Here is a 407,166-nt window from a genome sequence, read left to right on the forward strand (position 1 = left end):
AGTATAGTGAATTTCTAGAATAACAGCAAAAGAAATTTTCCAGTTTCGACGCGTCTCTTTTTTATCCGCCTCAAATACCAAATGCTTTCAGCCGTGATGAAACAGCACAACTATTTATTTATTTATTTAGAGCCCGTAAATGTCGTGCAATTTTCTCCGTCAGTTACCATCAGTTAGTCTATAGTCACAGAGAACAGACATCCAAGTCCAGTTCCAAAGCTGTGTAAGGAATTTAACGGCCATTTGAAATCGGCAACACAAGTGGCAATAGCGTGGCGCTGCAATCGGTTAATTTCCTATACTAATTTAATTCACCACTTGAAATGTTTCAATTCACCACTGACTGTGGCAATACCATGGTATGGTGTTTGGTGGCGTTAGTGTTGTCATCGTGTATTCGTTTGCAACCTTACTCAAGTAAAGATTCAAATCCTTACACAAATTTCCGAATGAAATTTGTTCTAGCCTGGATGTCTGTTCTCTGTGCTATAGTTTAGGAGTCTACCGTTCTTCGACGCCATCTACATTGTTTCCAAAACCCACCAACAGAGGGGAAACAAGATGTTCTGGGTAGCCTGCAAGGAGCTGTGATATGGGCCATCAAGATTATAACTCGTTGCCTGCCAACTACACGGAGAGATCGGAAAATGCTAAAATGCATACATTATTTACTAAAATCATATTCGATCTGCCCACCCTTTGGAATGCATATTTTTATGTTTATTCATCCAATGCAAAAGAGAAATATATGCATTGAAATGCATACGTCGATTATATTTGTTGTGGAATGCATATTTTTTTTTTAATTTTTTGTTTTTTTTTGTTGACTATCTCAATAACAAAGAAAAATATGGCTAGTTTGGACGTATTCAAAAGAGATATGATTTATTACCATTTTCATTAGTCAAAATACAATTGAATCAAATAAATATAATAAACTTAACACTAAATTCTAGTCTAATAGCTATATGGCACGCTGATAAGCAGGACCCTCGGCTGGATTTATCGTATCGGCTGGAAGTTCCTCCTAAGGTTGCTTCACCGTTGCACCGTTTCAACGTTGATGTTCTCTGGATAACTAGGAAGCAGCGACGGAAGCAGGAACTAGTTGGATGCGCTATTCGATGAGAAATAAATATAATGCGGAGACATTTATGTTAATGTTTGTTGGAAAAATATGTTCTTCGCGAGGTTCTTCGTACTTACCGAAACTGTAATAATCGTAGCTAGTGATTCTCCATGGCTAACGGTTGGACCTTGAAGGTTCCTGGTTATTGGAAATCCCGGAAACACGAAGATGCACGAGAACAAGCAAAAATTGTGGCAGTTTCACTTCGGCTTTTCACTACTGGCAATGGCGGTTATCAAATAAAATATTTTTTAAAGTCCCATGAGTAACATCAGGGCCTTGATATTAATGGTAACTAGTAAATGCCGGAAAAGCACGAAACTGCATAATATAAAATAATGTAATGCATACTTTTCATACACGAAAAAAAAAATCCATATTGAATATATAGGAAAATGTTATACATTTTTGCCATTTCGTTTTTCTAATGAAGCTCATTTGAGTGCGTTATTTGAAACATAACATGTGATGAATAAAAAGTATAAGTTTGAACTTATGAATGCCATTCGCACTTTGTAATAAATTGTATTAGAATTTCCTAATTGTATGTATGCATCAAACCCAATAAAATCTATTACCGTATATTTTGTTAAAAATTCTTTTTTTTCTAATTTTTACTAAAAAAATGAAGTTTTGTTTACGATTCGTATATACCTAATTTATTTATTATTTCATTAAAATCAACATAGCTACAGCATATACCGGCATATACTGAAGATAAAACCTCGCTCAAAACAGACACAAAATCATGAATGCCAGCCGGAAACAGGGTTCGCCGCCTTTTTCCAGTCGGTACGCCGAGAAGCAGCAGAGCTAACCAGCATTTACCCTCCGGCAGGAAACAAGCGGGTGTCTGTGCCTCAGTTATCCGGAGTGTCGAAGGCGAGGTCGGAAGGCAGCGGAGCAGGGAGTCTCGTTCCGACAATGGGGGATGCAAACTCCTGTGAGCCGGATCATGAAGTAGCAGTGCTTACCCGGGTGGTAGTGCTCTTAGTTCGCCGGAGTATCGAGGAGCTAGGATCTACACTCCGGGCGGGTAAATCCGCCCTTTGCCAGTTGGAGCGCCGATGAGTAGCGAAGCCAGTCGGAATCCCCGCTCCGGCTGCGACCAAGCGAGTGGCTCCGCCGTTTGCCTGCCATCTGGTATTGGTAGGGAATCTCTTAAGATTCTCTGGCCTTGATTCTGTCTGTGAAGTTAGTCACGGCAATGTAACCTGCTGAAAATAAATTATGAATAAGCTATCAGTTCAAAAAAGGTAGTAGAACACCTACCGTGATCTCCGAGCGCTGTTCCGCAGGTTTCTAGAACTTCTTTTTACATTGCTGGCGGCGAAATGCAACGTGCCACGATGACCTACGTTGAAAAAAAAATTGCGCCGTTTTTGGTTTTGTCTTTCAAAACAAAACCTTAGAGAATTTATTAGTTGAATCTTATACTTCTCTAGCCATAACACAAAACTTATACATGGTATAAGGAAATGTTATGGCTATTATTAAGTTATTGTATGAACACAATTTGTTGACTTTATAAAATCAATAACGTCGTTTCTAATAAAAAACATTAATCAATCTTCATGAATAAAATCATTAAATTAATTTTCGTGTACACAGCCAAGTTTAAAAAGTCGAAATGAAAAATTCTTTTTAAAGTCTAGTACGCACCTGGTAAGAAAAGCACTCCAGAAAAAATCCCTCTTATTACCAAAGGAATTTTGACAACTGATTAGTATGGGAAGAAATGTCACTTTTCCTTGAGGAATAATTGAACGGAATATTTGTCCGCAAGGAAAAGTGACAGCTCCATTTGATTTGCCCGGCAGGCGTTACGAGCGTTACACAATTTTCCTTTCTTTCCAGCTGCGGACCACTCAAGAAATTTTAACAGCGAAATCATTTCTTGACCGTTCCTTGGCCTATCTTTTTCCACAGTACTTATCAGGTGCGTACTACCCTTAAATAATATGCAAACAAGTTTAACCATTTTTCTCCGTGTACTAACCCGTACAAGCTACCCGAATAAAAAATACAGTAGAAAAACCGAATGTAGTATTGTAACAGTACTATTTAGAACCATATTGTTACAATAAACACCACTGTAAAAATAAAAAATACAAAAACAATAAGATGTAATGTAGACACCATACAGTGAATTGTAAATATGATTTTTACAATATACTATACGGGTTGTTAAGTATCGTAACAATATAAAAAAATATTTTTCTCCATATATTTTTTACAAAACCATACATTTTATTGTTAATGAATTGTTCGAAATACTGATACGTGGGCTTTAATATACCGTACATTGTATGGTACACGTATGGTTTCAAACAATAAAATGTACCGTAAATATATTGTTTTTAATTGTAATTTCACTACTGATTTTAAATCTATATATATAAAAATGCAGTGGCATACGTGGGACCGCGCATAACTTGCGAACGAAAGGTCCGATTTTGGTCGTCTTAGTTTTGTTCTGTTAGTTTTCCCCCAAGGAAGGTTTATGAGGCATAAAACATGTAAAAAATGATAGTTTTTGAAAATCGATCTTTCATACCGGGGACCGGGGATTTGGTGTTGGCTAGATAATGTTTGCCGGGTACAGCTAGTTTAATCATGGTTTTGGAATGGTTCTCTTTTGTTATGTTGTATTGTTTTACATTAGATAAACCATATCCAGCTTTTTACGCTTGACTAGGGGTGATTCTTTCTTGACAGATCTTGCCGACAGCCCATGCAGCAACACAGTAGTCGAGAATTTCAGTTCATTGCTCCTGAATTGTCAAAAATTTTCACCATTAACTTTTTCGGCTGGCATTTACTAAATAACATTTGTTACGATTGGGGACTACGAAGGTGATGATTTTGTTTGCGGTTTTCTGAGAGAAAATGAAGGAGGGAAGATTTTTTGCTTTTTTTTCACTCATACTCCCATAAAAAACCCCGTAGGAAGAAAGAGTATTTCCCGGCTCATCAACCTTCGTAGTCGCGAATTCTTAATTTATTTCTTTTTAGATTTTATGATCGTTGCCTGCCACCTTCAACTGTAGACACCGAGGAATTGTAACTTTGTTACACCTGCTCATTCCCAAGGACTTGTAGCCCACTCAGAGTCGGCTTGTCGGCACCGAGGCTTCGCAAGAAGAGGGAAAACAATGAATTAAGATTGACGCATTACGGCACTCGTCCCTACGGTCCTAACTAATGTCCTACCACAAAACTGTGATTCGTGTATGGTGTCATTGTGGGACCCTCATGATGCTGCCTGGTGCCGTGCTGTCGTCTGTTCGTTCCAACCTTCGTTTTGCCCACGTAGAGTGGCTTCACCTCCCGGAGTTGCACTTTACGGACGCGGTCATTTCGTTCTTGTGGTTTTGGTGTGGATTCGCTTCACTGTTCGGGGTTACACGTGTGGTTCTCGACTATTTGGCCTGGTACGAAACGTTAATCGGGATCACTACTAATCCGGAACACCCATTTGATCAGGTTCCCGTCTGAAGTTACGGATACACTCCTCTTCGTCATCGGGTTGTGAGTCGTGTAGTTGCCTGTAGGTTCGCTTCAGGAATTCCCACCAAGAGTTGCTTCAGAATTTCCACCGATGATACCTGGAAGTCATACCGGAGGTTTCCGGTGGCAATTCCTGTAGCAATCGCCGGTTAGACTTCCTTATGCAATCATCGGTGGAAATTCCAGGAGGAGTCCCCGGAATGAATTACTGGATGAATCACCAGTGAAAAATCCTGAAGGAATCTCCGGTGGTAACTCTGGAAGTAATCTGAAATCCTCTTTGTACTAGTTTACCTTTTTTTTCTAGAAACCACCAGAAGTTTCCCCCGGGGAATTCTGAAATAGGTCTTTCCGAGAAATTTGTGTTTATTTTTCCCACTACCCTTAAATCAAGAAATCCTACAACAATTCAGCATCTGGAGGGATCTCACTATGTAACTCCTAGAGCTCTCGAAGGAATCTCCATGAAGAGAAGTTACAACTCGCTGCAGTTTTTTTTGGCGACTTCCCCACCAATTAATCCGAGAACCCTACTGGAAATTGTCACTGCAAATCCCTTCCGAAAATCTGCAAACATTTCCTTCAATCCTGCAACCATTTTTTACGAACACTGCATTGTATTTATTTTGCTGGTAACAATGGCAACATCAGGTGAAAATGTTTGACAAATCTGGAGCAGTGAACTGAAATTTTCGGCAACTGTGATGCTGCAAGGGCTGTTGGCAAGATCCGTCAAAATTGAATCACCCCTCACTACAGCGTAAAAAGCTGGATAATGTTATATTATCTCGTCATGTTCCTTCGATAATGGCAGTTCTAGCCAAACTAACCTAAACTCGTCTAAGTCTGAGTAGCCTCTGATTGCATTAACAGTTGAAGCTTAGGCTCCCATGCCCCACCAGTCAGATAACCGGGTTTTGCAAACTAAGCATTATGTGTGGCAACACTTTGAGCGGCATGATGGAACTATGCCTAGCGCGCTAAGTGTTATTAGACCACATAATTCAATGTCAAACTGAAAATGACAACCAATCTGTAATTCCGAGGGGCGAGCTAGTGAGTTTTTGGTTTCTTAAACTTTACTGATGATCGAAAAGAATTTCTATATCATATTTCTTTAAAAAAAAAAGAATATGTACAATTACTTCGAAACAAATGCAAAACATCGGTAATCTTTATTTTGTCGATCATTGAAAGGGTGTTGTGCTTGCTTTTGGTCCGGGTGGTTTCATAAACATCTATATTTTCACTTCACCGACTAAAAATGGGTGAAAATAATTATTTCTCGAATTGGTCATATATGTATCTTGCAAAACGTATCAGTTTTGCTCTAAATGTGAAACAAATTGAAAAATTTTCCTTTTTGCTTCCAACCTAAACATGATTAAAAAAAAAACAATGCGCACGCCCCTTGTGCTGCAGTCACTTCACCCAACTAGCGAATCGAATTCGTTGGTTGGGTGGAGGTTGTGGCTCAACGAGCGGGTTCCGACTGTATTGAGGCTCCAGTTTGACTGAACTATGAAATATGTACATAACAACTCATGAGAAAACTGTAAAGTTCGATTCAACTATAAGTTAGGTTAAAAAGCGAAGACGAACTTATATCAGAAGTCGTTTCAGTGTCCAGTCCAGTCCTTATGTTAAAAATGTCAAAGATAAATCGTATTTAATTCGGTTGTTGTACAAGGCAATTGGCTTTTTAAGCGATGTTGAGATAATTCCATATTCTGAATCTGCACGCCAAACTGAGCCGAAATCCAAATTTTCATGAATTTTGGAGCCCGGGGACCTATTTAAAAATCAATTTGAAGTTTGTATGGGAGCGATTTGTCGAATCACCCCTCGTCGGGTTTTGTATTGGGCGGAGCTGTCAAGCAATTGCCCAGCTGTCAAAAGGTGATTTGAATAAATCTTTTTGAAATTGATTTTAGGTATCAAAACAAAGTTTAAAAAATCTGAAAAAATCATAGAGGCTTAGAAAAAGGTGCTCTTTTGTTTAAAAATATAAAATCATTGATTTTTTCTAAATTTAAAAACCCAATTTCACATGAGAGAAGAGAATAGTGTTGAACTCATCCACTGATTTACGGTTATCTGGCCTGCGTCTTTCCGGGTTGACCTACATTAGTATTCCTCTCATCGCACTCTACATACCTAGCCCACCATATCTCCTGGATATGCAGTCCTTAGGACACCTGGTTTACCACTTTATTTAAACATTTTATTGACTTTAAAAAGATGTTTCAACTTATTCACTTTTTCTCTTTCAATTCCTTTGCAACAAAAAGGTCACGAACATCAACAAAACAAAGCACGGAAAAAATCATAAACTGAATAAATAACTAGGGGTAAGACAGATACAGCGAGAGTAACTATTTAGTAACGCCACCACTGCGACGTCGATCATGAGTCGATGAAGTCGACGAACGAGAGTGAAAGCGTAAGTAACGAACGGAAACAGATTTCCCCCTTCAGTTAGAACCTAGGTTATTTGTAAGCAGTTTTCGTTTTGAAAATCCTTAGAATTTATATTTCTAGCTAACATTTATATCCAGCATTTACGAGCACTAACGGCGGCCAGAATGATATGCATATTGAATGATAAGAATCAAACACTCTAATGTCTGTCTGGTAAGTATTGCTTGGCAGCTGTTGATAAGATCTATCTTCAATCTTTTCAAATAACTGCCAAATATCACAAGTCAGACCTCAGGTCGTATGATCCTGATACCATAAACCATTCACAATTCATGTGGGCATTAGTATCTGTAAATGCTGGAAAGAAATGTTACCGAGAAATATAAATTCTTTGGTTTTTCAAAGGCGAAATCTGTTTATATAACAACAAATAGTATTGCATGTTTATTTAAACATCGGTTCAATTGACTAATTATATTTGTATTGTTATCAATGGTAGTTTACTATTTACTAGATTCCTTTAATTTATTGGAAAACATTAGAAAAATCATTGTTCATCTCTTTCTTGTCGTAACATCCTCACTTGGCTAAACCTGCTTTTCAGCTAGTTTTCTATAAGTACTTCCTCAGTTATTCATTGAGAGCTTCCTCTGCCAATACGGCTTGACGTCTGTCAGTCGTTGAAATTTTAGCGAATAACATTCGATAACCGAAACACCTACTGTATTCAAATTTAAAACGAAAACTATAAAAAAATATGTCAAGTGATTTTGTATTTGGTTATACAAACATGATCCAAGCAACAATAATAGATTGAGTTTAAATAAGGGCGAAAGTAACATGAGAGAGTTCTCTTCATCGACTCTCTCTTCTTCAAATTAAAGTGAAAAGATGCAAGTAAATTGCTCACAACAGGTTGCACTTTTTGGTCATAGATCGCTAGGTTGCGATGCAATCTAGCGTCTAAGTGTAAAACAGTTCGATTGAATTTTCATCTTGTCACTTTAATTTGCAGAAGAGAGAGTCGATGAAGAGAACTCTCTCATGTTACTTTCGCCCTTATTTAAACTCAATCTAGATATTTATTGTTATTTATTTGTTACGAATTGTTTTTAAGTGTAACTGAGAAATAAACTCTTTTTATTAAAAAGTCCATGAGAACTTTGCAGGCACTTTTGCAACTATATAAAAACTAGCTGTCCCCGGCAAACGTTGTCTTGCCTACTGCGTTTTTTGAAGTTTCAAGTCTTTAGCCAAGCGCCCAAGTCCCCGTTCAAAATGTATGGAAACCCGATTTTCAAAAACTCGCAATTTTCCCATGTTTTTGGCCTCATAAACCTTCCTTGGGTGAAAACTAACAGAACAAAACTTAGATGACCCTAATCGGACCATCCGTTCGCAAGTTATGCGCGGTCCCACGTATGCCACTGCATTTTTATAATAACTTAAATTAATTTTTACTGATAGTAACTTTAAATTATTATAGAACTATTGAAAAACAATCGAATCAATTAGTCACTAATAAAGCTAATGTTCACTTATTGTACGAACTATATGGGCTTAATTTCTATTGTAAAAACGGCTGCTTAATTTCTATTGTAAAAACGGGCTGCAAAACGGTGAGTCGATAAGGAGAGCATCCAATATAGCTCTGGTCCTGACAAGTTCCTACCTCATGCTTCCACGGGTCAAGCGATGACAAAGACCGCCAGCTAAGAGTTGTGTGCTTAGCTGGTAGTGCAGCCTGGGCACTGTCGTCCTTCTGACTTCAGCTAGTTTGAGGAGGTACGATCCGAGCGTCTGTTCACCAAGAAGGTGCGGCTCAAACAGCGTCTGTTCTGGCATCCAGCGGCTGAGTAAGAAACGCTGCACCACGCCCAGCTAGATCCAAGGTGGTAGCCCCATCAGCGTGGTCGTCCCAGTGTTGGTTGGGACGTTAAACAGAACTGGCACGATGGCCCTCCGGCGAGACAGGAGTGTTGGCGTAGGCCCAATAAGCCACCCGTAAAAATCCCCATTGCGAATAACATAGGAGAAAATACGACTCGATACAATCGGCAAAGACCCACGCGACGAAATAAGGACTACGATTGGAAACTTGGAACATGGAATTGCAAGTCACTAGGTTTTGCAGGATGTGACAGGATAATCTACGATGAACTACATCCCCGCAACTTCAACATCGTGGCGTTGCAGGAACTTTTTTGGACTGAACAGAAAGTGTGGAAAAGCGGGCATCGAGCGGCTACCTTCTACCAAAGCTGTGGCACCACCAATGAACTGGGAACTGGATTTATAGTGTTGGGCAAGATGCGACAACGTGTGATCGGATGGCAGCCGATCAACGCAAGGATGTGCATGTTGAGAGTTAAGGGCCGTTTCTTCAACTACAGCATCATCAACGTCCACTGCCCACACGAAGGGAGACCCGATGACGAGAAAGAAGCGTTCTACGCGCAGTTAGAGCAAACATACGATGGTTGCTCGCCGCGTGACGTGAAAATCGTTGTCGGCGACATGAACGCGCAGGTAGGAAGGGAGGAAATGTACAGACCGGTAGTCGGGCGAAACAGCCTGCACGCCGTATCGAATGATAACGGCCAGCGATGCGTAAACTTTGCAGCCTCCCGTGGTATGGTAGTCCGAAGCACCTTCTTCCCCCGCAAAGATATCCACAAAGCCACCTGGAGATCACCCGACCATCAAACAGAAAACCAAATCGACCACGTTCTATTCGACGGTAAATTCTTCTCAGATATAACCAACGTCCGCACATACCGCAGTGCGAATATAGATTCGGATCACTACTTAGTCGCTGTATGCATGCGCTCAAAACCTTCGACAGTTATCACCACGCGTCGAAGTCGAACGCCGCGGCTCAACATCGAGCAACTTCGTAACGTAGAAGTGGCTCAAGACTACGCGCAGCAGTTAACAGTGGCCCTACCAACGGAAGAGCAGCTTGGCGCAGCTACACTTGAAGATGGCTGGAGGGATATTCGATCCGCCATAGGTAGTACCTCGGCTACAGCACTAGGCTTCGCGACTCCGAATCACAGAAACGACTGGTACGACGGCGAATGTGAACAGTTGAAAAACGAGAAGAATGCAGCATGTGCGAGAATGCTGCAACACCGTACGAGAGCGAATGAGGCACGTTACAGGCAGGCGCGGAACAGGCAGAACTCAGTCTTCCGGATGAAGAAGCGCCAGCAGGAAGAACGAGATCGCGAAGCGATGGAAGAGCTGTACCGCGCTAAGGACACACGAAAGTTCTATGAGAAGCTGAACCGCTCGCGCAGAGGCTTTGTGCCACAAGCCGACATGTGCCGAGATAATCACGGGAATATTCTCACGAGCGAGCGTGAGGTGGTCGAGAGGTGGCGGCAGCATTACGATGAGCACCTCAATGGCGACGTTGCAAGTACCGAAGGTGGCGTGGTAACAGATCTAGGAGTATGTGCACAGGACGAAAGACTTCCGGCCCCTGACCTTCAAGAGATTGAGGAGGAGGTTGGCCGGTTGAAAAACAACAAAGCCGCTGGAGCAGATCAACTACCAAGCGAGCTTCTAAAATACGGTGGAGAAGCACTGGTGAGAGCACTACACTGGGTCATTACCAAGATTTGGGAGGATGAAGTATTACCGGAGGAATGGATGGAAGGTATCGTGTGTCCCATCTACAAAAAGGGCGACAAGTTGGATTGCGGGAACTACCGCGCGATCACACTACTGAGCGCTGCCTACAAGATACTCTCTCAAATTTTATGCCGCCGTCTATCACCGATTGCAAGAGAGTTCGTGGGGCAATATCAGGCTGGATTTATGGGTGAACGCGCTACAACGGACCAGATGTTCGCCATCCGCCAGGTGTTGCAGAAATGCCGCAAATACAACGTCACTTGTTCATCGATTTCAAATCGGCGTATGATACAATCGATCGAGAACAGCTATGGCAGATTATGCACGAATACGGATTCCCGGATAAACTGATACGGTTGATCAAGGCGACGATGGATCGAGTGATGTGCGTAGTTCGAGTATCAGGGACACTCTCGAGTCCCTTCGAAACTCGCAGAGGGTTACGGCAAGGTGATGGTCTTTCGTGCTTGCTGTTCAACATTGCTTTGGAGGGTGTAATAAGAAGAGCGGGGATAAACACGAGTGGGACGATTTTCACGAAGTCCGTTCAGCTGCTTGGTTTCGCCGATGATATTGATATTATAGCTCGTAAATTTGAGACGATGGCGGAAACGTACATCCGACTAAAGAGTGAAGCCAGGCGAATCGGATTAGTCATCAATGTGTCGAAAACAAAGTACATGATGGCAAAGGGCTCCAGGGAGGAATCACCGCGCCCGCCACCCCGAATTCATATCGACGGTGATGAAATCGAGGCGGTTGAAGAATTCGTGTACTTGGGCTCACTGGTGACCGCCGACAACGACACCAGCAAAGAAATTCAGAGGCGCATTGTGGCAGGAAATCGTGCTTACTTTGGACTCCGCAGAACTCTACGATCGAACAAAGTTCGCCGTAACACGAAGTTAACCATCTACAAAACGCTGATTAGACCGGTCGTCCTCTATGGGCACGAAACATGGACCCTACGTGCAGAGGACCAACGCGCCCTTGGAGTTTTCGAACGGAAGGTGTTGCGTACCATCTACGGCGGAGTGCAGATGGAAGACGGGACTTGGAGAAGGCGAATGAACCACGAGCTGCATCAGCTGCTGAGAGAACCAACCATCGTCCATACCGCGAAAATCGGAAGGCTACGGTGGGCGGGTCACGTCATCAGGATGTCGGATAGCAACCCGACTAAAATGGTTCTCGAGAGTCATCCGACCGGTACAAGAAGACGTGGAGCGCAGCGAGCTAGGTGGGTCGACCAAGTGGAGGACGATCTGCGGACCCTACGCAGAGTGCGGAACTGGAGACAAACAGCCATGGACCGAGTGGAATGGAGGCGGCTACTATGTACAGCAGAGGCCACCCCGGCCTGACCGGTAAGGTAAGTTCTATTGTAAAAAGTAACAATATATCTACTATGTGTTTTTATTGTGAACAATAAAACCAGTCATATGTTAATAATATTTACCATGTAAAGCGCAGTTTCGAGTTCGAAAGGAATCGCTCAAGAAACTTCTTGAGTGATTCCTGGCAGAAACTTTCTTCGGCGACTGCCATTTGAACTGTCATTTCTTCGCTACTGCGTACTGCGATCGAAGAAAACCCGGTTTCTTGTTGAGGAACGATGATTACCTCCTGGCAACCCTGCGGTGCATTCGAGCACCCCCCGTGAGTACCACTACAAGAAAAGCATTAGTGTACCCCCAGGTACGTTTGACATTTGTCCCTCATTCCAAAAGCACATTTCCCGCGTACGGTTGTAATATCATTTTCTCTCCCGAATTATAACGTTTACCAGTTAGCTCGCGTGTTTTATTTCCCGTCCAAATCCGAACTGCCGCTTCGCTGATTCTGCTGTGCTACTCCGCCTGGTCGTATCGTCGTCATTTCTTGAGCGATTCAGGCAAGGAATTTCCCATGCATCAAGATAGGGGAACGTTCATAAATTACGTCCAGCATTTGGGGTAGGGGGGGGGGTCTACGAAAGTGTGACCAACAATCAATATGCAACTGGAATTTCGCCCGTGGCACCAGTTTCATCAAATTTCGATGACCCCAATCCCCCAGTACATCATTTTCGAATGGACACAAGGAGGTGGCGCTTCTCGCTGTCCATCGTGTTTACGTTATTGGAAAGTTCTTCATTTTGAAGTAAGTAGAATAAAATATCAGGTCATTAATAAAATATCTTTTTTTTAGATTTTGTAGCAGATTCAGAAATTTCGCTAGATGGGATGTGGTTCGTGCTCCTAACCCTTGTCATAACCCTACTGCGTAGAGACAATTGGGTTTTTAAATTTTGAAAAATGTATTGATTATTTGTTTTTATAAAAAAGAGCACCTTTTTCTGAGTCACTAAGATTTTTTTCAGATTTTTAAAACTTTGTTCTGGCACCTAAAATTAATTTCAAAGATATTTTTTGAAATCACCTTTTGACAGTTGGGCAACTGTTTGACAGCTCCGCCCAGTACAAACTGCAACGAGGGGTGATTCGACAAATCGCTCCCATACAAACTTTAAATTGATTTTTAAATAAGTTCCCGGACTCCAAAATTCATGAAAATTTGGATTTCGGCTCAGTTTGAAATGCAGATTCAGAATCTCGAATTATCTCAACACCGTTAAAGAAGCCAATTCGCTTCAGCTAATCCTTCCAACCATCACCCAGAACCTAACGAAGGTTGTGTCATAGATTAGGTTTTGCGCCCTCAGCACAAAATGTAACTGCCCTCGTGGAATCATTAACTTTCGATCCAGTTTATCAATATTGGACAAATAAAACATTTTCATTCCAAGATGGTCACGTAACAATACGGGGATTTCTTTGACGAAAGTGTCAATTGGGGGACGTTGTTTGAATTTACTTTGTGTGATTCAGTCTGCGGATAGATACTGAAAGCTAATTGTCCAACAGGCTCTGTCTGAGATTCTCCTCTACATTCCTGCTGGGTTTTCCATAAGAATATATCCAGTATTTTGTAAGAAATTCATTTCATCGGAATCGTCCGGACTCTGGGAGAAAATGTAGTAGAATTTCCTGTTAAATGATTGAGGGAGTTCTGAGGGTATCTCCACAAAAAAAAAATAGCTGGGAGGGTAAGAACTTTTAGCATTACAACAGGCCGTTAACGATCAGAGGCCTGGTGCCTGGGTGAGCCCCGAATTTCTTTTAATAAAATATGTAATGTTATGTATTCAGGAGAGTTCCGGATCCTAATCTGATATCAGAAACAAGAATCATACGAAATTGGGAGGTAGAGGTCTCATTATATCACGCCGGGAACAGACGGAGTCCCGACCAGGCCGAGGACTAGGCATGGCGTAAATGTAGATTAATTGCGAGCCGCTTCATAACACCGTTGGCACCAAAACAATGTTGGGAGTATAGGGTACTGCACTGTTTTGATTTTGTATGGGACTTTGACGTTTCGTGGCCTTGTTGTTTACACAATTTCTGTAAGAATGAAAGAGAAGGAGAGATTTTCATGCAGTACCCTATGGCCAAGACTTGGTTTGTTCCAGGACTGGAGTAAAGAATAGTTATTTATGGGAACTTAAGGATACCAGTACAGATATGAAGGAATTGAACATCGAAACCAGAATCGTTTACCATCTTAACGTTTCCGATTTTTTTTTTCGAACTTGAAAATAAACAAACAAGGCAAAGTCGTAACCATGATTACGAGATTCCTATCCAGCTTTTTACGCTTTGATGAGGGGTGATGCATTTTTGACGGATCTTGCCGACAGCCCTTGCAGCATCACAGCAGCCACAATTTTCATTTCACTGCTCCACAAATGTCAAAAATTTTCACCTGATGTTACCATTGTTACCATCACAACAAATATAATCAGGTTTTGGCAGTGTGATAGTCACACCATAAATGCTTGTTGTGTGCATTTTGTTTCCACCCTTAACAACTGGGTCCATAGTTGAGTGGTCAGCATGCTAGCCTGGCATTCACGAGGTTCTTGGTTCGAAACTGCTTGGTCGCTGCTTTTTTATTGTACATTTTTATACTGTTGCCGAATAACATTTCTGAATATTGACGCACCCGGTGGAAATAAATAACGTTACTCACAGTCCCCACTAATCCCAAAAAATTGTGGGGCTATGCACTCAGTATCCAGAGCCAGAATAGGTAGGGAACCTTTCACATATTGTGTCTCAACCAAGGTCTCAACCGTGGATATTGCCGCCACAGCTTCGTCTGTCGGGCCATCCGGTGACAACGGCAGGAAAACCACGGCCAGCCTACAACAACCAACAAGGATCCCCGTTTGGCGAGTCAACACGGCGAAAGGCTCCCGGTAACCCACGAGGGGCACCACCACAGCCCGCTCGTTAAGGTCGTCTGTCAAGTCTCTCTGAACCATACAGCACCAGGAATTCGGCAGGGGCTTGACCAGTGGACGAGTTCCGGCGCACAATTTCTTTGAAGAATGAACTTTCTTGTGCAGATGAGCAATAGAATAGAATAATGTATGCGACCGATTCTGTTCACATCAGTAACGAATGTGCGGGAAGGAAAAGATTTATGATTACCAACAAATATGGTAACAATGGTAACATCAGGTGAAAATGTTTGACATTCCTGGAGCAGTGAACTGAAAATTTTGGCTGCAGCAGCTGTGATGCTGCAAGGGCTGTCGGCAAGATCCGTCAAAAATGAATCACCCCTCACCAAAGCGTAAAAAGCTGGATGGGTGCTATTACACTCTTTGCCCAGACGCCAAATATTTGACCACTTTTGACAGATAAATTTTGGCAGGTTGTTTGGTTCTGTTTGTCCCTATTCGTTTTTCGAGAGTGACAAATATTTGTGTTTGCCAGGTACACCTTGGTCAAAATTTAACTGTCAAAAGTGGTCAAATATTTGGCATTGGTCAAAGAGTGTCATACTAGCTTATGCTGTAGTTTGCTTTGATGGAGGGGCGAAAAAGTATATCAAAACGCGACGCTTCAAGCGAAATCAAGCACAGGCGAATATTGTGGGGGAGCGAGTGGCGTCATAAAATTGTATTGAATTGTTCCTGACATTTATATCTTGACCTTCAGTCTATGGTGTGACAGTACGTGTATAAGGTATAGGAAAATAGCGTGACAGAGGGGGAAGTGTGGGTCTAGAAACCCCGAAAAATGATGGACGTAATAAATGAATCGTCCCTAGGCTGAGAAATTCCTTCTGAACTGCAAACAGTGCTTAATGAATGGTAATTTTTTATCCGGGTGGTCCCTAGATCCGACTATGAAATATTTAATCCGGATACCCCTAAAGAACCCAATAATTATTCCAGGCCCCTGACACGGCCTATATCAATGCATTAGAATCATGGTAGACAGGATGTCCTGGGCGCTAATAAATAGCGCCCACTGTCAAATGCGAAAACATCAACAATTTTTTGTTTAACGTTTATTTTGATTTGTTGATCAGTTTTTGGAATCAATTTTTCCACCGCTTATGATCACAAATCACTTCAAACTCGCTTTAATATTAATGTACGGTAAGAGAAGCATGCGAAAAGTTGAATAAAGCAACCCAACAAACACGCATTGTAAATGTGATTTCGTGTGTGGCTCACAACATCAAACAAAAGCTGCGTTTGTTGATTACACGCTCGTTTCATTTTGCACGAATATGAGTATAAGGTAGTTAGATGTTGGCTACGATAAATTTCATTGCTGCCAGGGGCCTGAATTATTCAGTGTCTACCTCTCAATGAAAATCATCCCAGCAAGCCCACCGTGTCTGCAGACAACCCTTCAGAAACACATCTTAAATCATGCAACGTTTTCGAATTCGAACACACGAGTTTCGATCTGTCATTTTTCCATCGCGAGCCTTCAAAAAAACTTTTTTTTTTCTCTCGCTTCTCGCTCGGCACAGAAAGTAGTGATAGTGGAAGTGCTGGTGGATGGGTTTTACGGCGGATCAATTACAAGGCCATTCGACCGGAGAATCATTCTTGCAACCGAAAAACAACTGTGACCACAATCGTCTAGGGGTTGATCAGCACTTTGCCTGAACCGCAGCGGACAGTGTTCTGTTACATAACCGTTCGCGTATTCTCCCGGCCAACCGGCCAATGTTTGTTTTGGCAACGGGAATCTGCATGTAAGCTTGTTGAAGATCCGTCGTCGTCGTCGTCCGTCGCATGACAAAGTACAAGGCCGCGCAGCAGCACGGATGAAGAAAAAATCAATGTTTTAGAAGCATTTTCGGTAAGTTGACAGTGTGCGAGGTGAAGGCACTTGATTTGATGATAGCTGCTGAATGGTTCAATCGGTGCGGTGTCCAAGCAACACATGTTCTAGACGGTCCGCAGCACCGCGCCGCTATCAGTCAGAGCGAGTGCTCGTTTCGTAATCACTTCTAGTATTGTTGTTTTCTCGCACCCATCTGTCACACAGTTTTCGGTCCGATGTTAATCTGTATCTTTGCGCTTTTCAGATAAAACATTTTCGTGCGAAAAAAAAACGAAACGAGCTGAGATAAGCTAGTGTGCAAGTGATAAAAGGAACAGAAGATGGCCAGCACTGGAAGCACGGGATCGACCTTTCCCAAGTGGCAGCTGGCGGTTCTGATCGGAGCACCGGTGGCCCTCGGAATTGGCTATCTGTACTGGAAGAAATCGACCGAAGCGGAAGAGGGTTCGGGCGATAAGCTGACCAAGAAGAAACTGGGTGAGATTAAGGATAAAACCATATCGCTGGATGGGGATGAACGGTCACGGTCCCAGCAGGATGCACCGGCCAAAAAGAAGGCACCCACACCGCTGGAAGAAGCGCAAAAGCACAAGAACGAAGGGAATACGCATTTTCGGTGAGTTTGAGTTATTTTTTTTTTTTCAATCGCAGGGCTGGTAGCGAGTTACTTGTTAATGGAGCAGTATTTACTACCATTAAGTATCAGTAGGAGGCACGTTCTCTTCTACATATTTGGGAAATTTAAGTCATCGTTATGAACACGAGCCTATTCTGTTTATACAGATTTGTAAGATACTTCACCTGGTGACCCTTAGAGATAGCTCAGTGACGACATGATTCCAAACCATTCCATATTGTATGTGTTCAGTGGCAGCCCAGGTGTCAATTTGAAGCTTTACTCAACACTTCAATACCGGAATAGCTGGGCCAATGAATTCATGTGATGCTCTAGTGCGAGGTAGCTCATCAGCCAATTCATTTCCAGGGATGGAAGAATGGCCAGGTACTCATACAAGGTGAACAGCGTTTGCTGAAGTCAGTTCCTCCAAGTGAATAAGACTGATGCAGCCTTAGCTCACGAGAATAAACACAAGCACCTGCTCGACCTTCGAGAAAGGAGCCATCAGTGTAACATACAATGCCATCTGAAATACTTATCTTCAGATAACCAGATGTCCACTCTTCCCGGGAAGGGCATTTCATGGAAAATATCCTATATGGATAATTACTGATATGTCCGGTAACTTCCGGAATGAAAATGCTTTTCTTGTAGTTCTTAAGTAGTAGTTGCTTTATTGGAAGCCAAACTTAGAATGAATCAACCAGTGCAGATTCCTCTGCTTATATAGTGGAGCAAAGGCTGCTATGATGATAAATTCGTATTTAGGGTATTATTCAGTTGACGTGTAAATCCATTGATTGCTGTGATCCAACATTTTCCCCCTTAAGGTTTCGTCATCCAATAGGGCTTGAACCGGGCTGGTAGTTGAATCATGCGTCGTCCTCTTTCTAGTATTGGAATCGCAGGTTTGGCTGGTTGTGGTTCATCAATTGCATTCGGAGCCGGAATCGGTTCATCCTCGGTTTCATCGGTTCCAGCAGCTTCTCCATCCGACATATCATCCGTCAAGATAGAATCTTCCAGATTATTGAGAGGTGGGTCATCAAGCGGTTGAATTGCAGGTTGAACTTGAGGAGCGACATCCGCTGGAGCTTCTGTCGGGACCGTTAATCCAAATCCATCGAAGAATATGGAAAGTGCAGATGATTGGTTCTTTGGACTCTTGTCTGGAACACGACTCTTGAGTTGATTGGTGTGGGACCGTATTAAACGTTGTTGATCGTTCAGGAACACATTGTAGTTAACGTTCCCGATTTTCTCAATTACGGTTGCTGGTTCCCATCTCCAGGAATTCGTTGAATGAACCTTGGCATACACGGAATCGCCATGCTGGAAATTCCTCTGGACTGCACCGTGCTTCTTATTGAAGGCGTCGTTTTGCTTTATCCTGTCCCTGGATGCGGTTCCACGTTCACTCGGTCTGAGCATGGATTGTATGGTACGAATAGGTCTTCCGAACATGATTTCCGCCGGAGATCTACCTTCCAGGTCATTGGTAGGCGTTGAGCGATATACTTGCAAGAAAGTGCACAGTGCTTCTTCTAGTGTTTCTCCCCCTGAGCGAATCTTGCGGAGGCTTATTTCCGAAACTTTTTTGAGTTTGAATGGCTGCAATGGTCTTCACTTTCTCCGGATCAGGGCGGATGCCCTGACTGTCCACTACGTGTCCCAAGTAACCGAGTTGTGTTTGGAAGAATCGGCACTTCTCAGGTTTAACGTGGAAACCGTACTCCTTGAGGCGCTTGAAGAGCAGATTGAGTGATTCTGCGTGTGACTTCATGTCCTTGCTGAATACGATAGCGTCGTCAATGAATGTTCGTACACCAGGAATATCCGCAATCATTCCGTCCACCAGGCGTTGGAATGCCTCCTCTTCTCTTCTCGACGTAACGTCCTCACTGGGACAAAGCCTGCTTCTCAGCTTAGTGTTCTATGAGCACTTCCACAGTTATTAACTGAGAGCTTCCTCTGCCAATGACCATTTTGCATGTGTATATCGTGTGGCAGGCACGAAGATACTCTATGCCCAAGGAAGTCAAGGAAATTTCCTTTACGAAAAGATCCTGTACCGACCGGGAATCGAACCCGCCACCCTCAGCATGGTCATGCTGAATACCCGTGCGTTTACCGCCTCGGCTATATGGGCCCTGGAATGCCCCCGGTGCTGATTTTACCCCTGCACTCTGAAAAGTTTTCACGTCCGATTTACATGAAAACATAGATAGTTTTCGTCCATCCACTTTTACATGTAAGCTTTACCGGAATGACACGTAACCCAAAGAAAAACCAAATCCGAGAGTTCACGTGAAAAGTCAGGTAAATGTGACACGATTTTCCGGTAATATTGACGTGATATTGTCAGTCACTTCCACATGGAAATTAAGTCAATTTTACCTGAAATGTTATTCCATTTTAAATGTCTTTCATGTCATTTTTCGTGACTTTTTAGCCAAAATAATTCAGTACAGATCCGGAAAAAGGTTTTGGTTTGATTCGATTTATTTTAATCAATATTGAACAAATTACATGATGCAAGCTTCCGGAACATAAGCTGTCACGGCGGAGGTCACAACTGAATTTGTCGATAAGGGCTCCGATGCATGGCTGACCTGCACCAGATCGTAATCACAGTGGGAGACGCTTCCTCTTCTGAAGAATCCGGTTGGTCATCATCTGGCGCTTCGGACGGATGCACTTCTTGTTGATCACTATTGTATTTTTTGGGTCGAGAATCGCGACCTGGAACGTTGAATTGTTAGCTGCACTTTGATTGGTAAAAATGGACAAATTTGCCAATGATTGAATAGTAGATTTCTAAAAAAAAAACAAAATTGAGTCAGCTATCATATGAAGGATAGGATAAGTTAAACTTACGTTCTGATTTTTTCCAGGAACTCAATCAGCACAAACAACTGAGCGTTTCTTGGCACCAAGCTCTCGTCTTCGAATAGCTCCAAAATTTACATGAGTTGATCTTCAATCACCGTAATAAGACTGAAAATTCCAATGCCGCGTTTATTTGAAATATTTGAAAACAGAAAGATGATGAGTTAATATTATGTTAAAATAAGTATTTTGTTTAATTGTAGACATTACCTTCTAAAAAATGCAGCAACTATACGGAAACTTCAGATCAATTAGCAGATCGTCGACTAATTTGTTTGTGGGCGCCATATTGGTTTATTTCTGCATACATGAAATTCCCGTAAACCTCGTTTCCAGGCTCGTTTCGCGGAAATGTCAAACTCGCAAACACACCAACACAAATGCACCGAAGCTATCCACGTGTAAATATGATCAATGTTACTAAACATTCGAGTAAACATGAAGTGAAAAGCAGGTAAAAGTTACATGAATCACGTAACTTCTGTGATTTTGTGAATCTAAGTCAGTTACATGAAATTTAACGTGGATCGGACGTGAAGAATTTTTAGAGTGTGGAGCGAGGCGATTGAACCGGAACAGTCCACGATGGGTATTGATGGTGAGGAGCTTCTTGGAGTCGTCATCTACTTCAAGCTGCAGGTACGCGTCGGAAAGATCAATTATGCTGAAGACGGTACTGCCGTTGAGCTGCGCGAATATTTCCTCCGGCGTCGGAAGCGGGTAGTGATTGGCCTCGAGTGCTTCGTTGAGTCCCGTTGAGTAGTCCGCGCAGATGCGAACTCGGCCGTTTGGTTTGCGTACTGCCACAATAGGAGCAGCCCACTCGGAAAAGTCGACGGGTTCAATGATGCCCAACGTTTGTAATCTTGTGAGTTCGGCATCGACCAATGGAACGGTGTTGAAAGGAACTGGTCGCTTGGGGCAGAAAACAGGCTTTGCATCCGGCTTCAGGAAAAGCTTCACCTTCATTTTCTTGCAATGCCCCAGAGAATCGTCGAAAACGTCCTTGTGCTTCACTTGGAATTCACGGATTTGCTGATCGATCGTCTTCGTCCTGACTTGATTGCAGACCGAATCGATGGGAACCGACCACAGCTGGAACAGCTCGATCCAGTCGATGCCCAGCAGGTTGAGGTTTGCAGCCGTTGTGACGAAACATCTTCCTTCAGCAGTCTTACCGTTGATACTGACTTCGCACTGGAATTCTCCTAGCAATTGGAGCGGTTTTCCGGACGCATTCATCGCTTCAATCGTTGGTTTCTTGATCGCTGGTTTTCCGAGGTAGTTCCATGTTTGCTGTGAGATCACTGTGATGTCGCTTGCTGTATCCAGTTGTAGCTTGGTTGCCACGCCGTTGATGAATGTGGGCACGTACTTCCGTTTGCTGGAGTGTTGAGCGATGTGATTCACTATGTAAACGCCACGGGTTTTCGCTTGACGGAATTTCTTGGACTTGTTCATTGGTTGTTTCTCCTTGGCTGGAACTGACTTCGGCTTGGACAGGCAGCCACAGTAGCCTTCCTTGTGGCCAACACGATTGCACTGTTTGCACTGATGATCCGAGAAAGGACAATTCCGAACATAGTGCATTTGGCCGCATTGCCAGCAAGGTGTACGAGGAACTTTACCTTCCGGCTTCGAAGACTGCTGTTGACGTGAATTTCCCTTCTTCTCCTGGACGGCGTGCACTGATGATTTCGAACTTGATTGATGCTCGATGATGGATGTGTCCGCCTTCAAATTGATGAGCCGTTGATAGTCGTCAATGAGGTTCTGGAGAGTAACGGGATTTTCTGGTGTCTCGCCTTCGATCCGGGAAAGTAGCCTGGTTCAGATGTCGGTGTAACTATGACCTTTCAGACCACAGACAAACACCAAACACTTGAATTGGTCAATTTTTATGTTTTTGAAATCGAAATCCTCACATGCACGATTCACCTTGCCTCCGTAGCTGATAATGTCTTCGGCTTCTGACTTGACAAGCTGCAGGCAGTGGAAACGCTTGTTGAATGTTGAGGTTTGAGCTCCAAAAATTTTCTTGAGGATTTCGACGGTGTCCGCAAAATTGACATGCTTGGGAAGCTTCGGCAGAATGTAGTTGACGTATCGGGTGTGCGAGGGTGTATCCAACTTCCTTAGCAGCAATCGTACCTTGGCGGCATCTTCCAGATTCTTGGCATCCGAATCAAAGAGGTCCACGTACCGGCTGTACCACTTGTCAAAAGTAATTCCATTTTCCGGATCGAAAGAAAACTCACTGATGTTCGTAGCCAAGGCTTCTAGGGTTTGCTCCGGGTTACTGGGTGTTGGTTGCGCCAGCTTCTGTAGGAGTTCCGCCATCTGGAGTATTGCTTGCTGAAGGTCTGCCATTGCTTCGGGTTCTTGAAATCTCGTCGTCAAATTGATATGTCCGGTAACTTCCGGAATGAAAATGCTTTTCTTGTAGTTCTTAAGTAGTAGTTGCTTTATTGGAAGCCAAACTTAGAATGAATCAACCAGTGCAGATTCCTCTGCTTATATAGTGGAGCAAAGGCTGCTATGATGATAAATTCGTATTTAGGGTATTATTCAGTTGACGTGTAAATCCATTGATTGCTGTGATCCAACAATTACAAGCATTTGTAAGATCACTTGGAGCAAGGACAACTTTGTCCCAAGTCACCAAAAGTGGAAACAACGAGGTGTCTGTTGAACTGCGGTTCACAGGAGTTTCCTGTAGTAAACCGAGTACCCATAGACGATAAGTGCAAGAAAGTGCTTCTTGTTTAAGATGAATGTGTAGTGGAGCAACGTCAAAGAGAACTTCGAGCGCTGCCGTGGGAGTTGAAGAGAAAGCTCCAGACATCGCTATTAAGCACATCCTTTGCAGATGGTCTAACTTTGATTGGATCGTTCTCATTTCGCCCTTTTGCCACCACACAAGACATCCATAGGCCAATATTGGCCGAACAACAGTTGTGTAGATCCATTTGATATACTTGGGTTTAGGACCCCAAGTTGTATCAAAGGTTCGCCGGCATTGCCCGAAGGCCATGCAAGCTTTCTTGATTCTGAACTCAATGTGAGGTGTCCAGGAAAGCTTGGAATCAAGAATGACTCCAACGTACTTTACCTGTTCAGTCACATCGATTTCAGAATCAAAGCGACGCAAAGATCGAACGCCATTACGGTTTCGCCTTTCCGTAAAAAGAACAATAGATGTTTTACTCGGATTTACCGAAAGGCCATATTGGCGACACCAACCCTCAACTACCTGACGGGCGCTTTGCATCAGGTCGAAAAGGGTGGTGATACACATAACAACTAACAATGCTAGGTAGTCGTCGGCAAAACCATTAGTAGGAAAACCGCTATTATTGAGTTGTCTCAATAGCGTATCTGCTACGAGATTCCACAAAAGCGGTGACAAGACTCCCCCTTGGGGGCATCCACAAACACTCAATTTCCTAATCCCTGCTAGACGCAATGTCGAGAAGAGATATCGGTTTTTGAGCATTTGGTGAATCCAATTGGAAATCATTGGAGATATACCATGACTCCGTGCGGCTTCCAATATGGCATCGAAAGGCACGTTGTCAAAGGCACCCTCGATATCTAAGAAAACACCCAAACAAGATTGCTTTTGAGCGAATGCTTTCTCGATATCGTAAACAACCTTGTGTAAAAGAGTCACAGTGGACTTACCAGATTGGTAGGCATGTTGGTTCACATGAAGAGGCACGTTGGCCAGATGAACATCACGGATGTGATGATCCACAATGCGTTCTAAGCATTTCAGAAGAAAAGAGGTCAAACTGATAGGTCTGAAACTCTTTGCTTCTTCAGACGACGCACGACCCACTTTCGGAATAAACTTCACAGTAATATCCCGCCAGGATTTGGGAATATACCCTGTAGCAAAACTGCAAACAAGTATTATTTTCAAAACATGTTTGAAATGATCAAATCCCTTCTGAAGCAAAACAGGATAAATCCCATCTGCCCCAGGAGATTTGAAAGGAGCAAAGCTATTAAGTGCCCACTCAATCGATTCTATAGTTACGATACTCCGAGCCGAAGCCAGGGAATCGTAACTACAAGAAAAGACATCAGGATCATCCGAAGATGTAATATCCACACATCCAGGGAAGTGTGTGCTGAATAAGCATTTCATAACTTCCTCATCAGAGGAAGTCAGATCGCCATTTGGCAAACGAAGTTCGTTCACTCGGAAATGCTTAGATTTCGCAAGGATTTTGTTTAACCGACTGACTTCACTCAAGCTGGAAACATTTGTACAAAGGTTTTTCCAGCCGGATCGTTCAGCAGACCGGAGAGCTTTCCTGTAGGCCTTGCGAGCCGACCTGAAAGCCTCCGAACCAGCCGAACGTCGTCTGTTCCAACTCTTTCTACATTGTTTCCTAAGTTTCGCCAGATCAGTGTTCCACCAAGGGGTTCCTCTTGTGATCTTCACAGACCGTAGAGGGCATGCTTCTTCAAAAGCTTCCATGATGAAGGTCGTTGTAGTATCAACGGCATCATCTAAATCACTTGGAGTGTCAATGGAAGAGTATCCATGAAATTTGGCTGCAATCAAATCAGTAATAAGATCTCAGTTGGTTGACCGCGGGTTCCTGAAACGCAAATTTTGCGAAATAACATTCACATGTTCAAAAAAGATGTAGCGATGATCAGATAAAGATTCTTCATCTGACACATGCCAATTGGTCAGCTCGTGACTAATTCTACTAGAGCAAAGCGTTATGTCTAACACTTCCTCTCTAGCAGATACCATGAAGGTTGGGCGGTTGCCTTTGTTAAGTAGGGTAGCGAACCACTTGGGTAGCGGTCCGTATTTTGGCCTTACTTACCTTACCGATCAGGCTAAGGCCGGGGTGGCCTCTGCTGTACATAGTAGCCGCCTCCATTCCACTCGGTCCATGGCTGTTTGTCTCCAGTTCCGCACTCTGCGTAGAGTCCGCAGATCGTCCTCCACTTGGTCGACCCACCTAGCTCGCTGCGCTCCACGTCTTCTTGTACCGTTCGGATGACTCTCGAGAACCATTTTAGTCGGGTTGCTATCCGACATCCTGATGACGTGACCCGCCCACCGTAGCCTCCCGATTTTCGCGGTATGGACGATGGTTGGTTCTGTCAGCAGCTGATGCAGCTCGTGATTCATTCGCCTTCTCAAGTCCCGTCTTCCATCAGCACTCCGCCGTAGAAGATACGCAACACCTTCCGTTCGAAAACTCCAAGGGCGCGTTGGTCCTCTGCACGTAGGGTCCATGTTTCGTGCCCCTACAGGACGACCGGTCTAATCAGCGTTTTGTAGATGATTAACTTTGTGTTATGGCGAACTTTATTCGATCGTAGACTTCTGCGGAGTCCAAAGTAAGAACGATTTCCTGCCACAATGCGCCTCTGAATTTCTCTGCTGGTGTCGTTGTCGTCGGTCACCAGTGAGCCCAAGTACACGAATTCTTCAACCGCCTCGATTTCATCACCGTCGATATGAATTCGGGGTGGTGGGCGCGGTGATTCCTCCCTGGAGCCCTTTGCCATCATGTACTTTGTGTTCGACACATTAATGACTAATCCGATTCGCCTGGCTTCACTCTTTAGTCGGATGTACGTTTCCGCCATCGTCTCAAATTTACGAGCAATAACATCAATATCAGCGAAACCAAGCAGCTGAACGGACTTCGTGAAAATCGTCCCACTCGTGTTTATCCCCGCTCTCCTTATTACACCCTCTAAAGCAATGTTGAACAGCAAGCACGAAAGACCATCACCTTGCCGTAACCCTCTGCGAGATTCGAAGGGACTCGAGAGTGTCCCTGATACTCGAACTACGCACATCACTCGATCCATCGTCGCCTTGATCAATCGTATCAGTTTATCCGGGAATCCGTATTCGTGCATAATCTGCCATAGCTGTTCTCGATCAATTGTATCATACGCCGATTTGAAATCGATGAACAAGTGATGTGTGGGCACGTTGTATCCATGGCAATTCTGCAACACCTGGCGGATGGCGAACATCTGGTCCGTTGTAGCGCGTTCACCCATAAATCCAGCCTGATATTGCCCCACGAACTCTCATGCAATGGGTGATAGACGGCGGCATGAAATTTGAGAGAGTATCTTGTAGGCAGCCCTCAGTAGTGTGATCACGCGGTATTTTGGGCACTCTTCACTTTAACAGTTAAAGTTTAACTCAGTCAATTCCCAATTGACTTGAAATTTTGTACACGGCTAGATACTACACGTATCTCATCGCGTTCTAAAAATTGAGTCAATTGGTTCAGAATTGGCTGAGTTATAGCAGTAAAGTGCCTGTTCGGACACAGAGCAGTCACTAAATTTTGAAGCAGCGCGGTTTTAGGTAATCAGCTCAAACTAAAAATAGATTTTATTATTATTTTAGAAATTTACTATATCGTGTTTATATTACATATTTAGTTTTCAAACCCTGAGTTCAGCAAGAGCAATAGGCAACGTACGACCAACGGAAACGGTCTAAAGTGGGTATATAATATAAGAAATTTAATAACTTAAGTTTTTGATTTTGATAATATCAATCTTACATGAGTGTAACGATTTTAATTCAACAATTTAACGGCGGTATCCGCAGATACTTGTGGGTGATTGCGTAACTAAGAGAGATAACCTACGTTGGCAAACTGTATACAAAATAGGGGGTTTTTAGTAAATATTTAGGGAATTCACAAATAAAGTGTTACCAATACGGTTAATAGCTAATTCGTCACACAAGCACTCTTGTAAATCAAATATTAATCAATAAATTCAGCAATAATCTTCAGCAGCTAGCATATAGCACATATCGAGACCACGTTTATCACCATTTGATGACTATCACGAAATCCCTTCTGCGAAAAAATAGATTCTATCCGTCAATGTCAGTCGTCGCAACGAAGCTCAACCAGTAGGTGCGCCGTCGGTTGATAGTGGTCGTAACAGTGCCCAAAATAGGACCCCTGCCGAGATGGTTCCATTTCTCTATTCCAATATGTAGGAAAGATGGAATAAGTAGATGAAAGATCAAAGTAGGGAAAAATGGACAGGTTAAAGATTGATCCCAGGATCTTTTGCATACGATTCCGGTAGCCACTAGCCCACCAAAACTTTCAGGCCTTCTCTATTTCCTAAATAATATTAATAAGCCTTATACATTTATTTCCAGGGATGGTAAATACGATCAAGCCATAAAGGAATACGACTTGGCCATTGAGAAGTGTCCAGTAACAGAGACCAACGATCTGTCTACCTTCTACCAGAATCGAGCAGCCGCCTATGAACATCTCCAAAGATGGACGGCCGTAATCGATGATTGTAGCAAAGCTCTCCAGTGCAATCCCAAATACCTGAAAGCTCTCAAACGAAGAGCTAAGGCTTACGAGCAGCAAAAGGAACTGGCGGCGTCTCTGGAAGATACAACGGCTGCCTGTATTCTCGAAGGGTTCCAAAACAAGCACACGCTAATTTTGGCCGATCGTGTCCTGAAGGAACTGGGAAAACAACACGCCCAGGAAGCTCTTAAGGAGAAACAAAACGTTCAACCGTCGAAATTCTTCGTTAAAAATTACTTTGCTTCGTTCTCGGACGATCCCATTAAGAAGCTGGTAATTGCCAGCACTGAACCAAAGGGTTTCGTCAAAGCAAAGCTTCTGTTGGATCAGGGACAATACGAGGGAATCGTTGCCGCATGCACCGAAGAAATCGAATCCAGCGAAGCCGAATCGGAATACAAAGTCGAGGCTCTGCTCTTGAGGGCCACGTTTTATATGCTAACTGCAAACTATCCGGAAGGAACCGCTGACTTGGAAGCGGTCATCGCATCGGAATTAGCCGACAAGAAAATTCGCTCAAATGCCCTGATAAAGCGAGCATCTCTTGCCATGCAAACGCAGCCCAACACACCGGAGGAATGCTTCCGATACTTCAGCATGGCCGAGGATCTGGATCCGAAGAACAGCGACATCTACCACCACCGTGGACAGGTTTACATTCTGATAGAACGTCTCGAAGATGCCATCGCTGATTTTGAAAAGGCATGTTCCCTCAATCCCAGCTCTGGAATCATTGAGATCCACCGGTGCTACGCCAGCTATAGGTTAGCTCTTACCAACAAAAATGAATACGCCCTCCGTAAGGTGATGGACGGTTTCCGAAACGCCATCGAACGGTTCCCAGATTGCGTCGAATGCTACAGCCTGATGGCCCAGGTCCTATCCGACCAGCAAGAGTTCTCGGAGGCCGACAACTTCTACAACAAAGCCATCAAAATCGAACCGGAAAATGCCCAGATTTTCGTTCACAAGGCTCTTCTGCAGCTCCAGTGGAAGGCGGACATTGTGGCCGCTGTGGAACTGATCGAAAAGGCCATCCAGGTGGACGACAAGTGCGAGTTTGCGTACGAAACCCTCGGAACCATCCAGGTCCAGCGGGGAGAGCTGCAGGAAGCGATCAAGCTCTTCGACAGTGCCATCAAGCTGGCCAAGACGGAGATGGAGCTGATCCATTTGTACTCGCTCAAGGATGCGGCCATCGCGCAGGTTAACGTGACGAAAAATATGGGACTGGACATTAGGAACTTTGTCGGCATGGGGCAGCCGTCGTTCTAAAGTAAGTATGGGATTCTTTGTTTTTAATTATCAAAATGTAATGTATACAATCACTTTTACAGAACATCACACCCCGCTAACGCAATGCTTTTATCTACCTTTACCAACCAAGTTGACTAAGCAGCTTGATTCCGCATAGCGCCGAAATTGTAAGTTTATTTTGTTCATCTTCTGGAAGATTGTTTGCCAGGAGAGTGCGTAATAGATTGTAACAATACATTGTGCTAAATTTCCTTATTTGTAGCTAGTATCTATCTTATATTTTGCTAGAAAATAAATACTTGTTTCGAAGCAGCGACCTAAACAAATCCAACAATGGCAAGTACAGTAAATGCAGATTATTTGAAATTGTGGTAATTTTAATCTTTAAGCCGTACATACAAACGATTGTATGATAGATGCAATTGAATACAATAAGAAGTTATGTTTAACATTGTTTTTTTTTTAATTGAATTTACATTTATGATGACCAAATTCCATTTATGATTTAACTTTGACTATAGAGGAAAACTGAGCATGAGCATCAGTGGCCGTACACTTCGTAGTTGCTACTCCGTGATTGACCAGAGCTAGCGGAATTGCACAGAGAACCAACAGAAGAGGCTAGGGATTAGCACAAACTTCCCAATGTACACATTCCGAGAGCTCCAACTTTATTGGGTCAATAACGGCGCCGGCCACGTCCTTACGGTTAACCGGGGAAGGGAAGGAATGTTAGTTTGACAACCGTTGCTACTAGAGGTTGTATTTACTACTGTGTCCTCCAGTCGTCACGGGTAGGATTTTTTTTAGTAGGGAGGGATAGATAGTTACATAGATCAGGATTCATTTTGGTAAGCGATGTGATCCAAGCAATTGCGTCACCTCACAATAAAGAGGAATGGTGAGACCCTGAAGATTCAGAATAGAAATTTGGAGGATGTGTTATGTAACGAGAGATCTTGCGTCACCTCGCAATTATGAGAACTGGTGAACCATTGTACAATGTTACTTGCTTTTATTACCACGAAATCGAGATATTGAACCAAAACATTGTGCTGACGTTATCATGATGGACCGTACAAACTAAAGGAAAAATATTGAAACAAAATTGAGGAACAAAATACTGCGACCTGCTCGAGGCCTAGCAGAGTCTGAACCAGGTTCGGGAGCAAACAAAAACACGTCTTTACTACTACAAGATTGAACGCAAAGAGAATGTTTTATTTGAATTCAACTTACTACAGATAGAAAAAAGCAGCCCTGGTAGCTGCGATTGATTCTTACGTTAACGAACTCAATTCAAACCTGTGTTGCCATTAGCAACCATATCGACACACTCGCCACCGTCATCACGTTGATGTTGCACTAGGGTGCGCCACCTTCAACACGGCCAACACCTCAAAGTGATGGACTGTACAATAATATAGATAAATTTTATGAAAAATGCAAGAGGGTCTTGTACCATTTGGGCAGGTGTGCCTATTTTGGGCACTTGCAGCTATAACTAAGTCAACTTTAAGCCGATTGATTTGAATATTTGTACAGAGTTAGATACTGTACGTGCCTAACTCTATACAAAAATTCAAGTTAATCGGTTTGAAATTGACTTAGTTATAGCGGCAAGTGCCCAAAATAGGTACACCTGTCCAAATGGTACAACACCCTTTATAGATGAGACAACAGAGTTAATACATGATAATTATAATGCAATCCTCACCGCTCAAATACTAATTCGATCAAACAGAATCCAAGTCGACACTCACAGTGACGAACCGAACAAATAAGTTGAAAGATTGTTATATACCGTCAAGGCTCCATTCACCGTGTGCCTTCGAATATTTTTTCATTATTTCCATATTATGATTGAATGATATGACAATTTCCCTTCAATTTCACCAATACAATACGGTATACCTACATGAGAGAGACAACATGTATTATAAAAATCATCAACAGGAAAAGTGTAGGTCAATTCTTGAAAATATAGTTGGTCGATCCTTGACCATTGGTGAAAAATGACGGTGGCCTCGATGAGTGGCCTTGATGAATGGCCGATGAAATCGTCTCGATCGGCTGATTGATACGGACACACTGCTACACTTGCAGTTTCGCGGAATAATCTCGAACCTTTCGAAATATTGTATCCTTGGGAAACCTCAGGCCGATTGCTCTAATGGTTTGAGAGCGTAAGGTTACTGAAGTGGCTCAAATAAAATATTATCGAAGAGGTTAAGTGAAACTTCTGAGATGAAAATTCAAAACCTAAAGAGCTGATTACTTGCATTAGAAGTCCTGGCTTTCTTAGAGGATTGAAATCCACCTTGGTAGAGGAGTCACTTTCCGAGGATGAGTTCTTTTACAGTGAAACGCACTATTTCGACTGACAAAAGATCAAGCATTTCGTTGAATCAAGTAGTGCTTATAAACCTTTATAAACTAATTCTAAACCCAAAGGAATGACACATCGACGCATTATCGTGCTTCCTTTCTCAATCACGTGACCAGCATACGACTACGTGGTGCAGTAGGGTCCTAACCTTATCAGTTGTTACTTCGCGTATGTATTCTCTTTTCGTCTGTTTATACAGGGCGACAGTCTCTCGGCTTGATTTATTGACTAAACTTGTTAATCTATTGGTGCATGGAAAGAGACCCCAGCCAACAAATTGATTCACATAACTCTGCTACAAATGTGCTAAGTGAACTCTTATCCATTCAAAACACATTGTATAAGATGCACCAAATATGCTCTATTCGCACAAATTTGGAGGCCATATATGTACATTTTCAGAAAACCACTTTGAGATATACAATTTCAGACGAATTATTTTGACATGTAATATAACTTCTTATTATAACTTTGCATGGCCATATATACGATTTTATTTTAACATGTTCAAATATAAAATAAAAAGTTAACAAGCCTAGATTTTCCGACCTGCAGCTCATTAATCAGATACCCTACCACTGTGTCAATCACTGACTGTTGTAGAACGTAAAATTTAAGCAAATATAAACAATTAGAAGGCTGGTATAAATGGCCACAAGCACCAGTGATGAAATTTTGCACTCAATCACTGCCAACAAATTGGTTGATATTACTCTGTCTCAACTGAGTTTTATGAATTCGTTCAAAACATTGTTTTAATTACTCTATCCGTACACATTTTCGAGACCATCTACGTACATATTGACAATATCATTTTCATATATACAATTCTTGACGAATTGATTCGGCGTTTAATATAATTTCATATATAACTTAGTTTGACACTTTATGATTTCTTATTCACAAACAATATAATAACAACAAGACCTGTCAGTCACTTAGTTAAAAGTGTGAATGTTATCAGCAATGTCGGTGAAAATACAGGAAAAATGTGAAATAGATTACGTAAATTGGTAAAATTCTTTAATAATGTATCAGACTGTACAGCAGAAGCTGAATGGTTTATGCTCAGGGAACGAGAGAAATATATATATCTAGAACAGCGCAGCTGCTGATTCGCGATACAGCTACGCTGGCACTTCCACAGAGGTGCCCTTGGAGCTGCCAGTAGGATCTTCAGGTAGGTGAATGTAATAAAACTCTCCTGCATCTGTACCTATTTCAGTAAGGCGATGCGCCTAGAGAAATATTTACAAAAAACGTCTTAATGTTCATCATCAACCGGATCTCCAAATAGGTCCCCTCACCGTATAATTTTATTTTTACAAATATGACCTTATATGCAATCTTGCATTTAAGATTACAATGGAGTCGCAACAAGTTCATTTGAAGTTGTTGAAGAATGTCAACTTGTAGTTGTATAATTGTTAACGCAAAGTTGGAATTATTAATGCTGCCAAATGAAATCGGATGAAATTGTGGGCTTCGGATACGATTTAACCTAATCTGTTATGGCACATTATATAATTCTAACTAAATATGTTCATTAATATAACTTTACACTAACATCCTTATATGACTTCTGGTTTGCTGGGACAGATAAGTACGTCTGTTTAATGTGTCGAAATCTAAGATTTATTTAGAAATGCTCTCTTCTTGCAATGGTTGCGAACAATAGTATAAATCCAAACATGAATGTTTAACAATAGCATAGAACGAGCTCACCCATTAAGATCCATCTTTACATCCACCGGAGAACATACAACTACACCAGTCATCATGATGACCATTCAATGCCATGGAAATATCTACACGACCGATCCTCACCAACGGAACTGAATTCTTCCACGTTGCAGCGCGCACACACACGCCGATCGACCGACGACGACGATGCTACTTTTTGCGGCAGTACACTACCGGGCAGCTTTCTTCGCTGCTGACGATCGAACTGAGAAAATGCAACTCCCACTCTTGATCCCACACTAATGCCTGGTTTACATTGTTCAACTGAAACGAACATTTCACTTGCTAACTTCTCAAAGATGTTCAATCCAATGGAATGATGTGTTTAGACTGAGCAAATGACTTGAGTGTTCACTTGAACGGTCTTGAATGCATCTTGTGGTACCTTGTGGTATGCACATAATAAATTATTGTATTACTGTATTACGTTTAGCGTGTATGTTTAAAATTGAGTATCTGTCATATGTTGAGATGTTGTTATTGTTGTCTGGAGTGTGAATCATTGTATGTAATATTGAAGTATCGGTAATAAAGTGTATACAAATAATGAATACAGTTGTTGAATAATCATTACAGAGAAAGATTCTCACATTGGCGACGAGAACGGTGAACAGTGCATGTGAAATTAGTTTAATTTCGGTTCGGGAAGTGCTGTCTTTGGAAAAAGAAAGAGACGAGTGGTGTGTGTGTGGTGCATGCAGAGTGGTGATGACCTCCAGGTGATGACTTGTAATTGAATTTCAACATTGGAATCAAAAAGGTAAATATTGTGTACTAACTGTTCAATATGAATCAAACAATCTATTTGTATCTTCGACTAATGACAATGATCAACCTGTGAGAGATTTTGATGGTGATCGGTATTGTTTAGTTTAAATCGATGACAATCACTATTGTCAGATAAAGAAATAAAGAACTGTGAAGAAAATCTAAGTTTTGTTGATTGTGATATCGATACTCGTTGAATGAGGTTGTTCTCCTAAATCTAGACTTAAATGCTGAATGATGAATGAAGTATTGATTTGTTAACCGGATGGCCGAGGAAGGCGTAGAGGTGAAACAATATTTTGAAATCAAATTTTGCCGTTGCTGTTAAAAGCCAGTGAAGGCGATGAAAGCCAATGAAGGCGATAAAAGCTAATGAAGGCGACATTCTTGAAATAGCCGTAAAAGGCGGAAAGGATTACAGATAGAAAGCCGTTGAAAGCGGAAAGCAGAAAAAATGTTATAGGCAGAAGAGCCGACTAAGGCGAAAAACTCGATGGCAGAAAGATCCGTCGGAGAATGAAAAGCTGTTGAAGGCGGAAAAAGCCGTTGAAGGTGGAAATGCCGTTGAAGGCGGTAAGACCTGAAAGGCAGATATAGTCGATTCTTTGTAGAGCCGTAAAAGGCGAATTGTGTTATTAAGAATTAAAGTACTAAAAACGCAACAGTGTCGTAAATTTCGTAAGAAACAGATTACCAGCCAACGCAGATTTAAGGGTTGTTTGCAGATCAGAATGAATTTCTCGGCCAATCTTGATGCATGGGAAATTCCTTGGCTGAATCGCTTAAGAAACCGTTTTTTCTTCGATCGCAGTACGCAGTTGCGAAGAAATGACAGTTCAAATGGCAGTCACCGTAGAATGTTTCTGCCAGGAATCGTTCTAGAAGTTTCTTGAGCGATTCCTCTTGAACTCCAATCTGGGCTTTATAGTTAATTGAACCATTAAAAATGAAATTTCACACCAATTAAGTGGCAGCTGAGAAGGCGAAAGACAAAACTAAACTTTAGGCTGAGCGTGACTAGAAAAACAGGAAAGAATAGTATTTGAATATGTTCCAAATGCGAATATAACTGAGCAGATACTGAGATTGTTGTGGACCCACCTCAGGTGATATATATTGAAGTTATCATTGCTCAGTAAAGTATAATAAGTCTACGAGACGTAAAAAGGGTTGGCTCTGGCAACCAAATTAACATGAAGACATGATTTAACCAATGCTTTGTCCTCTTTTACAAGACTAAAAATGTAACTTCAAGAAAATTAACATCAATGTGTGAAAATTAACATCAAACTGTCTTGGTAGTTCGCAAGATAGGACGTCAAAATGACAGTTAAAGCATTCGTTGAAGCTAGACGACATATTCAGAGCAGTTGCTAACCACTAACCTGTTAAGTACCATGCTAGTCAAATGGCTAGTTGAATTGGATATTTAAAAAAAACGGACAATAAAAAATGAAACTTTTCGGCTTAACTAGAAGTCTCAGGAATTCGAGTAAAAAGCGCTTTATAACCTATTGAATGCCACTTAATGTTTATGCGATTCAAGTGAGTTCTTGAGTAATCACTTCTGAAGTCTTTGAATATAAAATGTATCGGGTGTGGTCAGGAGGGGCATTTTGACTTATGATTGCCTAACACTGGATAAAGTGCCCTTGATAGTGCCATTTTTGCTAATGAGTGGGCCATCTTGCCAAGAACTGTGGAACAAGTTAGAGAACAAGGTACAGCAGTACGCTCAACAACAAATTCTGCACAATAATTTACTTACAGGAAGAGACAAATTTTGATCAGTTAAAGAAGTATTGAAACGATTATTGAGGAGAATAACGTACAGTATATCAAAAGCACAAGATATTGGAATAATAAAAGATAATCATTTCTGTAACTGCAGGAATAGATATATCTAATGAAAGCTGGATTATGCGGTTTGTTTTTCAGTCGAGCTTATTTATGCAAACAGGTACCATTTACTAACATGCTACCTTGTTTGAATTTTTAGATTTCATACACTGCAAAAACTGCAAATATTGTATGCATGTGTCGCACACATAGATTTTTGCAATTTGTCATAGATAACCCTTTTCATGTGTAGATGCACATAGTTCATATAAGGTCCATCGATTTTATGTGTGATCCAGCGTGGAAAACGAGTATGTGTGTACAAGTAAAATTTATATCCATGGATTTTTACCAATAAAAATGTGTGTACATGTATGAGTGATATTTGTGTTAATAAGTTCATTGAAAATTTGAATAAAAACGTGCTTTAAATTGTTTCAGTACATAGAAATGAATCGTAGAGGCAAGCGTAAGCGCCATCATGACACAGACAATCATGGTCAGTGTGCACTAAATACGTCAGACTTGTAAGCGTTAAAAAAATGAGGATGTATTTCATCGAAAAGATGTGAAATAAGTGATATGATAGACAGCCCGGATAAAAAATGACCATTCATTACATGGTAAATATTATTAACATATGACTGGTTTTATTGTTCACAATAAAACACATAGTAGATATATTGTTACTTTTTACAATAGAAATCAAGCCCATATAGTTTGTACAATAAGTGAACATTAGCTTTATTAGTGACTAATTGATTCGATTGTTTTTCAATAGTTGTATAATAATTTGAAGTTACTATCAGTAAAAATTAATTTAAGTTGTTTTATATAGTTGCAAAAGTGCCTGCAAAGTTCTCATGGACTTTTTATTAAAAAAGAGTTTATTTCTCAATTACACTTAAAAACAATTCGTAACAAATAAATAACAATAAACATTATTGTTGCTTGGATCATGTTTGTATAATCAAATACAAAATCACTTGACATATTTTTTATAGTTGTCGTTTTAAATTTGAGTACAGTAGATGTTTCGGTTATCGAATGTTATTCGCTAAAACTTCAACGACTGACAGACATCAAGCCGTGATGGCAGAGGAAGCTTTCAATGAATAACTGAGGAAGTACTTATAGAAAACTAGCTGAAAAGCAGGTTTTAGCCAAGCGAGGACGTTACGACAAGAAAAAGATGAACAATGATTTTTCTAATGTTTTCCAATAAATTAAAGGAATCTAGCAAATAGTAAACTACCATTGATAACAATACAAATACAATTTGTTTAATGGGGTCAATTGAACCGATGTTAAAATAAACATGCAATAATATTTGTTGTAATGTAAACAGATTTCGCCTTTGAAAAACCAAAGAATTCATATTTCTCGGTAACATTTTTCTTCAGCATTTACGGATACTAATGGTCACATGAATTGTGAACGATTTATGGTATGGGTCATACGACCTGAGGTCTGACTTGTGATATTTGGCAGTTATTTGAAAAGATTGATGATAGATCTTATCAACAGCTGCCAAGCAACACATACCAGACAGACATCAGAGTGTTTGACTCTTATCATAAAATGTGCATATCATTCTGGCGGCCGTTAGTGCTCGTAAATGCTGGATATAAATGTTAGCGGGAAATATAAATTCTATGGATTTTCAAAAGCGAAAACTGCTTACAAATAACAACAAATATTATTGTATTTTTATTGTAACAACGATTCATCTGACGCCATTCAGTGATTTGTATTTGTATTGTAAGATCAATGAAAAAACATTAAGATATATTGTTTTTATTTGAAAATTTCCCTAAAAATGTCTCATAAAAACACAATACATTCTATTGTTTTTCGCGAAAAAGTGTGTGAAAATTTTCTCAAAATTGTATGGTTAAGATACATAACGACCACTATTTTTTATTGTAAAAGTGCCATTTACCATTCGCCGAATGGTATAGAACAATAGGGGTGATGGTGAGTGTGCTGTGTAAATTACAATACGTTTAATGGTGAATATTTTTCGAAAAAATGGTGTTGTAACAATAAAATTTATCGTATTTTTATGATATTTTTTATCAGGGAGATGATTGGGCTTTGCAAAAATGCAGAACATTCTAGTCCGATCCAACGAACTGAGAATATTATCAATATGATGAGCATATGTAGAAAATCAGAGTTACTTAAAGATAAAAGGCTCTAAATTTTGACGCTACATTGAATGCGAATAATTTGAAAAAGGTTCGCTGAAATAGCTTCATTAGGTATCTAGAGTGAGAACATAACATGTTGAGGGGCTTTTGCAATATTTTGGAGGTACACCATTAAAATAAGTCCTACAGTTCAGAGCCCAAAAGAGCGACATCAAAGGAACAAATTTTTGGTTCTGTAATGTTAAAATAGGTTTGATTGAGCACGAATCACCAGTTAATGCGGGAAAATATGCATCGTAGAATGTAAACCTATTGAGCGACCAAACCGTAAAAATAAACTCATTCAGTTTGAAAGGTAAATGGTAAATCATGAGAATTCCGAAATTATCGGAAATATGATTCCTAAAAACGTGGACACCTATAGGTATAGGTATAGGTGAACCGTCGGAAAGTGCTTCAATAAGATGATCGATTTATTTTGTTACCTGGAGAAAATTGCTTTGTATATAATAATTGGCTACTGGCGGTGCGAAAATTGATGTTTAACCTACTTATAAACATAGCAACTCGATTTAGATTAGTGCTATTTTCAGCTCTTAAGTAGCTTAATGATGCGCAATACCAGCAACCGGTTTAAATTTACGTGTCACAACTGCAACTTTGCATGTGCTTAAATGCGTGACTTCGATTTGGTACTGCGACGATGATGTATGTATTAAGAATTTGAGATAATTATAGGATTACAACAGCTAGTGCGGGTGCGAGTTTTGTGAACAATATGTATTAAATATAATTCAAAAACTGGATGTTTTCAAGTTTTCAAATTACTATTTAGCTAAAACAGGCTAAAACTAGTATTACAAATATTGCTTTGGACAAGTGACGTTTTTCGAAATCGTGATTTGATTTAAAAAAGTATCAATCCCTTCGATATTTAGAAAACAAAATCTATAAAGCCAAACTTCTGAATATATTCTGAATAAGAAACGAGTTTCAGCGAAGATCGATAAAAAAACATGAAATGAAATAGTGTTTGTATGACACTTGGACACTTTGGATCGAAAACGAGTTAATGGATATTGATAATTTTTCCACTGTAACATTCGTGCAGTGTTCCGACATATTAGTTAAAAAAATGTCTGAATAATAATCTGAATATCCATACCTTTTGTATGAGATTCTTCTATGAAGGGACATGTCAAAAAAATATCAGTGGGCAGTATACAATGTTTGCATGCTAGCTGTCATTGAAAACATTGGAGAAGAGGAAAGCAATTCAATTAATTCATCAGCAAAGGTAATATTTAGCTTGACACTCAGTATTAAAAATATTTTGGGATTTGGGAAAATACTTGGGTCAAAATAATATTTCTTTTTAGGTACAACCATAAATAAGGGAGAAGTAATTTACCAAAATGCCGAGCAGAGATGGATGACCAAATGGATGACTGTACTACTAATTCTGATTTGAGACTGAAGCGAGACGTTCATAAACTGAGGAGACTATAAGCGAAAACAACGTGGAGTGACCTTGCTGCGAATCTGGAGAAAAAACAAGATGTGGTACCTTGTGGTATGCACATAATAAATTATTGTATTACTGTATTACGTTTAGCGTGTATGTTTAAAATTGAGTATCTGTCATATGTTGAGATGTTGTTATTGTTGTCTGGAGTGTGAATCATTGTATGTAATATTGAAGTATCGGTAATAAAGTGTATACAAATAATGAATACAGTTGTTGAATAATCATTACAGAGAAAGATTCTCACACATCTCAGTTGAAGCAAGTGTTTACATTGTTCAACTCGTGCGGAGCGTAAGCAAACTGAATTGAATTCATCTCACTGACGGATGACTTGAATTCAGCTCACATGAATCGCGGGTTTAAACGGGGCAAGTGAGACGATTTCGTTTGACTTGAATGAAAAAGTTCAAGTCAAGTGAGTTGCTCATGTGAGATGAATGGTGGTGTTTACACGTTCAATTCGCATTCAATTGGGCATTTTCCATTGACTTGAATCAAGTCACTTGCACTGTCTAAACCAGGCATAACACTGAAAAAAAAAAGAAACTCGGGTATCACCAATTCGGATTCCCGCAGAAAAATCACTCTTAATCCCACACTAGAGGGCTGTTTGCAGATCTGAAGGAATTTCTCGGCCTATCTTGATGCATGGGAAATTCCTTGCATGAATCGCCCAAGAAATCTTTTTTCTTCGATCGCAGTACGCAGTTGCGAAGAAATGACAATTCAAATGGCAGTCACTGTAGAAAGTTTCTGCCAGGAACCCCGGTCAAGCAATTTCTTGAGCGATTCCTTTAAACACGAAACTGGGCTTAACACTGAAGACGACGACGCGCGGCGGACGAACGACAAGTACCTACACTCAGCGAAGTAAACTACCGAAATTCATCAAAATACCTTATGAAATTTAGCCATAACTGTAAAGTATGGATGCCATAAGAATACCTAATGAAAATTGAACATGCTTATTATGACCTAATAACGATAAACTTATAAAAAGAGCAGAAAAATCACAAATGATGCAGACTGGAATAGATCCATGAATGTCGAGACAAGTGTCGAGATCACTGAGCTCGTACCCAATCCACGCGGCTATCGACGCTTGAGAATTTCGTGTTGCTAAATGTGTATAAAAGCCAAACTGTGAGTCGATTCTGCCTCATAGACCGACCTTATGAAAATCGTTCTAGCCGTTATCAATTGTTTAAAGGTCATTTCATAAGTTAGACCTTATGATAATCTTAGGTTTATTTTCCAGAGTGTACTTGATTTAACTAATGATTTAACTTTGAGTATAAAGGAAAACTGTACTTACCCTACGTCTCCACTAGACAGAAATGTCTTGCCATTTTGCTGCCAGAAAGAGAAAACGTAACAGAAATGATCAACACCGCTGCTTTCCATGCAAACAGCGAGAGAACATTTCTGTCATGACACATCTGTCCAGCAAAATGGCAAGACATTTCTGTCTAGTGGAGACGTCGGGTTAGACAGGCTTGGTGCCACTTGCGTGCGCAGCTTTTTCATTTTTCTCGCTCGTTCTCTTTGTTAAACGCAAGAAAGAGCGAGATAAAAGAGGGGACAAAGTGCCCCCTCTTCCATCTGTTTCTTTCTCGTGTTTGTTTACGAGAGTGAATGAGAAAAAAAGAAAAAGCTGCGCACGCTAGGGCTTGGTGGCCTGATCTGATAGCTATCGGTTCTGATTTGTGTGCGGAAAGTCCTGAGTTCAATCTCAGGCCCATCCCTTTACTCTTTTTTTGTAGCAGTTCATGACCGAGAATCAACCACAACTGGGTGTTGGACCTGGAGCAGCTGATAGAGTAAGAGTTCGAATGTGGTCCTAGTAGGCTAAATTACACTAAAAGAACACGACCATATCAAGACCAACAATTGAAAAGGCCGCATCAACATTTTGTAAACAAACATGTTTCTGTCGACTTGAGGCCTTTTGAACTCCACCCACACACCTCACCACCACTAATAGAAAGCGCAAACATCAAGCTTTCTGTTAATGGTGGTGAGATGCGTGGGTAGATCCCAGAAGGCCCTAAGTCGGCAGAAACGTGTTTGTTAACGCAATGTTGTTGCGGCCTTTTCAATTGTTGGTCTTTGTTACTTCCTGGAGTTTGGGGTGGCCGTAACACATCGTCGTGTATTTAAACTCCCAGGAGTAAACAAGAACACATTAAAACGTAGACTTTATTCACACTAAAATACTACATTACAAAGATTACAAAGACGCGACACGTTTGCAGAACGGCGGTTACAAAACTTCTAATTCTAATTGACTGCTTTGTGCATCAACCGAAAGGCAGACTCTTTGCCTTCGGTGAGCGAGCAGTATAGGGAGAGACTGCTGATCAGCTCAGTGGTTCCCAACAGTCTTGATATGTAAGCAGCAACGTTTGCGCCACCTGGTGAGCCAATTCTGAGAAGTTATTTGTTCACCATGCAACTTCTCTGAAGACGTTATGCGTAATTCTCAAGATATATATATTTCAAGAGTATTAAATATTACTGTCATAAGCGAGTTCGAAAGGAATCGCTCAAGAAACTTCTTGAGTGATTCCTGGCAGAAACTCCTTTCGGTGACTGCCATTTGAACTGTCATTTCTTCGCTACTGCGTACTGCGATGGAAGAAAAACCGGTTTCTTGAGCGATTCAGGCAAGGAATTTCCCATGCATCAAGATAGGCTGAAAAATTCCTTCTGAACTGCAAACAGTGCTATATAAATAGAACGCTGGGAGCATATGTGTTAATCACAGCAATCTATGATATCAGAAACCTGTCCGACTGTCACTCTAAACGCTCCTTGATCGAAAAACCAAAAACGAAATGTCCGACCGAAAGGAAGCTCCATCCCTGCTTCAACTGGGCTACGATCCGAACCACACGGAACACTGGGACGAGATCGAGTTCGACGAAAAGATCAACCACCTTGGCCTCATAGATCAGCGGTTGAAAAACTTCCGTAAACCGGATATCCAGGTCCGGATAGGCGACACCATTTTCGAGTGCCACGCGTTGCTTCTCCGTTGCTACTCGGAGATGTTCGACGAGCTGGACAACGAACGGGTGGTTCAGCTGCCGGAGGAAAAGGTTTCACTGCAAGCGTTCCAGATAATCTACGACTGGATGCTCTCGTCGAAGGCGGACATCCAGCGGGAGCACTTTGTGGAGGTGTTTGTCGCGGCGGAGTATCTACGAATCAAGCATCTTACCGATCAGTGCTGGATCAGCATGGACAGCACCGAAGCGTTGATGGAAGACCGGGCATTTCTGTTGTACATAGAAGCGGCACGGCATCAGCAAGCAATTCTCAAGAATATGCTACTGAAAAGGATTTGCGCATTCTTTCTGCCTCTGGTTGCTACCAGTGAATTCACCCAAATGCCATTGGATGACCTGAGCATGCTGCTAAAGTCCAGCTATATCGGGGTATTCTCCGAAACGGACGTATTCTATGCGGCATGTGTTTGGCTTCGGGAAGACTGGGACAACCGACAGGACTCCGTAAGTGACGTAATGCACCTGGTACGGTTTGCTCTGATTCGACCGAGCTTGCTGGCTCAGTTGAACAGCTTCGATGCGGATGAACGAATTCACGACATTCTACGGAACGAAACGACCAAGTATTTGGTGGCGCAAGCTTTGAACTATGCATTTTCCAGGTAGGTTCACGTGAATCTTGCAGTTATAATCCTAAAATGATTTTTGCATCTACAGTAATTCATTTTCGGAACTGCCGGAGCACCATCGTCGAACGAAGCGGCTGGAAATGCAAAAACCGGTCGACCGAACTTGGCTGAAAGATCCGTACTGTTCGGAAGAAGACGGAGAGCTTGGAGCACTACCGTTCACAGAGGATGACTACGGGTACGAAGCTTTTCTGGAACGGCTTGCCTATTTGAACAGGGTTCGTGACTATTGGAAACGTTGGGAAAAGGTTGAAATCAGTGCGGAAACGCTTCTTGCGTCGAGTTGGAGTCATTCTGGAAGCCCCAGCTATGAACCGGACGAGATGTCTAAATAAACTAATGTTGCTGGATAAGCCATAGTTATGAAGGGAAAATTTTAAGTATGTTGGATAAACTTGCTTGGAATAACAACTTCTTTGGATTCACTGGTATAAGGTCTGATTTTAATTTCGGCACGTAAAGCACTTCTGACAGCACATAGTACAGCGAGACTTAACTGCTGCTTCACGGTGTTGTCCAAGCTGTAGAGCAAATCCACATTCGCGCACATGTGGGTTGATGCGAGAAGTTCAATTTCCTTCTAGACATAAAGAAATATTCTTCGAGTATTGCTTAATGAGCCTAAGAACGACCCATCGGTTGATCTTCTGATTATTTTTTTGTCCATGATCTGCTGTTCCGCCAACGCCTTACACTCCTTATCTTTATGACCGAACTTCAGACAGTACTTACATACCAGTTTCCTATTGCCCGCGCTAACCAGCAAAGACTCGTTGGGCACCTTTTCGCCGCGTTTTGCTATTACATAAACAAGTTTGGACTTGACTAATTGTAACGTTAGTCGACAGGACTTGCTTCGATAGTACAAGCAGTGCTCCTTTGACGTGCTCCTTTGAAATGGCGCTCAATGGACCTTTCCCTCCTGAGTGATTCCGGACCGAATCCATTCTAACTCCCACACGTGTTGATCGAACTCATCGAAGATGTTTCGTAGCAACTCTCGTTGGTGGTATTTGAACGAGAATAACCTTTTCCGCATGTTTACCATCGCCGCCGTGCCCGCTTTCTCGTAGCTTTTCACCAGCACGTTCATTGCTTCCTTAGCATACGAACGCCCAATCAGCTTGTTCAACACTCTTGTGTAGAGTAAACTAGCAGTGATTAAACGTTCCGGGATCGAAAACCCAATCTCGTTCGATTGATGGCACGTTGAAATCATCCTGTTCGCGTAAGCCTCTATGGTTCCACAGGATTCCAGATCCGTCCGAATCAGCTTGTAAAGCAATTGATTGATTGATTTGTCTTTATTAGAGAGACTTTCAGCCCTTGGCTGGTTCGTCTCTTTTGTAAAGCAATCCAACTTCTCGCGTCAGGCCAGTTTCCTCGAACGCCGCGTTGAGCTTCATCCAAGCCTCCCGAGTTGTCTTCGCGTCCCGTAGGTAAGGGCTTGTTCACAAATGTCATAACGCTGGAGGGGGTGGGTGGGTATCCTTCATGGTGTTACAGCCCGAACAAATAAAATTTTTCCCCATATAAATAGTGTTACGAAGGGGTGGGTGGGTGTCAGGAAAGGCCAATTTTGGCGTTATGAAATTTGTGAATGAACCCTAATAATTGGCCGGTTCCAGGAACAGGATAATCTTCCCTTTTGCCTTCTTGTCCTTCGTAGCGTCCACCGCCTGGAACGTTCCGTCTTCCTTCCTCTTGGGCTCGATGCACAGTGGCGGGCCTCCATACAAAAGTCGGACAAAACCTCAAATGTTAACCGAAAATGCTAAAATTCACAGGTTATGATAATTTTAGTTCCCTAAATCTATTTCTGATATGGAATTTGTCATATATTTTAATTTTACTATATTAGGGTGGTTCAAAATTTTGAAAGCTGCTGATTATGGAAAGCATGTAAAAATAATCGATAATAAGCTATCACGATGTGCTTTCTGAACGTAAATTTTGATGAACCTTTTAATTTGGGGGTTCGTAAATCATGTATTGGTATTGAAATAAACTATATTTGTGTATTTGTTGCTATTAGGGTGGTCCAAAATCTTCAAAACTACATAAATCATTAGAAAAAATCGTTTTTTTTTTTTCAATGGATCAATTCAGATACACACCAATGTTGGCTGACAAGACATGGTCTATTCTCACACACTTAATTTAGAATGCCGAATCTCGGTTTAAGTATACCGAGATTTGCACAGCCGAGCATTCAGTTTAATGCTTTCATGATATCTCAGTTAACAAATACTGAGAATCAGTATAGCACGCCTCGTTGCTAGGTAACCTATCAGTTTGTTAGCTGAATCTCGGTTAAAATTCAGAAACCGAGATTCGCACAGCCGAGCTCGGGAAATAAAACTGAGTGTGCAGGTACTGTGGGGTCATCCATTAAGTACGTCACGGTCCTAGGGGGGAGGGGGGGGTTCGTGAAAATGTGACAAGCAATGTATTAAGTATAGGAAACACCCGTACGAAGGGGGGAGGGGGTAGAAAATTCCCAATTTTAGCGTGACGTACTTAATGGATGCTCCCTGTCCATAGACCACGTGACATTTTACGGTGGGTACACGGAGGTGTAATAATTTAATCGTTATGGGGTCAGATAGTCTAATATAGTGAAATGCGTAAAATTTAAATTGCTTTTTATCAATCTCGTTTCAACAACTTCATATATGCTCATCCGAGTTTGGGTTGTAAGGTACATCGATATCTGCTAGGGTATCGCGCTACTTGGGCGGTGGCTTCTATATTCGTCTGTTTTCCACAATAACTCAGTCAATTTTGAACCAATTGACTTGAAATGTTGTACACGGGTAGATACTATACCTATCTCACTGCATTCCAAAAAGTGTGTCAATTGGTTCAAATTTGACTGAGTTATAGTGGAAAACAGACGAAAATAGAAGCCACCGCCCAAGTGGCGCGATTCCCTATCACTTGTCGCAGCAACCGAAACAACCCTATCTATAAAGAATTTTCAATTCATTTTCGCAATATTAAAGGGAGTTTATGATAAACTATCATCAGAGATCGGGAATCGTATTGATGAACAGTAGAGTTCCAGCGAATATTTTCAAAATTTTTATCACTCTGTGTGTCGTTCAGTAGAAATGTGTTTAACGAAACCGCATGAATAACATACAATAAAACTTCAAGTTTAAAAAAGCAATATAAGGGGTTACACTAAAGAGTGTAAAATGTTCCTTTCATAAAATTGCGATTAAAATATTCAAAGATTGCCTTGGTGATCGCGACGTTAACGCAGAAAAATATCTAACGTAGCGTTTTACGCTGTTTAGTGAATTCCTCTTATATTTTATAGATCATAGTTGCTTTGAACTGTAGCGACATGCGTGTATAAAATAAACGCGTAGATGTCGACGAATTTGTGTCACTATATATTGAAACTTCGATAGAAGTTCGTGAAGAGATTGCTTCCAAGGCTGTTGAGCAATTCTAACGATTAAGATGAATCGAAGAAACGACCAGTTGCGGAAAATCAATGAGCAATGGTTTGTAGTTATTTTTACACATTTTTCACGGTTGTTTTTCTCTTTCTTTTATTTTGAAGGTTAAGGTGAAACGGGACGCCGTGTTATTTTTCCTATCTTGCCTCTCTTTCTAACAATTTGCCTCGCGATTTTGAAGATGGTAATCTCGAGTTCTATCGCACTGAAGATGTTGAAAACCAATCAGCATATGCACTGCAAGTGAGCATACACAATGATAGGTTTTTGTTGCAAAATATGAAGTAGAATCTGAGATTACCATCTTAGTAGCCACAGAGCAATGGCGGATATTTCCTCGACCGTCCCGTCCGCCCTTAAAAGAGCTAGTTGTATCTGGTGAAGCAACATGTAGGTAGTGTTTATGTAAATAAAGGCTTATTTATATGTAGTCATCACTCCTTTCCTATCCAGCTTACTGTTTTTAACTGGAGCACCCACCTTCTTGTGTTTTTCTGCAAAAAAATAAAATAATATTTAAAAAAATTAATAAACAATATTAAAGCTGTGGTCATCACATTATCAGACAAACCTCCCCCCTCCCCCTATGACCATCAGACTTGGTGAAAGTCTCTTACAAGAATGAAAATTACACTAAATTGTTAGTATTCTGAAGTCAATTTGAACTATTTTAAGATAAAATTTAAACATCAAACAATATCACTTCCTCCACAACCGTGCACCTCCATTGTGACATGACAGAAAAAAAATGTTTTCGCGCTTAGCGCAAAAATGCGCAAACAGTGACCTATATAGCCAAAAACTAGACTAAATTGCACGTCAGATCCGGGATACGGCGTCGTTTTCTGATGTTTCCTAAACAAGTACTAGATCTTTTTAATAGGAAGTTTTTCTCCAAAATTTCATAAAAGTTAATATGTTTGCAAATTATAAAAATATAATAATTTTGTGATTGAATTCCAAACAATTCCTGAAATGTTATGGTTATTCTTACCCAAAAGCACAAAAAATATTGTCACATTATTCAAGTCTTCCTAACTTTTACAACGAACTCATGAAGGAAGCTCATAAAATAAAGACAATAAATACAAATATTGAAGCACATAAAACTTCAACTTTGAAAAAATCTACAAGGCTCAATTTTTGACCAAATGACTTAAAAATTTGGGGTTTTCTTAGTTGAAGTATCTATAATGGAAGAAAAATATTTGAAAAATAAAATATTGAAGTCGATTTTTGAGGTTTTGTCCGGCTTCCGGCCACTGTGCGATGGCTTCCCGAAGGCCCTCCACTTCGAGATAGGTTTGGACGGCAAATTTCCAAGTTGTCCAATTTTCTCTGCCAACCAGCAGATTCCGGGATTCGAAATCATTTGACTCATTTGTCCATAATTCAAGTCTAACTTTACCAAACACCGTATGTAACATACGTAAACAAAAAAGAGATTTTCACATGAGGCGCTGAATTTCGTTAAGGACTACTTATATTACTCACCTTTGGGGATGATTTGTGAAAAAAATACTTGGATTTTTCAAGTTTCTGAAATGCTCAATGTATGAGTTGCTATGGTAACAGCGAACTTTCCCTTCGATTTTCTCCGTTCGTGGATTTTATTAGATACGGTGTTTGGTAAGGACTGTATCGTTAATTATGAGTGCACCTTTGAGGCTCTGTATTAAAAAGACTATGCCTTATTTTGTTAACTGCTTTGTGTCTATGTGTTGCTAACGTTGTAAACAAACGATAACCTTCATTAAAAGTTAAAGTTTTTCCTCAAGTGGAACAATGCGAGGGTTTACGGAGGAGAAGCGAAAATCGATTGTGACCAGGCACTGCAAGGAAAAATGATCATCGCTAAGAAAATTAGCAAAAATTGAATGTGTTAGGTTTTTTTTTTGTCCAAAATGCTATCAAACGATTCGGTATGCATAACACACTAAAAGACTTACCCGGACGCGGCAAAAAACAGGTGCGTCCAAGTCGAATTTGGACAACAAAACTTGCAAAATCGTTGAAGGAAAATAGGAGGTATCCATTAGAGATTACGCAAAAAAGTGTGAAACGACTGTTGGTATGGTTCAACGCGCGAAGGAGCGTAATTCCCCGAAGACCTACCCAAAACAGAAATGTCCAAAACGCAGTCAAATTCTGGCGGATTATGTGAAAACTCAGGCTTGGAAGCTGTACGACGATGTTTTGAGCAAAAATTGCATGTGCATATTCATGGATGATGAAACGTATGTCAAATTGGACTACAAGGTACTTCCAGGGGCACAGATTTTCACTGTTAAGCATGGCACGGATGTTACGAATTAGGAGAAATCGATTTTTTTGCGAAAAAAATGGGAAAATGTGTTGGTTAGGCAAACAATTTGTCAATGTGGTATGAAATCGTCACCTTTCTTCATCGTCCCAGGTATGAACGTCGAAATATACCGGAAGGAATGTCTCCAGAAACATATTCTGCCACTCATCTGAAAGCACAAAGGTCCTACATTACTTTGACCGGATTTGGCATCCTGCCACTATGCGCGTGACACCTTTGACAGGTATGAAGTAAACAATGTTCAATTTGTGGAAAAGGCAATGAATCCTCTAAATTGCCCGTAAATAAGGCCCATTGAGAAATAGTTAACTTTGATGAAAGGGAAACTACGGAAAAAGGATAGAGGAGCAGAGGACGTCACAAAATTCAAGAAAAACTGGGTCAACGTATGCAAAACCATCATCGGAACGGATGTCCAAAACTTTATGAAGCACGCCAAGAAGAAAGTGCGAGGTGGCAAGATCCACGAAAAATTAAATATACAATCATGTTATGGGCTTTTCTGATGGTCAATGAACAATGTAATTAAATTTAATTTACAAAATACATAAAACATTTTGAAATACAGCAATTTTAAGGTGTACTCATAATCAACGATACAGTCCTTAATTTCTGAATTTATAAATATAGCATTCATCACAACGATTTTTAAACACTTTTGGTTTGACATTCGCGTATACGCGTATTTTCCAATGCTAAGTAGATGGAAATAGTAGTTTACGCAACAAGGTGCAGAATGACGATTTTTACAGCACGAGCCGTACATTTATCCAACGAGGCTTGCCGAGTTGGATAATTACGACGAGTGCTGGAAAAATCGAGTTCTGCACCGAGTTGCGTACAACGTTTTTTGCAATTTCATAAATTACCCTTAAAGATAGTTTTCAACAAAACTTTTTCATCAAACTGCACACCGATGTTCATAGCCAATGTTTAAGAAAATCTGATCATAATAGGTTATACTGTGCAGTTGTCACAATTTTTCAAAACTGCGTCCAGAAAGCATCAACAAGTTGACCAAAACTGAAAACAGTGCTGTAATGGTTCATTACGCAAAGCAAATCAGTGCTGTAATGAATCATTACAGCACTGTCAATTAGGTGTGGGAAAGTAGGCCTTTTCCTGTCAGATTTGTGTGAGGTAAAACAGCCTATTACGATGAGAAATTGCAAAAAACATTAAAATGCATTTTATACATTAAATGCAAATGAAATGCACATTGAAAGAGTGATCTGTCCCTTGTCCTTCTGTCTAATGGCGTTCAACTGTGCTCGTTTTCCTCGTTGTTTAGTTAACCACTGATATACTGCTTCACCTTCACAACCAGTTAACCACTGGATCAATCTTTCTTTACACTCAGGCAAATAAAACTAAGATTATCATAAGGTCTAACTTATGAAATGGCCTTTAAACAATTCATAACGACTAGATTGAATTTCATGGTTTTGTAACACTAGCTCGAATGCCACAAGCCCGAATGTAACTCTAGCCCGAATATCACTAGCCCGATTGGTAGCATAAGGTATTTTGGGGAAAACTGATTAACAATTTCCTTCTTTAAGTTATCGGCTATTCTTCCAAGGTTTATTGACGCAAATCGTATTATCACTATCATTAGCGTCATAATCAATTTACTAATCCGGCAGAGGTTTTTCCTTCTTTGGAACATACGCTGTTCTTCCGTATTCTATTATTACCAAGATACTGATAGATGAATTTCGATTCGGGCTTGTGGTATTCGGGCTAGTGACATTCGAGCTTGTGTTATAGAATCAAATTTCATAAGGTCGGTTTATGACGCAGAATCAACTCACTGTTTGGCTTTTATACACATTTAGACGATATTCTCAAGCGTCGATAGCCGCGTGGGTTGGGCACGAGCTCAGTGATCTCGACGTTCATGGGTCGATTCCAGTCTGCATCATTTTGTGATTTTTCTGCTCTTTTCATAAGTTTATCTTATGTAATTAGGTCATAATAAGCATGTTCAATTTTCATTAGGTATTTTTATGGCATTCATACTTTGCAGTTATGGCTAAATTTTATAAGGCATTTTGATGAATTTCGGTAGTTTACTTCGCTGAGTGTAGTTTAACCAACTTTTTTTTATACCAACTTTTTCTAACCACTGGGCCCATAACCTTGTAAGAAGCAGGGTTGTTACAACAGCGCGGATTTCGCGAATTTCGCGATTTTCGCGGATTTACCCATGGAATTTGGCCCTCGCGCGGATTTGGCGCGGAATTGATTTTTATAGTGTGTATAGCGATATAATTGAAAGATTATCGACACTTGATAATTAAATTATGAAATGTGTCAGTTTAAATTGCCAGGTTTGGATATAGTAGTAGGTAGTCGATATATTTCAAAAATTTGTTAAACTAGCTGTCTCCGGCAAACTGCGTTTTTTAACGTTTCAAGTCCAAGTCACAAAGCCGATGAATCGGACGTTTCGTTCACGAGTTATACGTGGTCCTACGTATGCCATTGCATTTATATATACATTGTCTTACAACACAATACGACTACCTGTCATTTTTTTTTATACAATGTGGTCAAGTTTGACGATATGGTACTCGGTTTTTAGTGAGGGGATTTGGCTGAAATTTTGGCAACCGACATGAATTTACGGGAAATTTGAAATGTATTGAATTGATTGAGTTCTGCTCACTACTTCCAAAGTTACAGATATACGAAACGACAAAACAATAGGACCACTTTCAGGTTGCCTTTACCAAAGGATATATCAGAGTATCTGATGTTCGATGATTGATATACTAGTATGTACTATAATTAAGGATGCTATTTAAACTTGGGGACATTTTTATTGAATTGACCACAAATAACCATCATAAAAGTCTGGTGTTATTATTTTGTCGTATCGTATATCTGTAACTTTGGACGTAGTGAACAGAACTCAATCAATTCAATACAATTCAAATTTCCCGTAAATTCATGTCGGGTGCCAATATTTCAGTCAAATCAGCTCACTAAAAACCGAGTACCATATCGTCAAACTTGGATATTTTGTATGAAATAGGACCGGTGGTCTTATTGTTTAGTTCGAACAAAAAAAAAACACAAAGCAAGCGGAACTTTCTGTTTTCTCGTTTTTCTTTGGGCGGATTTTGGAGCGGACGAATGTGCTTGAGAAGGCTCTGTGTGCTAGTGAAGAATTTAGAGCAAGTTTTCATTTTGTTTTTTTTACGACTTTCATCAGTTCTTCAAACTATTTCTCTGAAGAAGTTGTGTAACAGTTCCTCCAATATTTCCATTACGGGTATGTTATGTATCTAAATTCAACTGTCAAAGAACACAAGTTTCTCAAAAAAAAAATCAAATTTGTTCCCACGAATTCTATTCATCAGAAGCCGAAAGACTAGTTCCAAAAAAAAATCTGCCCGAATTACCGGTACAATTTTAAAAGTCACCTGCAAGGGTATCGCGCCACTTGGGCGGTGGCTTCTATATTCGTGTGTTTTCCACTATAACTCAGTCAATTTTGAATCAGTTGGCTTGAAAAGTTGTACACGGGTAGATACTATACTTTTTTTTAGTTTTTATACTATACTATACCTATCTCACCGCATTCCAAAAATTGTGTCAATAGACCATTCCCGTCTGACCTAACCCCAATTTTTTTGTATTTTTCTTCGAAAGGCAATTGTTTTTGATGATGATTGCCGCCTTCGGATTTTTTTTATATGCTCTCCTGATTTTCTTACAAATTTTCAAAAAGCGAGAAATTCACCACATTTTCAAATAAAAACCAGCATGCGAAGTAGTTTTTGGTAACCCTAAAGATGGTGATCTTTTTTTTCACCTCTCAGAAAATGAAGAACATCTGGGAACCCTACTCAGTTATGTTTATTTACATTAGGAAACGTCAAACAGTAGATTTCGAATCGATTCCGGAATCAGGATTTGCGATTTGCAAATCAGCAGAACAGAAAGGCCAGCACTAACGAGTCAAAGCGACAAGGATTCGCCACTTTGGTTCGAGACACTTTAGCCAGCACTGAACCACGAGGGTCCCAACTACTCGGCGGCGAGTATGTTCAATCTGAAGACGGCACCATAGACTACCTTACACGGCGTGGTTTTAGGGTTTTAGATGGAGTTAACAGGTTTGTACTTGTTCAAATTTGACTGAGTTATAGCGGAAAACAGACGGAAATAGAAGCCACCGCCCAAGTGGCGCGATTCCCTATATATTTTTAAAAGAGATTTCTAGATAATTACCTAGTTTATTTCGGGAAAAATCAGTTGAGGGGATTCCTAGAGAAAACTTTTGAAAAAGACATATAAATCATTGCAAGAATTGTTACTGAAAACTTTAGCGAAAATTTCTGGGGAATCTCTGCAGGCATTCCTGGATATATTACTGCAGGAATTGTTAGAGAAACTCCAGCAAGTAAACTTTTCAAATTTTCGACATTGTCCTTCTAGGATTTTCCCAGTGATTACTCATTGTAAAGGATGTTTTCCAGGTGTTCTCCTGAGAAAATTCCTCACTGGAGATTCATTCAAGATTTGCTAAGGCATTACTCAAAAAAATCGAAGTGATCTTATAAGAAATCTTTATGAGGATACTCTTAAATTCAAATTCTCTAACTGGTTTTAAAAATTCTTCTTAAAATTTTGTATTCGGGTACTGTCTCCAAAAATATTCAGAAATACTTAAAGAAAGTCTCCACGTTCTGTTTATTTCAAAGTTTTTACAGAAATATATTTATTTATTTCAGTTCCCTTTTAAATTTCTCCAGTTTTTTTTAAATATTTATCCCACGAATCCAGTACCTAGTTCTGGGCATGTTTCTCCTGAGATTTTGTCTAACGAATTTTTATGAAAAATTGGTGAAAATATATTTGAGGGATGTTTTTAGCAAAAAAATCGGGAGTTTTGCAGAAATGTCTTCAATTTCAAGCAGAAAGCTTACAATAATCGAGATGAGTTGCGTTGATTTAAAAATCGAAAGTTCGTTCTTCATCAAGCACTCAACTAGTTCATTCAACACAAATTTATCTTCACACTCTCGCGGATTTGGGGCGAATTAGATTCCAGAATCGCGCGGATTTGGCGCGGATTCAAATTTGTCTCGCGCGGATGCGGCGCGAATTTTTTTCCACCCTTCTCGTAACACCCCTGAAGAAGTTAACCACTTCGAGTTTAGGTAGGGTAGAAGCTTCAGTTTTGGCCAATCCGGAATTTTGGCCATAGTGCGGTATTCAGCCTGTTGCGATCTAAATCGGCATACATTTATTTTCTACTAGTAGATCCTAATATAATATGATGAATACAGCTGTGAAACCTATACATTTTGATTAAAAACTGGAAGAAAAAATGATTTCCCTCACAAAATCAGCTCCCGTAGTCATTGCATACCAGCCAGCTTATTCTTTTTTCTTGCTTACTCTCCTAAACAAACATGAGAAAGAGCGGGATGGAACCAGGGGCGAATGGCCACTCTCTCCATCCCTTTCTTTCTCGTGGTTGTTTATAAGAGTGAGCAAGAAAAAAGAATAAGCTGGCTACGCCGTTGTATAGGGCACTGCAAGAAATTCTCTCCTTTTCTTTCACTCTCACAGAAATTATGTAAACAACAAGGCCAAGAAACGTCAAAATCCCATACAAAATCAAAACAGTGCAGTGCCCTATAGGGTACAAGTTGTTATTGTTTGTTTATTACCAGGGATTTTAACCTTTTATGGGTCATTCATCCCGTATAGGGTACCAGTGTATCCAGTTCTATACATAAGCTTTAATCCACAAGTCGTCTGATATAATGATGAATGGCAAATTGATATGATTTACACTTTCCTCATCTCAGCATCTCGATGTAATGTTAGTTTCAGCACATAGTTGTCCCATGTTAACATGGGACAACTATGCAGCACACGGCAATGTGGAATACGCCCAACAAACTTTTTTGCTGTACAAGAGTAGAACAAATCACTCTTAAAGAAAACTTTAGCCTAAGAAACTGTTATTCAGCTAAATAGTTCTATTTCTTGGGCGTTCACCTGAGTCTATAATCTGTTAGCGCTATAGCCTTGCTATGACGTGGTCGACGTGATCATCGCAATTCAAGGAGAGTTTCTTTCGACAAAATTCAGCACGTAATATTTGAAAAAATAAATTTTATTCTTATACTCAACACATCTTCGCGATGAAAGTTTCACCTTGTTAAGTTCCAAAATGGGTGTTTATTTTCTTTAATTTTAATATTTTTTTTTACTTTTCCATTGTTTTACTGTGTTAGAATATGTGTATAAGTTGAACGGATAATAATGGGGGTTTGGGTAATATCTGATTTCCTTTTTTTGTTTAATTTTGCTAAATTGTTTGGCGTGTTAGTAAACTTAGAGACATAGGCTTAACATGCATGTTTTCTCTCTTTGCTCTAGGACTGTACAACAAGAAGGTAATCGTGTTAAACACATTCTGGAAAACGTAACATGCGCTTATACTCAGTTCAGTACGGTTCAATAGTAACGATTGTTCTTTTGCTTGATTTGATTTCATCTGGGATAATGCCTGGGAATCTCAACAAAGTTTGTTCCATTCGAAGCTGCTCTTCTCGGAGGTTTCATAAATAGTTTAATAAATAAAGAACAAAATAAATAACATGGTATCTCGACATAATCGTGCATAAATAAAACAAATATAAATTGTTAAAAAAAAAGAAACAATAATTATCAAATACAAATCAACAGCGCGAAATAAATTCTGGGTTACGAAGAGGGTTACGGAGATGACTCTTCAACAAAACTGAATGAAATCTTTTAAATACGTCCGATTGGCATCGGTTTGGGAGATTTGCGTGGTGCAGTTGTTTTGCTTTGCTTTTTGTTTTTGTAGACTAGACGGGTTGTTGTTAATACACAGCAGCGCATTGCTTAGGGTTGGGGTGTATACATTCCGAGTGATGATATGGAACTCCACAGATTGACTCAAAATGAGAGTATTTGGTGAGTGTTTTCCTTTGTTAGATGAAGTGAGTTAATCCTAAGAGAGATTGATTTTCTTTTAGTAATATATGTAAGTTAAATATGATCTCACTGTGGTCGAATTTCTTTTTCCATTTCAAGAAAAAGATTACACTTCCAGTGCTCCGTACGTTTCGAGTTGGGTTAATCTCAGTTTTCTGGAAGGGGTTTACCTAATGATTGGTACCAGCTCAAAGGTTACCGTTTCGGCTCGCTAAATAATAGCAATTGATATTTTTTTTTTCTACATGAAAAGAAGTTCCTCCTTTAGCATGGGTCGATTATACGAACGTTAGCTTTTAGTTTGAATGCTAAAATGTCCCAATCTTGGGTTCTATTACAGTCGTAATGACCTGAATAAGGTTTCAAAACTGTCTTAAAACCTCGATAAAACCAAGAATGTTAGTTAGGATCTTTAGCTTGCTTGTGTCCCTTCCTCATAAACTACATACTAACAACTAATGGCTACTGTTACAAAAAATAGTCGTATCAAAAGTTAGACGTAACTATAGTTTTAGCAGTAGTACATAAATAGAATAATTATTGTGTATATGTAATTCTGTTATCAGCACATCAGAGATCAACAAGCCGCTCCCGTTCATTTCCGCCCATCCTGTTGTTGTTGCTGCGAGGATGTTCCATCAGTTGCCGGATCTGCTGACGCGCTCGTCGTTGTCGTCGAGGCATCTCCATTGCTGGCAGTATCTCCTCCTTGCTGTTGTTCCGCGGTCACATCCGCGGACTCGGTCGTTTGGTTGCTGCTAGCGGTGGAACCTTCCGATTGGTACTTGATTTCCAAAAAGCTATCACCATTGAAGCGGTTCTTTTCGTCACTGATATCCTGTTCAAATTGATGGAATAGTTTGTATTTCTTAAAAGGGTGGGCTTACAGGGGAAGCTGAGGTTTCGAAGCGTTTGTAATCAACAGTACTTACATGTGAGCGTGAGGTTATGGATCAGACTATGCGGTTTAATGTATAACATTCACAGGTGCAATGTTAGAATGAAACCTTATGCTATATGAAACAAAATTTGTACATAGTGTTAATAGCCTGCTATACAAAATAAAATAATTCATGCCCAATTAGAAAACCGATTATTAAAATTATAAAATAAGAAACGAAACAATGTTTTTTTTTATATAGTTTCATATAATTTGTAGTATATAGTAGATGTATTCATTGAAAAATAGGGTACGGAGATCTTTGATGTCCGATTTACATTGGTGATCAAGTCCAATAAACCTAGATCACCCCAAGGCCTCCAATACGTTATGGAATTTAAGCAATATGCTCTGTAAGCATCTGAATGTAACCAATGCAATCAATTCATGAGACAATTTTGCAGAATACTCTTAGAGCCGCAAGACATAAGCGGGCAGCTGTTTTCGGTTTGTTTGGATATTCTAGGATATCCAAACTATCCTGGAGTTACGACTTACATCAACAGGTCAACAGGATCCACCGCAGCTCCAATTCAATAGAACTTTGCGGCTTTTGACCCTTATGTTCCGAGTTGATTTGTAATTGACCGAGAAGTATTTTCTAGGGACTTTCAAGGTCTACATAATTTACCGCAATCTCCATGCCATCTACGTCGATGATTATCGATCATTGCTACCATGCTACTCCGAAATGTTACGAGAAAATTTTTTGAGGTTGTACGACATTGTAAGGTATGCAAAGTGTCCGAGACTCTCAAGGTTTACAGAATCTACCGCATTAACCATGCCATCTACGTTGGTGATTATCGGTCATTGTTATCCATGCTAGTCCGAAATGTTACGAGAGTATCTTTCAGAAGTTTTCCGACATTGTAAGGTACGCAAAATGTTCTATAGTTCATTACTTTCAAAGACAACAGAATCTACCGCAATCACTATGCAATATACGTTAGCGGTTATCGGTCATTGTTATCGATGGTCCTCCGGAATGTTACATGAAAATCTTTCTGAGGTGAGGTCTACAGAATCCACCGCAATCACCATGCAATCTACGTTTGCAGATATGGTCCTCCAATATCCATGATCCTCCACAACTTTACAAGAAGCCCTTTTTTTCGGTTGTCGAATATAATAAAGTTTGCTACAATGCATGTCATATAATGAAGTTCAAGACATTCAAGTTCTATGAAATTGTTTTATGTTTCACTATTCATATTTAGGATGCAAATATGCATCAAATTTAGAGGTTTCATCATGAAACTAGAGAAAATTATATTTATGACCGCTCTCAACAAATTTTCGATAGCAGGGCTCGGAGAGCCATGTCACATATACCAATCAACTCAGTTCGACGAATTGAGATGATGTCTGTGTACAAAAAAAGGTCACTCACTTTTAAGGCACTTCCCATTGACCGATTTTTTGGATTATAGCTCGAATCGAACTAGAATTTTACCGCATTGTTTGCTATTAAAAATGGTTAGGATCGGTTAAGGCGTTCCGGAGTTATGGCCATTTCAGTGAGCCGGACCAGCACCGGTCCGGAACTGGCCGTATATGAAACTGAACCAAGCCCCATCATGCGATACATCAAACTGCGGCGATTTATGTAACCTATAGCAGGGTTGAAGAATTTTGTGCGGATTTCACCACTGGAGACCAGAAATTCCATGACGTCGGCCCAAAATTCAAGATGGCGGCTCCGAATTCAAAAACAGTAGGCCGTGGAATTTTGACGTCTAAGAAACAGTTGTTTATTTAGTCAAAATGAACAACTTTCTCGAAGACATAAACTCTCTAACGTGTAACAGTAAAAAGTTACACGCTGGCACTACTTATATTTATGGTGTTACTAAAAAGCTATTATCTCAAAAACACCAAAAAATACCTCTCCTAATTTTTGACAGTATGTTCACCTAGTATTGCCTCGTATTTGCTGAAAATTTGAAGTTGCGATTTTTTGCGCTTTGTGAGATATTAAGGCTTGAAATTCACACTATTTTTTCGAATTTATATTTTTATTTTAAATTTTTAATGATAATATTGAATATATTTCCAAAGAATGTGTTTGGTTTGACATATTTACATTAGGAAAAAACTCACATGATTTCTAGTAAAAATGTCAAAATAAGCTTAAAAAACTGTTTTTTCATTGAATGTATTTTATTTTTGAAATAACTCGAAAACAGTAGGCTGTGGAATTTTGACGTCTGAAAAAGAGTTGTTTATTTTGCCAAAATGAACAACTTTGCCGAAGACGCCAAGACTCTAGGACGTAAAACAAAGATGTTAGATGGTGGCGCCACCTATGCGGACGAGTTGCGAACTACTACGTTCTTATCAATAAATGCCCCAGCTGATATCAAGCAACTTTGTCGAAGACACCATGTGTCGGAAATGCTTCGTTTTGGAGTAATTAATTTTGTTCCGCTAGATTGCGATTCTGGCCCTTAGTGCAATTATGACACAAATACAGAACAACCAAAAATGAACTAACACTAGGGTAAAAACAGAATTAGATCTGACTATAAAGCCCAGAATCTTGCAAAAAACGTCTAAAATCCAAAATGTCTAAAATCCAAAATGTCGGCTCCAACTTCAAGATGGCGGCTGTTTAATGGTGTTTTAGGCATACCATGCAATATGGGTATGTTTGGTATAGGGGCCCGAAGTACAAAAATGGCGACCGGAATATCCAAGATGGCGGCTCAAAATTCAATGTGGCGTCTGTTTAATGGAGATTAAGGCCCTAAAACCATGCAATATGGGTATATTTTGTACAGGGAAGATGTCCGGAGTCCAAAAATGACGACCAGAAATTAGAAGACGGCTTTCTAAAATCCGAGATGGCGGCTGTTTAATGAAGTTTTAGGCCTTAAAATAATGCAATATGGGTATATTTGATATGGGGAAGATGTCCGGAGTTCAAAAATAACGACCACAATTTCCAAGATGGCGGTATGAAATTCAAAATGTCGGCTCCAAATTCAAGATGGCGTCTGTTTCATGGAGTTTTACGCCCTAAAACCATGCAATATGGGTAGGGTATAATTGGTATAGAGTAGATGTCTGGATTCCAAAAATGGCGACAAGAATAACCAAGATGGCGGTGTAAAAGCCAACATGGCGACTCCATATTCAAGATGGCGGCTGTTTATTGCAGTTTTAGGCCCTAAAAACATGCAATATGGACATATTGGGTATGGGGAAGATGTCCGGAGTCCAAAAATGGCGACCAGAATATTCAAGATGGCGACTCCAAATTCAAGATGACGTCTGTTTAATGGAGTATTAGGCTCTAAAACCATGAAATATAGGTATATTTGGCATGGGGAAAATGCCTGGACTCCAAAAATGGGTGGTAAAAATGGTTTCTCCAAATTCAAAATATCGGATTTTTCTTAAAAGTTTGAGGCTCAAACATCAAAACTTAGATAAACGATACGATTTCTGGTGCCATGAAATGGATTTCTGTTATATGTATGGAAGTGCGATATACATCAACATGTCACTTAAGTTTTATTCAAATGGGGTTTTTGAAGGATTTTTATAATATCAACTGTAGCAACAGATCACACCTAGCGAGAACTCACCGCTCTGTAAAAACTGTAAGACGTTGCTAAAGGGAGACATAAGAGTTCGACCAAAGAGTTCTAAGTTAGCAGGTGCCATAAAGGAATTGGATTTGAGTTGAGTACCAATGAGCAATTTTGCAAGATTGGGTAGAAGTTGTTATGTGTACAGACCGGTAAAAGCCTCTGTTCAGGATCTCATATCCATTTGCAGGGCTGTTACAAAATTTCCAAAATGTCATCCGCGAAATTCGCGACTTCGGAAATAAAATCCGCGACTCGAGAAACAAATCCGCGACACGAACATAAAATTTTAATATTCAAATTTCATATTGGACCAGATTTTGTACTGAATAATGACATGTTCCTAAGAATAGTTTCATAGATCCTATGAAGTTTTCAACAATATTTCATTAGGGCCACATTTTCCGTCAACCTTTGTTTGTGTTATTACCTAAAACGTATTGAGTTTCCCGAAGGTTCAGGAACAGCTATCTCTGGACCCGATACAAGATTTTAAAAGTATTTTGTGATAAACCATTTTTCTGTGAAACATCTCAGTAACATGTTTGTTGCGTTTTAAAACCTCTATAATAATAATAAAAAAATGTTTGTTGCTTAGATACCTTAGTATCTATTGAACTCAAGACCTTAAGCTTTATAAAGCCAACCACGTCCTTGAGGAATAAGACTCATATGAATGCAAGCCCTAAGAAGGGTTTGACAAGAGCCTTGAACCTACGATAGGTGAGTGCACTACAATAACAGAGGATATGTTCTGATGTTTCTGTCTCCTCGTCACAGAAGCGACAATTAGGATTACTTCGATCTTTTGTAGATAGTATCTGCAGGGGCAGTGTCCAGTTATTAGATCTGTGTAGATGTTGAGTCCAAATAGTTTGGATTTTCTAGGGGTTTATCATGAAGAGTAGCTTGGATTGGCTTTTAGGGGAACGTACATTCCGGTTTCGAGTGACCATAACTTCGCTCAGTTGCATTTTACAGAGCAGCAGAAATCGAAGCAGATCCCGCTGAATGGCTCAGGGCCAAGGAACAACCATCCTTTGCTCCAGAAACAGGAAGCACAATGATTTGGTTTCATTAGTCCAAGTTATAAGAAAAATAATATGTACAATCGACGAGTTTCATTTTCAGACTAATTTCATTTTGTGAGGCAGATTCAAGTAAACTGCAAGGCGGCCATCTTTGTATTCAAGTGATCTTATTCTTAAGAAATACTTCGTAGTTTGAATAAGGGCAACTTTTTTTAAACCTGGTTAAACAGATATAAATAACGACGATGCTGGACAAGAAGAACTATTTCCTACAAAAAGGGATTGTGAGCCGAGCTATTTTAGTCACAGGAGAAAATATAATTTTAAAGTTCTGATAACCTTTGAAGCAGACCATCAGAGTTTTCCTATTTTATCAACTACTAGGTACGCTTAGGGCCCATATAGCCGAGGCGGTAAACGCACGGGTATTCAGCATGACCATGCTGAGGGTGATGGGTTCAATTCCCGGTCGGTCCAGGATCTTTTCGTAAAGGAAATTTCTTTGACTTCCTTGGGCATAGAGTATATTCGTGCCTGCCACACGATATACACATGCAAAATGGTCACTGGCAGAGGAAGCTCTCAGTTAAAAACTGTGGAAGTGCTCATTGAACACTAAGCTGAGAAGCAGGCTTTGTCCCAGTGAGGACGTTACGCCAAGGAGAGGAGAGGAGAGGAGGTACGCTTATCGAAGTGAAAAAAAAATGAAAAGTGAGTTTTAGAAATAATTTTTTGATTAGATTCTTCCAACATTCAAAAAATAAAAGTTTTGGAAACAAATATCTAATGCTGAATCTTGGAATGAATAGTAATTTATGTAACAAGTTGTAAAAAGTTGTTTTTTTTTCAGCACGATTAATACGAAGAGTGCTGGAAAAATCGAGTTTTGCAACGAGTTACATACAACTTTTTATGAAAAAAAACGAAGCAAGCATTTGCACCGGGCGGACGCATTTTTCTGCGTTGGGTGCTGTCATATTTTATCTCAATATTTTTTTTTTATGAAATCCTTGTGAAGCAGGAATTTCTGAAGTTCCTACATTGAATTACGAACAGGAAAATACGACGAGAAAGGTGAAGTAACTAGAGGCCTGAAAATTGTCTTGCGGATTATGGATTCGGTAACCTGTTTGGAGATCAAGAGGTCAGAAGTGTCACAGGAGAAAACCAACTGGCGGGATCTATGGAAGTTTCCTGAGTTTAACAATGCGGTCCTTTCCTTCAAGACTTATCACGGAGTTTACGGAGTTCTTCCACTTCTGTTACGTGTGTGATAACTGCCAGTACTTAGCCGGGAGGCGTTAAATGGAGCGAGGGATAGAAAAGCTAGGGACAGCTGGACCTTTGGTATGTATCCACTCAAACGTGTTTCGAGCAATCGAATGCATCGTTCTAGAATCCGTCCGGTGATTGTATCAATTTGTTTACCAAGACAAATCCCCTCACACATCTTTCCTTCCAATATCCAAACTCCTAGTGATTTCTCGTAGTAACGCAGAGAATTCCTCGCTTATTGGCCTAAGCAAGAATCACGTCATCACTTCCTTCCCTTTCCTTAATTGACCTGCATTCGGACGCGGCCGGCGCTGGTATTGCTTATGGAAAAGTATTGGGATACCAGGAGAAGGCTAATCCCAAGCTTAATCTGTTGGTTCTTTGTGTAAATGTAGATATCCTTGCAATAACAGAGGAGCAACCGCGGGCGGTCAATCATGCTCAGTTACATACAACTTTTTATGCGACTATTTTTCATTATGCAAGTCATTTCAGTTGCATAATGAACCAGTGCGGAAAAGTTGGCCATTATGATACCGAAATGATTTATATAAAATAGAAATTATGATACTGAATTGCATGAAATAGTTTATGTTTGTGTATTATATAACCCTCATATAAAGTTGTATAGAAAGACACGGAAATAAGGAATTTATGCGAATAGTTTGAAAACTAAATATGAGAAAAGCTTCTACTATTATTCAATTTAAAAAATTAAACTATGAATATTCTATAAACTGACATGAACTGAAATGAGGCATTTATAATTAAATCTGCTCGTCCCTGTTTTCAAAATTGGAATTAGTTCTGATCACCCATAGTGGAACAGAGAACCGAATTGAAAGATCTCAATCCTGGATATAAGCCTATAGGTATAGGACAAAAACTGAAATCAAAGTTGCGATATCTCAGCAGAGAATTTTAACCAATTTGGGAAATACCATCAGAATCTAGAGAAATTGTAGAGACACCATTAAGGACAAGGTATTTGGAGTACATTGCTCAAAATTTCTAGAGCACCGTTTTTTAGAACCGTTGAACGGATTTGGATTTAAATGCATCACGCTGTTGACAACCACTGAACAATTAGCGTGATGCATTTTCATCCAAATCCGTTCAACGGTTCTAAAAAACGGTGCTCTACAAATTTTGAGCTATGTACTCCAAATACCTTGTCCTTAATCTTTTCATATGGCTTTTCTTACGAAGATATAAGATCGATTCAACAAAATTGCATGACCTTTGCTTCACAAACATTCTGCTGTCGTTCAATTTAAAAAACTTTTGAATTGTTAGAGAAATTTGCATAAATTTGCGACTTTCTTAAAGCATAAACTACTATGAAGCTGCAAAAGCAGACGTTTGACAGAAGCTTCGATGGAATAAGTTTAAGAGAAATTAAAAATTGTTGTAAAGGAAATTACAACTGCCATACAGATAGGCATCCGCAAAACGCGCTACTTAAATCAGACAAATCCGCGAAAACCGCGACCAAATTTCAAGGATTCGCGAAATCCGCGTCGTGGCACATAAATCCGCGACAAATCCGCGATAATCGCGATTTTCGCGAAAACCGCGAAATCCGCGACTGTTGTAACAGCCCTGCATTTGTGTAAAGATGCCTTCCAAGCCTAACATCTAATGATCCGCCATTGTCCACTACTGCAAAACAATTCCCTCATGATACAGAGCTTAACCGCAAAGGAGGAACCTTCTCGGCACGGTCGTTCCGGTCTCGTCCTGAACCGTGCTGATTTTGTCAAAGAAAGAAGACACCTGATGCCCAACAACCTCACCAGCAACGCTAATTCCCTTCAGCAGAGTACCGGCCTGAACTGTCATTCTACATTGCATCGATGATCCCGAGCTGTCCCGGTTTCCGACCCCACCGTAGTGCAGGAGCAGCCGTGTGGGCCAAAGCAACGAAGCGGTAGTCTGCGGCAGCGGAAGTGAATATCATCAAACAATAGTCTCGCCACACGCAACACTTGCAATTTCCAACCCACACGCCACACTAGAGTTCCAATAAATGTTTACAAATGTGTATCTTCTGAATGTTTTCATACGTTGTTCTTGAAGCCCCTATGATTACCGAGTAGTATGCCGACCATGAGACCCAGCTCGAGGGATCTCATGCTACTGGGCTTGTCCCGGGAGTAATTTGGAAGCCATTGTGGCTATGGAGCAGCCCTGTAAGTGTCTGTAGTTACAGATCCTCATAGGCGACTTCAATGCGAAGGTTGGTTCCGACAACTCGGACTAAGACCACGTCATGGAACGTCATCGTCTCGGAGAAATGAACGAGAACGGAGATCTTGTTTGCAGAGTTTTGTGGCAACAATGACATGTGGTATGGTTCCCGTGATGGTGTCACAGAAATTCAAATCTACCACATCTGCATCAGCCGAAAATAGAACCTTTTTGATGAGCGCAACAATGAGTCTTCTAATCGACGAACATCAACTGTAACAGATCCGACGGCACATTGTTAGGATCCATCAACAAGAGGAGAAATTTGGCGCCAGTTCGAGGAGCTAGAGAACCGCGCTGCAAATATCCCGGAAGGTGGAATCGTAGAAGATCATTGTAGCGCCATCAAGAACGCCTCCATCGCTACCGGCGAGAATAATTTGAGTGAGTTACGCATCCAGAGAAAGCAGTGGATCACAGATGACACTTGGAGGATAGAGCGCGCGAAAACACGAGGAGCCAAAGCCGTAGCCCGTCCGCGCTAATCAGCTCTCTACAAGGAAATGAAACGTTCCTGTTGGCGTAAAAGAGCGTGGCCAGACTCCTTAGCCGACGAAGGCGAGAAAACCGCAAACACAGGCGACATCCGCCTACGACGTCTCACATCACCTTAGTGGGACCAGGATGAATGCTACGATGCCCGTGAAAGACACGTCTGGACAGTTACAGACCGATTCGGCTGACCAGTTGAAACGCTGGTTCGAGCATTTTGGAAACCTTTTTCAAGTGTCGGCCACGCCATCAACACCTCAGCATGAACCGCCAATGGTTCGACGCATTACCCGTGTCTACACCGATGCTTTATCAGTGCAAGAGATAGAAACAGCCATTCGTACCTAGCATGAAATTGAACAGGGCCCTAGAGGTCGATCGCATATCAGCTGAGATGCTCAAAGTTGACCCCATAGTATCCGCACAACTACTGGCATAAATTAATCTGCAACTTATGGGAAACCGCGACATTTCATGCCGAAAGGTACCCGAAAAGGTTGATCTGACTGTATGCGATAATTAGCGCAACATCATGTTACTGTGTATGGTTCTCAAAGTCCTTTGCAAAGTGATCCCTCACCGGATACATGGTTAAAACCCTCTCAGAGCCAAAATGTGTGAAACAAAGTCGCACCTGGTGGACCTGGTCAACTGGATAGGTCAAGACGATGGCGGGTAATCGCCCAGGATGAATATCTTTTAATTCGGCCCTCTGTACCACCATGGGTGCTCAGAACTGAAAGTAGGAAACACACAGCTTTCGAAAGCATATTTTTTTCTAGTGTTGCCAGTATTATCGGTTAGATATTCCAGTTGCCAGTTTTCAGGATTTTCCTTTCGCCAGACTGTAAATATAGTGATTGTAATATGCCATGCCTGTGCGGTCACATGTTGTCTGCTGAGAAGTTGAACGAGTACTGATAAAGATCCTTGAGCTTGATTGACCGCCCGTAGATGCTACTCCAGTCCAGTATCGCCAGACCAACTACACTCACACAAGGAACCAATGAGATTATCTGCTGGGGGTTAGCAGACATCTTCAGTGTGTGAGCGTTGGTGATCTTCTGTTTTTAGGCGACAATAACGCCAGCAACGTCAGGTTGCAGGTCAATGTGGGGAAGGGGAAGGAACTGATGATTGCAATCGTTTGTATCCACATCAGACCGAATATACCTCTGCGTCTGCACAAACTCATGCGGATGTCGGAGTGTTGGAGGGATATGGTTGGCAGAGGGCTCACCTTGGTGCGTGGATGCCAGGCGTAACGTGATAGATTAGTGCGATTATTACTATGAAGCTAAAGCGGCACAGTTCGTTTGATTGCATAAATTGTAGGCGTTATCTGCCCGGGTAGAGCGGAATGGTAAATGAACGGCAAATTTTACCATTAAAATAGAATGTTTGAATGGCAAAATTTGTTATTAGTTTGTTTGAAATAAGAGTTAAAATAACAAAAATAATAACTCAATTTCTATGGCATAAAAACTTAAGAATAACTTATTTTGCCATTGTAATAACAAAATAATAACAAAAAACGCCTCAAAACGAGAATAACTAAATTAGTTGTTGTTGAGATATTGATAACACAGAAATGGAAAAATCAGCCCTTAATACGCAGATCAAAATAATGGTAGGTTTAGTTATTCGTCTTTAATGTCAAAATAATAGTAAATTTTGATATTATCTCAAAATGTCTGGAGAATGGTAAAATGAGATATTTTATTTCGATAAAATAAAAATACAAAAAGCAAGATTATAAAACATTGTTTTTATGTTATAAAAACCTTAGCTTAAAGACAATTCAATTCACTTGCAGAAAATCGATAAAATCAACGAAATGTTAAAAAGTAAAAAAAATCTCATTCAGTGAAGTGCTATATTGACGTTGGAATCCTGCCATAACACTCCACCTGGCTTCAGCTACTTAGAAATCTTACGCAATGTCGGATTATTTGCGATAACATTCGCAATATGCTTATTGATCATTTTTTACTTCTCCAGAGCAATCCCTACGGGATCCTGGAGGATTTGGCGTCTCTCGAAAAGGCGATCTGCAAAATTAAAAATTAGGAATGAAATATGTGTTACAAACAGATTAACAACAGAGTTACCTTTCATGTACGCCACCTTTTCCGGGTCAAGCTTAGTCGGTTGCACAACCAACTCCCTGCTTCCTTCGAGTTTGTTTCGGCCTTTTGGGTTGTTTGATGGCCTTCCGGAAGGTGTCGCGTTGCCCACTCCTTGTGGGAACAATCGGAACAGCAACTCCTTTGTGAACAAATAGTCACTGTCCTCGGAATTCTGCGACACACTCAGAAGCCATTCTCTGTTAGGATATCCTTTGACCTCCGTGAATGAAACATTGTCGTGTTTCTGAACCAGGGACTCCTGAAGCATCATATTAAGGGCCCGCAGTTTCGCATTTTCCTTCTGCAGCGCCTCGGAGTCCGCTGCCATCTTATCGATCGAATCCTGCTGTTCCTTTATGATGGTTTCCAAGGCCAGACGCGATTCGTTTTCTTGAAAGCCGGCGAACAACTCTTCCGTACTTGTGCAGGAAGAATCATCACTGTCAGAAGTTGGTTTCGGGCATTGCGGTGTATTCTGTCGGAGTCCGCCATCAGCTGGTACGCTTACCATTTTTGAAGGACCACCAAAATCATGTCCGTTTGGTGGAGAATCTGCTGGATGATATCGTGGTAGCGGTACTTTCGATGATGGCCCCGCTGAACTGTTTACTTGCTCATCTGCAACAACCGGAACACTTTGGTCAACAATGTCGGGTATGGGCTCCGCTAGAACGCCAGATGTGGAGGCCGATCCCTCGCCGGGTTTCGCCTGCTTAATATTCCGATTGCAGCGTGACCTTTTCTTTTCAGGTTCGGATTCACTTTTCTGCTGTTCCGCTAGCACCTGCAAACAAAAGGAGGTTAGGTTAGGAGGTTATCGATGGCCAATTTCACTAAAAATCTTACCACTTTTTCGATTTGCTGCATATTTGCAGCATTTGCTCGCTTCGCTGCAGACTTTTGGTGTTGTGTTTTACGAGGACGACCCATTTTTCACGCACTTTTAACTGCAACAAACGAAAACTTTCACCAAATTTCGCGACGCTTTGTTCTGCACTGGATGCAAAGCCACCTCTCATCAAATCACGCACACATAACCTCTAATCGACCTTTCGCGCGTTCACTAATTTGACGTTTGAGCGGTGCCGTGTTTACAGAAAATGAACTTGTTTACATACCAACCTAAATAACACGACACTGCTCAAACGTCAAATCAGTGAATCAGTGATACATCGACCAACATCTGATAGAGACTTATCAACAATCATATGCTTGACTCTATATATAATAATAATTCAACTTCGAGGTTTTTTTTATCTTTTTAGCAGCAGGGGTGCAAATAAATTAGTTAAGATCTAATTTTTGAGGCATTGGTTGATGAGGTTCGGAATTAAAAGCCGAAAAAATGGGATTAGAGTTAGACGCGGTTACGGTATATAGGGTCTGGGACCATTTGGGCAGGGGCACCTATTTTGGGCACTTGCTGCTATAACTCAGTCAATTTTTAACCGATTGACTTGATTTTTGAGACACGATCATTACGCACAGTAGTGCACACTATCTAGCCATGTTCAAAAATTCAAGTGAATCTGTTTGAAATTTACTGTGTTATAGCAGCAAATGCCCAAAATAGGTGCTCCTGCCCAAAAGGTCCCAGACCCTATATGTAAATTGAGAACTTGTTTAACTTTTATAAAATAACTATAAGTATTAAATAAATTTTTGTTTACCTATGCCATGGGCCCTTTTCATGTTTAACTGTAATTATCTGCTAATCAAAATAGTTGTGCTTGGGGAGTTCTGCATAGCATAAAATTATATTAAAAGTAGTAATATTACAATGAGTGCGCGACGAAGGCGTCAATTTTATTTGGCAGATGAATACTATGGTCGGAAATATGTTAAAAAGGTATGTACTTTAATTATTCCAATTAAAAAAAAAACATATTCCAAAATGCATAACCTCAAATAATGTTTACAGCCAAAGCGAAAAATAATTGAGAGCTCTAGCAGGTCCTGTGAACCATCCAGTAGCTATCAAGAAAGGGATGCCGATTCGGGGAACGAGCTAGATGGTAATAATTATTAAATTTTAATTTGAAAACCCGGCTAATAAAATCATTTAGCATCAGCTGGAAAAGCAAACCAAACTGTTTTTACCAAGGAGGGCAATCATTCATACGAGACCGACAGTACTGCTGAAGGTACTGATCAAGAAGCATTTGATTCTATATCGGAAGGATCAGAAGATGAGCAGTCCAGATCGGAAATGTTTGAAGAATGTTTACCCAAGGTAAGAAATAATTGCTTCTTTGTAATACATATTTAAATATTTTGACTGCTAAATCATTTATTATTTCTCTCACCAGCTATTTCCATCGCTCAATGAAAAACTTTTTACGACAAGGGCTGACTTAACAGTAGATGACATTTTGTTCATGGTTCTGAACCAATATGTTCGACATAATTTAACGCAGACTGCTGTGGAAGACATGTTAAAAATGCTTAATACTATGTGCGGAACGAAGGTTCTTCCTGAATGTTTCTCCGCATTCATTTCGCATTTTCAATGTGACCCGTACAACTCATCCCGTATAATTTACTGTAGTGCATGCCAATATGATTATGGACCATCTACACAAGAAACGAATATCGCATGCCCAGTATGCGAGTCGAAGGAAAAAGATTTTTTCATTTCGATCCCCGTGGAGCCTCAAATACGAGACCTCGTAATTCAATACGATTCTGAAATTGAAAGATATAACCGGTATGTTCAGGAGCACAAGATTGCAGACGTTATGTGCGGAAGATATGCTCAACAAATTATTAAGGAACAGTCACGGCAATGTCTTACACTGAGTGCCAACACAGATGGAGCAGCCACATATCGATGCACGACCCAGAAACCGTTGTATCCTGTGTTTGTTACATTGAATAATCTTCCCCCGAATTTGAGATTTTCAAAGTATAACCTGATTCTTGGCGGTATATGGCTTTCGCAAGGAGAACCAAACACCAATTTGTTATTCAAATATCTATGTTTGGAATTACGACGATTGCAAAAGGATGGAATTACTATCGGTCTTAAGACATATACCGTTTTATTGCTTCAAGTAAATTTGGATTCGGTGGCGCGTTGTAAGGTGCAAAATATGAAACAATACAATGGCTCACACGGTTGCACATATTGTCTCCATCCCGGAGAAACGAAGGCCACAAATTATTCCAGGTGTTATCCATATTTGCAAAATGTTTCTAAGAGGGACGATACTGAAACAAGGCAGTTAATGGACAAAACAACAACTACTGGGGTTGAGGAGCTTGGAGTGATGGGGAAAACAGTATTCACTTTTCTGCTGTACATGGACGTTATTGCATGCTTTCCTCCAGATTATATGCACTCGGTCTTGCTCGGTGCAATGAAGCAACTTTGGACTTTATGGACTGAAAGCGAGCACCACAAGGAATCATTTTATATTGGAACTCACTTAAAGGACATTGAGTCAAGAATACTGAGTATTCGACCACCATCTGCATTTCCCAGGTACCCACGACAACTTAGAGAATACAAAAAATACAAAGCAAATGAATGGGAGCCAATACTCATTCATTACTTGTATCCGGCGCTTGTTGGCATCATGCCCCAAAAATATATGAATCATGTAATGCTGCTATCGTCTTCAATTCATCAGCTCTTGGATCCTAAGTTAAACGAAGTGACCATTTCTTCTTGTGAAAAGAAACTCAATTTGTTCCTGCGACAGTTTGAAAATTTATATGGCAAACACAACATGTCGTATAATATTCATTTACTGAGTCATTTGATTGACGCAGTGCGGAATTTTGGAGCTCTGTATAATTTTTCGCTATTCCCGTACGAAGCAGGTATATATTGGTATTACATGTTCATCAGATAATCACTAATAATTTTTTTTTATTCTAGGAAACGGTATGCTTCAAGGTTTTCGTTCTGGTACCAAGAAACCATTGTTACAAATCGAACGAAAATTTTATATGAACAAGCTTTGTCAATCAGCCAATCATAATGTCAACACTCGTGTTGAAAACTGGGCTCGTGCCATATGGTTAAAACACCCGATTGTAGCTCGATTCGATCCGAAGATGTTATATATTTTGAAGGAGAGCCTGCAGTTCGATACAGATGTAATTGTAAGGTCTTTCAGCGCCCATAGTAAAACTCATATTGAAGGCTTAAATTTATGTAATAGAACAGCATGCAAGACGTATCAGTATGACGATTCTTGGATTTACATGAACGGTAACTTTTTTAATATTCAGGAAATTCTATGTGATCAGGATAATTGTACGTACATTGTTGGTCAGCAGATGAAATGCAAGCCAATATTTGATAACATTTTTTCTTACGTGCCGACTGATAATTTCAAAGTTATGAGAATTAACAATTCGATTCAACAATGCGTCAGCATGAACATACAAACCGTCGATGGAATAATGCATTTCATATCGAAATGTAAAATCCGCACTCAGGTTGATTGAACAATGTAGGTTTGAAACTGTTTGTAATGTAGTAATATTAAAAAGTAATAAAGCATAAGTTTTGTATGTAGCAAAATATTTTTTCCTTGTATGACTTCAAATGAGTTGTTTTTTATGTAAGAAATTCCTCAAGAAAATCTAAATGATTCAGTTATATGTTACTAGCTGTACCCGGCAAACTTTGTCTTGCCTACTGCGTTTTTTGACGTTTTAAGTTTCTAGCCAAGACCAAATCCCCGGTCAAAATGTATGAAAGATCGATTTTCAAAAACTCTCATTTTTTCTATGTTTTATGCCTCATAAACCTTTCTTAGGTGTAAACTAACAGAGCAAAACTAAGACGACCAAAATCGGACCTTCCGTTTGCAAGTTATGCGCGGTCCCACGTATGCCACTGCATTTATATATATATATATATATATATATATATATATATATATATATATATATATATATATATATATATATATATATATATATATATATATATATATATATATATATATATATATATATATATATATATATATATATATATATATATATATAGATAGATATAGATACTACAATTTTATGGATATAATGTCAAGAGTGCAATTCTAATACAAGAAATTATAAGTACAGAGATATTTGTTATGATGGCAAAATTTGATATTACGCTGTTATTTTTCATTTTTTTTCGTAATATGTTGAATGTCAAAATAATAACACATTTCAGTATGATGGTAAATTATGTTATTGTATTGATATTGTTGATGATTTTGGGTCAATTGCATAAAATTACAACTTTTACAATGATAGTAATTTTTGTTATTATTATGTTATTCGAGACTTTTCAAGAACAACTCGCCAATTACAAGTTTTACAATGATTGCATGTTTTGTTATTTATGTGTCATCCTGAGCTATTCATAAGGAACTAAAGAATTGCAAATTTAGATATGATGACAAAATTTGTTATTCTTTAGTTATTGGTTTGTTATTCACCTCTACCCGGGTGGTAGATTTATACTGTGCAGTGAAAGTTGGAAGGAAGGGAAACGGCTTTTCAACCGTTTCTGGTTCTAGCGATGGCTATGAACGTATGAATATACTTGAGTTGTATATATAGAGATGAGAGTATAGAGAAAGTGGATAGAAAGATACAAAGTAGAAGGAAAGGGACGGGCCAGGAATTGAACCCAGGACCTTCTGCATATGGATCAAAAGCGGTAGCCACTAGACCACCAAGCCCGTCAGCTGAACAAGTGCTGACTAAGATTTTAATGTTCAATAAAAATCCAAAAAGCACTACGTAGTCACTGTTCCACAGACTGTTTTATCCTACAACGGATTGGTTTTCGAATACGATGAATTTGAGAACTGAATATTGCTAATGGCAATGTGGCCCAATCCGATCCAAATACTTAGAGAAATGATAAGTAAAACTCTTACTGTATGCAAAGCTTGACCAAATTTACAGAATGTATATACAACGAGAATAATTATAATAATGGTATCACAAACAATGATCTTAATAATGTTAGTCTTTATTCAGTTTGGTTAAACTTAACAGTATATATAGGAATGAATTATCTATGTAACATATTTCAAATGGAAGGCCTCGTTTCTTCGTACATGGTTTATAATCTTCTCAAAGGATATCAGCAAAATTAACAAATCGTAACAAAGTAAGCTTTTTCTTCTTAAAGAGATTTATGATTAATAATCTCAGCGTTAAACTTTTGATAAACGTATTCACAGCTTTGGAATAAATTAAAATTTCAGTTTAAAATCATTCAAAACCAACAATAAGCGTAATGATAATTTTCGTTTCAAACGAATTCACAGCAAATTCCAAAAATCGACAACAACAAAAAAGAGAGAGAAATCCAATCAAATCGTTTTAAGGTCAACGTCACAACGGTTCAATCGCCGGTCGATTTATAGCGCATCAATCGGTACGGGGCACCTGTTTCGGTAGTTTTACCCGAAGGCGGATACCGGTAGAAAGACTGCTGATAGTTACTATGCGAGGGGATGCGTCCCGTACCGCCCGACGAGGAACCGCTGTAGATATCGAAACTGCTCGTACTGAGCGAAGCATGCCGAGTGAGGCAACCTTTCGACGAGAAAAACGCCGCTCTCCGCGCCTGCTGCGTGCTGTTGTTGGCGTTATTGTTGTTGCTATCGCTAGTAAACGAATTTTGGTGGTGATGGTGGTTGTTGTTATGGTTGCTATGATTGTTAGTATTGTCATGACCACAGCCAGTGATGGTAGTAGTAGTGCTAGTAGAGTTATGGTTACAATTTTTACAGTCCGGGGATCCCAGGCAGTCGCCACCCGAAGAGGACATGCGATGAGTGTCGTTTACCTTGTTTCGTACTAGATAGGGTAGTTTGTCGCAGATCTTCAGCCAGTCACGTGGCAGAGCCCATGAGTGGGGAGATTTGGAGTAGTAGATCAAACGTTCGTATTCGTGAACGATTCTCACTGAAAGGCGAAAGAGTTTTGGTCAGTCATTAGGCAATGTGTTGCAGAATGAAAATAATAACAGGTCATTTAGCATAAGAATTGGCTGAAAAAACATGAAAAGAATATGAAAAAATGATGAGGTTGCCACAAACTTATGCTAAATGACCCAATTGTGTTCACGAGTGTTGAATATAACCTGGAGTAGAATCGTCCTTCGAAGTTGGCGTGGCGCCAGCGCCATCTTTAATACCTTCCGGTGCGCTGTCTTTTCGCGAGAAATGGCTTCTCCTCGAACGGCTCAGCCCGTTGTTCACCGGCGTGGACGTTACCAACGTCGAGCTGGAAGAGCTGGAACTGTCGCCCGATTTCAAGCTTCCGCCGCCGCCGCCCAAAGTGGGAGGATCGACGATAAACACATCGTCATCGACTTCTATGCAGCTTCCGCCACCCATTGATCCCATTCCGCCGCTGCCGGCCATAACATCCAAGCCGACGCCACTGTCCACGAAGGGTGATCCGGTGATCAGCTGGTGCTGACCCGGCATCGGCGTCACCGGCGATGCTAACGAGCTGGGCAAATCGAAACTGGCTCCCATCTCGACAGATGCGAGGAACTCGTTACTACTGAAATAGTCATCCAGCACCAGTTTGGCAACCTGTAAAAAATTGACGTGGTAACCTTCCGGACTCAAAATAGCTTCGATATATACTGCTATTGTAATGTAAGGAGATATTTGTAACCTGCTTGTACCTGCTTAGTCCTGCTTGAGACTCGAAGTTTGAGAGAAAAAGAAATCACTCAAAGGGGCTTTTCCCTCTTTCTAAATTTTGGTTAAAAATAAAAACTAACTAACTAAGACTCGAGGTAAAGAAACTGAAATCCTCTGTGGAGCCACCATGTAAACTAAAGACAGCGTCCAGTTGTTCATCTACCCAGTAGCCATCACTTTCGTAGAGCAGAGTGATACGTCTGTTTATTTGTGATTTTCAAATGAGGGGTTTAATGAATGACATCTACCTTGTAGTAGGCGTTGATATATCAAAGTAACAATTGTCATAATAAAGTACTACTTGCTTCGAACTGGACGTGTTTCCCTCAAGGTTTCCCTACATTTTCAGAAGTGGGATTGGAACCATTCGCCTGTAATGTAATCAAAATTTGAAGTCTTTCGAGGAAATAACTGTGGAATCTGGAATACATCCCTCAAGAGTCAAGAGTCGACTTCAAGTTGTCGTTCGAACGCTTAGGCCATGGGAAGCCAACAGTTTGTACACATTGAGGTTATAAGGAGGAGAAAGTATTCAGAAACAAGAATGTCACGTAAGCTGGTTGCAGCATTACTCTCGAACTACGTATACGAGAGGAGTCATGGGTTGAAGATTCAACTGAAGCAGATCCCGAGCAGAATCGAGTATGAGGAAGATTGCGTTGGGGGAGCGATTGTTCACATCGAGGACGATATGTTGTGAGTCAAGATGGCCGAGCTGTAGTAGGCGTTGATATATCAAAGTAACAATTGTCATAATAAAGTACTACTTGCTTCGAACTGGACGTGTTTCCCTCAAGGTTTCCCTACAACCTCCACATGTCGCATTTAATTACAGAATTGCGTCATCCTCTGTGGAGCCACCATCTTTTGGTTTACAGCGTCTAATTCTGGACGAACATTTGAAAAGGGCCTATCTGCTTTTTGTAAACAAACATGTTTCTGTCTCTGAAGGGCCCATCTGCATCCACCCACGCACATCAACACCCTTAACAGATAGCTTGAAGAACACTCTTTCTGATAAGGGTGTTGATGTGCGTGGGTGGATGCAGTTGGGCCCTACAGAGACAAAAACATGTTTGTTTACGCAAAGCAGATAGGCCCTTTTCAAATGTTCGTCCAGAATTGTACTTCTACGCAGTCACCATCAAGTTCGTTGAAGAATGCAGATACCTGTTTCCAGTAGCTTCAGGATGTCTACTCAAGACAAAATGAATTTCCTAGAGTTTTCCAGGGGAAATTTTGAAAGTTTTAATTCGAAAGTTACCCCAAATTTTATAAAATTCATGTATATTTTGAAACTACCGTCTTACCCCGCTGGTTCGACACGTTTTAATAGGACACTTTTTAATTTGTACCCCGCTTATTCGACACATGTCGAATTAAAAAGTGATCAAATGTCACAGCGATGTACACTGAAAATGCAAAACAGTTCGATATTGCGCTTATACTCCCACCCGCAGCAGCTTCTCTTGCAGAAGCTAATTCCGGAAGTTATGAGTTGTTGCTATTCGACACCCAAACCGCCTGGAGACCAACCGGAATGAACTGAGGATGGTAACAATCGTAGACAGAACGAGCTTTTCATTCGCACCGCCACAATATCTGTTGAAATTGAGGAGCCCAGAATCAAAGGGGTGTAAGTGACCATGAGCTGAGCATATCATAAAATTCATCATATTTCAAGCTTTCAGGAACTTTTTTAAGATTGTTTCTACGATATTTGGAAAAATTACAATAAATCAGAGAAAATTGGGTTGATTTTCAAACTCCATATGGGATGAAAAATTGGTCAAAAACTTTAAACCTTATTTACTCGAAAGTGTGTTTTTGTCACTTACACCCCTTTGCTTCTAACTCCCTTAATTATGTTCCATAACAAATCCGGAAATCAAAACAAAAACAAAAATAGAGTTGCCAAATTTCAATGAGCATGGTTGTGTAGGGTGATCAGTTTGTCGAATTAAAAGTTTACCCCGGTTATTCGACAACAGTCGGTAATATCTTCAAAACAGTCGGTAATATCTTCAAAAATTAAGATTTTAGAGATTTATTACCCAAGGTGTTCCTCAAAATCCAAATAAGTACTTCCAAGATTGTTTCTGGTTGTCAAAAATAAATGACATCCAAACACACTAAAAAAATCAAAAAAGTTCAGTTGTTCGATCAGTAATTCTACAAGCCACATGGCCGTACAATTGCTTGCAGTTTTGAGCTGAACTTCGGTGTCTGTGATCCATGCTGGTGGTTCTTCTTTAAATTCGTTCCAGGATTACTCCTTATATTTTGTACTACAATTCCTTTTCTAAATGCCTTCGTAATTTCTCACAGAATTCTTCCCACGATTTCTTCCGTGAGTTAAACAGTATTTTTTCTGGAAATTTTCTAGAGTGTTTTCTCTGGCTTTCTCTAGTTTTAATAAGTTTCCATCCAGAAGGTTTTACAAACTTCCCATAAATAGTTCTTTCAGAGTTGTTCTTTATTCTTTCGGGATTTCTGAGAGTTGTTCCCGGGATTTTTCTAGAGGGTTTCCCAGTATACTTCCAGAGTTTCTCGCTAGATTCGCTCCGGAGAACCTTCCAAAACTAATCCATAATTCCTTCAGCAGTTTTTTGGGATAGCTTTCAGTTTATCCTAGAATTTTTACGAGATTTTTATAGAAGTTCAGATTTCTTCCAGAGGGTTGTCCAATACTTCTCTTGGATTTCTTCATGGGACTTCGCTCGTAGTTCCTCCCGGGATTTCTCCTAGAGCTTTTCAGAGTTCCTTAATATTCCTTCCCAGGATTACTACTAGAACAATTTTTCAAGATGCCACAGTTTTTCACAGGATTTGTTCCAAAGTTCCTCACGAGATTTCTCGAATGATTTTTCACTTGCGGAAAATATCGGAAGAAATATATTTTCCGGGAATTTCTTACAAGGAATTACATAAGTTCATAAGGAATCTCAGGTGACATTACAAGAGAAACTCATGGAACAGTCCGATCAACGATCAAAACGATCAAATCTGACTATACATGTCAATGGTTGCTTCTCCGTGATTGATCTGAGCTGGTACCAATTGCACTGAGATCCAAATGAATAAAGGCTGGGACACTCCACTTATTCTCAAAGTGCAATTTAAGCAGCTCATACATATTTGAACAATAACGGCGCCGGTCACGTCCTTATAGTCAGTTGGGAAGGGAAAGGAATGTTAGAGTGTGCTGGTAAAGGAATCCCAGGTAACCACTAAGCATTTGAATAAGCCGTATAATTGTTTAACAGATCGTTTTTAGCATTTGAACTGCTTGCAGCCCTACATAAGCAGTTCGAATGCATAGCTGCCTTGAATTAGCATTAGCTGTGCTACTCAAAAGCTTTCGGCTTTTAATTAGCATTTGGACTGCCTGAGATGTTTTTGCTCCGAAGCATTGAAAATGCTTTTTAAATGCTCTACCAATGCTACGAGCAAAGAGTATGGGAGATATGTTATGCATTTGACAGCTCATGCCATCTCTTTTACATGCTTTACAGACCTTTGTTGACAAATTTGGATATCTGAGTTGCTTATTCGTTTTTCTCTCCCTTATCAGAAATCACCGGAGAAACATTGCTATAGCTGATTTGGATTGGGCCATTCAAAAATTGCCGTTCCTTATTAAATCGGAAGTGCACCGAATAAGTGGATCATTGGGCGGATCTTAAGTTATAAATCGAAAGAGGGAATAGTAATATGGCATAGAACGAATATGGAAGGAAAATGCTTATACAAAAAGAATGTTTGGAATTTAAGCCGCATTCTAATTATTCTTTATATTGCGGATAAAATCAGCGCACATCATCGCAACAGCTGTAGCATATTCTGCAGCGTGGAGCAGCAACACAACTTTAATTTGTTATCTGGGGATCACAAGTTCAAATCCCAATTACTACTAAAACAAGCAAAAAAGTGTACGACAAGCCAGAGTGTGTATAGTCGAGGAAGCGGGAATGCTGAGGGAGCAAGAGGAAACAGGTGTAAATATATTTTTGTTTTATTTTGCTCAACGCTCAACGACGAGGTGTTACCGTGGGCGTTACGCTTCTTTGACATCTTGAAACGACGTTCCTGAAAGGGTTGCACTAAGACAGCCCGTTATTTTGCCAAAACCTGCTGTGGAGCAGCACTTAAGCATTTTCTCATTTTTTCGGTTTTGGATTTTTTATTAAATAACGAAGCAATATTTTCAAAATCGGTTTTCGTGCACATGTAGAGCATGGATCAAGGTATCTTCTGATTTTTTTTTTGAGGTGGAAAATGTTTTCCATTTTTGCAGAAACCATTTTTTTGTGAAATTTTGTTCAAAAATGGTTTTTGCAAAAACGAAAAACATTTTCCAATACAAAAAAAAATCAGAAGATACCTTGATCCATACTCCTCTACATGTGCACGAAAACCGATTTTGAAAATTTTGCTTCGTTATTTAATAAAAAATCAAAAACCAAAAAGTGAGGAAATGCTTCCAGTTTCGCCTTAAGGCGTATATACGGCTAATTTGCATTAAAAGCGTTGCCGTAAGGACTACTATAATGCTGAAGGAATGCTATTTTAAATGCTTGCTGGTAACTTGGGCGGTTAGAACTCTTTGAGAAATATCGACAATAGCTCCAGCAAAAATCCCTGAAGAGTCTTGGAGCTGGAGGGCATTTAAAAGAATCTCCGGGTGATGAATTCTAAAAGGTACCAAGAAAATGGCGTGAAAAAATCAGAAGGAGTATTATGGGAAATCCTGGGAGGCATTCCAGCAGGTATTTCTAATTCCGGATACAAACCCTGACCCCTGACGAAATTTCTAGATAAATCCTTGTAGTGAATTTCTAGATGGACACACTAAGGCCAGTAGTACACAGGGTCAAATATTTGACAAGGAAAGATCTCAAGAAACAACATCAGTTTGATATGACAAATCTGACATGATTCATATAAGCCTGTATACTGAGCACAGACTTACGACCTTATTATTTGACAAGGATGTTACAGATAAAAAAAACTATCAATGTCAGTTATGAAACGAACGAATAGAAACGAGGATTATTGTAACAGAAGTGCGTCATCCTCTGTAGAGCCACCATCGTTTGGTTTACATTACAGCTTCCAAATGTGCCTCTACGAAGTCACCATCAGATTCCAAAAGGAATGCAGGCCTCTGAAACCATCTCTGAAACACCTGGCCATGGTAGCGAAAAAACTTACCCTCACTAAGTCGAAGCAATCTCCGGTGATCTTGATGCTGTGCTTTCCCACGTTGACGGTGTACTTGAACTCCCCGAGCGAGGCATCGTTCGTCGAGAAACTGTGCAGCAACATTCCCGCCTGTTGGCCATTGTTTTGCGATCCGTTCCGGGTAAGCTTCGGGTGGCTGTACTGAGGCTGGGCTTGCTGGTGCTGCTGCTGCTGCTGTTGGTACAGCGCGGCACTGCTCAGATTTAAGCTCAGTCCCGCTGCCGACGATTGTTGCTGATTTGGCACATAAGCGGTGACACCTCCTCCATTGCCCATCATGGAAGCACGTTGGGCGGCGGTGGACAGCACGGCTGCATCCGAAAGCGACCGCCGGGGGTGGATGATTTCGTCGGAGGCGGACGAGGCCAGCGAACTGCACGAGCCGTCCTGAGAGGTTTCCAAGCGCACCGGAGAGGCATTCCGGCGGATAGTGTCTTCGATAAGTTGCTTCGCGTAGCTAGAGAAGAGTGAAAATTGTTTGGATGAAATTGATAGACAAGAACATATTTAAAACATTAAAAGAAAAGATAAGAACCAATGTTGAATTGAACAGAAATCATAGAAATTATTTGAAAATAAGCAATTAAAAAAAATCTAACACTGAAGGCAAATAAGAAACTCTTATAAACTTTATTGAAAATCGTTGAAAGAATAAGGCAATAAAATAGCTGTGAAATCTACGTAGCTCTAATATCATGATCAGCCTACAATTTTCTTTTACTACTATATTCTTATTTCTTTTACAGTGTGTTTGTTTTCAATTTAAAAATCATTGTGTATCCTTTTTTACTTCTTCTATTTCTTAACTGTTGTTTCAATATCATTCATTTTCATCGACTGTTCTCGTTTTAAACACTGATTCTATCTTTTCTTAAATTACTTATCAATAACTCTATCAGTTTATAGAACCTACTTGATTTTTTCCTCGTTGGGACCGGTGATTTGAACCAAACGCTCCTTGGCACCCGGATTCACTGCAATTCGTCGAAACAAACAAGAGCATTACCAATAGACTACGTTTGACAAACACGTTTTGCTTTGCAGCCAACGTTAGCACAAGGCACACAGAAATGTGAACAAAGCCAATCCTTTTTAAATGATTTCAATGAAGTGAGCGGTGATGGTTCGACACGACTGGCCGGCGTTATCGAGCTTGTGATGAAGCGTGCACATGTGAAGTGAGGCCATTTGTAGTCTGCTAGTAGCATTTTTTTAAATCACGTGTAGCTAATTCGATCAATGGGACACACTAAGTAGTTCAGTACGTGTAATTTTAAATGCTGAGTCTGGTAATGACTAGACAACTTAGCTAAGGACAGAAGTGGTTTTCAATGAGGGATGAATGAACTATTATTTTTAACGGCAACAGATCATATTGGTATATGATTTGCCAAACAAAAAGTAAATATAATTTATGTACAGGTATACCTCGATTTAATGGACCCGCGATTATATAGACCCTCGATTTTTTGTACTTCGATTTCATGTACAGTTTACCTCGATTTTATGTACATTTTTAGTGGTAGAAGTTTTAATATCCAATCAGTTTAGAACTTGCAGTTTGTATTATGATGACTTATAATGCAGGGGTTTCCAGCCTTTTGATACGCGGAGCACTCCATATCAATAAATTGTTTTGCGGAGCACCCATAATATCGCCAAAGCATATTGCCCGTTGTGAAGATTTATAGATTTCGACGCAAATAAATGATTAGGCTCATTTTCAGCGTAGGTGCGTTAAAAATGTTTGTTTACAATGCAAAACTATCACCAAATCTGGACGAACATTTGAAAAGGGCCTATCTGCTTTTTGTAAACAAACATGTTTCTGTCTCTGCAGGGCCCATCTGCATCCACCCACGCACATCAACACCCTTAAGAGATAGCTTGAAGAACACTCTTTCTGATAAGGGTGTTGATGTGCGTGGGTGGATGCAGATGGGCCCTACAGAGACAAAAACATGTTTGTTTACGCAAAGCAGATAGGCCCTTTTCAAATGTTTGTCCAGAAATGTGTACCTAACAACACAGCGTAAAATATCCCAGGTAACCAGTAAGCAGTTAAAATGGCATTTATTCGGCACTATATGCGCCTTTACAGCAGGTCATTAAATGCTAATCTGCTGTATATGCGCCATAAGTGCTAATTAAATGCAGGTTTTGGCCCGATATACGGCTGATTAAATGCTTATCCCTCCTATCCCCCAGATTGTCAAAAATAAAAACAAATATTTTCCCCTGCCCAGTTTACGGCTTCCCTTCTCTTCTATTTTTTCTCACTCTCCCATGGAACTTTTGCGGCTCGGGGCAAGGCTGAAACTGCCGTTGTTGTTGATTTTTTTTTTTGTTAATTTCGGCCAAATTGGGATTCGATCCCTCGATCCTTGGGTTGACGATGCTGCTGAACCGCGCTACAGGGTAAGCTATAGATGATAAGATAATGTGCGTTGGAATTTTGATCTATTTAAGGCTAACACCCGCAGTTTCTTCGTTATGTTATTGGCTCGGCAGGTGCTGATAATGAAATCGCCCATAGGAAACCAGCAATGGAATTTATTTGCCGTAGTATGGTTTTCCCATTGATAATAAGCAGGTCGAATGCAGATATGAAACAGAAATACAGCTTATTGAAATGCTTATCGGTTACCTGGGTATTCACCAGGACGCGGTCTGGTTTTACATCTGTGGGCCCACGCAAGAAAAATCCACGCAATTTATTTTCGCGCATGAGTCTAAACAGGTGGAATCTCCGCAATACTTTATGACATACTTAGTTTTATACATTTACCTTAATCTCATACTTCTTTTTCTGACTTTATTTTTACATTAAGAAAATGCAGTAGTATACGTGGGACCGCGCATAACTTGCGAACGGTTTTTCCGATTTGGGTCGTCTTTATTTTGTTTTGTCAGTTTTCACCCAAGGAAGGTTTATGAGGCAAGATTTTTTGAAAACCAATTTTTCATGGCTTTTGTCGACGTGGACTTGAGTTTGAAAATTAAAAAAAAAACAACGCAATAGCACCTAGCGCCCCTTCTTTGTTACATTCCTATGGATGAATTCCTGAAGGAATTACCAAACAGTTTTTTTTTTCTGAAAGAATTCATGGAACAATTTTTGGTGAAATCCCTGCTGAAATTTTTGAAGTAATTCTTGGAAGAAGTTTTTAAAGATATTTTCGAAAGTATCGCTGAAGAAATTTTAAAAGGAATAAAATAAATCAGAAGAAATTTCTGAATGAGCTCTTGAAAGAATTTTTGAAAGGAAACAACAATAATATTTTAAGAATCCATAGATGGATTTTCTGAACAAATTCCAGAATGAAATACTTAACAAAACCTCTTGAGATATTTTTAAAAATAAATCCTGGATATATCCCCTAACAAAGATTCTTCACAATTTTTTAGTGAATTTCTGGAGGAATCCATAGATAAATTCCTAGAGATACGCTTGGAGGAAATTCTGGATGAATTTCTGATAAAATACATAGGGGAATACTCGGCAAAATTTCTAATGAAGTCTCTGTGTAAAATTCTGCAGGAATCTGAATCTAAAAGAATCTGTAGATTTCTGAAGGAATCCTTGGATGATTTTCTAAAAGTTTCTCAAAAATTTCTTGGAGCAATTTCTAGAAGAGAAGTGTCTTGAAGGAATATCTAAAGAAATGTGAAGAATTATTGTGATTTTTTTTTAAATCTCTTGAAGAATTTCAAAAGCAATCCTTGGAGAACATTTTTAGAAAGCCTCTGAGAAAAGTTTGAAGGAGTTCTAAATTCTGATTCTCAATGTATCCTCATTTTCTAAAAAAAATCCATGAAGTATTTTTCAGGAAGTCCATGAAAAGTTTTCGAGATGAATGCTTTGAAAAATTTCTGGCGGAACCTCAATGAATAAAAAAAATCTGAAGAAATTTTTAGATGAATTTCTAGAACAATCTATGCAATAGGAAGCAATCAGTGAAGTACTAGATTGAAAGTAGTGAGCTGGATTTTTGTATGGTGAGATGATCAGTTCTCCATTTCTGCAATGAAATGGTGCAAACAGCGTGGGTTATATGGTTTCTTGCCTAATTTAATGCTGTTTGAGCAAAAGTTTGGAAAACTGTGTTGTTGAAGTTGCAAGAAATAAATATTACAACAACAAAGTTATTCAAACTTTTGCTCAAATAGCATCAAATTAGTCAAGAAATCATATAACCCACGCTGTTTGTACCGTTTCATTACAGAAATGGAGAACTGATCATCTCACCATACAAAAATCCAGCTCACTACTTTCAATCTAGTACTTCACTGATTGCTTCCTATTTTGAAAGGAATTCTTGAAGTATTTTCTAAAGGATTCCATCCAACAGTTTTAGAAGCTACCCGTGCAAGACTTTCTTGAATAGTTCTTGGAGACATTTCTGAAGGACATTTTAAAGTCTCAAGGAATTCCCAGAAGATTTTGTGAAAGAATTTCTGACTGAATTTCTTTAGGATTTCCAGAGGAGTTTCCAAAGGAGTCTCTGAAAGAATTTCTTTAAGAATCTCTTAGAAATTTTTTCAGGAACTCGTGAAAGGCATTTTAAATGAATCCTAGGATGAATTTCAGCATGGGTCCGTGTAAGAACTATTGAAAAATCTGTGGAAGTTTTTTCAAAGTAATCCGTGGAGAAATTTGTAAAAAAATCTCTGGAGAAAAATCTGGAGATATTTATGAAGAAATTATTAGTCAAATTTATAATAAAAGCTGTGGGAGATTTTCTGAAAGTATCCCTCGAAAAAAATGTGAAGGAACCCTAGGGTAGTTTCTATAGGAATTCTTACATTGAAGCAATTTCTAATGCAAACCCCGGATGAATTTTTGGAATAAATCCTTCGATTGTTTGAAAGAATTCATGTAGAGAATCCATAAAGAAATCCCTGTAGGATTTTTTGCAGATACTCACACATAACTGTCTTACATAACTCTTTGTAAAACTTCTGCAGGAATCCCTTAGTGAAATTTCTGGAGAAATGGGAAGTTGCAGTGGGAATTTCTGGTGAAATCCTCGGAAGAATTTCCAAAATAACCCAAGTACAAATATTTGAAGGAACTTTTGAAACATTTCTGGAAAGCTTTGGAATACTTTCTGAAGGCATCGCTGGAAGTTTTTTTTAATCTCTGGAGAAATTTCTGAATAAATGTTGAAACATAATTCTGAAGGAATTTCTAAAGAAATCCCTGTAGGCATATCTGCTCAAATTCATGAATATTTTTTTAGAAACAAAAATAGAATTTCAGAAGTAAATCATGCAAGATACTTTGGAAGATTTTTTTGTGGGATTTGTAGAATAGTAGGAATTTCTGAAGAAGTCCCTGAACAAAATTTCTAAACAAAAATTCGAGGAAGATTTTTTGAATGAATCCGTTAGGGAATTTTTAGCCGAATACTCGGACAAATTTCCTAAAGAATTGTTTAAAAAGATTTTTAGAAGAATTTCTAAAGAAATTTATGGCAGATTTTCTAAAGGAATCTTTAAAAGATTCTCCGGATGCCTAGAAAAATTTGTGAATAAATACACAGAGGAACTTCTGAAGAAATCCCTGGGCGAGTTTCTCAAACAATTTCTGAAATGATTTGTGAAAAATCATGGACGAATTGGTGAAGCAATTCATGTGAGATTTCGTAAAATAATTCTTTGTGACACTTCTGGAGGAACACATGGAAGATTTCTGAAAAAAATGTAACATGATGATTTGATTTGGGAAGTTTTCTTCGGAGACCGTCGTAATAAAGTTGAAAATTCTTGGTTCATTTACTTTCATTTAACACCGCAGAATTCAGTAACAAATTTTGAAAACGACGTATAATCAATGGTGTAGCATTAATTATACGTCGTATTTCAAAATTTGATACTGAATTGCAACAAAAGGCGGCCGAGCAGATAGCGGTACAAACTTACGCTACTCTTTCAGAAAGATCGTTCACAAACACATCACAACCAGTAACCACGCTCTAACTCTAGCAAGTGCTTGTCACGAATCTCTAAAATTCCGAAGGAACCCCTTGTGGTTCCGTGGACGAATTTCTGAAGCTATTTGCAAAGGAATTCCAAGGTAAATAAGTCCTCGGAGACATTTTAAAGGCATCCCTGAATGAATTTATGAACTTTTTGGGACGTTTGTACAAAAAAACGTTATTGTATGTGTCCCACTGCTCAAAATATTGTCTTTTGAATCAACCATACATGTTTTTGGAGACAAAAGATTTCGATCGTAACAAGCTAGTGAGATAGTGGTTGATTCGTTATTTACCGAGAATCACTAATATAACTAAAAAATCACTAAAAAAATCCGAACATTTTATCGAAAACTTAAGTTTTCATGCAGTTATCATATGTTTTGGAACATTTTCGTATAGAATTTAAATAAAAATAAAATACAAAAATTTGCTTCGATTTCATGTAAAATTCGATTTTATAGACATTTTGAAATTGGAAATGTTCACTAAATCAAGGTATACCTGTATATTGTCAGTGGAATTTGGGGTATTACTAGTCGATTGCCAATGGCCAGTTGGCATAACACTAAGAATACCAAATTTGGAAATACACAGATTACAGATGTTCATCCTAGAACAAAATTTAAATCAAAACGTGTGTAGAAACTGTAAAAACCATATACTCCGGTCACTGCCTCCATCTATACAAGGAATTGCTGCAGTGATTGCTATCTGCCAGGGACTACTTGTGTTTGTCATTTGCACTCAATCGCAATGAATGCGATCTTTTCGCCATCTCTAACTGGTTGCCAGTTAAGTTTCCTCATTTAAATGACCGTTAAAAGAGTTTACACACATTTCATTTGTTAGCATAAACGTCTGTTATTTGGGGAAATAGGAAAGGAGTATGATTGTTGCTATGCTAAATGGAATTATTCCAAAGGGCCTGTGTCATTTGACATAATGTTATTCGGATTTGGCATGAGGTCACTTGGCATAAAGACATTCGACATAATGGATACTTGGTATAATAACGAAAGGTGCATTTAGATTATGCGAAATATCCATTATGCTAAACGATCGTTCTGCCAAAAGACGTTATGACAAATGTTCCGCTCCCATATCAAACGTCCATTATGCCTTATTGAGCATTATACCAAATGGAATCTTGACATCAAAATACAGCAAATGATTTATGAAAATAGTTGTTACTTCTTAGGAATACCATAATGCAAACGATTTACAATTTTCCCAAAAATCACTCTCAGGAAAACATTTTCTCAGAGTGCAACGTTTCGGAAGATTCCCCGATTTTTATAGGTTGAAAAAGATTTGGAATACAAATGATCACAAAACTGCTTATTCCGGTACAGTGAATTCGGGAAAATGGTTTTCGTGGTAATGTTATAGAACCGCGGGTTGTTTGATGAAAAATACTTTAAATTAATGCCATTTGAAGGCGAACGAACACGTGATGATTGGTGCGATTGAAATTCACGTTTAGTGCATTTCTTAATGTGAATAAATTACAAAGTGCAGAAGGGTGCTGTTAGTGATTCACACGAAAATGTTACTATTCTCTCACACCCACGAATCGGGTGGATTATCTTTACCTCTTTGGAACGATATCACTGTCTCGCTCAGTTCCTCAATCATGTGAACTCTACGTCCCTTGATTCCCATAACTTACCCCACACAGGCGTAACGAAGATAGGAAAATAAAAGTCTCATTAATTTGCAACTTAACTCTACGAACCTAAAAAGGAACAATTTTCTCGAAAAACAGAAAATGAACTTCATTACCTTTTCCTGAGTCGGCGTTGCGGATGACGATTTCGTCCTTGGAGTACGTCTTGCCGGGGATCTTGGTCGGCTTGGGGAACTTGCCCGAGGTCCGGATCAGCTCACCGGGCGACAACGAGGGAATAACCTGCTGCCCGAGGGACAGTCCAGGCGGGGAGGTGCTCAACAGTGATGGATCACCAATGGCATCCGGCTGGAACAATAGATGATTTGTTAATTACTCATTCTAGTGGAGAATAATAAGGTTTGCTAATTTGAGCGGACATTAAATTTTGATTTCAAAGAAGCTTGTACTTTAAAATTTCCTCGATAAAACTACGAAAAGACACAAACTACACTAATTAACTGAACGAGCTCATCGAACGCTCTTTAGTACCCGTCAATAATGATGTCAGATGTGAGAAACAGTTTCGCAGTTGATGCATATCTTATATTTCCGAACAAATTAGCAAACCGAAAACCTTGTGATGACAGCAAATATTCCTAGAAACCCATTCCTTACCTCGACATTGGTTGCCTTGTGCTTGTAGTATGTGTTGGTGCCGTCCGACACCTGCCACGATTTGGCGCGCAGTTCGATCAGCTCCAGCAAGTTTAGCCGCGTCATGATGTTCAGTCGTTCGTCTTGTGATGCGTTTCGGAAGATGACAAATGCGCGGTCCAGCGTATCCTTGGAGATGTTCTCCAGCTGAGGTCCGTGCAGCCGAAGGTTGGCGAGCAGCGCGTTCATACCGTCGGCATTGTTGCAGCCGTTGGCCAAACTGGCAGCAACGTTCTCTGTCAGGGTGATCAGTTCTTCGACTGGAAGAAATGGGAATTAGAATGATGTCTAAAGCAAAGTAATGGAGCTTCAATTACAGTATTTTACAAAATATCTATGGTAAATTAGGGTAATGTCAATAATTAAGATTTTTGAAAGAATTTTCTCATACAATTTCTTGGTAAATTAGTAGTATTTTTTTTGTACAATACATACTTCTACAACTCATGTTGGATATAAAGCAAAACGACACAGCTTATCTGCAGTTGACTTCCACTTAACGTGATATTCGAATCACTATCTTTACATTTTACGCTTTACAGGATTCCCCCATTAAAAGTGCATTTGTCTTCCAGAATACTGAAACAGCATGCGGGAATCGAAAACATGTCGTAATCGGGTGGTTTTCTGACTTTCTGTTGTTTTGTGTCATAAAATTAAGTAACGAACTTATGCATTTAAAAACGAGACTCGGTAGTTGGTGGTTGTACCTGGATCTCCAGCAACGTATAGCCAAATCTGATACTGGACGTTGCTGAACTCCAATTCGTAGTTTGCACGTCGACTAGGCGAACTCCCCGATCTTTCCATGGATAAACTTGAACTATTCTTCGTCGTGTCCAGTTGTTTTGCTCTTTATCGCCAGCTATTATCTACAAATCGCCAACTTGAGTGGAACGAAAACCTGCTGCTCCATCCGTCGGTCGCCCCGCTAGAGTTCAGAAGTCAGGAGGAAGAAATGGTAGGGCGCTAAGGATTCATGCTCTTCATTTTCTGGGGTAAACAGATTAGTGGCCGTGAGTTAATAAGCAATTCGACTCGGTCAGGATAGTCGAGGTGTCTAGAGCCTCCGGCCTGTAAGAAGCATTAGGCGAATTGAACTCCAATTGAATACTTTGATTGATTACCGTGAATTTTATTTATTCGTTATTATTTATTATTGTGTTTTTTTTTTAACTTTTAACGATAGTTAAAAGTAATTAACAATAACAGACAGAGGACCGGCCAAAAGAAGAGAGCAGTTATGTTAGATGAATTTGTACAGGTTACAATCATGAGCATCAGTGTTTTGAGGATAACGGGATCGTCCCGTAGAACTTCTCTAATGTTGTCAGCGATATCGTGGAGCCGATGTTGGCCTTCGTAGATGGAACGCAGGAAAAACATGCTCTACAGTGGATGATACCTATGTTGTGGTGAAAAACCTCTGACCCACAATGTTTCTCCTCATGGTCCTGTCACGGTCGCTATGTGTTAATTGTTACAATACAAGGACTTGTTTCAAATGTGAACCGAACTCTGGAACTGGTGTCTTACGAATGAATCAACCAAAATTCAACTTTTGGTTAAGACTCATAGATATGTCGTCGTGTCACCGCAGTGTACGGGCATCCACGTGAACACTGTACCAGCTGGAGCGTGCATAAGTATACCCTGGATCCAGGGGTTTGTTGTTGTATCAGATTGATGCGCCGATGTGGCACTCACAGAATCAGTCAAAACCAAGATTAGGCAGTCAGATGGAAGTGGTACCGGCCAGATGAAGGCTGCTGCTGCTTCGGTAGAGGTACCTTATGCTGATCGACAGGATGCATTTAGCCAGACTCCAAGATACATCTAGCGCGACACATCTAGCCCAAGATGGGAGAGCGATCCATAGGATAACCGGTGAGCAAAGTTTGGATGAGACACGCAAAAGTTCAGCGATCGTAACAGCCGACGAAGAAGTTGATTCGATAGTCAATTTTTGGTGGTACAGAACGCCAACCCTTGTTTCCGAACCAGTTTACCTTTGCAACCGGAGGGAGATTCATGTTGACAGTAGTTAGAGCTCTGTTTTCCTCGACGAGAAGAAAGATCATGTCGTCACTTGTGTTCTTGCTGAAGATGACCGCACTCTTGATGCAAAGAGCTACGAGGATAAATATCTGGAATGGTAGAAGACCAGTCTCTACGCAGGCAGAGTCGGCCGGAGTTGAGAACAGCAGCCCGGAGATCAGGCGATGCACTGTAGACTGGGCTGAGGACTTGAATCCACTTGTTGATGGAAGCGAGGAAGCGAAGCGAGAAGAGCTGTACCGCGCTAGGGACACACGAAAGATTTACGAGAAGCTGAACCACTCGCGCAGAGGCTTCGTGCCACAAGCCGACATGTGCCGAGATAATCACGGGAATATTCTCACGATCGAGCGTGAGGTAGTCGAGAGGTAGCAGCGCGGCAGGATTACGATGAGCACCTCAATGACGACGTTGCAAGTACCGAAGGTGGTGTGGTAACAGATCTAGGAGTGCACAGGACGAAAGACTTCCGGCCCCTGACATCCAAGAGATTGATGAGAAGGTTGACTGGTTGAAAAACAACAGAGCCGCTGGAGCAGATCAACTACCAAGCGAGCTTCTAAAATACTCTCAAATTTTATGCCGCCGTCTATCACCGATTGCAATGCCGCGAATACAACGTGCCCACACATCACTTGTTCATCGATTTCAAATCGGCGTATGATACAATCGATTGAGAACAGCTATGCACGAATACGGATTCCCGGATAAATTCGATATAAGTCGGATAAGTTCGAGTATCAGGGACACTCTCGAGTCCCTTCGAATCTCGCAGAGGGTTACGGCAAGGTGATGGTTTTTCGTGCTTGCTGTTCAACATTGCGTTAGAAGGTGTAATAAGCAGAGCGGGGATAAACACGAGTGGAACGACTTTCACGAAGTCCGTTCAGTTGCTTGGTTTCGCTGATGATATTGATTTATTGCTCGCAAATTTGAGACGATGGCGGAAACGTACATCCGACTAAGGGGCTGTCCATTAATTACGTAAGGCAATTTTTGCGATTTTTCGATACCCCCACCCCCCCTTGTAAGATTTTTTGTATGAAAACCCAAATATTTTTGTATGGCGCGTAAGATTTTTCAAACCCCCCCTCCCCCCATAAACCCTTACGTAATTAATGGACGGCCCCTAAAGAGTGAAGCCAGGCGAATCGGATTAGTCATTAATATGTCGAAGACATGTTCTACTTATGACACACATGTGATACAAGAATCACTGTACAATTGCGCTTGAAATGAGTGCCATTTTTTTTCCCCTGTCGGGGTACACAACCACTGCGACCATTAATTGATCTATTGTGGTAAGACCCAGTTGCTTTATGCAGTACATTAGTACACTCACAAGTATTAAGAACTAGCGATTGTTTTTTAGGCCTGCATTGTACCCCAGTCTGGAATAGCTTCCAAAATGAAAGCCACTACCTTCTTGGGATTTATATTCCACCAGATATCTCGGGGATGCAAGATGCATCCACCGAAATAACGTTCTCTCTTCTTAAAGAGAAAACTACACTCACTAAGTAGATGCTCCGAGGTTTCAGAGTTGAAACCACAGAACCGACATTCTTCTGATTGAATCTTCTTGAGCTTCAATAGAAAGTGTCGAGATGGGCAATGCCCGGTCATTTTCGATCCATCCGTATAGAATACAATAGATCCTGGCCGAACCGTTGGTCCTCCTGATTCCCATACGCTCCGATCATCAATCGAAACTTTGTATGGTATATCTAAGATGGATTTTGGTTCCATCCAGTCTTCATTTTGTATTACTAGTGGATTTACAGTTACATTGGTTAAGATTTCCAAATGTCCTGTTAGATCGCCTTCTAAGATGTTCTTATATTTTTTTAACTTCAAGGCACTTTTCTTCGCCTCTAGTTGCACAAATTGGTGCAAGGGTAGCAGATGCATTAAGGCATCTAGTGTTCAACCAGGAGTACTTCGAATAGCTCCAGTTATTGACAATGTTGCTAAACGTTGAAGTTTGGCCAGCACTCGTTGGGCTGTTTTGGTTTTGGTTTTAGGCCACCAGACTAGAGAGGCATAAGAGACTTTGGGTCTAACAACTGCTAGGTAGATCCAATGAACTATCCTGGGTTTTAGCCCCCACTTTCTCCCGATCACCCTCCGACAGGCCCAAAGAGCAGCTGTTGCCTTGTTTATTACATGCTCTAGATGTTCACTCCAGTTCAGTTTTTTTATCTAGTATGACTCCTAAATATTTCACCCTGGAGGAGAATGTCAACTGTACCCCATCCAAGGACGGTGCCTTTATATCGACATTTCTTTTTCTTGTAAAAATTACAAGAGTAGTTTTTGAGGGATTTACGTTTAGTCCCTCTCCTTTACACCAGGCAAAGTTTAACGCTATTTGCATTCTGTTTGATAGCGTTTCAACATGCTTCCCTCTTACTACTATCACGATATAATCTGCATAGCCAATGACTTCGAATCCCATTGCCACCAGACTATTAAGCAAGTCATCAACAATTAAAGACCACAGCAATGGTGACAGTACACCTCCTTGGGGACAGCCCTTAGACGTACTTACTTTAATGGTTGATTCGCCCAGTCTGGAGACAATACATCGATTTCTCAGCGCTGCAGTGATCCAGTCAACGATTGAGCCATGAAAGCCCCGTTTATTCATAGCTGATCTGATTGAAGCATGTGAAGCGTTATCAAACGCACCTTCAATATCAAGAAATGCACAGTACGCTCCTTCTTTGTATTTGATGCTTTTCTCTTTTTTTTGTGTCAACGTGTGAAGGGCTGTTACCGTCGACTGGCCTTTGCAATAGGCAAACTGTAATTTATTTAGCTTGTGAGCATTTTAAAAACGAGCCTTTGATATGCTCGTCCAGTATCTTCTCCATTATTTTGAGTATTATTGAGGTTAGGCTTATTGGCCTGTGCTGTATGCTTTAGGTTGTGTTTTGTCCCGTTTGCCGTTTTTCGGTATGATTATCACTCTTAGGGGCTGTCCATAAACCACGTGGTCATTTTTTGGGACTTCTCAACCCCCCCCCCCCCCGCGTGGTCATTAGTCCATACAATTTTTTTTTCCTTCCATACAAAATTATCATTGGCCGAAACCCCCCCCCCCCCCCCCCCCTCATGACCACGTGATTTATGGACAGCCCCTTACCTTATTCCACCAACTGGGAATATTATAGCACAGTGTCATGCTACTAATAAACATCTCAACTAAAGCAGGGATGATTATGTCCCTACCGTGCTGTACTGCTGAGTGCCATACTGAAAATTCTCTCAGTTCAAGTCAGTCGTGCCTACTTTGGACTCCGCAGAACTCTACGATCGAATAAAGTTCGCCGTAACACGAAGTTAACCATCTACAAAACGTTGATTAGACCGGTCGTCCTCTACGGGCACGAAACATGGACCCTACGTGCAGAGGACCAACGCGCCCTTGGAGTTTTCGAACGGAAGGTGTTGCGTACCATCTACGGCGGAGTGCAGATGGAAGACGGGACTTGGAGAAGGCGAATGAACCACGAGCTGCATCAGCTGCTGAGAGAACCAACCATCGTTCATACCGCGAAAATCGGGAGGCTATGGTGGGCGGGTCACGTCATCAGGATGTCGGAGAGCAACCCGACTAAAATGGTTCTCGAGAGTCATTCGACCGGTACAAGAAGACGTGGAGCGCAGCGAGCTAGGTGGGTCGACCAAGTGGAGGACGATCTGCGGACCCTACGCAGAGTGCGGAACTGGAGACAAACAGCCATGGACCGAGTGGAATGGAGGCGGCTACTATGTATGTACAGCAGAGGCCACCCCGGCCTTAGCCTGATCGGTAAGGTAAGTACATGAACCTTGTATAATAATAATACATATTCATTATTTCAGGTAAAATCAGGTAATTGGTCAACTATATAATTAAATATATTTAAATTACATGGTACTTGGGATATTGGGAGAGGTAGCTAAATGAACTGGTTTATGGACAAATATTTGTGGGGTAGCTAGACTTTGTCACGAGATTACAACCATGGTGTTGTCTTCCGAAGGTCTCCAGTAAATTTAGCTTACCCTGCTACAACAAACCATCAGGTAGATCATTCCTTTCCGGTATGACTCTGCAGCCATAGGTAATCTTTGCGCTGATGGTGGGTACACAACCATCATCAATATGTTACTGGCACATGAACGATTACCAAAGATAATTCAATTATTTTCCTTTCAATATCAATAGAGATTTCTATGAATTCGTGTAGTCTTCCAATGTTCATTGAATTGAAAATTCCCAATGACTAATTTTAGAACTAGGGGAACTGTGAACACTGTGAAAACAAGAGCACTCTCTCTCTCATCTTGGCGTAACGTCCTAATTGGGACAAAGCCTGCTTTTCAGCTTAGTGTGAGCACTACCACAGTTATTAACTGAGAGCTTCCTCTGCCAATGACCATTTTGCATGCGTATATCGTGTGGCAGGCACGAAGATACTCTATGCCCAAGGAAGTCAAGGAAATTTCCTTTACGAAAAAATCCTGGACCGACCGGGAATCGAACCCGTCACCCTCAGCATGGTCATGCTGGATACCCGTGCGTTTACCGCCTCGGCTATATGGGCCCTGAAAACGAGAGCAATTCTGAGAAATTCGTGGATACCCAATAATCTGGTAAAATTTGCTCTATTTTATCCAATAGATATAAGCAACACTTTGTTCGAAATTGGTGCCAGATAACACTTTGATACAAACGGGAGAAAATCTGAGGAATCGCAATGAATTCAGAACAACAGTATGAGCTAAGATTTTCTCTCGTTAGATCTGTCTTGCTCCTAGGATTAGAACAGAAGTTTTTCCAGATGCCCTGGTTAAGTAATGCTGGTTTGCGCGTAAAAAATGGATGAGCTCGAAAACTACTTTGGAAGTTACTAAGATTGTTCTGGTGTGTAGCAAAAAGTGCGCGTATAATTGAGAATCAATCAATGTCGGTCTCCATGAAATCATTCGATTGACGTTATAAATGTTCACTTTTGTACAGGTTTTCAGGCAATACGGATCATTGAAGCACCATGAAAAGGGATGTTTTGGATATACTTACTGGATTGCACCTCATACACGGGCACGTGCACATGGGTCTGCTTCAACGTCGACTTGAGCGGACGCGGTGGCTCAAGATTCTTCACTGCTCTGCCCATTTGTGCCATGGATGCTATGTAATCGGAATCGCCAAGTTGCCTCCTGAAATTTTAGGCAACTATCTCACGAAGTCGTTGCTGCTGCTGCTGCTTCCAGTAGTTCTGGTGTATCGATTTTCACTCTGACTACGACGAAAGAAGACTAACTAATGCTTTCCCCGAGGAGTTCTGATTGATTCGTGGCTTGGTGTCGTTGTGCCTCCTTCTTTTCCTCGAGTCGCGTGCTTCGCGGTTGGTCTGCGCTACGGAGACTTGAGACCAGCCAGCCAGCAACACACTCACACGCAACCTCTCACGTGGAGGCCAGCAGTCGAAAAGTGATCGAAGACGTGTGTTTTATGATGAAAATGTGATGTATAATGGCAACAAAACAAAACGAAAATAAACGGATTTGCCGATGTTTGCGCACCTCCCCCTGTGGGAAGAAAACGACGGAAACGAACGATAAGAATAGGAACTTGTAGGTACGCAGGCCTAGTAAATAACGTGTCTCCTCGGAACGTGCTCTGCAGAATTTATCGAATAAACAACGGGAAGCCTCTCAAGGGACAATACAGAAAGGTGCGCGATATCACTGCGCGCTTACGTCACAGCAGCAGCGGTAGTGGTCTTGCGGCGGCTCGCGATCACAGGGCTGGTAGCGAATTCTATCTCACGACACTTTTATACACTCAACTTGTACTTTTCTCACTGGTGAAATGGAAGTTTTTGCGATTTTATTTCTCACGGGATTCTAATTAGGGCATCTACTCCTTAATGAAAATATAATTCCTTGATTTTTGCAGTTTTTGACCAGGTTCATGACAATACATAATACCAACTCAATGTTCTATTTTAAATCCACTATTTGGTAAACAACATCCTGCGGGAGAACCCTACAGATTCCTTTATGAATTTTATTGGGATTTTTCAAGATATCCTTAGACGCTTGTGGGATTTCTACAGGAATTTAGTCAAATATCAAGAGATTTCTCCAGGAACTTCTGAAGGATTTCCAGAAGAAACCGGAGGAAACTAACAGGAAACTTTGGAATAAATCTACAAGGAACTCATGAAAGATTTCTACCGTCAAAGCACCATTCACCGTGGATTTAAGGGGATTCAGGACAAATAACATTGTTGGTGCCGCTTTTAATTGCCTTCATTATAGGTTAAAATTAAAGCAATATCCACAGAAGTAGAAAATTTTTCACAAAATTTGATGATTTAGTACATGTTCGGATATTAATCGAGTAATTCAAACTATGTTTTGTAGTAGCCGTTGAGGACGTACTCAAACTGTAATTATTTGAAATATAGTTAATTTTATGGATACATAAATGAATTCAGACTTACAATAAATAGTTTTTTTACCTCGACTTCTCATACAACAACATCGATATCTGCAAGCTCAACAGGACGACTTCTTCCTAAACCGCAATTTCGAGAATATTTCAGTAAATTAATCGTTCGCTGGACTCGTTCTGTAGCCCCGGTACTAGTTACCTTATGCACTGAACTTCTACTTCACTAACTGTACACTACTTTTAACAAACTAATCACAAATCTCTTTCTTTTCGTGTCGACCAATTTAATTGCTTTTGTTTTTGTTTTGATTTTACCGCTTTTCGTCTACCCCGTCGTCGTTGTTATGTGGTACAGAAAATCAACGACACCCTACCGCAATTGACCGGTTGCGCATACTCTACGCTTCGGTGGTGATGCTCACGTCTCACTGTCTCGCTATGGAATGCACGAATGGAAGAGCCCGACGTCGCCAACAGTACAATTAGTAAAGGGTAGTAGGGTCGCCTAATTCCGTGGTAGGTCACCATTCACCGTGGTAGTAGGGACCCATTCACCGTGTATGAGAAATTTTATTCTACTTTGTTTAAAAATGATCAAAACAACCCAGCCAAGGAAATTTTCTTCGTTTAAATTCATTTCAAGTAATAACTTGCAAGATTTTATTAGAAAAACGAATGTTCAAATTTTCGATTTTTTCTAGATATATGGGACACGGTGAATGGAGACCATTGCTCTTTAGGGTACCCATTTACCGTGCCTTTTTGTTTCAATTAAAAAGTACGAGAGATCGTACTTTCTTGTTAAACTTACTTCGGTAATGCAAAATACATACTTGATATGTGAATTTAATTGCTTCTTGGTGGAATAAAAACGATACTACATTTAGTTTATCGCTTAAATCACCTTAGCGCAGTTTCCGTTTTTTCACTATGAATGCAGTGAACGAGCAGAAACCCGCGTCATGTAAACACACTTTAGTGTCAAAATGATACTTTTGAATGTTTCTAATGAGCGTTTTGGCATGGTAACAATACATTAGTGTTGTATTGGTGAAATCGAAGGGAAATTGTCATATCATTCAATCATAATATGGAAAGAATGAAAAAAAAATTCGAAGGCACACGGTGAATGGAGCCCCCACGGTGAATGGCGCCTTGACGGTAGAAAGAATTCATGTGAGAAAATTCAGAAGAAACTTCTGAAGAATTACCACCAAATTTGTGGCACAAATAAGTCCTAGAGAATTTTCAGAATGAGTTTCTGAAGGATTCTATCATCTATTGTAGCAAGGCATCTTCCTATAGTAGAACGTGGTAGAACTGTGCGCTGACTTTATTTTGCTCGGTGGCGGCGTGAGGGCCACAACGAACGAACTTCTGGAGTAACTCCTGGAGGATTTTGAGAAGGAACTCGGGGACTAATTCCTGAATGAACTTCGTTACGAATCTCCTGAGAAACTTCTCGAGGAATTCTTGAATTCTTCTGGAGGTATTTTTAGATCCTCCTCTCAGAATCTCCGAAGGAAATATTGGAGAGATCCCTGGAGAAACTCTTGGAGAGATCTCTTAAAAAACTTTTAGAGGAATCCCTGTGTAAATCAGGGAATCTCTGAATTAACATCTGCATAAATCTCTGAAACTTCTGGAGCAATGGGGCACGTTCGGTGTAAGCATCAAATTAGGCAAGGAATCACAATACCCACGCTTTTTGCACCATTTCATTGCAGAAACGGAGAATTGACTTTCTCACCATACTAAAATTCAGCTCATTACAACAAAGCTAGTACTTCACCGATCTGTCATATTTTTAAAAATATCTGTAGGAACTTCTGAAGAAATAAACAAGGAACCCCTATAGAGAACTTCTGAAGGAATCTCTGGAGGCATCCCTGAATTCTCCTACAACTACTAGGGAGAACTTTTGGAGAAATCCCTGAAAAAAATATTACACCGCAGGAATTCTCGAAGGAACTCCTGGATTAATCTCAGTAGAAACTTTTGTAGGAATACCTGAAGGAAAAGAAAATCGGGTTAAGTACGGTTCCTTTGAATTCCACTAAGAATTCTTAGTGGAATTCAAAGGAACCGTACTTAACCCGATTTTCTTTTATTTACAGATATTCCCCTAACAAGCCCAGGTTAATCATCATCAATACCTGAAGGAACTGTTAGAGAAATCTCATGAACAACTCCTGAAAAAATCTCTGTAAAATCTCCATGAGGCTCTCCTCAAGAGGAATCCTTGAGGAAATATCAGGAGAATGCTTGAAGAAATTCCAGGACTGATCCCAGAATCAAAACCAGAAGAAATTTCTGAAAGAATTCCTGACAGGGTGGCCACTCAATTTTAGTTTTGGAATTCCCGTCTTTTTCCCGGTATGATTTTTTAACTTTTCCCGGTTTTATAAAATGGACATTTTTGGAGTATGGTACACCCAACTCTCGTTTTACGTAAAAATTGGAACAATGTAAAAAAACACTCAAAATTATGCATTTAACTAGTACATAAATACTAATACTTTTCCTCAATAAACTATATTTATGAACGATTACAGTTCAAACTGTTTTAGCACTGTCTTGCAACAACGTTCTAAATGATGAAAAAATTTTTAAAGCTTTCCTTCTACGTGAATTTTAACTTGTTTTTCACACTGTAATGGAAAAGTACTCTACAGTCAGGTTTTTTTACGCGGGGGATACTGCCCCTCTTCGCATGTCAGTCCCATGTCGTTTCTAATGCAAATCATATGTTTGTCTCTCACGAGGTCATTTACAGTGGCGATTCCCTAACCTCAAATCTACCTGTTCAACAAATGTAAATTTTTGAATTTTCTCAACAAATTGGCATGTAATTTGTAGAGAATGACGAGAATGACCGTTTCCAACCATTTTCAATTGGATTCAGAACCTGAACTCTCCGCAATTACAAGTTTTAGGGTCGTTGAACAGGTAAAAAGTGAGGTTACGAGACGCCACTGGTCATTTAAAACAAATTTGATATCTTTCACGCCTCATTTCACAGTTCAATATGCCATGAAAAAGGTATGCATGAAATGAAAACAATTTTTTTGAAAATAATTGGAGTTATAGTGCAAAAGGTAGGCGCTTTGAAAAACAACATGAGACTGACATGCGAAGAGAGGCAGGATACATACCGCGTAAAAAAAACCGCGTAAAAATAAACCGCGTTAATTAAAAAATCCACATAAAAAACATCGTAAATGAAAACCGCGTAAAAAAACCTGACTGTACCCTCTCCGTTTTTTTAAGAATGATCAGCAACCAATGATTTTCTGGCACTGTTAGGTCACGCCACAAAAGCTCAGCTTAGTGGACGCGGCTTAATTTCCTCTAATTTGCCCCTAATGCGGGGAAAGAAAACGAAAGTTTAGCTGAAACCAAGTGTAATGCTGAACAAATATGTTTTACTAAATTGCATAAATTTATTCTTATAACAAATTTTACATCAATCATTTTACATAAGATGTCGTGGAGTAATTCGAGTAATATGCAATCAAGCGAATCGATTTTAGGATCTTACAGTATGACAGTGTGAGTAAAGTACTGTAGCTCCTAATACTAATATTTTTTGTCTGTTGCAAGTGTATCAAGTTTTTAGGAATACGGTCCTGTTGAAGATTATGTAGGTGAATATTTTCATGGCATCGTAAAGTGAACGTTGGACAGAAAAACCTGGCTGGTACTTACGCTGCTTCTGAATACTTAAATTTTACTTGAATAGTTTTCTGGAAATTTAAGTCTTTAAACGAGCCGAAATAAATTTGTCCAATTTTAAATATCGATTCTAATCTGAAAACAATTTTGGACTAAAGACGTAGTCACGTGCTTGCTTCCAGAAATATATGGAGTATTAATCTGATATTTCTTATGATTTTGAACAGTCAAAAAAAGCGTACCCGAAAAAAAACCTGAACAACATTTTCTAATGGTTCCACTATTTAAACAAGTAGTTAGTAGTTAACCCCAAAACTAATGGGGTTACAATAATATTCTGAAAACTATAACATCTAATTCCGTTTGTCTCAAGTTCGTCGAAAATATTAAATATTCTGATCGAAAGACACCATTCTTTCTCTTCAAATTCACTTTCAATATTCAACCCTCTGGTTACTCTAGAGCATCATCGATGTTCGACGAACTCGAAACAAACGGAATTAAATTAATATGATGCAATAGTTTTTACAATACAATTGTAATCTCATTAGGTAAACTAAACTACCAACACACGTTTCAATAGTAGAACTATTGATAAACAATCAAACAACTAATGATATACAACTGTAAAACTTTTTCGTTGATTTCAATTTGGAATGAGTTTTGTTCGAGCAATTTTTTTCGGAAACGCTTTCTTGACATAGAAATAATCGTTCAAAATCGTGGGAAGGAAAGGGTTAGGTTAATCCTTTATGAAATTGTTTATGATTGAAATGATGCTGTAGTTCTAAATTTATTCACAAATTCGATAATAAATAATCAAAATTTTGATGAAAGCAAGGCTGTACAGGATCTAAATCGATAATTTGAATTTAGCTTGTTCTACAGATTATCGATAAGTTGTATAAAATTCAAATATGTTCACTAAATTTCTCTCAACAATAATTTTCCCGGTAAGCATCTCAAATTCCCGGCTTTTCCCCGCTTTTTTCCCGGTCGTTCTGAATTCCCGTCTTTTTCCCGGTTTTCCCGTTTTTCCCGGTTCGGTGGCCACCCTGTCTTGAACTCCTGCAGAAATTACTGAAGCATCTCCTGATATAATCTCTGATGGAATTTCAGAAGGAATCCCTGAAGGAGTTCCAAGACGGATCGAAGAAACTCCAGGAAGGATCCCAGATGGGACTCCTTTAGAAACTCTTTGTGCAACTCCGGCAGAGTTCCCCGAAGGAACTGCAGGAGAAATCCCTGATTGGAAATCTACAGGAATTTTTGAATGGCCGTATAGACACAGTTGTAAAGGCGTGGGCATTCAACATGACCATGCTGAGGGCGACGGATTTCCCGGTCGGTCCAGGAACTTTTCGTTATGAAAATAACCTTGACTTCGTGCCTGTCACACGAAAAACACATGCAAAACTAACAAAAGTTGAGACGTAACGCCAATAAGACACATAATCTTGAAAGAATTTTTAGACTAATTCCTGAAGGTGAATATATAACGAAGCCACCCCTCGAATTTTCAAGAGCACAAATCTGAAGAACCAAATGATGGATTGTGATGAAAAGTTGATCGATTGGTCACCACCAGCGGGTGACCAATCGATCAACTTCTCAGCGTGGTGAGACATTGGGTTCTTCAGATTTGTGCTCTTGAAAATTCTAGGGGTGGCTTCGTTATATATTCACCTGAAGGAACTCCTATAAAAATTCCTGAAAAAAAAAACAGCAGGAATCTCTGAAGGAAATCCTAGACTAATCTCTCCTATGGGAATCCCTGAAGCATCTTTTGGATGAATCACTGATGGATCTCCTGGAGGCATCCCTGAATCCTCCTGATTGAATCTCTGAAGGAACTTCTGGAGATATATCTGAAGGAACTCCTGAAATCTCTAATTGGAATTTTAGGGGAATCTTTAAATGCATATTAGAAGAAATCTTCGAAGGAATTCTGTAGGGATCTACGAAGAATCTCCTGAAATAATCCCTGAAGATAACTCGTTCTGCTTCGGCGTGAGACAAAAGTGTCGGCGGCAGCGGCGTGGCGCGACATCGCACATGTCTAGCTTATAGCACTGGAATAATCTGAAAAGCGTTTTGATCAGAAGTACCCTTGCAAAAATACCAAAATGAACTGTAAAAATCCTAGACAAAACTACATACCAATGAAATCCTACGAAAACTTTAGAAGAATCCCAGGGGGAACCCCAGAAGGAACTTCTGGAGGAATGTCAGGATAATTTATAGAGAGATTTCAGGCTATAACCTAGGAAGAACTCCTGTAGAAAATTATGAAGAAAACTTTGGAGACTCCCAGAGGAATTTTAAAACGGACAACTTAGTGAATCTCAAGAGCTACTCGTGGACGAATTTAAAGAGAATCTTTTCGTGAGCGGACCTGGTGTGATGGTTGAAGCACGTGATTATTACGACGAGAACCTGAGATCGAATTCCACTCCCGACAAACTCACAAAATGTGAGTTCTTCGTTCGGAAGGGAAGTAAAGCTTGGGTCCCGAGATCGACTAGCCTAGGGCTAAAAATCTCGTTATTACAGATAAAAAAGGGATCTGTTGGTTAACTTAGAATGAGTTAACCTTAATGAATTCCGATTCCTCAGTAGGGGTCTACATATAAGGCTATGGATCACCAATCCGATTCCCGTTCCGGTCGGGAAGTTTTCTCGACTTCCCTGAACATAGTGTAGCATTGTACTTGCCTCACAATATTTTTTTTTCTGTAGGGTAACTTATCATTGTGACGAATTTTCTGATCTTCTTTGATACACCCCCGTTTTAATAAGTATAACCACATATCAAGGCGATAGATCACTATGAGCGGAGACCCTCAGCGCATGATCGTCGGATGTTTCCCTGCAGGGAAAAATGTGTCGTATGAAACGAATTACCTTACAAGGCTGTAAGTACCATATTTCAGAGGGCTGTAAGAATCCCTTATCAAAATATCTTACTCTTGTAGTAAAGAGTGTAACACAGTTACACAAAAAATGTGCAGAGGTTCAGATTCCTCATCACAAAATCGACAAGTATCATCTTCAACTTTTATTTCAACATTAATTTAATGTGATAATTGGTAAGACAGTGTCCTCTTATTAGTCCTGTATGTGTGCACAGTTCTTTTTGGACAGATAAAAAAGCTTGATTGTAATTGATACATTTGGAGTAATGATTTTTTTAGATTGTCATGCACCTTGGGTTTTACTCCAATTTGCATTAACCATAACCCTTTCCTAGTTCCTCAGTTCCACAAAAAGGTTTTGATAATCCTCTTATTGCTATTTCGTCTGCATTTTCATTCCCATCTATACCTTTGAGTCCAGACCCCCAATAAATATTTATGATATTGTTAGCAGATAGTTGCTAGTTGTAGCAAGAGAATACATAGCCATGCCAACTTCGAATTACAGCTGTAAGATTTTAAAGCAGTTTAAGCTGCTTGATTGTCAGAGAAAATGCAAATATTATGCTTGTATTTCCTCTTCAAACAAATTGTAGCTCATTCTTATATTGCTTGTATTTCAGCCTGGAAGACGGTTGGCCATCTACCCTTTGAGACTGATAAACTAACACCAGGACCTATTACTCCAGTTCCAACTTCATCGTTCTGTTTCGATCCGTCGGTATGAAAAACGATTGAACCTGGAAGAATTTGCAGTCCTCCTTCATTCCAAATGGCACGGTTCGGCTCTTCTACATTATATACACGATTTAAATTAAACTACGTTTCTACCCAGTCATTATTGACTGTAACTAATAAATTGATTTAAATTCCTTTTAAAATACTAAAATTTTCTTTATTGTCATTATCATAAAAAAACGTTGGTTCGTTTAAGCCGTATTGCGGCTTTTTCTGTTTCTAGTTGTACATGTTAATGTAATTTGTAATTTGTTTATTTATTCTTAACGGCAGGGTTGCCAGTGAATTACAGATTTTGAGTTCTTTGGTTTCTCCCGGTTTTCCCGGAATGTTCATTTTTTCCCGGTATTTTTTTCCCTAAATCGGTTCAGAAGCTATTCGTAATGGAAACTTTAGCGACTTAGAATATCTACACTCTTTTCACATGATATAATCAAGCAAAAATATGATCAATGCCAAAGAAACAAAATTAAAATTGTGGAAGTGTTTCTACAGTTACATAAAGGTACAGTGTTTTCAGAACTTATTCTTTATAAATTCTTGGGATTAACCTAATGAGAATTATACGCGTTTTGATGCCTACATTATCATTAGAATTCCTAGAAGATTCCGATAATGAATTGCTGAAGAATCCCCAGAAGGAACTCTTGGACAAACAGCAGTAGGAAATCCTGAAGAAATTTCATAGGCTATTCTGGAGGGTATCCACCGGAAGCTCTAGAAGAAATCCAAGAACAAAGCATAGACCAGCATTAACTCCGGCAGAAGAAATTCTCGCCGGAATTCTAGAAAGAACTCCTGGAGTAATTTCTGAGAAAATTTTAGAAAAAAAAAAAGATTTCCCGTAGAAACTTTTGTAGGAACTCCAGGAGAAATTAAAACTAACCAATGAACTGTTTCAATTTTCAATGAAACTCCTGGAGGAATTTCAAGGCGATCTTTTGGGTAAAACTCTGAAATAATCTCTTAAGAATTCCAATTCCTAGTGGCATTTTTTTTTTGCAATTCCAATGAAACATATTAAAGGCTTCTATAAAAACTGTACGTGTACGTTTGTGCAACTGTAAAGCACTTCCTCATTTCTTCTCCTTTTTAGTTTGAACATCAAAACATCATTTCCACTAGGATTGATACAGTATGCCTGATACTTGTGTTAAAATTTTAAAGATTTTTTCTTATTCAACAAGCTGGACACTACAGATTATTCTCATGGAGTATAAAATAATAATAATTAGTAACAAGGACCTGGGATCGAATCTCACTCACGGGAAACTCACAAAATTTGAAATCTTTTTTCTGAAGGGAAGTAAAACGTGGATCTCGAGATGAACTAACCTCAAATTTATGCCACAAAAGTTCAGCTAATTGGACGCAGTGGCTTAATTTCCTTAACAGTGGAGGAAAAAAAACCTCAAATTGATTTTTACTTAAATTTGACAGTCCGACACTTAAACTTGGCAGTTCTCCTAAGGAATTAATTATCGAACTGTCTAGTTTAAGTGAAAATTAATTTCACTTCTCCAATTGGAACATACCCTAAGAATAGAAAATTGCATTCTACTCAATGTTGTTCTTCTAAACGCGAAAAACGCATCAAAACTCTTACAACTAATGACAATATTGAATTTTAAAATTACTTCTAAAACACTTTAATGTAGGTCATTTCCTTTGCAAGATGCGTGTTCTACCACTTTTAGTGAAATAGATCAAAACTAATGCCCAAACATTTTAGGATTGTCCAGGCAACAGACACTCTGCTAATTGATATGGACTGTGGCCAATTATTATTTTGTACTTTGTGTAACATTAAAAAGGTTCAACCACAAACATACAATAACACTCAAATGTGGTTCAGCATTATGTATATATATTATCAATGATAAGTGAGCCTAAACAGCCCTGTCAGTCAACGATGCTGGCCAATACCTCAAATCGATATGTAGCAAACCAACGTCGGTTCACTGCTGGAAAATTGCGATGCAAGAGCACTTTTGGCGCACGAATGGCTACCGGAGGAGAAAGCGGAAGTCCACAAAGAAAAAAAAAATGAAAAAAACCTCACCTAATCAGCAGTTGTAGTGGGTAGGTAGTAGTGAAAGAGAAAAGAGTTATCTCAATTATTTTCACTGAATAATGCATCTTTGCTGTTATAATGTACAAACATGCCTGCGAGGGAAAACCAGCTGTACGAAAGGAAAATGAAAAAAGATCAGACCACGATCAGATGGTTTGCAAGTATATGAAGGAGACAGTACTTAGATAATCGTTGGAGTACATAATCGAATGTAACTGAATATTTTCTGAATGTTTTGAAAACAGTGTCTTATAAAATTTAAAACTATTCCAAATTAAAATATCTTTTTGTATTACGATCATCCTGAGCCAATAAATATGTACCGATGGATCGCCTTGAGATTTAAAACGCTCTTCCTTTCATCCGCCAGAAATTATTGCACACTGGTGTCTATTGTTCATATGTTGCACGCATTCCGTTTACCAGTCCATACCACGGCCGCGATGATGACACATTCGAATTCTTCCGTCGCGGTGCACTACCATCTGATAAAACCCCGCACCCGCCTATCACTTCCCGTGACCCTCGACGATCAAACACAGCAGCGGCGGACGGACACTGTTATTTATTGATGTTTTCTTTGTTGCGCTTGGCCAAAGCAAGCGCCGAGTTCCGATCAATCTCCTGCAGAATCCCTCTCCGAACACATCAATAAAACGCAACAAACCGCCCACTCTCCTTCGAAGCAATCACCACCCACCACCCCCCACACAAGCAACATTTTTTTTATCACACAACATCTGCGACGATCGCCGCACACCACCACCAGAGCACAGGGCGCAACGCTACCAACCAGCTGTCAAACGCGCCTGCTGATGACGGTGCGCGAGTTTCTTTTTCTTTTCACCACCGCGCCACTACCGCCACCGATGTCTTCCGATCCGACGACGACCGCACATCCGCGCACACACACGTCGTCGGGTGGAGAAAATTTTCATTCTTCATCACAGCGCACCATTTCCGAGCGCTCCCGTAATTGCTGGAATCCAACAACCAAAAACCGCACAAAACACTCCGATTGCGTGCCGTATCCGCCGCAATAACCGATCGCGAAAAACTCGAAAACTTTACGCGCAGCGAACGGCCACGATCGCGAAATTAGGCACCAAATACGCATTTTTCCACTTGCATGGCTCACCTTTTTTTTCTGCTTGCTACAGATCCAACTTTCCTGAACGCGAACAAGCTGTCGAATGAATGTCCGTCGCAGTCCTCGTCCTGCATGTGCATGCAGTGTCTGATGTTGCAGAGCGCTGTGCGCAGTGTTGTTGTGTGACATGACAGAGCACACTGGACAAAAACGTCCGGCGTAAATCGAATGCAATGTCATTCAATGGCTGTCTGCAATAGACCGGTCCAATTTTTGAGGGATGGTGAAGGGCTTTCAGGTGTACTCGAATAAAACAAGTAGATTTCAAGGTAGATTAACACTTCTCATCTAAAATCTAAAAAAAAAACTGCATTTCGGTCTAGCAGACCCAGTCTGTTACGCCTAACCCATCCAAGATCGTCGTAAGCCTCTCTCCGTATTAACCATAATCAAAAAGGAGATCCATGCCAGGTTCTACAGCTCGCGGGGTTGACACCACGGCTGAAACTCGTTTTCCTACTCGTGACAAACGATTTCTCCACACATTCATTAGAAACCTTGTAGGGAACTTAGTCGATGCGCTGCACAGCAGATCTGGTCTTCTATCCAGCGCACTAAAATGTTCGACATCCCAGTCAGCCAGTGAGAGATTTTCGATATCGATCGATATCGATTTGTATGGAATCGATGGCGATCGCTATCGTCAGATAAAGCACTATAAAGGAAATCCGAATCTGGTTGATAGGGATACGACCAACGTACAGCTTAGGAAAAACATCGATTTTTACGTTTTCCAAAATTCCGCAACAACATTCCGGAAATCTGCTGATCAGATACCCAAGAGGTGGGTCCTCGGATTATGTGGGGATCGACCCAGTAAAACCTCATTGGATGACTTCGAAAAGGAGATCGTACATGAGTACTCACTATTGGTTTAAGCGTTCCACTCGCCTTAACCCTTTGAAGCCGGATTTTTTCCAAGCGTTATTATAGAGTTTTTCCTACGTATTTCTGTGGTTTTGGTGCTCAACAGTATAGAAAGGGTAGAATATGATGCAGAATATTTTTTCTGAATATCCTAGGTCATCCAAACGGTTCTTGAGTACGGATTCTATAGTCTACGCGTGTAACAGTAACTTCTTTCATTATTCAAAGCTACAATTTGCAATCTATCACATCCAGTAAGTCTTCTGGAAGTTCAAAAGACAGTATCAGATCAGTCGTGATATCCTAGGTTATCCAAATTGTTCTTGAGTTTAAATCCTAAAGTCTACGAGTGTAACGGTAACTTTTTTCAATATACAAAGCTACGATTTAAAATGTATCATGTCCAGTAAGTATTTTGAATGTTCAAAGACAGTATTAGCACAGACAAACAGACGTAACACTTGCGAAATTCCATCGACCACGCTTTTAACGATCATTTTAAATTTTCATAGTTGTGGCCTTCATAACCAGAGGCGCGCGCATCGTTTTTCTATGCGTTTGACGTTTCACACTAGCGCCTTCTGTTGACGATATTGCACAACACAGTGATTCGTGCAACTTTTCCACCAGATGATGGTAGTGTGAACTGGGCGATGGATTTCCATGAAAATCGTTCAAGTTGCTACGTCTGTTTGTCTGTGGTACTAGAATAATTGGGATATTCTAGGTCATCAAAACTATTCTTGAGTTCAGATACTAAAGACTACGGGTATAACGTTAACTTCTTTTAATATATAAAGCTACGATTTGTAATCCATCATGTCCAGTTAGTCTTCTGGAAGTTCAATAGACAGTATCAGATCAGTCGGGATATCCTAGGTCATCCAAACTGCTCTTGAGTTTAGATCCTGAAGTCTACGGGTATAATGGTAAAATCTTTCATTATATAGAGCCACGATATGTAATTTCGGCTGGGGTCATCCAAACTATTAATGTTAATGTTAATTTATCGACCGTATTCTATTAATAACTTGATGATTTTGTGGCTATAGCGGTCTCTTTCTACTCATAGTATAAGGGAGTAGAGATCAAAGTGGATAATGAAATGATAGATATGATAGTCAGAGTTTAAAATTTTCATTTTCAATGAGTGAAATTCAACGTGAATTTTGAAAATTCTCAACTGAGGGATAAAAAAAAAATCATTTTGGTGAATGAATTTTTTTCACCTATTCATTCATTTTTCTGTCACTGACAATTTTCACTGAGAAATAAAACTGGACCGTACTCCCGATTATACTTCCAATCGCCTCAAAACTTGTGTATACCGTCGTGCGGGGCTACTTTTTACACTTTTTCATGGTTTTTCAACTTTATGACATTATAACTCCCAGAGTAGTGAATGGATTTCAACAATTTTTACACATAATAATTGTGAGTATGTATGTAGGATGTATGCAAAATTTGAACTAAATCCATCAATAAACAAAAAAGTTGTTCATACACCAATCGGACACATCTCATATAGAACCGGATGGGGGCTACTTTGGACATTTTTATCTATAACAAAATTGCATTTCAAATTCCAGGTTTATTAAGAACACTACTTTGTACCGATACTGTAGTATACTATATCAGACATGATTTCAATAAATTTATGCGTTTGAAGATGGTTCTGTGCTACCTTTGGTATTATGAGCAGCGTGATATTCCTATATAAATAGCCTGAAAAAAAGGGACCATCAATCCTTTATTTGGGTGAAATGGTCATTTATAATGTATAACGATACAAATATTCGATTGTATATGCTACGTTGATATATTTTGAATGAATTGATCAACCCTTTAAAATTTATGAACTGTAGAAACAATGCTTACAGACCAAATGTTCTGATACGTTATGTATATTTTATTGATTTATTCGATGTCTTTTCGCGTCCTGACGAGCAATAAACGGTCTGTTTGAAAAATAATTTCAACCAAATGGAGGGAAAACTATTGCTTCATAATAGTTCCAAAGACATCAAACAGATTTGAACCATATTTCGAATTCAAAAAATCCATATTCGAAAGTGTCCAAAGTAGCCCCGCATTTCAAAAGTAGCCCCGCACGACGGTAGTAGTTTATTAGAATATTAATTATGTTCTCTATTTGTCCATTAAGTCGTATTGTGCGGCTGTTAACAGAAATTGGACATTTTACGACGTGCGAAAAAATATTCGTGACAGCGAATTGAATGAAAAAAGAGAGGCATTCAGCTGACAATGAATGTGGTCAAACACGAATGAAAAAATGAGAATGTCAATCTTCACTTTCAATCTTCGAATTTTTTACTCTCTGATGATAGTATTCGCAAGTGTGATTTTTTTTATATATAAGGTGAAATTACGCAAGTAGGCCATGTATTGAACGAATACATCGAATGCGTGAAACTTCTGCCGTACGACCTGTGCTTTTAAACAGATCGGCTTGGTTGATAATTCATACCATTATCCACTTTGATCTCTACTCCCTTATACTATGAGTAGAAAGAGACCGCTATAGCCACAAAATCATCAAGTTGTTAATGTTAATGTTGCGATCGGCTGGGGTCATCCAAACTATTGATGTTAAAAATGTAGCATCTACAGCAATTGAAGTTTCTGTTCTGGCTATATAGCACATAACTCTATAATCTATTATACTTATTTACTGGAGCTCACAGAATACAATCAGAGACCATGACCTAGCTTCGGGATATTCAGAATCGTACATACTGTCCTGCAATATGGACACCATACAACATGGAGTCTACAGTCGTAATAATATCTATTTTGCTGTTTTGAGTTACATAACATTAGCAACCGTAATGATTGTATCTATTTCTTATATTTAGCGTTAATAACAATTTTAATAAAACTGAATCAACAATTCTTCGCTACACTCGGTTCGTGGCTGCAGTCCTTGTCTTCGGTCGCGTCTCACATTTGCCTTCAGATTGATGCTCGAGATGTGGTGGCTTCGTCATATCTCCACCTTAGCTGGAAGATCTTAGTTGTAGCGCGATGTAGGAAATTTTAGTAATTCTGAAATATCTCGAAGGTATTTTGGAATAACTCTCAGTTTCTCAGAAGTTCACGGATCTGAATAGGTTAGACTAGGTAACGTAACTTTTTATAGCACAAATAATGACTACAACGAATGCAGAATTTAAAATATAAGTTTCATAAAAGTTAGAACAACCTTAAATGTTTCAAAGGTACAGAGCAATGCCTACTAGTCTTTGAAGAATATTCAACAACATGGATCATTATATATCATTATTTAGTGTAGCAGGCAAGCATTGCAAGTGTAGATATGAAGTTGTGTACTCCATTAAAGATTGGATGTCCTAAATGATCACGAATCTATCGTGAAGTGGCCCTTGAGAGTTAAGAGGTTAATGGATCCTATTTGGTTGTGTAACGTTCACCTCATGTTACAGTAGTTGTTTTTATCAACTAAGCTCTACAACAGTAAGGATGGCCCATAATATCCCAAAAATATATAACAACGCTTATTGTTCCTCGAACAACTTTGGAAAATGCAGTAAATATAACACTATTTAACGTACTGGCAAAAGCTATTATCATAAGAGTAGACCTGAAGCTATGGTTTCCGAAGTATAGTTTGGTTGATCTGGAATATTTCAAAACTATCTTGGAATGACACATGAAATGCCAGGGGGATTACAGATTACAGTTGGGTGTGTAATGTTACAATTTATTGTAAGAATAACTACTGTAACTATCGAGCGCTAAACTTCAGAAGATGACCCATAATGTCCAGTAACCACGATTGATTACACAGCGCAACATTTTTTTGTCTCAAGAGCAAACTTATGTGTCTCTGACAGGTTTTGGGCCGCTGAATTCGAATCTGGGCTCAGATTTGCTCCAGCACGTCACAATTTTGAGCTATACCTCAATTTATAGGGCAAAATATGCGATTTTGGGCTTTGTTGACTGCCAGCCATTAAGCATGGAAATATTTTTTTAAGCAATCAAAAGGTATATTGGACGGTTAACATCTGAATTAATGACTCATGCAAAATATTTCATTTTATCAATTCAAATTTAATAGTTTTAAGCGATTTATGTTAGGTACGATTTTTCCCATTCAAGTCATCCTCCAAAAGTTGCATGCAAGTTTACTTACTAACATAAAATGCTTAAGGTTCAAGGATTCGTCATTGACATAATCGTCATCATTGAAAATTCAAAAGCAGTTTTCTCACTCAAAACATGAATGTTTACATTGAAAATGTATTCACTGTACTCCATTCTGCATCCGCAATACAGTGAATACATTTTCTCTGCGGAATTTTGAGCTTTGAACGAGAAACTGCTTTCGAATTTTCAATGATGACGATTATGTCAATGACGAATCCTTCAACCTTAAATCTATCAAATTTGTTTTGGTAAAACAAAATATTTCACATGAGTCGTTAATTTAGAGGTTAATTGACCAATTTACCTTTTGATTGCTTAAAAAAAATATTTCCATGCTTAATGGCTGGCAGTCAAAAAAGCCCAACATCGCATATTTTGCCCTATAAATTGAGGTATAGCACAAAATTGTGACGTGCTGGAGCAAATCTGAGCCCGGATTCGGATTTAGCGGCCCAAAATCTGTCAGAGACACATAAGTTTGCTCTTGAGACAGACCAAAAGTTAAATTTTGTTACGCTGTGTTACTCAGTATATCAGATATGGCTGCTGTTACGAGTGTAAGCCTGAAGTTCTGAACTCCAAAGTAGTTTGGCTAACCTGGAATAGTGTCTCTAAATGACATTTGAGACTTCAAAAGCCTCACGAATCCCAGTAGATTATGTAATGTTATTATTTATGGCGAAAACACATAAAGTTATATTCTTGTACATTTGAAGCACTTCATTATAGCACAGTTTGGACGACCCTGAATTTCCCATAGGTTTATAATAATATAAAGTAGACTTCAGATTGGTCCAGTAGGAGCGGTTGATTATACAACGTTACTCAGTATAACAGTTACGAGCATAGTCCTGAAGTTCTGAACTCCAGGATATATATACTATAGTTTGGCTGACCTGGAATATCCCTATAGTATCTATAAATGACATTGTAGATTTCAAGAGCTTCACGGATCCGAGTAGATTATGTAATGCTATTATTTATGGCGAAAACACTTAAAATTATTCTTGCAGATTTGAAGGACTTTTTGTAATTTGTAACAATTTTGCCGAAGACAGTATTCTGTTTTATTGAATGTGTGAATTGATACAGCCGTTTGTATGTTGGGCTCATAATAACCCCTCCGGCTTCAAAGGGTTAAGTTGTCTACTTTCGCCTGGAAGATTGGGTCCTGGCGGTACTATATAGACTACCCGTTGAACTCAAGCTCGTGGATGGGAAAGAGGGCAACTTGTTGTTGACCGACCCGCCATTTTCTGTAGTTCAGTACGATTTGGGAGACCGTGGGACGAGCGGTGGAAGTAACGGAATTCCACTAATCCACTACCGTACACATCCTTTCAACAATATTGTTCTGTATATCTCCTGCATACTTGACCTTTGCTCCACGAACCGTGGGCATTCAAAGAGCACATGCTCCGCAGTCTCGGCCTTAGGTTTCGGCGCAATTTGCGCATTCTGCTATTTCTGGACACCATCAGTATACCGGTTTGCGTCCATTTCTGGGTATGGGTTGCCTTGGCATTGCGGCGTGACATGCACGACTTAGGGTTCCGGCTATATCATCGCTGGATAGATCGTCGGTGTTACCTTCAACAAGCAATCGCTCCTCAAATGACGGCTTATCGAAGCGCGAGGTCAGTCATCCCCGATGACGGTCGATGACCTTCGACTGTGGCCGTATTCTTCCGTGTTCCACCATCGAATTGCAAAATGGTCAGTGTGCGTGTATCCATTGTCGAACCTCCAATCCGAGCAAGGGTTTAGACCCGGGCTCCAGAAGCTCACATCAATGATGGACTCTGCACCGTTACTGCTGTAGGTTTCTCTCACCTACGTTCGCGACAGCCACGTGCGTCGTGCGGCTACCCTATTTAATTACCCAGGCGATGACCACGGCATTCAATCCCACTAGTGCGTTGGATAGCGAAGCGAGCGTAGACGGGAACTGGCCTATCGGCAACCTGTGATAGGCATAACAACTGCAGTAGTACACCCCGTCGTTCTAAGCTAAAACCTCGTGTATACAAATCGCCCGTAGTTTGGCCTTATTCACTACCCAGTTCCAGTTATCGGGAGGGATGCGGTATGGGTCTGATAGTAGGGCGATGCCTGTACTTGACTGGCTGTCACAGCAACTTTTTTACGTTCAGTTTTTTTAGCTGTGTAACCTTCATTACCGTCAACTTATGTCCTAGCTCAAAGCACTTGAAGCACGTCACTGGTGGCTCGTATATGCCGAGCGGGTAGACTGACCAGTCTACCCTGATCTTGCAGACTGCAGTCGCCTTGTTCACCTGCCCTACATGCCATTTCGCAGGCGGATCGATGGATTTGATGCATCTACATCGCACTGCTGCTTTCGTGAGGCTGCGAGCTCCTCTGCATCGATGGTCTTATCCAGGTTTTAACAGTGACCTGGCGACAACTGTTGGTGGTTATGCTCTGTTGGCGAAGTTGTCGAATGTGCGTGAAAGTTTACGTGAGAAAAAATGAGAGGGAAATATTTGTTGCTTTTTTTCACGATTTCGACTACGAGCACAGACAAACAGACATCTCTTAGAGAAAATTCAAAACTTTTTTCCCAATGTCTTTTTTATGAACACATTGCCACCTGTTGGTATAACCGCGCGAGACACTGTCGGCCATGATGAATTTCGATTTGACATTTGTCTAACACGCACACGACTACACAATTTGACAGTAATTCTCGTTTGCATCATTCAGCAACGTGTACACTAGCAAACGTCAAAGCGATCGAACACTAGCGCCTCTGATGAAAGGATTGCGGAAATCAAATGAAATTTGAATTGATCGTTGAATGCATGTGCCAAGTCGTTTTGAAGAGTATTACGTCTGTTTGTCTGTGTTACGAGGTTTTCCATCAGTGCGACAAATAATTGGAATCCCTTCCAACTTTGCAGTCGCGAATAGAAACTAAACATACCATAGAGTAGCAAAGGCGAAGAGAACTGTAGCCACAAACGAAACCGTCAGTTCGTATAGCAAAACAGACGAAATACATATGAAAGATCGGATATCATTTTAGCTTATTGATAAATAAAACACGTCCGAGCATGTTTTTAAAATTTATTCATTTGACATACAAAAAATATGCACAAATTAATAGAACTGGAGGTATACATATATATTACTCAAACGTGCATACATTTACTCTGACTTCCCATTCCATGCAGTCCTCTCAGTCAATCCCATCTTTTCACAACGATAAAGGTAGCTATAAAATAATTTAAAAACCATATCTTCGCGATGTTTCGTTTTATTCCTTTACCCGGAATATTGCAACCGGTTTTTCTGCCGTACACCCAATTCAGCATGATAAGAGGAAAACTCAAAAAATGGTACCACCACGTGTGTGTCACTGAAAAAAAATTACTTAGCGACTAATACCTCGGACAGACATGTGATAACCGTATCGTCGGTACACGTTGTCAAACAAAATTAATACAAGACTATCCTGTACGAAGAAAATGATCCGTAGGTACACGGGACTTACTCCAAGGGCAATGCTACAATCAGTGATGCCAGCAGTATCACATGTGTGTCATCATAGGTATCATCAGGACCTCATAACATATATCGTAGATTCAGTAACACCGAAAAAAAAAAAGAAACCTGTTCGAATGCCATTGCCTGCTGCGTGTTGCGTGTTCAACCGCTCACTAGAGAACGTGTGATTTTGTTCGGGGTAGTCATATTGCGCAGCTCGATCCTGGAAAGATACAATTAGGATAGATTACTCGGGATAAACTTTGTATGTACTGCGGCAGGACCATTACCTGATTGATTTCGGTAAGCACGTGCTGTCCAGCTTATACTCTAGGACTTTCAACATTGCAAGAGTCCGTAACGAAGGGTGAAAGTCAAGCACGTGTGTGTCACTGTAGTCGTATGTGGCGACATCGGAAACTTGTGTTGGGCTTTTGTTTTCGGGAAATAAAAATAAAGCGTTAGTTTAAACATTTTTGACGTCAATATGTTTCTAATTTTTAAACCATCCCATTATTGGTAAAACGGATTGAACGAGTAGTTAATGTCCGACTCAAGGGGTTTCCAACAAGTTTTTTAGTGACAAGTAATCAATGATTACTTTCGATTTCTTTCAGTAATCATGGTAATCACAAGTAATCATGGTAATCAGAAGTAATCATTAGAAATCCGAAGTAATCAATGGTAATCAGATGTTAACAATGGTAATCAGATGTAATCAATAATAATCAGATGTAATCAATGGTAATCAAATGTAATCAACTAGGTAATCAACGGTATAACCAAACAAAGCAATCATGAGTAGTGGTAATCATAGGTAATCTGAGTAATCAGTAGTAATCAATAAGTAATCATAAGTCATCAAGGTAATCACAAGTAATCATAGTAATCAGAAGTAATCATTGATAATCTGAGTAATCTTGAGTAATCAATAGTAATCTTGGTAATCAATAAGTAATCATAAGTAATCAAGGTAATGACAAGTAATCATGGTAATCAGAAGTACTCATTAATAATCCGAGGTAATCAATGGTAATCAGGTGTAATCAATGGTAATCCAATGTAATCAACAAGGTAATCAACGGTACAACCAAACAAAGTAATCATGAGTAACCATATGATAATCATAGGTAATCTGTGTAATCAGTAGTAATTTTGAGTAATCATTGGTAATCTTGGCAATCAATGAATAATCACAAGTAATCATGGTAATCAGAAGTAATCTGAGTAATCTGTAGTAATCTTGAGTAATCAGTAGTAATCTTGGTAATCAGTAAGTAATCATAGTAATCACAGTAATCAATGAATAATCAGAGTAACTTTTTCAGTAGTGATAGGTAATCGATTTAGTTGGAAACCCCTTGGTCCGACTGACTGCGTTGATTTTCGTACGTTGTTCGTACACGTCCAAAAACGAAGAGATGTTACTGTATTGTCATGTCTCCTAGGCCGAAGAAGCACGATACGATTAGGGGGTCATCCTCATTCATTAATGGCTCTTTGGTGTTGTGATGATCATAGACTCCCACGCATTCAAATCAGGCCAAACATGTCTAAAGGTCCTATCTGCAGAAGAGAGGCTCTCTTTGGTTTCCCTCTCTTTCGTTAATATCTCAGCTGTTTATTTGTATTATGATTGTCTCCTTGCATTGAACGATGGTCAAAACAATCGTCTTTTGATTTGTACTGCAAAAGTAGTTGAAAAGTGTACCATTACATTGCATAATTGAAAGAGAAAGAGAACAAAGAGAGCCTCTCAAATGCAGATAGGACCTATTGAAATGTTTGGCCTGAAATGTGAAATCTTTTGAATACATTAAATTATTTATTATCATAAAATTTTTATCAGTTTCGCTGCTTCTCAGTTTTTATTGTGGTTGTTGTTCGAGGTATGGACCAACGAATACAGCTTCGCGGTCCATACCACGAACAACAACCTTTTCTTGGCGATTGTAAGAACGATAAGTGTTATGTCTTGTCTCATGTCGCGTCTCGTGTGTGTCAATGGCTTTACTTGTCTTTCAGAGGAAAACAAGAAAAAACTTTTTTTTAGAGTTTGTCGGGAGTAAGATTCGACCCCAGATCTTCGGCGTAGTAGGGATGTGCTTTATTGTCCCGTTTGTCAGGTTTGATTTGGAGTTATTCTTGATTCAAAGTTTTCCTGGACGCCTCACATTGAGTTCGGCATGAATAAAGCTTATATAGCCTACTGGCAATATCGGCAAACCTTTGATCAAATTTGGGGTCTAAACGCGATTATGGTGGAGCCATGATGTATAAGAGCCTCGAGTCGAAAAGATTGTCAGTTAAAAGTTGCTGTGTTTGATGTAATCACGGATATCTTGGTCCATATTTAAGGCTTCCCACGGGGAATTAATGTAATGTTAATTAATATTCGGCAAATTTCTTCGATAATTATCCATGAATTTCTCCTAGAACTCCTACCAGGTTTCTTCTTGTAATTTCTCCAGAGAATCCTGCGTGCTGGCGTTCGATTTGAATAGGTCGAATCTGCATAGGAATCACAGCAATCTTATTCTTCAGGAATGCCTCCCAAAATTCTCTCAGGTATCTCTCCCAACAGATTTCCGGGATCATCCCAGGGATTCCACCCGTGATTCCTTTATTGATTTCTTACGAGAGTCCTTTAGGAAATTCTTCTAATGGGATTCCTCGCGGAATTCCTTCTAATACATTTCAGGAATTTCTTTCGGCATTTTTACTGGGATTCCTTCATTGATTTATGCCGGGATTCATTTACGGATTTCTTCAAAAATTCTTTCACAGATAATTTTCGAGACTGCATCAAGGATTCTTTCAGGATTCTTCCTGGGTTTTCTTCTGAGGTTCCTTTTTTAGGTATTTCTCCCGGGCTTCCTTCAGGAATTTCTCATAGGATTCTTATATAGATTTCGCCCGAGATATTTTCCGGTATTCCACCATGGATTTCTTCCGGGGTTCCTTCATTAATTCCTCCTGGAATTCATTAACGGTTTTTTTTTTTGATTTTTCACGGATTATTACTACACTGCATCAGCTCGTGCTGTCTTCGGCTTCGATGAAAGCCAGGGTTGCAGTCATGTGTCCGACTCCGTTCTCACGTTATTTGGTATAATGTTGAAACACGGATACATTTTATTTATTGCATTACTTTTTTTAACAAGACAATTTCAATCAATCGAACAATTTAATTTATTCATATTACTTCCTACAGCGATATGGTTTCAGCGAGAATAAACCACTTGTTCTTTCTGGGCTTCTTCAACGATTTTTTCCTTTTGGAATTCTTTCCAGAGTTCTTTCATTGATAGTTCTCTAAATTTTGTCATTGATTTTTACGGGTAGCCTTTCTTCCGGAGATTCCGTTAGAGATTTCTCCTGGGATTCATTCCATCATTGCTTCATTGATTTCTAACGCCGTTACCCTCCCAGAACTCTTTCAAGCATTTTTCAGGAATTCCTCCTGGGTGTTTTCAGGGATTTTTTCGAGGGTTTCTTCATTGATTTCTCATTTGATTCCTTTGGGGATTTCCTGATAATTTTTCCAGAGCTTCCGGCAACGATTCATCCAGGGATTCAATCCGGGATTTTATTCACAGATTCCTCCAGGAATTGCTTCAGAGATTCTTTTATACAATTCTTTCAGCATTTTCCCGGAATTCTTTCAGCGATTTCGTCCAGGATTCACTCCGGGATTCATTCATTAATCCTTCCCGGGATTTCTTTAACGATTTCCCTCCGGGATTTCTTCTGGAAATTCTTCGGGATTCCATCAGGGATTCCTCCCGGGATGTCATCAGCGAGATTCTTTCATGAATCAGGGATCTCTTCGGGATTCTTCCTGGGTTTTCTCCAAGGTTTCCTTTAGAGATTTCACCCGATTACTCTGAGATTCCTTCAGAGGTTCTTCCAGGACTCTTACAGAGAGATCTCTCCCAGGATTTTTTTTTCAGGGATTCCTCTAGGATATTCAAAAGGGCTCCTTCTGAGATCCTTTCGGCAAGCAATCCAAGATTTTTTTTAGATATTTCTCAGGGAATTCTGCCGGAATTCCCTTAGGGCTTTCACCCACAATTTTTTTATGAATTTCTTCCGGCATTCTTTCAGGTATTCCTCCTGATATTGATTTAGGTTTCCAGAGATTTCTCTTGCGATTTCTTCATTGATTTCATTGATTTTTCGGGTTTTCTGTAGGGATTTTGATCAGGTTTTTTTCGGGATTTCTCCCAAGATTCTTTCAGGGAATCCTTCTGAAATGTTTTATTGATTTCTCCAGGAATCCTCTCAAGATTCTTTAGTGGAGAATTCTCGGGATTCCTTCCGAAATTCCGAAAAACTCTTCTTGATATTCATTCAGGGATTAGTTCAGAATAGATTTTTCATATATTGCTCTCAAGATTCCTTCCGGGATTTTGTCTGGGATTTCTACTAAAATCTTTCAGCGATTCAAGTGTAGAATTAGCTCATAAGTTAAATACACGTTAATAAAACCAAAAAAAAAAAACTTTCAGAGATTTCTCCAGAGATTCATTCCGGGAATCTTCCCGGGATTATTTCCGGCATTCCTCCTGTAATATCTCCCGAAATTTCTTGCGGAATTCCTGGTAGGATTTCTCTCGGGGTTTTTTTTCCTGAACTTGATTCTTCCCGATAATCTCCTACAGAGATTTTTCCAAGGATTCTTCGAGGAATTTCTCTTGGGATAATTCGAAAAGAATTCGTCCAAGAATCTCCTGGGATCATCACTAGAAATTTTTGCTGCGATTCCTGCTGCAATTTATTCATAAGTTGCTTTAGAAATTTGGGAATCCTTTAGGAGCTACTCCAGGGGTTTCTCCAGGACTTCTTCTACAAACGGGATTTCTCCTTGGATTTCTTCAGATATTCCCGAGATTCTTTTACAGATTTCTTTCGGCATTTTTTCCAGCATCCTTTCCGGGATTCATTCATTGAACTTTCCCGGGATTTCTTTAACAATGTCTCCCGGGTTCTTCTGGGAAATCTTCGATAATCCTTCTGGAAGATTTCCGGACATTCCATAAGGGATTACTTCCAGGACTCTTCCTGGGGTTTTCCCAGGGATTCCTTTAGGTAACTCTCCCAGGCTTCCTTCATCGATTCTTCCCGTGATTGCTTCATTGTTCTTTCCAAGGTTTCGTTTAGAGATTCCACCCGAGATTCATTCAGGTATTCTTTCAAGGAATTTCTCACGGGATTCCTTGAGAGTTTTGTTCGGAATTTATTTTGAGATTCCTTTATTGATCTCTACCGGGATTTTTCTGGCATAGATTAGATATTAGATATTCCTCCAAAAATTTATTTCGGGATCCTATTGGGTTTCCTTCTGGATCCGTTTATAAATTCCTTCATTGATTTCTTATATGTTTCCTTTGGGATTTCTTTCGAGATTTCTTAAAAATTATCTTCTTCCGTTATAGATTTCTCCAGGCATTTCATCCAGGATTTATCCCTGATACTCTTTCCGATATTCCTCTCAGGATTCCTTCTTGGATTTCTCAGATTCTTCCCGAGATTTCTGCAGGGAATTCTGTCGGAATTCCTTAAGCGATTTCTCCCAAAAAAAAATCATGCATTCCATCCGGCATTTATGCATGTTTTCCTCCAGTGATTTCTCTCTCGCGATTTCACACTGCCCCAGGGAATCTACGAGTATTCTCAAGTTACATTTTTACTGGAAGGAATTGTTAGCACCATCATAAAACAAAAATGAAAGGTATGTAGTAGGTTTTCAAAACGTCTTCAAGACTAACTCGTCATCAAAATGTTACTTGAGTTGTTTTCTTTTTTTTTGCGGGGTTACTTCAACGATTTTTACCAAGCTTCCTTTAGGAATTCCTCCTAGAATTCTTCCATTGCAATGGATGCATTGCATCCTTTCTTCCGAAGATTCCGTTAGAGTTTCATTCCGTCATTAGTGCATTGATTTCTAATGCAATTCCCTTAGGGATTTTTCCCCTTCCAGAATTTTTCAGGTATTCCTCCCGGAAATTATTTGGAAATTCCTCCTGGATGTTTTCATGGGTTTCTTCATTGATTTCTTATATGATTCCAATGGGAATTTCTCGTGGGACTTCTTACTAAATTTGTCATAAGCATCCGTCCAGGAATTCCATCCAGGATTCTTCCCTGGATTATTTCACAGATTCCTCCAGAAATTTCTTCCGAGAATCTGTTATATATTTCATTTGGAATTTTTCGGGAATTATTTCAGCAGTTTCACTCAGGATCCTTTCCGGAATTTATACAATGATCCTTCCCGGGATTTCTTTAAGGATTTCCCCCGGAATTTCTTCTGGGAACTTTTCGGGATTCCTTTTCAGGGACATTTCCGAACTTTCCATCAGGGATTCCATCATTGATTTCCCTCAGGATTCCCTTAGAAATTTCTTCCGGGATTCTTTCGCAAATCAGGGATTTGTTCGGGATTCTTCCTGAGTTTTCTCCATGGATTTCTTAAGGTATTCCACTTGCGATTTCTCCATGGTTTTATCCGCTGCCCATGATCGCTTAGTTGTCGTAACCACCATTGACAATGTCAGCATTCACAAGCTAATATCTGTCATGTGTGCATAATTGCGACCGGTTTTATTCAATAGAGCGCAAGATCTAAACACTACCTAGATGTAAACGCGAAAAAATCCTTAACTTTCCATTAATCATTGTTAAAATTTCAAAAGTGTGTAGAAAACTACAGTGGCGCTTACGTCAACTATGCGAATATGATCAGTCCAAGGTTTTCTTCTCACCCGAGATTCTTTCAAGGATTTCTTTCTCTGTATTCCTTTAGAGATTTGTTCAGTTCTGATTTCTTCAGAGGTTGAGATTCTTTTATAGATTTCTTCCAGAAAGTTTTCCGGGATTATTTAAGGATTTCCTTGATCCTTCGTGAGATTTCTTTAAGGATTTCTCCAGGATTTTTTCTGGGAATTCTTCGGGATTCCTTCAGAAACATTTTCACACATTTCATTAAGGATTCCTCCCGGGATTCCTTCATTCCTCTCAGGATTTTCTTAGATAAATTTCTTCCGGAATTCCTAGCGGGATTCTTTCACGAATCAGGGTTTTTTTTTCGGGATTCTTCCTGCATTTTCTCCCAGGATTCCTTCATTGATTCATCCCGAAATTTCGTCATTGTTTTCTTCAAGGTTTCCTCTCGAGATTCCACTCGAGATTCTTTCAAGATTTTCTCCCGGAATTACTTTTTATTGGGATTTCTACAAGGATTCCTTCAGCGATTTCTCCTGGGAGAGGTTGTTCCCGGATTCTTATAGAAAGATCTGTTCCGGGATTTTTTCAGGGATTCATCTAGGATACTCAAAAGAGCTTCTTCTTAGATTCTTCAGGAAGCACTACAATCATTCTTTCAGGTATTCCTCCCGATATGCATATAGGTATTCTTTCAGAGATTTATCTCGCGTTTTATTATTGATTCTTCGTGGACTTTCTTTAGGGAATTCTTTCAGAAAGATCTCAGAAAAGCAATTGGGATTTTTTCAGGGATTTCTCCCAAGATTCTTTCAGAGAATACTCCTGAGATTTTTTTTAAAATAATTTCTCCAGGAATCCTATTAAGATTCTTTCATGGAATATTCTCGAACTTCCATCCCAGATTTCTCCAGGATGATCTAAGAGACTCTTCTTTATATTCATTCATTGATTACTTCAGGATTTTTTCATATATGGCTCCCAAGAATCCTTTCGGGATTTCTACTGGATTCTTTCAGAGATTCGTTCCCGGAATCTTCGCGGGATTATTTCCGGTATTTCTCCTGGATATCTTCCGGGATTTCTTGTAATGTAATCTGACAGTTCATTGTCTTTTATTATTGAGTAGATATCATCTCTTTCACTTGGAGTTGTTTTGAATCAATACGTATCAGATTGTAATGATAACATAAAAGTTGTGCTGATAAAGGACTTGAGAAAATTAGCAGATGTTGAGGACCTATATTGAAGATTTTTTAGGAACTGCACCATACAATATCAGCTTTTGCGTGGATCATGTTTCATGTTTATTTCATAAGACCATGACTGTTGACAACAAATTAATAATATGAATTTGTTGTCAATAGTCAAGTTCTTATGAAATGAAAATGAATATAAGGAAGATTCAAATTGTGAGATACCCTAGGCGTTAACGAGTTAAGCGTGTTGAATCATTTGTATGCGATAGCTGTAAATCCTATTATGGAACTTCGTATCATTAACTCTCCAGTTTAGCGAATATATTACGGATTTAAGTATTTTTTACAGTATACTCGTACATATCAGTCTAGTTGGTGAAAGTGAACCGAGAGCACCGGAATGGTCTCTGTGGTTATTTTTGATGTAATAAACCTCCTTCTGCATTTTTCCTTCTTATTGGCATAACACTCCAAGTGGAACAGAGCCTGCGTTTTAACGGAGAAATCTCGAAAAGATTTTCTGGTGGAATCCTTGAAGATATCCCTGAAGCAATCAGAGGAATCCATGATTTTAGGAGAAATTCCTGGATGAGTGGATGGAACCTAGAATTCCTATATTTTTTTTTTTGCAATTGAATGTTATTACATTACAGCTAAGATTTTTCAAGAATTCTTGCTGTGATTCTTTCCAAAAATTTTCGTAGAATTTACCTAGTAATTCCTGTTGGAAATCTACTTGCGATTCCATTGAGATCCAGGAATGCTGCTGGGATTAATTCATAAATTTCATTTAGAATTCATCAGGAAGTTTTGCTGGGAATCCCAGAGAATGCTTGAGAAATCAGCAAGAATTCCTCGAGAAACCTTAGTATGCATAATTGCATAGGTGCTTATACTCTAAGATAAAGAAATCCTTGAAGAAATCTCTGAAGGAATTCTTGGAAGAATCACAGAAAGGATATGCATAGGAATGCTGGGAAAAACCTCTGAAGCAATCGTAAAAAGCTTTTTTAGAGGAATTCCATCAGGCGTTTGTAGAGGAATTCTAAAAGGGCTTCTCCAATGAATTCCCTCAAAATTCATGTAGGAACTTCAAGTGGATTCCTCCAGAGAGTCCTCTTGACCTTGACTTGTTAGAAGTGAGCCACAGTAACTTGTGCGCAACAAAAAGCTGCGTCGCCGTGACTTTTCTGTCTTCAGTGACAAGTGTATTACTTAGGGAAGCTCTTCCATGAATTCTTCCTGTGATTCGTCCAGGGATTTCTCCGGAACTTTCTTCTGAATTGCTGACGCAATAATTCCTCTAATGATTTCTCCAAAGATACCTTATGATCCTAGGGTACTTTAAGAAATCCTCCCAGAATGCCTGCTGGGATTCCTCCATAAATTCTTCTTAGGATACCTCAAGGGATTTGTCTCCTCTGTGGTTCATTTAGAGATTTTTTCAAGGATTCTTCGAGGAATTCCTCTTAGCATTCCTATAGAAATTTCCGCCACGATTCGTCGAAGAATCTCCTGGTATCATCACTAGAATTCTTGCTGTAATTCCTGCTGTTATTTATGAATTTCTTCAGAAACTTGGTATTCTTACTGCAAATTCTCTAGAGATTATTTAAGGAGCTACTCCAGTGGTTTCTCCAGGACTGCTACTGGGATTCCTCTTCACGTTTTTCATAGGAATTCTCCTAGATTTTTTTTGTGTCCCGTGTAATACCTGCAGGGAATCCTCCAGGAATACCTAGAGAGCAATAACTTAAGTTCAGATATTCTTGCTGAAGGTGCTTGAGAAATCTTCTGGGTGTATTCCAAGCAAAATTTTTAGAGAAATCCTTGAAAAAATCTCTGAAGGATTATAGCAGGAATTTCTGGAAGAACTTGAAGAGGACACCCTTAAAGAATCTGAGAAGGAAATCCTGGAGAAATCATAGAAAGAATTTCTTGAGGAATCCTCAGGATATCTCTTGAAATTGTTTCAAGAATGCCTGATGGACTCCTGCTAGAAATGTAAGCTGGGATTCTTCCTTGGATTTCTCCAAGAATTCCTCCAGAAATTGATCCGATGATGCCTTTAGGAATTTCGGCAAGGATTCCTCTATGAATTCATCTGGGATTACCTCCAGGAATGGGGCACGTTCGGTGTAGTACTAGATTTGTAGTAATGAGCTGAATTTTTGTATGGTGAGAAGGTCAATTCTCCGTTTCTGCCATAAAATGGTGCAAAAAGCTTGGGTATTATGATTCCTTGCCTAATTTGATGCTGATTAAGCAAAATTTTTGGATAACTATGTGTAGTGTCCGGAGGGACACTTCCGAGCACACCAGCCGAATCTTGAGCCGAATCCTGCAGCCAAACGCACGCTAACGAGGAGGAGCGATACCTTCTCGCACAAAATGCTTTACAAGACTGACGTTTCATTTCATGTTGATCGTTTGCTTTGTTTTTCCGGTGGTGCATCACCGCAACTGACGCTATATGCCCTATTAATCTTTTTCTCTCTATCTCTCTCAACCCCTACATACCCCTACACTATGTTGTTTATGTTGCAAGAAATGGAGAAAACAACAACACTGTTGCCCAATGCTTTGCTCAAACAGCATCAAATTAGGCAAGGAATCATAATACCCACGCTTTTTGCACCATTTCACTGCAGAAACGGAGAATTGACCTTCTCACCATACTTAAATTCAACTCATTACTACAAATCTAGTACTTCACCTATCTGTCCTATAAAAATAATTTTCTGAGAGGAGTTCCAGGAGAAATGTCAGGTAAAACTTCAAAATAAACCCCGCGAGAACGTTTATGAAATATCCAACCTAAATCTCCTGTAGAAAACCAGGAAAAAACTCTTGAAGAAAGCTCAAGGAAATTTCTTGAAGCAATTACAGGAAAAAACTTCGGAAGAACTCTCGAGAGGAACTTCTGCAGAACAATCGTGAAAAACTCCTTAAGAACTCCTAGGAATAACTCCTGTAACAACTCAAAGAAAAATTCTGGAAAGATCTTCTGGGGAAGTCCCAAGACGAGCACTGGAAGGAATCGCTTAAAATTTCTAAGCGGAATCCCGAGAGAAATTCTAGGAGAAATTCCGCGACAACTTCTACGATTTATCCTGATATAATTTTTTATAGAAAATTCAGGATAAGTTCTGGTGAAAATCCTACGACATTTTTTGTTTTTGAGTACAACGCAGGAGGAGCTACGGAAAAATCCCACAAGAGGCCCTGGGAGTAATATCGGAAAGAAATTCTGTAGCATTCCTGTGAAAAACTTCCGGAGAAATCGGTCGGAATCCTTAAGACATTCTGGAGAAATCAGATAGTATTCCTATCCAGTAAAAAATCTAAAATAAATACAATAGAACAATGGCGTGAAAAATACGGAAGGAATCTTGTGAGAAATTCTGAAAGGCATTCCATTAGGTATTTCAAAAGAAGTTCCTAAAAGAAGCCCTATCAGAGTTTTTGGAAAAATTCTTGTAGCGAAATTTGTAGATGGATATGCTTAACTCTTTGTTTTAGAATTTTTACCTTTGTGATTAATCGACCTAAAAGTGCGATAGAAATCCACTTTTTTCATAAACCAAGATAGAGTGTTGGTGTCTTCTACAAAGTTTCAGAAAAAACAAATTGCTAAAAAGTTTACCAAACAAAAGTTGCTCAATTTCAAGATTTATGTGCTATTTCTGTGGATGACCCCTTGAATTGTTCTGTTTTTTTTATTTTTTTTTTTGTGGAGATTTTTGGGAATTTACATTTGTTGTATAAAGTTGTTCTTTGTGTTGTAATATACCTTCTTTTGCATGTTTCTAATGTGTATTGTACATACTTTGTGTGATTACACCTTAGAGTGTATTCCACATTCATTAAATGCGCCTAGATGATCGCGTGCGTTTGTCAAAAGGAAAAGATAAATAAAACGAACCGAGAGGTTCTTTCTGATCGAGTACTCAAGCTAACAACAAGTGTTTCAATTAAGGCTCCCGAGTGAAACCCCAAAGTTTAATTACCCAGTTCAACCGGGTCCAACCCAAGTATTTTGTTAAATCATCAAAACCGCTTTACTCTAAGTGGACATTTAGTTGTTCCTTGTTAGCGGAACCCCGGATTGGCACGGTACACAAATTACGTAACGCTGAAAACAACCATTATAGACCCCCTCCCTCCCCCATGTAACGCTTTTTGTATGGAAACCCAACACAATTTTGTATGGATCGTAACGCTACGCTAGACTCCCCCCCTCCCCCTATAGCGTTACGTAATTTGTGTACGATGCCATTCAATAGTTTCCTTCATATTGACGTAACGCTCCAAGTGGAACAGAGCCTCCATCTTAAGGCGAAACTGGAAGCTTTTTTTTTAGTTTTTATTTTTGTGTACACGAAACAGGAAGCATTTTTTTCATTTTTTTTTTTGGTTTTTGATTTTTATTAAATCACGAAGCAATATTTTCAAAATCGGTTTTCGTACACATGTAGTGTATGGATCAAGGTATCTTCTGATTTTTTTTTGTGGTGGAAAATGTTTTCCATTTTTGCAGAAACCATTTTTTTGTGAAATTTTGTTCAAAAATGGTTTCTGCAAAAATGAAAAACATTTGCCACAACAAAAAAACAAAAATCAGAAGATACCCTGATCCATACTCAGGGTGGCCACTAAATAACAGTTTTGAAATTCCCGTCTTTTTCCCGGTTTTCCCGGTACGATTTCTGAAATTTTCCCGGTTTTTAAAATGCACATTTTTTTAGTAGGTAACGCCCAATTTTCGTATCATAAGGATAATAAGTACCATGTAAAAATGCACTTGCAATCCTGTGAATACTATGTACTAGATATTTATAGTTTAATATTGTTCTTGACGTAATGCATCTATGGAAAAATGGAAGTAACTACCACTGATGACAGAAAAGGCGTATGCTACACAATTACTTACAACATATTTTCATTTAGCTCCAAATAGTGAATAATTCAAGCTTTCCCTCACTCACTATTTTACTTATTTTCTTGTACTTAAAAAAAAAAAAACAAGTATAGAATTGGTAGCTAACTATGACAGATCTATCATAGGTAAGATGTGCATATAAAATCAGCAAAGGTCGCTCTCGATTATCCGGGACATGGAGGATAATCGAACCATTTTTTTTTTAATTTTATTCATTAGCGTAGGTGCCCTAACGCAACTTCATTGGTGTTGTTTCCGGGGATTCCTCCAGGATGCCCAACTGAGTATTCCCCCAAAAACTTACATCTGGAGATTCTTACAAAGTTTTGTCCGAGATTTCATCTTTCGATTACTCCAAAAATACTATCTTGGATTTCTTCAGTAACTTCTGTTAGCGATTCCACCTTGTATATCTTTTGTTGATTCCTCTAGATTCGTTAACCGTCCATAAGTAGCGCGGTTGGCCACCACCGCCAGCACCACGCTAATATTGAACACAAAAAGCGAGATTTTTTCAACGTGTTGTACAAAACACAACAGCGTGATCGCTCGAGGGTTAATGGATTTATTCTGGAAGAGGTTACTTTAGGGAATTTAGGATTCTAGTCAGTCTGTTGGCAATTAGGGAATAGAACTTTTGGTCTGGGATCATGAATTTGATCTAGGGATTTCTCCTAGAACTCCTGAAGGATTTCCAAAATAATCTCCAACGTGGCTAGAAGGTTTCCCAATGAACTCTTGGAAGAATTCTCGATTACAAAACTCCCGCAGTAGTTTGATTTTCAGGATTCTGGAGTATTTCCAGAAATAGCTATCGTAAAGTTTTTGTAAGAAATTTTGGGAGATCATCCAAAAGGAACTCCTGGGTGATTTGCAGAGGGAGCTTCTGAAGGATGTCCAGAAGCAACTCCTGGAGCAACTTTCATAAGCAACTCCTGGAGGTTTCTTTGAACAAACTTCTGGAGGGTGCCCAAGAAGAGCTCTTGAAGGGAACGCAGTAAGAAACACTGGAGAAAATCCAACAGCAAATATAAAATAAAGATAAAATTCCGCAGAGCTTTTGGAAGTTTTCAAAATCAAAGTTTCAGAAGTCACTCCTGCAGAAATCGTGCAAAGAACTCGTGGAGATGGAAGAGTAACAGAATGATATCCTGGAGAAATACCAGAAAAAACTCTGTAAAGAATCCCAGGAAGAACTCCCGATTGATTTCCAGAAAAAGCAAAAAGCTTTCGGAGGAATTCCATAAGAAAATTCTAGGGAAACCCCAGAGGAAGCTCCAGAAAGAAAAAGAAAAAAATTATGAAGGGATTTCAAAAAAAAAAAATCTGGGAAGAATTCTCGTAGGAAATTTTGAAGATTGGAGCAACTCCTGTTACAATTGCGGAAGGAAAATCTTGATGAATCTTAAAAGGAACTCTTGAATAAATTGCAATAGGTTGTCTTGATTAAAACCCAGTTTAGTGGTGATGATTTTCTTATCTATTAAAAAAAACTAGAATAAATTTAAGAAAGGACACGGGTTAATCCAAAAATAAACTTTTGAAAAAATCTCAGATGTAAGAAACTGTTTCCTCGAAAAAATCTCATCGAATCCCAAGAGATAATCAAGCGGTACAAAAACCTAAAGGAATTCTAGAAGAAACTTCTTGAAGAATCCCATGTTCTGTTTTAAGGAAATTCCAAGTGATTGCACAGGCGAATTCCTTGGGATTTCGTAGAAGTACCGTCAAGGCGCCATTCACCGTGGGGGCTCCATTCACCGTGTGCCTTCGAATATTTTTTCATTATTTCCATATTATGATTGAATGATATGACAATTTCCCTTCAATTGCACCAATACAACACTAATGTATTGTTACCATGTCAAAACGCTCATTAAAAACATTTAAAAGTATCATTTTGACACTAAACTGTGTTTACATGAAGCGGGTTTCTGCTCGTTCACTGCATTCATAGTGAAAAATCGAAAACTGCGCTAAGGTGATTTAAGCGATAAACTAAATGTAGTAACGTTTTTATTCCACCAAGGAGCAATTAAATTCACATATCAGGTATGTATTTTGCATTACCGAAGTAAGTTTACCAAGAAAGTACGATTACTCGTACTTTTTAATTGAAACAAAAAGGCACGGTAAATGGGTACCCTAAAAATCAATGGTCTCCATTCACCGTGCCCCATATTGTCCCATATATCTAGAAAAAATCGAAAATTTAAACATTCGTTTTTCTAATAAAATCTTGCAAGTTATTACTTGAAATGAATTTAAATGAAGAAAATTCCCTTGGCTGGGTTGTTTTGATCATTTTTAAACAAAGTAGAATAAAATTTCTCATACACGGTGAATGGGTCCCTACTACCACGGTGAATGGTGACCTACCACGGAATTAGGCGACCCTACTACCCTTTACTAATTGTACTATATCACCAAATTTTGTGAAAATTTTTCTACTTCTGTGGATATTGCTTTAATTTTAACCTATAATGAAGGCAATGTTTATGAGACTGGTGTCAAATGACAGCCCTTATTTGCCCCGAATCCTCTTAGATCCACGGTGAATGGTGCTTTGACGGTATCCCAGGAGTAATTTTGTTTGGCTTTGATTTTGCAGATTTTCGATGAGGTGTAAACATTCAAATATGCACATCTAGTTACTCCTAACAACAATTTTCCCGGTAATCATTCCAAATTCCCGACTTTTTTCCGCTTTTTTCCCGGTCGTTCCGAATTCCCGTCTTTTTCCCGGTTTTCCCGTTTTTCCCGGTTCGGTGGCCACCCTGCATACTCTATATGTGTACGAAAACCGATTTTGAAAATATTGCTTCGTTATTTATTAAAAAATCAAAAACCAAAAAGTGAGGAAATGCTTCCAGTTTCGCCTTAACGGTGGAGCCCTTGAAGATAACCCTAGAGCAATCAAGGAATCCATGAATTTTGAAGACATTCCTGGATGGAACCTAGGATTCCTACAAATTTTTTGCAATTGAATGCAATTACATTACAGCTAAGAATTCTTGCTGTGATTTTCTTAGAAATTTCTTAGTAATTCCTGTTAGAAATCTACTTGCGATTCCATGGGGTCCAGGAATGTTGCTGGGAAAAATTCAGAAGTTTCATTTAGAATTCATCAAAAAGTTTTGCTGAGAATCACAGAAAATGGTTGAGAAATCAGCTAGAAATCCTGGAGAAACCCTAGTAGGCATAATTGCATAGGTGCTTATACCCTAAGATAAACGTATAAAGAAATCATTGAAGAGATCTCTGAAGGAATCCTTGAAAGAATCACAGAAAGCATATGCATAGGAATTTCTGTTTTCTGTGACAGGTGTATTACTTAGGGAAGCTCTTCCATGAATTCTTCCTGTGATTCGTCCAGCGATTTCTCCAAAACTTTCTTCTGAATTGCTGCCGCAATAATTCTTCTGATCCCCCAAGAATGCCTGCTGGGATTCCTCCATAAATTCTTCTTAGGACACCTCAAGGGATTTGTCTCCTGTGGTTCATTTAGATTTTTTCAAGGATTCTTCGAGGAATTCCTAAATAACAACAATAAAAAATGTACACCGTGAGCTAGATTTCACGTTTTCTGGAACGCCCATATTGACAGCTGGAGCTAGCTCCAGTTCACGGTGTATATTTGCCTGCTCTCATATTTGCGTTTGTTTGTTCACGTTTATCAGAACGGGTTTTTTTCGCGTGTAGGATTCCTATAGAAATTTCCGCCACAATTCGTCGAAGATTTTTGCTGTGATTCCTGCTGTAATTTATGAATTTCTTCAGAATCCTCTAGAGATTATTTTAGGAGCTACTCCAGTGGTTTCTCCAGGACTGCTACTAGGATTCCTATTCACGTATTTGATAGGAATTCTTCTAGTTTTTTTTTTGGTTTCCCGTGTAATAAGGACTGTTCATTTTATAAAGAGGACAACTTTGCAAGGCTATAAAAAGAAAACGCGTAGTTCAAATTTGAGCAGCCTTGGTTAGTTGTTCAGTACATTATATTAGCAGATAATAACCATAAATAAATTGGGTTGAAATTATTGAACTTCATAGAAATGTGGCAAAGTGTTTCGAGAGATCAATTTTTCAATTCCCAAAAACTAAAGATAAACACAAAATTTCTGTAAAACATCGGTGTATCGTTTTTAATTGCATAAAAGTGTTTGCCATGCTGCAGCAGTTTAAGTGATACATATTCTGGCAAAATATAAACCTAATCGGAATAATGGTTGTTGAGATATTAAAGTTACAAGTTGGACTCGATTTTCAGAATAAAATTTATTTGTTAAACAAAAATGTATAAAAATATTAAATTTTGAATGTTTTCAATGGATCTAGTCGAAAGTACTAATAATGCAATTTCAAATACAGAAAACCGCTTCTTGATAGCATTGTTGGCTTGGTTACTGTGCTTCATGGCAGTTACCGGAGATAAAAAAGCTTCGTTCTTTGAAGGTTCTTCTAAATAACGATGTACTCTATTGCAAATACAACTTAACAATGATGTCGAAAATAAAAATTAGCAAGTAGTTATTAGGTATATAATCACATATGGTTAGACCTTGCTGAAAATAAATAATAATAAGTTTCTCTAGAATCAAAAACTTGCATTTATGGAGCAAAAAGTATGCAATTTTTCATTATGGCCATCATTAAGTATTAAATTTATGATGAAAAATGTACTTTAAAGCATATTTTTCTTCGGTATCATTTTGAGTGCGATTCTCTTCTATACTGGACAAATTTTGAACTGAATCCGTAGTGTTATTGCATCACTGGACTTAAATAAGTATTTTTTATCAATTTCATTGATAACAATACAACTCACTATATCAAGCTGTATAATGCTTGGTGCATTATTACTGACCAACTATTACACTCTACCTTTAGAATAATAGTATTAGATCCCAACACATTGAAAAGTTCATAAAAATTTTAATGTTATGTATGTGGAAAGTTGTGTAGAATTTTGAGAAATGTGGTATTATTGAGTTTTAACTAAAACCGCTTTAGTTCCATAACTAAGGACAATTTGTATAATGTTATATTTTTCCTACACTGTAGAATAGCTATGGCAATTTATGCAAAAAACCTATAATGCTTTTATTGAAAATAAAAAAAAGATATCACACAAATAAGGTGTCCTCTTTATAAAATGAACAGTCCTTACCTGCAGGTAATCCTGGAATACATGGAGAGCAATAACTTAAGTTAAGATATTCTTGCTGAAGGTGCTTGGGAAAACTTCTGAGTGTATTCCAAGCGAAATTTCATGAGGAATCCTTGAAAAAATCTCTGAAGGAATTAAAGCAGGAATTTCTCGAAGAACTTGACGAGGACACACTTAAAGAATCTCGGAAGGAAATCCTGGAGAAATCATAGAAAGAATTTTCTGAGCAACCCTTAGGATATCTTTTGAGACATCCTCTTGAAATTGCTTCAAGAATGCCTGATGGACTCCTGCTAGAAATGTAAGCTGGGATTCTTCCTTGGATTTCTCCAAGGATTCCTCCAGAAATTGATCCTATAATTCCTATAGGAATTTCTACTCGAATTCCTGTAAAAAATCTCAACAGCATTCGAGGAGTAATTTTAAAAGAAGTTCTCAAAGAAATTCGGAAAAGAAATTTTGAAATAATCCCTGAAAAAACTCTGGGAGGGAATCCATAGAGAAGTTACAGCAGGGATTGCTGGATGAATTCCATCAAGAATAACTGAAGGAATCCCAGCAAGAATTACTAGAGGTCATTCCAGAGGAATTCTTGGATAAATTCGAAGAGGTGTTGCTTGGGAAACAATGGAGAAACCACACGAGGAATTCCTGAAAAGTCCCCGTAGAAACCACAGAAGAAACTTTTGCAAGAATCCCAGTGAACATCTTAGAGGATTTACCTAAGGAATTCCTGAAGGAACTCTGGGAGAAATCCGCGGAGAAATGCCAAGAGGAACTCTTCAAGGAATTCATAGAGAAATCTTTGCAGGAATTTTCTTGGAAATCGTCCACAAATACATGCTGAGATTTCTCTAGAAATTCTTGCTGAGATTGCTCCAGAGGTTTACAGACTTCTACAGAGGGCGGCAAATCTTTTCTGTAATTCTTACAAGGATTCCTATATACAACTACCCTTAGCAACTATGCCTAATGTTTTCTTACAGACAAAACTTTTCGAGATTATGTCAGCCAATATTGAGGAAACGAAATGTTAGCGCAGCACAGTTTGTTTTGTGTTTGTTTGAGTAACAATAACTAGACTGCATGGATAGAGATAAGAGGAATACCAGTCAAAATAGATTACGAATGAGTATCAATTGTTTGTACCTGGAGCTAAGATCAATAAATACTTACCATGTGCCTCCAAACAGGTACATCCGTTGGCCTATGACCAGGCAGGACTGCCGCCGCCGTGCCCTCGGCGACTGCCCCCGAGGATATACAATCTTCCACACGTACCGCACCGGATCGAAGCAGTAGAGATCGTTGAAGTGTATGTTCAGATTACCGTTGAAGCCACCGAATATGTAGATTTTGTCGTTGTAAACAACTGAAATTCACGGAGAGGAATGCTGTTCATTAGGGTGTCCTTGGAAATTAAATGGCACAACTTACATGCAGAATGACTTCTTCTGCCGAGTGGTTCCTCCCCGGTGGTGTTGGGCATTTCCCACCGGTTCGATCTCAGGTCCAGGCAGACTATCTTCGGGCAGTATATTTCGTCCTGCGAGTGGTACGGTCCCCACGAATCGCCGCGTCCTCCAAATACGAATATTTTGTCGTTAACGATGGTCGCCGAGTGAAAATCCCGATAGGACGGTGGATCCCCCCGGGTAAACACGTAGGTCCAGTGCATCGTCTCCAGGTCCAAATAGTGCACATCGCAGGAGAATTTGTCAATGTTCTCCTCAAAACCGCCAAAAATGTACATCCGATTGCCGTAGAGACACGCCGAATGGCCATCCCTCGCCCCCGGAATCTTCCCGGTGACCGCGGGTTTACTCCACTTCAGGGTCTTTGTGTCGAAGCAGAACAATATATCACAAACTATCTCGTCGTTCCGTCCACCCCAGATGTACACTTTCTGCCCGTATGCTATTGCCGTGTGCCCATATCGCTGGAACGGAACATCCGGGTACTTGCACGGTACTCCATAGTCGTCCTTCATGGCCGGAGCCAGGTACCAGCGCATATTGTTCGTATTGAGAATGTGAACATCAATGGCGCAGGTCGATTGATAATCCTCTCCACTGCAGTAGCCTCCGAACGAGTAGATGTAGTCGCCTACTGCAACCGCGGCATGGTTGACCCGCCTCGGTCCACCATCAAGGTTGGCTATCCAGCGCATAATTACAGCCTACTCTGCTCTCGCCTTACGCACGGGGAACAATCTTTAGCAAAATATTTGCTATCGTCGTAATATGCTCGCTCAGCACTCCATGATAAAAATGGCACACACTCACACTTTCATGGTCACAAACAGGTTGCTGATAAGGGAAGCACCTTCGATGATTTGCAATCACAAAATATTGAACTGTTTAGCACTTGCCTCGCTCAAAGGTAGAAAAAATACTAGGCAGGCACAAATTAATCCCTAGTATGGGAAAACGCGAGACGTAGATTCTTCCACCCCACTGTATAGGTAAACAATCGCCACCACCCAAAGCAGCAATCCGTCACTGATGTCGAGTTTTTCTCAGCGCACACTTCTAGAAACCACCGTCATTCAAGAGCAAACTCTAATCTCTGTTCTTTTGGGGCAGATCAAGTATAGTTGACCATGAAAACCACCTAATTATCACCAAAATCTACAACCAGGACATTGTTGCCACACAAGTTTTGATTCCACCATCGAAAAAATCTTCGATTGTTTTGAAAGATCGTCTTTTTTGTTGACACGAAAGTTGTCAAACGTGACACAAAATGGTGAGATGGGTTTGGTGGGTGAGCAACGATTTTCTCACTATGTACAGTGAAGCTTCGATATTATCGTTAGAACGATGTTCTCTTCTTTCAAAATTTTTAAACTGAATTTATTCAAACTCAAACTGCATAATAATACACATCCAAATATTATTTAATGATCCCCTTGGAAGTGTACGTACCATTCTGAACGATGAGTTCAAACATTTGGTACCGTAAAACGGGGTATCATTGATCAGCGAGGTAACATTAATCAGCTTGACCAACCTCATGAAATGTCCAATAGTATGGGACCCGCTTGTATGGAAAAAATAAATCCTCGCTCCAGTCAGCTTATAAGATCCCATTTAGGTCCCATATGAACTGTACAAAATTTCAGCGCAATCGGTGAAACTATAATTTAGCGCAAGCGGTTCAAAGTTTGCATAGGATTTACTATGGGAAAAGTTACACTTTCAAACAAAAAATCCCAGAGGTCGCCCTTTGTCTCCTTAATAGGACAGATCGGTGAAGTACTAGATTTGTAGTAATGAGCTGAATTTTAGTATGGTGAGAAGGTCAATTCTCCGTTTCTGCAATGAAATGGTGCAAAAAGCGTGGGTATTATGATTCCTTGCCTAAATAGGAGGCAATCAGTGAAGTACTAGATTGAAAGTAGTGAGCTGAATTTTTGTATGGTGAGATGATCAATTCTCCATTTCTGCAATGAAATAGTGCAAACAGCGTAGGTTATATGATTTATTGGCTAATTTGATGCTATTTGAGCAAAAGTTTGAATAACTGTGTTGTTGTATTATTTTTTCCTGCAACTTCAGCAACACAGTTATCCAAACTTTTGCTCAAACAGCATCAAATTAGTCAATAAATCATATAACCTACGCTGTTTGTACCATTTCATTGCAGAAATGGAGAATTGATCATCTCACCATACAAAAATCCAGCTCACTACTTTCAATCTAGTACTTCACTGATTGCCTCCTATTGATGCTGTTTGAGCAAAACTTTGGGCAACAGTGTTGTTGTTTTCTCCATTTCTTGCAACATAAACAACATAGTTATCCAAAGTTTTGCTCAAACAGCATCAAATTAGGCAAGGAATCATAATACCCACACTTTTTGCACCATTTCATTGCAGAAACGGAGAATTGACCTTCTTACCATACAAAAATTCAGCTCATTACTACAAATCTAGTACTACACCGAACGTGCCCCATTCAAATCGATCAACGCTTCTGTTAGAAAAATCATTTATGAAACTTTCCTTCGAAGACCGCAAATCAATGGGGCACGTTCGGTGTAGTACTAGATTTGTAGTAATGAGCTGAATTTTAGTATGGTGAGAAGGCCAATTCTCCGTTTCTGCAATGAAATGGTGCAAAAAGCGTGGGTATTATGATTCCTTGCCTAATTTGATGCTATTTGAGCAAAACTTTGGATAACTATGTTGTTTATGTTGCGAGAAATGGAGAAAACAACAACACTGTTGCCCAAAGTTTTGCTCAAAAAGCATCAAATTAGGCAAGGAATCATAATACCCACGCTTTTTGCACCATTTCATTGCAGAAACGGAGAATTGACCTTCTCACCATACTAAAATTCAGCTCATTACTACAAATCTAGTACTTCACCGATCTGTCCTATTGGATGCATGTGGAAAAAGTTATTGATTTATTACCGATTAGTGATCCAACGAACGGCTTTTTGTTTTGTTTTATCAGCAGCACTGCTGCTGCCGTTGTTGCATGGGGTGGCGGGAGGCATCACCACCCCCCCGAAACAGCAGCATTCAAAGCAGCAGCTACAGTGCTGCTAATTAAACAAAACAAAAAGCCGTTCGTTGGATCACTAATCGGTAATAAATCAATAACTTTTTCCACAAGCATCCAATCGTTTTGCGGTCTTCGAAGAAAAGTTTCATAAATGTTTTTTCTTCAAGAAGCGTTGATCGATTTGAATTAAGGAGACTAGGGGCGACCTCTGCGATTTTTTATCTGAAAGTGTAACTTTTTCCATAGTAAATCCTATGAAAACTTTGAACCGCTTGCGCTAAATTATAGTTTCGGCGATTGCGCTGAAATTTTGCACAGTTCATATAGGACCTAAATGGAATCGAAAAAGTCGACTGGAGCGAGAATTTGATATTTGTCCCATACTAATGTCCAAACAAACATTTTTAATTGAAGATTCTGCTCACAAATGTTATTTCTTAATCTGCCTTTATTTCGCTATTAAACGACATGGAATTCATGAAAATTGAATTTCATAAACATTCAAATAAATCGATTTTCCTTAACTGTGTTTCGTAACGCAATGAGATGCATTGACAATCATTCATGCTTGGTATGAATACTAGCTACAATATATGGTTAGAAATCACTGTATAACTTCAATATGATATACTAAAGGTTGGATTTAATAAACAAAACCTTCATAAACGCGCTCTTTTTCAGTAAAATATACGATTTATTAAAAGTAGGCTATCACTTCCTTAGTCAATTGCCTACCTTTAGGCGTTTTTCGCGGTTTAGAGGATTTTAATCCTAAAATAACTCAAAAAGTACATAACTTGTAAGAATTTGGACAACATATTTGAAACCAGAGACCCTAAATTTAGTAATTAAGGGTATATTCAACATAAACGAACATTGATCACTGACATGATCAATGTTACCCCAAATCAACAAAATCAAAAAATAGTTTAAAAAGCTTATTTTAACACGATTTAAAGTTTCCCAATATTTGTTCGAGTAGCTTAACACATACTTAGAGGACCAGTTTATTTTAAAAATATTAAACATGTAACGTTTGCTTTAACAAAAGAATTATTATTACCCCGGATTACGGTAGTGGATCTTGTACCAACTTTTCGAACCCTCTAATCAGAATACCCTCTTCGAATGAATCTAATCAGTTTTGAACCTTTTAATTCCACCCTATGTTGCTTATCCTTTGACAGATACGCGTATTTCGACTACCACTTGTAATCTTCCTCAGTGTCAGTTATCCACTTACCCCACGTCTCCACTAGTCTGAAATGTCTTGCCATTTTGCTGCCAGAAAGAGAAAACGTAACAGAAATGATCAACACCGCTGCTTTCCATGCAAACAGCGAGATAACATTTCTGTCATGACACATCTGTCCAGCAAAATGGCAAGACATTTCTGTCTAGTGGAGACGTTGGGTTAAGTGAGGAAACCTTGGACAGACTGGTGGTATACGTACCATGGTACAATTATTTTGAAATGAGTCTCGTACTGATTATTGTCTGCAATCAAGATAGGCTTGAAATTATTTTCTTGACAACTTGTACCATGGTACGTATACCACCAGTCTGTCCCTGATATAAGCAACATAGGGCTGGAATTAAAAGGTACAAAACTGATTACACTCATTCGAATTCGGTAGTTGGTCAATTGGCCACGCGCGGCGCTAACATTGTTTTTGCTGCTGTTTGACGTTTGTTCACTACCACCATCTAGTGATTGCACGACCAAGCACAACATAAATAGCACAGACAAACAGACGTAACACTCTTCAAAACGGCTTGGCACATGCATTAAACGATCAATTCAAATTTCATTTGATTTGCGCGATTGTTCCATCCGATGCACTAGTGTTCGATCGCTTTGACATTTGCCAGTGTACACGTTGCTGAATGATGCAAAAGAAAATTACAGGCAATTTGTGCAGTAGTGTGCGTGTCAGCAAAACGTCAAATCAAAATCCATCATGGCCGACAGTGTCGCGCGCGGTTCTACCAACAGGTGGTAGTGTACTCATGAAAATGACATAGAGCAAAAGTTTTTGATGAATTTCCTCTAAGAGTTACGTCTGTTTGTCTGTGTAAATAGTATTGGGCGGTTAAGTTTTCGTGACGATGTTTTTAACTAAAATTTGTTCCAAGATTTGCGTCTGTTCCTCTGTGAGAAAACGTTAAACAGGAGCAAAAACGATGCGAGCGCCATGAGTTTGCGATTTGCGTTCTACAGAATGTTTAAACTAATCGTTGAACGTAAAATAATTTTGAGATATATCAGGATTTATGCCACAGAGCAGGGCTTCAGTCCTGCACTCTGCAGTCGCAACGGTAGTCATAGCACAGACGAATCTTCGTTTGTGGTTATAGCCACTAAAAAGAGTTACTTGCATAATCAACTAGGTATGATATTACAGAATACTTTTGGCACATTCAGGGGCCTCCAAACTGCCCTGCAGTTTAGTCCCCGATATCTACACTGCCGTGTGCAGCAAAGTTGTCCCATGTCATATGGGAATTCTTATTAACATGAGACAACTATGCTGCACACAGCAGTACAGCCATAGACACCTACTAACCTGTGACGTGACAGTATCCAAAATACAGCACACATTAAAAATCATAACATCTTAACAAACGGTTACAGTAGCTAACTTTTTATTTTTTCTTGCTCACTCTCCTAAACAAACACGAGAAAGAGAGGAATGAAACCAGGAGCGAATGACCTCTCTCTCTTCATCCTTCTCTTTTTCGTGTTTGTTTAGGAGCTGGCTATGCCGTTGGTTTTCGGCAAAGTACTTTAAATTGGTTAGAACTACATTCTTACGTCTTCGGTTTTGGTGTAGACCTGCTTTTACTGATCTAGATCAATTATATTTTTCGATAGTTACCCAACTAACAATCGCAAGACGGAAACAAACATGTATGCTGAATTGTTGCTTTATAATAGTATGATAGCTGAACTAAAATTCTGCTATACACTTTATTGTACAAATGCTTTTTCAATTGAAAAAGTAGTTAATGTTCAACCTTTCGTATCGACATTAACAATGATACTTAAAACACTTTTCAAGCGTTTAATAAGATTTTTATTATTAAAAATTAGCGCGTGTATCTGTATAATGTGTTTTTCACAAGTCATATAAACGCTTTCGTTTCATCCTATTTCGACTCAGAGTAAAGGATGAAAAACACGTGTTTTTTTTTACTGAACAGCAGATGAATTAATATGTTGTTCAGTTGTTAACCATAATGTTCTGTGCTAATTGACCACTGCTAAATAGGAGTCGAAGTGTGATCATTATTAAACCACGGGAAGTTCATGTTTTGATTTGAGCACTTCAATTCATCATCTCTAGGATGGCGCAAATAGGAATGCATGCGGCTGGCTATCGACGGGTTTCGAACTCGAATCTTGATTTAGGTAAATTTATGTATAGTTATTATTTCACAATCTAGGGGTAAGACAGATACAGCAAGAGTAACTCTGTTATTGAAGTGTTGCTCAGAATTCCTCTGGATAGCTCTGGATCATTCTGATTTTCCCGATGTGTTGCCTGATACCAGTGAGAAATCGAGCAGTATTGCCCGATTTCCCACTTCGTAGAGACGTTTCTAAATGGATTCAAACAAAAAGAGTTACTCAGGATTTCACAGTGTCTTGCCCTTAGTTCACAAAAGTTGTTCAATTGCCAATACATAGTTGCCAATTCTCGTGGAAATTGAGAAATTTTGCATTTTACTTATTTTTAATCATTTTGTCTAAAGCTGAATAACAGCTTTACCATACAGTTGTAAAACGATTTAACAACAAACAGTTAAGTTGGTACACAACACTATGCCTTTTAGTTTCTCCAAATTTGTGTGAAAAAAAAAAAGCCGAACAAAGGTTGTGCCTGAAAATAATTCAAATGTTATTCAGCATCATGCTGAATTAATTCGTCTTAAAGGTGCTCGTAAAATGAGTGGTTGTTAGTTGGGTATCTAGTGTTTTGGATATGTATCCTGAGGGTTTGGTGTCCTAAAAGAGGTGTCTTGGATTTATTGGTGCCACATTTACAAATCTTCGATTTTGATCTAAATAGATCGGCTATAAGACAAGGTATTTGAAGTACATTGCTCAAATTTTCTAGAGCACCGTTTTTTGGAATCGTTGAAAGGATATAACTGAAAATGCATCATGCCGATTATTCAGTGATTGCTCTAGCCAATTTTTTTTTTGTATGTGGGTCTAGTGTTGTGGATTTGCGTCCTAGAGGGTTGCAGCCTTCTACAAGGTAAATTTACGTTTGATGTTTTTAATTTCACGTGTACAACGATTTTTATATATAAAATGTTATGTAAAGTCAACACATTTTACCAACTTTCAAAAAATGAGGCAATTTTACGTTAAGTTTTAGTATGTAAATTTTAACAAATATGTATGGTTCAATGGCTATGCAGTAAGTACCATTCATTATGTTTCAAATAAGCGAAGAATTAAAATTGAATGAAAGATGACAAAGATATCAACAAATGACTTTTTTATGTTCTACGATAGTGCTCCCAAACTTTTGACCGATACGCCATTTTGAGAGGCGACCCCAAACTTTTAGTCGATGACATCAAGAACAAATTTACTTAATAACTTTTTTTTTCTAGAAATTTTAGCTAAATTCGGTAAAAAGCAGTCGAAACCTAATAGAAAATAGGTTTTATTACCGCTCTCATCTTAAAATTTGGTCGACCCAATTTCCAGCGACACTGCCGTAAGTTTTTTCTTATTTTTAGGAACATTTGGTAACTTTAGCTTAAGTTTACATACAAACATTTTTTGATTTTTTTTTTCATTTAAATCGTGTTTAAAGTTACTTTGACTTATTATCTTTTGAATGACACCTGGGGTTTTGAAATCGGACGCAAATGGCGGAGATATGGGCCTAAAAAAATGACAAACGTTTGATCGGGAGTGTATATCAACCTTCGTCCTTATTCAAGGTGTGTCCGGAGAAGTGAAAGTAACACACCGAACAAAAACAAACGATATGGGAAGATTCAAATATTACGTCCGTGGGATTTCTAGTCCCCCCCTCCCCCCTCTGTCACGCATTTTCCGTATACCTAATACACGTAGTGTCACACTTTTGCAGACCCCCCCCTCCCCCAAATGTTGGACGTAATTTTTGAACGTTCCCTATGTACGTAAGCTGTCTTGAAGGTTGTTGACACACTGCAGTTTGCTTGAAGTTCAGTGAAACTTTGTTTTGTATTTTGTGTGTAGTATCTGGGACACCCAGAAAGAAGCTAAGCTGTTTCTAGTATATGAGATGCCGTTTTTGAGCATGAACATGAGCATGAGCATGATTGACCGACCGCGGTTGCTCCTCTGTTATTGCAAGGACAGCTGCATTTACACAAAGAACCAACAGATAATGCTTGGGACTAGCCTTCACCTCATTGTGTAAATGCTGGCATCCCAATACTTTTTTAAAAAGCAATACCAGCGCCGGCCACGTCCGAATGATGCCGTTTTTCAGCTTTTCATTCACAATGGAACAAGTAGCTTAAACAAAGTTTGACAGCAATTGCTTAGTAATGTTTTTCAGCTTCTCACTGATACAACCTAACAGTGCATTGGAATCAGCCTTATTTGAAATATTATTAATCTTTAACTCGACTATGTTGATCCGCAGTTTAACATTGTTACTGATTCACCCCTGTTCAGCATGTTTCTTTTGTAAACACAATAGCTGATTAGGAGCCTAATAAGAGCATCCACGGCTGCATAGGCTTGAATATTAAATAAATGCCCTACTTCACCTATTTATAATTATATTTCAATTTTAAATACATTCCAACTCATCAATTCTTACACCAGATCCTTCCCTGATTTGGAACACCTTTGATCTTTCTTATCTTTCCTGATGTGTAATTTTTGGTAGGTCCTGTGACTATAAAAGATGAAGATCAATAAAGACTATAGATAGAACTATCTATAATAAAGACGACAGTAAGTTTTGTTTTTGGACCTCACACTGGATACCTCCCGGCTCGCCTCCCGGGCAGCCAAGGGCTGAAGGTTTCTTAAATAAAGACAAATCAATCAATCGCCTCCCGGTTAAGTATTATTTCACCACTCAAATTTCTTTGATCCTGAACTAGCACTTGTGAAGCTTAAATTATTCTGATCACTTGATGGGATGATGCAAGCCTTCAAAAGTGTTGATAGTTAGAATCGTAGATCGATCAAACTTGTTCTCACTCTGGTAAGCTAAGGTTCCGAATGCGAGAACGTTGGCATGAGTCTAGAAAGACCTAAATGCTATCACACACGTTCGATTTTAAGTTTTTTCCTTATTGACTCGTTTCCTTATTGAGCGTCAGAAGAATCGGTGTTCAAAAGTAACGCGTTCCGTCTAGTCTCTTGGTTGGCACATGCGAAATGTAATACCGTATCCCTTCGCAACGGCACCGAGAAACGATTGTGGGTTTTGTCATCCTGATCATCGTAGATTCATCTTCGCGATAGTTGTGGACAAGAGTGCTGCTGGATTCAGTAAGAATAAGCCATTTTACGGAGTGACAACAATGTTGATGATGATATTGATTTTTACGGGTTATTGGACGCTACCTCCTGTCTAAATTCATTCATAAAATCGGCTCGTAAAATGGACTATTTAGTGAGATTGTGCTGACACTAACATTTGGTGGCTCCAGAGAGGAGGAGCTACTGCCACCAACACACTATAGGATATCAGGCGGACAAAAATCAGAAAAGTGACTAAGGTACAAGAAGAAGAAGTTGAAAAAGGCATGAGATTCAAATTTTGATAATCGGCATCTTTTTTCCCAAACATTCCCAGGCTCAAAATCAGTTTATGGTCAAGCTTTAGGTCTACTCTAATGATTTTGTATGCGAAATACTGCGGTAAATTGCGGTCTTGGGAGATTCAGCGTTTTTTACGCACGATACCGCCCGGGCGCACCCCTTGAGATTAAACGACGATTTTCAAACATTCTAAGCAAATTCCCTTGGAATTCATTTTTGAAAGTAACTACACAATAGTGTTGATCATTCTAAGCACAAAAAAAAAACAAAATAAAAATTTAAAAAAAAAACAAATTCAACTTTTTATATATTATCAGTTATTTGACCATATTGAAAATACGCCCTTTTCAAAACTTGGTCGTGATGTTTTAAAATGTTCATATACAATATATTTTAGTCGAACCAACTACAGAATACTAATAAATCCTCGAAAATATGACGAAAATATGTTTGTCCGCCTGCTTGTATGGGAATCCACTATGGCAACAGTTCCACCACAGTTTCAAAATTCATGGCACTGTTTTTGAAACTTGGATCAGATTTATGCGGTAAGTCAGATAATATTCGAGTCGCATTGGTTACTTCTCAGAACAAATATTGATGAAATTGAAAGGAGTAGGGCCAACAAACATTTTTTTCCATAAAAACAGTTTCAATGAAGTTACATTAGTCACAATGTAAATTTATCTTTGATGATGTTTTTTATTTGTTTCCAGCAGACAGTTACAGAAATAAACGACGTTTCTAATAGTTCGTCACCGGCTTTTTGATTCCCGAGATTGAAGCCCTGAAAAAGCTCCAAACCCAAGGACCGAAACGTCGACGATGAACTAACAGAACCAACGCTTGTTTCAGTAGTCCAAGCCAAAAACAGTTATATTAGTTGTGAGGTCGAATAGATCTTGCCGACCCACCTCAATACAGTCTGCGTCCCACCAGTACGTCGTTCGTGATCAACAGTTTGAGAAACGCTGATCTACAGGGGATACTCAAAATAACTGGGATAGGTAAAATTTTCACTTTTCAAAAAATGTTCAACTCGCTGTAACTTTTCGAAAAGGACATCAAATATTCTCAAATTTTTACTGTAAGTTCATCAACTAGTTGTGTATCAGTGGTCAAAATTTGGTAAAGATCGAGCCATTTGCCGGCTTTTCGGGCCCGTATGAAGTTGATCACCAATATTAACTTCTTTTCCCGATCAGCCTAGATAGCTGTGTAGTGTCGGTAGCAGTTAGTTCAACTGGTTAAGAATAGCACTACGGACCGCCTGTTCCAGTGGTAGGAATCCACTAATCAGGTGACCCCTAATTCATGGTGTTATGCGGCTTTACGCTTACCGTGCCTAGGAATGAATGGTTAGGGGGGTCTTCCCTTCTTCAATCTCATACTTGAGGCTGAATAAGGGCGGGATTATGAAGATGATATTAATTAGTTTAAATTTTCACCTATATGGTTTCGCATTATGCGTTTTACACAGTGTATTCTGTGCATCCTCGCCTTTGGCGCACTCAAATCGATACCGATCTGGCTTTATCGTTGCTGTTCTTTATGGTGCTGTGATTGTTAAGAGTTTAATCTCGCCTAGTTTGGGTAGTGGCTACGGTTAGGATAGCTCAGATCAATCTTCAGCACAAAAGAACAGCAACGATCAATCTTTGTAGACTTATGCAAAATGGTACAGCCCAAGTGGCGTTAGTCCAAGAACCTTACTTTCGTAAGGGGAATTTCTATTTAGGAAACCTTGTGAATCCGGTGTTTGCTACTTTCAGTAAAAATGAAATGGCAAACTCACGTGTCATGCCTCGAGCATGTGTGCTTGTCAACAACGCAATCGTTGCTACACTCATCTCTGAACTAACTACCAGAGATGTATGTGCTATCACAATAGATGTATCTGTTGGAAACCTCAACAGGAAATACGTCTATTGTTCTGTGTATTTACCGCATGGTGAACCATCCCCTACGGATGCTTTCAAACAAGTCATCGCATACTGCACTTCAAAAGGCCTTCCGCTAATTGTTGGCAGTGATGCTAATGCTCACCATATCATCTGGGGCAGCTCAGACATTAACTTGAGAGGCTCCAGTTTGATGGAGTACTTAAGTAGTACAGATCTTGGATTACTTAACATAGGCAACCGCCCAACCTTCTTGGTATCTGCTAGAGAGGAAGTGTTAGACATAACGCTTTGCTCTAGCAGAATTAGTCATGAGCTGACCAATTGGCATGTGTCAGATGAAGAATCTTTATCTGACCATCGTTACATCTTGTTTGAACATGTGAATGTTACTTCGCAAACTTTGCGTTTCAGGAATCCCCGGTCAACCAACTGGGATCTCTTTACCGATTTGGTTGCAGCCAAATTTCATGGATACTCACCATCAATTGACACTCCAAGTGATTTAGATGATGCCGTTGATACTACAACGGCCTTCATCATGGAAGCTTTTGAAGAAGCCTGCCCTCTGCGGTCTGTGAAGACCACAAGAGGAACCCCTTGGTGGAACTCCGATCTGGTGAAGCTCAGGAAACAATGTAGAAAGAGTTGGAACAGACGACGTTCGGCTGGATCGGAGGCTTTCAGGTCGGCTCGCAAGGCCTACCAGAAAGCTCTTCGGTCTGCTGAACGATCCGGCTGGAAAAACCTTTGTACAAATGTTTCCAGTCTGAGTGAAGCCAGTCGATTGAACAAAATCCTTGCAAAATCTAAGGATTTTCAAGTGAACGAACTTCGCTTGCCAAATGGTGATCTCACTTCCTCTGATGAGGAAGTTTTAGAATGTTTATTCAGTACACACTTCCCCGGATGTGTGGATATTACATCTTCGGATGAACCTGATGTCTTTTCTTGTAGTTATGATTCTTTAGCTTCGGCTCGGAGTATCATAACTTTAGAATCGATTGAATGGGCACTTAATAGCTTTGCTCCTTTCAAATCTCCTGGGGCAGATGGGATTTATCCTATTTTGCTTCAGAAGGGGTTTGATCATTTCAAACATGTTTTGAAACAACTACTTGTTTGCAGTTTTGCTACAGGGTATATTCCCAAATCCTGGCGGGATATTACTGTGAAGTTTATTCCGAAAGTGGGTCGCGCGTCGTATGAAGAAGCAAAGAGCTTCAGACCTATCAGTTTGACCTCTTTTCTTCTGAAATGCTTAGAAAGCATAGTCGATCATCACATCCGTGATGTTCATCTGGCCAATGTGCCTCTTCATGTGAACCAACATGCTTACCAATCTGGAAAGTCCACTGTGACTCTTTTACACAAAGTTGTTTACGATATCGAGAAGGCATTCGCTCAAAAGCAATCCTGCTTGGGTGTTTTCTTAGATATCGAGGGTGCCTTTGACAACGTGCCTTTCGATGCCATATTGGAAGCCGCACGGGGTCATGCTATATCTCCAATGATTTCCAATTGGATTCACCAAATGCTCAAAAACCGACATCTCTTCTAGGAAATTGAGTGTTTGTGGATGCCCCCAAGGGGGAGTCTTATCACCACTTTTATGGAATCTCGTAGCAGATACGCTATTGAGGCAACTCAATAATAGCGGTTTTCCTACTTATGGTTTTGCCGACGACTACCTAACATTGTTAGTCGGTATGTGCATCAGCACCCTTTTCAACCTGATGCAAAACGCTCTTCAGGTAGTTGAGGGTTGGTGTCGCCAATATGGCCTTTCGGTAAATCCGAGTAAAACATCTATTGTTCTTTTCACGGAAAAACGAAACCGTAATGGTGTTCGAACTTTACGTCTTTTTGATTCTGAAATCAATGTGACTGAACAGGTAAGGTACGTTGGAGTCATTCTTGATTCCAAGCTTTCCTGGACACCTCATGTTGAGTTCAGAATCAAGAAAGCTTGTATGGTCTTCGGGCAATGCCGGCGAACCTTTGGTACAACTTGGGGTCTAAAACCCAAGTATATCAAATGGATCTACACAACTGTTGTTCGGCCAATATTGGCCTATGGATGTCTTGTGTGGTGGCAAAAGGGCGAAGTGAGAACGGTCCAATCAAAGTTAGGCCATCTCCAAAGGATGTGCTTAATGGCGATGTCTGGAGCGTTCTCTTCAACTCCTATGGCAGCGCTAGAAGCTCTTTTTGACGTTGCCCCACTACACATTCATCTCAAACAAGAAGCACTTTCTTGCACTTACCGCCTATGGGTACTCGGTTTACTAGAGGAAACTCCTGTGAACCGCAGTTCAACACACACCTCGTTGTTTCCACTTTTGGTGAATTGGGACAAAGTTGTCCTTGCTCCAAGTGATCTTACTATTGCTTGTAATTTTCCATATAGGACATTTTCCACGAAATTCCCTTCCCGGGAAGAGTGGACATCTGGTTATCTGGAGAGAAGTATTTCAGACGGCATCGTATGTTACACTGATGGCTCCCTTCTCGAAGGTCGAGCAGGTGCTGGTGTTTATTCTCGTGAGCTAAGTCTGTATCAGTCTTATTCACTTGGCAGACACTGCACCGTTTTTCAGGCCGAAATCTTTGCTCTTATGTGCGGAGTGCAATCAGCACTTCAGCAGCACGTAATGGGCAAAGTAATATACTTCTGTTCAGATAGCCAGGCTGCTATTAAAGCACTTGCTTCGGCCAACTCCAGGTCGAAGATAGTTATCGCTTGTCGAACTCAAATCGAGGAGCTGAATTCAGCAAACGCTGTTCACCTTGTATGGGTACCTGGCCATTCTTCCATCGCTGGAAATGAATTGGCTGATGAGTTAGCTCGCACTGGAGCATCACATGACTTCATTGGCCCTGAGCCAGCTATTCCGGTATCCAAGTGTTGGGTGAAGCTTCAGATTGACACCTGGGCTGCCACTCAGCACAAACAATACTGGAATAGTTTGGAGTCATGTCGTCAAACAAAATTGTATTGTACTGAGCCATCTCTAGGGGTGGCAAAGTATCTAACAAATCTGTCAAAGCAGAATTGCAGCATGCTGGTCAAAGCATTGACTGGCCACTGCCGACTCAGTTATCACATGGCGAATATTCAGCAAGCTGATTCATTTGCATGTGATAGCTGTGAATCCGATTATGGAACTTCATATCATTTAATATGTAACTGTCCAGTTTTTGCGCAATTGCGTTTCCGAGTACTCGGGAAACACTTATTAAGTGAAACTGACTTCAGAAACCTGAATCTTCAGGACGTTCTGTTGTTCTTGACCCGCTGTGGTAAAGAGCTATAGGCTCTCTTGACGCTTTATGCATTATCACAGTGCCCTTCTCAGGACGCTATGTGAACCCATTGTGGTACGCTTTTGCGAGTATGATGATCCTATTCCCTTACCTGTCCTTTCCCATGTCCTATCCTTTTTCCTTCCCTTCTCCGTCAGGTAAATGATGAATAGGCTCGTGTTCATGGCGATGGCACAAATTTCCCGAATGGAGGAGAACGTGCCTCTAGAGCCGACCTACTGATACCTGATACCTGATTCTACACGAAATTATAAAGGTTCTAGAAAAAGGTATAATTACCCGATAGCCAACTTTGAGCTGTTATATCTCCGGATTCAATGAACCGAATGCAATGAAATTTTGATCATTTATGATCAAGCTCATTAACTATTAAAAACTTTTGACTAAACTTAAAATTCTTTACACGAAAGAAAATTATTACGATTGGATTATTTTTTTAACATACCACCAACTTATCCAAAACATCATCATCGTTTCAAAATTCGAGATAGTAATTATAGCTGATTTAAATTCCCTCTAATTGACTTTGATATGAATATGTTTTAAAAGGAAGTAACAAAATAACCGGCATTAAATTGAAAAAGTAATGGGATGCATATGAAAAATAGTTAAATTTACTAAAATAACATACATTTATTCTAACCGCCATTACTTTTTTTCTTATTAATAATTTCAAATTAAGTAAACTGTTTTTCAAAGATCATTATATTGATCATAAATAATCAAAATTTCATTGCATTCGGTTCATTGAATCCGGAGCTATAACAGCTCAAAGTTGGCTATCGGATAATTATACCTTTTTCTAGAATCTTTATAACTTCGTGTAGAATGGCCCGATCTTTTCCAAATTTGAACCACTGATACACAACTAGTTGATGAACTTACAGTAAAAATTTGAGCATAGTTGATGCCCTTTTCAAATAGTTACAGCGAGTTGAACATTTTTTGAAAAGTAAAAATTTTACCTATCCCAGTTATTTTGAGTATCCCCTGTAGATAACTTTGCTGAAGACCATAGATCAGGTACAAATAGCACTCAGATCTTAGTTATTCAGTTCAGTTTATCTTTACTCTTAATCGACCAGCTCTGCAATCTAGAAGTGTAATTCACCGGGCAGAGATATAATACTTAATAAGCTCAAATCTCCGCCCACTAAATATATTATAAAAGCTTTGAGCCCAGCTAAATCTATCATCCAATTGAATTCTATGTCAATCCAATAATATATTAGGGTATTGGTTCCCTTATTAAGCATGTGGCTCCCATTTTCATCCCACGAAAAACAAAGGATTGAAGCGCTGATTGTTTTGTTTCTTATTTTTGTATTTTTTGTTAGAAGTGAGCACCCATGAAAACAAAAAGAACGGAGTCAATCGGTGCCGTAATCGCTGGTTTTCGAATACAGGATGAAAATGGGAACATGAGATTACTGATGGCACACATACCCTATTATACTTGCAACCACACATCTACGGTACCATCCGCAACGGTCATCAGTCTCTTTGATCATTGCAAGAGAGTAAATACACCTTCTTGCTGCACTATGTACTACCGGTTGGGGGTTTTCCCAGCTCATGACTAAGCGAGCGACTTGCTCCTAAGCACCTCTTTAGCAGCAATTACTCAATTACTCTCCCAAGCACGTACAATACGATACGATACAGAACCAACGTCAGAACTGGTGGTGAGTGCACTATTCGGTCACCTGTTGATCAAAACATACCCACGAGCACTAGCTACGACCTTGACAGACAAACGCGCCGAAAATGACTCTTTCTGCATAGACCTAGACACTCGAAGAGTCATTGATGAATGATCACTTCCGCGGAAGCGTCATCCAATTTCCACGAATTTGTTTGTACGCTGAATTTGGGATGTTCCGCCGCGATCCCGTACAAACAGCCCAGTAGCATGTACCTGCCTAGCGATTTACGACCAAACCACGTGGAGTTAGCTTTTTATGAATGAATCATACCCTCAATTTTATGAATGAAAGCGTCGGTCGACGCTTGCTTGACTCGGTTGTAAGATCTTAGGCTTGCTGCGCGCGCTGTGTGTCGTCATCACCGTGAGCAAACCTCTTTGGTTCTCTCTCGCGTCGCGTCGGTCGGACGCGCCAACTTTGCTTGGAGTGTTGGGTTGGCATGGTGATCATGCGGCGCTGAGAGCGCGCGCGTTTTTTTTTTGGAACTGCCTGCCTGCTGCGGTGCGATCTGTGGCGCTCTCCCAGCCCGGTCTGCATTAATCATCGGTGGATATTTGTGAAATTCGCGGTATTCGACCAACTGATTCAGTTCGCTTCCAACGCTTAATCCGTTCAGATCGATCGACGCGAGTGCACCCAAGTGACCGTTGGCGCTTCGAAAATGTGACTCTGGTATGGTACTACTAAAAGTGATCGCACGTTATCGGTTATCGATCTTCATCTAAACCAGTGAACGCGTGGGCCAAAAGTGCTAAAAAGTGAATTCTTAGGTGTTAAATGTGCATAACAGATAGGACAGGTGTCTGTAGCAAATGGAATCACCATCGTGTCAAGCGGAAGATGCAGGATGATGATCAATTTGTACGGGAAACATCCGCACCTAGTGATAATGAATCGTCGACGGAGACTGAAGACAGCGATATCTACGTACCCAACAATCCCCAGGACTGGGAAAGCGAACACATAAGCTCGTGGGTTCAATGGATTTCGAAAAAGTTCAATATTTACCCCGACTTGGTACCGGCACGATTTCCCAGCGGCGGCATCGAGTTGGCAAATTTTACCAAAGCGGACTTCTGGGTCTGCGCTGGCAGTAAAGCCGGCGGTGATGCTCTGGCCAAACATTTCGCCTATCATCTACAGCTTGGAACAGGAATAGAAGATAAACTACTGAGCAACGATACTGACCCAGGTAATCATCATTGTTTTCCCCCCACGTGTCCTGCCGCATAGCAAAATCTCGCCGGGGAAAATCTTGATAAATGACCAACAATGAACCCTAGCTTCCTTCCTTTTGGCACATTACTCTTTCCTCATCTTGAGTTAGATCTGGCGATTTCGGTGTCCGAGCGGAAATGAAAATAGGAAGCGAAGTGATTATGGACCACTTTCCATCTCGTCCAGTGATAATCCTTTCCTCTGTTCTTCGGTAACGGACTTCGTTGTTTGGAGGCGAGGAAGGGCAAACAATAAAATAAATTCTTTTTGATTGCAATCGGAAAATTGATTCGATTAAAGGCAATAATAGCTAGGTATCGAATAGTCTTCATTCTTCTAAATTTATGCAATGCTCTTTTAGTTAATGAACAGCGTGAAACATTTATCAACTTGAGCATTTTAAGAACTTCAGTCATAATATACTTGTTATACGCTTTATTATGAAAATGCGCTTTATAATGAAAAATGCGGTGTTTTGGCATATTCCAAAAAAATATAAATTATAAAGTTAAATAAGTTTATGCAGTTCTGTAAAAACATTAAAAACTGAATGGAAAATGTTTGAAATAGGACACTAGTACTAGATTTGTAGTAATGAGCTGATTTTTTGTATGGTGAGAAGGTGAATTCTCCATTTCTGCAATGAAATGATGCAAAAAGCGTGGGTATTATGATTCTTTGTTTTATTTTATGCTGTTTGAGCAAAACTTTGGAAAACTTTGTTGTTCAAGTTGCTAGAAATGGAGAAAACCACAACACAGTTGCTCAAACAGCATCAAATTAGGCAAGGAAACATAATACCCTCGCTTTTTACATCATTCCATTGCAGAAACGGAGAATTTACCTTTTCACCATACTACAATTCAGCTCATTACTACAAATCTAGTACATCACTAATCGTGCCCTATTATTGCGCAGTTCCCACCCAACTGGACCCCTTTCGCAGTTAGTATAAGTGCGGGATCGTGAATAAAACTGCGATTTTGCATCGAATCGTTTCGATGTCTTCTGCGCACTTATTCAGCACTTTGTAATGCATAAGTGCGCAGAAGACACCGACACGATTCGATGCAAAATCGCAGTTTTATTCACGATCCCGCACTTATACTAACTGCGAAAGGGGTCCAGTGGGGTGGGAAATGCGCAATATTTCAAACATAACTCAAGACCAGTAGACAAGTCCTACGAAAAAAAAAACAACACAAAAGCAGTCCACATATGCTTTGAGAAAATTATCGATGTTTTGAAAATCGAATAAATAATGTTTGTCTTAAGTTTTTATACAAAAAAATAATTAGAGAAGAATGTATTCTTTACTAAAACTTAAAAATCTAGACAGTTTAGGATTTTTTTTTCAACTCTACATTCTGCCATTCAGTAGTAGTTTGTTTATGAACATGAATTCAATGGTCAAAGTTTGACCTTAAGATAACAAAAATAAATGTTTGAAGAAAATCATAACACCGATATTAATTCATTGAATCGACTCACAAAACGCTATATCTTTGCTTCTATACTGCATGGATCTCTATGAAAATTTGACACAGCATTCTAAAGAACCCAAAATTGTAAGAAATTTCTCATAGCAAAGAGAAATGATCCATGAAGAAGCATGAAGCACTCAAACTTTTAAGGTGCGAAATAGGTGGGATCCAAAATAAATTACAAGTTTTGTACTGCTCATACAGTGGTAGACATTCGCTTAGCCGAGGCATATTTTTTCTATTCTACAATAATGTTATGTTCTTTTTTTATTTTTGGAGAATCTATAAGTAATTTGCAATAGCTAATGGAATGAAACAATGTATTATTAATTTTTGGACCGTAAAATACAAGAAAATTTGCCTAGATTTTCATTTAGCCCACGGGTTCCCAATTGGTGGTCCGCGACTCCCTCGGGGGTCGTGAAGTCAGTCCAGGGGGGCCGCGATGTGAGCAAAAAAAAAATTGGTCAATTTTTATTCTATTTTGTGCAAATTATACCAATTTATAATTTTGTTACCGCCACCCCCAAAGCTACGACTCAAATTTAATGTTGATAACATCATTGTTTACGAAATGTGAGGGTCGAATAAAAAAAAAACGTATCATTGATCGTCGAAAATCCCTCCCACAGTAAATTTATGGCTTCGTTACTGTACCCAAAAAAAAAACTCAGCTTCGTTCATTTAATTCATATTTTTTTCTAAAAAGTTTCATTGGGCCCCAGATGTTTCGACAATTCTTAAAGGGGGTCGCCACCTGAAAAAGGTTGGGAACCCCTGTTGGCCGAATAGAACAATTTTTAAAATAACATGATAAACAATCAAATTTCAAAACATATTGAACACAATAATTTATATATTGGAGCGGACCTGGTGTGATGATTAGAACACTAGACTACCACGCCGAGGAACTGGGATCAAATGCCACTCCCGACAAACTCGCAAAATGTGAGTTCTTCCTTCGGAAGGGAAGTAAAGCGTGGGTCCCGAGATGATCTAGCCAAGGGCTAAAAATCTCGTTAATACAGATAAAAAAAATATGTATTATACTGCCGTTCTACGCATAATTGTCCCATGTTATATGGGGTTCCCATATAACATGGGACAATTATGCGTAGGACGGCAGTATAGAACGACTCGAAAAATTATAAATGTGATCGTTTTCAGATGTGTTGCCATATTAATTTTACATGCATATCATATAAGTATGCTATAATATGTCATACTATTCCCAAATCAAGATTTTTTGCTGTTATTTGCATCTAAAGTATTTCAAAAGATTCTAATGAAAGTATCACAACGAGTACAGGTTGAAAATTTACACAAAATTATGTTTTTATAAAAAAAATGCCACAAACCTTTAAAAAACATTAGCTTAAATCAAAGCGTTTACAACTATCACGTCTTCTAATAGCTCCCAATATGTTCTAGACTGTATTCTGGCTGAAATGCTCAAGTAATCACGGTGCTGAAGCCTTACTGCATGCATATATATGGTGTATTTAGAGCAATTCTTACTTTGCATGAACACTAAGGGTTGATTTAAGGCGGAAATGGGCAATTATACAATCAACTTAAGATTATACTGCTAAAATCTTCTTTTAGTCGCATAATTACCAATTCAACTTTAAATCAACTTAAATGTTCATGCAAAGTAATGATTGCTTTAAATACACCGTATATCTGCATGCAATAAGGCTTCAGCACCGTAATTACTTGGGTAACATACATTGGACGCCCCAGATTTGGAGAAATGATACCTAAAGTATTCAAATTTCTAGCATGAACTACTTGATTCATAATTTAGACGCTGTTTTCAAATAAATCATGTCAACATTCATGGCTCAAAACCAAGAAACATTTATAATTTATTTCTTCAGATTCAATGACAATTAGCCTATTGTTTGACCAATTCATGCATTTTTTGTGAACTTATGCTTTTAACCTTTCAGTACTCGCGCCAATTTTTGTAACGCGAGCAGTCGCGCGTTGTACTTTGTACAACACCCATACATTCTGAAATATCTAAGGATCCTGATTGTTTAGAGGAGGACTGTCTTTGGCAAAGTTGTTGTAAATTTCATGGGCTACTTGATGCTGACAAAGTTGATTCTTAATACGTCCACTAGGTGGCACTAGTGAGCAATATCATGTTATATCTTATATCTCAGGATCCTGATGTCTTAGAAAGATGGTGTTTTCGGCGAAGTTGTTTGGTAGGTAAACGGCTTACAGATTATTGGCCGTTTAATTGAAAATCCCACCACTAGGTGGCGCTAGTGAGCAAATAAACTTTATATCCTATGTATCTCGGGAACCTGATAACTTAGAAAGATGGTGTCTTCGACAAAGTTTTTTGATAGGTCAAGTACTTACTGATGATTCGCAGTTTAATTTGAAATTTCATCACTTGGCGGCGCTAGTGAGCACGTAAATATTATATATTATGTATCTCTGGACCCTTATTACTCAGAAAGATAGTGTCTTCGGCAAAGATGTTTGGTATATCAAGGGCTTATAGATGAGTGACAGTTTGATTTCAGATGCCACCACTAGGAGGCGCTAGTGAGCATGTAAAATTTTAATCTCATGTAGCTCAGGAAATGATTAAAATGGCACGGGACACCGTCTTTAGCCAGAGGCTGTACAGACTGAACAGAACTTAACTTTAGACCATGGACACGACATACAGGGGATAGACAAAATGATCGGGACAGGCAAAATTTGCCCTTCTCAAAAAATATTCAAATAGCAGTAACTTTCCGAAAAGTGCATCAAATATTCTCAAATTTTTACTGAGGGTGGATCAACTAGTTGTGTATCAGTGGACAACATTTGAAAAAGATCGGGCTATTCTGCACGATGTTATAAAGATTCTATAAAAAGGTAAATTTATCCGATAGCCAACTTTGAGCTGTTATATCTCCGGATTCAATGAACCGAATGCAATGAAAATTTGACCATTTACGACTTATATGATGAGCTCTGAAAAACGTTTGACTCAACATGAAATTATTCACAAGAGAAAAAGTTATAGCAATTTCATTTATTTTATGATTTTTTAGTAAATTGGTATATTTTTAATATGCATCCCATTACTTTTTCAATGAATTGCCGGCTATGTTGTTACATTCTTCCAAAACATATTTATATTAAAGACAATTAGAGGCAATATAAATGAACTTAAATTAGCATCTTGAATTTTGAGACGATGTTAAAACTTAAAAAAAATGGTGTTTTATTTAAAAAAAATATCCAATCGTTATCATTTTTTTAGGTGTTAAGAATTTTAAGTTAAGTCAAACGTTTTTCAAAGCTCATTAAGTCATAAATGGTCAAAATTTCATTGCATTCAGTTCATTGAATCCGGAGATATAACAGCTGAAAGTTGGCTATCGTATAAATATACCTTTTTCTAGAATCTTTATAACTTCATGGAGAACAGCCCGATCTTTTTCAAATTTTGTCCACTGATATACAACTAGTTGATCCACTTACTGTAAAAATTTGAGAATATTTGATGCACTTTTCGAAAAGTTACTGCTGTTTGAATATTTTTTGAGAGGGGAAAATTTTGCCTGTCCCGATCATTTTGTCTATCCCCTGTATATTACATGCACCAGTGGATAGCATGGTGCGGTTACACGCTTGGTAACGCTAACCGAACGGCCACGAAGCTCCACTTTACTCAGAAAGATGGTGTCTTCGGCAAAGTTGTTTGGTAGATCAAAGACCAAATGGAGGAAAAGTTACCTCTCGTGCCGACCTTCTAAAAGATCTTTTGATCTTGGAAGTTCAAGTTTTTACTTACAGATAGTTGTCCGTTTGAATCGTAATCTCACCACTAGATGACGTTAGTGAACATAAACAATGTATATGCAATAGTTCTCAGGATCCTGATTACTAGAAGAGAGATGGTGGTTTCGGCAAAGTTGTCAAATAGGTTAAGTGCATTTGGTTGATGGGCCGTTGAAATCAATATTTCGACAGTAAGTGGTGCTAATGAGTATGCAAATTTTATATCTTATATATCTCCGAGTCTGATTACCTGGGAAGTTGATATCTTAGGCAAGGTTGGTTGGTAGATCAAGGGCTTTCAATTGATTGACCATTTGATTCGTGCTTCTTCCACCAGAAGACACTAGTTGTAAATTTGCAAAAGCATGAACGTGTTATTATTCATCTAGAAAAAAATCAACAAGCTGAAAATTTTTATACTTCCGAAAGTTTTCAAAATTTGAAAATTACACAACTAGTTGATTATATTATTTTAAATTTGTACTTGGTTGATTAATTTTACATGAAGTTAAAGCGCTTAGTAAAATATTCAATACCTGACCGTCGTATTTCAATATACTATATCTTAAGGTTGTCAATGTCACGGGATAAGTACATCCATCCTTTATCCATCAAACAACAATGTCGAAGACATCATCTTTCTAAGTCATCAGGATCTTGAGATATATGAGGTATAAAATTGGAATGCTCACTAGTGCCACCTGGATGTGAAATTGCACGTCATATTTGTCTTCATCAGTGAGTGTTTGATCTACTAAACAACCTGTCATAAGACACCATCTTTCTAAGTAATCAGTGTCCTGAGACATATGAGTACGGGATAAGTACATCCATCCTTTATCAATCAAACAACAATGTCGAAGACATCATCTTTCTAAGTCATCAGGATCTTGAGATATATGAGGTACAAAATTTGAATACATACTAGCACCACATCTAGGTTTCAAATCATACGGCTCTCCATCAGTTAGTGTTCGATCTACTAAACAACTTTGCTGAAGACATCATCTTTCTAAGTCATCAGGATCTCGAGATATATGAGTCACAGACAAACAGACGTAACACCTTGAACGATTTTCATGGAAATCCATCGCCCAGTTCACACTACCATCACCTGGTGGAAAAGCTGCACGAATAACTGTGTTGTGCAATATCGTCAACAGAAGGCGTTAGCGTGAAACGTCAAACGCATAGAAAAATGATGCGCGCGCCTCTGGTTTTGAAAACCACAACTATTAAGATTTAAAATGATCGTTAAAAGCGTGGTCGATGGAAATTTTGCAAGTGTTACGTCTGTTTGTCTGTGTATGAGTTATAATATTTGAGTACTCACTCCAGGTGGCGATGTGGAATTTCACATCATACTTGTCTTCATCAGTTAGTGTTTGATCTACTAAACAACTTTGCAGAAGACACCATCTTTCTAAGTAATCAGGGTCCTGAGATGTATGAGTTATAAAATTTCAATGCCCACTAGCGCCACCTAGATGTGGAGTTTCAAACCAAACGGTTCTCCATCAGTTAGTGTTTAACAAACCAAACAACTTTGCCGAAGACACCATCTTTCTAAGTACTCAGGATCCTGAGTTATATGGGATATAAAAATTACATGCTCACTAGCGCCGCCTATCGGTTGAAATATGAATTTCTCAGATCACCTCGCGAAGGCCCTTGATATCCCAAGTAACTTTGCCGAAGACACCATATTTCTAGATCCTTTAGATTTTAAAATATGAATTAGTACATTCAACTGTCTATCTTATCCTAAATATAGTACGTTCTTCATATTGCGATTTTCAATTTTCCGCATTATAAGGAGTTATACTGTTTTCAAAAAAGGTCTTATAATATTCCAAATAAGATTCCTGTAGAATACATTTGGGGTTGACATCGATAGAAAAAATGGTTTCAAAGTAATAGTCGATAATTCTCATGTGTTGTACAAAGTACAACAGCGCGATTAACGGAAGGTTAAATAAACATAGTACAAAAATTCCGACTCTTCTTGTAGTTCTTTCACTTGAAAGTCATCTTATTAATTCAATAATGCAAGAATTCTACAGATATACTTAAGAGGCATTAGGATACAAAGAAATAAAAAAAAACGTCTTTATTACTACACAGAACTATTTTTTCAGCTCTTATTAATCCCATTGTATTGTTTAACCAACCTAAAACCTTTATACCTAATTTTCTTACGATATTTTATGCCATTATTTCAAATATTTTCAACAATAATTACAGTACTGGACGAAATAAAGTGCGCATTGGCTGTTTTTCATACAAAATGCTTATGTTTAGGGGATCGCTTCTAATGCACCGATTGATCCCAAATTTTGTCTGAAGACTCGTAATAACTTGAAATTCGATCTGTGAAAAAAGAAAATATTTCTGAGCAAAACTTTTTAATATATTGCAAAATTCCCATTTCAAGAAAAATTGAGAAATTTTGAATTTGGAATAATTCTGAAATTTCATTTTTTAGGCAAATATATTCTGTTTGCAATGTTGATTAGTCCAACGAAACGCACAACTTTTCTGAACAAACCATATACTTCAAGTAATCCGTTTACAAAATAATGAAAAAATCTCAATTTATCTTTTTTTTTGAAATGGGAGTTTTACGATATTTTAAAAAGTTTTGCTCAGAAATATTTTCTTTTGTCACAGATAAAATTTCAAGTTATTACGAATGTCTAGACAAAATTTGGGATCAATCTGTGCATTAAAAGCTTAGATTCGACCCCCTGAACATGAGCATTTTATATGAAAAACAACTAATCTAGCTTACACACTTAAAATAGAGTACCGTATTGAGCTGTTCTATTTTTGGTAAAATTTCAGACTGCCGAATGTTCAGCAACATATTACCGAAGTTCGTTAAAAAATTACCGAACGTTCGGTAAACTCTACTGAATCATCGGTAATGTTTACCGAACGTTCGGTACAAAATAGCTGAACTTCGGCAAAACTGTGCTGAAAACCGAAAATAGAACAGCCGAACAAGTGATTCTAAAATAAGTGTGTACATTTGAGTGTTTACAAAACGTTAAACTTTATCATCGTTTCTCATTATCAGGACAATTTTTTCTAATATTTCTCTGAATTTCACAAATAAATGACCTTTTAAGGTCAACTATCTTGCTAACATGTCATAAACTAAAAGCCTAACATTTGAAGGGCTTTTACCTTCGTTTTTGTTTCAGTGTATAAGTAAGGGTGATGTACTAGAATAGTATCTCTAATCACTGCAATAAAAAGTTTTCTCATAAAATCTTTTGTATGAGTTTCCTGACACTTTTTTTTTATTTTTAGGGTCTCGGCTAAACGAATGTCTATCACTGTATAACATATGGCCAATAGATTAACTTCATTATTTAACAATATTCATGGCTTGACCTTGAAATAAATGTGCTCATGCCCTCCCTTAGTAAATATAAAAACGTAGTAGTAAAAATTTCTAGAACATCTAGAACATTAATTTTAAATTAGTATTCGTTTTCTTTCACAATGAAACATGAAATGAGCTCACCAATTTATGTGCATAATTAAAAAAAAACAGATTTTAATAGTTTATTAGCTGGGACTCCCGCTGTAAAACAAAACACAAATCCTAGAGAAAAAAAAAATCACCGAATGCAAGCGCACGCGAATTTGACTATCTTGCTGCCAATAGTCATTGGCACTATGCTGAGAAGCAAGCTTTGTCCCATCCGGGTCATTTGCCAAAAAGAAAAAGAAGAACCCAGTTTTCACCAGCCATTCCTCCAAAAAAAGCTTGCAGAAATTCTTTAATAGATTGTTACAGGAATTCCGCTAGCAAATCTTTCAGAAGTTTCATCAATGATTACTCCAGTTATTTTTGCAGCAATTTCTCAAGAGATTTTTGCAGGCAATTCCTCAACAAAGCTCTTAAAAAATCTTCTATGGGGTTCTAGTTGCTCCAGGGGATTTCTTCAATCATTCCTCCAGCGATTGTTCCATAAACTTCTCTTGGGACTCATTGAAACCTTTTTTCAGGGATTTCATCTAAAAAAAATTCTTCAGAGATTTTTTCATAAATTACTTCCGGAATTTCCAGGGGTTCCTTTAGATATTTCTTCGCAAAATTTAATTTCTTTAATAATATATATTAGTGATTTCATCAAGAAGTCTTCCAGATTTGTTTCAAATTTCTGCTTGGTTTCCTCCGAAAAATGTTCTGCAATTCTTTTAGGTTTTCATATCATCCTTCAAGGGTCTCTTCAGAAATTTATTACTGGACTTATTCAAAAACTCCTTTAATACCTACCATTGTCTGTATTTTCTGCTATGGTTCCTGCAGAAATTATTTCAAGGATTCTTCCTCATTTTTTTCCGAGGTTTATTTCAGAAATTTCTTAAGAGTGTCCTTTGGAAATCTCTTTTTTTTTCACAAATTCCTCCAGGATTTTTTCCTCAAGTTTATCCAAAACTTTCTCATAAAATTCTTGTAAGAATTCCTCCAAAAAACCATCTCAAAGAGTTTCTCCAGATATTCCCCAGAGATTCCACAGAAATTTTTTCAAAGATTTCTTCACAAAATACTTTAGAGAATTTTGTTCAGCATGTTTTCAAAAAAAATCTTGGAATCTCCAGCGGCATGTCCAGGAATTCCTGTAGAAATTCATACTCCATCTCCAGTATTTTTTTTGTAATTTCATGAAGTATTTCTGTAAAATCCGTGAAAAAATATCTGAAGAATTCCCGAAGGAATCCCAGGAGATATCTCTGAAAGAATCGCAGGAGCAGTACCAAAAATACCCCTTTTAGAAATTTTTTCAGTAACTGATCAAATTTTCCAATGGATTCCAGGAGAAACCCTTGGAAGAATTTGCGAAAGAAACGCTGAAGAATTGTTGAAAAAGTTCTACATGAATTTCTGAAAAAAAATCTATGCAAGAATTTCTGATTAAATCCCATGCGGACATTAAAATCCTTAAACTGTTGAAGGAATCTTTGGAAATATTTCTGGAGAAATTCCTGGAGAAGTTTTGGAATGAATCCGTGGAGGAACTTCGAAAGAATCCTTGAATGAATTTTTCAATTAATCTTCTGACTGATTTCTGTAGTAATCTTTGGAGATATTCTTAAAAAACCCTGGAAGAATATCTGAAAGAATCCCAGGGAACCCAGTCAACACACGATCGTATATGATGATGAATAGGATGCAAAAGTGGAGGCGATATACGCACACTTTACACGTGGTTAAATGGAAGCATGTACGCATATGGCCTCCACTTAAACATCCTATTCAACATCATATAAGACTTTGTGTTACCTGGGAAGGTAATCCTAGAAGCTATTGTTGAAGACATTTCTGAGTACCTACCTGGAAAACCTGCTTGAGAAACTATTGGTGGAGCTCTTTCAGGAACTTATTAAACATATTTAGAGGAATTCCTGAGGAAATTTATTGTCAGAATACATGGATTTTTTGACATAATACCCGAAGGAAGTCGAGAAAAAAAAATTTTCGAGGAAATCTTGGAAGAATGTCTAGAGAAACACTTGAACTCCTGTACAGTATAATAGAACAATATCTTGAGTAGTAGTTTTAAAGGAAAATTTCTAGAGAAGTTCTTGAAGGCATCCACGTACGGATTTCCGAGATTTGTACAGAAGAAATGTCTGTATGAATTTCTGGAGGAACACCTGCTTAGAGCCGTGAAGACATTTATTGAAGAATCCCTCAAAAATTTTTCGAAGGAACTCCTGAAAGAGTCCTTGAGTTACTTCATGAAAGAAAACCTGGAAATATTTCTGAAGGAAAAACGTCTTCAAATTATGTCACGCTTTGAGGAGGGAGGGAAGATCAGCATAGTGTGCCGACCCATATACAGTAGGCCGTCCCTTATTTTGCAAAAATTGGAAATGTTATAAGTTCGTTAGTGGAAAGTGATTGTTTTAGCTAAGAAATAATCGTGTCAAAATTTGAAGTTCGTATCTCAAGGCAAAGTGGTCCCTCAAGGGGCCTAATGTTTTCAAAAATTGTATGGGACCAAAAAACATGAATTTTTTTTTTGACAAAAAAAAATACGCTATTCTACTAAAACCGGTGATTTTAGGACCCTGAAGGGCCAAAAATGTGCTTAGATTTGCGATATCTCTACTCGTTTTTGAGTTATTGAACAAAATAAGGTAAGTTTTCTTCGGAATCTAAAAAAATGGTCAAAATTGCTGATTTATCAGTTGTTTTTTGTCAATATCTTGGAAACGAGTAGAGATATCGCAAATCTAAGCACATTTTTGGCCCTTTAGGGTCCTAAAATCACCGGTTTTAGTAGAATAGCGTATTTTTTTGTCAAAAAAAATTCATGTTTTTTGGTCCCATACAATTTTTGACAACTTTAGGCCCCTTGAGGGACCACTTAGCCTTGAGATACGGACTTCAAATTTTGACACGATCATTTTTTAGCTAAAACGATCATTTTCCACTAACGAACTTATAACATTTCTAAATTTTGCAAAATAAGGGACGGCCTAATATACAGGGGATACATAAAATGATCAGGACAGGTAAAATTTTTATTTTCCAAAAAATGGTTGGCTATCGGATAATTTAACCTTTTTTTTCAAGAATCGTTATAACTTCATGTAGAATGGCCCGATCTTCTCCAAAATTGGACCACTGATACACAACTAGTTGATGAACTCACAGTAAAAATTTGAAAAAATTTGATGCACTTTTCGAAAAGTTGAACTACTAGTTGAACATTTTTTGAAAAGTAAAAATTTTGCCTGCGCCGATTATTTTGTCTATCCCCTGTACAAAATTCAGAGGTCTCATACAAAACGTTTGCCATAGGGGTTGAAAATGGATAATTTATACGTGCCGCATTTTATGGATTTTCTTATCAATGCATAAATTTTAGAAGCAATCTATAGAAGATTCTTTATGCAAGTCCTTTAAAAAATTTATGGGTTAATCTGTGGAGATGTTTTTTAAAATTATAAATCTCTTGAAGGATTTCTAAAAGGAACTTGTGATGTATTTCTAAGATATAATCTGCGACCGGCCTATGTAGACCTATGTGTGTAGATCTCATCATACATATTGGATTTTCATTTTTCACTAAAGTCCAGCCAAAGAACTGCAAACTATTGACTAACTCGGGAGAATTGATTTGTAGACATTTCGTTATTTTGTGTATTTCCGTTAACTTGTAATATTTCGTTTTAACTCACAGTACAATAAGTAATATTGGTCACCCCGAAGAAACAACTTTCATAACTTGAAAAACATTTGTAAAACAACCAAAAGTTGCAAATTTTCAGTAAATTGAATTATAAAATAGCTGTGTCTCGGAAACAATTGCATTTAGCAAGCCTTTGCCGAAGACCTTTTTTGCTGCAAATTAGACATACTTTCATAATTCGATAGGAACAAAAATTGAAGCGTATTTTAATAATTTTCAAAAAATCCGTCGTAAAAAAAACAAAAGTAACGTTTCTGTCCATAATTTATTCTTCTTAACTCATGGTGCAAAAAAAAAACGGCAATACATTACAGTCACTATATTATACAGTCTGGCGGATAGAACTATCGGTGCCATCTGAACTTGTCATTTCGAAAAAGCTTGAATATGAGAGGAGCATTATGAACAGGCGTCATAAAATCCCGCGCTTCAACAGTGCATCAGAACTTCAGACGCTCAAATCTCAAGAAGCATGCTTCAAACAATATTATATTTTATTATTCTGTTCTTGTTCACTTGTAATGAGCTTAAAATAAGAAGATCAGGTGCGCTGGTTTTGTTTGTGTGCTCAAAATCGTAAGTAGGTGCCAAAGTCGGCCATTTTGGGATTTTAACAAATCTGTCCTTATAAATGTACGTTCTGAAAACACAGTCTGTCGAGAGTTTTATTTTTTCTCTAGTTTTGGCAGTATATATTGCAGTTGCCAGTTCTTAGGATTTTGTCTTCGCCAGATTGTATATATAGGGACTTACATACATGTACGCTATAACAAATAAAAAAAAATAAATAAAAATAAGATTTTTTTTTGTGATATTTGATTTTTGAGTATTATTTTTCGAATAAAATGAAAAATACAACATTTCATACACTGTGTATGTGTATTGCGTTCTCCATATAGTCCCATCAATTGTCTTAAATATTGCCGAAGACAGCTCATTAATCGGACAAACCGTTTCTCTTTTTTTTTTGATAATTTTCATTGGCATTTTGCCTAAAAAAAAGGCCTAATTCTTCAAAGTTAGGCTAGATTCAAAATGGCCAACTGGTAATGCAAATTGTCCTTTTTGGTCATGCAAAATTTGAGATAAATAAAAGAAAAACACAATTCGATCACCGAATTCAAATGGAAATGCTAAGATAAGGAAAAGAGTACTGAGGAACATTCATCAACTTAGACATTTACGGACTTCATGATGCATCGGCCATCTTACGTTAAAAACACTCTTTCATTGACGTCAAATGCTGCAGGATGTGTGCGAGCTAAAGAATATACATAATATGAGCAATGATAAGGATATCGTTTGGCCTCAGTCTCTATAATCTAGAAACGAGTGAACAATCCGGATATGACGCACGGCTATACTGCTAAGATGTTGACTATCGAAAATTGGGGACTAGTGTTTCATACATCACCGTAAAGAGGAAATTTTTGGGATCATTTTTAACGAAAAAAAAGTCGAAGTTCCATAAAAACTGTCTTGTTCGGCAGGCAATATGTGGATACTCTCACACGACTCTCAAGTAATGTTTTTTAGGTAAATACACTAGAAGAGGTTATTAGGTAGAGCCATCATAAAACCAAAAGGTACACCGGGGCAAGTTGAAACGCGTGGGGCAAGGCAAGATGAAACAGCGGGTTAACATTATGTTTTATACTGATGATAAACAGTTTGACTACGGGGCCCGTGGCGTAGTTGGTCACACGTTCGCTTCATATGCGGATGGTCATGGGTTTGATTCCCAGCCCCGGCACTTGCAATTTTTCGTCAGTTGCTTTTCCCCTGAGAGTAACTGACACTGACCCTCTTCTGAGCCCCATGGCTCAAACGAACCCGGATACCTGGACATCGGCGAACTGCTACTCATAATGGACCCCCAATCGAACTGGAAACGAACAACGGCCATCCATCATCATCCTTGTGCTCATCATTCTACTAGGTATAAAGTAGAAAAAGTGACAGCAGCAGAAAGGCCAGTTCGATAAAGTAGAATAGAATCTAGGCGCTGTACAAAATGTAAGTGCAGCTGTCAATTGAAATTGCTCACGTAGTGCCCCAGTGGACAATAGAGCTGTAAATTAGGTTAAGTGATTAAGAATAAAAAAAAAACAGTTTGATTGCCATAACACATAGTTTTTGATGCAAACTATCTTCTAGCGAAGGAGAAATTTCCAAATTGTATTGAAATCAATTTTAAAACTTCGCGTTTCATCTTACCCCACCCGTTTCAACTTGCTCCGGTATACCTTAGAAGGTATTAGGTTTTATGCCGATTCTCAAAACCTGTACAAGACAACTTGGTCATCAAAATGTTACTTGAGCTAGCGCTATAAACGGACAAACTTACGTTTAACCCTTTCGGGCCGGAACCACAAAACAAAATGGCTGTATAAAATCACCCGCTTGATAAAAGTGAACCCTGTCTTGGGCAAAGTTATTGCAAATCTACTCTATCTTGGAAAAAAGTGAGTAAATGGATTTTAAATATTATTCACATACTAGACCATCCTGAACACCAAGAAGTAAAAAAAAAACAAAATAATTGATACACCAGTAGCGTTAAGTGCTGATTTTGGATTACAGTAAGGACCCGATTTTGTCAGCCCCATTTTGCGACAAACTTTTAGTTCTCATTATACCGCATTTAGTTCACTACTGGACTGCGAACTGCGACATTGTAAGTGCGAAAACGTAAATAAAAGTGCGCGATTGCATCAAATCAGGTTGATGTCTTCGGCGCACTATTTCTTCAATCTATGGAGAACAAGTGCTCTGAAGACACCGAGTTGATTTGATGCAATCGCGCACTTTTATTAGCGTTTTCGCACTCGTGAAAACTAGTGCGATAGTCCAGTGGTGAACTAAATGCGCTATATCTTACGCTCACATTTTAAACAATTTATTGATATTTATCATCAAACTACAGCTGACATGCAGAACATAAAGGGATAACAAGTTTGGAAAACCGTTTAAGTTTTTAAAGAGAGCAAAAAATGTGTTCCGAAAAGGGGCTGACAAAATCGGGTCACTTATGTGTTTACTGCTGATGTCCGTGAATCTCTGGTAAACCTCGAAGCCACTTATTAGGATAATGCAGGTCATTCAAACTGTTTTGGAGTTAAGAACCTCAGATCTAAACTCGTAACAGTAATCATATCCCCTATACATAGTAACTTTGCATAACACAGCGCAACATTTTTTTTGTCTAAAGAGCAAACTTATGTGTATCTGAAGGATTTTGGGCCGCTGAATCCGAATCCGGGCTGAGATTTGCTCTAACACGTCACAATTTTGAGCTATACCTCAATTTATAGGGCAAACTATGCGATTTTGGGCTTTTTTTGACAGCAAGCCATTAAGCAAGGAAATATTTTTTTTAAGCAATCAAAAGGTTAATTGGTCAATTAACATCTAAATTAATGACTCATGCAAAATATTTCGTTTTACCTAATCAAATTTGATAGATTTAAGCATTTTATGTTAGTATGAAAAAACTTCATGCAACTTTTGGAGGGTGACTTGTATGGGAAATATCGTACTTACCAAAAATCGTTTAAAACTATCAAATTCGATTTGGTAAAACGAAATATTTTGAATGACTCGTTAATTTAGATGTTAATTGACCAATTAACCTTTTGATTGCTTAAAAAAAATATTTCCTTGCTTAATGGCTTGCAGTCAAAAAAGCCCAAAATCGCATATTTTGCCCTTTAAATTGAAGCATAGCTCGAAATTGTGACGTGTTAGAGCAAATCTGAGCCCGGATTCGGATTCAGCGGCCCAAAATCCTTCGGAGACACATAAGTTTGCTCTTGAGACAGACAAAAAGTTAATTTTTGTTACGCTGTGTAACCAATGGTTTTCCAGTTAACCTAGCGATTAAGACTATGGATCTCCAATCCGGAGACGACGGGTTCGATTCCCGTTCCGATCAGAAAAAAATTCTCGACTCTCTTGGCATAGTGTATCATTGTATTTGCCTAATAATTTACAAATTCATTCATATTTTAAAATTAAATCCACGCCTGAAATTCTTGTAACAGCTCCTAAATAAATTGTTTCTACAATAACTATACTGACTATACTGAAAATATGCTGAATCTCACATACCTACTTCTAGAACCGTGAAAATCATTCTTCTGGTATAATTCCCTCTTGTCAAAGAAAGTAAACGCTACTCACAAATCCCCTTCATCAACAACACAAGGGCTACATTGAACCGCATAATAAATGAATGATCCTTGACTGCTGAACCATTGTCCTCCAGAACTCTAGAACACTTCATAAAAATCACATTAAAGGTGGTGCCTTCTCATAAACGCGGTATTATCTTCTCTGATTCACCCGGAGCTAGTCACGTTGAGAACCGAAGGGAGATGTCACAAACTACACGCAGACAATCTGCGCCGAGCAGGTTTTTACAAGGAATTATGCTAATTTAAACAATAAACTGAACCCGGTTAAGCCCCGGTGACGGTGACATTTATATCAATTTCCCCGCTCTGAGGACTGACTGTTCCTGGTTCGACAAGGACATGCCCCCGTGTTGGTCGCTTGGCCTCTTCGGTAAACGCTGCGGGTGGCCGGCCAAACCGACCGGAATTGTGGGGAGATTCAGTAACCCAGCGTACCACAAACCGTCTACCGCCGCCGCCGAAAACTTACACAGCCACCCAAATCCCTTCCGATGGTTGTGGCTTCCTGCCAGGAAGGAAGCGTTTATAAATTGAATAAAGTACGATTTCCTTTTCACTACGTTTCCCGCATTATTGGGAAGATTCCACTACCCAGCGCTCAAGTGTGGAATCATCGTTGCGTAAGTGGCAAGAATAGCGAATTTGCAGAGCTTGTGATTCGTTTGATATATTTTAACATTTAATTTACAAAGCAAACTTTTTTTTAAGTTTCACAAATTAATTAATTGAGGAATGTTGATTACTGAAACTCCAATAACTTCCAACTTAAATTCCAAAAATCCTAGGATTACTAATTGAACTCTGGCCTTATTTGTGGATACTTCAGAATATGGTCCTCAAAATCAGCTATGTAGGGTCTGGGACCATTTGGGCAGGAGCACCTATTTTGGGCACTTGCTGCTATAACTCAGTCAATTTCAAACCGATCAACTTGAATTTTTGCGCATGGATAGATATTGTGCGTATCTGATTGTGTTTCAAAAATCATGTCAATCGGTTCAAACTTGACTGAGTTATAGCAGCAAGTGCCCAAAATAGGTGCTCCTGCCCAAATGTCCCAGAGCAGACCCTATTTGTTTTTCGTTAATTCTTAATCACTTAAGGTGAAACATCCAGAAATCCCATTGCAATTTTGCATACAAACTTTAGAGGCACAAATCTGACGAACGAAGCATCGAACCGAGCCGCACTTGTTTATCCTGGCTTTGCTCACTTGCAAAAAGAGGCAGTTTTTCCAAATCGAGAGTATTTGTTTACGAATTTTCAAGATTGGTGCTCTTGAAAACGTGAGTAGGGGACTAAATCGGCCATTGTGGCAGCCATGTTTGTAGTTTCTGAAGTTTCTCCTTAACCTCATTCCAATTGGCAGCTGCACTAGGCCGTCCCTTATGCTGCAAAAATTGGATACGTTATAAGTTCCATGTTGGCAAATGATCGTTTTAGCTAATGAATGATCGTATCAAAATTTGAAACGTGTGGTCCCTCAAAGGGCCTAATAAACAAGACATTTTTTTCGACGAAAAAATACGCTATTCTACTAAAACCGAGGATTTTAGGACCCTAAAGGGCCAAAAAATGTGCTTAGAAATGCGTTTCTGGGTTATTGACAAAAACAACTGGAAAAACAGCATTTTTGACCATATCTTTTAGATCCCGAAGGAAATCTACCCTATTTTGCTCAATAACTTAAAAACGAGTGGAGATAACGCAATTCTGAGCACAAAACACATTTTAGGACCCTGAAGGACCAAAAATGTGTTTTTTGGTTTCATACAATGTTTGACAACTTTAGACCCCTTGAGGGACCACTTAGCTTTAAGATACAGACTTCAAATTTTGACGTTGATGGGACAAATTGTCCTGATCTGTAACGGAACCAAAAAAGGGATTTACGGTAGACGACGACAAGAAGAGGACAAACGGAAGGGGACAGCGACAGACAGGGGCGAACAACAAAACCAAATGGCGGACAACGAAAACAAACAACGTACTACATCAAACTCTGAGATCAACACGTTTCAAAAACTGATAAATCAGGTTCATATATTCCCAATCAAGTCCTGCCAACACTTCTCTAACGGGTTTCTGCTGTTTTCCTCGGACCCGGAGAATTTCATGCAGCTCTGATCTGACCTCACGATACTTGTTACGAAGGATTTGAGTTTGGTGAAACTGGCAGCACTGGCATAGCTTAGCATATACAACTGGGCAAAATATTGGAGGCAGTAGACAGCAGAAGTGAAAGTGTTGGGATGTTTGTGTCTGGGAGTAGCAGAAAAATACTATAATGTAAGTTATATTAAGGATTAAAATAAGTTCGAATTTGTAATGATAAATAAAATTCCAGCATTGAAGCTGACCAAAAAAGGCTGCTTTCAATATGTATTCGTTCGCCCTGGACCCGCATTTCAACAATACTCATTGCATCTCCACATGACATATTCGACATTCTGGTAAGCCGCAGACACAGAAATTGCTTTCTAAGAGCCCAATACGGAAGGTATGTGCAGGTATGTGCATTCAACAAATAGTGGTTGGTCATCAGCCGACACATTACACGAATGAAAGTGCGGCCTAAATCCGACCCTTTGAATCATGACTTCTTCGACACCTGTGGAATGATGGAGTGCAACTATCTACCCATCTCTCCATTTGTGTTGTCAGCTGATCAAGGTCTCCTGACGGGCCAATGCAAAAAATTCGTCGAAGCCGATTTGACGCTCGTAAATATCGCCTTCGCCAGCGCCCACCTCAGCCAGAGAGTCCGCCTTCTCATTGCCCGGAATCGAGCAATGTGACGGGACCCCAAGCTATGGTGATAGTGTATGAGCATTTGGACAAAGCACTCAAGACCTGGCGTATTCCTTTACTGTCGGTAAAAATTAAGTAGTGCTCAGGTGGAAGAGTGCTAATGTACTCTAAGATGTAGTATATAGCCGACATATACCGAACAGGGCTTTTAAAGCATGAAGGCGGCGCTATGAAAATCGTTGTAGACACCAAAACCAGTCAAATCATTTGATTTTGAACTAACGCTAAGCAGTGGTGGTAAAAACTCAAATTCTCAAATCTCATGCTTGAGTTGTTTCACGCGCGATTCTTGACTCGCCAAACTCACCGCTGAAAAAATCATGCATGAGTTGACTCGCGATTTCACTCATTGCTTTATTTCTTGGTGTTCTTATTATTTACATCAAAGTTTTTAGGATTATATGATAGAACAAAAGCAAATCTAGCGTGCAATAACATTGAATGCCGTTCAAATTGATTTGGGTTCATTTTACAAGCGAATGAGATGTTGACGTTTGACTCGCGAGAGCTAGATTTTGCATGAAAATCTCGCGCGTGAGAAAATGATTCAGAATCGCGCGCGAGTTTGCTCACGCAGGAGCGGTTCATGAGCCTGCTTTGAGTGTGATTTTACCAACACTGACGCTAAGTATTGTTCAGGTTTTCACCTTTTGACCGCTGGACAACTATTTGACAGCTCCGCCCAGTATAAAATCCGACGAGGAATGATACAAATCGCTCCCATTCAAACTTCAAATTGATTTTTAAATAGGTTCCCGGGCACCAAAAATCATGAAAATCTGGATTTCAACCCAATTTGGCGTGCAGATTAAGAATGTGTAATTATCTCAACTTAACAATTGAGAAGCCAATTATTACAATAATTTTCACAAGAACTAGCTTTTCATGATGGTATTTGGGCTAATGTTACATTCGAGCTACCCAAGTAACATTTTGATGACCACTTAGTCTTGTAGAGGTTTTGAGAACCTTCATAAATCCTAATACCGGATTTCGTTTGAACATTTCTTCATGAAATACTTCAGAAATACCTTTAGAAAATTCAGAAGCTTAGTCAATACCGGGCGGCGCCTCTCGCTTTCTTACGCATTACTCCTAGGGAAGTGGAACCATCTCGGCAGGGCTTCTATTTTGGGCACTTCTTTGTTATGACTCAAACAATTTTAAACCAGTTGGCACAATTTTGTAAACGCAGTGAGACACAAAGTATCTAGCCGTGTACAAAATGTCTGATTCTGGTTTTGAATTGACTAAGTTATAGCGAAAAGCTGCCCAAAACACCAACCACTGCCCAAGTGGCTCGGTACCCTACGTACCTCACTTTCCTCATTTACGGGGCCACGCGCGCAGTCGCTCCTTTTGCTTATCCACAATTCCAATATCTTGATCCTGTGCCAGGGGGCCTGGTTGAGTATGGTGAGGAAAGATGCCCTTTTTCGAACTCACAGGTTTCAAGGGGTATCTGTACGTCTCAGCGGCGTTTCAAGGGGTAGGAGAGGTTAAGGGGGTCTCAGAGGTTTTCAGGCCGCGAAAAATAAAACAGAACACTACAAATTTACAATAATGCACGACGGAGTTTGTGTTTTGTATGCCTGATTGCATTCTTGTTAACAGTCTTTGTTCCTGTGCTCATAGCTTGGTTTTGTCTAGGAAAACTAATCCTAATTGGCTATCCCGAATCGGGTTTTAATGCAAGACGGCTGCATTTTGATGTGCTAGGAACCGTTTGCCTGTCTTGCAGTCATTTATCGCCAGAAATGACCTTGAAGTAAGCAACCGCTTTGGTTGCTAGGGCTCTTTTTCTCCTGAGTTATGGAAGAACCCTATAAATGCACATTAAAATTGTGAGAATATTCACAAGTTAACATTAAACATGCAACAGAAAAATAAAACTTGTAACAGTGTTTCAGGAGAGTCTCAGGGACGTTTTAAGGGCTCTCAGGAGCATTTCATGGAATCCTAGAGTGTTTCAAAGGAGTTTCAAGAGGTCTCCGAGGCGCTTTATACTATTGAAACGCTGTCGGAATCCCCGTAATCTCTTTGAAACACCCCTGAAGGCCATTTATTTCCTGATACCGTAAACCGGGGTCAAATTGATCTTCGGGTCGAAATTGATCACACGTTTTTCGGTTAGGTTTAGCATATTTTAAGTAACTTCCTTTCAACTATCGTGCAGTTGGGAACCGATACTAAACGATATTTGCTTGGAAACTATTTGAAGTAGGTTTTATCTAACGGAAAATCGTCTGATCAATTTCGACCCGGAGATCAATTTGACCCCGGTTTACGGTACCTCAGAAAAAAAACCTAAAACTCCTCGACAAAAAAAAACCCTAAACACGATAATCCCATCGAAATGTCCTTGAAATCCCCGTGTTTCATTTCAAATGACCCTGTTGCGATGATACCCCTCGTAGCAGCGGCGCTTGTATATCAGTATCGCCAAACACGTGCACTTCGGAGAAACGTCAGCTATCAACGTCAACGAGTGCTGAAATGTCACGAACAGGAAGGGTAGAAGAATAATATCTAATCCACACCATATGAAGTGAAGGTTGCACATGATTGATTTCTCCTAGGTTAAAAAAGGTGAACTATAATCTACAAAATTGTTTACATCCTACCTTTGAAGAATTCATTGATAAAATGAAACATCTGTAAAATCATTGCACAATTACTAATACTTAAAGTTCTAGTTTGTAGATTGAATTAATAACCTAAAAGGTGACCCATTAATAGTAAATTTATCCATTTTAGTAAATTGGCCAGACAGTAGGTATTTTTGTTTATACCTTTAGTTAACTCACATCCAAATTGTAGAACGGCTGATAAAACTAGACCCGCTTGCCTCGAAAGAATCTCTCTGTATTCGTATAGATTCACCAAAATTTGTTAGTATTGCATTAGGAAGCGTCAATAAATGACGTAGCAATTTTTAGCCGATCTTTTACCCCCCTTCCCCCATCGTAGCATATTTTCCTATATCTAATACATGGCTCGTCACTCAATCTTAGACTCCCCCGTCCCCCAAAAAAAACTACGTCATTTATGGACGCTTCTTTAATTAAAAATCCGATCAAAACTAATCACAAATAAAATTTCAGCTTGAAACATGCTATCATACTAACGACGGAGTTTGCTATCGAGACCTTGGTAGAATACCCCCCACAGACCCTGAAACCTCTTAGAACACCCTTTATAGATTCTTAAATACCCTCTCCCTGAAACGACCCTGAAATCCCCTTGCAGCGTCCCTGAAATACTATCAAACGCCCCTAAAACCTCTCGGGACGCCCTTGAATGTTCCTGAAATACCCTAAAATTCTCTGAAATGCTTCGAAACGCCTCTGACACCCATGTAACGCTTTAAAAAGCTCCTGAGATCGTCGTGAATCATTTAAGGGTGGCTAAGGCCCCTTGAATACTATCGAAACACCCATGAATTCTCCGTAATCCTATTAAAACGTCAACGAAACCTGTCGGAACGCTCTTAAAAGGCTCCTGAAATCTCCTGAAACAACCCTCTGAAACGCCCTTGAAGTCCCTTGGAACCCTTCTTCGCACCATTTCAAATGCCCAGGAGCAAGACCTATTCTCGCGATGAATGAAGAACATATTAAATCTAGTAGGATGTTGGGGTCAATATAACCCAGACAGCACTACTGAACATGCACTACGCCATCGTGGTGCCAAAAACCTGAGAAGGATTAAGGCCTTATTTATGCTTCTCCTAAGGCAGAAAAAGAGTTTCCAGTGTGTCAACTTTCCATAAGGAGTAGAGTGGGTCATCGTTTATATGGAAAAATGAAAAATTCAATGGTATCCCCTCAAATCAAATCTTTTTTGATCCCATTTGAGAACCCAAATAAGTGTGCAAAATTTGGGCACGATCGGTTATGTCTACGTTTTGCGCATCGCGTTTGAAGTTTATATGGGGTTTTACATGGGAAAACACACTTTTTTACATTTCTCTTATAACAAGCTCGAATTTTTCTAAAACCATGTAACCGATAAAGTGAAAACATAGCCTAGGGTGTCCTGAAAAACTTTGTCGAAGACCGCGAAGTTATCTGATGCTTATGAAAAAAGTTATAGCGTTGGCATTACTTGGCGAAACAGCATGATTTTATTGCTATTGTTATTCCTTTACATGTTGAAACATAAACACATGCATGCGGTTCGTTGGTTATAACTATTTTCACAAGCATCGGATCATTTTGCGATCTTCAACAAAGTTTTTCAGAATATCTTAGGCTATCATTTTACAGTACTGGTTGAAAAGTTTCAGACAAACTTTTTCAACTAATGACAAAAATGCAAAAAAGTATGTTTTCCCACACAAATTTCAATTGCAATGCGCAAAGTGTAGACGCTCGATCGTGCTCAAATTTTGCATAGATACTCAGGACCCGAAACGAAACCAAAAAAACTTTGATCTGAGAAAACGGTTCCGATGACCCACACTAATAAGGAGCAAGTGTGGAGCGGACCTGGTGTGGTGGTTAGAACACAAGACTATCACGCCGAGGACCTGGGATCGAATCCCACTCCCGACATACTCACAAAATGTGGGTTCTTCCTTCGGAAGGGAAGTAAAGCGTGGGTCCCGAGATGAACTAGCCTAGGGTTAAAAATCTCGTTAATACAGACAAAAAAAAAGGAGCAAGCAAAATTGTTTCTTCTACGGAAATTCAACCAGAAACTGAAATCCCTTAGAAAAAACGGTTTTCTTTCAATATGTTTCGATTGGTTGAATTTTTCGTAATACCTTGTTCTGAACACTTCGGATACAAAAATATCACACGTTTTTGTCGAAGACGACAAACTCATATTTCTTAAATTTTAGTAAGTGGCCCCTTTTCTATGAAAAATTACTTATTCTAAAAATTTCTTTAAACGCTTCAAATATAAAAAAATGAGAATAAGATCTTTTAATGAGACTAAGATATTGAAAATGCACTTACGCACTTTTTTTTACATTTTAAAATATTAAGTATCGAAAAAAGCCATTCTTGTAAGGAATTCATGAATAACTTTTGAATTTGTGGAATAAAACTTGCTGCCTTTAAAAAAATATTGCATAAAAGATCTCTTAAAATGCTCGGAACAAAGCTTTTGTGCGAAAACAATGATTATTTTTTGAAAGAAAAACTTTTTTCAGTTGTTTTTTTTTTCAAAATTAGAAGCTTTCAACTTTGTAGAAAATTTTGTTCCACTATATGGAAAAACTAAAAAATTGATATAGTGATCTTGTCAACCATTTGGGCCACTCTAATTTAACAACAGGGGATTTTTTTATTATCGTACAAATTGGTACCAAGGCTTGTACCAAGGTTCTTAGAATTCAATGAAATTGTTTTCACAGGTAGGGTTCATATATACATATATGAACAAAAACAAAATTGAACAAAAATCAGGGTCGCCTAATTTTTCGGAAAATTCCAGTGGAAAACCAACATGTTCCACAGACGCCACCTACTTTAAAAAATCATAACTCGAGAACGAAGCATCGTACACACAATGTTTTTTTTTTGTGAAATTATAAGCAAATTTTCTCAGCAATTGAAAAAAAAAATGAAAGTTGTTTTCCAAATTTTCCATGCTCTAATGTACGTATTTTTTTTTTTTTTGGAAATTTCGCTAAAATTTCGTCTCATAAACTTGCAGATTTCTCGAATTCCATAAATCTAATGCAAAAATTGTGTTCCGATGATCGAAAGTTATTGCATTCATTATTTTATTAATGCAAAAAGATTAAAAATTAGTTGACTGCAACGCAAGATGAATTTTAATAAATTCCATATTTTTAAAAACTGTAGAATTTTCTGGTGAAACCCTATAAACTGTAATTTTTAAAAGTTTTCGTAGTACGGTTCCGACAGCACGTAATTAAACATGAGCAAATTTAATCGTTGGTAGAATTTCATGACTCTCGTTTTATTTTGTAAACTAGTTAAATTAGTGACTACGGTCGAATAGTCACTGCCAAAGCCATTTTTACTGCAACAGAGGACATCCGAGTTCGAAAGATTCTACACTCCGAAATGAACAGCGACAAGTTTAAATCCCCATGAATAAATTACCAATAGAACAAACCGCAGGAGACTGTTATTGAATTTTTCTAAATTTACCCTCCTCAACAGGGCCCATATAGCCGAGGCGGTAAACGCACGGGTATTCAGCATGACCATGCTGAGGGTGACGGGTTCGATTCCCGGTCGGTCCAGGATCTTTTCGTAAAGGAAATTTCCTTGACTTCCTTGGGCATAGAGTATCTTCGTGCCTGCCACACGATATACACATGCAAAATGGTCATTGGCAGAGGAAGCTCTCAGTTAATAACTGTGGAAGTGCTCATAGAACACTAAGCTGAGAAGCAGGCTTTGTCCCAGTGAGGACGTTACGCCAAGAAGAGGAGAGAGGACCCTCCTCAACATGGGCCGTCCATATATTAGGCTCCGAAAACCTTTTATCGAAACGCCATCAAATCAACCAAACTATACCTCGTTAACTGATATCCGGCAAAATTACCACACGAGCATCATTTTTCTCCGAATAGCATTCTCCGAGATAGCATCTCCTCTCTCGCACGTGAGGTGGAAATCCCCTGTCGTGTGCACCGCCGGGGTAAAAACGCCCGGAAAACTTCCCTTAGCGTGAATCCTACGTCCCTCCATGCGACGACGACGACGGCGACGACGGCGACGACGGAACACAGTTGTTGACTCAGGGATTAAGTGTGGCTCATGCGCTTCCGCAGCAAACAAACAAATGCCGCCGACACAGAGTGGGGGAAGGGTGTAAGGAAACACAAAGGGGTTGGTGCGGAAATTCTTGGCAAACATCAGAACAAACAAACAAAAGATTCCCGAACACGGAAGTGGTCAGTCAGTCGTGTCACGACGCCAGACCGGACTGGATCTTCCGCGGAAATCGTTTCTGTTTTCGTGACCCAGAGTGGTTCAAACGGTTCGAAGAAATTGTGTAACTCTGAATTTTTAAGGCTCGATACCTCTTACCAATAAAAGTCAGATTTTAATTAAATATTTCAAAATAAAATCTGGCATGTCATTAAGGAGGTGTAAATTTACAAACCATGATGTAATTTTCCATCTTTCAAAATTAAATGCACATGTAAGATCATTCAACATCAGTTGTACTTTCCATGGTAATATCTAGTCAATTTACGTTGTGTGAATAATTACACTCAGAATCAGGTAGATATGAAAAACTATGTAAATGTAAACTATGTAATTCAAAGAAGTTCAGATAAGTGATTTGAACAAACTAGAATAGATGTAATAGAAAATTACACCTGGATTAGATATAAACTCCACGTGGCTCGTTCAATCATACCGGTGTGATACCATGTGAATTTACAAGAACCTCACAAAGTGTGCAGTGGATACCACTTCAAACAGTAGTGTAGTGCAACTCGTCTATCCCGTTCCGCGTGAGTGTGATCGGTGGTTTGCGGAAATGAGCGCCAGTGTTGAGTCAATGAGCTTGGGCCTGGGCACGACTGCGATGTGGAGATTTTCCGAGGATCATTTGCATGTGGCGAGACACTTCGCATCCGTGCGGGTTTATCCAGCGGCCAGTCACTACAATGGACAGTACGGTCATCATCATCATCATCATCATCACCCGCACCGATCGCTGCCGCTGCTTTACGGAGGTACGGAGGTTTGGCCGGCTTTCGGCTATTCATAGTTCTTTTGATAAACCTAATTGGCTAGTGTGACTCACGTCACGTTATGGGAGGCCGGACCACAATGCTATAAAGGATGTGCCGCGGTGATATTTCCAAGTGTTTTCTACTGTTGGCGGCGCCTGGGTGGGATTAAAGATGTGAATTTATGTGTCGCTACATCTCATATCAACCGCCAAATGTTGGCACAGTACCCAATTCCAGGAATGTTGTGTTATTATGACGTGTTTACTGAGAATCAAATCTACTTTTTTTTTGGCTGCAGAGTTGGCAGAAAATTAAATAGGAAGAAAACAGAAACACAAAGTGGCTAACGAGTTAAGATTCGTTTTGCGGTTTCGCTTCAGTTGAATGCAAATTAAGTCATTACCAAATTTGTACATCGAATACGGATCCGTGGGAACGGTCGGTAAATATGATGACTAATGTGTACGATCACCGATATTCGATCTTTGTTTGGGTTGATGTTTTTGGGGAAAGAGTTAAATATTAGAGGTACTCACTAAACAGATTAAATTTTTGCGTAAGCCATGATTTTCTGCTTATTTGGAATGTTTCATGATTTTGCGAATGAAATAATCAAAGATTGCCTTGGTGATCGCGACATTTAATCAGTTTATGCTGTTAAGTGAATCCCCCTACTGTAATTTTGATGAAATAAACTAATTTTGATTAAAATAGGTCTAAAATCAGTTTAACCTTATTATCATGAAACAGTTCACAAATTTACATAGACTCATGAGAAATTTATAGTTCTACACAGGGCCAGATTTAGAGGGTGGTACAGGAAGGGAATGGATCCGGGTCCCCTAATTTTAGGGGCCCTCAAAACATTTTACTTCACGAATAAAAATGTGAAACAAGAAAATAAAAGTCGTACAAGAAACATCTCGTGATTTGGTTTTTATTATAAGAACTTCAAATTAATGTCTACTGACAAGATATTTGTGATGTGTTGTGGTTCTAATTGAGAAGACTTCAGCTACTTAAGATAGAGGAACTTACGTAATTTCGGCAGTTTTGTTCTCTTCGTCATGGGGGGTGGCGGGTGGGGGAGGTTGTTTGAAACCTGTTGAACTCAGATTTGGCACCAAATTCTTCCCAACCAAGCTGAGTTATATGCCCAAAATTCAGGCAATTTGACCCACAAAAAGAACAAACCTGCCGATAATACCCTTGGTCATCCTATTTCAAACCATGTCTTAAATTTGTTCTCAAATAGATGATGCAGCCACGAGCCTAGTGTTCCATGGCGATGGTACAAACACAGACAAACAGACGTATCACTTGGATCAAAATGCGATAAAAATCATCGCCACGCAAACATAATCGCCCAATGCTAATTATGCTGTGGTACGTAAACCCACTGAGTAGATGGCGGTAATGAGCAAACGTCAAACAGGAGCAAAAACGATGCGAGTGCCATGAGCGAGCGATTTGCGAACTACGGACTATTTGAATAATTCATTAAAAAGGGAAACTATTGGAAGTGAGTAGAGTGAGACGTCTGTTTGTCTGTGGTACAAACTTCCCAAATGGAGGAGCACGTGCCTCTGGAGCCGACCTACTGATATCAATACAACCATATATTTTACCGAAAGTCATGCATAAATCTATGCCTTAATTTTGGAGATTCTTCAAAACTCTTTGGAATGGGGGCCCAAAACGTTGAATATTTGTGACTATTTTAATCGAAAATTCTTGGAGATATTCAAAAATAATTGCCGGAAAATTTCGAAAATATTTTGAAGAATTGCCACAGATTTCTCAGAAGAAGTCTCGGAATTTCTATCGGAGTTTAGGAGAATTATTGGAACTCTAGGATTTGATTTAACTTGGCAATTTTCCAACACAGGAGTTTTCAGATCGTGTGCCACGGTGCGCTTGGTGCACCACCAAGCTTTAACAAGTGCATCGCAGCACTTGAAGTTTTCCTTCATTTATTCATTTCATTACCTGTTTGATTTAAAATTAACCGAATAAATGAGAATAAGCGAGTTTCACAGCTAAATTATTGGTTTTAGTTATTCCAAGGTGTCAGGGGATAGATTTATAGATATAAAGCCCGAGAGACAACCTTGATATAAATAGGAGTTCAATATGAATTCAATAAGAATCCTCCCAATTATACGCGAATATTTTCGAAACAAATCTAACAAAACTTTTGATAGAATTCGCTATAGATTGCCAATATTCATCCATAGCACAAAATATCCTACAAGGAACCTCCAGAGTACTTTCAAAAACTTCGATGAAAATTACAAAGGAAATCCAACTAGTATTTTACGGTTTTACATTGGACCATTCGGATCCATTTGTCAATGATCTTGAAATAAGCCTAAAACTGCACCGCGTTCGCGCGAGGTTTTTTGGTGGTGTTGTACTTTTTACAACGGTACGCGTCCTGAAAGGTTGAAATGTGTTTATGATTTTCAAAGGAATTTTATTCCAATTGCCTAACAAATAGACTAGAAAATCTGGAAGAAATTTACCAAAAACCCTTTCAGTAAATACCATAGTACTCAAAATGAAGCGTTCGAAGATCTTGCATGGAACTTGTCTTAGATACCAACTATATACTACAAATCATTCAAGTCCTGCGTTGACGGACTTTGACGAGGTTCGCGTTAGAAATTCGCAACATACATATATATAAAATCTCAGAGTTGTCTGTCTGTCCATCCGTCACATTTTGAAATGTTTCATTGAAATGTTTCACCATAGCTGTATCAAATTTCTAAAAATTATGAGAACTTTCTTGATGATTTTTTGGCTTTCCAGAAATAATAATAAGAAAAACCTTCTGGAATGATCTGGAACATCAAATAATTTTCAAGAATTTTCTAGAAGTTACTGAAAGTTCCAAAAGAAGAACGTTCTGGAATGTTCTGGAGTATTAAACGTCTCTAATTTTTGAGAACTTCATTGAAGTTTCTGGACGAAGAGGAATCACCTTCTAAAGTATTATTTTTTTTTTGTCTGTATTAACGAGATTTTTAACCCTAGGCTGGTTCATCTCGGGACCCACGTTTTACTTCCCTTCCGAAGGAAGAACCCACATTTTGTGAGTATGTCCCCAGGTCCTCGGCGTGATAGTCAAGTGTTCTAACCACCACACCAGGTCCGCTCCTTCTGAAGTATTATGAAACTTCCTCTTCTTTCTTGGCGTAACGTTTCAACTGAGACAAAGCCTGCTTTTCAGCTTCTATTCTCATAGTGTTCTATGCGCACTTCTACAGATATTAACTGAAAGCTTCCTCTTCTAATTACCATTTTGCATGTGTATTTTGTGTGTTTTTTTTTATAGAATGAGAAAATCTGCAACAGATACCCAAGAGGTGGTTCCTCGGGTGATGTGGGGATCGACCCACTAAAAACTCATTCTCTCTCTTCCTTACCTTCGCGGTACGCCCGTTAGGGATGACTTCGAGAAGGGGGGGGGGACCGTACTTGAGTACACTCTAATAGTAAGCGTTCCACCAGCTACCGCCTTAAGTTGTTCACTCTCCCCTGGAGGCTCGGGTCCTGGCTAGTACATAAACTACCCGTTGAACTCAAGCTCCTGGATGGGGAAGGGGAGCCAACTCAACTAGCTGTTGTTCGGCTCGCCATTTACTCTGTAGTTCAAGTACGATTCGAGAAACCGTGGAAGTAACGGTGTTCCACTTGTTCGCTCCCATACACATCCTTTCAACAATGTTGTCAGGCGTGATATCTCTACCGCATACCTCCTGCATACTCGACCTTTGCTCCACGAAACGTGGACATTCAAAGAGCACATGCTCCGCGGTCTCGTCGCAGTCTGCACACTCCGGACATGCGGGGGAGCTTGCGTGTCCGAATCTGTGCAGATACCACCTAAAGCACCCATGGGCCATGGCCTGACAGAAATTGAGTCAAGTGAAAATTCACCTCGCCATGGGGCCTGCTCATCCACTTGGACACGCTCGGTATGAGCCTGTGTGTCCATCTACCCTTGCTGGAGGAATCCCATTCGCTCTGCCACTTCAGCATAGACGAGGTTCTGGCGATACGCCTCGCGCCTCTTATGCCGCGTCGCTCGAAGCATTATGCGCTCACCACCCTAAGGCACATCAGCCTGTGGGTACTCTCAAGTCGCTTCACGTTTCGGTTAACCACTAGCGCCTTCGACCATGCAGCGGCGCCATACCGTAGTATGGAGACCGCTACTGCCGCGAGCAGCTTACGCTTACTCGAGACTATTGCCGAGCTGTTTGACATTATCTTTGACAATGCTATTATCGCCATGCTTGCCCTTTTGCAGGCATATTCTACGTGGCTTCCGAATTTCAGCTTATCGTCGATCATGACCCCCAATTGCTTCAGTGAGCGCTTAGAGTTGATCGTGCATCCACCTGTGGTGACCACTGCCTGCTGTTCAGACTTGCGGTTGTTTACCAGCACCACCTCCGTTTTGTGGTGCGCGAGTGCCAAATGTCTCGACCTCATCCAATCCTCCACTATGCCAATTGCGTGAGTTGCTGTCAGTTCCACTTTCTCTATCGACTCGCCGTATACCACGAGGGTAATATCATCGGCGAAGCCGACCAGCTTTACGCCCGGTGGAAGTTTGAGCCTCAATACGCCATCATACGCCGCGTTCCATAGTACCGGGCCCAAGATGGACCCCTGCGGTACCTCTGCGGTGATTTTGTAGCTCCTCTCGCCTTCCTCGGTGTCATAGATTAGCACTCTATTCTGGAAGTAGCTCTCCAATATCCGGCATAGGCTAACCGGGACTCCTAGGTGGTGTATTGCGCACTCAATGGCGGTCCAGCTGACGCTGTTGAACGCATTCTTAACGTCCAGCGTGACGACCGCGCAATAGCGGATTCCTGTTCGCTTCTTTTGGAGCGCTATCTCGGCCGTTTTGGTAACAGCCCTAATAGCGTCCACCGTCGATCGACCCTTCCGGAAGCCGAACTGGTTATCCGAGAGACCAGAGTCATCGGGTTTCTCGGTATAGACCATCAGCCTCGACAGAATGATCCGTTCCAACAGTTTTCCGGCGGTGTCCAGCAGGCAGATAGGTCTGTATGCCGACGGGTCGCCAGGTGGCTTCCCGGGTTTGGGCAGTAGAACCAATCTTTGCCTTTTCCACCTCTCCGGAAATTCGCCTCTGTCTAGGCACATCTGCATAGCCATTCTGAACATGTCAGGCTTAGCCTCGATGACCGTCTTGATGGCTAATGTCGGGATACCGTCCGGACCCGGAGCCTTGTTCAACTTAAGCGACTTTGCTATTGCAATGAGTTCGTCGTTCGTCACCGGGGCTACCTCGCTATGGCCGGTTTGGCTATAGGGAACGGGAGCCCATGGTCTTGTATCGTGGCGCGGGAACAGCGTTTCCACGATCTTCTGCAGCATCTCTGGGGAGCGTTCTGGGGGTGCTGACGCGCCCTTCGTTTTGGCCATGACTACCCTGTAGGCATCACCCCATGGGGTCGTGTTGGCTGCCTGGCAGAGATTTTCGAAGCACGCCCGCTTACGAGTCTTAATCTCTTTATTCAGTGCCAGTTTAGCCACCCTGTAGGCCTCGCTTCGTTCAATTCTATCCTCATCGGTACGAGCCCTTTGCATCCTCCTTCTAGCTCTTAAACAGGATGCGCGGAGTTCTGCGATTTCTGGACACCACCAGTACACCGGTTTGCGTCCATTTCTGGGTAGGGATCGCCTTGGCATAGCGGCGTCACATGCACGGCTTAGGGTTCCGGCTAGATCATCGCTGGATAGATCGTCGGTGTTACTCTCCATAAACAATCGCTCCACAAATGCCGGCTTATCGAATCGCGAGGTCAGCCATCCCCGATGACGGTCGATGATCTTCGGCTGTGGCCGTCTTCCTCCGTGTTCCACTCTGTATCGAATCGCCAGATGGTCACTATGCGTGTATCCATCATCGACCCTCCAGTCCGAGCTAGGGTTTAGACCCGGGCTCCAGAAGGTCACATCAATGATGGACTCTGCACCATTCCTACTGTAGGTTTTTTTTGTCGCCTACGTTCGCGACATCTACGTTTAGTCTAGCCATAGCTTCGAGTAAGGCCCAACCTCTTGCGTTAGTCAAGCGGCTACCCCACTCAATCGCCCAGGCGTTGAAGTCTCCACCGATGACCACGGGACTCAATCCCACCATTGCGCTTGTTAACGATTCCAGCATAGACGAGAACTGGTCTATCGTCCACCTGGGAGGGGCATAACAACTGCAGTAGTATACCCCGTTGATCTTCGCTATTGCGAAGCCCTCGTGCGACGTGGAAACTATTTCCTGGACCGGTTGTACAGATCGCCGCTAGCTTGGCCTTATCCGCTACCCAGTTTCCGTTATCGGGAGGGATGCGGTATGGGTCCGATAGTAGTGCGATGTCTGTACTTGACTCCGAGACTGACTGCCATAGCAACTGTTGTGCGGCTTCACAGTGGTTCAGGTTTAGTTGTGTAACCTGCATTATCGTTTGGAACTTCGACCTCCTCGCGTGCCTGGACATTTAGGCCCGCCCGTCGTGTGGCCCTTGTTCGCCGTGCAAATTGTGTGGCAGGCAATATAGGCAAGATACTCAATACCCAAGTAAGTTAAGCAAATATCCATAAGAAAAGTTTTTTTTTTTTCTTTTTGTTCGTGAATTTTAACTTAAGCTAATTCTTTACACCATAAGAAAAATTTCTGGACCGACCAATAATCGAACCCGTCACCCTCAGCATAGTCTTATTATGAAACATCCAAATTCTTAAAATTTCCTAGAACTTTCTAGGCTTTGTTAAACATTTCAGAAGAGAACCTTCTACAACGTTCTGGAATATCAAACTTTATTATATTTATGGAAGTTAGGGAACGAGCAAAGCAAGAAAGCAAAGGTTCTTACCTTCTGGAATGTTCTGGAACAAATCCATAAATATCCGGAAACCAGCTGGAAGTTACTCAACGTTCCAAATGTAAAACAATCTTCTGAGATGTTCTGGATTATCACACTTCCACAAATACCGAAAACTTTCTACAAGTTACTGAACGTTTCAAAAAGAGAAAGAAGAAGAACCTTATGGAATGTTCTGAACATTTTTTTCAATTTCGAGAACTCTCTGGAAGTTAGTTAACGTCCTATAGGGAATAAAGAACCTTATGGGATGTTCTGAAACATCAAAATTTATTTAAAAAAATCGAGAACTTTCTGGAGATTACTGAACGTTTAAGAAAGAAGAAGAAAAATAATCTTTGGAAATGTTCTACAACATCAAAATTCTAAGAACTTTTGATAAATTATTGGACGTCCCAGAAAATAAGAAAGAGAACCTTCTGGAATGTTCCGGAACACCAAACTTTTTAAATTTACGAAAACTGCTTGGTAGTTCCAGAAAAAAAAAGAAAAATAACCTGCAAGATTGTTCTGGAACAACCATATTCATAAAATTTTTGAGAAATTTCTGGAAACTACTGAATGTTCCAAGAAGAAGGAATATTCAAACTTCCTTAAATACGTAGAACTTTCTAGAAGCTGCTAAACGTTTAAAATTGGTCGAATGGATATGATTTTTTTTTTAATTTTTCAGTTTTGAAAAACTTTGATTTTCTTAACCATCCTATCAGAAAATTTGTCACCCTAATTACGAAACAAAATACGGGTCTAACTATTTTCGATGAACTACTGAAATTATTCAAGCCTTCAATCCACCAGCATTACATACAGAGAGCGGCCAAAATGTTTAAGATAGGCAACTTTTTTTTCTCACAACATATGTGCATCTTTGGTACTAATTTGAGCACGATTGGTTAATCTTTCGCGAAGCTAGAACCGTTCTCGTAAAACACTATTTTTAGACTACCAATTTTTGAGCTGTCATGTTTCGGAAACCAGTGAACCGATTCGAATAAAATTTCGAACGTTTGTCAACAATATACAAATGCTAGTAATAGTATTGATCTAATTACTATATCCTGACCGACCGGGAATAGTACTCGTCAACCTCGACATGGTTTTGCTTGAGAACCCGTGTATTAGCCCCTTCGGCTATATGTATGGGCTCTTCCCGGGTAGAGCGAAATGGCAAATGAAGGACAAATTTTATCATTAAAATGGAATGTTTGAAATGCAAAATTTGCTGTTATTTTGTTTGAAATTAGAGTTAAAATAACAAAAATAATAATTTAAATTTCTATGGCATGAGTCTAAAGAATAACTGATTTTGCCAGTATAATAACAAAATAATAACAAAAAAGAATGTCAAATTAATAACATATTTCAATATGATGGTAAATTATGTTATTGTTTTGATATTATGGCTGATAGTATGATAGTAATATTTGTTATTATCATGTTATTATACTATTCAATGATAACTCGCCAATTCATACAACTTTTATAATTGTTTTTATGTGTCATCCTGAGCTATTCATAAAAACTAAATAATTGCAAATTTATATAAGATGACAAAATATGTTATTCTTTAGTTATTGGTTTGTTATTCACCTCTACCCGAGATCACACATTTTGTAAATGTGTACTTAATGATCTGTAATGTTGCTAGGACATTTCGGATTATATAATTCTGAATTATTCAACTTTACGTAACTGAGGACGCGCACGGTATTGACATAGCGAATTTGATTATTTTGGGCTGTTTGAAACACATGTGTACAAATCTATGACACCAAATTATATGCTACTTCTTTAAATAATTTATTCAAAAACATGGAAAACAATATTATTTGTATTCTGAAAATTACACGTTTCAAACAAGATCTAAGCGGATTACCAAATCGTTAAACATTTGAAACAGAAAATACGTGATGCAATTCATTAAAACCAAAAACAAACGTGAAACAAATTGTAAAAAAATGAATTACCTGTTTATAGACGTATGATACTTAACACATGTCTTCGATGTCGCACTGCGAGTTAGTGAATGTTTAAGTTTCGTCAGCCAACAGCTCCAAATTTCTGAAAACAAAATAAAAATCAAATGATTAATGTACCTAGAAAAAACTATATATGACTAGGTTAAATCTAAGGGAGTACATATAAAAACTACATTTTAAATTCCGGATTTCGCTGTCAAGTTGATTGAAAACACCCTTTTTCGTTTCAGAGCCATATCAACTGTTGAATGCTGCGTCACATCGATTAATAGCGCAAGGTAAGATTTATTTTTTATAATTGTCATTATGTATATCAGATCGCACATTTAGTGTAAACTCAACATGAATCAAAATTGAAGGTCAGTGCATAAATTCAAGCCACATTTCAAGTTTTCTGCTGAAACAAAGCAACAATTCCCGTCTTCACCCTAGCCTTATGTCTGTTTTCACAAACACACTCGTACTCTTAATCTTAACATTCTACTAGCGTAAACTTCCCCGATTTCAACCATTACCCTAATACTCTACTACGTTTGCTGGCTTTTTCTTGTTCGTCGTCCGTATAGGTGGGCAGATCCAACTGTGGCAGTTTTTGCTCGAACTGCTCGCTGATTCGTCGAACGAGCGATTCATCCACTGGGAGGGAACCAATGGAGAGTTCAAGCTTACCGACCCGGACGAGGTGGCGCGCCGATGGGGTGAGCGGAAAGCGAAACCCAACATGAACTACGACAAACTGAGCCGGGCCTTGAGGTGAGCGTTTTTTTTTATATTTTATGGGCAGAAAATCGAAACAAGATACAGAGATTTGAGATTTATTGCTAAATTTCTAAACGTGTTCATACGTAACTAATTAAAGCTAATGAAGTTTATATCTCCAAAAGAGCATAAAATAACGAAACGTGACGTACACAGATCACTTTGCAATGTAAGATTGTCTCCTGATGTAGTTATTACAGGTGTGTAATTTTCGATGTACAGGGTGGGGCAGAAAGAAAAGGGAAAAACTTCAAAGAGCTGTGACAGGGTAAATTTGGAGCTACAGTTCCCTCAAAAAAGTTGGAAATTTTTCATCCAATATTCTTTGAGATATAGAATATTGAAATTTTGTTTAATAAAACATAAATCTTTACTAAAAGTTCTATAACTTTAAAAAACTTTGTTGATTTCGCTCAAAATTTCACCAATGGAACTTCAATGTATTGTTTATGACTGATCAAAATTTAACCGTTATGAGTCCGACAAACTTTTTGCTTTTTTCTACACCGTGCTTTTTAAATGGGCGCTGGGTACCCGGGTACCCTGTCGGCCACATAAGGGTTAAGCTTTTTATTGATTAACGTATAAAAAAAGATGAACATTTGAATAAAATATTTTTTTGACAAAAAAAATGCTGTACGGGACAATTGTTTGATACACTGTATATGACTATTTTTTTCATGACAGTGTATCAGTCAAAGTTTATGTTATTGCGTTACAAAATAAAAAATAAATAATTTATTATTAACTTGTGATAATGTAAGCCGGAAAAGTAATTATCCATAAACTGCGCGCCCAATTGTCATAAGACAAAATTGCTAATATACTAAATATTTTAACTATAATTCAATGAAAATCCAAGCCATATTAATCCAGAGCCATGTAGTTTCGTATACACATTGAAATGATCACATAAATTTGATGATATCATAGAGAAAATTAAATTATTTATTTTATCAGACCAGTTCAGATTTTATAAGTTTCATCCGGGATTTTTTTCCGTGATTTCTCCACATTTTTTTTTTCTAGGAATCCTCTAGGATTCCTTGGGATTTTCAGAATTCCTCAGGGAGCTCGATCTGAGATTGCGTTTGGAGTTCCTTCAGAAGTTCTCATTGAGATCCTTTCCTAAAAGCCTAAGAGGTTTCTCCAGGAGCTCCTTTCATGATTCTATCAGATATTTCTTCTGGGACTTCAAGGGACTTCTTCCGGGATTTCTAGAGGAGTTCCAGGAATTCCATCTTAGATTCTCAACAGTTTATTTTTTACTTCCAGAAGGTATTCCTAGAAAATACGCCTAGGAATTCCAGTTATTATACCTAGGAATCCTACAAGAATTTATTTTAGTATTCTAGTCTAGTCTAGTCTAGTCTAGTCTACACACACAGCCATTCATTGAAAGAATCCTGGAAAATTATGGAATCGACTAATTCCATCATTTTCCTTGTCATTATTAATCCTTGCAGCACATCTAAGATGTATTACAAACATTAAAGCGGCCAGGCTCACTGTGCAGCGTTGTTATTGTTATTGAAATCAAAGAACGGGGTCATCTCGTACCAACCGTTCCGTGGGAGTGACGTTGCTAAGAAGGTTAATGTCACTCCTTGGTCCTTGGAATCTTGGGATGGGACACAGGTATTTACCCCTTATGCCTTGGCCCTTATACCTAGGCTTAAGCGCCTTTACCCACTCTCTGAAACGAAAAGAGAATACTAATCCCTCCCACTATTAAAGCTCAGTTTCGTGTTCGACAGGAATCGCTCAAGAAACTTCTTGACCGATTCCTGGCAAGAACTTCCTACGGTGACTGCAATTTGAACTGTAATTTTTTCGCAACTGCGTACTGCGATCAAAGAAAAACGGTTCCTTGAGTGATTCAGGAAAGGAATTTTCCATGCATCAAGATAGGCTGAGAAAATGCTTCTGAACTGAAAACAGCCCTTAAAGGAATACATATTTCAAAATTATCAAAAAGTTATAACATCAAAATTACAGTACTAAATGAAGCTACCCAAATATTACCGTCATGTAGTTCCTTACACAAAACCAGGTGATTCATAGTTCAAGGTTTTTCCACTTGAACTGTCATAAAATGCAGCATTCACTTGAATATCGGGACGCTGTAACATTGTGTCATCCAGAGGCAGCAGCATCACCGTTACCATTCCGGATGTATTCACAGGAAATGTCATTTCGTGACAAAACTTCACAGAAAAAACAGCAAGTTCGCCTATACCTCTACACTTCTTCTTCTTCTTCTTGGCGTAACGTCCTCACTGGGACAAAGCCTGCTTCTCAGCTTAGTGTTCTATGAGCACTTCCACAGTTATTAACTGAGAGCTTCCTCTGCCAATGACCATTTTGCATGCGTATATCGTGTGGCAGGCACGAAGATACTCTATGCCCAAGGAAGTCAAGGAAATTTCCTTTACGAAAAGATCCTGGACCGACCAGGAATCAAACCCGTCACCCTCAGCATGGTCATGCTGAATACCCGTGCGTTTACCGCCTCGGCTATATGGGCACCTCTACACTATCCTGGTTATCGAAATGTTGATTCTCCTTGTGAGTGAACCGGATGACCAAAAATTTAGTCCAAATTTGCTTCCGGAATTGACAGCATTCACACGGATTAAAACAGATTCTAGAATGCACAGAAACTTCTAATCTACACTTTTTGCTTTTTCCTTTTGGTCTTACTCACTTCACTGCTCGACCACACACAGAAGGCATTAGGGCTACAAGAGTTTATTTCAGTATTCTTCCAAAAACTTCTCCGGGATTCTTTCAGTAACTATTTCTGGGATTGCTTCAAGAATTTCGAGAATTTCTTCTAGGCTTCTGCCAGAAATTGCTTCTGGAATTTGTTCAGAAACACCTTCGCGGATTCCTTCGGGAGCTTCTTCCGGGAAGTCTGTCTGAAATTCTTTCAGAAACTGCCCTCAGGAATTCTTTCCAGAATTCATCTAGTAACTCTTTTTTGGACTCTTCCAAGAGTTCCATGTGGAATTCCTGTAGATCAAACTCAAAATTTTTCAGATGTTTCTGATGGACATCCTCCTAAAGTGTATTGCGGAGAGTTTCGTGCAATTCCTCTTGTACTTTTTATTTAAGATGTTCCACATGAAGTTCCAACAGGATCTCTATGAGGAAATACTTCAGCAAGTTCCTTCTGGTGTTCGTCCAACAGGAGTTTCTGGAGGAATCTCAGATGGAACCTTTTAGGAATCTCCGAAGAAATTAGGAGTTTCAGAACAAGATTCTGAAGGAATCCCAAACAAACCCCGGGAGAAGCTCATCAAGAACTCCCTGGGAATCCAGCAGGTTTTTCACGCTTTTTCTTTCATAAATAGCGGTACGACACTACCGACATTTTTTCCCTTAAGGAATCGCAGAGAAACTCCGTGACAACATCTGCGATATATTCTTAGAGAAACGCTTGAGGAGATTTGGGCAAAACGCAGGAGGAACTCCGAGAAAGTCTTTCGAGGGCCTCTGGTAGCAATACCGGTAAATTCTCTGGAATGAAATAATGCAGGCTCTCTGTGAGAAAATTCAGGAGAAATATTTCATAATTCAAGAATTCTGGAATATTTACAAGAAGATTGCCATGACAAAAGGATATATGAGAGTATCTGGTACTTGATGATTGATAAAGAACTACTAAAATTAAGGATGCCATTTAATGTTTGGGACACTTTTATTGAATTAACCACAAATAACCATCATAAAAATCTGATGTTTTAGTTTTGTCGCACCGGGTACCTGTAACTTTTAAAGTAGGGACAGAATAAAAAAAAATTAATGCAAATCAAAATTCACTTAATTCCATGTGCGCTGCCAAAATTTCAGCCAAATCGGTTTATATATATATATATATATATATATATATATATATATATATATATATATATATATATATATATATATATATATATATATATATATATATATATATATATATATATATATATATATATATATATAAATATTAGAGTGGGTCATCGTTTATATGGAAAAGTGAAAAATTCAATGGTATCCCATCAGATCAAAGCTTTTTTGATCCTATTTCAGGACCCAAATAAGTGTGCAGAATTTGGGCACAATCGGTTATGTCTACGTTTTGCGCATCGCGTTTGAAGTTTGTATGGGGTTTTATATGGGAAAACACACTTTTTTGCATTTCTTTCATAACAAGCTCGAATTTTTCTAAAACCGTGTGACCGTTAAAGTGAAAACATAGCCTAGGGTGTCCTGAAAAACTTTGTCGAGGACCGCGAAGTGATCTGATGCTTATGAAAAAAGTTATAGCGTTGGCATTGCTTGACGAAACAGCATGATTTTGTTGCTATTGTTATTCCTTTACATGTTAAAACATAAACACATGCATGCGGTTCGTTGGTTATAACTATTTTCACAAGCATCGGATCGCTTTGCGGTCTTCAACAAAGTTCTTCAGAACATCCTAGGCTATCATTTTACAGTATCGGTTAAAAAGTTTCAGACAAAATTTTTCAACTTATGGCTAAAATGCAAAAAAATGTGTTTCCCCATACAAAATCCCATACAAATTTCAATTGCAATGCGCAAAGTGTAGACGCAACCGATCGTGCTCAAATTTTGCACAGATACTCAGGACCCGAAACGGAACCAAAAAAGCTTTGATCTGAGAAAACGCTTCCGATGACCCACACTAATAAATATATATCGTCAAACTTGGCCATTTTGTATGAAATAGGACCGCTGGTCTTATTGTTTTGTCCGACACTGTATAGGGGAGACTGGGGAGACTTGATCCCTTTTTCTTAATTTGCCTGTAACTTTAAGAAAAAACACAAAACTAGATCCATTTTTCATACAGAATGGCAGGTAAACATCTATTGCAAGTTTATACACAACATAAGGACTTTAAATTATTGTTTAAGTTTTCAAAACTGTGTTTTTATGGAGGCATGTTTTTTGGTATATTTTTCAAAAATGGGCCAAAATTGATCCCCTGTTGAGCACATGGTTAATTTAAAGGGAAAATAACTGCAGAAGCTTCCTATTCATTTTATTTTCAAGTTTTCTTGCATTTTTGATGCATACGGTGTATTTGAAATTATAAGATTTCCTTAAATTGTTAAGGATATACCGTATCTTGAAAATGGGGAGACTTGATCCCCCTATTCATGGTTTGTACTAAAATAATAATTATCTGACACGTTTTATCACTGAATATACTAGAATTCCGAGTAAATAGAGGCTTACAAATAGAATTTTATTTTTCACATGTATAATGTGTGTGTAATCCTCGAGGGATCAAGTCTCCCCATGTCACTGTTGTATACACTAAGCTACATTAATTGGAATACTTATATAAGAGCCTTATTTGGACAAATACGTTTGATAGTACTTTATTTATACTATGTGCTGTGAAATTTTGACACGATTTGGTTCAATTTTTACAAAGTTATTGAGATTTTTCGGAATCGCTTAAAAGATTTCTGAATGACTGAAAACAAACCATCAGCCATTAAAAAATAATGCAATACACAATTAAAATCAATTATAGTCAAAACAGTTTCGTCAGTCCAGATGTCGTTTTGGAAAAAAATATGCTAGAAGAAAACTGTTTTTGATTCCGAGAAAATATGGGGGGAGCAAGTCTCCCCAGGGATCAAGTCTCCTCAGTCTCCCCTATGTATGTGGTCAAGTATGTCACCGATCAGGTCCTTGCCCACCGGAAGGCAAAGGATTGTTAGTTCCATAACTGTTGCTAATAGAGATCAAGGGACTATCACGCCGAGAACCTGGGATCGAATCCCACTCCCGACAAACTCACAAAATGTAAGTACTTCCTTCGGAAGGGAAGTAAAGCGTGGATCCCGAGATGAACTTGCCTAGGGCTAAAAATCTCGTTAACCCTAGTCGTGCATTTGGGTCACCCAGACCCATGACCCAGACACGCACGCTGAGCATACACTACGCCAACGGGGTGAGCGTCAGCAAATGCACGAAGAAGGTTAATACAGACAAAAAAATGTTGATCGTATTTGCAGCACCGGTAGTTGTTACTTAATAAGAAATAAGCCGACAATAGGAAGATGAAAATGACTCAATCTCTCTAAAACTTATATGACACAACATGCAAAACTTCGCAGTCATTAATCACTACCGTATCGATAATGCGTAAATGGACAACTGATGAATAACGACCCACCTCAATGACTTTTTTTTTTCTAGAGTAGGTATATTGTATCATAAGACCACCTAAATCTGATGAGTGATGCCTAGTTATGTCATCTCCAAGTTTTCCGAGAATTGCTACCATGCGTCATAAACCAGGATCGAACATAAAAACCATGCTGCTGCTCATTTATGGTTGTTCGGTGGTTGTATGGACGCGTTTTTCTTCGCGCGCGTAAAAGCCACACCACGCGTCCACAACAGCCACTCTAGAGCGGCTAACTGCTTTCCAACAAGATCCATCGACAGCGGAAGCTGCAAGCACGTAAGGAATGCGAAAGAAAGGTGAATCATTGCGTTGCTATTTTACACATTTCGCCACCGGCGGTGGCCGGCCGGTTGCGAGCCTCCCATTCCAACCCATGCTGCTCGTGGGAATCTGGGTGACTTGTGGTTTTGCATTTTTGGTATTCGTTCTTTTCGCCTTTCGCGGGCATTAAAAGGTGTTTGGGAAAGGTTATGAGATCACTATAAAAGATAATTGCTACTCAATTTTTATCTAAACAAACTTGCGTTTGAATCAGCCAAGGCGATTCCGGACCCGCATGACTTCCATTCAGTTAAAGGGTCCTTAAAATAAATTAATTTTAGTAATAATTAATAAGGATTATGGAAGATAAAAGAAAATAAAGTCATCTAAGACGGTAAGACACACTTACTGCTAAGTGAATTAATCTGTTTTTTTCTCTCTGATGTTCCACAGGTACTACTACGATAAAAACATCATGACCAAAGTCCACGGCAAGCGCTACGCATACAAATTCGACTTCCACGGTTTGATGGCGGCATGTCAAGCTCAGGCACAGCTGTCCGAACCCGGTACGAGTGGCATGATCTCACCCAGCTACAGCAGATACTCATCCCCGGTGGAATCCTACAGCGGTAGTCCGTCATCGAATCCCACCGAAGGCAGCCCTCGGAGTTTCGGACTAGCTGCGAGTCCGGGATCCGCTTCTTCATCCTCGCCTACCTCACTTGCCACCAGCAGTAGCGCCGCAGCCGCCGGAGCAAGTGGATCGAGATCCGGCATGATGCCACCCTATTGGCCCTCGTATTCCGCGTACTCGGTTGCGTCAACTTCCCAAGCTCCTGTCACGACAAACGTTCCTGTTACCTCATCTACGACGACGGTTACTAATCCGACGTCGGAAGCAACCTTTAGAACGTACAATCATTGAGTCTCCGTTAGGTGCAGTGTTTTTCTGGTTAAGGTTCCTAATCTTGCACTAGCCAATAGGATAGTCCTCAAAGATGCTACTGTGAAGAATGTTTTAGAAGTTTTTATTTTGAATTGCATTTAATTTCCATTCCATGCATCAACTTAGGTTTTATCGTGGTTTTAGGAAATACTTAAACGCAAAAAAAAACAACAAAACCATAATAAAGCCAATATGATTGCTTGGATATTGTTTTATGAATAAGGTAATAAAATCAATACGTAAAAATGAAATGTATGAATATCATATGTACAAATAAACATGACAAATACATAGAATATTAAAATTACGATAAAGCCACAATAAAGCGCTTACCGAGCCATTTCGAAACGGAACCAGATCAAGATCAACCCAGCCGAACCGGATGAAATCTAAGGGTCATGTGGTGTGTAAATTGCACCGCCTGTGTGCATGGTCGTAGGTATAGATAGGTATTCGTCTCCCTCTGGCATATTACAGACAAATTTAGAGCCATCTACATACTGCCATCAGGGTGTCGGTCGACACGCGTGCTGTTGACCAACAATAACGATTGCACTCGATTGCACACGACGGAGGGAACGTGTTGTTTTCAAGCATCAGCGTCCGTAATTGAGGATGAAAACGGCGGCGGCGACGACTAAACTGGGGACCCTCCGCAGTCCCTTCAAATTGGCCAGTTTTCAGCTACAGAGGCGTTCGCGGATAGAAATAATGTGGAGAATACGTCGCGTAAACTTCATTTCAGTCACGTAAACTGGCATGGAGATTTACCTGATATATATTGTGAAGTTTTATTATGACTTGTAACAAAAATTCTACACGTAAATTTAGCTTGAAACCAAACGCCTGACATCCACGCACCAATGTGTGAACCCTCTGCCAACCATATCCCACCAACACTCCGACATCCGCATGAATTTGTGCAGACGCAGAGGTATATTTGGCCTGATGTGGGTACAAACGATTGCAATCATCACTTCCTTCCCTTTATATTGATTTGTAACCTGACGTGGCAGGCGCCATTGTCGCCTAAAATAGAAGATCACCAACGCTTACTCACTGAAGATGCTTACTTTGACCCCGGTAGATATCTCATTGGTTCCTTGTGTGAGAGTAGCTGGTCTGGCGATACTGGAGTAGCATCTACGGGCGGTCAATCAAGCTCAAGCACGCTCATATGATGAATACAGCAAAATATGTTGAACAAATATGCTTTTTTCGCACGAGGCAGCACAAATGAAAATTGCATATATGTATTGAAATAATTAAAAGTGAGCAGAATTCCGAACGCCACTGTCTGTCCAGTCCATCCATACTCACATGGGGCAAATTGAAACAACAGCGTATTACTCATGTGTATGGTAGATATCGTCCACCAAACTAAACCGCGGCGACGGCGGATGATTATGCAATATAAATCTCAGTTCAGTTGAACGGAACGTAAGGCTACGAGCGGATAACCGTAGAGAACAGCAAGTCTCTATTAGATTATGGACGGGAGTTAAGTGAACAAAGTACAAGCGCCGTAAATCAATTAAGGTGATATTGTCGGCCTTGTATGTGATATAATAGTGGGGAGCATAGTGTTTTGTTGTTGTTATAGAATGGAATATTTTGTCTGGGAGAGTACTCAGATCCTATTCTGGTGTGTTCTCATGTATGTTCTGAAGGTCTATGAAGTTATGCTTTCAGTTCTGACCACCCGAATTGAAAGACCTCAATCGGCCACCCTAATGGAGATCTTTCAATTCGGCCCTAAGCACCACACTTATATGAAACACATAAAATTAAAAAAAATGTCAAGTCTCACCTGCTGAATCAGTTGTTTTGGACTCACAGAAGCTACGTTCAAAATTTGAGCGAAATGGATTAAGGCTAAGAAGGCGCTCAATGAGCTTGAAGTTTGTATGGGAAAATTTGGCCAAATGTATGCAGGAGTTTTCGATTTTTGCCACTAGGTGGCGCTGTAAGGGAACGATCTATAAATTCTTTGGTATTATTGTAGGTGACTATATGCCAGACAACTTTGTCGAAGACCGCAAAATGATTCGACCCCTTGTTAAAAATGCTGTACCCTAGGTAAAGTGAGACAAAGCATTATTTTTTTTCCAGTGCCGTTATCTGGAGGGTAGTTGATCAGCGGGGTAGAGTTGATCACTATGGCATCCACGTCCCTCAGCCGCTGAGGACGCTACAATTATGATTCAATAGAAACACTTTTAAAGTAATTTGTTTTTTGAATTTGTTGGAAGAATTAGTGAAGGTTTTTATGCCGTCTTAGTTTTATGTAAATAAAAAAAATAAACAAAATTAAAAGTTTTGAAAAACTTCGATTTGCAGGCATTTTGAACGAGGACTTGGACATGGAACGTCAAAAAACGCATTAGGCAAGACAAAGTTTGCCGAGAAGAGCTAATTTTCATGTAAAGTGTTATTAATTTTATCCCACATCCATTTGATCTTGTTTACCTGAATCTTTTTTTCGGGTAAGCACAGCCAGGCTTAACTAGGGTAATTCGCCAATTGTGTAAGTACTGGAATTATTTATGTACCTATCTTGTTTTTCGGAAGTAATTTTTAGTGATTTAAGGATGCATTCCAAGAGGTTTCAGGAGGGGCTTCCAGGTGCATCAATAGGTTTTAGGGAGTTGAAGGTGTTATATATGTTAAGGTCACCCGGATAAAAAATTACCATTCATTACATGGTAAATATTATTAACATATGACTGGTTTTATTGTTCACAATAAAACACATAGGGTGACAATGGGTATTATCGGCAGGTTTGTTCTCTTCGTCATGGAGGGTTTTTGTCAGGCAAATTGCCTGAAACTTGGCCATTTAATTCATGTTAGTTGGGAAGGATTTGAGACCAACTCTGAGTTCAATAGGTTCCAAAAAAACCCCAAAGACGAAGAGAACAAAACGGCCGAGAATAGGTAATTTCTCCTAGTAGATATATTGTTATTTTTTACAATAGAAATCAAGCCCATATAGTTCGTACAATAAGTGAACATTAGCTTTATTAGTGACTAATTGATTTGATTGTTTTTCAATAGTTCTATAATAATATAAAGTTACTATCAGTAAACATTAATTTAAGTTGTTTTTAAATAGTTGCAAAAGTGCCTGCAAAGTTCTCATGGACTTTTTATTAAAAAAGAGTTTATTTCTCAATTACACTTAAAAACAATTCGTAACAAATAAATAACAATAAATATTATTGTTGCTTGGATCATGTTTGTATAATTAAATACAAAATCACTTGACATATTTTTTTATAGTTTTCGTTTTAAATTTGAGTACAGTAGATGATTCGGTTATCAAATGTTATTCGCTAAAACTTCAACGACTGGCAGACGTCAAGCTGTGTTGGCAGAGGAAGCTCTCAATGAATAACTGAGGAAGTACTTATAGAAAACTAGCTGAAAAGCAGGTTTTAGCCAAGTGAGGATGTTACGACAAGAAAAAGATGAACAATGATTTTTCTAATGTTTTCCAATAAATTAAAGGAATCTAGTAAATAGTAAACTACCATTGATAACAATACAAATACAATTAGTTTAATGGGGTCAATTGAACCGATGTTAAAATAACCATGCAATATTTGTTGTTATAACCATGCAAATATTTGTTGTTATGTAAACGGATTTCGCCTTTGAAAAACCAAAGAATTTATATTTCTCGGTAACATTTTTCTCCAGCATTTACAGATACTAATGGCCACATGAATTGTGAACGATTTATGGTATGGATCATACGACCTGAGGTCTGACTTGTGATATTTGGCAGTTATTTGAAAAGATTGAAGATAGATCTTATCAACAGCTGCCAAGCAATACATACCAGACAGACATCAGAGTGTTTGATTCTTATCATAAAATGTGCATATCATTCTGGCGGCCGTTAGTGCTCGTAAATGCTGGATATAAATGTTAGCGGGAAATATAAATTCTATGGATTTTCAAAAGCAAAAACTGCTTACAAATAACAACAAATATTATTGTATTTTTATTATAACAACGATTCATTTGACCCCAATTCAATTAATTGTATTTGTATTGTAAGAACAATGAAAAAACATTAAGATATATTGTTTTCTTTTGAAAATTGCCCTAAAAATGTCTCAATAAAACACAATACATTCTATTGTTTTTCGCGAAAAAGTGTTTGAAAATTTTCTCAAAATGTTATGATTAAGATACATAACGACCACCATTTTTTATTGTAAAAAAGCCATTTATCATTCGCCGAATGGTATAGAACAATAGGGGTGATGGTGAGTGTGCCGTGTAAATTACAATACGTTTAATGGTGAATATTTTTCGTAAATAAGTTTATAACTAATTTACTGCCGTGAATCGCATATGTGTCCCATTTGCATAGGAAATCCAGCAAAGATGGGACTGATATGCGATTCACGGCAGTTTACCTAATAGCTAAGTCATGTGTTGTTTGTCTTCTATCCAATGATGGGCATTGAAGTTACGACATCTTCAGATTCTTGAATTTAAATCATAAGATGAACAACTAGTACAAATTATGCAGTTGTTTAACCCTTTATAAGGACGAGAAAACTAGAAGAGTTGTTAACGCACACTATTATGGAAATGATTATATACATGATTACATGTACAAAATAATTTTTGTTTGAAAGAAGCTCTCAAAAATCTAGGTGGCAATATAGTTACCACAGCCCGTTTAGGCCACCAGCGCTGGTGGCAATATTCTTGCCACTGCCCGTTTAGGGTACTTTTCTTCTTTTGACTTCGACAAAAAGCCGGAAAAGAGATTTTAGAGTGGATTAGGACTTAACCCTTGTCTTGTCTGACAGTCCTCTAGCATTCAGTTATTTCATCAGCGATTGCAATATGAAGTTATCATAGATTCACTTTCTGATCACATTTTCAGATAAGTCAGGAATTTCTCCAGGAATTCCTGAAGAATTTGTTTTAGAGAAAGTATTTCCCTCAAAATGTAGAGGCAGATTCTATATATGGAAATTATTTATTTCCATATATTTATTACCATACAACTATATTGTTCCAGATGCTTTTGAGTACGCGAGAATTTCAATTGGTTGTTTCACTAGAAACTACGAATACTCAAAATTCTTGAGAATATTCTGAACCAGGAGTTTTACCAGGAACTTATGCTAAACCTTCACCAAAAAGAGATTTTCCCGTTAACTTACTCCGGTTTTCTCCGAACATTTTTTTTTTCACCACTTCAACAATTGAGTACATCAAAAAACGTCATGGAAAACAACAGAAATTTTTCAAACAAAATATTAGAAATACTTTTATGAACTACACTAGGCGTGCTTTGAGGAATTCCATCAGATATAAAAAATCCCTTTAAATATTCTTTCAAATGTTTTTCACTAACTATTTTTAAATTGTAAGAATGTTTTCACCAGAATTACTTATCCAGATTTTCATAATTTTTCATTTCAATTTCTTCTTGGAGCACTTCATTCATTTATCAGCACCTTATTCAAATTTCTGAAAGATTTTTCGCTCCAAAAACAAAGGCTATATCAAGTATTCTCCTAGAGATTGTACAAGGATAATTTTTTAGAAAGACGTTATATTTTTGTAGCTTTATAAATCATTTATAGAACGCTTGATGTTTTCTGGAACATGTACATCCTGAAATGTTTAAGTGTCATATGAATCTATAAATACTTCTATGTGTCTCAACCAGTCTTTCCACCAGAATGTTCTTGAGAATATCTTTGAAATTGTTCAAATTGTGGTGTTAGGTAACATCACTATGGCGACAAGATATTAATTTCCAAGAATTGTTTTTATGCCAGTTCACCCACTATGTTATTACAGTTGTTGACTGCATTTCCCACAGATTCTCGTACTTATGCTTCTGGAGACTGTACACATTTTAGAATTTTGGAATTTCCCGGTGGCTAGCAACAATTCCCGAGGTTTTCCCGACTTTTTCCCGGTGGTTTCGAATTCCCGAGCTTTTCCCGGTTTTCCGAAATTTCCGACTGGGTGGCCACCCTGCAAAAGGGAGTTCCAAGGGGGTTTCAGAGGAGTTTCTGTGTATTTTATAACGTTTCGATGGTTTCAGAGGGTTTCAGGTGGTTTTGGAAACGGTTTCTGGAAATTTGAAGATGCTTTCAAGAGGTTTCAGGGATGCATTTCAAGGGTTCAAAGAGGTTTTAGGGGGCTTTTAAAGGAGTTTCAACACGAGTTTCAAGGTGTTTAGGGTGGGGGTGGTCACAAGGCATTTCAAGGCGTTTTAAGGGATTTCAGGTTGTTTCATGTCGTTTCAGAGAATCGAATGTTTGGAAGTGGATTTCGGAGGTTTCAGGTTTCAAGGAGGTTTCAGGAGGTTCCTGAGGGGTTTTCGGGGGGTTTCAACGGAATTCCAAGAGAGTTTCAGAGGGTTTCGGAGGCGTACTAGGGAAGTCTTAAGAGGTTTCATGTGTGAACAAGGTATTTCGAGCTTTCCATGGACCTCCAGGGGGTTCATGGTATGTTCCAGAGGATTCCAGAGGATTTCAGAGGGTGTTTCAGTGTAAAGCTTTCAGGGGGATTTAGGGTGGTTTGGGGAAGCTTTCAAGGAGGTTTGAATGATGTTCCAGCAGGGCTTCAATGCGTTTCAAACTCCTTGAACCCTATGCGCTTCGTTTATGCCGATATTTATATTTATCGTTTTATCGATAGATGAAAGTGTGGCGAAAAAATCATTTCTTTAAAAATACTTGTGTGTCCTTGTGTTATATATATTTTTTTAAAGACACGGACACGTTTAATAATAGGCTAGTTATTCTAATCGTTTAATAAATAGAAATACACTAGAACTCCAACGGCGCTGTAATCACTTTTCCTATTCAATTAAAATAATAACTTTCATTGTAATAATTTATTGTTTTTAAGTGTCCAGCTTGTAGAGGATCTTTTGTTTTGGTAAACAAAATTTATTTGACACTTCTAGTACCGCTACTGACGCTGTAAAGGCGTGGCAAACTAGATGTTACTCACACGAACAGACGCGACATTGAACTTCTGTGGCTAGTTATTCTAATCGTTTAATACTTCCAGTGAGCTTTTCGCTCTTTGAAGGAAGCACGACACTAGACAACGGACTAGCATGCAAAGCCCAGTGGCACAGCCGAAAACTTTTCCTGACAGCTGCGGTGGGAATCGAACCCGCGCCACTAGCACGATGCGACTAAATGCTTGGTGGCACTTGTCGCACGACCACGAAGCCACATGTCAATAAAGCTTATTTCGTAACAACATTTTATTGGAATTAGTTTAAACATTTGTGCAGTTTTCGTCTATTTTAATATTTAATTTTAATTATTCTATAATGGAAAATATTTATAATTTTGTAACTTAGTCGGTGCAAAATTGTGATACTTATGTATACGCATCAACATCAGCCGTTTGCACTCTTGTAGAGAGATCTACTCAAGAAGAATTTAAGAAACATTCAAGAAGTGTTCAACAGTTGACCTATTTGTGCTGCGATTTTTTCTTCATTCATGAGGTTTGTAGAGTCATGCGGGGTAAAAGTTCACAGTGGGTCTCTGCGCACGAGTTAAGAACCCAAAAAGATCTGTATAGGTTCGACACATAATCAGGTCAGTTATGCAACATTCTCAGCGCACGAAAATACGCGTTTTTGGAAGCTCTTAAAGTGGTTCTTAGGCGACTTTGACGAGAAATTTGAAACAAAAAAGATAAATCAATAAAACAATTTGTTCTAGCGCCATTCTATAAAAACTATGGGAAAATGCTCCAAATTTGGTCAAAACAGTTTCAACACTTTATCTTTTTTGTTTCAAATTTCTCATCAAAGTTGTTCAAGAACCATTTTTAGAGCTTCCAAAAACGCGCATTTTCGTGTGCTGAGAATGTTGCTACGTCATTCTGTTCAAAAAATATTGATGATTTTCTAGAAAAAAATAGGCATTTTTCAAGTATTTTTCACTTGAGTTACAAAAATAACACCCCTCTAATTTTTTGATATGTTTTATAACAACATTTCTTCTTTTAAATGCGGGCAAAAGATATTTTTTATGTTTGCTCCAACCCGTCATAACACCTTTTTAAAAAAAACTATGATTTTATAAGAAAAATGCCTGTAACTTTTGAACCAAAAGAGATAACGATCATCTCAGCGAAACGACGCGTCTTCAAATGCTCTACAAGTGTTTCTTGGGCGACTTTGATGAAAAATCGAAACTGAAAAAGTTAACGCCAGAAAACCGGTTTTCCTTGAACCACCCTAAGCTTATTTAGAAAAATACCTCTAGATCGGTTAATTTTAAAGCTACATAAAAAGTGTCTTCAGCAAACTTGCTCAAAATTGATAGATCAACAACTCTTCTGAAGAATGTATATAGATATTCTTGCAAATAAAAAAGTTTGGTTCCCAATTTCTTTGAAAATATGGACCACCCTAATTTTTATGTATATTGAAAAGAGGGCCTTATTTTTAGGAACAACTTTGTAGAAGACCATATTAATCTAGAAAATCATTTGAAGGAACTGAATGCATCTTTTCTCGTAAATCTGGTTCGTGGACCACTGTGGAATGCATGCAGAAATTTTGAGTTTTTGATTTTTTCCGTCAGGTGGCGCTGTAAACGTTCAATAAATAAACCCTTTTGTATTATTGTTGGTGTCTATATGCCGTCTTTGTCGAAGACCGCGCAGTGATCCGACGGCTGTCAAAAAATGCCATAAACAGAGAAAAAAAAACATATTGCATATGATGGCATATGGCTAGAGTGAAAGGATGAACACGGAACCGCCAAACTACCCAAAATTCAGTTCTTTTGACGCAATTCCATAGTTCAGCCCAATAAGCCAACATTTGAGTAAATCGATTTAACTCACGCTAGGTAGATTGCCTTTACCCCCAGCTAAAAAAATATACTCAAGAGTAGGTAAATTCAACCTAAGACCCCCCCTCATTCAACTCAATTTTGAGTAAACCGACATTTACCCAAAATTGGCTTATTGAGGTCAAGGACTCCCTTTGGTTAGATGCATCTCTGTTTGTTTTTGATAACATCGATGAGCCAGAGAGGGAAAACAACCTAATTTTGGGTAACGAGTTTATTCGATATACTCAATTTTGAGTAAAATCGACCCAAATATTAGGTAGTTTGAATTTTCCGTGAACATGAATTAACAGCCCCAGTATAAGGGTAAACGAGAAATAAAATGTAATTTTATCAATGATTTCATATAATTTACATGTATTCTTCATCCCTAATCGTTAATAAAGGTCTGCAAGTGACATGTGTGCGGAACAGTTTTAAGGTGAAACATCAAGAAATTCCATTGCAATTTTACATACAAACTTAAGAGGCGCAAATCTGCCGAACGAAGCATCAAACCAAGCCGCACTTGTTTATCCTGGCTTTGCTCACTTGCAAAATGTGGCCGCTTTTCCAAATCGAGCGAATTTGTTTACGAATGTTGAAGATTGCTGCTCTTGAAAACGTGAGTAAGGGTCCAAGTAAGCCATTGTGGCACCCATATTTGTATCTTCTGATGTTTCTCCTTAAGTAATCTTAGCTGTTGTTCATTTGTGAGTAGTTGAATTTAAAGCTTAACTTGTAATTAATTAGAGGGCACAGAATGTTGCTAATTGACAAACCGAGAGATGAATTTGTGAAAAAAATCGCGTTCTGGTGGTATTCGAACCCACGACTCCGTATTCGCTAGACAGGCGCTTTAATCAACAAAGCCACAGAACAGGTAATGATTCTGCCAAACTGAACCCACACCATCAACGTTCCTTTTTTAACAAACCTTAGTCTGTTTGCTGGTGTATATTTTAGTATGCGTCGAGAGCTCGGCACGGTCGCACGCTCGTCGACCAACTGCGCCGATGGACGCAAGCTAGGGTACAATGTTAGATTTGTTGGTATGTTTGAAGCATACGGAAAAACTTATAATTAATTAGAAGGCACAGACTGTTGCTAATTGATAAATTGAGAGATGTATTCGCTAGACCGACGCTTCAATCAACTGCGAGAGTAAGTCACAAAGCACAAACGCGGGTGAGGTGTGGATTGTCATCTATGCCGAAAGAGAGATGGTTTGGGAAGAAGGGAATGTTCATGGTGTTCATACCAGAAAATCTGGTAAATGCCAGTAAAGGGCAAGACATAACATTATTAAGCTTAATTATCTCAGAATAAACTTGTTGACGCTTAGTTCGCTTAAGCAGAACCCCGGCCATTTGTAATGCTGAGTTTCATCGTCCAAGTCAGATATGATCCCTCCGGCCACAAAGTTAAAAGCGCATATATGGTTGTGAAACATTAAAATACCAGCTGTAAAAAGTGCTGAATAAATGCTATCCAAAACATTACTTAGATAATGTGACGTCGTTTGCCATGCTCTCTACTAGTTAGGACGTTATGCCAAGCAGAAAAAACGAAGAAGACATACTCTCAACTTTACGCTATCAAATCGGAATAGACGAATGAAATTGCAAAGCGATAAGTACACAGGAAATATCACATTAACAGTTCGCTCTGCAATAGATCAAAATAATAATCCTAACGAATTGATAATTGCCAACGGCAAGCTTTTATACAAACCACCAGACAATTGGTTTATTGTTTACGTAAAAATACATTGTAGAGTCCTATGTAGGTAGGTATATCTCAAGTTTATTTTTATCACACCGATTGCTGCTGCATAATATATCACTCAGCTTAAATTCGATAATGCTGCAAGTGGCATCATACGATATACCAAAATTGGAGATTCTATTGAAGAAAGCCATTTGATTCCACCAACAAAACAATCTACACTTCAAAGAGACATCATACAAAGCAAATACGACACGAAGAAACATCAACGGCCAAAGCCGACAACGAATGTACATCATATGTACATTCATATTATATTTGAATTTATGCTGCCGCACACCCTCGACTCGATACACACAGACAGTATCCGATCCGCGCCAGTGAGGTCCCCTAATCAGCATGCAAATGAACCTCTCCTCTTTATCAATTGTTGCTTGCTAGAACACATAGTTGTGGAACTGAATTATAAAAACTTCCTTTCGGGAAACGGCCAGCTTCAGTTCTCGTTCGGCTACGGTCCGGTCAAGTCAGCAGTGGTTCGGTATCATACGGAAGAATCGGAAGCACTATCAGTGGATTTAGAGAAGAAAAAGTGGATAACATTACTGTTACCCTTTGGGACACTGTTATCAAAGTGTGATTATCATAGTTCAAAATGGGTAAAGGTCATCGGTTGGCCTTTATATTAGTGTGTCTGGTGGGATGCTGCTATGCAGACGATGCAACGTGTAAGTGCAACGGAAGTCAGAATCAGAGGTTTAATTTGGCGAACCAGCGGAAGTGACCGAATATGTTGAAAAACAATGTGATGGAAATTTCCTTTTGACGCATTTGTGCAAAACTGAAGAATTATAAAACAAAGAGTCAAACTAGGTTTGATGGCCTATTTATAGAACAGTGTATAGTTATGTTAACTTACAACTTTACACCAAGTGAAATTTGTGACGACGACAAAAATAAAAAAATGCTGATAAGAACAACCAGCGTATTTTCCCATCATCGTCACACAAGAATAGAGTTCGTCAACACAAGAAGAATGAAGAACATAATGCAAATTTGAAGCAATAGCAGTGCATTCAAGTCCGATGTTTTATCGTCTTTCAGCGGACAGCAACAAGCCAACGGGTACGCAAACGTGGATTGATAAGCTGAAGAAGGATTTACTGGTCAACTATGATCGCAATGCGCGACCCACTCAGCACTACAATGTCACTAATCTGGATTTGAAGTAAGTTGGTCGAATTGGATGACAAAGGAGCTTGTTTGTCCGTGGGAAGAATAGTGTTTCAAAGTTGTTTTTTTTTTCCTTTGTTTCTTAAGGATAACTATCCGGCATGTGGACATCGATGAAGAAAATTCCATCTTTTCCATGTATGGATGGGTGAAAATGGTAATTATACATCACTGTGTGTGATATAATGTATAATATTTAGATTTCTTCAGTATTGCTTTTATTCGATTTTTTTTTGCGAAGCTTGAGTGAAAATATATGTTGCCAAAATAATTGAATCAAACTAAAAATGTTGTTCAATTTTGCTGCTGCAACTCTCTATGGTATGCTTGACCAATAATATTCAATTCAAATAAGTGAAAATAAAGGCAGTCATTATATAGCGCATTTAGTTCACCACTGGACTATCGCACTAGTTTTCACGAGTGCGAAAACGCTAATAAAAGTGCGCGATTGCATCAAATCAACTCGGTGTCTTCAGAGCACTTGTTCTCCATAGTTTGAAGAAATAGTGCGCCGAAGACATCAACCTGATTTGATGCAATCGCGCACTTTTATTTACGCTTTCGCACTTATAATGTCGCAGTTCGCAGTCCAGTAGTGAACTAAATGCGGTATATATTTTTTTTTAATTCAAAAATATTTTTTTTATGTCTATGAGATTTTTAGCCCGAAGCTAATTCATTTCAACATAAAATAATGTTTCATGTCCATGCTAGGGTTTGGGCAATAATAATATGGTAACAATGTGCTGTAACGTGAGTAATTTAGAGGCCTCCGGTGGGGTTAGTCTAAATTATTTCTTCCAAACGCATTATGGGCTATGTTTTATGATACCATTTCACTGCATTCCTTAACTTTCCGATTCATAACTTTATTGGTTATGCAAAAAAGTAGATTTTTATTGAACTGAAATTTAGGTATTAAGAAACATTTTTTAGATTAGAAAAATACTTGTAGAACAGTTGTTGTTTTCCTTTATCAATCTTCTTCTACTTATATATAAAAATGCAGTGACATACGTGGGACCGCGCATAACTTGCGAACAAATCGCCTGTTTTGGGTCGTCTTTGTATTGGTCTGTTTCACCCAAGGAAGGTTTATGAGGCAAAAACTATGGATAAATAACGATTTTTTGAAACACGTTTTTTTAAACATTTTGAGTGGGGACTCGACGGGGACCTGGACTTGGAATGAAAAAAAAAACGCAGTAGGCGAGACAAAGTTTGCCGGGGACAGCTATTTTATATAGGGCAGTGCATTGTTTTGATTTTGTATGGGATTTTGACGTTTTTTGGCCTTGTTGTTTACAAAATTTCTATAAGAGTGAAAGAAAAGGAGAGAATTTCATGCAGTACCGTCGTGCGGGATTACTTTTGAAATGCGGGGCTACTTTGGACACTTTCGAATATGGATTTTTTGAATTCGAAATATGGTTCAAATCTGTTTGATGTCTTTGGGACTATTACGAAGCAATAGTTTTCCCTCCATTTGGTTGAAATTATTTTTCAAACAGACCGTTTATTGCTTGGCAGGATGCGAAAATACATCGAATAAATCAATAAAATATACATAACGTATCAGAACATTTGGTCTGTAAGCATTGTTTCTACAGTTCATAAATTTCAAAGGGTTGATCAATTCATTCAAAATATATCAACGTAGCATATACAATCGAATATTTGTATCGTTATACATTATAAATGACCATTTCACCCAAATAAAGGATTGATGGTCCTTTTTTCCAGGCTATTTATATAGCAATATCACGCTGCTCATAATACCAAAGGTAGCACGGAACCATCTTCAAACGCATAAATTTATTGAAATCATGTCTGATATAGTATACTACAGTATTGGTACAAAGTAGTCTTCTAAATAAACCTGGAATTTGAAATGCAATTTTGTTTTAGATAAAAATGTCCAACGTAGCCCCCATCTGGTTCTATATGAGATGTGTCCGATTGGTGTATGAACAACTTTTTTGTTTATTGATGGATTTAGTTCAAATTTTGCATACATCCTACATACATACTCACAATTATTATGTGTAAAAATTGTGGAAATCCATTCACTACTCTGGGAGTTATAATGTCATAAAGTTGAAAAATCATGAAAAAGTGTAAAAAGAAGCCCCGCACGACGGTACCCTATATATAAAAATACAGTGGCATACGTGGGACCGCGCATAACTTGCGAACGGAAAGTCCAATTTTGGTCGTGTTAGTTTTGTTCTGTTAGTTTTCACCCAAGGAAGGTTTATGAGGCAACAACATGTAAAAATTGAGTTTTTGAAAATCAACCTTCCATACATTTTGACCGGGGATTTGGTCTTGCCTAGAAACTTGAAACGTCAAAAAACGCAGTAGGCAAGACATGACGAAGAGAACATAACTGCCGAGAATACGTAAATTCCCCTATTTGGCTTCCAACCGAATCCATAATAAATATTATTGCATTATGTAGTACGAAGAAATGAGCTGTCTCCTCTCTCACTTTCTCGCCCATGGGTTTATCTTGCGTGAGCGATTCATTTTCTCATACGCGAGATTTTCATCATCACTAACTCGCGAGCGAAGCAGCTAATAAGACGCAGTTGAATCAATTTGAACGACGTTTATTGTTGTTATATGAAAGATATAGCCTTGTCCTAGCACTCACCGCAGAGGCACTCGCAATAGCGGAAGTAAAATTCCGTTGGACGGTGTTAATCCTACCCAGGGTGCAAGATGTTCATAGTCATTGACGGAAAACAGCACGAATTTGAATGATTCTGCACTGAATATTCAAAACAAACAAATTCCTACCTACTTGGACACTGTTGAGGGAAAACATCTCCGTTAGGTCGCATCTATCCAATTTATGGTGGCATCATCAAATCAAAAGAAGAGCGAATCTTTGAATAATTCAAGAAAAATGGGTGTGAAAACTGTCGCAAAACAAGCAGAAAAGGAGAACTTTCAGTTTCTTCGTTTGCTTCTAACAAAACAATCGTTTGGGATGAAAATTGCACTGAAATTTATAATCTACTAAATATTGCTATTTAAGCAGAATAATCTTATTCAGAACTCTGCCAAGGCAGCATCCATTAATTACGTAACGCTAAAACCGACAACTGTTGACCCCCTTCCCTCTCCGAAACGCTTTTTTGTATGAAAATCCTACATTTTTTGTATGGACCGTAACGCTCGGTTGTACTCCCCCTCCCCCTAAAGCGTTACGTAATTTGTGGACAGCGCCCAAATAAATATGAGAAATAGAATGATGGAAGAGAGAGCACTAGCCTCCTCTTTCATCTCGCTCATACTCGTGTTTATAAATAAGCATGAGTGAGAAAAAAAGCTGGCTACCCCAATGCTACTGAGTGCCGTAAGTTCCAGAGGCGGGGACCATAGAACTAAAAAATGCCAAATGAATGCAAAATGTATGATTTATGGTGGTTATCACGTCGAGAACGATTTTACAATAGAGATACCAGAAAATTTAAATATTCTAATTCAGGCCAAACATTTCTATAGGTCCTAAGTGCAGATGAGCGGCTCTCTTTGAGTCTCCTCTGTTTCGATTATAACGTCCCAAGTAACCAGTAAGCATTTAAAATAGCATTCCTGCAGCATTATAGTTGCCCTTATGACAAGGCATTTAAGGCTAATTGGCCGTATATACACCTATAGTGCTACCCAACAGCAGGTTTTGGCAAAATGACGGGCTGTCTGAGTGCAACACCTTCAGGAACGTCGTTTCAAAATGTCAAAGAAGCGTAACGCCTCGTCGAGCAAAACAAACCAAAAATAGATTTACGTCTGCTTCTCGCTCTCTCGACGATCCCGCTTTCTCCACACTCCAGCTGATTTGGGTGGTACTTTTTGGCTTGTTTTGGTGTTACCGGGGATTGAACTTACAGTCCGGTGATTATTCAAACATGTTTTCTACTCAAGCTGCTGCTCCACGCTCCAGGATACGCTGCAGTTGGTCCGATGACGTGCGCTAATTTTATTCCCAATATAAAGAATGGTTGGGAAACAACTTCTGTTCCGACACCCAAAATATGTTTTCAAAGAGAAATTTCATAGTGTGTAAAACGTTTCCAATTCCTCTTCCATCAATTATGATCCCCTCTTACGAATAATTATGGTCCGCCGAAGATCCATCTATTTGGTGCACATTTTCCGACAAAATCAGGTGGGGTAATTTATTGATGGCAATGTTCCCTATCCAAACCAGCTGCAGCAATGTTTGCTTCGGAGCTTTTCGATGAATAAGGGAAACACGAATAAGCAACTCAGATGTCCAAATATGTCAACAAAGGCATAGACTCTGTAAGAGAGAGACAGTATGTGCTATCAAATGCATAACACATCTCCCATACTCTTCGCTCTTAGCATTTGTAGAGCAGTTGAAAAGCATTCTGAATGCTTCCCAGCGAAAACACCCCAAGCAGTTGAAATGCTAATTAACAGCCGAAAGCTTTTGAATAGCATAGCTTATGCTGATTCAAGGCAGCTATGCATTCGAACTGCTTATGTAAGACAGCAAGCAGTTCAAATGCTTAATACAGTCTGCTGTACGGCTTATTCAAATGCTTAGTGGTTACCTGGGGTGTTTGTATTTATAAATTTTGATTTACTTCTTGCGTCGGACGAAAGATTAAACAATCCTTTTCCGATCTACACATCACAAATTATCAAAATGCCCACTGGGACATCGTAATAATTTAAAGAAAATCAGAACAAAGAGAGCATCTCTTTTGCAGATTGAACCAATTGTGGAGGCAACCATGAATAAAACTTTTGGGATTGCTCTATCCGTGAGAAAGTCGCTTTGGGTATTACCGACAGGTAATTTGGTCATATAAATTCAGCTAGCTTATCAAAATGATCGCCTAGATGATCGACATGCTTGATTCGCCAAATTTTTGAAACCTAAACTTCGGGTATTTTTTGTTGAAACACACTTTAGTAAACACGCTGGGATTTCTCAAGGAGTTCTTTCTGAGATAACATCAGGAGTTCTTTCTGCGAATATTCCAGAAATATTCCATAAATTCCACCAAAGGTTTCTTTTAAGATTTCACCACATATTTTTTCTGGGATTTCTTCAGGTGTCACCTCTATGATTCTTCTAAAGTCTTCTGGGAGTTCAAAAGAAATTCTTTCTGAAATTCCTCTAGGACTTCCTCCTCAGATTCCTTTCGGATTTCTTCCTGTGATCCTTCGAAAAGTTACTTTGAGAATTTAATCTGAGATTCCGCCAAGAGTTCCTTCTGATTCCCACAGGCGTTACTTTTAAGCTTCGTTCTGGGATTCTAGAATTAAATTTCCAAGGTACCTGCTAAACATTCTTCTTTATTAATCTGGACATTTTTGCTGATATTTTTATTTACTTTGAACTTTGAAAAAAAGTAGCAATATCTAGCGGAATGTTGAGATACCTTCCGTCAGTGTACCAATAGCCGCTCGTATTCCAATAGCCGCTCACCGTCTTGAAAATGATGTTAATTGGAATAAATGTGTATGATTCTCTTCATCCGGATATTATTCAATACGCATATTTGGATTTTTTTTTTTTTAATTGTACATTGCAAGGAATCTCTTTTCCACGCTCGTGAGCGGTTAACACGAGCGGCTACTGATATACTAGGGTAGGGCTAGTTTTGAAAAATCTCTCCGGGATATGATTTCCATAGTGGCAAGTAATCTACTGGTCGAAAAAAATGAGCGATTTCGGTTGATATTCAAGGCGGTGAGGTGGCGCAAAGGGTTTAAGTGGAATTTATGCTAGAGCAAACATTCAAAACACTTTTTATATCAAATTTTCAAACACAACTTTTCTAGACTGAATCAGTGATTCTAGAACCTAATAGGTTCAAATTGCAAACTGGTTTTCGAGATTCTTAGGGGTCTAGAATCACCGATTTAGCCTAGAAAAATTATGTTTAAATTTGAAATGTCTTTTGAATGTTCCCGGAGAGATTTTTCAAAATTAGCCCTACCCTACTGGCACACTGAAAGTACAAGTTGGCGACAAGTATTTCTTGTGAAATATAGATATTGTGGCAAGTTGTGGCCATGTTGGCCTATTCAAACCGAACTATTGAATCATTTTCTAATGCAACTTTGGCAAGACCGCAAGACCAAACATTTTAGGCGGAAACTTATGAAGAACCGAGAGCGGTTGCATCGTGTACTGAGTAGTGTAGTGTAGTGGTGTCGCTGAAGGTGGCCGAAGACGCGACTGCTCGAGGGTTAAGGGAAATATGATTAAGTTTTTAGTAATTTTCTTCTTGCGTTGTTCTGATAGAAAGCCCACTCGATGCATTCTAAATTAGATATCAGCAAACAGACTGCTTGGTGGCTAAGTATGCGAAGTGCGAGAGTAAGTCTCGGCTTCATATAAACAATTCGTTCTCGCTTGTAGTTAGTGGGCGCAAACGTAGGTGTGTTGTGGATTACCATCTAAGGCAAAAGAGAGAAGACTTTGTGAAAAAAGGAGTGTTCATGGTTTGGGCTCGGGTTCAGTTTGGCTTTCTATTCCGCAGAATCATTACCGGCTCTGTGGCTCAGTTGGTTTAAGCGCCGGTCTAGCGAATACGGAGTCGTGGGTTCGAATCCCACCAGCACGCGATTTTTTTTTCACGAATTCATCTCTCAATTTATCAATTGTGCGTTCTAATAACAAGTTTTTCTGCTATCTTGGGAGAATTCCGGCAGATTTATCTGAAGAAGTTTCTGAACGGATCTCTAGAAGAACCCTGGACAGAAAACCGTATAGAAACATTGGGAGGAATCCTTATGTGAATTCCAAAGGGAATACGTGTTCATCTTCAAACTACTGCTGAAATGCAGAGAAAAGAAGGATAAAAAGCTTGAAAAACTGTTTAGATTTTAATGAGAATAAAAAATGCTTTCAGAAAGAGGGGCTGACAAAATCAGGTCGCTAATGTATTTAAGGAGATAAGTCCTTGAAAGCATAAAATTCTTGACGCATAAAAGCTGAAGGTAAACTTGTAGATATCCCTGTAGAAATCCCGGAACGAATCCTGGAAGAAATTACAGAATAGGATGCAGATCGTTCATCATGAGTTTAGACATTTTGAAGCCATTGCATTGCGATTTTCATGCGTTAACTTCGAGTTGGTAAACACTACAACGCAATTGCAAATCTACCACCAAGCACTTTCGGTTTTGAGTTAATAATAACAAATTCGGCTTCCGTACTCCCCTCGGAAAATTTTAACGAATAATGTTTGGGTATTTTTCACCAATTATTATTTATCATAATCACCCCCCATTGAAAAGTCAACGAGCGCTGTGACAAAAGAAGAAAAAGAAGTTCATTCCGGCCTTACTAGGTCGAAATGTCATAATGAGTAATTTCTACTAGGATTGATTCAATAAGGACCAATTTCTTCACCTTTGCTTAACTTGTAAACCTGGTTGGGCCTTAGGCCTTAAGACCTAATTGAAGGTGTAGAAATCGGCCCTAAGCCTGTTATTTCGGACCAAACTTCAAAGATTTTTCAGATTAATTTAGTTTTAAGCAAAATGCTCAGGTTCAGCTTTAAGCTTGAGGTTTTCAAAATTGTGGGGTATTAATGTAGAGAGACCAAGCTTAGGTTCGTGAAAAATCTTCAAACTTATGATGGAATACGAAATATTCTCGGTGGTAGCCTGAATTCTCGTATATTTCCCGGTTTTCCCCGGTTCACTGGTCACCTTGCCATTAGTTCTACTTATCAAAGAGCTAACTGGGAGACATATACATAAATGGTAATGTTAATTTTCAATTGAAAACACATTTTGATATTGACTATGACCTCGAAACTTTGACTTATTTAGTACTATTGTCGGAGCGAGAGGCGCATCAATATCAGCAATTGGAGTAGATTTCTCCTCAATTACTGTTCATATAATCTGAAACTTTTTATAATAGTAATATTTGGTTGACCAATTAAAGCTTGAATTTGAAAGAGTGTTTAGCAAGTTTCCTGAAACAACTAGTGTTCTTAATCCACTGAATGAATGCGAAATCTTCCGAATTAGATTACTGGGTTACTGAGCATTTGTTGAAGTGTACAATGTAAATATGGTGCAACCATTCGTGAATATACAACTGATATGATTTCAAACAGAAGCATAATGGATCCAGAACAAGAATCATTTGACTAGAAATTTAGGTAGCAAATCGGAGTACCATCTGTCAGACATCAAGTGAGTTCCTTGTCAATATTTTGCACTGCAAGCATGATAAGCATGGTTTAATATTATTTAAAGCATGAGGAATGTCTTAAATCTGTCTGAGGGATAACGTATATAATGTAAGTACTGCTCTAAAAAAATCTAACAACTTTTACATTCTACAGGGTTGGCTGGACACCCGCCTGACCTGGAACCCGGAAGACTACGGCGGCTTACGGTCAGTGGTATTCCCAAGCTACTACCTGTGGGATCCCGAGATGAACATGCACTCGATGACACTGGAATCGACGGGTTCGTCGTTCATCGGAACCGCCAATGTGCGAGTGAGTTTCGACGGAATGCACAACTGCACCGAACGGCTTAGCTTCAAGTCATTCTGCGAAATGAACTTCCGGCGGTGGCCGTTCGATACGCAGCACTGTTCGGTCGTTGTGGGCAAAACGGCAGACGATGATACCATTCAGATCAGGACATTGCCAGCAGAATGGGTACAATGCGGAATTTCTGATGTAATTGAATAAAACAATAATCAAATGTTTTATTTTCAGGAGAAAATTGGCCAAATCAATCCCATGTGGGAAATTGTCAGTGTAGCCGTTGAAAAATACCAAAGCCCCGTGGAGGTGAGATATGAGAAGTACAACGGATATCAGTATGGCATAGTAGTTCGGCGTAAAGTGCAGATATTCAACAGTACCATCATCGCTCCAGCAATCGTTCTGATTCTGATGTCATTGGCCTCTTTCTGGCTGCCGGCACATTCAAGTGAGAAAGTGCTCTTGAATTGTATAAACGCGGCCATAGTTAGTGCATACCTTCTGTTCTTTACCATTCATTTGCCTTTGCTGGCCACCAGAACACCGTTGATAGGTGAAGTCAAAGAAACTGCTTGTTTGATAAGACCATACTAATAAATCAACATTTTTAGTTATGTTTTTCAGCAACAGTTTGTATCTCACGGCATTTTCCCTGGTTCTATCGGTTATTATTGTGAACATGGTAAAAACTAAACACTGTAGACCACTTCATCCGTACATAAAAGGATTTATTTCGCTTCCTGGCGTTGGAATGTTCGCGTGGATTGGTAGCAGTCAAAAGGTAAGAATGTACCAATGAAATTAGATTTATAATAAGCTAGGATTTCTTTTATCTGCCAACGAGAATTGGTTTTCCAATGGAGGATTATTCAGTAGTCAGTTCAAATATCTCTTTATAAAATGTTGCAAGTGCAATCGCATCATATGTCCGGAACTATTAGTACAGGTAACAACGCTAAAGATAAACAGTAAAATTACACTACGATTACGATTTAGAATAGATGATAAAAGTTGAATTGGTGGCGAAATTTGTAAAAACTTTTCTTGCAGTACTTGAAGCAATTTCCGATAATGACACTGAATAGTACAATCCACTAGGCATCTATTTTCAAAATGATCAGAAGCCGAATCAGAAGCCGAATGAAGTACTAGTGTAATCTCTAGAACATCTTTGGTGCAACTCCTGTACTTGTATTCAGGCGTTCTTTGTAGAATTGCTTTTTCTGACAGAATATTTCAATACGTTTTAACTTTTGTTTGAACATTTCCTACAGAAACTTTCAACGTTTTCAACATAACTTCAACATAACTTCTGGAATTCATAACATAAAAGTTTCTTGAAAGTATTCTTGAAACAACAAGCAAATGAACTCCATTACTAGAACACGACAGTGCGATAGTTCGAAACACGTGATTTTTTTTAAACCTCGAATTCACACTGAGAATGCGAACAGATTTGATTTGAAATGACGTTTTGACTATGAAGATACTTCAAAATGAACAGATCGGCCTATAATGCATAAGAAATTTGAGCACAAATAATCAAGAATCATTACTTTTTATAACTATAGTCGTACAGAGTACAAAAGACACATTTTAGAACACACTCTTCAAGAAAAAGTTACAATCGAATTATATCAAAGGATAACAAAAAATAAACTGCGCTCTTATAATCTTGGAATGTTCTGGATCTGCATTATAATGTCAATTGACTACCGAAAGGTTTCTTGAAAGTATTCTCGTAAAAGCCTTGAAATTATCACTGGAGGAAACACCCCAGATATCCCTGAAGGAATTCAATCTTGTGGAAACTCCTAAAAAAATGATGGCAGGCAACTTTTTCTTGGAAAATGTTCAGGAAACTTATTGGAGAAATTCCAAAACAAATTACTGCCGCAGTTCCTGGAGAAAACTATGGATAACCTCTTGAAGGATTTCTAGGAAAAAAATAAAGAATATCAGGATATATTTTGATAGAATCGCATGATGAATTTTTAAAAGAGTTTCTTTGTAGGAACTACAGGGGGTATTCTTGAATGACTTCTTGGAGAATTCCCTAGATCCTGTATGCATCCCTGTAAAATTATTTGATTTGATATTATTTCCAATGACAATCGTTGGAGAAACTCTTCTAGAAATCCAAAGTAATTCAAAAAATCTGCAGGTGTTCCTGGAGACATCCCTGGAAAAGATGATGGAAGAATTTCTGAAATATGTGAAGGATCCCTGAATACATTTTTGAAGAAATTCCTGTAACAATCAATGGAGGAATTCCCGGAACAATCCCAGGGAGAATTCCTAGAGGAATTCCTGGATGACTTCCTGGAGGGATTCCTGGAGTAATTCCTCTAGTAATCCCTGGAGGAATTCCTTGAGTAATTCCTGGAGTAATTCCTGGCTGGAGGAATGCCTGGGAGACATTTAAGACGAATGCCTGGAAGAAGTCCAGGAGGATTTCTCGGAACTCCATGGATGATTTCCTCGAAGAGTCACTGGAGCAATTCCAGAAGAAATTCCTGGAGGCAGAGAAGAGGATTGTTAGACAAAAGAGGCACAAAACAAGCAACAACGAAGACGCGGCGATTACTCTTTATTTCAACTGGTAATGACATGATCTCGGAAATTTGTATTGGAGACAAAACGGAAGCAGAATTTGTTGCGTACTTTTCAGCTCGTGAATTATCGATTATTACTAAACCAAAAGAAAATCTGTTTTACGGTAGATCTTCAGCAGCGTTGCAGTGTTTACCCGCTCGAAGTTACCGCTCAAAAATCGCAATGCAAGGTTTAAAACTCGTTGTGTTCGATTTTTATCCTATTCTGTTCGAGTTTGGACAAACTTATGCCACATTGGGTGGATTGTGGCAACAAAAGCAGGTTGCGACATTGTTATTATTGTTGCGCGATGGCTGAAATTTGATTCAGTGTCTGGAGGAATCTCAGGAGGAAATCGCAGAAAGAATTCTTTAAACAATCCTGAAGGAATCCCAAGAAGTGTTCCTGGAGGAATTCCCTGGATCATTTCATTGAAGAATCACTGGAGCAATTCCAGGAGTAATCTCTGGAGGAATCCCAGGAGGAAGTCTTGAAAAAACGCAGAAAGAATTCTTGAAAACATCCTGTAGGAATCCCAAGAAGAATTTCTGCAGAACTCCCTGGAGCATTTCTTTGGAGCAATTCTAGGAGAAATCCCTGGAGGAATCTCTGACCCTGTGGCAGTTCTTGAATGAATTCCTCAATATCCAAGCCCTCCCCCTTAACAATGCAGAACTCCATGAAGGGTTTCCTTGAAGTCACTGGTGCAATTTCAGGAGAAATTCCTGGAGGAACCTAGGAGGAAGTCTTGAAGAAAACGTCAGGAAAAAATTCTTGAAAAATTCCTGATGGAACTCCAAAAAGAGTTCCTGGAGGAATTACTGGGAGAATTTCTGCAGAACTCCCTGGAGCACTTCTTTGAAGACGCTAGAGCAGTTCCTTAGTAAGTTCCTAGAAGATTTCCTGGAGCTTCATAGAGGATTTTCTTGCAGAGTAACTGGAGCAATTCCAGAAGAAATCTCTGGAGGTATCCCAGAAGGAAGACTTGAAGAAATCGCTGAAAGAGTTCTTGAAAAAACCCTGAAGGAATCCCAAGAAGAATTTCTGTAGGAATAACTGGAGAGATCCCTGAAAGAATGCATGCAGAACTCCCAGAAGCATTTCTTTGAAGAGTCACTAGCAATTCCAAGAGAAATCCCCGGTTGAATTCCTGGATGAAGTCGTAGAGGAATCCCTGATCTTGTGGCAGTTCCTGAATGAATTCCTCCAATTCCAACACCACAACCACAAACCCCCCCCCCCCCCCCCCCCACCCCCTTAACAATGCAGACAATGCAAAGGAGGATTTCCTTTAAGTCACTGGTGCAATTTCAGGAGAAATGCCTGGAGGAATCCCAAGAGGAATTCTAGAAGAAAACACATAATGAATTCCTGAAAAAATCCTGAAGGAATCCCAAGAAGAATTCCTTGAGGAATCCCTAGAAGAATTCCTGCAGAACTCCTTGGAGCATTTCTTTGAAGAGTCACTGGAGCAATTCCTTAGTAATTCCTGGAGGAATCCTTGACAGAGGAATCCTTGAGGAATCCTGTGGCAGTTCCTGAATGAATTTCTAAATATCCAACCCTCTCCCCCCTCTTAACAATGCCTGGAGGAATTCCTGGATGAATTCCTAAAGTAATTCCTGAAAGAATTGCAGGAGGAAGAGACGAATGCCCTAGAGGTAAAGTCTCTTTAAACAAAAAAAATCCAGGAAGAATTCTTGAAGGAATCCCAAGAAGAGTTCCTGGAAGCAGGCTTGTCCGCACTCAGCGCATGAAAATTCTGCTCTTTTTATTTACACCACCAAAACCATCGTATCAATGCAATCTTCCTACCTTATCTGATAGAAGGATGTTGAAATATCCGAAATGTCATTTGGAACTGTCAAAAAATTGCACCGCAGTGCCACACTGTGCGCGCAAAGAGAATTTCACCCGGGTGAATTCACCCCAGTGCTTTTCTCTTTGCACGCTCAGTGCGGCACTGCGGTGCGATTTTTTGACAGTTCCAAATGACATTTAGGATATTTCAACATCCTTCTATCAGGTAAGGTAGGAAGATTGCATTGATACGATGGTTTTGGTGGTGTAAATCAAAAGAGCAGAATTTTCATGCGCTCAGTGCGGACAAGTCTGCCTGGAAGAATCATTGGAGGAATTTTGTAAATAATCCATGGTGCTTTTCCTGAAACAATCCCAGAAAGAAATCTCGAGCGAATCTCTAGAGCAATTTGTGAGGGAATTCCTAGAGGAATTCCGGGAGCAATTTTTGGAGGAATACTTGGAGGAATTTTTGAAGAAACCTTCGAGGAAATCTCTGAATAGATTTCTTAACGAATTCCTGGAAGAATTTCTGGAAAAAATCTAAAGGAATCCATATCTGTTTGGACGAGTTATTGAAGGAATCTTCGAATGAACTCCAAAAGGTTTTTTTTTTGTAGAAAATGTTAAGAATTACGGACAATCCGGATTATTTTCGAATAATCTCTGGTAAAAATTTCTAAAAGAATTGCTGCAGAAATACTTCGAACGATTTCAGACGGAACTATAGGAGCAATCTCAAGCGGAATTCTTAAATGAATATTTGGAGAAATCCCTGAAGAAATTTGTGAAGATACCTAAAAGGATACTTGGAGAAATTCCTGGAGGAATCCTAGAAAAAAAGCACTGGACCAATCACTGGCGGCACCTTCAAAGATATCCCTGGACAGACATTCCCGGAGGAATGTCTGGTGAAATCCCTAGAGTAGTTCTTGAAGGAATATCTACATGAATCCATGAACGAATCACTGAAGGAAGCTATGGGAAAATTCCTAGAAGAATTATTCGATGTAATTTTGAAGAAGTGCCCGTAAGAATTTCTGAAGGAATCGTGGGAGGAGCCCTGAAACAATCACTATCGGAATCCGCAGGACATCAATGGAGGAATACATGAAGGAATTTGTGGGGAAATTCTTGATGGAATACCTGGATGAATTGAGATCCATTCGGGAATTTTCTGCTGGGATTCATAAAGAAACTACCCTAAGGGTTCCTTCACAAATTTTTCGAGATTCTTTTAAAAAATCGCCGCTAGCTTTTATTATAAATTCGACTAATAATTTCTTCAGAATAATCTCTAGATTTTTCTCCAGAGATTTCTTTTCAAAATTTCTCCAAAGGATTACTTTGAAAAAACTTCCACAGATTTTACGATAATTCTTTCATGGATGCTTGCTGAAATCCTTCCTTGGATTCGGCTAAAAGTCTTTCACGAGTTCCTGAAAAAAAGGTCCCAGGGATTGTTGAAGAAATTCGTTCAGAAGCCCCTGGAGTGGAAACTCCTCGTAGATTTAGTTTAAAAAATTATCCAGGAAATCCTAAAAGAAATTCAGTCAGAAAATGTCTTGAAATGTCCTTCAGAAATTCCTCTAAGAACTTGTGAAAGACTGGCACGAATAGCTTCTAAAAATGTTGCATGGATTCCTTCAGAAAATACTTCAAGAATTCCTTTCAAAAATTCTTGCATAGATTCTGTTCCAGAAATTCATCAACGAATTTCTTCAGATCTTCAGATTCAGATTCTAGAAAACCATCCATGAACTTTCTCAAAAATATTCCATGATTTTTTTTAGAAAATGATTCACGGATACAATTCAGAACTCCTGAGAACATTTTCTCAGAAGCTTTCTAAAGAAATTTCTGCAAGGATTGCTTTAGAAATTCTATAACAGATTGTTAAGGAAATTTCAGATTTCTTCACATTTTTTTAGATACTTTAGATTCTTTAGTATTCCTTCAATACATTTCTTTTCCAGTTGCTTCCACGTTTTCTTAAGAAAGTCTTAGAAAATCCTCCAAGGATTCCTTCAGAAATTTGTCTACATGGTCTTTCAGAGATTCTTATAAGGATTCTTACGGCAAAGCTGGATGTCATTCTTGCAGAAATTCCTGAAGAAATTCACACAGAGGTTTTATCAGAAGTTCCGCCGCCTATTCCTCTATGTATTTTCTCAGAAATTCTCCAGGATTTCCTCCAAGCAAAGAATAAGAATATCAAGAATGACCACTCCGCTGATGCTGGGGGGGACACAGCCGCAGCGCTATCTGCGGGTGCAAGTTCAACCTTCATGCGGTAGTGTGCGTTACTGATTGTATGCGGATACCAAAACATACGCACACCACCTTCTCTTATGACAAATCACGAACACTGTTACAGAGAGCTTCCACCTTGATATGCTTAGAAACTCTTGTCGCTTGACGTTTACATAGGAAAAAGGCAAGAGAGGACATTCTTTCTATTTTTATTCTTTGCTCCAAGTGTATCTTGAATTCCTAGGAATTTCTCTATGGATTCCTCCAGGAATTCAGTAAACAAACTGTTTAGGATTTTTATTAGGGGATTTCTCCAGGATTGTTTTTTTTTTCAAAAATATTTCACCAAAAATATCATCAGTGAATTCTAGGTTTCTTCATGTACTCTTGCTGGAATTTCTTCGGAAAATCCATCTGTGGATTCTTAAAATATTCCTGATATTTTCAGGATTTTTTTTGAGAAATTCACTTTGAATTTTCTTTATATTTTTTTTTAATTCCTTCTGAAGTTTCTTCTGCGTTTTTTCGGAAATATCTTTAGAGACTTAAATAAACTCATAAACTTTAAGCTCTTGTAGACATTATAGTTGCATCTAGGACTCCCTTGAAAATTCCTCCTGTTATTTTGTTCTCAAAATTTTGCAAGGCTTACTACCAAAAAATTCACCAGAAATTAAATCATAAATTCTTCCACGCTAAATATAATGCTGTCATTGTTTGTTTTTTTTTTATTTTTCAAACATATACTCAGTATCTCATTCCACCCGAAAATCCGTAAGGACTTTCCCCAAGAAATCAACGCACTTCTTTGGAAATTCCAAGATTTTTCGGAAATTTCCAGATTATTCCTGATGCGTTCAGTTAATTCTCCCGCTTCTTCCCACAGATGACTGCAACCGACGACGAAGATTGGTCCGGCGAACTGAAGAACGACACCCTGACGGGAGAATCTTGTTCATCATCGGCAGACGAGGCCTCGCAGGTTCAGCTTGGCATCCAGCAGGATTGGATCCAGTTTGCCGTCATCATGGAACGCATCTGCTTCGTTGTTTATGTGTTCTTGTACAGTGTTATGGCGGCTAGTTACTTACACTGAGAAATTTTTTACTGTAAATTTACCGCTGTATCATAACGAGTGCAAATAAATCAAATTGTTACAAGCTGAAAGACTTTTTATCTAATAACTTAGTTTTCTAATTGCCTTATTGATAATGATTTATCAACGATTTCAGACCTGGAGCGACAACAAACTCAAATGGAATCCGGCAGACTATGGCGGTGTGGACCTGTTCCGGTGTAATCCGGATGCCGTGTGGAAACCGGATGTGGTTCTCTACAACAACGCCAGGGGTTCGGATAATCTGCACTACGGCCAAACCAATGTGATTGTGTACCACAGTGGTGAAGTTCTTTGGGTACCTCCAACCGATTATCACAGCTTTTGCGAACTGAACTTGCGCTTCTGGCCGTTCGACTATCAAACATGTATTCTGAAGATAGGGTCTTGGACATACGATGGGTATAAGCTGAACCTGACAACCAGCGAGGAAGAACCCGAGGTATGTCGTAGAATTGTACAATCAAATCGCATAATCTTCATTTAATATCAACCCTTTCAGATCGACATAGGCGTCCCGAACAATGAATGGAGCATTCGGAAGGTCACTACCGATCGGAACACTGTATTCTACAAATGCTGTAAGGAGCCGTACATCGACCTTCAGTACAACGTCACCCTCCAACGACATTCGTCAACTCACAAGGCTATAGTTGTTAGTCCGGCTTTCGTGATAATGCTACTAGCATTGTCAGTATTCTGGCTTCCACCTCAATGTGGCGAAAAGATTGTGTTGAACGGAATCACCGTGCTGGTTGTGACCGTATTTCTCATCTACTTCGCTCAGCAACTGCCGGCTATGTCGGGAAATACGCCTCTGATCGGTAACATTGTTGAACTTTAGAACATCCAAATTATTAGGTAAAACTACTAAGGCTACTTTCTAAACTTTCAGTAACCTTCTACAGTATGACATTCTACCTGGTTGCCATCAGTACAATCTTGTCGGTGATTGCATTGCGTATAACTCGTAGCAAGCACTGCCATCCAGTGCCAGGTGTTCTGAAGAGTCAGCTGGACGGATGTCTTGGCTCCACACTCCGCGTAGGAAGTGCCGGTCAATTGGAGGAGGATAAAGAAGCTGCGGGCGGTGAGACGCCCGTGAGTACCAAACAGCATGACTGGTGTCGTTTGGCAGTGTTACTGGACAGACTGGCGTTCGTAGTTTACTTGGTGATCTTTGCCTTTTCGGTCATTTACTTCAGCCTATAGTTTGGGGTTGGATGTGTGTTCAAATTGTCAGGTATTTTTAATGGAATAAGAGTTCTTACAAAAGCAGCTTTCGATTACATATAATAAATAATCATAACTCATGTCACATTACGCTTCCATTAAACTGATCCTATTGCTGTTTCATAGTATTCAAAAATAGTGTTTAGATTATCCGAAATCCCTTCAAGTTGGTTGATGTATCTAGGGGGTCTATTACGTGAAAAATCCTGGAATTATCGGAGAATTCTATTTCACCTGGTAAACTCTGGGAATTTTAAGGGGATTTTGAACTTAACTTGTACCAATAATAATCAATAAAAACACTTAAAATATTCCGAAGGAAACTATATAGGCTATGCTTGCAATGCTTGGAGAAACTTCTTGCAAAATAACAGGTAATCGCTTACACTGTTCCTCCATGCCTTTTCGTTTTTAAATTATGTATTTAAAATTTATTTAAATTCAATTGAAAACTGTTTTGAGACATTTCTTAAAGAATCTCTTAATGACTTGTTGATGAACTTTCCGGTTAATTAGAAGTATTCTTGAAAAGTTTTCTGCAGGTATTGCTAGGCAATATCCAGTGCAAATCTCTGACGGCTGTAGGGGCTTGAGCTTATTCCCGTCGTACGAAGTACCTAATGTAATAGTTTGTTGTTAAACCACAACATCAAAATAATAAGGTTAAGTAATTATTCCTCGAAGTCCATTTTCATCTAATCAAGAATTCTATTTTCGGCACAACATGAATTCAATTTCCGTCATAATTTCAAAAAGACACTATGATACATAGAATGGTTAAAAATTATAAAACAACCATAATTGTTTATTGAAAAAGTCGGTTAAATCCTTCCCAATTCAAGTAAACTAATGTTTTCTAAGTACTACTGAGCAAAAGAAAAGATCGAAGATAAAATTGTTTTATCTATATAATAAGAACCAAAACATGTTTGGCATACTCCATTGCACGATGACGTCATCAAGAAATCGCTTTCTTTCTCTTCTACGGGAAATTAGAAAACAACAGGACCTACACCTGTCAAATTTGACAGATTTTTTTTTTCAATTTCATATATTTTACGACAATCTCATATATACATTTAAAATACAAAATACATTTAAAAGCACAAAAGCTCCATACTATAAACAGACCAAACTATAAATTGACTAAACTGAATTTCATCATTTTGAAATCACCGTTTTTACCACTAGACAAAACCCTGTGACAAATAAGTAAAAGCGTAAACGAAAAAAAAATTGTACAATTGTAAGTTTAAAATTAGCGAAAACATCAAGTTCCAGTCGCAACTACCATCGAAAACATTTAAAATACATTTAAACAATTTTCAAAATGCTTTCTTATGGCTACTATGTTATTCCAGCGCAATTGACGAATATAATGTTGGAATTTGTATAATCTTCTTTGTTTTCCAAAATGTTTTAGGTTAAACGCGATTGCTTCACATACAAGCCAAAGGCAGATTTAAGGACAAGTTTGCTAGAAACCAAAGATGGCTGCTACAATGACCGCCTTGAAATTCTAGTCTAGTCTAGTCTAGTCTACACATACACAGCCACTCATTGAAAGAATCCTGGAAAATGATAGAATCGACTACTTCCATAATTTTTCTTGTCATTATTAATGATTGCAGTACATCGGAGATGCATTACAAGCATTAAAGCGGCCAGGCCTACTGTGCAGCGTTTTTAATTTAACAATGAAAACAATGAGTGGGGACATCTCGTACCAACCACTCAGTTCATGAAAAAGCAAATACGGTGAAATTGGTGGGGGTGACGATGCTAAGAAGATTAATGTCACCCCTTGATCCTTGGTCCTTGATCATTGGTCCTTCCTGGGATGGAACACAGGTATTTACTCCGTGTCCTGGCCCTAGTGCCTAGGCTTAAGCGCCTTTACTCGCTCTCTGGAAATAAACTAAAACGTTATGATCCCATGACCCCTCAAAGACGACCCATTTTAAAAATATAAATTATTTTTACGATTATGAAAGTTGAAACTAATCAATGACCGCCTTGCAATTCGTTCAAAAATTCAAGAGCACAAATCTGATGATTGAGCAGGCCAACGAGACAGAAAATGCTGCTTGTTGCTTGGTCACTCACCGAAAAAAATAGAGTAACATTTTCAGCCTGCTTCGTTTGACGTATCTCCATATTTGTGCTCTCAAAAACGTGAGGCAAAATGCAGAATTTGGAAAGTTTACGCAAGGGACCTTCACCTTAAGTGCGCCATCATAGTTCACCGAAAAATTATTTATTTGTATTTGTGAAATCCAGGGTCTCTAGTTAGCCTAATAGTTAAGGCTATGGATCGCCAATCCGGAGACGGCGGGTTCGATTCCCGTTCCGGTCGGGAAAATTTTCTCGACTCCCTGGGCGTAGTGTATCATTGTACTTGCCTCACAATATACAATTTCATGTAACGGCAGGCAAAGAAAGCCCTTCAATTAATAACTGTGGAAGTGCTCAAAGAACACTAAGTTGAAGCGAGGCAGGCCAAGTCCCAGTTGGGAAGTCGAACCATAAAGAAGAAGAAGAATTGTGAAATCCCTGTCATGAAGAAAATATTTTTATTAACATCGTACCGGCGTAAAAAAAATATTTATTTGATTGATTGAGCCGCCTTTGGTGCATACTGCAGCAGTGAAATCAATTTTTGGAGAACCACAGAGCTTTTGTAGGGTGTGAGTTAAGGTGGCCCACACTTATATGAAAAACAAAAATTTCGAGAAATGCCAAGTCTTACCTCCTCAATCAGTTGTTTTGGACTCCCAGAAGCTACACTCCCGTTCAAAAGTTTGGGGTCACCCCCTCAAAAACATGTTATTTTTTTAGGCCCATTTCTCCGCCAATTTCCGTCCGATTTCAAAACCCTAGGTTTCATTCAAAAGATAATAAGTCAAAGCAACTTTGAACATGATTTAAAAGAAACTTTTTCAAAAAATTTTGTATGTAAACTTAACCCAAAGTTGCCAAATTTTCTAAAAAATGAATATAAAGTTACGGCAGTGTCGCTGGAAGTTGGGTCGACCAAATTTTAAGATGAGAGCGGTAATATGACCCATTTTCTATTAGCTTTCAACTGCTTTTTACAGAACTTAGCTAAAAAATCTAGAAAAAAAGTTATTAAGTAAATTAATCCTTGATGTCTGTTGACTACGCCTCTGGCATAGGAGCGCACCTCCATCCAACTTCCCTAATCCTCACGAACATCAGTAAACGCAGGTATAGTACGGCACCTTCTTCTCCGTGGACATTGGTCGAACGTCAATAACTGACACGCTATTGTATGCTAGATCCAGTAGATTTCAATAGACCGAAACGATTCATAGTGAAAACTCACAACAACAGTGTTCACGTGTTCCTAAAATTAATCCTAAAATTGCGATTTAGTACCATTATTATTACAACATTCAATCATAATCAGTGCATAAAACTCTGGTAATATTTCTTGAACTTATTCTACGCTGAAATTTAATTATTCTATTAACATACTCTCCTGCAGTGATCGCATTAAGTTTTGTGCAAAAATTGTAACCTATAATCTACTTACACCTAGAACCTACATGCAAAGGTAAATCGTATGAGCTTAAATGTCGTTAAAATACTTAAATCTAGAATGTTTTAGTACGGTCGAATGTCAAGTCAAGTACGGATAATTGAAACTTCTCAGCTAAGAACTAAGATCAGATCGCGACTGCATCGCATGACCTTTACAGACCGAGCTCCACAGGTATTGCACAACGAGACAAAACGTAAGTCAAAATGGGCAAAATCCCACTTATGTACATTAACACTTAGTGATTAAAATCTCCAGAACTGGAATGCAAATTTGTAAATTAACACATATATCTATGTAAAACCATTCGCAGGAATATATTAATATCCACATAGAAACGTAAATCCTACGCATCTGGTCGTTTGTGGTATTATTATACCGGAAATCATCTCCGTGCCATCGTTTGTTGGCAAATTCCCAACAATTTAATATATTCGTTTTATAACGAGTATACGCGGTCAAATTCAGTCATGTCGAGTCGCGGTCGGTCAAATAAAGGCAGTAATGCCGGCGGTAGTGATAGTGGTGCAATTGGTGGTGTGAAAGTGGTGGTCACCGACGAAACAGTGGAACCAGAGGCCTCTTTTCCTGGTCGGTCGTGCAGAGTTTGCCGTACGGATGATTCGGATGAAATGGTGAGGTGTGACAGATGTCTGAAGTGGTTCCACTTCTCCTGCGTGGGAGTTACCCAAGCCATCGAAAACGATCCCTGGAGTTGCAAGGATTGCGAGAATTCGGAGCAGGTTCCGGAGCGGCTGGTGAACCCATGTGATGGTGGTGCCAAAAAGAAACATGCTGCAGAATTCGAAAGCGACAAGCTGAACCTTCTACCTCTTCAGGAGCGAGATGACCCAGCAACTCCCAAAACGTCGAAAGCTAGCAAGGTCGGAGGACAGGCGGAAGGTAAGAGGAACGAAAAGAAGGTGGCACCGAGAGGAAAATCCCATACATCCGAGCAACCACCTGCGGACCAGAAGCAGTTGAGAGGAGCCAACTTACTGCAGTCAAAGGAAGTCCACAAGCATCCGACGAAGGGGAACAACAAGCCGTCGGCACGTGGTAGCCATCAGGCGCTACAAGAAGAAACTGGCGAAAACCCACCGACAAGCTTCGGAAAAGCGAGGTCTGTGGTATCCCACGCGTCCAGCCGAGCATCTAGCAGGTCCTCACAATCTCTTGCCAAGCTGAAGCTACAGAAGCTCGAAGAGGAGAGGATCCTGAACGCGAAGAAGCTGGAGCAAGAACAAGCTTACCTGGAGGAGAAATATAGGCTGCTGGAGGAGATGGTTAGTGATAGAGGATCTGATGTAAACAGCGTGTCGGATGCTGTAAGCGAATGGCGTCCCCGAGCGCAATCGAGTCACCGCTCGCAGCTGGGAGATCAGCGGTCAGCCCAACACGAACCTTTTGATCTTGGCGCCAATTCCCCGGGCAACCTTAGATGTAGGTCATTCGTTGAAGAACAACGCAGCGTGCACCGAGAAGCCCCACACTCCGTCAACCGTGTTACAGAACGCGAAGAAGATTGCTGCCCGTTAACCAAGAAGCAGTTGGCGGCCCGGCAGGCTGTTTCCAAGGATCTGCCCCAGTTTTCTGGCAACCCCGAGGATTGGCCGTTATTCATAGCGACGTTCAACAACACCACGGCAATGTGCGGCTTCACGAACGAGGAGAACATCTTCCGACTGCAGAAAAGCCTCAAAGGGCGAGCCTTCGAAGCAGTGAAGAGCCGTCTAGTACATCCTTCGAACGTTCCCGGTGTGCTGAGGACCCTGAGAATGATGTTCGGGCAGCCGGAAGCCATCGTGCATTCGCTTATCGAGAAGATCAACTGCCTGCCGGCCATAAGAGAAGATAAACTGGAAACTCTGGTGGACTTCGCCGTAAATGTTGAGAATTTTTGTGCGACGGTGGACGCCTGTGGCCTAGACGAATATCTGTACAACACCACCCTCCTACATCAGCTTGTAAGCAAGTTACCTTCAACGATCAAGCTGAATTGGGCGCAGTACAGGATTTCTTTGCCAGGAGTCAACCTTGCAGCGTTCAGCACCTGGATGTATTCTCTCGCCGAAGCTGCTAGTGCAGTGAATATTCCGTCCATCACGAATACACGAACACCGCGAAGCGAAAGTCGTAATACAAAAAAGGCCTTTGTGAACGCTCATTCCGAGAGCACTTCGGTGGAAACACGCCCATTGTATCCTACGAATGGAAAGAATTCCAGTACAGGCGGTGACTGTATCGTTTGCAAGGGCACTTGCAAGACAGTAGACAAATGTAAGCGCTTCCTCGACTATTCCAGAGACTCTCGTTGGGCTGTAATTCGCGAGTTTGCACTGTGTCGTCGCTGCCTCTGCCGTCACAATGGATTATGCCAGGCCAAGCTCTGCGGTAAGAACGGATGTCAGTTTAAGCACCATGCGTTGCTTCACAATGATCAGAAGCAGCAATCGTCAGCTACTCCGGCGGCGCCATCTACTTCAACGGCAGTGTCTCCAGCAGCGGAAACTACCGAATCCGCAAAGGCCGGCTCTAGCTCAACAACACACGGTTGCCACACGCACCGAACCAAATCAAGCGACGTACTGTTTCGTTACCTTCCGGTAGTGCTACACGGTAAACGTAGGTCAATCCGTACACACGCATTCCTCGACGATGGCTCCGATCTTACTCTGTTGGATGAAGACCTAGCCGACGAACTAGAGCTTGATGGAGAAGTACGATCACTTTGTCTACACTGGACAGGTGGCACTCAACGGCAGGAAGTGAAGTCCAAGATCGTTGAACTGGAGATAGCCGGCGTACACAGTGGGGCTCGAAGTTTCGCCATCAGCGGTGCACGCACAGTGAACGAGCTTCTTTTGCCGTACCAGACCCTGAACATCGACGAACTGTCAACGTTGTATCCACACCTGCAAAAACTACCAATCGAGTCGTACAGCAGTGTCCGACCACGGATTCTAATTGGACTCAAGAACCAACATCTTAGTCTCGCTCTGAAGTGCCGCGAAGGCAAGCCGAATGACCCTGTCGCCATTAAAACCCGTCTAGGCTGGACAGTGTGTGGCGGAGAAGTCTCAGAGTCTGCACCCAGTCCAGTGCACTCTGTCTACCACATCGAATCCTGCGAGGATCACCACAAGGCAGACGAGGATTTACACCAGGTTATCAAAGACTACTTCGCGCTAGATAGCTTGGGGATCATGAAACCGAACAAAACGCTTCTTTCCGTTGATGATCAGCACGCGCAATCTCTTCTCCAGTCGCTGACCAAATTCACGGGGGAACGCTACGAAACCGGTTTGCTCTGGCGTCATGAAACCATTCGTCTACCGGATAGTCAAGGAATGGCTCAACGACGTTTCCAGTGCCTCGAAAAACGCATGAACAAGGACGAAAGGCTCGCCAAAACGCTGAGAGAAAAGATGGCGGACCATCTGACCAAAGGCTACATACGAAAGCTATCCGACGACGAGCTGCAACAAGAATTTCAACGCGTTTGGTACCTTCCAGTGTTCCCGGTAACCAACCCTAACAAACCGGGGAAGATCAGAATAGTCTGGGATGCAGCGGCCAAAGCTTTCGGAGTATCATTGAACTCTGCGCTCTTGAAAGGTCCCGACAATCTTTCTTCGTTGTTCACCGTGCTGATCCGCTTCCGTGAGCATCCCGTAGCGCTGACAGGTGACATACGCGAGATGTTTCACCAGGTTCTTATTCGAAAGGAAGATCAACAGTGCCAGCGGTTCTATTGGAGAGACGAGAACGAGAAACTTGCTGTATACGCCATGTGCGTCATGACATTCGGCGCCTGTTGCTCCCCTAGTAGCGCCCAGTACGCAATGAACCTGAACGCTAAACGCTACGACGAGGAATACCCAGCAGCTGTAGAGGTCATCGAAAAGCAGCACTACGTTGACGATATGCTCGTGAGCGTCGAAACCGAAGAGGAAGCCATCAAACTCGCGAAGGATGTAAGGTTCGTGCACTCGCAGGGTGGGTTCGAAATCCGAAATTGGACCAGCAATTCGCAACGTGTGTTAGAAGCTCTTCGCGGCAGTAACGCCGAGGAGAAGAGTTTGGACCTCTCACCAGAAATGACGGCCGAAAAGGTGCTTGGGATGTGGTGGTGTACAGCTGCAGACGTTTTCACCTACAAAGTCGGTTGGGACCGCTATGACCAAGAGTTATGGGAAGGTCTCCGTCAGCCTACGAAACGAGAAGTTCTCCGGGTTCTTATGACGATATTCGACCCCCTTGGACTCATCGCGCCCTTTCTAATGTTCCTCAAGATCCTGCTGCAAGAAATCTGGCGAAGCGGCATCCAGTGGGACGATCGAATCGACGACAACGCCTTCACCAAGTGGCGTAATTGGCTGCAGGTCCTGCCCCAAGTTGAGCATGTCCAAATACAACGATGTTACCGTCCCCACATAAATCCTGCATACGACGACGTTCAGCTTCACACCTTCGTTGATGCGAGCGAAAACGGCATGGCTGCTGCATGTTTCCTGCGATTCGTCCGGAATGAAGTCGTCTGGTGCTGTTTAGTAACTGCCAAAACAAGAGTAGCTCCTCTGCGATATCACTCGATTCCGAGGCTCGAGCTCATGGCAGCGGTTATTGGCACAAGACTTTCCCAAACAGTTCTGGATTCGCTGACCTTCAACGTTAGCAAGCGGTTCTACCATTCGGATTCCAGAGACGTCATCTGCTGGCTGTATTCGGACCACCGTCGCTATACACCTTTCGTTGCCTGCCGAGTCAGCGAAATCCTGGAAACTACAGAGCAGTATCAATGGCGCTGGGTCCCGACAAAGCTCAATGTGGCAGACGACGCAACGAAATGGGAGAAATTTCCAGACATGACTCCAGAGTCGAGGTGGTTCATCGGCCCAGACTTTCTGCGGCTGCCAGAAGAAGCGTGGCCGTGCCAATCAGTGAAGGGTAATAAGACAGATACCGAACTTCGTCCACATCTGCTAACTCACTTTACCTTGCCGGACCCTGCAATCAACGTCTCCAGCTGGAAGCGGATGCTAAAGGTAGCCACACTAGTTCATCGTTTCCCTGCAAACTGCCGATTAAAGAAGCAACGGAAACCTATACTTCGCGGTCCTCCATCCACAGAGGAACTCAAGCTTGCTGAGCGCTACGTAATCAGACAAGCACAACACGAAGCCTACCCGGAGGAAACAGCTACTCTTCAGCACCCGTCGAAATCCATCCCCAAGACTAGCTCTCTCTTCAAACTGACCCCATTCCTGGACGACCATGGGTTGATGCGGATGCGAGGAAGAATTTCTGCCTGTGCCCAAGCCATCGAAGACTCCAAAAATCCGATCATCCTTCCACGTGACCACCACACCACCAAACTTATAATCACACACTACCACAACAAATACAACCACCACAACCATGAAACCGCTATGAATGAAATCCGTCAGAGGTATTGCATACCCCGGCTCCGAGCAACCTACGCAAAAATACGCTACAATTGCCAACATTGCAAGAACTATCGTGCCACCCCGCACCCTCCAATGATGGCTGAACTCCCTCCAGAACGACTTGACGCCTTCGCTCGACCATTCACCCATATTGGCGTCGACTACTTTGGGCCAATGGAAGTCGTCATAGGTCGTCGAGTGGAGAAACGGTGGGGAATGTTGGTCACATGCCTGACCACTCGTGCGATCCACATCGAAGTGGTGCATACCCTGAGCACCGACTCTTGCATCATGGGTCTTCGCAATTTTGCAGCACGCCGTGGTACACCAAAAACCATCTACAGCGATCGCGGAACGTGCTTCATCGGCGCAAGCCGTCAATTGGATAACGTGGCAACAGCTATCAACCAAGATGAAGTGATGCAAAAGTTTGGCGGAACCGAGACGATCTGGAAGTTCATCACCCCAGCGGCTCCCCACATGGGTGGCAGCTGGGAGCGTCTGATTGGTATCGTAAAGCGAAACCTTATGGCTATTCGCCCCCCACACAAGCCAAACGATGAAGTGTTGCGGAACCTCCTGACCGAGGTCGAACACACCGTCAACTCTCGCCCCCTGACGCACGTACCGGTCGATGATGAATCCGCGCCTGCTCTAACCCCAAACCACCTCCTCGTGGGTTCATCTGATGGAACAAAACCCATGTGTAGCCTAGATGACACCGGAACAACACTGCGGCGAACCTGGAAGATGTCCCAACAGCTGGCCAACCAATTCTGGAAGCGCTGGCTGACCGACTACTTGCCGGAAATCACTCGTAGAACGAAGTGGTATGTCGACACGAAACCAATAGCGATCGGCGACGTAGTAGTAATCGTTGATCCGAAGTTGCCCCGTAACTGCTGGCCCAAAGGCAAGATCATCGCTACCAGCGTCAGTCAAAAGGATAGCAGAATTAGGTCGGCGACTGTGCAAACTGCTGCGGGGATATTCGAACGCCCCGTAGCCAAACTGGCCGTATTGGATGTACGATGCGACGAACCGTAAGCCGATTAAGCATCGGCGTACCCGGGGGGAGTGTTGACTACGCCTCTGGCATAGGAGCGCACCTCCATCCAACTTCCCTAATCCTCACGAACATCAGTAAACGCAGGTATAGTACGGCACCTTCTTCTCCGTGGACATTGGTCGAACGTCAATAACTGACACGCTATTGTATGCTAGATCCAGTAGATTTCAATAGACCGAAACGATTCATAGTGAAAACTCACAACAACAGTGTTCACGTGTTCCTAAAATTAATCCTAAAATTGCGATTTAGTACCATTATTATTACAACATTCAATCATAATCAGTGCATAAAACTCTGGTAATATTTCTTGAACTTATTCTACGCTGAAATTTAATTATTCTATTAACATACTCTCCTGCAGTGATCGCATTAAGTTTTGTGCAAAAATTGTAACCTATAATCTACTTACACCTAGAACCTACATGCAAAGGTAAATCGTATGAGCTTAAATGTCGTTAAAATACTTAAATCTAGAATGTTTTAGTACGGTCGAATGTCAAGTCAAGTACGGATAATTGAAACTTCTCAGCTAAGAACTAAGATCAGATCGCGACTGCATCGCATGACCTTTACAGACCGAGCTCCACAGGTATTGCACAACGAGACAAAACGTAAGTCAAAATGGGCAAAATCCCACTTATGTACATTAACACTTAGTGATTAAAATCTCCAGAACTGGAATGCAAATTTGTAAATTAACACATATATCTATGTAAAACCATTCGCAGGAATATATTAATATCCACATAGAAACGTAAATCCTACGCATCTGGTCGTTTGTGGTATTATTATACCGGAAATCATCTCCGTGCCATCGTTTGTTGGCAAATTCCCAACAATGTCATCGACCAAAAGTTTGGGGTCACCCCTCAATATGATGTATCGGCCAAAAGTTTGGGGTCACTATCGTAAAACATGGAAAAGTGTAATTAAATTAATTAATTATCGATTTTTGCGGCTTAACCAGCCGAATGGAAGTTTTACTTTATTCCAAAAGCTAGACTTTACATATACTGGCGTGAGTGAGAAATGGACAAATTGAGGTGAAATTTGCGAAAAAGTTACTCGTCCTCTCGGTGAGACTCGAACTCACGACTCCTACTCACTAGACAGGCGCGTTGCCGCTACGCCACGAGAAGACTCGAAGACGTAGCTGCTAACCTGAATTCAAGTTCAACACAAAATTCCGAGGTTATCTTTTCCACAGATTGCACCCCTTTCGGATGGAATGAGATGTACATCCACACTACGCATATATTGTATATGTAAAGCCTAGGCGAGAGCGCATTGTTTCACTCACGCCAGTATATGTAAAGTCTAGCTTTTGGAATAAAGTAAAACTTCCATTCGGCTGGTTAAGCCGCAAAAATCGATAATTAATTAATTTAATTATGTCATCGAGCAACGGACTCATGTTCCGTAACCGGTCGTTTGAGAACGTCGCGACCCGTTGGAAGCTTTCCGCTCACCACGCGATCTCTTCGACACAGTCGTCGATGAGAGGTGTGTGGACTTCCAACACACAAAAACAATGCGCTCTCGCCTAGGCTTTACATATACAATATATGCGTAGTGTGGATGTACATCTCATTCCATCCGAAAGGGGTGCAATCTGTGGAAAAGATAACCTCGGAATTTTGTGTTGAACTTGAATTCAGGTTAGCAGCTACGTCTTCGAGTCTTCTCGTGGCGTAGCGGCAACGCGCCTGTCTAGTGAGTAGGAGTCGTGAGTTCGAGTCTCACCGAGAGGACGAGTAACTTTTTCGCAAATTTCACCTCAATTTGTCCATTTCTCACTCACGCCAGTATATGTAAAGTCTAGCTTTTGGAATAAAGTAAAACTTCCATTCGGCTGGTTAAGCCGCAAAAATCGATAATTAATTAATTTAATTATGTCATCGAGCAACGGACTCATGTTCCGTAACCGGTCGTTTGAGAACGTCGCGACCCGTTGGAAGCTTTCCGCTCACCACGCGATCTCTTCGACACAGTCGTCGATGAGAGGTGTGTGGACTTCCAACACACAAAAACAATGCGCTCTCGCCTAGGCTTTACATATACAATATATGCGTAGTGTGGATGTACATCTCATTCCATCCGAAAGGGGTGCAATCTGTGGAAAAGATAACCTCGGAATTTTGTGTTGAACTTGAATTCAGGTTAGCAGCTACGTCTTCGAGTCTTCTCGTGGCGTAGCGGCAACGCGCCTGTCTAGTGAGTAGGAGTCGTGAGTTCGAGTCTCACCGAGAGGACGAGTAACTTTTTCGCAAATTTCACCTCAATTTGTCCATTTCTCACTCACGCCAGTATATGTAAAGTCTAGCTTTTGGATGGAAAAGTGATTTGTTGATATCTTTGGGTGAACGGGAGTGTACGTTCAAAATTTGAGCAAAATCGGTTGAGCCTAAGGGGGCGCTCAAAACGCTTGAAGTTTGTATGGGAAAACTTGGCCAAATGTATGAAGAAATTTTAAGTTTTCGAATTTTGTCGCTAGGTGGCGCTGAAAGTGTTCAATAATCAAACCCTTTGGTATTATTATAGGTGACCATATGCCAAACAACTTTGTCGAAGACCGCAAAGTGATCCAACGCCTGTGAAAAAAAATATACCCTAGGTAAAGTGAGGGTAATCTTTATTGTTATTTTTCCAATGCATGTAAAGGAATAATATCAATAATGAAATCCCAATACCTTGCCTCACTTTGCCTAAGGTATAACTTTTTTAACAGCCGTCGGATCACTTCGCGGTCTTCGACAAAGTTCTCTGGCATATAGTCACTTACAATAATATCAAAGGGCTTATTTATTGAACGCTTACAGCTCCACCTAGCGGAAAAATCGAAAACTTAAAATTTTTGCATACATTTGGCCAAGTTTTCCCATACAAACTTCAAGCGTTTTGAGCGCCCCCTTAGGCTCAACCGATTTTGCTCAAATTTTGAACGTAGCTTCTGGGAGTCCAAAACAACTGATCTAGGAGGTAAGACTTGGTATTTTTCGAAATTTTTGTTTTTCATATAAGTGTGGGCCACCTTACTGTAGGGGCTTGATCACATTCCCGTCGTACGATGTACCTAATGTAATAATATGTTGTAAAATCACAACAATTTCATCGAAATAATAAGGTTAGGTAATGGGGCACGTTCGGTGTAGTACTAGATTTGTAGTAATGAGCTGAGTTTTAGTATGGTGAGAAGGTCAGTTCTCTGTTTCTGCAATGAAATGGTACAAAAAACGTGGGTATTATGATTCCTTACCTAATTTGATGCTGTTTGAGCAAAACTTTGGATAACTATGTTGTTTATGTTGCAAGAAATGGAGAAAACAACAACACTGTTGGCCAAAGTTTTGCTCAAACAGCATCAAATTAGGCAAGGAATCATCATACCCACGCTTTTTGCACCATTTCACTGCAGAAACGGAGAATTGACCTTCACACCATACTAAAAATCAGCTCATTACTACAATGTAGTACTTCACCGATCTGTCCTATTATTCCTCAAAATCTATTTTCATCTACTCTAGAGTTCTATTTTCGGCACAACATGAATTTAATTTTCGTCATAACTTCAAAAAGACACTATGATACATAGAATGGCTAAAAATTATAAAATAATCCCAATTGTTTATTGAAAAAGTCGGTCAAATCCTTCGCAATGCAAGTAAACTCATGTTTTCTAAGTACTACTGAGCAAAATAAAAGATCGAAGATAAAATAGTTGTACCTATATAATAACAACCAAAACATATTTGGCAATCAGTTTATTCACCAGATTTAAGTGCACCGGAGAATTATTTATCTGTAGTTGTGAAATAATATGTTTCATACGCATAAAAATCACGCACACATTTGCTTGTATCATCCCTGTGACGAAGAAAATATTTTTATTTACATTCCATCGAGCTGTGAAATCAAATTGTGGAGAATCACAGAGCTTCTGTAGGGTGTGAGTTCATGGTCAGATCAAGAGAGTAAGGTGGGGCAAAAGTTCGACTCTAGTTGAAAATTCTTTTTTTTTTCAAAAAATCGTAGCGGATAAAAATAAATGAACAACGTGTGGTGATTCTACCATACATGAGCTAAAATTTTGCTGAACCAAGTTATGCCAATTCTCTTTTCAATTTTGAGTTACAACACCTTTTGTATGTGTGCGTCTTATTCGAACTCTTGCCCCACCAGTGATGGAACTATTCTCATCATAAAGCAAATCGCGAGTGAAAAGCCAACACAAGGCTTACTCCGAGAGTAAACAGTGTGTGAGTTTATTCGCACCCGCCTGCTTTGTGAGTAAGAAGCAAAACGAAAACAAAAACACTCGTGAGTTTTTATTCGTGATGAACAAGTGCGGGAAAAGCAGTATTGCCAGTAGTGAAAATGCGTTTTTCGTCAAAATGCAATAAACTCAGAGAAGCTTCACGAATCACAGACGAGTGCTTGCCAGCTTCGTTTACGCACGAGTAAAGAAGAGCGAGTAATCTCGGACTCCTGTTGTTCACGAGAAGATTTGTTTTGTTTTGTGTTGACTCAGCTGAAAATTGCTATGATTTTCCATCCCTGTCCCCCACCACTGCACAGTGGGGAAAATACAGTGCAAACCTACACTAAATTCTGTATCTCATGACCGCATCGAGCTTTTCTTATGACCAAAACTGTTTTAAGCGTAAAATATCGTGAATCGAATGGAAGTGGTTAAACAGACCGCACGGATCATTATCCTGCTCATTTTGCCGTCATTCCCCATTTTTGATCGACTTTCATATGAAATTAGCTTCAAAACACTCATGAAACCCCCACATATATTGAGGTTTATTTGAAACTAGATCTATAACTCACAAGAAACTAACGGGATGTTTGTCAACAAGGTTTACTCGGAAGCTTTATGATATAAGAGCTTGATCAGAAGTTATTGGAGTGGCTGCGCGAATGCTATGATACTCATTTTACCCTAATTCGTAACCTATATGGAGTTTTACTGCAACTACACAAAAAAAACTGTTGTGTAATATTACATCTGAACTGCTGCAACCCGATCAATCCGTCGGTTGCATGAATATTACATAGGACGATGTATACATAAGAACAAAAGATTTTACATAAAAACGATGTAATCGTGATTACATTGATTATTTAGTACATCGGAATGAGTTACATCGGGCGGGTTGCATTTATTTTTTGCTGTGTAGCTCTATAACTCACATGATATTTATAAGCGGTTCGCCAAGAAGGGGTTTTCTGAAGGATTACGATATTAAAAATCGATGAGAAGTAGTTGCGTAATGTGTTATCATGCCCATTTGACCCTAGTGCCCCACATATATTGGGCTTTATCTGAAATTAGCTACATAAACTGCATGAAGCTTATGTGTGGATTGTCAAGAAGGGTTTCGCTGGGGAAAGAAAGCAAAGTGAATCCTTTGGAAGTTGTTGCAGTGGCCGCGTGATTCGTTGTCGTGCCCATTTTACTCTCTTTTCCCACAAATTTTTAGTTTAGTATTAAATTTGCAGTAAAGTCCGCGGGATACTTATGACCGACTTATCAAGAATGACTTCTCTGGAGGATAAACGTATGGATCATGAAGTGGTTGCAGTGGCTATATACGATTCGTTATCATGGCCATTTTACCACAATTCCCCACATACAGGGTGTTAGGTTCGTGAGTACAAACTTTTTAAAGGGTGATAAAGGACCATAAAAGGTGAAAAAAAATGTTCTACGGATATGGTCAAATCTCAACCGTTACGTAGTTATTGAACTTCCCATGTTTTTTACTCTAATTGTCTTAACTGGCCATATCTTGAAAATGGTCAAACTTATCGCAGTTTTTTGACCCTTATTCGTAAGATTATTGAATTTTCTATAAAATGGCATCTTTGAATCGATTGGTTTAGTTAAATAACTAAATTTTCTAGAACAAATAGCTCAAAAGTAGTGCGTTTTTATTTGTTTTTGTCAATTATCTTTGAAACATGCGTAATAAATTAAAATTCTTTCTTCGGCAAAGTTATGGGCCCTGTTTCACTCTACAATTCGTTCTTTGACTTCAAACTTCTAGCTCTTATCGTTTTCTTGTAATTTCGATTTAAATGTGCGGCACAGTGCGCAAAAAAGTACTTTCCTTGACAATTACAAATTTATGATCTGAAATGCGATGTTTAAATCAAAATTGCAAGAAGACGATAAGAGATAAAAGTTTGATGTCAAAGAACGAATTGTAGAGTGAAACAGGGGCCACAAATTTGCCTAAGAGAAAATTTTAATTTATTACGCATTTTTCAAAGATAATTGACAAAAACAAATTCAAACACACTACTTTTAAGCTTTTTGTTCTGGAAAACTTAGTTATTTAACTAAACCAATTGATTCAAAGATGCCATTTGATAGAAAATTCAATAATCTTTCGAATAAGGGTGAAAAAACTGCGATAAGTTTGACCACTTTCAAGATATGGCCAGTTAAGGCAATAAGAGTCAAAAACATGGGAAGTTTAATAACTACGTAACGGTTGAGATTTGACCATATGCGTAGAACATTTTTTTTCTCCATTTATGGTCCTCTATCACCCTTTAAAAAGTTTGCACTCACGAACCTAACACCCTGGAATTTTGTATGAAATTAGCTTTATAACTCGCAAGAAACTTATGGGTGGTATGCTAAGATGGGTTTCTTTAGAGGATTTTTATACAAGGAATCGATTAGAAGTGATTCCAGGGGCCGCGCAAATGTTGTTATGCTCGTTTTACCCTAATTCCGAATCTATATTGAGTATTGAGTTTTACATAAAACCACAGAGAACAGACATTTAAGCTCGAACAAAAATACGTCAAAATCGTGTGTAAAGGATTTAAGTGTACCTCAACGCCACCAACGGAGACTGCCCAACATAAAAAGTCGATTTGACACCACGATGGCAGTGTTCATCGTTAAAATACACTAGCCCACAAAGCGACACGAGCGCCAAACGGCCAAAAACGGCGAGCACTGGAAACAAATTTGACAACACAACAATGTAAGTGATGGGACGCTAGCGCCGCACAACGGGGACATAACCACATACTCTGAAATGACCGTTACAAAGTTTTACACAAGGCAGAAAGCGAAGATAGACGTCTGTTCTCTGTGATAAAACTAGATCTATAACTCACAAGATATTTATAAGTGGTTTCACGAGAAGGGTTTTTCTGGAGAATTTTGGTTTGGTTTCACCCAAATTCCCCATATATATTGAGATTTATTTGCGGGAGGAATCTCAGAAAGAATTCTTGAAAAAATCCTAAAGGAATCCCAAAAAGAGTTCCTAGAGGAATCGCTGGAAGAACTCCAGCAGAACTCCCTGGAGCAGTTCTTTGAAGAGTCACTGAGGACTAAGGAATTGAGTCCTTGGAGGAATTCATGGAGGAATCCTTGACCCTGTGGCAGTTCCTGAATGAATTTCTTAATATCCAACACCCTCCAGCCTCTTAACACTGCTTGGAAGAATTCGTAGATGAATTCCTAAAGAAGTTCCTGAAAGAATTCAAGAAGGAATTCGGAGAAGGAATCATTGGAGGAATTTTCAAAATAATCCATGGTGCTTTTCCTGGAACAATCCCAGAAGGAAATCTCAAGTGAATCTCTAGAGAAATTGGTGAGGGAATCCCTAGAGGAATTCCGGGAGCAATTTTTGGAGGAATACTTGGAGGAATTTTTGAAGAAACCCAAGAAGGAATTCCTTAGGAAATCTCTGAATAGATTTCTGAACAAATTCCTTGAAAAAAAATCTGAAGGAATCCATGTATGTAATCATTATTGAAGGAATCTTCGAATGAACTCCAAAAGGTTTTTTGTTGGTAGAAAATGTTTACAATTACGGACTTTCCGGATTATTTTTTGAATAATCTCTGATAAAAATTTCTAAAAGAATTGCTGCAGAAATACTTCGAATGGTTTCAGACTATAGGAACTATAGGAGCAATCTCAAGCGGAATTCTTGAATAAATATTTGGAGAAATCCCTGAAGAAATTTCTGAAGATACCTAAAAAGATACCTGGAGAAATTCCTGGAGGAATGCTAGAAAAAAGCACTGGACCAATCACTGGAGGCACCTTCAAAGATATCCCGGAGAAATGTCTGGTGAAATCTCTAGAGTAGTTCTTGAAGGAATCTTTGGAGGAATCCATGAACGAATCACTGAAGGAAGCTATGGGAAAATTCCTAGAAGAATTATTCGATGCAATTTTGAAGAAGTGCCCGTAAGAATTTCGTGGGAGGAACAAGCATTGAAACAATCACTATCGGAATCCACAGGACATCAATGGAAGAATTCACGAAGGAATCTGTGGGAAAATTCTTGATGGAATACCTAGATGAATTCATAAAGAAATCCCCGTTTTTTGCTCTTGGCATGATGCTTGTTCCTAAGGATTTCACCAGAAATTTCCCAGCATCCTCCAATTTGTCCAAAAATTTCACCTGGGATTTCTCCAGAAGTTTCACATTTTCTGTCAGAAAATCTTGCTGGGATTTCTTTAGAAATTCATCCAGGAACTCTTTTCAATAAATGTGAGATCCATTCGGAAGTTTTCTGCTGGGATTCATAAAGAAACTGCCCTAGGAATTGCTCTGCAAATTTTTCGAGGGATTCTTTTGAAAAATCTCCCCTAGCTTTTATTATAAATTCGACTAATAATTTCTTCAGAATAATCTTCAGATTTTTCTCTAGAGATTTCTTTTCAAATTTCTCCAAGGATTACTTTGAAAAAACTTCCACAGATTTTTCGATAATTCTTTTATGGATGCTTGCTGAAATCCATCTTTGGATTCAGTTAAAAGTCTTTCACGAGTTCCTGAAAAAATGTCCCAGGGATTCTTGAAGAATTTCGTTCACGGGCCCTTTGAGTGAAAACTCCTTGTAGATTAAGTTTTAAAAAAAATCATCCAGGAAATCCTAAAGAAATTGAGTCAAGAATTCTTTCACAAAACCTTCTAGGTCTAGGGATTCCTTAAGACTTTAGAATATCCTCCAGAAATTCCTTAAAGACATTCTTAAAAAAGTCTGGCACCGATAGCTTATAAAAAATGTTGCATGGATTCCTTCAGAAAATACTTAAAGATTTCTTTTCAAAAATTCTTGCATAGATTCAGTTACAGAAATTCATCTATGGACAAATTTCTTCAGATTTTTTTTTTTCATTGAGGAATCAGACATTTTCCAAAGCATTCATCTAGTAGAAAACCATCCCTGAACTTTCTCAAAAATATTCCATGATTTTTTTTTGAAAATGATTCACGAATACAATTCAGAACCCCTTCAACATTTTCTCAGAAGCTTTCTAAAGAAGTTTAGAAATTCTATAACAGATTATAAAGAAAATTTAGGATTTTTTCACATTTCTTTAGGTATTCCTTCAAAACATTTCTCTTCCAGTAATTGCTCCCACGTTTTCTTAAGAAAGTCTCACAAAATCGTCTTCAGAAATTTGTCTACATGGTCTTTCAGAGATTCTTATAAGGATTCTTACGGCAAAGATGGATGACATTCTTGCAGAAATTCCTGAAGAAATTCACACAGAGATTTCATCAGAAGTTCCGCCGCCTATTCCGCTATGTATTTTCTCAGAAATTCTTCCAAAATTTCCTGAAGTACCTTGAATTCCTAGGAATTTCTCTATGGGTTCCTCCAGGAATTCAGTAAACAAATTGTTTAGGATTGTTATTACGGGGTTTATCCAGAATTGGTTTCTTCATGTGTTCTTGTTGGAATTTCTTTGGAAAATCCATCTATGATTCTTAAATTTTTCTGTTATTTTCAGCATTTTTTTCAGAAATTCATTTAGAATTTTCTTTAGATTTTTTCAATTCCGAAATATCTTAAGAGACTTCTTCAACATTTCTGGAAATCCTTTAAAAAATTCTTACGAATTTCTTCAGATTTTTTTTTCATGGAGGAATCACAAATATTCCAAGGCATTCATCTAGAAAACCATCCATGAACTATCTCAAAAGTACTCCATGATTTTGTTTTTAGAAAATGATTCACGGATACAATTTAAAACTCCTTCAACATTTTCTCAGAAGCTTTCTAAAGAAGTTTCTGCAAGGAATTTTACCAAATTTCTTCGCATTTCTTTAGATTCCTTTAAGACATTTCTCTTCCAGTAATTGCTCCCACGTTTTCTTAAGAAAGTCTCAGAAAATCCTCCAAGGATTCCTTCAGAAATTTGTGTACATGGTCTTTCCTTCATTCTTATAAGGATTCTTACGGCAAAGCTGGATGACATTCTTGCAGAAATTCCTGAAGAAATTCACACATAGATTTCATCAGAAGTTCGTTACTGACTGTATGCGGATACCAAAACATACGCACACCACTTTCTCTTATGACACATCACGAACACTGTTACAGAGAGCTTCCAGCTATGAATTTAAATAAACGTGACTGGCCGTTTCCCTGATCCTTGTTAAGAAGTAATGCCGCCCTGCCGCCCTTTCTTTGTGGATTTCTAAACTTTCCGCTACGTCAAGTTTCCAAGATGAAGATACATTTCGCAGGATACTAATGTTATCCTTTGTCAACAGGTGTTCATCTTGGAAAACATGTTCTGCCACTTTCGAAAAATTCGAAATGTATCTTCATCTTTACCGATCATTTTAAATTTTCATAGTTGTGGCTTTCACAACCAGAGGCGCGCGTATCGTTTTTCTATGCGTTTGACATTTCACACTAGCGACTTCTGTTGACGATATTGCACAACACAGTGATTCGTGCAACTTTTCCACCAGGTGCTGGTATTGTGAACTGGGCGATGGATTTCCATGAAAATCGTTCAAGGTGTTACGTCTGTTTGTCTGTGGGTATAGGTAGTTTTTAGGTAACAATAGTAGCGGTAGGATTTTAGTATATAAGCGGGGTGAATGCGATGACTTCTTCAGTGGATAACTGACACTGAGGAAGATTACAAGTGGTAGTCGAAATACGCGTATCTGTCAAAGGATAAGCAACATAGGGCGGAATTAAAAGGTACGAAACAGATTATACTCTTGCTGGAATTTCTTCGGAAAATCCATCTGTGGATTCTTAAAATATTCCTGTTATTTTCAGGATTTTTTTTGAGAAATTCATTTAGAATTTTCATTATATAGTTTTTAATTCCTTCTGAAATTTCTTCAGCGTTTTTTGCGGAAATATCTTTAGAGACTTAAATAAACTCATAAACTTTAAGCTCTTGTAGAAATTTTAGTTGCATCAAGGACTCCCTTGAAAATTCCTCCTGTTATTTTGTTCTTGAAATTTTGCAAGGCTTTCCATCAAAAAAATTACCAGAAATTCTATCATAAATTCTTGCACGCTAAATATAATGCTGTCATTGTTTGTTTTTTTTTAAACATCAGTATCTCTTTCCATTCAAAAATCCGTAAGGACTTTCCCCAAGAAATCGACGCATTTTTTTGGAAATTCAGAATTTTCCCGATTTTTTCTGATGCGTTCAGTTAATTCTCCCGCTTCTCCCAACAGATGACTTCAACCGACGACGAAGATTGGTCCGGCGAACTGAAGAACGACTCCCTGACGGGGGAATCTTGTTCTTCATCGGCAGACGAGGCCTCGCAGGTTCAGCTTGGCATCCAGCAGGATTGGATCCAGTTTGCCGTCATCATGGAACGCATCTGCTTCGTTGTTTATGTGTTCTTGTACAGTGTCATGGCGGCTAGTTACTTACACTGAGCAATTTTTTATTGTAAATTTACCGCAGTATCAAAACGAGTGCAAATAAATCAAATTGTTACAAGTTGGAAGAGTTTTTATCGAATAACTTGGTTTGCTAATTGCCTTATTGATAATGATTTATCAACGATTTCAGACCTGGAGCGACAACAAACTCAAATGGAATCCGGCAGACTATGGCGGTGTAGACCTGTTCCGGTGCAATCCGGATGCCGTGTGGAAACCGGATGTGGTTCTCTACAACAACGCCAGGGGCTCAGATAATTTACACTACGGCCAGACCAATGTGATTGTGTACCACAGTGGTGAAGTTCTTTGGGTACCTCCAACCGATTATCACAGCTTTTGCGAACTAAACTTGCGCTACTGGCCCTTCGACTATCAAACATGTATTCTGAAGATAGGGTCTTGGACTTACGACGGGTACAAGCTGAACCTGACAACAAGTGAAGAAGAACCCGAGGTATGTCGCGGAATTATGAAATCAAATCGAATACTTTTAAACAATTCAACTCTTCCAGATCGACATAGGCGTCCCGAACAATGAATGGAGCATTCGGAAGGTCACTACCGACCGAAACACTGTATTCTACAAATGTTGTAAGGAACCGTACATCGACCTTCAGTACAACGTCACCCTGCAACGACATTCGTCAACTCACAAGGCCATTGTTGTAAGCCCTGCATTCGTGATAATGCTACTAGCATTGTCAGTATTCTGGCTTCCACCTCAATGTGGCGAAAAGATTGTGTTGAACGGAATCACCGTGCTGGTTGTGACCGTATTTCTCATCTACTTCGCTCAGCAACTGCCGGCTATGTCGGGAAATACGCCTCTGATCGGTAACATTGTTGAACTTTAGACTATCCTAATTATTAGGTAAAACTCTACTTTCTAAACTTTCAGTAACCTTCTACAGTATGACTTTCTACCTGGTTGCCATCAGTACAATCTTGTCGGTGATTGCACTGCGCATAACTCGTAGCAAGCACTGCCATCCTGTACCAGGTGTTCTGAAGAGTCAGCTGGACGGATGTCTTGGCTCCACACTCCGCGTAGGAAGTGCCGGTCAATTGGAGGAGGATAAAGAAGGTGCGGGCGGTGAAGTGCCCGTGAATACCAAACAGCATGACTGGTGTCGTTTGGCAGTATTACTGGACAGACTGGCGTTCGTAGTTTACTTGGTGATCTTTGCCTTTTCGGTCATTTACTTCAGCCTATAGTTTGGGGTTGGATGTGTGTTCAAATTTGTCAGGTAATTTTAATGGAATAAGAGTTCTTACGAAAGCAGCTTTCGAATACATATAATAAACAACCATAACTCATGTCACATTACGCTTCCATTAAACTGATCTTATTGCTGTTTCATAGTATTCAAACATTGTGTGTATATTATCCGAAATCCCTTCAAGTTGTTTGATGTATCCAGGGGGTCTATTACGTGAAAAAACTGGATTTATCGGAGAATTCTATTTCACCTGGAAAACTTAAGGGAATTTTGAACTTAATCAGGGATTTTTTTTATGATGAAGTTCTTCATCTTCGTATTTTTATAAATTCTGCAATAGTAGCTTCAACCATTTATAATGTTCTATTGCACATTATTTTAAACAAAAATGCATTAGGTAAAACTTGTACCATTAATAATCAATAATTACACTTAAAATATTCCGATAGAAATTATATAGACTATGCTTGCAATGCTTAAAGAAACTTCTTGCAAAATTACAGGTAAATTTCATTTAAAACTGTTTTTGAGACATTTCTTAAGGCATCTCTGAATGACTTGTTGATGAACTTTTCGTTGAATTGGAAATATTCTCGAAAAGTTTTGTGCAGGTATTACTAGGCAATATCCAGTGCAAATCTCTGACGACTGTAGGGGCTTGATCACATTCCCGTCGTACGATGTACCTAATGTAATAATATGTTGTAAAATCACAACAATTTCATCGAAATAATAAGGTTAGGTAATGGGGCACGTTCGGTGTAGTACTAGATTTGTAGTAATGAGCTGAATTTTAGTATGGTGAGAAGGTCAGTTCTCTGTTTCTGCAATGAAATGGTACAAAAAAAACGTGGGTATTATGATTCCTTACCTAATTTGATGCTGTTTGAGCAAAACTTTGGATAACTATGTTGTTTATGTTGCAAGAAATGGAGAAAACAACAACACTGTTGGCCAAAGTTTTGCTCAAACAGCATCAAATTAGGCAACGAATCATCATACCCACGCTTTTTGCACCATTTCACTGCAGAAACGGAGAATTGACCTTCTCACCATACTAAAAATCAGCTCATTACAACAAATCTAGTACTTCACCGATCTGTCCTATTATTCCTCGAAATCTATTTTCATCTACTCTAGAGTTCTATTTTCGGCACAACATGAATTTAATTTCCGTCATAACTTCAAAAAGACACTATGATACATAGAATGGCTAAAAATTATAAAATAACCCCAATTGTTTATTGAAAAAGTCGGTCAAATCCTTCGCAATGCAAGTAAACTCATGTTTTCTAAGTACTACTGAGCAAAAGAAAAGATCGAAGATAAAATAGTTGTACCTATATATACCGCATTTAGTTCACCACTGGACTGCGAACTGCGACTTCATAAGTGCGAAAACGTAAATAAAAGTGTGCGTTTGCATCAAATCAGGTTGATGTCTTCGGCGCAATATTTCTTCAATCTATGGTGAACAAGTGCTCTGAAGACACCGAGTTGATTTGATGCAATCGCGCACTTTTATTAGCGTTTTCGCACTCGTGAAAACTAGTGCGATAGTCCAGTGGTGAACTAAATGCGCTATAATAACAACCAAAACATATTTGGCAATCAGTTTATTCACCAGATTTAAGTGCACCGGAGAATTATTTATCTGTAGTTGTGAAATAATATGTTTCATACGCATAAAAATCATGCACACATTTGCTTGTATCATCCCTGTGACGAAGAAAATATTTTTATTTACATTCCATCGAGCTGTGAAATCAAATTGTGGAGAACCACAGAGCTTCTGTAGGGTGTGAGTTCATGGTCAGATCAAGAGAGTAAGGTGGGGCAAAAATTCGACCCTAGTTGAAAAAAAAATTATTTTTTTTTTCAAAAAATCGTAACAGACAAAAATAAATGAACAACGTGTGGTGATTCTACCATGCATGAGCTAAAATTTTGCTAAACCAAGTTACGCCAATTGTCTTTTCAATTTTGAGTTACAACACCTTTTGTATGTGTGCGTCTTATTCGAACTCTTGCCCCACCAGTGATGGAACTATTCTCATCATGAAGCAAATCGCGAGTGAAAAGCCAACACAAGAGTAAACAGTGTGTGAGTTTATTCGCACCCGCCTGCTTTGTGAGTAAGAAGCAAAACGAAAACAAAAACACTCATGAGTGATGAACTAGTGGAGGTGCGGGAAGTGCATTTTAGTGTGGTTATCATTGGCGAAACTACGAATTTTTGCCAGAGGGTGCACTACAAACAAAATATTGATTAGTTCATCCACTCATCATTCGGTAGTTTCGCCTATGGTGGTTATGATAACAAATCCAGTGATTATTCATCATAAACTAATGCTTTATGCTTCATTGTTCCTGAAAAGCAGTATTGCCAGTAGTGAAAATGCGTTTTTCGTCAAAATGCAAAAAACTCAGAGAAGCTTCGCGAATCACAGACGAGTGCTTTCCAGCTTCGTTTACTCACGAGTAAAGAAGCGCAAGTATTCTCGGACTCCTGTTGTTCACGAGAAGATTTGTTTTGTTTTGTGTCGGCTCAGCTGAAGATTGTCATCATTGTGTTAAGATTTCCCGTGTTAATCTAACTGTAAGAACTTTGTAAACATCTTTTGTTCTCACGTATATGGATAGGATTGCAGTAGGTTTCGTGAGACTTTTTTTTGGACAACTCAATTGGGGAAGAAACAGTGCAAACCTACACTAAATTCTGTATCTCATGACCGCATCGAGCTTTTCTTATGACCAGAACTGTTTGAGGCGTAAAATATCGTGAATCGAATGGAAGTGGTTAAACAGACCGCACGGATCATTATCCTGCTCATTTTGCCCTCATTCCCCATTTTTGATCGACTTTTATATGAAATTAGCTTCAAAACACCCATGAAACATGTATGCGGTTTGTCTTCAAGGGCTTTTTTGAAGGATTAAGATATAGAGAATCGACTGGATGTGATTCCAGTAGCCGCGTTATGTGTTATCACGTCCTTTTACCCCAATTCCCTACATATATTGAGGTTTATTTGAAACTAGATCTATAACTCACAAGAAACTAATGGGTTGTTTGTCAACAAGGGTTACTCGGAAGGTTTATGATACACTCAAACCTCCATTTAGGTAGGATCCATTTAGGTAAAATCTATTTAGGTCCCTCCATTTAGGTAACGTTACCTAAATGGAATTTGATTGTGTTCAGATCAGTTGGAGTACTTAAGATTAGGTATAAGATTGGTTTATGGGAAAGAAGTAGTGACTGGTGTTAGGGGGTGGGTATGGGGGGAGGGGGATGCAATGTTGCCCCCTAAACACCCCCCCCCCTTCCATACAGTGTTAAAAAGTGTCAGTATCCAGCGTCATTTCCAGCTGAAATTGAGATAGTCAACCATCTTTCCATCATTCAATTGATATCAGCTCCAGCATTGATGACGTCAAACCCGACATCAACCTATCATTCACCTGTTTTTATTTTGGCCACCAAACCCAAAATAGACCCAACAGTTGTTCGATGTTGGTCCAACAATGGCCCAACATACGATAAAAATGGACCCGACTTTGACCCGACATTCAATAATTTTTCAGTCTGGTGGAATTTTGCAGGGTTTTTCACAAGCTTTTTCACAAGGTTTTTCGTGTTTCGTGCCCAGCTAGTCATTTGAATGACAATTTTGATCTAAGACCCTCCAAAACCCCCGAAAACGCCCCTGAAGCCCCTCCCCTCCTGAAACCCACCCCCTCCTGAAACTCCTTGAAAGCCATCTCAAACTCCGCATAATCTCCTTTAAATCTCCTAGTAACTCTCCCTTGTTGAACTTCTTTGCAACCTTGTAATCCATTTAGGTAATAAACTGAATCCATTTAGGTAATGAATCCATTTAGGTAAAAATTCTATTTAGGCAGTCCCGACTCATTACCTAAATGGAGGTTTTGGTGTATAAGAACTTGATCAGAAGTTATTGGAGTGGCTGCGTGAATGTTATGATGCTCCTTACACCCTAATTCGTAACCTACATGGAGTTTTACTGCAACTACACAGAAAAAACTGTTGTTTAATATTACATCTGAACTGCTGCAACCCGATCAATCCGTCGGTTGTATGAATATTACATAGGACGATGTACACATAAGAACAAAAGATTTTACATCAAAACGATGTAATCGTGATTACATTGATTACACTAGTTTACAGCATTTTTGAACTCGGTAAGCTGATGATCATTTTTGGTGTAGAATCATGCCCTGAGTTCGAAAACGCGAAAGAAAAAAATTACAGTAGAGCGGAAAATTTTTCGACTTTCCATACAAGGTTGATGATTTGAAATCGATTTTTGTTCTATTTTTATGCAAAGCCACTCACTTTAAACATCTCATTCTCCGTAATCAATGCTCCGATTGAGCTGAAATTTTTACTGTAACTCGCCTACATATGATATGTCAAATAAACGTCGAGAAAGAATTTTTAAGTTAATTTTTTCTTATTGAAAAAAATACATTTCTTCAAAAAAATTTGAGAATTTCGCTAAAATTTAAGAAGATTGTCCCTAAAACTCGCAAATATCTTGAATTTCATCAATCTGACGCAAAACCTGTATTCAGATGATCGAATGGTATTGTATTCAGCTTTTAATTTATGGAAAAAGATTTAAAAGTGGTTGAACAAAACGCAATATATTTGAATTTTAGTAAATTGCATATTTTGAAAAGTTGCAGAACTCGATATTGAGCTAAAACCCAAAAACTTTTCTACTTAAAATTTTTTGAAGGTCGGTTTCGAAACCAGCACTAAATTGTGCTTCAAAAATTTTGGTCGTTGACAAAAGTTCACGACTTTCGTTTTATTTTGTAAACTTGTGTTATTTAGTACATCGGAATGAGTTACATCGGGCGGGTTGCATTTATTTTTTGCGGTGTAGCTCTATAACTCACATGATATTTATAAGCGGTTCGCCAAGAAGGGGTTTTCTGAAGGATTACGATATTAAAAATCGATGAGAAGTAGTTGCGTAATGTGTTATCATGCCCATTTGACCCTAGTGCTCCACATATATTGGACTTTATCTGAAATTAGCTACATAAACTGCATGAAGCTTATGTGTGGATTGTCAAGAAGGGTTTCGCTGGGTAAAGAAAGCAAAGTGAATCCTTTGGAAGTTGTTGCAGTGGCCGCGTGATTCGTTATCGTGCCCATTTTACTCCCTTTCCCCACAAATTTTTAGTTTAGTATTAAATTTGCAGTAAAGTCCGCGGGATACTTATGACCGACTTATCAAGAATGATTTCTCTGGAGGATAAACCTATGGATCATGAAGTGGTTGCACTGGCTATACGAATCGTTATCATGCCCATTTTACGACAATTCCCCACATATATTGAATTTTGTATGAAATTAGCTTTATAATTTGCAAGAAACTTATGGGTGGTATGCTAAGATGGGTTTCTTTAGAGGATTGTTATACAAGGAATCGATTAGAAGTGATTCCAGGGGCCGCGCAAATGTTGTTATGCTCGTTTTACCCTAATTCCGAACCTATATTGAGTACTGAGTTTTACATAAAACTAGATCTATAACTCACAAGATATTTATAAGTGGTTTCACGAGAAGGGTTTTTTTGGAGGATTATGGTGTAAGGAATCGATTGCAGTAATTGAACGGGCTGCGTGATGCCCTTTTACCCAAATTCCCATATATATTAAGATTTATTTGAAACTAGATCTATAACATACAAAAAATTATTCTGAAGGATTATGATATAATAAATCGATCCGATGTGGATGCGAGAATGTTATGTTGCTCATTTTACCCTAATTCCTAACCTATATGAAGTTTTACATGAAACTAGCTATAAATCTCTCTTGATATTTACAAGCGGTTTGCCAAGTATGAAGTATCTTTTCTGGAGAAATAAGATGTAAGAAACCGATGAGAAGTAGTTGCAGTAGCTGCGCGACTGTGCCACTATGTGGCCACTGTGCCACTATGAACTTTTGTCCCACTATGTGTAAAATATGATTTCCAAATATTTTTTGCAAAAAGTTATACATGGAAAAGCATCTTCAAAATATACCTAGTTACGTCCCAAAATAAAAGACCGAATTCGATTTCATTACAATACCAATCCATGCGTTGAAAGGACCATCGCATATTACATTTTTTTTCAAAAACAAACATTTTATCACAGACAAACAGACGTAACACTTGTGAAATTTCCATCGACCACGCATTTCACGATCACTTTAAATTTTCATTGTTGTGGCTTTCACAACCAGAGGCGCGCGCATCGTTTTTCTATGCGTTTGACGTTTCACACTAGCGCCTTCTGTTGACGACATTGCACAACACAGTTATTCGTACAACTTTTCCACCAGGTGATGATAGGGTGAACTGGGCGATGAATTTCCAAGAAAATCGTTCAAGGTGTTACGTCTGTTTGTCTGTGATTTTATCATAACCATTCGCAATATTGATCAATTTTCATAATTTTGGAGTGAAATACTCTTTTTCAAAAAGGTTTCGAACAACATTGACACTCGAAAGAAATAATTTGAATTGAGCTCAAAAAATTTCAAAAGAAACTTTTACCCCACTTTACTCTATGTGAATCGTGCTGGCTGAAAATTGAACGGCGATGAAAAACCATTTCGCCAACTGTTGCTTTGGTTATACGAATCGGGAGCAAAGCAGTAGAAGTACATTTAAATATGAAATTTATGTGATTTATTCGATTTCCAGTGCTATAGTAGCTAGTTATTGATAAGAGGGCTGAAATATCCGTGATTGATTATTTTCTGTCTGATATGACGGGAATTAGCGCATATGACGAAAGAGATTTTTACTCTACTTCTAGCGTTATTTTTTAAAGAATTTCATGGAGACGAATAGTTGAAATAATTTCCGGTAAACTTGCAAAACTTCTGAAGAAATCTACGTAAACATTGTAAACGGATTAGAAACGTCGTTTGTAAGAAAAAATAAAAAATATAATTCAAGGCACAATTTAGTTATTTCAAAAGAATCTATGGCATATTCCTGATGTTCTCTGGATAATTAAAAGAAAAAAAAAATTGTAAGAATTTTTTCAAACATTCCTGTAATATTTTGAAAAAAATCTTACAGCATTCTAAATCGGAATCTTATTATACTTTTGACAGAAATTCAAAAGAAGTTTTGAAGCAACAGCTGGCACAATTCTTAGAGCAGTATCAACTACAATCATTGATAGAATATATGAAAAAGAACTCCAGATGATGTTATAGCCGATTTTCTGAAGTTGGCGTTTAAGTTTAAGGTATGACGAAGCACACTTCTAATTTTCAAGAGCTCAAATCTGTAGAACCGAATGTCAGTTTGTGCTACAAAGTTGATCGACTGGTCACCACCGACGAATAACCAATCGAACAACTTTTTAGGACAATACAACATTCGGTTCTCCAGATTTGTGCTTTTGAAAATCCGGAGTGTTACTTCGTCATATCTCACCTTAATGTGAAAGCCCTAAAAACAGTTGTCACTGAAACAATTCTAATGGATATACAGACAACATTTTTGGTAGAGTTCAGAGTGCAAATCTGGAAATCCATGAAGAGTTTTTGTAACTTTACCTCAACTAACTTGTGTAGGTTACTCTGAACATGTTTGCTGTGGAAAACCCTGGAAGAGTGTTTTGCCGAATCTTTGAAGTTCTGAAGGTAGTTTGTCTTGTTAAAGAACTGACGAAAATCTGATAGCATTCTAAATTATGCTAGGAATTCGATTACATTTTTCTCAAGTACTCCGGTTCAGAATCAGAAATTCTTTGAGTAATTGGTACTTGAGTAATTGATACTGCTTTATACTGTTTGTGGCAAAGTAGCTGCTATTTAAAAAAAAAACACCTGTAAGATACAAAGTGCGGATGGAACTGTTTTGGAATGGAATACAGAAGTTTGACCAGAATCTCAACGAATTCTGCAACGGTTTCCTGCCACGAAGTGCAGGGATAAGGACAAGAGCCTCTTGACGGATAGACTTGAAGTGATTGAAAGGTGGAAGCAGCACTTTGATGAGATACGAGCTACATCAGTGAAGCAAAGAACGGAAATGACCCAACTCCTACGTTGAGGGCATTTAAGGATGTGATTCAAATGTACCATACATGCACTTCATGTTTTTTGAGGATTCACAGTGTGGTCCAAACTATACACAAATATATTAAATCTTTAAAATCTTTGCTATACATGTACTGTACATTCTTGTGTCATTTTTTTAAAATTAACGTCACTTTACACTATGAAGTTCCTGTGTCATGACTGTTTAAGGCACAGACAAACAGACGTAACACTTGCGAAATATCCATCGACCACGCTTAACGAACATTTTAAATCTTCATAGTTGTGGCTTTCACAACCAGAGACACGTGCATCGTTTTTCTTTGCGTTTGACATTTCACACTAGCGCCTTCTGTTGACGATATTGCAAAACGCAGTATTTCGTGAAACATTTCCACCAGATGATGGTAGTGTGAAGTGGGCGATGGATTTTCACGAATTTTTTTCTAGATGTTACGTCTGTTTGTGATTGATTGATTTGTCTTTATTAAAGATACTTTCCGTCTGTTTGTCTGTGGTTAAGGCATTCTAAATTTGGAATTCAACTCAGTTGCAAATGGGTGCAACGAATTGAAAGGGATCATCTAGCCCCATGTTGTTTGCAAATTTCAGACACACGTGCCCGAAATATCACTTTCTCACATACACATAACTCAAAAATAAGTTTTATCAAATCACTGCCGCTGCAAAATATCTGACTCATATTTATGTTCCAAAATAGCAATCCATTCATAAAGGATGACATTTATACAATATGCAGGAATGAAGACGCTTCAATTACCAACGAACGAACGCCGCCAGATTCATACAATTTGAATCTATAATGCTCAAACAGCCGAGCACAGCACAGCAACCGTCCATACCGTGTTTGTGATATCTGCCAAATTATCCGGCAAATCATGAGCCTTTTCTTCGTCAATTGTCCGGGACCTATAAGCGGGATTATAAAAACTCCCTTTCGAGCGTCGACCGGCTTTAGTTGTTGTTTGGATGTCGCCTGGATAAGGCTAGGATTAAGTTTCTGTACGCGAGTCTTGGTTTAGATATAGCTTGTTTGTCCGTTAAATATTCAAATAGGAGTGTTATTATTTAGAGCAATACTGAATAGCATAGTTAAAATGCATAAAGTGCGTTGGTTTGCATTTTTATTGATGTGCTTAGTGGGCTACTGCTACGCAGACGAAGCAACGTGTAAGTGCAGTTGAAAATTTGATGAGTTCAGCTTCAGTTAATAACTGTAGAACATTTTTATTCACCGAATACCATGCAATCAGTTTTGTACCTTATAATTCCGCCTTTTAATGCATATCCTTTGACAGATATGCGTGTTTCGACTATCATTTGTAATCTTCCTCGGTGTCAGTAATCTACTGAAGAAGATTACAAGTAGTAGTCGAAATACGCGTATCTATCAAAGAACATGCATTAGAGGGCGGAATAAGATGCAATCAGTGAAGTACTAAATTGAAAGTAATGACACAGAGAAACAGACGTAACACTTAGAACAAATTTCATTTAAAAACATCGTCATGAAAACGAAATCGCCCAATGCTACACGTACTGTGTTTGGCCGGGCCGCCACTAGATGGCGGTAGTGAGCAAACGTCAAATATGAGCAAAAACGATACCAGCGCCGCGAGTGGTCGATCGACCTACTACTGAGTATTTGAATCAACCGTTAAAAAGGTGATCGATGGGAAGCAATGAGAGTGTGACGTCTGTTTCTCTGTGGTAATGAGCTGGATTTTTTGCAATAAAATGGTGCAAATAGCGTAGGTATTATGATTACTTGCCTAATTTGATGCTGTTCAAGCTAAAGTTTGGGTAACTGTTTTGTTGAAGTTGCAAGAATTAAATAATACAACAACACGGTTAACCTAAACTTTTGCTCAAACACCATCAAATTAGGCAAGAAATCATAATACCCACGCTGTTTGCACCATTTCATTGCAGACACGGAGAATTGATCATCTCACCATACAAAAATCCAACTCACTACCACAGACAAACAGACGTAACACTTCGAACATTTATCCATTCAAATTATACTTAGTCACAGAAACATATTCGCCCAATGCTATAATGATTGAGTTTGGCCGACCATGAACTAGGTGGCGGTAATGAGCAAACGTCAAACTCGAACAAAAACGATGCAAGTGCCACGGATGGACAGTTGGCCAACTATCATTTTTCTAAATAATCCGTTAAATCGGTGTACGATGAAAATTATTAGAGTGTTACGTCTGTTTGTCTGTGTCACTACTGTCAATGTAGTACTTCACAGATTGCGCCCTTTTTAAAAGTACAAAACTGATTACATTTATTAAAAGAGGGTATTATATAGCGCATTTAGTTCACCACTGGACTATCGCACGAGTTTTCAAGAGTGCGAAAACGTAAATAAAAGTGTGCGATTGCAACAAATCAACTCAGAGTGTTCAGAGCACTTTATCAGCATACATCAAAGAAATAGTACGCTGAAGACATCAAATCGATTTGATGCAATCCCGTACTTTTATTGACATTTTCGCACTTATGAAGACTGAGTGCGCAGTCCAGTGGTGAACTAAATGCGCAATACTTAGAGGGATCAAAAAGTCGATACAACAATATTGTTAAATCTGCAAAAAAAAAGTGTTTTAATAGTATAGATCTGAAGTTTCTCTGCGAGTGTTTAAAATCTATTGTTTAAAATGAAGGTGTGAAATTGATGGCACAAATTTCCCAAATAGTGGAGAACGTGCCTCTGGAGCTGACCTACTGAAGGTGTGAAGGTGTGAAAGCATGAAAGTAAAAATCCCCTTTTTTGTTTCAACATGACCATTCATAAAGAACAGAAATGTTCTTCCGAAACTCTGCATTTGAAAACGGAATTTATTGTACACTAGCTTTTGCTTCTAATCGATCCAAGTATCTATTGCAAACACCAGGTTTGCAGGGTTATTGTCCCATTCTCACAACATGCCCCACCCATCGTATCCTTCCAGCTTCTGCCACCTTTCGGATGGTAGGTTCGCCGTAGAGTACACCGAGGTCGTGATTTATTCTTCACCGCCACCTACCGTTCTCGAGCACACCGCAAAAGATGTACCTAAGCATCAAACGCTTGAACAATTCAATTATTTGCATGTCCTGCTCGAGCATAGTTCAGGTCTCGTGCCCGTAGAATACCATCGGTCTTATAAAACGCTGATACATGGTACATGGTGCATTTGTTACGAGGGTGAAACTTTTTCGACCGAAGATTCTTGTGGAGCCCATGGTAGATTCGATGTAGATTGATGACACGCCTTTGTGTTTTATGGGTAACATTACCGTCTGCCGTTAATAAGGATATGAGGTATACGGAATCCTTCATCATCTCAAAAGAATCCCGTCCATCGCGCCTGCCAAGGCTTGCCGCTATTTGATGAGTACACTCGAAGCTTCGGAAATCCTGTTCTGCACACACGGAACTAGTGATACAATTCCGGTGGGAATTGTAATTTAAGTATGTAATTTTCAAAGATTGTCTAGGTCATCCGAGAAATTCCACGAGTAAAAGGCTTAAGACGTATAAGCGTGGGTTATTATTACATTGCTGATATGCTGCCACATCCTACAGGTCCATGGAGCATGGTCTTTTAGATAACTAATTTCCATGGATGTTATAGGTAATCCAAGAACTTCCGCGATAAAAACGGTAAGATCTACACACTAAACGCTTTCAGCAATATTTTGCTAAATTTTGCCGAGCTGAAGGGTTCAGCAAAATTTTGTTCTGAAGTCTCAGCAAAGTTTGCTGAATTTCAGCAAAACGTTTCTGGTAATCAGCAGAGCTTACTGAACAAATCAGCAAATTTTGCTGAATTTCAGTAAACTTTTTGCCAAAATCTTCAGCTCGGCAAAATTCAGCAAAATTTTGCTGAAACCTCAAATCGATTTTTTGGTGTGTACAAGCGTAACTAATGGATCGTTGTTATATTACAGATACGGTTTATGATCAATGGATTGTTGTTACATTAGTAATGCGGTGTAACATCCTACAGGTCCATGGAAGATAGCTTTGTAGAGTAATGATATGCAAATATGTCCAAGTAATGGTTGCAAAACGTATTCCTAAGTTGTGACAGAGCTATGAAGGCGACATTCCTCGAGGTGAATGTAAATTACACTCACCTCGTGCAGAGTCGCCTTCATAGCTCTGCCACCAACATAAAAAAATCGAGATCATATAATCACAGACATATGATATCATTATCTGTTACAATAGAGTAGGATAAAGAATAATTGCCACGCCTTCTTCGTTGGCTGTTTTGTGTCTCTTTTATCCGACAGTTATCTTCCCTGCTCATTATGTATTATTGGGACCTTGCAAAGCCAGAAGCCAGAGGATCCAGAGCTGAAATGGAGGACTTCGACGATACATGAAGTGTCAAATTCGCGTGTCGTGCCTCGAGCATGCTTTAGAATATCGTCTATCTGATTCATGTACAGTATGTGGAACCTTTTATTGAGGACAATCGTCTTGGAATCCCTGTTCAACAGTTTTCCAGAATGCACAGAATGCGCAAATCGCAAGAAGCAAGCTTCTACAGTGTGATTTTTATTTTGAACTATTGTTTTTAATGAGATTTGGGCGCCTAAAATCGTGAGTAGGTGCAAAAGTCGGCCATTGTTACGACCATTTTGGGATTCTAACAAGTATGTCCTTAAGGATGCTTTCAAGCAAGATGTTGAATATTGTGTTCGTTTTTCTCTACGTTTGACGTTTCACACTAGCTTCTTCTGTTGGTATTGCTGCACAACGCAGTGCTTCGAGCAACATGTCCACCAGGTGATAGTACCCAAGTAACCAGTAAGCATTTAAAATAGCATTCCTTCAGCATTATAGTAGCCTTTACGACAAGACGTTTAATGCTAATTAGCCGTATATGCGCCTATAGTGCTACCTCACAGCAGGTATTGGCAAAATAACGGGCTGTCTTAGTGCTATCCCTTCAGAAACGTCGTGACGAAATGTCAAAGAAGCGTAACGCCTCGTCGAGCAAAAAAAAAAACAAAAATAGATTGACGTCTGCTCCTCGTTCTCTCAGCCTGCTTCCCCGCTTCATCGTACTTCCATATTCCAGAGGGTGCTAGGTGATACTTTTTTGCTGATTTTTGTAGTGATGTAGGTTTGAACTTACGATCCGGATATTATTTAATCATATCTACTTCGGATTCTGTTGTTCCTGATCCATGATGCTAAAGCTGTCCCGGTGGCGTGCGTTGATTTAATCGCCAATATAAAGAATGATTCGATAACAGCATCAGATTCAACATCCAAAACTTGTTTTCATTGAGATATTTCATTGTGGTAGAGCATTACGATCCCTTCTTTTAAATATCTCTGGAATATGATTTCTTCCCTCTTTCAAACACTCCTATCATCCACCAAAGCATCCACCTATTCGGCACATATTTTCCGACGAAATGATAAATAATTGGTGATCTTTTGATGGACAAGTTCCCAATCCAATCCAGCTGCAGTAATGTTTTCTTTGGTGCGTTTGGATGAGTAGGGGGAAATGAAGAAACAAATAAGATGCACAAATTTGTAAACAGAAGCGTAGGCTCTGTAAGAGAGAGACAAAATGTGTTGCCAAATGCGTAACATATCTCCCAACCTCCCAAGTAACACACTTGTCACCGAAGAGTCACGGCGGCGCAGGTTTTTGTTGCGCAGAAGTTACTGTGACTTACTCCTAGCAAGTAAGTGTTTATTTGTTAGAAGTAGGTCACAGTGACTTATGCACAACAAAAACCTGCGCCGCCGTGACTCTTCGGTGACAAGTGTGTTACTTGGGTTTTTTGCTCCTAGCATTTAAAGAGCAGTTGAAAAGCATGCTGTATGCTCCCAAGTGAAACCACTTCAAGCAGTTGAAATGCTAATTAACAGCCGAAAGCTTTTGAGCAGCACAGCTTATGCTAACTCAAGGCAGCTATGCATTCGAACTGCTTATGTAGGGCAGCAAGCAGTTTAAATGCGTAATACGGGCTGATACACGGCTTATTCAAATGCTTAGTGGTTACCTGGGTAGTTATATCACAGACAAACAGACGTATAATCGAGAACAATTTCCTTGATAATACATAGTCTAGTTCACACTACCCAGGTAACTGTAGGGTCCACTTCCGGAAGCAACTCTCGCAACGGCAAACTCCAGCTCTCCAGTTCAGAAGCTTTCTCCGGTCGTTCGGATTCACCAGACTTCCCACAGGTTCGCTGTCCGTCGTCCGCCGACTCTCCACTTTATCGCAACTGTCACTCTACACACTCATTCGTAACTGCTCAATTCGCATCATCTACACACTCAATGTAAACATAGAGAGTGCATGCCAGTACAAACCCTACACCCCCATCTTTCTTTAAAAAAATGTTATGAACCTGACATCTAAACAATCTCTCTTTATGTATCACTAAAACTACAGGCTCCCTTAAATTCAGCAAATTTAACCCATACTCTGAAATGCAATACCAGCCTTATTATCACTCAGCACCCATCATTTACGCTATGCAACTCAATACTTGAAAACAACAATCCACAATGCCTCCGCTGGACTTTGGCCTGCCCAGTAGCAACATTCCATAAGCAATCTAACATCAAGGACCTTCCCCACCTGCTATTGGACGAACTTGCACATTGTGGAAAACTCATTGATATATCACATCCAGGAAATCTCGAATACCTTACGATCGAGACGGGAATCCACCCGAGCAGGAGAAAATAGCTGAAGAATACCAAACTTAGGTATGGAAAACCGAATACCTACAACCTGAATGAGGTATTCATAAGCCCTGCTTAAGAGGTAAAATACCTAAAATAATAACTGGTGTGTATTCTGTGCATAACACGTAAATAATGACATCAGGTATGGCAATACCTAAATAATAATCGGCGATTTTTTTCCATACAAACAGTGATTTTTCCATAATTGAATAATACCTCAAGCAGTCCTCAACACCAAACCAATAACTCGTTGAGGTATTATATCAATACCAACACAGTACCTAAATAAGTTATTTTCCACGTCAGGATAACCGACCAATACCTTGTCTTGGTTTGGTGCCTGACTTTGGTATGCTGCAGTTATGTGTAAGTTATTTGTTTCTGCTCGGGCAACTCAGCTTCTCTGGGTTGGAAATTTCAAGCCCTATCCATTAGACCAGTGTTGCTCAAACTGCGGCTTGCGGCTTAGACGCTAAATTTCAATTCAGCCCGAGGTATGCTTCAGCCCAAGCACCACTGCATTGGACTAACTGGAGATCCAACATATGTCAAATACGAAAACACATCCGCGAAACCAGAAACAGTTATCCATAACCTTCCCCTCCTTAATTAATAAACCCCGTCACACAAATTATCAGAACAATCCACAAAACAAGACTCTGTGTTCAGCAGCTACCATCAACCTTCTTGCATCTTTGCATGCCGGCCCACATGCTGCCCTACATCAACGTGTTGTGACGTAGCTCAACTATTTTCGAATAACATCCCCTTGGCTTTTCAAACCTTTTCCAATTCTAATTCCAACTTTTTACCAATGAACAACAGTCAATAGCTTTGTCAATAGTTTTACATGATGTTCACTTTTCCATGACAAGAAAATAATTTGAAGTCAAAGTTCAATAGAATTCTATAAGCCGCACTGCACCAAAACGTCAAGCAAGTGAATGAATGAATATAAATAATGTATATGAGAGAAACTAGACAAAGTAAGACAAAATGCCTAAATTCATAGGGCAATGCCTGTTTTAACACTCCAAATGTGTTAACTCTTCAACCAGCTGACTTTTCCCATTGGTGCAGAGGTTTCCGGGTCGATGTGAGTTCCCACAAATCCAAACAAAAACATACCTTAAGGATTTGTTTATCTCTCAAAAATTCCAGTTTTCATGACACAACACATCTTGGCCATCCACAATGAACCCAAACCTTGAAGTCACTATTTTCTCTTCTTAGTCACGTTTTCTGTCTGTGCATTATACTCATTTGATAGGAGCCACGTGTGTCACTCTCCGAACTTATCCTTCATTCGAACTACACACTGCTTTTCATAATATTGCTGACCCCTTCGGTGAACGGTGTAAAATTTATTAATCATAGACGTCAACTCCTTTCAACACTAGATACAGTGGACGTTCGATAACTACAACATGTTTACGTTTCACTTACCGAATGAAATTCGATAACTGCAACAACTGACAGACGTCACATAGCTGTTAGTTGCTGCAGACGAAAAACATCGCATTGCAACAAAATTGCATGCAAAAATGCATCGCATCGCTGTTTGACATTTCATTTTGACGGATAGCGGTGCAATAACTGCAAAATTGTTGCACTTAGCAGACTTGCAGTTAAAAAGCATTGCAGTTAAAGCGTTTGCACCGAGCGAACGTCTACTGTACTTTATTTTTCAGCCAACTTCTCAAATACGCAATTCAATGACGCACAAAGTCCAACCAAACTTTCTCATTCCAATCCCAACCATCCGCGTACAGATAGCTAGCCAACCTTCAACAACCAAGTTTCAGCAACCCTTAGTATAATAAACAATCCATTCTTGAATCCAGCATCCGGGTCAGTAAACAAAACATGTCTCGCTTTCCCTTCCACTCCATGCACAAACCATCAAACATCACACGTTCGCTTGGTGTAATTGTGACAGCTGTTGCCTCAAATCCATCGAACTACGAAAACCCTGTTCTCCTCTACCAAGACAGAATCAGTGGATCAATGAAGCAAACTTTTCTAGTAGTCACCCCGTGTAAACAAAGGCGCCAGCGTATATGGGCATTAACACATTGTGACAGCAGTGGAGTTACGTCAAACACACAAGGCTACAGTGGTACTTTCTGTTCACTTCATAGCGGCCGTTTTAGTTATTTTAGTGATCTATTATGTACATGTATTACCCATTACAAGTACTTTCAAACCATGGAATACAATGGCTCACGCCCGCACGTCTCTCGCAAGAACTATCAGGCGATAATACGATTTACTTCTAGTGCTCTCAAAGTCTCAAGTGCAACTTGGAATCTCTAAGTCAGACCAATCTTCCTAGAGGCATCCTCAAACCATGGAAACACTACACTGCCTTCAAACACAACATGCAAGGCATCGCCTCTCCATCATCCAGCCAATCATCACACTGTTCCCAATCAATGGATCCACTAATATACCCTGGTTTTCTTCAAGATGTAATGGAATCACTTCCCAATTCTCAAGCACCCTACCTGAAGGAAAGAGCTTCTAAAGTAAATTACTTTATTTCCATGCGCCCCTCAGTAATGGAAATGTTACCATGTTGTGGTTACAGGAACTGCCAAAACCACTACCGACTACTATTGTGTATTCAACGCACCCTTAAGTCATGACAACACAACACCTCGATGTCACCTGATTTCAGGAATTTACGGATCCTTTTCCGGACGCCCCCAAGCCATGGAATCACTACCTTGCTCCCAAGCACCGTTGCAGGGACTTTCAAGGTTAATTATTCTCTTTGATCGGCAACCCGCAACGATCAAATGTTCCTTTCGACCGGCAACCCGCCACGGCCTCGATTATAACCGGCACCCGCAACGGTTAAATTCCTTTCGACCGGCACCCGCCACGGTCTCAATTGTCCGTTCAACCGGCACCCGCAACGGTTGAATTTCCTTCGACCGGCACCCGCCACGGTCTTTTTGTTCTTTTTAACTGGCACCCGCAACAGTTAAATTTGCTTCGACCGGCACCCGCCACGGTCTCATGTGTTCTTTTAACCGGCACCCGCCACGGTTAAAATTTTCTTCAACCGGCAACCCGCCACGGTTGAAAAAATGTTCAGATAAATACCGATTGTACCACGCGCATTCGCAATTCTCAACTGAAATATCATACAAGCACGCTCTCTCACTGAGCTGTCCAAAATTATCCATTAGCACCTGCCGAATTGTTGCACCGTTTCTCCCCCCATCATCACAACACCAACCAACCTGCCAGCAATCCATCTGAAAACAAACACGTTCAAAGGGCCAAAAAACATTCACCGTAACGAGGCCTTCCATCCCATCCTCGTCGCCAATTGTAGGGTCCACTTCCGGAAGCAACTCTCGCAACGGCAAACTCCAGCTCTCCAGTTCAGAAGCTTTCTCCGGTCGTTCGGATTCACCAGACTTCCCACAGGTTCGCTGTCCGTCGTCCGCCGACTCTCCACTTTAGGCGCCATCCACAAATTACGTAACGCTCTAGGGGGAGGGGGGGAGTATCGCCGAGCGTTACGGTCCATACAAAAAATTTCAGGGTTTCATACAAAAAAGCGTTACGGAGGGGGGAGGGGGGTCGAAAAATGTCGATTTTAGCGTTACGTAATAAATGGATGCTGCCTAATCGCAACTGTCACTCTACACACTCATTCGTAACTGCTCAATTCGCATCATCTACACACTCAATGTAAACATAGAGAGTGCATGCCAGTACAAACCCTACAGTAACCACTAAGCATTTGAATAAGCCGTGTATCAGCCCGTATTACGCATTTAAACTGCTTGCTACCCTACATAAGCAGTTCGAATGCATAGCTGCCTTGAGTTAGCATAAGCTGTGCTGCTCAAAAGCTTTCGGCTGTTAATTAGCATTTCAACTGCTTGAAGTGGTTTCACTTGGGAGCATACAGCATGCTTTTCAACTGCTCTTTAAATGCTAGGAGCAAAAAACCCAAGTAACACACTTGTCACCGAAGAGTCACGGCGGCGCAGGTTTTTGTTGTGCATAAGTCACTGTGACCTACTTCTAACAAATAAACACTTACTTGCTAGGAGTAAGTCACAGTAACTTCTGCGCAACAAAAACCTGCGCCGCCGTGACTCTTCGGTGACAAGTGTGTTACTTGGGAGGTTGGGAGATATGTTACGCATTTGGCAACACATTTTGTCTCTCTCTTACAGAGCCTACGCTTCTGTTTACAAATTTGTGCATCTTATTTGTTTCTTCATTTCCCCCTACTCATCCAAACGCACCAAAGAAAACATTACTGCAGCTGGATTGGATTGGGAACTTGTCCATCAAAAGATCACCAATTATTTATCATTTCGTCGGAAAATATGTGCCGAATAGGTGGATGCTTTGGTGGATGATAGGAGTGTTTGAAAGAGGGAAGAAATCATATTCCAGAGATATTTAAAAGAAGGGATCGTAATGCTCTACCACAATGAAATATCTCAATGAAAACAAGTTTTGGATGTTGAATCTGAAGCTGTTATCGAATCATTCTTTATATTGGCGATTAAATCAACGCACGCCACCAGGACAGCTTTAGCATCGTGGATCAGGAACAACAGAATCCGAAGTAGATATGATTAAATAATATCCAGATCGTAAGTTCAAACCTACATCACTACAAAAATCAGCAAAAAAGTATCACCTAGCACCCTCTGGAATATGGAAGTACGATGAAGCGGGGAAGCAGGCTGAGAGAACGAGGAGCAGACGTCAATCTATTTTTGTTTTTTTTTGCTCGACGAGGCGTTACGCTTCTTTGACATTTCGTCACGACGTTCCTGAAGGGATAGCACTAAGACAGCCCGTTATTTTGCCAATACCTGCTGTGAGGTAGCACTATAGGCGCATATACGGCTAATTAGCATTAAACGTCTTGTCGTAAAGGCTACTATAATGCTGAAGGAATGCTATTTTAAATGCTTACTGGTTACTTGGGTATCTTTGCACATTTGAGTGTTCCTTCTTAAGCTTTGTATATTTAGGAATCTTTGCTCAACTAACTGAAAAACCTGTACTAAATTGAGTTCGACCACATTGAAGAAGAAAAAAGGCCTAGATTTATCAGGTTAACCTCGTTCCACAGACAAACAGACGTAACACTGGCGAAATTTTCATCGACCACGCTATTAACGACCATTTTAAATTTTCATAGTTGTGGCTTTCACAACCAGAGGCGCACGCATCGTTTTTCTTTGCGATTGACGTTTCACACTAGCGCCTTCTGTTGACGATATTGCACATCGCAGTGTCTCGTGAAATATTTCCATCAGGTGATGGTACTGTGAAATGGGTGATGATTTTCGCGAAAATTGTTCTAGGTGTTACGTCTGTTTGTCTGTGCACGTTCCTTCTTGCTTAAAACGCATTGTCAATTATCACATTCGTGATGCTCGTCTGGCTATCATGCCTACTCATGTGAACTAACATCTAAAATGGCACCAATTTGGGTACATAAAGTTCCAAGTAACAATAGTGGTCCACGAACCAGATTTACGAGGAAAGATGCATTTAACGCCTTCAAATGAGTTTTCAGGTAAATATGGTTTTCTACAAATTTGTCCCTAATAATAAGGCCCTTTATAAAATGTGCATGAAAATTAGGGTGGTCCATATTTTCAAAGAAATTGGTAACCAAACTTTTTTATTTGCAAGAATAACTGTATACATTCTTCGAGAAAGTAATAGATCTATCAATTTTGTGCAAGTTTGCTGAAGACTCTTTATATGTAGCTTTAAAATTGACCGATCTAGAGGTATTTTTCGGAATAAGCTCAGGGTGGTTCAAGAAAAACCGGTTTTCTGGCGTTATTTTTTCAGTTTCAATTTTTCATCAAAGTCGCCCAAGAAACACTTGTAGAACATTTGAAGACGCGTCGTTTCGTGCGCTGAGATGGTCGTTATCTCTTTTGGTTCAAAAGTTACAGGCGTTTTTATTAAAAATCATAGTTTTTTAAAAAGGGTTTATGATGGGTTGGGGCAAACATAAAAAAATATCTTTTGCCCTCATTCAAAAGAAGAAATGTTGTTATAAAACATATCAAAAAATTAGAGGGGTGTTATTTTTGTAACTCAAGTGAAAAATACTTGAAAAGTGCCTATTTTTTCTAGAAAATCGTCAATATTTTTTGAATGGAATGACGTAGCAACATTCTCAGCGCACGAAAATACGCGTTTTAGGAAGCTCTAAAAGTGGTTCTTAAGCGACTTCGACGAGAAATTTGAAACAAAAAAGATAAAGCAATAAAACGATTTGTTCTAGCGTTCTATGAAAACTATAGGAAAATGCTCCAAATTTGGTCAAAACAGTTTAAACGCTTTATCTTTTTTGTTTCCAATTTCTCATCAAAGTTGTCTAAGAACCAATCTAGAGCTTTAAAAAACGCACGTGCGCTGAGAATGTTGCTACGTCATTCCGTTCAAAAGATATAGATGATTTTCTAGAAAAAATAGGCCCTTTTCAAGTATTTTTCATTTGAGTTACAAAAATAACACCCCTCTAATTTTTTGATATGTTTTATAACAACATTTCTTCTTTTGAATGCGGGCAAAAGATATTTTTTATGTTTGCCCCAACCCGTCATAACACCTTTTTAATAAACTATGATTTTTTAAGAAAAATGCCTGTAACTTTTGAACCAAAAGAGATAACGACCATTTCAGCGTTCGAAACGACGCGTCTTCAAATGCTCTACAAGTGTTGCTTGGGCGACTTTGATGGAAAATCGAAACTGAAAAAGTTAACGCCAGAAAACCGGTTTTTCTTGAACCACCCTAAGCTTATTCTGAAAAATACTTCTAGATCGGTCAATTTTAAAGCTACATAAAAAATGTCTTCAGCAAACTTGCTCAAAATTGATAGATCTATAACTTTACCGAAAAATGTATATAGTTATTCTTGCAAATAAAAAAATTCGGTTCCCAATTTCTTTGAAAATGCATATTGAAAAGAGGGCCTTATTTTTAGGAACAACTTTGTAGGAGACCATATTAATCTAGAAAATCATTTGAAGGCACTGAATGCATCTTTCCTCGTAAATCTGTTTCGTGGACCTTTGTGCAATGGCAGCTGAATAACAGCTGTTGAGGTAAATTTGTCAAAATCAAGCTCAAGAGCGGCTTTTTCATCTGTTGTTTTCAAGAAAGCACTGGCTTAAGCGTAACTTCTGCTTGGGTGGTTTCTTGAATGATGAAGATATTTTCGATAACGTGCCTTTCACTGTCATATTGAAAGTTGCGTGGCGGCACACTGACTGTAGCTTGTCAAGCTACCAACTGTGAGCTATAGGCTCTATTTACGCTTATACGTTTTAAAGTGACCCGACTAAACCCTGTGCTATGGGCTTTGAGCTCTATTCACGCTTATGAGTAAATTCCCTCTTCTAGGATACCCCTTACTATCTTACTACAGGTCAACGTAGGGATGAGAGGGAAGTGATGATCTTGGCGATGATTGCAATCGCTTGTTGCCAACAGACTGTGAAATTCACAGCATCTGCACAAGTTCATGCGGATGTCGGAGTGTTGTTGGTAAATGTTTATTTTAGGCATAGGGGTTCACGCATTGGTGCGTGGATGCCAAGCGTAAAGTATGCCTAAGGTTTTAGCACCATCAAATGAAGACCAACTGATGCGCTTCCTGAGCAACACTGAACAGATAAAGCAGCTGTAACACCTTGCGATAAGGGACAAATGACCTTCGGGTTAAAGTCCCTCGACAACAACAATAGAAGAAGAGACGTACAGTCATAGATTGTGTGAGTTCACGTGGTTCCATAACTTGTAAGTGTTATATGATAGATTTACACTGTGCTGTAAAAAATAGGAAGAAAGGGAAACGTGTTTTTGAGTCGGTTTCTGGTTCTACCTATGGTTAAGAATGGTAAAAACGTAAAAACGTGGTCCTATTGTGAGTTAATCTTCGCAAATTTAAGAAAATATGTTCGAATAGTGAAAACGGAAACCATAAATGAATCGTGAATATCAATAACACGAAAAAAACATAAAAATAGAATAATGCATTAAATTCTAACAACACATTTTATCACATTTCAGCAAAAAGCAATGAACCCCCAATCAAGCAGACGTGGGTCGATAAATTAACGAAGGATTTGTTCACAAACTATAATCATAATGTACGACCATCTCAGCACTATAATGTCACCAACATGGATGTTGGGTAAGCAAATTCCATAGTTATTTTACTTAATTGAGTGTTATTATACCGCGTCTCAGTACTAATATGACGTCCTTTTCAGTTGCCTAACAACGCAATATTATGTTGTATTTCTTTCCTAGTTTTCAGAAAGACGATTCATTAAAAAACAACTAAATAGCATTTTCCATTTAATTTCCCAGCTTGACTATTTGGCATGTGGATGTTGACGAGGATACATCCATATTCTCAGTATATGGATGGGTTAAAATGGTAATTACTGAATCATACAAAAAACCCATTCGATACCAATATCAAACTTTTGATTTCAGGCTTGGAACGACGATAAGCTCAAGTGGAATCCGGCCGATTACGGAAATGTAAATCAGTTCCGTTACAACCCGGCTAGCGTGTGGAAACCGGATGTCGTTCTGTACAACAATGCCAGAGGAGCGGATAATCTGCACTACGGCCAAACCAATGTGATTGTGTACAACAACGGTCAAGTACTATGGGTACCTCCAACGGACTTCCACAGCTTCTGTGAACTGAATCTCCGGTTCTGGCCATTTGACCATCAAACGTGTATCTTGAAGCTTGGATCTTGGACGTACGACGAGTACAAACTCAACTTGACAACCACCGAAGTGACACCTGAGGTTTGTTGGTGGAATTTCAAAGCTAAATCGTAAATTTGTTTTAATTCGTATATCACCGCAGATATTATGGCTAGTCCCGAATCACAAGTGGAGCATTCGGAAGGTCACAGTTCAGCGCAACGTTAGGACCTACGAGTGCTGCAAGGAGCCGTACGTCGACATCCAATACAATGTCACCCTTCAACGACATTCCTCGACCCACAAGGCCATTGTTGTCAGTCCCGCTTTCGTGATAATGCTACTAGCATTGTCAGTATTCTGGCTTCCTCCCCAAAGTGGCGAAAAGATTGTGTTGAACGGATTCATTGCGTTGATTGTGACAGTATTTCTCATCTACTTCGCTCAACAACTGCCGGCTATGTCAGGACATACCCCTCTAATCGGTAACATTCACTCAACTGATACTAATCAATATAATCATCTAAACTCTCCCATCTTAACTTCCAGTAACCTTCTACAGTGCCACATTCTACTTGGTAGCCATCAGTACAATCCTGTCGGTAATTGCACTGCGTATAACTCGTGGCAAGCACTGCCACTCGGTTCCACGTGCTCTGAAGAGCCAGTTGGACGGTTGTCTCGGTTCTGTGCTAGGTGTGAGCACGCCCGATCGATTGGAGGATGACAAGGAAACCGTCAACGGCGAAGTATTCGTCCATACGAAGCAAAACGAATGGTGCCGTTTGGCAACACTGTTGGACAGATTGGCATTCGTGGTCTATTTGATACTTTTTGTTGCTTCAATTATTTACTTCACTTTGTAGTTTAAAATTTTAATTTTTATTCCAATTTGTGAAATTTCTGAATAAAACTGCTTTTATTATGTATGTGACTAATAAAGAGTTCAATAAACAGAGTTTGATGTAGCTTTATTCACTTGTTTGAGAAAATATCCATAAAAACATGATTTTTCCATAGTAGCAAACAATTTATAAAAAATAGTGAAATCACGGAGAGAAATCAAGCCACTTTGAAACAACAAACACGGTTGTTGATTTTTTTTTTGTTGGAAAATATTGCGCATTTCCCACCCCACTGGACCCCTTTCGCAGTTAGTATAAGTGCGCGATCGTGAATAAAACTGCGATTTTGCATCGAATCATGTCGGTGTTTTCTGCGCACTTATGCATTGCAAGTGTTTCGTGAAATATTTCCATCAAGTGATGGTAGTGTACACGTAGCGTTGGGCAATTTTAAATCGATGTTCGCAACATCGATGTTTTTGTTTCGATTAATCGATTTTTTGAATCGATGTTGAAGACAAAATCGACCGAATCGATTTTTTACATTTGATTTTTCTATCGATTCAAAAATATTAAATTTTCATTTTTCTTCAGAATTTTCAGAGCTCGTCTTTGATGAAACACACTCAGCGAGGTGACGAAACTGAGGCCATGAAGGTATCCCTTTTAGGGTTAAAAAAAATTCATTAGGAGTCCATCCAAGTATTCTTTCAAGTGCTCGTCCAGTAATTTCTGCTGAAATGGATTTCTTCAAGGATTCCTACAGAAATTCTTTCAGAAATTCGCTAAGAAAGCTCTCGTTAGTTTCCCTTAGGAATTCTTCATGGGATTGCATCCGGGATTCATCATGGGGTTTCTTCACATTTTTTTTCCAAGATCCTCCAGGGATTCCTTCCAGGGATTGCTTTCAAGCTTCTCCCTGGGGTTTCTTCAGGAACTCTCCCAGGGAGTCTTTCAGGAGCTGCTACAGATATTGCTCCAAAAGTTCCTCTGCGTACTCTTTTTAGGATTCCTTCAGGATTTCCTCTGGAATTTCAGCGATTTCTTCAGTACTTTCTTCTGTGATTTCTTCAGAAACTCCTCCTAGAATTCCTTCAGAATTTGGTCCTTGGGTTTCTTCAGGAATTCTTTCTGTAATTCCTCCAAGAATTCCTCAAGGGATTCCTCCAGAAACACCTCTAGGATTCCTCTGGGAGTTCCTACATGGATTCCTCTGAAAATTCTTACAGAGATACGTCCGGGAATTCATCTAGCAATATCTCTAGGAATTCCTCCAGAGATTCCTACAAATATTCCTCTTGAGATATCTAAAGGAATCCTCTAGAGCAGTGCTTCCCAAACTGTGCACCGCGGCGCCCTGGTGCGCCGTGAACATTTCGTTAGTGCGCCGCAGGTTGCTGGGCCAAAACGAAAAGAGCAATATAATTCAATGTGGGAACGTCGTTTTTCTGTTTCTATAGAGATTACTCCAGGAATTCCTACAGGCATGTCTCCAGGAATTTCTTCAGGGATTCCTCCAGGTATTCCTTCTGGAATTCCTCATGAGATTGCTCTAAACATTCCTCCTTTACAAATACCTCCAAAATACATACGGCAATTTCTCCAAAAAATCCCCTAGGGATTCCTTCATAAATTTCTCCAGCGATTCCACGAATTCCTTCAGAGATTCCTCTACGAATTCCTTCAAGGATTTCTTCAGGTATCCTCCAGGAAATCCTCCATGGATTCAAAATTTCTTTCAAAATTTCTTTCAGAAAATTTCCTCCAGGAATTTTCCTGGGAACTCCTCTAGGAATTTCCCTAGGAAATTCTTCAGAAATTTCTCCAGGAATTCCTCTGAGGATTCTTCCAGAGATTCCTCCAAAACTTTCTTTGACAATTCCTTCAGAAATAGTTCCCGGGGGATTTTTATAGGAATTTATTCAGAAATTTCTCTAGGGTTTCCTCCCAGAATTCCTCTAGAGGTTCCCCCAAGAGTTCATTCAGGGGTTGCTTCAAAAATTCCTCCATGAGTTCCTTCTGGGACTACGCAGGAAGTTGCCATGAAGATCATCCAGGCATTCCTCCTGAGGTTCCTCCAGAAATTGCTTCAGGGATTCCATTTCTCCAGCGATTTTTATTTTTCAAAAAGTCCTTCAGGAGTTCTTCCAAGAATATCTCCAGGAATTTTTCCAAGAATTCCTCCAAGCATTCCACAAATGGTTTCTTCTAGGGAATCCCTTAGGAGTTCATCCAGGGATTCCTTCAAGATTTATTCTAGAATATGCTCCAGGCATTCATCCAAGAATTTCCCCAGGGAGTTCTCCAGGAAATTCTTCTGGAATTCCTCCAGCAGGAATTCCTTCAGAGTTTCCTTCAGGAATTTCTCCAGGTATTTCTTTAGGAATTCCTCCACGGATTCATCCAGGAACACTTCCAGAGACAGTACGATGTACATTCTCAATTTATGATATTATATAGACAAATAAATCATCCCATGAAGTTGTACTCCATGCTGCAAATGGATCATTTTATGGTTTTGCAACATTTTACATGAAGTTGTACTCCATGCTGCAAATGGATCATTTTATGGTTTTGCAACATTTTACAATATCGAATCGATGTGAAAACATCGATTCAAAGCATTCGATTAAATCGGTGAATCGATTCTGCTGATCCAAAGCGAATCGATTCACAAAAAACGATGGCTCAGCCAAACTTGCTCAATGCTAGTGTACAGTAGACGTTCGGTCGGTGCAAACGGTTTAACTGCAATGCTTTTTAACTGCAAGTCCGGTAAGAGCAACAAATGTGCAGTTATAGCACCGCCGATGAATATTTAAGGAATCTGTTCTAAGTGTTACGTCTGTTTGTCTGTGGTACCGCTATCCGTCAAAACGGTGCGCCATGTTAGCCCAAATGAACAATCGAATGCCCAGTTATTTCAAAAGAACCGCTGTATTACCCGTTGCAAGAAAATAGAGAGCGAAAAAGGTGCAAAATCGCTAATAGACCTCCGCTGGTATGTTTAATAGAGTGGGACACCGAAAGACATTTTACTCCTGTACACTTTTTGAGTTCCTTTTTGGTCCCATATCAACTGTGCAAAATTTCAGCTCGATCGGAGAAACTATATTTTAGCGCCAGCCATTTTAATTTTTCATACGATTTACTATGGGGAAAATCACTTTTTCAAAGAAAATCGCCACAGGTTGTCCCTTAACCCCTAAAAATAAATCGATGAATGATTTCTGTTGGAAATTTTACGTGGAATAAACTCTCTGAAGACCGCAAAGCGATCTATCGCATGTGGAAAAAGTTATTAACTGAAAACCGAATGGCATGCCAATGCTGTTTAACATGTAAGGAATAACAATAAATAATAAAATCTCGTCATTTTATCAATCGGGTGAGGCTTAATAACTTTTTCCACGAACGTCGCATCGGTCTTCGGAGGTCTGATTCCTCGTGAAGTTATCTACAGAAATCATTCATCGATTTATTTTTTGGGATCTAGGGGTGACTCCTAGCGATTTTTCTTTGCAGATGTAAAATTTCCCCATAGTAAATCGTATGAAAAACTAAGAATGGCGGGCGCTAAAATATAGTTTTTCCGATCGATCTGAAATTTTGCACAGTTGATATGGGACCAAAGAGGAACTCAAAAAGTATACAGGAGTTAGAGTTTTTCCATTTTTTGTATTTTCCCATATAAATCGTGTACCAGGCTAATGTTTAATCGTTATGGTGTCTTCTACAATAAGTGCGCGAATTGGCCAAGGAATACTGCGCCGAAAACACCGAAATGATTTTTCTTACAGGCGGAGGTGTATGGGCGCTTGCGCGTAGAAATTTTCGCGCAACGCATAATAATGTTTTACACAAACACACCTCATGAGCTTGGACGTCTGTTCTCTGTGATTAAGGTAATTTGGACCATAATTTGGACAGACCGTTACGCGTATATATTTAGGACACTTGCATTTGACTTTGCCGTAAATGTCCAAAATACAGTCGAACCTCCATGAGTCGATGTTCCTTGACTCGATATCGACTCATGGAGGTATATTTTTCCATACTGAAAAATAAATTCTGGGTTACTATGATGGTCCCCCAAAAAGCTTCCCAAAGGATTTTTGTTCCACTACGCGATATTTCCTTGAGTCGATGGTCCCTTCAATATCGACTCATGGAGGTTTTACTGTATAAACGCGTAAAGGTCTGTCCAAAATAGGGGTTGTGTGCTAGTAGTGGACCCTGCGCCTATAGTGGACCCCCTTCAGAAAAACTCAAATATAAATGCCCAAATCAACTATTTCCAGGCAACTTCCACCGGGGGAACATCAATCACATTGCTACACAGCAGTTCCTAGCAAACAAATAACCCAGTGGCCGCAACACTCAGTTATTTTAACTATTTAATGAATGTAAACACTCAAAAGGGTCCACTACACTGAACGAAAACCCCGGCCGTGCAAAGAATGATTTGTCATTCAGTGCGATACAGATCCACAGAATCTGAATATTGAATGATAACACAGCAGGATGATTTTTCTTCGTCTTGTAGAATTGAAATCATTCTGTTATGAGATTTTATACGACACGGTTTCTAAATGATTTTTTACTCAGGGTTTGTTGTGATTGATGTTCATCTCAAAACCATCTGAAAGTGTTCTCGTCTGTGTCCCATGCACAAAATCATTCAACTTCAAATCAATTCGTATTTGTTGATAAAAAAAGACATGGCGGAGTTGAAAGATGTTGGAGTTTGCCGGAGGAATCTCTTTTAAAAGTTCTAGCGAAAATACTGGTGTCAGTCACATCACGAAAGGTAAGGATGAATTTTTTTAGCTTTCTTTGTTTACTGAAAGACTTTTCAAACATTATTGATGGAATGGCTTATTTACAGGATACATGCTTGCACCGCCAAAGAAAAATCCTCTCATATCCCCATTTTGCTGTATCGGATCGAACAGAACCCTAGACGTTTACAACAGTGAAGGATTGACAGGATTGATAGACAGGTCTTATAATTTCAAATGAAATGTACATATGAATAGATAACCCTATTAAAAATAGTGTATTTATTTAGTTTTTAATCGCATGCGTTATAAATTTAACCTTTCAGCGCGCGCGCTGTTGTAAAAAGTACAACACTACCAAAAAACCTCGCCTTTCGTATACAGCGCGAGCGCGGTGCAGTTTCGGTTGCTTGATGGCGCGCGTCCTGGAAGGTTAAATTAAAAACAAACCTCAAATCATATGAAATAGGAAAGGGAATGAAAATCACTCATATATTGACTTTCAGAAAAGCAATGATAATCATCCTTTTTTTTCGGATTGTCATCATTCAAGTTGTTTTTATTTTGAAAGAAGCTGGGTCAACTGAAAATCATCCGAATCATGTCTGAAAATAAGCATGGGGCTCGGATGAAGCCAAAATCATTCAATTCATGGCGGGGGTTTTCGTTCAGTGTATACGCACAGTGTGTACACGGAACCGCCAAACTACCCAAAATTGAGTTCTTTTGGCGCAACCCCATAGTTCGGCCCAATAAGCCAAATTTGAGTAAATCGATTAAACTCACACTAGGTAAATTGCCTTCACCTCCAGCAAAAACATTTACTTAAGAGTAGGTAAATTCAACCCAAGACCCCCCCTCATTCAACCCAAATTTGAGTAAACCTGCATTTACCCAAAATTGGCTTATTGGGCTCAAGGGCCCTCGTTGGGTAGATGCATCTCTGTTTGTTTTTGACAACATCGGTGAGGGAAAGAGGGAAAACAACCTAATTTTGGGTAACTAGTTTATTCGATATACTCAGCTTTGAGTAAAATCGACCCAAAAATTAGGTAGTTTGATTTCTCCGTGTACACACTCAGGGAGGGTCCACTATAGGCACCGTCGGCGGCGTGACAGCTAACATGGAAATCAAATGGGGGGTCCACTATAGGCGCCGAGATATTTGTAAACAATCCTATGAGCGCTTGCACGCTGACGTCATCACTGTCTCCTTCTCTTTCTTTCCTTCGGCGTCGGTCCATAAAGCCGTCCTTGCCCTCAAAAAAAATTTGAGGGTAATGTTTACAAATCGTATGAGAATTCGATGAGGTTATGTTTTTGGTGCAAGCCTCTATGAGCCTCTGCACGAATCTGGCGTACTGCTCACTCCCACAGAAAATTTGAAAACAGTTCGCACAGTAAAAGCACAGACAAACAGACGTAACACCTTGAACGATTTTCATGGAAATCCATCGCCCAGTTCACATTACCATCATCTGGTGGAAAAGTTGCACGAATCACTGTGTTGTGCAATATCGTCAACAGAAGGCGCTAGTGTGAAACGTCAAACGCATACAAAAACGATGCGCGCGCATCTGGTTGTGAAAGCCACAACTATAAAATTTAAAATGATCGTTAAAAGCGTGGTCGATTGAAATTTCACAAATGCTACGTCTGTTTGTCTGTGGTAAAAGTCAAATGTGACTTTTACTGTGCGCGGTGTTTTCAAATTTTCTGTGGGAGTGAGCAGGACAGGGCAAATTCGTACAGAGGCTCATAATGGACCCCGGTGGTGTCCATTATAGGCAACATCGATGCATATTTTCAAATGCGTATTTCACTAGAAAAATATAATAATGTTGTATGTTTGACGTTTGTAACATAAAGAGGGGACGTGAAATTTATTTAAAAAATCCACTTTGGAACAATCCACTGCCTTAACACAGCTAAAAAGCAGCAAAAGTAAATTTCGATGGCTTAGGGGGTCCACTACTAGTACCCAAACCCTACCTGAATTCCCCTATAAAGATTTAAAATGGTCGTTAAAAGCGTCGATGGGAATTTGTCCGGTGTTACGTCTGTTTGTTTGTGGTGTAATTCTGTTTCAAAATCCCTCTAGATGTGATATCGTAAACTAACATCCAAGCACTGCACAAACACCGCTAAACAAACTCACACCCACGTACAAATGTTATGACGTTTCGTGAATCATCATCGTCATCGTCATTCATCGAAAAGGAAAGATCTCCCTCTGTTCGGTCCGCTACACAGTTCGTGGGTTGTAGGTCACATCATCACACTCGGTTCCCTGGTTACGTTTCTTGCCCAAACGGTGCATCGTTCAGCGCGGAGAAAACTTTCCTCCGGTCCCAATTCCAGTCAAAATTATCCCGGCACAGCAGGAAATGCTTCCGGAATTGTTTGTGTTCTGAAAAAATATGCTCCAAAAAAGTGCCCGTCCCGGTTACAAGCGAGTGATCAAAAAGACGGCCCTGGTGCTGCTTGCAGCGGAAGCGATTGCCTTCGGTGTTTCCTACGCGGGGTGGTATCGACTCAACACTGACAGAGGTGAGATGATTGTGTTTTATTTGTGGATTTTGACTTGAGAACAACGTTGTAAGAACTTTATTCCCTGTTTCGTAGAATTCCGACATTACGTAAAGGAGAACTATCCGACGATCTTGGAGGGCTACTACCAAGTAGGCGAGGTTTTCAGCAAGGACAACACGATTCGCAACGTGGACGAGCAGATTTGGGCACAGGAGCGAGCATCGAGTGTGGGTGGCAGCAGCAAACCATGAATGTTATCATCAAATCCGTAGTCTATCTAGTAGCGTTCGGTGGCGCCGGGTACGTCCTGTCCGAGATTACCAAACCGAGCAAGGAGAAAATTGATTTATTGAAGCGGCAGCATCAGCACGCAGGGACCACTGCATCGGAAGCTTCCAGCAAGAAAGCGTTGTTCATGCAAAAGCTGAAGGAAGCCAGCGAGAGTAGTGAACCCATCTACTTGAAGAAGAAAGGCGACTAGATTGTTATTGAAGATTCAAGTAAGTACCCTATTTTTACCTACCTACCAACTGATACGAAGTTCCATAATCGGATTCACAGCCTACTGAATATTCGCCATGTGATAGATGAATCTGCAATTATCAGTCAACGCTTTGACCACAGACAAACAGACGTAACACTTGCAAAATTTCCATCGACCACGCTTTTAACAATCATTTTAAATTTTCATAGTTGTGGCTTTCACATCCAGAGGCGCGCGCATCGTTTTCTATGCGTTTGACGTTTCACACTAGCGCCTTCTGTTGACGATATTGCACAACACAGTGATTCGTGCAACTTTTCCACCAGGTGATGGTAGTGTGAACTGGGCGATGGATTTCCATGAAAATCGTTCAAGGTGTTACGTCTGTTTGTCTGTGCTTTGACTATCATGCTGCAATTCTGCTAGGGCCGATATATTAGATACTTCGCCATCCCTTAAGATGGCTCAGTAAATACAATACAATTTGGTTTGGCGACATGACTCCAAACTATACCAGTATTGTTTGTGTTGAGTGGCAGCCCAGGTATTAATCTGAAGCTTTATCCAACACTTCGATATCGAAATAGCTGGCTCAGGGCCAATGAAGTCATGTGATGCTCCAGTGCGAGCTAACTCATCAGCCAATTCATTTCCAGCGATGGAAGAATGGCCTGGCCAGGTACCCATACAAGGTGAACAGCGTTTGCTGAATTCAGTTCCACGATTTGAGTTCGACAAGCGATAACTATCTTCGATCTGGAGTTGGCCGAAGCAAGTGCTTTAATAGCAGCCTGGCTATCTGAACAGAAGTATATTACTTCGGCCATTACGTGCTGCTGAAGTGCTGATTGCACTCCGCACATAAGAGCAAAGATTTCGGCCCGAAAAACGGTGCAGTGTTTACCGAGTGAGTAAGACTGGTGTAGCCTTAGCTCACGAGAGTAGAAACCAGCACCTGCTCTACCTTCGAGAAGGGAACCATCAGTGTAACATACGATGCCGACTGAAATACTTCTCTTCAGATGTCCCTCTCTTCCCGGGAAGGGGATTTCGTGGAAAATGCCCTATATGGAATTGTAAGATCACTTAATTATGTACTTGGGTTTAAGACCCCAAGTTGTACTAACGGTTCGCCGGCATTGCCCGGAGGTCACACAAGCTTTCTTTATTCTGAACTCAATATGAGGTGTCGAAGAAAGCTTGGAATCAAGAATGACTCCAACGTACTTTACCTGTTCAGTCACATCGATTTCAGAATCAAAGAGACGCAAAGGTCGAACGCCATTACGGTTTCGCCTTTCCGTGAAAAGAACAATAGATGTTTTACTCGGATTAACCGAAAGGCCATATTGGCGACACCAACCCTCAACTACCTGAAGGGCGTTTTGCATCAGGTCGAAAAGGATGCTGATGCACATACCAACTAACAATGTTAGGTAGTCGTCGGCAAAACCATAAGTAGGAAAACCGCTATTATTGAGTTGCCTCAATAGCGTATCTGCTACGAGATTCCACAAAAGCGGTGACAAGACTCCCCCTTGGGGGCATCCACAAACACTCAATTTCCTAATCCCTGCTAGACGCAATGTCGAGAAGAGATATCTGTTTTTGAGCATTTGATGAATCCAACAATTGGAAATCATTGGAGATATACCATGACTCCGTGCGGCTTCCAATATGGCATCGAAAGGCACGTTGTCAAAGGCACCCTCGATATCTAAGAAAACACCCAAACAAGATTGCTTTTAAGCGAATGCTTTCTCGATATCGTAAACAACCTTGTGTAAAAGAGGCACAGTGGACTTACCAGATTGGTAGGCATGTTGGTTCACATGAAGAGGCACATTAGCCAGATGAACATCACGGATGTGATGATCGACAATGCGTTCTGAGCATTTCAGAAGAAAAGAGGTCAAACTGATAGGTCTGAAACTCTTTGCTTCTTCAGACGACGCACGACCCAGTTTCGGAATGAACTTCACAGTAATATCCTGCCAGGATTTGGGAATATACCCTGTAGCAAAACTGCAAACAAGTAGTTTTTTTCAAAACATGTTTGAAATAATCAAATCCCTTCTGAAGCAAAATAGGATAAATCCCATATGCCGCAGGAGATTTGAAAGGATCGAAGCTCTTAAGTGCCCATTAGGCCGTCCCTATTTTTGCAAAAGTTGGAAATGTTAAAAGTTCAATATTGCAAATCGATCGTTTTGGCTAAAAAACCATCATGCCAAAATTTGAAGTCCGTATCTCAAGGCTAAGTGGTCCCCCACGGGGCCTAAAGTTCTCAAAAATTGTATGGGATCAAAAAAATCATGAATTTTTTTCGACGAAAAAAATACACTATTCTACTAGAATCGGTGATTTTAGGACCCTAAAGGGCCAAAAATGTGCTCAGAATTGCGATATCTCTTTTTGTTTTTGAGTTATCGGACAAAATATGGCAGGTTTTCACAGGAATCTAAAAAAAATATCAAAATGTTTATTTTTAGGTCGTTTTTAGTCAATAACTCAGAAACGAAAAGAGATATCGCAATTCTGAGCACATTTTCGGCCCTTTAGGGTCCTAAAATCACCGATTCCAGTAGAATAGTGTATTTTCTTTGTCGAAAAAAAATCATGATTTTTTTGACCCCATACAATTTTTGAGAACTTTAGGCCCCGTGGGGGACCACTTAGCCTTGAGATACGGACTTCAAATTTTGGCATGATGGTTTTTTAGCCAAAACGATCGTTTTGCAATATTGAACTTTTAACATTTCCAACTTTTGCAAAAATAGGGACGGCCTAGTGCCCATTCAATTGAATCTAAAGTTATGATATTCCGAGCCGAAGCTAAAGAATCATAACTACAAGAAAAGACATCAGGTTCATCCGACGATGTAATATCCACACATCCGGGGAAGTGTGTACTGAATAAAAAAAACTGATGATACTGATTGAATACTTCAAAAGCGATTTTCTCTGTGTTCTTTTGGGATTTTTGAGAGTTTTTCTTGGAATTTCTAGCAGAGATCGTTCAGAATCTTATCCAAAGTTTCTTCATGAATATATCTTTCCAACAGTTTCTCTTAGAAAATTTGCGATGTTCTTGCCGAAGCTCTTCCAGGGATTTCTTCTAGAAAGATTCCGATGCAAGAAAAATCCAAGCGGGTTTCTCCTTGAATTCCCTTAATATTTCCTGCCGGAATTACTCCCAGATTTTTTTTCGAGATGTCCCAGTTTTTCTCTGGATTTCTTTCAAACTACCTCTCGAGTTTTTCTAATAAATCTTTGAGGGGTTTCTCGCATAATTTCACCGGGATTCCTTCCGATTTCCTCCGAAAATTTCTTATAAGGAATTTCGTAAGTTATCACAGGAGCCATTCCGAGAAAAACTCCTGGAGCAATTATTCCAGAAAATGAAGGAATGATTCCGATAAAACCAGCGAAAAATCTCATGTGGTTCGCAACAAAAAATGCGGTGAACAAGTACGAGGAAAAGTCTGGAAAAAGCTCTAAAAGAAATCACGGGAAGAACTCTATGAGAAATAGCTTCTGCAGAAATCCCTAAGCGCATTTAAAAAACGGAAGGAACCTTGTGAGAAGTACCGGAAGAAACTCCGAGAGAAATTTCAGGTGAAACTTAAGAAAACATCCCGCTAGAACCTTAAAAAAAATACTCCAGTTGAAACACATGTAGAGTCCAAATGCAAACTCACGGAAATTTCTTGAAGAAATTGCAGGAGATTTTTTTTCTCTAGGTTTTTAGCTGCACTTTGAATAGAGTTGAAACCTCTACACTAGACCTGAAGATAGGAAAGAGTACGTAATCTTTCAGAAGCTGGTTGCCAGTTAGGACACTGTTGCAAACTGACTCAGAAAGTTACGGTAGAAGATTGGAAAGTTTTCAATTGGTCAGTCAGTCTGGATTTGCCTATGTAGTGTTATGGTTACACGGTTTGTATTTGTCTTCTTGTTTGGTTTTGTGGTATGGTTCAATATGTTTTTTCTGTTTTTGAGTCAGTTGTCGAATGTTTCTTTTTTTATCGAATCATTCGAACCGGCACGGGGTATGTCTGTCCTGTGTCAAATTGTTTTCTTGATTTCGCTAATCGTTTTCTACTTCTCTGTGTATCTCTTGTGCCCTTAAATTGTCATCGGTCCAAGACCCACAGAAATATGTAACATTGTAACTGAACTCTCGATATGATTCTGTTAGTGTCATAATAGCATCTAAGAGATAAACAAAAATACACCAAGCTGGTCAGTTGATTTCAATAAAATTTAAAAATAATAAAGATTGATTGTCAACTATTATGTTTTAATCCCCCTACAAAAACTATGAAAAATATTCCAAATTCGTTCAATTGTCCATGTCATTTGCTCAAGCGTAGCCTAGAAATGTCAACCTATAAGTAAAGTTGTTCATTTAATAAAAAGCAGTCAGTTTTTGTCCAAAATGCACGTCGAACGCATTGACATCAACAATGCGTTTAAGTGTTCGCACGTTAGCCACCGACGAACCGAACCGAAAAATAGCCGAACACTACCGCCTCCTCTATAACGATTCGCGTTGTTTCAGCGGGGTAGCGCGTATGTCAACCACGAATAAGTGTGCCGTAGTCCACATGAATTTGACATGTTTGGGAAATTGACACTTTTGGGCACTCTGACAGATCTGGGATGTGCACGACATTTGCGAATTAGTCATTACCATAAGTTATTACTTAAGTAAAACGTGTAAAACTAGCAAAAGGTTACCAACATTTTGGCGTGCAATCGTTCGAAATTACACGACAATGCGGAGATCTATATATATAAAAATGGATTTCCGTCTGTCTGTCTGTCTGTCTGTCTGTCTGTCGGTCTGTCTGTCTGTCTGTCTGTCTGTCTGTCTGACCGCTATGCATTCGGAAACTACTGAACCGATCGGTGTGAAATTTTGTATGCAGGGGGGTTTGGGACCGGGGAAGGTTCTTAGCGTGGTTTTAGACCCCTCCCCCCTGTGAAAAGGGGGGCTCCCATACAAATGATCCCGAAATGAGCTGGGAGAGAAGTTCAACACGGTCGCAAACAAAACCAATCTAGAGTGCGGCGCTGAAATGATTGTCAAATTTGAAAGGGCTAAAACGAATCGACAATTAGTGCTGGGCCGACTCAAGGCACTCTTTCGCGATACAAATGTCCTATTTTGTGGCGTGTACGTGTTGCCCGGTGAAATAATTCAGTATAAGTTTGTAGAAGTGTAAGTTTGTATCGCGTTCATTAGCCGAGCTGTGCGGCCGGAAATCTCGCCGAATGGCAAGGCGACCGGTGTCTAGGCCTGAACTCGGCCGACGGGCCAGTCGGCGTTGTTAGAGAGCGGATGCAGGCGTCTTCACTCTTAGACGCAATCGGCCGGCCGTGGTATCGTCACCTTGGACGGCCGAGAGGAGAAAACATCCTTTGCATTTTAAACTTTTACTCGAGATGATCCTCCTTGGAGAAAGAAATCCATTACCGTAAGGCACGGGAACCAATCATGGTTCCGCGGACCGAGCCGTACGCTGGACGGTGGAACCAAATTAAGGTCCAACAAGAGGTTACAATATACTTTAAAGAACATTAGTATTACCTAAGCAGGGTTTTACCTAAACACCTACTTAGCACCAGCAAAGGGCCGGGGTGAGCCAAAGTTGTTGGATGGGGTTTGTTACGGGTTTCAAATCTAATTAACACCTTTATCACTACACTGACTGCAAAACACGCCTTTGAAGCCTGATTGCAAAAATTACATAATTTGGGCGATTGCCGCTCTATTTTATTTTCATTTTCAATTACAAATTTTAATTTAATCAATCAGCCAGCTAGGTAGGGTCTTGTGTCATTTGGGCAGATGTACTTATTTTGGGCACTTGCCGCTATAACTAAGTCAATTTTAAACCGATTGATTTGAATTTTTGTATAGAGTTAGATACTGCACGTGGCTAGCTCTATAAAAAAATCAAATCAATCGGTTTGAAACTGGCTTAGTTATAGTGGCAAGTGCCCAAAATTGGTACACCTGCCCAAATGGTACAAGACCATATATTTCTATTTTGGTAACGACAAAACATTTACATCGGTATTTGACCCTTTTACTCTGTGGTATACATATAATAGTTATTTATGTAACGAGTTGCAAAAAGTTGATTTTTTCAGCACGAGTCGTACATTTATCCAACGAGGCTTGCCGAGTTGAATAAATACGAAGAGTGCTGAAAAAATCGAGTTTTGCAACGAGTTCCATACAAAATTTTATGCAATGATTCTTCATAATGCAACCCATTTGAGTTGCATAATGTTCATAATGCAACTCAAATGAGTTGCATTATTCAACTATTTTTCATTATGCAACTCATTTCTGTTGCATAATGAGCCAGTTCGGGAAAAATTACCATTATAATACCAAAATGAGTTATATAAAATGTAAATTATGATACTGAATTGCATAAAAATATATTTCTGTCTGTCTATATGACCCTTATAGACTCGGAAACTACTGGACCGATCAACGTGAAGATTGGCATGTGGAGGTTTTTGGGGACGGGGAAGGATGGTTTGAGACCCATCCCCATCTGGAATGGGGGGCTCCCATTCAAATTTCCGTTACATTTCTGCATAACTCAAGAACCACTAAAGCAAAAGGAACCAATTTTGATCTGTGATAGTTTACAGAAATATTTGTATGGTCATGTGAGTCCCCTCCCAAATTTGAAATGGGGGGCTCCCATACAAGTTTAACGGAAAATTATGTATAACTCGAAAACCAATCGAGCAAATGGAGCAAAGTCTGGCAGCTTGAGGTTTTAGAAGGCAAGAAATATTTCTATGATAACCAGGAGTGTGAGACACCCCCCCCCCCCCCCCTTTTAGAAAAGGAAGTCTTCCATACAAATTCTGCATAACTAGAAATGCTTAGAGAAGCAATTAAGCAAATTGAACAAAATTTGGCATACAAAGGTTTTAGATGACAAGAAATGTTTCTACGGTTGACATTCGGATTCATATGATTCAAATGATTCAGAACACTTGATTTGATTCTTCAAGGAAATCCTTTACGGCTTTCTCAAGTTTTTTTCATTGATTTGCTCCAGAAATTTGGCTATGGAACTACAGACTTTATTCACGGGCTCTTTAACGGATTCCTCCAGAATTTCATACATAGATTAATCAACAGTTTCTTTCAGAAATTCCTCTAAGTATTTTCTATCCAAATTTCCTTCGCGTATTCCTCTAGGGCTCCCTCCATGAAATCATTGAGAAATTCCTCCACGGATGCCTCCAGTCGTTGTTCCAGAATATTTGCGTTCAAAAATATGATTATAAGAAAGTACATATTTGGCCGTTTAAATTTCAAAACGCTGAACTGCTATTACACACTCCAGTTGGAACGATATCAGGAAATTGTAGGTAACCTGAGGCATGCTAAGGTTTTAGAAGGTAACAAATGTGTTTATACTTTATTGTGGGTTGTGACCCCTTCCTTTTATGAGAAGGATGCCTCCCAATGGAATGGAAATTGCTACATAACTTGAGAAAAAGTCAAGTGAAAAAAAAAAACAATGTCAGGATTAGAAAGTTTGCCGGCAAGCTATGTTTCAAAAGCCAGTACGATCACATTATTATCTGGAAGGACCGCCCCCTAATGTAGCAGAAATTTCTGCATAATATGAACAGTAATAAAGCAAAGGAATCTTAATTTGGCACTAGGAGAAAGACATTTATAGCAAAAGTTTTTTTCTCCGAAGTGTCTGACACCAGTAAAAATCGAGCAGTCATGCTCAATTTTCAAATTCGTCGAGACGTTTATGAAAAGATTTTGATCAATAATATAACTCAGCGTTTCTCAGAATTGTTCTGGTTTGCATAGCAATGGGCAATACAGGTTTGGCCTGTAGATTTGGCATGTGGAAGCACCTAATGTCTCTATGATGTTGCATAACCTTCTGGAAGGGGAGGAAGCAAACATGCAAATGGAACAAACATTTTTGCATAACTCGGAAATGACGTCTGGTCGACATCAGTTTGGCCAAAGGTTATGAAGCCGAATGAAAATTAGGTCTAATGGTTATTGACCTTTTAGTCATAAGGCCAAATGGTCATCATTCCGTCTTTGCAACTTCCTGCTGCTTATACTGCTCACTCCATCTGACATTCATCCTTCTTTTAAATAGGATATTCTTCTAAGTCACTCTGTGTTGTATTTATTTGTGGAAAACTTCTGAAAATTATTTAGAAAAGTTTCATTCCTTTCATCAAAAGTTTTTCTGAACGGTTGTGTTGTTTATGGCGGTTGAACTCTAATGGCCTTTTTATTTACACTGATAATGGGTAGATTGGCTGCCCAACTGCATACTTCATCTGAGATTTTTCCTTCTTTTAAACATAGGCTGTTCTTTCGCATTACACTGATATAAGTGAGCCTTCTCTTAAAAAAATCAAGTAATGATGACATTCATTAAGTCAATCTGTGTGTTTCTCAGGTATGAATCATATTCTGATAGATGTTAGAACTTCTGCTTGGTCAAAAATGAAATAGTGTGAGAACAGATTGGAACAAACGTCCCGAATGGAAGATAACGTGTTCCTGGAGCAAGCCGTATGAGTTTGCACACTCTTTGTAGCCATATAACAAATGAATAAAAAAACGAACGACATGATTTTTGCACTGTTCAATTAGCCATCAGAATGTGTTTATATGTAGTAAAACTCGGAAAAATAAACAAAACGTTAGAAAAAAATATGAACGTACTAATCTTTTATGAGATGAAAAGAAATTCAAAACCATCAAAGTTAAAGACGATGGGCTACCCGCATGGAGAACGTTCACAGTTGATAAGTAGTAGTGAAATCATTTAATTTTATATGACGAAAAGCAGTTATCATTGTGCATTGCCGCTACCAAATTATTTTTCTCAAAATGATTTCTGCTTCGAGAAATTTATTGTAGATGTTATTCGCTATGTAATACTTAAGCGATTTAGTGCATTGGCGCCATATTGGTCGATGCGGTGAGCAGTAAAACAGTCGATGCTTTTAAGTTGTCGTAAAGAAAGCCTACACAACCAAACTTTGAATGGGCAATACAAGGTTTGCCGGGTCAGCTAGAAGCAAATAAATCAGTAAGAAATTGTGTAATGCATCAATTTTCAGCACAAACCATTTTGAACGTGTTTTTGTTGTGAACTACGGGGATTCTGCCTTTTGCTGGCCCCCTGGTTGGCAATCCTGATATTTGACGGCGGCCGTTCGTTAGTTGTGTGAGTCGACTGTTGTCATGCAAATAGAGCATTTTGCTGACAGTTAGGTTATTGTTGACAGATTTTTTGTGGTATTAGTGTGCTATTAGGCGATTTTCTGTATCGCGTAAGCCTTCGCTGGAACAAAACGTCATGTATCCCAGCGAAGCAACGAAAATTTTCAGTGAAAAAAGCAATACTTTTTATAACAGCGCGCGCGCTGAAGGGTTAACGAAAATAGGGTAGGCGGGGCAATATGGACACCCTAAGGTTTTTGCCAACTTTACCTGGCAAGATGTCAAAAAAGTTTAGTTTTTTGATACATGTATCCTTTTAAAGTCTATTTAGCATCTATTGCATGAGAATGCTCACGAAGAAAAATGATTTATTCACTTCAAAAATGTTAGTTTTTCATGAACGTCTTCAAGCATACGGGGCAGAATGGACACCCCCATGGGGCAATATGGACACCATGAGACTTTTACGAATTTCGTACATTATTTACACCTATAAAGTCATTTCATTACAAAACAACTATTATGGATGAATAATACGCCGAAGTAGTTCATTTTTGTTCAGTTAATTTAAATTCAGGCTGTTTTGGATAAAGTTTCCATTTTGCCCCGTCAGCAGAAGATATTTCCAAACTTGATTTTTGATATAATAAAGAAGAAAATATAAACATGTTGAGCATGTAGATACAGCAAAACTACTTGCATGTGTTCTAGAAACATCAGGTTTTAATCGACTTGCAATAAATTAATCACTAAATCTTATTTTAGATGGTGTGAAAATTATAATTTCCATGCACAAAAAAACGGAGGACGCAACTTTTTCGTGTAAAATCAAGTATAATTTTAATTTCGAATGTTTCTTTCCTGAAACTACGCTGTCGTGAATCGCATATCAGTCCCATCTTTGCTGGATTTCCTATGCAAATGGGACAGATATGCGATTGAGGGTGTCCATTCTGCCCCGGGTGTCCATATTGCCCCGCCTACCTATGACCAACATAGTCAATCAATCAATCAATTCAATATTTATTTCTACCTTAACGAATACAATGAGTTTTTAGGAGTTGAACATTGAGATTTGGGATTCCTTACAACAATGACATAGAACAAGCACTTCTTTGATGAAAACTAACAAACGACTAGCAACAATTTTGACAAAAAAGGAAAAATTTCAGACAAAAAAACCTTTGAAATAGCGTAGTCAAAATTCGAAAAAGCGACTATGACAATAATACTAAACTTACTAAACAAAATCAACCGAGAAACGTGGGAAAGAAAGCCCAAACAACATTTTGAAGTCAGCTGGCTGTAAAAGGTTCCAAAGCCTGTCACAAATCCCATAATACTTTTATTAGGATTTGTAACAACCATCAAAACCTTCTCAAATCCAACCTACTTGGAACTATTGCTTGGGAATAGACTATACTGAGCCCCGGCGGTTCCTCCGTGTTTATCGAGCATGTCTGCATATGTATGATCAGCCATACTCCATCTGCAGCAGCCGGTTCGTGATGAACCGTTGGAGGCGCATTAAAGTGTTAAAAAGGTGATATGTTTCACTAAAGAACACTACATTACAATAATCAAAATGAAACTCCTTCACTTGAATACCGTCAGACCCTGCGAACATGGCCAAGGGGTTTTGTGGAATAATAAACTCAAAATAATATAATTATTAGGCTGAACATTGTTTTCGACTAAGGCACTGATTAAATTACAAATATCAATAAGATTATTGATATTTTTTTATAATTCACAGATTCATATAAATACGTGTGTAAATTAGTCAATCAACCCCCCAAACATGGCGGACATCGTAGATCACAGCGACCACAGCGGCAGCGGAGCTTTCAGCGGAAAGGAAAAGATCACCGAACTTCTCAACCGACGACACAAGGAACGCGAGATACAGATCCAGGCGGCCAAACTCGAACGCCAGAAGGATGCCGACGAAACGGAAGCCATCCAATACTTCGAAGCATCCTTCGAGGAAAAACTTAAACTAATCAGGGACAGGCTGGAAGCGGTAACCGGAAGCGATTCGAAGGCTCAGGTTTTCGCCGAGGTTCAGAACGAGATCTATGATTTGCAGCGGTATCTGTCCACGTCGACGTTTTTCCTGCACGAGTATAAGATCAAAGTGTGTCAGAATGCCATCAACGAGGTGTGTAAGAAGCTGGATACGCTGAAGAATGAACTGATTCCGAAAAAGAAGTTCGGCTTCAAAAGTAAGAAAACGGTGAAAATCAATCAGGATGGAAAAGATACCATGGACAAGATCGGAACAGGGGCTGATTGCGAAGAAGGGGATCGGATGAAGTGGACATTTTCCAACCGGAAAAATGAGCTCATCATACTTCCCCGGGCCATGGTTGATGATCAAACCGTAACGGCAACGAATCTAACGGATTGCATCGTGAAGCTGGAAGGTCACTCCGGATCGTTGCAGTTTTCCAAACTCCAGAATTGCCTAGTCATCTGCGGACCGACCTCGAGATCCATATTCTTAGACGATTGCACAAATTGTAAGTTCGTCGTTGCATGTCAGCAACTTCGCTGCCATCGGTCGAAAAATTGTGATCTCTATCTGAAAGTAACATCCCGAGCCATCATCGAGGACTGCACCCGAATCCAAGTGGCCCAGTACAATAACTATTACGATGAACTGCAGAGTGACCTAATCAAATCCGGCTTGGACAGCGACGTTAACAATTGGAACGAACTGGATGACTTCAACTGGCTGGCAACGGATAAACCCTCCCCGAATTGGTCCATCCTAGATCCGGATCAAACTATAACCGATTGGAACCGCTATCAGGAACAATTTAAACTAAACCATACGCTTTGCGAAACTATTGAATAAAAACTCCGCTTGCTTAATTTTTAGAATAGTAATTATTTATCGACTCGAATCGCTTACAAGATCCACGAAATCCCTTCGATGATTCTCACTGATCCGAACAACATTCCTCCCTAGCACTATCCGATGGCTGCTCGCTCAGACCTTAGACCTCATAACCGACCAGGTGGCGCTTGCCGATGCACTCGCCAACGTAGAACCAGAAGCAAACCTCGGCGGTGACCAGGGTGTTCAGCCAGGCTTCCTTCACGGTCAGGTTCTTCCAGGCTCCGGTGCGGGCTCCCGAGACGATGCGGGCGATTCCGTCGCGGATGGCCGGGATGTCTGCGGGGGTGGGTGGCGTCAGTTCAACCTTGGCGTACTTCATGAAAACGTTGAACTTGGGCCGAGCGTTGGTCAGCAGCGCTGGAAGTGGAATTTATTTAGGATTGTAAATTATGTAACCCAAGTTCACCAGAGAGGAGCGGCCATTGAAAACAGGCGAGGAAGACACTAATGCTGGACACTCGGTGATACTTACTCGACACCAGCGAGGAACCCTTTGCTGCGAGAGAAGCCATCGTAAGATTGTTGAATCTGATGAAAAATTGAAGAATAAAAGGTTAAAAACAATAAAAATTCAGCACTTTTGCGGTAACTTACGTTTTTGGTCTGTCGTTTTCCTAGCTCCAAAACCAGCACGAAGTTTCTGACGTAAAGTTCCCGCACCACTGACAGATCTCACACGAAATGCACTGAACTGAAAATGATATGTCGACTTCAGTCGACGAAACATGTGACGACTGGTGGTGAAAGTGTGAAACTTTGGAATTGGCACAATAAAGCCCGTGCGACCACTACATTTCATTTGATGTACTAAACAGACGCTTTTGCTTATGGGAACGTTCAAAAATTACGTCCAACATTTGGGGGAGGGGGGGGGGGTCTACAAAAGTGTGACACTACGTGTATTAGGTATAGGGAAAATGCGTGACAGAGGGGGGAGGGGGGGTCTAGAAATCCCAAAAATTGATGGACGTAATATTTGAATCTTCCCTATCCACAGAGAACAGACAGACACAGACAAACAGACGTAACACTTGCGAAATTTCAATCGACCACGCTTTTAACGATCATTTTAAATGTTCATAATTGTGGCTTTCACAACCAGAGGCGCGCGCATCGTTTTTCTATGCGTTTGACGTTTCACACTAGCGCCTTCTGTTGACGATATTGCACAACACAGTGATTTGTGCTACTTTTCCACCAGATGATGGTACCCAACTAACATTTTCAGCGCTATAAGCTGCAGTCATTTGCTTTCTGTTGTGTAACCATCGAGTAAAAGCAGTCAACGCTGAATAAAAGGAAAGCTAGTCAAATATAAATCATAAGCTAATACACGACTGCAAAACAAGCACCATACAGCTACCAAACTCGGTTTTCAGAAATCCATTGCTTGTCACTGGGGCTGCGTTTACTCCACCCTATTCCAACTCCGGGAGATTTCCCGGAAGATGTGAAAACTTGAACACATCGAATAGGAGTCCCCACTAACAAAACAGCTGCTACTATACAGTACAATTCATTATACTGACAAATCCCCAAACCAGCAGCGCTTTAAAGGCCGTTATGCGATTTCATTACGGCTAGAAGCTGTAATAAACAAAAACTGTTGGTTTACCAACACGGCTTGCCGGATATAAACACTATTGTCAAAACAAACTTCAAGTGGGATATATAGCTACTACACAAATTCTTTACAGCTATCCATGTATGCGCTGTGAAATTATTTGGGTTGCTTTTATTGCACTTTAATTCAATGCCGGAAGATTTGCCAGAAGATGTGCAAATCGAGTAAGAGTCCCAGCCACTACAACAGCTGCTTTTATACAGTACGTTTTGTAATGTTGCCAAAACACAAAACAGCAGCGCTTCGTAGCCGTTTAAAGAACACTCTTTCAGCTAGAAGCTGTGAAGAAGAATCTGTTGGCGCAACCACACAGCTTGTTCAATGTAAACATTATTGCGTTTGACGTTTCACAAGCTTTTACAGCAAGATGAAGTTGGGTAAGGTTTGTTGCGGCACAATTATGAAGCCTTGTCTGGAGTAAAACAAAACGGGCTATTTTCTATGTTATTTATATATAGCGAGGACATCATCGGGACCAGTGGATACGGAGATCGGGAGTTCGATTCCAAGTAGTGGCAAGTACTTTAATTATTAAATTTTAAAAGTGATAATTCCAGTTCCACATGTATTGCGTCACGGTATCCATAACCTAATTATATTTTTAATTTGGGGATGCCGTAAAACTATTATTTAACAACTGCGAAAAGGCTGAAAAAGCGTCTTCTCAAGATGTTATTCAGTTAGTGGTTACATATGAGCCGAGAAAAGAGCGATGACTAGGTGGCATAGAAGCTGATCGCACAGCATGTACAAGCTGATTAAGTTCGCCAGATTCATTGGTATAGGGCTTGCATAGAAGCTTCCGTCCATATGTACAACACAGTAACTCAACATCAAGCCGTATTAAGAACGCTTTTTTTTTTTTCTCTCCCTTTATGGCACAGACCTACTGGTCCATATCGAAGAACGCTTTGTTGACGTTTACATTCACAATAAATGTTAGTTGGGTAGTGTGAACTGGGCGATGGATTTCCATGAAAATCGTTCAAGGTGTTACCACAGACAAACAGACGTAACGCTTGCGAAATTTCCATCGACCATGCATTTAACGATCATTTTAAATTTTCAAAGTTATGACTTTCACAACCAGAGGCGCGCGCATCGTTTTTCTATGCGTTTGACGTTTCACATTAGCGCTTTCTGTTGACGATATTGCACAACACAGAGACTCGTGCAACTTTTCCACCAGGTGATGGTGGTGTGAACTGGGCGATGGATTTCCATGAAAATCGTTCAAGGTGTTACGTCTGTTTGTCTGTGGTGTTACGTCTGTTTGTCTGTGGCGCTAGTGTGAAACGTCAAACGCAAAGAAAAGCGATGATCGTGTGTGGTGGCGCCTCTGGTTGTGAAGTCTACAACCACAGACAAACAGACGTAACACTTCGAACAATTTTCGATTCAAATCATAGTCACGGAAACATATTCGCCCAATGCTAAAAGAACTAAGTTTGGCCGACCATCAACTAGGTGGCGGTAGTGAGCAAACATCAAACTCGAACATAAACGATGCGAGCACCACAGGTGGGCAGTTGGCCACCTATCAAATTTTGAAAAAGACCGGTCAATCGATGTACGATAGGAATTATCAGAGTGTTACGTCTGTTTGTCTGTGCTACAACTATGAAGATTCAAAATTATCGTTAAAAAAGTGGTCGATGGAAATTTCGCAAGTGTTCCGTCTGTTTGGCTGTGGTTGTGGCTTTCACAACCGGAGGCGCGCGCATTGATTGATGCACAAAGCGAAAAGAAGAAGTTTTGACATCCAAGCGGTGTGCCGTCGATTAGATCCTCGTCGCTGATTGGTCGATGGATGTAAACGGCACACCGCTTGGATGTCAAAACTTTTCTTCTTACCGCTTGGTGCATCAATCAATAGTTTTTATTTGCGTTTGACGTTTCACACTAGCACCTTTTTCACAGACAAACAGACGTAACACTTGCGAAATTTCCATCCACCACGCTTTTAACGATGGCGCGTGCCTCTGGTTGTGAAAGCCACAACTATAAAAATTTAAAATTTTTCATAGTTGTGGCTTTCACAACCAGAGGCACGCGCATCGTTTTTCTATGCGTTTGACGTTTCACACTAGCGCCTTCTGTTGACGATATTGCACAACACAGTGATGCGTGCAACTTTTCCACCAGATGATGGTAGTGTGAACTGGGCGATGGATTTCCATGAAAATCTTTCAAGGTGTTACGTCTGTTTGTCTGTGACTTTTTGTTGACGATATTGCGCAACGCAGAGCTTCGTGAAACATTTCTACCAGATGTTAGTGTGAACTGGGCGATGGGTATTACGTCTGTTAGTCTGTGAATAAATTATTGAAAAGATTCATAGAGAAATTTTTGAAGGAATCACTACAGGAATTCCTGGAGCAATCCCTGAAAGAACTGGTGGAGCAATCTCTGAAGGAATTCCTGGAGAAATCCCTAGAGAAATTCCTGCAAGTATGCCTGTAGTAAGCCCTGTAGGAATCCCAAAGGGAATTTCTGGAAGTATACCTGGATGAATCCTTAGAGCAATTATGAGAAAAATCCCTGGAGAAATTTCTGAAGAAATCGCTTGAGGAATCCCGGGAGGAATTCCAAGCAAAATTTTTAGAGGAATCCTTAGAGGAATCAAATATTATGAATTACTACTTAAAAATGCTTGGAGAAATTTTTGGACGAATTCCTGGAGGAATCCCTAGAGGAATTCTTGGAGAAATCCCTGGAGGAATTTCTGAAGGAATAATTGGATGATTTTTTGGATGCATCCCTGGAGAAATTCCTGGATAACTTCCTAGATGAATTCCTGCTGAAATCTTGAGAGAAATTCTGGGAGAGTCTTCTGGAAGAAATCCGGAGCAATCCCTAGATGAATTCCTAGAGAAATCCCTGGATCAATCCGTGGGGGAATTCCTAAAGTTACATCTGAAGGAAACCCTGTGAAGAAATCCGTGGAGTAATTCTAGGAAAATTCCTGGAGCACTAACTGCAGAACTTCCTGAATGAATTCCTTGTGCAAACCTTGGGAGAAATCTTAAAGGAATCCCTGGAGGATTCCCAAGCGGAATTCGGGGAGGAATTCGTGGAGAAATTCCTGAAAAAACTTCTTGAGAAATTTCTGGAGAAATCCTTGGGGAAATTTCTGGAGAAATTCTTGGAAAAAACCCTGAATGAAATTCTGCGGGCATTCCTGGAGGAATCCCTGAATCAATTTCTGGAGGAACATCACGAGCATTGCCTGCAGAAACTTCTAGAGAAATTCCTGGAGAAATGCTTAGAGGATTTTTTGGGATACTTCCGAGGAACTGAATCAATTCCTAGAGGAATCTCTAGAGGAATTCTGGAGCGAATCCTTTGAGAAATTTCTGAAGAAATTCCTAGAGGAAAACTCCGGGAGAAATTTCTGGGAGATTTCTGGGAAAATCCTTGGAGGATTTCCGGGGGACATAGCCGTTTTAATTTCTAAAAGAATTTCTGGAGAAATTTCTGAAGGAATCCCTGAAGGAATTTCTGAAGGAATTCCTGAAGAAAATTCTGTAGAATTTTTAATGATATTCCTGCAGGAATGCCTGCATAAAATCCATGAGGAATCCCTAGAAAAATCTAAGGAGGAATTTCTGGAGGATTTTCTCAAAGAATCCCTGGAGAGTTATCAGGTAGAATCCCTGAAAGAATTGCTGAAGGAATCCCTGATGGAATCTCTGGAGGAATCTCACCCACAACGCCTAAGAAATCTAACTAGGCGCGGGCTGCACATGGGGTTGTGTTTAGGCATTGCACCTCCCCGAGGCGACTCTAATGAGTTTTAAACAGCCTCCGCGTCTAAACTGAATGGATTACCATTGCATGACTCGTTAAGACGATTACCGAACTACCCTAGAGGAATCTCTAGAGGAATTACTGGACGAATCCCTGTAGAAATTCACAGAGGAATCCTGGAACAATTGTTGAAGGAATGGGGCACGTTCGGTGTAGTACTAGATTTGTAGTAATGAGCTGAATTTTAGTATGGTGAGAAGGTCAATTCTCCGTTTCTTAGGGAAGGAAGGGAAGGAATCATAATACCCACGCTTTTTGTACCATTTCACTGCAGAAACGGAGAATTGGCCTTCTCACCATACTAAAATTCAGCTCATTACTACAAATCTAGTACTTCACCGATCTGTCCTATTGCTGGAAGAATCTCTTGATGAGTTCCTGGAGGTATCCCAGGAAGAAATCCAAGAGTCAATTCCTGAGTGAATTCCAGGATGAGATTCTGAAGAAATCCCAGAAGGAAATACTGAAGAAATAACTGAAATTCGTGAGAAAACCTAAAGGAATCCTAAAACAACGTGAAGGAACGCTTGGAGGAATCCTTGAAGCAGTTCCTGAAGGAATCCCTGGAAGAGTTCCTAAAGAAACCCCAGGAGGAATCTCGGAAGCAATCCCAAGAGGAATTCCTAAGGGAATATCTAAACAGTCGAGTCAAGTACAAGACACTGAAGACGACCTTACAGTTGAGGTCGAAATACGTATCTGTCAAAGGATGCAAATTCTTAGTGGAATTCAAAGGAACAGTACTTAACACGATTTTCTTTTTACTTATCTAAACAGTTCCTGGAGGAGTTTCTGAAAGAATTCCAGAAGGAATTTCTGAAAGTTTCCCATGAAGAGTTCTTGGAGGCATTGAAAAAAAAAATACCGGAAGTTATTCCTGAAAGAATCATAGAAGGAACTCCCGGGTGAATCCCTGGAGGAAATCTGAAGAAATCCATGTCTGCAGTAATTTCTAGATGAATAACTGAAGGAAAAATTTGATGGACTCCTAAAGGAATTTTTTGAACACTTTTTATTAACAATTCCTGGATTAAATTTTGAATAATCTCTAGTAAAATTTTCTGGAAGAATTCCTGGAAGATATTCCTGCAGAACTACTTCGAATAATTGCAGATGGAATCGCGAAAAAAAAAACCTGAATGTACAAGAAAAAGTATGGTAAGTGGGGGCAGGATGGGTCATCTAAGAAATGGATCCCTATAACTTTCTGAATATAAATCGCATTTCTCTGTATTCTACCACGACTCTCAGATACACTAGTCAGCTATGATATAAGAGTATAAAAAGGTTATAAAGTTTGAAACCTGCGTCTTGACAAACAATTTTCAAAACATGACCCATCTTGCCCCACCTCATTTTAACGGGGGCAAGATGGGTCAGCTATTAAAAAACTCGATTTTCCTCCAACAAAAAATACTATATCTTCAAGTTTTTCTCTATACATCTAAGCTTCATAGACGTACAGATTACATGAAGAAAGTGTTGAAACATATCGGTAGATTATTCTCAGAACTAGATGATTTTTGTTCGTGTAGCCATAAACGGACTTTGAAAACCTATATTTTTTGAAGGAAAATTTAAAAAATATGTTCTCAAATTTTCAGTGCTCTCATCGCTTCGATAATGTAGGTCACAGAATAGCCTTTCCATGAAAAATAAAACATTTTCAAAAACTATGCAAACATACCGAAAAATTAGGGTGACCCATCTTACCCCGTCTACACAATACACGTAGTCATATGGATTGTATAGCATAAGGAGTTTAACGAAAAAATATTTTATTTTTTTTTCTGTGCGAGGAACGTATAGAATTTTCAAAACAATATACCACTTTTTTGTGTATCCCCGTCGTTCATCTGGGAAAATTATTGAAAGATTCAAAACTTATATTGTGCGATTGAAAACGGTACTGACCCATCTTGCCCCCTGACCCATCTTGCCCCCACATACCATATATACGATATCTCCAATGTTTTTATGATTTATGATATTTTTTCACAAGAATAGTTCGGATTATTAACAATATTATCTACTACCTTCTAGCATTTCTATATTTATATAAGAAAATGGAATAAGTTTCCTCATGTCCTTAGTGCATAATAACGCTGAAAATATATAGCCTCAAAAACAGGGTTAAAGAATGTCAAAGAAATGTCATGGAAAAATGCCCTAATTCCATCATTTACATAATGTGCAAATCGTGTACAGTAACTACATAAACTTTCAATAGTGTTGGTTAGTTATTTCAAAAAATGTTCATACAGCCAAAAGAATTGTTATATAACAAAATTATATCTTTATGACATTTCCCAACCCTGCTCATGAGCTCAACTTGGTAAAATTCACGGAGTAACATGTTTTGCTAGTCATAACTCGATAATATCCAAGTGTTTAGACAATATCCAAGTTGCAAAGATGAATCCAACCTTCCAATAAGTGATCTAAAACCGATGTAGAGCTTCATGCTTCCAAATACAGACCGCGCTTCGGCGTATCTATACATACATAGATTTACACTATAAGATATCGGTATCATCATCATTCTAGCAGCTATACAACCATACTTGATGATGATGATGATGATGATGATAGAAAGGGTAAGAATTGGGTTTATATGTATGGACTTATCCACCGATGAACCGAATTCATCGCGGTCCGAGAATTTTGACACTAGAGCGGGGTCTGTTCCAATCAGAATCGTCCAATTCTGATTGGAACGGCCCCGCTCTAGTGTCAAAATTCTCGGACCGCGATGAATTCGGTTCATCGGTGGATAAGTCCATGGACACAGCAACAGCGGCATACGTCTATATGCAAGTTGTTTAGTTTTTTGCGTACAACAAAACCATAATGAGACCCGAGAGGTTATGATGTCAGTCAAAACAAATTTTAACAAATACTTCCAATATATTTTTACAATGTTACAAACATTTAAATCAAAAATCTTGTAAAGTATAGAACAACTCAGGCCAAACATTTCAATTGGCTTCTTTAGTGGTGTTGAGATAATTCCATATTCTGAATCTGCATGCCAAACTGAGCCGAAATCCAAATTTTCATCAATTTTGGGGCCCGGGAACCTATTTAAAAATCAATTTGAAATTTGTATGGGAACGATTTGTCGAATCACCCCTCGTCGCATTTTGTACTGAGCGGAGCTGTCAAGCAGTTGCCCAGCTGTCAAAAGGTGATTTCAAAAAATCTCTTTAAATTGATTGTAGATACCAAAATAAAGTTCTAAAAATCTGAAAAAAATCATAGCGGCTCAGAAAAAGGTGCTCTTTTGTTTAAAAATCAAAAATCATTGATTTTTTCTTAATTTAAAACCCCAATAGGTCCTATCTGCATTTGAGAGGCTCTCTTTGTTCACTTTCTCTTTCAATTATTGCATTGTAATGGTCCACTTTTCAAGTATTTTTGCAGTACAAATCAAAAGACGATTGTTTTGACCATCGTTCAATGCAAGAAGACAATCATAATACAAATGAACAGCTGAGATATTAACGAAAGAGAGGGAAACCAAAGAGAGCCTCTCTTCTGCAGATAGGACCTTTAGACATGTTTGGCCTGAACTGTTCATTAAATATAGCAAAAAAATAACTGAATATATAATAAAACCACAAGGATCAAATAAATTTAGAATATTAACCTGCCTGGGGCTGAAAATCCCAGTAATAAAAAAGTAGTAATAATAATAAATATTATGTAAACAATGCATGTGACATGTTATTTCGATGACTGATTTCTTTTACTGTTTAGATATGTCGTAAAACATCTACCAAACAATATGATAATAAACTGATTTATAATCATTCGGACAACCAAAGGGAGAACGACGATCCCTGATGGGATGATTATTCGGAGACTTTATCACATACAGTTACACCATCACCAGCTGTGAGAGAATAACATCAACAATCCACGCAATCGGCGATTGAACAGTTAGTTGCGATTCTCAGAACAGAACAGTGTGATAACAAGTTCCACCCGACTTTAATCAAAAAAATCCAAAACTGATGTGGAACTAAGTTAATATAAAACCATGTCCAACTACTCCACCGGCAGACTGAAAGACTAAGTCAAGAAGCAAGAAAACATTATGTATTAAGGCAATCTTTTGGACGTGATAACAGGCGAATTTTTATTTGCATCAATCGCACAATATCACCACACCACAGTGACGACGGAGTGGAGAGGCTAAAATTTATTAGGGCTATTTTTATAAATATTTATTTTACGAATTCGTACCGTACTTCTTACATCTCTACCTCTAGTCAAGAAGTGAGAAACAGGATCTCTTTCATTTCGCATTAGACCATCTGTCCGACCACACCAGCAGGCGCTCTTGGATATACGTATCATCACCATGAACAACAACGTCAACGGGGTGGTCGATGGCGAATCGGTAGTGGAGTTTTCAACCATTGGTAAGTGCATCTAGTAGTTATGTTATGTGTTGAGATCTAATGCGATGACCTTGTTTTAACCCCATGCGAATTTTTAAGATGAATAAGGTCATCAACAAGTTGCCGAATATTAGGAATTTAGTGCGTATCGTAATTTGAAGGAGGCCCACAAAATTTCACTTCATGAATAAAAATGAGAAACAAGAAAAAAAATGTGCAAAAAACAGCTCTTGATTTGATTTTCATCATAGGAACTTCATAGGGGTGATACGATAAGAATGCCCATTCCAGATGCCGGCTCACCAAAAGCCAATAGGTTTTCTTTCAATACTTCAAAACTGTAAATTAAGTTACATTGTATGGGTAATCGGTTTAATACGCGCCACCGAGGTAAAATTGTTGGCTTTACACACAATTCTTCAGCAAAACTAAACAGGGACTTGCGTTATAAGAAGAAGTATAACTCGAAACTACTGCGTATAAAACTTAAACTTATGTATTTCAACGTTTAAAAACCCAAAACAACAATCTTGCTTCCGCAACACTCAACAACCTTGAACGAGCCAACGCACTGCTGGTGACGTTTCAATCTTCGGAGGGTCGGACACCTATCTCCAATTAAATGCATATCTGAGAGGGGTTGGCCACTACCCAAACTCCAATAAAATGACCACTAATTCACTAATTTCACTAATCAATAGCATTTTTAATTTTTTATCTTCCTAATCAATGAAACTTGTACGTTCGCAAACCAATTAAATATTACAATTAAATTGAATTGTTGAATGCCAGCAACTAGAATGTGCGTTTTTTTGTGCGTTTCAAGGCTAAAATATATACTGTTTCAGAAATTATAAATACACTTTGTTTATTAAATAAAATGAACTACTGTTCTGATGATTTCTACCAACTTCTTTCAGAATACAGTATATTGTGATTCACATTTTTGTATTTCCTTTCAATTGTGATGATATTTTGCAGAACAGTCGAGTTCTGTAACAATTAACTTCATTCTCCAAATGTGCATTTCCACAAAGGTGTTTTTAAATTATTTCAACATTATTTATCACTAAATACCAAATTTTATTTATTTTTTAACATATTCACTTTCTCAACAATGGACAAGAGATGCCTTCATCAAAAGCTGGGAAAAAAGATAAAGGCATTTTTTCTGACATCAAGTTTCTTATTTTTTAAGGTTTTCTACGGAACATAAGAAATACCACACCGTTTCTTAGCTTTCCTGGACATATTTAATTTAAACTAATTTGTTTTTCTAGCTTATTCGATCCTTCAGATGGCATAGCTGGTCATACCATAAAAACGAATGCAGTAAGCACTAAGTAAGACATTCGTTTGCTTAACGTTTGTTGTTACCTGTGTTGTTGAGAAATTTGAAACAAACATATTTGCATTGAGAAGGCCCGTAATGATGATTCTTGATTTCTTGGTTCTTGGTTCTTGAAATATTCCAGTGAAAATTACTTTAACCAATCGAGAAATATCTTTTCTTATCGAAACTTTCATTGTGCTTTTAATTGATTTTTTTTTCTTTTTTGTGTTAATGTTTTAACCACTTTGTGCAACTTTAAATTTTAATCATCTTGTTTACAGAGCCCTATATTTTAACTTTTACAAGAAACATCAACAAAGTTGGTATTATTTACTTCGTTAGAATGTTTACTATAAAAGCTAGAAGAAACATTTTTAGATATTGTGCTCAGTTTGACATGGCAGTCTATCGGTGGTGTATTTATAATTTCTGAAACAGTCTCCGTTCTCGTTGGCGGTTTTTTTTAACAGTTTCCCCATGGGAAATGTGTCAAACTACTGTCACGCAGACGCAAACGGGTGCTTTGTGTGGGGAACTTTAGTGGCACGTTTTTCCCGATCTACCCTATAGATAAGAAGTTTTAAAAATTGTTATTAAATTATGTGCTTTTTGCTTTTTTATTTTTTTGCTGTTTAGGGGTAAATTGCACCGTTAAATGAAAACACTGTTCTGAACCAATCTGAACTACCTTTCTGATTTTTTTTTAAGTGGGAGTTTCTGACATCACTCTATGGGTTCACTTTTCCAAAAAAAAGGAAACAATTTTGAGAAAAAATGTGTTCCACATAGCAGTTTGAAGGACTTTAAAAAAAATCTTGAACAATTTCCTCAGAGCCGCTTTTATAAAATCCTCCAAGACTATAATTTACTATTTCTACAAAAATAGTAATAGGATAGCAAGCCACTTGGGCAGTAGCTGGTATTTTGGGCACTCTTCGCCATAACTCAGTCAATTCCAAACCAATTGACCTATTTTGTACATGGCTAGATACTATACGTATCTCACCGCGTTCCAAAAATTGTGTCAATACGTTCGAAACTGGCTGAGTTACAGCAGAAAAGTGCCCAAAATAGGAACACTGCGATGTTTTCACTTCCCTATACGCCTCTAGTAAAAAAAATCCGAGATTTTTCCGAAGTTTTTCATTTGCACTTTTCACCCGAAATCTTTTTTTTTTTTTGTCTTTTTGTCGTCTACATTTTACAAGAATTTCTATAGGCATTCCTATACGTAAATTCTTAGATTCCTTCATGGGATCCATCAATTGAAATGATTATGAAGAATTTCTTTTAAAAATAAACATACAAGAGATTATTCCTACAGAAGATTATATGGAGTACCCTCGGAAGAATCCTCGGAGGAATTCAAAATGACGGAAATATTCTAGAAAAATTCCTTAGAAGACTTGCTGTAGCAATCCCCAGCAAATTTTAGATGAATTCTCGGAATTCTTTGTGGAGGAGCCCACAATGAACTTGACAGGAGGTATATAGGATAAATTGCTAGAAAAATCTTCTAAGGAATTTCTAGAGATGGCACATTGGTCGGGCTCCATACAAAGAGGCGGCCAAAACTCACAAAGTTAATGTATTGTACTTTTATGATCCTCGATAAAAACAATGCCGGCTTTTGAATTTCAATAACATTTTCACTGCCAAAGTGACCTAAGTCATAAAACTAAAAAATGAATCATTAGAAAAAAAAAAGAAAAATATTAATATTTTGAGAATGGAATATATGTTTAATGTTATTCAGCATATGAAAGATGGGTTGTTGGACAGTTTGTATGCTCGTATGGTACGAAATTAATACGTCACAAACTTTTTCAAATTTTCATATATTGTACCTTAGGAATCTTGGTAATTTTAAGTTGAAAAACAGTTCATGTCGTCACGTGTCGCCAAATTTCGAATAGTACATCTTAAACATCAAACCACAGAGAACAGACGTCCACTGCGGTTGTGTAAAGCATTGCAACGGTTGTTTTGAAATAACTGGTAATGTGGCCATTACGCGGCGCTGTCACATTTCGAAAAGAAGTACAAATTTGCCGTTGATTTACCTTTTGGCGCTAGTGTTGCCAAGTGTGCACCCCAATATAGTTCCACCGAGAGAATGTATTGGATTTACTTGGAAAACAATAATTGTATTGTTTTTCAACTCACTTCTAATTGAAAGCGATGAAACAAATTATCAATGGGTTGCACAAATTTTGTTGTTGAATTAGTGAAATAATCATAAACATCTTGTTATTTGACCAAATACAGCACAGTCTCTGAGTAGGAAAATTTAAAGGTGCGCTAGTGAAATAATTCTTTAATAAGCGCCATCATGATGTCGAAACGAGTTATTAGGTGGGAAAGTCACCGTCGTTGCCGCTACTGAGCTTGTTTTTTTCTTTCACAAGATTTTCAAGAAATTTTGTTCGAGCATGTTCGTCTGTTCTCTGTGATCATACTTAGGATTGCTTAAAAATGTTTAAATATTTTGCAGAAATTTGCAGTTTTTCAAGTTACAGCTATTTAAAGAAGTCATGTTTTTTCATATATTTAACGTAATTTTCCCATTTTTTGAGTAAAATAAAATTTATCTTCCCACGTTTTGGACACGTTTTGAACCAACTTGGTTGAATTTGATCGATAGTTGATCATTTAATTGCATTCAAATTGAATTTCTAACAAAAAACGCAAAAAATATGGGGTTTACTGGCTTATACAGTTTTTAAACTTATTGAAGTTATGTAATTTTTGAATATCCCTTTTGAAACACTAAAAATACTCTATAGCATAACTAGACAACCTATAACCACAGACAAATAGACGTAACACCTTGAATGATTTTCATGGAAATCCATCGCCCAGTTCACACTATCATCACCTGGTGGAAAAGTTGCACGAATCACTGTGTTGTGCAATATCGTCAACAGATGGCGCTACTGTGAAACGTCAAACGCATAGAAAAACGATGCGCGCGCCTCTGGTTGTGAAAGCCACAACTATGAAAATTTAAATGATCGTTAAAAGAGTGGTCGATGGAAATTTCGCAAGTGTTACGTCTGTTTGTCTGTGCTTTGAAGAAACGTCTGAAGGAAGTTCTCAAGCATATTCTTGAAGAAATACCTGTCATATTCATCTAGAGAGGTTTCTGTTGCAATGTGAGTTCTGGATGAATCCTTAATGAATTTTGAGGAACTCTTGGAACAAATCTTTAGATGAATCGACGGAGAAAAATAACGGGCATTTCTACGAGCAAACCATTAAGAAATTTCAAATTACCGTGGGGTGCCCTAATTTCGTGCGCGCCCAAACTTCGTTAACTTCTGACATCTGAGAGCATTATTATCTAATTAACAGCGGAATCATCAAAAATTTGTTATAACCTCAAAACTACATTTGATCTCAATACAATTCACAAAAAAAGAAATGAAAAATTTGATTTGTGTCAAAGATTAAAAAATAAATAGTAAATGTATGCACATAGCAGATGCCATATTCAGAGATACGAGAAAATCAACACTCATGGAAATGAACGAGTATTTCGATCTCTAGCAAAAGTAAATATTCGAATTTATGTTTGACTATTTCAATTCAATATGTTTTATTATAATACGCAACAAAATTACTTTAAAATGCTTTTTTCTTATTTTGTTTCAACATTTATGTTGTTGACGAAATTAGGAACCCATAATATGTATGGGTCCCTAATTTCGTGCACTCTTTTTTATAACTTTGTTTTGAGGTTCATGTGTACTTGTTGCCATCGCATGATTCGATTATTAATAATAGTTCTAAGGGGCTGTCCATAAACCACGTGGTCATTTTTTTGGGACTTTTCAACCCCCCCCCCCCCCCCCGCGTGGTCATTAGTCCATACAAAAAATTTTATTTGTCCATACAAAATGGTCATTGGCCAACCCCCCCCCCCCCCCCCCCCCCTCATGACCACGTGGTTTATGGACAGCCCCTAATAACTATTTTGATTGGTTTAAAATTAGCTAGGGACCGCTCATAAACTACGAAGAAAGTGAAAAAAATCATCAAAAATAATAACCCTTAAAACTACAGAAGGATTTTTGGAAATCTTAATGTAAACATCCGGGACGAACATGGGAAACAGCGAATATTCACTCATATTTCGTCACAGACATCGATTTTATCTCCACGTTATGGTTTTATTGGTATTGTACGAGTATGCTACCTTTTGAAAATTAACACATTTAGGCGAATTCTACGTCTTTTAGAGTGAACGAAATTTGGAACCCGTGCACGAAATTTGGCACTTTCAAATAAAACAAAACTAATGCTGTCTAATCTCGTATAATGTGAAGTTGCCTAATTTATATTTTTCTTGGGAGCTACAGTGCCAGCACTAAATATTATTGAAGAAATTAATCTGATATACTTTATGGTAAAATTTCAGAAGTTTATCAAACTTTGAGAATTCTTAAGTACACGAAATATGGGCACCTCACGGTATTCCCTCTTAGGATTCTAGGAGGTATTACAGAATAAGATTGCGAAAAAAATAATTTTGTTCAGAATGATTCTCGAAGTAATTGGAAAACATTTTGTCGGGTAACCTATGAAGTGTTCTCTCAGAAATTTGGTGAAAAAACCTCGTTGGGAAATGCGAGAGAAATCATAGTAAGCATTCATGGACAAATCTTTGGACGAATTTGTGGGAAATTCCGGGTGAAATTCCTGGATTGATTATTGGTGGCAATTGTAGAGTTGTAGAGTTCTGGAATAAATTTCCAAAAAAAAACATAGGGTGAGTGTACCAGTTTTCGCCATAGTGGTTCCCTATTTGGCCATAGTGGAAATTTAGAAGGTCTTCGAGCTTTGCCTCATTATGAAAGTTTTAGTAGCAAGAATTGAAATGTATCTTGTCATTAAAACCTTTGAAATGATGCAAAAGTTTGGATTATCTTAAATACCCACTATGGCCAAATAGGGAACTACTATGGCGATAACTGGTACACTCAGCCTATTTCAGTTTTTTTTATGAGAAAGAAGGAATATTTTCGAAAAACTCATGGGAGAATACATTGATGAATTCTTAGAGGAATAAATAAATAAATAAATAAATAAATAAATAAACATTGTTTTAGTATTGAAAGGTCTCTAGAAATATGTGAAATGTTTTGGATTGTTTCCCAAAAATTTCTTATTTTTTTATAATCGCTGATGAAAAAAAAAATGAGATATTCTGGAATTACTGCAAGAGTCTCACGTGAATCGCTAGTTCGCTAGTAGAATCCTTTGAAACTATCTTAGCCATTTTTAAACAATTCGTTCCAAAATCAAATCAATACTTCAGTATACATTCACCGAAACAAATACATTCCAACTCACTAGAATTCACACTAGAATCACATGGTTATTCTGAATGTATATTCTGAAATTCCGTTGAGTGTTGTCACCCGTATGTCACCCAAAAAACTGTTTCACACATGCTTTTAAAAGTCTAATTTAAAATGTCTTCTATATGTCTTCATGAACATAAATGTTTTTACAGAAATTCAAATGTCTTCAAATTGAAGACATGTCTTCTCATACGACATCCCTGGACCTTTGAATACGCGTTTTTACATTTTTCACACGAACATAATAAATTCAGCGAGTGAGCAAGATAATGTAGAACGAAAAGTCCAAAAGTTGCTGCTGAATATTCTACACGGAGAGACGAAACTACCCAAAAGTGAGTTCTTTCCACCCAACTTCGGGGTTGCGTGCGTCAAGCCAATTTTGAGTTGATGGAATCGATGTTTTTGTTGGGTTGTTCCCGCTTGCTTCCATGTGAAAAAAATACCTAATTTAAAGTTTTTTCCACCCAACCGAAATTTTGACTAGGTTGTATTCACTCAAATTTGAGTACTGTGCTAGAAACTCAGTGTTGGCTTGACGCACGGAACTGCAAAAGTTGGGCTGTTTCTCTCTTCACTCTCTGACAACAACAGAAAGAGCGCATGAAAAGGGAGATGAAAAAGAACTCAAAATTGAGTTTAAAAGTACCTAATTTTGAGTTTTTGAGTTTCTCCGTGTAGTGTATTTCTCCCGCAAACTTTTGACGATATTTTAAGGTGAAGATATGACGAAACCACAGCACCAATTTTCAAGGGCACAGTTCTGAAGAATCAAAAGACACTTTGCACTGAAAAGTGCATCGATCGGTCACAACCAGCGGGTAACCAAACGATCAACTGACTTTCTATTAACTGACAAGCGCAAACTGATTTTCGGTTCTTCAGATTTGTACTCTTGTAAATTCGAGGTAACCCTTAATAAGTTTTCATGGAGTTCTTGGAAGTGGGCTTGAACAAATGGGGTCAAAATTTACTTCGTCATATGCGCCAATTCCCGTCACATCAGACGGAAAAAAGTCTTACAGATGTTATGATTTACCTTTGCCAATGCCTCATTAGATATAAGTAAAAAGATGTAGAAGTGGATGTTGTGAGAGTGAGTACTCCCATCTCGACACTCATCATGTTCTTGATATAGGATTACAGCAATATAGCCTCAGTGTGATCTAACTATCGTAAATGCAAAGACGTATAATCGAAATCTAACTCCGAAAGTATCCTTCCTTCAATCCTCGTTCGTAACAGATATATTGATAACCAATCCAGCCTCTTTAGCAATGGAAATCGAATAAGTAGATGCTGGGACATTAGGTCGAATGGTCACCAGGACGAATTGCAACTCAGCAGTTTCATAACTGTTCATCATTTTCAACAATTATTGCGTTGCGTTGCGTTGCGTGGTAACGGATTGCATACGTAAGTTGCCATGTCAAAACTTTAATACTTCTGTTTTAATTGCTTATGGCATATGCTATTTGTGAAGGAACAGCTATCCAATTAGAGATTGAAGTAGAAAAGAGATCAAAACTTCCACTGCCGGCCACGCCCATCTTCTCCGTTACAAGGATAGGAAAGGATGGGATAATATGACATCTACTTTACAAGAGGTCAGCGACTCACGGACGCCCTTATAGGTGTCAAGTAGTTGGATATTTGGAATTGGGTTTTTATCATTTTCAACAATTATCATTAAAAATTATTTCAACAGTGAAACTAGTAAGAATAGCCTATGTTGAAAAGAAGGAAAAAAAATCATGGGTAAAATATCAGTAGACTTAAAATCAAAAATTATTAGATACTGTTCTGATGGAGAGAAGGAAACCTAAACTGAATTACCTGTAGATGCCATACATTATAGAAGTAATGAAAATCTAAGGAGTAATCAATAATGCTAAGATTATTTTTAAATATCCATACGCTTGAATAGCATATCCAGCATGACCGTGATGAGGATGACGGGTTCAATTCTCAGTCGGTCCAGGAATAGCCATTCGACCTAATGACCATTCAGTCAAATGGCCTGACACTTGAACCAACCGTCAATTCACACTCCACAAAAGCTCTGTGGCACTTCAAAATATGATTTACCTGCTACATAATGCAGCTGCTCAATTACTTAAATAAATCTGTTTCCCGTCAATAAATTGTGAACAACAAGTTTGCTTCGTCTAGAGAGGATGCAAGCAAATGTGTGCGTGGATTTTCGGCATACGAAACATCGTATTTCACAACTATAGTAAAAGATTTCTTCGTTGCACTGTGATGGCGTATTATTAATCTGGTTTGCAAAAATTAAATATTTTGGTCGTTATTCTAAACCTACACCCATCTCAATTTAAAAACTGTCTGCTCAATAATACTTTGAACACATGCTTTTATTTGGATTACAAAAAATTTGACTCGCTTTTCGAATAAAAAGCTACGATCAATCATATTTTTTGGCCATCCTATGTACCATAGTGTCACGTAGAAGGTGTGACGGGAATTGAATTCAGGTTGTGCCCGAAATAGGGTATCGCGCCACTTGGGCGATGGCTTCTATATTCGTCTGTTTGCCACTATAACTCAGTCAATTTTGAACCAATTGACTTGAAATGTTGTACACGGGTAGATACTATACCTATCTCACCACATTCCAAAATTTGTGTCAATAGGTTAAAATTTGACTGAGTTATAGTGGAAAACAGACGAATATAGAAGCCACCGCCCAAGTAGCGCGATTCCCTATGTAGAAGTAGACTAGACGGAAACAGAATTCGAGGGACAATCAATCAATATTATTTTAAGGAAATGGTAGATGTGTTCCAATTTTTTTGATGATATAAAAGCTAATTTATGAATTGATCGTTAATATGACGGGGATTAGATAACAATTATTTATGATTTTTTTTACTTCACAGATCCAAAAGTGCAGGAGCTGATCAACGCGGCCATCAAGGTACGCAACAATGCGTACTGTCCGTACAGCAACTTTGCCGTGGGAGCAGCGTTGAGAACCAAGACCGGCGAAATCATAACCGGATGCAACGTGGAAAATGGAACGTTTGCGCCCAGTGTTTGCGCGGAACGAAATGCCATATGTAAGGCCATCAGCGAAGGATTCCGGGAGTACGAAGCGCTCGCCGTGGTGGCCTACCAGGAGACGGAGTTCACATCGCCGTGCGGAACCTGCCGTCAGACCTTGTCGGAGTTTTGCAACAAGAACATGCCGGTTTACCTCGCAAAACCGTCGCCGGCTCGCGTTATGGTAACATCGATTAGCAAGTTGCTGCCCCATGCGTTCCGACCGAGCTTTCTTCTGCAGAAGTAAAGCTGCAAACAGGAACCATGGAGCGGAGAAACTGAAGGAAAGAGGCAATGCGACTTACAATTCCCAAAAAGTTCCCCCGACAGTAGCGATACACATCAGATATGTCTTTTCCCACACATACAAGTATGTAACTGTACATGTTTTATCACGCATGTTTTTATCATTAGACAAAGATATACCTACCTAATGTCTGTTCTTTTTTTTGCGATGGTAAGATAAGATTGGAGAGGTTCACGTGGTCAAACCACACAAATTCCGCCGAGCTAGATCTGATGATGAGGCTATTAAAAACATAAATCAAATCGTAGACTTGTTCATGTTCATAGCAAAATATATATTGTGTAATATATTCCATATTAAATTATATCATCTGATGCGTTTATTTTATCTGTTCGAAATGCCCAGTGGGTAGTGGATATCACAGCAGTAGAAGAAAACAATAATAGAAGAAAAAATCTAACTCAAAATACTTCATACTTAGTGTTTCTATTATACCGCATTTAGTCCACCACTACTGGACTGCGCACTGAGTCTTCATAAGTGTCAAAACGTATACGTATATAAATAAAACTGCGCGATTGCATCAAATCAAATTGATGTCTTCGGCGCACTAATTCTTCAATGTATGCTGAATAAGTGCTCTGAAGACACCGAGTCGATTGGATACAATCGCGCACTTTTATTTGCGTTTTCGCACTCTTGAAAACTAGTGCGATAGTCCAGTGGTGAACTAAATGCGCTATATATTAGAAAAAAAAATCATTTATTTTATGAAACTACAAAGACTTAGAGAACCATCTTGGCAATTTGATGAGATCTTTTCATTGATGTAAATAAAAGGGATCTAAGAAGGTGGCTTAGACTTTCCTAGAAAGTAAATAATCCTTCCTGGGAAACCGTCAAATTACAATGCATATGTGCTCGAGGTACTCGAGCCTCCTTTAGTACTGAAATTGGCACTTAAGCTCCTCTAGGAATTTTACCAATTGAAACTAACGCAATGGAACATAGGGAATCATTTTGAAAATGTGGGGTAACCTTAGGCAGGGTATTGGGGTAACAAATCAATGAATTCAAAGAGACACTCGATCTGGTGTTCATTTATTACAAAAAAGCTTTTGACCATCTGAATCACGAAAAAATATAACGAACCCTTAGACGCCAGGGTGTTTCTAATAAAATTATCGGTATAAGGTAGTATCTATTTATTACGTAACGCTGAAATCGAAGATTTTCGAGCACCTCCCCCCCACCCCATACCCCTAGAGCATGGTTTCCCAAACTGTGGGTCGCGACCCCCAGGGGGGTCGCCGGCCTTCTTCCAGGGGGTCGCGAGGGACAATAAAATATTTTACTGTAACAGACAACAAATGAGGGAATTTCTATGGGGGGTCGCGAAAACTACGTCTGCTGGTAGAAGGGGGTCGCGCGATCTGAAAGTTTGGGAACCTATGCCCTAGAGCGTTACGTGATTTGTGGACATCGCCTAATTGGAGCACAGTACTGAATATAGCATTCTCGTGCAGAGTACTACACAATGACATCTTTTCCGATCGCGATACCATCCGACTCGACGCTAATCTCTATAGGTATACCTGGTCAAACCGGTCAAACCACGCTCAAAACTTTCCTTCACCAACAATGTGCGATACCACCGACCGCCACGGTACAACCTAAATGACTGAAGCAACCGGATGTCGAGGTAACACTGCCAGATGAGGGCGAACTCGATGTGGACTGCTGGAGTACATCGGATATATGGAACGGAGTCGATGGAACGAAAGGTTCAACGAGGTTTTTGGAGGATAAGAACGCAGCCTGGGCGATAATGCTGCATCGAGGAACCCGGCAGGACATGGAGCGTTACAAACAGAAGCGGAAACAACATAGCCGCCACTTTCCAAAGAAAAAACGCCGCCTGGTAGAAGCGGATGGCGAGGAAATGGAAACGGAACTGCTGTGCCGTTGCCAAGGAACACGGAAATTCTACCAGAAGCTCAACGCAACAGGTCACAGTGATGGGCGGAACCTGATTTCAATTGCATTACATACTCCGGACGAACAAAAATATTAGTAGGATGGTTTTTACTTCGGTGTGGATGAATGTGTTTCCTCGTTTGAATATACCAAATCAGATTGAGAAGAAAATGTTCGATTTTTCTTCGTTATTTTTATTATTATCTTTATAATCGACATTTTCAACCAGGAGCTGGTTCATCTCTGGTTTATCAAGTTGAAATTCATATCAATCACAATTTTTACACGTATCAGGGAATTTGGTTTATTTAACAACAGGATAGGAGGTCTCAAAGCAGTGAGAAGCGGAAACACTTCCTACTCAGTCTTTCCCACCCATTATCTTCTCCATACGCTGTACAAGTGCACAAATCAAGACTAAAATCTAGTGATTTTCCCAAAAAAATCTCCCCTGAAATGTCTCCAGAGATTTAATTCAGGGATTATTTCAGAAATCTCTTATACTAACCCAGCAGCCAATCCTCTTGTAACATCCATAGATATCCTTATGAATATGTAGCTGCAGCGAATGCTCCAGAAATACTAATGCGATTCCTTAGAAATCTTTAATGGGAGCTATCCAGGATTCCATCCAAGAATTGCTAGAGGATTCCTGAGAGGTAAAACAGAATAAATTCAAGCTGGAAAAGCTTGAAAAATCCCAGCAAGAATTTCTGGAGAAATCTCAGTAAGAATTTGTGTAAATACAGTATTGTTCCGATTATATCACGCCCCTTTTCAAAAATGCGTTTAAATATTCTACAAAAACTATACGAACTTTCAATATTTTTAACGTTGCGAAACGTGCCATCAATATTCATCTTGAAAAAGAGGGGAAACATTTGCACTCAAATGTAACCAGGGAATGAAATTATCGATCACGATCGCGATAGTAGAAAACTGTCCCACACGCATTATCGGCGAAAAAAGACGTGCGATAAATTTAGACCCGGGTTTCTCCCGAGAATGTGTTTTCGCTCGTTCAGCAGCGCCGAAAATCGATTATCATCAGCAATGAAAAGTTGACTGGTTTGCTTTCTGCTCTTTGTTCGCCTTTCCGTAGTCCCGTCGTCACCGGCTGTAGCTTTTATGTATAAAATTTCTGTCCTCTCTCGAGCAGCTTGTGTGGTCGAGTGGTTATGGTGCGTGCTCATGCACATTTTTGTGGAGGGTCTAGGTTCGAATCCCGTTAGCGGCAAATTTTTGTTACTTGCCTTCTGATAATTATCGCGATAACTTTGCAGGTGATAAAGTTGGATAGCGAAAATGAAAAGAGCGATATCCAGTTTTTGGCTATCTTTGATCGGGGACAAACAGCAACGACCGATAAACATTTCTCACAGGAAAAGTAAACACAGAAAAAATCGGTTGCTTGAAAAGCGCCGTTTTTCGTCTCAATTTGCTGATAATTTCATTCCCTGAATGTAACAGCAAATGAATGAAAAATTAAAGACGCGTGATAACATCGAAACATTACTGTATTTAGAGAAACCATTGTAAAAATCTCTGAAGGAGTCCCAGGACAAACTTATGGAGGAATCTTTGGAAAAATCTCTGAAGACCTTTTTCATCTCTGTAAGAGTTTGTGTAAGGACATGGACTCCTCGTAGAAACCCCTCTATTTCTAGAGGAATTACAGAAGATGTTCCTGGAGATTTTTTGGAATACTCCCAGTAGGAATCAGGCATGAATTTCTGGAAGAGTATCACGATGAATTTCTAAACGAATTCATGAAGAAAATCATGGACGATTCATTGGAAAGATTTTTGAAGACATCCCAACAGGCCCGAATGAACTTCAAAATGACTTCCTGGAGGAATCCTGGAGGCTGTGACCTGGTTCCAAGGAGAAATATCTGAATAAAGGACAAGGTATTTGGAGTACATAGCTCAAAATTTCTAGAGCACCGTTTTTTAGAACCGTTGAACGGATTTGGATGAAAATGCATCACGCTAATTGTTCAGTGATTGTCAACAACGTGATGCATTTTAATCCAAATCCGTCTAACGGTTCTAAAAAACGGTGCTCTAGAAATTTTGAGCAATGTACTCCAAATACCTTGTCCTTAAATGCGGCAAACATTCTTGGAGCAATTCCTGCTGAAACCTAAGAAGATATCTTCTTTGAATTCCTCCAGGAATTCCTAAGATTCCTCTAAAACAATTTTTTTTCAAGATTTTCAAGCTAGGCTTTATCCAGCATTTGCTCTTGAGCGACCTTGAGCGACCTCCAGGGTTTACTGGGAATAAGAAACTGCTTGAGGAGTCTTCTAGGTTCCGTAATAGGTAATTGTCGTGTTCCCCGGAAGAATCAGGTTTTCGGAACACCTCTGGAAGTTATTGTTTTTGAGGTTCCGTGAAAAATTATAGGAAGGACAGATCCAGGTTTGAATTGCAAACGAATCACTGATTGCCAAGCAATGACTCGAACACATAATATCTACTTTGAGACTTTTTGTCACATTTTGTCTGGAGTCGCATCACTGTGCGGCTTCGTGCCGCGAGCCGAAAAGTGCCGGGATAAGGACAGGCCTCTTGACTTGACGGACCAACGTTAGGTGATGGAAAGGTGGAAGCAGCACTTCGATAAACTTTCAAGCGATCAACATGCTGAATGCCGCCTAAGTGCGCTACAGATCATTTTTCGACGCTTAACACTTGAAAGAGTTCGTGGAAAGTTATCGAGTTATCGTTCAAGGCTGATCGACCACGGACGAGGTGGTCCACAAACCCCAGGGGACCGCACTGTAACCAAAAAAACATTTTATCCTGTTAAAATTACACAGCGAAATATGATAAAGCTGAAATGAATTAACCTATGCATAACACAGAGATGAACCAGCCCCCGGCTAAAAACCTCTTTAATAAAGAATAATAAAAAATAATAATAACCTATGCATAAAATTTGCTGAACTATCTTTGTTATGTTTAAATAATTCATATTTGTTTTCAGACAAATTGGATTCTTTAGGAGTGTCCGGATTATTTCATAATCGGACCAAAAAGTCCGATCACGGACACTGGACGGAGGATGGCCGGCTCTTCCCACTGAAGAGGGCTGCAGGAACAAATGCTGCAGACGATAGCTCGACGACGAATAACTCTTAAGCCTGGAACACATAGCGTCCGTTCCGTCGAGGTTTGCGTTTTTTTGACAGTTTTCCCATGGGAAATCTGTCAAACTTCTGTCACACACACGCAAACGTATGCATTGTGTGGGGCACTTTAAGTGTAAGCCTTGTAAAAGGCTGATGGTTCCGGCTGTCCAAGTAAGAAGGCTTGAGGGTGAATTTTCTCCGATGTTTATTCCTTCACTGATCAACAAAAACTGATCATAATCGGATTCTCCACCCAAAAATTGGAGGAGCAACCATTGACATGTATAGTCAGATTTGATCGTTGATCGATTTGATCGAATCGGATTCTCCACCCAAAAATTATTCCAAATCCAAAATTTCATAAGTTTTGGAGTCCGGAAACTATTTTTAAAATGCATTTAATGTTTGTATGGGGAAAATTTTTTGTTCGGGTCGAACTGTCATTTTATCGATTGAACTGTCATTCTATTTGCGAAAATTAAAACTGTTTTGTTAATTTGACCATCAAAACAAAGGTATAGCAATATTTTATTCACTGAAGAACCCAATTCTTCAAAAGGGTAGCAATCACAAAAAGGTTGGGAAACACAGCTTTGAAGCTATCCAATATGGGTCTTATTGATATGTCAGGGTGTCTATTCATAACTCAAAATAAAATTCCCTGAGTTTTCCAGGTTTTTCCAGATGAAATTTTAAAAGTTTATAATTCGAAAAATAACCCAAATTTTCTAAAAAATAGAAAAGATGACTTAGGGTATCATGAATAGATTTGTCGTCATGAGGGCTGAGGAAAACAGGTAAGTTCCCCTACTCTTCAAAAATTATTTTAAGATTTTTGAGCATAATTCCTGAAATCTCTTCCAAAGTCTCTTCCTGGCTTTCCGCAAGATTCTTTCACGAGATATCTGTTTAAGTACGTCCCGATATTTCTTGCAAAGGTTTTCCGATATACTTCCAGAGATTCTCGCTGGATACCTCCTGAAGATGCATCCAAAGCTATTCAGTTTCTTCAAGAATGTCATTGGTTGCCTCGTAGCCATGCGGTTAGAGTCCGGATGGATGAGGGTTCAATTCCCGCTAAGAGCGATGAAATTTTTCACGCGAATAGCTTCTTATCTGTAGCCACTTCGTGTTAAGTTTCGTTCAATCGGTACAGCCGCCGGCTGAATCCAGTATCCGTATCTTTTTATGGTTTTCCGGGATATCTATCCAATAGTTTATGCCTGGATTTTTACCGATAGTTTTCCGGTATTTCTCTTGTTTTCCTCGCGGAACTTCGTCCGTAGCTGCTATCAGGATTACATGAGGTTTTCAGAATTGCTCCTTGGATGTCCTTAATAATATATCGAGATGTTTCATTTTTTCTTAGGTTCTTCCTGAAGTTCCTGTCGAGATTTCTTCAAACACTGGGGAGTTTCTCGCAAGATTTTATTTGAATTCTCTCGAATATTTCTCCAGGAATGTTCTATAAGGTATTTCGTAAGTTATCTCAGGAGACATTCTGAAGAAAACCCGTAGAAGAATCCCTGCAATAACTTTGGGAGAAATCCCCAAAGGAATATCCAGAATCTCGGATCAATTTCTGGTAAAGATTCCGGGAAGAATTTTGGGAATAAAGTAGAGAATATGTGTAAAAAATCGCAGGTGGATCACTGCAAGAAATCCGGCACAACTACAAGGAACAGTCTGGCTCTGAAAGAATGCAATAGAAGAACTCAATGAGAAATATCAGCAATAACTCCTGTGGAAATCCCAAAAGGCACTCTGGAAAAAATCTTAGGAGAAAGTCCAGGGTAAATTATGAGGCACACATTTCCCGATCGTAGGAGAACGTGCCGCCCGAGCCAAATTTCTGATACCAGGGTAAATTAAGAAAAACTCTGAGAGACATCTCGTGACCAACATCGGAAGGAATCTTCAGAGAGAAGTTTCAGGTAAAACTTCAAAATAAACCTCGCGAAAACTTTTAAGAAATTCCTGTAGGAGACCAGGAAGAACATCTCGAAGAAAGCCCAAAGCAATTGTTTGAAGATATCACAGGAAAAAATGAAAGAAATCTCTTGAAGAACTCTTGCAGTAAATTCGTAAAAAAATCCTTGGAGGAACTTTAGTAGGAACCCCAGGAATAACTCCTTTAGCAACTCTGAAAGAAATTCTGGGAAGATCTTCTGAGTAAATCGCAAGAGGAACACCGGAAGGAATCGCATTAAATTTTCATGAGGAATGCCGAAAGAAATTCCACGATTTATCCCGACAAAAATTCTTATAGAGTATTCGGGATAAATTCTGGTAGAAATCCTACGAAGATTTCTTTGAGCAAAAGTCCGGGAAGAAATAGCATCCCCGAGAAAAACTCCAGGAGAAATCGGTTGGAATTCAGGAATCCTGGAAGGAATCTGGAAGTATATCTTTCCGGAAAAAAAATCAAAAAGGAATACCAAGAAAAATAGGGTCAAAATGCAGAAAGAAGATAAGAAATAATTATAAGAAATCCGGGGGATATTCCAGGAGGTATTTCTAAGGAAGTTCTAGAAAGAAACCCTGACTGAATTTCTGAAAAAAAATCTTGTAGCAAAATTTCTGTATGGATTTTTACTACCAGGGTTTTAAACATACGAACTAATATTTTTTTATCGGAGTAAAATTTCCCTGAGTACTCACGATATTCCCTGAGTATTCCAGGTTTTTCCCTGTTGAATAAAATTCCCTGAGGATTCCCGGTTTTCCAGGTTTTTCCAGGTAGTAGTATGTGTAAGATGTTCGGAATCCAAACATGGTGGCCATAAACTCATGAGTAGTTGCCACGATTTTTACTTTTAATAAAATAGTTCCAACAAAATATTCATAAATTAAATATTAGTCTGAAGAAGTAACAAAAATGTGACCCTCGAATCGTTGCCTGCAAAAGAATGAAAACAAAATTTCATTGCAGAAACAGAGAATCGATCTTCTCACCATACTAAAACTCAGCTCATTAGTACAAATCTAGTACTACACTGAACGTGCCCCATTCAAGATGTTGTTATTCAGACTCTAAACGTAGGGGTAGGCGGGGCATTATGGACACCCGGGGCAGAATGGACACCCTCAATATTTTGAAATATGCGAACTTTTTTGAACTTTTAATAAATGGAGAATATAGTCCATCTGTCTAAAACGTAGTTTCAGAAAAGAAACATTCGAAATTAAAATTATACTTGATTTTACACGAAAAAGTTGCGTCCTCCGTTTTTTGTGCATGGAAATTATAATTTTCACACCATCTAAAATAAGATTCAGTGATTAATTTATTGCAGGTCGATTAAAACCTGATATTTCTAGAACACATGCAAGTAGTTTTGCTGTATCTACATGCTTAACATGTTTATATTTGCTTCTTTATTATATCAAAAATCAAGTTTGGAAATATCTTCTGCTGCCGGGGCAAAATGGACACTCACCTTTTTGAAAGAAGCGGCAAGGGAAAAATATAACCTAAATCACAAACCAACCAAATTCTTCGATTTCAGTATATTTTCGATTAAATGTTCACTATAGTAGACATAGGATGAAACAAATTGGTCAAAAAACGACAGAAGTGGAAAACAGTTGTTCTAGGCACAGCTGTACATGCCGACAAAAACAAAGCTTTATCCAAAACAGCCTGAATTTAAATTAACTGAACAAAAATGAACTACTTCGGCGTATTATTCATCCATAATAGTTGTTTTGTAATGGAATGACTTTATAGGTGTAAATAATGTACGAAATTCGTAAAAGTCTCATGGTGTCCATATTGCCCCATGGGGGTGTTCATTCTGCCCCGTATGCTTGAAGACGATCATGAAAAACTAACATTTTTCAAAACATTTTTTGAAGTGGATAAATCATTTTTCTTCGTGAGCATTCTTATGCAATAGATGCTAAATAGACTTTAAAAGGATACATGTATCAAAAAACTAAACTTTTTTGACATCTTGCCAGGTAATGTTGGCAAAAACCTTAGGGTGTCCATATTGCCCCGCTTACCCCTATTTTCCCTAAATTGTTTGCTCGTTTGCACCTATAGTGGAGGTAGTATTTCAGACAATTCTTGCTGTAAATCAACCAAGAATTCCTAGCGAACTCCTGGGAGATAATACAGCTTGAAAATCCAAGAATTCCTGGAGAAATCTCAGCAGAAATTTGTGTGAATATGTAGAAGAGTCCTTGTAGAAATCTTTGAAGGATTCACAAGAGAAACTTAGGCATGGATCATTGGAAAATCCCTGAAGACCATTTTATTCATCCCTGGCTACGCCACTGTGACGAATGAGTTCGTGGGAAGTTATCGAGTTATCGTCCAAGGCTAGTCGACCACAGCGACGAAAAGGGACTTGCGATTGGAAGCTCGGTACGTGGAACTGCCGATCTCTCAACGTCATTCGGGGAGCACCCGCATACTTTCCGATATACTGAAGGCAAGACTGAAGAACCGCGGGTTCGGAAACGTAGCGCTGCACACTGGAGTAACAGGGTCCATATTATAGCCAAAAAGTTTTAACACGTTTTTATGGTGTATTATGAAGCTACTAGCGATAAAATTGTGAATTTTGATATTGAGGATGCATTTTGGATTATATATAGCCATATGAATCCACGTAATAGCCAGAAATGATTTCATATAACCTCACTAAGAGCAACGTATGTTTTCACCCCTAAAAATCACTTGAATCGTCATATTTTTTTCAGTACAGAGAACTGAAAAATAATTATATTTTCATAAAATTTATTGTTTGGAAACACGGGCCACCTAGAGTAATTCTCCCAGAAGTGTGTGTGAAATTTATTTTTTTCATCAGTGAAGATAACGTGTTTATGTCTCCTGCAAAGTTGTAGGGAATTTCATTATTAGAAAACTTGTTGAACAATTGTTCGATCAGCTCAATGTTTAGAGATCCGGGGCATTATTTGTGAACGACCTTTTAAAATGAGTTCATATGTTGTACCGTTTACTAGATATTTTTGGGAATCACTTTTTCATTTTGGGCTAACACACCAAAACTCTAAAAATGATCATCGATTGAAACTCAGGGGCATGAACATGGTGAGAGAAGCCGGGTGGAATATATCAATTCTACACATAAAAGTAAGTTTGTGGAGTACTGAGTGAAAAACTTAATGAGTTTAGCTATAAAAATATTAGCTATGCGAACATATATTATTTACGGTGCATCAACATATGATTATGTACACGTTACACATAGTGAGCTCTTTATTTGAGTTGTTTTTGATTTTTTGTAAACAAATTTTGAACACAACAGTTCTGCCGCCACTCGCAAAACAGTTCCATCTTTGCTGGGTTTCCTATTCATATGGAACTGTTTTGCGAGAGGGGGCAGAGTTCTAGCTACATAAAATTACTAGTGAGTTGCATACATTCAGGCGTTTATTCGTAAATGGAGATTTCTGTTCAAATTTACAAAATTGATTCCATTTGACACATTTCGTTAGGAGATACAAGACCAGATTTGTATTCTACTATAATCTATCTGTTGACTGTTGAGAATAAGTGGCCATTCATTAGTCGGAACAAAGTTGTTTTTTTTTTTAATTAAACATAAATTCTAATTGTAATTCTAATTATCTATTTTCTCGTCCGGTACTTTTTGGTACCCGTTCTCTTGCGATTCACAAAGGATAATACATATATGTATTATATTTTATTGTAATTTTGTCCAGATCGCGGAATGCTGCAGAATATGAAAACTTTTTCAATACTGAAAATGGTTAAAAATTGATAAAAAAAACATGATTTCGAAAACTCTTCTGTAAGAGAGCCAATTAAATGAAACTAGGTGCAGTTTTTATTTTAAATGATACACCCTAATCAGGAGTTTCTATTCTCAATTATTTTTTCAAACTGTCGTTTTTTAGATAATTGAAGTGCTTTCGATGAGTTATGATACAAATGAAAAAAAAAACAGTAGAAAAATCATCAAATTCAGACATTTGTTCATAAAAAAATATACATCCCAAAGTGTTTTATTGATTGCCACATGATGAGGTAATGCTTCATTCATCTTCGAAAAATATTAGGCTTTGGAAAATTGAAAAAAAAAATGTTTTTACTTATGCTCAGGAAGTTGATCCATTTACGCCTATGTGCGCTGAGGGAAGTTAAGGATGCTATCCACCAGCTCAACAAAGTGACTCATCAAGATGGGCCTAGAAAAGTTTGTAATCAGTTTGCACCGGTTAGTAGTCAGGATTTGGGAAACTGAACAGCTACCGGAAAAGTGGAAGGAAGAGGAAATCTGCCGTATTCAAAGGCGACTATTTGGAATGTGAGAACTTCCGAGCGATCACACTTCTGAATGCCGCCTACAAAGTGATATCCCATATCATCTTCCGTCGTCTGCTACTTAAAACGAATGAGTTCGTGGAAAGTTATTAAGCCGGCTTCATCAACGGCCGGTCGACAACGGACCAGATTTTCACCTCACGACAAATCCTCCAGAAATATCCTGAATACCAGGTCCAAAAGCATCACCTGTTCATCGACTTCAAAGTGGCATACGACAGTATCGACCGCGCAGCGCTATGGAAAATCATGGACGAAAACGGCTTTCCTGGGAAGCTGACCAGACTGATTAAAGCAACGATGGACGGTGTGCAAAACTGCGTAAGTGTTTTGGGTGAACTATTCAGTTCATTCAAATTTCGCCGAGCACTGCGACAAGGTGACGGACTCTCATGCCTACTCTTCAACATCGCTATGGAAGGTGTGATGCGACGAGCCGGGCCAACAGCCGGGGAATGATTTTTACAAAATCCGGTCAATTTGTGTGCTTTGCGGACGACATGGACATTATCACCTGAACATTTGGAACGGTGGCAGAACTGTACACTCACCTCAAATGCGAAGCAGCAAAGGTTGAACTGTTGGTGAATGCGTTTAAAACAAAGTAGGTACATGCTGGCAGGCGGAACCGAACACGACCGAATCCGTCTGGGTATAACTTCGAGGTTGTGGAGGAATTCGTCTACCTCGGATCCTTACTGACGGCTGACAACAACGTGAGTCGAGAAATTCCGAGGCGCATCATCAGCGAAAGTCGGGCCTTCTACGGGCTCCAAAAGAAGCTGCGATCTAAAAAGATTCACCCACGCACCAAATGCACCATGTACACAACGCTAATAAGACCGATGGTCCTCTACGGACACGAGACATGGACCATGATCGAGGAGGACCTGCAAGCACTCGCAGTTTTCTAGCGATACGTACCAAGGACGACATTCTGCGGTGTGCAGGACAAGGATAAAGCACGAGCTCGCTGCACTCTACGGCGAACCCAGCATCCAGAAGGTGGCCACAGCCGGAAGGATACGGTGGGCAGCATGCTGCAAATGCGGAACTCGGGATAAGAATCACGCGACAATTTTCGTGGGTAGATCGTTAACTTGTGGATCAAATCACCTACCAAAGGTGGCTCCAAGGTCCACGCCTTACCCTGCCCTACTAACAAATACACCTTCCCGAGACAATTGTGGGGGTGCTGTGGATTCCACGGAATCTAGTAACAACGGCTGCCGAAGTAACATTTCTTCCCTTCTCGATGACCGTAAGGACGTGGCCGTCGGCGTTATTGACTTTCAAATATTGAACTATTGAATCGTGCACATTTAGAGTGTGTAGCTAGTCTCAAGCACCATTCATTATTCTCTGTGCAACTTCGATTGTTGTGGTCAATCACGGAGTAGCAACTATGATGTGTACGGTTATCTTTGCTTTGCTATATCAAGGTCATCCACATGTCACTTGAATTTTGTAAAAAGGATATTTTCAGGAACGAGAAAGGCACTATTACTTAGGGTTTTTTTTTTTGTGTACAACAATAGCCGATTCATAAATGTTGTGGTCCTTTCGGCAAGTTTATATGCAACATATTTTCCGGCTTGGATGTATCATAAAACCCTATGTGCCTTCTTTCATAGGAGTTTGCAAGACATCTACATTTTTGAACGTTATGTTACGCAAAAATGTATAATAAAGACCTCTGGGACATTATGGTCTCGGACGGTATGATACTGCATCATATTTTGTCTACCGATTCCATGAATAGTTTTCCAAAGTTCAGCAATGCTAATTGTTTGTAAACCTGTTTTATGAAAGTTTACGCAAAAATCCACGAAATAGCATGCGATAGGCTGTCGGACTGTTTTAGCGTAAATAACCCCCTTTCCGACAGGTCTTATAATGGTTCGATACCCTTCTTTTTTAGTGTAAATCAGAGAAATCTCAAGGTACTTACAGGGGCTTCAGCTTCTCGATCTGACCGTCGCCAAGCGGTTTCATTACCACATCGTCGATGCTGGACTGACTTTGGGGTCTCCGTTTGAGCTGGTCCGAGTACTCCATGTAGATTCGCTGCCACTTGGGTTGCAGCCTGAGCTGCGATAGGATTTCCTCCAGCAACGTGTGCTTGGGAATTCCCAGAATGGACGAATCGGACCCAGAGTGGAACGGAGATCCGAGCAGACCGTCTAGGACTTGGCGGATTTTCGTTTCGGTACCGTGCTGGGCTAGCTGGTAGCCCAGCATTAGGTACCAGTGTTTCATTTCAGTCGGGGAATTGATCGTTTCGGCTATTTTGATCTGGTTCTCCACGAATACCAGCATGGCCTCAAACTGCCAGGCTACGTTAGGACTGAAAAAGAAACAATAGAATAAGTTTTGATGGATAAACTACCGATTGATTGACAGCGAACTTACTTATCCAAGAAGCTCCTGGCGTTCAGGGGTTGGAAGTTGGAAAATGACTGCACCGTGGTCAGTGGGAATGCTTTCAAGTTGCGCGCCACAGCGCCCACTTTGGTGGTCATCAGACCATGGCGCATTATCGGATCCATTGAGTTAGTTATGAGCCAGCTTTCCAGCTTTTTGCTGTAGGTAAACGACGATCCGTTCGACAGAATGATAAATGGAACACCCTGATCCGATACATGTAGAAGGGTAGCGAAACCTGCAATTGAAAAATAAGAGATAATAAGGATGTTCAGAAACATAACTGATCATCATTTCTTGTCGCAAAGCTCGGAAAGCTTGTGTACGAAGCTAAGAAAGTTTCTAGATGAAGCTCGTTTAGCTTCTGGACGAAGCTCGGAAAGCTTCTGGACGAAGCTCGGAAAGCTTCTGGACGAAGCTCGGAAAGCTTCTGGACGAAGCTCGGAAAGCTTCTGGACGAAGCTCGGAAAGCTTCTGGACGAAGCTCGGAAAGCTTCTGGACGAAGCTCGGAAAGCTTCTGGACGAAGCTCGGAAAGCTTCTGGACGAAGCTCGGAAAGCTTCTGGACGAAGCTCGGAAAGCTTCTGGACGAAGCTCGGAAAGCTTCTGGACGAAGCTCGGAAAGCTTCTGGACGAAGCTCGGAAAGCTTCTGGACGAAGCTCGGAAAGCTTCTGGACGAAGCTCGGAAAGCTTCTGGACGAAGCTCGGAAAGCTTCTGGACGAAGCTCGGAAAGCTTCTGGACGAAGCTCGGAAAGCTTCTGGACGAAGCTCGGAAAGCTTCTGGACGAAGCTCGGAAAGCTTCTGGACGAAGCTCGGAAAGCTTCTGGACGAAGCTCGGAAAGCTTCTGGACGAAGCTCGGAAAGCTTCTGGACGAAGCTCGGAAAGCTTCTGGACGAAGCTCGCAAAGGTTCTGGACGAAGCTCTGAAAGGTTCTGGACGAAGCTCGGAAAGCTTCTGGACGAAGCTCGGAAAGCATCTGGACGAAGCTCGGAAAGCTTCTGGACGAAGCTCGGAAAGCTTCTGGATGAAGCTCGGAAAGCTTCTGGACGAAGCTCGGAAAGCTTCTGGACGAAGCTCTGAAAGCTTCTGGACGAAGCTCGGAAAGCTTCTGGACGAAGCTCGGAAAGGTTCTGGACGAAGCTCTGAAAGGTTCTGGACGAAGCCTGGAAAGCTTCTGGACGAAGCCTGGAAAGCTTCTGGACGAAGCTCGGAAAGCTTCTGGACGAAGCTCAGAAAGCTTCTGGACGAAGCCTGGAAAGCTTCTGGACGAAGCCTGGAAAGCTTCTGGACGAAGCCTGGAAAGCTTCTGGACGAAGCCTGGAAAGCTTCTGGACGAAGCCTGGAAAGCTTCTGGACGAAGCCTGGAAAGCTTCTGGACGAAGCCTGGAAAGCTTCTGGACGAAGCCTGGAAAGCTTCTGGACGAAGCCTGGAAAGCTTCTGGACGAAGCCTGGAAAGCTTCTGGACGAAGCCTGGAAAGCTTCTGGACGAAGCCTGGAAAGCTTCTGGACGAAGCCTGGAAAGCTTCTGGACGAAGCCTGGAAAGCTTCTGGACGAAGCCTGGAAAGCTTCTGGACGAAGCCTGGAAAGCTTCTGGACGAAGCCTGGAAAGCTTCTGGACGAAGCCTGGAAAGCTTCTGGACGAAGCCTGGAAAGCTTCTGGACGAAGCCTGGAAAGCTTCTGGACGAAGCCTGGAAAGCTTCTGGACGAAGCCTGGAAAGCTTCTGGACGAAGCCTGGAAAGCTTCTGGACGAAGCCTGGAAAGCTTCTGGACGAAGCCTGGAAAGCTTCTGGACGAAGCCTGGAAAGCTTCTGGACGAAGCCTGGAAAGCTTCTGGACGAAGCCTGGAAAGCTTCTGGACGAAGCCTGGAAAGCTTCTGGACGAAGCCTGGAAAGCTTCTGGACGAAGCCTGGAAAGCTTCTGGACGAAGCCTGGAAAGCTTCTGGACGAAGCCTGGAAAGCTTCTGGACGAAGCCTGGAAAGCTTCTGGACGAAGCCTGGAAAGCTTCTGGACGAAGCCTGGAAAGCTTCTGGACGAAGCCTGGAAAGCTTCTGGACGAAGCCTGGAAAGCTTCTGGACGAAGCCTGGAAAGCTTCTGGACGAAGCCTGGAAAGCTTCTGGACGAAGCCTGGAAAGCTTCTGGACGAAGCCTGGAAAGCTTCTGGACGAAGCCTGGAAAGCTTCTGGACGAAGCCTGGAAAGCTTCTGGACGAAGCCTGGAAAGCTTCTGGACGAAGCCTGGAAAGCTTCTGGACGAAGCCTGGAAAGCTTCTGGACGAAGCCTGGAAAGCTTCTGGACGAAGCCTGGAAAGCTTCTGGACGAAGCCTGGAAAGCTTCTGGACGAAGCCTGGAAAGCTTCTGGACGAAGCCTGGAAAGCTTCTGGACGAAGCCTGGAAAGCTTCTGGACGAAGCCTGGAAAGCTTCTGGACGAAGCCTGGAAAGCTTCTGGACGAAGCCTGGAAAGCTTCTGGACGAAGCCTGGAAAGCTTCTGGACGAAGCCTGGAAAGCTTCTGGACGAAGCCTGGAAAGCTTCTGGACGAAGCCTGGAAAGCTTCTGGACGAAGCCTGGAAAGCTTCTGGACGAAGCCTGGAAAGCTTCTGGACGAAGCCTGGAAAGCTTCTGGACGAAGCCTGGAAAGCTTCTGGACGAAGCCTGGAAAGCTTCTGGACGAAGCCTGGAAAGCTTCTGGACGAAGCCTGGAAAGCTTCTGGACGAAGCCTGGAAAGCTTCTGGACGAAGCCTGGAAAGCTTCTGGACGAAGCCTGGAAAGCTTCTGGACGAAGCCTGGAAAGCTTCTGGACGAAGCCTGGAAAGCTTCTGGACGAAGCCTGGAAAGCTTCTGGACGAAGCCTGGAAAGCTTCTGGACGAAGCCTGGAAAGCTTCTGGACGAAGCCTGGAAAGCTTCTGGACGAAGCCTGGAAAGCTTCTGGACGAAGCCTGGAAAGCTTCTGGACGAAGCCTGGAAAGCTTCTGGACGAAGCCTGGAAAGCTTCTGGACGAAGCCTGGAAAGCTTCTGGACGAAGCCTGGAAAGCTTCTGGACGAAGCCTGGAAAGCTTCTGGACGAAGCCTGGAAAGCTTCTGGACGAAGCCTGGAAAGCTTCTGGACGAAGCCTGGAAAGCTTCTGGACGAAGCCTGGAAAGCTTCTGGGCGAAGCCTGGAAAGCTTCTGGACGAAGCCTGGAAAGCTTCTGGACGAAGCCTGGAAAGCTTCTGGGCGAAGCCTGGAAAGCTTCTGGACGAAGCCTGGAAAGCTTCTGGACGAAGCCTGGAAAGCTTCTGGACGAAGCCTGGAAAGCTTCTGGACGAAGCCTGGAAAGCTTCTGGACGAAGCCTGGAAAGCTTCTGGACGAAGCCTGGAAAGCTTCTGGACGAAGCCTGGAAAGCTTCTGGACGAAGCCTGGAAAGCTTCTGGACGAAGCCTGGAAAGCTTCTGGACGAAGCCTGGAAAGCTTCTGGACGAAGCCTGGAAAGCTTCTGGACGAAGCCTGGAAAGCTTCTGGACGAAGCCTGGAAAGCTTCTGGACGAAGCCTGGAAAGCTTCTGGACGAAGCCTGGAAAGCTTCTGGACGAAGCCTGGAAAACTTCTGGACGAAGCCTGGAAAGCTTCTGGACGAAGCCTGGAAAGCTTCTGGACGAAGCCTGGAAAGCTTCTGGACGAAGCCTGGAAAGCTTCTGGACGAAGCCTGGAAAGCTTCTGGACGAAGCCTGGAAAGCTTCTGGACGAAGCTCGGAAAGCTTCTGGACGAAGCTCGGAAAGCTTCTGGTTGAAGCTCGGAAAGCTTCTGGACGAAGCTCGGAAAGCTTCTGGACGAAGCTCGGAAAGCTTCTGGGTGAAGCTCGGAAAGCTTCTGGACGAAGCTCGGAAAGCTCCTGGACGAAGCTCGGGAAGCTTCTGGACGAAGCTCAGAAAGCTTCTGGACGAAGCTCGGAAAGCTTCTGGACGAAGCTCGGAAAGCTTCTGGACGAAGCTCGGAAAGCTTCTGGACGAAGCTCGGAAAGCTTCTGGACGAAGCTCGGAAAGCTTCTGGACGAAGCTCGGAAAGCTTCTGGACGAAGCTCGGAAAGCTTCTGGACGAAGCTCGGAAAGCTTCTGGACGAAGCTCGGAAAGCTTCTGGACGAAGCTCGGAAAGCTTCTGGACGAAGCTCGGAAAGCTTCTGGACGAAGCTCGGAAAGCTTCTGGACGAAGCTCGGAAAGCTTCTGGACGAAGCTCGCAAAGGTTCTGGACGAAGCTCTGAAAGGTTCTGGACGAAGCCTGGAAAGCTTCTGGACGAAGCCTGGAAAGCTTCTGGACGAAGCTCGGAAAGCTTCTGGACGAAGCTCAGAAAGCTTCTGGACGAAGCTCGGAAAGCTTCTGGACGAAGCTCGGAAAGCTTCTGGATGAAGCTCGGAAAGCTGCTGGACGAAGCTCGGAAAGCTTCTGGACGAAGCTCTGAAAGCTTCTGGACGAAGCTCGGAAAGGTTCTGGACGAAGCTCTGAAAGGTTCTGGACGAAGCCTGGAAAGCTTCTGGACGAAGCCTGGAAAGCTTCTGGACGAAGCTCGGAAAGCTTCTGGACGAAGCTCAGAAAGCTTCTGGACGAAGCCTGGAAAGCTTCTGGACGAAGCCTGGAAAGCTTCTGGACGAAGCCTGGAAAGCTTCTGGACGAAGCCTGGAAAGCTTCTGGACGAAGCTCGGAAAGCTTCTGGACGAAGCTCGGAAAGCTTCTGGTTGAAGCTCGGAAAGCTTCTGGACGAAGCTCGGAAAGCTTCTGGGTGAAGCTCGGAAAGCTTCTGGACGAAGCTCGGAAAGCTCCTGGACGAAGCTCGGGAAGCTTCTGGACGAAGCTCAGAAAGCTTCTGGACGAAGCTCGGAAAGCTTCTGGACGAAGCTCGGAAAGCTTCTGGACGAAGCTCGGAAAGCTTCTGGACGAAGCTCGGAAAGCTTCTGGACGAAGCTCGGAAAGCTTCTGGACGAAGCTCGGAAAGCTTCTGGACGAAGCTCGGAAAGCTTCTGGACGAAGCTCGGAAAGCTTCTGGACGAAGCTCGGAAAGCTTCTGGACGAAGCTCGGAAAGCTTCTGGACGAAGCTCGGAAAGCTTCTGGACGAAGCTCGGAAAGCTTCTGGACGAAGCTCGGAAAGCTTCTGGACGAAGCTCGGAAAGCTTCTGGACGAAGCTCGCAAAGGTTCTGGACGAAGCTCTGAAAGGTTCTGGACGAAGCCTGGAAAGCTTCTGGACGAAGCCTGGAAAGCTTCTGGACGAAGCTCGGAAAGCTTCTGGACGAAGCTCAGAAAGCTTCTGGACGAAGCTCGGAAAGCTTCTGGACGAAGCTCGGAAAGCTTCTGGATGAAGCTCGGAAAGCTGCTGGACGAAGCTCGGAAAGCTTCTGGACGAAGCTCTGAAAGCTTCTGGACGAAGCTCGGAAAGCTTCTGGACGAAGCTCGGAAAGGTTCTGGACGAAGCTCTGAAAGGTTCTGGACGAAGCCTGGAAAGCTTCTGGACGAAGCCTGGAAAGCTTCTGGACGAAGCTCGGAAAGCTTCTGGACGAAGCTCAGAAAGCTTCTGGACGAAGCCTGGAAAGCTTCTGGACGAAGCCTGGAAAGCTTCTGGACGAAGCCTGGAAAGCTTCTGGACGAAGCCTGGAAAGCTTCTGGACGAAGCCTGGAAAGCTTCTGGACGAAGCCTGGAAAGCTTCTGGACGAAGCCTGGAAAGCTTCTGGACGAAGCTCGGAAAGCTTCTGGACGAAGCTCGGAAAGCTTCTGGACGAAGCTCGGAAAGCTTCTGGACGAAGCTCGGAAAGCTTCTGGACGAAGCTCGGAAAGCTTCTGGACGAAGCTCGGAAAGCTTCTGGACGAAGCTCGGAAAGCTTCTGGACGAAGCTCGGAAAGCTTCTGGACGAAGCTCGGAAAGCTTCTGGACGAAGCTCGGAAAGGTTCTGGACGAAGCTCTGAAAGGTTCTGGACGAAGCCTGGAAAGCTTCTGGACGAAGCCTGGAAAGCTTCTGGACGAAGCCTGGAAAGCTTCTGGACGAAGCCTGGAAAGCTTCTGGACGAAGCCTGGAAAGCTTCTGGACGAAGCTCGGAAAGCTTCTGGACGAAGCTCAGAAAGCTTCTGGACGAAGCTCGGAAAGCTTCTGGACGAAGCTCGGAAAGCTTCTGGACGAAGCTCGGAAAGCTTCTGGACGAAGCTCGGAAAGCTTCTGGATGAAGCTCGGAAAGCTTCTGGACGAAGCTCGGAAAGCTTCTGGACGAAGCTCTGAAAGCTTCTGGACGAAGCTCGGAAAGCTTCTGGACGAAGCTCGGAAAGGTTCTGGACGAAGCTCTGAAAGCTTCTGGACGAAGCCTGGAAAGCTTCTGGACGAAGCTCGGAAAGCTTCTGGACGAAGCTCAGAAAGCTTCTGGACGAAGCCTGGAAAGCTTCTGGACGAAGCCTGGAAAGCTTCTGGACGAAGCCTGGAAAGCTTCTGGACGAAGCCTGGAAAGCTTCTGGACGAAGCCTGGAAAGCTTCTGGACGAAGCCTGGAAAGCTTCTGGACGAAGCCTGGAAAGCTTCTGGACGAAGCCTGGAAAGCTTCTGGACGAAGCCTGGAAAGCTTCTGGACGAAGCCTGGAAAGCTTCTGGACGAAGCCTGGAAAGCTTCTGGACGAAGCCTGGAAAGCTTCTGGACGAAGCCTGGAAAGCTTCTGGACGAAGCCTGGAAAGCTTCTGGACGAAGCCTGGAAAGCTTCTGGACGAAGCCTGGAAAGCTTCTGGACGAAGCCTGGAAAGCTTCTGGACGAAGCCTGGAAAGCTTCTGGACGAAGCCTGGAAAGCTTCTGGACGAAGCCTGGAAAGCTTCTGGACGAAGCCTGGAAAGCTTCTGGACGAAGCCTGGAAAGCTTCTGGACGAAGCCTGGAAAGCTTCTGGACGAAGCCTGGAAAGCTTCTGGACGAAGCCTGGAAAGCTTCTGGACGAAGCCTGGAAAGCTTCTGGACGAAGCCTGGAAAGCTTCTGGACGAAGCCTGGAAAGCTTCTGGACGAAGCCTGGAAAGCTTCTGGACGAAGCCTGGAAAGCTTCTGGACGAAGCCTGGAAAGCTTCTGGACGAAGCCTGGAAAGCTTCTGGACGAAGCCTGGAAAGCTTCTGGACGAAGCCTGGAAAGCTTCTGGACGAAGCCTGGAAAGCTTCTGGACGAAGCCTGGAAAGCTTCTGGACGAAGCCTGGAAAGCTTCTGGACGAAGCCTGGAAAGCTTCTGGACGAAGCCTGGAAAGCTTCTGGACGAAGCCTGGAAAGCTTCTGGACGAAGCCTGGAAAGCTTCTGGACGAAGCCTGGAAAGCTTCTGGACGAAGCCTGGAAAGCTTCTGGACGAAGCCTGGAAAGCTTCTGGACGAAGCCTGGAAAGCTTCTGGACGAAGCCTGGAAAGCTTCTGGACGAAGCCTGGAAAGCTTCTGGACGAAGCCTGGAAAGCTTCTGGACGAAGCCTGGAAAGCTTCTGGACGAAGCCTGGAAAGCTTCTGGACGAAGCCTGGAAAGCTTCTGGACGAAGCCTGGAAAGCTTCTGGACGAAGCCTGGAAAGCTTCTGGACGAAGCCTGGAAAGCTTCTGGACGAAGCCTGGAAAGCTTCTGGACGAAGCCTGGAAAGCTTCTGGACGAAGCCTGGAAAGCTTCTGGACGAAGCCTGGAAAGCTTCTGGACGAAGCCTGGAAAGCTTCTGGACGAAGCCTGGAAAGCTTCTGGACGAAGCCTGGAAAGCTTCTGGACGAAGCCTGGAAAGCTTCTGGACGAAGCCTGGAAAGCTTCTGGACGAAGCCTGGAAAGCTTCTGGACGAAGCCTGGAAAGCTTCTGGACGAAGCCTGGAAAGCTTCTGGACGAAGCCTGGAAAGCTTCTGGACGAAGCCTGGAAAGCTTCTGGACGAAGCCTGGAAAGCTTCTGGACGAAGCCTGGAAAGCTTCTGGACGAAGCCTGGAAAGCTTCTGGACGAAGCCTGGAAAGCTTCTGGACGAAGCCTGGAAAGCTTCTGGACGAAGCCTGGAAAGCTTCTGGACGAAGCCTGGAAAGCTTCTGGACGAAGCCTGGAAAGCTTCTGGGCGAAGCCTGGAAAGCTTCTGGGCGAAGCCTGGAAAGCTTCTGGACGAAGCCTGGAAAGCTTCTGGACGAAGCCTGGAAAGCTTCTGGACGAAGCCTGGAAAGCTTCTGGACGAAGCCTGGAAAGCTTCTGGACGAAGCCTGGAAAGCTTCTGGACGAAGCCTGGAAAGCTTCTGGACGAAGCCTGGAAAGCTTCTGGACGAAGCCTGGAAAGCTTCTGGACGAAGCCTGGAAAGCTTCTGGACGAAGCCTGGAAAGCTTCTGGACGAAGCCTGGAAAACTTCTGGACGAAGCCTGGAAAGCTTCTGGACGAAGCCTGGAAAGCTTCTGGACGAAGCCTGGAAAGCTTCTGGACGAAGCCTGGAAAGCTTCTGGACGAAGCTCGGAAAGCTTCTGGACGAAGCTCGGAAAGCTTCTGGTTGAAGCTCGGAAAGCTTCTGGACGAAGCTCGGAAAGCTTCTGGACGAAGCTCGGAAAGCTTCTGGGTGAAGCTCGGAAAGCTTCTGGACGAAGCTCGGAAAGCTCCTGGACGAAGCTCGGGAAGCTTCTGGACGAAGCTCAGAAAGCTTCTGGACGAAGCTCGGAAAGCTTCTGGACGAAGCTCGGAAAGCTTCTGGACGAAGCTCGGAAAGCTTCTGGACGAAGCTCGGAAAGCTTCTGGACGAAGCTCGGAAAGCTTCTGGACGAAGCTCGGAAAGCTTCTGGACGAAGCTCGGAAAGCTTCTGGACGAAGCTCGGAAAGCTTCTGGACGAAGCTCGGAAAGCTTCTGGACGAAGCTCGGAAAGCTTCTGGACGAAGCTCGGAAAGCTTCTGGACGAAGCTCAGAATGAATCTGAACGAAGCTCAGAATGAATCTGAACGAAGCTCAGAATGCTTCTGGAGTGAAGTCCGTAAAACTTCTGGACAGAGTTTGGAAAGCTTCTGAACAAAGCTCAGAATGCTTCTGAACGAAGTTCAGAAAGCTTCTGAACGAAGCTCTGAGAGCTTATGAACGAACCCCAGAAAGTCCAGAACTTCTTAACGAAGTCCAGAAAGCGTTTAGATGAAGCTCTGAGCTTCTAAATGTCAGAAAACATCGAAACAAAGCTCCGAGAGCTTCTGAACGAAAGCTTTTGAACTAAGAATGCTTCTGAAAAAAGCTTACGAAGCTTTTGTTGAACAAAGCTCAGAAAGCTTCCGAATGAAGGTCAGGTTTCTGAACGAAACTCAGAAAATTTCTGGATATTGTGAATGGAATCCGCAATATTTCTGCAGAGTTTTGAAAGCTTTTGAACAAACCCTTATGAACGAAGTTAAGAATGCTTCCAAACGAAGCTCAGATCGTTTCTAACAAGCTAACAAAGCTTCTGAACGAAGCTCAGAAAAGTTCTTTTGGGTGAAGTCCGCAAAGCTTCTGGACATAGTTTGTAAAGCTGCTGAAATAAGCTCAGAAAGCTTCTGAACGAAGCTCAAATGTCGAAAGCTTTTATATTAAGCTTTAAAAGCTCTGAAGACAGTTCTGAAAACTTCAAAGCAAATTTCTGGAAGCTACTAAACATACCTAACTCTTGAAGTTTATAGTCGAGATTCAGAAAGTTTTTGGCTTTGAGCAGAACCTTTGAAAGCTTATAAAACTTAAATTCACTTACTTGTTCCCATGATGTCCTGGCAGCTCCCGTTCAGGAAGATGCTCTGCTCATTCAGATCCCACACCCGCAACGTACAGTTCTCCGTCAGAATCGCTCCCAGTCGACAGTCGGAACTCTGAAATCGTAATTGGAAATCGTCATTGACATCTTCTGAACACTGGTACCTATTATGCGGCCACTTACAAAAGTACTATGAATGACCGGACTGGTCATGCTCATGACGGGTAGCACCGGCGACCCGTTCAAAATGTCCAGAAACCGGATGCTTCCGTCCATGCTGGCCAGCAGCACGTACTTTTTCGACACCGCAAAGCTGGAAACCGGCGATCCGATGACCGTGTCCCAGAGCTTCTTGTCCGGGCGGGGCAGACTCAGAAGGTTGACCGTTACGCGACACAGGGGACCGTATCCGGTCTTGACGGCACCATTTACGACCTGGATCCGGTAGTCGCCCAGCGCTTTAACGGAGGGGCCCTGGATGGGTGTGGCCTTTCCGGAAACGACCGGATGGATGGTTATGGAAGTCCGCTCCGGGCTGTGCTGAGTGGATGGTTTTTCCGGGTCCGGAGGGATTGTGGCACGGACCGGCGGGGGGATTTTCGTCACTTTCTTCAGTCGGCTGTCGAGTTTGGCCGTTTGGGCCGTTAAAGCTTCGATGTCGATATCGATTCCGTTGGCTTTCGAAGTTGAGGGCGTGGGAGGCTCCGGCCGTGTTTCGACGGTCATGATGGAGCTTTTGCTGGCACTGCTACTGGAGAACTGGCCGGTTCCGGCGGTTGGGACTTCCGCTTCGTCGTTGAGGGGGATGAACATGGGGGTGATTCGGCGTTTTCCGTCGGCAGTCTTGGTTTCGATTTGCTTCAGGATGGGTCGTTGGGTCTCTTGACTAGTAGAAGATTTTAAAACGGTGGATTGGGGCAGTGGCTGCGGGATTGAGCTTACTGTGGGCAGCTGACTTGGTATTGGGGGTAGTTGTTGAGGAATCAAAGTCGGAGCGGTTAGTTTGCTCTGAGACACATTTAGGAGTTCCGCATTTTCAATTAGGGAATCCTTCCCGGATTGGCCGTTCAGGTCCACTGTGATATTCTTGCCGTACATCCGTTGATAAAGACTGTTACGGTCTTCCTCGGATAACGGGGTTCCCAGCTCTTCGGCACTGAACTGCAGACAGGCCACGTGGCCATCTCCACTGCAGGCCAGAAGAATGTATCCGTTGTGACTCCAGCTGAGGTCCAAGATCGAATCCTGGAAGAGATCATGTATGACCACAAGTGGGCGCTGGAGGGCTGTCAACCACACCGACAGACTCTTGTCCCGGGACCCTACGGCCAAACAACAATACTGTTGGGATTTATTCGTTTTAGGGGCCATCCTTTGCAGAATTGCATTGTGGAACCGGACGCAAGTGACCGCCTTCCGATGACCAACGAAATCCTTATCGCACTTCCAGCCATCTCGTTCAATGATCTGCGCCGTGGGTCCTCCTCCGTTCATGGCATGAGCAGACACCAGGTACTGTCCATCCGGAGACCAGGACAACCTCAAGATGTGAGTCGTTCCACCGCATTCCTCGAAGGGTTCCGTCACCGTTTTGAACAGGGAAAAATTGGACGTCTTCCAGATCTTCAACGTTTTGTCATCGCTCTGCGACGCCACAAACTTCCCCACAGGATCCCACGCCACTCCTTTGACCAGTCCCGTGTGACCCTTCATCACCTGCAGAATCGACGGAAACTCCTTTGCGTCCCAAATGATGACCGTATTGTCCACGCTACTGCTCGCAATGTACTGATCCTGCGGGGACCACGCCAAGTCCAGCACATCCCCCGAGTGTCCCCGCAGCGTAGCAATGCACCGCCAGTGTTCCGCCGTCTTGGCCGATCCGAACGCACTTCCACCCCCGGCTGTCTTCTTCCAAATCATGATCAGCTTATCGTCCGCACAGGACGCTAGCATCGTGCCGCTTCCGCTCCAGCGCACACAGTTAACACACGCCAGATGATTGTCCATCTGGCACAACATCCGCGGGATCTGTTTGTTCTTCTCCGCCTCCTCGCTGATCACCGGCGCCATGTTCCAGATCACGACCCGGCCGGAATCGTTGCCCTGGCCACCGGTGGCGAATTTCTCGCCGCCCGGGTGGATGTCGATGGAAAATATGGCCTTTTCTGGAAAATAATCAACATTTTGAGGGAAATTTGCGCGAACCGGAACATTTTTCATTCATTACCATCGTGGTGAACCCAAGCAGGTTGCAAGATCTTCATGTTGTTTGGACAAACTTTTTGGATCACAAAAAAAAACTAACAAATCACACCGTTTTCAACATATTTTCTCTTCGCGGGTTTAGTTCACTACGCGATTTATATTTCCAACAGTTTTCAACTAATTTTACAACATTATTTCAACGAAATTTCATAAAAAATTGCGGAAAAATGTTTGCAATCAAAACGCACGCAAAACCTAAATTGGCACGCTAAAATAACTCGACACATTACGTTGCACGTGTGATAAACACTGCGGCATCGCAATGCGGGAGAGCTTCAAACCAAGCCTGTAAATACATTCATGTGTGAAAATTACACAACGTGTTTTGCAAAATGATGTAAAATCACTGTTGCAGAACTCAGTGTGGCCTGGTAAAAAAACATGTTGTGCTAGTTTGAGTAGCATTTACGATCTTCTTAGTAGACCGATTTGAGCGTGAGAAACCGAAATGCGCCATAAACATAGTTGGTGCTATCGGGCTCCATAACGCAAGCAGTGACGTTTTTGCGTTACTCTGCGTTATCCACGACGATTTTGCCCAAAATGCGCAGGGTGGAATTCACCCACGCCGTAATTTTTTTACTGTGCATCCCCAAACGTCCAAAATCCGTAACGCCCATATTCGTGTCACCTGTTCTGTTTTGACCGCTCGCTGTCCCGTTTACCCCAAGTCATATGACGTTCGACTGAGTAGGAATTTTCATTGGCTGACTGCTCGGAGCTCCTCGACTGTCTATCGGATCGAAAATTCGGAAAACCCATCGGAAAATCAGCCCATTTCAGTGCAATTTTCTGTTCCACCGTAAGCTCAACGACCACCGGGTGCCATGTCCGACGTTCAGGATCTGATGTCGTCCCTACCGGACGACAAAATCGGTAAGTTTTTTTTTCGGGGAAGGATGACGATGGCGCTTTGTTTTGTTTTCCCTGATACTGGGGGTGGAAAATCGATAATTCGATGGATATTTTCCGATTTATCGGGAGTTTTGATAAGGAGCTGGTCGCAAATCGAAGAAATTAATCCCACTATTAATGGACTGGTCAAATAACCACTTCTAAATTCGAGACAAAAATGTTATCTAAGAAATTGGCAATCACGTGACGTTTTTGTGTTTCTTCTTGCAGACATGATTGCAGCGACCAGCGTTCTGCAGCAGCAGGCGGGCGACATCCGCCAGAACAAGCCGAACTGGTCGTCCTACAAGCAGTCGCAGATGATCTCCCAGGAGGATTATGCCTGCGTCAGCAGCCTGGATAAGGACAAGAAATCGCAGGCCCAGTACCTGCAGGAGAATCCGGGTCAATGCGCCAAGACGTTCCTGAATCTGCTGTCGCACGTCTCCAAGGATCAGACGATCCAGTACATCTTGGTGATGATTGACGACCTGCTGCAGGAGGACCGAACCCGGGTGCAGCTGTTCCACGACTTTGCCAACAAGCGCAAGGAGAGCGTGTGGGCTCCGTTCCTGAATCTGCTGAACCGCCAGGACGGGTTCATCGTGAACATGGCCTCGCGCGTCGTCGGCAAGTTGGCCTGCTGGGGCCAGGAGCTGATGCCCAAGTCCGATCTGCACTTCTATCTGCAGTGGCTGAAGGATCAGCTGACCGTTGCTGTGAGTATTGTTTTGGTTGACGATTGAATTGCCTGTTTGCTTTTCGGCTTGTTCCGGCTTTGGAATGGCTAGAGGAAGAAGTTGATCGATGGACGATTTAACGTTCCTAAAACTGTTTGAACTTTTGAACGTTTTTACTACACGTAGAAAACTGTTTACGCTGTGATGAGTGTGATGTTCTTGTTAATGCCCTTCCAATCGTGTCGAACTAACCGCTTCAGAATGAATTGAGAATACCTAACAGTTGCTTTCAACCAGTTTACCGTCTAAGAGAAGTATGAGTAGTAGAAAAACTTTGTATTATAACAACTACCATATATCTGGTTGTCTTGATAAATCTAGCATAAACACAGTTTTTCTCGATCATTGATTTGCAATCAGTTTGAATATAGCATTTCTAACAAAGTTAGAAGACCATATCTATAACCTTTATAAAAGATAATTTATGAAGTCTACCTAAAGATGGTTTTGTTTGAAAACTTCATGAAACCCAGCACTGAAAAAATGATGTTTTTAAACACTGCAATATATTTCCAGGAATTCTAGATTTAAGCCAATGGCTGAAAGTCTCTTAAATAAAGACAAATCAATCAATCAATTCTAGATTCAAGAATTCCTTAATGGACTGCTGTATCAACAGTTTTCCAAAAAAATCTTCAAATAACTTGGCAAAACACTGCTCAATGCTTGCAAGAGTTCCGAATTCTTGAGAATTCTTCTATGTCTCTATGAAATCGGTTTTATCTCTGTGGCAAGGTATGCAATCGCAAAGTATTTTTAGAAAAACAATTAAAGTTAAAAAACACAAACTCTTTTAATACTATTTATTGCGCATTTAGTTCACCACTGGACTGCGCACTCATTCTTCATAAGTTAATTAGAGTTCGCAATTGCATCAAATCTAGTTGATGTCTTCGTTGCACTATTTCTTTGATTTATGCTGAATAAGTGCTCTGAAGACACCGAGTTGATTTGTTGCAATCGCGCACTTTTATTTACGTTTTCGCACTCTCGAAAACTTGTGCGATAGTTCAATGGTGAACTAATTGCGCTATATTTATAACAAAAAACAATCTAATTAGTTTGAAAATTTACTACCTAACGGATTATTCTTAAACATCTTTAAATAGGCTGAGTTAGGAAAATGAGGACTTATCCTTATTTTTTGCTTAGATCGTTGACACAACCCACGCGCAAGACAAAAGTTCATCAGAGTTTCTCTCAGTGTGCACATATTTTCTTCGGCCTCAGCCACGGCGGTCAAAACAACGCTCGTCCGAAGAGTGGTACTTCTCCGGAAGAAAATATGTCAATCTTCCAGAAATTTCTTAAGAGATTTCTCCAGGAATTTGTTCAGAAAATCCTCTAGATGTTCCGTCAGGAGATTTTACTGAAGTTAATTCAAGGATTTCTCTAGTACCTTTAGAGCTTTTTTTTTTCTCTGTTCGGGACATAACCACTGCGACCAATATTTTGATCTATTGTGGTATACCCCGTGTCCTTTGTATAGTGCATGTCGACCTTTAGAGCTTACTGGAAAAACTTGTTAATTGGAAGGCACGAAATGTTCCTAATGGACAAATTGAGAGATCAAATTTGTGAAAAAAAATCGAGTTCTGGTGGGATTTGAACCCACAACTCCATATTCGCTAGACCGGCGCTTTAACCAACAAAGCTACAATACAGGTAATGATTCTGCGGAATAGAAAGCCAAACTGACTGTGAAGTCACACCATGAAGAACACTCCTTTTTCACAAACCCATCTCTCTTTCGGCTTAGATGCCAATCCACAAGACACTCGCGTTTGTGCCCACTAACTACAGTGAGAGCGAATTGTTTTTATGAAGCCGAGACTTACTCTCGCAGTCTGAGCTTCCTCATTAAATTTCTTTTCGGATTTCAGGAATTTCCTTCAAAAGCTCCGTCGGGAGTTTTTCCTGAAGTTAATTCACAAATTTCCTCAGAAAGTTATGATATTTACTTCCAGGAATTTCATCAGGGTTTGGTTCAGAAAGTTCTTCAAAGATTCCTCCAGAAATTTAGTCAGTTAGTTTCCTTAAAACATTCCTCTAGAAGTTCGTTTTTTTTTCTGGCGCTAGTTTCAGGATTTCTCTAGAAGTTCCTTCAGAGATTCCTCCAGGAATTTCTTTTTAAATTCCTTCAGGAGTTCCGTAAATGATTCATCCAGGAATTTATTCATGATTTCCTCCGGGATTTTTTTCTAGGATTCCTCTAAGATTTTTTGCAGCTGTTCTTCCAGAAGTTTATCCAGAAATTCCTCCAGGATTTCTTTCAGGGATTCGTCCAGGATTCTTTCTAGGAATACCTTAAGAGATTTCTTAAGGTATTCTTTGAGAATTTTCTCTTGTAGAAACATCTTCAAGGAATTTTTTCTATAATTCCCTGATGGATTTCGTCTGGAGTTCCTTGAAGGATTTCTCCAGGAACTTCTTCAGATATTTCTCCTGGGACTCTTTCAGGGAATTCTCCTAGAACTCTCTGTGGGATTTCTCCCGGAATTCCTTGATGGATTTCTTCATAAACTCCTGCAGTAGTTTCTCCACGTGACAACTAGAACAAACAAATTCAAATTTGTTGTCCACGACGCCATGATGAAAAATAGCTGAACATTACCGCCACGCGTTAGTTTGCTAGCTTGATCCCAAACCCCCGTGTGTTCATATAGGAGGAGGTTCGCGTCTGCGCTGATTTGACAGAAGGGTTCGCTCGCTTTGCTGGTCGACCGTTAAATTGAGGGGGAACAGTTTTGAAATACCACTGTCACGTCGGTTCGTCGGTGGTTTCTCCACAGATTCTCCGGGGATTCCTCTAAGAATTTCTTCTTGAAATTCTCAAGAAATTGCTACAGGGATTTTTCTGGAAATCTCTGATTATTTTCTCTTGAAATTTCTGGAGAGATTTCACCGGGAACTTCATCTCAAATTCCTTCAGGGAAATCTCCAAGCTCGCCTTCAGGGAGTTCTTCATAGGAACTCCCTTATGGATTTTTCCAGGATTTCCTTCATGAATTTCAAAAGGGAATCTTTTAGGGACTCCTCCTGGTACTTGTTCAGAGATTTCAGGAATTCCTGTCGAAATTTCTTTTAGAATTTTTTGTGGGGTCCCAGAAATTACCTGGGATATTTCTCCATAAACTACTTCTGGGATTGCTTCTGAAGTTCCAGTAGTTTCTGCATGGATTCTTCGGAGATTCCTCTAGTAACTCTTTCATGAACTCCTGTGTAAAAAATAGCTTATTCATAAAAAAAATCTTGAATGTCTTTTAAAAAAATCGTCATGGATGTTCCTGGAAAACTTTGAGGGATTTCTTCTGGCATTGCTGGATATATTCTTTCAGGAAGAATTTCTCTATAAACTCCTTCGGGAATGAACTCATCCAGCAATTCATTTAGGGATTTCTTCTTGAATTTTTTTTAACATGGAACATGAAAAAATCTAAAAAATATCAATAATTATTTCAAAAATGTATAAATGAATGGCCGTTGTGGAAGAATTTAAATCTAGAACAATAAACAGATCTGTAAAAATGTTGATATCCACTAATATTATTCATAACAGATTTGAAATTCTAGCGTAAAACAATGATAAAAGAGATTTATATACAGTTAAAAATGGGTTTCGCTTGTTTTCTCACAGCATTAAATCTCAGATTTAGTAGAAATGAATGCCAAAGTTCATATAGAAAGCACAAAAAGAATTTATAGATGAAATTTTCGAGAAGTTTTAAGTAAAATTTGAAGCACAATCTTCCCGATTGTGCTTTAGTTTTTGTGAAATCGGTAGATAATTTCTAGTACATCCCTGCGGCAAGCTTTGGAGAAGTTGATTTTCAATCATCATGAAGAATGAACACTTAAGAGAAGCTTGTTCTAGCGCGACTACTAGAAAAGGTTCTGGCGACCTCCCAAATAGTTTTGCACAAAACTCTAAAATTAAAGAGGAAAGTCCAAAAGAAATTCTTATTGAAAATGCTGAAGCGGGATATATTAGCGGGAATCAAATATAAGTTTCTGATGGAATTTCTGATTTAATTTCGCATAGAATTTTCTTTTAAATATCTTCAAAATCTTTATCGGAAAACCCGGACAAACTATACGGCCACCCGAATAGATTTTTACAATTCGTGGTATCGTGTATATTATAAGCTTTCTATTCAGTGAATGATAATCATACATGTTATCATCGCTCTATGATCAAATGATGAAATTTGTAAAAAATAGGATCGTTGGATACTTTTCATGTATGATTGTATAAATGATTATGATACACTCAATAATAAATCTACAATTCTGAATAATTGGATTTTCCCAAATTTATCGTATTTTTTATGCCAAGGTTGTGTTTGAAGGTAGAAACTGAAATCTGAATAATTAATTCATTAGAATCGATGCTCCGGGACGGCATGGGCACGTTGAGTGCATGTAAAAGTGGCAGAAAGTTCTCTTGACAAGACCCGTGATCTATCCGGTGATTAGATGGAAGGATGCTTCTTACCTCGCTTTTTACGCTGCTGTTATGCTGTGATTTGTAAATCATCGTTGTATGAAGTAAACACTCCTGTGTGTGTATCTTTAGTAGTAAGTACTCAGATAACTTACCTTACATGAAACGATAAAACTATGCGGAGACACGGAATCCGTGAGGCCTGAAACCATAGTTGCTTGTGGTTCATTTCCGTCTCTTCTATGGACGTCACAATCCAAGACGATCTCTAACAAAATTGCTTTCAAAACACCCGCGAGCACTATGTCGATTTAGTCCAATAAGGAAGCATCACGAGTGAAGAAACGGAGCCAGCTTAGCCAGCATTCAACAGTTCGAGTCCCGATATTGTAACAAAAAAATCGTCCAGCACCGAAAATAAACACAGCGGTTGACGTCACGAAGCTTGACAGCAGTTAAATCTGCAGGGGTGTAACTTTTTTAATGTCGGCAAAGCAGAGCTGTGAAATATTTCAGCCTTGTTTTTATTATTCAGTGTATCATAGAGTTAATGATAAACTAACTATAAATCGAATAATTTGAAGAAATTTTTGTTCGCGAAAATAGCCACTTTTGAATGGTAACGATACTTAACAACCCATTCGGTCTATCATTTAAACTCCGGAAACGATTCATGATATCATTGATATGATCCACAGTATCATTGATTTATAATTCATTTTATGATACCACGAATAATAAGGAAATGATTCACTGTACTATAACTGTATAATATTGTTTTATTCGGGCAATTTCTTCTGCAATTTTCTCAATGAATCTATTTATATTATCAGGAGTTTGCCTTGGATTCATCCTTATTTCTCAGTTATCAAATTTCTCAACTCAAGAAGTTCGGACTAAAATTCTTCAAAGAATTTGCTCTAAATTTTTACTTGATTTCTTCTAAAAAATGCTTCAATACTTGTAGTGTTTTCCAATTTGAGTGAGTCGTAAGCTGTCTAAATAAAATCAAACTCAAGAGTTCCAAAAATACTTTCCGATTTCGACAAAAAATCCTTCAATACTTACCAAAACTCTGTTGGAAAATCCTTCAAAATGATGATGATTAACCTGGGCTTGTTAGGGGAATATCTGTAAGTAAAAGAAAATCGCGTTAAGTACTGTTCCTTTGAATTCCACTAAGAATTTGCATCCTTTGACAGATACGTATTTCGACCTCAACTGTAAGGTCGTCTTCAGTGTCGAGTCAAGTACAAGACACTGAAGACGACCTTACAGTTGAGGTCGAAATACGTATCTGTCAAAGGATGCAAATTCTTAGTGGAATTCAAAGGAACAGTACTTAACGCGATTTTCTTTTACTTTCTTCAAAATGTTTTCATAAACTTGAGACAGAAAAAAAACAATTTCAGCAGGAACTTCAATTTATAGAGTTTTGTAGTTCCTCTAGAATTCAGTCGAAGGGTTTCTTCAGGATTTTCGGTAAGTTATCTTGAGGAATTGCACAAATAAAAATGACACAAGTAAGTTTTGGAGTAAAATTTAAAAAAATCATAACCAAATATTGTGAATTAATTTAAAATCATTGCCAATACTGTACAACAAATTTTGTGCTTAACATTCGCTTTTGTCGTTTATAGGCAGGAAATTAAATGTTTCGGTGTCTAATAAACCGAACTTTCGTGACGGTTCCCTTTTTTCTATCGCAAACTGATTACCTTGATCCATTACCCATTTACAGCCAACAGTTTCCCGACCATTTGATAAATGTTCTAATGGATTAAATTGAATTCTTCTTCTTCTTCATAGTTGCTTTTCAGTTTTCCGCATTGGGTAATGACGTCGCTTCATTGTAGAATCTAGGGAGGTAGTACTGTCTGGTCTCCAGTTAGCCTAGTGGTTAAGGCTATGGATTGCCAATCCGGAGACGGCGGGTTCGATTCCCGTTCCGGTCGGGAAAATTTTCTCGACTTCCTGGGCATAGTGTATCTTTGTACTTGCCTCACAATATACAAATTCATACAATGGCAGGCAAAGAAAGCCCTTCAATTAATAACTATGGAATTGCTCAAAGAAAACTAAGTTGAAGCGAGGCAGGCCAAGTCCCAGTGGGGACGTAGAGTCACAAAGAAGAAGAAGAAGAAGTACTGTCTATCAGTGGTAGCCATACCACCAAGTTCCGGACGCACATCGTCATCATCAAAGCCTTCGAAATACACTGGATTCACCGTCACGGACCTCTGAAATGTTTATAACCTGAAGACCTTTCAAACTTCTTTTTCATATTCTCCACATCCAAGATGTTTCGTAACTCTTTGGTCGAATTCATGTAATCCATCTCGATCGTCGGGTGGATTACCTTCCTCGACATTGACTGTAGCTTCACCGAATTCTAGCGAAATTATTAGTTGCCTTCTTTGGATGTGTTTGAAAGATATGCTCCTAACCTGCCTATTGGTGGCAGAGTTCCTCGCTGGAGCCACCAAATGTTGGTGTCAGCATAATCTTCCAATTTAGTGCATTTAACGCATACAAACTTTGCTTGTTAAGTCTGTTTATGATCCAGCTTTGCACAAGTTAAGGACAAACGTCTTAAAACCCCGCTTTAACAGTACATCAGAACTTCAGACGCACAAATCTCAAGAAGCAAGCTTCTAACAACAGCGAGTTTTATTATTCTGTTCTTGCTCACTTGTAATAAGCTCAAAATAAGAAGATCAGGTGCACTGGTTTTGTTTACGAAGAAATTTGTGCGCTCAAAATCGTGAGTAGGTGCCGAAGTCGGCCATTTGTGGTGGCCATTTTAGGATTCTAACAAGTCTGTCCCTAAGTGAAATCAATGGTCACACTCATTGATTGATTGATTTGTCTTTATTAGAGAGACTTTGGTCACACTCATCGCAACATACCATATCACACACTGTATCATCCTCATTACAAAGACAGCAATGTCCGTTCTTGTTCAATACGAAGCTTATAGACATGTATGCTGATTGCTCTAGAATTTCCTTTAGTTTACTTAAATATCGTTGCACAAAAAGTCGCCGTCCAAGACTGTCTGCGCAGTGCTATATCTCGAATCACCAAAACTTTGTGAATGCCAGTTCACTAGTTCTTCAAGATTTTTCCAGAAATTCCGCCAAGAAATCTTCCAGTATTCCCTCCAGGAATTGCTACAGGCATTCCTCCAGGACTTACACTTTTTTAGTGATTTTTCCAGGGATTTCTTCAGACATTCGTTCGAGGATTTCTCCAGGAATTCTTCCAGAGATTTCTCTAGAAATCCCTCTGAGAATTTCTAAAGCGATTTTTTCAGAAATTTCTCCCAGAGCTCCACTAGAGATTCCCCCAGCAATTCATCCAGAAATTGTTGAAGGAATTTTTACAGAGATTCCTCCTAGAATTCCTTCAAGGATTCCGCCAGCAATTCCAGCCAGAAAATTCTCCAGGAATACCCTCAGGAATTTTTGAGGCATTCGCCCAGGGACTTCTTAACAAACTTCTTCTAGGATTCCCCCAGAGATTCCTTCAGGCATTCCTTCGAGGATTTATCCAAGAATTCCTCCAGAAACTCCGCTAGAAAGGATTTTCTCAAGGGATTTTTTCAGAAATTGAAAAATAATAGAATAGAAATCTCCCAGAATTTCTCAAGAAATTCATCCAGTAATTCTTCCGAGAAATTCTCTTAGAGATTCCTCCTGAAATTCCCAAAGAAATACCTCTAGTAATTCCTCTAAGTATTCTTCCTGGATTTTATCCAGGAATTTCTCCAGGAATAACCCCAGTTATTTCATCAGGAACTCCCCCAGGAATTTCTCTAGGAATTGCTCCTTGACATCTTTCAGAAATTATGTCAGCAGTTCCTCTAGGTATTTCTGCAGGAATTTCTCCCGAGATTCCATCAGAAATTGCTTGAGGGATTCCTCCAGAGATTTCTCCATGAATAATCTCTTCAGAAAATTCTTTGAAGATTCCTTCAGGAAATCCTCCAGAAGTTTCTCCAAAGATTCTTCCAGGAAATCCTCTAGGGATTTCTTCAGAAATTCTTCAAGAATATTCTCCAGGAATTCCTTCAGCATTTTTAAGGGATTCCTCCAGGTCAGGCCTGCTAAATATCAGTGTCAGTGCCTGTTTTCTGCCGAAAATGAATGACTGTGGCGGTTGTGTTCAGTTCCTCGATGTGAGAACTGTCAGAGTCCGAGAGCTCCATTCGTTAGCGGCCCCACAAGGTCAATTCCCAATCATCCACACACTACTCATGCTGACAGGACATTCGTCTCAAGCGGTTGCTTGTGAGAGTGAGTGCCCTATACGCTACCACGGGTGTAAACACACTTAACTACAGAAATATTAATGAAAATTTAGCCCTGTCAGCTCTCGCTTTCAGCACGCTGCGTGCGAGTGTGAGTACCTATTTCATTTCGCTCTCGTGTTACTGATCGGAAACCAACAATGACAGGAATTCCAAAACCGGAGAAAATGAAAAAAGCAAAATATCGCTATCATAAAGGCCTGTCGAAAAATTGCAGCACTGCTCCAGGTATTCCACAAGGGATTCCTCCAGGATTCCTTCAAGAATTCCTTCAAGAATTCCTTCGAGAATTTCTCCAGGAACTCCACCAGCAATTCCGCTAGACATTCCTCCAGGAATCTCTCAAGGGATTCTTTCAAAATAGAAAAATAACATAAATGGAAACAGAAATATGTCAGAATTCTTCTGGAGATTCCTCTAGATATTCATCCAGTAATTCTTTGAAGAATTCCTCTAGAGATTCCTCCAGAAATTTCCACAGGAATACCCCTAGGAACTCCTCCATTTATTTCTCCGGGATGTTATCTAAGAATTTTCCCAGGAACTTCTTCAGTAATACCTCTAGGAAATTATCCCAGAAATTTCTTCCGTAATTCCTTCCGGAATACTCCTGGCATCCTTCATGAATTATGCCAGCAATTCGTGCAGGAATTTCTCCTGGAAATCCTCTTGGGAGAGATTCTTTCAGGAAATTCTCCAGGAATACTTTGAGGAAATTTTCAGGGATTCCTCCTGACATTCCTCCAGAGATTCCTCCAGGAATTACTTCAGGGATTTCTCCACGAATTTTTCGAGGGATATTCCCAGAGATTGCACCAGGGAATCTTCCAGAAATTCCTCCAAGGGTTCTTTCAGCAAATCCTCCTGGAATTTCTCAAGGGTTTTTTTTTTCAAAAAATTCTCCCAGAATTCCTCTGAGGATTTCTCCGGAATTCTCCTAGGGATTGCTCCAAGAATTCACCCAAAAAATTGCTCAAGGAAATTCTCCAGGAATTCCTGCTGGGTCTAATCCAATAATTCCTCCAGGAATTACTAGGAAATTTATCTAGGATTTCCTCATTAGATCTCTTCAGAAATTTCACTAGGTATTCCTCCCATAATTCATCCAGGAATTCGTACAGGTTTATTTTCTGAAATTCTTACAGGAATGCCTTCTAGGATTCAAAAATTCAAAAATTTCTGGAGGAATTTTTCCAGCAAATTGTATTGGAAGATAAATAGACGCATATAGGAACCAGGAAATTCTAGGTTAATCGTCAAAAGAGTTCGTAATTTCCGAAAGAGTTCAGCAATGATTTCTGATGAATCATACCCCACCCATTTCAACTTGCCCCGGTGTACCTTATTGTACAAACTACAACAGGATTAAGAGTTAAATAAATCTTTTAGAATATAATGTTATTATATTGAATTTCATCGTGTTGCGTTTATTTATAAAAGCTTAGTAGGTACATAAGGGTGCTTGAACCACCCCCCCTCCCCCTGACCGAAAAGCTGGATACGCCCATGGACCCAGGGGGTCCTAAATATATAGGGGTTTAAATTATATTGGTTACCCTATTCAGTTACTGTTAATACTAACCTACTTTTGAGCATGTGAGGAGTGCCCTATTTGGCATGACATCATTTTTCCGCTTTAGCATTAAGGCGAAACTGGAAGCATTTCCTCACTTTTTGGTTTTTGATTTTTTATTAAATAACGAAGCAATATTTACAAAATCGGTTTTCGTGCACATGTAGAGTATGGATCAAGGTATCTTCTGATTTTTTTTTTTGTAGTGGAAAAGGTTTTTCGTTTTTGCAAAAACCATTTTTAAACAAAATTTCACAAAAAAATGGTTTCTGCAAAAATGGAAAACATTTTCCACCTCAAAAAAATTCAGAAGATACCTTGATCCATACATTACATGTGCACGAAAACCGGTTTTGAAAATATTGCTTCGTTATTTAATAAAAAATCAAAAACCGAAAAAATGAGAAAATGCTTCCAGTTTCGCCTTAATGATCATTTATCATAATAATATTCGTTTGGCATAAATTGAGAATAACTAATACCTTCTGCAAAACGGCATCACGCGAAATGTCCATTATTCTGAACAATGTTATCCAAATGGCATTATGCTAATTGAGATACTCTGAGCTTGAAAACGAATTTCAGAAGGCACTGAAAGCATGCTCCACAAATGCTTATCATCACAGTAATTAACAAGCCAGCTGTTTTCTGTAAAGAAAGCTTAAAGCAATTGTGGCCATGAATGGAAGTTTGCAAACCGCTGCTCTGGAATGCGTTGAAGAGTTTGTTTGACCGTTTGTAGTAGCACTAGTATAGATAATTCTGTGAAAAAAAATCTTTCCGAGTAGGCTCAAAGACTTTTGAAAGAACTCGAAGAAGCGGAAAGGAAACGTGCAGAGGAATCCGCGGCTGCCCATCATCACGGACACGGACATCACGCTCATCAGAGTGGTGCCAGCAGCAGCAATGGCGGTGGTGCTGCTGGTGGGGATGATCATCATCATCACCATCACCATTTTCTGCACTTCCACTTGCTGCACCACGAGCACCACAAACACATAGAGGAAAAGTACCGGGATATCTCGAGTGCCATAGATGAACCTCGCGAGTCGGTGGAAGGCGATGAACCGAACGTCTCCCTTACGGTAGTCCTTACGAACCCAAAACACCCAAAGAAATCACCCATTTGAAGACACCATCCAAGACCATCCTATAGCTGGTAGCTCCCGAGCCATCGCGACTCGCTCTGACTCATGTACAGATTTGGTCAAGATTGCAATGTGGAAATTTTGCCCATTTCGTCGTGGTCGTCTAACAACAATCTCTTTCCCTGGAACAGTGTCATGAATGCGCTCTAACTTTTTTCATAAGTGTAGTAAAAAACAGACACAACATTTCAGATATTTAAAAACAGGTCCAGTTTCCATTTTTTTTTCGTCTAAGATTATCTTTTGTTGAATTTATGTTGTATGCTACTCATTGAACTTTTCAGAAGTTTGAACTTCTCTGTCAACGAAATTTCTTGAGCCAATGATTTAAAAAATAGCATATAGAAATTAATGTTAATATATTTGTTTTTAACTCGAGCCTATTGAACTACAGTTGAATCAACAATATTGCAGAACCCTGGAAGAAAATTAGAAAACAGTATTAGAAACTCCACTAATAAAAATATCCTGGAACAGAGCATACATCAGTATGGAGTATAATACTCCAAAAGGAGAAAGAAATCATCAAATTAATTGTAGTTTTGTTGACTGTTGTGTCTGTTTGCCTCTAAATGTATAGTAATGCAAAAAGGCAATATCAATGTCGTATCACTGAAAAGCTTTCAGTTCATCTCACTTTATCAAACTCCTCACCAAACATAGCATAGATTTAATAAATGCGGTATTTTCTCGTTGTCCAGAACAATGAATACATTCAATCGGTAGCCCGCTGCCTGCAGATGATGCTGCGCGTTGATGAGTATCGTTTTGCGTTTGTTACCGTAGACGGAATTAGTACGTTGATCAGCATCTTGTCGTCCCGGGTGAACTTCCAGGTGAGTTCGAAATTTGAACGTGTTCCAAAAGACTATTTTTAAGTAATGCCTTACACCTGTGCAGGTTCAATACCAGCTGGTGTTCTGCCTGTGGGTTCTGACGTTCAACCCGTTGCTGGCTGAGAAAATGAACAAGTTCAACGTGATTCCCATTCTGGCCGACATCCTGAGCGACAGTGCCAAGGAGAAGGTCACCCGAATCATTTTGGCCGTGTTCCGCAACATGATCGAGAAGCCGGAAGATGCGCAGGTCGCCAAGGAGCACTGCATTGCCATGGTGCAGTGCAAGGTCATGAAGCAGCTGCAGATCCTGGAGCAGCGTCGTTTCGATGACGAGGACATCAGTGCCGATCTGGAGTTCCTCATCGAGAAGCTGCAGAACTCGGTCCATGATCTGAGCTCGTTCGATGAGTACGCCACGGAGATCAAGAGCGCCCGCTTGGAGTGGTCCCCGGTGCACAAATCGGCCAAGTTCTGGCGCGAGAATGCTCAGCGCTTGAACGAGAAGAACTACGAACTGCTCCGCATCCTGGTTCATTTGCTGGAGACATCCAAGGACCCCCTCGTTCTGTCCGTTGCTAGCTACGACATTGGAGAATACGTTCGTCACTACCCAAGAGGAAAGCAGTAAGTTAGCTATGCAGGTTTGTGAAGGCAGGATTTCATTGGTTTGACTTTCTCTTCCAGCGTCATTGAACAACTGGGTGGAAAACAGCTGGTCATGCAGCTGCTGGGCCATGACGACCCGAATGTCCGCTACGAAGCCCTGCTTGCCGTCCAGAAGCTGATGGTGCACAACTGGTAATTTCATTGCATGACTTGCAGTTATCAAACGTATAAATTCACGATTTCTTCTTTCAATTTCAGGGAATACCTCGGCAAGCAGCTGGAGAAGGAAAGCGAAAAGACTCCCCAATCTGGGGCAGCCATCAGTGGAAAGGCTTAGGAAGCTTCCTGTCGCCACTCTTTGTTAAATCTGTTTGTGAGTTTAGTTTTCTTGTTGACATTTTTAGATAAAATCCCACATCAATCGAAATGGTTGGAACACCGTTCAGCTAATGGCGTATGGAAGCATTACATTCCCTTTAGTTTCAGCCTTTTTTTTTCTTCTGTTCGTCTAATTCCAAAATGTACGATTGATTCGAACCTGAAAATCTTCCGTATATTTTGGGAAACCACACTTCGATTGTAAATATTCAAACAGCTAACTGATTAACACAATTCAAATTCATTTGTTTGGTATTCTCCTACAATCAAGAAGAGTGTTAGGTTAAGAAAAAAAATACAGCTGTAGCTGTTTATAAGAACTATGTATTTCTAAGAATGATGTATTATTGATCAAAATGATGTTTTAGTGATAAGCTTTGGTCTGGTGGAGTGTGTAGTTTTAAAAAACATCCGTAATGGCTAACTGGTATAGAAAACCAGCGAAATATAAACTACGCCCAACACTTACGCATATTCTATAAAATGATCGTGAGCAACAAACTGTATTAGCGTAATAAAGTACCGTTCTACGATAAATATTTTTCATTTTCAGTGAATCTTAAAAGAATTGTGAAAAAATCCAAACTAATGAAATATTTATCAAATCTCTAGTATCAATACTGCCGTGAATCGCATATCTGTTCCATTTGCTTTGGAAATCCAGCAAACATGGGACTAAATCACGGCAGAGTATGTTGGCTCTATAGAGGCACGATCTCCGCCATTTGCGCCTATCTCTATGTCAAACACTACGTAAAGTCTTGACTTCCAGGCATACTACAGTAAACCGATTCCTCGCAGCTCTGAATCAGAGCTTGAGAGAGTTATAAAATACAATTCAATTTGCATGAACGACTTCCAGAACTGCCAGCTTTGCTACTGATATCAATCCACCACTCCTACGCTGGCTATGGTCAATTCCGCATTCCGTACAAGGCCATCCCGTCTTAAAAACACTCGTTGGACTCTACCTCTATCTCACGTGCTACCTCTTAGCCTGCCATTCCGGATTCGATCCTCCACAACAATCACCGGATCGCCGATTTGAACGGGTCCTTGAACCGAGGCCAAAACCTGCCCATCAGTTGTTGAAGAATGGAATCGTAGGACTAGTTGACTAATCACCACCCTGGTTACTAAGAGTAAATAAAAAATAAATCAAGTTAAGTACTGTTTGAGAAGAGCGCGAGCGATTCCTTTATGGATGGTGTTTCGGATGGATCAGGATCAGCGTTTGCAGCGAAACCGGTGAGAAGCAAGAAGAACAAGTTTCAAGGAAAATGCTTCGTATGCGGCGAAATGGGACACAAGAAGTTCTCCTGTCCGAAGATGGAGAATCGACATGGTAAGGCTCAAGTCTTGATCCCTTTCCTGGTGGATAGACAAATTGCGCAAGTTCTCTATCTCAGGAAAAGAGAAAGGATCACAAGGCAGAATTATTTATCGAATGGATCCTTGACCCGGGAGCAAGTATAATGAAGATAATTTTCTAGAATAATGCGAGTACGAGGTGAGAAGCTAACTGCTACCAAAGAAGGAACGGTGAAACGAAAGGTTGTCGTAAACGGAAGTGGATTGACGTTGTCTCTGGGGAATGTGCTTTTCGTGAAAAATCTCAAGTTCAACATTCTGTCGTTAGCACGTTTGCTGAAGGCTGGCGTGCAGGTAGATTTCAAATCGGATCAAGAACGGAGAACCCATAGCTGTAGCAAAGCTACGTGTAAGTTTATTTTATCTGAATATTTATGAGCAGACTGAAGAGGTTCAGCAAGGGTTGCAAAACGTACTTAGTGAAGATCTGAAGCAATGACACAAACGGTTCGGACACTTAAGCTTCAAGAATGTTCAATGGCTGAAAACAGAACAAGATGTTTAATCGATTAATTTGGGGATGCCGTATAACTATTATTTAACGACTGTGAAAAGGCTGAAAAAGCGCCTTCTCAAGATGTTACACAGCTAGTGGTTGTATAGGAGCCGAGAAAAGAGCTTGGTGGCATAGAAGCTGCTCGCACAGCATATACATGTGGATTAAGTTCGCCAGATTCATTGGTGTAGGTCTCTGGTGTAGGGCTTGCATAGAAGTTTCCGTTCATATGTACAACACTGTAACTCAGCATCAAGCCGTATTGAGGACGCTTTGTTGACGTTTACATTCACAATAAATCTGGAGCTCGATTTGAATAGGTCGTATGTGTCGGAAACGCTGTCGAAATTCAATAAAACACAACACAGCACTTTTCATTCTTCAATTACGAATTTATTATTTTTTTCTTCACTTCACGACATACAACCATTCTTCATAACACCATTCCCAAAACTGCCTTCTTTTTTTCATTCAACCAACTCTGATCTCAACCAAATCTACTGTCTGTCTCTTTCTCTCCTTAGTACTTCATCCGTCGTTCCGTTTTGTTTCGTTCTCCTAACCCAACCAGCGCTACCAGTTCCAACGGGGATTTCGATAGCACGCTTTTGACTCGACGCAAGCGTTGGAGCAGGATTTCCGTATACATACATGTAAATAATATTCAAACTGATACACTGATAGAAATGATCGCGTTTCTTTTGAATAGAACCAATTATATTTTTTAATATAATATGCCTCACTTCTACAGTATGTGCTTTCGTCGATATAAAATTCGATCAGTTTATTTTAGCAATAGTAGAAATATGGATGATATTTCAATGGCTTTTAATGATAAAACCGAAAGCCTGTTTTGTAAGGAATCGTTTGTATGTATTAATTTTGTTTAATTTAAACCGTTTTCGCTATAAGAAGCGAATCCAACTGATCGAATTTTATATCGACGAAAGCACATACGACCTATTCTAATCGAGCTCCAGAAATGTTAGTTGGGTACTTGATAACGATCGTGATTGATTAGATGTGAAGGAAGAAGATGATGATATTTATCGATACTGAACAGTGTAGTTTATCGCCGACTTCACCCATTTTGCTGTTGTCTACCTGATGAAGCGAACATGTGATGTCAAATCTTCAACTACTTCAAGGTCTATAAAGGAGCGGAGCTGGTGTGATGGTTAGAACACTTGACTATCACGCAGAGGACCTGGGATCGAATCCCACTCCCGACAAACTCGCAAAATGTGAGTTCTTCCTTCGGAAGGGAAGTAAAGCGTGGCACAGTGGCGGGCCTCCATACAAAAGTCGGACAAAACCTCAAATGTTATCCGAAATTGCTAAAATTCACAGGTTATGATGATTTTAGTTCCCTAAATCTATTTCTGATATAGGACTTTTCATATATTTTGGTTTTACTATATTAGGGTGGTTCAAAATTTTGAAATCTGCTGATTATGAAAAGCATGTAAAAATAATCGATAATAAGCTATCATGATGTGCTTTCTGAACGTAGATTTTGATTAACCTTTTAATTTGAGGGTTCTTAAATCATGTATTGGTATTGAAATAAACTATAATTGTGTATTTGTTGCTGTTAGGGTAGACCAAAATCTACAAAACTACATAAATCATTAGAAAAAATCGTTTACCTACGTTTTTTTTTCCAATGGATCAATTCAGATACACACCAATGTTGGCTGACAAAACGTGATCTATTCTCAGGGACTGCCTATAGACCACATGACATTTTACGGTGGGTACACGGAGGTGTGTCAATTCAATCGTTATGGGGTCGGATAGTCTAATATAGTGAACTGCGTAAAATTTGAACTGCTTTTTATCAATCTCGTTTCAACAACTTCATATATGCTCTTCCGAGTTTGGGTTGTAAGGTACAACGATCTGTGCTATTACTTGTCGAAGCAACCGAAACTACCCCATCTATAATGAATACACAATTCATATCCGCAATATTGAAGGGAGTTTTTGATAAACGATCATCAGAGATCGGTAATCATATTGATGAACAGTAGAGTTCCAGCAAATATTTTCAAAATCTTTATCACTCTGTGTGTTCAGTAGAAATGCGTTTACCGAAACCGCATGAATAACATACAATAAAACTTCAAGTTTAAAAAACCAATATAAGGGGTTTCACTAGAGAGCGTAAAATGTTCGTTTCATAAAATTGCGATTTAAATATTCAAAGATTGCCTTGTTGATCGCAACGTTTACGCAGAAAAATATTTAACGTAGCGTTTTACGCCGTTTAGTGAATTCCTTTTATATTTTATAGATGGTTGTTGCTTTGAACTGTAGCGATGTGCGCGTAGAAAAGAAACGCGAAGATGTCGACGAATTCGTGTCACTGTATATTGAATCTTCGATAGAAGTTCATAAAGAGATTGCTTCCAAGGTTGTTGGGCAATTCTAACGATTAAGATGAATCGAAGAAACGACCAGTTTAAGAAAATCAATGAGCAATGGTTCGTAGTTATTTTTACATGTTTTTCACGGTTGTTTTTGTCTTTCTTTTATTTTGAAGGTTAATATTTAGTTGTATCTGGTGAAGCAACATGTAGGTAGTGTCTAAGTGAATAAAGGCTACTTAGTCATCACTCCTTTCCTGTCCAGCTTACTGTTTTTAACTGGAGCACCCACCTTCTTGTGTTTTTCTGTCAAAAAATAAAATAATATTAAAATAATAATATTTAAAAACGTTAAAGCTGTGGCAATTACATTATCAGACCCCCCCTCCCCCTCCTCCTATGACCATCTGACTTGGTGAAAATTTCTTACAATAATGAAAATTACACTAAACTGTTAGTATTCTGAAGTAAAATTAAGCTATGTTAAGATTAAATTTAAACTTCAAACAATATCACTTCCTCCACAACCATGCGGCTCCATTGTGACCTGATAGAAAAAAAAAAAAAAATTCGCGCTTAGCGCAAAAATGCGCAAACAGTGACATATATAGCCAAAAATTAGACAAAATTGCACGTCAGATCCGGGATACGGCGTCGTTTTCTGATGTTTCCTAAACAAGTACTGGATCTCTGTAATACGAAGTTTTTCTCCAAAATTTCTTAAAAGTCATTATGTTTGCATATTGTAAAAACATACAAAATTTGTGATTGAATCCGAAACAATCCCTGAAATGTTATGGTTATCCATACCCAAAAACATAAAAAATATTATCACACTATTCAAGTCTTCCTAACTTTTACAACGAACTCATGAAGGAAGCTCATAAAATAAAGACAATAAATACTAATATTGTAGCACATAAAACTTCAACTTTGCAAAAATCCACAAGACTCAATTTTCGACCAAATGACTTGAAAATTTGGGGTTTTCTTAGTTGAAGTATCTATGATGGAAGAAAAATATTAGAAAAATAAAATATTGAAGTCGATTTTTGAGGTTTTGTCCGGCTTCCGGCCACTGTGCGTGGGTCCCGAGATAAACTAGCCTAGGGCTAAACATCTCGTTAATACAGATAAAAAAAGGTCTATAAAGGGACGGCAAAGTTTGGATAGCAAATTGCAAACCTGAGAGTAGTATTGTCGTCGCGGTTGAAACCCGAAGTTTCTTCACACCCGACAATCGAATTTTCTCAAAATCCATACGTGAAACCTAACGTCGGACGTAGTGCGCTGGACAGCGGACCTGGCCCTCTATCCAGCGCACTGTGCCCGACGTACGTCCGACACACGGTTTAAGAGAAAAAACGATTTTCGCGTGTCAAAAATTCCGATTTTCAACTGCACGAACAATAAAATTGTCGAGCCTGGAAATGGTACACCAACTTATGAATCTGACGACGAGTACGTGCCTGCTGATCAAGAAACCAGTGTCAGCGCTCCCACAACAATCAAATAGGGACAGCTGAGAGGAGATTGTTTCGAAGTCCAGTGGTCGGGAGCACAAGACTCAGGTAGGTGTGCTTATTTCTAATAATATCAGCCCTCTCTGCTGCTGAACAATTCTGGCAGCCGCGACCTATCGATATCTAAAGATCCCAGTACACAGTGTCAAAGGTCTGGGACCATTTGGGCAGCGGGACCTATTTTGGGCACTTGCTGCTGAAACTCAGTCCATTTCAAACCGATTGACTTGATTTTTGGGACACGATCAGATACGTAGAGTATCTAACCATGTTCCAAAATTCAAGTCAATCTATCGTATCTATCATTGCATTATCCACTTTGATCTCTAGTCCCTTATACTATGAGTAGAAAAAGACCGATATAGGTAAATCCAACGGAAGCTAACGATCCCTCCGCATCTGGTGGCAGGAATGAGAACCCTATGAAAAACGTGACTCCACCAAAATTCCACATGGCGCAGCATAGGCAAAGTGCACTTTTTTCACATTTTCATATCGAATTCCGCATCGTAGAGAAACAAACGAGCACATTTTGGAGAGAAAATTTAATTCTCTTTCAGATGCGCTTAGATCCGGTAGGTACTTACGAACAATTTATGTGATTAATTTGAGGAGCTCTTGCTATGCCTCTGAAGGGCGATCTTCCGGATTTTTTGTTAGCTGGCCAATCCGGTATCTGTCGGCGTGGGCAACAAGAATAATGAGTAAAATTTGACGACAAAAAATTGACTTTTTATGTAAACAAACGATTTTCTCCTTGTCTCACCAAGCGCCTCTACAATTGGGGGTAATCTGCATTAGCCTATAGCCACAAAATCATCAAGAGTTATTCGCCTCCAAACGTCATTACCCCACCGCACAATCGCTAGCGTAGAACGATCGACGCGCCACCATTTTTCGAATGTTGGAGAGCACAGGTACCTTTTTCGCGGTGTTGCTCCACCGTAAACAACACCGCGAAAAAGGTACCTACACCCTCCACTATTCGAAAGATGGTGGCGCGTCGATCGTTGCAGTTTATCGTTTGACAGTCAATTAATAGAATACGGTCGATAAATCAGAATATGACAAATGGTTTAAGACCCTATTGTCCAAAAAGAAACCAATGCTCATCTTGTTTGACTCGATCGAATTTTCATTAGTGTCAAACAGATGTTCGATATTTAGTTCATTCTTTGTCAAATATATTTTTTTACCTAACAAATATATTTTGATCCTGCGTACCTACTTAACGCCTGAGTTACACCAAATAGACGTTAAAACGGCGTTCCTCAATCGCGTTCTTCAGGAAAAGAAAGAACGCGTTCTAGACGGGATAAAAGGTCAGCCAATCGAGATGTGCTTGTTGAAGAAATCCCTCTATGGTCTTAAAAAATTCGCCGCTGGAATGGTCGATTCAATGAAGTTCTCCAGATGGGTTTCGTTCGCTCTCGGTACGACTATAGGTGAATCCGAATGGTCCCCCATTGTAGAGGCGCTGAGTGAGTTAGAGAGAAAATCGTTTGTTTACATAAAAAATCCACTTTTTTGTCTTCTTCTTCTTCTTCTCTTCTGGTTTGTTTGGACCGGTGACAGTGACCATACGTCCAGCTGCTTCTTTTACGTCGATTTGACAGCCCACCCCTATGACTGCGGTTGCAGTGTTTCGGTCTCAGTAGGCGGGATAGCCGATTAGCTCATCAGGCCTATCAGCTGTTGCCTTGGTGCGGTTTGTTTTGATCGGAAAGTATTCGTTTACAGTTTGGAACTAGTTTCGACTCATTTTATATTTTTAATTGAGTTTTCCTCAGAAAACTTACAACATCTCGAAGGATATTAACATCCTTCGCTTCGAATAGCTGTTTAGAGTTTTGGTATTTACCATCATAGTCATATTGTTTTCTTATTTGCGAGTATCGTTTGCAGTGAAGTACAAGATGTTCCGCGGTCTCCATCTCGTTGCAGAAATCGCAGATCGGACTGTCTTTCAGCTTCATTTTATGCAGCCAGTATTTGCTGTAGTCGTGCCCGGTGATCAGTCTGTTCAGAGTTCTTGTTTCGACGTTGTTCAAAGGCAAGTTGTAGTACCAAGGCTTCTCTTTAAATTCGGGTTGAATTTCTGCAAACTTTCGTCCTTTTTCGTTGGCGTAATCCTTATACCAGTTGTTCACCTTTTCCTGTTTGATTTTCATCAATCGTAGATATGCGTCCTTCAGTAAAACTGGATGTTCGAAGAGTTCTCCATGCTGTGCTCCGTGTTTGGCCAACTCATCAGCCAGATCGTTACCTTTGATGTCGATGTGACTTGGAATCCATTGGATATCGACGTTCCATTCCTGGCAAGTCCGGATGATTTCATCTGCTATTTCGCTTCTTTCCGAGTGTCGCTGGCTGTGGTCCAACAGCATACAGGACGACAGCGAATCCGTGAAAATTACTGCATCCCTCGCCTGGTGCGCTCTGACCTCGTCTGCTGCTACTTTTATTGCTAACAGTTCGGCCGTCATGATCGATGTTTGGTGCTCCAATCTCAGCGAAATCCTACGGTTGCTGAACTCCAAGAAGATTCCTATTCCACAAGTTCCATCCAAGTTTGATGCATCTGTGTAAATTTTACACCTGGTCTTGTATTTCCCATTGAGAAGTCCTAACACCATTTGTTTCATCACCCTCGGGTTCGTATTTTGCTTTTTGAACACGGCTCCTACGCTCATATTGATGGTGACCTCTGCTGATGCCGGATCGACCACCACCGTCCGGACAGGGCTGATAGTGTTGAAGATGTTGCGATGTTCCAAGTACTGCTTTTCCTGGTAAGTCAGCTTCTCACTGTCTCCTTCGTAGTCTTCAATCTCTTGCAACTGCTCATAGATCGGATTTCTGTATGCAACGTTTTTTGCAAGTTCTTTGCACGCTATATACTCGCTACGTATGTCCCACGGCTCCTGACTTGCTACTGCTAGCAGCGAGTTCAGTGGTGTAGTTTTACTGCATCCAGTGACTTTTCGCAAGCACGCATTTAAGGCGGTTTGTATTGTCTTTCTGTTCGTCGTTGATGTATTGTTGACTGTTGATGACCCGTACTCCACACAGCTTCTCACCAGGGCGTTGTACAGCAAGATCATCGTCTGTGGGTGACCCCCGCTACGAATGCTAGATATCACTTTCAGCATCTTCAATCGTTCCTGTATTTTCTCCTTCATAATCCGTATGTGGCCTCCAAACCCCAAAAATCTATCTATGTACAGTCCCAGGTACCTGTGACTGTTAACCTTTTCTATCACAGTATTGTCGACTTTTATGTTTAGCGGCTGAGTTCCTCCATGGAACAGGATAATCTTCGTTTTGTTTGGATTGATTTCTAGGTTCAGGTCCTTCGCTTTACTAGTAAAGTTGGTCAAGTGGATTTGCATTTTTTGGTTTAATGCTTCGATGGATTTCGCCCTAACTATTAGAGCGAAATCATCCGCAAACTGAACCAAGATTGTGTCCTCATCGTATATTGTGTGTAGTTTTGTCGTGTACACGTTAAAAAGAGAGGGCGACATCACATCGCCCTGTGGAAGTCCGTTGCTTACTATCCTCGTCAACGTTTTTTCTCCTACCTTCATTGCGATTTTCCTGTTTTTCAAAAAGGACGTAACCCATATTATAACTTCTGACGGAAATAGTAGTTCTTGCATGGTCTCCTCCAAGGTGTCCGTTTTTACGGCATTGTAGGCGTTTGTTAAATCGATGAAAGTCACCGCCGTGATAAACCCGGCTCGTTTATTCTGTTTAATGGCATTTACCACGTAGTTGAGACAAGTCGACGTTGAAACGTTTCTTCTGAACCCAAAAGACAGTTCGGGTAAAATACATCTTTCTTGTAGATGGTTCTGGATCTTCTCCAACACGGCTGTGTTTGTGATTTTGGTAATTGTAGGGATCAAGGCTATTGGCCTTTTTCCCTGTACGGTGCTCTGATCACGTCCCGGCTTGGGAATCGCTACGATTTTGATTTCCTTCAGGTGGTATGTTAAAGTACCTGATACGAACATACGGTTTATATGTTCTATTATGACGTCTCTAACCTCTGGTTTTATTTGCTTGAGCATTCCGTACGTGATCATATCTCCGGAAGGTGCCGACTTCGAATTTTTTGATGCCAGAATCTTGCTCCACTTGTCTGCATCCATCAAATTGTAGCGGCAGACAGGTCCGTAGGATATTGGTACCTCGATATCTACATCGTTTTGTCCAACGTGCACGTCCAAAAACTCCTCTCCTAGGCGTTCATCCTCCTGTATCGGATTGTTGACTCTTCTTTTGTTTCTTTTTCCTGATATCCTTGCAATTTTGCTCCACAGGATCTTCGAGCTTGTTTGCGGGTCCACGCTTTCAGCAAGCTCTTCAATCTGCTTCTTGATACCCTCGTTCTTCAGTCTGGTGAATGTTGCAGAACACTTCTTAACCTCTATAGCATTTTCAATAGTACTGCAATTACGAAACCGTTTCACAGCTTCCATTTTTTCCTTCCATGCCACTTCCACTCTATCGCTCCACCAAGCTTTGGGCGTGTGCCTGCTTACTTTCTTGTTGCTGTCTACACACTGCTTCACCTTGTTTTTGAAGTCATCCAAGCTTTGAATATCATCTGCATTCCAGCTTGCAACCTCTTTGGCTATCCTCTGATGGTTTACGAAGATTGGTCTAGGGTCTTTATCAGACGTGATCAAACTGGCTTCGATCAACAGATGTTCGCTTCTCCCAACGGATTTCGGAATAGTTTTCCAATCAGTTTGCGAATACAGCCCTGCCGAACATATGGTCAAGTCGATTGCTGTTGCTTGTTTCGTGGTGTCTATAGGGATGAACGTTTTCGATCCGTCGTTCATCACAATGAGATTTGATGCATTGATGGCGTCCATCAGAATTGTCCCCTTCCTGTCGCAATAGTTGTTGCCCCACGAATAGTGGTGGCAATTAAAGTCACCAGCTATGATGATCCTGTTGAATCTTTCCAGTTGAGCGATGATCGAATTCAGTTCCGCCTCAAAAACGTTAGATGGAACCGATGGTGCAACATACACTCCGACGATGACGACATCTAGTCTCAGCACTTTGACGGCTACTATTTGAATCTGGTCCGACTGCACCGTGACGCTTATCTGCTGGTAGTTGTATTTCATCTGGACGTACACGCCAACTCCTCCATAACCATCTGGTCGTGCTGTTAGTATCTGATAACCGCTGATCCTATACGCTCGGCTTGCCTCCTCTCCTGGACGAGTCCAAGTCTCCGAGAACACTCCGACGTCGTAGTTTACATCATTCAATACTCGCAATAATTCATCTTTGTTTTTTTGCAGACTCTGAACATTAGCTTGTACTAATCGCATTTATTTTTATTTATGACTATCTACATTTTGCTATTCTTAACTAAATGTTTAATTTTTGTTTAAACTTACATTGCTATTCCAGTTCCAAACTAAAAGGGTTAACCTTACCTTCTCCGATCATGTTCGTAACAAACCTTGAGAAATCCTCCTGGTTTGATGCACCCGCCACGCTCGTTGATGGGGTGGGCTGTAGGTCATTCATTCCGTCATTCCTCTCTTGTTGCTGCTTCGCTGCTTGCCGTAGCTGGTTCTTCCACTTTTCCGCCTCCGTGACCTTGTACTTGTTGAACAAGGCAACTCCATTCGTTTCGCATTCTCCATCGGTTTTCTTCTTTTTCTCCTGCATTACCACTACTTGATCCGCAATGTTGACCGACGTTTCTGTCACTCCCGTGCGTTTCCGTGGTCTGGGTGGTGGCGCGAACCGCGCCTTGTACTTTCCTGCTGTCATTGATGCGAAAGATTCGGCTGGGGTGGGCTCCTGTGCTCTGTCAACCAATGCTTCGTAATAATTTCGGGTTTGTATGGGAAACTGCTCCACAGCTTCAATCGCCGTTAGGCTTGTTCGTGCCATAATCGCCTGTACATTGTTTTGTCTGGTTCTTTCCGGGCAGTTGAAATCCGTTGTTTTGTGCGCCGTTCGACAGTACAAACACCGCTGTGGTTGCCTGCACTCGTTGTATTCCTCTTGTCTGTCGTGTGCCCTTGAGCAGTTCTCGCATCTGCGTTTGCTTTTGCAATTCGCTGTCAGATGATTGTACCGAAGACAATTCTGACACAAGACGGTTTTCCTGTAGAACGCTCTAACGCCAACCGAACAGCAGAAAATTCTGACATGCTCGGGTAGTTTGGCTGCTCTGAACGTTACGCTCAATCGCATCGTTGGTTCCTTTTTTCCGTTAACGTGTCGGTTCATACGGTAGACTGCCATTACTGGGTACTCACATTCCAGCTCGTCCATGATTTCCTCAGCAGAAATATCCAATGGAACACCGGCAATAACACCAGTGACAGAGACCAAATGTCGTGGTATGTATGCTCGGTAGTTTTTGTCCTTGAGATGTTCATCCGTTGTCAGCCTGTTTGCGATTTGGTAATTGTTGAAGTATACCATCAACTTATTACGTCCAACCTGCTTCATTTCGGTTACGTGGGTTTTGTACAATGGCATCTTTCGCAGTGTACATGCCAGCGACAACTTGTTGATTTTCACTCTTCCATCCTGTGTGTCGATTAACTCAACTATGACACGAAACGGACCCTGATCTCCGTGCTCGTATTGGTAGTTGACCTTCTTCTGACCGTTGTTTGCTCCCGTGTGCGTGTTCATTGTCGCGTCTGTTCGGACGCCATTTGCATTTTCGCCTTGAGTATCCATAGCTGTGTAGTGTGCCGTTGCAATTTCGTTTTCTTTTTGTTCCGCAGTCGCCATTTTTATTTTCTTCCTAGCACTACTCTGCTCGACACTTTGCACGCCATTTTGTTTTCTTCTGACGACCTCCTTTCCACAACTTTCCACAAAATTAGCGTCCTGTCGCACTTTTATGTAACTTTTCACTAGTCTAATATTACACTTCTATTTCAATTAAACTTAGCTCAAAGAAATTTAACGAATTTCGATATTAAAACGCTTTGTAATATTGATCACACTCCGAAATTATTTGGAAGCTCTCTCCACTAAAAACGCGTGTGGTAACTCCGACGCCTCGTGTTAGAATGTTTTTTGTCTTCAAAATTTACTCATATTTTGCACCGATAGTTGCTATTTTCCATTGGCAATGACTTCTAATATCATCATTCTCGGTGCCCACGCCGACAGACATCGGATTGGTCAGCTAACAAAAAATCCGGAAGTTCGCCCGCCGGAGGCATAGCAAGAGCTCCTCAAATTAATCACATAAATTGTTCGTAAGTACCTACCGGATCTAAGCGCATCTGGAAGAGAATCAAATTTTCTTTCCGAAAAGTGCTCGTTTGTTTCTCTACGATGCGGAATTCGATACGAAAAAGTGAAAAAAGTGCACTTTTCCTATGCTGCGCCATGGAAAATTTTAGCGGAGCCCCTTTTTTCATAGGGTTCTCATTCCTGCCACCAGATGCGGAGGGATCGTTAGCTTCCGTTGGATTTACCTATTTCGTATAAGTCCAAGAACAAGGAAGAAACATAGTGATCTACGTGGATGATTATTGATTAATCCGTGGTTGCGGCTGATTTATGAACCGTGGCTAGTATAAAGAAGGGACTTAGAGAAGAATTCGAGATGACAGACATAGGCGAAACTACCGGGGGTGCCAGGCACCCCCTAGAATTTTGATTCATTGCTGTGACATATGGGGCGATGAATGATGAATGGATGAACTAATGAATATTTGTTTGTAGTGCACCCCCTGGCAAAAATTCCTAGTTTCGCTCATGATGACAGATATGAATGAACTCCACCATTTCCTGGGCATCAAGATTGAGCGAGATTAGGGCGATATGTATCTTTCTCAAGACGCGTTTATCTGGAAAACCCTGTCACGTGTGGGAATGAAGAATTAAGTAAAAAGAAAATCGATTTAAGTACTGTTCCTTTGAATTCCACTAAGAATTTGCATCCTTTGACAGATACGTATTCCGACCTCAACTGTAAGGTCGTCTTCAGTGTCTTGTACTTGACTCGACTCAAGTACAAGACTCTGAAGACGACCTTACAGTTGAGGTCGAAATACGTATCTGTCAAAGGATGCAAATTCTTAGCGGAATTCAAAGGAACAGTATTTAACACGATTTTCTTTTTACTTACAGATATTCCCCTAACAAGCCCAGGTACATCATCATCAATGAAGAATTGTATGTCAGCTGGTACGCCTGCTGAAACAAAGTTGCAGTTACGTCCGGCGACTGGAAGATGTAGCTATCAGTATCGTGAACTGGTTGGCAGCTTGATGTTTCTGATGCTGGGATCAAGAGCTACATTGTGGGCTGCTTAGCAAGATTCCAGGATGTTGCAGTAGAGGATCACCGCAAACATGCAAAGCGAGTACTGCGATACCTTCAAGCCACTCAGGATATGCAGCTGAAATTGAAGAGAAACGCGCATGAAGCTTTCATTGATGTTGACTATGGTAGTGACGAGCTGGATCGCAAATGTGTATCTGGATTCCTGATCAAGGCTTTCGGCTGTACTGTCCTGTTATTAATATACAAACCTTCTTACTGCCTGTTGTCACTATCCTCGATCGGCTCCATAGCCGACAGGTTGACAGAGCTGATAGACAGTTCGGTGTAAGAGCTTCCCGCTTCGCAGAGTCAATTGGGGGATACGCGTGGAGATACGTCAGCGGACTCGAGTTAACGATAGATTCAGGAGCGCACAAAAGGTCTCATCGTCCGCTTTGCCTCCGGTAGACAACGATGCCAGTGTCAGCTCACGGTTAGCGCCCATAATGTTAGTTCTTCTATTGCTGTAGATTTCCCTATACTCTGCTGCTTATGATCGCATAACTGACCTATATGAATTGGAAACCCACATATCAGGGATCCACGAATCCAAGATTATCCACGAATCTGCACACGCAGACTACAGCTCGGATCAGTCGCTTCGATTTTGAAAATTGTCCAAGATGCAACAGTTGTGCATGAGCTACGTCTTGATCGTGAAGGTGAATTGGACGAAGCTCCTCAGGTGGAATTTTGAATTTGAGCCTAAAAACGACGACCGAAAGTAATATCGGGACCTGTTAGTTTCCAGCGCCATCAATTGACCTGCGTGACATCGTGGATTTTAGTTGGTCTGAATATGTACAACAAATTGCCGAAATTTTCGGGTATCTACGCGCAACCAAGAGAGGAAAGTACAGGAATCACTCCAGAACGTTTTGTGCCTGATCTGATTCATGGGCTACTTAACTGCAGATTTCGACAGCCTTACGCCAAGAACAACTACGGAGATATTAGTCTGAAAATGGACAGAAACTTCAGATTTGTCTATGCTTCAGAGGCGCAATCTTTATTGTTTCCGACACCGAAGGGCATTAAACTGCTGTTCCTTCCCAATTCGGAAATAGCCACTGCTGCGAAGGCTTCTTCGGACGCGTCCACAAATATGTGTAGCTCTGCAGTCCTGAAGTCTGCAGATGAGATGACAATAGCCAGAGAATTAGCAACGAGGGATTTTAACTTGGTCTACCTAAAATTTCGAACATTTGGGAGAAAAACTATTAAAACACAATCTTAATATAGCTTTGCTTACGCAACTCGTTTATTCAATAATAAATAACATCCATACTTCCATTGTAACAAAAAAGAAGAAAAAAAAACGAAAATCTAAGTGCTCTTGCTAGCGGTCCTTATGCAGTTTGTTTCTTTAATGCGTATACTGTACTGTTGTTGGCATTCCGGTTGTTTGTTCTTGTTTGTCGCTAGGTAGGTACGAGATATTCTCGGCCACACAGCAATGTCATCAATGTAATGCTATAAATTTGTTGCTCCTCACCATGATGATACACAAGTACGCGTGAGAAGGGTTTACTTATAAAGAAAACTGATAATTTCGTTTTGTTTTACGTAGATTGGATTTATACATGCATATTCATTCAGTTACAGGTATTTTCTTTGAATAAGGAAAATCTGGGAGTTTTAGGAATAGTGCTTTTGTTCCATAGTAGTCCCCTACATCCTTTGTCTCAGACGAAGGTCAAATAATTTCATCATCATATTGCTCTGCTTTCCGATAAATTTTTCAATATCCTATATCATATAGTTAACAATCTACTTAGGAGTATAAAAACGTTGGTTTTCCCACAAAGTAAGTTCCTAAAGCTGAATCAAATGTCTCCGAAAAATAATTGAGGATTGAAGTTTGAACGAACCTATCTAAACTAAATCGCTGATTATACAGAGAAAATTGAACGTAAAATTTGTTTTTAGTGACCTACATTTTTTTGCCTAATATAGCAAGCAAGCTATACATCTTTATGTTCAAAGCGTTTCGGTTTGTTGTGGCGTCATCTCTTACTCATCCACCACCGTGATTTCCACCGGCGGAATGAACCGCCACACGTGCGACGACGACGACGATGGAGTCGATCCCACGTCACCGTTTGAGCTAAGCGAACGGCACTGAATGTCGGCCTTGAAGCGCCCGGGGGTGAAGAACACCACCGAACACTCGTGGAATGCTTTTTCGTCCTTGTTCAAGGCTGGGATGAGAATGCTGTGGTGGTAGAAAACACAGTCATTACCTAGAACATCAGCTTTGAAATTGAAAATGCAACTTACTGATTCGCTCCCGTCATCGTAACCCGCGTCTCCAGCCGATAGTTGTGATGGCCGTTTTGGTAGTCTTGGTAGAATTGAACCGAAAGCTGCACCTGATGAAGCACCGATGCCGACAGGTTGCAAATGCCGATACTCAGCGTGATGAACTGACTGGTGACACAGGTTACCTCCGACTGTGGGGCCACCTGTTGGTTGTCGATTTTGACCTCTGCGCGGGGGAGAATGGAAGTGAATCAATTAAAACCGATGTGGAGAAAGGACATTAAGAACTTACCCCACTGCAATGGTGGCACCGTAACCAAGTCCAGCATAGTTGGCGACAACGAAATCCCTCGCAAGGAGGCTACACCGCTGCAATCCAAGCCCGGCAGGGACCACTTGAGGTTCACATTCTCCGCAATGTGTTCCGAGCAGACGCGTTCCGTTAGCTCCCCGGTATCGCTCGAACTGGTCACCGGACCCACGCCACTCACTATGCTCGGATGGCCTTCGCCGCCGGAAGTGAGCGAATGTAACTGCTGTTCCATTGCCGCCAGGATTCGATCCAGAGGGCAACGATCCACCGGAACGGGCACCCGACAGCTTTCCTTAGCCTCGATGAGTATTGTCTTGTTTGAAGTATAGTTGAGGGACATTTCTTGCGCCGTTAGGTTCACCACATCCAGCACCAAGTAGAACTGTGACGGGCTGTGAGCAAGCAGAAACAAATGATCATCAGCAAAACTTTGTAAAACAATAAAGAATACTCACATTTCCGCGGACAGAACGTCCCAATTGGTGATCTGAGCGCTTGGCAACAATTCCAGGTTGAACGAAATCGCACACTGCCGACAGTAGCCCTCCTGGAGACCCTCCCCGCCGGAGTATTTAAACCTCAGCTGCGCTTCCAGTTGCCTCGGCATGTGTCCCGTTGCTATTCCCACACTTAGCGTGGCCAGCGACGAGTGTCCCGAGTGGGACGACCTGAAGCTAGACATCAACGGGTCGTTCCTTCGGTGAGTATTTGTCGGTGAGCTGATCCTACTTGGGATGCTGCTCGGATTCCCACTGCCACTGATGGTTCCTCCCATCATTCCTCCGCTGTGCGACACGGTCAAACTCTGCGGTCCGGTACTGTTGATACCGTCCTGGTGGGACGAATGCGAGTACAACTGCTGAACACCGGCAATGGCGCCGAGGAAATCCGCCTCACCATAGATCACGAGTTTGAAGTCGATGCTCTCGTTTGGTTTGATCGGTAGCTTCGAAGTGATGTCATCCGTCGTCAGTTGAAAGATTCTATTCTGAAGATTCACGTCCATATTGGAGTGAAAACTGGCGTCGATATATTCTATCAGTATATTACTCGTATTGGTCAGCGTCACGATACATTCTCCCCGTTCTCCATTGTACAGCGTAATGCTGGCTGAAGTAGTCACACAATCCGCATTGTGCATTCCGCTGAAAGTGGCCGTCGGCGGGAGACTGGTCTTAAGCTCTAACTTTGGAAGCGCAGGAATCACATTCACTAGATAGTGCGAAGGCAAGTTACGTTGCTTCCGGTGAAGCATATACTTTAGTCGACAGTTGGATTTGACGCCTAGCGTGTGAGTGCTGTAGCCTTGGATGTCCAGCTCTCCTTTCTCGATCGGAGTACCGTGCAGGGCCACTGTGGTTAGTACGTTCGGTTGTAGCATTACAGTCTGAGGGAACGCCTCGAACACCACTCCCGTAGAAAGCAAACGAATGTCCGTCACTTGCAGCTCAAACGGGAGTGGGTTGGTTAGTTTTACGTTCACCTCGCACACATCGTGCTGGATCCAGTTGAAGGATATCTTACTGTCGTCCTTAGCCTGTCGGCGATCCATCGAACTAAAATGGATCGGAGTGAACAGGAAAGGACCGCTGTCCACTTTGGCGACAGCAATCTGGAAGAGAAACATCATACGAGCTCATTTTTGGGGTATTTCATGAATTCAATTTCAGCGTCACCAGCTGACCAAAAACATCTCCTCATTCATAAATTTATTTGTGTCATCCTGATGTGACCCTGAGAGAATCCCAGGAGAAATCGATTTGGAAAGGATTCCTGGAGAAGTCATTTAAATCTCGAAAGAATTCCCTGCGAGATACTCGGGAGAAACTCCTAAAGAAATTCCGAGAAGAATCAACGAAGGAATCGTGGAAGAAATCTCTGAAGGAATTCCTGAAAGAATCCAGGAGAAATCTCCCACAGAATCTCTAAAAGAATCTTGAAAAGATTTTTTGAAAGAATCAAGGAAGGAATCCCGGGAAAGTCCCAAAACAAATTTCAGGGGCAATCCTTGAAAGAATCTCCCTTAAACAAATCAGGAAAGAATCTCGGAAGGAATCAATAAAGAAATCCTGGAAGGAGTTCCTGAAGGAATCATAAAGAGATACGGGAAACCCGGAAAGTATTCTTGAAGGATTTCCGGTAGAAATCCCTGAAATCCCAAAAAAATCTTAGAATTTCAAAAGAGATCCTTTTAAATATTCCAGAGGAATTCCTGAGTATAAAATTCCCGGAAAATATGCCAGAAATAATCCTGGAGGCATGCCTGATCTTGGAAGGCAAGTGTGGATTTGAACCGGGCAAGTAAAACTGAGACTAACAATTGATAATGTCTGTATTTGTTGAAGGTTTGAACGAGAATGAATTACTGTGTGAACATTACAAATGTCTTCAAATAACAAATGACTGCTGCGATTGAACAATCTCAGGTTGATCATACGATAGCACTATCCAATACTCCTCCTCAACGTGAGTTATTGCTTCATATTCAGGCCACACATCTTCCTGAGCAGCTCCAGTCGGTTCTTGGATAACGGTTTTGTAAATAAGTCTGCTAACATTGTTTCTGTTGGGCAGTATTTGAAACATACAATATCGCTCTGTTTGAGGTGCTTGGCAAAATGAAATCTTGTTGCGATATGTTTGGTTCTGTTACTAAATTTTTCGTTGTTTAGCATTTGGAGGCAGCTTTGGTTGTCTTCGTGAATAGTGATGGATACATTTTCTAAGCAGTCCCTCAGCAAACGTTGCAGCCATAATGCTTCCTGTGATGCCTCCGATAATGCAACAAACTCCGCCTCTGCAGTAGAAAGAGATACACACGTCTGCTTGCGGCACGCCCAAGATATTGTGCCACCGTTGCACAGTGGCGGGCCTCCATACAAAAGTCGGACAAAACCTCAAATGTTATCCGAAATTGCTAAAATTCACAGGTTATGATGATTTTAGTTCCCTAAATCTATTTCTGATATAGGACTTTTCATATATTTTGGTTTTACTATATTAGGGTGGTTCAAAATTTTGAAATCTGCTGATTATGAAAAGCATGTAAAAATAATCGATAATAAGCTATCATGATGTGCTTTCTGAACGTAGATTTTGATTAACCTTTTAATTTGAGGGTTCTTAAATCATGTATTGGTATTGAAATAAACTATAATTGTGTATTTGTTGCTGTTAGGGTAGACCAAAATCTACAAAACTACATAAATCATTAGAAAAAATCGTTTACCTACGTTTTTTTTTTCCAATGGATCAATTCAGATACACACCAATGTTGGCTGACAAAACGTGATCTATTCTCAGGGACTGCCTATAGACCACATGACATTTTACGGTGGGTACACGGAGGTGTGTCAATTCAATCGTTATGGGGTCGGATAGTCTAATATAGTGAACTGCGTAAAATTTGAACTGCTTTTTATCAATCTCGTTTCAACAACTTCATATATGCTCTTCCGAGTTTGGGTTGTAAGGTACAACGATCTGTGCTATTACTTGTCGAAGCAACCGAAACTACCCCATCTATAATGAATACACAATTCATATCCGCAATATTGAAGGGAGTTTTTGATAAACGATCATCAGAGATCGGTAATCATATTGATGAACAGTAGAGTTCCAGCAAATATTTTCAAAATCTTTATCACTCTGTGTGTTCAGTAGAAATGCGTTTACCGAAACCGCATGAATAACATACAATAAAACTTCAAGTTTAAAAAACCAATATAAGGGGTTTCACTAGAGAGCGTAAAATGTTCGTTTCATAAAATTGCGATTTAAATATTCAAAGATTGCCTTGTTGATCGCAACGTTTACGCAGAAAAATATTTAACGTAGCGTTTTACGCCGTTTAGTGAATTCCTTTTATATTTTATAGATGGTTGTTGCTTTGAACTGTAGCGATGTGCGCGTAGAAAAGAAACGCGAAGATGTCGACGAATTCGTGTCACTGTATATTGAATCTTCGATAGAAGTTCATAAAGAGATTGCTTCCAAGGTTGTTGGGCAATTCTAACGATTAAGATGAATCGAAGAAACGACCAGTTTAAGAAAATCAATGAGCAATGGTTCGTAGTTATTTTTACATGTTTTTCACGGTTGTTTTTGTCTTTCTTTTATTTTGAAGGTTAATATTTAGTTGTATCTGGTGAAGCAACATGTAGGTAGTGTCTAAGTGAATAAAGGCTACTTAGTCATCACTCCTTTCCTGTCCAGCTTACTGTTTTTAACTGGAGCACCCACCTTCTTGTGTTTTTCTGTCAAAAAATAAAATAATATTAAAATAATAATATTTAAAAACGTTAAAGCTGTGGCAATTACATTATCAGACCCCCCCTCCCCCTCCTCCTATGACCATCTGACTTGGTGAAAATTTCTTACAATAATGAAAATTACACTAAACTGTTAGTATTCTGAAGTAAAATTAAGCTATGTTAAGATTAAATTTAAACTTCAAACAATATCACTTCCTCCACAACCATGCGGCTCCATTGTGACCTGATAGAAAAAAAAAAAAAAAATTCGCGCTTAGCGCAAAAATGCGCAAACAGTGACATATATAGCCAAAAATTAGACAAAATTGCACGTCAGATCCGGGATACGGCGTCGTTTTCTGATGTTTCCTAAACAAGTACTGGATCTCTGTAATACGAAGTTTTTCTCCAAAATTTCTTAAAAGTCATTATGTTTGCATATTGTAAAAACATACAAAATTTGTGATTGAATCCGAAACAATCCCTGAAATGTTATGGTTATCCATACCCAAAAACATAAAAAATATTATCACACTATTCAAGTCTTCCTAACTTTTACAACGAACTCATGAAGGAAGCTCATAAAATAAAGACAATAAATACTAATATTGTAGCACATAAAACTTCAACTTTGCAAAAATCCACAAGACTCAATTTTCGACCAAATGACTTGAAAATTTGGGGTTTTCTTAGTTGAAGTATCTATGATGGAAGAAAAATATTAGAAAAATAAAATATTGAAGTCGATTTTTGAGGTTTTGTCCGGCTTCCGGCCACTGTGCGTTGTACTGGAAAATGTACCCACTGTTGGACTTCCTATCTTCACGGCATTCCGCCCAGTCAGCATCGGCATATCCCACAAGTTCGGAAGGTTCTCCAATATTGCTCAGGCGTAGCTTCATGTCGCAGGTTCCTTTCAAATAGCGTACCACTCTTTTTAGCTCATTCCAGTCCTGTTGCGATGGATTTGCGGTCTTCCGGCTCAGTATTGATATCGATGCAGAAATATCCGGTCTTGAGTTCACCGCCAAATAAAGTAGCTTTCCAACGATCTGTTGATACACCTGATTGTCCGGGAGTGGAGTTCCTTGATCAGCATGTTTCTCGTAACCAGGATCCAGCGGAATACTTGATGGCTTTGCGTCTTGAAGGTTGGCACATTGAACTACATCAGCTATGTACTTCCGTTGACTGATGAAGTAATCACCGGCTTCATTACGTTCTACGTCCAGTCCCAAGTAACACCGAATATCTCCAAGGCTTTTAATCTCGAACTCGCTCTTCAAGGTTCGTTCCAGGATGTCTACGATCATTGGATCTTCGCTAGCCGCTATGAGATCATCCACATAAATAAGGACGTAACTCCATTTGCCATTCACGCATTTCCGGTACAAGCATGGGTCAGCTTCGCCTTATTGGTAACAAATGGACAGCAGTACTTCGTGAAGCCGTTGATTCCAGGCACGGGCCGCCTGTTTTAATCCGTATAAGCTTTTTTCAAGCGGCAAACCTTGTTTTCAGCATTCTTGACTGCAAACCCTGGAGGTTGTTTCATAAATATCTCCTCAAGTTGCCCATGGAGAAAAACGGTCTTCACATCAAATTGTTTCACCATCATTTTTCGCTTGGCAGCCACACTCATCAGCGTCCGGAAAGTTGCTTGTCGAACGACGGGAGCAAAAACTTCGTAGTAGTCTGTGCCGTAACGTTGACTAAATCCTTGGGCCACTAATCTCGCCTTGTAACGTTGAATTTGTCCATTCGAGTTTCGTTTCCGTGTGAAGAAAACCCATTTGCAGCCAATAGCACGTTTTCCCGGGGGGAGGTCAACCAGTTCCCAAGTTTGATTCGACTCGAAAGACTGCAACTCTTCCATTATTGCCTCTCGCCACTGTACCTTCTGGGGGCATGATAGTGCTTCACGGACGTTTCGTGGCTCCTCCTGAACTTCAGCTTCGGCACTACAAGCATACTTATTCGGCATCTTACCTTTGGTAGATCTGGTTGATCGTCTCAATTGCTCGACTTCATTATCCGCTTCAAGCTCCACAAAGGTGTCTTCGCTAGATGTGCTTGTATTTGCGTCATCAGAGAACCAGTATTCATCGTCAGAATCGTTCGCAGCTCCACAGCCAAGTTCACGATCACCTTCAGGCTCAGCATCACGACTAGCTTCCAATGGCACAACAACTTCTTTCAAAGAATCATCAACGTTAACCACATTGGAGGATTGCAGGAACTTCACATCACGGCTTATGGTCAGTTTTCCAGTAGCGATATCCAGCCAACGATAAGCTTTGGACTCTTCACTGTAGCCAACAAACTTCAGTTTGATCGCCTTTTCATCCAGCTTGACCCGCTTCTCACCAGGAACATGACAGTATGCATCAGCACCAAAACGACGGATGTGCTTGAGACCTGGTTTCGATCCGAACCATCGTTCGTAGGGGGTTCCTTCAATTGCCTTTGACGGTAGGCGATTTTGTAGATAATTCGCTGTCATCACTGCTTCTCCCCAAAAACGTTTGTGCAAATCAGCATCAATCAACATACACCTTGCCATCTCGACCAAACTTCTGTTCTTGCGTTCTGCTGTTCCATTCTGCTCGGGCGTGTACGGTGCTGTGTACTGAAACTTGATTCCATTTTGCTCCAGATATGCTTTCACATCGTTTCCGGTATACTCGCCGCCTCGATCCGAGCGTATGATCTTGGGTTTTCGTCCTAACTGAGTCTTCGTCATTTCTACGAACTCTTTCAGTTTCGATAGTACTTCTGACTTCCTGCGCAAAACATAAACCGTTGTGTACTTGCTATAGTCGTCTATCAGTGTTAGGAAAAACCTCCTTCCTCCTGGAGTTGCAGTTCGCATGGGGCCACAAACGTCACTGTGCACTAGTTCCAGGATTTCACTTGACTTGCTCTGGGACGTCTTCGGAAACGGGAGACGGTGCATTTTTCCCTTTATGCAAACTTCACATTCACTGCTGCAGTCGCACCTTTTGTACTTCACACCGATCGCCAAATCGCTCAACTTCTTCACAGCTTCACAATCACGGTGGCCGAAACGCCGATGCCATTCATGGATACAATGTTCTCCAGACGTAACCAATGATGCAGAATCCTTCAACGTTTCCAGGACAAACAAGTTGTTTCGTTGTTTTGCTATGGCTCCAACGACTCCATTTCGTGAAATTTCCGCACCGTTACGATCAAAACTCACCGTGTAATCCTTTTGTACTAAACGCTTCACTGACATCAGTTTTGATTTCATTTCTGGTACAAACAGCACCGCATCCATCGGTAACCGTTCGCTTATTTCCAAAAAACATTTCATGACCTTCGGACCAGTTTGAAGCGCCGTTTCTGAGTCTTCAATGCTTCCACGATTTCTACGCTTGCTCCACTCATCAACTAGCTTACCTTTTACAAGATCCAGCGTCAAATCGTCTTCAGATCTGGCCTCCAATGCAGTCACAAGCGTATCGTATTCTTCAGAGAGACTGCTGAACATGATTGCCACCAGCCAACTTTCATCCAGGACCTTGTCGGGCTGAAGTCCGTTGAGTTTGTCGAACAGTTCCACTAATCTTCCGATATGGATCTCCATGTCACCGTTATTCTCCAATCGCATCGCACAAATCCTACGCATGATCGAGACCTTGGTACTCAGAGCCCGCTTCACATGGAAATTCTCCAAACTTTTCCAGGCTTCAGCTGCAGTCTTGGCCTTCCTAATGTGGACGAGCTGACTATCCTTGACGGCCAAACCAATTGTCGCTAGGGCTTGTTCGTCTTTTTCGGTCCAATTTACAGGAGCAGGGTTCGGCTTCTGTTCATTGACGACCTTCCAGCAACCTTCTTTGGTCAGAAGCAACTTCATTTTGAAACTCCAGTTGTCGAAATTCGAGCCGTTCAACTTCGGGAAACACACCATCCGATCGCCCATTTTGATCTGCTACTCCTGGATTCGTCAACTTCAAAAAATCTTCAACAACCTTGTTCTTGTTCCGGATTCACAGCCCTGGGCCCATAACCTCTTGGAAGGCAAGTGTGGATTTGAACCCGGCAAGTAAAACTGAGACTAACAATTGATAATGTCTGTATTTGTTGAAGGTTTGAACGAGAATGAATTACTGTGTGAACATTACAAATGTCTTCAAATAACAAATGACTGCTGCGATTGAACAATCTCAGGTTGATCATACGATAGCACTATCCAATACCTGAAGCATTTCCAGCAGACATCTCTGAGAGAATCTCTAAAAAAAATATCTGGAAAGGTTCCCTGAAGGCATCATTAAAAGGATCTCGCGAGCAATCCCGAAAAATAACAGGATAAACTTCTAAATATCTGAAAGAATTTCTAAAAGGATCGAGGGAATACTTTAAAGAATGCCAGAAGGAATCCCGAGAGAAATCAAACTTCGGAAGGCAGAAATAAATCTCGCAAGGAAAGTACCTACTGTAAAGGAAACGTGGGAAAAATCAATGAAGGAATCCTGGAATTCCTGGAGAAATCGCTGAAGGAATTTCGGAAGGTAACCCACGAAAATTCCTGGAGGAATCTTTGATGCACTTTCGGGAACTGTTCGTGAAAGAATTCTGGAAGGAATCCCGGAAGAAGTTTCTGAAGGAATCTCTGAATGAAATTATGGAGTAAAACCTGATAGAATGTCGGAAATTTTTTTCTGAAGAGATCCCAGGAGGCATCAGTAGAATTCTAGAAAGAATTACTGGAAGAATCATTGACAGAATCCCGGAGGAATCCCTGAAAGAATCCTGAAGAAATACCGGGAAAGATCAATGAGGAATCCATGGAAGAATATTGGAAGGAATCTTTTGAAGAATTCCAGAAAGAACGCCTAGAGGAATCCTTGATAGAACCGTTAAGGAATTCTAATAGAAATCTCTGAAGAAACCCCAAGAAGGATCAATTAAGGAATCCCGGAAAAACCCGAAAGGAATCACGGAGGAAATCGTTGAAAATCTAGAGAAATAATGCCGGAAGAAATCCATAAAATAATTTCGGGAGAATCAATGTCGGGAAGAATCTCTAAAGGAATCCCTAGAAGAAAATCCAATTGGAATTGAAAAGAATCCTGGGAAAATCAATGGAGGTATCCTTGAATGAATCCCTTAATGAAACTTGGGAAGAAACCCTTGAGGAAACCCAAGGAAAATCGCTGAAGGATTCCCGGAAAAATGCTTGAAGAAACCCCTAAAGAATCCTGGGAAAAATCGATGAACAAATTCCGGGAGGAATCTTTGAAGCAAACCCAGGAGACATTTTTACTACCAGGAGACTATTTTTATTCTGCAGTGAATTGTTCGCCATGAACGAAATAAGGATCTTTTGAATAACTTCTCCAAAGACAGTATGTTGAAAAATTGTGTAATTTCCAAGACATACACTTCTGAAGTAGGTAACGTCATATAAATGAAGAAGCAAGTTCACGATATTCTATTCCCGGTGTTCCAGACTACAGTTACACACTATGATAAGATCTACAGGTAATCATTTACAAACATCTAAGACTAAAACAAATCAAAAAATAAATAACACTCACCTTCAGCGGCCTCAAATGCGGTGCCAAGTCCTTGACCAGCATCTGGCTGCACAGAGGCAAATCCGTTAGGTTTGCCGGCGGTATGACCGTTCCATTCTCCAGCACCAACGGCACCGGTGCACCCTCGCACTGGGCACTCAAGTTCTGCAGCTGCAGGGCCATTTCCTTCTGCTCGTGCGGCGTCAAATGCTTCCACATGGTCTGCAGCAGGAAGGTCATGTGCCTGGTGGCGAGAGCGGACTGTCCAAGGCGGCGGGCCGTTCCGACCATCTGCTGAAGCAGGTCAATCTGCAGTACCGGCCAGCCCGTGTTGTTTTCCAGCACTTCGTGCGGTTCGAGGGAGAGTTTATGACCGGAGAAGCTCTCCAGCATCAACCGGTAGCTTTGACCCCAGTCCGGGTTCGTGTTGCTAACGGCCACATGGCGCCAGGCGGCAAGCCTCTGACAGAAAGCAGCCTTTCGGTTGTATCCAATCTTCTGGTACAGGTCAGTGAGGACTTCAAACCTTCGAACCCGCTGCTGTTCGCTCATGTTCAGGTTGATATAGAGTACGTTTTGGAGAAACATGGCCACATCCAGATTTTTTCCCTGTTCAATACAAATTCTGGCCGCCTTAAGCGCTGCTTCCGTTTCAATGATGCCGGCATTTCGATACTTGCTGTAGTTGATGATGGCTTCCCGATAGCGGGTCGGGATCTCTTCCGGTTGAAGGATGTTGGGAGGAAACTTTTGAGCAGCTGCTGATTTGTTCACCAAGGTTCCGGAGTCCGTCAGGGAGGATGAGCTTCCGCTAGCCGTACTTCCGCCGGATCCAGAGGAAAATGTTGAACTGATGGAGGAGGCAGAAGAATTTGATGACGCTGAAGCTTTATCGGGAATCGAAGAGGTTTCCGAGTTAAGATTAATCATCATGTCGGATTTTTTCTGCTTGAAGTTACTTCCATTTGTTGAGTCACCGTTGTAGCTATTGGCCAGTAACTGGTTCCGAGCAAGATTGTACTTCTGCGGAGAGGATGCGTTTTCCTGTAGACTAGAGTTTCGTTGAATAGACATCGTGTAGCGAAAGTTAGGGTAAAGTAGGATCGCAGAAGCAGCGCAGAGACCTTCGAAGGCAGCTCCCAGCCAAAGCGAATCACTTATGGCACGTAGGGTTTCACTAGCCGAGTGAAACAGATTCAGTGATTCGGCCACTAGGCCAGCCTGGAGCGTCAGATCTCCCAGATGCTTCGTCATGCGACCGATGCAGCGTTTTTTGTTGTTACGACTTTCCAAATCCAGTCCAACGAAATCTTTCTTTTCGAACGGTGCCAGCAGCAGCGGAACTTTGTCAATCTTCTCTCGGGTCTTCTCCAGACGCTTCAACTCCAAAATGTAGTACAGAGAGGTAATGAATTCTGAAATCTTGGTCTCCAGATTCGAGCAGGGGTCGTTCTCCGGGTAGCAAAAAGCTCGACTTTTGAAATTGGACGGCGTTTGAAAGCAGTTTTCGATAGTGGCATCTTTCTTCTCCTCCAATCCGCCGGCAATCCTCTGCAACTCTTCGACACTCGGCCCGAACAGCAAACATCGCGAGTCGAACAGCGTATTGGTGTATTTGACCTTGAGAGATTCGTGAACCCGGCACAGCTCGTTGAGCTCATTCTGGTTGTCGAACTTTCCGACCGTTATCAGGCCCAGTAGTCTACGATGGGTTTGAAAGTCACCCCAGTCGTTATTCTCGACCGGGTGGTCTCTGATGTAGCGAACCCAGATGTCTCGCGTCAGGCCGGATGAGTCTAGAAAAATGGAGGAAGGTATCATGAAAAATGGGAGTTCCTCTGTCTAAGACAGTCAAATGTTTTTTTTTTATTATTATTCATAACAAGATTTTTAGCCCAGTGCTAATTTAAATGTTTCTGAGAAATTTCTACTTATCTACGCTGTCTCTGGAGTTTTTTTTATTATTCATAGTTCATCGACCGAAGCTAGTGGAATTGCACAGAGAAACAACAGATGGGACTCAAGATTACCACAGTTTCTTCAATGTACACGTTCCGAAAGCTCAATCTTTATTGGGCCAATAACGGCACCGGCCACGTCCTTACGGTCAACCAGGAAAGGGAAGGAATTTTAGTTCAACAACTGTTGCTACAAGAGGTTGTATATACTACAATGTCCTCCACATTTTGGTTCGGTTTGGTAGATCTTTCGCCGTAACGCAACTCAAAAAGGTTATCTGCCCACGCCACGGGCTCCGTTAAAGATCAAGCATATTTTTAAACCCCCTCAACATTTCATCCCACAGCACGGGTCGCCTGACACCTTGGATTGGGGTTACCTGTTTGGTGGACTTTTACCCCTGGAACAGGGGGTCCGTAGTGCTATTCTATTTAAGCCGGAAACTACACGGCCAGGGTGGGAGAGATATATAGTTACATATATCAAGATTCACTTTGATCAGCAATGCGATCTAATCAACCGTAAATACCGGCGACAGATTTAAAAACTTATGGCATAAGTTTATCTAATGTAATGCTCAAATTTATGAAAAAGGTACTATGCGGCTACATAATTCACAAATTTATGAAAGCAATGCCTTTGTCAAAAAAAAAACAATTCGCTTATGAAAATCTACGATCTCGGCACTAGAAACGGTAGTTCAAAAGATCGAAAAAAACACTTAATGCTAAAGAAATTGCTCTTGTAGCTTTTCTTGATATTGAGGGCGCATTCGATACACGGACAGAAATGTTATCTTGCTGATATAACTTTTTTCATAGTTATTTCAAGCTTCGAAGATATACTTGGTGTGATTGCTTCAAATAGTTGTTCCACAATGAAGTGATCTTCACACCAAGCAAAATGTTTCGTTTAAATCCACATCCTTGAAGATCAACCATGAAATGCTTAAACCTGCTTAAATGCTTTAAAAAACATTTGAACAATTTTATTTATCTGCTTAAATCAAACATCCGATGTACTGCCTATGATCGCATATCAATCCCATATTTGCTTTGCTGGATTGCCTATTCATATGAGAAAGTTATGTAATCATAGGCAGTATAGTTCTTCAACCCTCAAGTTGAAGGTCAAGTTAAGCATGATCATGCTTGAATCTATTATGACAATAAATGAACTGTAAAACCATCAACCACACATATTGTTGATGTATGCATAATATGGTTGAATCAAACATATTTCTTGCTCCAATCAGACCTTAAATGTTGTTTAATACAAGCTTTAATTATGATACAATCTCAAAAAGGATTATATAAAAGTCAGTGCACTTGTTTGGGACCGTAATATGATTGACATGACTTTATTTTTATTTCTTCGTGTAGCACTGCTAGTCGACAGGGTCAGCAAAGTTGAGGAGAAATTTTGACCAAGGGAAACAACTATGCATAAATCCTACAGAAACTTTCATTATTCCTTTCATCAAACGGAAGAAGGTCCTATTGAAACCCCTTTTTACCCTTCTTACACCCATAAGAAGGGTATAAATACCGCTTGGAAAACCGATTTTCGATCCGAGGCCCGCAGGGCCGAGTCACATATACCAATCAACTCAGCTCGACGAATTGAGCAAATGTCTGTATGTGCGTGTGTGTGTATGTGTGTGTGTGTGTGTGTGTGTGTGTGTGTGTGTGTGTGTGTGTGTGTGTGTGTGTGTGTGTGTGTATGTATGTATGTTACAAAAAAATGTCACTCACGGTTCTCAGCCGTCTGTTGACCGATTTGAGTTCTCTTGGAAGCAAATGAAAGCTACTACATCCTAGTAGAACGCTATTGAATTTTATTTTGATTGGACGTTCGGTTACCGAGATATCTTTTTCAAGAGTGCTAGGGAATAGTACAACTTCATTATTTTAGATATTTTTGACAAAGTGTATCGCCATAAATTTCTCAGCCGTCTATCAACCGATTTGGGTTCTCAAGGCCCCAAACGAAAGCTACTACATCCTAGTAGAACGCTATTGAATTTTATTGTGATTGGACGTTTGGTTACCGAGGTATCTTTCAAAGAGTGCTAGGGAGTAGTACAACTTAATTATTTTAGATATTTTTGACAAAGTGTATCACCATGAATTTCTCAGCCATCTATCAACCGATTCGAATTCTTAAGGCCCCAAACGAAAGCTACTGCATCCTAGAAGAACGCTTTTGAATTTCATTCCGATTAGACATTTTGTAACCGAGATATCTTTCGGGGAGTACTATGGATTAATACAACTTATTTTTTTAAGAGGTCTTTGACAAAATGCTTCATAATAAATGAATCAGCCGTGTGTCAATCGATTTGAGTTCTCTCAGCACCAAATGAAAGCTACAGCATCCTAGTAGTATACTATTAAATTTCATGCCGTTTGGACATTTTGTTTCCGAGATATCTTTCCAGGAATACTAAGGAGTAATGAAATTTACGCTTTTGAGCGATTTTTGATAAAATATATCATAATAAATTTCTCAGCCGCCTGTCAACAGATTTTGAATGATCATATTTGGTTTCTCAAGTTATACATGAAAATGCAATTGCTACAAATACAGAAAAACTACTATCTCTTTGTAATATTTCAGCTTAATAACGCAATTGGCAATAAACAGTAGCAAAAATATCATGGAATGTATGTAGGAAAAGCCTTTTTTATGATCAAATTTGGTTTCTCAAGTAAGCTCTACATGAAAATGCAATTGCTTCAAATACATAAAGGCTACTATCTCTTTGTAATATTTGAGCTTAATAAACGGTAGCAAAAATATCATGGAATGTTTGTAGGAACAGCCTTTTTATCCTTCTTATACTCACGGTTCTCGGCCATCTGTCGACCGATTTGAGTTCTCTTACAAGCAAATGAAAGCTACTACATCCTAGTAGAACGCTATTGAATTTTATTTAGATTCGACGTTCGGTTACCGAGATATCTTTCAAAGAGTGCTAGGGAGTAGTACAACTTAATTATTTTAGAGATTTTCGACAAAGTGTATCACCATAAATTTCTAAGCCGTCTATCAACCGATTTGGGTTCTCAAGGACCCAAACGAAAGCTACTGCATCCTACAAGAACGCTTTTGAATTTCATTCCGATTGGACATTTTGTAACCGAGATATATTTCGAGGAGTACTTTGGAGTAATACAACCTAACTTTTTAAGAGGTTTTTGAAAAATGTTTCATAATAAATTGACCAGCCGTGTGTCAATCAATTTGAGTTCTCTCATCAGTAAATGAAAGGTGCAGCATCCTAGTACTATGTTATTGAATTTCATTCCAGTTTTCAGTTTTCGAGATATCTTTCGAGGAGTACTTAGGTTTAATAAAATTTACGCTATTGAGAGATTTTTGATAAAATGTATCCTAATAAATTTCTCAGCCGTCTGTCAACCGATTCGGTTTCTCTTAGCATCAAATGAAAGGTACAACATCCTCTTCCATTTTTTTTTGAATTTTATTTTGATTGGACATTTAGTTACAGAGATTTTTTTTTGAATAGTATTTGGGAGTAATCTCAATAAATTCCTTTTATATTATTACACTAGCTGTCCCGGCTAACGTCGTACTGCCTGTCTACTGTGTTTTTTGGCATAAAGCTTTATAGGGACGTTCCCCGCAAAGTCACCTGTATGGGAGCCCCCCGTTCCAGAGACTGGAGAGGTCTCAGACCAAGCTAAGAACCTTCCCCGGCCCCAGCAGCATCCACATACAAAATTTCACGCCGATCGGTTCAGTAGTTTCCGAATCCATAAGAGTTTGACAGACAGACAGACAGACAAAAATTCATTTTTTGCTTGCTGTCTTACATGAGCTACAAATGATAATGCAAATGGCTCCAGGTCTAATTGAAGATTTTTTAACAATATATAAATACCACAGTCTTTTCTTGACATGACTATCCACTTATGAAGTGAACGTGTGACCATTCCGCCACGGGCCTCGGCTATTTTAATCCGTTTTTATACCATAAGAACAAGTTTCATTGAAAAACATCGTCATCAAAACATAACCGCCCAATGCTAAACGTACTGTGCTTGGCCGGGCAATCACTAGGTGGCAGTAGTGAGCAAACGTCTAACAGAGCCAGAACAGCGAGTGATCAATCGTCCTATTACCGAAAATTTGAATCAACTGTTAAAAAGGTGATCGATGGAAAGCGAGCGGAGTGTGACGTCTGTTTCTCTGTGCCATAACCATGGGTCCCAAGTACTTTGGATCTAATTTATTCAACTGATAAAGAATATTTGACAAAGTGTATCTTGATGATTTTCTTACCCATGTATTAATAGATTGGCAGTTAACAAGAGATACAATATTCCAGAATATGTAAGCTTTTGTTTAAACATTCCATGCAAGATTCTAGGAGATTCTGGCTGGCATTTCTGGTAGTTGAGCCCATGGTCTATGATTCTATTATGGAAAGCAATATCTACAATATTTTCTAGAATGACCAAAAATCACAATCATACATACGAATAATACAACAATAATTTTAATAAGTGTAAGAAGGGTTCTGCTCACCATAGGTGGATTAATTCAGGTTTTTAATCAAACACCTAGGGAGAATACACTGTGAAACCCGGAGCAACTCTGAACAATTCTGAGTAACTATTTCTGTTCGAATCCATTCAGAAACGTCTCTGAAACGCGGAAAATCGGGCAATACTGTTCGATTTTCCTCTGGCATCCGACAACACTTGGGGAAAATGAGAGGAATCCAGAGAAATCCAGAAGAATGGTTAGCAACACTCCGAAAACAAAATGACTCTTGTTATATCTGTTTTGCCCCTAGCCAAGCACAACTATTTTATTCAAGTGAAGTAATATATCTAGGTGTCATACTCGACGCAAAATTGAATTGGAACTCTCATCTCCAATCAAACTTTCCTTGTGGTGTGTTCAATTCTTCCAGTCAGAAATGGGAGAAAGGTGGATTCAGTGTTCCAACAGGCTCTATAAATTTATTTACAGATGGTTCGAAAAGGCTCCGAAAACTATGCTCCTAAAACAAAAACCACTGTCCACTTAGAACAGTGGCCCACAGTATTTCAGGCGGAAATATATGCAATATTAGAATGCGTGTTATTATGCCTGAGGAGAAAGCAAAAGATTAGCAAAAATATGTATTTTCTCTGACAGCCAAGCGGCACTATTTAAAGTCGCTTAATAAATACATTTGTAACTCAAAGCTAGTGTATGAATGCATTCTAGCTTTGAAAAACTTAACCATACGCAATCGAGTATACCTATATTTTACTCCAGGACATTCGGGTCTAGAGGCAAATGAGATTGCTGATGAGCTAGCCAGAAATGCATCTAATGAAAGGTTCATTGCCCCTGAGCTCTTCTGCGGGATCTCAGACTGCTCTGTAAAAATGGAACTGAACAAATATATGGTCAGTAAAATCACATCAAACTGGAATGCACTTCCCCATACGAGCCAACTCTAACTACAAAAGATCGGACTCGGTGCAATCCAAACCTCAAATTGTCGCTTCTATGACGAGGAGAGAAAAACATCCGAACACATTCTCTGATATTGCACTTACCTATCGTAGGTTCAAAGTTTTCGACAAGCCCTCCTTAGAGCCTGCTGACATATGAATCTTATCCTCCAAGGACGTGGTTAGCTTTATAAAGCTAGTCTCGCCAGAATGGGGGAATCACCATTGGCGGAGCCAGCTTTTTCTTTTTTCTTACTCACTCTCCTAAACACACACGAGAAAGAGCGAGATGAAAGAGGCAAGCTGCAAAACGATGATAAGGCCGATGGTTCTTTACGGCAAACCTAATATCCGGAAGGTCACAAAAGCAGGAACGATACGATGGGCAGGCCATGTTGTGAGAATGCCGGACAAAATCCCTGCAAAGCTGGTGTTTGCAAGAGATCCGGATGGCACAAGAAGACTTAGAGAGCAACCTTCAAGATGAACGGACCAGGTGCATAACGATCATGGAAATGTGGGACGCGGCCGAAGATGGGGAACTGCAGCCACGAAGCGAGTGGTGTTGCGATGGAATTGTTGATTCAGTTTTTTTTTTTGTAATAACGGGTTAAAACTACATAAATTTATGAATTCTGCCAATATAAACAGAAAATATCAATCAAGTTGGATTTCATTGAAATTTAGAAAAAAAAATGATAACTATAAATAATAAATCTTAGAAATTGGTAGCATTGTTTTTGTAAAATTCAATCCTTTCCGAACAGAATTCAAAAACTTCGTTCAAATAGGTAAATGTTTTCATTATACTCCCAGTCATCCTTTCAATTGATTCATTGTGTTTTAGCACTTGTTCTGTTCAATCGCGGAGGTTGTCCGTCTAAGCTACACGAATTTCTCTAATTGATCGAGCCCAATGAAATTCATCCAAAAGGTTTTCTCGACGGTCGACGCCCCGTTTGCTGACGCCCATCCCTTGCTCATATTTACCCGGTATTTTGACGTTGTTTATCCGCTGGATCCGCTCGAAAACGCGCTGTAGCGATCGAGGCTTCAGAGGACCGATTCCACGCACCAGTATCAGCAGACAACCGTGATGGTAGTGATGCTGCTCGTAGTCGGGATGCGCCATTATCGGATCTCCTGGTCCTTGCGATAACATGTAGCTTACAGAGGATCTCATTTAATCTTCATTTAATCGCACTTTTGTGTTGATCCCTTTCACTCTTCCGTTTCTTCCACAATCACGACGCGCAATTCCGGGAACAAACCAGCGCAGTTCCGGAACCACGGCTCTAAAGGGCCTTGTTTTTATTACTCCATCATCGCAGCAGAAGAAAGCTTCTCGCGAGTAGCTCTTTCACTTTGACACATCATCTTTTTCGTCTTGCTGGCTGGCTGTATGTACGGTTGTCCTCTGCGTGTGTAGCTTCGCGATACGCCTTCTCGTCGTCCGCCGTCGCCACTTGCCACCAGCTTTCGCGTATATTATCGCAGTTCCTGCTGGTGTTGTTGTTATTCGGCTGCTGCAGAAACTTCTCACGACGACTGGCTGCGATGGAGATGCAATCAAAACAATGCCCACTTCAAAACTGACGATTTTGTAATCCGGAAAAACGTCCGTACTGCGAACCGATACCCGAATCTGCACTAGATCAACCGACTACACTACGAAATGCACACTTTTCACCGGAATTTCCCCGATAATTAGCACTTTTTAATGAGATCTACGCAGAGACGATGCAGATCAGCTTGGAAAAACTTTTGTCACAATCTCTGCAAAAGAAAAGTATGCAATGACAGTTGGGCGTTACGTTGCGCAAAGGAAAAGAAAAGAAACAAAACAAAAAAGTGTCATGACGCAGACAGACGTTACGAAGCGTTAGTGCCTGCCAGTGTGGTTACCACAGATACCGGTAGAACAGATGAAATTCTCGAATCAGTTGGACTTGGTGGAAACTTTTGTGGAAACTATTGCGCATTTCCCACCCCACTGGACCCCTTTCGCAGTTATAACTATAGTATAAGTGCGGGATCGTGAATAAAACTGCGATTAAGCATCGAATCGTTTCGGTGTCTTCTGCGCACTTATTCAGCACCTTGTAATGCATAAGTGCGCAGACACGATTCGATGCAAAATCGCAGTTTTATTCACAATCCCGCACTTATACTAACTGCGAAAGGGGTCCAGTGGGGTGGGAAGTGCGCAATATAGTTTTCACTTCGTAAATACGTACTGCGCAAAAAGATAGGACAAGTAATGGTCAAGTAATGATTCCGCTTCACAATTAAAGTGTAGTACGCACCTGAAAAGTACTGTGGAAAAGGATAGGACAAGAAACGGTTAAGAAATTATTTCGTTGTCAAAATTTCTTGAGCGGTCCGCAGCTGAAAAGAAAAATGAAAATTGTGTAACGCTCGTAACGCCTGCCGGGCAAATCAAATGGAGCTGTCACTTTTCCTTGCGGAAAAATGTTCCGTTCAATGAGCCATTTTACGAGACGTTTCGGATCAGCTGATCGCTCATTTCATGAATGAAAATTTGACAGGAGGTTGCGCCCAAGCCCGTGAGTGTTAATATCAATATCAACACTGTTGTCGTTTCGTAAAATAGACTATAGGAGGCAATCAGTGAAGTACTAGATTGAAAGTAGTGAGCTGAATTTTTGTATGGTGAGAAGATCGATTCTCCATTTCTGCAATGAAATGGTGCAAACAGCGTGGGTTATATGATTTCTTGCCTAATTTTATGCTGGTTGAGCAAAAGTTTGGGTAACTGTGCTGTTATATTATTGATTTCTTGCAACTTCAACAACACAGTTCTAGATTGAGTTTAAATAAGGGCGAAAGTAACATGAGAGAGTTCTCTTCGTCGACTCTCTCTTCTTCAAATTAAAGTGACAAGATGCAAGTATGGTTCCACTTTTTGGTCATAAATCGCTAGGTTGTGATGCAATCTAGCGTCTAAGCGAGCGTCTAAGTGTAAAAAAGTTCGATTGAATTTGCATCTTGTCACTTTAATTTGCAGAAGAGAGAGTCGATGAAGAGAACTCTCTCATGTTACTTTCGCCCTTATTTAAACTCAATCTAGAGTTACCCAAACTTTTGCTCAAACAGCATCAAATTAGGCAAGAAATCATATAACCCACGCTGTTTGCACCATTTCATTTCAGAAATGGAGAATAGATCATCTCACTATACAAAAATCCAGCTCACTACTTTCAATCTAGTACTTCACTGATAGCCTCCTATTATTCCCCAAGGAAAACTGACATTTCTTCCCATACTTATCAGTTGTCAAAATTCCTTTGGTAATTAGAGGGATTTTTTCTTGAGTGCTTTTCTTACCAGGTGCATACTAGGCTTAAGTCTAGTACGCACCTGGTAAGAAAAGCACTCAAGAAAAAATCCCTCTAATTACCAAAGGAATTTTGACAACTGATTAGTATGGGAGGAAATGTCAGTTTTCCTTGGGGAATAACTGAACGGAACATTAAATGTACTAGTAAACTAAATCAAAATCAAATGGAAGTGTCCAAAATATACACGCGTAACGGACTGTCCAAATTACCTGAATCACCCTATTTAATCCGTTCCCCTTTTCTCGGCCACACGGAACCAGAAATCAACCCAAATATAGGTTCTTTTCACTCATATCGGCTCTTCCGTGCGAGAACCCAAATTTGGCTATACCGCGTTAAAGCTCTGAGTGGGTAGTTTCCGTTTGATGCCGGCAGAAAATTGCAACCCATCGCAAAGTTCTTTCTACCTAGCGTTAACTTTCGAAGTACCCTAGTGGGTTGAAATAAACCCACTTTTGGGTAAACGACAAAGAACCCAAATTTGGCTTCTCGCACGGACATTTTCGGCTAGGTAGCTGCTTCTCGCTTTGTTTTTGACAACAATGCGAGCGGGAGAGCGAGAAAACAACCCACTGCTGGGTAAAAAGATCAAGCGGTATACTTATTTTTGCGTTCTTTTGACGTATTTTTTAGGTAATCTGTTTTTTCCGTGCAGGCGTTACTTTTTCTGGCGAAGTACTAAACGCACCTCACTCGATTGTTTTTGTTTTCAAATTTTTGTGTGGTGTCTTCAGGCGGTTTCCGCCGCGAATTTTGTCGATTTTCCGGTTTGTTCAAATTGTGTACGTTTTTTCGTGGAAAGTATTCAGTAAAATACTTCGATCTGCCTATGTTCCCATATAATACTTCATCATGAAGCGCCACGCGCAGTGCCCGATCGCCAAAGCGAAGAAATTCACCTCGCCGAATCTCGCGTACGTCGAACCGCTGCCGGTGGAATCGCGCGAAACCGCGCCGAACGAACGAATCGTTGCCCTCTTCACCGGTCTCACGGTGGAAGTGTGCGACCCGGTCGCAATCGAAAAGCTTTCCCTGGGGGGATGCTTCGGTCAGGGAACTTTGTCACGGTCGTTTCCCAAGTCGGTACGGGAGCCAGGTTCGAAAAATAAAGAGGAAGTGATCCGAAGGCGTGTGTTGGAACGACGGGAAGAGTGGCGCCGGAAGTATGGGACTGTTGGGGGTTCTGGGAGGGTGCGTGCGTTAGAAGATGAAGTGGAGGCGCAGCTGACGAGTGGGGCCATTGCGCCCTGGCAGCTGAAATTTGCTGTGGTGGAAAAACGAGTGGATCCGTTTCCTGTTGCGGAGTATTTGAGTTTGATGTTTGAAGAATCGTTGTTTTTAGTGAGGGAGTTAAAATGTCTCGAAGTGCGGACGTTGGATGGTGTTGTGATAGCTGAGAAAGATTTAATAGAAAGGTTCTCGAAGCTGAATAGGAATTTCCTAGCTTCGTACGCGGGATACCTGTACATGAAGTCCAAAAACTGGATCATCAAAAGCGGGCTTAAATTTGGTGGCGACTTCAGTAAGTATAATAGCCCTCCTTCAAAACATTTCCACTCGTTGAACTCTCATTAGGATTAGGACGCCTGGGATTTTTACAGAAGCTTCTTCTGGGAACTAACCGGGAATTAAATTCTGTCCATTTTTGAATGTTTTCTGGAATTTCTACAAAGATTTCTTCAGTAATTTCTCCAAGAACTTATTCTGGGTTTAAAGAAATTCTCTTCAAATTCCTTCAAGAGTTGCTTTTTCAGTTTCACCACAATGTTGACTCTGAAATTCCTCCAGGAGGTCTGCCAAGGTTTTCTTCAGAATTTCTTGCAGGAATTCTTCAAGATTATTTTTTCAAATACCTCCAGAAATTTCTTCTTATATTCGTTCAGGAGTTTCTTCTAAGGTTTCCCCAGAAATTATTTCTGTAGTTCCTACAAAAGTTTTTCTAGGGTTTCATCAGTAGTTTCTTCTGCAATTCTTCCTAGAAATCTAAGACTCGTCAAACTATTCCCTCAGGAGTTTCTACTGAAATTTCTATAGTGGTTTATTATGGTATTCATGCAGGAGTTACTTCTGGTATCTCGACCTTAGATATTTACAAGAGCTTTACTGCATTCTCTCTATAATCACATATCTTAGAACGCTTCCTCCAGAAGTACCTTCTGCAAATCCTTTGATAGTCTCTCTCTTCTAATAACCGTCCAGAAGTTCCTTCTTATAATAATCGTTTCTGGGAATCCCCCAGAAGTGCCTCCAATATCAGTAGACATTACTAGAATACAAAGAGCATTTTCTAGAGGAATCCTTGAAGAAATTTCTGAAGGAATCATTGCAGAAATTCCTGGAATAACTTCAAAAGGACTCCATTCAGGCATCCCTAGAGCAGTGGTTTTCAACCTTTTTTAATGTGTGCACCCCTTTTGGATTTTCCCGAACAAAGAACAGTTTCAAAACAATAATCTGGAGCTTAACATTTGAAAATTAACCTTAAATCAATGCAAAACTTGCACATATACAATTTTAACAAGAGCTGGCGTTAACAAAACACATCTCTGTTATCTCCTTTCCGATGCTTCGATATTAAATATCTGCAGCAACGTTTGAAAACCCTGATTCCTACAGATATGTGGTCACAAATGGCAATACAACTCACAAGGTCATTGGTAAATGTTGGAGTACGACACATAAATATGAGAACTCACACCTTGTTCGGAGAAGTCTTTTGCGATTGTATAGTTCATCCTGGAATTGATCGGAAACATTCTCAACTGCAAAAGCTAGTGATGATTTGAGTATATGTTGACTCTTTGAATTAACAACTTTATTCATTTGGCCCAAAGCGATGCTCAAAGATGTCGGTAGCGTCTTGGAAGCAAGTTAACAATGAATACTTTTCAAAAAACATAAGATAATATTTTTGGGCGGGCAAATCCCCCCTAAAAGGACGAAATTCCCCCCTAGGGGGGAATTCCCCATCGGTTCACACTTAAAACAGAATGCCGAGATCGGCTGTGCAAATCTCGGTTAAAGTTCATCTGCTGAAATCTCGGCTAAACGCTTGACGTTTAATGTTTATTGCCAGCGGTACCCATGGGTACTGCTATGAATAAACTTTAGTTTTTGCTGATATCTCAGGTAATATGCGATTGCCGAGCGCTCGGCTGTGCGAATCTCGGCAAAAGAATGGAAATTAGCCGAGCTCAACTGAGTGTGTTGAAAACCAGTGCCCTAGAGGAATGCCAAGAGAAACTGCTGGAGAAATCCTTTGATATATCCACTTGAAATTCCGCCAGGAATGTCTGTTAGAAATTTGTGCTAGGATTATTTTATGGATTCCTCCAAGAATTCCGGCGGAAATTGCTCTGGTGATTCTTTTAGTGATTTCTTTAAGGATTCTTTCAGGAATTTTTCAAGGGTTTGCGGCAGGAATTGCTCGAAGAATCCCAGCAATACTTCTTGGATGATTCCCAACACGAATGCATAGATAAATCCCAGCAGCATTCCAGAATAAAGAATCTGAAAGGATTTCCAATAATAATACGAACTGTAACAGTCTGCAATTACGACTGAACTAAACTTTATTCAACAATTTAAATTACAACATAAATAATCAATCAACAGCTATTCCTTATCAACAAAACACGAAACAGATCTCCAATCTTCCGAGTCCGGCTCCCCTATCTCATTATCGTTCTCAGACGAATCAGTCTCACCGGCTTCAGAGAGAGTAGATCTCAGTACAGAGAAACGTAGAACAGGATTGAATCTAGGACGGGATTTCGGTGTTAAGGAGGTTCTAGCCGTTACAGAGTAGAAATTCTTAGATGGTTCTTTAGAGAAAAAAGTCCCTGAAAAAAAAATCTCTGGGAAAATTTCTGGAGGAATCAATAGAGAAGTTACTGCAGGAAAATTCTTGGAAAAGTCCCAAGAGAAATTCGTGGAAAAATCCTTGGTAATATCTTTGGAAGAACCACATGAAAATTTTTTGGAGGAAACTCAACAGGCATTCATGTGGAATTTTCAAGAGGAATGTATAGAGAAATCTCTTGAAATATCCCTGTAGAAATCATAGATAGAGTTTCTGCAAGAATCCCAGTGAGCATTCCTGGAGGATTACCTAGAGGAATTCCTCCAGATTCCTCTCTTAGGAGTTTCACTTAGAATACCAGCACAAATTCATGCTAGGATTCCTTCAGATGTTCCTACCATGATTTCATCAAGAATTCTTGCTGGGATTTATAAATCTATTTTAGTTGGAATTTATTCAGTATTTGCTTTTAGGAACCCTACAAGTATTCCTGGAGAATTTCCAAAAAGAATTGCCTGAGAAATCTCAACAAGACTTCCGGGTGTCTTCCGCCAGAAAACCAGCACTCATGGAGCAATCCTTGTAGAAATTCCTGAAGGAATCACAGCAAGACATTCATTGGCGTAGCTAAGATTTTTTCCTGGAGGAGGCCCAGGGGGGGCCTGACTTCAGATGAATTTTAAGCGGGATGGGCGCCCGATATGTGAATATGCAAATTGGTATTGTAGTAAACTATATTTCATTTCATTTCATTTTATTTTTCGAGTTATTCTGGAGTTACAAACGTGACATAATTTCATCAGCTGAGATTTGGAGTTCCTTGCAGCAGCTTAGTAATTCAATATTTAATTAATAACTTTTAGCCTGGAATAAATTTACCATAGAAAAGGAAAAACTATTGAAAAACCCTTTCAAAATTGAGAATAGTGTGGGGATAGTTAAAGGAAAAGTAAAATTCTTATTCTAATATCACAGTCTGCGCGCCGTCAGTTGTTCCAGCAACGGGTTTGCTGAAGTTGCACATCCTAACCAGAATTTGGGAAGTACACGCTGGATCCATTCATCGATGAGTTCCACCTTCGCTAATCTGTGGAGATCTTCAGTGGGGTGAAACGGGTCCAAATTGAGCATCATCTTCAGAAGCCGGTTTTGCTTCGTTTGGAGTTTCTTCCGGTGAGTAGCGGCACAATCGAACCAGGCAGGAAAACCGTACGTCATCGATGGCATGAACACCAATTTGTAGAGAAGTAACTTTGAATTTTTGTCCAGGTGTGAACGCCTGTTGATAAGCGGGTAAAGCATTCTAGTGAGCTTGTCGCATTTGCCCAGAACTTTGTTCACGTGAGTACGAACAATTCCTCCAAGATTTTTTTCCATAGCTTGCTTCAGTGATTCCATCATGGCTTCTTCCAGAAATTCAATCAAGAATTCATCTAGGGATTCCACTAGACATTTTTTCGGGGATTTGTCCTGGGATATCTTTAGAGGTTCCTCTAGCAATTGTTCCAGTGCTTTTTTCGAGGTTTCCTTTATGAATTTCTCCAGAGATCCATTAAGGTATTTCTGCAGGTATTCAGGGATTTCTCCATAGGGTGGGGCGGGGCAAGATGGGTCACCTAAGGATGGATCATCATAACTTTGTAAATACAAATCGTATTGGTTTGTATTCGTCCGCTACTCTTTAATACACTAATTAGCTATGCTAAAAGTCGATAAAAAGTTCCTTATATACAAAATATGTTGTTAAACAAGCAGTTTTAAAAAGTGATCGATTTTGCGCCGTGAAAAAAGTGCGGGGCAAGATGGGTCACCTTTTAAGTAATTCACATTTTCTCAACGAAAAACATCAAAATATAATATTTGTTCCGCATTCATATATGCTCCATACCCATACTGAGTAAACAAGAGCTACTAGTAAACATTTTATAAATTTATTTGGAATATATAAAACTTTACGATTTGAGTGGTCCTAAGGCGACTTGAAAATCGATGTTTTCACTAAAAAATTATCATAATTTTATGTTATAATTTTGAGCGTTCATTCCGCTTGATTGAAGTCATTTATGAGATAGTCTTGTAATAAAAAATAAATAACTTTTGAATGCTCCAAAAATACGTTCAAAATTGAAGGTGACCCATCTTGCCCCGCAGCCGTTTATATGGAGATTATATGGAATGTATCGCATAAGAAAAATGACTAAAAACCATTTTATTTTTTATTTGCAATGAGAGCGAATAACTTTTTAATCAATGCCCCAAACTTTTGTATATTCATGCTGGTCATCTAACAAAATTATTAACATAATCAAAACATAAGTAATGCGCCCGAAAATGGCACTGACCCATCTTGCCCCGCGACCCATCTTGCCCCGCCCCACCCTATATGCCTTCCAGAATTCCACTAGAGATTGCTCCAATAATTACATCTGGAATGATTCGAAGTATTTCTGCAGGAATGTATTCCAGAAAACCTTTTAGAAAATTTTACTTAGAGATTATTAAAAAATACTCCAAGAATAATTCTATTATTGTTTGAAAAAATTGTACAAAAAAACCTTTAGGGATCCTAGTTTTCCTTCAACAATTACTGCAGACATTGATCTCTTCAATTTTTTTATCCAGGAATATTCCTACAAAAATTCTTCCAGGTATTCGCTAAGAAAGTTCTCCTGAGATTCCATAGAGTTCCTCATGGGGTTGCTTCCGGGATTGCTCATCGGGTTTCTTCAGGAATCACTTCGAGTTCCTCCAGGGATTCACCGGAAATTTCTTCTGTTATTCTTTCAAAAACGAATTCCGGGATTATTTCAAAAAATGCCTGCAAGAACTCTTGTTGGGATTCCTTCAGAAACTCCCCCCGGAATTAATCCAGGATTTCAGGATTTCCTCAGGAATTTTAGCGGTTTCTTCAGCATTTCCTTCATGAATTCATCAGAAACTCCTCCTGCAATTCTCTCAGAAATCGAGCATTGTATTTCATCATAAATCTTGAGATTCCTCCAGAAACTCAAACTCCCGGATTTTTTTCAAGAACTATTCCAGGTATTCCTCCTGCCAATCCTCTAGGATTTTATTCAGGCATTTCTCCAGGGACTTCTGCAAGAGTTCTACCAAGAATTTCTACGGAAATTACCCCAGACATTTCCTCAGGAATGCCTCCGGGAATTTATTCTAGAATGGATCCAGGAATTCTTCCAGGGTTTCCTCCATGAATTAATCCAGGAATTTGTTCTCTAGGGTTTCTTCTACACATTCCTCCAGGAATCATTTCATGGATCCCTCCAGAAATTCCACCGATGATTTCTGAAGTAATTCCTGAAAATCCTTCTGGAATTCCTCCTGGAATTCTATGAGAATGAGATGCAGGCTTTGTCCCAATGAGGACGTTATGCCAAGAAGAGAGAGAGATTCCTCTAGAAATCCGTCCAGGAGATATTTCACGGATTCCTCAAGAAATTCCACCAGGAATTACTCTAGGAATATATAAGAAATTCCTTCAGGGATTCCTCTAAGGATTCTTCCGTGAAATTCCTCCAGTAATTCTTCCAGAAATTCCTCCAAGAATTCCTCATGGAATTCCTCCTGGAATTCCTCCAAAAACTCCTCTGGGAATTCTTTTAGAAATTTATCTTGGAATTTCATCAGAAATTTCTCTAATGCTCCAGGAATTACTCCAGGAACTTCTCCAGGGATGCCTCCTTCAGAAATTTCTCCATTAACTTCTCCAGGGATTCCGCCAGGAATTTGTCCAGAAAATTCTCCAGGATTTCGTACCAATTTGTACGATAATAAAAAAAATCCTCTAATGCTCCAGGCATTAGTCCAGGAACTTCTTCAGGGATTCCGCATGGAATTTGTCCAGAAGGTTGTCCAGGATTTCCTCCAGAAATACATCTAGGAATTCCTCCTGTGATTTCTCGCAGAATTCCTCCAGAGATTCCTCCAGGAATGCGTCCAGAAATTCCTCCAAGGATTCATCTAATTTTTTTTTTCTAGTAATTTCTACAGGGATTTCTGATGCGGATTCTTTAGATTTTTTTTCCTGAAATTCTCGCATAATTGCTCTTTGGATTCCTCCAGGAATTCTTCCAGGTATACTTTCAAAAATTTCTGCAGGTTTTGCTTCGAGGATTCCTGTAATGATTTCTTCCGAAATTTCTCTCTGGATTTTTTCAAAAATTCATTCAGCGATAAGTTCAAAAATTTCTGTGATCCGTTCATAATCTTTATCACGGATTCACTCTAGGGTTTTTTTAGGATAACTTGTAGATTTTTTGAATAATTTGAAGGATTTCTAGAGGAATTCCTCCAGCGATTTGTATTGAAATTCTTTTAAATAATTTTAAAGGGACACAGAAGCCAAGAAATTCTTCAAGTAGTCATCCAGGAATTCTTTCACAATTATCTTCGAGAAATCTTTAAGGAATCCAATCATGAATACCTTCAAGATTACCCCTTGCAGCAAAAGCTTTTAAATATATTAAAATTTCCCGGTAGAATTTCAAGAATGTCCAGGAAGATTTTGTGGAGGAATCCTATTAGCTATTCCTGAAGGAATCCAAAAAGGCAATTTTGGAAATGACAGTTGTAATCTCTCGATAGATTCTGTAGAAATTCGAGTGGAATTGCTGGAGGAATCCCCAGAAGGAACACTAGTAAACTTGCCATCATGAGTAGTTACTTCAAATTCCCATCCAGAAAATTCACTCGCCACGCTTATGAACAATTGGATACTATGTAATCAACTCTTATTTCTCAGTTCTTTATCAAAAAGGTCCCCAGTTCTTCCATGCATCGTACATCGTGCTGATCGAACCCCATCGGAAGGGACAGAAGCTTCCAGAATGCTGTCACTATCTGGACAGCTACGACTTCCATGGTTTTAATCGTATAGCTGAAACCACTGCCAAAGATTTACTAGTGCTAGAAATCCATTTCCCGGATGATCTCGATCCAGCTGACTGTGCGGCCGGTCTGGATCGTCTGAAGGAGTTCAAAGTCAGCGAAGTGCTACCAAGGCACCACAACTATGCGGCCAATCGGATCAGTCAACAAGCGAGCACATCCGGCTGTAAGTAGTTTTTGAAACTAGCGTGTGTTTATTCTGAACAGCCACATATATACAGTTTATATTGGGGATGTGTTGGACATCTATCATTCTGCGATATCCGCATTTCCCCCACGGGGTTGAACATTACTTGATACTAAACATACCTATGCCTGACTGTAAAATATCTTGAAAGACAGTCGTCATCGACGTAGTATTCAGCTTGCTGCTCCATAAAACGAAAGAAAAAAAAATAGCAATAAAAACACATTCTCTACTGGGATGGTTGGTCCAGGTTCATGTTCCGAAACTTCTTGGGTATCCCCGTTCGCCGATACTCGCTCCGTTCCGCTAGGTAAATCTCCGTACACTCCGCCTTGAACTGTTCGTCGCTGTACCACCGGAGGGAACACGCCTTGAGGGCTTCGTTCTGTTTCTGGCACTTCATCGCCATCAGCAGGCCGGAACCTTTGCAGCACGCCTCAAAATCCTGGATCTCCGGTGTGCATTTTTCCGTTTTGGCTCGTTCTCGCATTATCTTCGGAATGAGCACTTCCCGTTCGACCTTCCTCAGTCGCCGGTCGTTGGGATCGCCTGTTTGTGATGGGAACTTACATAAGAATGTGGTTCACGCTGCAGCCTCTCCTGAGTTCAGACTTACCCAAACCGTGTGGGCCTCCCTGGTTGACACCGATAGTGTTGGCCGGTTGGTCATGGTCACCGAAAGCCTGTGCCATTGCTTTGAATCGAGAAGAAAACTGAGGATTTCAAACTAGCTTTTTTTCGCGAATGCACGGATTACATGCGCCGAATCTGACGAGGACGGATTCAAAACAAAAATAAAGATTGACGTTTCACTTTACCACACGCTTATTGTGAACCAATCATTTTAAGATATCACCTACCTTAAAGGGCTACTCAATTTATTAACTATTATGGGTATTTGGTCGGCATTAAGTCAGAGGGGACCAAGTAACAAAATTGATGAAAATTATATTTTAAGAAGGCATTTAATTGAGAAATACATTATCAACATGGCACATTCTACCCAATTTGCTTAATGTTACATTAAAAAAAAAAATACATTTTGATTGATCTGCGAAAATCCATTAGGTATAGTGTGTAGTCAGAGTGGACCAAATGCTAGATATCACGAGAATTGAAATAGTTATTTATGTAACGAGTTGCAAAAAGTTGATTTTTTTCAGCACGAGTCGTACATTTATCCAACGAGGCTTGCCGAGTTGGATAAATACGAAGAGTACTGAAAAAACCGAGTTTTGTAACGAGCTCCATACAAAATTTTATGCAATGATTTTTTTCTTAATGCAACCCATTTGAGTTGCATAATGCAACTCAAATGAGTTGCATTATGAACATTATACAACTATTTTTTCATTATGCAACTCATTTCAGTTGCATAATGAACCAGTTCAGAAAAATTGGCCATTATGATACCAAAATGAGTTATAAAAAGTATAAATTATGATACTGAATTGCAATGATTTTTTTCTTAATGCAACCCATTTGAGTTGCATAATGCAACTCAAATGAGTTGCATTATGAACATCATACAACTATTTTTTCATTATGCAACTCATTTCAGTTGCATAATGAACCAGTTCAGAAAAATTGGCCATTATGATACCAAAATGAGTTATAAAAAGTATAAATTATGATACTGAATTGCATAAAAGTATATTTCGGCTGAAATCCAATAATGAAAGAATTCATCATTAAAACGAAATATTTTTCCGAATCGGACGACTCCTCAACGCATTTTCTAATGAATATAGAACAAAATAACACGTGACACCTGGAGATCACCACAGCAGACGGAATCTCAAATCGACCACGTTCTGATTGACGGACGGCACTTCTCCGACATTATCGACGTCAGGACCTATCGTGGCGCCAACATCGACTCCGACCACTATCTGGTGATGGTCAAACTGCGCCCAAAACTCTCCGTCATCAACAATGTACGGTACCGGTTGGCTGACCATACGTCCCGTATTCAACGGGACAGTACCGTTATTGTGACTTTTTAGAGTTGTCCCGTCGTATTGTGGGAAAAGGCCAAAATGTCCCGTATTTTTTTTCGGAAAACGAGCATTCTAGTGTTAACAAAAAAAGTTAAGGTTAGCTAATTAGGATAATGTGTCGACATATTTTCCTATCTTTACTCTTTTCAATGAAACAGATATTTCTTGATTAAGAAATAAAGGTTCATCCTGTTTGAATTTCGAGTTAATATTAATGATTTGATTTGAATTATCAGAAATATTTCCTAAAAGCTTACTGAAATTCACAGTTTAATGGGTTTTTCGTGCTTTTATTAAAATTCTCAACAAGTTTAAAATGTAGTTTGTGAAGGGTCAAGCTATAATTTTGAATTACTTTGTTTAGTATATACCCTTTAGATTCTTCAGCAATTCTACAGAAATTAACTGGAATAAAATGTTAAGTTCTCTATATTTTCTAAGTCAACGAATAATTTATAATGGAAATTATTAAGTGATGTATAAAGGAGTTGAAGATAAACAACATAATAATTCCAAAAATGTGATTTTTTCGGGAGCTTTTATGACATCAACACTTTTTACATGATTAGAGATCTCAGACTTAAAATACGAAAAATGAAAATATCTATTGAAAGAATCTCATTCATGTCTACTAAAATATTAAAAAAAAAATAAAAATAGAACAAACTACGGCTATCATAATGTAATTGCATTCAAAAATAAACATACAGAATGTTTAGCATTTTCAGTCATTCTTCATTTGCAAAAAAAAAACTTTTAGCCAAAAATTATAGAATTAAGAGGCGATGAATAAAATGTACTGCGGAAAAACATCTTATATCTTTGTCTTTTTTTTTTGTTTTATAATAATTTAACTTTTGCACGCTTTAGCTTTTGAAAAATTCGATTGATTCCTTATCAAGTAACAATAACAGCTGAATAACAATTTATTCAGCCAATTTCTTTTGTTTCTTTTGAATCAAGTTTAAGAGCGGCTGATTCGTCTGTTGTACAGCAATAATGTTTGTTACGTTATATTTTAACATAATTTCAAAGATAACTCTAGACGTCTCAAAACTTTGTTTACACTCGCAGATTTTATTCATATGTATTTTGCTTTCATAAGTGTACACAAATTTGTATATCTGAGATCTTTTGGAACATTTTGTATGTCCCGTATTTTATGCTCATGTGTCCCGTTTTTATCGTGTTACTATCTGGTCAGCCTAACCGGCGACCGCCACGGTACAACCTAGAGCGACTTAAACAACTGGATGTCGCCTCAGCATACGCGCAGAATCTCGAGTCCACGTTGCCAGACGAGGGCGAGCTCGATGAGGCCCCTCTAAAGGACTGCTGGAGTACAGTGAAAGCAGCCATCAACGACGCAGCCGAGAGCACCATCGGGTACGTGGAACGGAATCGACGGAACGAATGGTTCGACGAAGAGTGCAGAACGATTTTGGGGGAGAAGAACGCAGCGAGGGCGGTAATGCTGCAGCAAGGGACTCGTCAGAACGTGGAACGTTACAAACAGAAGCAGAAACAGCAGACCCGCCTCTTTCGGGAGAAAAAGCGCCGCCTGGAAGAAGTGGAGTGCGAAGTAATGAAACTGCTGTGCCGTTCCCAAGAAACACGGAAGTTCTATCAGAAGGTGGAAGCAGCACTTCAATCAGCACCTGAACGGCGTAGAGAACGTTGGCACGGGAACCCACGGCAACGGAGGAAGCGACAACACCAGTGCAGCGGAGAACGAAAATGGTCCAACTCCCACGCTGAGGGAAGTTAAGGATGCCATTCACCAGCTTAAAACCAACAAAGCAGCTGATAAGGATGGTATCGCAGCTGAACTCGTCAAGATGGGCCCAGAAAAGTTGGCCACCTGTCTGTATCGGCTGATAGTCAGGATCTGGAAAACCGAACAGCTACCGGAGGAGTGGAAGGAAGGGGTAATCTGCCCCATTCACAAGAAAGGCGACCATTTGGAATGTGAGAACTTCAGGGCGATCACTATTTTGAATGCTGCCAACAAAGTGCTATCCCAGATCATCTTCCGTCGTCTGTCACCTAAAATGAATGAGTTCGTGGGAAGTTATCAGGCTGGCTTCATCGACGGCCGGTCGACAACGGACCAGATCTTTACCGTACGGCAAATCCTCCAGAAATGCCGTGAATACCAGGTCCCAACGCATCACCTGTTCATCGACTTCAAAGCGGCATACGACAGTATCGACCACGCAGAGCTATGGAGAATCATGGACAAAAACGGCTTTCCTGGGAAGCTGACTAGACTGATTAAAGCAACGATGGACGGTGTGCAAAACTGCGTAAGGCAGTGCTTCCCAAACTGTGCGCCGCGGCGCCTGGTGCGCCGTGAGCATCTCTCAAGTGCGCCGCACGCTCTTGGGCCAAAACACAAAGAACAAACTCTTATTTTTGAAGGCAGAATTTTTAGCTGTTTTTGTATTATTTTGTAAAACTAGTGTCAAATCAAACCCTTTTTTGTATTCGATAGGCGCTGTCCATAAACTACGTAGACTTTTTTCCAGCCATCTCAGACCCCCCTCCTCCTCGTAGACTTTTGTTCATACAAAATTTTCGAAATTTGTATGGAGCGTAGACTTTGGCCAGACCCCCCTCTCCCCGTCTCCCCCTAAGATTCTACGTAGTTTATGGACAGGCCCATACCAATGTTTTGGCTTTTTAGTGGAGGACTTCAAAAGAAAGTCATTCAAAGGGGTTTTCCCTCTTTTAAGTTTTCAATTAAATAGTAAATATTCCGGTCTACGAATGTTTTCCGGAATGTATAATGTCCTCATGAAACATTTAGATTTTTACAAAAATTTTATATTTCCGAAATTTTGAAAATTTTCGTGAGTCTCTCAAATTGTTGGACTTTTTATGATTTCGATTTTATCAATAGCTTGTAATTCAAAGTATATATTTCCAGAAAGTTTTGAATCCAGTTGTGAAGTTCTTTCCATAATACTGACATCTATGATTACCAGGTCTTCGTGCTGTGTCAAACGTTTCGGGACGATATTTTTACTTACATATAATAATACACCATTAGTTAGTTTGAATCTATTAGTCTCTATAGTCTATTTCCTCCTATAGACTGGTTTAGCTCCTTATCGTAAAAAATCTGCGACAATTTATGTGTCGATTTCATGCATGATTCTGAAACCGCCCTTTTGAGTTGTTGAGTTGAGTTTTTTGAGTTCCGAATACAAAAACATGACCCCTCACCGTCACTGTCAGCCGTTCTCACAGCTTCTGAACAATTCATTTTTATATCTGATTTCCCTTAAATTTGGTAATCTACGTACTTTATTTAAAAAAATTAAAATTTTTGCAATGCAATCCTTCAGAAATCTAAAATTTGAG

General features: G+C 40.0%; 19 protein-coding genes across 27 annotated transcripts; 11 read left to right on the plus strand and 8 right to left on the minus strand.

The window, feature by feature from the left end:
- Positions 1 to 16,559: 16,559 nt before the first annotated feature.
- LOC109411692 (mitochondrial import receptor subunit TOM70) lies at positions 16,560 to 29,468 on the plus strand. The gene is made up of 4 exons (XM_029864472.2): positions 16,560 to 16,917; positions 17,147 to 17,518; positions 27,597 to 29,038; positions 29,100 to 29,468. Exons 2-3 carry the CDS (start codon positions 17,223 to 17,225, stop codon positions 29,035 to 29,037), a joined length of 1,737 nt encoding a protein of 578 aa, XP_029720332.2. The 5' UTR covers positions 16,560 to 16,917; positions 17,147 to 17,222; the 3' UTR covers position 29,038; positions 29,100 to 29,468.
- A 12,739-nt stretch (positions 29,469 to 42,207) lies between these two features.
- On the plus strand, positions 42,208 to 43,550 carry LOC109411777 (kelch-like protein 18). The gene is made up of 2 exons (XM_019685384.3): positions 42,208 to 43,112; positions 43,168 to 43,550. The coding sequence occupies exons 1-2, from the start codon at positions 42,277 to 42,279 to the stop codon at positions 43,472 to 43,474; spliced, it is 1,143 nt and encodes a 380-aa protein (XP_019540929.3). The 5' UTR covers positions 42,208 to 42,276; the 3' UTR covers positions 43,475 to 43,550.
- Positions 43,551 to 55,059: 11,509 nt separating this feature from the next.
- On the minus strand, positions 55,060 to 108,013 carry LOC109404617 (eukaryotic translation initiation factor 4E-binding protein Mextli). Its single transcript, XM_062849042.1, has 10 exons — positions 107,927 to 108,013; positions 96,004 to 96,515; positions 88,836 to 89,134; positions 88,334 to 88,526; positions 88,144 to 88,215; positions 81,481 to 81,541; positions 80,538 to 81,024; positions 74,750 to 75,209; positions 74,453 to 74,571; positions 55,060 to 56,766 (listed from the first exon to the last, which is right to left on the minus strand). The coding sequence occupies exons 2-10, from the start codon at positions 96,107 to 96,109 to the stop codon at positions 56,524 to 56,526; spliced, it is 2,040 nt and encodes a 679-aa protein (XP_062705026.1). The 5' UTR covers positions 96,110 to 96,515; positions 107,927 to 108,013; the 3' UTR covers positions 55,060 to 56,523.
- On the minus strand, positions 66,860 to 69,113 carry LOC134288822 (uncharacterized). The gene has a single exon (XM_062854707.1). It carries the CDS (start codon positions 68,150 to 68,152, stop codon positions 67,502 to 67,504), a length of 651 nt encoding a protein of 216 aa, XP_062710691.1. The 5' UTR covers positions 68,153 to 69,113; the 3' UTR covers positions 66,860 to 67,501.
- On the plus strand, positions 69,296 to 72,510 carry LOC134288823 (uncharacterized). 2 transcript variants are annotated; one of them, XM_062854708.1, is made up of 5 exons: positions 69,296 to 69,490; positions 69,563 to 69,656; positions 69,708 to 69,874; positions 69,951 to 71,466; positions 71,525 to 72,510. In XM_062854708.1, exons 1-5 carry the CDS (start codon positions 69,422 to 69,424, stop codon positions 72,097 to 72,099), a joined length of 2,421 nt encoding a protein of 806 aa, XP_062710692.1. In that variant the 5' UTR covers positions 69,296 to 69,421; the 3' UTR covers positions 72,100 to 72,510. The 2 variants fall into 2 exon arrangements, with proteins under 2 accessions (XP_062710692.1, XP_062710693.1); XM_062854709.1 differs by having other exon boundaries at positions 69,951 to 72,510.
- Positions 108,014 to 116,072: 8,059 nt separating the features above from the next.
- LOC109411690 (kelch domain-containing protein 3) lies at positions 116,073 to 137,245 on the minus strand. Its single transcript, XM_029864393.2, has 4 exons — positions 135,981 to 137,245; positions 135,720 to 135,915; positions 116,797 to 116,937; positions 116,073 to 116,729 (listed from the first exon to the last, which is right to left on the minus strand). Exons 1-4 carry the CDS (start codon positions 136,711 to 136,713, stop codon positions 116,669 to 116,671), a joined length of 1,131 nt encoding a protein of 376 aa, XP_029720253.1. The 5' UTR covers positions 136,714 to 137,245; the 3' UTR covers positions 116,073 to 116,668.
- Positions 137,246 to 153,257: 16,012 nt separating this feature from the next.
- LOC109411682 (DNA-binding protein D-ETS-6) lies at positions 153,258 to 198,487 on the plus strand. Of its 2 annotated transcripts, none has more exons than XM_029864396.2 (4): positions 153,258 to 153,979; positions 190,325 to 190,372; positions 190,661 to 190,847; positions 197,788 to 198,487. In XM_029864396.2, exons 1-4 carry the CDS (start codon positions 153,565 to 153,567, stop codon positions 198,260 to 198,262), a joined length of 1,125 nt encoding a protein of 374 aa, XP_029720256.2. In that variant the 5' UTR covers positions 153,258 to 153,564; the 3' UTR covers positions 198,263 to 198,487. The 2 variants fall into 2 exon arrangements, with proteins under 2 accessions (XP_029720256.2, XP_029720257.2); XM_029864397.2 differs by lacking the exon at positions 153,258 to 153,979 and adding an exon at positions 180,890 to 181,189.
- Positions 190,033 to 340,916, minus strand: LOC115262165 (protein HIRA homolog). Of its 2 annotated transcripts, XM_029864394.2 has the most exons (6): positions 340,658 to 340,916; positions 338,611 to 340,595; positions 338,428 to 338,542; positions 328,720 to 328,969; positions 328,259 to 328,654; positions 190,033 to 190,176 (listed from the first exon to the last, which is right to left on the minus strand). In XM_029864394.2, exons 1-6 carry the CDS (start codon positions 340,692 to 340,694, stop codon positions 190,146 to 190,148), a joined length of 2,814 nt encoding a protein of 937 aa, XP_029720254.2. In that variant the 5' UTR covers positions 340,695 to 340,916; the 3' UTR covers positions 190,033 to 190,145. The 2 variants fall into 2 exon arrangements, with proteins under 2 accessions (XP_029720254.2, XP_029720255.2); XM_029864395.2 differs by lacking the exon at positions 190,033 to 190,176 and having other exon boundaries at positions 328,193 to 328,654.
- Positions 209,287 to 249,465, plus strand: LOC109404615 (acetylcholine receptor subunit alpha-like 1). 3 transcript variants are annotated; one of them, XM_062849047.1, is made up of 7 exons: positions 209,351 to 209,597; positions 209,974 to 210,097; positions 210,190 to 210,259; positions 218,463 to 218,786; positions 218,847 to 219,168; positions 219,227 to 219,396; positions 249,191 to 249,465. In XM_062849047.1, the coding sequence occupies exons 1-7, from the start codon at positions 209,525 to 209,527 to the stop codon at positions 249,398 to 249,400; spliced, it is 1,293 nt and encodes a 430-aa protein (XP_062705031.1). In that variant the 5' UTR covers positions 209,351 to 209,524; the 3' UTR covers positions 249,401 to 249,465. The 3 variants fall into 3 exon arrangements, with proteins under 3 accessions (XP_019533065.3, XP_062705031.1, XP_062705030.1); XM_062849046.1 differs by lacking the exon at positions 249,191 to 249,465 and adding an exon at positions 226,150 to 226,423 and having other exon boundaries at positions 209,352 to 209,597; XM_019677520.3 differs by lacking the exons at positions 218,463 to 218,786; positions 218,847 to 219,168; positions 219,227 to 219,396; positions 249,191 to 249,465 and adding exons at positions 226,496 to 226,822; positions 226,883 to 227,204; positions 227,276 to 227,658 and having other exon boundaries at positions 209,287 to 209,597.
- On the plus strand, positions 259,721 to 275,176 carry LOC109411688 (acetylcholine receptor subunit alpha-like 1). The gene is made up of 6 exons (XM_019685256.3): positions 259,721 to 259,911; positions 273,561 to 273,684; positions 273,864 to 273,933; positions 273,993 to 274,319; positions 274,381 to 274,702; positions 274,767 to 275,176. Exons 1-6 carry the CDS (start codon positions 259,839 to 259,841, stop codon positions 275,081 to 275,083), a joined length of 1,233 nt encoding a protein of 410 aa, XP_019540801.2. The 5' UTR covers positions 259,721 to 259,838; the 3' UTR covers positions 275,084 to 275,176.
- LOC134283997 (uncharacterized) lies at positions 282,063 to 282,783 on the plus strand. The gene is made up of 2 exons (XM_062849050.1): positions 282,063 to 282,393; positions 282,469 to 282,783. Exons 1-2 carry the CDS (start codon positions 282,264 to 282,266, stop codon positions 282,624 to 282,626), a joined length of 288 nt encoding a protein of 95 aa, XP_062705034.1. The 5' UTR covers positions 282,063 to 282,263; the 3' UTR covers positions 282,627 to 282,783.
- Positions 282,736 to 294,995, plus strand: LOC109411683 (tubulin-specific chaperone C). 2 transcript variants are annotated; one of them, XM_029864467.2, is made up of 2 exons: positions 282,736 to 282,875; positions 293,875 to 294,995. In XM_029864467.2, exon 2 carries the CDS (start codon positions 293,920 to 293,922, stop codon positions 294,976 to 294,978), a length of 1,059 nt encoding a protein of 352 aa, XP_029720327.2. In that variant the 5' UTR covers positions 282,736 to 282,875; positions 293,875 to 293,919; the 3' UTR covers positions 294,979 to 294,995. The 2 variants fall into 2 exon arrangements, with proteins under 2 accessions (XP_029720327.2, XP_062705032.1); XM_062849048.1 differs by having other exon boundaries at positions 282,742 to 282,879.
- Positions 294,992 to 295,719, minus strand: LOC109404613 (ATP synthase subunit g, mitochondrial). Its single transcript, XM_019677517.3, has 3 exons — positions 295,618 to 295,719; positions 295,496 to 295,551; positions 294,992 to 295,380 (listed from the first exon to the last, which is right to left on the minus strand). Exons 2-3 carry the CDS (start codon positions 295,533 to 295,535, stop codon positions 295,121 to 295,123), a joined length of 300 nt encoding a protein of 99 aa, XP_019533062.1. The 5' UTR covers positions 295,536 to 295,551; positions 295,618 to 295,719; the 3' UTR covers positions 294,992 to 295,120.
- Positions 304,374 to 315,238, plus strand: LOC109404611 (cytidine deaminase). 2 transcript variants are annotated; one of them, XR_009997244.1, is made up of 3 exons: positions 304,374 to 304,884; positions 314,463 to 314,995; positions 315,088 to 315,238. XR_009997244.1 is itself a non-coding variant. In XM_062849049.1 (2 exons), exons 1-2 carry the CDS (start codon positions 304,824 to 304,826, stop codon positions 314,870 to 314,872), a joined length of 471 nt encoding a protein of 156 aa, XP_062705033.1. In that variant the 5' UTR covers positions 304,374 to 304,823; the 3' UTR covers positions 314,873 to 315,238. The 2 variants fall into 2 exon arrangements, 1 of the variants encoding a protein (XP_062705033.1); XM_062849049.1 differs by having other exon boundaries at positions 314,463 to 315,238.
- A 404-nt stretch (positions 340,917 to 341,320) lies between the features above and the next one.
- LOC109404622 (V-type proton ATPase subunit H) lies at positions 341,321 to 356,166 on the plus strand. Of its 2 annotated transcripts, XM_029864458.2 has the most exons (7): positions 341,369 to 341,571; positions 341,821 to 342,308; positions 353,447 to 353,743; positions 354,508 to 354,642; positions 354,707 to 355,269; positions 355,330 to 355,443; positions 355,510 to 356,166. In XM_029864458.2, the coding sequence occupies exons 1-7, from the start codon at positions 341,523 to 341,525 to the stop codon at positions 355,586 to 355,588; spliced, it is 1,725 nt and encodes a 574-aa protein (XP_029720318.2). In that variant the 5' UTR covers positions 341,369 to 341,522; the 3' UTR covers positions 355,589 to 356,166. The 2 variants fall into 2 exon arrangements, with proteins under 2 accessions (XP_029720319.1, XP_029720318.2); XM_029864459.2 differs by lacking the exon at positions 353,447 to 353,743 and having other exon boundaries at positions 341,321 to 341,571.
- Positions 356,167 to 357,457: 1,291 nt separating this feature from the next.
- LOC134285957 (uncharacterized) lies at positions 357,458 to 368,078 on the minus strand. The gene is made up of 3 exons (XM_062847515.1): positions 366,857 to 368,078; positions 363,188 to 366,702; positions 357,458 to 357,481 (listed from the first exon to the last, which is right to left on the minus strand). The coding sequence occupies exons 1-3, from the start codon at positions 368,076 to 368,078 to the stop codon at positions 357,458 to 357,460; spliced, it is 4,761 nt and encodes a 1,586-aa protein (XP_062703499.1).
- Positions 368,079 to 371,452: 3,374 nt separating this feature from the next.
- LOC109404623 (protein brunelleschi) lies at positions 371,453 to 391,344 on the minus strand. Its single transcript, XM_019677531.3, has 6 exons — positions 390,535 to 391,344; positions 382,130 to 383,904; positions 372,762 to 373,918; positions 372,286 to 372,698; positions 372,012 to 372,219; positions 371,453 to 371,946 (listed from the first exon to the last, which is right to left on the minus strand). The coding sequence occupies exons 1-6, from the start codon at positions 390,725 to 390,727 to the stop codon at positions 371,745 to 371,747; spliced, it is 3,948 nt and encodes a 1,315-aa protein (XP_019533076.3). The 5' UTR covers positions 390,728 to 391,344; the 3' UTR covers positions 371,453 to 371,744.
- Positions 391,345 to 393,626: 2,282 nt separating this feature from the next.
- Positions 393,627 to 401,787, plus strand: LOC109404637 (tRNA-splicing endonuclease subunit Sen2). Its single transcript, XM_019677555.3, has 2 exons — positions 393,627 to 394,428; positions 401,468 to 401,787. The coding sequence occupies exons 1-2, from the start codon at positions 393,759 to 393,761 to the stop codon at positions 401,785 to 401,787; spliced, it is 990 nt and encodes a 329-aa protein (XP_019533100.3). The 5' UTR covers positions 393,627 to 393,758.
- LOC109404638 (COX assembly mitochondrial protein homolog) lies at positions 401,785 to 402,586 on the minus strand. Its single transcript, XM_019677556.3, has 2 exons — positions 402,417 to 402,586; positions 401,785 to 402,349 (listed from the first exon to the last, which is right to left on the minus strand). The coding sequence occupies exons 1-2, from the start codon at positions 402,490 to 402,492 to the stop codon at positions 402,030 to 402,032; spliced, it is 396 nt and encodes a 131-aa protein (XP_019533101.3). The 5' UTR covers positions 402,493 to 402,586; the 3' UTR covers positions 401,785 to 402,029.
- Positions 402,587 to 407,166: the final 4,580 nt, after the last annotated feature.

The sequence above is a fragment of the Aedes albopictus genome, chromosome 2, assembly GCF_035046485.1.
Source record: "Aedes albopictus strain Foshan chromosome 2, AalbF5, whole genome shotgun sequence".
Lineage (NCBI taxonomy): Eukaryota > Metazoa > Arthropoda > Insecta > Diptera > Culicidae > Aedes > Aedes albopictus.

What these genes read in the sequence shown, in the direction of transcription:
- LOC109411692 (XM_029864472.2), top strand. Translation starts at nt 17,223, where the DNA reads ATGGCCAGCACTGGAAGCACGGGATCGACCTTTCCCAAGTGGCAGCTG. An exon ending in GAAGGGAATACGCATTTTCG is followed by an intron (nt 17,519 to 27,596) that starts GTGAGTTTGAGT and finishes ATTTATTTCCAG; the next exon opens with GGATGGTAAATACGATCAAG.
- LOC109411777 (XM_019685384.3), top strand. Translation starts at nt 42,277, where the DNA reads ATGTCCGACCGAAAGGAAGCTCCATCCCTGCTTCAACTGGGCTACGAT. An exon ending in TTGAACTATGCATTTTCCAG is followed by an intron (nt 43,113 to 43,167) that starts GTAGGTTCACGT and finishes TTGCATCTACAG; the next exon opens with TAATTCATTTTCGGAACTGC.
- LOC134288822 (XM_062854707.1), bottom strand. Translation starts at nt 68,152, where the DNA reads ATGGTAAGCGTACCAGCTGATGGCGGACTCCGACAGAATACACCGCAA.
- LOC134288823 (XM_062854708.1), top strand. Translation starts at nt 69,422, where the DNA reads ATGAGTGCGCGACGAAGGCGTCAATTTTATTTGGCAGATGAATACTAT. An exon ending in TTCGGGGAACGAGCTAGATG is followed by an intron (nt 69,657 to 69,707) that starts GTAATAATTATT and finishes AAAATCATTTAG; the next exon opens with CATCAGCTGGAAAAGCAAAC. An exon ending in TTGAAGAATGTTTACCCAAG is followed by an intron (nt 69,875 to 69,950) that starts GTAAGAAATAAT and finishes TTCTCTCACCAG; the next exon opens with CTATTTCCATCGCTCAATGA.
- LOC109404617 (XM_062849042.1), bottom strand. Translation starts at nt 96,109, where the DNA reads ATGGCACAAATGGGCAGAGCAGTGAAGAATCTTGAGCCACCGCGTCCG. An exon ending in CAACGCCGACTCAGGAAAAG is followed by an intron (nt 88,216 to 88,333) that starts GTAATGAAGTTC and finishes GTGTGGGGTAAG; the next exon opens with TTATGGGAATCAAGGGACGT. An exon ending in CCCAACGAGGAAAAAATCAA is followed by an intron (nt 81,025 to 81,480) that starts GTAGGTTCTATA and finishes ACTCTTCTCTAG; the next exon opens with CTACGCGAAGCAACTTATCG.
- LOC109411690 (XM_029864393.2), bottom strand. Translation starts at nt 136,713, where the DNA reads ATGCGCTGGATAGCCAACCTTGATGGTGGACCGAGGCGGGTCAACCAT. An exon ending in TACCTGTTTGGAGGCACATG is followed by an intron (nt 116,938 to 135,719) that starts GTAAGTATTTAT and finishes CGAAAACAAAAG; the next exon opens with CCCAACACAAGTTTCCGATG. An exon ending in TGCTTACCGAAATCAATCAG is followed by an intron (nt 116,730 to 116,796) that starts GTAATGGTCCTG and finishes GTATCTTTCCAG; the next exon opens with GATCGAGCTGCGCAATATGA.
- LOC109411682 (XM_029864396.2), top strand. Translation starts at nt 153,565, where the DNA reads ATGTGCATAACAGATAGGACAGGTGTCTGTAGCAAATGGAATCACCAT. An exon ending in ACATCGATTAATAGCGCAAG is followed by an intron (nt 190,373 to 190,660) that starts GTAAGATTTATT and finishes TCGTCCGTATAG; the next exon opens with GTGGGCAGATCCAACTGTGG. An exon ending in AAACTGAGCCGGGCCTTGAG is followed by an intron (nt 190,848 to 197,787) that starts GTGAGCGTTTTT and finishes GATGTTCCACAG; the next exon opens with GTACTACTACGATAAAAACA.
- LOC109404615 (XM_062849047.1), top strand. Translation starts at nt 209,525, where the DNA reads ATGGGTAAAGGTCATCGGTTGGCCTTTATATTAGTGTGTCTGGTGGGA. An exon ending in TGTATGGATGGGTGAAAATG is followed by an intron (nt 210,260 to 218,462) that starts GTAATTATACAT and finishes TACATTCTACAG; the next exon opens with GGTTGGCTGGACACCCGCCT. An exon ending in GGATTGGTAGCAGTCAAAAG is followed by an intron (nt 219,397 to 249,190) that starts GTAAGAATGTAC and finishes TTCTCCCAACAG; the next exon opens with ATGACTTCAACCGACGACGA.
- LOC109411688 (XM_019685256.3), top strand. Translation starts at nt 259,839, where the DNA reads ATGCATAAAGTGCGTTGGTTTGCATTTTTATTGATGTGCTTAGTGGGC. An exon ending in TATATGGATGGGTTAAAATG is followed by an intron (nt 273,934 to 273,992) that starts GTAATTACTGAA and finishes TTTTGATTTCAG; the next exon opens with GCTTGGAACGACGATAAGCT. An exon ending in CCACCGAAGTGACACCTGAG is followed by an intron (nt 274,320 to 274,380) that starts GTTTGTTGGTGG and finishes ATATCACCGCAG; the next exon opens with ATATTATGGCTAGTCCCGAA.
- LOC134283997 (XM_062849050.1), top strand. Translation starts at nt 282,264, where the DNA reads ATGCTCCAAAAAAGTGCCCGTCCCGGTTACAAGCGAGTGATCAAAAAG. An exon ending in TCGACTCAACACTGACAGAG is followed by an intron (nt 282,394 to 282,468) that starts GTGAGATGATTG and finishes CCTGTTTCGTAG; the next exon opens with AATTCCGACATTACGTAAAG.
- LOC109411683 (XM_029864467.2), top strand. Translation starts at nt 293,920, where the DNA reads ATGGCGGACATCGTAGATCACAGCGACCACAGCGGCAGCGGAGCTTTC.
- LOC109404613 (XM_019677517.3), bottom strand. Translation starts at nt 295,535, where the DNA reads ATGGCTTCTCTCGCAGCAAAGGGTTCCTCGCTGGTGTCGA. An exon ending in GGGTTCCTCGCTGGTGTCGA is followed by an intron (nt 295,381 to 295,495) that starts GTAAGTATCACC and finishes TTCCACTTCCAG; the next exon opens with CGCTGCTGACCAACGCTCGG.
- LOC109404611 (XM_062849049.1), top strand. Translation starts at nt 304,824, where the DNA reads ATGAACAACAACGTCAACGGGGTGGTCGATGGCGAATCGGTAGTGGAG. An exon ending in AGTGGAGTTTTCAACCATTG is followed by an intron (nt 304,885 to 314,462) that starts GTAAGTGCATCT and finishes TTTACTTCACAG; the next exon opens with ATCCAAAAGTGCAGGAGCTG.
- LOC115262165 (XM_029864394.2), bottom strand. Translation starts at nt 340,694, where the DNA reads ATGAAGATCTTGCAACCTGCTTGGGTTCACCACGATG. An exon ending in CCAGGACATCATGGGAACAA is followed by an intron (nt 328,970 to 338,427) that starts GTAAGTGAATTT and finishes TTTCAATTGCAG; the next exon opens with GTTTCGCTACCCTTCTACAT. An exon ending in GCCAGGAGCTTCTTGGATAA is followed by an intron (nt 328,655 to 328,719) that starts GTAAGTTCGCTG and finishes TTTCTTTTTCAG; the next exon opens with TCCTAACGTAGCCTGGCAGT.
- LOC109404622 (XM_029864458.2), top strand. Translation starts at nt 341,523, where the DNA reads ATGTCCGACGTTCAGGATCTGATGTCGTCCCTACCGGACGACAAAATC. An exon ending in CGTCCCGGGTGAACTTCCAG is followed by an intron (nt 354,643 to 354,706) that starts GTGAGTTCGAAA and finishes ACACCTGTGCAG; the next exon opens with GTTCAATACCAGCTGGTGTT. An exon ending in CACTACCCAAGAGGAAAGCA is followed by an intron (nt 355,270 to 355,329) that starts GTAAGTTAGCTA and finishes TTTCTCTTCCAG; the next exon opens with CGTCATTGAACAACTGGGTG.
- LOC134285957 (XM_062847515.1), bottom strand. Translation starts at nt 368,078, where the DNA reads ATGAACACGCACACGGGAGCAAACAACGGTCAGAAGAAGGTCAACTAC. An exon ending in TACGAACATGATCGGAGAAG is followed by an intron (nt 366,703 to 366,856) that starts GTAAGGTTAACC and finishes AAAAAAACAAAG; the next exon opens with ATGAATTATTGCGAGTATTG. An exon ending in TTAATATCCTTCGAGATGTT is followed by an intron (nt 357,482 to 363,187) that starts GTAAGTTTTCTG and finishes TTCTGTTTTCAG; the next exon opens with CCATTGAACATTCTTGAAGC.
- LOC109404623 (XM_019677531.3), bottom strand. Translation starts at nt 390,727, where the DNA reads ATGAGATCCTCTGTAAGCTACATGTTATCGCAAGGACCAGGAGATCCG. An exon ending in AAACAACGTCAAAATACCGG is followed by an intron (nt 383,905 to 390,534) that starts GTAAATATGAGC and finishes CCATTTTTCTAG; the next exon opens with ACTCATCCGGCCTGACGCGA. An exon ending in ACGATGACGGGAGCGAATCA is followed by an intron (nt 371,947 to 372,011) that starts GTAAGTTGCATT and finishes CTACCACCACAG; the next exon opens with CATTCTCATCCCAGCCTTGA.
- LOC109404637 (XM_019677555.3), top strand. Translation starts at nt 393,759, where the DNA reads ATGAAGCGCCACGCGCAGTGCCCGATCGCCAAAGCGAAGAAATTCACC. An exon ending in TAAATTTGGTGGCGACTTCA is followed by an intron (nt 394,429 to 401,467) that starts GTAAGTATAATA and finishes CTTATTTCTCAG; the next exon opens with TTCTTTATCAAAAAGGTCCC.
- LOC109404638 (XM_019677556.3), bottom strand. Translation starts at nt 402,492, where the DNA reads ATGGCACAGGCTTTCGGTGACCATGACCAACCGGCCAACACTATCGGT. An exon ending in GGGAGGCCCACACGGTTTGG is followed by an intron (nt 402,350 to 402,416) that starts GTAAGTCTGAAC and finishes CATCACAAACAG; the next exon opens with GCGATCCCAACGACCGGCGA.